The 523,769-nt window shown below is 44.3% G+C and overlaps 9 protein-coding genes and 3 long non-coding RNA genes across 25 annotated transcripts; 8 read left to right on the top strand and 4 right to left on the bottom strand.

The window, feature by feature from the left end:
* Positions 1-6,160: 6,160 nt before the first annotated feature.
* Positions 6,161-21,832, bottom strand: LOC142818506 (uncharacterized). Its single transcript, XR_016348345.1, has 3 exons — positions 19,041-21,832; positions 17,886-18,034; positions 6,161-8,176 (listed from the first exon to the last, which is right to left on the bottom strand). It is a non-coding gene; the product is annotated as an uncharacterized LOC142818506 (long non-coding RNA).
* Positions 21,833-40,189: 18,357 nt separating this feature from the next.
* RILPL1 (Rab interacting lysosomal protein like 1) lies at positions 40,190-92,247 on the top strand. 3 transcript variants are annotated; one of them, XM_089775333.1, is made up of 7 exons: positions 40,190-40,783; positions 45,586-45,736; positions 57,778-57,899; positions 58,531-58,749; positions 72,777-72,949; positions 77,013-77,105; positions 86,396-92,247. In XM_089775333.1, exons 1-7 carry the CDS (start codon positions 40,487-40,489, stop codon positions 86,538-86,540), a joined length of 1,200 nt encoding a protein of 399 aa, XP_089631459.1. In that variant the 5' UTR covers positions 40,190-40,486; the 3' UTR covers positions 86,541-92,247. The 3 variants fall into 3 exon arrangements, with proteins under 3 accessions (XP_089631459.1, XP_075754657.1, XP_075754656.1); XM_075898542.2 differs by lacking the exon at positions 45,586-45,736 and having other exon boundaries at positions 40,669-40,783; positions 57,781-57,899; XM_075898541.2 differs by lacking the exons at positions 40,190-40,783; positions 45,586-45,736 and adding an exon at positions 53,973-54,106 and having other exon boundaries at positions 57,781-57,899.
* LOC149520719 (uncharacterized) lies at positions 81,803-85,303 on the top strand. Its single transcript, XR_016348385.1, has 3 exons — positions 81,803-82,846; positions 83,899-83,986; positions 85,271-85,303. It is a non-coding gene; the product is annotated as an uncharacterized LOC149520719 (long non-coding RNA).
* Positions 92,248-102,409: 10,162 nt separating the features above from the next.
* TMED2 (transmembrane p24 trafficking protein 2) lies at positions 102,410-113,050 on the top strand. 2 transcript variants are annotated; one of them, XM_075898532.2, is made up of 5 exons: positions 102,410-102,661; positions 104,815-105,007; positions 105,455-105,475; positions 107,537-107,644; positions 111,537-113,050. In XM_075898532.2, the coding sequence occupies exons 1-5, from the start codon at positions 102,482-102,484 to the stop codon at positions 111,659-111,661; spliced, it is 627 nt and encodes a 208-aa protein (XP_075754647.1). In that variant the 5' UTR covers positions 102,410-102,481; the 3' UTR covers positions 111,662-113,050. The 2 variants fall into 2 exon arrangements, with proteins under 2 accessions (XP_075754647.1, XP_075754648.1); XM_075898533.2 differs by lacking the exon at positions 105,455-105,475 and having other exon boundaries at positions 102,415-102,661.
* A 1,588-nt stretch (positions 113,051-114,638) lies between these two features.
* Positions 114,639-131,183, top strand: DDX55 (DEAD-box helicase 55). Of its 3 annotated transcripts, none has more exons than XM_075898526.2 (14): positions 114,642-115,452; positions 116,245-116,295; positions 116,385-116,471; positions 117,609-117,700; positions 117,786-117,848; positions 119,203-119,352; positions 120,143-120,332; positions 121,940-122,022; positions 122,704-122,835; positions 123,813-123,905; positions 124,612-124,726; positions 125,301-125,469; positions 126,535-126,827; positions 130,542-131,183. In XM_075898526.2, exons 1-14 carry the CDS (start codon positions 115,345-115,347, stop codon positions 130,701-130,703), a joined length of 1,788 nt encoding a protein of 595 aa, XP_075754641.1. In that variant the 5' UTR covers positions 114,642-115,344; the 3' UTR covers positions 130,704-131,183. The 3 variants fall into 3 exon arrangements, with proteins under 3 accessions (XP_075754642.1, XP_075754641.1, XP_006119738.1); XM_006119676.5 differs by lacking the exon at positions 114,642-115,452 and adding an exon at positions 115,478-115,988; XM_075898527.2 differs by lacking the exon at positions 116,245-116,295 and having other exon boundaries at positions 114,639-115,452.
* A 145-nt stretch (positions 131,184-131,328) lies between these two features.
* Positions 131,329-146,095, bottom strand: EIF2B1 (eukaryotic translation initiation factor 2B subunit alpha). 2 transcript variants are annotated; one of them, XM_075898528.1, is made up of 9 exons: positions 145,962-146,095; positions 145,656-145,757; positions 140,981-141,117; positions 140,563-140,679; positions 139,869-139,981; positions 138,800-138,868; positions 136,464-136,539; positions 132,098-132,223; positions 131,329-131,500 (listed from the first exon to the last, which is right to left on the bottom strand). In XM_075898528.1, exons 1-9 carry the CDS (start codon positions 145,972-145,974, stop codon positions 131,345-131,347), a joined length of 909 nt encoding a protein of 302 aa, XP_075754643.1. In that variant the 5' UTR covers positions 145,975-146,095; the 3' UTR covers positions 131,329-131,344. The 2 variants fall into 2 exon arrangements, with proteins under 2 accessions (XP_075754643.1, XP_075754644.1); XM_075898529.1 differs by lacking the exon at positions 145,656-145,757 and having other exon boundaries at positions 145,962-146,081.
* GTF2H3 (general transcription factor IIH subunit 3) lies at positions 146,086-161,790 on the top strand. Its single transcript, XM_075898531.2, has 13 exons — positions 146,086-146,215; positions 146,962-147,041; positions 151,409-151,515; positions 152,143-152,306; positions 155,689-155,751; positions 156,036-156,065; positions 157,147-157,175; positions 157,268-157,342; positions 157,814-157,867; positions 159,004-159,072; positions 160,189-160,324; positions 160,420-160,456; positions 160,547-161,790. Exons 1-13 carry the CDS (start codon positions 146,125-146,127, stop codon positions 160,614-160,616), a joined length of 1,005 nt encoding a protein of 334 aa, XP_075754646.1. The 5' UTR covers positions 146,086-146,124; the 3' UTR covers positions 160,617-161,790.
* A 2,341-nt stretch (positions 161,791-164,131) lies between these two features.
* On the top strand, positions 164,132-187,860 carry TCTN2 (tectonic family member 2). 3 transcript variants are annotated; one of them, XM_075898522.2, is made up of 19 exons: positions 164,227-164,385; positions 165,615-165,744; positions 167,725-167,838; positions 168,812-168,885; positions 171,172-171,367; positions 173,165-173,265; positions 174,449-174,645; positions 174,915-175,038; positions 175,717-175,852; positions 176,881-176,946; positions 177,595-177,723; positions 179,695-179,772; positions 180,904-180,984; positions 181,526-181,637; positions 182,872-182,975; positions 183,437-183,593; positions 184,694-184,819; positions 185,693-185,781; positions 187,630-187,860. In XM_075898522.2, exons 3-19 carry the CDS (start codon positions 167,748-167,750, stop codon positions 187,731-187,733), a joined length of 1,965 nt encoding a protein of 654 aa, XP_075754637.1. In that variant the 5' UTR covers positions 164,227-164,385; positions 165,615-165,744; positions 167,725-167,747; the 3' UTR covers positions 187,734-187,860. The 3 variants fall into 3 exon arrangements, with proteins under 3 accessions (XP_075754636.1, XP_075754635.1, XP_075754637.1); XM_075898521.2 differs by lacking the exon at positions 165,615-165,744 and having other exon boundaries at positions 164,132-164,385; positions 177,598-177,723; XM_075898520.2 differs by lacking the exon at positions 165,615-165,744 and having other exon boundaries at positions 164,134-164,385.
* Positions 183,587-193,177, bottom strand: LOC112545228 (uncharacterized). The gene is made up of 3 exons (XR_003088683.3): positions 191,833-193,177; positions 184,428-184,473; positions 183,587-183,828 (listed from the first exon to the last, which is right to left on the bottom strand). It is a non-coding gene; the product is annotated as an uncharacterized LOC112545228 (long non-coding RNA).
* Positions 193,178-193,243: 66 nt separating this feature from the next.
* ATP6V0A2 (ATPase H+ transporting V0 subunit a2) lies at positions 193,244-227,697 on the top strand. 2 transcript variants are annotated; one of them, XM_075898519.2, is made up of 20 exons: positions 193,244-193,549; positions 196,113-196,191; positions 201,409-201,506; positions 202,457-202,594; positions 203,099-203,199; positions 205,183-205,309; positions 206,205-206,287; positions 207,354-207,447; positions 209,573-209,785; positions 211,960-212,110; positions 212,974-213,113; positions 215,670-215,827; positions 217,436-217,526; positions 219,179-219,297; positions 220,232-220,259; positions 220,917-221,036; positions 221,989-222,108; positions 222,556-222,673; positions 223,919-224,090; positions 226,366-227,697. In XM_075898519.2, the coding sequence occupies exons 1-20, from the start codon at positions 193,433-193,435 to the stop codon at positions 226,466-226,468; spliced, it is 2,370 nt and encodes a 789-aa protein (XP_075754634.1). In that variant the 5' UTR covers positions 193,244-193,432; the 3' UTR covers positions 226,469-227,697. The 2 variants fall into 2 exon arrangements, with proteins under 2 accessions (XP_075754634.1, XP_075754633.1); XM_075898518.2 differs by having other exon boundaries at positions 220,049-220,259.
* A 14,643-nt stretch (positions 227,698-242,340) lies between these two features.
* DNAH10 (dynein axonemal heavy chain 10) lies at positions 242,341-438,043 on the top strand. 4 transcript variants are annotated; one of them, XM_075898516.2, is made up of 79 exons: positions 242,346-242,918; positions 243,903-244,013; positions 248,399-248,544; positions 250,667-250,772; positions 251,759-251,874; positions 252,733-252,964; positions 254,587-254,744; positions 262,934-263,164; positions 268,271-268,461; positions 268,976-269,174; positions 271,628-271,822; positions 272,913-273,083; positions 275,576-275,752; positions 276,154-276,330; positions 278,297-278,466; positions 281,685-281,836; positions 282,276-282,440; positions 283,634-283,841; positions 296,311-296,467; positions 297,603-298,079; positions 298,364-298,522; positions 299,477-299,593; positions 299,673-299,775; positions 300,985-301,163; positions 302,518-302,729; positions 305,265-305,421; positions 306,211-306,444; positions 306,551-306,673; positions 307,211-307,444; positions 309,335-309,558; positions 310,621-310,890; positions 310,982-311,165; positions 313,688-313,822; positions 314,612-314,764; positions 315,169-315,357; positions 315,463-315,609; positions 317,806-317,997; positions 318,175-318,293; positions 320,463-320,621; positions 331,080-331,215; positions 331,355-331,477; positions 334,026-334,160; positions 341,213-341,429; positions 344,216-344,335; positions 348,255-348,400; positions 348,937-349,089; positions 350,454-350,714; positions 352,816-352,988; positions 354,905-354,998; positions 356,450-356,617; positions 359,698-359,886; positions 360,593-360,764; positions 370,613-370,816; positions 371,787-371,867; positions 376,204-376,401; positions 377,435-377,596; positions 378,874-379,048; positions 385,761-385,942; positions 386,762-386,898; positions 389,476-389,693; positions 390,251-390,472; positions 396,165-396,312; positions 397,660-397,939; positions 400,110-400,339; positions 401,678-401,951; positions 402,454-402,558; positions 403,213-403,367; positions 416,838-416,992; positions 424,235-424,418; positions 425,344-425,544; positions 429,070-429,279; positions 429,668-429,763; positions 430,770-430,941; positions 431,274-431,405; positions 431,708-431,919; positions 432,011-432,178; positions 432,804-432,984; positions 436,950-437,095; positions 437,550-438,043. In XM_075898516.2, exons 1-79 carry the CDS (start codon positions 242,687-242,689, stop codon positions 437,694-437,696), a joined length of 13,923 nt encoding a protein of 4,640 aa, XP_075754631.2. In that variant the 5' UTR covers positions 242,346-242,686; the 3' UTR covers positions 437,697-438,043. The 4 variants fall into 4 exon arrangements, 3 of the variants coding, with proteins under 3 accessions (XP_089631421.1, XP_075754631.2, XP_075754632.2); XR_012896005.2 differs by lacking the exon at positions 432,804-432,984 and having other exon boundaries at positions 242,341-242,918; positions 437,550-437,687; XM_089775295.1 differs by lacking the exon at positions 425,344-425,544 and having other exon boundaries at positions 242,344-242,918.
* A 1,596-nt stretch (positions 438,044-439,639) lies between these two features.
* On the bottom strand, positions 439,640-468,954 carry CCDC92 (coiled-coil domain containing 92). Of its 2 annotated transcripts, XM_075898524.2 has the most exons (5): positions 468,734-468,954; positions 461,671-461,721; positions 447,136-447,281; positions 444,415-444,456; positions 439,640-441,385 (listed from the first exon to the last, which is right to left on the bottom strand). In XM_075898524.2, exons 1-5 carry the CDS (start codon positions 468,883-468,885, stop codon positions 440,610-440,612), a joined length of 1,167 nt encoding a protein of 388 aa, XP_075754639.2. In that variant the 5' UTR covers positions 468,886-468,954; the 3' UTR covers positions 439,640-440,609. The 2 variants fall into 2 exon arrangements, with proteins under 2 accessions (XP_075754639.2, XP_075754640.2); XM_075898525.2 differs by lacking the exon at positions 461,671-461,721.
* Between the last annotated feature and the right edge of the window lie 54,815 nt (positions 468,955-523,769).

The following is a 523,769-nucleotide window of genomic DNA, read 5'->3' as shown; positions in this document are numbered from 1 at the left end:
TCCGATAATCCGGCACCTTTAGGACCCAGGGGGTGCCGGTTTATCAGATATGCCGGACTATCAGAAGGGGGGGCTATGAGGGGTCTGGAGTGGGGTGGGAGGGGATGCTACCCCAGACCCCTCATAGCCCCCCCTTACAATAGTCAGGCTCTGCTCCAGGAGTCCCTGATTCAGACGCTGCTGGTCAGTTTCAGCAGCAGCTGAATAGGGGATGCCAGCAATAGAGCAGCTTGGATGCTGCCGGGTTGGTCCTGCAGCGCCGAGGGGCGGCGCTACGGCACCAACCTAGCAGCACTCCAGCTGCTCTTGGGGATGCCTGGGACAGAGCAGCTGGGGTACTGCCTGGTTGGTCCCGTAGCGCTGCCCCTCGGGGCTGCGGGACCAACCCGGCAGCACCCCAGCTGCTCTTGGGGACACCTCGGGCAGAGCAGCTGGAGTGCTACCGGGTTGGTCCTGCAGCACCAGAGGACGGCGCTGCGGGACCAACCCGGCAGGACCCCAGCTGCTCTGCCCCAGGCATCCAGATTCAGCCTGCTGGTGAAACTGACGCTGCTGGTCAGTTTCAGCAGCAGCTGAATCCCGATGCCTGGGGCAAAGCAGTTGGGGTGCTGCCGGGTTGGTCTTGTAGCGCCGCCCCTCGGCGCTGCGGGACCAACCCGGCAGCACCCCAGCTGCTCTGCCCCAGAGGTCCCCAAATCAGCTGCTGCTGAAACAGATCAGCGGCTGATTCCAGGAAGCCCGGGGCAGAGCAGCTCTGCCCCGGGCTTCCTGGAATCAGCCGCTGATCTGTTTCAGCAGCGGCTGAATCGGGGACCCCTGGGGCAGAGAAGCTGGGGTCCTGCCGGGTTGGTCCCGCATCGCCGTCCTTTGCCGCTGTGGGACCAACCCAGCAGCACTCCAGCTGCTCTGCCCCAGGCGTCCCCAAGAGCAGCTGGGGTTCTGCCGGGTTGGTCCCGCAGCCCGGAGGGGCAGCGCTACCAGACCAACCCAGCAGCAGTCCAGCTGCTCTGCTCCCGGCTTCCCCGACTCAGCTGCTGGTCAGTTTCAGCAGCAGCTGAATGGGGGAAGCCTGTCCGGCTGCCCCAGCACCTCCGGGTTCCTGATGGTGCCGGACCATCAGGAGTCCCGGAGCATTAGATGCCGGACTAATGGAGTTTTACTGTAAATACCCAAGGGGGGAAGGACAGAACCAGGTGGACAGTTTTATCAAATAAAAAATATTTATTTATGACAATAGTGAATTTATAGTATTTATTCTAAGATTTTTAATAGACAGTGTTAATAATGAATTTACAGTATTTATTATATTTATTCTATGATTTCTAGTTAAACGTGTCAGAGATATAAGGATGGGAATGGCAAGGGGAATAGTCCCTAATCTTAAAATATCCAGCTACACTAATTAAATAACGGTGATAACTACAAACTCTATGTACTACCCAAAACAACTACAACACTAAGCTTATACAACAAGAAAAAATCAAATCATACATACCAACTTACACAGCACATGGAACATTTAACAGATATTGGTTTGGTTGCGAAGGCCTTGGTTACGCCTGAGAGTCGGGGGAGGTGGCTGGTCGGTTGATCAGGCCGGCAGCGCTTTGAAGTATATGAGAAGACACACGTACGTGTGTAGTGAAGACCTCCTAGAGCGAACTGTGCCATGGGTATTTATCCCCAAATCTGCACATCACTTCCCTGCACTTGCATATTACCATATATGGCCCAATGGTCACCAAGTGGGGGGGTCTGTGTCCCAGGGGTTGGGCCGAAACTGTGCAGGTTGCATGCGACCAGGTAAGCCCCGCAGTTCTCACGCCAAGGTGACGGGTGAGAGAGTCTGAGGCTATTTTCCCCTTTTCACACCTTCCCTCTTTCTAAAGGCAATGGTATGCAGGAAGGGTGCGGCCGGTTTCTCTCAAGGAGTACTACAGCCCACTATAGCAAGAGCGACCTGGCCAAACTTTTTTTCTGGGGGAGCAGTTTCTTTTCTCTTACAGAAGGGTACCATCTATTGACTTTGATTCTTATCTGCTTCGTTTTAAGTACCCAATCTTCAGGTTCTCACCAATTCCCAATTCTGCCTTCCTGTTTTTCCCTTTGATATTTCCATGCCCTCTGCTCCTTGTTTCCTGTCCCCCTCCTTTTTTTCCTCACCCCCTCCATTTTCCCCCTATTTATTTTGCGTCTGCACATCCTAAACTGAAAACTCTGGTCATCTGAAGAAGTGGACTGTGCCCTCGAAAGCTCATGATACCATCTACATGTTTTGTTAGTCTATAAAGTGCTACCAGACCATTTATTATTTAAGTTTATCATGTACAGACTAACTCAGCTATCCCCTGAAGCCTAAGATACATAGGGTTACTTTGAAAAATAGAGTTACACATGGAAGTATTGAAGAAGAGATGGAGAGAGGAAAAAATTGTGTTTGCATCATTCACAACAATTGCTCACTAGCACTTCTGGGTTAGGGAAATTGGTAATTAAAATCTTGATGTTATATCATCTTAAACATTCATAACTGAGACAGTCAGATTTCTACCATGATGTAGCACATAGCCTTGGTGTTATTTGTTAAAGGGAAGCAATGCAGAGCATGAGACTACATTGCTTTTCCAGTTACAGGTTTGAAAAAAACAGGCACACACATAATGGTGAAATGAAGGTGGATGTTAAGAAATACAAGCAGTGCTCTTCTTCCACTAGCTACAGATTTTCCATGGATGTTGGCATAGAGTAAGAAATGATTGATTTTAAAATTAAGGGTACTGCTAGTGACAAAACTGATACTGTCATGTTTTTTAAAATGCATCTGAAGACTTGAAATATACCCCATTGTATTTTACTTGGTTAAAAAGGGCCCATATGGCTGTTCTGACAGCTCCTGCATCTATATACATGCAGAAATGCTAACCACAGGTAGCTGTGACACTGATTTTAAAACCTTGTAACTGCTAGAAGAAACGTTCGTCTAGCTGACTCTCTGGAATGCAATTTTTATAAGCATCCAGCCCTTTTACTGCATGTTATTCCATTCATGCACCTTAGAGGTATATGGCTATGTCTAACTGCTGGCTTTTGTGGGCAGAGAGTATGCAAATGAAGTGCTGATTTGGACTTTGAGTCATTTTTGCGCAAAAACAAGCAGTGTGGATGTTTCCTTTTTGCTCAAAAACCCCTTTTTGTGCAAGATCCTTATGCCTCTCATCCAAACATCCTCAGAGCCTGAAGTCAAGATTGTTCCTCCTGAAAAGAGCAGGAGCTTTAGTGGCTAACTTTTATTTAATTCATATGCTGTTACACTTTATAGCAGGGCAAAAGGGCCTCCATGGGGCGGATCCAGCCTTCCAAGCAGGTTGATCTAGCTCAGGGAGATCGTGCCAATTAGGATCTAAGGCCAGGGGGGCACGCAGTGCTTATAGCCAATCCTGGCCGTTGACTCTAAGCACCATATGCCAGAAGGCAGGAAGCGAGAGACTTCACGCTTCTCTCCGCCCCCAGGCTAATCAGGGCCTGAGTGTGGGGGGAGCATGTGAAGTTTCCACTGGTCCTTTCAAGGCACTCGGCAGGGCTCCCTTGCAGGGTGGGGGCAGACTTCATGTATTCCTGCTGCCCCCAGACACTGATTGACCTAGTGTAAGGGGTTAGGGAGCATGTGAAGTCACCTCCTACTGCCAAGGGCGTGGGTGCCTAGAAGGAACCACCAGCTATTCAGAACAGCTGGTGGTTCTCTCTGGGAAGGATGGGGGCAAAGACTTTACATGCTCCCTCACCCACAGACCAATCAGGTTCTGTGAGCATGGAAGTGTCCTGGCCCTGGCTCTTCCACCTGAGGCCTCTCCCCTTTGGGGCCACTTTAAAAATTTCTCAAGTGGCCCCCAGTCAAAAATTATTGCCCACCCCTGTGCTATAGCAACATACCCATTTTACTCAATCTGAGTGTTATGAAGGGTATATTAAAAAAAGGGTATATTAAAATTAAAGTGGGCTCCCCTGGTGTGAAGCTGAATGTGATGGGCTGTAACCACCCTGCACTGAGGCTGCAGGGATTAAGCCTGGCTTCCTGGCCAAGAAGGCCTCACCCCATATCTCTGTCCAGCATGTTCCTACTGGAGGCAAGCTCTAAAGACCAGTGGAACAGCTCCATCTGGGCTGAGCGTCAATTAGGAAGGAGGTTCTGCAGGAGCTGCTGGAAGAAAAGCACAGGTGCACACCGATGCTGTTTTCAGACAGATGGGGACTGCAGCAGAAGCCCCCAGGCTGGAAGAAAGGGATGGAAAAGAAGACACTGGTAGAAAGTAGCCCAGGGCAGGGAGGTGAACCCCAGATGCTTGACGTCTTTTGACTGGATTCCCCACAAAGCTCTTGATGGTCCACTCCACCACTAACAGGGCCCTAGGTTGGGACCTGGTGGAGAAGATCTCCATACCTACCTGCCCGGGTCTCCATACCCCCTCCATCCCAACATAAGAACAGCCGTACTGGGTCAGACCAAAGGTCCATCTAGCCCAGTAGTCTGTCTGGCGACAGTGGCCAGCACCAGGTGCCCCAGAGGGGGTGGACCGAAGACAATGATCAAGTGATTTGTCTCCTGCCATCCCTCTCCAGCCTCTGACAAACAGAGGCCCGGGACACCATTTCTATCCCTGGCTAATAGCCTTTTATAGACCTAACCTCCATGAAATTATCTAGCTTCTCTTTACACTCTGTTATAGTCCTAGCCTTCACAGCCTCCTCTGGCAAGGAGTGCCACAGGTTGACTACACACTGTGTGAAGAAGAACTTTCGCGTATTAGTTTTAAACCTGCTACCCATTAATTTCATTTGGTGTCCTCTAGTTCTTCTATTATGGGAACTAATAAATAACTTTTCTTTATTCACCCTCTCCACACCACTCATGATTTTATATACCTCTATCATATCCCCCCTCAGTCTCCTCTTTTCTAAACTGAAAAGTCCCAGTCTCTTTAGCCTCTCCTCATATGGGACCCGTTCCAAACCCCTAATCATTTTAGTTGCCTTTTTCTGAAACTTTTCCAAGGCCAAAATATCTTTTTTGAGGTGAGGAGACCACATCTGTACACAGTATTCAAGATGTGGGCGTACCATAGTTTTATACAGGGGCAGTAAGATATTCTGGGTCTTATTTTCTATCCCTTTCTTAATAATTCGTAGCATCCTATTTGCCTTTTTGACCACTGCTGCACACTGTGTGGAAGTTTTCAGAGAACTATCAAGGATAACTCCAAGATCTCTTTCCTGATTTCATAGAATCATAGAATACTAGGATTGGAAGGGACCTCGAGAGGTCATCGAGTCCAGTCCCCTGCCCTCATGGCAGGACCAAATACTTATAGCCAAATTAGCCCCCATCATACTGTACGTATAGTTGGGGTTATTTTTCCTGATGTGCAGTACTTTACACATTAAATTTCATTTGCCATTTTGTTGCCCAATCACTCAGTTCGGTGAGATCTTTTTGGAGTCCCTTACAGTCTGCTTCTGTCTTGACTATCCTAAAGAGTTTGGTATTATCCGCAAACTTTTTCCACCTCACTGCTTACCCCTTTCTCCAGATCATTTATGAATAAGTTGAAAAGAATTGGTCCCAGGACTGATCCTTGGAGGACACCACTAGTTACCCCTCTTCATTCTGAAAATTTACCATTTATTTCTACCCTTTATTTCCTGTCTTTTAACCAGTTCTTAATCCAAGAAAGGACCTTCCCTCTTATCCCATGGCCATGTAATTTACACAAGAGCCTTTGGTGAGGGACCTTGTCAAAGGCTTTCTGAAAATCTAAGTATACTATATCTACTGGATCCCCTTTGTCCGCATGTTTGTTAACCCCTTCAAAGAACTCTAAGGCTGTGTCTACATTGGCACCCTTTTCTGGAAAAGGGATGCTAATGAGACAAGTCGGAATTGCAAATGCCACGGGGGATTTAAATATCCCCCACGGCATTTGCATGAACATGGCTGCCGCTTTTTTCTGGCTCGGGGCTTTGCCGGAGAAAAGCACCAGTCTAGACGGGATCGTTCAGAAAATAAAGCCTTTTCCGAAAGATCACTTATTCCTCTTAAATTCAGGAATAATGGATCTTCTGGAAAAGGCTTTATTTTCCAAAAGATCCCATCTAGACTGGCGCTTTTCTCCATATTTAAATCCCCCACGGCATTTGCAATTCCGACTTGTCTCATTAGCATCCCTTTTCTGGAAAAGGGTGCCAATGTAGACACAGTCTAATAGATTAGTAAGACATGATTTCCCTTTACAGAAACCATGTTGACTTTTGTCCAACAAATTATGTTCTTCTACATGCCTCACAATTTTATTCTTTATTATTGTTTCGACTAATTTGCCCGGTACTGAAGTTAGACTTACCAGTCTGTAATTGCCAGGATCGCCTCTAGAGCCCTTTTTAAATATTGGTGTCACATTGGCTACCTTCCAGTCATTAGGTAAGGAAGCCTATTTAAAGGATAGGTTACAAACCACAGATAATAGTTCAGCAATTTCCCATTTAAGTTCTTTTAGAACCCTTGATGAATGTCATCTGGTCCCGGAGATTTGTTAACATAACTTTTTTGTATTTGTTCCAAAACCTCCTCTAATGACACTGCAATCTGGGACAGTTCCTCAGATTCATCACCCACAAAGGACGGTGCAGATTTGGGAATCTCCCTAATGTCCTCAGCCGTGAAGACTGAAGCAAAGAAATCATTTAGTTTATCCACAATGGCTTTCTCGTCCTTGATTGCTCCTATTATATCTCGATCGTCTAGGGGACCCACAGGTTTTTTAGGAGGCTTCCTGCTTTTAATATACTTAAAAACATTTTGTTATTTCTTTTTGAGTTTTTGGCTAGCTGTTCCTCAAAATCGTTTTTCCTTTTCTTATTACATTTTTACACTTGATTTGCCAGTGTTTATGTTCCTTTCTATTTATCTCACTAGAATTGGACTTTCACTTCTTAAAAGATGCTTTTTTGTCCCTCACTGCTTCTTTTACATGGTGGTTAAGACACGGTGACTCTTTTTTAGGTCTCTTGCTATGTTTTTTAATTTGGGGTATACATTTAAGTTGGGCCTCTATTATGGTGTCTTTAAAAAGTTTCCATGCAGCTTGCAGGGATTTGGCTCTAGTAATTGTGCATTTTAATTTCTATTTAACTAACCTCCTCATTTTTGCGTAATTCCCCTTTTTGAAATTAAATGCCAGAGTGCTGGACAGCTGAGGTGTTCGTCCCACCACAGGAATGTTAAATGTTCTTATATTATGGTCACTATTCCCAAGCGGTCCTGTAATGGTTATCTCCTGGACCTGATCCTGTGCTCCACTCAGGACTAAATCAAGAATTGCCTCTCCCCTTGTGGGTTCCTGTACCAGCTGCTCCAAGAAGCAATCATTTAAGCCATTGAGAAATTTTATCTCTGCTTCTCTTTCTGAAGTGACATGTATCCAGTCAATATGGGGATAATTAAAATCCCCCATTATTATAAAGTTCTTTATTTTGGTAGCCTCTCTAATCTCCCTCAGTACCCAAGCACCCAAAGGTCTCTAATCATCCCAGTACTATTGACTCTGGCTGCTAGGATTCATTGCTCTTTGTGCAGAGAGCTGTATTATTGACTGTGGCTGCTAGGCCACTCTGCCTTGTGTGCAGGGACCTTCAGCCTTGGGATGCACAACGATTGAGATCCAAGTGAGGAACCTCAGAGGCCCAATACCCCATCCAAGAAGAGCAAGTGGGCTAACCCCGCGACACTGTACCATAAATGCAAATGCACAGAATACTTATTCTCCCTGTCGTGTGTGAAAGGAACCTTTCAGAGACAGGCAGCCACCCAGAATTAAATCAGTGCTATGTTCTGTTTTGTTTTATAAAAACCTATGAAATGTGTTTTTAGAGTATTCTTCATTATAGGCTTATTTCCAAATCACAAGTGCATGTGATATCACTAAATGAAGATTAATGAGGGGGAGGGGAACAGAAACAGAAGTAAAACCAAGGCATTTTCTCCCCAAGAAATATGCCCCGTTCAAGATCTTTGGAAGAGAATGCTACTTACTGTCATTTGATTCCAGATTGTGGCTGAGTTGAGATTTTTTAATTAATTATTGGTGTAGGCTGAAGAGATCTAGTTTCTTCTTCTGTTTCCTCACTTTAAGAAGAGAAAAAAACATAGTTTTTTCATTACTCTTTCATTATTCTGGAAAAATTTAAAATATAATGTAAAGGAGTTTTGTAAATGAAAAGAAACTAAGCACCTGATCCATGACAGATGAAAAGATTCCCATCTACCTTCAGTGGGTTTGGATCACACCCTTAGTTTAATGAATCTGAACAAGTTATTGTTCAGTTAGAGTGACTCACATTAAAGGATGATATTGATCGAATAGGCATCACAGAAACTTGGTGGAATGAGGACATTCAATGAGACACAGTCATACCAGGATACAAAATATATTGGGAGGTCGTGCTGGTAGGGGAGTGATATTATACGTAAAAGAAAATGTAGAATCAAATGCAATCCAAATCTTAAATGAATCAAAAAGTTCCATACAATCTCTATGGATACTAATTCCATTCTCTAGTAAAAAGGGGAATAAAAATAATTAGGGGTTTGCAACAGGTGAAGAGAGGTTGAAATGATTGGTGTGGCAGTCAAAAAAGCAAACAGAAACATTAGGAATCATTAAAAAAAGGATAGAGAATAAGATAGAAAAGAAGTAGCTACTCTGTGCACTAACGGTGGTTCTTTGAGGTGTGTGTTCCTGTGAATGCTCCACTCAGGTCTCTGTGCATCCCTGCACCAGGGATCAGAGATTTTCAGTAGCAATGCCTCTTGTGTTGCACCTGTGCACTCAGTGCCCTCCTCCCTCTCGGAGGCCATGGAGTGCACGTGGCATGAGTCCCGTCTGTTCCTTTTATACCTGAAGTTCCTGTAGACTCCAAGCTGAGGGAAGGACAAGAGGGTAGTGGAGCACCCACAGGACATACCGGTACATCTCAAAGAACCACCGTTACTGCACAGGGTGAGTAACTTCTTTGTCAAGTGGTGTCCCTGTGGGTGCTCCACTCAATGACTCCATACCAATATCTGCCCCATCAAGGTGGGCATTGAAGTCTGTATAAGTGGAAGGAGGAAGGACCGCATCTGCTAGAGATATGGAGGGTATCCACCCTTTGTGTAGGGCCTAGTGATACGTGCAAGTATGGTAAGAGGACCATGTGGCTGCTCTACAGATGTCCGCCAGTGGTACATTATTGAGGAAGGCCATTGTAGTGGCCATTGCACGTGTGGAATGCGCTCTGATGGACTGCGGTGGCTGTTTGCTCTTAAGTTCATAAGTGGTGCATATGCAGCCTACAATCCATCTGGATAGGCACTGTGTGGAAACTGCTGTTCCTGTGCATGGCCCTGATCACGCAACAAAGAGCCTATCTGATTTCCTGGTCGCTCTAGTTCTATCAAGGTAGAACGCCACTGCCCTTCTTGCATCCAATGTATGTAATATAGCCTCCTTAGGGGAGGCGTGAGGTTTTGGAAAATAGGTCAGTAAGTAAATGGGTTTATTTACATGGAAGTTGGATATAACCTTAGGGAGAAACCTGGGATGGGGTCTAAGTATGACTTTATCCCTGGTAAATGTAATGAAGGGAGGGTCTGCCATGAGGGCTGCAATTTCTCCTACCCTTCTTGCTGATGTTATTGCCACTATGAATGCCACTTTCATAGATAGGTATTGTGGTGGTGTAGTGGCTAATGGCTCAAAAGGTGCTTAGTGAGCGTGTCAAGGACCAGATTCAGGTCCCACGGTGGCACTGGGGGGGCAGATGTTTGGATGCATTTTCTGTAAGCCTGTGAGAAAACGTTTCACCGTTGGATGTGTGAAGAGGAAGAAGCCGTATACCAGATCATGGAAGGCCATGATTGCGGACAGGTGGACCTGGACAGAGCTGATGGAGAGGCCAGCATTGCTGAGGTCCATGAGATAGTCGAGAAAGGTAGATATGGGGACTGTGGTGGGATACAAGTTGCTCATCGTGCACCATTGACGAAAACATGTCCATTTGTTCTGGTAGATGCTTCTCATAGAGGGACAACAGCTGTTTAGAAGAGCTTGTTTGACCCTGTCTGCGCAGGTAAGTTCTTCATTCTGGAACCATTGAGAACCCAAGCTGTGAGTTTCATGGTCTTGACATTGAGGTGACATATACTGCCTTGGCGCTGTGTGAGGAGATTTGGCACCACCCGGAGAAGCACAGGTTGATCTATGGACAGGCAGGATAGGCAAGGGAACCAGGGCTGTCTCAGCCAGGGGCTATTAAGATTACTGTGGCCCAATCGGATCAAATCTTATTGATCACTCTGGCGATGAGCGGGAATGGTGGAAAGGCCTAAAGAAGGGGAGCTGTCCAGTGGATGGTGAAGGCATCCCCTTCTGATCTCTTGCCTAGTCCTGCCCGAGAGAAGAATCTGTGGCATTTGTGGTTGTGCGGTGTTGTAAAGAGGTCCTGGTGTCTGCATTGCTGTTGGTGTTATGTGTTTCCTGATGCACCAGTTCCAGAATTTGACTACCTCAGCACATGGAGAGTGTGAGCGGGCACCTCCCTGCCCGTTGACATAAAACATGAATGGTGTGTTGTCCATGAGGACACGGATAGTTCTGCCCTTTATGAGGGGAAGGAAATGGGTGCATACCCTGTGAATGTCCCTGAGCTCAGGATATTGATGTGGAAGTGTCTCTCGTGTTGGGCCCATGTGCCCTGTATTGACACTGCACCAAAGTGGGCTCCCTAGCCCCTGAGTGATGCATCTGTTGTTATAGTAACTGAAGGATCTAGTTGATGGAAGAATATACCAGCGAGAAAGTTGTGCGCAGATGTCCACCATTCGAGGGACTGAAGTACAGGTGGAGATAGAGAGAGGTGCTTTGCGATGCTATATCGGGCTGTAGGCAATGCAGGGAGGTCCTGAAGCAAATCTTGTAATTTGGCATAATTGGCGTGATTATAGTTGGCCAATAATGCTGTGTAATTAGATATGTGGAATTGGAGTGTGGCCGAAGAGTACACTTTGTGGCCCAAAGCATCTAGCCGTTTGTGTTCTTTGTCATGGGGCGTAGATTTAAATTGTGGATTCTTAGCCCTGTGATTCACAGAGTCCATTACCAGGGAATTTGGCTGTGGATGGGCAAATAGAAAGTCTTTGCAGAGATGAAGTATATTCTGTCCGCTCTACAGTTTGTGGGTGGGACAGGGGCTGGATTTTGCCACAAAGCATCCGAAGATTTGAGGATAGCTTCATTGATAGGTAAAACTATTTTGGAGGATGCTGAGGGTTGTAATATGGTGAGTAATTTATATTGTTTATCCTGCACCTCTTGTAGTGTAATTTCTTGTGACTGTGCTACCCGTTTAAAAAGTTCCTGAAAATGTTTCAGGTCATCTGCCAGGGGAGAAGGTGAGATCTGAAATACTGCTTCGCCTGCTTAGACCTGGATTCATGTAAGGAGGTCTCTGAATCCGACTGAGGTAAGTGATCCTGCTCAGTGGAGCCCATCTGAGAATTTACTGAGGGTGGGCAAGCAGGTGGGGCGTGTGCAAAAATTGAGGGCGAGTGCCTAGAGATGCAGTGTTGCCTAGATGTAGAGGCTGTGTGTCTTGATTAGTAATTGTGAGGGGACCGCGGTTGGTACCCCTGCCATGTATCCCAAGGACTCCACTAAGACGGGAGCTGATGTGGGGGATACATCCATGGTTGGCTGGGCCAAATAGGATGTTGTTGGAGAGAGTAATCCTGGTATGAATGCCAGGAAGTTAGTGAGGGAGCATGGGAGGACCTGCTCCTATGTCCGCTACCGTAGTCAGACCTTGGGGAGAGCAGTATCGGCAAATGGGGGCCACTCTGAGAGATGTTAGAGTGCCCCTGCACCGTGGAGTGTGGTGAGGCAGTTACTCCTCTTGACTCAGGCTGAGGAGATTTTTGTAGGTGCTGTGTCTTGCACAGCACTTTCTTGTGCTGCTGTGCCATAAGGCGGTCACAATCACTCTGCCTGGTTAAATTGGGTGCAGAGGGAGAGCTCACCGGAGCAAATGGAGAAGGCATATGTGGCTTATCTGAAACTGCTTCCTCACTGCCACTTGCAGATATGGCGGTGTTAGTTTGTGCCTCAGCGCTCCTGGCTGGCACTGACTTGTGTTTCTCCGCAGTACCAGACACTAATGGCACTGGGGAACGAGAGGCTCTAGGCAGCTCAGACAGGGAGCATGCCAGGGAAGCCCTTGCGGCCTGAAAGCCTTTGCACGGTAATGAAGCTGCCCTGCTGGAGAGCTTTTGCTGCACCCGCATGTCCTCTGGTTTGTCCCTTGGTGATTGAAGAGACTTTTCCCAGAGAATTGCTTTGAGCCACAATTCGCGGTCCTTTCTCGCCCTTGCCAACATGTTCAGGCTATGCAGGCATTTCTGCGCGATCTGAGACTCCCCCAGGCATTTGACACATGACACATGGCCATCTGAGGTACGCATTGAGTCTCTGCAGGAATCACATCTTTTGAAGCCAGAGGAATCCGGCATTGTAGCGGAGAAGAAAAGCCATTACATCCACGGCTAACGCTATTTTTTTGTTTCTTGAAGTTAATGTCGAGAAGATTAACTAACTAAAACTATGAGGAAAAGGGATAAAAATAACTAAGGGATTCAATTGTTTCTATCAGGAGGAAGAGCACTGCTGAGCTCCATCTTCAGCCAGGGACAGTTGAAAAGGAACAGACGGGACTCACACCACATGCATGCTCCAAGGCCTCCGAGGGAGGAAGGGTTGCTGAGTGCGCAGGCGCAGAGCGAGGGGAACTGTTACTGAAAATCTCTTATCCCTAGCACAGGGATGCACCGAGACCTGAGTGGAGCACCTACAGGGACACCACTCGACGAAGAATATTGTATTGCCTTTAAATAAATCCATGGTATACACACATATTGAATACAGCATACAGCTGTGGTTGCCTCATCTCCAAAAAGATATACTGGCATTGGAAATGGTTCAGAAAAGGGCATCAAAAATTATTAGGGGTTTGGAATGGGTGCCACATGAAGAGAGATTTTAAAAAATGGTACTTTTCAGATTAGAAAAGAGGAGACAAAGGAAGGATAGGATAGAAGTCTATAAAAATCATAACAGGTATGGAGAAAGTGAATAAGGAAAAGTAATGTACTTGTTCCTGTAGCATAAAAACTAGGGGTCACCAAATGAAATTAATGGGTAGCAAATTGAAAACAAACAAAAGGAAGGTTTTCTTCACGTAGCACATAGTCAACCTGTGGGCTCCTTGCCAGAGAATGTTGTGAAGACCAGGAGTTTAACAGGATTTAAAAAATAACTAGATATGGTCATAGGGGTTGATCCAACAATGCTTATTAGCCAGGATGGGTTGGAATGGTGTGCCTGGCCTCTGTTTGTCAGAGACTGGAAATGGATGACAGGAGAGGGATCAGTTGATTAATACTTGTTCTGTTCAATCCCTCTGGGCCATCTGGCATTGATCACTGTTGGAAGACAGGATGCTGGGCTAGATGAACCTTTGGTCTGACCCAGTGTGGCCATTCTTATGTGCACACTAAAAAAGAACAGTGGGGGTTAATCCAAATCCATTACAGTCAGTGGCAGGATCTTCATCACCAGTAGATAAGTCCCTTAGATTCTTTTAATTTACAAAACTCCTTCATATTCAAGTCACCCATGTTAGGAGTTCTGTAACTCTCACATGAGGAGGATTAATAAGGTTCATCATATGCAGCAGGAAGTGCCATTAAAAATATCAGACTTCTATGTAAGCTTGTCTCTCATCAACAGAAACTGGAACAGTAAAAGCTATGACCTCATCCACCTGGTCTTTCCAATAACCTGGGATCAACATGGTAACAATATTGCAAATATTAAAAACCCAACATTCATACGACCAAGGTACCTGCAATAGCATCTTAGAAACTCAGGAATATTGCTGTCCAGTGCACAGCAATCCCTGGAGAGAGACCGGTTGAGTTTAATGGACCTGCCCCCCTCTGAGAGAGACATTAACCATGTGATGTGTTGATGAGTAAGCGCTTGACTGACAGATCAGGAGACCCCAGTGTAGTCACAGAATAGGTGCAGCACAGAGAACAGTGAGACAGGCTTCCCTCACTGATGTACCTCAAATGGCAGAATCAATAGAGCTCCTACAGGGGCAGCTCAGCAGTTCTGTCGTTAGGGCCCATTCAGTTCTTGACCTCTATGAGGAGGCTGAAAATCACTGGCTGCTAATGAGAATGGTTTTAGGGTATTGGCGCTTGTCCACTCGACACGGAACTGTGTCCACCACCTCGCTGCACTTGAGCCACAGAACAGGCCTCAGTGCATTTTTGGCAGTGGCAATGTGCTGAGAGAGAGAATGTAGCCAGTAACACAGGGGTTTTTTTTTAAGAACTGATTGAAAGTTATGGTTTGGAGGGTCGGGAGTTGCTTTTTGTGGAACAAAAACTGGCCTGAAATTACAACAAATATGGAGTGTAAGGATACATAGGGAACAGGAGTCTGAGCTATGATAGAGGCAGCAGTGCAGCGGGGTGGAGCGGATGGTGGGCCGAGGCAGCTCTGTGGATCTGGCACATGAGGAGAACCAGCTTAAAAGCTGCTTCTCTACACATATCAACTTCCACCTGTCACAGCAGCACAGGCAGAAGCAAGCAGCTCACATGAGCCAAAAACGCAGGGAACTGGCTTGAAAGCTCCATGGTCTAGTGCTCTTTGGAAGCCAGCTTAAAAGCTGACTCCCCACGGAACCAGCTCCCGCTCCCCTGCTTACTGCTGCTGAATACATGTAGTTGAATATGCCTACAGAAATACACCTAGGCCAGTGATCTCCAACCTTTTTAACCACAAGATCACTTTTTCAATCTAAGTGCACTGTAAGATCTACCTCAAACCCAAATACCCTTGTCCCACTTCCTTCCCACTCCTTCTTTGAGGCCCACCCCTGCTCCATCCTTTCTCTGAGGTCTCACCCTGCTCGTTCCATCACCCTTCCTCCCCCATCCTCACTCACTTTCGCCAGGCTGGGGTAGGGGGTTGAGGTGCAGGCTCTGGTCTTGGGCCAAGGAGTTTGGCTTCTACTGTCCATGGTTTCCCATTACTGATCAATGGGAACTGCAGGAATGGTGTCTGTAGACAAGGAGAGCATGTGGAGAGCCCCTGCTCTGCCTTTCTCAGGAGCTGCAGGGACATGCCAGCCATATCCAGGAGCAGCAATTATCATTGGGATAATGACTCTAGCCACGACAGGTTCAGCATTTTAGAACTCACTACTCAAATAAGTACATTTAAATGTAAGAGAGAAATGAAAGTTATGGAATGCACAGACCAGCCACAAACCAAAAGTAACCCACTTTGCAAGCAGTAAAAGTAACAACAGCAGCCCACATATGTGTTGGGTCAGGGGACGGGAGTGGAGGACAGTGTGTGCTCACCGAACCAAATGAATTCCCTGTAGAGTGTAACGTATACTGAATATGCTGTTGTCGCTGTTGTGCTTTGTGTGTCTGTTAACTGCAAGTATTGTTATTTGAAGTTAGAGGTTTTGTTAAATAGTAGTGTTAAGAGTTTAGATAAATGATTAGCCTTATGAGTGAGATTGATGTAAATGTAACTGTTGATAATCCCTGGTCCCTTGTTGACAACTATTGGGATTTAGAAAAAACTCAGGGAATTTTCCTTTACTGTATTGCATTTTGTTTATTGTTCCTGCTAGTAGTTATTTGGTGCCCATGCATGTAAGAAACTGATATAATAAAAAGTTATAATTGGAAGCATTTTAATAAAAGTTTAAAAGATATTCAGTACAAGGTTGCTTGTTTCTGCACCTCCTCGGGGCTGGCCACATTCTCGAACCTTCTACTTTACTCCACAACCTTCAACATCCAGTGAAAGGGAACACCCAGCTTGTCACAGGATCAGGCCCCTTTCCCCAAAAGGCTTAATCCAAAAGCCTCCAGAAGTCAATGAAAAAAACTCCAACTGGGTTCAAAGGACTTTGGCCAGGCTCTAAATTACACGGTCTCCTCCAGTCATTAGGATGAATTAACTACATTCTGCCATACTTCACCTAAGAACTGTATCAAGCTTTGTTTGTTGCTATCCTGTTTTGTTCTTTTTTATCCCCTCCACATTTGTATGTAAGACTGGGCAATTTTTCATTATTGACTCTGCGGTCACATGGATTATTATTTTATCTTTCTTTAACCCAGACAAAATATTTACAGGCAGTCCCCGGGTTACATGGATCCGACTTACATCGGATCCCTACTTACAAACGGGGTGAGGCAACCCCGCACTAGCTGCTTCCCCCCAGCAGACCAGGGAGACACGAAGCTAGCGCCCCCCCCAGCAGACCAGGGAGACGCGGAGCGGCTTTTCTCAGCAGACACCTCAGCTTGAGAATAAAGGACTGAGGGAAGTGAGGTGTGGGAGAATAAAAGTGAGCTCTGGAGAAATGTTTGGCTAGAGTTTCCCCTACAATATGTACCAGTTCCGACTTACATACAAATTGAACTTAAGAACAAACCTACAGTCCCTATCTTGTACGTAACCCGGGGACTGCCTGTACTTCCTAGCATGTTTGTTCCTCTGAGATGCCCTGGTGTGGCCTTTCATGTATACTCACTATCTTCCCCTATCGTTTCATGTATCATGCCCCCTTAGGCCATGTTTTCCAAGAAGTGATGACTTCATTGTAATTCACTCTCATCCAGCTCTTGTACATTGGAGAATTTTTGCCACTAACAAGTTGGTTAACAAAAAGTATAGAAGTCAATTTGTACTGAATAATGTGGATGTTGGTGACTAATGCTAACCAGGGAACAAGTATGTCGAACCTAAACATATTTGGACATTTTGTTTGCCCATAGAACCACACAATTCAATGAACATGAAGAATACCTCCTGGCCTCCATGGAGAAGTTAGTAATTTTACCAGAGATGATGGAATGTAGTGTGATAATGACAAATTAAATGAATCAGTTTATCAGTATACACAGCCTAATGTTGCAATGCTTCTGTGCTTTGAAAGCTCCCACTCACACAAATGGACACTACGTGTGTACATAAGAAATACAGGATAAGGTCCAAAACTATAATATATGAGATATTATCAGTAAGTTACATTTTTACTGATTTATTCTTCCCTTATTCCAATCCCATGGTTTCTCACTATTATTCATTGCCTATGGGTACCTCTATACAGCAGTGTTATTTCAAAATAACAAAGTGAGCATCTACACAGCAAACCCATTATTTTGAAATAATTTCAAAATAATCGGCATCTTATTTTGAAACCCATAACCATCAATTTATGAGGAATAATGCCTGTTCCAGAATAGTTATTTTGAAATAGGGCATGTGTAGACAGTGCAGCTGTGGTTATTTTGAACTAAGTGGCCTCCAGGGCTTCCCACAGGTGCCCTGCTGGCCACGCTCCTCAGAACTCTATAGTTCCCCTTTCCCTGCAGCCTCTTTGCCCTACCTCTGCCATGGCAGATCCCAGCATGCCATCTGAGGCCAAAAGACGAGGGTGCCATTGCGGACTGAGGTGGAGATCCTGAATCTCACTGAGATCTGGGGGGAGCAGTCCAACAGCCAGGATCTCCATGTCAGATGGCACAATGCCAAAGTCTATGGCTGCATGGCCGACAGCCTAGTCCAGAGAGGGCACAACCACACTCTGGACCAGGTCAGAATGAAGATCAAGGCCTATTCCAAGGCCAGGGAAAGGAGTTCCCAGTCGGGAGCAGCACTCCAGACCTGCCACTTCTACCAGCTCGACTGCAAGATTACCTCCTGTCCCCTTGTTGTCGACTCCAACCTGGAAACGCCTGTTGTCAGCCTCTCAGAGGGTGTGGCAGTGGAGGAGGATGACGACATTGATGACAAGGAGGTGACCACCACACATAGCATGTCCACTGGCCAGGACCTCACCTTGGTACCTGTAGCAGGTACACCATTCCAGGATGTCACCCAGGGCTGGGATGAGGCCAGGGAAAGCCCCATCAGGTGAATTCCATTACTTTCCCTGGACACATTTGGGCAGAGTGGAGAAGGGCTGTGCACTCCTCGCCTGGCCTTTTTGGCCAAGAATCATACAGCAGCCTGTGCATGTGGCTTCACATGGAGCAGCAGTCCAGAGCAGACAGATGCATTGAGGCAGCTGCTCAGGAACCTTGCACTCCTACTCACTGGGTTTCTGGAGATGCCTGCCTTACTCCCATTCCCGTGGTGAACACTTTCCCACCAAAGCCATCAGTAGGGAGGATGGGGGTGTCAGATGCACACACAGCAGTGCCACACACGGCATATGGTCATGCCCACACTCCCGGGGCAGCATGGTGAGGACACCATTCCCCCACCAGGGGAGCCTGCCATGAGGGCAAGGGGGAGGAAGTGGTGGGGATCCCAGCAGCACCTTCCCCAGCAAGTGGCATTTGCCACTCACACACCTCTCCCCCAACACCCTTCCTCATTGCTCCAGCAGGCGGGTACAAGTCCCCTCTTTGCAGGATACCGCCACTGTCAGTCCCGACGTGTGCATGGCTCAGAAGGAAGCCCATCACTCATCTCCCGCCCACAGGCTCCTGACCTGGCTGGCATCTTCCCATGCCTGCTTGTCCCCAGGATATGGAGGTGGCAAGGCTCCTCCGGGACATTGGGGCCTGTTGTCTAGGCCACAGATGGCCTTGCTCCAAGCACATCACCTTTGTCTGACCTGAAACCTTTCAGTGTCAGCTCAGAGTTGAGGGCACCTGCTACACCTCCCACACAGCCTCCCACCCCCATGGGAGCCGCTGCCACAGATGAGCCTGTGAGGACCTGGGAGTGGGAGCACATCGCCATCCTTCCAGGGAGGCAGCCTCCACCACTCCCCACTCCTTCCCTAGGAAACCCCTTTCCAGAAGTTCACCACTCTCCTGGGACAATAGCACAAGAGCGACATACCTGCATAACCACAGCCCCGATGGTTGCTCTCCCCACACCAAATTGGTTTCCGATGGAGCAGTAGCTGTCCGGTGTGGCAAGCTTCTAGATGGCGATGAGTGCTTCTGGAGGGGTATGGCGGGTCACATGTGGAGGTCCTATCGCCTGAGGGCAGGGGTGAGCCATTGGCAGAGCTCCATGAAAGTGTCCTTCTACATGCAGAAATTCTGGAGCCACTGCTGGTCATCCCACCACTCCATGATTCAGTTCCACCAGTTGGAACTGGTGTCCCTTCTCCATAAGCAGCGATGCACGGCATGCACGGGAGGAAGGGAGGGTCTGTGCTGCATGAGCAGCATGTGGAGAGAGGACAGGTGGTGCCCCACAATGAGCAGGGGGTCCTGTTTCTGCAGAGCCATGAGCGCAGCCTGTGATGTGGCATGAGGTCTAAGAGCTGTCAAGTGCTTGCAGGCAGGTCTGACTCCAGGGCTGGGAGTGTTGTGGTGTCCGCAAGGGCAACAGGAGCAGCCAGTGCTGCTCTTTTGCTGTCTCTCGGGGAGGTAGGCAAAAGAGAGGAGCCTGAGACATGGCTGTACAGGGGGGGTTCTTTTAAGCTCGAGCCTCAGATAGCTTCAAGCAGTAGCTCCAGAAAGTGATTGCTGTCCTGATGCTCAGCTTCAAGTGGCCTTAAATGCAATTAAGAGTCCAGTGAGTGTGGATGGTCTATTTTGAAATAGCTTAGTACTAGTACAATGGGTTTTTTCTGTGTAGACATGCAATTTTGAAATAAGCTATTTTGGAGTTTCTATTCTGAAATAGCTTATTCCGACATATGTGTGCAATGTAGACGTAGTCTAAGGGGCCTTGATCTTGCAGTGAACAGACTGGATTACAGGAAGGGACCTAAACAAATCATTTCAGGGCAAAAAATGGGACTTTTTATTTATCTGCAAAGTATCCATTTACTTTTGTATTTCATATAAATAATAAATTATATACATTTAAAAGTATAATTATAAAAACGGCCATTAATAAATACAGGTATGCCTGGGTGGTCGACAAATACCTTTGATGTCGGCAGGGGAGCGTCCAGACTATCGCGCTGAGCCGACAAACAGCTGATCAGCTGTTTGTCGGCTCAGCGCGGCAGCCATGTAAATTTAAATGAAGCAGCGATTATTTAAATCGCCGCTTCATTTTACTATGTCCGGTAGCCTAATCTACATGCCTCTGGCGACAGAGGCATGTAGTCTAGACGTACCCATAGTGACCGCGCTGTTCAAAAGCGCAGGTCCCGTTTGTAACTCGGGGACCACATTTACGACTGCTCGACAGGAGCTTTGGTCGTAAATGCAAACAGTTGTAACTCGACCGTTCACAACTCAGGGACCGGCTGTCGACCCCAGGGGAGGGGCTAGGAGCCAGTGTGCTCCAGCTTCACTTAGGAAAAGCCCCCTGTCACTCTGAGCTGCTGCCTCTGTAACAGAAGTGGCAGTGCAGGCTGCCAAGCAGAAGTTGGTCCGTGAGTGGAGTCAGCTTAAAAACCAGCTTCCCTGGTGGACCAGCTCCTCACCTGTCGCCATGTGCTGCTGCCGCTAATAAAGAGGCAGGTGTACAAGCGTGGCAGTAGCCCTTGTCGGGGGGGGTGGGGGGGGAAGGTGTCTGAAGTCATGGTAAGCTGGAACTGAGCCAGGCTGCCTACCAGCCCAGCTCCTAATATGCCTTAAATGCAGAGCCACATCAGAGGTAGGTCCCAGATCTGGTGCAAGCCAGGATTAAGCCAGGCTGCTAGCCAGCATGCTAAAAAAGTACTGATGGGGGGCGGGGGAATGTGTGTAGTCTATAGCATTAACTGATAAGCTTTAGCTTGTCGGTTAATTGACTGACTACATTATTAGATTCCTACAGTGACATAACAAATGAAGTGGGTTCTGCCCATAATTCTATATATTTTGGTTAGTTTTTGAGATGCCACCGGCCCACTCCGGCTGTGTCTAGACTGGCAAGTTTTTCCGCAAAAGTGTCTGTTTTTGCAGAAAAACTAGTCGGCTGTCTACACTGGCTGCTTGAATTTCCGCAATAATACTGACTTCCTACTGTAAGAAATCAGTTCTTCTTGAGGAAATACTATGCCGCTCCCGTTCGGGCAAAAGTCCCTTTTGCACAAAGCTTTTGCACAAAAGGGCCAGTATAGACAGCTCAGATTTGTTTTCCGCAAAAAAGCCCCGATCGCAAAAATGGTGATCGGGACTTTTTTGTGCAAAAGCGCGTCTAGGTTGGAACGGATCCTTTTCCGCAAAAGTGCTTTTCTCCGTGCCAATCTAGACGCTCTGTTCCACAAATGCTTTTAACGGAAAACTTTTCTGTTAAGAGCATTTGCAGAAAATCATGCCAGTCGAGACGTAGCCTCCTCGTTTTGCCATCCCAGCCTCAAAACCGGCCGTCAGGGGGCCGGACTCAGCCCTGGACAGTCCATGCGCCCTGGGGTGAGCCAACAGCAGAAGCAGGACCCCACCGCAGCCTGCGCCCGCAGCCATGTTTAGCCCCTCTCCCCCCGGGCAAGGCAACGGCCAAATCCCCCGCCGCCAGCCGTGACCAGAGCGCCCGCCCCGCTGGCCAGGAAGCCCCCCTCGAAGCTGAGCCGGGACCCGCTCCGGGAAACTCTCCTCCGCGCGCGGCTCGGTGCTCACGAAGTAGCCGGCAGCCGGGGCCAGCAGCGCCCCCACCGGCCACGTGGCGGAGCCAAGGGGGACTCAGCGGCGCAGCAGCAGGGGGCACTTCCGGCTCACACCTCGCCCCTTCCGGGGCAGAGCGGACCCCCCCCCCCCCGCTGCCAGGAGCGCTACGGTGGCTACTGAGGGACATGCCGCGTGCTCACAGTCACACGAGGCAGTGCCAGCAGGCAGACATGCAGGAGCTGAGATTTGTCAAAAGTGAGACCTCGCGGCGCATCACACGCGCCAGTTGCTCTCACTGCTGCCTGAGCCCGGGCTTAGGAGGGAAACAGCCACCCTGCCAGCCCGTCATAAGCACAGAGCAGCCCGCTCGCCTTCTCCCTGTTGCACCAAACCAGCAGAAGAGGTTGAAGCTCGAGGGCTCTTCAGCCATCTACCCATAAGCTGAGACTTGCTCAGGAACAACTGTCTCAGTCATTGGAAGCAGGATGGGTGTATCATCATCACATGCACTATTTCTGCTAAAAGACATGAACTCAGTTACACTTGCCGTTTGTATCCAGTGTAATCAGAATATTTGCTACATGTGGTTCAAAGTACTGAGCTATATAGTTCACTTGCAACTAATGATAATTAGGACTCATGCTGCGTCTTTTTCATGAGTGTTCTTTATTGACAAAAGTAGTCTATTTGAAGTCAACTGAGCGAGTTGTATTAATTAGAGTTCATGACATATCTATAATCACATTGCAAATCAGCATCAAAGATGAGATTAGTCTCTTGTAGATGATAGCTTTGGGATTATATTTGATAGCTTTTGCTGGAGTCATTAATATTTGCTTGGGTTTTTTTTTTTTGTTTGATTTTTGTCTTATTTTCAGTGGTGACCAGGTTCATTTTAGTCACATGCAGCTTGTTTTCTTGGTCTACTGCCAGTTTCACTTACTCAAAAGGGGAAGAATTCTCTCCAAGGTTTGCTTTTTGTTAGTCTCTAAAGTTACAGGACAACTCGTTTTTTAAGCTCCCCCCCAAAAAAAAATGTCATTAGATGTTTGAGATGCAGTAGGGTTAAGCCATAATTCTTACAGAACAGTTCCTCCACAGAATTTAGATAAAAACTGCTCATTCACTCATTGAGACTATTCCCTTGGGAGGGCAATGATATCCTCTACAATTCTTAAATAATTGACAGTGGTCCCCAACGTGGTGCCCGGGGGCGCCATGGTGCCCGGGGGCGCCATGGTGCCCGGGGGCGCCATGGTGCCCGGGGGCGCCATGGTGCCCGGGGGCGCCATGGTGCCCGGGGGCGCCATGGTGCCCGGGGGCGCCATGGTGCCCGGGGGCGCCATGGTGCCCGGGGGCGCCATGGTGCCCGGGGGCGCCATGGTGCCCGGGGGCGCCATGGTGCCCGGGGGCGCCATGGTGCCCGGGGGCGCCATGGTGCCCGGGGGCGCCATGGTGCCCGGGGGCGCCATGGTGCCCGGGGGCGCCATGGAGCCTGTCAGGACATTTCTGTGTGCCCACTGAGTGATCAGGGCCGGCCCTACCCCCTGGTGCACGGCGCATGGGTGGCGCCAGCCCCAGGTGCACAGCACATGGTCCATGCCAGCCCAGGGCGCATGGCAGTTAGGTGGCCCCACCCCTGGGTGTGCAGCGCGAGGTCTTTGCTGGCCCTCGGCATGCGGCGTATGAGCGGCGCCGACCCTGGGCGTGCAGCACATGGGCAGCCCTACACCCGGGTGAGCGGTGCAAGGGCTGTGCCGGCCCTGGGCTTGCAGCGTATGAGCGGCGCCAACCTGGGCACGTGGCATAGGGGCAGCCCCAGCTCCGGGTGTGCAGCACATGGGCTGCCCTGCCACTGGGCGCACAGCGCATGGGCGTTGCCAGCTCCTGGGTGCATGGCACAGGCAGCGGCTCCGGGCACGCAGCACATGGGTGGTGGTGGCCCTGCCCCCGGGACATGGGCTGTTCCGGCCCTGGGTGCGCAGCGTGTGTGCGGCCCCATTCCTAGGCGTGCAGCACAGTTGCGGTGCCAGCCCCGGGAGTGCGGTGCATAGGTGGTGCCAGCTCCGACAACGCAGCGTATGGGTGGCCCGGCCCTCTGGCGCGTGCATGGCCCCGCCCCCGGGTGCCCGGTGTGTGAGTGACCCCGCCCCCGGGCGTCCGGCAGCCCCAAAAGGTTGGGGACCACTGATTTACATGTTTCCAGTACCTACTTGCCAAAGTTGAAGATTATTTCAATAATATTTCTTACCATTAATAAATTCTGAAATGTATTTCTGAACCAGTTATTAGCAGTGGCTATTATTTAAAATGTAGACACACAGATTTGGGGAATTCTTTAAGCAGTGAATAAAAATAATCTACCAAAATTCTATACCATGTATTTGGGGAAATGTCTCAAAAGCTGAGCTAATACAATTATAAAGAGAAACAGGAAAAAGATGTCTCTTGCCACCCTTATTATTTGACATATTTATTGAACCATTAGAAGATTTACCCAGTATTGTGCAGGTCCTTAATATTTTTAATTCCCCCCCTTCCCAAAAAAGTGCATGTTTCATTTAAATAATTGTTCTGGGATGGGGCTGGACATGAGGGGTTCACTATGCAGGCTGCCTTGCAAGCACACACAGAGGTGGGATGCATTTGTCTTGGGTGGAACAGGTCTAGATTTTTCTGCTCCCTATGTTCCCCAGCCAAAGCGAGGAATGTAGCAAAATGTGCATTTTCCCCTCGTTCCCTGACAAAGGGGAACAGCCAGCAATGTCTGTGTACAAATCCGAGGGGGAGAGGGAAGCTGTAGCTCCCTTTCCCTTTCTAAAGGGTGGGCGGGGGTGAGAGGCTCAGGGCTGGGACAGTCCCAGCCAGCAGCGCCCCCACAGCCAGCTACTTTGACCCACCTGATGATTCTGTTTCTTTTCCGCATGTTTTTATGAGAAGCAATCCTATTCCAGTAACATCCTATTTTCTTGGCACACTGAAATCCTTACCTTGCTTTAAGTTATAAGAGGAAGCTTTATACCAAATTTGGTGGTCATAACTTTTACTGTTTCAGGAGTTATTGAACAGCCAGACTGACAGACAAACTATCTCAAATATACTGTAGATTAGAAGAAAAGATATGGGGGACTGCCAAAATAATTTTGGGGGGAATAGAAAGCAAAGTTTCATTAAGCACTGATAGCCATATGCTTTTTACAAGAAAGAGTTGAAGCTTTTGGTCAGGAATTAAGATACAATAACAAATACACATGAAAAGAAGTGGGTAATTACATTACATATGTATGCATTAATGTATCATCTAAACTGGGGAAGCTGTTTAAATTAAATATTGAGCCATTAATAATGACAGTTATTTACAATGACCTAGAAATTTTGCGATATCAACAACTTCAATAGGTAGCTATAATTAAAATCCACATCGTGCCCAGGTGTTGTGTCCTTTTCCCATTATTCCCTATAAACCTCTGAAAACAAAATTAAAAAAATTAAATGAAGTTATTCATCAATTCCTATGGTCAAATCAAAATGGAATGGCTGGAATGTCCAGTTGAAATGGGAGGCCTGACATGATGAGACTTCAGGAGATACTATAAGAAAACAAAGATTAGGCCAATACTGGAATGACTCTCCGTTACAGTCTCCCTAAACAAGAAATATGATTGATTACACGTATAGTCATACACAGTTAAGTAGGTTTGAGAGGACGGAAGGAAATATTAATAGTATAACATGGTGTGGTCAATATGCAATATGTTGCTTAAAATGTTTTTTGTTAAGATATGTGTCAAGACAAGGTCCGAGTAATTTCTGATTGTTAATTACTAGATACCAACAAGAATAATCTTTTCTCAAAACAAAACTATTAGAAGTGCTTGTGTTACTAAAACAGTGTGATACTTGGAGTAGGGAACATTTGATTAAACAGTTGGGTTACTTACTTTGATTAAGTCCCAAAACACAAAGTATGGATGATGTTTCACAAAGAACAAAATAAATGGAAAAACTTTAAAAACAATAAATAGTCTGGTAGCACTTTAAAGACTAACAAAACATGCAGATGATATCATGAGCTTTTATGGGCACAGCCCACTTCTTCAGATGACCGGAGTGTTGGATGTCCAGAATCAAAATATCCAATACTCCAGTCACCTGAAGAAGTGGGTTGTGATGATACCATCTACATGTTTTGTTAGTCCTTAAAGTGCTACCAAACTATTTGTTGTTTTTCAAGTTTTCCCTGTTACATAATAACTTGGCTACCCCTCTGAAGCAAAATAAATGGAGTCAGACATTTAGAGGTCTTTCACTTATTAGATGCTTTTATTGGCTGACCTGAAAAAGCTTTTATTATTAAAAGCAGTGTACTTAAGATGAAGGCTCCAAAATGAATTTAAATTGATAGTTCATTCAAATTAGTCTAGAGCAAGAAAGTAAAACAGTTAATCCACAGATTTTATAATTCACACACACACACACACACACACACACACACACACACACACACACACACACACACACACACACACACACACACACACACACACACACACCATTTTCTTCCCAGTTTTAAGTTAAGGTTTAATACCAGAAACATCTTTGAAGTAAGATCTCATATCACTAAGAACTTGTTACAAATACACTACAATATCTTTACAAATATGCTTATGAGGTATCAAATCATTAAAACAAAGCTACATAATGTATGTTGTATGAAAGAAGCTTTGCTTTTTTTTTTAGTTTTTTGCTAATGGTCTGATCTCAATAGCACTCAAGGACCTGAAGAATCAGGGCCTAAGGGTCCAATCCTGCATTATGTGAGACATTTTCAATTTCCAGTAAAAGGGAACACCCAGTTCTTCACAGGATCAGGCCCCTTTCCCCTAAGAAACTGATAAAACTCCATTTAAGTCAATGAAAAACTATCAGTTGTTTCAATGGGCTTTGGACAGGCTCTAATTTAAACTGACTCTTCCAGTCATTAGGGTGAATTAGTGATATTCTGCAGTACTTCACCTAACTACAATCTCCCTACAGCTGCATCTAGCCCCTTTATTGCTATCCTGTTAAGTTTTGTTCCCTCCCTTTCGCCCTCCACATTGTATGTAAGGCTGGGCAATTTTTCCTTATTGACTCTGTGGTCACATGAACTATTCTCATCTTTCTTTAACCCCAAAAAAGCAGTCATGTAGCACTTTAAAGACTAACAAAATGGGTTATTAGGTGATGAGCTTTCATGGGGCAGACCCATTTCTTCAGATCATATTCTGAAAGTGAATTGGCATGACCATTATATAACAGAGGGATGCAATGAAGAAGTAAACAAATTATACAGTAAGGAATCAGTTACAGAAGGTGGGGAAGAGAGGGAATAAGGAAGAGACAAGGAAGGAGGAAATAGCTTATTGTAAGAGTCAATTGAGTGGCTAATCTGGAGATACTATGAATATCAAAAGGTGGGGAGGCTGTCTTTGTAATGGGTATGTTTATTCCTCTGAGGTACCCAGCTGTGGCCTTCATGTAGTCTTGCTATACTACTCTAACTTTTCATGAATCATACCCCCTTAGGCCATGTTTTCCAGGAAGTTATAACTTTGCTGTTATTCTCTCTGATCCCTCCTCTCCTGTACACTGGAGCATTTTTGACACTAACAAGTTAGTTAATAAAAAGTATAAAAGTCAATTTTATTGGAAAACCTGGATGCTTTGTGACTAATGCTAAGCAGGGAACTGGCATGCCCAACCTAAATACATTTGCCCATACAGCCACACAATTCAATGAACATGAATACTTCCTAGCCAACATGGGGAAGTTTGCAATTTTGCCAGGGATGATGGAATGTCATGTGATAGCAACAACTGAAATGAATCAATTTATCTGCATAGACAGCCCAATGTTGCAATGCTTCTGTGCATTAAAAGCTCCCCCACACACTCCTGGACATTTTATGTGGATGTAAGAAATGCAAGATGGGGTACAAAACTACAATGTAGAAGATAAATTTCTATTCACTTAAGAAAAAATTCTCAATACTTGTGATACCTCCTTTTAAGGTACATTGAGGTCCATTTATGGTATTAAATCTTTTTAATCCAACAGATGTAAAAGTCTCAGTGCTGTTTTTAATCCTAGGTAACATGCTCTAACACTATTGATTATATTAAATAATTTGTTACATCAGTATAATAAAACCATATTTTGATATAGCTATTTCCTTTTTTGCTGTACAATCAACTGTTGGGGCAAAAGGCAAACTTTCTAATTCACATGAAATCTTACCTGCTGGAGTTATACAAATGTCGTAGAGAGGGGGAAATTAAATTAAAAATACATAAAACTAGATAAAGTTTATCCAGGAGAAATAACAGCAGAGAGAAAACAAGGTAACTGTTTTAAGGGATTTTTTACTGTTGATGTCACATTTCTCTGGATTCCAGCCAATGATCAGTACTTCTGCTCCAGTTCATCTGACAAAATGGATTTTATCCACAAAAGCTTATGCCCTAATAAACCTTTTCACCCTGCTGTTTTTATACTTTACATATATTCACCCTGTCCCTGATGTACTTAGCACTGATGTTACACTCCCACTTCTGTATCCCTGCCTTTCTTTCACATCAAGCCTCTGAGGAAGTAAATTGTATCTCTTAAAAGCTGATGCCCTAATAAATTAATCTTGCAGGTGCCACTGGACTCCTTGTTGTTTTTGCTGAAATAGTCTAACCCGGTGGTTTGTACAGAGCTGTTCTCTGTAGAACTGTGCAACCAGTAGCAGTTACTGATTAGTAGGATTGTAAGGAAATGTTTTGTAAGATATTGCTACCAGAAGCAGTATCCAACATTCTGGTCATCTGAAGAAGTGGGTTGTGCCCATGAAAGCTCATGATACCATCTCCATGTTTTGTTAGTCTTTAAAGCGCTACCAGCCTATTCGTTGTTTTTTAAGTTTGTCCTGTACAGACTAACTCGGTTTACCTCCTGACGCTTCATAACCTTACAGGTAGCAGTTACATACAGTGTTCTCTCTAACATTTTCTGTCCTTGTATGAGTTGAATTTTCTTATGTGGAACACCAATATTGAGGCTGTGTGTGGATGTGCACCATCAATACAAAAAAACTACAACAAACCACACACACACACATATTAAGCAGTCCATATGTATGGAAGAAAATATATTAAAACAAGGGACAGTTAACAAGGCACAATGCTGTAATAATAATGATGTATAATATGAAATCAAATATACCACATATTAATTAGTTACACAGGATTTAAAAAAATAATTAAGACCAGAGTTTTAGATATCTGCAATACTAAAAAAAAAAATCGGTTAAAAGAATCTTTTACTTTCTTGAGCCGTTAACAACTATGTAAACTTTGTTTGAAATTTAATCATGCAAATGTCCTGGCATCCCCCACTCCATGAAGCCTGCTTCCCACCTCTTCCACTCCAGACAGAGAGGATTGCAGCAAGTTAGTCAGGGACATCCAAACAAACTCCCCCATACCTTCATCTCACTGCTCACATGCCAGCAACCCCCCCTCCCTCCACCTATCCCTGTGCAATCTGTTCACCCCAGCCCAGGTGGGAGCTGGGATAAAATCCTGCTTCTCAAACTAGCAGGCACCAGCAATCTGTCTTGTGCTCACTCCCAGATAAGGCACAATTATCCACACCTCCCCCTCCTTACAGTACAAATTCCCCCTCCCCTGCCTCCACCTCACCCCAATGCCAACACCCACCCACCTCCTTTTTCACCCATCTACCATGCAGTCAGCCCCTTATCTCCCCCTTCCTAAGAGGCTTGAGAGTGCTGAGTTCCTGCCTCTCTCTTGTGGTGCAGACTAGACTCTCCCCGCTACCACTCTGCCTCAGTCAGTCACTCTCTCCGTACCACCTCTCAGCCACTTATTATATTATCTCCCTTGTTTACCTGCTCTAGGTGCTGCTCTGTTTTCAAGCACAGAGCAGCACCATTTGGCTGCTTGCTTAGTGAGACAACCTCCCTCCAGCTGCTTGTCAGCTGAGCTCCCTGCTTGCACAGGAGTTTTGAACTGAGCAGAGCTCAGCAAACAGCTGCATGGTTGCTCAGCCAAGCCTCTTACAAGGAACTTAGGTTACATACATTTTTTTGTATAGAACTGCTCCCTGTAGGACTGTGTACTGGTAGCACTTTTTTATATGTATGATTGTAAGAAACGGCTATTATAAGGTTTTGCTACAGTCCTGCAGGTAGCAGTTACTTACATATAAAGTGTAGGAAACTGCTATTGTAGAACACTAATACCATATCTAGCAAATTCCTATAGATACAGTTGAAACAAAATACAGGACTATGTAGCACTTTAAAGACTAACAAGATGATTTAATAGGTGATGAGCTTTCATGGGCCAGACCCACTTCCTCAGATCAAATAGTGGAAGAAAATAGTCACAGCCATATATATCAAAGGATACAATTAATTTTTTTTTAAATTTTTGGTATATATGGCTGTGACTATTTTCTTCCACTATTTGATCTGAGGAAGTGGGTCTGGCCCACGGAAGCTCATCATCTAATAAACCATCTTGTTAGTCTTTAAAGTGCTACATAGTCCTGTATTTTGTTTCAGCTACACCAGACTAACAGGGCTACATTTCTATCACTATAGATGCAGTGATTGTTATCATGTTTCAGTCTCCTCTCAGAGTATTCAAGATAAGGCCTAAATTAGTGCAGAGTAGAGCAGAAGAATTACTTCTCATGTCTTGCTTACAACACTGATGTTTGTTTGTTTTTTTGCAGGACTTTTACACTGTTGACTCATTTTTGCTTGTCGTCCAAAACACTTGCAAACCCCTCCTAAAGTGTTATTCACAGCCTTTATAAGTACACTCTCTAAGCCAGAGATGGAGAATCTCCGGCCTGCAGGCCAAATCTGGCCTGCCAAACAACTTCATCTGGCCCTCGGGCTCCAACAGCTGTGAAACACCTCAGGAGAGTCCCAGGGACTGCTTTAAACACTTCTTCCAGCGTCTCCTAGCTCATGAAGGAGATCTGGCAGGAGGGAGATGCTCCACATGCTGGAGCCCTGTGGGCTGTGTCTACACTGGGCCATTTATTCCGGAAAAGCAGCTGCTTTTCTGGAATAACTTGCCAGCTGTCTACACTGGCCGCTTGCTTTTCTGGAAAAGCACTGACGATCTACTGTAAAATTGTCAGTGTTTTTCCGGAAAAACTATGCTGCTCCCGTTCGGGCAAAAGTCCTTTTCCGGAAAAACTGTTCTGGAAAAGGGCCAGAGTAGACAGCACAGTAGTCTTTTCCGCAAAAAAGCCCCGATCGCGAAAATGACGATCGGGGCTTTTTTGCAGAAAAGCACGTCTACATTGGCCACGGACGCTTTTCCGGAAAAAGTGCTTTTCCAGAAAAGCATCCTGCCAATGTAGACGCACTTTTTCCGGAAATACTTATAATGGAAAACTGTTCCGTTTTAAGGATTTCTGGAAAAGGGTGCCAGTGTAGACGTAGCCCTGGTGTTTAGGGAGGCAGCAGCAGAAAAAGAGGCTACAGCTGCTTTCAAGCCTCTGGCAGCTGCATAGGCTGCCTGCAAAACTCCTTTTGCTGGTAAGGAGGCACGTGGGAACAGAGGAGAGGAGAGAGAGGGGAGAAATCCATTCCCAGAGTGAGAGGGAAGGGAAACCCCAGAGACCCTTCCCTGCATGCATGGGGTACCTTTTGGGAGGAAGGGGAGGTCATAGTGGGCCAGCCTCTCCACTTTCTTCCCGGAAATAGGCTGGCTGCAGCAGGGAACAGAATTTGGCAGACTGGAGCCATACGCTGCCAGAAATGCCTCCTTAACAGTTAAGGAGGCATGGGGGACCTGAGGGAGGGGGAATCCCTTGAAGGAGTGGGAGGGCAGGGAAGTCCTCCCAGAGCCCCTTAACTGCGAAAAGCAAATTCTGCCATCATGTTAAAATTCTGTTAAAAAACAGAAGAAGAACATCATACCACAACAATTTTTGTGTGTGTGTGGTGTGCGTTTTTCTTTTTGCTTCTCACTTTTGTGCAGCCCCCCACTGATATCTCTGCAGGTTAGCGGCCCCTGACCCAGAAAAGCTTCCTCACCCTTATAAATGTCCCATATAAATGTCCAGTATTTTCTAATTAAATAAGTTTTATTATTATTATGAGTATCAGTCTATAGTTGCAAACTGCCTGGCTGGTAGACACGCTCACTGCGTGAGCATGTCTACCACCTAGGCAGTACGCAACTATGCAGTGGGGGGGGAGGTAGGGCTGAAGCGGGATGGAATCCCCGGGGCCAGACTTGCCCGTGCGCTCTGCCGGGACTGCAAGCAGGACAGGCAGTGCCCTGGGATCTGTGTGCGCCCGGGCCGGCCCTGCTTCCCGCCAGCCAGTTCCCCCCTGCTGGACAGCCCCGCTCCCCCCAACCCCATCCTGACCAACCCCCGACTGGCTGGTTCCCTTCATCTCCTCTGGCCAGCGCCACTCCCCCAACCCGCTCCCGGACAGCCCCACTGTCCCTGACCTCCTCCTGGCCAGCCCTGTTCCCTGCCAACCGGTTCCCCCCGCACCAATCTCCCCCGGCCAGCCCCACTCGCCCCGACACCCTCCTGATCAGCCCTTCTTCCCACTGGCCAGTTCTCCCCTCCCCCGATCTCCCCCGCCAGCCCCGCTCCCCCTGAGACTGGTTCCCTCCCCCCATCTGAGATCAAGTGTATCCGATATTTTTGTCAAAACAGTCTGGCAACCCTAACCCCAGCTCTAAGCAGAGGTGACTGGTGAGGGGGGACCCAGAGGACTGGGTTTTCATCTTATCAGTAGCATAGATCTGGGTTGGCAGGAACCCGGCTAATTCACCTGGCCAGTGCAGTTATGGAGAGCAACTATTGGTAACAATAACACACTCTGTGTGTGTGTGTGTAGTTATGGGGAGCAACTATTGCTAACAACAACACAGTGTGTGTGTGGGGGGGGGCGAGCCGTGCAGATCGTTCTGCGCTGGCTCTTCCGGGTTGTAATCTACTCGCCATTTATGTCACCCATAAACGTGGTGTTTTCCCTTATCCTCCTGAAAAGATCCTGTGCAGTTCTTTAAGTATTGTACAACACCCAGCATATCTTTTTTTGAGATGAGAAGACCACATCTGCATGCAGTACTCAAAATGTGGGTATACCATGAAGTTATATAGTGGTAACAAAATGTTATGTCTTATTCTCTATTCCTTTTTTAAAATTATACCCAACATTCTATTTGCTTTTTTGACTGCTACTGCATGTTAAGTGGATGTTTTCAGAGAACTATCCACAGTGGCTCCAAGATCTCTTTCTTGAGTGATAATATTTCTCCTTCCTTGAGACTCAACAGCTCAGAAGCTGTGTGACCAAGGATGCATGGGACCATTCTACTGTGTCCTGGAAAGTCTCATCTATGTACCTTTCTGCTTTCCTTAGCTCTTCCAATTCAGCTACCATGGTCTCCAAAGTCCATACAAGGCCCTTGAGATTCTTGCACCAAATGCACACATAACTCACCTGCATATACGGCAGGTAATTATACAGTCTATATTGGGTGCAATAAATAAGATAGCCTCTGCTGTGGTGATGGGCTTATTCCTGCATTCTCTTTTTATTCTTTTTATCCTTTTTACGTTCAGATTGTTTTGGTTTTATTTTAAGGAATTTTAAAGACTGTTAAGTGTTCAGTGAATATAGCTGAACATGTCTACACTATGTGGAAGAACTCAGGAGACTACAGCAATTGCAAATGTGAATTTATGGCATTTAAAATTTAGTTTAATAAAATGTAAGTGCTGTTGTGTTTGTGTGTATGATTTAGTTCCTATCACTCCTAGGGTACGTCTAAACTACATGCCTCCGTCGACGGAGGCATGTAGATTAGCCAGATCGGCAGAGGGAAATGAAGCCGCGATTAAAATAATCGCGGCTTCATTTAAATTTAAATGGCTGCCCCTCTCTGCCGATCAGCTGTTTGTCGGCAGATCGGGGCAGTCTGGACGCGACGCGCCGACAAAGAAGCCTTTCTTGATCGGCACAGGTATGCCTCGTGAAACCAGAGCGGGGCAGCCATTTAAATTTAAATGAAGCCGCGATTATTTTAATCGCGGCTTCATTTCCCTCTGCCGATCTGGCTAATCTACATGCCTCCGTCGACGGAGGCATGTAGTCTAGACACACCCCTAATGTGCTGCTGCAGCATCTGCAACTTGACTTAGACAATGAGTATTATGTACTATTTCCAAAATTGGTAAACATCAAGTTACCTAAAAAAAAAAACCACACAAAGTACAGGTTGAGCCTCTGTGGTCTGGGACTCTTGGATGTTGCTGGACTAGAGAGCCCAAGCACGGAGGTTCCTGGCAGCTGGGAACAGAGCTGGTAAAGCAGGGGTCTTAAATTCAATGTATCTTAAGGCTAGTCTTCAACCCAAATCCCTGAGCCAAAATGCAGCAAATTATCTGAGCTAAAGAAGATGAAATTAAATCAGGACAAATGTAAAGTACTCCCCTTAGGAAGGAACAATCAGTTTCACACATAAACACAATGATAGAAAGGTCCAGGTAGGGATCGTTGAATTGAGGAAGTAAATGCATGGTTGTGCCGGTGGTGTCAGAGAGAGGGCTTTGGTTTCTTCGACCATGGGACTCTGTTCCGGGCACAAGGATTGTTAGGAAGAGATGGGATCCACCTAAACAAGAGAGAAAAGAACATCTTCGTGGGCAGGCTGCAAACCTAGTGAGGAGGGCTTTAAACTAGATTTGCTGGGGGATGGTGACCAAAGCCCTGAGGAAAGTGGGGAAGTTGGATACTGGGAAGAAATACAAGGAGGAACGAGCAACAAAGGAGGACCCATGACTCGAATGGAGAAGGTAGGGCAATCAACTGGTTATCTAAGGTGTTTGTACACAAATGCAAGAAGCCTGGAAAATAAACAGGAAGAATTAGAAGCCCTGGCCATAGAATTAGAAGCCATAGTCAAAGAACTATGATTTGATTGAAATAACGGAGACTTGGTGGGATGACTTGCATGACTGGAGCACTGTCATGGAAGGGTATAAACTGTTCAGGAAGAATAGGCAGGGGAGAAAATGAGGAGAAGTTAAATTGTATGTAAGAGAACAGTATGATTGCTCAGAGCTCCAGTATATAGAGGGAGAAAAGCCTGTTGAGAGTCTATGGGTTAAGTTTAGAGGTAAAAGCAACAGGAGTGATGTGAGTGGTGTCTGCTATAGATCACTGGATCAGGTGGATTAGGTAGGCAAGGCTTTCTTCAGACAACTGAGAGACACTTCCAGATCACAGGCCCTGGTTCTCACGGGGGGACTTTAATCACCCTGACATCTGTTGGGAGACCAATATGGCAGCACACAGACAATCCAGGAAGTTTTTGGAGAATGTTGGGGATAACTTCTTGGTACAAATGCTAAAAGAACCAACGAGGGGCCATGCACAGCTTGACCTGCAGCTCACAAACAGGGAGGAACTAGTAGGGGAAGTGGAGGTGGGTGAGAACCTGGGAAGCAGTGATCATGAGATGGTAGATTTCAGGATCCTGACCAAAGGAAGAAAGAAGAGTAGTAAAATACACACTCTGGATTTGACTCCCTCAGAGAATTGATGGGCAGGATACCCCGGGATGGTTACATGGCCTTATTAAAGGCACAGGAAAAAACCATCCCAATGTGCGGTAAGAAAAGCAAAAATGGTAGGCGACCAGATTGGCTTACCAGGGAAATCCTTGGTGAATTTAAACACAAAAAGGAAGCTTACAAATGGAAACGTGGACAGATGACTAGGGAGGAGTATAAATATATTGCTCAAGAAGGCAGGAAAGTTATCAGGAAGGTAAAAGCGCAATTGGAATTGCACCTAGCAAGGAATGTGAAGGGGAACAAGAAAGGTTTCTACTGGCATGTTAGCAGTAAGAAGGTGATCAGAGAGGGTTTGGGGCCCTTCCTGCATGAGGGAGGTAACCTAGTGACAGATGATGTGGGAAAAGCTGAAGTACTTAATGCCTTCTTTGACTCTATCTTCACAGACAAGGTCAGCTCCCACACTAATGCACTGGGCAACACAGTATGGGAAGGAGGTGGACAGCCCTTGGTGGGGAAAGAACAGGTTAGGAGCTATTTAGAAAAGCTAAACACACAAATCCATGGGCCCAGATTCAATGCATCCGAGGGTACTGAGGGAGTTGGCAAATGTCATTGTGGAGCCTTTGGCCATTATCTTTGAAAACTCGTGGAGATCGGGAGAGATCCCAGATGACTGGAAAAAAGCAAATGTAATACCCATCTTTAAAAAAGGAAAGAAGGACAATCCAGGGAACTACAGACTAGTCAGCCGTATCTCAGTCCCCGGAAAAATCATGGAGGGGATCCTCAAGGAATCCATTCTGAAGTACTTGGAAGAGGGGAAAGTGATCAAGAATAGTCAACATGGATTCATGAAGGGCAAGTCATGCCTGACCAATCTGATTAGCTTCTATGATGACGTAATTGGCTCTGTGGGTGTGGGAAAGTCAGTGGACATGATATACCTTGACTTTAGCAAAGCTTTTGACAAGGTCTCCCACAATATTCTTGCCAGTAAGTTAAAGGAGTATGGATTTGATAAATGGACTGTAAGATGGATAGAAAGCTGGCTAGACTGATGGGCCCAACGAGTAGTGATCAATGGCTTGATGTCAGGTTGGCGGTCAGTTTTTAGCGGAGTGCTCCACAGATCAGTTCTAGGACCAGTTTTGTTCAGCAACTTTATTAATGACTTGGATGTGGGGGGAGACTGCACCCCCATCAAGTTTGTTGATGACACTAAGCTAGGGGGAAAGGTAAATACAATAGAGGGCAGGGGTAGGGTCCAGAGTGACCTAGACAGATTAGAGGATTGGGCCAAAAGAAATCTCCTGAGGTTCAATGAGGACAAATGCAGAGTTCTGCACTTGGGATGGAAGAATCCCAAGCATTGTTACAGGCTGGGGACCGCCTGGCTAAGTAGCAGTTCTGCAGAAAAGGACCGGGGGATTACCGTGGATGAGAAGCTGAATATGAGTCAACAGTGTGCCCTTGTAGCCAAGAAGGCCAATGGCATATTAGCATGCATTAGGAGGAGTATTTCCAGCAGATCTAGAGAAGTGATTATTCCCCTTTATTTGGCTCTGGTAAGGCCACATCTGGAGTATTGTGTCCAGTTCTGGGCCTCCCACTATAGAAAGAATGTGGACACATTGGAGAGGGTCCAATGGAGGGCAACCAAAATGATTAGGGGGCTGGAGCACATGACCTATGAGGGATGGCTGAGGGATTTGGGTTTGTTTAGTCTGCAGAAGAGAAGAGTGAGGGGGGATTTGATAGCAGCCTTCAGTTTCCTGAAGGGAGGTTCCAAAAAGGATGGAGAGAGGCTGTTCACAGTAGTGATGGATGGCAGAACAAGGAGCAATGGTCTCAAGTTACAATGGGAGAGGTGTAGGTTGGGTAATAGGAGAAACTATTTCACTAGGAGGGTGGTGAAGCACTGGGATGGGTTACCTAAGGAGGTGGTGGAATCTCCATCCCTAGAGGTTTTTAAATCTCAGCTTGACAAAGCCCTGGCTGGGTTGATTTAGTTGGGATTGGTCCTGCCTTGGGCAGGGGGCTGGACTTGATGACATTCTGAGGTCTCTTTCAACTCTGTAATTCTATGACCTGGACATATTTAAAGAGAGTTAAAAAGTCTCAGAATGTATGGACAGAGCTTTCCTGTGCAGCTCTTCACAGAGCCGCTTCCTCCCTTCTGCAGGATGCAGCCTGGGGCTTGCCTGCATCTGGGCCAAAAGGCTCAGGGTCCCTCCCCACTGCAGTAGGACAAGATGGTGCTGGTGTTCTAGCAACTCAGAGGTGGGAGGGCACCAAGTCTTGGAGCTCCACCCTTATGGGGCTGGAGTGTCAATACTGGGTTGCCCTGTTGCAGAGGGTGGGATTCCAGAGTATCCCAGTCTGTGGGCCATAGGTTCTCCATTCCTACATTAGAGGGACTTCATAATACAATTAGGCAGCTTCAGTATTTTGGACACCAACAGAGGACTTTTTCCTAGAATCGGTCTGATAATTACTCATCTGTGTGGGTGTAAGTGAGGGATCATGAGGGTCTGGAGCAGGGACATCCCATCAGGCCATGCTTCCCTGCTTTCTGTGTCCCAGAGTTCAGTGCAGTTCTGGTGTTGGACTTTCTGTTCTCCATTCTGTATACTAATGGAGTGATGCACTTAAGGCTAGGGAAGCTTTCAGAAGAATTTAGCTTTGTCTTCTGATTGGCTTTGGTTCAAGCAGAGATGGCGAGGCGGGTAGGGGGAAGGCTGGATATTATGCCCTCATTCGCCAAGAACACAGTGCTATAACAATAAAAGCAAGTGGAATAAGAGAATCACAGAAAGAATTCCTAAAATTAGTAACTACCATTTACTTAAATGTTTCTGAGCATTAGCTATTAAAATAAAAACAAATAGTACAATGATATGCATTGCACAGAATAACAAAGAAAAAGAAATAACATTTGCAAAGGAGCAAAACTATATTACAATGGATTACAAGGATGGGAGTGCAATTCAGGGAATCTCAGCAGCAGAAAAGACAAATTTGTGAATTGTTTTGAGACTTCATGTCAACATATTGACTGAGTAGAGCTTGCTAGGGAAATGCAGGCAAAGGCTGATGTTAAACACTGACTAGTGCAGCTGGGTTTCACCAGCAAAGCACTGACCAATATTCACCTAGATTTCCAAACCATCTCCTAGACATTTGGGACTAAGGAAGGGAGACGGGGGGCCGGGAAAAACTAATGGGCGTCTTTTAAATACTCAAAATATGTTACACACTCCCTCAAACCTTGCATATTGGATGTTTTATAGCATTCTGTCTCCTGTCCATGTAGCAGTACAGATAGAGAGAATCATAGACTCATAGAATACTAGGACTGGAAGGGACCTGGAGAGGTCATCGAGTCCAGTCCCCTGCCCTCATAGCAGGACCAAATACTGTCTAGACCATCCCTGATAGACATTTATCTAACCTACTCTTAAATATCTCCACAGATGGAGATTCCACAATCTCCCTGGGCAATTTATTCCAGTGTTTGACTACCCTGACAGTTAGGAACTGTTTCCTAATGTACAGCCTAAACCTCCCTTGCTGCAGTTTAAGTCCATTGCTTCTTGTTCTATCCCCAGAGGCCAAGATGAACAAGTTTTCTCCCTCCTCCTTAAGACACCCTTTTAGATACCTGAAAACTGCTATCATGTTCCCCCTCAATCTTCTCTTTTCTAAACTGAACAAACCCAATTCTTTCAGCCTTCCTTCATAGGTCATGTTCTCTAGACCTTTAATCCTTCTCGTTGCTCTTCTCTGGACCTTCTCCAATTTCTCCACATCTTTCTTGAAATGCGGTGCCCAGAACTAGACACAATACTTCCAACTGAGGCCTAACCAGTGCAGAGTAGAGCGGAAGAATGACTTCCCGTGTCTTACTCACAACACACCTGTTAATGCATCCCAGAATCATGTTTGCTTTTTTTGCAACAGCATCACACTGTTATTTAATATTCTGCTTGTGGTCCACTATAACCCCTAGATCTCTTTCTGCCGTACTCCTTCCCAGACAGTCACTTCCCATTCTGTATGTATGAAAATGATTGTTCCTTCCTAAGTGGAGCACTTTGCATTTGTCTTTATTAAACTTCATCCTGTGAGGGGTCTAGCAGTGAGAATCTGTGAATCAGGACAGCTGTACCTTTAACACCACAGCCAGGAAGCTACCCTGTGTTCCTACACAGCACCCAAAGAGGGGTAATAAAATCTCCTCTCAATCCCGCCACACGTCAGCAGGTGTCTCATTCTATTGGAGAATCTGTTACCCCTGTATTCCATTGGAGTATCTTTCTGCCCCTGTATGGGGGACAACCCCTCCTCCCCACAAGGGCTGGCAGCATCTTCCCCCCTGAGCTAAACCCCAGATCATACTCCCCCCTTTCTGATTTTTCCCCTCCACCCTTCGTCTGCCTCACCCTAAAGTGGTTTGTTTCCCCAGACCAATACATTTCTGCCCTCTGCTCAGGCCTGGGCCACCCCCTTCCTCCGTTTTGCCCCTTCTCCCTTTATAACACCCTGTAAAATGTAGTCAGCAGAAACTTTTACATAGTGTTGGCAGGAGCTTCGGCAAAACAGCCAAGCATGTTCCGTAACCCTAAACTATCCCTAAGTCGCACGATCCTATAGGGAGCAGATGTGTACAAACCACCGGCCCCGGCTCTGAAGCCTTTTCGCGGACGGATGCTCTGCACCGCCGATCAGCGGGCAGAAAGGTATCCACATAAGCTCCACCCGCAGCGGGAAGACCCTGCCGTCCCACGGGCGCGCAGAAGCGGCTCTATAAGTGCCTGCCGGGTGCATCACGTGCTCCCCAAATCCCCTTCCCCGTCGCCAACTCCTGCTATCCCAAGTCTGGAGGCAGCGGGCATGCGTGGAGCGCGCCCTCCTCCCCCTCGCCTGGTGACACGCTCCTGTTTATAGGCGCGGAGCGGTGGGGGCGAGCGCTGCCGCCAGCTGCCCGGAGGGGAGCGCTCAGCGGTCGCGCCCGGCCGGCGAAGCGGCCAAGTTCCAGCGCGAAGGCCCGGGGCGAAGTTGGCAAGTTGCGGCCGCGCCCGGCTGGCTGGAGGGGCGGGGGCGGCGGCCGCGCTGGGGGCGGCGGCGGGCTCCGAGGGAGTCCCGGGCGCCGCAGGCAGGGGCGCGCCATGGAGGGGGGCCCGCTGTGCGCCTCGGCCCTGGAGAAGAACGTGGCGGAGCTGACGGTCATGGACGTGTACGACATCGCCTCGCTGGTGGGCCAGGAGTTCGAGCGGCTCATCGACCAGCACGGCTGCGAAGCCATCGCCCGCCTCATGCCCAAGGTGGTGCGAGTGCTGGAGATCCTGGAGGTGCTGGTGAGCCGCAACCACATCAACCCCGAAATGGAGGAGCTGCGGCTGGAGCTGGACCGGCTCCGGCTGGAGAGGATGGACCGGATCGAGAAGGAGAAGAAGCACCAGAAGGTGGGAATGGGGAGGGGCTCGTGTGGATTCACAAGGGGGTAGAGGGCGGGCAAAACTTGTCCCGCCCCAGCTCTTGGAGGGGGGGGGGAGGAGTGCTGAACCCCCCCCCCCCGCAAGCTTCTGCAGGGACCCACTGCCTGGCTCTGGCGGGGGGAGAGGGGGCGAAGCGGCATCCCCATAATTCCTGGGAGTGGACTTTGGGCCGCTGTTCTCCCGGGGGTCTGGCCCCTCCTGCCTCGCCGGCTCCTCTCCACTGCGGGTTCGCACACAAAGAGCCCGGGGAGCAGCCGGGCTCGGGTTGAGGGTGGGAGGGAGGTGACTGGTCCGAGACGCTGCAGCCAGCGGAAATGGGACGGAGATGGGGAGTGGCCCGCCCGCCTCTCAGTGCTAGGGAGCGGCCTCGCTCCCACAGTGCGCGGGGCTGCGCCAGATACAGTCCGCTCTCCCTAGGGACTGGAGCCCCGGCCCACCCATCTCCCCGCCCACCCTGCTTCCAAGGGGTCACGCGGCAGCCAGCCGCCTCGCGGGCGCGACAGAATCCCGGGACGCAGAGCTCTGTAGGAACAGGGAGGGCACTGCCCTTGCCTGGCAGGTTAACAGCCTCCCCCTTTGGCCCAGAGGGATAGGAAGGGGCTGGAAAGCTGTGCCAGAGCTGAGGGGCTCCAGAGGGTCTGGCCCCCAGACTCTTGCTCAGTCCACTAGGGTTAGCCACCCTGGGCCTCTGTCAGGGAGGAAGAAGCTGGACAACGGATACTGTGTGCCTGTGGGGCCCGTGTCCATTCCTTAGTCTGTGCCTGTCCAGTGGCTTGTTAGCATTTGGCTACCCTATAGCAAGAGTCCTGCAGCTGGCCCATTCCCACTGACTGGAGCACATGGGCTTGAATGAAGGGGATATTTAACTGCAGTGCAGAAAGTCCAACTCCAGCTGCAGCCCTGGTCCTTGGATCTGCCTTGTCTGGTTCCAGCCTGCAGCCAAACCTCTGCACTGTAATTAAACAGCCCCTTAGCTGGAGCCAAGTCAGCTGGTGTGGCACCCCCCTGTTTTTACTTGCAGTGTAAACATGCCTTAAGATGCTTTTGAGGAGCAGAGAGCACTGTCTAAAGTCATCTGTGCAGTGTCCTCTTCTGATTCCCAAACTGTGATGTCACTCACATCCCTGTTTGATTTTCTTTGTCCTAGACCCTGCCTTCTACCTTGGACTTTGTGGTTCCTCAGGCTTAGCTGAGGGCAGCACATACCTTTAATATAGGGTGGGCTTAGACCCACCTCACCCTGATCTGAAAATAGTATGGCCTCTCTGAGGAGCAATGCAATATTTAGACTAAACTGTTACCAATATAGTGCTCCCATTCCTGCTCACCTGGATGCCAGAGGCAGACACTCTTTCCAAAACCCTGTTTCCCTAATATGGCTGGAAGACACGAGCTGCTTTGATTATTGATTATTGTATGATGTGGTTAAAAATTGCTCCTTTCAGCTAAGTCACTCCAGTGTCACCACTCACTGTCTTGTGCTATTGCTGATTGCTGGCACGGATGCAAAATAAAGATATTTACAGAAAATCTCAAAGCTCACTCAAGATGTAGTTAAATACAAAACTTCCTCAAACCCAGCAAAGCTGCCAGGAAGAAATGTAGCTGAACATATTTAAAAGCTTTGTGCCAGCTTAGAGCCTTCTGACCTAACATTTTTGAAGGAAGAAGAAAGTGCTGGTAAATCCCTAGCAAATGATCTAATTTTTTTGAGCGACAGACCAGAAACAATCCCTATGCCCTTTTCTTTGTCCTTCTAAAGGGCCTCCCTTCTGATCTAGAGAACAATCTTTGAGTAAGCAGGTTGCTCATTTCTCCAGCTCTTTTCAGTCCTGGTCCCTCTGATAGAATGGAACAATAACTCTTGACCGCTTACTCTCAAGGCATTTTTGTGAACTGAGCACGTGTCTGATAAAACCTACCTAAAAACTTGACAACCCCCAACATATTTTATAGGAGCTATCAAATAGTTTGCAGATGATCATCACTTTACTAAAAAAGAACACTAGAAGAGAATGCTATTCTTGGTAGCAGTACCAGAAAGTTTAGCATAGTGTACCCACTCCTAAAACTCAGTGCATGTTTTGATGTTTCCCTCTACATATGATCACTATATTTCATTTTAGACCTTGGGCTACACATGTGACATCTATTCCTACACTGTGTTTGGTTAACAGATTTTCTTCTAGTCTAAATATTTCAGGTAAAGATAATGATAATTGACATTAATATCCATCACATGGAGATTAGTTTGTTCTTTCCCTGTGCTCCTCCAATAGTTCAGTCCAAAGAGTGATCATCCTGTCTCTTCAGTGAATCACCAAACACACTTTTAGACACTATAAAAGTAACAACTAGTTGAGTCTGAATTTTGGATTAAAATGACTGTGTGATTGGGCCTGAAAATGGATGGAATCACAAGTTCATAGGGATATAGGATTGGGAATCATCAGATTCAATCTCCTGCTATTTCAGGCATTCCTATCACAAGTTTCTCCTTAAAAATATGTTAGGTCACTTGTCCTAGTACTTCCACAAGAAGGCAGTTTTAGAACTTCATTCTTTACATGCTTAGAAATCTCCTAATTTCCAGATGATATTTATTCACAGCTCGTTTATATTCATTTGTTCATGGGCCAACATAGTCCTCTAATTTCATATGAAGTTTTTAATTTAGAATTATGGTTAGAGATAGAAGGATTTGGTTTTTAAAATGGTTTCACTGCACACAGGCAAGCCAACAAAAACATTTAAATCAACAAATAATTGAAACTTACAGAGAAGCAAAGGAAGGAAAATGCCTCATGAGAGCTTCTTAGAGTTGAGGATATTAACTTAGTCTATTTTGACATGGGCTGTTGGCAATTTGTATTTTAACAGTTATAAAACTAACTTTTTTAATCTAAACATCTATTGTAATTAAATAATTATTGACCAAAGTCTCTCTTATCTGCCCTTCCATCTCTCACAACTTTGAAAATTCAAATCAGTAAAAAAAATTAGGAAAAAAGCTTTATTCAATTGTGTACAACCACAAACATTTAAACTGAAAAATTGCTTAAATTGATATCCATCAATTATAAAAAAATGAATTCCATCAAGCCTAGCTATTTTTTTCCACAGTATTCTCTTCAGTAGAGTTAATCCTAGTCCTGTGTTAAAAGCACAGCTCTATTTTGAAGTTTCCCGTAGATACAACATGCCCCATGTAGAATTACATATAGAAAAAACAACTAGTAGTTCATCTTGGTGTTGTTCTGTGTGCTGAGCATAGGTTTTCTGCTAGTCAGAACACATGCAAGAAAATGGAGCGTAGCTTGCCTACAAGGAGAAATACTGATATTTGTGATGAAGTTTTCAAAATAAATATGGTCTCCTCTATTCTTAGTATACTTTACTAAGGGTCTTTATACTTTATTCTTAGTATACTAAGTATACTAAGGTTCTTTATATGTAATATCCTGATTTGACCTTTACTGGAATTGGTTACAGCTGCCCTTGACATAAAGTGTCCTGAATAAAGGTATTGCTAATTTGAACATAGCTGTTCTCTATATAGTTCACATTACAACATGTGATTACAGGAAGTTAAAATAAGCAAAAAAAAAGCATAAGCTAATGGTGAAAACACAAGCCTGGGAATGAGTTCTGGATTTTGCCTTAGACAAAAAATAAACACAGACACAATACTCTACAGCAGAGGTGGAGAACTTGAGGCCCAGATGCAGTCCCCTGAAGCTGGCCACTGAAGCTCAATCCTTCCTGTTCCCCCCCCCAGTCTTGGGGAGCCTGCACTGGTGCTCCAGTTCTCCCGCTGCCTGCCCATGGGACTGGAACACACAAAATCTGCAAACCTGGGCTCCTCTTGGCTCTGGTGTGCGAGAGAAATGTGGGGAGTGTCTTTCTCCTTCTTAGTTGGCGGCCATGTCAGTGAGGGTTTTTTCCCCATCATTTGAGTGCAGCTCTTGACTGATTATTCTGTGGGTCCGCATCCCCCAACCCAAAAAAGGTTCCTCACCCCTTCTCTACAGTATCACACATTACAATTTAGATTAGTGATGGTGCCATGTAATGGAACATTATGCGCTTTTAAGAAAATAGCATGCCCAGCACTGCCACTGAAAAACTTGACAAATGTTGTGAGCTGTGTGTTTTACTATGCTGTTAGTGCTGCCTAGAACTCATGGAACCTGGACTCAGTTCCTGCCTCTTATATGCATGTCTCTGTCACCTTGAGAAAGCCATGTAATCTCCTTGTGCCTCAGTTGCCTGTGAAATGGGAATAATAATTTTTTAAAAACTTTGGTTGTGTACAATGTTCCCTCTAATTTTTTCCATCCATGTGCAGATTAAATTTTGTTCTGTGCACCAAGATATATGCAGATGTATACCATCACCAGAAACACATGCTGCTAGCGCTTTGCTAATCAGCTAGGTGGCATTTGACTCTTTTCTGGGCAGCTTCCCAAAAGCTCAGCTTACAGGGAATGCTGGTTGTATAGACTCTAAGCTCTGTGTGCAGGAATAGTCTCATATGTGCGCACACACACCTCTGCTCAATGGGGCCCTGATGCTGTATAGAGCCAGTTGGCATTTACACAGTATTAAAAAGATTGATGTTTTCATGTAGCTAGTGAGAAATACAAAGTATTATTGTAAAAGGATAGCTTTAGGGGCAACATGATAGTGTATTCTGCACATATAGTTTGGTCCAAGGCTACTGATTGTTTGTTACAGCATTAATCTTATGTCATGATCCAACATTTTAGGAATTAGAACTGGTGGAGGATGTATGGAGAGGGGAAGCACAAGATCTTCTTACCCAAATTGCTCAGCTTCAGGAAGAGAACAAACAGCTGATGACAAACCTGTCGCACAAAGACATCAATTTCACAGAGGAGGAATTTCAGAAACATGAAGGCAAGTTTAACAGTTGAAATTCAGTGATGGTATCTTTTAAAAAACCGAAGTCATCCCTGATGAAAGGATCTGACTATACATTTATTTCGCCTTATTCTTGTAGATTGTAGGTCTGTTATCAGAATACAAAGCTGGAATAAATCATGAAAACAAAATAAAGATCGGAATAGAGTTATTCACTTCTTTGGATGAGAAACAACTTTTAAAAAGCAAAAAGTCTATTTTTCTTTTGGCTTCACGTACATTTTTAACAAGTTGCTATAAAAAAATGCTATTTTGAATAATAGGGCTAGAAAGAGACCTCAGGAGGTCATAGAGTCCAACCTTCCCAAAGCAAGACCAACCCCAACTAAATCATCCCAGCCAGGGCTTTGTCAAGATAGGACTTCAAAACCTTTAGGGTGGAGATTCCACCACCTTCTTAGGTAACTCATTCCAGTGGTTCACCACCCTCCTAGTGAAATCGTTTTTCCTAATATCCAGACTAGACCTCCCCAATTGCAATTTGAGACCATTGCTCCTTGTTCTGCCATCTGTCACTTCTGTGAACAGCCTCTCTCCATCCTCTTTGGAACCTCCCTTCAGGAAGTTGAAGGCTGCTATCAAATCCCCCCCTGTTGTCTCTTCTGCAGACTGAACAAACCTAAATCCCTCAGCCTCTCCTCATAGGTCATGCGCTCCAACCCTCTAATCATTTTGATTGCCCTCGGCTGGACCCTCTCCAATGTGTCCACGTCCTTTCTGTAGTGGGAGGCTCAGTATTGGACACCATACTTCTGATGTGGCCTCCCCAGTGCCAAATAAAGGGGATTAATCACTTCTCTAGATCTGCTGGCAATGCTCCTGCTAATGCATGCTAATATGTCATTAGCCTTTTTGGCTACAAGGGCACACTGTTTACTCATAGTCAGCTTCTCATCCCAGGTTCTTTTCTGCTCAACTGCTGCTTACCCTCATTCTGTAACAGTTCTTGGGATTTTTTCATCTCATGTATATAAACTCTGCTCTTGTCCTTGTTTAACTTCATGAGATTTCTTTTGGCCCAATCCTCCAATTTGTCTAGGTCACTGTGGAACCTATTCCTGCCCTCTAATGTATCTACCTCTCCCCTTAGCTTTGTCATCCACAGACTTGCTGAGGATGCAGTCCATCCCCTCATCCAGGTCATTAATAAAGATGTTGAACAAAACTGGCCTGAGAGCGGTCACTTGGGGCACTCCACTTGATATGAACCACCAACTAGACATTGAGTGGTTGATCACCACCCATTGAGCCTGACAATCTAGCCAACTTTTAATCACCTTACAGTCCATTTAGCCAATCCATTCTTCCTTAACTTGCTGGTAAGAATACTGTGGGACACCATATCAAAAGCTTTGCTAAAGTCAAGGTATATCATGTCAACCACCTTCCCCCTGTCCACAGAGCCCCTGTTCTTTGCGGTGGAAGGCAGTCAGGTTGGTCAGTCATGGCCTATCCTTGGTGAATCCATGTTGACTATTCCTGATCACTTTGCTGTTGTCCAAGTGCTTAAAAATGGATTCCTTGAGGATTTCCCTCCATGATTTTTCTAGGGACTGAGGTGGGGCTGACCAATCCGCAGTTCCCTGGATTATGCTTCTTCCCTTTTTTTAAAGATGGGCACTATATTTGCCATTTTGCAGTTGTCTGGGACTTCCCCTAATCTCTACCAGTTTTCAAAGATAATGGCCAATGTCTCTGCAATGGCATCTGCCAACACCCTCAGCACCCTTCGATGCATTAAATCTGGCCCCATGGATTTGCGTATGTCTGACTTTTCTAAAGTCTCTCACTCCCAGCCCTCCAGTGTGCGGCGCTTAGAGTCAGGTGCCAGGGTTGACTCTTAAGTGGCATGTGCTCACCTCTCCCTAGGCCCTAATTGGCCTGGGGGAGGGGAGTGGCAGGGCTTCCATGGGCTGTATCCATCCAGATCCAGCCCATGGAGGTCCTTTTGCCCACCCCTGCTGCCTCTCTATCAGAGGTAGCAGCACAGGGGTGAAGAAGGGGGCAGGCAAATCCATGCAATACGGTGCTTGTGGGGAGCGAGCTCCTCATAGGCACCGGCTCCCAGCTCCCCCCAGCTTGTTGCCTCTGATACTCAGGGGTTGGGGAGAGCATGTAATTAACAGGATGAACCAGTAAGCCTAGGCGTATTGGTTAATCATGTAGTCTACTATATATCAGCATCCCTACCCCACACACCCAGCTCCCTGCCCTGAGGGACTCAAGCAATGCTGGGTACATCTTCTAGTAATTGTATATGTATGAAAGTTTGGAAATGTAAAAATCAGCATTCACACTTGGGCATTTAGTTCAGCATAATTGCTACACAATCTATTGTTCAGGCTCCCTTCAGCTGAATTATCAGAATGCCAATTAATTTACAGCATGCAGCATCCTGGAGTTGAGGAATTCATATATTTTGTGGGGGAGGAAATCACTGTGTAGTCTCAGATGGCGAACTAGAACTTCAGAAACTGTCTCAAATTACCCAAAGAGGGGGAAACAGTTTCAAGAAGGAATTAAACACTGATGCAGGCCTCCTAATGTGTTTTATTTTGAGAGAGAGACCAAATTGATAATCAGGACAGTACGTATGCACCAAGGACAGTACGTATGCACCAGAAGAGATGAAATACTTGCTTCATCTCAGTGAAGAGATTCACCCAAGTTCTAAGGCTAGTTGGGTGGTTTTGTCTCCTAGGGGATTAAATGGGCAGAAATCTGATTGGCTTATCACAGTCCTGAATCATGATCCAATAGTGTGTGGACAGACGCTGTTGCCCATCTCGACCCATGCTGATTTCACAGGGGTCCTGCACAGGCATATATGTACTAGCCCATTTGATCCTACAGGTGGACAACTTCTCAGAGAAATGATCAGAGTAAACATTATGTTAATTTAAAAATATTGTTAAAGTCACAGTACTTCTTCTAGAGGCCTTATAAAGGGTAGGCACCTACTGCTTGCTTATATTGCACTTAACCTTTTGCCACCTCTATGTACTTGCTTCACCAGCATTGAATTCTACCTTTACTCTTGAGTACCAAAGCATTTTAGCTCAGAAGAGTGTGAATAGCATATTACAAAGGAAAATACTTTACTGTCTCAAGATCATTGTTGCTATAAAATAAATGCAGCTGTTCCTATTTAACAGGCTGTATTTGAGCTACTCTTCACAATTTCCTTTGAATTTAATGCACTGTGGATTCCATGAAACGTGTCAGCATATTAAATAAAAATGAGTCAGACTATAAAAAACATGTCAACAGGTGACCCAGTTCAGTACAGTTTATATGGTTGTATTTTAAAACAGTAATAACTCTTGAATGCATATAGCTGGTGCCAGACATGCTTTTCAAGGTTATTTTTGCTTTGTGCGGTAGAGAGGTGGAAAAAAAAAGAATGAGAACTGAAATACTCTAAGGGCCAAAATCTCATTTATTTTCAGTGAGAACAGACTGACTCACAGTGATACAGGTTAACAATGATCCTAACTGGGAATCCCTTATGACTGACTCTGGGAGTTATGGATGCCTGTTCCCATTGGATAACTTTGCTTGTTAAAAAAGGGAACAGGATTGGACTGTACACGGTGTTAAAGTTTTAATCGGTTGTGGTACAAAACACTGACACAGATGCTTGATTTCAAGAGCAACTGATTGACAGAGTAGAAAAAATAACCAGACACAGTGAGTTGCTGGATGCAACTTTCCCAGTCCCAAAGCTCAGTTCATGTACCTGTAATCAGGCTCTAATCTTCGCACCATAGGCGTGATTTAGTAGGTGAGATCATGTCACCTGGTAGCTGGCCTCTGGGACTAGCAGTCTGCTGCTTAAATCAGTAGATAACTATAGAAGACCTTTACCTCAAGTGGTAGAGATGTATGGCTTTGGGGATAAGATCTCAGCTTCAGTTCCCACCAATGACTGTGGCATCTCAATGAACGTAGCCTCCATTTAGTACACTTGGAACTCCTGTGCCCTACTACATTCGTATCCCTCTCGAAAGCATAATTCTTCTTTGAGACTTTGCAGGTGATAATGAGAACTTATGGTCAGTCCTAATGAGACCACTGCCTGTTGTGCTGCTCAATATTGTGTCACCATATCCTTGCATTCTTCTGGCAGCATCTTTCTGTATGTCTGCTCTTGTCCTATATTTAGAGCACACTAGCTGGAGTTACCCGGCGTTGCTCGGGGCAGGTGGTAGGGCCCTGCCGGGCATGCCCTGTGTGAGGGCCGGGAGGGAGCAAGCACGGGACCTAGGGTGGGCAGGGCAGCCCAGCTTGTGCCTGGGGCTGCAGGTGCTGCATGGAGCAACAACCCCACCACCTGCCCTGAAACTTTCGACCCGCTACCTGCCTCCCAAAGGGGGCTCCCCTCTCCCGTGGGCTGCAGTAAGCAGGTATTGGGCTCCCCGCCACGTGACCAGGAAGCTGCGCCAGACCCTGGGCCACTCCGAGCACCACCGCCACTGCCTCTCCGCTGGGCTCTCCTCTCTGCGCCCGCAACGCCCCCTAGTGGCAGCCACGAGCTCCAGACCGCTGCTCGGAAACCCTCTGCTGCCGCTGGAGGGGAGGGGCCCAGGATGAGTGACATCACGGGCGGGAGGAAGGAGGAGGCTCCCCCACCCCGGACACGCCTGCATAGTGGAATGGCCTGGTAGAGGTGAGTGGGACAGCTGCCGCTCAGAGCGCCACCCCTTCCCTCGTGCCTCTGCCGCTGGCCTTACTGAGTGACGGTCCCCGCCGCTTCCCCCGGAAAGCTGCTTCTCCCTGCACTGCCAAAAGTACCTTAAAACCTTCTCCTGGAGGAAAGGTTACCCCATGGAAAGTTTGGTTGCCGGTAGCTCTTATAGTGTCCAAATTATTAGCGCACAACCATACAAACATTCTCCTTTGTATATTAGATTAGTATCCTGGTGCACAAGAAGCTCTCCTAGTGTGGCGTAGTGGCAGTTGCTGTCTGGGAAACATGGAGAGAAGAGGCTAAGCTGGAGCCTAGGGGCGATGGACCCCTAATCCTAGGGTCTGAGGCATCCTGGCCCTGGCCTTTGTAGCCACATCACATATGTACTGTGCTGTATCCTGAAGGAACAATAAACCCCTCTATTCTACGACTGGCAGAGTCTGTTCTTGCTGCTACGGGGCTGCAGGATTTGGGGGAACCGCAACTCACCGTCACACCTAGGTACCTCATTAATATTAATAATGGTTGTATGAAGTCATAGTCACTCATGGAAGGAGAGAATAAAAGGGTAGAATCAAATATTTAAATTGCATTTGGAGCAAACAAAATTGACAAGAATGACAACTCACAATATTGTCATCAAAATCTGTTTTTCCTTTGTAAATCCCAATGGTTTAAAGCCACTTTATTGTATTCTTAAACCCCTGCCCTCACATGCAGGGTCCATTTTTGCAGCAGCTATGGAGGGTGGCAGGCAGGAGAGAGATACTGCCATATCTTCTCCAGGGTTGCTTTCCTATTTCTGAGTCTGCTTCTGCAACATGGAAGTCAGTGGGATTTTTGCCATTGACTTCAGTGTGAAGAGGAACAAACCCTCTCTCTCAGCAAAGGCAGCATGATCTGCAGTGGGTCTCAACCCAGCTCCCTCAGCTCTGCTACTCTCCAAATCCAAATAAAGTACAGAATTTGACTCCCCAACACTGAAGCCACAAGAGAAACCGCTAGCTCCAATTCTGAACATTTCTATCTGATGTCTCAGTCTCCCACACTGCTAAGATTTGATACAAGCAGCTCAAGTTTTGCAGGAATAATGGTTCAAGTTGTCAACTGTCACAGCCACCTGCACAGCTCCCATTATCTCTGTGTCATGGATATTATAAGGAAAAAGTAACAAGACAAATGCAATAGTAATAATACACCCCCAGGTACCAACTATATTTAAAGAAAATATTCAGCAGCAACAGAAAGGAAAATGCGTGAATCTATGTATAATTATAGAGAGTAGCACAAATGCCATGAGAGGAGGTCACACATTTCAGTGTCCTGCAGCTCACAGGATCAGAACTTATAGTCGCCAGAGAAAAGATATTTTATGTCTGTTTATCCTGGAACCTGCCCTACCCTTGATTTGTCTTTAATTTGACTTCAAGTGTCCTATGGTAACATCAGATAACTTCTTTCTTGTAGACTTGGGCCTGCAATTGCAAGGAGACATCCCACTGTCCCACATATTTAACTTCCATGATCCTTAACCCCTTTGGTGAAAACTCAGACAGAGCCTGACCTTGCTCCCAAAGAAGTCAATGGAGTTTTTCCATTTAATTCATTGTTCTTAAGACTTCATATTTTTCCTGATAAGGGATAAATCAAGAACCCTTAACCATGAGCTAAACAATTCATATTCAAATTCTTTTGCAAATGTACAGGCAATCGTTATACTTAAGTTTTTATATTATGAGTCCTGTGCCCTGCTCTGCAAATGTAGTTGTAGACAGAGTCCCTGACCGTAAACAATCAAGGTTTTTTTTTTAACTCCTTGCTTTTGTATCATTCCATGGAACAATGCATCAGCCGTGCTGATTCACAGGAAGTTGCTGATGGGATGTATTTAGGGAAACCAGAAGGGCATGGCATTTTAAGATCTTGCAGATACACAAATTTGATTAATTTAGAATTAATTATTTCACACTCAGTGCACACGTTGGATGTTTAAGAAAACAGAGTAAAATGATTGTAAAAGAAAAACAATACTCATCCAGCCTTGTCCCTGAAAAAAGTCCAGTGATCTGTGACATTTTCCATGAATACCAAGAGTTAAAAAGGATAATAAGAGGGGAAGGCGAAAAGGGTCAATTTAACTTTTGAAAGACACGTTACACCGTCTGAAATCTCAAACACTGCAAATATTATCCTCACAAGTTACGTAGGGGAGACACTTCTACTTAGAAGGAAAAATTTTAAGGCAAAGTGTTTTAGGCCCTAATCTTGCAACTGGTTCTGCATAGATGGGTCCCAGTGTCCACAGAGCCCTTCTGACATTTGCTAGCAGGCTATGAAGCATTTAGTATGTCTTTGAAAAATTTGGTCTGTATGCCTCTGGCTGGGGAGTGCAGGGGTAACAAACATGGACCTCCCGCAGCTGGGAAACATGAACCCTTCACCTAGCTGTGCCTGCGGGAGCTGCTGTGGCAATGGAGAAGTGCTTCTCACTTGGGACCAAATTGCTGCAGTGAGGGAGAGTTTGGGGTAGCCCTCTCTCCCTGGGACAGCCTGAGTACTGAACCCCTCATCTCCAACCCCACCGCAGAGCAATGATTTAACATGAAGCATGGACAGTTTCATTTTATTTTCCAGAACACAGAAATTAATGGAGTTAAGGACACAACGCTGAGTAAATCTTCTAGTTATCCATAGAAGGGAATTACTATTGACAAGGTATCTGGGTAGAGGCATACAGCGCTAAGCTGACTTTTGGATTAGCCTTGTGCACCTATTCATTTGTACTTGGGCTCCCACTCCTTTGAGAATGTTAGCAGGGGTGCATTGTTTTACTATCCCTCTTTTACAAATGGGGAAACGCAAACACAGAAGCTCAGTGACTTGCCCAAGTGAGTCAGTAGCAGGGCTGAGAACAGGATCGCAATGTCCTAGCTCCCCAGGTATGTGGTTCAACATGAGAGTGCAGGCAGAGGGAAAAGAAAAGCAGTTTGTGGTCAAGGAGCCCCTTTCTCTCCTACAGGATACCACTAACACTAACTGAAGGGAACGAGAATCCCTGGTCTCCTGCAAGCAGTGGAGGCTACAGAGAGAATTAAGTTCAGCTGTAGGGCTAGCAGGTGTAAGCACTTTACTGAGACATCAAAGGAAATACTCAGAAGACTTCATAAAATCACTCCAGAGGCTTCATAAATTGTGACAGTAGCACATCTTCCCACACAGCTTACCAATTTTTCCTATGTACCACTCCTAGCTCCGATGTCCTGGCGAAGGTTTCCTTTCTCTCTGCTTTTGCATGATATAAGTTCCTAATCTGTTTTGCAGTAGCACATGGGAATCATTTACTCTCCCGCTCTGCAGCCCTGTGCTTTTGCATCTCCTTAGGAAGCTGCACTTGTTCCAAATTGCACACTACAGAAAAACTGGTAGTCAAAGGCAGATTGCCTGCATGGCAGTGGAATTATTCTCTGTCACCCATTTGTTTCTTTCAGGTGTGCCTGCTTGCAGGGTACTGTGAAAATCAGTGCTCTTCTGAGCAGGGTTTTTAAATAAGGGCTGTGGGGATAGTAGCATCCTTCTGAAGATGGAATCCCTGGATTTAATAGTAAGGTCTGTTTAGAGCTGCATGCCTTGGCTCTGGAGGTAGTTCTTAATTGCAAGTGAGTTTGAGCTTCACCTTTGGGGTAGGGAGTTTATTATAAAAAAGGGAAGCAGGGTAATTAAGAACAACAAAAGGCTGGGCATTCAAGTAACTCAAGGATCTTTAGATGGTCATGAAAACATTGCTGGGTACTCCCCTTAAAAATAAGAGGAGGAGGGAAAGAGTAGGGATGCGTATTGTGCTGCTAGGATTTGTGTTTGGATATCTGTGTTAAGCTTCTAAATGTTCTTGAAATGGGGTGAGCAGGGACTAATCCAAAATTGACTTTGTGAGTTACAAAGGGGTTTCACAAAATTGGGTGATTGGGCCACACACAGGAAGGTGAAATTTAGTGCAAAGTAATACGCATGGAAAATATGATAGGGTCTAAAATAGCTGTTTCCACTCATGAAAGAGACCTTGGAATCCTTGTGGCTAGTTCCCTGACATCTGCTCAATGTGCAGTGGCAGTCTTAAAAACTAAAAAGCTCATTGAGTACAGGCAGTCCCCGGGTTATGTTGGTCTGACTTAAGTCGGACCCCTAGTTACGAACTGGGGGGAGGAGGGACCCTGCTAGTGCGGGGTGCTTCCCCCACTGTCGCTGCCTCTGGCGGCGTGGGGGGCGCTTCCCCCCCAGCAGACCAGGGAGACGTGGAGCTAGTGCGTCCCCCCCCCAGCAGACCAGAGAGACGTGGGGTGGCTTTTCTCGCCGCGGGCGGCGGGACCGCCGAGACGCGCCGCAGTCCCGCCGCCCGCGTCCTCCATGGCGAGAAAAGCCGCTCCGCGTCTCTCTGGTCTGCTGGGGGGGGGGGGCGCATTAGTTGCGCCCCGCCTCCCCCCCCAGCAGACCAGGCTTTTATCACCGACGCCTGGGGTAGAGCAGCTGGGGGGCTGCTGGGTTGGTCCCACAGCGCTGACGTGCGGCGCTACTGGACCAACCCAGCAGCACCCCAACAGCTCTGCCCCTGGTGTCCCCAAGTCAGCCGCTGTTGAAACTGATCAGCGGCTGATTCCAGGAAGCCCGGGGCAGAGCAGCTGGGGTGCTGCCGGGCTGGTCCAGTAGCGCTGAAGAGCGGCGCTGCGGGACCAACCCAGCAGCACCCCAGCTGCTCTGCCCGAGGCGTGTCCGATTCAGCTGCTGCTGGTCAGTTTCAACAGCGGCTGAATCTGGACTAGAAAATCCCAGATTTTAGAGGTGCAATGTGTACTTGATCTATTAAAAATATCAGACCACGGGTCTCCCTATAGGTTGCATGATGATTATTAATGGTGAAGCAATTGTAATGAATTTTTAACCTCAACAGTTTAAACGCTCAGTTACTTAGCAGGACAATTTACTATTGCTCTCGGGATTGCTATACTTCCCACAACAGTAGTCATTGGGTGCTCTATTTTCTCTCCATACTGATGGTATATGGGGGAAGAGTTTCTAGTTTCATGATTCTGATATTATCTTCATGAATTGTTGGTCATACTACGGGTTAATTTAATCCCTTGTTACTCTTTAAGCATTATTGATGGTGAAATCTTTGACAACACTCAAACATGCTTTATAAGACAATTCTATCTTTTTCCCCATCTTAGTATGGTCACTTTACATCTGAATCTCTGTAATGGGATGAGAGAGGGAGTCATAATAGGAAAAGATATATTTATATGGCATAATCTTAACTGAGGTTAAACTCCTGGCAAATTTGCTCTGACTTTGGACTGCAGGATCAAGGAAACTTGAAATGGAGATGCAGAATGTTAGTTCAGGCCCTACTCGCAGGTGTAGAAAACAAGAATAGATCTTGCCAATGCAAAATATCATTTCCCACTCCAGAGAGAATCTATTTTCTTCATTAAGTAACACCCCTTATAAAAGTGTATCTCACATACCCCCACACACCCTGTATTATCATTGCTTAAAGTTACCGGTTTGTTACATTAACTCACTGGCCAGGGGAGTGAAAGGAGAGGGGAAGGAGCAGGGGCTTCTCTCCAACCAGACTGATGCTCCGATCTTGACAAGACCTAGAGGTTCGTGCAAGCCACTGTATCTTTTATAGGACTTTTCTCCCATTCAGGTCTATACATTTTGCTTGTCCGTTCTTATTCAGTCACTGCTAGTTCTGTTTATCTGGAAGTTGTTTTTTCTTTGTCTTCTGATATCAGCATGTTGGTGCCTTCTAGGGTTGCCATGTGTCCTGTTTTGAACTGGACAGTCTAGTATTTAAGCTTTCTGTTAGGGAAACAAATTGAGAAAATATAAATAAGAAAATATAAATGTTTGGTATTTTCTAAATAAGATGTAATATAGGTTGTGATGTAATGTCAAGTGTGTCCGGTATTTTTGTTGAAACCATCTGGCAATCCTACTGCCTCCTTCCCGGTGTTATTCCAAGGCTGTCTTATCTGTCAAGGGGTGCTTGCTCCTAACACCAAGGTCTGTCTATTTGTCCTGCCCAATTTATGGTACCTTGGTGCCCCTGAGTCTTCCAGCTTCTTCTCCCCTTTCTTTGACCACCTTGACTCTGAAACTGCTGAGTCTTCAAGTTATCTTTCGCCAAACACTCATATTTCACACTCATCCACTTCCCTTCTCCAGGAACTACATAATTGTCACATGGGAAAAGGGCTACAATTGCCTTAGTAAGGTATCCATCTATTTCCAATACAGAGCTTCTGAGAGTACAAACTTTTAATCATTCATCATATTTTCTTAATAAAACAACAGCTCTGCCTGGGGCTTCCTGGAATCAGCTGCTGATCTGTTTCAGCAGCGGCTGAATCGGGGACCCCTGGGACAGAGCAGCTGGGGTCCTGCCGGGTTGGTCCCGCAACGCTGTCCTTTGGCGCTGCGGGACCAACCCAGCAGCACTCCAGCTGCTCTGCCCCAAGAGCAGCTGGGGTCCTGCCGGGTTGGTCCCGCAGCCCTGAAGGGCAGCGCTACGGGACCATCCGGGGAGTACCCCAGCTGCTCTGTCCCAGGCGTCCCCAAGAGCAGCTGGAGTGCTGCTGGGTTGGTGCTGTAGCGCCGCCCCTCGGCGCTGCGGGACCAACCCGGCAGCACCCCAGCTGCTCTATTGCAGGCATCCCCGATTCAGCTGCTGCTGATACTGACCAGCAGTGGCTGAATCAGGGACTCCTGGGGCAGAGCCGGACTATCGTAAGGGGGGGCTATGAGGGGTCTGGGGTGGCATCCCCTCCCACCCCACTCCAGACCCCTCATAGCCCCCCCTTCTGATAGTCCAGCATATCTGATAATCCGGCACCCCCGGGTCCTAAAGGTGCCGGATTATCGGAAGTTTACTGTACTCCTAAATGCAACAGTGTGCCCATGCTGGGTCACATCTTTCTGCTTTAATGTCAGATACAGACACATGCAGTCTGCTTGATGCTTACCAGACAAGAGCGGCCAGCACAGTTACAGTTATGTAACATTTATTTTCACACTATCCATTAAACTATTACATAAATCATTATAAAACTCTCTTGTCTGCACCTGTGATGTGCATAGAAAATATGTGGGATTCATGGATGAAATGCAAACAAGCTGAATAACCAGTCTTTCTTTATCCAAGGTGACAAGCTCTCCCTGAATTGCTGGCTGAATCCTACTATGTCCAGTGCCTTCCCAAAAAGTTTACCACTGATGTCATAGTTGTTCTTAGTTTATTTTTTAATTTGTGTTAATTTGTTTAAACCAGGAATGTCCGAGAGGGAGAGGCAAGTAATGAAGAAGCTAAAGGAAGTGGTAGATAAACAAAGGGATGAGATCAGAGCCAAGGACCGGGAACTGGGACTGAAAAATGAGGATGTGGAGGCTGTAAGTATTTCCTGCTTCATGTTTGTGACAAATTTCAAATCAGTTTCGTGCTTGTGAAGGATGGACAGATTATTATCCCTGAAGTACAATGTCTTCTGTGTATCTGTAGAAGAGGTAAAAAAAATCATGAGCTCTTCAGAGCAGGTACCAAACCCTCTTCTGAGTGTGGAAAAGACCTAGTTAGAAACTGAAAATGATGAGGGAGCAGACTTTTCACTGGCCCAAAGGTTCCCAACTCCTATTGGGCACCTAACTCCCCTAAAAACTTTAGAAAGTCACCACTTAAGTGGTGCAAACTCTTTCACACAGTGCACGTAGGCCAGCCTCGCGCTTGGAGGAATCAGCTCTGGAGGAGAGAAGGCTGCACGCCTCACTAGGTTTTGCTTTTCTCTTCTGAGCCTGAAGCCTGACTGAGGTGATATTTGTGATTCAGATACTTGCTCCCTACAAACAGTCAGTGAAACCACATGTCCTTTCACAGATGATTACGTAGTTAAAAATTCCTCTGAAATAAAGGAGATCTTTCAAGATAACTACAACAGGAACGTATTTCCAGTTCTGTAATTTAATACTTGTGATTTAATGTACCATGGTTTAATGGAGGCAAACTTATTGTGTCACTTTATGGCAGCTGCAACAACAGCAGAACAGGCTAATGAAAATTAATCATGACCTTCGGCACAGAATCACAGTAGTGGAGGCTCAAGGGAAAGCGCTAATTGAGCAGAAGGTGGAATTGCAAGCATGTCTGCAAACCAAGGAACAGGAGATAGGCACTTTGAGGGCAGAGCTTGGGAAGCTAAGAGAGAAGCTACAGAAAGAGCACAGCCAAAATGGAGAAGAAATAAAGGTAAGAGGCACTTGATTCTTCCTGGGCAAGTGACTCCTGTAGTCACTGTTGGTTAATATTCAAGGCAACCAGTATTTGTGCTGTTTTGTGTCTGTGTATTTGTTTGTTTGTTTGTTTTTTCTAGGGATGTAAGCCACTAGTGGAGTAGTGGACTACACGATAAGCCTAAGCTTATCAGGAGGTTGAGTCTCTACTCAACTGGTTGCTTCTCTGCCCCCGTTGCTGCTTCTGTCAGAGGCAGCAAGGGAGTGGAGAGCAGGAGCTAGTGCTTGGGGGAACCGGCTTAAAAGCTGGTTTCCCCCAAGCACCATCTCTGCTGGGGTGGGCAGGGGTGGCAAAGGCACTGCAAGAGACTGAGTCCCAGCTCATGCCCGGTTCCCTGCTGCATCTCTGCCTTTTAAATGTACTAAGAGTTGTCCGGGTCTTACTATATTTAAAGGCAGAGCCGCAGCAGGGTTAGCTCCCGAGTCAGGGAACTAACTCTGTGGCGGCTCTGCAGTTTCCCCGATCAACTATTTGATTAGCCGATTAAACACAATTTAACAGCCTTAGTCCCACCCCTGTTCTAAAATATTTAATGTTCCAAAGTGCAGTGACTTCTGAGATTTTAATCTTCACCATGTCTGTGCATCTGTAAATTCTAAGTGGTCCCACAGGTGACTGGTTGGTGGAATGTTGATGGCATTGTAACAGTGAAAGTCCCTATGTTCAGGTTTCTTCATTTTATAGATACGTTGCTGTTCATGGAATTCAGCCTGCTCCATCTGTCCTTCATAGTGGGAGGAAATGTTGGGGCTCCAGGGCTTGTATGTGGGCATGAAAGTACAACAGGAAGAGAAGCTGGTTACTGATATTGACACCTATATTTAGTCCAGGTATGGGCAATTAAAAGGTGGCAGTTGGGAGATAAGGGCACTTGCATCTCCTGTTGGCTGTGAATCACTGTTGCTAGCCTATGGGAGTGGCAGGAAGCAGCATGGACCAAGACATTGGTTCCCATAGTTCTCATTTGCTTGGAACAGCAATCCATGGCTAATGGGCACTGTGATCACCTCCACCTGTGGAAGCGCAAGTAAATATATGTTGTAATGGGGGCCTGGAGAACAGGCTAATCCTAGAGAACAGGATCCAGCCTGTGGGCCAATATTTCCCTATCTCTGGCCTATTTCACCGAAGTGGGCCTCATTAGGAACAGGACATCTAAGATGTAGGGATCCTTGGCTAAAATTTCTTTTCCACATCCACTTTACTTTTGCATAGTGTGTCAGAGAAGGCATCTTTCCTATATCCCGCATCAGAGGTGCTGTGTGACTCTCATGTGTATTGGAGTGAAAGGTGCTATGGAAATGGAAAGGGCTTTCAGTTCTGGCCCCTGAATTTCACTTTGACAGAGATTTCAATTTCTTTGTGGCCCAGGCTTTTCTCCAACAATATTTGTGGCTCTGACTTTTGTGGGAGGTGTTAAGATCTGGCGTTTTTGGTTTCCCCCACACCTAGTTCCTATAATGACAGCACTGTATAAAGCAGCATCAGTTATCACTGCCCAGATTTCCTGGATCCATCTTCATAAGCAGCCTGAAAGTTACTGTCTTGAAAATCTACAGTAAATTAAATTTGAGTGAATTAAAGATCTCCTGTAAGTTACAGCATATGTGGTAAGTAAGCAGAAGTGCTATATACTGTTATGGATGACTTCTAGTATCCATTCTCTAACTTCTATTCTACAGCTTTTTCCCCCCTCCAGAGGTCTTAAAACAATTCCTCTTTGGGAAGGAACTTTCTATTGGTCCATCTTTTTGTGAACGTGTGCGCAGGGTAATAAACTGGAGGTGGTAGTTCACTGTTAGCTCCCCGCAGGTTGCTGGTGATTTATTTACCTGAGCCTCCATAACTACGGCTGCTTGCAGTGCCCATTGGTCATGGCTCATCGTTCCCACCTATGGGAGTTGCAAATGGCTGTACCTGTGGAAGCACAGGTAAATAATGAGGCATCTGCGCTGGTGCTACAGCCTCCTATCCCTTGCAAAATTGGAGCCAGCACTGATTTGCTGCAGGGGGAGAGTCCTGAGGATCCACGCCAGATCCAACTTGTTAGGAAGTGCATGTGTGCTGCTTCTCCCCTCCTCACAGCAGTGCACATGCTTCCTTATCCGCCCGGCAAGTGTCTGGCCAGGGAGGCAGGGTCGGGGGATGGGGGAACTAACATGGCAGTGGAGGATCTGGACTTTGAGCAGCTGGAATTCTTAAAGGAGTGGCACATGTGTTTCTTCCAGTGCTGCTTGCAAATCCTGCCTGAGATACTTGCCCCTGGAGACCCTCGGGGACCAGCTGAGCTGCTCCTGCCCCTTCTCCCCTGGCTAGAAATCCACCAGCAGCCTGCTCTTGCCCCCTCCATCCCGTCCAGACACCTGCCCCCTGCCTCCCACCCAGATTCTGTACCCTGTGCCTATCCCACTCACTGTCAGCTCTGCCTTGCACACTGGACCCCTCATTTTTGGCCCCACCCCACAGTCTGAGGGCCCCACAAAATTCACTAACCCTGGAACTCTAGAACAGTTAATCTGGCCTGAGGCCTTGAACCTCAGTCCTACCTACCTCTCCTGCCATGGGGCTGGAGTGCCAGGGGAGTGAGGTGTCTCAGTTGGGGCCATATCAGTCAGGGTGGGGTTTTGGAGAGGTTGGTTTTTGCTTCTCGCTTGGGAGGTCCTTGACTGATTTTCCCCTCCCCTCCCATGGATAAGTGGCCTCTGACTCAAAACAGGTTCACCGCCCCTCCCATAAGCAAAGACACAGTTGAAACCTTTTTTGTGTTTTGACATAACGTTTTATTTAAAAATGAAGCCTGGTCAACAAGCCCCCATTTTGCACCCCCTTACTCCCCAACCCTGAGCCTCTCCTACACCTGAATCCCCTGCCTTCAGCCCCTCATATTCCCAAACCCCTGCATCCCCCACATCCTCAGTCTTGTACCACAACACTCCTGCACCATCCACATTGCAAATCTGCATTTTGAGCCCATCATAGACCCAGACCCCACTGCCCTGAGTCCCTCAGACATGCCAACCCAAATTCCTGCACCCCCATCTCCACAAGCCTTCAGCTTGCTCAGCACCCTAACTCTTCATCTGTCCCCAACACTCATCAGCCTGGAGACCCCTACGTGAACCAGCACCCCCTTCTCCACTTCCTGCTGCACCCATATTCCCTCCTAGAGCTTGCACCTCTCACCTCCTACCCAACCCAAATCCCTCATTCCCACCCCCGAGCCCGCACCTCCTGTCTCAACCCAGTGAGCAAAGGATGGAGCCTCAAGGAAAGGGTGGGATCTTGGGGAAGGGCTGGGGTAGATCTTGACTTGCCCTCATATTTAAAAAGTGATATTGAGTGTAAAAAGGTTGGAGACCACTGGTGTAAAGGGGGACAAGAGAAGCTGTGGCTAAGGTACAGATCTGAGAGTTAGATTACTTGGATGCTGTTTCCTGTATTACAGATTTCTTGGTGACCTTGGGCAAATCACTTAAGTTGTCTACAGCTCAGTTATATGAGTGAGAGGCAGGCCTGGAAGATTTGGTTTACATATGTAATGTGGATGACCATTTATGTCCCAGATTAGAAGCACAGGGTATTAGAGCCCTTTGACTTAGGGCAGCTTTATTGTTGTTGGGCTCTGTGAGTACCCTATCTGGGAGCTTCACATTTGTCTTTGTAGGCACGAATGTCATGTGTGGTTTCACTTTTCAGTATCCAAATGGTGCAAACAGATGAATCTTGCACTCCTGATAATGGCCATTAAGAGTTTTATTACCCAACAGAAGAGCAGTCTATTTATTACGCTCACTGCCACTAAAGTTGAACATAGAATAGTTACCCCTCTGCATTAGAGTAGAAATCCCATCTGAACAGTTATTTAACAACAGTGGCTGAGGAGAAACCAACAGTTTTGTCATTATGTAGATTTTATAATTAACTAAAACCACTTCAGACATACCTCCTGAATTTACTATGCACATGGCTGTTAACACATCTTTTCAAAGTTAATTTGTACCTGCTTGCTACGAATTTGAGGAGGAAGGATTTCTCTCAGTAAATTTTAACAATTAAATAAGCAGTTTGGACCGCTATAGAACATCTTGTACAGTGGGGTCCCAATCTTTGTTGTGGGGTCTATGCTACTGTAACATAACTAGCAGAGCACTTACCATAAACTATTTTAATTTCTGGTATAGGCCGTAGGGATGAGAGAGACTAACTGATAAGCATCATCCTTAATGGGAGATGGTTACTGGTTAACCAGTAGGGGGCTGGAGTAGTCCCTATCCACAGTGGGCCTGGGAGCATAGCAGGCTGGGCTGGAGCACCCTGACTTGCAATGGTGGGGGGCACTCCAGCCTGGCACTCTCTCTTTAATCTGTTAACTGGCTAAACATTATGTTTAATCCGTTAACCAATTAAACCGGATTTTACAACCCTAGTATAGAGATCCCTGTAAACTGAAAATGTATGAGAGATCCCTGATGCGTATTATCTGCCTGCATTTTTATATACCTGATACCTTAATGTTCATTTAGATCTGTTGTTCCTTGGCTTGCTTCCTGCTTAATCTATTGTGTGGTGTGTTAGAAAAAACTCAGCAGATAGCACACAGCCTCTGAAATGAGTTAAAGAGCAAACACCTTTCCAGGTGCTGGGCTGGAGAGAGAGGCTGTCCTGCAGTGAAAAGTTTATAAACACATCCAAGCATTTGACCTTTTGCACTCTTGGAGAGGTTACAGGCCTGGTGTAAACTCACCTGCCACTTGTGCTTACATCAGGACAGAGCCACTGTGTCTTGAACCCACAAATGGAAATGGTCACTTCTGACAGATAAACAAGTTAAATCTCTGGGAGATCACAAATAGAGAATAAAAGAATGTCTGTTATTGTGAGTATGCGTTGAGCACAGCATAAACACAAATACAGGGAGATGATCTCCAGGAGATAAATATATCATGCATCTCTGACTGCCTCATCTGCACTCTGTCCACTAATCCAATCCTCCTGGGAATATTTCCTACTCTCTAAATATCTCAGCGGCTTGCTCCAGCTGTCGTTTACAAATAACAGCTTGTCAAGATAACCATTTCCATATTCATTTTATTGTGCTTTTTTTTTTTTTTTTTTTTTTTTTTTTTTAAGGCTTCCCCTGCCAAAGACTCGGACCAATCCTGTTCTGAGCTTTATACCAATGAGAAAGGAGATACCTCTATTTACAGTGCTTCTAGTTCTGACAGGACTTGAGCTACTGACTCAAAGTTGTCACATTATTCTGCACAGAATTGTTACTACAGGTCTTTCTTAGAGGTTTTTGTAGCTTAATCTGAGCCTTGTACAGGGGTCTCCTGGACACACAGCACCTGGAGTTCCAGGCATAGAAATACAAAATATAGTTCCAATTAAAGAAGAACCACTGTAAAGCTCACTGTCACATTCCCAAAGCAGTATTTGAAGAGATTAGAGAGAGATGGAGTGGAGAGGTATATATTTTAGCAGTACTTGTTGTTTGGGATGACCTGAAAAACTAACAGCGTTTTTTGCCAGTTGTTAATGGTGTCCTCATCCCAAATTCTTGCTGTTAAAATCTTTGTACTAGACATGCATGAAAACTATATAGTAAGTTCCTAACTGAACAGCACTTCAGGAAAAATCTTTTTCCTGACACCCAGTGGGTGACTGTCTTATAACATGAAGCATAATGATCATAACTTTGCATATTATATAAAAATACAAATTGACCATAACATGACTGAAGCTCACTGTGACTTTTGACAGTTACCTGCATATAATAATCATTTTATTCCAGTGAATGTCTCATTCATTTCATTGAAAGTTTGGAGGATGCCAGCATTCTAAGGATTAATGAGAGCTTTTTCTGTCTTTTTTTTTTGTTGGCACATCATTTCTCTAACAGCTGAATAATTGTGAATGTTCAGAATTAAAGCATGAATGAACAATGTGCAGAGTTGGTTACAAATCCATAAAAAGGAAGAGAGGCTGTGATCCTGCATCATTGCTAATGGAAGCAAGACTGAGTCCTTAAAGTGGTTATGGTATTGTTTAACCACCTATCGAAACCAGACTAGGGCTAATTCTACCAAACTAATCTGCAAATATTTATATGCATGTTTTAAATGAACTTGCATTGACCCAATTCATGTGTTAGCTTCCTATTGACATTTGTGCAATGAAGTGGTGCTAGCACAGATGCTCATAGAAAGTACATTTGAGCTTGTGATCAGGTCTTCGCAGAAACATGCAAAGCACCAAACTACAAAGTGACCAGGTGAAATTAGAGTAATGGAGAGGGGGCACAGATAATGAGAGGAGAGTAATTCTGAATCAAGGTGAAGTCCCACATGCATGTGCACAGAGGAATTAAAAAACAGATGTACGGGGCAGGGGGGAGAAGAACCAAGCAGCAACATTCATCCCATTAGAGCAAATGTACTTTTATCTTGTCTCCTTAATGATGCCCTTATGGAACTTGCCATATAATGAAATTCTCCATTTGCTGTAGGGTAGAGCCAGGCTGGGAGGGGACATGTACAAAGGACCACCATTGTTTTCAGTTGTCCTTAGTCTAAAGCAACCTGATCACCAGTATTCTAAAGAATTTTCCTATTTAGTGTCTAATGCTAGCTAAAATATTAGCATCCCCTCCAAGGAGGCAAAGAAATGTCAGGGTCACAAGCATGGTGTAAATGCCTTAGAAGAAGATTGCAGCCAGAGAGGGAGAAACTGGAAGCAGGGGGGAAGTAGTTAGGAAAATAAGTGAGAAAACAGAGGAAAACAGGGCATGTGAGAATGTTTAGGGTGTTCTGGCCCCACGAAAAATGACAGTGACGGTCAGTGTTTTACTAATGAATTGAATGAGCTTGGTACTAATAGTCTATGAGATGACTACATTGTTGTTAATTCAGCTGGGAGACCCAGCTTTGTAAACAGGACTCTGCAGCCTTGGCTCTGAGCCAGCCAGCATGAAAGTATCTTCAGTCTCTGGAGAGAAAGGATGCTTTCTTCTCATTGCTGTAACTCATCAGTTTCATGGCAGTGGCATCTCTTCTAATTGCAGTCATTCCCCATTCTTTCTGCTGGGACGAAGGTTCTGCAGTAATTGCAGTGGCAAGCAGAAAGCTGGAATAACTGTCTGCTCTGGAAATAGCACTAGATATGTTGGCTTGGTCTGAGTAAACTTGTTGCATTGGCTCTGTGCACGTCATTCTCTGCTGACTTAGATGAGGCATGAACAAGATGACTTGTCTGGGGAATGGGGTGGGAAGGAAGCAGAATTGAGATGGGCTCAGAAATTATGAAGGTGGCCAACATGGGTGTGGTTGTATGGAAAAGCATTTACATTATGATTTCCTTGGAACACTTTGTGTTCCATGCTAACTGTATTATGTCATTAGGGTGCAATAAGGAAACCTAATGGAATCCAAGGCTCTGATAAACAGAGACAAGCCAGCATTCAAGTGGCTATTCCATCCTTGCTGGGAAAATTAAATATTTTGCAGCAACAGTTTGCACTTCTGCAAATGTGTCCATTAACGAACCCTTCCCATAGCCCTGGGAAATGGGTGAAGGTTATTATGTTGATGAGTGAGCTGGAGATAGACAGGCTTATATTGTCAAAAGTGAATTGTGTTTGGATGCGCCAGTACTTGAGTCCCTGAAATTAGTTGCTTAGGGCCTCTTTTTTCCTGTGAAGTTCTGAACACCCACAATTCCCAAGTGAAGTTTGTGAGACTTTGGGACCTGTAAATAATCATACCCTTGGTGTCTAAAATCAGGTACCCAAAACTAGAGACCCCTACTGGAAAAGCCATTCTGTAGATCACAGTTACACAATGAGAGTGCATCTACACAGCAGGGTTGAACTCGAAATAAGCTATGCAAACTGAGCTACATCAATTGCGTAGCTCATTTTGAAATTGGGAGCATCTACTCAGCACTTATTTTGAAATAGAGCACTCTTCCTCTGACTTCCCTTATTCCTCATACAATGAGGGTTACAGGAGTCAGACTAAGAAGTCCTCCAGCTTGACAGTATTTCAGTGTAATTTTGAAATAACTGCCTGCTGTGTTGACATGGACTAAGTTATTTTGAAATAATATTGCTGTGTAGACATACCCTGAGTTAGAGCAAGAGGTAGAAATGGAATCCAGGACTCCTGACTTCTTATTCCCTATTCCAACTACTAGACCTCTTCCCTCCAAATGGTGAGAATGTTCTGTTTCCATCACTAACAACCACAGTTCGGACTTAGGAGACTTTGATCCTAATCCTACAAACAGGTGCATGTATGCTGAACTTTTAAGTACATGAGAAATCCCATTGAACTGTATAGCACTACTCAGGTACATAAAGTTAAGCGTCTAGAGCAGGCATGTCCAAAGTCCGGCCCGCGGGCCAAATGCGGCCCGCGGTCGGATTTAATACGGCCCCCCCGCTTCTCCCGGCTCCCCGGTGCTTTTTTTAACTGGCGCGCTCAGCGCGCCGCTTCAGGCCGCCGCGGTCCCAAACCCTGCCCCTGCACTCCGCTTTGGGGCTGAGAGTGCAGGGACAGCCCCCGCTTCCTCCCCCTCTCCTGGCTCCCCGGCGCTCCTCTGACTGGCGCCGCTTCCGGCCGTGCCGCCGCCGTACATGGCGGCCGCTGCGGTCCTAAAGTCCACCATGTAGGGCACGTCCGCAGCCCCGCTCCCCCGCTTGGCTACGGGTTCGCCCTGCCCCCGGGCCGCCGTGAGGCCAGCGTGCCCTGCGCTCTCCGCCCACCTCTGACCCTGCAAGCCCTCTACCTTGGGGCTGAGAGTGCAGGGACGGACTCCGCAGCTGCTGAGATCAGGGACGGACTCCGCAGCTGCTGAGATCAGGGACTGCCTTTGAACCAGACCTAGCCTATGTACTGCAGTCCAGATCTCAGTTTCACCCTTCACATTAGTGTAGGCAAGTTTTTTTTTCAATTGAGATGAATACATTGTAAAATCTCAGTTAATGTCAGTTGGTCTAAATCAGTTATAAATATATTTGGACACAACATGTATAGTTGGTGTTATGTCGTTTGCCGTTTGCAATAAACTTTGCATAAAATAGTTAATTTGCATTTAATTTTAATGGTTCAAAGAATGTCAGGCAAAATGGTCGGCCCTCACGCATGTTCACTTCATCAAATCTGGCCCTCTTTGAAAAAAGTTTGGACACCCCTGGTCTAGAGGATAGAAGCCCTAGGCTACATATTTCCTGGCCTGCTAAAAAATGGCACTGTCAGTTAGGAGCATGTAAAACAGGGGTGGGCAATAATTTTTAATGGAGGGCCATTCCAAGAATTTGGCAAGTGGCCAAGAACTGCACTTTTCTATGGGGAGGGTTCTGGTCTGGGATGGAGGCTGGGTGCAGAAGGGAATTCAAGGTAGGGAACTGGGGTGAAGCAGAGGGTGTGGGGTCTGAGAGGGAGTTTGGGTGAAGGAGGGGGTTGTGACCAGGGACTTGGGATGCAGGGACTTGAAGGGGACAGGGGGCAGAAGCGGGTGCAGGCCCTGGGAGGGAGTTGAGACCTAGGGAAAGAAGGGGAGGAGGTACAGAATTTGGATAGTGACCTGGAGCAGAAGAAGATGGTGATCTGGGGCAGGGAGTTGAGGAAGGAATAACAGGAGTTGCCAGGGGCAGGCTGTGTCTGGGAGGTACTTACCTAGGCAGTTCCTGGCCAGCAGCCCAGCAGGACCCTAAGGCAGATTCACTGCTTGCCTCATTCCCAAGCTGCTCAAAATGAATGATTGCTCCCAGTGGCTCTGTGCTCCAGGCACCCGAAAGGGAAGGGGGATGCTTCACGTGCTGCCCCTGAACCCAGCAAACACAGTCCGTTCCCACTGGCTGCTTTATGTAAAGCCTCCCCTTTCCCTCTATGGTGCCCAGAGTAGAGAGCCACATGGAGCAGTCAGCCACGTCAAGTGGTATGGGACTGCTCTCTGCTTGAGGGTTCTGATAGAGCAGCCCTGGGGCCAGATCCAGTGGCTTGGTGGGCCGGATCTGGCCTGCAGGATGTATCTTACTCTCCCCAATGTAGATAATAATCCTAACACAGAATATCTACTTTCAGAGGTATGTGTCTGCTATTGACCTATCCCTCACTCTAATCAATCTCACTCTGTTGTGCTTTTCAGAGGAAAAATTGATAACCAACTTGTATTACTCATAGGTTTCCTAACTAAAGAGAGGGCTTTAGAAACCAGTGATTTTCCTCAATTGTTACATGAGTTTAATGCCAATTAAAGCCACAGGATATTTTTAGGAACTAGAAGTAGTTAGAAGATTTTAATATATGAAACTTTCTGCAAAAAAAGTTTGGATTTAATTTTGTAACTAACTCTACTGGAGACTGTACTCCTAATACTATGTATAGCCTATCTGACTGACATGCAATTTGGAGGAGAATATGAGACTGGAGCCAGGAATTCCTCAATTCTAATCCTCTCTACATGATCGCTCTGTGAGCAAGTCACTTACTCTTTTACCCAAAGCTAGGTCTGCACTGCACTTTTGCTGGTAAAACTTTTGTCGGTCTGGGATGTGGAGGAAAATAAATGCCCCGACTAATAAATGTTTTACAGATATAGAGCACTGGTGTGCAGTACTTTAGTGGCAGAAGATGCTCTCTCTGACAAAGCTACTGCATTTTGTTGGGGGTGATTTTATTTTGTCGTAAGGAGAGCTCTCTCCTGCCAACAAAGAAGAGCTACACTGCATACCTTATGGTGGGACTTCTGCAGCAACACAGGTGTGCCACTGTAAGGTGCACAGTGTAGACCTAGTTTCTTGTTCCTGAAACAGAAATAATTAATTTATACTGACCTACTTTGTGGCATCTTTGCAATCAATTCAGTGTTAAACCTGAAGATTTAGTATATAGCAGTACAGAAGTTCTCAATAGTTTTTATTATATTGGCCCTAAATGGGTGCATCTTACTTAGAGCTTTCTCTGGGAAATGAGATCCTGATCTGCTTTGTTCAGGGAGTGTTGAAAGCAACATATCTATTTAGGAGGCTATATTTTGAACAGAAGATACCTAGTTAGGAGTCTTCATGCCGCTGGACAGACTCCTGTGACAGCCAGGAAATTCTTGGACTGCCTTGGTACTCTTCCTTAAAATCCCAGTTGTGGGGAGGCGAGCTTGTGTCTTCATCCGGTCCAAATATGGAAATCATGTGTCTCAGCCCATTCAGTGATGCAGTTTCAATGTGCTGGTGCCCCTTTAGCTCTTGCAACCATTATTGCGTTTCAGTTATACTTTACTGCATGCTCCGTTCCAACTTCTATTTTATACCTGGAAGTTTCCCAGATCTCGTAGGGTTCTCAGTTGCTTCAGAGCATCCTGATTTCAAGCACACAGGCCCAACACAATTTTATGTTCTCCATATATCTTATATGGTCAACCCATGTCATTGAATACAACTGTATGATGGCTTTCTTCTCTTCTGCGGTGCAGCCCTGCAAACAGATCTGCGCAGAATCTTGTTGAATTTGATAGGACTTCACAGAGGCATGAGACACCAGCTGCGTAGATTAGGGCCCATGTTCTTCAGAGATTAGGATACAAGAAGCAGAACATCTGCAAGATCCAGGATCAAAACTGGAGAAATCTCCTAACTTTGAGTGAATTTTGTATGTAACTATTATATAGAAGAATAATTGGAGTAACTGATCTACTAAAAAATCCAATCCTTCTGATTCCTACAGGGAATATGGGATACTCCACACAGATCTGTAGATCTCTTCTTTACAGTTGTTTGGGTTCCCTAGTGTTTATACCAGAGAGGTGTGACTTGAGCGAGGGCATTAGTAATGTGGAAGAAAACATTGTCCTCACTCTGTGTTTGTAAGCAACAAGTAGCCAGAGGCAGTTTTATTACGAGCTGCAGCAAGGGAAAAACTGGTTCAGACAGGGGGGAAGCCCCCTCCCCCCCCCCCCGAGGCAGATCTTCGAATACAAGCAATTATGAAGCAGTTTATATACTGTCTATTAAATATAATAACAATTAGTCTCCTTCCCATTACAAACACCAATGGCTAACAGTTATTTAGTTCCACCCAGATGCTCCTTATCTCAAGGTCCCTACCAGAGTCAGCATTCTATCCTTATCTTATGGAGGCGAGAGGCGAAGGCAGCGTCTAATTACAGATCTCGCGTTGTCAGGCCACAAACTTAGCCTGACTCTTGCTCTCTTGTTAACAAGACCAAGATGGCCGCACACAAATTCCCTTATTCCCTTTTCCTGCCTCCACAGTAAAATAGTAGGTTATTACCTATTCAGAGAAACTTCAAACATCTTCTAAAGGAGCATCTTTTTATGATTGGAAATACACTCAGCAAACCACGCATCAGGAGTCATTTATTTTAAAATATCTACGCTTGATTAACTATATTTTGCAAAGGGCCTGCTTTCCTCAATTTGTTAAATGTAGACCCTGCATTTAAAAAAAAAAAAAGACTTAGTGTTTGTTTTGGGGTTTTTAGAGGGGCCTGATTCTCTGAAACACTCAGACCACCTAAATCAGGTCCCTTTAGAGATTTCTCAGGTTGGATGTCCAAAAATGTTGGAACCCCCAAATCATTAGTCACTTCTGAAAATACAGGCTTCTGCATAAGTAAAGCAGAAAACCTAATTCTACTGGACAGGGCACTAATGATTGGCCTCAAGATTTAGGGCCTACTCGCTGTTGACTCCCACTTGGGACTCCTCCCATCGGAGGAGCTGAAATAAAGAGGGCTCACTCCATCTTAGAGCCTAAAACCCCCAAAGATCCCCTTGTATTTTAGCTTCCAGCAGTTTCCAGCACAGTAAGGAATGCTGCAGTCTCCTACCATTGAATTATTCTTGCTGGAGATCTTATTAATCCTGAGCAATGAAGCAGGAGTTGGCTTTCTATGTAGCACTTCTCTAATGTTTATAGCTCTTGTAATAGAGGATCTGATCAGTGTTAAGAGCAGAGATGGATGATTTGATTGCATCTCTAAGTCCAAGTCTACACTGGCAAGTTACTGCGGATTAAATCAGCCCCCACCCTGTAACTTCTGAAGTAACCACACTGGAAAGGCACTGACCATGCACTAAATCCACAGTCGCTGAGCTCTAGGTAAACCACCTTGACAAAAGGTGTAGCACTAGCTGTGCTCTGGATACAACGCTCTGGTGCCAGTGTGGACACTGGCCTGTAACACTGTTCTGACTGGCCTCTGGAAATGGCCCATAATCCTTCAGGTTCCCTTAGCTCCTTATTTTGAACTTGGATGTCTGCCCTTCAAGCATGTGCATATCCAATTTCAGAGTGCTGTTTGGGGCAGGCTGCATGCTGTGCTGACTTGCTCTGGGACACAGAGCCAATTATTCAGGTGGAATGCTCCTGCTAGTGAGCACAGAGGCAGGCATCCAAATGTGTTTGTGAGACTGTTGTGCAAAGGAAAGCCGGGGGAGGGAGGGCTGAGATGTGAGAGTTTTCCCCTCCCCTCCCCTTGCCTCAGGACCAGTTATTTCCTGCTGCTGTATAAACTTCCAAGAAAGCATGCTGTCACGTTCCAAAATACAGTCTCTTCTCCTTGTCCCACATGCCCTCATTCACACCCATACACTCCCTTTCCCATGACTCTATTGAAAAGCAGCTGTCAAAATCCATAAGATGACCATGAAGCAATGGGATTGGGAAACCTGCATCATGTGACACTGACTGCCCCATGCTGCATTGCAAACCCTTCCAAACCCTGAGCCAATTGCACAGTGGGATACTTACCACAACACACTGCTCTGTGGTGGTACAAGCGCTGCTACTGTGGATGTGTTCTGCCATCACGAAGAACACAGGGTGGACATACAACAGTGGTTTCCCTACAGTGCTCTGTGAGCAGTGCTTTACATCTGCCAGTGTAGACATAGCTTAAGGAAAAGGTAAAACTTTCTTGGTGCACAGTGAGTGAATTCAAGCTTGTATTTCATCCTCCAGACAGAACCCAGCAATGATGACTATCTCTCTGAATCTGAGAAAATGGCTATGGATTTAAAAGATCCCAACCGTCCAAGATTTACTCTGCAAGAGCTACGGGATGTCTTGCATGAGCGGAATGAACTAAAGTCGAAAGTATTTTTGCTGCAGGAGGAGCTTTTATATTATAAGAGGTATGTTGGTGCCCACTGTTGGAATTGCTACCTGTGCCTTTTCCATTGTGCTACAGTTGGGGAGGTACAGAATAGATATAGAATAGAGAGAAACCAGTGGCTGGATGTAAAAACATCAGCTGATTCTTGGCTTCCGTAAGACAAAGTAGATATGCATCCAATATCTGGAGCTTTTTTCAACTTTCACAAAGGTTTGGGAAGAGTTTGCTTCAGGATCATCCCTAATTTTAATATTCCCCCAAACCGGAGATATATTAGTAGTGGGAATATCAAACAAATGCGTAGAGCTTTTGTCTTTATCAGAAAATGGCCTTTTGACGATGGAAATATTTGCCAAAAATGTTGACAGCGTGTATGTGTCATTTTCTTTTGCTCTTTACTCCCTTTCATTTTTTGGTGACAAAATAGAGTAAGAGACTCTAGATCAGGAATTAAAACACCAACAACCAAAAATCTTACCCCTCCCCCCCCGTTTTTTAAGTCAGATGAGGGGCAAATCATTACTTTCTATTAGGTATGTCAACTTGTAGTCGAGTACACAATTAACCAACAAGCCAAAGCTACACACATTCTCCCCCTGTATGAGGAAGCAAGTGCTGGAGGGAGCAGGAACCAGTGCCATGGGGATCCTGATAGAGAGGTAGCAATGTGGAGGGTGAGGGGGCAGGCAGGAGCCGATACATGCGGGACGCCAGTTTTCAAGCCAGCTCCCTGTGCGTATGTATCAGCTCATACAAACCGCTTCCCCCACCCCCCACATGCTCCTCCGCACTGCTGCCTCTGTATCAGAGACAGCAGTGTGGGGTGGCAGGTGGGAGCCAGATACAGAGGTAGCAGCATGAGGTGGCAGGAGGCTCCTCAGGAGTGGGGGTTGGGAGCACCCTGACTGCTGGCCCTGCCCCCAGGGACTATTAAATAGTCATGTAACTTCTAATATTATGTGCAGTTACACGACTATTCAATTAATCACTATTGAACATCCATACTTTCCATACTAGCTGTAATTTCAGGACAGTTTTTGTTCCACCCTCCAAACCATAACTCTTTTCATAAGCTTTTAAAAAACCCTCTGTCATTACCTACAGCCTCTGTCTCAGCACATGGCTAGTGCCAAAAATGCATTGCCATCTGAGGCCTGTTCTGTGGCCCAAGTGCAGTGAGGTGGTGGACACAGTTCCGTGTCGAGTGGACAAGCGCCAATACCCTAAAACTATTCTCATTAGCAGCCAGTGATTTTCAGCCTCCTCATAGAGGTCAAGAACTAAATGGGCCCTAACGACAGAACTGCTTAGCCGCCCCTGTAGGAGCTCTGTTGATTCTGCCATTTGAGGTACATCAGTGAGGGAAGCCTGTCTCACTGTTCTCTGTGCTGCACCTGTTCTGTGACTACACTGGGATCTCCTGAACTGTCAGTCAAGCGCTTACTCATCAACACAAAACATGGTTAGTGTCTCTCAAATGGGGGAGGGTCCATTAAACTCACCCGGCCGCTCTCTAGGGATTGCTGTGTACTGCACAGCAATATTCCGTCCTGAGTTTTTAAGAAGCTATTGCAGGTACCTTGGTCGTATGAATGTTGGGTTTTTAATATTTGCAATATTGTTACCATGTTGATCCCAGGTTATTAGAAAGACCAGGTGGGTGAGGTCATAGCTTTTACTGTTCCAGTTTCTGTTGATGAGAGAGACAAGCTTACACAGAAAACTGATGTTTTTAATGGCACCTCTGCTGCATATGATGAACCTTATAAATCCTCCTCATGTGAGAGTTACAGAACTCCTAACATGGGTGACTTGAATATGAAGGAGTTTTGTAAATTAAAAGTCTCATATACCATCTACATGTTTTGTTAGTTTCTAAGGTGCTGCAGAATTATTTGTTGTTTTTAAAGTTTTTTTTTTTGTAAATTAAAAGAATGTAAGGGCTTTATCCACTGATGATGCCAAGACTGCCACTGACTGTAATGGGTTTGGCTGAGCCCCTGCTGTTCCTTTTAGTTTATGCATAACCATAAGAACATAAAAATGGCCATGCTGGGTCAGACAAAAGACCCGGTATCCTGTCTTCCAACAGAGACCAATGCCAGATGTCCCAGAGGGAGTGAACAGAACAGGTAATCCTCAATTGATCCCTCTCCTGTGATACATTTCCAGCCTCTGACAAACACAGGCTAGACACACCATTCCTATCCATCCTGGCTAATAAGCATTGATGGACATAACTTCCATGAATTTATCTAGTTCTCTTTTGAACTCTTAGTCCTGGTCTTCACAACATCCTCTGGCAAGGAGTTCCACAGGCTGACCATGCGCTGTGTGAAGAAAAACTTCCTTTCATTTGTTTTAAACCTGCTACCTTTTACTTTCATTTGGTGACCCCTACTTCTGATGTTATGGGAACAAGTAAATAACTTTTCCTTACCCACTTTCTCCATACCTTTCATATCCCCCTTAGTCTCCTCTTTTCTAAGATGAAAAGTCACATTCTTTTTAATCTGTCTTCATATGGCACCTGTTCCAAACCCCTAATAATTTTTATTGCCATTATCTGAACCTTTTCCAATGCCAAGACATCTTTTTTGAGATGAGGTGATCGGATCTGTATGCAGTATTCAACATGTGGGTGTACCATGGATTTAAATAGAGGCAATAAGATATTCTCCATCTTACTTTTATTCCTTTATAAATGGTTCCTAACATTCTGTTTCCTTTGACTGCTGCTGCACAACAAGAGGATGTTTTCAGAGAACTATCCACATTGACTCTCAAGATTTCCCTCAAGTGGATATAGTTAAATTAGTCCGCATCATTTTGTGTGTATAGTTGGGATTATTTTTTCCAATATGCACTACTTTGCATTTATCAACATTAAAATTCATTTGCCATTTTGTTGTCCAATCACCTAGTTTTGTGGGATTCTTTTGAAGCTCTTTACAGTCTACTTTGGTCTTACCTATCTTGAGCAGTTTAGTATCACCTGCAGACTTTTCCACCTCACCGTTTTTAACCCATTCTCCACATAATTTATCTCATTGCTTCTTTTACTTGGTGGTTAAACCATGGTGGTCCTTTTTTGTTTCTCTTACTGTATCTTTTAGTTTGGGGTACACATTTAAGGTATGCCTGTATTATGGTATTTGTGAAAAGTTTCTATATAGCTTGCAAGGATTTTACTTCTGGCACTGTATGTTTTAATTTTTTTAATCTCATTTTTGTGTAGTTCCCCTTTCTGAAATTAAATGCCACAGTGTTGGGCTGCTGTATTGTTTTTCCTACCACAGGGATGTTAAAATTAATTATATTATAGTAATTATTTCCAAGTGGTCCAGTTACATTTACTTTTTGGACCACATCTTCTGGTCCACTTAGGACTAAATCAAGAATTGTCTCTCCTCTTGAGGGTTCCAGAACCAGCTGCTCCAAGTAGCAGTCATTTAGGGTGCCAAGCAACTTTATCCCTGCATCCCATCCTGAGGTGTCATGTACCCAGTCAAATGTGAAGATAATTGAAATACCCCACTATTACTGAGTTTTGTTTTTTATTTGTATAGCTTCTCTAATCTCCCTTCGCATTTCTTAGTCACTATCACTATCGTGGTCAGGTGATCGGTAATATATCCCTACTGCTTTATCCATATTATTAGAGCATGGAATTAGTATCCATAGAGATGCTATGGAACATTTGTGTTCCTTTTTAGATTTGTATTTCATTTGATTCTACATTTTCTTTCCCGTATATTATGATTCCCACACCAGCATGACCTGTTCTGTCCTTCCAATATATTTTGTACCCTGGCATGACTGTGTCTCATTAATTTGTCCTCATTCCACCAAGTTTCTGTGATGCCTATTCTATCAATATCCTCCTTTAATACAAGGCACTCTAATTGAACAACTTGTTCAGATTATTAAACCAAGCCCACTAAAATCAGATGGGAATCTTTTCATCGGTCATGGATCAGGTGCTTAGTTTCTTTTAATTTACAAAACTCCTTCACATTATATTCTACATTTCTCCAGAATAATGAAAGAACTAGAACTGTGGGTTTTTTCTCTTCTTAAAGTGAGGAAACAGAAGAAGAAACTAGATCTCCTCAACCTACATCAATAATTAATTCAAAAACCTCCACTCAGCCAGAATCTGGAATCAAACGACTGTAAGTAGCACAAACTGGGCATGTTTCTTGGAGTAAATGCCTTGGTTTTACTTCTGTTTCTGTTCCTCCCCCTCTTCAATCTTCATTTAGTGATATCATATGCACTTGTTTTGGAAATAAGCCTATAATAAAGAATACTCTGAACACACATTTCATAGGTTTTTATGAAACAAAACAGGACATAGCACTGATTTAATTCTGGGTGGGTGCCTATCTGGGTGAGGTTCCCTTCACACACGACAGGGAGAATAAGTATTCTGTGCATTTGCATTTATGGTACCGTGTCGCAGGGTGAGCCTACCTGCTCTTCTCTGGATGGGGTGTTGGGCCTCTGAGGTTCCTTACTTGGATCTCAGTCCCCTGTGCATCCCAAGGTTGAAGGTCCCTGCACACAAGTCAGTGTGGCTTAGCAGCCAGAGTCAATAGTACCAGGAATGGTTAGAGCCCTTGAGGGGTTGGTATGGAGGGGGTATGGAGACCCAGGAATGCATTCTCCACTGGGTCCCAGCCCAGGTCCCTGTCAGTGATGGAGTGGACCACCAATAGTTTGTTGGGGAATTCAGCCAAAAGATGTCAAGTACCCAGGGTTCACCTCCCTGCCCTGGGCCACTTCCTACCAGTGTCTCCCTTGTAGTCTGCTCTGTCCCTTTTCCCCTGGGGGGCTTCTGCTGCAGTTCCCACCTGACTGAAAATGGCATCTGTGTGCACCGTGCTTCTCCTCCAAGAGCTCCTATGGCACTCCTCCCTCATCTGCACTCAGCCCAGATGAGCTGTTCCACCGGCCTGTAGATCTTGCCTCCAATAGGATCATGTTGGGCAGGGCTATGGGGTGGGGCCTTCTTGGCCAGGAAGCCAGGCTTAATCCCTGCAGCCCCAGTTCAGGGTGGTTACAGCCCATCACATTCAGATTCACACTGGGGATGTAATAGTGTAGTCGATGGACTGATAAGGAAAAGCTTATATGTTAATACTACAGACTTTAAGCATTCCCTCCCCTACTCCCCCTCATCCCTCCTTGCAAGTACATTTTTTAGAAGGCTGGTCCAGCAGCCTGGCTCAGTCCTGGCTTGCGCAGGGTCTGAGACCTACTCCTACTGTGGCTCCTAATACATTGCATTGTAAGCCCAGGCTTAGTGGAACTTAAGTTAGCAGAGCCTGGGATTGTTAGGATTATTAGGAGACAGGTGGGCAGGCAGCCCAGATCAGTTCCGGCTTTCACCAGGGCTCAGAGCTCAGACCCTGCCCAGACAGGGGATGCTGTCACCCCGTGCGACGGGCAGCTGGTCCACGAGGGGAGCTGTTTTTTAAACTGGCTCCCCTTGCAGATCAGCTCCCGCCTGGCACCCCTTGTTGCAGCTTCTGATACAGGGGTAGCAGGGGGCTCCTCGGGGAGAGGCCAGAGTGCACTGGCTGTCGGCCTCACCCCCAGGGACTATAGACTAGTCGAGTAATGGATAAGAATTCATGAGGATAATTGGCTATTCAATTAACCGATTTTTAACATCCCTAATTCACACCAGGGGAGCCCACTTTATTTTTAATATTCCCTTTTTGACTACTGTTTCATAACGCTCAAGAGTAGAAGGCAAATGTTGCTATAGAATATAACAGCCTGTGAGCTAACAAGCTGTTAGCCACTAAAATTCCTGCTTTTATTAGCAACAATCTTGTCAGCTGATTCAGGCTCTGAGGATATTCATGTCCGCATATGAAAGTGAGCTGCTGGTTTCTCACCATGGGCTGTGGTCTGGTTTCAGGGCTGATCCTGCATTCCTTGGGCACCCCAAATTGCAGCTGAGTCCAGTGCAAGATCTGGGTGCACTAGGAATGTAATATTGGGCACTTTTTCCTGTGTGTGTTTGTTTACATTTAGGTAGTAAACTCCTTGGGGCAGAGACAGCAGAGTCAGCATCAGGAAAATATCGGCAAGCTACCTCCTCTGAGTTTCACACCTGAAAGCTGTAGAATGTGTCGGTTAAGAAAGAAACAAAAACTCAAGCACATAACAGCTGGGTGTGGTGTTCAGTGTCCTTCTCTTCCCATTACTAAGTAGCCATATTCATAGGTTCCTGCATCCTGAGAATCTGAGTCTCAGGCTCAAATCTTGCCATTTTCCTGTATACAGAACACCTGCATCAGGTCTAAGCACAGAGTTTACTCCTTGCTTGCCTGATACTTCCCTGTGAGAGGGGGCTTGTCTCCATTTTTTTTCCAGACCTGTAAACTCCACGTCCCCAATATCGGGCGATGCTCATGGGTGACTAGTTAACTGCTGGCCCAGCTGTGCTGCAGCAGCCCTCTGCCCAATACGGGGTGGATGTGGGGGAGGGGGAAGGTGCTCCAGCCCAGCTGGGTCTACTGTGCCACAGGTAGGGGGTTGCTCCAAGCTTAACCGGTTAAACCTAGTATTAATGGTTGACATTTTTAACGATAATTAACATCCCTAGTAAGCAGTTAGGATTAGAAAACTGAATTATTAAAGCACTTGATTTGTTAGTTTATCTATTAATGTCAGCTCACTCCCTCGTCTGTTTGTTCCAAACAGATACTAGTTTTTGAACCTACTAAGAGGCTTTTATGTTTTGTGAATAATATAAACTGCTTCAACAATAGATAAGCTATTTGGATATGACACTTTATTATTTAGTTGCATTGTCCCATCCTATCCCTCTACACATATAACATTCAGCTTCCATATAAAAATCATGCCTGGATTTATATAGTGCCTTCCAGTGGATGACCTGAGGGGATCATCCAAACTCCAGTAAAGTTACTGGGAATGTTGTCATTTACTCTAGTAAGTAGGGGCTCATGCTATTAGTGCACAAGAACAGGCCATAAACTAATTTCTTCAGCCATCCTTTATTTTGTATCTGAAAATTGTACTTTGAGTTTGGCATTTGGATCACGATTATGGTTATGATGCTCTTATAAGTGTTTAGAAAAGTAGGGAATGTCCTGTTCGGACTAGTGGGTTTATCTTATATATTCATTTCCATCGTAAATGTTCCGTTTTTGTGCTGTATTCAATACTTCATTTTGTTCAACCTGATTTCCTGTTTGTGGGGAATGGCCATATAACCAGAAGAGTCGTGACTGCAACTTGTGGATTAGGTTTATCATGAGCAAAAATGGAACAGAAGTGTAAACTGAGCCCATTTGGTAGCAATGGTAACTAGACACGCTTCTCTTTGGTTCTCTTTAGTTTTAACATAGAGTTAGCACAGGGAGTCATGGCATGAATAGCATTGGAGTAGCTGTCTTGCTGGGTTTTACCTCTTATTAGCTGATCAGTGATTTTTCTGGAGTGCTCTGGAAAGCTTCTAGACAACTATTCAGATCTTTCTTTTTATAAATGGAAAGGCAAGAGGATAACCACCACTATTTTAATGTTATTTGTAAAAGTTAAACTCCCTGTTTTTACATGTTCCCATCTTCCAAAAACTTCTTTTAACATTTGAATGTCAGCCTGAGCATAGAGCTCCCCTGGCCTATTCTTGCTGGGATAGGGGGCTGTGAACCGGGGAACTGGCTTTCTTGTCAGCTGGCATGCAACACATTGTGCTCTCTTCCTCCCCCATTTCTTCCAAGTGTGGCAAGGGAATGGGGGATAAAGAGGCAATAAGACCCTTTCTTTTATATATTTTTGTTAAATTCGGGGAAATTATTCTCCCTATTTTAATTTAACTGGGATAACAATGGGTCTTGAACTTATGTACAGCTTCAAGGCTGGAGTGCCTGAAGTTCTAGCACCAGTTTTTCTCCAAGGCTGGAGCAGTCTGCAGTCCCAAACTAGGAAGCATTCCAAATCTTTAGTCCAGGGTTAGCAGATGCTGAGGGTGTATATGATTTGTCTGAAATGAAAGGAAACTGAAGGGATGTAAAAGACCTCCTCCCCATTTCATTGTCTTCTTCGGTGGCTCTCAGTTTACAACTCACCCACTCAGGTACCAGAAGTAGTAACTTAGCCCAGCCTGTCAGCCAGCTGCTTCTTGGCCAAGTGAGAGTTAAGGATACAGTTTATCCCTTATCCTGCTCCAGGAACATTTTCAACATCCTGAGACTATGTCCATTTCATTGCCTAAATAGGAAATAAATCCCATTATTCCCATTTTACAGTGGAGGAAGCAGAGGGGAAAAAGGTGCAGCCAAAGTAATAGAAGAGAATCCTCAGCTTTCCCTAGTGATGCTGCAGGGCTTGGAGACACAACTGTGGCTGTGAGGGAGCCTTAGTCATGTTACTTAAGATCTGATCCTGCAAGGTGCTAAGTCTCTCCCATGCTCCAGATCCCACTGACTCCAGTGGAAGTTGTGGATGCTCCGTACTGCTCGGCACCTTGCAAAATCAGGCACCAAGTCACTTACTTAAACCTATGAAGGGACAACTCAACTATACGTTTCTACTGTAACATCTCCAAACCTGCAGTAGGACTGGGATAAGATGTAACAGATGAAAAACATGACCCTACTACTCCTTTGGAAAAGACGCAGAGCTGGGATTAGAACTCTGACATCCTTAGCTCCTATTCCTGTATTCAGACTATCAAGAAAGCCTAACTAAGTAAATAGATTTATTGCCATTCTCTTAGGAAGAGCTGTATGTCTGCCTCTTCAAAACACATCACTGTGAATACAGTATTTTAAGGACATCAGGCACATTCTCTGTCATCTTCAATTTGCTCCTACAAATGGTGAGTTGCCGTTTCCAAATGCAGTTAAAGGAAATAGAAGTTCTGAAATCTATATTTTTCTCCCTGGGGTTAGAGCTTAATTTTTAGATGCTCGATTAATGGGATACTGATCTCCTGAGACCACCTTGATATACTATTAAGCTCATCTCTACTCCTCTAAATGGTTGAATGTGATGAGAGAACATGTCAGCCACAAGGAGATACTTATGGGGAAAACACACGAGCCCTGGGATTAAAAATGCTGGCTCTGTTTTGTTTGTACATTGTACAGCAAAGACCCTTTTCTTTGAGTACACTGAACAAACAAATGTGATAATGCCTGAAGCAGTCTTACGTCTTGTTCTGATGTCTGAATTCTGTAGCTGCTTGTGAGTGGGCAACAGTGTGTAATACTAGAAGTCCCAGTGATGGTTAATGGTATAACAATGTATGTTTGAATCCAAGAATAGCAACTATGGCAGCTGTGTTAGGAAGAGTTCCAACATGCGTTAGATCACAAGTAAAATGACTCTGGGGTTTTCAACTTGATCCTTCACTGACATTAGTCCACAGCACAAAAATAAACTGGCCACAATTGACCGTGTCTGCGGAGGAGAGTCCTTAGAACAGCAGAAGGTGTTGGAGATATGGACAAAGATGCCTTGTGTGAACTCACATGAAAGTCATATGTGGGACCTGCAACTTAGCAAGCCTGGAATGGAAGTTTCCATCCCTGCTGTACCCAGCTTAGCATGGTGTGAGATGCTGCAAGCCCAAACAGCAGCTGGGCTTTATCAGGTCTAACCCATGTCTTGAGCTGGGAAACTACTGAGTGGTAAACAAGTGTGACGTCTGTCTCAGCTCATAAGTGTGTGAAGAATGGCGTTGAGCCAGGTACATGTACACCCGGTAAACAACTGTAGCATAACTAGTGTAGAAAGCCCCATGCCCATTGAGTCTCAACAGGGACCTAGACCTCGAAGGGTGTCCTGAATCCCCATAGCTGGAGCCACGTCCACTGCAGCCGGGTGCAAGGTGACCAGAACGAGACTTCCCGCAGACTAAATGGGCGTAAGCATTTCTAAGTGCCTGTTACTCTTATATGCATTGCTTTTCCTATGCTGATTTTTGTATAACTTTGTAGTAGCTGTGTAACCATCTGGCAATATTAAGCCTGTAATAGTAGTGACGAAGTGAGATTAATAAAAGCAACTGTCTATCCCTAATCAACTGTCTTGAAACAAATCCACAACCCTGTTGAGCCATGGACCTGTGGCTTGACATGGGCCACGTTATACAGAGCAAGTAGCCCAAGTACCCTCTCATGCTCAGGATTTTTCAGCACTCAGAGTGTACCTCTAAGCTGCATGAATGGAATGACATGCAGTAAAAGGGCTGGATGCTTATAAAAATTGCATTCTAGCAAGTGAGCTAGATGAATGTTTCTAGCAGAGTTATAAGGTTTTAAAACCAGTGTCACAGCTACCTGTGGTTAGCATTTCTGCATGTATATAGATGCAGGAGCTGTCAGAACAGCCATATGGGCCCTTTTTATCCAAGTAAAATACAGTGGGGTATATTTCAAGTCTTCAGATGTGTTATTAAAAAACTTGACAGTATCAGTTTTGTCACTAGCAGTACCCTTAATTTTAAAATCAATCATTTCTAACCCTATTTCCTATGCCAACATCCATGGAAAATCTGTAGCTAGTGGAAGAAGAGCACTGCTTGTATTTCTTATCATCCACCTTAATCCTTCACTTCACCATTATGTATGTGTCTTTTTTCAAACCTGTAACTGGAAAAGCAATGTAGTCTCATGCTCTGCATTGCTCCCCCTTAGTGAATTACACCAAGGCTGTGTGCTGCATCATGGTAGAAATGTGACTTCTCAGTTATGAATATTTAGAATGACGTAACAAGATTTTAATTACTAATTTCTCTAACCCAGAAGTGCTAGTGAGCAACTGTTGTGGATGATGCAAATACAATTTTTTCCTCTTTCCATCTATCCTTTGATACTTCCATGTGTAACCCTATTTTTCAAAGTAACCCTATGTATCTTGTTTACCTGTCTATTATGGAATGTCTTATCTCTTCTGTGCCTGTACTTTTCTGACTAGGATCTTTACAGCCATAATGCCCATGGTAGCAGCTGGATTGATTCCAGATGATCCCACATTGCAGCCAATAAGAAGACTTGTGTCCCTTGTAGGAATTTTTAAAATGTTTTGCACTGTGGTTTTCTTTTGCATGACCCTCATGTATTTTAATTTAAGATGCTGGTGGGATTCTCATTGGCTGACGATGGGATTGCAAACTCAAAAGCTGCCAATCAGAATTATCAATCAGTACATATTAATTTTACTGTCTAAATCCACTGTGTTGCATATTGTTCCATTACTTTGTCTTAATATTACTAAGATAAACCAATTTGTCCATTACCCATTAAGAAATTAATAAGAGCATTTTAATCAACATCTGTTAATTTCGCTTACTAAGCCTGTTTTGTTTAAATCTGTCATTTTATTAACCTGCTACAAATTAATTTTACAGAATATAGCGTCCAATATTTTAACTCCTAGTGTTTACTTAGAGGCCATCATTTACATGTCTGAGAACATTTTAACTGTGGATTTTGGTCTCCTATGTAGTATGCTCCAAACTATAAGATTATGTATACTTATAATAAGTTCTACAACTATATTCCTGGCTGTATGAAAAGAAGTCATTGCCTAATGCTAATGCTCTAGTTGAATTTTCACTGCTATTATGATGGTCCTGTTAAGTGACCACTGTACTTAAGGCTGCGAAATATTTTTTTCATTCTAAATTTCTTCCCTTTTCATGATAATTTGAAATCTTTTTAAACATTCAACTTTTGGACTGAGCATTTCCATGCTTTCTTGGCCCAACAGCACTTTAAATTTTACCAAAATTTCTTCAGCTGGATTTAGAATAAAGTTTTATATATAAAATACCCATGTTCCTACTTCATAATTTGAGAGTAATTAAGATGGCTGAACTTTGAACCATTAAACTCAGCATGTAAATGCAGCCAAATTCACTGAAGAGTGTGTTTTACTAAGTTTGAAAATTGTTAGTTATGAACACTTGAAAATGCAGGAACAAATATGTACAGAGGAAAGCCCTAGTAAGCAGTGGGCTTTTGCCAGCAGCACTTGAATCAGGCATTTTAAAAAACAATACCAAAACAACCAACCAAAAACAGATGCAGCATATGGAATTTGCAAGCTCCAAGGTGAAAGTGGTAAGGTAGTGCCGATACATACATTTTCTCAAAACACATAGGTAATTTAAATGGAAAGATGCTACAATGCTAAGGCTGGAGACTTAAAATCAAAAAGTTAGGAAATGCAAACATTAAGGTCCCATCAGCAAAGTTAACTTGTAGGATGTGAGTGCACTTAAAACTAGTTTCTATCCTGTACTTTAGAAGTAGCATAATGAAGTATTGTTATGTTTATATTACAGTAGCACCGAAGGATTCCACTCGTAGACCAGGACTCCACTGGGTTAGGTACTATATAAAGAGAACAAAGTCCTAAAAAAAAAGCATCGTAAAAAATCAAAGGATATGCATGGTGGTTAACGCTGAAGATGGTACCTTAACTTTTGCATTTCCCAACATACAGTGATATTTTAACATTGCACGAACACTTTTTGCATTTTAGAATATGGTTCACTGTATGTATAACGTTATTTTGCTTCAGCTGGTAACTTCTCTGCCATATGAACAAGGAAAATTAATAAAAGGCTATTTGACTTTATGTAGTACCAGCTTTGCATTTTTTAATTGCAGTTCACAGGCTTATTAAAATGGTATATATTCACACGCACCGTTAATTGAGCACCCATGCATTGTCTGTGGTTAAATGATGTATACATTTAATGTATTAAATATGACTCATCCTACAAAACACTTGCATCCATGTTTAGGTGTGTGCTGAAACTGGGCCTAACTTATTAAAAGTATTCATTTTCAATATTTCTTTAAAATGTTAGTGACTATTATATTTATTCTCCCCTGTCTAATTTTTCTCTTTTGCTTAAAAGCATATTGTAGTCAGTTGTCACTGTTCTTTTCCATCCATGTGCAGAATAAATTTTTCCATGTGCACCGAGGCATGTGTGAATTTGCACCATTAGCAAGAACAAAAATCTAGCAGGGGGCACTCTGCTAATGAGCTGGGCCACATTTGAATCTCTCCTGAGTGGCTGCACAAGTGCACAGCTTATGGCGCACACTGATTGTAGTGTTTTCATGTGGAAAAAAGCAGGATGCCAATTTCCTTTGTTTATGGCATAAAACTAATCCTTTTGTAGTTTTTTTAAACTAATACACTTAAATTAAGACTGCATGTGTCTATAGGTTTCAGCAATTAAAGCTTATTTTGAAGCTTCTGTAACAAAGCAGCTAACGATGGTAGTGACTTAATCTTGAATAATGCTTGACACATTTTCCATCAGGTGTCACTGCCTTCAACTTGCAGATGCAAACAGTTTTTTTGCTCTAAGTTTTGTTGCACCATGTATCCTGTTTATCTCTAGTGTCTCCAAACTACTGGGTCCTAACTTGTCTTTCTTCCTTTCTGGAAGGTTTAGTTTCTTCTCTCGTGATAAAAGATCCATGCAAGCGACACAGAAAAACGTTCACTTCCAGGATTCTTTTGGCGAATGGGCAGATTCAAACAAAGATGACTCCTATACCGAACAAGGCCTAGAAGCCCTTCAGCACCTGTGATTAACACCACAAGGCGTATTGCTTACTATAGTAGATCTGGACATGCAAGTAACAAGAAGCTTTTGTAACTATATCTGGCAGCTCATTTATTTGCCTGACACACACTGACTTTTTTTCAGGATGTACTTTTCCAAAGGGATTCCTCAGTGTTTACTTAGTGACTGCTCTCTGAAAACAGAATCCAAGCTTCGTAGTAATGGTTATTTATACTCTGGGGTATCAGAGCTTCTAAGTAACTGGGCTGAATAATAAGTCTGTTTGACTCCCGCATTAACTACAGTAACACAAGTTTCCTAAAACAAAAAAATCCTGTGCCATTATTAGAGGTTTATTTGCATTGTACGATACCTATTTGTGAGCCTTCTGAAACCATGTTTATGTTAAAACTTGGGGGAGGGAAGAGGATTTTTCTTCTGTTATGACACTTTCAAAGAGTGAGTTTGCAGTGTATACACTATTTCTGGGACAGATCCTACCACAGCTATAACCTGTCAAATTCAGAGGTTGCAGAGAAACTATTAGAAGCTTCAAATGATAAAAATAGTGAAGCTGGAGCAGCTGTGAGGGACTATGATTATATATTCCCTCTTGCTGTTTATAGTGCCTAAGCTTTGTAGATAATGATGTACAAGGTGAGTGTGCCTTGCATTTTTCTCTGAGTTATGCAGTATTAACAGAAAATGAAGTGCTCACATTGAGGAATTCTAAACACATTGCATTTGTTTTCTTATTCATACCTTGTCCTCGCCCTCCCCCTCCCCCTCCCCCATCTGTAGCAGCAGAACTTTGCTGTATAGAACATAGTTCCCTTTCCTACCAAAGACTTTGAACAAAGCTTAAAGGCACCATTTTCACACATTCTTATTAACATAGGTATTGGAGAGGTGTTTAAAACAATGCTAACTTCTTTGTTCTAGTTAGAGATAGTCTCAACCTAAAATCTCACCTGTGAAGCACCCTAAAATTGTGTTGAGATTCTGGGGATGATAGATTCTAAAACCTCAATTGTATAGACTGTTCCCCTTGCTATTCTGCATTGGTGCTCAGTGTGGACCTAAGGTTATATGCAAGAGCTTAGAGCACTGGGATCTAACTCGGTAATGAAAAGCCTGCTTCTGCAAGCAGGTGAGTTGTGGGAAGGTCTGACACTGACACTAAATTGATGGTACAAGCCCATCCCCAATTTAATTGCATATGAACTGAGAAAGCACATGAGCAAATTCATGCACAACACACCTGTTGCTGGAATGGGTGCCTAAACCACTAGGGATGCAGCTAGCCATGCTTCCTGAGAATCACTCCCCCAAATTGTGATACACATTGTGCCTCTACTGGTAGAGAGGCCTTTTCTGCTCTGTTGAATCAGAAAGAGAGCTGGTTCTGTTCCAGATAGAACCATCCTGGCTGGTCCTGCATTCTCAAGACCTGATGTGTTCTGAATGAGGGAATTTTCCAGACGAAGGAAAGTCAAGCCTGGCCCCTTTGCTGCTGACCTCTGGGCTCTCCAGGGGGATGGGGGGGCCACCAGTCTCCTGACTATTGACTCAGGCCACTAGGCTCCACTGCCAGCATCAGACAGGCTCCCAGCTCCCACCCCTATGTCTGCTGGACTCGTTCTGCTCCTAGCTGCTGGCCCCCTCTATTACCAGATTCCCATCTGGCCCCTGCTCCCAGACAGTGAGACTCTTTCATCCAGCAACATCGCCAGCCCAGAGACTCCCAGACCAGAGAGGTTCATCCTGGACTATGGAGTTTAATCCATGTTATGGGCTCAGCTGTACTATAAAGAGTCATGCTCCTGCAGTTCTGCCCCAGGTGAGATGTATCTGCAGATTGGCTGGTCTGCCCTAGAGTAACTTCCTTTAAAAAAAATCCTAGCAGTACCTCTTACTGCTGCTGGATTTTTAACAACATGCTGAATAGACCAGGGATGTTAAAAAATGTTTGTGTGAAGATGTAACTGCTGAGTAATCAGCTCCCGCCAGCCTCCCATTTGTTACCTCTGATAGAAAGAAAGTGTGTGGGTGTGGGGGGGGGGGGGGGAGTGGTGGCTCCATGAAATTTGACACACTCGGGGAGGTGGCTTGAAAGCCGGATTCCTGTGTGTACTGGCTCTTGCCTGCCTCTCCCCCTGGCGCTCTGCTGCTGCCTCTGTATCAGAGGCAATCACACAAAAGGCCAGGAGGCTCTGCAGGAACACTGGAACCCTTCTTTCCCACCCCTCAACCTGCTCCCTCTGTGGGAGATGGGGGGTAGGCAGCAGTCCAGGGGGGCAGATGGCTCCTGCCTTCCCTCCCCATGCTACCTCTGCCACAGAGGCAGCAGGGAGGGGGTGCATGTAACCATTAGGGTTAACTGATGAACCAATTAGATTATTGCTTAATCATGTAAGCAGTTACATGCCAACATCACTAGAGTAGACTTGCTGGGACAGAACACCATACTAAACTGTGGCAGCAATCCATGCTCTGTATATATTAAAACTCCTAGGCTTTGTCTAGACTGGCAAGATTTTGCGCAAATACTTTTAACAGAAAAGTTTTTCAGTTAAAAGTATTTGCACAAGAGAGCATCTACACTGGCATGGATGCTTTTGTGCAAAAGACATCTTTTGCGCAAAAGCATCCGTGCCAGTGTAGAAGCTCTCTTGTGCAAGAAAGCTCCAAAGGCCATTTTAGCCATCGGGCTTTCTTACACAAGAAATTAACTTGGCTGTCTACACTGGCCCTCTTGCGCAAGAATACTTGCGCAAGAGAGCTTATCCCTGAGCGGGAGCATCAGAGTACTTGCGCAAGAAGCACTGAGTTTGTACAATACAAAGTCAGTGTTCTTGCGCAAATACTCGCGGCCAGTGTAGACAGGTGGCAAGATTTTGCTCAGAAGCAGACGCTTTTGCGCAAAATCTTGCCAGTCTAGAGGCAGCCCTAGTGTTGCTGACACTGCTGGATCTGAACCATCAAGGGAACTTGTAAGCAAAAACTAAGCTTTGGAGCTATAGTCAAACACTCTTCCTACTACTGTGGTTTCAAATGTGTCTTCTGAGCCAATAGCCTGGTTTAAAATACCACTGTTCTTGGGTTTGAAAAAGTTCCTTGTATATACAGGCCAAGGAATCTATACTAGAACCCATCTATAATTAAGTGGTGTTGGAAAACCCTTTGTAGCCTGGTTATAATACTGTTCTGTTTTGTACTCTGAATGGGAGTAAACTGTGTTAGGATGGTGAACACAGAAAAACTTAAAGCTACAAGCTTGGGTCCTTGCCACATAATAGGATATCATCAATATTCTCCATATTATAGTCCCCTGCCATGGTTGGAGTGCACATAAATGCAACATGGTCCTATAGCTGTGGTGTCCAACATGCAAGCCATTAGCCACATGTGGCTACTTAGCTAGTTGAGCGTGGCTAGATTGCTATAGCAGTAGCCACCCTAGCAAGAGTGGGCAATAGTTTTTGACTGGGGGCTACTTCAGAAGTTTTTGAAGTGACCCTGGCCCATCCCAGAAGACGTAGGGCCTCAGGCGAGAGGGGCGGTGTTATGCGTCTACACGTGTAGTCTATGCCAATTACAACTTTTTTATTAAACTATGCGTTGCCCCGCATCCCATCACCATACATTTTAGACGAAGGGTACTGGATGATTGTCCTGGGGCCGATCCACCAAACTTGGCTGAGTCTCGCTAGCTGCCTTTGGGCAGCGGAGAGGGGGGCCCGGGCCCACCCACTCTCCTGGGCCCCGACCCAGGGCCCTAACATAGGGAGGTAAACTCCCTACGCTAGCAGATGGGGGTGTTGCCCCTAAACGCGTTTATTTGCAAGTTTTGCGACCCTGCTGTGGGCCACTGCTTAGCTCCGCCACCTGGGCTCAACTCCCCAGTATGCTGAGTGCTCATTGTGGCCCTGCCCCCAGGTTCCCCTACACAGGTTCCTTCCTGCACCTTCCTTTCTGTGCTTCCGCCACCCCGTACCGCTCCTCTTTGTCCCTCTTCTGTCCATGTGTCCCTCTTATGTGATTGCCCCCAGCCTCTGTGGATGACATCATCCCACTCTCCAGCCTTAACCCCTCCCCTACGGGAGTCCTCAGGTGTTCAACTGACATCATGCATCCGGGGGGGGGGGGCGTGACATCACATTCCTGCGCCCCGCCTGTGTTGGTGTGCGGGGTCCATGCTCTCCGCGTGGCCCCATCTCCTTCCCTGCCCAGTGGCTCCAGACTCCTCCCGGCTGCTTCCTCTGTGGCATGGGCGCCGGTGTTCTCACCCTCCTGGGCCTCCCACAGCTGGGGATCATGGCGGGGTTGTCTCACCCCGCCACAGGCGGGAACAGCACACTTCTGTGCTTCCACACCCAGAGACCCTGATTGCTCTGGGGGTGGAGGAGCGTGCAAAGTTCTGAACAGCTGTCGGTTCCTTTTAGGTACCTGTGGTTCTGGTGGTGGGAGGAGACTTTGCATGCAATCAGGGCCTGGGGAGAGGCAGCATGTGAAGTCCCTTGATCCCTGTTCCTGCCCTACAAGGAAGTGACGTGCTTAGTGTCAACTGCCAGCTGAACAACAACTGGTGGTTGACTTTTAAGTGCTGAGCCCCTTGCAGGGAGGGAGGAGACTTCATGTGCTCCCTCTGCCCCCAAGCCCTGATTGGCCTGGGGGCAGCGGGAGCATGCAAAGTCTCCTCTCATCCTTCCCGTCCTGCAAGGAGTGTGCAGTGCTTAGAAGTGCTGCGCCCCTCCTAGGGCAGGAGGAGACGTCACACATTCCGTCCCTGTACCCCCAAGCCCTGATTGGCTTGCCAGTAGAGGAGAGGGGCACAAAGTCTCTTGCTCCTTGCCCTCAGGCATGCTTATAATAGCCACTGTGCATTCCCTTTTGCCCCCAAGTCCTGATTGGCTTGGAGGAGCGGGAAGTCTCTTGCTTCTTGCCCTCAGGCACGCGGGGCTTAGAGTCAACTTCCAGGGTTGACTGTAAGTGCTACGCACTCCGCTGTCCCTAGGCCCTGCTTGGCCCTGGGGGTGGGGAAACATCAGGGCCTCCTTGGGCTGGATCTGGTCTGCTGAGGCCTTTCTGCCCACCCCTGCACTATAATGACTACTGCTTCAGAACTGGCTGGACACCATAGTCCTATAGAATTACATGTATATGTAAAAGAAAAACTTAAAAAACAACCAATAGTCTAGTAGCACCTTAGAAACTAACAAAACATGTGGATGGTATCATGAGCTTTTGTGGGCACAACCCACTTCATCTGAAGAAGTGGGTTGTGCCCATGAAAGCTCACGATAGTCCAGTCATCTGAAGAAGAGGGTTGTCCCCACGAAAGCTCATGATCCCCTCTGCATGTTTTGTTAGTCTTTAAGGTGCTACTAGACTATTTGTTGTTTTTTAAGTTTTTCCTGTTACAGACTAACTTGGCTACCATTCTGAAGCTTTTGAAAATGTATAAAAAACATCTTGTACTTAAGCCTGGTATTCCATGTGGTGAGCATAGGATTCCTGTTAATCACAGCATACACATGAAAATGGAGCATAGTGTGCCCACGTGGAAAAATACTGATATTTGTGATGAAACCTTCAAAATAACTATATAAATATGGTCTTCTCTGTTCCAAGAGGTGTTTATACTTTGTATCCTGATTTGACCTTTACTGGAATTGGTAACAGCTTTCATTGACACAAAGTGTCCTGAATAAAGGGATTGCTGATTTGAACATCTTTGCTTACGTATCAGAATCTCTGAATTTTAACTTAGGTAAAAATAAAACACAAACACAATACTCTATCATACACTACAATTTAGAATAGTGGTGCCATGTAATGGAACACTAAGCACATTTAAAAAAAATAGCATGCCCAGCACTGCCACTGAACGACATGACAAATGTTCTGTGTTATGTATTTATACTATACTTTCCGTCTGCTGCCTAAGGGATCTTGTCTAAATTCCTGCCTCTTTTATACACTTCTGGTGTGACTTTGAGAAAGCTATGTCATCTCTGTGTGCTTCAGTTCCCTGTTTGTGAAATGGGAATAATAACTCTTTTATTTTGATTGTGTACAATGTTCCCGCTAATTTTGCCATACATGTATAGAGTAAATTTTGTTATATGCATCAGGTCATGTGCAGATGTGCACCACTAATACAAACACATGCTGCTGGCTGTGAAAGGCTCTAGGTGCTGTGCTAATCAGCTAGATGGCATATGAATCTCTCCTGGCAGATGCCCAAAAGCTCAGTTTATGGGGAACATTGGTTGTATTAAACTGTAAACTATATGGGGCAGGAATAGTTTCCTATGTGTACACCCCCGCCCCCCCAGCACAAAGGGACTCTGATGCTGTATAAGGCCAGTTTGCACTAATAGGATATTACAAAAATTGATGTACTCAACTAGCTACATGAAAAATTCAGAGTATTTATTGTAAAAGGATTGCTTTGAGCAGAGCTGGAGAAAATACGGCATGTGTGAAACTCAGCCAGCTCCCTGCCTGCCCCACACTCAAAAAAGCCGGCTGTGAGGCCACGAATGCATCTCTGAAGGCTGAGAATATGGAGGAGGGGGAGAGCCTTCTCACTCTGCTCCTGCCTCCAGTAGCTCCCATTGGCTGGTTTCCAGCCAATAGCAGCTGCCTGGTTGCAGGACAAATAGCATGTGAAGTGCCCTACCTCCCATCTCCTGAGTTTACAGCATTCACAGCTGCAAACATGGCCCCTGCAGCTCCTCTGAGTATGTACAGGGGGGTGGAAGGCAGGGATCCTGGCTAAGGAACTTGCTGGGCTGCTGGCTGGGAGCCACCCAGGTAAGGTCTCCCAGCCAGAACCTGCATTGATGACCAAGGCCCTTCCTCCCCAAACCCTCTGCACCCCATCCCATATAACCCAAAACCTTCTGCACCCCCACTCCAGCCCCATTCACCTTCCCAGACACTGCACCTCCTCCTACACCCCTCCCCAGGTGTAACAACCCTCTCCCAGACCTTGCACCCCAATCCACTGTCCCTGGTCACAACTCAAATCCCTGTACCCCCTCCTGCACTCCTGCCTCAGGTCACAACCCCCTCCAAGACCCTGCACTCCCTCCTACACCCCTCCCCCAGGCAAGAACTCTCTACTGCACCCATGCCTCCTCCCAGACCGTGGACTCCAATCCCCTGGCACAGGTCACAACACACACCTCTGTATCTCTTCCTCAGGTCACAATCCCCACCCAGGTTCTGTCACCCCTCTTGCACCTCCGTTCCCTGCCCCAGGCCACAATTCCCTCCTTCACCTAAACTCCCTCCCAGATCTCACAGCTCAGTCCCTTACCCCAAGCTCCCTTTTGCATCCAACCTCCATCCCAGAGCCTTGGACCTCTTCCATTAATATAATGGAAGAGCATGGCTCTCAACCACTTACCAAATTATTAGAGTAGCCCCCATAAAAAATAATTGCCCACCCCTGAATTAAACACTGATTTGGGCCTCATAATGTTTTATTTTTGGGAGAGAGGCTAAATTATAATCAGAACAGTATGTATGCACCAGAGAGAGCCAGTAACTTTAAACACTTCACCTCAGGGAAGAGACTCACCCAAGTTCTGAGGCTTGCTGAGTGGTTTTGTGTTCCATCCCTGGAACCACGTGAGAAAGCACAAGCCCTTATTCTCAGCATTTCTGATGTGTGTCTCCCACGCTGCTCAGATTTGATACAGGCAGCTCCCAAGTTTCTCAGAAAAATTGGTTCACGTTGTCAACTGTCACTTTCACCTGCAGAACTCCCATTGTCTCTGTGTCATGGATATTATAAGAAAATCACAAGAATCTATGACAAATGCAATATTAATAATCCACCCCCATGTACCAAATATATGTAAAGGAAATATTCAGCAGCAACAGAAAGGTAAATGAGTGAACCTATGTATAATAATGTTTAGCAACTACTCTGCATCTCTGTAGACAGAGATCCTTTGTAGCAAGGACTTCTGCACTTTAAATGGGGCTAGATGCACTGTCAGTGCTCAAACAATTAAAGGGCAACCTAGTGAAATGTTTCCATTCCACAAGGCAGTTCTTTTAGCTTAAAGAATGGACTGTAGCAACTCCTACATGCGGTCCTGCAGAATGGAATTGCAGGAAGCACGAGCTCCTGGTCTTGGGAGTTTGAGCAAAGGCCTTCAAGAAGCAGAGCAGGATTCATATGTAAGTTGTGTGGCAGAAAACAGAATTCTAAGTAAATGCAGCAGGATCTTGGGCTGCAGCTGCGGTGTTAAAAGTCTCACTTCTACACATGAGACCAGATTAATACCTGGCATAATGCAGATCTGAACAGAATATATCCCTGGTGTAACCCCACTCATCCAAGACCTTGAAGCCAGGTCAAGGAATGTCAGAGCAGGCATGCAGGCATGCTATGAGAAGAGGTCACACATCCTGCCATCTCCATGTCCTGCAGCTCACAGGATCAGAACCTACAATCGCCAGAGAGAAGAGATTTTGTGTCTGTTTATCCTGGAACCTGCCCTACCCTTGATTTGTCTTTAATTTGACTTCAAGTGTCCTATGGTAACATCAGACAACGTCTTGCAGACAGGAGCCTGCAGTTGCAAGGAGATATCCTCAATGATCTCAGAAGTGCTGTCCCACGTATTTAACTTCCTTTGGTGAAAACTCAGACAGCGCCTGACCCTGCTCCCAAGAAGTCAATGGAGTTTTATCAATTAATCCATTTTCTTGAGATTTAATAATTTTCCTGATATGGGATAAATCAAGAACACTTAACCATGACCCAAACCAGGGGTGGAACACTGTTTTTGGATTGATGGCTGCTGACTCACAGAAAAATCAGTCAGGGGCCACACAGAAGTGAAAAACAAACAAACATTCACTGACACGGCCCCTGACTGAGAAGGAGAAAGACACTCCCCACATACTGGAGTCTAGGAAGGCCTAGGCTAGTAGATTTTGTGTGCTCCAGCCCTGCGGTGGTGTGGGGCCTGAAACACCAGTGTGGGCTCCCTAATGCTGAGTGGAATCCCTGAACCTTAAGGGATGGATCCAGGCAAGTGGGCCCCCAGGCCTGAAATTCCCCACCCCCGATCTAAACAGTTCATACTCAAATCGTTTTACAAATGTACAGGCAATCATTGTATTTAATTATTTATATTATGGGCCCTGTTACCTGCTCTGCAGTGGTAGGCAGAGTCCCTGACCATAAACAAGATATTTTTAAACTGTTTGCTTTTTTTTGTCATCCCATGAAACAATGCATCAGCCATGCTGATCCATAGAAAGCTGCTGATGGGACGTGCTTAGGGAAGCCAGCAGGGTATGTCATTTTAAGATCCTGCAGATACATGAATCTGAATAATTCAGGGTTAGTTATTTTACACTTAGCACATACATTTGATTTTTAAGAAAACTGAGAGTAAAACAATAGTGGAACAAAAACCATACTCATCTAGGCTTGTCTCAGAAAAAAGTCCAATAATCTGTGAAATCTTCCATATACACCAAGAAATAAAGAGGAAAACAAGAGGGAAAGTAGGGTTGCCAGGTGTCCGGTTTTGAACCGGACAATCTGGTATTAACCTTTCTGTCTGGGAAACAAATTGAGAAAATACCGGACATATAAATGTCCGGTATTTTCTAATTAAACAAGTTTTATTATTATCATGAGTATCAATATGTAGTTGCGTACTGCCTGGCTGGCAGACACGCTCATGCTGCATGAGCGTGTCTATCAGCCAGGCAGCATGCAACTACACAGTAAAGGGGGGGCGGGGCTGGAACAGGATGGAATCCTCGGGGCTGGATTTGCCCATGTGCTCCGCCGGGACCATGTGTGGGACAGGCAGTGCCTCAAGATCTGCGTGCGCCTGGGGCCAGCCCCGCTTCCCATCGGCCCATTCCTTCCCACTCTCTCCCCCCAGTCATTCCTCCGATCCCCCTCCCGGCCAGCCGGTTCCCCTCAGCCAGCCCCGCTCCCCTGGCCATCCCTGCTTCTCGCTGGCCATTTCCCTCCCCTTGATATCCCCCATCCAGCCCCACTCTCCCCGAACTCCTCCCAACCAGCCCTGCTCCCCACCAGCTGGTTCCCACCTGATCTTCCTCACCAGCCCCGCTCCTCACCCCATCTGAGATCAAGTGTGTCCAGCATTTTTGTCAAAACCATCTGGCAACCCTAAGGGAAAGAGTCATCTGAACTTTCTGAAAGACATGTTACACCTTCTTAAATCTCAAACACTGCAAATATTATCTCCACAAGTTAGGTAGGGGAGAAACTTCTACTCTGAAGGAAAGTTTTTAAGGCAAAGTGTTTTAGGCCCTAATCTTGCAACTGGCTCTGCGTAGATGGGTCCCAGTGACCACAGAGCCCTACTGACATTTGCTAGCAGGCTATGAAGCATTTACTATGACTTTGAAAAATGTGGTCTGTATGTAGGGTTGCCAGATGGTTTCAACAAAAAATACCGGACACACTTGACATTACATCACAATCGACATTCCATCTTATTTAGAAAATACTGGACATTTCTATTTTCTCAATTTGTTTCCCGAACAGAAAGCTCAAATACTGGACTGTCCGGTTCAAAACCAGACCCTTGGCAACCCTGTATGTCTCTGGTTGGGGAGTGCAGGGGCAACAAACATAGACCTCCCGCAGATGGGAAACATGAACCCTTCCTGTAGCTGTGCCTGCTGGAGCTGCTGTGGCTACGGACAAGTGCTTCTCACTTGGCACCAAACTGCTGCTGTGAGGGAGAGTTTGGGGTAGTCCTCTCTCCCTGGGACAGCCTGAGTACTGCCCACCCCAGAGCAATGATTTAACATGAAGCATGGACAGTTTCATTTTATTTTCCAGAACACAGAAATTAATGGAGTTAAGGACACAACGCTGAGTAAATCTTCTAGTTATCCATAGAAGGGAATTACTATTGACAAGGTATCTGGGTAGAGGCATACAGCGCTAAGCTGACTTTTGGATTAGCCTTGTGTACCTATTCATTTGTACTTGGGCTCCCACTCCTTTGAGAATGTTAGCAGGGGTGCATTGTTTTACTATCTCTCTTTTACAAATGGGGAAACGCAAACACAGAAGCTCAATGACTTGCCCAAGTGAGTCAGTAGCAGGGCTGAGAACAGGATCGCAATGTCCTAGCTCCCCAGGTATGTGGTTCAACATGAGTGCGCAGGCAGAGGGAAAAGAAAAGCAGTTTGTGGTCAAGGAGCCCCTTTCTCTCCTACAGGATACCACTAACACTAACTGAAGGGAACGAGAATCCCTGGTCTCCTGCAAGCAGTGGAGGCTACAGAGAGAATTAAGTTCAGCTGTAGGTGTAAGCACTTAGTACTGAGACATCAAAGGAAATACTCAGAAGACTTCATAAAATCACTCCAGAGGCTTCATAAATTGTGACAGTAGCACATCTTCCCACACAGCTTACCAATTTTTCCTATGTACCACTCCTAGCTCCGATGTCCTGGTGAAGGTTTCCTTTCTCTCTGCTTTTGCATGATACAGGTTCCTAATCTGTTTTGCAGTAGCACATGGGAATCATTTACTCTCCCGCTCTGCAGCCCTGTGCTTTTGCATCTCCTTAGGAAGCTGCACTTGTTCCAAATTGCACACTACAGAAAAACTGGTAGTCAAAGGCAGATTGCCTGCATGGCAGTGGAATTATTCTCTGTCACCCATTTGTTTCTTTCAGGTGTGCCTGCTTGCAGGGTACTGTGAAAATCAGTGCTCTTCTGAGCAGCGCTTTTAAACCGGGCTACCATTTATGGTGGGCTGAGGGGATAGTAGCTCTCCTCCCCCACTGCAGTCGGAATCCCTGGATTTAATACTAAGGTCTGCTTAGAACTGCATGCCTTGGCTTCAGAGGCAATTCTTAACTGAAAGAGAGTTTGAGCAGCTTGTAGCTTTGCCTTTTTAAGCACAGGGGCAGGCTGATCTAATGCTCATGGGAAGCCAGCTTTTAAACTGGCTACCCACAGACACTGGCTCCTGCTTCCCACTGCTCATTGCTACCTCTGATATAGAGGCAGCAAGGCGGGGGGTATGTATATAGTAGACAAGATTAACCAATAACCCCAGTAGTCTACATGTTGACTTCTCTAATCCAAAGTAGGGATGTTAAAATTATCTTAATTTACATATTGATTAGTCAATAAGATAAGACAGCCCTCTCATTTTCAGCTTGCTCCAGGACCAAACCTCAGTGAGGCTCTGCAATTTAAAAGGCAGTAGGAGCTAGGCAACCTGTGCCCTTGGCTCTTACTGCTCTTTACATTGCATAGCTGCAGCAGGGTTTGATCACGACACAAGCTGGGACTGAGCCAGGCTGCCTACCCAGCCGGCAGCAGCCTGTGTCAGTGGGGATTCCCAGCTCTCCACCAAAATCTGAAATGGTACCTTTGCTTTTAAAAGGGTTTTAGTGTGATGTGCAGTAAGGAAGTCTGTGTTACTTGGGATCAGGATCTATCCATATATTTAAGCCTGGTCTACACTAAACGGGAAAGCTGACTTAAGATACACAACTCCAGCTATGTTATGTATAGCTGGAGTCAAAGTATCTTAAATTGCATTTTGGTGGTGTCCACACAGCAGGAAGTCAACTTCCTTTACTCCATATGAGGAGCAGGAATATAGGGCACCCTCTCATTTCGAATTAGCAGGTCTCATTTGATATAGCAGGTCTTCACTAGACCCGCTAATTCAATCCCCAGAAGATCAACTGAGGCAGCGTCAATCTTCTCCGTAGTGTAGTCAAGTCCCCAGTGACAAAAGGAAAAGCCACTAAGGAATGAATCTGTTCATGCTTCAGAGCAGAGAACAGACTCTGCAAACCCAACATGAGTAAATTCTGCTGATGCAGCACACTTCATCTGAAATGTACAATAGTGTGTTAAAAAGGATTTTGGATTTGTCACTGTATTGTGGCAAGTCCATTATTATAATCTGAGACAAACTGAGGCACTGAGATGTTAAGCGCCTTGCTTAAGGTCACATAGCTGGTCAGTAGCAGGACTAGGCAAAGAACCCTGGATTGTACGTCCCAGATTCCTGCTCTAACCACTAAACTGGACTTTGGCCATTGCATCTCTAGTGTCCCTGGTTGATAGTCCATTAGCCCTAGGCTACGTCTAGACTGGCATGATTTTCCGGAAATGCTTTTAATGGAAAAGTTTTCCGTTAAAAGCATTTTTGGAAAAGAGTGTCTAGATTGGCATGGACGCTTTTCTGCAAAAGCACTTTTTGCGGAAAAGCGTCCATGCCAATCTCGACGTGCTTTTCTGCAAAAAAGTCCCGATCGCCATTTTCGCGATCGGGGCTTTTTTGCGGAAAACAAAGCTGAGCTGTCTACACTGGCCCTTTTGCGCAAAAGTTTTGTGCAAAAGGACTTTTGCCCGAACGGGAGCAGCATAGTATTTCCGCAAGAACACTGACAATCTTACATGAGATCGTCAGTGCTTTTGCGGAAATTCAGGTGGCCAGTGTAGACAGCTAGCAAGTTTTTCCAGAAAAGTGGCTGATTTTCTGGAAAAACTGGCCAGTCTAGACACAGCCCCCGGCTACAGAATTATGGCTTGCATTGGATACAATTAAGTGATCTTACGGGCTGCTGTGGACAGAGATTGCTCTGTGGCAGCAGCCCCTGTCTGACAGAGTCTGCTCTGCGGGGTGCTGGAGCAGCCTCTGTCTATGTGGAGCTTGGGATACCCCATGGAGAGGGGTTGCCGCACCCAGTGCTGCAGCCTCTGATACAGAGACAGCATCACAGTGCAATAGGCGGGAGCTGTTTTTTAAACCCCACATGGACTGGCTTCTGCCTGCCCTCCTGCCTCTACCAGAGGCAGCAGCTGGGATGGCAGGCGGCTCTCCTGTGTGGTCTTCATTTAAAACTTGGACTGAGCCAGCCTGCTAGTCTAAGTTTTAAATGCAGAGTACCTGGAGAGGGGGGAGGCTGTTGCAGTTAATGGGCACTGATAAACAATAGCTTATCCATTAAATGGTTATCTGATTAGCCACTAACATCCCTACTGATTACACAGGTTACAAATTGCAAGAGCAACTCAGCTTATAAATTTTAGTAGAAATAATACATGTGATGTTGATACATACATCTTGCCTTCGGTGAATGTTAATCACAAATTGTTCTTTGTCAAGTCTCAGCTTATAGGTATTTGGGTACACTAATTGTACACTAGTCAAATTGTACACTAGTTTTCCATCTCTTCTGTTGGCTTGATGCAACAGAAACAATGAAATCAAACAGGACTGTTGTTTTTATGACTGGCAGTGTTGTTTATTTTCTTTCCATATTAGCAAAAGGAAACACAGAAGAGGTCCTTGTTAACACATGGAAAGCATCAATCCTCCAATAAAAAACACATGTGATCCAATACAATATCTCTATCTATCACATTTTCATGTTTTGCTTGAGCTATCTAATTTTACAATTCTGTTCTTTCCATGAGAATTTTCTTGGTCATATTTCTGTTGGCCCTCAAATACACTGCGTTTATGTAGCACCTTTTACTTAAAAATCTCAAAGCGCTTTATCCATATAAGTTTTCATAAGTAGTACTGTCTCAGTTTTGGTCAGTATTATCTCTAATTGGTGTATGTTATTCAACTTTAGACCTCAGTTTCTGCCCTCTGCCTGATCATGGCAGGGAAGTAGCTGTGAGTGATTGTCTTAAGCACAAACCAAATAAGACATAAATGATAACTGTTCCTATTGTTGTTGTAGCCATACTCAGGTCAGGAGACAAAGTGGGCGAGATAACAGCTTTTATTGGCCTGCTATAGTGAAAGAGACAAGCTTTCAAGCTACACAAAGTTCTTCTTCAGTTCCTATATCTGTGTACCTCAAAAATGTGTCTATTTGGACAACAGAAGTTGACCAAATACAAGAAATAGTATTGCTAGGACAAGGAAATATTTAGCTTACTGGACAAATGGGAGTTTTGTCAAGACAGGTCATGGGGTGGGAGATCCTACTGGTATAGCCCTGCAAGTTGGGAGACATCCAATTTATAGCTGCAGTTCATATTTGGATACCAATTTTGCATCTAGAAGCCTGCCAAGAATTGGATATCTACGGATCTTTTCTTCAGATCAATGTTCCCTCTAATCTTTTCCACGTGTGGACTTTTCCACCCAGGGGCAGAATAATGTTATGTGCACCAGGGGACACGCCAATGTGCACCACCAGTAGACACAAAACCTAGCACTGGGCGCTCTGCTCATCAGCTGGGAGGCATCTGAATCTCCCCTGAGCGGCAGCACAAGTGCGCCGCTTGCCGGGAACACCGGCTCCGATACCAGTTTTGTATCCGTGCAGCGGTCTGGCTCCTGGGCATTTCCACAGGGCAGGTGCAGGCGAAGCGCCCTGCCCGGTAGCGTCGGATTCTGCAGAGAGCAGCGGCTGCCTGGTGGCGCGCCCCTCCGCCCAAGGCAGCTGCTGTGGCTTTGGCAGTTAGGGGATCACAGCCCGCCCAGCGAACCCCAAAACTCTTCCTGGAGCGAGCCCAGGTTGAGGGGACGCGGCGCAACCCGACCCAGGCTGGGCTCTGACGCCCCCCGGTCCTTCGCCCTAACAGCGCCTTCCGGGTCTCACCGAACCGCGGCCTGGCCCCGCACCTCAGCTCTGACAGGCCTCGTCTCTAGTCCCGCCAACCGCCCAAACTGTCCCCGCCAAGCCCGCGCGTGCGCAGATTGGCCCTGCTGAGCACCGTCCCGCCTCCTGACCAGCGCGGCCCCCCGTCGCTCTCAAACGGTTCGCGGTTTGGCCCCGCCCAGCCCGCTATGTTCCCAGGTGGCCACCGTAGCTCAGCCTGTACGTGGCAGTGGGTCTGTTTTGGCCTATGAACGGTAGCCCCGTGCCCCGGAAGGGGCGAGGTGTGAGCCGGAAGTGCCCCCCCTTTCTGCCGCGCTGCTCGGTCCCCCTTGGCTCCGCCATGTCGCCGGTGAGGGCGGTGCTGGCGCTGCTGGCCGCGCTTTCGGCCCCGGCTGCCGGCTACTTCGTGAGCATCGACGCGCACGCGGAGGAGTGTTTCCTGGAGCGGGTCCCGTCCGGCACCAAGATGGGGCTCATCTTCGAGGTGGCCGAGGGGGGCTTCCTGGACATCGACGTGGAGGTGAGGCGGGCGGGGGCAGGCTGGGGAGATAAAGAGAAGCGGGGAGCCGGGGGACTCGGCCCATAGGGGGCCGGGTTGGGGATAGGGGCAGTGAGAGCGCGGTGTGGAGGAGCGGATCTGCGGGGTGCTGGCGCTGCGCCCTGACCTTGGGCGGATGGAATGGGGGGTGAGGGAGGTAGAGACAGGCCCGTCCGGGGAGGTGATCCGCGCTGCAGGGGAGAGCGATGGGTTCTGATAATGGCTGGCTTTGGGGTGCGCTTTTGGTCGTTGCCTTGCACTTGGGGGCTTCTGATTGTTAAAGCGAGAGGGGAGCTAAATATGGCTGGGGGGCGCAGTTGCTCAGGTGGGAGTGGGCGTTTTGCTTCTGCTATTGACTCATCCAAGGGCGCATGGACTGTCCAGAGCTAAAGTCAGCGCCGACTTCTTGTGCTGAGGAGAGAATGGTAAACTTATGCTTTATTTGATCCGATAAAGTGATGCTTTGTGGCTTCAAGGATCAGAGATGTATCAATCTTTGTCTTATCAAGGGCAATATTAGGATTCTTTAAGGGCCAGGATAGGATAGTATATGCTTGTGCCCTGATGTGGTGTGAGGAGATTCTGAGTGTAACCATGGAAGGGAAGGAGAGATCAGGGAGGTGATACCACTGGCAGTCTGGAGTGTAGTGGGGAAAAGGCAACAGGTTGCATCTTGAGCTGATGGTAATCTAATGGCTAGTAATGGAGATATGTAGCTTTGAAGCTAGGGAAAGAGATGATGAGGGCTGCCGTGATAGAGATAAATTCGAAGACAGAAACATGTTGTTAACAATTGGTTAGAATGTTGTTATAGTTTTTTCTTTGTCCACTTGTATTGCTTTATGTTCCAGGGTTACCTACCAAATTCTTACTTGGCAGAAGCCTGCTGCTGGTTATGTGAGATGTCCAAATCTCCAGAAGAGGCAAAATTTCTTCTGCAGATTAAATTGTTCAGGTCTCTAACTCTATTGTCAACACAACTGTAGAAAGCAATTGTCCAGTAACTGGACTTACAAAACCACCTCTTACAAATCTTCCTTTCTTCATTCCACATCCTCTTTTGAAAGTTTTCAAGATAAGCCTTCTATTAGCAATGGATGTGGTGAGAGTGCCTCTCATGGAATAGCTCTGATTAATTTGGGGAGGTGTATGTTTTGTTTTGATGCATGAACTGTTGACTTAACTTTAAGTTGGATTTGACTGACATGTTATGTATTATTATCTTAATTTTTTAACACTCCCGTCCCAAAAAAATCCAGGTCAGTAGGACAATAATGTACTACACACTTTGTTTCAAAGAATCCCAAATCAATCTACAAGAAGAATCTCTTCATCAGGCACTGCAAAGCTGACTGCATTTGGAAATATGAAAACTTATCTTGAGTGCTTTCACAAGAGGAAGTTGGATATAGTAAGGAAGAAAAATGTTGAGAGTTTTTGTGAGGGGAATGACCAAATGTAGCAATAGAATATTGTGTTTTGGTGCCTCTTCAGTTATGCAGTGACAGTATACAATAGTCAGGAGATGTATTTAGGAAAATTATTAAATGCAGTTTAAACTCATGGTATGTAGGGCAGCAGAATATAATGAGAAAAAGCCAAGACAAAGGATTCTGCACTTTTTGACAAAAGTACAGAGCCTTAAGATCTTAATGACCACAAGTGGTTAGTATACTGGCTCCATAACATCCCCAAAATGGCACATGCAGCAGCACAGAATTGTATATTTAAAGACAGTGACATGTCAAAAGGAAGTAGGTTCATTTATAATTTACTTACCTGTCAGAAATGGAGGTTAGGGTTCTGCATTTCCTCTGCCTTCATTGATCTCATGATTAATTTTGGATTCTAATATGGACCATTGAAAAATAATGCAAGTCTTGGCAGGTAAAAAACCTTTCGCATCACCTTACAGAGTTATTTTCTGAAAGCTTCTAATGCGAATAGAAAAATGTCATGCTGCATTGAGGCTGGGGAAGGTAAGAGATTATATAGATTATTTTGACATTGCCCAGCAATTGTAGGAGTGCAGTGTCCAGGTGGAATATCATGAATTTAATTGAAATTTCCTCTTATTAAATGTATGCCTTCAAGATGCATACAAAGTAGTGAAATATGTTTTTTTCTGTTCACAGATTACAGGACCTGATAATAAAGGAATTTATAAAGGAGATCGCGAGTCCAGTGGAAAATACACCTTTGCTGCTCACATGGATGGAACTTACAAGTTTTGTTTTAGCAACAGAATGTCCACCATGACTCCTAAGATAGTGATGTTCACTATTGATATTGGAGAAGCTCCAAAAGGGCAAGATATGGAGACAGAAGGTGAGGAGAACTTCTAAAGCAAAATAGTTCTGATTTGTGATCTTGAAAGATTAATTTTAGAACCTGTTCTGTGCACTCATCCTTCCAAAATATTTCAGTAGAAAATCCAGAATTCTTATCTCATTCAGTCACTTTAGTTTGCTATTTTCTTGAGCCAGCTACAACTGGGTCAAAATATTTTTAGACGCTACTGTACAATGTAATGTAAAATGACCAGGTAATCTCACTGTTGCTTGCAGACACTAATGCTGTCGTTCTATAGTCTTTTCCTCAGTTTCACCCTCCAATTTCCAGTTCAGGTGTCAGCAGTATGTAGACTACTACATACATTAATTTATTTCTTTGATAAGTGTGCTAATATGTAATTTTCTCCGAGCCATGTAAATTACTGGTTTATCTGCAGCCTTTTGTCCTGTACTTGTGTTCATCTCTTACACTTTTCCCTAGGTGGTGGAGATACCTGGGATGGTATGTGTACTGCTTTTTGAAAGCTCATTAGCATCTTGTCTTTTGCATATGTTTATTCACTAACATCTAACTTTTCTTCTTCTCTAACATCTGTTTGTTAGCATGAGAATGTCTTTTTTTTTAATAAACTATACAAAATGAAGGTCTGATACTCATTGATGCTGGGCAACTGCAATTTCCATTGAGAGGACTGGGTGCTTAGCATCTCTCAGGATCAGGCCCTTAAACTGTTAATGAATATTTGTCTTCAGGTGGTTATTTATGGCCAACAGGAGACATAATTGAGTTTCTGTTAAGTAGAATTCAATTTAAAATACTGAACATCCAGTAATTTTAGATATTTTGTAGTTTTTGCTTTTTGTTACTAAAGCAGGTGTGGGGAATTGAGAGCATTTTGGAGGGGAATGAACAACTTCCTTGTAATATCTTACAGCTAATGCATAACCTGTAAGTGAAAAATTATAACATATGTAATTTACCTCAGAATGAAATTCAGTTTTTCCCAAAACATTAATCATAAAATTTAAAAAATCATGCAACAGTACAATCATTTGCAAGAATACAGTAATACCTTTTGACTTCTATTGTAGCAGATATGTAACCCATGTGTGAAGTGAGTGCTTGACATTTTCTTGAAATATTTAACAATTTCCTAACTGAGATAAGAGAGAGTTAAAGAATTCTCTCAAGTTTGTGAAAAGCATACTTTTTGTGCAGAATACTGACACAAATCTAGCTTCTTTAGCTTAAGGCAGATGTTTGCCTGTAAGTAAGTATCTTTTCAGCATGTTTATACAATCCATAAAGGAGTAATCTTCGTTCTTACTAATAAGCTACCCATATTGCAGTAACCAGCTGGCTATGGAAATGGGTGGTGTATCTTGATTTCTGTAAGGTAAGGTCAGTATTCCTCAGGGAATTATAAATTTTTTTTTTGATGTCAGAATTAATAACTCATGAGTTATTTTCTTCCTAAAACATATGACTTTTGAGCAGCCTTATTCTTTCTCTTATAACTGAAAGAGAAATATCCTTCATGTAGCATTTAAGGCTGCTTTTAAAATACTTACATTCATTTTACTTGTAAATGGTATGGGGGGCTCTCAAGGATTGCCCTTAAATGTCACATGAATTGCCCTGCACTTCTACATAAGTCCTGCCAGCTATCTTAAGAACTAGTAGCAAAAATCTACCTCTGGAGATTGACTTGAAGTTCTTGGTGCTAGAGAATTCTGATAAGTACACTTTTTAAATCTAAATATTGTAGAGTTGCACATTGCTTTGAGCATTGAAGGCAGTAAACAATATACTACTGTCATCTGACAGCTAAACGGCTAAAATACTGGATCTCTGCTCCCAGCATCTGGTGAGCCATCCCTAGTCGTTATAATCACCTGCTGTTATTTTCTTCTTCCATTATCAGGCCACTATCATATCATGCTAATGCCTAGAAAGAGAGGTGCCTTTCTGCAGAACTGATTTCTTCCCCTGTGTTAACTACAAAGGAAGGTCACAAGAGGAATGGCCAAATACGCTTATTCAGAAACTCATCTTGTTTAGCCAACATCACTAGTTTAAACTCAATTCCCAACTGCTGTGCTGTTGGCAAGTTAGCATTAAAACTCTGTACTATTTAAGATATTGTGTTTTGTATACACCTATACACTTATCCAGAGAAGCAGAGTGCAAAATTTATCTACATTCTAGGCTGGTAGCTGGTGTCTGTTGACTATAATATCGATCACCCTGATCTGGTCTCTGAGTCACATATCATGGAGAAAAAGGCCTATTCAAAAGTAAAATAAAATTGTAAAGGAATAAGCCTGTGAATGTGATTCTTTGGGATTTTTAAAAATATTGTTCCTGTCATTTTCAATATCAGATCTACTTACTGAATGTTTTCCTACAAGGTTGAAAAGTTTTCAGCTATATAGACTATGCATTTTACAAAACTAACTATGGAATGGTATTAAGTATAACTATTTATCCACTTTCAGGAGAAGCTGTTTTTAGTATGTCAGTAATACAGACTTTCTGACATCTTTTTACATTTTTCTGCAGCTCATCAGAACAAGCTAGAAGAAATGATTAATGAATTAGCAGTGGCCATGACAGCTGTCAAGCATGAACAAGAGTACATGGAAGTTCGTGAGAGAATACACAGAGCAAGTACGTGGTTTTATTTGATTTTATTCTCTAAATCTGGTTATCTCCAGTATAATAAGCTCTGTTATGCAAAATGTCTATCTGTTTTACCAGTGTGAAATGTGAAAGATAAAGCAGGAACTATTTGCAGTTAGTAAATCATATGTTCGTGAATATCTCAAGGTCAGTAATATGTTTCCTTATGGTAAATAAACACATTTTTTCATTTGTAAAATAAGTCTGGCTTATTATGTTGTAAATGATCCTACTTCACCTTGTCTTCCTTATACAGAGGTAGAATTTTGTATGTTAGTGGAACTTACTGCTACTCATGTGAGGAAGGTTGACAAGGTCTAAAACTCAATCCTTACTACTTTAAAATAGAATTGGCAGGTAGAATAAGTCCAATACAAATAAATGGGAGATCTGTTTTCTTGTGAAACCCTTATTTCTACATTAGAACTTCCTGTACAGGAACTTAATTTAAAAAAAAATTCAATACATACAATTTTCCTCTAAAGAGATGACTTAACAAATGTAGGACAATGTAGCACTTTAAAGACTAACAAGATGGTTTATTAGATGATGAGCTTTCGTGGGCCAGACCCACTTTTGATCTGAGGAAGTGGGTCTGGCCCACGAAAGCTCATCATCTAATAAACCATCTTGTTAGTCTTTAAAGTGCTACATTGTCCTGCATTTTGCTTCAGCTACCCCAGACTAACACGGCTACATTTCTATCACTATTAATAAATGTAAACTAACATCTTCTCTTTATCCTCATAAATTCAAAATTTGAGAACCATATAATCAAAGGCTAGGTGAAAATAAGGCAGATTCCTGAGGGGAAATCATCAATCAAAATCCAGTTATTAAATCCTTCTATTAATACATTACATTGGTTCTAGCAGTTATGGTCCCTGTTCATAATTTCACATCTAAGAAGAATGTATCTTGATGCTTCAGTCAATAATGATTACTGTAAAGGAATTGACTTAACATTTTGTGAGTAGTGACTTTTCCTTATGATCCATATCCATGATCCATATCCATTTACTATCTTCCTTGCAATGGCCATTATGCAGTTCTTTAAAGGATGTAGAAGATACAGTAGACTCTAGGAAAGTGAGTTAAACTCCATGGCAAACCAGTTGTCATATAACTCAAACAGCTTGCTATTACTACCAGGGTGGGACTGTTCTAGAAATTTACTTGAGAGCAATATTTCACTCTTGACATGCCAAGAAACTCTTTAAATGTTTATAATAATTAAAAAAATGCTTTGCTGTATGTGCAAACAGTGCAGTTTTGGTGACAGTTTGCTGTATTTTGGTTTTATCAATATTGGAATGTGTACTGACTGTAGATTGGTGGTTTGATAGACTTAATAAATAAATTGGAATACCATCTTAACTCTGGTTACTTTAAAAGGGAAGAAAGATGAGTAAAGTACCAGGTGTGTGGTCATCAAACTTGTATAAATTTTGTCTGGGTTAGTCGCTGTCCACATGAAGATGAGGTAGAACATTGAATGATGCCTCAACACAAGACTGATGTTGAGATTGAAAGAGCTTCTAGTGTTTGAAAAATATGAGTCCAGTATGAGAATTGGCCTTTGGATTGGAAAAATGGACATTTAACTGGCAAATTCTTCTTGGACCTTTGGGCCTTTTCTCTTTTGTAGCTGTAATTTTATAGTGTTGTGTCCTGTATGTCAGCTTTAACCTTTTTGAGAGTAACATTGTCACCCTAGACCAGTAGTCTCCATCCTTTTTACACACAAGATCACTTTTTGAATTTAAGTGCAATCCAAGATCTACCTCAAACCCAGTCCTTGCCCCACTTCCTTTGTGCTCCTTGCCCCACCTCTCTGAGGCCCCACACCCCTGCTCACTCCATCCTCACTCACTTTCACCAGGCTGGGGCAGCAGGTTGGGGTGCAGGCTCTGGTCTGGGATCAAGGGATTTGGAGTGTGGGAAGGGCTCTGAGCTGAGCTTGGGGCAGGCATTTGGTGTGATGCAGGGGTTTCTAGGTGCAGGCTCTGGGAGGGTATCTCAATGCATGGGGGCTCAGGGCTAGGGCAGGGGATTGAGGTGCAGGAATGGGTTCATGACTGGGGCAGGGGTTTGGAGCTTGCTCTAGCTGGGCTCTGCTTAGCTCAGATGGCTCCTTGGTAGTAGTACAGTGGGTCAAAGGCAGGCTCACCCCTGCCCTGGCCCTGCACCACTCCCAAAAGCAGCTGACAAATTTGCTCTATCCCTAGTCCTGTTGTGCCCCCTCTCTGCTTTGTGGAGATAGAATTCAGGGTGGGAGAAGGAGGCACTTTGACATCAGCACGCATCCTCTCCCTTCCCAGCTCTGCTTGGCAAACAGAAGGCTCCTGGGGGAACAGCTCTAAGGAGAGGGCCAGAGAAGTGCAGTACAGGCAGTCCCCGGGTTACGTACAAGATAGGGACTGTACGTTTGTTCTTAAGTTGAATCTGTATGTAAGTCGGAACTGGCATCCAGATTCAGCCGCTGCTGAAACTGACCAGCGGCTGACTACAGGAAGCCCCAGGCAGAGTTGCACTACCCCGGGCTTCCTGGAATTAGCTGCTGATCAGTTTCAACAGGCTGAATGTGGACGCCAGTTCTGACTTACATAGAGATTCAACTTAAGAACCCCAGGTGTCCCCAAGTCAGCTGCTGCTGAAACTGATCAGCGGCTGATTCCAGGAAGCCTGGGGCAGAGCAACTCTGCCTCGGGCTTCCTGTAGTCAGCGCTGGTCAGTTTCAGCAGCGGCTGACTTGGGGACGCCTGGGGCAGAGCAGCCGGGGTGCTGCTGGGTTGCTCCAGTAGCGCTGCTCCTCGGCGCTACTGGAGCAACTCAGCAGCACCCCAGCTGCTTTGCCCCAGGCGTCCTGATTCAGCCGCTGCTGAAACTGACCAGCAGCGGCTGACTCAGGACACCTGGGGCAGAGCAGCTGGGGTGCTGCCGGGTTGGTCCAGTAGCGCCCAGAGCGGCGCTGCAGGACCAACTGGCAGTACCCCAGCTGCTCTACCACAGGCGTCGGGAGAAAAGCCTGGGGGGGGGGCGCACTAGCTGCGCCTCCCCCCCCAGCAGACCAGGGAGATGCGGGCAGCGGACCGAGACGCACCGCGGTCCTGCCGCCCGGGTCCTCCGCGGCTTTGCTCCGCGTCTCCCTGGTCTGCTGGAGACCAGCAGACCAGGGAGACAGGGAGCAAAGCCGCGGAGCACGCGGGCAACGGGACAGCCCAGACGCGCTGTGGCTGTCCCGCTGCCGGTGTCCTCCGAGGCTTTGCTCCCCGTCTCCCTGGTCTGCTGGAAACAGCAGACCAGGGAGAAGGGGAGCAAAGACAGCCGCAGCGCGTCTGGGCTGTCCCACTGCCCGCGTGCTCCGCGGCTTTGCTCAGCGTCTGCCTGGTCTGCTGGAGCCCCCCCAGCAGTCTAGGGAGACGCGGAGCAGCTTTTCTCGCCCTGGAGGACGCGGGCGGCGGGACTGCTGCGCATCTGGGCATCCCGCCGCTCCCGTCCTCTGGGGCGAGAAAAACCCCGTTCGTAACTGCTGATCCGACATAAGTCGGATCCGCGTAACTCGGGGACTGCCTGTAGTGGGGAGAGGAGGAGCAGCTGAAGTGCTGGCACTTTATAGCCATGTGGCCAAACCCATCAAGATCACCTATCAGAGGTTTCTAGATCTACCAGTAGTAGACCAGGTGATCACTGCCCTAGACCACTTACTTGACTGAGAATGCAGAGTATACTGCATTCTAATGGTTGTATGGATGAATCCATAGGTATGTATAGTGCTTGCTCTCAACCATATAGAACTTATTAAATAAAATACCTTGCACCATGCTTATTTAAATATTTTAGTAGTTATGTATTTCTGTTTTTTTTCCCCCTTCCACAGTTAACGACAACACAAATAGCAGAGTGGTCCTCTGGTCATTCTTTGAAGCCCTTGTACTAGTTGCCATGACACTGGGACAAATCTACTACCTGAAGAGATTTTTTGAAGTCCGAAGAGTTGTTTAAGAAAACTTTTCTTGTGATCCCAAATGCTCACTTCACTGTCTACCAAACATCTTGGTCACAAAACAATGTCATTTAGTTTCTAAACCCTGATTTCTGAACTATAAAACTTATTTGCTTAAGTTCCTGATTAAAATGAAATGTTTTTATATACCTTCTGTAGCAAAAGCTGTGTTAAAAATTTTGTCACTTAAGTGGCATAATTTTTTCACTTGAAATCTGCCTAGTCTTTATGCTAAGCGAGGTTGAAACAGACTGCAAATGTAGTAATAAGAATTGTTACTGCCTTTTTCTAACTTTTTCTGTTTTCTTAATTAATTGCAATTCTGTCTAGGGAAGCAGTAAAAGGTCATTAGGTGACTATTTGCATTCTTCACATCTTTAATCCTGCAGTAGACATTATGGAATGAAAATCTTCCCCTCTTCACTTTGATATACTGCCCAGAAGGAGCAAATGCAGCAGAACTTCATTCCAATATGACTAATAATGAAAAGAAGACGGCTGACATTTCCAGCATAGTATGCATATGTGAACACAAAAAACCTATAGTAATGATCTTAATTAAATTGATTTGTTCCCTAAATTCTTGTAATTAAAAAATTGACATTAAAATACATGCTTTCCTTTTATTACCAGACAATTATGTGATTTTAGTTTCACAGTTTTATAATTATCAGTCAGTTGTGTGCAGTGTCTTGGCAAACAGTAGTTATTAACCCCGTGGTGCTTGTAGGTCTGAAGTTCATACTGTTGACACTATTGCAGAATGCACCAGTATTCAGGAAATCTGGATATCTGATGCCAAAGGGTTAATGGTTCTTGGGTTTTATGTCTATGCTATGCAGCCCTTATTTTAATGCGTTATTTTCTGCCATTTTCTGGTCCTCATTAGCATAATGCTAAGTACCGGTGTGTTTTTTCTTTTTCAGGCACATGTGTATTTCAGTTTTTATGTGAAAAATTCCTTTTCTTTCTTGATATGTTTCCGGGTTGGAAAACATTTAAAGACTTGTCTATGATGTGGGTGCTGATCCAGGATTATGTTGTGACTGATGTATATTAGTTGTAATCTTTTATTTTTGGGGGGAAGGGTTAGGGAATCTTTTCAAAAAGGGGAAAGGTCTACAAGTAAACACACAACAGTTTTGTATAATTAATTTAAGATTTGTTACAGGTTTTCATGTTCCAAGTAAACTTTTTCAACCTTGGGCAAACATTTGCAGCAGTTCTTTAAAAAGGGTGGCAGTTACACCTGAATGCAACTGTTGTGTGCCAATATTTTTGTGTGAAACACTTCAAAATTAAATTCTAAGATGTACATTTAAAATTGCTTGTGAATCTAAATATGACCCAGGTTCAATAAATAAACACATTCTTAAAAAAAAAAAAAAGTTTTTGTCTCTTGACAGTTAACCAGGGCATTCTCTACCTTTTTTCATTTGAGATGTTGCTTTTTAAAATATTTTTTTAGAAAAGTGTCAAGAAAAATAAATCTTTACTGGAATATCATGCTTTGTTTATGGGCTAAATAATTTTGGACAACACTAAATATACAGCTTTTACTTGCAGTGTTAATATGCGACCATGCTTATGTTTGAATGTTATTAGTTTTGTTGTCAATGTGTGCAAATTGTTTGCACTCATTTGATTGTCTGTTTGACCTGACTCTTCCCCCCCCCCCCCCAAGGAATATTTGTTGCCTTAGCATTAAGTGCAACATAGTTTGATTAGAGGTGGGTTTTTGAGGACATGTAAAGGAAATAATTTCAATGGGATGTTTAGCAAGATATTTAGCAAGTAGATATTTGATCGAAAATAAAATAAGCAATTTCTTATGGAGTTTTTTATTTTTAAAATAGCAGAGCAATTGTTGCATTTCACGAATACCCTGTAGTATTCATGCAAAACTAAATAACTTTAAAAATGAGAATTTTGACTTAGCAAAAGAGATGGGGTTCTTCAGCTTGCTTTCTTCAACCTGGAAGAGGTGAAACCCTCTGGATTGCCTGTAAAACAGTATCGACACAGGTGCCTCAAGCACTTAACAGGCCTTCCAAGCAGCAATAAAATATCTATCAATCTTCTAGCTTCTGTGCAATTATGTTGCTCACTAGTGGTTTCTGATTAATCTGCTCAACACAGTGACATGAGACAAGCAAATGTCTGAATCCTATAATCAAGATCTCAATTTTGCTGTGTATATCCAGGAAGTATTCACTTAACTAGCGCTGTTGCTTACATACCATTTTGTCAATCTGTCCCCCATTGAGTAGCAATTGGGTATAATTGGCTCTTGGTTCATAATAAATATGAGCTAGTGTATATTAGAATCTTACAGATCAGGCATTTTATAGAGTATGATGTGGAATATTCAAATCTTATCACTTTAAAATGTAATCTCAATGTGTTCAGTAACACCTCAAATTTGATGCTATGCCTTAAATGTCTTAAGTTATCCATTGAATATACTGCTTCCTTTACAGCCTCAGTAGGAATAAACTGTAGGAAAAACTTAAGAACACAGAATACTTTAATACTATATCTACACCGACTGTCCTCAAACTTGTTACTCAGAAGTACACTAGGTAAAGATAGCCAGATAACAGTAAATACATAGGCTAAAAGGGCACTTGTACAGACAGTCCCCGGGTTACGTACAAGATAGGGACTGTAGGTTTGTTCTTAAGTTGGATTTGTATGTAAGTCAGAACTGTTACATATTGTATCCCAGGTGTCCCCGATTCAACTGCTGCTGAAACTGACCAGCGGCTGACTACAGGAAGCCCGAGGCAGAGCTGCTTTGCCCTGGGCTTCCTGGAATCAGCCGCTGATCAGTTTCAGCAGCAGCTGACTTGGGGACACCTGGGGTAGAGCAGCTGGGGTGCTGCCAGGTTGGTTCCTATCACTGTGAGGTTAAGGCAGTGAGGGGCTGAGTGAGCTGCAAGTGGGCCTCTCCTTCATCTTAGTGGGCCACAAGATTTGGTAACCAATACAGTCCTGGGATAAGGCAGTTTTGCTAGTTGCACTTATGTACACATAGAATTATCAGGGTATGCTGATTGAACCATAGCAGCACTTTGATTAGCTGTAGAGGGTGTGCTCAGCTTTTATAGTCAATATTGTGTGTGATCAGCATGCACCTTTACATGCCCTTGGGTTAAGTTGTGTCACTTTTGTAATACCAATAAGAAAAACCCCCTGCATGTTGGAAAACGCGAAGTGTGGTAACCCTTGTGTGTGGGCAATGGAAAACAAAAGGTCTTGCAAAGCACACACAAAATCCCAATGAGCTGCATGCGACCCTTGGGCCACAGGCTGACCACCACTGGATCAGGGGGTGGAAAATTCAGCATTTTAATCTCTGCTAATCTTGTGTGATGTGAAAGGCACTAGGGCAACAAGTGACCTAAAATCGCCTCTGAGGCAGGAACTTAGCAGATGCTCAGGCATTTAGCTAGTGGAATGTGAAATACAAGCCTGTAGAGTTTGGCTTGGTGCAGAAGCAGCCCCTTGACCAGTTCTTTTTTCCACGCGACACCGGCAGCCGTGCTGTAGCAGCACCTTGCTGCAACGCGGAACGCATCTGCGCCGGGCCTCTGTTTTCCCACGGACTCAGTGACGAAGGGACCAACCAGGCTGCGGGGAGCCTGAGCGCACGGACGGTATCGCTGGCAGCCTGTTCAAGATGGAGACCGTAACCGAGGGGAGCTGGGAGTCTCTGCCCGCCACGCTCAGCCCGGGCGTCCTGCAGACCTTGCGGGAGCTGGGCTTCCCCTGCATGACTCCTGTGCAGGTGGGGTGTTTGGGGGGGAGCAGCTCCGCCGGCGGGGCCATGACTGGGGCGGGGCGGCGGGAAATCTGTGGTGCGGTCTGTGCTCGTTATGGGGCGCGCTGCCCCCCAGCCTGAGCGGGCTGTCAAGCCTCTGCAGTACCGTGCGGGGAAGAACTCGGCCTATGCCCCCGACTTAGCCGGCTGCCTCCCGCGGCATTCCTGAAAACCGTTAAACGTCTCACTGGGGGAGGGGTTGTAGCGACCTCCTCGCGCTTGGTGCCTGCGGGGCCATTTAACGGGCTTGGCCCCGCCCCCACAGCTGTGGAGGCTCCTGCCTGTCCCGCTGGTCAGTACAGAGGGGAGCCATCAGTCACGTGCACGCTGCGGTCTTCTCGCTGCTTTTCGATGGTGGCGGTGGAAGGCCGCGTTGGTGCAGTTTGTAGTGCAGGGGGGATGGCAAGTCCCAAAGGATGATGCCCCATTGAGTAACGAGTAGCGCCTGAGAAGGGAATAGGTGCTAGTGTGCGATGCTGTAGTGAGGTGATTTGAAATGACAGGTTGGTTCAAGTCTCCTCCTTTTAAGGATGGGCTGGTGCTTAGAAAGAGTCCTAGGTTTGTTAGTCCTGGCTCATGCATGTGTGACCTAGAGCAATCACTTAACTTCTCTGGTATTTTCCCTGCTGTAAAATGGGATTGAGGACACTTATGTGCTTTTGTAAAGCACTTCTAGAGCTTTGGGTGAATTTGAAGTACATAAGATGTGTTTAATAAAACAGTGAGGATATAATTGTGGAATATTTCTCTTTCCTTTAGTCAGCAACCATACCTTTGTTTATGAGCAATAAAGATGTTGCTGCAGAAGCAGTGAGTATTGTGTTTATTGTATTAGCTGTTTTTTTTTCTTATAAGTATTTGGACTCATGAAGAAACTAACTTTGCTTCAACTTTCACAGGTAACAGGCAGTGGCAAAACATTAGCTTTTGTAATTCCCATACTAGAAATTCTTCTCAGGCGGGAAGAAAAGTTAAAGAAAATGCAGGTAAGAATGAATTGAGGGATTTGAATATATTAATATATAGGTGTAACTGAAGACGTTTATAGGAGTACTTAAGAGTCAAGTTACACATGTAATTAAAGGTTTGACAGAGTGGGCCTTTACTACAGATTGTACCTCTATACATTGAGACTCTCTGGTTTGGCAAAATCCATGATTCATGGATCATGTTCCCAGATCAGTGTCCCTGTGTGCTGTAGGGAGTGAGGGGCCTGGGAGCCAGGCACGAGGTGAGAGGTAGGGGAACTTGGCTTGTGGCTCAGATGAGCTGCATGGGGAGTAGTGGTGGGAGCTAGCAAGCTGGGCTAGCATCTCAGGTGGGTGAGATGGGCTAAGAAGGCTGGTGTGTGGCCCAGCTGAGATGTATGGGAGGAGAGGGTGGGAAGGCCAGCAGGTAACTCAGCTGAGCTGCTGGGGGAGCTAGGAAACTCTGTGCGGTAGGAGGTAGGGCCAGCAGCAGGGGGGCCAGCAATGACCTCCCTTGATTGGCAAAACCCTTCATTTGGGAATAGTCAGTTCACATGGGTGCTAGACCAGGGAGTCCAACCTGTGCATTCACAAGCAGGAATTAATTGAAAAAAAATTGTAAAATACTTTGTTGCTTTTTAAACACCTGTTTAAATGTTCTTCCAAATAGTTTGTGAAATTGATTAGTAATAAAAAGCAATAAAGAAGTACAAATTGTTTACCAAAACCAAAAGATGTTTGTATACTGTTACAGAGCAAGATATCCTAAAATATAAAAAAGTATAACGAACTCAAGGAAATACGACATTTAATGTTTTATTGTAATGTCTTTTGTTTCTGAAGAAATTTGAATTCACTCCAGTGCTACTTGTTGCTAAAAATCTTCATATTGCCTTTAGTTTTTGTGCATCTAATTTTTAAAAAAGGCATATCAAAATGTGTTGTTTTTACAGTACAATCTGTTGTATAATGCTTTGCAATTTATCATAATTTATTATGTAACAGTTATACCGGATCACTTTATTTCTTAGCAAAAATGGTGTTTGATGCACATGGAAACCTTTAGCGTCATAATTTCATTTACTCACAGCAAATAGCTAATATCTTTTGGGCATTTGTTTATTTTAGTCTTTTCCTTTTTATTCCAATGAGCAGGTTGGAGCCATAGTCATCACACCCACGAGAGAGTTAGCTGTTCAAATCAATGAAGTGCTATCATATTTTACAAAACAGTTTCCCCAGTTTAGGTAGGTATATTTAGGTTTGTAATGAAAACAAGCTTTCCAGTGGGGTTTGTTAGCAAATTTTTGAGTAATATATTTTTTGTTTTAGCCAGATTCTTTTGATTGGTGGTAGAAATCCAATAGAAGATATTGAAAAGTTCAAAGAACAGGGGTGAGTTGACTGACAATTAATGTATTTCCATTCTTGTGTCTCAGGGCAGAAATGAGGTATAATCCCTGCCCTGATCAGTGTACAAATTAGGCTGCCGATCCTGCATGTGACTAAGGATATATTTAATACTTTGCCTTCTATATATTCATTTTTGTATGCTTATGTTTGTCTTCTGAACTAAACATGGCATAATGAAGATCTAACAAAACTGTAGGAAGAGATCAAATGTAAAATCTGTGCAAGGGCTAGTATGTAGCATAAAATATTTATGCTATATCTTATTTAGTGTATAATGTCACAGAAGGGGTAAATGCTAAAGATAATCTTAAATAAATGGCCTTGTGATTCAGCTCTGGAAGGGTGGGGTTGAAAAAAGTATGTAGATGAATGATCTTTGGGAAAAATACTCTGAGACCTTGTCTTGGTCCAGCACCTTATGCTGTTTATTTACAAATAGATTCTTATCACCTTCATCACACATACTGCTCCCTATAACAAGTGGGGAGAGCAATCTCTGCCTACTTTCCCCTTTGTATTTCCTTTCCTTCCTGTGTCTATTTTGGTTAATGGCATAATTAGCTATGCCCAGAAATTAGGGGCACACCCTTGCTTAGTCAGCTCCTTTCTGTTTTCCTTGATTGGAACCTCAGAGTGCTGACTTAGCCTTTCTTGCCTGGCCCTCTGTCTGAGGCCTGAATTGGGACTACTAAAGTATATATACTTAAGTAAATTTAATACAAAAAAATTAAAACTACTTTCTGTGGTGATACTTATGTGGAGATTCCAAAATAAAGTGACATACACTTTTTGCATGGCAGTACCTAGAATGCTTTTCAGTTTTGTTGTTTTATAGCTATATGAGTTCTAGGATCAGTATAAGTAGTTGGGGAGCTGCTAGGTGCACAAGATATCTATTTTTATGGTTTTGTTCTTTCATCCTTCAGCATTATATCTGAGAACTTTGCGTTAATAAGACTAGGAATGTTAAATGGTTAACTAGCCCTTGCTGATGAACTCTGTCAGCTGCTAGCTGTGATGGGTAGGAGCAATTCCAGTCGCGGAGGCACTGGGTGGCAGGGCTGGGTTAGGGGTGGGGCAGCAGGCAGTAAATTAAAATTGTTGACTGGATAAGTGCTAGCATTTATCCATTTTTAACATTCCTAAATAGGACAGACAATGCCAAAATCTTTAGTGGACAGAGCTCTTTTCCACAGTCAGACATACATAGGTCAGCCTCGAAGATTCCAGACTGCCACTGAGTGTGGATTTGCTGTACAATGAGTTTCTGGTGTGTTTTTGACATCCAAATACAATTAAAATATAACTTAAGCTGTATAATTTCTATCCCTGACAGAGGGAACATCATTATAGCCACACCAGGCCGTTTGGAGGATATGTTCCGAAGAAAAGCAGATGGGCTGGATTTAGCAAGTTGTGTGAAATCACTTGATGTGCTGGTATTGGATGAAGCAGACAGACTTCTAGATATGGGATTCGAAGCAAGGTATTTTTAAATATAATTCTAGTAGTACTTGCTGTTCCTATAATGTTATCAATCTAAAGCTGTAGGAACATTTTACAACCATTAATGTAATCAAGATGTTTATTATTCCTTTGCTACTAATGAAGAACTGAGTCAGAGAAAGGTGACATTACCTGTATAAGGTTATCCATGAGACTACAATTTAGGAGTCCCAGATCCTAATTTTTCTATCTAGGTGTTTATGATATCCATCAAGCTGCTATATAAGAACTTCACAAACAATGATTATCCCTGTTTTTGCTGATGGGTAGCTGAGGCATAAAGAAATGTAAAGGCCTTGTCTACATTAAGAAAATTTGCAAGGTTTAAGTGACTTGCTGAGTTGGGAGTTAAACTCAATTCTCCTGTGTCTCAGTCAAGTAATTTAACCACAAGAGCTTTCTGATTATATTAGTACACAATGCCTCTTTTTTAAACTTTACAGATAATGGGGGAAAATGCATGTGAAGCTTATTTTTCTCTTCAAGGATTGGAGGAAAAAGAAGAGCCAAGGAAAGGGGACAGCATAACAGATCTAAAAATCAAAAGCATAGTTATTCATAGACCTGGTGCATTCAAATAAATCCCAAGGATCTCAGATGCAAACAGACATGGGGTATAATCAGTCAGGCAAACACAGGATTGTTAGGGCAACAGCTAGCATTGTGCACAGCACCATTTTGTACAATCCATTCTGTTTAAAGACTGATAATAAAACTTCAATTTTTGGAAATCTTGAGCCATTTTCTTTTAATATTGTGTTTATTTGCAGTTTAAATACCATTCTGGACTTTTTGCCCAAGCAGAGACGAACAGGCCTGTTTTCAGCAACTCAGACTCAAGAAGTAGAGAACCTGGTGAGAGCAGGTCTCCGTAATCCTGTTCGCATTTCAGTGAAAGAGAAGGGAGTAGCAGCAAGTAGTACTCAGAAAACACCTACGCGGCTTGAAAATTACTACATGGTGAGGCTCGTTTCCTTTTAAATATAATGATGAATTCAAAATGTTGCCATCTAGTGCTTTGTAGTTTGACAGTCACATTGCCTTCAGAAAGAGCACAAAGGAGAATTTTCTAAGACTGCAGCAAAAACAGTTAGCAGCCTTATTGCAGTAAACAAAGATTGAAATAGGAACTTCCCTTAGAAATATTCATGATGCTAAATCAGCTCCAAAAGGAAGCCTAAGGCCATTCAAATTCCTCTGAAGCGGTATTGTCAAGTAGGTTGTGTTGGAAACACTGTCGGGATCGCTGGCCTGAATTCCTTGCTTTGTCACTGATTCGCTTTCCATAACCTTGGGGAATTTACTTAACTTTTCTGGGCCTCATTTTTCCCTGTTTTTGAAATTGGAATAATACCGAGATGGGTAATAATTTTTAATGGGCCACTCCAAGTTTTGGTAAGTGGTCAAGGGCCGCACTTCTGTGGAGGGGGCATGGGATCTGTGACAGTGGTTGCGGTGTAAAAGGCAGCTTGGGATAGAAGACTAGGATGCAGGAGGGAGTGTGGGGTCTGAGAGGGAGTTTGGGTGAAGGAAGGGGTTATAATCTGGGGCAAGGGCTTCGGTTCCAGGGTCCAGCAGAGGTTATGGGTGCAGGAGAGGATTCTGGCCTGTGGGAGGGATGTAGGAGGGGGCGCAGAGTCTGGGAGGGAGTTGTGATTTGGGAGAAGGGGGGGGAAAGGGGATGGTAGAGTGTTGGGTAATGACGTGGGGCAGGGGAATGGAGTCTGGGATCTGGGAGGGAATTGTAACCAGGAGAAGGGATACAGAGGGTTTGGGTGGTAGCCTGGCACAGGTATTTGTGGAGAGAGAGGGGGTGGGTTGCCAGAGGCAGATTCTGGCTGGGAGATGCTTACCTAGGTGGCTCCCAGCAGCTCTGCAGATTCCCTGCCTGTGGGCTGCTCCACTGGCTCTGCTCCCGCACAGAGAGGGAGGTGGGAATGAGGAGGATTCATTCACTGCTCCTGCTGTCAGCAAAATTTCTCAGCTCCTATTGACAGGAAACTGGCCAATGGGAGCTTGGAGATTTTGCTAGGGGCTGGGAACAGCACACAAAGCTTGCAGAGCAATTAGCAGCTTGTTCTTTAAAGCGACTGCTCCGCGGTATAGTAAGAGTACTGGTGAGATGGCTGCAGGCTGGATCCAACAGCTTGATGGGTTGGATCTGGCCCACTAGCTGCCTCTTGTCCATTTCTGGGATAATATGTAAGGCTCCCCAACCACTGAGGTCATTGTGTATTTACTCTGAGAGAAAATAATTTCATCCAAGATCTGTAAGTAGGTCAATAGTTCAGCTTCAAAAATCTCTAATAACAAGAAACTTTAAAGTTGAATTCCATCGTTAATGTTTAGTTTTAATTAACTTCAGTAAGCACCATTCTACATAAAGAACAGTGTTCACACACTGATGCAGCATGTAGAATATATCTCAGCAAGCATTAAATTGAGTTGCTTGTATAAAACGTTTCCTAATATTAGTGCATGAATGAGCCACAGTGGCTTTATACTGAAGTGAATGGAAAAAAATAAGCAAATCAGTTTTATTTTCTGTATATTTTGATGTTGTGCAGATATGCAAATCAGATGAAAAATTTAATCAGTTGGTGCATTTTCTTCGACAACACAAGCAGGAGAAACATCTGATCTTTTTCAGGTAATTCATCTGGGCTTGTTTGTGAAAACAGTGATATGATCATTTGTGTGCTCGGCACTGCTTGAGACATATAGGAGCACATTAGCCACTTCCTTTGTGCAGTACAATGCACACAAATTGCAGGGATGGTTGCTTCCCACTAAAATTTTCTTCTTCTTCATCATAATATAACAAAGTCAAAGACAATTTGAACTTTTAGGGATTATTATTATTTGAGATTATTTCTTAACCACAATAATGTATTATCATCTACTGTACATTAGTCATTAAAACAATGCTTATACATTTAGTAATAAAAATAGACAACTGATATAGCACCTTTCTTTTTGAAGCTCCTTGACCCCTTTGCTCCAGAAAAGCTATGTTATATTTTTGGTGAATGCGAAATTAATTTTTGGTAAGCAAGAATCTGACCTTTAATGGACAGGCAATGTATAGTAAATAAAGCAATATCAATGCTTGTAAAATGGGGTGGAAAATAGCTGGTGATGATATTAAACACTGCTTGATAAATCAGAACAGGAAGTGATTGGAAAAATATTTTGACATGTCAGGGGGTATTGAGTGAGACAAGATAGCACCTGTCACCAGTGCTAAATCCACATGCATTTGTATAATTTAAAATACATCTTACAAACAAAAGTTGATGCTGACTTTTTGTGGTTTTCATTGTCTTCTCAGTACCTGTGCCTGTGTGGAATATTATGGGAAAGCATTGGAATGTTTAGTTAAAAATGTGAAAATAATGTGCATTCATGGGAAAATGAAACACAAACGTAACAAGATTTTTACCGAGTTTCGGCAACTCCCAAGGTAGGAGTGTTTGAATAGATTACTCCAGTCAAAATGTTAATGCTAAGAAATGTAAAATATCATCTTTCAACATCTAGAAGTTCACACCACATGAGCATAGAAATATAGCTTTCCTATAGAAGTGTAGGCTACCAGCCAGGCTACTGAAGCAGCTGGGATAATGTGGATGATATAAATCACACCCACTTTTAAGCATGTATAGATTGGTATACTCAATGAGAGGAAAAAATAGATTAATTGCTAAAACAATAACAAAAACTGCTCTTGGGTAACATTCCCATTTGAAAAAGAAGCAATGGTGAACATTCATTTCTGATAAAAGGAATTGAAACCTTTATTAGTATACAAACAAAAGAATGTGGGTTTACACCTTGCAAAATGCTTTTTCATTTCTATTCAAGTTATCTTTTTTCAGTTTTGCAGTATGAGCTATCATCACTGCCCAGCAATATTTGTCTCATTAGAAAAAGACTGGAATTCTTGCCCTGTTATGTTCTTTTTATTTCAATTTATGTATTAGGACTTCAGTTTTAGCTTTCTGTGTGAAAATGAATCATTCCCCCAGTCACCTATTGAAGTCTTTTTTTAAAGGTAGTTTAAAAAAACTGCAAGTTTGGTCACTTGATCTTTCTTTAATATATAGTATTTAGAAGCAGGGGACATTATTTAAATATGGAACTTGTAAAGGGAAGAGTTGATTATCCAGCTTAAATTTGCGTTGTTCACAATAAAATACATTGCTTCTCCTAAATATTTAGTAGAATTTTCATCCAAGGTAAACTTTAACTTGCCTATAATGTCTTCTATAATTTTGATATTAATGTTTTTGAAAAACTTAAGGCCAAATATTCTGCTCTGACATGCACCTTCATTGGAGATGCATGATGTATAAATCAGAGCAGAAGTTGGGAGCTGTTGGTTGGCACTTCTCAAATTACTATTTGATCAGAATTTTGCATTTTCTTTCAATTTTCTAGTGGTATTTTAGTTTGCACAGATGTGATGGCCCGTGGCATAGACATTCCAGAAGTAAACTGGGTTTTACAGTATGATCCACCTAGCAGTGCAAGGTACAACTTTAATTCTTATGAACTTTAATTCCACTACTGTTTATGTAAATGTACTATTTAAGTGTAGAATGATCTTAGTACTGTACAAAACGCACTGGAGGATCTATTCGCTGCTAAAGACTTAATCTGGATTGACAAAACAATGTAGCTGTACCACATGCCGAACGGAAGATTGAAATAGTGCAGTTTTTGTTAAGTCTGACATGTAACAGCACTATAGCATTTATAGGTGACATGGCTTAACATTAATAAAATGGTAGTGGCCATTTACATGTGTATGAAAGAGATTTCCTATCATAAGGATGGCAGAATTGGAGTACGAAAGGGGTGGTAAGGCAGGTATGGAAGAAGTAAATGAGAGCAGGGATGTAGGCAGGGGCAGAGCTGTTCACGGAATGCTATAAAAGGGTGAAAAATAAAGCTAATTAAAGTAACTATTTCCCTATCTTGTCACCACCAGTGTCATAATTTTATCATAACACACACATTTGACAAATTTCCTTTTTACATGAACATTTAAGTACAAGCACATGCTGCTTACAGGGTATTCAGGTAACTCCTGTTGTTACTCACCTCCATCAAGAGTACAGTACCACTAGATCTGCTGTTCCATAAGACTTGGCATACCACTCATTGTCTTGTATTATTTTAAAAACAAACTGAGTAGCTCAACTTATTAAAACAACTGTCTATTGTTTTTTTTTAGTGCCTTTGTACATCGCTGTGGTCGAACAGCTCGAATTGGCCATTTAGGTAGTGCCCTTGTATTTTTGCTTCCTATGGAAGAATCATATGTTAATTTTCTCTCAATAAACCAAAAGGTGAGTTATCTTTTATTTCCTAACAGTAGAAGAGTTACACTGAAAACTACCTTGAGACCTAAAACAAGGGTTATTGCAAAGCGGAATTCATACATTTTAAAACAGATGGATGAGAGATTTTAACCCAGTTGAGTAACAGAAAACAGGTGGAAGCTACTTGTTATATAAACTAATTAATCTCCCTCTTAATGCAAGATTGTTTCTTGCATTGTGTAATTATCGACTTAATATATAACAAAATCTGTATGCCTTTGTAGTGACATTCTTCTCATTTTGGGTCTCAAAGTAAATTAATGGTCTTAATTCTACCAGATTAGCAGTAGGACAGTTGCAGTGAAGTCTAGTAATTAGACTTGAGTGAGGATTTATGCATCATGTTGCCTATTCTTTTAGAATTTAACCTTGATTAGGCCACTTAACTTTCCCTCTGTTTATCAGTTTAAAAAAATGAGGTAGATAAAATCTTCCATGTATTAAGGCTTAATTGTTATTAAAGTATGTGTTTGAAGTTTCAAGATGGATTTTAAACTATTACATTTAGCTCCTGCTTATGTTTTCTTTTTTTCTGGTTAAGTGTCCCATGCAGGAAATGAAACCACTGAAAAATGTGGTAGATGTTCTTCCTAAACTGAAGTCTATGGCTCTGTCTGACAGAGCCATGTTTGAGAAAGGGATGAAAGCATTTGTATCTTGTGTGCAGGCTTATGCCAAACATGAGTGCAATCTTATCTTCCGAATAAAAGGTAATCTAAGCAGCAGGTGCTACTTTTACTTTTCTTCAAAAACTATATTCAGTTTGGCAAAACTTACATGTTGTTGCATAAGCATTATTGGCTCATCCTTCTGCCAAGTTTCCATGCACACAATTACTTTCTGTTAAATGCTTATATTAAAGTGCTATGTAAATATGAATTAATTACTCCTCAAGTTCTGTCAAAAGAAGGTGTTTTACAGTAGGATACACTGAAGCACAGAGTTCAAGTGATTTGGTCAAAGCCATAGAGGGGAACCAAAGTCAAAACTGCAGATAAAAACCCAGCCCAGGCCCTTCTGACAAGGCAAAAATGCAAATTTTAGAAACACAGACAACACAAAAATGCAGTGTGCAGAAATCCTTCTCTGAGTTAATGAAAAAAGTAAAAGATTTGCATGATGTACAAGATGGTTTTCCGGTTTCACAAGAATTTTTGAGATTTTGAATCTTTTTCCTGCACTGAAACTTTTCATTCCATTTAGCTTATTTTTATGAACCAATAAGTTGAATTTTTTTGATTGGTTCAATCAAAATGTTTCTAATCATTTAATTTTTAACCTTTATTTTACTTTTTCAAATTAAAATTGGACAAGACTTGTTAAACTTTGCAGTGGAAAATTGTGACAGCTTCTTCAAAATTTATTCACTACAGATATTTTAAATTAGGGCCAGTTTCCACAAATCTCTCATCTTGTAAAGAAGTTTTCATTTAGACAAATTGACATTTCTTGATTGACCAACAAAATGTTTTATTCAATTTCCCACTGACAGGCATAGATCTCCAGGAGCTGCTGAATAGAGAAGCAATTAATTATCAGGCCGCAAACAGTGTTCTAGGGAAAGAAGGGGCGCTTTACATACATAAACTCTGTGTTTAACCCTATACAAATATTAAGATATATAACCCCTCCTTCACAACCCAACATATAATGTACCCCCCAATCCAGCAAAGTACTTAAACACAAATAGTGGCATTACTCATGTATTTAAGGTTGTTGGTGGATTAATTTATCACTTTGTTACAATGCTAACATCTTAATCCTTATTTTAACAGATCTGGATTTTGCTAGTCTTGCTCGAGGTTTTGCACTGCTGAGGATGCCAAAGATGCCTGAACTAAAAGGAAAGTGTTTTCCAGACTTTGCTCCTATCAGTATTGACACAGACTCTATTCCTTTTAAAGATAAAAATAGAGAAAAACAAAGGCAAAAACTGTTAGAGCAAAAAAGAAAGGAAAGACTTGAAAATGAAGGGAAAAGAAAATTTATAAGGAATAAAGCCTGGTCAAAGCAGAAAGCCAAAAAAGAGAAGAAGAAGCAAATTACTATGAAAAGGAGAAGAGAGGAGGTAAACTGAGTTCCTCAAACTCACATGTGACTGCTTCAATTTAGTTCCAGCCATGTTAGCATGTAACACTCCTGAAAGGCAACAGGGCATAAGGACTTCAGGGCATGTCTTCACTACCTCCTGGACTGACAGGAAACAATAAATTAAGCAGGGAGGGAGTTGATTTATTGTGTATATAATAGGGATATGAACGATTAGTCGACTATCCAATAAGGAAATGCTTATGCTAGTCGACTAAGTCCCGCTCCTTCTGGGAGCAGGCACCTAGCCAACACAGGCTGCCCCAGGGTTGGACCAGGATCCTGCATTAGGAAGGCAGGATAAAGGACCTACTGAAGGTAAGGAGGTGGTCTGGGTTCTGCAGTGTCATAGAGGATAGGGGGTTTGCCTGGGGAGCACAGGTTAGTGGGTTCAAGGCCCAACCCTCCCTACCCACACCAGGAGTGCCCAGACAGCCACTGGCTGCCCTTCCATCAGAGGCAGCAAGGCAGGAGAAGAGCAGGGGTGCTTCATAATGGCAGTGCCACATGGAGCCCAAGGTCTGCTGCCCTAAAACACCAGCTTGGGGCCAGCTGGCACTCTCCAGCTGGTCCTGGGCTTCACATGGCATTTCAAAGCAGCAGCACCTACATGGAGCCCAGGGTCAGCTGGGGACTTGAAGACCCGAGCTGACCTCAGGCTCCATGCAATGCTGCTGCCTTGAAACACTGCAGAGAGCACAGAGCTAGCAGAGGGCTGCTTGAGTCCCCTGCAGTGCCCCCACCTTGGAAGTGTAGAAACAGTCTTGGGGATGTTGCTACACCTCAAAGGCAGAGATGCCCTTATCAACTAACAACTTAAGTTAGCACATTAATTGAAATTTTACATCCCTAGTATATAATAGATGCAATAAATCAACTGCTGAGGGTTCTCCTGTAGACTCAGGTACTCTACCAAATGAGGAGAATAAGAGGCATCAATAGGAGAGCATCAGTAGAGTTGACAGGTGAAGATACTGCAGTAAACAGACCCAAGTATATCATGTTCAGCTAAGTTATTTACATAGCTGAAGCTGCATAATTTAGGTTGACAGCCCGCAGTAGTGTAGACAAGGCCAGAGAATTATCTTTCCACACTGATTGCCTGCTACCCTAAAGGCAGCACTTCATGAATTCAAAAGCAAGTTCCACCCAGGCCACTCCTTAGAGCTGTAAACAGTCTGAAATGAAGGGAGCTGTAGTGTGAATTTCTTGCATTCTCAAAAGAGTGCCTAAGAAAATATGTGATCAATCTTCTATAGAGAAGGATGAGGTTCTGGTCCTTGCCTGACTTCTGTCAGCATATTCCTGTTTGAAGCCTCCAATAGAAATATGGTAAGATAAGCCTCCACAGCTTTCACAGGCTGAGCTTTCTAGGTATAGTCCAAAATGAGCAATATGTAGGAAAAACATTGATTCACATCTTCCTAGACAACTTCCCCTGGAGCAAGATGTGAAACTGCTCACTCATGGCAGTTGGTCAAACTCTCTATATTCCCTGCAAGTGTAATGTTTTTTTTTTTTTTAGCAAAGTTCTTAAAATCTGTAATCTTGCCCTTAATCTTATTTGGGATTTCCTTTAATATGGTAACAGTTGAACGAACAGGAAAAATGAATGCCATGATTGGATTCCCTTGCATTAACATGAAAATATTTAATTGTTCCCCATTTCCTCTTCTGTTGCTAAAATATAAAAACATAAGAATGACCATACTGGGGCACACTAAACGTCCATCTAGTCCAGTATCCTGTTTGCTGACAGTGACCAATACCAGATGCTCCAGGGGGAGTAAATACTACAGGTAATCATCACGTGATCCCTCTCCTGTCATCCATTTCCAGACTGAGGCTAGGAACACCATTCCTACCCATTCTGGCTAATAGCCATTAATGGACCTAATCTCCATGAATAGTTCTCTTTTTTGAACCCTGTTGGAGTTCTAGTCTTCTCAACATCCTGTGGCAAGGAGTTCCACAGGCTGACTGTGCGCTGCGTGAAGAAAACATTTATTTTGTTCGTTTTTAAACCTGCTACCTATTAATTTCATTCGGTGACCTCTAGTTCTTATATTATGGGAACAAGTAAATAACTTTTCTTTCTTTAATTTTTCCATATCAGTCATGATTTTATAGACCTCTTTCATATCCCCCCTTAGTCTCCTCTTTTCTAAACTGAAAATTCCCAGTCTTTTTAATCTCTCTTCAGTTGGGGTATATGTCAAGCCCCTAATAATTTTGTTGCCCTTTCCTGACCTTTTCCAGTGCCAATACATCTTTTTTGAGATGAGGTGACCACATCTGTACACAGTATTCAAGATGTAGGCATATCATGTTTTTTCTCTGTCCCTTTTTATAAGCTTCCTAACATTCCTTGTTTGTTCTTTTGACTGCCGCTGTATACTGAAGGTATGTCTGCACTGCAAGGCTCTTTCAGGATAATCACATCCTGCGTCTCCACAAACTGCCTGTTGTTTTGAAATATTTTTTTAAATAATGGGCACACTCTATTGTCATCCTGGTAAACCTCTTTGCACGAGGGTAAGGGATGGCACAAAACAGTGCCTTATTTCAAAATTTGGTGCTCTCTAGATGTGCTTCATTTCAAAAAGCTATTTTGAAATATGATACGCAATTTGCACAGTGCAAATTGCGTAGCTTATTTCGAGTTTAGGGTGCTGTGTAGACACACCCTATGTGGATGTTTTTAGAGAACATAGTGAAATCATTCACAATAATTTCAAGATCTTGCTTGAGTAGTTCTAGCTAAATTAGTCCCCCTCATATTGTATCTATAATTTGGGATTATTTTTTCCAATGTGCATTACTTCACATTTATCAATATTAAATTTCATTTGCCATTTTATTGCCCAATTACTTAGTTTGAGATCTTTTTGATGCTCTTCACAGTCTGCTTTGATCTTAATTATCTTGAGCAGTTCAGTGTCGTCAGCAAATTTTGCCACCTCACTTTTCTCCAGATCATTTATAAATAAGTTTGATATGCGTGGTCCCAGGAAAGACCCGTGGGGGACACCACTAGTTACCTCTTTCCATTCTGAACACTTACCATTTATTCCTACCCTTTGTTTCCTGTCTTTTAACCAGTTCTCAATCCAAGAAAGGACCTTTCTTCTTATCCCATGACAGCTTATTTTACTTAAGAGCCTTTGGTGAGGGACTCTGTCAAAGGCTTTCTGGACATTTAAGTACACTATTTCCCCTGGATCCCCCTTTTTCCACGTTTGTTGACCCCTCTCAAAGAACTCCAGTAGTAAGGCATGATTTCCCTTTACAGAATCCATGTAGTCTTTTCCCCCAACAAATTATGTTTATATATGTGTCTGACAATTATATTCTTTACTGAAGTTTCAACTAATTTGCTCTGTACTGATGTTAGACTTACCAGTCTAATTACCAGCATCACCTGTAGAGCACTTTTTAAATATTGTCATCACGTTAGCTATCTTCCAGTCATTAGGTACATTTTTTAACTCTTATTGATATGTTATGTATTATCCTTCAGTATTGCTATATTAGGTTATCCAGGATATGTGCATAATGGATGACAGCAGCACAATTCATGTATTAAATCACCAGTGGGTTTTTTTTTTTAAAGGGCTACTTCTGAAGTGTTCTAATATATGGAACATAAGCATTTCAGTTCAAGAGTAAGTTTTACTGTTTCAACTGTCTGCAGGGCTCTAATATTGAAGATGAGGAAATGGAGGAGCTGCTGAATGACACTCGACTTTTGAAAAGGTTAAAAAAGGGTAAAATTAGCGAGGAAGAATTTGAGAAGAAACTGATGAGCAGTGAGAAAAAAATCAAGGCTGTGTCTAACTCAGAGTCAGAAGATTGACAGTCCTCCTCCAAGCATCTCTTTGAAGATGCCTCTCATGATAGCAAAGCTGTACTTTAACACCAAGCCATTTCATGCTGTGCTCTGCAGCCTGAGCTTTCATAAATTCTAAGTGTTTTCTACAAGAATCTCTGCAATCTCTACAGGGGATAAAAATAGCTGCACCTGTGAAGACACAACTACATCAGACTGTTGTTCCAAAACTGAATGCTTTGGGTAAGAAATGTAAAATTTGGTTATTAGGTGCCTCCTGGACACACTCTCTGTTCAAATGTATACATAACATATCTGCGATTATTAAGTAATTTTAAACTTGTTTAAAAGTCTGTTGTATGAGTGAGGCAGTTTAGGTGTTTTTATTTTACATGCTCAAAATGCTGCACCCCTAAGGACATTTATTTTAGGTCTTCATATTCTGCAGTGACTTACACTTCTGTTTGAAAATTAGTCAATTGATATATAATAAATGAATTCAAAATCTTCTGCTTTGTTGTAACAATCAGGAGGCTGCTGATAATGAGGTTAATCTTTATACAGTTTCCTTTGTATAATATGTTGGGATAGTTTATATATGTATCAAACTGCAAATATGAAGGATGGCCATTGAATAACAGAGCATAATGTTCAGTGATTCTGCTCCATTACAAATAAAGTTTAATAAGTTCATCACTGACAGCTGATGGAGTTAACACACCTAGGTCTGTAAACAGCAATGTAATTAGTGATGGTGAAGTGTAGTCAATCCAGGGATGCTCCTCAGTTAGACTTCCGTTTTTTTTCAGGGTGTCTGCTTTGTACTGGGGGAGAAGAAAACCATTAGCTATCACAAAATGATATGCCCTAATCTTTTTTTTTTTTTTTAAAGCTCAAATAACAATGGCCTCAATCAAACTTTATGGACATTAGCTGTAGCTGATACTACCACTGATCTAATCAAAGCACAGATTGGTGCCACCTATTACTAATGTAGATGATGAAGTGGCAGTACATGAGGTTTATAGTTCTGAAAAGTTTCCCTTGATACAGCCATTTTACTGTCAATATCTTTTTGTACTGAGCTGTTTCAGGAACAATATGGTGGCAGCAATTAGGAGAAGCACTGCTGTTTCTGGCAGTTTGGTTTAGGATACATGGATGAAATGCTTTTCAGTAATACAAAATAATAAAATGAGCAAGTGGTGAGGGAGTCCAAATTGGTGAACACTTCTTTTTAAACTATATTGTGTTGTTACAGGTCAGGCGTGGCTTTGGTTCATCCTGGATAAAAAATTTAAATTATGTTTTCAGTTAATTGTAAATTCACAGCTAAGGTCTTAATTTAATAGTACTACTTGCTCATAGAACCAATTTACATTCACCTTTGCAGATTAGAAAGTATTCTGGATTTCCCTTACCTTAAACTTATCTGGGACATCCTGTTGATTTAGAGGGAAGAGTCTTACAAACTTAAAGCTTTCTGCTACCACATAAAACGGTTTATTCTGAGCTTTAGCGCACACGGCCATTTGATTTGTACCAATCTGTGGAGACAATTTAGATGGAAAACAGTGTTAGTGCTAGAATGACAGTAAACTTGCAAGGCTCCAACCAATACTCTTCAAATGTATTTAACACCTGAACTAAAAGCACCTCTGAAAAGACCAGAATTATTTGTAGAAAACAAGCTTAAGAAACAGAGCGTTTTACGTGTGGACTATTACAAGTCACAGCACACCTGTGATGTAGGTAAGTATCCTCATTTCACAAATCAGGTGACTGATGAACAGAGGAAGCAGTTGTACAAAAGGCAGCAGAAGCCAAGAGTCCTGACTTCCACTCTGCATTCTGAGAGAGTACTACCTGCCAGTGTGTTTCAGGTCAGGAAAGTTACATACTTGTTTATTCTAACCAGGTTTCATACGTAATACACTCTTTTAAGCCAAAAAAACCCAAAAAGTCTTCTACCTACCAGCTCTTAGCTACTTTGTATACTGTTCTACTTCACATATCAATATGAAGATTTCAAACACATTTTTTTAAAGTAGATAAGGCAATGAATTTATTTTGCTTAACAACATAAGAACAGTCATAATTAGGCTATGTCTAGACTACATGGCTCCGTTGACAGAGCCATGTAAGATAGTTTATTTGGCATAGTCAAAGAAGTGATGGAGCCATGTAGTCTAGATGTAGCCTTAGTCAGACCAAAGGTCCATCTAGTGTAGTAACTTGTCTTCTGATAGTGGCCAGTGCCAGCTACTCCAGAGGAAATGAACAGAATAAGTAACCATCAAGTGAGCCCTCCCCTGTCATCCATTCCTAGCTTGTGACAGAGATAGGGACACCACTCCTGCTCATCCTGGCTATTAGCCATTGATGGACCTATCTTCCTTGAATTTATCTAGAACTTTTTTGGAATCCTGTTATATTCTTGGCCTTCTGGTAGGGAGTTCCATGGGTTGACTGTACATTGTGTGAAGAAATACTTCCTTTTGTTTATTTTTAAACTTGCTCCTATTTATTTCATTTGGTGACCTCTATTTCTTGTGTTGTGGGAACAAGTACATAACTTTTCCTTATTTACTTTCTCCACACCATTCATAGTTTTATAGACATCTAGCCTGACCCCCTCCCTTTGTTGTCTCTTTTCCAAGATGAAAAGTCCTAGTCTTACTAGTCTCTCCTTATGTGGCAACCATTCCAAACCCCTAATAATTTTTTTTGCCCTTTTATATTGGCATTGGAAAAAGTTTATATCTTTTTGAGATAAGGTAACCACATCTCCATACAGTATTCAAGATGTGGGTGTACCATGGATTTATATAGAGGCAATAAGATATTCTCTTGTGGTTTTTCCTCTATGGTTATGTCTAGACTGGCCCCTTCTTCGGAAGAGGCATGCTAATTTCTAACTTTGGAATAGGGAAATCCGCGGGGGAATTAAATATCCCCCGCGGGATTTAAATAAACATGGCCGCCGCTTTTTTTTTCCGAGAGCGTCCAGACTGGCGCGATCCTCCGGAAAAGGGCTTTATTCCGGAGGATCGTGCCAGTCTGGACGCTCTCGGGGAAAAAAAAAGCGACGGCCATGTTTATTTAAATCCCGCGGGGATATTTAAATCCCCCGCGGATTTCCCTATTCCAAAGTTAGAAATTAGCATGCCTCTTCCGAAGAAGGGGCCAGTCTAGACGTAGCCTCTCTCTTTTAAAATTATTCCTAACATTGTTTGTTTTGACTATTGCTGCCCATTGAGTGGATGTTTTCAGAGAACTATCCACAGAGTCAAGATTCCTCTCAAGTGGTACCAGCTAATTTAGTCCCCATCATTTTATACATATAGTTGGGATTGTTTTTCAATATGTATTACTTTGTATTCATCAGCATTAAAATTCATTTACCATTTTGTTGCCCAATTGTCTAGTTTTATGCAATCCTTTTGAAGCTCTTAATCTGCTGAGGACTCAACTATCTTAAACTATTTTGTATTATCTATAAATTTTGCCACCTCACTGTTTACCCCATTCTCCAGATCATGTATGAATGTTGAATAGGATTGGTCTAGTGCCACATTCATTTATTCCTACCTTTTTGACCAGTTATCAATCCATGAGAAGACCTTCCCTGTTATCCCATGACAGCTTACTTTGCTTAACAGCCTTTGGTGAGGAACCTTGTCAATGGTCTTCTAGAAATCTAAGTACGCTATATATATTGGATCCCCCTAGTACACATGCTTGTTGACACCCTCAAAGAACTCTAGTAGATTGGTGAACATTATTTCCCTTTACAGAAACAATTTTGACTTTTCCCCAACAGTTATGCTCACCTATGTATCTGACAATTCTGTTCTTTATTATAGTTTCAACCAATGTACCTGGTACTGAATTTACACTTACTGATCTGTAATTGCCAGGATCACCCTTTTTAAAGATTTGCATCACACAGTTACCTTCCAGTTATTTGGTACAGAAGATGATTTAAAGGATAGGTTACAAACCATAATTAATAGTTATTCAATTTCACATTTGAGTTTTCAGAACTCTTGGGTGAATGCCATCTGGATTTGGTGACCTATTACTGTTAAGTTTATCATTTTGTTCCAAATACTGCTTTGACATCTTGATCTGAGACAATTCTTCAGATATGTCACCTAAAAAGGATGACTCAAGTTTGGGGCTCTCTATAACATCATCAGCCGAGAAGACTGATGAAAATAAATCATTGTTTCTCCATAGTGACCTTATTGTCCACGAGTGCTCCATTAACACCCTGATAGTCCAGGGGGACCATTGATTGATTAGCCGGCTTCCTATTTCTAATGTACTTAATAGTGGGTGTTTTGTTTTGTTTTTTTACTTTTTGAATTTTTGGATAGCTGTTCTTCAAATTCCTCACTTTTCTGTAGTTCCCCTTTCTGAAATTAAATGCCACATTGTTGGGCTGCTGTATTGTTTTTCCTACCACAGGGATGTTAAAATTAATTATAGTAAGTATTTCCAAGTGGTCCAGCTATGGTTACCTCTTGGACCAGGTCCTGAATTCCAGTTAGCACTAAATCAAGAATTGCCTTGTCTCATATGGGTTCCAGAGCCAGCTGCTCCAAGTAGCAGTCACTTAAGGTGTCAAACTTTCTTTGCATCCCATTCTGGGGTCACCTGTACAGAGTCATTATGGGAATAGTTGAAATACCCATTTTTATTTTTATAGCCTCTCTGCTCTTCTTTAGTATTTCACATTCACTATCTCTATCCTGGCCTGGTGCTTGGTAATACACCTTTACTGCTATATCCATATTACTAGAACATGGGATTACTATCCACAAAGAATCAATGGAACAGTTTGATTCATTCAAGATTTGTACTTTATTTGATTCTATGTTTCCTTTCACATAAATTGCCACTGCCCCACCAGCTTGATCTGTTCTTTCCCTCCAATATATTTATACTTTGGCATTACTATGTCCCATTGGATTACCCTCATTCACCAAGTTTCTGATGCCTATAATATCAATATCTCCCTTCAATACGAGGTACCTAGTTCAAACATATTATGTAGACTTCTAGCATTTGTATATAAGCATTTTAAAAGTTTGTCCCTATTTAGCTGTGTGCCATTACTGCTGTGATTTAATGAGATTTTTTTCATTTAATCAGATGTTACCCATATTTTATCTTCTATCCTCTTCTCTTTACTAGGACATAGACCTTACACTGGGGCTGTGATCCTTCCCTAAGGGATGTTTCTGTTCAATCCATGTGCTCCTCCACTCCAGTCAGCTTTCTCCTAGCTCTTAGTTTAAAAAACTGCTCTACAACCTTTTTAATTGCCAGCTATCATGTTCGATTTTGGTTTAAGTGAAGCCCATCCTTCTTACATAGGCTCTTCCTTTCCCAAAAGTTTCTCCAACTTAGATTTATTGATGGACAATGATAAGCCTGAAACTCATAGGGCTCTGAATCAAAATTGATTAACTTAAGTTTTCATATTGTAACCATGAATACTATCCAATTACAATGTGTCATGGAAATTGGCAATTTAGTGTAAAAGTCTAAATTACAACACTATTGCATAAGGGAAATCCACAAATAATTAGCAGCAGCAATGGTTGTTTCCTGAACATCTCCCCCCTCCCCCCCCAGCATTATCTAGAAGGAGCCCAATAAGCCATAGCGAGCAAAAATGTACTAGCAATACAATGCAAATATCACTCATTTTCAACATCCATCACACACCCACCCAGTCTGTTCTCAATATGAGGAATTCAATTCACCACCTCTTACCTTGTTAATAATTCCTCCGCTTTCAACCACACCTTCAGCTCCAACTATTACCAGATTCACTTTTTCCATGATGTAGCTGTTTTATAAAAAGTTAAATTATGTGGAGGCATACTAAAAGTGATTTAAACCACAATGCTGTTAATACCTCATTATAATTTTGCTTTTATAGTAGTCCAGTCATTCTTGTAATTCTCTAGATATAAATGCATCCTGTTCATATAAGTTCTTGGAATTATCCTTCCTTGTCGTCCTCAGAATAACTACTAACTAATGCTTCTCCAAATATAGTTGAGGCACTGAGCTCAAAAGTTGCTGAGGATATTTTGGTTAAAGTTTACTAGTAATCAGATACACACCTTCAAAATAGTGCATTTTAGTTTCCCATTTAAAGATATTCACAACTAAAATGTAAAGAATTCCAAATGCCTTTAATCCATGGTTTTCCCTTCTTTTGATGCCCTTCACATCTGTTTCTCCTTCATGGAAAAATACTACTAGAAAGAAGATACTTTGTATTTCTCATCCAAGCAGATACCATAGGTCTTGATACATGAACGAAATGCAACACCTACTAATGCCCATAAGAAGTTAAATATTTTCAATTCTTTAATAATTATCTGGTCAGAAAACTCTACCATTTAAAATACAGCAAGTTAGAATGGTGGGTATTAGGGATGTAAAATCCTGTTTAATTTGTTGACTGGTTAAATCTGTTGTTGAACCGATTAAAAAGGGGCCTGGGGAAGGGGGCGGGAGGGCGTGTTCCAGTCCAGCTGGAGCAGCCATGCATGCAATGCGTCCGGACCTGCCAGAGACAGGGCTGCTCCGGCTGGGCTGGAGCACCCCTATTTGCACTGGGCCTTCTGGGACTGGAGCAATCCCCTGCCTGCAGCGGGTGATGTTTACCGATTCCAGTAAACTGGTTAACCTTTCACATCTCCAGTGTGTATCTTCTTGACAACTACCACTCAGGCATTTTGTATAGGATAGAAAATTATTTTTTTATTAATGCTCTATTCATAAGAACAGCTCTACTTGGTTAGAGAAAAGGTCAATCTAGTCCAGTATCCTGTCCTCCATTCCCAGCTTCTGGCAAACAGAGGCTGGGGACACCATCCCTGATCCATCCATAAGCATTTAAGACTCAAAGTAGCTGTTCTTGTGTATACATAAAGAATCTGACATTAAATGGAGCCTTAGCTCAATGGTTCTCAAACTTTTTGGACCACTGCCCCCCCTGCTCAATGCAGACCTTCCTGTAGACCACTAAGCAACCACCATCCATGATGACAAAATGATTCCAGGAGGTGCTGGGAGATAGGGGACAGGAGCAGGCTGAGGGTGGGAGGAGATGTATGAGAGGAAGGATTAGTGTGGGAGGGATCTGGGCAGGTGGGGGTGAGGAGTCTTGGCAGGAAGGGAAGTGCATGAATATGATGGTGAAGGCAATTGGAGCAGCAGGAAAGCCTCCAGGCTGGTGTTCCAAACTTGCAGGGGTGAGGAGTCTTGGCGGGAAGGGAAGTGGTGCATGGAGGTGATACGGGTGTGGGGTCCAGACATGAGTGGGGTTTGGGGCTTACCTGGCTTCATCCTCTCACTGCTCCCAGGCACCACCTGCTGCTGCTCCCATTGGCCGTGATTCTGGCCACTGGGAGCAGCAGGAAAGCCTCCAGTTGAGCGGTTTCCTGCTGTTATTGTTTCCCCCATCTGGGGAGAGGAGAAGTGGCAGTATGCGGAGCCACTTCCTTCTCCTGCAAGCCGGATCTGGTCTGAGAGGATGGCTGCCCCCTTGTAGCAGGCACTCCAACCTTGCTGGGGGGGAGGATAAAGAGGAGTTGAAGTGCCAGTGCAGGTTCCCTACTGCAGGGGGAGGATAGTTTTGGTTTTTTTTTTCTGGCTCAATAAGTTTTGTTGCTATTTTTTGAGGGGTGGGGGTTTCCTCAAATCTAAAAGGGGGCATGATGCCAAAAAGTTTGGGAACCACTGATCTAGATGGTGGTCTTGCCGTGAGGGCAGGGCACTGGACTTGATGACCTCTCAAGGTCCTTTCCAGTTCTAGTGTTCTATGACAATGTTCAGATATTAGATTGAAAAGACAGTTAAACTTATCAAATACTTCAGTTGATTTATGGCAGTCACTTCATCTTAACTATGTCAAAAGATTTGCTTGTTCAGTGGCAATGCCAATTGATACTACAGTAAAAAGTTAAATTAGTAGAACTAACCATTCAATTTAAACAAACTTTTTGGAAGTTTGTGTATACTACAGTACAAATGAAAACCAGAAGGACAATGAAAGGCTTGATAGCATTCAAGAATGTTATGAATATACTTACCCTACTGCAGCATCTAGAATCACAGTCACAGGAACGTTGAGCTTGCTAAGGGCCTTTGCCATTTTTTGCCTATTTAAAATAATGTTTATGCAGTTTTAAAAACTTTATTGAAAGATGTCAGTGAAATTCATAGATGCGATACAACTAACTTTGAGGTATATATGAATGAAATCTGATGATAGAACATACATGGCTTCAGCTCTCTACTAGTAACTGCTTTTGCCATCACTTTTTTTTGGTTTCTCCATGTTGTGTGAAAAACTCATGAAAATAAAGGAGAAACAAACGATCCAGGAAATAGTGAAACTGACACTATACAGGGAGTCCCCTCTAAAGACTGTTTAGAAATCATAGTTAGTTACTGTAACTATATAAAGTAAAAGACTCATGCAAATCTGATTAAACTGACAGTTTATATTTAAACACTCATATTTTCATTTGCTTGGTGTTATATACAAGAGATTGTTAAATGTTACTTTAGTAAAGCTAAAATCACACTTTATCTGCCCCAAATTCAGATACTTCAGTTATTAGGAATGACACTGCCTGGTTTGTTGTATTAGTTGATATATAGCATGTGTGATTTGCTGATTGATTTCCTGACTTCCTTCATGCTACATTGTATCCTTTGGTGACTGACATAGTATCTTAATGAGAACTAATTGTAAACAAAAAACCCAAAACATGAAAACCCCCACATTATTAATAAATATTTTTATTCTACTATTGTTACAAACACCTATCTTATTTTTAAAAATACTTCCAATTGGCTGTCCTTTTAAGCAATCTTTAGAGAAAAATGGGTTGCCTAGTGGTGGTTGACCTTTAAAGCTTTGTTATACCTTAACTGGAAAGTTTGGGGATGATGCAATGTGTTTAGTTATTACACAGAATTGCCAGTTGACAACCTTTCTTTGGAAGGGTGTAACAGACTGTCTCGAGATGTGATGTTTTGCAATGAAATAGTTACCTTTCAATAATTCAGAAATAAGTAAAAGCTGTTCTTAAAATGGGACATTAGCTCTACAGTATCTTACTAATTAAGATGACAAATTTGACATATACTTGCCCTGCTTGATCAGGCTGTGATTCAGTAATATAAACACTGAAACGCTTCTTTGACGTGGCAGCTGCCTCTAACACTCTGAGGACCACTCTTGAATAGGCATGAGTTAATATTTGCTGATAAAACAAGACAAGAAGTTTCAGGAAAGATTTGTTATTGTCATGATCTGTAATTATTTATCATGCACAAGTGTTCTATACATTATTTTCAGTTACTTTAGCTTATATCCTAGATCTTACAAAAATGTTACATTTTAAGGATTGTAAATATTTTTGATGACCTATCCAATATTTAACTCCTGTATTTTTGTAAGTCATGGAATGTTATGCCATCATGAAAGTTGGACTTTATAGGGTACTTCATTATTGCAGCTCTGACACAGAGGGGCTGAGAACCCACAACTTCCATTTAAGCCAGTACTTGTGGGTGCTCTGAACCACTTAGAACCAGACCACTGGCTTAACATCAGTTTGTATGGAAACAAAGGTGGAGAGAGGGAAAAGAAAAAGGGTTTTAGAAAATGATCTGAATATGTAGCATAAGCAAATGTGATACCTAGGAATAAAATCATTAGCTGGGAAAGCCAACATCAAATAATGTGTTTTGCCTAACAGATCATGATAAAACCTTTCAATTTTTTGCATCACCAGAAATAATGGTACACCCAGAACAGCATAATTGGTCCTCACATACTTACAGCACCATCTTTGATGAATGTGTGGCAGAGTTTTGCAATTTTGGTTCTTGAAAGAGAGATTCTCATAAGGAAAAGTTCCCCTCGTTCAATCATGATTTCTTTACACTTTGAATAATCCTGGAAAAAGCAACAAGAACAAAAAATAAGGCCCAGGATTACTCTGTAACAGTCAGTGGTCCCCAACCTTTTGGAGCTGCTGGGTGCCCAGGGGCAGGGCTGCGCACGTGCCACGCACCCGGGGCTGGCACCGCGCATGCGGTGCGTGCCTGGGGTGCAAGAATGGCTTGGGCCAGCCCTGTTCACTCGGTGGGCACACAAATGCCCCGGTGGGCGCCACGGTGCCCACGGGCACCGCGTTGGGGACCACTAAGTGTTACCTCACTGATCCCTAAAGTATTACACTTGGTGACAAACTCACCGAGTATTCCAATGAGGTTAAACTGATAAACCTTAGAAAGAGTTCTCCCCCTGAAGAGACTGCCACTGAAGAGTCAACACCAGACAGAGTTTCAATTGCATTTTTGAGATTTACTCTCAAACCCTGAATGGTCTCACCTGAGAGAGAGAGAGAGAGAGAAATGCAAACTTCATTTTAAAACAAGATACTCATTACATGCTAGACAGAAGTTTAGATATATTCTGGTATAGCACTAATGGGGGACTCACTTGGTATTTTTCCTTCGATGTATTAGGATTATAGTGGAAGTTTATTATACCATGGAACAATTCTACAACCGATTCCATAAGTTTGGATAAAATCTATAGTCTAGTAAGCTCTACCTGCATTCTGCCCTCCATCCAACTTTCTCTAGAATAACAGTAATCTTAAAAAAAATATAAGTACACCTGAAACATATATCACTGCCAGGAACTAAAATTGATTAAATACTACTACACAGTTAACAAGTAGTGTTGACTTCTCCCATCCGTTCATTGATGTGCTTTGATTGTAACTTGAAGGACAAGTTATTGACATTATTCAGGTAATTCAGCAGCCATGATTAGCCACTCTGAGTAGACGAACACACATCCAATGAAGCAGATTATACTTAATGAAACAAACACCGCATACATTTGAAAACCTTTCTTGTATTAATACTGTTTTCCAGATTTTGATTATTAATGCACACTTCTCATAGCATGTGCTCATTTCTGCACATTATCTACCAGGCAAGTTTCTTACTTCAAACTTTTGATGAAGGTGTAGCCTGCTTTTTTGCTCCAAGACCTTCATCTTTAACTCTCTTCTGAACTTTTAAAAACAGTGTAGTTCAAAACACAGGGATTGCCTTTTACTGCAATGCAGGAGCAGGGGTATTTTTGTTGGTGTAAAAAAGAAAAGGCAAGATCTTGGAAGCAGAGATGAACTGCAGTTGTTTGTTTCTTGAAAAAGCAACAAATAATCACCTGAAGTACCACAAAGCTCTGAATTTCAGTTATCTGAAACACCATGAATTTGATTAGATGTCTCAAATTTAGGTTTGGCAGAATCTAATTTAAAATTTTTTTTTTATGGATAATATCCATATTTGTGAGGGTTTATTTTAATTTGCAGCTCACAGTTCTGCAAATATTTTGTAGTTTTAGCATCTTTTTCAGTTTTTATCAACTTAGTTTTCAGTTGCAGGAAATTACAGGGGTGTCAGACAATGATTGAATGATGTTTTCAAATAACTTCAGAGTGGTAGCTGAGTTGGTCTGTAGCAGGAAAAACTTTAAAAGCAATAAATAGTCTAGAAGCACTTCAAAGATTAAGAAAACATGCAGATGGTATTATGAGCTTTTGTGGGCGCCACCCAGTTCTTCAGATGACTGGAGTATTAGAAGTCCAGCTCCAAGAATAAATAAGGAGGGGGGAGAGGAGAAAAGGAGGGGCGAAGAAAAAAAAAAAGAGAGACAGGCTATGTCTACACTGCAAGGTTTTTGCACAAAACAGCTGTTTGTGCAAAAACCCATGGGGCGTCCACACCCCAAATGCGCTTTTGCGCAAGTAAATCAACAATAAAACAGCAGGAGAGAGGGCCTTCTCTGGTGTAGGTAAACCTCCTTTTATGAGGCATAACTCCTTGCTGCGCTACAGCTATTGCGAAAAAGGCAAGTGTAGATGCCCTATGAGAAAACCTCTCTTGCATAAGAAACCCCTATGGGAAAAAGCACAGCTGCCCTGATGGCCACTCACAGAATGGCCATCAGAGCTTTCTTGTGCAAGAGTGTCCATACGGTGTGGATGCTCTCGCGCAAAAGCACATCACTTTTGCGATGTGCTTTGAGGTGTGGACATGCTCTTGCACAAGTAGTTTTTGCACAAAAACTCTTGCGCAAAAGGCTTCTTGTACAAGAAGCCTGCAGTGTAGAGTAGCTACTGTGAGTAGATGTTTCAAGTGGTTACAAGAGGCTGATAAGAACAATTAGCACCTCCACTGTTTGTTGGTTGGTTAAGTCATTAGGATGTGGAAAGTAGTGTGGGACCAGGAGATTTCTATCTGCTACCTAAGATACACAAACCTGGAAATCCCGGACGAACCATCATCTCAACCATTGGCACACTTACAACAGGATTGTTCGGCTATATTGACTCTCTCCTCAGACCCTATGCTACCAGCACTCTGACCTATCTTTGAGACACTACTGACTTAGAGGAAACTATAAAACAGTAATCTTCTTGAAAACACCATCCTGGCCACCATGGATGCAGAAGCTTTTTATACCAACATTCCACAGGAAGATGGATTACCGGCTGTCAGGAGCACAATCCCTGATGACAGCACTTCACACCTGGTTACAGAGGTTTGTCCTCACCCACAACTACTTCACATTTGGAGACAATCTGTATCTTCAAGTCAGTGGTACAGCCATGGGCACCTGCATGGCACCGCAATATGCCAAGGTCTTTATGACTGACCTTAAACCAACGTTTCCTCAGCTCTCACCCCTAGTACACTTACGCTATATTGATGACATCTTCATCATATGGGAAAGAGATCTTTGAAGAATTTCACAGGAATTTCAACAACTTCCAGCCCACTACCAACCTTAGCCTGTATTAGTCCACATGAGGGATCTACTTCCTTCACACTACAGTACAATTAAATGATGGACAAATTTCCACCACCCTATACCGGAAACCTACTGACCGCTACACTTACCTTCATGCCTTTAGCTTCCATCCCAGACACATTTCTCAATTTATTGTTGACAGCCAAGCCCTAAGTTACAAGTGGATTTGCTCCAGTCCCACAAACAGAGACAAACGCCTACAGGATCTACACAGAGCATTCTTAAAACTGAAATACCCACCCGTAGCTCTGAAAAAGACTGACAGAGCCAAAAGAATACCCAGACACGAACTACCTCAAGACAGGCCCAAAAGAGAAAACAAGAGAATTCCTCTTGTCATCACCTACAGTCCACAACTTAAACCTCTCCAAAGCATTATCAATAATCTACAACCCATCCTGGAAAATGACCCCTCACTCTCAGAGGCTTTGGGGGAAAGGCCAATCCTTGCCTACAGACAACCCCCTAACCTTAAACAAATTATTTCCAGTAAGCATGCAACTTACCTCCATCATAATCATCCTGGACCTCACCCCTGCAATCAGCCCTGGTGCCAAATCTGCCCACACATCTATACTATCAATTTCATCAATTGGACCCAACCACATCAGCCACCAAGAGGCTCATTTAACTGCACATCCACTAATGTGATCTTTGCCATCAAATGCTAACAATGCTCCACTGCAGTGTATATTGGCCAGTTTCCACATTACAGGAAAATGGACACATCACATATTCAAAAAGACAATACACAAAAAATTGTTAGAGAACACTTTCATCTGCTTGGACATTCATTAATAGATCTCTAAGTCACGGTGTTATTTCAGGCCAATTCCACAAGCCAAATACACAGGGAAGAATTGGAATTTAACTTCATTTACAAGTGTAATTCTTATGCAAATAGTATGAAATGGGACATCCATTGGCTGGCATACTAACTTCCACATCCTAATGACTTAAACAATGGAGGTGCTAATTGTTCTTATCAGCCTCTTGTAAACACTTGAAATATTTACTCACTGTCTCTCTCTCTCTTTTTTTCCCCCTTCTTCCCCTGCCCTTATTTATGCTTGGATCCAGACTTCTAATATTCCATTCAGCTGAAGAAGTGGGTTGTGCCCACAAAAGCTCATGATACCATCTACATGTTTTGTTAGTCTTTAAGGTGCTACTATACTATTTGTTGTTTTTTAAGTTTGTCCTTGAATAAGTTCTCAGGCAGCATTTTTCTTTTTAAAGGTTAATAATTATCAATGGAAACCTTTTTTGGTTGGTTGATATGCGGACCAGGGATGTTAACTATCGATTAACTGACTAGTCGAGTAACCTCATGACTTACTGGTTAGTCAACAAGTATATAGTCTTTGGGGGCGGGGCCAGCAGCCAATGTGCTCTGGCATCATATTGCTGCCTCTGTATCAAAGGAAGCAGCGTGGGGTACCAGGCAGTAACTCGTCCATGAGGGAAGCCAGTTTAAAAACCAGCTTCCCTTGCGGACTGGCTGGCTGTTACCCTGTGTTGCTGCCTTTGATAAACAGGTAGCAGTGTGGGGCAGCAGCTGCCTCTGTCAAGAGGGTCTGAGCTCCCGGACTCAGTGCGAGATGAAAATGATCCAGGCTGCCTGCTCACCCAGCTCCTAATACGCTTTAAATGCTGAGTTACAGCACGGGTAGGTCCCGGATCTGCCGCAAGCCAGGACTGAGCTGGACTATTGACAGGGCTGCTAAAAAATTGACTGGCAAGGTTGAGGGGAGGGAAATGCATGTCTATAGCATTAACCTATAAGCTTTTGTTTATCAGTTAATCGGATACACTATTGCATTCCTAATGTGTAGGGTGAAACAGGTTTATAAACAAAATCCGTCCAAGCCTATGACAGCTGTGTGCAAGGTGGTCAGTGATGTGTATTGCACTGGCCTCTACTGGACGGATTCAGCACTTCAATGCGCATCTTACGTGACCATCTCCCGGTCGCTGCTGGGCAGGGCCCCGGGTTGGAGTCCCGCGCTCGCCCAGCAGAGCAGCTGGGCCGGTACCTTTGTCTTGCTTTAGGAACTCCAGCAGCGCGCGGATAGCCGCCACGGCAGAGGCCACGTCAGGATCCTCCCGCATCTGGGCTTTGAAGGCCTCGATCAGCTCTGGAAGGGAAACGGGGCCCATCAACCGCAGGGACCCGCCCGTCACGGGGAAGCCCCACCTGGGGCTGGGCAGGTCTGGTCCCTCCGGTCCAGGGAGCGGGGCAGGCGCAGCCTCAGGCCGGGAGGGGGATGGCACGTGTCCGCCGCGGCTCTGGCGAGGGGGCGGTTAATCCCCACCCCGGATCGGGCCCCGGGCCTCCTTACCTGCGTCGTTCATGGTGTCAGCGGCAGGCGGCCCGGGCCCCCGGCAGCCGCAAGAGCCGAGTCTGTTCCCGCCGCTCACGCGGAGCCGCTGTCCCCGCCCGGCGCTTGCTCGCGGGGGCACCACTTCCGGCCGGCTCTTGCAGCATCACGCGTCGTGCGACCAATGAGCAGTGACATCGTCTCGAGGCGCCGGAAGCGAAAGTCCGGCCGGTGCCCGCTCTTCGCCTGCCTGAGGCTGGGCACTATGAGCGCAGGTGAGTTCTGGCCAGGCGCCGCGCCGGAAGCGGGGCTGGCGTCTCCCGCGCGCTCTCCTCAGGGCCCGGTGCGAGGCCTCTCTGCTGCCTCCTCTCTCCGCCGCGGGGTCCCTCGGCCCCGTCCTCCTGGCCGTGCCCGGGGCTGTGTCCGGCGGATGCAGCTGCTGCCCGCGAGCCCCGCTGAGTTCCGCAGCCAGCACCGCCTTTCCCTAGTGTCGGGCAGCCACGCTGCCTACGCCCCACAGGCGTTGGGTTTGGAAACGGCACCTGCGTGCGATCTGTGAACAGAGGGGTTGAGAGAGAAACCGATAAACGCTGAAAAGAAGCCCTATGTCAGGCTCCCGGTCCATGCATTTCTGTAGTGCCTCTGCCTCCTATCCGGCTTCAAATAATACAGTCTTCATTACTGTAACATAATGCGTTCTACTCCTGTTCCATGTGGTTCATGGATATTTGGCAATAAACACATGGAAAAACTGCAATTATGCTGAATCTTTGACTGTGTGCTAACTTTTTTTGCTGTTGTGTGTGTGACTAAAATGTTATTAAATAAAAGTGTATTTAATTTTAAAACAGGCCAATATAAAAACAAGATCCTGCAAACCCTTATGCACTCTTAGCTAAATGAGTGTTAAAACATCTGGTATTTTTGCCTATAGACCTTTAAATGTTAAGTTTCCCATATTTCCAAAGGAGCTGCTGTGTTGTCTGTTCTCAAACATATGCATTATTATTGCTTTTTTTAGATGATGAACTAAATCTCTTAGTCGTCATCGTTGACACCAACCCTATCTGGTGGGGGAAGAAAGCACTAGGACAATCAGAGGTAAGGCTTCCTGACCAGCATCAGTCACAATGTAGTTTTCCAGAAGACTTTTCTGTAATTTTTTAACAGTTCTGTTTTAAATGAATGACAATCCAAATTGCAGTGCATTTGTTGAAGAGAAACTGTGAAATACTTTTTGAATACAAAATTAGAATAATACTACACAACATAAGACCGGTCATATTGGGTAAAACCAAAAGTTCATCTAGCCCAGTATCCTGTCTTCCAGCAGTGCCACGTGCCCCAGAAGGAATGAACAGAACAGGTAATCATCAAGTGATCTATTCTATGTTACTCATTCCCAGTTCTGGTTAACAGATGGTAGGGCAGGCCTGGGCAAAATCCGGCCCAGAGAAACCCTAGACAGACTCCCTATTTGCCTCGCCCCACCTGCACGCTGCTTAGAAAAGTGGCTGCCAGGCCGTTTCTCTCCCAAAACTCTGAGCTGGGAGGAGTGGGGAGGGCCTTCAGGTGTTTCCCAAATCCCCAGAACAATCCCAGAAACCAGCCAATGGGAGTTGCCTGTTTGAATAAAAGGCAGCCATGAAGCACCATGCCCCCTCCCCTCTGGCTTGTAGTTATTTACACACACATGGCCCTGCAGCCTGGGGAGGACAGGCAGGCAGGTTGCCTGAGAAATCCACTGGAGTGCTGGCCAGGAATCACCTAAGTAAGTGTCCTGACCAGAGCCTGCCTCAGGCACCCCAGCCTCTCCCCCAACACTTTGCCCCCCGCTCCTGCCTTCTATTCCACATACCCAAACCCTTTGCCCACCCTCCTATGTTCCCCCAATCCCCTTCTTCAGATTACAGTCCCTTCCTATTCTAGGTCACAACCAAAACCCCTGTCCTAGGTAATATCCCAAACCCTTGCATCCCAGGTAACAACCCATTTCTGACCTAGGTTAAAATCCAAACCCCAGTCCAGAGCCCCAGGTCACCATCGCCTCTTTCACCCAAACTCCTTCCCAGACCCCACACTTCCTCCTGCACCCCAGTCACTTATTCCAAGCTCTCTTCTGCACCCAACCTCCATCCTAGACTCTGCACGTCATCCATTAATGTCATGGAAGAGTGCAGTCCTTGACCACTTTCCAAATTCTTGGAGTGGCCCCCCCAATCAAAATTATTTCCCATTCCTGCTCTAGAGACACCAAACTTGCTTGTCTTGGTAATAATCATTGATGGACTTTATCCTCCATTAATTTATCTAGTTCTTTTTTTGAACCCGTTATAGTCTTGGTCTTCACAACATCCTTTGTCAAAAAATTCGTAATTGTGTGAAGAAATATTTCCTTTTATTTGTTTTAAAACCTACTGCCTATTTAATTTGGTAACCCATAGTTCTTGTGTAATGAAATGGGGTAAATAGCACTTCCTTATCTATTTTCTCAGTACTAGTTATTATTTTATAGACATCACCCTAAGTCATCCCTTTTCCAAGTGAAAAGTCCCTGTCTTATTAAAGTTTCATCATATAGAAGATGTTTCATACCCCTAATTAATTTTTGTTGAATCATCATAAAATAGTTGCAGTAATATCTTAAGAATGTAAGAACAGCTATACTGGGTCAGACCAATGGTCCATCAAGTCCAGTATCCTGTGCAACCTCTGGCCCCCCCATTCTTTCCCTGCAGCCTGATCCCCTACATTGCCCCATGCCCCTCAGTGCAATCTCTGCACCCTCCCATCCTGCCCCTGGATCTTCCTTCACCCCCCTTCTTCATCCACATCCTTGTGCCCTTAGTGCACTCAAGTAGGGTAGCAGTGCTGGAGTGAAGAGAGGTGGTGCGGGACAGAATAGCCGTGCTGGAGTGAGGAGAGGCAGAGGGAGTAGAATTTCTTCCCTGCCCGGACCAGCTCTTTGCCTGCAGGCTGCAGGTCTGAGGCTGGGACAGGCAGAGCCTGGTGCTGCCTAGGGCTGGCTCTAGCCTGGCTGGGTGTAGAAGTGCTCTGGAGAAGGGGCTCCTCATCTCTGCACACAGCCGGTGGGGAGCATACTGGGTCCTGGTGCCCCATGTGTGACTGGCCACCCAGCCCTACCCCCTCTCAAAGCAAGAAGGCTGTAGCCAGGAAGAGGTGAGGGTTAACCCCTTAGCTCCTGGAAGCTGCATGCACAGGCTGAGCAGGGGCAGCCCCAGGGACATGTGCATGCCTCTACCGCTCCCTCCCTCCAGCAGGAAGCCAGAGCTCGTGTTCCAGCCAGTAGCTGTGTGAATGAGGCTGAAACCAGAGCACACGCCCCTGGCTGCATGAAGGGGGAGAGGTGGGACTGAACTCCCACCACATGCGCCACGGGAAATCAGCTCACATGCCGATTGTGGCATGCATACTGTGGGTTGCTGAGCCGTGCTCTACCCTGTCTTTCCTTAGTCTCCTCTTTTCTAATCTTAAAAGTCCCATTTTTTTAATCCCGTTTGAAATCCCTAATAATTTTGTTCCTCTCTTCTGAACTTTTTCCAATGCCAATATATCATTTTTGCGTTGAGGTGACCACATCTTTACGCAGTATTCAAGATGTGAGCATACTATAGATTTATATAGAGGCAATAAGATATTCTTGTCTTATTCTCTATTCCGTTAAAATGATTCCTAATGTTCTTTTTGCCTTTTTCACTGCTGTTGCACACTGAGTGGATGTTTTCAGAGAACTATCCACAATGATTCTAAGATCTCTCTCTTGAGTGGAGATAGCTAAATTAGCCCCCAACATATTGTATGTATAGTTAGGATTATTTTTTCCAATGTGCATTACTTTACATTTTACAACATTCAGTTTTATTTGCCATTTTGTTGCCCAATCAATTAGTTTGGGGAGATCTTTTTGAAGCTATTCATAGTCTGCTTTGTTCTTAACTATCTTGAGCAGTTTAATATCATTTGCAGCTTTTGCCACCTCACTGTATACCCTATTCTTCAGATCATTTATAAATAGGTTAAGTAGGATTGGTCCCAGTACAAGATCCTTGGGGAACAGCATTAGTTACCTCTTTCCATTCTGAAAACTGACCATTTATTCCTACCCTTTGTTTCCTATCTTTTAACCAGTTATCAATCTATGAGAGAACCTTCCCTCTTAGACAACTAACTTTACTTAAGAACCTTTGGTGAGGCACCTTGCCAAAAGCTTTCTGGAAGTCTAAGTACACTATCCACTGGATCTCCCTTGTTCATTTAGTTTCTCCGCAATGATCTTATCATCTTTGAATGCTTCTTTAGCATCTTGATCGTCCAGTGACCCCACTGGTTGTTTAGCAGGCTTCCTGCTTCAGATGTACTTACACATTTTGCTATTACTTTTTGAGTTTTTGGCTAGCTGTTCTTCAAACTTCTTTTTGGCTTTCCTTATTATATTTTTACACTTAAATTGGACAGAGTTTGTTCCTTACTGTTTTCCTCGCTAGGATTGAACTTTGACTTTTTAAATGATGCCTTTTTATCTCTCACTGTTGTGTCTAATGCCCTTTTAAATACATGATATGCTGGATTGATTTGCGCTGCAGCATTTTGTCTAACCGAATATAAGGCATCTGAAGAAGTGGGTTGTGCCTACAGAAGTTCATGATACCATCTACATTGTTTGTTAGTGTCTAAGGTGTTGTTGGACTATTTGTTGTTTTTTAATTTTTTTCTGAATACAAGATAAGAGTGTTGGGTACTTCTGAATTCTAATCCCAGCTGTTGTCACTGACCTGCTCTGTAAGCTTTGATCAAGTAACTTAGTCTGATATTTTCAAAATTGGCCAGTAATTTTAAGATCCTTGAATTGAGACATCTTGGGCCTGATTTTTAGGAGTGTTATACACTCAAAACTCTAATTGAAATCAGTATAAATTGCTCAGCACCACTGAAAAACAAACTGTTAGTATCTCAGGGTGGACATGCATATTTGATTAGAGGACGCTTGAAAATTGTAAAATCTCTATTCCTTGGTTTCCTTATCCTTAAAACTGGGATAATAATGCCTATATCACAGAGTTCTTGTTAACTAGTTAATCTTTGATGATGCTGAACCCTATATAAAAGATATTCCAATATCAAACATATTCCGGAGTATCACAATGAATATTAGCAGTTCTGGAGTGTGTCAGTCTCTCTTATAATATTTATTTAATTTCCATTTGTGTCTCTGTATGCACATATAAAGAAATCGAAAAACATTTTCCAATCACTTTCCTACCTCCTGTAGAGATTGTCTGTTTCTTGAATTTTATGTTCTCTCCCTTGTAAATTCCAAACCTAAGTGAAAATATTACTTATGTGCAGATTTTTAAAAAGTTATTTTATTTAAATGTGGTGGCTCCTATGGTATATCTATATTTCTGAGCTTTTCACAATGTCCTTTCTTGTTTTTCTTTTTTGAACAGTTTACATTATCAAAATGCCTGGATGCAGTAATGGTGATGGGAAATTCACATCTATTTATGAATCGGAACAACAAACTTGCTGTAATAGCAAGTCATACACAAGAAAGGTACAGTAACTTTCTTATATCAGTGTAATTTTTATTTGTAAAACTTCCCATCACACATGTTTGTTTTGAATAGCTCAGTGTGCTGAAGAGAGTAATTCAAACCAAGGGTAAAATGTATGATCTATTAAATACCCTCTTCAGAAAACAAATTAGTAAAAACAGCAGGAGACAAGAGAGGGTTCTGGTTTTAGTGATTATTGAATGCAAAAGAAAATAAGAGTAAGGCATTATGAAAAGAAAAAGGTGAAGAAAAACAGCTTTTGAAATTAAAAATAATCTTTATTTCAAAATGGAGAGAGAGAGACTGGTAACAAAAGAGGTACAAGTTCCCTTCCTGGAGATTGTCAAAACAACACAATGATTGCTGTGTTAAGAAATGAGGGGAAGATGGTTTCTGAATACTAGTTCCCAACAGGATGATTATCAAAGAGAAAGTATTTAATATTGGTGGGGCTTATAGCATTTAGGGTTTTGTAAACATGGTTCTTATGTAGTTAGGTTGTTAGTGTCCCCGGGCAGCAAGAATTATTAGGAATGAAATCTTGTTTGAGTGGTTCAATTTGTGGGTGTTCATCTATTTTGCTAAAAACAAATTATTAATACTATGCTGCTCTTTCTCGCTTTTAGTCGTTTCTTGTACCCTGGAAAACACTGGGCATTTGCAGATCTCTTTGGAGATGGTGGTAGTTTTGTTGAATCTGTTTGCTCTGGCAGCAAAGATGGTAAATACGAATTATTAACAGCAGGAAATGAAGTAATCACAGAGGAAATTAAAGACCTGATGACAAAAAGTAAGATGATCTTTTGTTAAAAAGTATAGCCATTTTGATTAATTTGGTTCCACATCCTCATTACTTTTTTTAAATTGCTATTAAAATATCATAAGACTGCGCATACTATGTCAAGCCAAAGGTCCATCTAACCCAGTATTCTGTCTTCTGACAATAACCAATGCCAGGTGCCCTAGAGTGAAAGAGTGATCCTTTCCCTATGACCCATTTCCAGCTTATAACAAACAGAGGCTTGTCCTCCACGAATTTATCTAGCTCTTTTTTAACCCTGTTATTGTCTTGGACCTCACAACGTCTTCTGGCAAGGAGTTCCACAGGTTGACTGTGTGTTGTGTGAAGAAATATTTATTTTTTGTTTGTTTTAAACCTACCTATTAATTTCATTTGGTGACACCTTGTTCTTGTAATTTACTCATTCCCATAACACTCTTCTTTATTCACTTTTTCCATAAGTCATGGTTTTATAGGCTTCTATCATATTCCTCTCTCCCCTTAATCAAATTTTTTCCAAGCTGAAAAATCCAGTCTTTCTCACCTCTTCTCATATGTCAGCTGTTTCATACTCCTAATAATTTAGTTCCTCTTTTCTGAACTATTTCCAATGCCAAGATCCTTTTTTGAGATGAGACGAGATGACTACATCTGCATGTAATAGTCAAGATGAGAGTATATCATGGATTTCTTATAGACACAGGAGGATATTTTCTGTCTTCTTGTCTATTCCTTTAATGATTCCCAACATTCTGTTTGCTTTTTTGACTGTTGGTATACATTGAATGGATGTTTTCAGAGAACTGTCCATAATGATTCCAATAACTCTCTCTTGAGTGGTAATAGCTAATTTTATATGTCAACTATATCATTTTATATGTATAGTTGGGATTAAGTTTTCCAACATGCACTCTTTTGCATTAATCAGCATTAAAATTCATCTGCCATTTTGTTGCCAAATCTCCTAGTTTTGTGAGACCCCGTTGAAGCTTTTCACAGTTTGCTTTGGGTTTTATACTTTTAGCAGTTGTCACCTCACTGTTTATCCTTATCTCCAGATAATTTATGAATATGTTGAATAGAATTGGTCCCAATACAGACCGGGACACCACTAGTTACCTCTCTCTACTCTGAAAACTTAGCATTTATTCCTAATCCTTTATTTCCTATCTTTTAACCAGTTATCACTCCATGAGAGGACCTTCCCTCTTATCTTTCTTAGATGTCATGGGATACTAGTTTGCAATGTTATGTGAAAAGGACATTGCTAAGGAGATGAAGTTCCACATTTTATCTCTTTATAATCTATATTATTATAAAAGGAGAGTTGTCCATCATGCCATTTGTCACAGAGAACGTTGGAGAATACACAGGAATACACTGGAAGGCCTCCGCGACTCCCCCTTCTCCCCCCACGTGTCATGTGAAAAGTGGCACGCCTCCCCCCCACACCCAAGTGGAATGTGTCTTGAAAAGCAGTACAATGGTGGCGTGCAGAATAAAAATGCAAGTGGCTGCCAGTAAGTCAGTTGGTGAGCTGTGTGGTGGCAGAGTGGGGGAGGGAAGAATAAATAGGGTAGGTAGGGCTTTGCTGATGGCTTCTGTTTCTTTCTCCCACACCCCTGCACTGAAGTGGGATGTGAAAAGCATCACATATTCCTCCTGCACAAAAGTGGGACATGAGGCTTGAAAAGCAACACAATGGAAAGTGCGGGAAAAAAATATAAGTGGCGGGACTTGGTACCTCCCAAGCAAGTGGCCAGCAGGTATGGCGAGGAGCTAGCAGCAGTAGTGGTACAATGCACCTGGGGCCCTGCATTGCTCCTGTGTCCTGCAGGTGGCCTGTCTGGCAGGTGGGGATAGCAGGGGCAGCAGAGTACGGCAGGAGGCAGTGCCTCACAGTCCATTGAGTAGCTGCTGCCGTGGCACAATGAATGACTTAAAGAGACTAGGACTTTTCAGCTTAGAAAAGAGGAGACTAAGGGAGGATATGATAGAGGTATTTAAAATCATGAGTGGTGTGGAGAAAGTGAATAAGGAAAAGTTATTTACTTGTTCCCATAATATAAGAACGAGGGGCCACCAAATAAAATTAATCGGCTGCAGGTTTAAAACAAATAAAAGAAAGTTATTCACACAGCGCACAGTCAACCTGTGGAACTGCTTGCCTGAGAAGGTTGTGAAGGCTAGGACTATAACAAGGTTTAAAAAAGAGCTAGATAAATTCATGGAGGTTAAGTCCATTAATGGCTATTAGCCAGGATGGATAAGGAATGGTGTCCCTAGCCTCTGTTTGTCAGAGGGTGGAGATGGATAGCAAGAGAGAGAACTCTATTCGGTTCACTCCCTCTGGGGCACCTGCCATTGGCCACTGTCGGCGGACAGGATACTGGGCTGGATGGACCTTTGGTTTGACCTAGTATGGCCATTTTTATGTTCTTCTCCAAGTGGCACGTTGGTCCTAAGGAAAAAAAGAAGTGGGAGATGCTGTGAGCAGTGGAGCTGGTGGTAAATCCCTGACTACTGCGCTCTACCATCTCTCCCTTGGCCCCCCAAGTCAATGTCCCCCGGGTCTTCCTGTGCCCTACCTCTCCCCCCTTCATGCCGCTTACTTGCCTGCCCTACATTACTGCCACATCATCCTGTCTCTGCCGCCTCTCAGCCCGCTGCACTGAAGCCATGAGACAGGGCTTGGCTAGTGGTTATAATGTACTTGGGAGCTGGGTTGCTAAGACAGGTGTACAGCTGGTTAGAACACACATGAAACATGTTGTCCTATTCTAGGCAGCTGTATACCAGAAAGCTTTAATGAAGCTGGAGGGAGGGGCAAAAGAAACAAAATTAAAGGATTTATTTAATAAAGATTGAAATAATTAAGGTCATGATGCCTGTCTACAGATCTCAATGAAATAAAGGAAATCCCTTAGCCTAATATGAATAATTACAAAATCACTGGTAAGAGCCCTAGCAACTGATGGAAGCTTCTTTGCATTTTTCTTCTGAAGTTTATTCTCCATCACTCCATAGTTTATTAATGTGCAAGAATTTGCTTCAGGTCAGTGGGATACTGAATTATTTAACCTCTATTTAGGCCTATGTTTTAATGTTGTTTGCTCAAGACACAATTCAGGTTAAAGCGACAAGGAGTGCTGTGGCACCTTATAGACTAACAGATGTATCGGAACATAAGCTTTCGTGGGCAAAGACCCACTTCATCAGATGCATGCTTATGCTCCAATACATCTGTTAGTCTACAAGGTGCCACAGGACTCCTTGTCACTTTTACAGATCCAGACTAACATGGCTACCCCTCTGATACTTGAATTCAAGAAATGTTTAGTTTTCAAATACTTTGTACAAAGATAATGTCTGTATATTTTTTGTGTTATAGCTGACATGAAGGGCCAGCAAACAGAAACTTTGTTGGCTGGATCCCTTGCCAAAGCACTTTGTTGTATCCTTTTTAATATTGGAATTTTCAAAATCTGTCTGTCTTATTTTTGAACTCTTTGTAGTAGCATTCTATGTTAGAATATTGTTAGTTTATTATGGTAAAGTTATGACTTATGAGTATAATACCATCAGATCAGAAAGTTCAGTAAAGTGTTGATAAAAGAGGGTAAAATAGTTAAGTGCCAGTCATTCATTTTCTGTCTATTTTAATGTGTTTTGGAAAGCTTAGATCTGTTTCTCAGATGTTCCTAGAATAAAACGTTTCCTGAATATCAAGTGTAATAGATATCCACAGGATGAACAAGGAAGTAAAAGGTATGTGTCTTTTTTTTCTACTGGAATATTTACCTGAGTTTGCAGGGGTGTGTCTGTGTGTGAGGGGAAGGAAACATACTGAACTTTTCTCAAATGGCAGCAGTGGGAAGTACTGCTTCTGCTAATCATTTAAACCTGCCCAATTTGAGTCCTGATTGAAGATTGGTATTATAGGAGTTGACATGTGTAACAGGATGTGCTGAGTCAGGAGCTAATTAAGCATCTTATCACTGTAATACCCATAGTGTATATTAAGTGGGACCTAACAGAAAGACTGGTAGTTAGAAAGAAGGTGTCAATTAACTGAATAACTTTACAACTGAGGGGCTAATGGAAGTAGATGGGTTATATAAATTGACAAGAAGGAAGAGTGGGGACCTTGAAGAAAGGCTGAAATGGGCAGAACTAGGTGCTGCTAGTGCTGTTCTCTTCCCTAGAGGCAAATGGGGCAGCTGGCTATGAAATGTAAACACGTGTAAGTAACACTGCAGACTGTGACCTGCTGAAAGACTATAAGAAAGCTCGATTTAGGTGAAGGAAACCTGGAGTAGTTGTGGTCTATGATTAAGGCCTAGAATGACTCTTGGGGGATCACCTCATGACACTGTCATTAAGTTGATTTTTGTGACAGCAAATTAATACATCCATTTTTGTTGGTGATTTTGAGATGTGGACATCTGTGCACTGAACTGAAATTACAGACCAGAAACCCTTTAGGATGACTGTCACATGCTCGTGACTTGGCCTGTTTTTGAACCAGTGAACTATCAATGAGAGATTGGAATTCCCTTGCTTTGCACCAGCAGGTTGCTTTTTGAGACTGAATGAATGCCATGGTATCTGCTTTCACACCAGTGCAGAACTGAACTAAGTCTGCTGTTGTTTATCAGATTTTTCTTTCTTGTTCTTTTCATGATGCTTGGTCTTCTCAATATACCAATAAAGCAGTTTCTCCTGTACCTGCTTAAAGTGAGAGGTGTAAATGTATACTATACAATTGCAAAAAAAATAAAAAACTGGAGGCTAATCTATGGAGTAAGTGTGAAACTCTAATGCCTGTTTCTTTATCTCTAATATGTAGCCAACCAAGAAATTAAATCAAGAATTTTGGTAAGAGCTTCTGTATTTAAATTTTTAATGAGCCTTGAAATCCAGTAATAGTATTATTGTGTAGGCTAACAGGTGTCAATTGCTTTACCTAGATCATAAAAGCTTCAGAAGACAGTGCTTTACAATATATGAATTTCATGAATGTGATCTTTGCAGCACAGAAACAGGTGAAGTTGTTATTTTATTGTGCTAAATTTTCAATTACTTCAATATTAATATGTAAACACAAGGTTGACTATCTCCATTCTCTGAGCATCATCTTGCTATGGAAGGAGACAGTCAAGTTAAAATGTAGATCCAGGTCACCACACTGTAACAGCAAATGGTCACCACTTCAGTCCCAAATGACTGCTGAACTGTACCTGCTATATCTTAGAATTAGATACTACATATTAGGTAAGCTTCATCTGCGGTCCTTCCCATATTGTCAGTTATTGGACAGGGAAGGCTGGATGATGTGGTATGTGCTATGGTTAAAGAGAGAGACTGTTTTTGGGGCTGAAGGCCCATAGTCTCAGCAGTCTGTTCATATGTGACATACAACTGAAATAGATCTCAGCAGTAATGCTAATGGAGAGTTATATTTATTGTAGTACTATAATTTCCATTTTCTATAAGCCTCATCTTTTTGGTTTCAGAATATTTTAATTGATGCCTGTGTTTTGGATTCTGATTCAGGACTTCTGCAGCAGGTATACTATAAATATTTTTATTACTCATTGTTTATGTTGGGTCAAAGGCAGGGATGTTAAGTACCCGTTAATTAAGTAATTGAGTAGTCGATGGATTAGTTGATGGGGGGGAGGTGCTCCTGCTGCAGCTTTGCACTTTAAGGGTGTGTTTAGACTACAGGTTGTTGTTTTTTAAAGTGACCTTTTTTTGAAAAAACTTCACCTGCATCTAGACTGCTGCTGCGTTCTTTTGAAATTAAATAGAAAAAACCAGCAGTTTTTTCGACTGTGGAAAACCTCATTTTACGAGGAATAACGCCTTTTTTCAAAAGTTCTCTTTTGAAAAAAGGCGTTATTGAACACACATCGTGCTTTTTTGAAAGAGAGCATCCAGACTGCCTGGGTGCTGTCTTTCGAAAAAGTGTCTCTCTCTTTCGAAAATACTGGTTGCTGTCTAGACGATCTCTTTCAAAAGAAACTTTTTTGAAAGATTCTTTCGAAGAAGCCTCTTTTGAAAGAGGCTTGTAGTCTAGACATAGCCTAAATGTAGTAAGAACTGTTCCCTATTTATCAAACACTGATTGCTGGAAACTATTGCCCTCCTTCCACGGATAAAAATGTGTTGAGTAGACAGTGGTTTTGGTAGTATATGTGGATCAAGAATCTTAAAGTAGTATAGGACAAGAAACTATTTTTATTTATTTTATATAAATTGTTCTCTCCTTAATCAATAATCAGTTTTAAAATCTCAACTGTAAATCAGACAAAAAATATTTTCAGGTGTATAAGCAATGTAAGAACAGCTATGGTTTCTTTAAGAAACTTATTAAAAATAAAGTTGGCTGTATATCTAAGATTGAGGTCCATCAGTAGCTACTTGTTTCTAACATTTTTCCCTTATTGCATTACTAAAGAGAGGAAAGACATTTTCTTGCTCATCTCTCTCATCATGCAGAATCCTTCCCTTTTAAGTTTCCCTTGTTCAAAACCCAGGGATAGAAATATCTGGGATAAACAACTTCTTTGGGATCTGAAATCTGTGGGACTTGAAAAATGTGTGGCGCTTTTTTTTAACCTTTCCGTAGCATGTAGTAATTTCTGTTCACGTTTGTGTCAAATTGTTCCTATGGTAAGTGTTTGCATCATGTGCTTTCCAGGCTTGTGACATTACAGGAGGCATATATTTGAAAGTACCCCAGATGCCATCACTTTTACAGTATTTACTGGTAAGTTAACTTGAGGGCTGTTCCTGCTCTTGTTGAACTCAGTTGTAAAATTCCTCTTGACTTTGTTGAAAGCAGGACCAGACTCTTTGAGCTGACACGGAATTGAGAGTTGGGAATTTTGACTGATCAAAGTGATCCAGCTATTTGATCTACTATTTCAGTATTCGCTGCAGCAGGAGATAATTGATAAGCATCGCAAGGGACAGGCTTTGCTGGAGGGCTTTCAGACTTGGCTTGTGTAATTAGGTATGATGCTTCAGTGTGGTGAAGGGAAACCCTAGTAGAAGACTGGAAAATCGGACAAGGGGAAATATCTCTCATAGTATTTAAGAATATCACTTATCTGAAGTGCTGATGCATAAGATTGATTTTGCATGGAGAGACTTGGTGGGAAATGACAATATGATAAGCTTTTACTACTGGGTTGTTGGTTCCACTCCAGGCCAGGCTGGTAATAACTGAAAGTTACAGATAACTGATGGCTGTTCTTTGGTGTATTTGAAATTAATTGATTTAGTCCAATTCCTAGTGGACAAGTGCTAATAATGCAGAACCCATCAAAATTTGACAACAACTGGCAATCTGGTTAGTATTTGCAGTATAATATCCAGTGACTGAATGGACCATGATGACTGAAGAATTCTCTTGCCTGCAGAGGTATTTGCAGCAGAATAGAATTTCAGACATGATGGTGGTAGTAGGAGGGAGTGAGGAGCAGTGAACCTTCCATGACTATTCTTTATTGGTTCTGTGGATACATTTTTTTATTTCTCTCTGGAGGTATAATTCTGGCACCTCTGTCCCCATTAAACTCACATATGGTTCAAATTGATGTTGAATGAATTGTAATATCTTAAAATGACTTGATTTTTAAAAGAGCATTTTTTATTTATTGCAATATGAGTATAAAAACATTTCCTGGAAGGTAAATGAGAACAAAATTCCCTTCTTGCTCAAATTCCTTAATGACTTGGTACAGTCATAGAGGCGAGTTTCTTTGGCAGATGGGAAGGTAACTTTTTTCTCTGCAGTAATTTTGGTATATATAGCAAAGCGTACTTTAACATAATAGTTTCCTCCCAGATTCTAAAATTCCCCTCTCTTTAATTTATACAGTGGGTATTTCTTCCTGATCAAGACCAAAGATCCCAACTAATCCTTCCACCCCCCATTCATGTTGACTATCGAGCAGCTTGCTTCTGTCATCGAAATCTCATTGAAATAGGCTATGTCTGCTCTGTGTGTTTGTCAAGTAAGTTTTACAAATATATTTAACAGAACTGACCTAATTTCTCTTGTTTCAAGGTAATTATTTTAGTGAAATTGACCTATTCTTTTATTTTCCAGTATTCTGCAACTTCAGCCCTATATGTAGCACATGCGAGTAAGTGCTTTTCTTGATTTTTGTTTGCTTATGTAGGCTAAATGTAGAAATATATTTAGCATATCTTATTTTTAATTTCTTGTATTTCAGGACTGCTTTTAAGATTTCATTACCACCTGTCATGAAGGCCAAGAAAAAGAAACTAAAATTAGCTGTATAACAAAGTTATAAAAAAACACCATTACTTCTTGCATGTACCTGGAGTTGGTGGCATTTTTATAAGGTGAAATAAATTGTTCACATTGTACAAATCTACATTGCTAAACATTTAAAAACATCAAAGAGGTTGTATGCACCTTCCTTGTAAATAGCAGATGGTTGTATTGGTGCATGGTTTGTATGATTTTAAAATCAAATCTCCTATTTGACCATTAGGAGTCAGAAACTGCTGCTTGTATAAGCAGAAGATGCCCTCACCATCATAAAACAACACAGCATCCCTAATTCTGTTTAGAGTCAGAGGCAGAATGTAAATACTTAGGCCCTGCTCCTGCATGCATGGTAAAGGTAAGCATGGTCATATATGCTTTGCAGGATCCATGCTGTAGTGGATTCTGCAGCTCTCTTTAGTACAATTTGTCATTTAGTTTTATTTGGGATGAGGCAAATTTTTGATATTTTTCCTTCCCTCTTCCCACTAAATTATTCCTTTTTAGTGGGCATTATCTGCTTTGTGTGTAATTCTTTGCTCACTTTGGTATCTTCTCCCAAAACAAAAGTAAACACAAAATTATTCATTTGAATAATCTATTAATGTTACAGAGATAAGTAATTTTCCTTTTAAAGTTTAATAAAAGAAAAATCTAGTATTTATTTTTCATTCATGTTTAAGGATTTAAGATATTTTGAAACTGGAAAACAGTTTAAATCTCTGGAATCTGATAGCAAGTTTCTTTTTTTAGGTTTGACTAATACCACGGAAAGATAATGTAGGAAGGCCTCTGTTATGAATTGATTTTTCCCTCTATCTCAGCAGGTGAATGCATGGTGCATGTTCTCAGTTTTCCAAATGTTATGTTTAAATCAAACAAACAAAAATCCCTAGTTTTGAATTCCTAACTGCATCTTTTGGTGTTTTAAATTACATTTAGTAATTGCTGTAGTAATCAGAGGCAATATGGGAATGTTTTCTAAATAGAAAACAGGATTGTAGATAAATTCTTTTTTAATGGTATATACAGGAGATGATTTATAGTATTTTCATCAGGTTAGATTGGGAAACCATTTTATTGAAAATGCTAATATTTTACTGGCTTGTTAGCTAAATGCAATTTTATGTGAAAACTGTATTTATAGTTTGTTTTTTATAAATATTTGTAATAAAGTGACTTTTTAAAAAAGTTGCCTCTTTTCCTTTTTTAGTCTCCCTTTGAAATAATCTTAAAGGTAAATTCAAAAATTAATTGAGAATCTAAACCAGATAAGGTATCTTACATACTGTTAGGCTACATCTATACTGCGCTGTCTTGCTCAAGAAAATATGCAAATGAGACAAAACGGTGAATATTGCTGCACCTCATTTGCATACTTAATGAGCCGCCATTTTGCGCAAAAAGGAGCTGTCTAGACTGTTCCTTTTTGCACAAAACCCCTTTCACAAGAGCAGTTCTGCTGGGTTTTTTAGGAAGAACAGCTCTTGTGCAAGGGGGTTTTGTGCAGAAAGGAGCGGTGTAGATGGCTCCTTTTTGCGCAAAAGCCCCTTGCGCAAAATGGTGGCTCATTAAGTATGCAAATGTGTAGCGATATTCACCACTTTGCCTCATTTGCATATCTTCTTGCGCAAGAGAGCATCATATAGATGTAGCCCTGATGAATATTTTAGCCTTAAACATGCTTGAATATGTACAACTAAGAGGGCAATATGGTCTATTGCAATCTAAAATTAGGCGTGGTTTTTAAACTCTAAGTAGTACAGGCAGTTCCTGGGTTACATGGATCTGACTTACATCGGATCCCTACTTACAAACGGGGTGAGGCAACCCCGCACTAGCTGCTTCCTCCCAGAAGACCAGGGAGACGTGAAGCTAGCGCCCCCCTCCCCCCCCCTCCAGCAGACCAGGGAGACGCGGAGCGGCTTTTCTCAGCAGACACCTCAGCTTGAGAATAAAGGACTGAGGGAAGTGAGGTGTGCGAGAATAAAACTGAGCTCTGGAGAAATGTTTGGCTAGAGTTTCCCCTACAATATGTACCAGTTCCGACTTACATACAAATCCAACTTAAGAACAAATCTACAGTCCCTATCTTGTACGTAACCCGGGACTGCCTGTATTAGAATACCTACTTATACAGGGCCATCTTTACTCATATGCAGAATATGCAGCTGCGTAGGGCACCCAAAAATTTGGAGCATCACTGGATATTCATGTCTACCCGGCTGCTTTTCCTATCACTGGCCTGTGGCTCTGCTTCCTCAGGAGAGAAATCAGTTAACTCTGAAAAAGCTGGCCAGGCCAGATGTATTGGTAGAACATGTAATCTGTGAAAGTGGCAATGAAGCCAACCCCAGGTAAATAGACTTGTCAGTTTCTGAATTTACTGTATTAGTCAACAGGATCTGAGTATGAAATTAGCTTAAAGCCTATTTAATTAGCAGGCCCATACACAGGAATTTCTGTGCGTGAGGGCATGAGTGGTGGGCATGGCTGGTGGCAGCCCTTGCTATGGGGGCTGAAAATCAGCTCCAGCCTTGCCCTGGCCTGCTGGAGCACAGAGAAGGGAAGTTGGACAACATGCTGCTCCAACCTCATGCTTACGTAGAGGACTATGAGCGGGAGGAGCCTTTGCACCTTTTGCCCCCCCTTGCATAAAGGCATGATTAGTGTGTTGCCCAAGATTACAAAATTGCATCTCTAAAAAAAATCATCATTCCCCTCTGTTCCGCCCCCAGGCTGTGTCTAGCTGGCAAGTTGGAAAAACTTGCCAGCTGTCTACACTGGCCGCTTGAATTTCCTCAAGAACACTGACGATCTCATGTAAGAAATCAGTGCTTCTTGCGGAAATACTATGCTGCTCCTGTTTGGACAAAAGTCCTTTTGCGCAAAAGGGCCAGTGTAGACTGCTCAGATTTGTTTTGCGCAAAAAAGCCCCGATTGTGAAAATGGCGATCGGGGTTTTTCTGTGCAAAAGCGCATCTAGATTGGCACAGACGCTTTTCTGCAAAAAGTGCTTTTCTCCATGCCAATCTAGATGCTCTTTTCCGCAAATGCTTTTAATGGAAGACTTTTAAGTTAAAAGCATTTGCGGAAAATCATGCCAGTCTGGACTAGCCCCACTGTTGTCTGGTTTCATAGTACTGTGTGGAGTCCCATAAACCCTAGGGACAGCCCTGACGGGATACCTATCTATTTAGGCCTCAGCAAGATGCCCTTACAGGAGCTCGACAATTTTACAACTGCATAAAACATCAGCAAGGCCTCTGCTACGAAGCCATTTGCCTGCCCCACGAGCTCTGCAGAGGGGGAGCTGCTTTGCTAGGTCATGGCCGCTCACGTGGGGCCGCTATTCCACCAGATTCAGGTCCAGACGGACTAGCGCCCTGCTCCTGCGGGGGCGCCCGGCCCACCAGCCCGCCACAGCGACTCCAGCCTTTGCCGGGTCACACGAGCAGGGCTGCGCCGCGCGCACAGGGCGCCTCACCTGGGCCGTGGCAGGAAAGCAGCGAGTCTGCGCGTGCGCACAGTATTTCCTCGTCTCGGCCGGCGCGGGCACGCCAGGGAACGGCTCTAGGGCCTTCCAGTGATCCGCGAGCCGCCGTTTCCATAGCGACAGAGGCCCGCCGCAAGATGGCGGCTGGGTTGTGGCTGCCTGTGCCGCGTTTCTCTGGCAGCCCCTGCCCGCCATGATCCCTTCTGTCCTCTGGGCGCTGTTGCTGCTGGGGTCTGAGCGCCCCGCGGGGCGGGCCCAGATCCTGGCCCCGCCAGGCAACCTCGGTGGGTGCTGTGGGGGGTCTTGGCAGCTATGGGGGGGGTCCTCAGATGTGGGAGGGGCAGAGACCTGGCTGCCCCCTCCCGCGTGCGGGGCGCTGCTCAGGTACGGCCCTAGTGACGCGCTGGCTTATGTCTCTGTGTGTGTGAGCCCAGAGGCTGTGGGGGGGAGGCTGGCAGTGACCCCTCTGAAATGTGGGGGCAGGGGGGCTGTGGGAAAGCACAGAGACCTGAGGGGAGGTAGGGGAAGAGGCCAGAGAGACTCCTGGAGACAGCAGCAGATAGGGAGGGCAGTGTGGAATAGGGATGTACCATTCAAATTAATTGGTTAACTGGTTAACGGGCAGGGAGTTGCTCCAACCCCTACTGGTTAACCAGAACCAGAACACCTCACCATTCAGATCCTTGATGTGGAAGGGACCCAGAGGTGGGGAGATAAGAGGATGAAATAATGGGGCGAGATAAAGGAGAGAGGATTAGGTTGGGTCTCAGAGAGTGGGGTGTACAGACTGGAGTTTAGTTATAGTCATAGAATCATAGAATACTAGGACTGGAAGGGACCTTGCAAAGTCATTGAGTCCAGTCCCCTGCCCTCATGGCAGGACCCAGTACTGTCGAGACTATCCCTGGTAGACATTTATCTTAACTACTCTTAAATATCTCCAGAGATGGAGATTCCACAACCTCTTTAGACAATTTATTCCAGTGTTTAACCACCCTGACAGTTAGGAACTTTTTCCCAATGTCCAACTTAAACCTCCTTTGCTGCAGTTTAAGCCCATTGCTTCTTCTATTCTCAGAGGCTAGGAAGAACAAGTTTTCTCCCTTGGGACGGACATAGTGGATTAAGGCAGGGTCTTTAAGGGTCAGGTGCTGGACACATCAAGGTCCTGGGGCTCATGGGAGAGACAGTGGGAGTTAGCCATCAATTATTATGATTATTGGGTGTTTTATGGATTTTTGGAGCTGGATTGCATGTGGCTATTGGCTCAGAGAATGGAGGAGAACAAGTAAGGGTCAGAGATAGCCATAAGCAGGGCTCGCCGAGCAGTGGTGAGCCCTGCTCACCAGCTGCGCGGTTCTGCGCTCTGCACGTGCGCAGATCGCTCCGTGCCGGCTCTTCCGGGGGTGGAATCTACTCGCCACAGGCGAGTAGATTACACTAATTGTCGAGCCCTGGCCATAAGTCACTCTCTTGTACGTTGGCCATCTGATTTTCAAAAATGTTTCTTTAGTGTATGAAACCAAAGGTGCTGAGAATTCATTTTGAAACACTTGGAGAAGAGGAAGGTGATCAGGAACAGTCAATATGGATTCACCAAGGGCAAGTCATGGCTGACCAATTTAATTATTCTCTATAATGAGGTAACTGGCTCTCTGGATATGGGGAAAACAGTGTCTGTGATATGTCTTGACTTTAGAAAAGCTTTTGATATGTTCTCCCACGGTATTCTTGCCAGCAAGTTAAAGAAGTATGGCTTGAATGAATGGACTATAAGGTGGATAGAAAGCTGGCTAGATGGTTGGGTTCAACAGATAGGTATCAATGGGTTGATGTCTAGTTGGCAGTTCGTATCAAACAGAGTTTCCCCAGGTCCTGGGGCTGATTTTGTTCAACATCTTCATTAATGATCTAGATGATAGGTTGAATTGCACTCTCAGCAAGTTTGCTGATGACACTAAGCTGGTGGGAAAAGTAGATAGGCTGGCGCAGAGTGAGCTAGACTAATTGGAGGATTGAGTCAAAAGAAATCTGTTGAAGTTCAACAAGGACAAGTGCAGAGCTACAGGCTGGGGACGGACTGGCTAAAGCAGTTTTTCCAAGAAGGACCTGGGGATTGCAATGGTCAAGAACATGGATATGAGGCAACAGTGTGTCATTGTTGCCAAGAAGACTAATGGCATATTGCGCTACATAAGTAGGAGATCACCAGCAGATTGAGCGAATTGATATGAACGACTAGTCGATAAGCAAATGCTTATCGGATAGTCAACACTCTAATTGACTAGTCGCTCCCTCCTCTCCTTGCTGCCTTTATCAGAAAGAGGCAGCAAGCAGGGTGGGGAAAAGAGGGTGCTTTAAAGTGGCAGTATTGTGTGGAATTGGGGCCAGAGCCTGGACTCCATGCAATGCTGCTGCTTTGAAACACTGCATGGAGCCTGATGCCAGCCTCCCCGCAGCATTTCAAAGTGGCAGTGCCACAAAGAGCCAGGAGTCAGCAAAATCTCCAGCTGACCCCTGGTTCCATGCGGCACTGCCATTTTGAAACGTCGTGGGGAGGATGGGGCCAGTGAGGGACTACTTTGGCCACTACTACTCCCCACAGCGCTTTCACCTTTGAAGTGTACCAACAGCCCCAGGGCGGAGGGCTGTACTAGCAGCCTCAAAGGCAGAGGTTCCCTTATTGACTTATCAAATAGTTAATGCAAATTGCATCAACTATTCAATTAGCCAATTAATCTAAATTTAACATCCCTACTTTCTACGAAAAGGATGTGAACAAACTGGAAGAGTCCAGTGAGAACAACAAAAATTATTTGGAGGCTGGGGTACATGACTTATGAAGAGAGGCTGAGTGAACTGGGCTTTTTTAGCATGCAGAAGAGAAGAATGAGTGGATTTGATAGCAGCATTCATCTACCTGAAAGGGGTTCCAAAGAAAATGGAGCTAGGCTATTTTCAGTGGTTGCAAATGTCGGAACAAGAAACAATAGTCTCAAGTTGCAGAGGGAGGTCTAGGTTGGATATTAGGAAAAACTTTTAGGAGGGTGGTGAAAACTAAGGGGGTGGTGAAATCTCAGTCCGTACAAGTTTTTTAGGCCAGACTTGACACAGCCCTGGCTGGAATGATTTAATTGGGGTTGATGCTGCTTTGAGCAGCGTGTTGGAGATAACCTGCTGAGGTCCCTTTCCATCCCTAATCTTCCTTGATTTTATGATCCTGCCTGACATGAGTAAATATTACTAGATATTAGAGGTTTATTTTGTGGGAGGAGTAATCATAATATTTATTATAGCAAAATTTTATTTTTAATATTTAGCAAAAGCTGCAGAAAACACTCCATAAAATATAGTGTATGTCCTGCTGTGGTGTGTCCAGAAAAGCAAGATAAATTTAGAAATAGTTCTTCCTCGGTCTTTAGGGGTGTTTTGTTTGCTTGTTTCTTTGGGCTATGTTAAAATGGTCTGTTGAGACCTTCGGGGAGATTTGAATATTTTTTTAATGATGTTTTAAATTAAGCTTAAAATGCCAGAAGAGAAGAATCAAGCCATGTCCCATTTTTAAATAAATGGAAGCTTTTGAGGATGTTGTGACTATAAATGCCCATTTGTTTTCTTTTTAGTCTTTCAGCCTTCTTTTATCCACATGTCAGGGCCCACAGTCAGTTCATTTTTAGTTGGGAATTCAGCAGAAGTTGTTCTGGCTATAAATCTAATTCGTGTGAATACAGAAACAGGTGAGATCACTTAAAACCATTTAAAAATTATAGTCAAATTAATATTAGTTGAAATCTCAATTCACTTTCTGTTCCTAAGATGATTTGAAGGAAAATGTATACCTTATTTTACAATTGCCTCTGTACTAGAAGCTCTGCACTAGAAGCTACTCTCCAAAGGCTTACAGCCACCACTGCACATTGTTTCATGTGAACATAGGATTCTGCCAATGTGGCAAGGTGGATTGATTTATATTAATCTGATTTAAATCTCCAAGTGAAAAGCCTCAATTTTAAATACTTGATTTTCATCAACTTTTTCCAGTTGTACTTCAGTTATTATTTTCTAAAGAAAGGTATATTCTCAGTGATTCATAAACCATTTAAAACATTGATTTACAACTAAATAGAATCTTTACAGTAACTAAATAGAACCTTTATACTAGGTTTGATATGTTTTTTCTGCTTACAAAGGTACAGTATAACTTAATACATTTATTTAAGCAGCTATGTAGCTTAATGTTTTCAGATTCTTATTAATAGTATATTTTTAGTATGTTACAAAATGGTGGCTATTATAGCTTATTTAATAATTTTCTGCTGTATTTGTAAAGCTTGATTTTAAAAGTTAAGTGGTTTTTCCTTATTTCCTATAAGACAAGAGTAGCTAACTCATAGATTTTGGTAGCATCTCATGGATTCATCATATTTATTTTTTATTTCAATATTTTAGCAGATTAAAATAAGTCTAGCCTTAACATATTTTGTATGAAATTTAGATTTAATATAAAAAGTTTTATTTTTTAAAAGAAAAATGTATTATAATTTAAAAAACAAAATTAAAACAAATCCAATTTAAATAAATCAGTGATTTTTATCCATCCTGCTATATGAAGCTAGTAGCAGGATTGGGATTTATCTTTGTTCCATATGTAGATGAGAGTGACACAAAGCAGCAAAACAAATTTTTCCTTTTTTTTTCTTTTACATTTAGGAATGTTGCCAGTGTTAAGCTGTAGTGACAGTAACAGATATGGTGAATGGAGTTTAAATGTATCTCATGGTATGGTATGTAAAATTCTGATTCTTCACTTTAAAGGTAGGGAGTTGAAGTATGGTGAGCTAAGATTAATGTGAGGCTCACTTCATGGTACATGTTGGACTTCTTTGATCCGGCACCCTAAGAACCTAACTGGACCTGAATGAGGGAATTTGCCAGACCAGGGGATCTCAATTCAGCCTCCCTTCTACACCTGGCTCCACTCCCAGCATCAGCTGTGCCCCCTACCCTCCCTCTGCTGCTGGCCCCACGGACTGGCTGCTGCTGCCTGCTCCTCTCAGGGCCACTGGCTCTGCTGGGACTATCAGTCCTGGCCTGGCTGCTGTCCCCCAGCTAGACTCCGGCCCTAGCGCTGTTGGCATGGCTGCTGCCCCTGGGTGGACTCCCAGGCCTGGTCAGGCTGCTGCCAGCCTTGCTGAACCTACTGCCCCCAGCAAGATGCTCAGCCATGCTGGGGCTGGCTCTGGTGCTGCCATTCTTAGCTGGACTCTCAGCCTTACTAGGGCAGTCATCCCCACCTAGCAGGACTTATGATGCTGCCACCCTCTCAGGGCTTCCAACCTCAGGCCCTCCTTTGCCCTATTTCAGGCCTCTGGGGCTCTTTGGCCCCAGAACTTCTGTAGTCCTGTTGGACCATGGATGTTGCTGGACTAGGGAGGCCCAGTTTTTTAGACATTCAACCTGTAGCAGAAAGAATATCCATGTTTGATTTCTTATCTTGATCTCTTACTTCTTGGAATAATCATTCTTGTTGACTAGTGACGTAAGATATTGTGTAATTGAATAGTTGTGTAACAACGTGAAATCTTAGGGGTTACATAATAGTCCCTGGGGGTGGGGCTGGCAACAAGTGTTATCTCATTCCACTCCCTAACCCTAGCCCTGGGGAGCCCCCTGCCACTCTGCACTGCTGTTTCTGTGTCAGCTCCCTGTCCAGATCCCTGTGCAGATCAGCTGCTTGCAACCCCCCAGCTGCCTCAACCCCTATCTTTGGGGTCTGAGTTCCTTGTGGACAGAGGCTGGTCCGTGGTAGCAGCTCCTGTTGGGAGATGGGGGGAGGAAGGGGGGAGTGTCTGAGCTCCGTTGTAGCAGCCTCCTGTCCACGGGGAGATTGGAACCCTCGCAGAGTGGGGCTGCTCCCGTAGCCCAGACTTTTCCCACAGCAAGCCTGAGCGGCTGTGGACAGAGGCTGCTTTGCAGCAGCTTCACCTGCTCTTACCCTCCCAACCCCCCTGGACTGCTGTCTTTGAGTCTGAGCTCCACGTGGACAGAGGCTACTCTGGCATCCCATAGAGCAGCCTCTGTCCGTGGCAAGCCTACTGCAGGTGGCACCATGAAGCTGGTGCTGGGGGAAACTGTCTTTAAAGGCAGCTCCTTCCCAATTACCAGCTCCTGTCTCCCCCTCCCTGCTCACTGCCTCTGTAAGGAGGCAGCAGGGAGGTGGGTCTGTGGGGAGGCAGGTGGCTCCTGTGGCCTGGGGAGCCTGCTTAAAGCCAGCTTTTCACAGGCAGCGGCTCATGCCCACCCCCCCCACTGCCTCTAATTCAGAAGCAGCAAGGGTGTGTGTGCATGTAGTTAATAGGATAACCGATAAACCCAGGCTTATCAGTTAATCATGTAGTTCACTGCACATTCACATCCCTATTGTGGGTACTGAAGATTCCACAACACTTCTCATTTGAATTGGGACTCGGGTGTGGTTTATCCTGTGTCAAAATTCAGCTCTGTCATGGAGGTTGTCTGCAGCCCTTCCCTTTAGGAGTAGATGTGCCCGTCTGTAGTTTGTGAAGGGGATTGAGAATTTTTTTTAAAAAGGTGTTATATAAGAATGAAAGGTACTACATAAATGCTAGACTTTTATTTACTTTTATGAATTCTAGAATTTCTGTGGGATACCATAATTTCCATTGCTTGTGGTCACCCAGAGGTATTTGCTAAATAGTGGTTTTGATGAACAGCAAAATCAGACCAATCCACAGCTAGCGGGACTTCATAAGAAATCAAAAATGAATCCTTTTGGTTGAGTTAGGTTTTTATGTTCTGATGTAGTATAATTCATGTTAAGTGGGAGCAAACAACTGTAGATTGTTAAATTCAGCATACGTTTCAACCTTTTAGGTTTGTCCCAAAACAAATAATCTTTTAATATATAATTGAAGCCTCTGCATGTAATTGGTACCAGAAGGCATACGGTGTCAATTATACTTTCCCTGCATAAAGCTGATGCTGGGTATAATTAAGTATAATATATTAAATTTTAAAATAGCAGTCAAACCTAAATTGATATTTTTCAGAATGTTTCCAAAGTGACTGTAACCTTGATGAGAAACCTGCAGTTGTGTGTGTCTAACACAACTGATTGCTGCATGGAGCCACTTTGTGTTGTTGAGACTCTTCAAGTTTCTGCTTGCCGTGGTTCAACAATGTTAGCAAATCTCCTGATTCAAGCTGAAATATATGCCAACTCTTCCTTTATAGGAAATGTGTCAGGTAAGAGTTTAGATATTTAAAAAGAAATCTTGATATTAGCTGGTTCCAGTTGCATTTTTCAGTGTTTGTATGTTTTCCTTGGGATTTCCCAATGAGCTAACTCTTGTTGCCCCAAACTTTAATGTAATTATGATTAGGGATGTGAACAGGTGAAGCCCCCATGCAGCTGGAGAAGGAAATGGGAGTGGCTGGGCTGGAGCAGTCTTCCATTGGGATCCTGCACATAATCAGTTAACTGGTTAAACCCAGTATTTAACCAGTTAACTGATTAATTGGGATTTTACATTCCAATTTATGATCTCTAGATAAAGGATAAAATCAAAGGCAAAACTCTTGTTCGTGTCAATCAGACTGGCAAGCATTTCACCATACAGGCAGTCCCCGACTTACGCGGATCTGACTTATGTCGGATCTGCACTTGCGAACGGGGCTTTCTCGCCCCGGAGCTCACAGGCAGCGGTCAGCCACCTTGACCTCCGGAGCGAGAAAAGCTGCTCGCGGTGCCCCTGGTCTGCTGGGGACTGTCTCCAGCAGACCACGGGCATCGGGAGCAAAGCAGCAGCCCCGGCGGGTTTGCTCGCGGTGCCCCTGGTCTGCTGGGGACCGTCTCCAGCAGACCAGGGGCACCGCGAGCAAAGCGGGTCCCGTGCCAGAGCAAAGCCTCAGAGGCGAGGCACCTCGCCGCTGCGGCTTTGCTCCCCGTGTCCCTGGTCTGCTGGGGGGGAAGGGGGGCGCAGCTAGTGTGCCCCCTCTCCCCCCCCAGCAGACCAGGCTTTTGTTGTGGACCCTGGGGCAGAGCAGCTGGGGCGGTGCCGGTTAGTCCCGCAGCGCCGCTCTGGGCACTACTGGACCAACCCGGCAGCACCCCAGCCCTCTGCCCCAGGCGTCCTGATTCAGCCGCTGCTGGTCAGTTTCAGCAGCGGCTGAATCAGGACGCCTGGGGCAGAGCAGCTGGGATGCTGCTGGGTTGGTCCAGTAGCGCCAAGGAGCCGCGCTACTGGAGCAACCCAGCAGCACCCCAGCTGCTCTGCCCCAGGCGTCTCCAAGTCAGCCGTTGCTGAAACTGACCAGTGCTGACTACAGGAAGCCCGATGCACAGTTGCTCTGCCCCGGGCTTCCTGGAATCAGCGGCTGATCAGTTTCAGCAGCAGCTGACTTGGGGTTCTTAAGTTGAATCTGTATGTAAGTCAGAACTGGCGGTCAGTTTCAGCAGCGGCTGAATCTGGACGCCAGTTCCGACTTACATACAGATTCAACTTAAGAACAAACCTACAGTCCCTATCTTGTACGTAACCCGGGGACTGCCTGTAGTTTTTTTGGTCTGCAGTTGTGTCTTTTGGGCATTTGCAAAATTGATTTTATAAGGTTATTACAAGCTAACCTATCTCTGCAGTTCCATTGCTTGTGAAGCAAACTAGTAGTAATTGTTTTAATTTTTCAAGTCATGATAATTTTTTTAAACAGAAGAAAATTGATGATTAAAATATAGTGATGTTGATAGCGAATATCTGATTTAGTTTAGCCATCTTTCCAACTGAGTTGCCTGTTGTAGAGAAGTGCTTTAGTGAGTTTCATTGTAATGGAGTGGGCCCAAAATGTAAAGCAATGGGAAAATAGTAGATAAAACAGCAATAAAATGATAATTGTCAGTATACTTTTTTTTTTAAAAAGGGTAGGAATAACCTTTAAAGCAGACTTTTTCTTTTTAAAAAGAATGTAATTCCAAGTAGTGGATTGCATTGTGAATGAAAATGATAATTTTGTAGCCTAATTTTATTTTTTATTATCCTTTTATAGAAAATGCAACAGTAATCCCTAACCAAGTGTTTCAGCCCCTTGGCTCTTGTCCTTGTAACCTGACAGCTGGAACTTGTGATATTCGTTGTTGCTGTGACCTGGTACTGTTTACACATTTAACTTTTTAAAGTTATTCCCTTTAAAGTTTTATGTTACCAGTATGCTTAGGAAATACAGAAAAGTTCACTAAAATACTTGCAAAATTATGTTAAAATATTGTACGTTAATATTGATGGTCTCAGACTTTGAAGAGTAAGTACATCACTATAAAACAATTTAAATGGGGGACTTCAGTCACAAGAAGGCTACATCTAGACTGCAAGCCTCTTTCGAAAGAGCATCTAGACTACAACCAGTACTTTTGAAAAAGCAAGCTGCTTTTTCGAAAGAGAGCACCTAGGGAGTCTGGATTCTCTCTTTTGAAAAAGCACAGTTTGCATTACATAGCACCTTTTTTTGAAAGAGCACTTTTGAAAAAAGGCATTCTTCCTCGTAAAGCGAGGTTTTCCACGGTCAAAAAACCTGCCGCTTTCTTTTGATTTACTTTTGAAAGAACATGGCAGCAGTCTAGATGCAGGGGAAGTTTTTTCAAAAAAAGGTCACTTTTTTAAAAATACCCCATAGGCTAGACACACCTGAAGTGTCCCAGGCAGAAAATATCACTGGCAACACTGTTTCTGTTAGGGTGTGTCTACACAGCAACATTATTGTGAAATAACTAGCATTATTTCGAAATAACTTAGTCTCCATCTACACAGCAGGCAGTTATTTCAAAATAATGTTGAAGTACTGTCAAGCTGGAGGACTTCTTACTCTGACTCCTGTAACACTCATTGTACGAGGAATAAGGGAAGTCAGAGGAAGAGTGCTCTATTTTGAAATAAATACTGTGTAGACGCTCCCAATTTCGAAATAAATTATTTTAAAATAAGTTATGCAACTGATGCACCTCAATTTGCGTAGCTTATTTTGAGTTAAGCCATCCTGTGTAGATGCACACTTAGTGATCTCTGGTTTTTAATAGAAGTTTAAAAAGGAAAACTTGCTGTAGTGAAAACACTTAAAAGGCCATATTCAGCACAATAGCATGACATGTCTAAATGCATTATGGAATACAGCATTTATGTCAGTATTTCCATTTTAATCTTAACCCCGAGTTGCGCTAAGAGACACGTCTTAAATAGCCCTGGTATGAATATAGCCTGTCATGAGAGAGCTTCCTTAATGAAGAGAAAAAGAAACTCTGTCATGTTAAATAATTTCCTTTTTCTTTTTTATTTCAAGGAATGCACACCAAATTTGAAGCAATTGTTCAATGGATCATGTTTTGCTGGAGTGTTTGGTGGGAATGTAAACTTGCCTTTTGACCATTTGTGTTCCATTCAAACAACAAAAAGTGCTCCTGACTGGTTTCCCTTCTTGTGTGTACAGTCTCCTCTTAACAATACACCATTTCTTGGTTACTTCTACCATGGTTCTGTGTAAGTTTAAAAAAAATAGTGAATGTGTGGAGTAGTTATATGCCAAATAAGTTGTTAAGCTACTTGTGTAATGTGAATAATGTTGTTTACAGGAACTATCCAAAACCACCACTTCAAAAATGTGCATTATTTAAATTTATATAGTGATATTTAATTTAATTGATTATATATGTGGATTTAGAAGTAACGTGAGGGAGACTTGAAAGATGTCATTATTTGCATTGAATAAATAATATACAGATAATTTATTTTTTAAAATTTGTTTTCAGTTCTTCATCTCAAGTTTCTTCATTTAAAATTCCTTTGCAAACTGTTCCAGTAAAACCTTCGCGTGGATACAAACAAGGAGACCCAATTATGACAACAGAGAATGAATATTTTACAATTCATCAGGTACTAGCTTCATGTTAGCAATATTTGGCTTTTGTTTTTGTTTTCTTTTCCCCATTTGTCAGTTCCCCTGTCTTGATGTATAGGAACAAGGACAGTTACAAGCAGTTCTCTGACTAGCTCTTTTGAACTCATGAAATATACTTTTTAACTAGCACAAACTTCACATTAAAAATAAAATTGTCTCTCTGCCATCAATTTTTATTATATAAAATGAATATTCTGAATTTAGCCAAGAAAATACATTATCATGAAATATAATTAAATTTGGTGTAATTTAACATTTAAGGGCTTTTTATGTATTTCTATATTATTATTATTCTATGTTGTGTAACTGCCAAACTCTTGTTCTATTTATTTTCCGTTAATTCCATACCGATGTACTCAATTTTTTTTTTTTTTTTGCATTTTAGAATTTTCATTTTAGTCACTGATTATAGTTGGTCTAGCTGATCAAAGTGAAACCTTGAATTATATTACAATTTTATTGAAAGCTGTATTTTAAAATCTCATTTTGATATAAACAATTCATTTGATCTAACAACTTATTTATTTTGAGAGAAGTGTAGGTGGGCATAATACTGACGCCATATGCAATGAAATAGCAGTGTGTTTTTAGTGTGAACAGTAGAGCTAGAATAAATTCCATCTTCATATTCTTTTCTGTTGAACTGCGTGCAGCGATCCATGGCTGGGCAATGTGTTGGAAACGCCCCAGTAGCATTCCTTCAGAATTTTGATGTTAAATGTGTTACTAGTCTGTCATCTTACAAGGAAGGATTGTCTCATAATGTGATGATAAACAGTGGTACTGGAGGTATGTTGTTTGCTTTGACAAAATGTGCTGATATTGATTTAAGAATAGATATAGTGATCTTAAAGTCCTAAGTCTGATGATAAGGTTGCTACTATATGGACAATGTGATATCATGTTATTGTCTAAAAAATTCTCCCTAGCAAGGCATTTTAGCCATTCTTCCAGATTCAGGATATGAGACTTTGAGCTTGGGATATGACTTCCTTCTGTGACTGAATACAGCTTTTTGCTCAATGAAGTTCAAGTAGTGGCCCGCATTGAGAGCACCCCTGTTCTTTCAGACTTTTTGTAAGAACTTTTTTCTCCAGCCAACGGCAGACACTATCCTCCTTTTTTAGAGAAAGCCATGAGTAGCTGCTCTATAACATTTTTTTTCTCCTGGTTTAGAGAGAATTATTTCTTGGGTCTCAAATATATTCCCTTTATATTTGAGACCCAGGAAATACGTTACTCCCTGCCCTTGTGCCAGCATGGGAACAGCATATTTTAAGTTTTCCAATACAAGTTATAACATAGGACATTTTTTTTACACTGTAAAATACTATCCCCACATCACTTCTTGTACTATGTTGGGGTTCTGGAGAAGTACCGTATATTAATCCTTCAGAACACCATATATTATCTTTTATTAAGAAAGATCTGATTATAATTAAAAAATAGCATGTGTCAGTATTGTTAATGCTCTTTTGAAAATGTGTATTATTTGTATAACCAGCGCTTAAAGTATGTAGGCCTAATTCTATCTGTTGTACTTGCATATGTGAGGGCATTGCTTGGATCCATTATATCAATCTGGATTTTAATATGGTGACTCAGGGAAAATAGGTTATTTTCTGTGTCATTTAAACAGTGCTCTTTCAGAGGAACCTGTTATGGTGTAACAACTGTTTAGCCTTTTACTGGGAGCTGCTGGGTTATTTTCTAACTCATTTTTTATAGTTTAATAAATCCTTTACTTAAGATTATAAACATGAAGCAATGTCTCATTTGCTAATTAGAATTGTTGCATTTACTATTTTTCTTGCCAGATACCATCCAACAAAATGTCATCTATGGAAATGTAACAGATATGCATAATTTCATCACTAAACTAGGTATGTGTCTTTTCTGTACGCATGTATTCTTACTTATTCTTAAAGAGATAAGGAGGTAATGATTAATTTAAGATCTTAAAAGAGATCTTTGCAATTATCTGAAACTTAAAGTTATTGTGCTATGTAAATTGAAAAACATTATGGTCTAATTCATCTCCCCTTTGAGGTTTACTGACTTCAGTTGGATCAGACCTCTAATCTTTACACATTTTAGCCAGGATCAAAAGTAATTTTAGAGAACAAATGTCAACTGTTGTAATGGAATTAAGATGTAAGGAACCTTTTGGCTTTATTAAGAATTTACATTCAAGTATAATAGTCAAGCCCCATCCACATGTAGATGTATAGATTGGTATTTTGAAAGACCTCCTTTCTGTTTGGGTCCTATAGTCAGTTGATATACACTTTTGTGTAGTACACTCTTCTAGCCTGGAGATCTATCATAGATACTCTATACTGGTGTGATGTGATATGATATAGTAACTCAACACTAAAATTGAGTTGCTTTTGTTTAAAAAAAAGGCTATTATGCCCAAGATTTAGTTAAAGGTAGTTTTTATTGCATCTTACATTAAAATCTTTCTTAGGGCATAATAACCTCTTTCATTAGTATAGTTTCCATCATTTGAAGTGTTCTTTTCTTTACAGAAGACATTCTGCCTACTGAGATTTTATGTAGAAGTGTGACCTTTGCAGAATATTATATGTTCATATGGAAAGGCAAGACAATAGAGGAAATAAATGTCACAGTCTACACTGGAAAGTTATGTGATAGAGGTACTGTTCTGCACATCTTACAAAACTGCTTATTCAGAAATATTTTTTTTCTCAGCATAGAAGTTTTGAGAAAAATACTTTTAACCAAACCTCAGAAGACAATGCTGTTTGAAATAGAATTTTCCATTGGGCTGAGAAGAGCCAGATGTGTCTGGTTGTCATGGAGCGGACTCGCTGCCACAGTGTCTCCTTCTGGTAGCACTGGGAATTAGCTCACATACTTGCAGGATGCCTTCCTCTGCCAGTGTCTCTCTGTGTCTTCACACTCCCTTCCAGACCCGCATCACTCCCAGCCTGTGGCGTCTTCTTCAGGACACTGCCCTCCTGCAGTGCCCACTCTAGTGACTCTTGGCCCCCTTCCCTTGGGGTGGGGGTGGGGTGGTGTTAATCAGTCTCTGTATTCCCGAGTCCTCCCCTCCCAGGGAACATCACTTTCAATCCCAGGTAACACCCAATTCCCCTATACCCTCCTTGCCTCAGACTCACTGCCAGTCTTCATTTAGCCCCTACCTCAGGGGCAAACTGCAGTCTGTAATAGTCACTCATCATTGGCAAGGGAGTGTGGACCTGCTGCCTTTGCCTATCCTGGCTGCCTCTCTGCAGCCCTAGTAGTCTCAGGCCTTGCTTCGGGTCCTGCAGCCTTGGGAGCTTGCTTGGCCAGAGCTTCACCAGCTCTGCTTTCCTTCTCCAGCACTGCTGTACCTCTAGGAAGCCTCCTGCTCCCAGGTATTCAGGCCCTTCCTACTCTCTAGCCACAGCAAGAGTGAGTCTTCCCTCACTCCCTCCAGGAGCCCTTCTGTATATAACCCCCAGCTGAGCCCTAATGAGCAATTACGCCTCAGCTGGTGCTTCACTCTCGGCCCTCACTCAGGGCTGGGTTTTTTGTCCTTAAAGGACCATTGCAAGGTAGATGCCCTGTCACACTGGTTAATATGTTGTTTGTTTTAGGATAGTTACTTATAAATCAGTGATTGGAGGTTGATATACTATATATTGCTTATACAAAAAAGGCATGTGTAAGTGGCCTGAGGATTCGAGAAACTTCACAGAACGTGTTAATCAGCTTCTGAAATCATATGAGCATGCACAATCCAAGAGTGTGGATCTAAATGACAGTTGCTGGTTGATATGTATGTCAGTTAACAAGATTTTGGTTACTTTGGGGAGGGAGTTTACCGTATTTTCCGGCGTATAAGGCTACTGGGCGTATAAGACGACCCCCTAATTTTTTAGTTAAGATAGGTTTTCGTCTTATACCCCAGCACCCCTCCGCCTCCCCGGCTTTGCTCCCGGTGTCCCTGGTCTGCTGGAGACGGTCCCCAGCAGACCAGAGGCACCTGGAGCAAAGCCGCAGCAGCGGCGGGGTCCCTCAGAAGCGCGGCACCCCACCGCCGCTTCGGCTTTGCTCCCGGTGCCTCTGGTCTGCTGGGGACCATCTCCAGCAGACCAGGGACACCGGGAGCAAAGCCTCTGAGGACGCCCCGGCAGCGGGACAGCCCCGGTGCGCCTGGGTTGCCCCGCCACCGGAGCCCCTCCGCGGCTTTGCAAAGCCTCGGGGGAAGCCGGCGGTGGGGCATCCCAGGTGCGCCTGGGCTGCCCCGCCGCCTGTAAACCCGGCGTATAAGACGACCCCCAATTTTTGGGGGATGTTTTTTAGCATCAAAAGTCATCTTATATGCCGGAAAATACGGTAGTTTTTGATGTACTTGCTTTTTAAGGTAACATTAGGGGACCAGCACCCTCTGCTAGCTACGCTCGCCTACCACTTTTCTCTGGCTGCTTTTGCTTTGCTGAGAGAGCCTGTTGATGCTGATGATATGATGATGTCATTCTGCCACCTGGCAGAAACATTCTGTTATATCAGGAAAAACATTTATATGCATATCTATATATATAAAGAGAGAAAAGTATTGAAATGGACTACTTTTTTGCTAAGAAATTATATATATATATTTATTTATTTTTTACTAGAAATACTGACACAGAGATTTGCAGTAAATTTTATAAGCTTCAATAGTACTAGTACAACAGAACTGTCTGGGAATCCAGGTAATTATACTTTGTTTTACGTTCGCGTCTGTTGGTTGATTGGGGCGGGGGGAGCGGGGGAGGTTTTTATTACACCCATGGCAAGTGTTCCCTCCATCCATGTGCAGAATAAATTTTGTTTTGTGGACTAAGGCATGTGCAGAGGTGCACCACCAATATAAACATATGCTGCCTGCTGAGGGTGCTTTGCTAATTAGCTGGGCAGCATGTGACTCTTTCTTGGGTGGCTGCCCAAGTGCTCAGCTTACAGGGAACACTGGCTAGGAGCAGTTATGCCCAATTTTATTTCTTATATTTCTGCCATTTTCATCTTAATGCTGATAATCATAGCCTTTCTTTTTTCTGTTGTGCTACTGGTAATATTGATAATGCTGAAAGGTATTATCAGATACCGTGGAATTAAAATTTAGGATTTGATTCTAAAAGCACTACCAGATATAGTGCTTGCTTCTGTAAGTATTCCCATTGAAATGAAGCATTAGCAGGTGTCATACTGATGCTTCCTTGAATGTTGGACTCCTGCGCTGTGGCAGCACAGGAAGATAGAAGAGAAGCTTCCCCCCCAGCTATTTCCTTTTTTCCCAAGCTGCAGCCAGCTAACATAAGGCAGAATTTGTCTCTTACTGTTTTCTGCAGTTCATTAATACTTTTTTGTTTGAAGTGAAACCATTTTTGCTATAATGAAATTTCTGTTTAGATGTGAAACTTAAGCACCTCATTAGTCCATTAGGGTTCTCCAACACATTCAGAACTGTAGGAGACAGTGCTTCTAGCAAAATGAGAAGGGTTCATGATCATAATAATATACATTTATAGTCCATATTATACAAACACTAATCCTCACAACGCCCTCGTGAGAGAATATCAGAGACTACGATACCTAGGTTCTTACACAGTGCTTTTCATCAGTAGATCTCAAAGCACTTTCAAAGGAAGTCTATATTGTTATCCCCAAGGTTACAAAGTAGCTAGGAAGCCAAGATTAGAATACAGTAGTTCCTAGCCTTCATTCCTGAACTCAATTCACTAGACCATGTTACTTTTAAGAACTTGGGGAGTTATATGTATTATAAAAATGTCAATGCTGGTGAATTCTTATAAAACTGTCACAATTTCTCTTTGTGTGTTTAGGCTACCAGCTTGGCAAACCTGTTAGAGCTGTAAATATTAGTTCATCTGATACTGTTACCACTTTAAAGCTTTGGAAGCCAGGTACTACCTTTTTGATATGCTGCTTTAATAGCAACTGCAATATAAACCAAAAATACTCTTAATTTATTATGTGTTTTGCTGCTTTTGTTTTTGACTTTTGGCTTTCCTAAACTGCTCTGAGTTGCTAATGTAGTTTTTTGGAGTTCAGAAAATTTATTATAGAAACTCAAAATGCAATGAAATATACATGTATAATAAATCAGTTTCATATATCATAATGATATTTTTGTAGGTAATACTTTCTATTTAATAAAATACTGCTACTGAAATACTGGAAAAATAAACTAATGGGTATTATGAAATATTGTCATTTGAATATAAGTGCAAGACATATGTAATAAAGAACTGAAGAATGTGTAGTTTTTAAGATGCTACAAATGAAAATGGATTGACACCTAAGATGAATAGAATTTTACTAATATTTGAGTTAAGCTGGTTTTGCTGTTTTAGCATTCTAAATCAAAGTAGCTTTCTACATATTTGCAAGATAGAGACTCAAAAGTCAATAGGAGAAACACAAATGGATGTTTTCATTTTGTAGTTGGCAGTGGTTTATGTACGTCAGCAACTTTCACACCAGTACTGTTTGGATTAAATTCACTATCTGGATGCATTTTAAAAGTTGACATTGACAAGAATTGCAGTCAGTTAAGGTGAGATATATTTGGGCTCTCCTGTTCTCTTCTCCATATTTATTTTTGGCTTACTTTACATATTAAAAGAATTTTTATCTTAACATTCAAAATAAGAAACAGATGCATTTTAATTTGATATTATTATAGCGTGAATTTTTGTTTTCTCTTCCTATAGCTGATGCTGAAAAACAACTCTTATATAAGCTTCTTATCCATATATTCATATTTTTCTAAATATTCAACTTTTGGGCTTGAAAATGGCTATTTTTAGTGTTTTTAAGGGGGATTTTTTAGTAGCTTCAGCAAGTTGCCTTGGAGTTGGGAGACTGTCAATAAAACAATTTTTTCCTATTAAAAAAAGATGTATTTTTCCCCACTGGAATAACTCAAGTAGCTCAAAACAAAGTTCGGCTAAGTGACTGCATTGAGAATTTTGAAACTTCAAACTACTAATAAATAACAAATGGTCTGGTAGCACTTTATAGACTAACAAAACATGTAGATGGTATCATGAGCTTTCATGGGCACAGCCCACTTCTTCAGATGACTGGAGTTTTGAGTTTAGGATGTGCAGACCCAAAATAAATAGGAGGGGGGAGAAGGAGAAGACGGGGAGACAGGGAGCAGAGGGTATAGAAAATCAGGGAGGTAGAGGGAATCAGTAGGTATCTGAAGATTGGGTAGTTAAAACGAAGCAGATGAGACTCAAAGTCAATTGATTGTATTCTTCCTGACAGCCATTTATTTTTTCTGTAAAGACTAACTCGGCTACCTCCTGAAGCTACTAATAAGTAGTTTGTTTAAAATCCCCACAGGCCCCCAATCCCATTAATAGCTGATGACCTGTAATCCTGAATGTATTTATCCTTACAGCACTCTTGGAAGTTAGGGTGGTGCTTTTATCTCCATTTTACAGGCAGGAAACAGAAGCACAGAGGAAATCTGAGAAAATTGGGAATCAAACCTAGGTCTCCAAAGTCCCGTGTTAGTATTCGAAGCACTGGCCCAGACTTCCTCTGTAGGGATGGGTAATTTAAAAACAAATGCTAAATACCTTTGTTTCACATCTCATTTAGAAGATAGCATCTTTAGTAGTTTATTGGTTCACCTTCATCCACATCAATTCCAGCAGCATTTGGGTTTTCATACTGGGTCTCCTGTACAATTACTGACAAAATCTAATAAAATCACAGCCCAAAGTGGTATAGATACAGTTTTATTTGTATTGTATTACAATGTGAGTATTTTGCAGGAAGGATGTAACTGATAGACTTAATTCATTAGTACAAGCTACTCACGTTGGGAAGAGAGGTAACTCAAGTTCCAGTGATCTAAATGACTTGGTGGAAATAATACGTAAGTCAGAGCTTCATATGTAAGTTAAAGCTTCATTTGTTATCTCTGTCACAGATTAATACGGATTTTAGTTTTGCTTTAAGATATTCTAATTATATTATAGTTTCTCTTATAAAATCATAAAAAAGGTGTATGATAAGTGTTTTTAATTTCAAATTATGAGAAACCCTCTTTCTCCGTGTACATGCAATACCATCCTCCTACAAATACAAATTAATATGAAAAATGATGACAGAGGAAATAAAAACTGTCAATTTAAATCATGTATACAGATTGGTAAAACTTTATATTTACTTTCAATCTCAATTGTTCATGTGGAACCTCTTTTTTATCCAAGAAAGAAAAGACATTTTTGTTGTTTTTCTCTGCAGTGTTTCTCACAATGCAATGAGATCCTAATAATGTGCAAAGTTTTTTAATATATTATTTTCAAATATAAGTAACTCTGTTTTCCTGAATAGGTTTAGATCCACCTAATCCTAGCGAAAATGCAAGTGTTGGAAATGTGAAGGGCATCTGCTCAGATATTCCAGCTAACCTGAATATTCACATAATCACTGCTGATGTGGGTGCAGTACAAGGGATTGCACAAGAAGAGATACTTGGTGTGCAGCTCAGGTACACAGAATCATGGTGCTTCTTATAATTGGTGAATATTGTGGTCAAGAATAATTAGACACTGTTGGGTAGATGAGGCCAAAAATATGTAACTTTAAAAAAAGTTGTGTTTAGATTTTTCATGATTATCTGGGGTTTTGTTTGGGTTTCCTCTTTACAGTATTTGTAACTCAAATCCAGCTGCTCTTGTATATAATCAGTTTCATTTTCCGGTTAGCTTGTTTTCATTTCTAAGCTGAGATGAACAAAAAAAAATATTGATGAAAGTTAAAATAGACTTATTAAAACTGAAATAATTAAAAAGTCTCTTCCATTGTTGCTAGCAACAGCAATAAGGAAATGTATTACTTTAAAATATTATTTTAACTTGACAATCTCTTTTTATTAGCAGTCATGTTTCTATGTGCTCTTCAATAACTTTAATTGAGTAGCTTCACTTGATACACATTAGTAACAAGTTACATGTTTGAAAGCATGGTAAATGAAAAATTCCAGAAGTAAATATTTAAAACTTATAAGTTTCTAGTGTCAAAAACTCATATTAGCAGAAAGTTTTATATATTCCATCTCATTAGATAAAGATTAATGTAGACCTTTATAGGTAAAATTTTCTGTTGTGGAAAAAAAATCAAACAAAAAGGCATTTATTCACTATCTGTGCAGAGTGAACAATTATTTGTATTAGCAAATGTTCCCTCTTGGTTAGAATAGCAGACTGTTAGGACTCCTGAGCACTGGTTGTAGCTCTGATACTGAGTTGCCCAGGGCCAAGTCACTTACCGGTAATTTATCTGCAATTCAATTTACTGATCAATGACATTGGATGATACTTACCTGAATCATGGTGTGATGTGATGGTTCCATCAAAATTTATTAAATGCTTTATTATGAAAAGACAAAAGTGAAAAGCATTTATATTAATCTCAAAGTGTATTGAAATTTTAGTTAGAATCTAGGAGAATTATATCATCCAGATCAGATTAAAATAGAGAATACCTAATAAAATTATGAAAGTACAATACGAGAATATAGCAAGATATACTGTACTAATTGATATTTCCCATGTAAAGTACACTGACTGTGTGCTAATTTTCTTTCAGTTTTTCAACAGTGATATGGCAATTTCAGTGTGGGATTATCTGTCAAAATAAATCCAGTTCTCTTCCTGTCACTGCTTCAGTCCATTTTATTAAAGTGCCAGCTCAACCACCCATTCCAATGACCAGGTAACTTTTTTAGAAATTAGATATCCAGCATCATACTATGAGGAAATATCAAATTACAATAAGTAAATTTGGTGGCCAGAAAATAATCATTATGCTTGAGGTATGGTTAGACTGTAATGAACCACAGCTGTTCTATCAATTAAGCATCTGTTTCCGTGAAGTGCTGTAAATACCAGTAAACCAGTAAGATTTCAGAGGGAGCTGAAGGGTACTCAGCATCCAGGGCCTCATCTTGCAGTGTTTACTCATCTGACAAGTCCTTCATCAGAATTATTTTTGTGAGATTCACTCAAGTGAATTCAAGCTGCTAGGCCAGCCCCTAAAGTGACGATAGCCTCATTAGGCAAATTCAAACAATTGTGTTATTTCCAAAATATAGTGTGTGTTCTCTTGCTATTAGAACCATAGAATTATATACAGAAATATTATCCCCACCAAGGGAAGCTTTTTCTTATAGTAAACTTTATATTGCTTTGTCCAGTTTAGTTTTAAGTTTCTCATGAGATGAGACCTTCTTTTAGGAAACTATGCCATGGACTAAAAATTCTTATTAAAAAGTTTTCTGTTGATATGCAGCCTAAATTTTCCTCTCTGTTTCTTCCTAGTTCTTTTGTGTTTAAAGCCCTTGTACTATTCTTTTCTTGGTGTAAATCTGTACTCATCATATGGCTAAAAATCAGAGATACTTACTAGAAAGAAAGTGTTCAGGTTTAATGGTCGAGTATTAATTGATCTTTCATGAAAAGATACTTTGAAGAAACAGCTGCAAGATTATTTAACCCCACAACTTTCTAATTTGTTTTCACCTTCATTTGCACTGGTGTCTGGTTGTACCATAGTTGCAATTTAAGGTTTTAATAATTGTTTTTGTAGATTTCAGATTAACTATACAGAATATGACTGCAATCGAAATGAAGTTTGCTGGCCACAACTCTTTTATCCATTGACACGGTATTACACAGGTAAAAAAGTAGTGTGTGGAGTACAATGTATTATGAAGACTTCTTAAAATCATTACATTGAATGACGCTTTGTAACAGGAAAATGAAGTCCTCCTGTCTTTTGGAATTACAGTAATTCCTCATTTAACATGGTAGATACGTTTCAGAAAATGATCGTGCTAAGTGAAAACGTGTTATGCGGGGTCAATTTTCCCATTAAAAATAATGGAAAAGGTGCGGGTTGCATTTCAAGCCCACGTGTGCTCACAGCTCCAGCCTGCGCTTGTTAGCATCTGGGACCAGGACATAAGGTTGGGGGAGAAAGGGGATTCAGTTATAGCAGGGAAGGGGAGGTGTTTGGCTCTGGAGAAGGGAAAGAAAGGACAAGGGAGGGGGCTTACAGGTGGTGGCTGGGTTTCTCCAGCTGGCCAGTGGCTGGCAGCTGCATGGGACTTTCCCTGCCTCCTTGCAAAACGGCGGAAGTTCACTGCTCGCCATGCCGTTCCCCGGCAACCCCCTCTGGCTGGATGCCTCGCTCTCTCTCCTCTGCCCCCTGCTTGCAGCCGGTGGCTGGGTTTCCGCAGCTGGCCGGTTGCTGGCACCTGCACGGGGCTTCCCCCTGCTTCTGGAGGTTCGCTGCTCGCTGCACCATTCCCCGGCAGCCCCCTCTGGGGATGCTTCGTTCCCTCTCCTCCACCCCCCGCTTGTAGCTGGCAACTGTGCAGGGCTTCCCCTGCCTCCTTACAAAGCGGCAGAGGTTCGCTGCTCACCGTGCCATTCCCCAGTGACCCCTCCTTGCCAGATGCAAGGCATCTGGCCAGAGGGGGTCGCCAGGGAACGGTGCGGTAAGCGGCGAACCTCTGTCGCTTTGCATGGAGGCAGGGAAACCCCCCGAGCAGCTGCCAGCGATTGGCCAGCTGGGGAAACCCAGCCACCGGCTGCAAGTGGGGGGTGGAAGAGAGGGAGCGAAGCATCCCCAGAGGGGGTTGCCGGGGAATGGTGTGGCGAGGGGCAAACCTCCGTAGCTTTGCAGGGAGGCAGGGGAAGCCCCACACAGCTGCCAGCGACCAGCCGGCCAGTAGGGAAAATCATGTTATTACAGGGACAGGTCGTGTTGTTCGAAAAATGTTCCCTAAAAAAAAAATCGTGCTATCGCGAAAGCATGTTAAGCGGGCACGTGGTAAGCGATGAATTACTGTACAAGATGTAAAGAATGTTTATTAAATGATTATTTTACTGACCATGATCAAATGTATATTGTATTTTGGCAGATAAACCAGGAAAAATAAAGCCTCCATACTTTAGTTTAGCAGGAGTTTATTTCTATATTTAAAATGTTGTTTTAGGGAGAGAAGGGTTCCTTTTCTAGCCCTTTTCAAAGTTCTCTATCCCACAGTCTGTTTACTTTCTTTCTGGCCAACATACTTTCTAAAAGAATGCATGTTTTGCTTTGTTATACCAGCCTACAAGCTGATCACATTCTCTTTTCGGTAGCATTTGGCAACTTTCAACTCAGTGAGTTAGGATCTCCGGTGTCCCAATAAAGGCTTTTCTATTTTGGTATATGTTAACTTTTTAGTTTTTCCATTTGTAGAAGATACATATGATCATGCTTTACAGGGACTTGTGAGAATTAACTAGTTGATTTTTGTAGAGCATGCTTAAAGCACTGCTCCCACAATGAGAACTTCAAGGGTGCAGAGAACTGCCCCTGTTGTTCTCAGCAGGAGATTGAGGTATCAGGTTGTTTTGTACTACCTAATATTTTTAGGTCTATGTTCACTTGTAGACAGTAGTTTTTTATCTTTGCCTATTTTTACATTTTAATATTCTTATTTTTATTTATTTATTTATTTATTTTATTTGCAGGAGAACCATACTCTCAGTGTCTTGCCAAAGGCTTAATAGTGGCATTTTTCTTCCTACTTGCCGCTGTTCTGAGTAATCCTTGGAGCAGAATCCTTGAAGTGTAAAATAATACAACAGTTGAAAATTTGAGCATACAAAACATATTTTACTACTGCACTTTTTACATTTTTTGTATTCAATTATTGTTTCAATAAGTAGTATTTTTATTATAAAGTTTGTGAAAAAAAATAATTTCTGGATTTTATGTATGTTTACTATATATTTGAGAGAGTATCTGTAAGCCAGCCTATTTAAGAACTCCTCCTAAACAGTAAGAACTACGACCACCAAATTTGATATGTAGTTCCCTCTTACTATAATATAAAGCAGGGTAAGGGTTTGGTTGTGCAGGAGGTGGGGGATGACCTCCCCACCCCATGAGTACCAGGAGGCATAACATTATACAGAATAGAGACATAATCAGCAGGCAGCTGAAAGATGTTGCACTTTTCTCTCCTCTGAACCTCCCCAACCTCAAGCCTCTGCCCCACCCCAGAAGCCCTTTAGGGTGGGTGGAAGAGGCTGCAAGTCTCCCTCCCCCCATTTGTACAGGAGCATTGCTGGCTATTTCCCTTCATCAGGGAGCGAGAGGAAAATGCTTTTTGCTATATTCCTCAGTCTGGTTGGTAAGTGCAGGAAGCAGTTTAACCTGGACCTGTCTTCCTCCCCCAGCTGTGTCTGCTGTGTACTTCTCACTTGACCTCAAGCTGCTGCAGACTGAGAGGGCTAAAGTAGTCCTCTTTCCTTGGGGAAACCTACATACTGAATCCCTCATAGAATCATATAATACTAGAACTGGAAGGGATCTCAAGGGGTCATTGAGTCAAGGCCCCTGCCCTCACGGCAGGACCAAGCACTGTCTAGATCAGTGGTCCCAATGCGGTGCCCGCGGGCCCTGGGCGTGTGGCACAGGAATGGTGCCAGCCCCGGAAGTGTGGCGAATGTGCGGCGCCAGCACTGGGCACGTGGCGTACGGGTGGCCCCGCTCCCGGGCGCGTGTGCAGCCCTGCCCTCGGGTGCCTGGCACGTGAGTGGCCCCGCCCCCAGGCGCCTGGCAGCCCCAAAAGGTTGGGGACCACTGCTCTAGATCATCCCTGATAGAGGTCTATGCAACTGCTCTTAAATATCTTCAGTGATGGAGATTCCATAACCTTCCTAGGCAATTTATTTCAGTATTTAACCACCCTGACAATTAGGAAGTTTTTCCTAATGTCCAACCTAAACCTCCCTTGCTGGAATTTAAGCCCATTGCTTCTTGTCCAATCCTCAGAGGTCAGGAGGAACAATTTTTCTCCCTCTTCTTTGGGATACCCTTTTAGATACTTTGAAAACTGCTATCATGTCCCCTCTCAGTCTTCTCTTTCTAAACTAAACAAGCCCAATTCTTTTTGTCTTCCCTCATAGGACATGTTCTCTAGGCTTTTAATCATTTTTGTTGCTCTTCTCTGGACCTTCTCCAATTTCTCCAGCTCTTTCTTGAAATGTGGTGCCTAGAACTGGACACAATACTCCAATTGAGGCCTAATCAGCACAGAAGAGAGCGGAAGAATGACTTCTCACATTTTGCTCACAACATTCCTGTTAATGCATCCCAGCATCATGTTTGCTTTTTTGCAACAGTGTGTCACTGTTGACTCATAGTGCACCACAAACTAAATATGACTCCTAAATCCCTTTCAGGAATACTCCTTCCAATATAATCACTTTTCATTCTGTATGTGTGAAATTGATTGTTCCTTCCAAAGTGGACTTTGCATTTGTCCTTATTAAACTTCATTCTATTTACCTCAGACCATTTCTCTCGTTTGTCCAGATCGTTTTGAATTTTGACCGTATCCTCCAAAGCACTTGAAACCCCTCCCAGCAGTATCATCTGCAAACTTAATAAGCGTACTCTCTATGCCATCATCTAAATTGTTGATGAAGATATTGAACGGAACTGGTCCCAAAACAGACCCCTGCGGAACCCCACTTGTTATGCCCTTCTAGCATGATTGTGGACCATTCGTAACTACTCTCTGAGAATGGTTATCCAACCAGTTATGCACCCACCTTATAGTTGCCCCATATAAGTTGTATTTCCCTAGTTTATTGATGAGAAGGTCATATAGGACTGTCAAATGTGTTACTAAAGTCTAGGAATACTGCGTCTACCACTTCTCCCTTACCCACAAAGCTTGATATCCTATCAAAGAAAGCTATCAGATTGTGACATGATTTGATCTTTACAAATCCATGCTGACTGACTATTACCTATCCCCTGATTATCCTCCAGATGTTTGCAGATGAATTCCTTAATTTTTTGCCCGTTATCTTCCCTGGCACAGAAGTTAAACTGGTTGGTCTGTAGTTTCCTGGGTTGTTCTTACTTGACCTTTCTAATCTTGCCATTGCCTACCTGTGTAGTTTGCTCATATCCATTCTTTGTAATTTGATCGTTTCCACTTTTTATATGACTCCTTTTTTATTTTTAGATCATGTAAGATCGCCTGGTTGATCCAAGGTGGTCTTCTGCCATACTTTCTATCTTTCTGATGCAGTGGACTAGTTTGCTTTTAGGCCCTCAATAATGTTCTTTGAAAAAATGCCAACTCTTCAGTTGTTTTTCCTCTTAGTCTTGCTTCCCATGGAACCTTACCTACCAGCTCTCTGAGTTTACTAAAATCTGCCTTCCAGAAATCCATTATCTCTATTTTGCTGTTCTCCCTTCTACCATTCCTTAGAATCATGAGCTCTATGATTTCATGATCACTTTTGCCCAAGCCCCATCACAGAGCAATGATTTAATGAAGAAAAATTGAGATAAGGACCCAATCAACACTGAGTAAATCTTCTAGTTTTTATATAAACACTAAGATATAAAATTAATGTCTGACCTATCTAGAATATGGCTGAAATATTTTTTTAATAAAAGATAATCGGTCAGTATTAAAGGCTAGATCCTGTAAAAGGAGTATCAGAATGGTGCGCTGCATAGGTGCAGGAATATGGTTGGGTGGATTCATACCTAAACTGTAAAACATTTAACTATTTACCGAAAAGATATATACTTCAATTAATGGTTGATTAATTCAAGTACATAACTAGTGTTCTCTAAGCAATTTAAGATTGAACTTTACACTTAGTTGGGCTTTTCCATTTTGCAGGACCACTTTGGAAATTAAATAATTTTGAATGGTAGCAATAATCCCAGTGGAATTGGTTTCCCATTTTAAAATCCATCATCTAAAAAATTGCTGTAATTGCCTTATTGGACTTGCAATAGTTGCTGTTTATTTTCATTTGTGATTCTGTTTAAAATACATCTTGAAAAGGAAATAATATCTCCTTCTGGATATGTTAACAAGAAGATATTTTTAAAAGAATAATCTGTTTTATACTTAAGATTAATTGATTCATTACTATAGCTGGAAGACTCCCTGGCGATCTAGTGTGGGAATGTGATGTTTCTCAGCTTGCCCAGGTTTTGAGAGTCACTTTTACCACCCTGCCTCCACTGAGAGAGAGAGACTTGTTAGTAGTTAACTAAGGGTCAATGTCCTGAAATCACCAATCTGTTAGGCATCCAGATGATCTTCCATACCAGCCCTTACTCTAGTTCTCAGGCTCCTTTGAAAAGTTCCCATGTAGAGTTCAGCCCTTTATGCCATGAATACTCATAGGGAACAGTACACACACCCGCTTGAATGATTCAGCTCCTATACACTACTTCAGCACTGAGAGATATTTATAATAAAAACAATCATGTTTATTATCATAGATCAAGATTCAAGAAATAGTGATTATGGATAACAAACAGAAAGGTTTCATATAAAAATCAATACATGATTTCTAGAAATTACAGTTTATAGGCAAACCTACCTGCCAGAAGAGCCTTACCACATGCTTATTTTATGCAGACATAAAGTCAACCTCCTTTGTTTCACTGGTGACCTCTTTACAAAAATATGAATGCACTAGATATTGTGGTTTAAAGCAGATACATTTAGAAATACTCAATTACTGCATAAAAGTAGGAATTAAATCTAGATAGTATTTTTTTAAGTAGGAGACATTAAAAAATTGCCAGAAACTAGCCTATTTTAATGATCATAGGGGCCATCTAGCCTGGCATTTTATCTTAAATAGAAGTCTGCACCAATACAGCAACAGGAAGTGACTCACCTCTCTACATTCAACCTGCCTGTGGGTGGGGTGGTAGGAATTCCAAGTGATGATCCTGTGCCTTGAATAAAGATTAAGAGACCTTGTAACTTTTTACCTTTGTAGCTTGTTTTTTATTCATCTATGTATAATACTTTAATTGAATCTGAGTGCTTTGGTTTAGTATCTTGTGTTCTATAAGAGAATTGAGGGGTATAAATCATTTGTTTCCTTGTATCCATTTTAAATGTAAGTAAAAATATAGTACTACCTTACTTGTCTAATTTTTCCATCTAAAAGTACACAGTCTTTATAATCTCTCTACTTCATGCAAAAATGTTTTGTTTTTTTAAATTGGTTTTTGTATGGAAGTTTTGCCCTTTGGCATAGTCCCAGAATCATTAGATGCATTTAGAGGCAGGGTTAGGGGCATCTGGCTCATGCTTAGACAATTTTAATGAAACTAAAAAAAATGAACTGATTAATGGATATGAGAATGTCTCATAGTATTAATTATCTAATTGAAACATAGGGCACAAAGACTCATTTTTCATAAGGAAGAGACTTGAAAAATTACTGAATTTCCCCAGTTAGGAAGTTTCTTATCTTCTGGTGGATTAGATTTAGGGCAGGCCTGAGACGTAAAGACAGTCCAAAACTATAAGGAAAGAAAGGGCAGTTTTTTCTGCTAAAGGAAAGGGTTTTGTAATTTGCTGAGGACAGGATCCATGTGTCCCATCCTTGGGGCTCTGATTAATAAAGCACACAGCCACCCTGATTTACATTTTGCAAAACCAAAACCTATCCAATGAAGTTTTCCAAGCCTAACTGTATTTTCCAGTCCCCTGTCTGCTAATAAGAGAAGAGGCCCAAATTTAATTCATTAATCCTACTTTCAAAGCTAGGGGGTTGGATAAAATGTGACCTGGGTGGGGGCTGCCTCTGAATCTGCTGAAACTTTCCATGGGGGTTGTCTGAAGAAGGGTATGCTCTTAACTGGACTAATACAAGGTAAAAAAGTCTAGTGAAGACAGAGTAATTTGTAGATGTCACTCCAGATAAGGCCCCGTACAGTATTTAGGGCGCCTCCCTGCCATCAACGCTGGGTTGTATGAGAGAAATGACATTGCTCAGTGAATCCTGAGAGGAGACAAGGCTCTAGTTTCCGCTAAGATACAGCTAAGGGGCACGAGCCCCATGGGAGGAGAACGGTGATGAGCTGGTAGAACTCGCCTTGTTTCCAGCAGCTCTGACAGCTGAAGGTGACACGAGCAGGGTCCCGGCGCTCTAACGCCCCCCGGTCCCGCAGCGCAGCCAGCAGGCTTCACCCGCCGGGCCTGACACCTCGGGTCGCGGGCTCCACTGCCTCGGCCGCCCCCGCGCGCTCTGCCGCTCGGCCCGGGGCGGGGCGGAGCAACGTAGGGCTTGCGCCGCTCGGCCGGCTGCGGAGGGGTTAGGCACCGGAAGCGGCTGGAGCTGCCGCTCGCGACGCGGGAGCGCGCTCTATGGCCCAAAGCAGGGGGGCGCCCACCGGCTCCCGCGGGACGCGGACGCGCCTCAGGGCTCGGTAACCCTCGTCCGCCCGTTTGGCGGGTAGGGGCCGGGCGGCCGCCGCCTCAGCATGGGCTCCCTATTCCGCAGCGAGCGTATGTGCCTGGCCCAGCTCTTCCTGCAGGCGGGCTCGGCCTACGAGTGCCTCAGCGAACTGGGCGAGAGGGGCCTGGCCGAGTTCAGAGACGTGAGTATGGGCGGCGGGGGCTCCCGCTCCGCCCAGTGTCCCCCTGCCCCAGGCCCCCCGTTCTTCTTCCTGCCCATCTCCTCCCCCGAGCCTTCTCTCCTGACCCCCCTCCTTCTCTTGCCTCTTCTCTCCCTCGGAGACTGCCACCTGCTTCCCTTGAGCGTCTCCCCCGGCCCCCCTTCTGACCTGTGCTTCTCGCCCCCCCATTCCTCTTCCTGCCCCATTCCCTCAGCCCGAGGCAGAGGGAAGAGTCCTTCTGCCATCCCCTCTTCCTTCAGCCTCCTTTCCTGACTCCTGCCTCTTTCTCTCCCCTCAACGCCACAATCCCCTTCTGCCTCAGACTCCACCTCCTTGACTTCTGCTCCCCATCCCCTCACGTTGAGACGACACCTCTTGACTCTCGCCCATTCCTTCTGCCTGGTCCCTGTGGGTTGTTATGGGATTATGTAGAGAATATCGGTCTCATTTTAGCAATATCAGGACATGAAAAGGATTCTCAGGCCTGGTCTACACTAGGAAATTAAGTCAGTGTAACTCCAGTCACTCAGGAGTGTGAAAAATCCACAACCCTGAGCAATGCAGTTAAACCCACCTGTACCTGGTGAAGATAGCCCTAGGCAGAAGATTCTTATGTCAACCTACCTATCTATCATCCTCTTTGGGAGGTGGATTTCCTACATTGACAATGACACTCTTGTTTGCATGAGTAGCATCTTCTATGAAGTGCTACAGTGTTTTAAGTGTAGTAAAACTACCAGAGACTGAGGAGCAGCTGATGTTTTTCTCACACTTTTGCTGTATGGAGTAGGGATGTAAATGGGTAAATGATTAACTTGTAAGCATCACCTTTATCTAGTGATGCTTATCAGTAACCAGTTAATTAGCACCTGACTCTGCTGGAGCTTCCCTCCTTGGCAGTGCCTTACTGTGCCCACCACACTATGGGAAGGGGGATGTTCCAGCGGTCCCCTGCTCATGGTGCCAACTGATTGAACATATAGTTTAACCAGTTAATATTTTGAACAGGATTTTATGTCTCTAGTGTGGATACATAACTATATTGTGATGTAATGATAGGCCTCCAAACAGATTTTTTAATCTTTTACTGTCATGCAACATTAGGCTTCCAGGAAGTGTGATAATGACTGGAAAGTGATGGTAGTCCCAGAGATTCTGGGTTGGGTGTAGGGATGTAAGTGACTAGTCAAGTCACTACTCAGCTAGTTTGCTTCTTGCCTTCCCCCCGAGGCAGCAAGGGAGTGGGGAGCAGGAGCCAGTGCTAGGGGGAGCTGGCTTAAAAACTGGTTTCCCCCAGCACCATCTCTGTAGAGGGGCAGGGGAGGCAGAGGCACAGCAGGGGATTGGGTGCAAACTGGAACTCAGTTATTCCTGCTTGCATCTGGTCCCAGATACTGCGCCTCTGCTTTTTAAACGTTGTAAGAGCCTGCGCTCATTCTAGCAATATGTTGTTGAAAGGCTTAAACTAAAACTCCCCAAAATGTGTGCATATTGCAAAGCTACCTACACTGGTGAGTGCCACCAATGCCTCTCATCATCCCATAGTTACTTGAAAGTGACTGTGAGGGACACATCCATTTAATTGTAAAGGAATATCTACAGAGTAATGCCCGAAAGTAGTAGGCAGGAAGATAGTTATTTATAATAAATAGCGTTTACAGACATCTCATGTCCTGATATACAAACACCATTTTAGGTTCTGCTTTTGTGAGTAGCACTGTTTGAAATCAGTGGGATTAATCCTGAAAGGACTGCTCCCATGACTCCATGGTTATTGCAGGCCCTTAATTTTTAGGGCTGCAGAGAAAAGGAAAATAATGGAAAATAACATACATGCCCATTTCCAAATGGATAATACTAAAATCATGTTGCTAATACTAACCCTAAATTTTCATACACACTCATGGACACTGCACACACAATTTATAAATTTGAGAGAGTCTTGATTTGTAGGAAAATGAAATTTTGATACTTGAATTCTCTTTCAGATTCCACAGACATTCAGTGATAAATCTCTCATTCACTGCAGTGGCTGAAGGAGTGAATCCTAAATCTTTGCCTTTATTTTGGAGTCATAAGGGCACTAAATTAAAAAGAAAAAAAATTGGTATTTTTATATTGGATGTAATTATTTTTACAGTCTTCTGAAAAAGAGGCAGGAGGTTTTGATTGTTCTGCTTTAACTGAATTTTGTTGTTTGAAATACCTTTCTCTGAAATAGCTATATCTTCTTAAATGAAGAGGACCATCTGCTGGGAGGGAGGGACAGTACAGACGAGGGTCTGATTCCAGAGTACCCAATTTTAGTATCACAGCAACAGACTTCAGATGAAACAATGCTGGTTGGCATTCATATGCCTTGATCCTGCAAACGTTTACACCTGTTACTAGTTTTATTGAGTCCATTTGGACTGTTCATGTTTGTAAAATTATTGAACACGGGTGTTTGCAAGATCGGAGTCCTAAAGTTAATGAACCAGTTACGTTTGGAGGAATTACTGCTTTGATAAATATTTAAAGAGTTTTTTTCCTCCTCCTCCCTCAGCTCAATCCCAGTGTAAGTGTATTTCAGAGAAAATTTGTGGGTGAAGTGAAGAAGTGTGAAGAAATGGAGAGGATACTTGGTAAGCTTTGTTTTAATATTCTTTCTCTACATCTAAACTAATATATTAAGCTGTGTCATTACTTAACAATAGATTACATAATCAGTGTACTACTGCATTGGAGATCAAAGCTTTGTCTATACCAGGGGTAACCAACCCATTTAACAAAAAGAGCCGAAACAGTAGCAGAAAAAATGCGAAGAGCCGCACCAGAATTGTTGAAGGGAGGGTGGAGTGGGAAGGAGGCTGCCCCTTTAAGAAACAAGTTTAGGTTTTTTGGCCATATCAGGCTCCCTTCAGCCGCCATCTTGGGCGCCATTTTGAATTGCTTCCCTGGTGAGCACAAGGAGCCAGGGATCAGTGTGGGGAGATCCAGGGTGGAGGCTGTTGGGGCAGGGGAGGGAGTGTGCACGAGTGGCTTCGTGAGCCGCACCTTTGGGGGAGAAGAGCTGCAAGTTGGCCACCGCTGGTCTATACTTATTGGAGGGTCAGTGCTCCAGCAATTGATCTTCTGTGATTTGATTTAGCGGGGCTATAGTAATGATCCAAATGCTAAGCGTGCTTCCATCGATTGCATAAGGGAAGTTTATGGGAGAGTTTATCCTGTTGACCTCCCACTGTGGAGCCGCTCCAGGAAATTGATGTATGGCATGTTGACTCCAGCTACACAATTGTTGTAGCTGGAACTGTCTCTCTTACATCACTTTTCTCTATCAGTGTAGACTTGGCCTTACTTATTTGTGTTTTTTATTGTTGATCTCAACAGATTCTGAGTACTTAAAATCTGAAAGTTTCTTTTATATATTCCATGGAGTCTTTGATAGTTAGAAATTTGGAAGTTAGAATGGTTCAGTGAATAGGGCACTGTACTCAGAGTAAAAATAAAAAGATGGCTCTTAGAGTGAGGGTATGACTCCACTACCAAGTTTTGTGAAGGAAACTAATGTTGATATGCAGAAGTCACCAAAAACAGTTGCTAAAGCATGTTTACACTTGCTCCTTCTGTTGATAGATTGTTTGGCTTCCCCGTCAACCGCAGAAGGAATGCACTGTGGGTATATATCCCATGGTGCCTGGTGATACCATCTGTCTCTAGGTGTTGTGGGACCACAGAACAGAGCGTGGGGCATCTTAGAACTGTGTAGACTATGCTATTGGGCACCATGTTTTCAGGGGCTATTGGCATTCTTTCATGCCTTTTTTCCAACTGCCATTATTGGCTGTGCACTCTGGCATTTGCAGCTAGAAAGAATGGATCCCGTACTTCTCTTGAGTGCTCTGTTAACAGTTGTGAAGTCCTCATGCATGGGAGTGGAGATCATCTTGATATTACTGACAGAGCAAGAAGACTTGGCAGAGTGTGCGTGATGTGGGCAGCAGCAACTTTTCTTTGCATTTGGCAATCACAGAGCAGCTGTACAGAGTAGGTATGGGATGAGGAGCCATGACTACAGAACTTTAGGATGCGTAAAGTAACCTTCCTGGAGATGTGTGCTGGGTTGACCCCTGACCTGCTGTACAAGGACACCAGAATGAGAGCTGCTCTCTTGGTTAAGAAGCACGTGGCAATTGCTGTGTGAAAGTTGGAGACTCCTGATTGTTACCGGTCAGTTACAAATCTGGAGTGGGGAAGTTTACAACTGGTGCTGTTCTGTTGCAAGTGTGTAGGGCAATAAATTGCTTTCTGCTATGGAGGAATGTACATGACATAGTGGCTGACTTTGCAGACATGGGATTTCCCAACTGGGGGAAAAAGATGGTGTACACATTTTGATTTTAGTGACAGCCCACCCTGACACTGAGTACCTCAACAGAAATCTATACTTCTCAGTTGTGCTGCAGGTGCTTTTGGATCACCCTGAGTATTTTACAGACATTAATGCAGAATGGTCTGGAAACGTACACAGTACATGCATCTTCAGGAACACTCATCTATTCAGAAAGCTGCAGATGGGAACTTTTTTTTTTTCCAGACCATAAGATTACATGGGGAATGTGGAAATGCCCATAGTGATCCTCGGCGACCAAGCTTATCTCTTGTAGTTCTGGCTCATGAAACTGTCATGACAGGGCACCTGGACAGCAGTAAGGAGCATTTTAACAACAGTCTGAGCAGGTGGTGCATGGTGGTTCAATTTGCCTTTGTGAGACTGAAGACAAGATAGAGATGTTTCTATGGCAGCTAGGCCTCACCGAGGACAATATTTCTATGGTTATTGCAGCTTGTAGTTTGTATAATTTGTATGAATATAAGGGGGAATTGTTTGTTCAGGGATGGAGCGCTGAAGCAGAGTGCTAGGCTGCAAAGTTTGAGCAGCCAGATATCAGAGCTGTCAGAGGAGCTCAAAGGGCTGCTGTTAACATCTGGGAGGCTTTGAGGGTGCATTTTGAAAATGAGGGGCATTGAAATAAACCTCTGTTACAGTTGCTTCCAGGCTGTAATCCCCTCCCCTTGTCCCCTCAAATGCAACGTGACTGGGAACATGCCATTAAAGTGACTGGTCTGTGAGGTTATTCCATAGTAAATAAAAGGGTACCTTTATTCATCAGAAAATAGTGCACTGAAACACAATAAATTACTCTTGACAGCTGGTAAGGGAGGTGGAGACAAATGTGTATAGGTCTGAGTAGATAAGCATGGGAAAATGAAGACTTTCAGAGCGTAAAAAGGAATGTGAGGGTTTGCAGGATACAGAATTTTGAATCTGCTGGGGGGAGGACCCATGGACTACGTCTACACTGGCCCCTTTTCCGGAAGGGGCATGTTAATTTCAGCGATCGTAATAGGGAAATGCGCGGGGGATTTAAATATCCCCCGCGGCATTTAAATAAAAATGTCCGCCGCTTTTTTCCGGCTTTTAGAAAAGCCGGAAAAGAGCGTCTACACTGGCCCCGATCCTCCGGAAAAGGGCGCTTTTTCCGGAGGATCGGGGCCAGTGTAGACGCTCTTTTCCGGCTTTTCTAAAAGCCGGAAAAAAGCGGCGGACATTTTTATTTAAATGCCGCGGGGGATATTTAAATCCCCCGCGCATTTCCCTATTACGATCGCTGAAATTAACATGCCCCTTCCGGAAAAGGGGCCAGTGTAGACGTAGCCACTATGACTAACTGCTGCTTCACTAAACACTTGAGGATCTCCATCTGTTCCTCCATCAACCTGATCATGTGTTCTGGGGCTTGCCTGGAAAAAACTTGGTTGTCCTTGCATTTTCTCAGCTCCTTTTCCAAGTGTTGTTACCTATGTCTGCACTCACTCACTCACTGATAGATATAACGTTTCATGAACCAAATCCTCCCTTGTTTCTTAGGGCGCTTTCTTATCTATTGTAAGTTCTCTTATGTGGACCTCCATGGCAGTCTCTGCTGTTCAACCCAGTGCATAAAAAGGAATCAATTAATATTGAGTTCCACATTGTAACATTTCACTTACAACCCCTTTTTCCCACTCGTTTTCCTGTTTACCCTCCCAAGTAAAGCATCTTGGCAAGCACCGTAATCATGAGTGAGGGGATGGGGAAGGCTGGTGACTGTGCAAAAGGACAAAAGAAATTCCAGCCATGGCTAGAAAATTCCTTTTGCATGAACCTACTTCTCATGATGCCACACTTCTTCACAGGTGGCTAGCATCCTGGCAGATATCTCCCTGCTCAGGGTAAGCAAGGAAATCAGGACACAACTTCTCCAGTTTTGTGGCTTTCGCTTTGCTCTATATGCACCCCCCCCCCCCCCCGTGTTCAACTTTGGTTCCTGCTCAAGTGATATTGGGCCCCTGCAAGGCTTTTGTACATTTCAAAGACTGAAGGGGCTCCAGTGAGAGCTGTTGCGAGCAGAGCACTGCTTCAGTTTGCCTGCTATGCCTCTGTTCCCTTCCCCCCCACAGAGCCAGAGCTGGCTTAAATCCTTTTCAGTCGGCTCCCATCAGCGCCTGCTCCCCCTCCTTGCTGCCTCTCTATAATAGAGGCAGCTGGTGTGGGGGGAGAAGTAGTTATTGAGTCACTACTTGACTATCTGATAAGCTTATGCTTATCAGATAGTCGGCTAGTTACTTACATCCCTAGTGCAGAGGGTTTGTGTGGTGACTTGGTGCAAGGTCTGGGAGGAGGTATGGATGCAGCAGAGGACTGGGGAGGGGTGTGAGAGGGAGTGTAGGGGTTGGGATGGCGTATGGGTGCAGGAGAGGATTCTGGCCTGAGGTAGGGGTGCAGGGTCTAGGAGGTTGTTATGACTTGAAGAGATGGGGAGAGGGGATACAAAGGGTTTGAATGGTGATCTGGAGCAGGAGGAGGTAGTGCCCTGGGGTAGGAAGTTGGGGGGAGAGAGAAGGTGGGGTGTCATAAGCAGGCTCTGTCTAGAAGGTACTTACCTGGGTGGCTCCCAGCCTACAGCTCTGCAGAAACCTGAGATGGATTCCATCCCTCTCTGCTGGGCTGGCTGCTCCATGTGGCTCTGATCCAGCACAGTGAGGAGGGAAGAAGGAGGCTTTGCGCTCTGCTCCTGCCTCCAGCAAAATTTTTCAATTCCTATTGTCCGGAAATGGGCCAATGGGAGCTGAGGGATTTTGCTACGGAAGCTTCCCTGTCTCTACCCAGCATCCAGAGCAATTAGCAGCCAGTAGCATATGTAACTGTGTAGTGTAAGAGCGCTGATGAGGTGGCCACAGGCTGGGTCCAGCAACTTTGCAGGCCAGCTCCAGCCCATTAGCCACCTCTAGCCCACCCATGAGTAAAACCCACATCCTTTTTGTAGTCTCAGTCTTAACTGTTCCATTGCTCTGTGTCAACACAAGACCTTGATCTTGCTTTGAAGAATCTTTATTGAATTCGAGGATCAGTGAGCAGGACATCGGTTTTTGCAGAAGGCAGTTTCCAGAAGAGTTATCATGATTAAATGATTTTTTTCAAAGGCTTAATGGCTGAAGATACTTATTTTTCTTTAAAGTATCTGTGAAATTATACCTTGTATTTTAAATGACCTTGCCTACAAAACTCTACCACATTATATATTTTTTAAAGGCCCTCAGTGCTTAGTACCTCAGCAGACTATACTAGAATCAGAAAAAGATAAGCTCTCTAGTGCCTACTTCTGCAATATACACAGTACCCTCAATTATACCTGACAGGGTACTTGGCAGCTTTCAGGAGGTGTTTGCAAGTTTGGACCCTCTAAATAAGTTGTGTAGGCAACATGTTTTCCAAAATGTTTCATAATACAATTCTTTTTTTTTTGTTCTTACTCCAGGATTTCTAGTGCAAGAAATTAAGAAAGCTGATATTCCTCTTCCTGAAGGAGATACTGCCCCTGCTGCCCCTCAACTTAAACACATTTTAGAAATCCAGGTAACTCTTGAAATAATTTTACAGAAATAAGTAGCATTGGATTTTTGCACTGAATTTTGCTTTTCTTCATTTTGAAACAAATCCTGAGAACCTACAGTTCTCCTTTAGAACACCAAAAGCTGCAGATACTCGGCGGGTTTTGGTATCTGTCTTTTAATTGTTATAAAGCTTGGTAGCTTTTCGTTTTAATGCTAGTGATATGTTAGGTATTGGAGTGCTAATATTTTATGAGCTTTTCTTTGACAAAGCTAAAGTTAACTCTTAATTTTTGTATGTTTAACTCAGGGTTTGTTTGCATATCTTGTTTAATATACCAAGTATGCTAGTATACCTAGCTTGTCAAGATTTTCAAACAAATTAACTACTGTAACTAGTCTTTTAGTCTTGTAAGTCAATTTGGAAATGTACCCTATATTGTAGTGGAGGTCAGTGGCCGTTCTGAATGTGAAAACTGGGTGGGCATGAATGCATAGAACACAAGCAGCTGTTGAATTGATTTATATTTACAGTAGCACAGGATAAATAAATGTTTGTAAAATGCAAAGAGGCGATGAATACTATGATTTATAATTTCCTCATTAAAAAATTCAAACATTCATACTTTAACACCTTTTAGTCCCTACCTCTTATTAAGAGCTGTTGAAATCTGGTTCAAGATAAGGATGCACAGAAGCAGCCTTAATTTGTCATTGATGCCAAAATTTCAGTTCCAGAACAAGTTATAAAATAGACTGCTAGTTGACTGTATTTATTATCTGAATAATAGTTAAACATTTCTCATTTTAGGTATATATTTTGTTTAATATGACCATATTCAAGAATTACCTCTGATGCTCCTTGATGTTTTTTTATCATCAGGTTTGGTAAAAATTGGTAAATAATTACAAATAAATAACCATCATTTGCAATGAAGAGTGAAACTGATATAGCACTTTTTCCCATTTTTTTAGGAACAGTTGCAGAAACTAGAGACAGAATTAAGGGAAGTGACTAAAAACAAAGAAAAGTTGAAGAAAAACCTGCTTGAGTTGACAGAATATACACACATGTTGCGAGTCACACAAGCCTTTGTCAAAAGAGCTGTTGAGGTACTGTGTATGCTACATATGCAAGATTGTATTTTCATGTAAAATTTTGTCTTGTAAGCATATTAGTAATTATATAACTTGGCAGTCTTTAAACAACATGCAGTGTCTTGTCCTTTATTATTATTTGTATTGTTTAGGTCTTGTAGATCCCAGTAAGGGATTGGGAACCCATTGTGCTTGGTAAACACACATCATAAAAAGGCAGCTCCTATGCTAAATAATTAGCAAGCTAAAAATACAATAATACAAATACTGTTATTGCAACTTACAAGAAATTGGGTGAAGGAACAATTTTTTTTATATACACAAGTTGCAGTTACAATACTGTCTTAGAATTTTTGCAACATTTTTTAATGTTGACAAAAGCAATTTACCTGAGATCCTGAAACCTTGCTTGTCTGAAATTCTATATGGGATATCTTTAATTTTTAAAGTTAATTTTATGATATAAAATTGACAAAAATATTGGCTTCCTGAAAGTTATATCTATCTTTTGTTTGTCAGTATGAATCCTGTTTACATACCAATTATGAGGAATTTCCGTCTTTAGAAAATGATCCTTTGATGGACTACACTTGTATGCATAGGCTGGGTGCCAAACTGGGGTAGGTAATGTTAAAATATGTGAGCAGAAATTGTATTAGTTAAGTGCGACAGATCAAGTCTTGATACTGTTGTAAAACTACTCTAAATATTTGGCCACATCCTCAGATGGCGTAAATTGGTGCAGCTCATTGACTTCAAATGAGCAGTGCTAATTTATATTAGCTGAGAATATGTTGCACTGTGTCTTAGACTTATTGAGCCAGATTTTTACATTAACTTAATAGTGGCAGGATTGGCCTCTGAACACTATAAAAATATATATTAAACTGATAAAATATATGTATTAGCACAATATATGCTTGTCTGTCTATATATTTTAGAAATGTGCATCTCTGTTTGTCTGTCAGTTTGGTCAAAAATTCCTCCTATATGGCAAGAGCTAGGACTACCAAGTTTGGTATACAGCTTCTTCTTATCCTAACTTAAAGGAAAATCAGGGCTTGGTTGTTCCAGGATAACAGGAAGTGGGATGGGACTGTTTTCCATAACATGGAAAGGCAGGGGCACAGAGAGGAGGGACATGATACTAGGGGTACTGAGAACAGAGAAAAGCTACGTTGCAGAGTGACCATTGGGGGCAGCTGCACCACCAAAAGAGTGGCCAGCTGGATCTGGGGCACACCATATTGGCTACCACCAGACCAGATAAGTAGTCCTCCTGTGCCAAACCTTTCCCCCCCACCCTTGGCCACAGTGCTGGAGGGGGAAGGCTGTGCCAGCCAGGGAGGATTTCAGGAGAGAGAGAAGACTCTGACGGGAGGGTGGGAAGGGAAGAGAAGGTGGCAGCTGGGACTGCCCTGCCCTGAGCTCCTCTTTATTCCCCAGCTCTCACACCCCCAGTTCCCCATCCCCCTACCCTGATCACTCCTTAAGACTCCACTATGACTCCTTCATCCTTCGTGCCCCCAGCCTCTGGCCCTTATCCTCTATCCCCAAGGCCCTCCCTTGACTCCTGCACTCCCCACACCAATAATCTCCTGTCCTGAAGGACCCAGGCAATGCATGGTAAATCTTCTAGTAATAATATAATGTAACAATCTAGTGGGATTACAATCTAGTAGGATATGATAGAGGTCTATAAAATCATGAGTGGTGTGGAGAGGGCTGATAAAGAAAAGTTATTTATTAGTTCCCATAATAGAAGAACTAGAGGACACCAAATGAAATTAATGGGTAGCAGGTTTAAAACTAATAAAAGAAAGTTCTTCTTCATACAGCGTGTTGTCAACCTGTGAAACTCCTTTCCAGAGGAAGCTGTAAAGGCTAGGACTATAATAGAGTTTAAAGAGAAGCTAGATCATTTCATGGAGGTTAGGTCCATAAAAGGCTATTAGCCAGGGGATAAAATGGTGTCCTTGGCCTCTGTTTGTCAGAGGCTGGAGAGGGATGGCAGGAGACAAATCGCTTGATCATTGTCTTCGGTCCACCCTCTCTGGGGCACCTGGTGTTGGCCACTGTCGGTAGACAGGATACTGGGCTAGATGGACCTTTGGTCTGACCCAGTACGGCCGTTCTTATGTTCTTAGTGTGTTGCCTTTTTTTAAATCCCAAAGTAATTATGTAGCATTTTAATGAACTGATGTTGAAGTTGTAAAGATAGTAAAATGTTTAATACTTAAACACATATTTTCAAACTGATGTACAAACATAAATCCTCACTATACCTCGTGAAGTAGGTAATATCATATTTTGCAAATGGGAAATTTGTGAGGCACAGAACAATTGAGTAACTTTCCCCTGGCTAAAGAGGGAAGTTGTCAGAGCTGATTCACAAATGTGAGCTCAGACCAGTACTCCACCTATTTCTTCCCTATGTAGAATGAATTATTTGTGTATTATACATTGTAGAGTGGACATAAAAGAAAATTGGTCAGTTTTTGTTTGGTACGACATTAACTATTATAATTAGAATCTTCTTAGAAAAATATATTGTTAGGTTTTCTTATGGGTGTTGGTTTACTCTTATCTGTGTTTTTATATAGATTTGTATCTGGTTTAGTTCACCAAGCAAAAATTGAAGCATTTGAAAAAATGCTATGGAGAGTCTGCAAAGGATATACCATTCTTACTTATGCAGAGCTGGATGACTGTCTGGAAGATCCAGATACAGTGAGTAAACATAATAGCTACCATTTCATGATGTTTACTCATCATACAGTTAGATAAAATAATAGTAAGGAGAAAGGTCATTAGTTTTTAGCAGTAGATAAAAAGAGAATGATAATGAATTCTCAATATCTGTAGGAAGTTGTTTAAATTCTTTTATACTCCACTGTTTAACAAAACAGATGTTGGTCCTGTTCCTGTTATCAATGCAGGAGTAAAAATCAGCCATTTCCTTAGTTCATCTTGACAGATCTGGAGTCTCATTGTGGAATGGTGATGGTTTTATGGCAGGATAGTTTTGAGTAAATTACATGGGTTTAATGACTACTCAGGTATTTATTAACCAATCGCTCTGTACTTTATTATGTAGTCATTTTATCTGCTATGGTAATAACAAATAAACATTTGATAATCTGCAAAGACTCTTCTAAACTTTAAACATTAAAAGATTCTAAGACAGTTAAGACTTCCTCACATTGCTGTATGCTGTATTTTCTATTGAAAATATTATGGATCTAATTTGTAACACTATAGTTCCTCAAGAGGGGTGGGGGTGTGTGTGTGTGTGTGTGTGTACACTATAGTTCTAAGGTGTATAACAAAAAGAGTAGAAAAAATTAATCTCTCTTGTATTCACTCCTAAAAAGTGTTTAGTCTAACATAAAGTGCAGTAACATATTTTTTTCCTTTTTTAAATTTTTCTTTTAAGATGATGCAAATTTTATTTTGCTAATGTTCTTTCTCTGATTATCCAAATTCATTATTTTTGCTTCAGAAATTTTGTAATTTTTTGTTTTTTAAAACAATAAGAGTAACTGGTAACCAGATATTGTCAAATTGTGGTGAAATTATAAATCATAATTAAAATGAACAACATCCATGTATTGATTTATTTTAGGGTGAAATCACAAAATGGTTTGTGTTTCTAATATCCTTTTGGGGTGAACAGATTGGCCAGAAAGTTAAGAAGATATGTGACTGGTGAGAAATAAAACTTATTTAATTCTTACTGAATCTTGAATAATGTTTAGTTTTTACTAACAGTGATTATTTCATTACTGGAAATGCTGATTTCATAGGAAATGTTTTAAGATTTAATTTTCATTATTTTTGCTTTAGGTATTTTTCCAGTTGTAATTTAGTTTTATAATTATGTAATGTACAAAGAATGCACAAATCCTTCTCAGGTTCCTACACAAGGATTCAGTTTGCAGCTAAAGCATGACCCTGTCAACCGGATATATGCTTACGTTTCTTTTGTTTCTTCTTTGAATTTTGACTAAAGATGAATTGTATGTTGTTTACTGTTTTTATAAGCCCTATTTATTTTTATCTTTGTCAAATGTAAGCAGCAGTATTTTGGTTGTTTTTGCAGTTTTGTGTTTTAGTTGTAAAACCATTCATTGGCAGTATTTTGGTTCAGTATCTCTGCCTTTAAGTAGGCTAAGGAACATATAATACTGCTTTTTCATTTGTAATTCTCATAAAATGAAAACAAACACAAAGAGGTTTAGTGATTTGACCGAAGTCAGACATGATCTGGGGCAGAGCTCTGAAGAGAATCTAAATCCATATTCCCAGTCTGTTGAACTGTCTTCTAGACTATGATTAAATCAGAAGTACAGAGAGTTGTTTTAAAGCCATCAGTAAAATTGATTGAGCGACTTGTCTGAAATTAATACACATTTTCTGGTGATTTGACTAGTTGAATGGAGTGAATTATGAAAATGAAGGAGAGAGTAGCAAAAATGGCATGCCAAAGTTCTGTGCAGGATTGTAAAAACCATGATGATCCTTAGCTCTTAGCTGCAGGGTCCTTCTCTAGTCCTGGCCCTCGTCTTGACACAAGATATATTTTGATCCAAGATCTATGAAAGGGAAAGATGGTAAATACAGAAACCTTGTTCATCACTGGTTTATTGCCTCACAATGTTTTTTCACACGTTTGCTCATGAGGTAAGATTCTCTCCCATAAAGGCTGATTTACACATTTATAGATCTTTTTCAAGTGCCTGGATGTTTAATACAGGTGCCTGTTTTCTTTCAGCTATCATTGTCATGTATATCCCTATCCCAATACCACTGAGGAACGCAGAGAAGTTATTGAAGGACTAAACGTTCGCATTCAGGATCTTCATGTTGTGAGTAAAATGTAACTGATGCCTTTTTTATTGAAGACATTAGAGCATAGATAGTTGCAATATTAATTATGTCAATACACCTATAACTTGATGCATATTTATTTTTTTCAAGTTCCCAAACCTTCATTGGTAAAAAGTTCTAGAGGTTTTTAGATATGTAGTAATTGTGTGGTAAAGCAGTCAGAACAAAGGACTATAAAATGGTGTCATGTGACCAGGAGCAAATCATTTGAAAAGTATGACTTGGTTAAAAACTAGACATTGTACCTGAGTTGAGTTGAGCTACATAAATACCTTATCAAGAAGAGGAGAGTCATGGTAACAGCATTATGGAAAGAGAAACAGGGACTTAGTTGTAAGAGCACAGGAGTGAGAGCTGGGGATTTCTAAATTCTTACCTATGTTCTTGCACTGGCTGTGTCCTTTGGCAGGAAACTTAACCATTTCATTGTATTCTCTTTCTGCAAAATGTAAATGTTAATAGTTATGTACTGTCACGGGATAAGAGATTATATTAATGTAGTACGGTGCTCAGTAGTTGATAAATATTTGATACCAAATTACGTATACCCACAGTGCTTTATAAAACTTTAAATTTAAATACTAGACCCTTACTATAAATATTGCAAATATACTTCAAGAGTTAAGCCTACATTTTCAAAAGGTCAGCAATGAAACTGTTCTCCAGACTTTCCTTTTATTTCTTTCTTCAAAAGTGACCAAGTTGAGATGATGTCATATTTGGAAAAAAAACCCAAAATTTTCCAAGTCTTTGTATGAGCTTCTTTAAATTGTGCTTCACTTTCCGAATGTTCAGCACAAGGATGTTGAGGAAATAAAATATAGACTCAAATAATGTATTCTGCTTGTCCTATCCTATTTTATGGCAGCATAGTTCTGTGCTAACTTCATTGAAGTTTCACATGGGTACCAATGTCTCATCCATGCAGACATATCTGCAGAGGAAGAACCTTAATCTTGCTGGTTCAATTTTTTGTAGTTCAAAGGCAGCTATCATAACATTAACTACCACTTTCAGCTGCAATTCTATTATGGTTTGCAAGTGGCCACCTCTCCGACAGAAGTGTGACTTGTGCAGATGACAGATTTCATCATACAGTATTGCATCTTGATCCAAGTGATGGATTTCTTGGATGAAAAATGGCACTTTATTTAGTAAGACCTATAGTCTCTGTAGTCTACATCTCTGTAGTAAAATGAAGGCAGCTTCAGTTCCTTCTGCTTTCTGTAGGTTAGGTTTGAGGGGCTAGGCTTTGTCCATATATTTACTCTGCTGACACCATCATTGCGCCTAACCATGTCAGTTACAAGATCAAGAACACATATTCCTGTTCATCCAGAAATATAATTTATGCCATCATGTGCCAACAGTGTCTGTTTGCTGTGTATATTGGACAAACTTCTCAGACACTTCACCAAAGAATCAATGCCCTCAAAACAGACAACAGACATTTCCACAAAGAAAAAACAGTTTGTTGCCATTTCAGCCAGACTGAGCACTGTCTCAGTGACCTTATTACATGCATCCTGCTTCAGAGACTTTAACACCAGACTACAAAGGGAAGCCTCAGAACTGTCATTCATGCTTAAATTTGACACTTTATGAATGGGCCTTAACAAAGATGCTAATTATCTTACCCATTACAAAGATAGCTTCCCCAATTATCACCCCTAATATCATTATCTCATAGACACTAACCTCCACCCCCCCATTTCCCCCTCTCTGTTTTAAAATCTGATTTGTCAATTTTATGTGTTCACTTTTTTGATTGTATCCCTTTGGTATATATGGTCATGCCAATTTTCTTCCACAATTTGATCTGAGGAAGTTGGTCTGGCCAACAAAAGCTCATCACCTAATAAACCATCCTGTTAGTCTTTAAACTGCTGCATAGTCCTGTCTTTTGTTTCAGCAAGACCAGGCTAACACGGCTACATCTTTATTACTATTTTAATGAAGTGGGTCTTTGCCCATGAAAGCTTATGCTCCAATAAATCTGTTAGTCTACAAGGTGCCACAGGACTTCTCATTGTTCTTCCTGTAGTTAACTTTTGTCTACTTTTTCAATTACTTATAATTATTTCAATTTTTCCTTTGACAAAGGTACTGCGTAAAACTGAGGATTACTTACGACAAGTGTTATGTAAAGCATCTGAATCCATTTATACTTGGGTTATACAAGTAAAGAAGATGAAAGCCATTTATCATGTACTAAACCAGTGCAGTTTTGATGTCACAAATAAATGTTTAATTGCTGAAGTTTGGTGCCCAGAAGCTGATCTGCAAACCTTGCGGCGAGCACTTGAGGAAGGATCAGTAAGTCATGTCTGTAGTCACCAACCCGTCGATCGCAATCAACCAGTCGATCGTGAGGCCTCGACCAGTCAATCACGAGGCATTCGGGCACCTCCGCCTCCCATTTTCCTTCCACCCCCGAGAAGCCCCGCAACCTACCTCTAGTGTAGTGCCGGCTTCCTGCGGGGTGGATGGAAGTCCTGTCTGAAGCCCACCTCATTTCCGGGGGTTCCAGAAGTGCGCGGGCTGCTCCCCTCCCACAGCACTGTTGCGTGTTGGGGGAGGGGGCATTGGCCCTGGAGGAGGAGTGCGGCGGCTTCCCTATGCTGCCGGCACTGGAGGGGTGAGTCAAGCGCAGGGGTTTCCCTGCACCGCGGGAGCAGGGGTCGGTCCTGGGGTTTGGCCGCGCTGTGGGAGGGGAGGGGAGGGGGTTGGCTGGGCAGGGCTGCGCTGCGGGAGGGGGGTTTGGCCCTGGGGCAGGTGCCCGCAGGGGTTGGCCGCGCTGCAGGAGAGGAGGCGAAGGGAGGGGTGGCTTGGCTGGGCCGTGCAGCGCCGTAGGAGGGGGTTTTGGCCCCAGGGCAGGCGCCCGCAGGGGTTGGTTGTGCTGCAGGTGTGGGGGGAGGAGGGGAGTTGGTTGCGCCACGCCGTGGGAGAGGGGGTTTGGCCCCGGGGCTGGCGCCTGCGGGAATTTGCTCCTGCTGCAGGGGGGTTTGCCCCTGGGGCAGGCTCCCGCGGGGTTTGGCCCCAGGGTAGGCACATGCGGGGTTTCCCTGTGCTGCGGGGAGTCGGGCCCTGAGGAGGCACGTGGTGGCTTCCCCCCGGGGGAGGGGGGGAAGAATCCTGGGAGGAGGCAGATGCAGGGGACTCTCTGCTGCCACGGACACCCTACTACCCAGACCCCATTCCCCTGTCCCCACCTACAGAACTCTGTCCCCACTCCCGTCCCCACTCCCCGAAATCTGTCCCCATTCCCCTGTCCCCAGCTACAGAACTCTGTCCCCACTCCCGTCCCCACTCCCCGAACTCTGTCCCCACTCCCCTGTCCCCAGCTACAGAACTCTGTCCCCATTCCCATCCCCACTCCCCGAACTCTGTTCCCACTGGCACCCTGTCCCCACCTGCAGAAACCTGTCCCCACTGGCACTCTGTCCCCTGCTGCAGAACCCTGTCCTCTGCCCTCCTAGCACCCTGCCCCCAGCCGCAGAACTCTGTCCCCACAAAATGTACAATTATAAATGCTTCATTTTAGATTTAAATAGCATGAATAAAAACCAAACTATTTATTTCATAACTATAAACACCTGATTTTAATTTTATATGTCGCATAATTTAAAAATAAACTGTTTATCAGAGTGTGGTAAGTAAGGGCTGCGGATAGAAAGTGATGGACAGGAGGAAAATATAGAGGGCGGGGCTTCAAGGAAGGGGCAGGGCGGTAGATCTTCGCCTGTTCTGAGATTTAAAAAGTCATCTTGGGGGGTAAAAAGGTTGGAGACCACTGTTTTATGTGGTTGGAATGGGGACACACATTTAAAATTTTATTGTTCGCTCAAACCATTCAGAGATAAAGAAATGAAACTGTGTTACTTGAGAGGGAAAAGAGCTGAACACAGGCAATGTCTTACAGAGACTGAAGGTTCTTGTGGGCCCTTGCCAATACTGAAATTGGATAGATCCCACAGCTGGTGTCAGTGGGAGTTTTTTTAGCGAGTATGACTGCAGGATTGTGCTCAAAGAATGAGTTGGCTTACAGGACCATCTAACATCACCCTAGAAGGCTGTAATTGACTCTACTATCAAAATGATAAAATTAACTTAGAATTATCTTGGAGTTACAATAAATTATAATTTGTAGTAGCAAATTTGTTATCTAATTTCATATTCTGTCACTATTTGCTCTTTTTACTTAAAAAGATTTAAGTATAAAATGGTCATTGTGGATAATTTTTGGTAGAAAGAGACATTTGCTAGACTTAGTGCATGTGAGAAGATTTTTGCAGATTTGAACAATAGTCACACTGCAGTATATCTCTGATGTAAAAAAGTAAGCTTCTGTTATGAAGATAAATAGCTTACCATTTCTGCTTCAATGGATATTGTCAAAATCAAATTTATTTCTTTTTTGGGTGAGGAAAATACATATCCAGCATGGTTTTGTATAATTTACCTTTTGTCCCCTTTCATTATGTACTTAGAGAAAGAGTGGAGCTGCAGTCTCTTCATTCATGAATACCATACCAACAACAGAAACACCTCCAACTTTAATACGTACCAATAAATTCACTTCAGGGTTCCAAAACATTGTTGATGCTTATGGAGTTGGGAACTATAGAGAAGTCAATCCAGGTTTGTCCACAGACAGTTGATGAAACTTGCACTGCATGAATTATTTATTCATTTCTCTTGACCTTAGTAAAAGGGCACGTGCTTAATTAAGTTTAATTAATTAAGGGGAATATGGTGATTTCTATATTCTGTTGTTAATGGCTATTTTTAATTTTCAGTAGTTTATAAAGAATGCAAATAGTGCTATGAGGAACAAGGAAGGGCCTGATTTCTAATGTATTTTCTCAGCACAACCAATGGTAGCCATAGCTAAATATTACCTATTCTCTTTGTAATTTGCTTTTGTGAGAGAAGAATTGGGAAGAAAAGATATTAATGAAAATGAGGAACTTTAGTTATTGCATTGTTCTTATATAAATATAGAACCTGTCATCCAGAAGTATCCCAAAGTACTTATTAACTATATGAAGTCTGTGCGTGCACTACTGCAGCTATCTCTGGCATGATAGCAAGGATAAAATCCTAGTAGCTTTACTGATAAAAATGGCTTTATTTTTTTGTTCTTGTTAGCAATGTAGAGTCAATAAAAGAATGACTCGTGCATCATTATAATCCAGAATTCTTAACTAATTTCCAGTTGTAGAAATCTCATTAGAGATGGTGCTGCATAGGCCACAACTAATCCAGTTTAAGTATAAAAGTTTTAAGTTTGTAAGGCTGGGAGCTAGAACACCTTTGAATGTGCAAACTCAGCAGATTTGATATGTCTGTGAGAGGAGATAAAAAGAACTCATCATACCATTTTCAGGATTAAAATTATATTCATAATTAATTTAGCATAACTGATTAGGCAAAATTCATATAATTGTAATATAATAAATATGGTTGCAGTTAACTAGAGTCTGTTATGTGCTGTTTTTTAGCTCTCTACACCATCATTACCTTCCCTTTCTTATTCGCTGTTATGTTTGGAGACTTTGGACATGGTCTTCTAATGTTTATTTTTGCCCTCATCATGGTGCTTTATGAAAACCACCCGAGACTACAACGATCACAAGATGAGGTAAGCCCTCTACCAAAATCTCAAACAAAACAGTATTTAGATACTTTAATAGGACAGTTATTGTTTCTCTGAATACTCTGTTCTTTGTACATACACAGCATAGTAATTTTGGTTCATAAAGCTATTATTCACTCTGTGTTCCAGATGGATAAGAATACTTGGTCTGAAACTAACTACAAAAGGACATTTTACCTCCTTTGGAAAATTGTAATAGTATTAATGGCGGTAGTGGTCACTAGTCTCAATTTCCTAGCTTGCATGTTTTGATAAGCCTCTTCTAGAGGCATTTGATACCCATTTAAAATATAATTATTTAAATGGTAATTAAATAAATAATAAATATTTTCATTGACAGGGTAGGAATAAGTCGTCAATTTTCAGAATAGAGGGGGGGGGGAGGCCGGCCAAGGTGTAGCAGCCTTGGCCTGTCTCAGCTCTCTCCCACTGGCTGCTGGCCCCCACACCTCTCCCCGAGGCCAGGCCAGCCTTGGCTCTCCTCTCTTAGACACTAGGGTGTTAGGCTGGGCCAAGACTGTAGCTGGCCTGGCTCTCTTCCTCTGGCTGCCAGGGGTTGGGCTGAGCTGAGGCTGCGGCTTGCCTGGCTTTTTCTCCTTATCTGTGCAGCGAGGGGGTGCATGACTCCTGGCTCTACTCCCGCTAGGGCAGGGGTGTACAGCTCCCTGGCTCTGGTCCGGCCTCGCAGGGAGAGAAGGCGCACAGCTCCTGGCCCTCCCTGCACCCCGCAAGTGTAGAGGCCTCGTGGCTCAAGCACCCCACCCCGTGAGAGGGGAGGCCACATGGCTCTGGCCCACGTGAAAGCCAGGGAGAGCAGGAGGAGATAGGGCAGCTGAGGGCCGAGGAAGGGCTGTGGGATGCAGAGTGCCGTGATGTCACACTGTCATCCCATAGGAATTTTTTAAAAATATATTTAGAGAGAGATCAGGAAAGGGATAGCCTACATTGTGAACACTGTGTCCTGATCTGGTTCCTCCATTTAAAAAAAAATTAGAATTGGGAAAAAATACAGAGAAAGGCAACAAAAATGATTAGTAGTACAGAATAACTTCTGTATGAGGTGAGTTTAAAGACTAACTTTTCAGCTTGGAAAAGAGACAACTAAAAGAAGATATGGTAGAGATTTATTAAATCTTGACAGATGTGAAGAAAGTGAATAAAAGCAATAATATTTACTCCTTCACAGAACACAAGAAGTAGGGGAAATCAATGGCAGGCAAGCTTAAAACAAACAAAAGTAAGGTATTTTTCACAAAATTCAGTCAATCTGTGGAACTCATTGACGGTATGTGACGGCCAAAAAAAAAAGAGAGTTCAAAAAAGGACTAAGTAAATTCATGGAGGGTAGACCTATCGATGGATATTAGCCAGGATGACCAGGAATGCAACACCATGTTCTAAGTGTCTTTAGCTTCTGTTTTCCAGAAGCTGGGAATAGACAACAGGGAATGGATCACTCAGGCTATGTCTAGACTTCAGAGTTTTTCCAGAAAAACTCTGCCACATCGAGGGAACACGTCTACTCTTCTTCCTTTTTTTTTTTTTAAATGGAAGAGCAAACGCGCTCTTTCAGAAGCCCGGTCTTCCTCATTCCACGAAAAAGAAGGGCTCTTCCAAAAGAGGTTTTTTTCTCCCAAAATTTGGCCCAGTGTAGATGGGCCAAATTTCAGAAAAGCCTCTTCCAACAAAACTATCGGAAAAAAGTACACAAATAGTGGAGAGCAATTTGTGTACCTTTTTCCGATAAAACTTTGTAGTGTAGACGTAGCCTCTAAGATAGCTAGTTCTGGTCATTTCCTCTGACGACGCACCTGGAATTGGTCACTGTCAGAAGAAGGAATACTGGGCTCAGTGAGCCATTGGTCTGACCCAGTATGTCTGTTTTTATGGTAACTGCTACATCCCTAACACACTCAGCCATAGCAGAATATTTTGAAATTGTAAACATCATATTAGGGTCTGCTCTGCCATACCCGTGAAAAAGTTAATTGGCTTTAGCAGAATCACAGACACTTTCAGTTACGTTAATTTTTGACCAGTGTGTGCTGGAGTGCCTAATCACAGTGGGCTGATGGTGTATTTGATAGTGTAGGGACTCTACAGTAGAGAGAAGGGCCAGGTTTATATATTCCGTGAGTCTATACAGAATCTATATATGGGTCTATATAGTTTTTTCAAATATATAGATTTAGTGTAAAGCAAAAATGTGACTTTGATACTAATCTTCGGCAGGAATAGTGACAGAACTACAAATCTATCACTTGATATAAATGTAAGAAAGCTGAGATATAATTTGGGTATATTTAAAGTAATTAATTTAATAAATAATTTCTTCAGTTCAAATTGTCTGATTTCCCCCACGTTCTCTGGGTTTTGTCTTAGTTTCCTTTGTACACTGTAATTATTCATAAGGATTTTTAAACTATAGTGATTTTTAATGTGGTCATAGCCATTTGTTATGAATGTGCTGTTCCTGGAAATGTGTAAATAATGACAATTCAAATAGCTCTTGCTAACAGTGCTGTATATTAATATTTGCAGATCATGAAAACATTCTTTGAAGGGAGATACATAATTTTATTGATGGGTCTGTTTTCTGTATACACCGGCTTGATTTATAATGACTGTTTTTCAAAGTCATTAAATATATTTGGTTCTGGATGGAACATTTTGGCAATGTTTGAACAAAGTATCTGGCAGTGAGTAGTATGCTATGTTTATTATACCTTTAAAACAACTATACAATTTTTAGAAAAGTCATTGGGATCATTTCAGTATTTTATATTTCATTCAAGTTGATGACTTTCCTGGAAAATGTTTTCTGACCATTCCCACCTCTTTGTTTAGTTGCAAAATTTATGTAACTGCTGAGACACTGGTCTCTTACCCTTCAAAAGAAATACATTAGGAGTTGCTGGAATGGCACCTGTGGGTGGAGGCAGTATGCGGAGCTGACTGGCTCTGCCTGCACCTAGAAGCTGAGGAGGGACATGCCACCTCCTGGGAACTTCCCTTAGTAAACATCACCCATAGACCTTAACCCACTCCACATCCAAACTCTTGCTGCTGCAGGGAAAGAAAGATTCAGTGACCCAAGATTACCCCATCAGCAGCTGGCCCAGAGGCTATCTGAGTTGCTCAGATGGCCCCATGGTCAGCCAGAGTGGCTACTGCAGAAATCACAGAGTTCACCAAATTCACAGAATCCATGAATCCATAATAAACTAGCACCCTTAATCATAAAATCTTGTTGCTATGTGATATCTTTTTGGAGGGTTATGTGAATTAAATGGGTAGCTTCAGCCAAATTTCTTGGCCATATTTAGCCATATTAAACAAATCAATCACAACCTGCTGCTTTGTTGTCAGTTTGAACAGAGGCCAAGAACTGAATGGTTATGGAACTACAAATGTGTCACCTATGGTGGTGTCCTTTCTGGACATCACTGACCTACATTGTATTGGGAAGCATATGCTAATACTGCACATATTATCCTGACCTGTGGATAAGTAGTAAAGCATTTTCCAGCAATTCCAGCAACTATTATCTGTATTTGATTTACCTGGGAACAGTTTAATATGTTGGCTGTTTATCTTACTACTAGCCAATTAGCCCGTCATAAGATGGGATTTTCAGGTCTCTCCTCCATGTCGGTCTTGTCTGTCTCTGTCTCTGTCTCTCTCTCTCTCTCTCTTTCTCTCTCTCCCCTCCTCTTACTGCCTCCCCCCTCACCCTTTCAGCTCTCCTCCGCCTCCTGCCTCTCTCTCTCTCTCACATATTCTCTTTTCCTCCCCCTCCTGCCTCTCATTCGGGGGACTGCGAAGCCCAAATGGCTGTTTGGGCGCCGCACTCCCTGTGCTGCATGAGGGGTGTGGAGCCCAAACGGTCACTTGCACCACTTGCTCCCATATGGTGGCCGCGCAGAAGTCAGCTGGGTGCCATGGTGGGAGGTGAAGGGGGTGGGGCGGTGACTTTCACGGCCAGGGGGCAGGGCCTGGAGCCGCTGTCACGCTGCGCCACTCAGCCGGGCTGCCGCAGGGGAGCAAGCGGCACAAGCATGGGCCGCCCAGAGGGAACAGCCCGCATTTCAGCATTACAAACTCTTAGACACTGGGCTACTATATATATGATTATTTTGTTTAGAAATTCCTTTATGCTTCCCTCAACCTTCAGATCAGCCATTTTTTTTCTCTCTGCTAAATAAGAAAGTAGGAAGGACATTCTGCAGAGGTGAAAGCAATACATGCTTACTGGTTTTAAGCAAAGGGATCTGATTGTGTGTTGGTTTGTTTGTTTTTGGCCATAGTCTTGATGATTTGAAGTCTAATCGATATTTGTCATTGGATCCAAATATTACTGGAGTGTTCAGTGGAATTTATCCTCTTGGAATAGATCCGGTTGGTGCCTTTTCTTTAAATGTACCCATTTGTGGTGATCATTGCTTTACAGCTCATTAGTTAAGTGTGACAACTGCTTAGTATACTGGCAAAATATAAGTTTATACATTGTGGGTAAATGCATTTTCCACTAGGGATGCTACTGTGTAGTCATTTACATGATTAACTGATGACACTGAGTTTATTGCTTAATTATAATGACTACACACCCCTCTCCTTACTGCTTCTGTATTAGAGGCAGCATGGAGTGGGCAGAGGCGGGATCCAGATGCCCGTGGGGAGCTGGCTAGGGATGTTAAATATCAGTTAATTGAATAGTTGAGTAACCTCATGAATTCTTATCAGTTATTCAACTATTCTATAGTCCCTGGGGGTAGGAACGGCAGCCAATGCACTCCAGCCCCACTCTCAAGGAACCCCCTGCCACCTCGCGTTGCTGCTTCTGTATCAGAGGCAACAGTGCAAGGTGTCAGGTGGGAGCTGGCCCGTGAAGGGAAACAGTTTAAAAAAACAGCTTCCCTCGTGAACCAGCTGCCTTTTGCCCTGTGCTGCTGCCTCTGATATAGCAGCAGCGCCTGTCTGGGGGGTGGGTCTGAGCTCCTGGACCTGGTGCAAGCTGGAACTGAGCCAGGGTGCCTCCCTGCCTAGCTCCTAATACACTCTAAATGCAGAGATGCAGTGGGAGTAAGTCCTGGACAAAGCGTGAGCCAGAACTGAGCCAGGCTGCTCGCTAGCCTGCTAAAGAATTTAGTGGTAAGGGAGGGGAGGAAAAGGCGTGTAGTCTATAGCATTAACCTATAAGCTTTTGCTAATCGGTTAATCTACTACACTATTACATCCCTAGAACTGGCTTCTCCAGAGCTGCATATCATCTCTCCCCCATGCACAGCTGCCTCTGATAAAGAGGAGGCAGTGCAGGGGGTAAGGATGGCAAGTGAGATTTGGTATGCATGGGAAGTTGGCTTTCAAGCTGGTTCCCTGGCATTCCTGCTTGTCTCCCACAAAGCCGCCTGCCCCCGCACCCATTCTGTGCTGCTGTATCAGAGGCAGCCATGCATGGTGCGGGGGAGGGAGGCGGGAGCTGAAATGCAGGGAGCTGGTTCCGTGGAGCTGCTTGTCCCTCCCATTGCTTCCTCCCATAGAAGTGGTGGGGAGGCAGGAACCAATGCTGGGGGGATACCCATGCATTGCTGCCTCTATGGCAAAAATTCAGCGGTTACACATTTATACAAATATATGTTAGTTAACATCCCTAATTTCCACTCTCCTTTACTCGGCAGAGGATGATCTCCTCCTCTAATGATTCAGAGAGAGATTTAACTAGTTTCTTTAAACTCATTTTCACTTAGGCTTTTAGCTGGAATTAGAATCTGGGGTATATCTACACTGCAGTTACATAGTCTTAATGGCTTGTGTCAGCTGACTTGGGTTTGGGGAAGGGGGAATGTTTAAGGTGTGGATGAGCCACAAACATCTGAACCACAATTAAATAATTCCTTAATCTAAGTCAGCTGACATGGGCTAGCTGCACTTCTTTAATTGCATTATAGACCTATCTCAGGTTTCCTGAGGAGAGATTGTATTACACCCCAAACTAGTCATTTTAAGAATGTTTGTTTCATCTCATTGACTTCTTTTTAATTTTCACTTAGATCTGGAACCTGGCAAACAACCGTCTCAGTTTTTTAAATTCTTTCAAAATGAAAATGTCAGTGATTTTTGGAGTGACTCACATGACTTTTGGAGTTGTTCTGGGAGTCTTTAACCACTTGTGAGTACAGGAATTAAATGAATGTAGAATAAAGTTGTGACATTTTCTGATCAATGTTTATTATCTGAAATAACTGGAATGTTTTTGAGAACTGAGCAAAGGCAATGTGAATTCAATTTGAAAATGATTTTAAAAAAATAAGTCAGTTTTGCTTAAGATCCTGATTTCCATGCAAAAATATAGGAAGGCCAGAGTTATACAGAAAAATCTGCAGCCTTTGAGAAGTGAGATTTTGTGTTGTATTTCTAGAGAAGGATGGGCTTTAAGCTGCTAGTTTTGGACCCCTCCTAACATCTTCTGCGTAACATTGTTAATGCCTTGGTTCTATCTGAGACATTAATGTCCTTTTTGTTACTTAGGGCTCAGTCCTGCAAATATGCGTATGCTGAAAAAAAGGCATGAATAATGTAATTGAAATCAGTGGGATGATTCGGATCCTTATAGTTAAGTATTTGCATAAGTGAATGCAGGATTGATGCCTCTGTTAACAATTGGTTTTGTTTTATTTTAATTTAAAAAGGGTTTCACTTCCTCTAGGAAGGCCCTTTGACCATTGACACCCAGAGTAAAATTTCTGTTGAGTTCAAGATCAAGGTTTGGCTTGTAATTTCTAATATAGTTTCTATTTCTGAACACGGTCAACTTCCATTGATGCCACAGAGGTTGAGGGCTCTCAACATGTTGATAGAATTAGACAATATAACTGATTTTTCTATGTCAAGGTGGTTCATTAATTCTTTTTTTCCTTTAGGTATTTCAGGAAGAAGCACAATATTTATTTGGTTTTCCTTCCTGAACTTTTTTTTATGCTGTGCATCTTTGGGTATCTTGTATTTATGATAATCTTTAAATGGCTAGCTTATACTGCAGAAAACTCCAGAACGGCTCCAAGCATTCTGATTCAATTTATTACCATGTTTCTATTTCCCACTAGTGGAAAGGACACTCTTTATACAGGACAGGTTAGTATACTCTTATAAACTGAAAGAGGTTGGTAGAATTCAGAAGATCCTAAGTTGTTTAATAGTGTTATTGAACAAAAAGTATTATTTCAATATTAAATTAAGGTAGTGTTTGACTCTAGTGTGAGGACAGTAAAGAGGTTATAACAGGATTATTTTAAAAGATAAATCCATAAAAGCATATCTATTATGACTGAGCATTTTGTTTTTAAACTTTGTCTAAGATTTTCATGCAGATTTTTAAAAACCCCAACACACATGCTATTTAAATCCTGTACTCCTTACTCAGGCTAGATTTGATTCTCTTTAGTAAAAAAGTCTGTGCTCTGTTCTGCAGCCTATCTCTTCTCTTTTAGTTTTTAATATTATTGTATTTACCAAAACAGACATTTTAAGCTTAGAAATTGGTAAACTTGCCTGCACTTTTGGGGAGCAATCCTGAAGATGAGTGCCCTCAACTGCTATTTAAAGCTCTTACTCAGCAAAGCAACAAAGTGCGTGCTTAACTTTAAGATCCATTAAAATCAGGTGGAACTTCTCAAATGCTGAATCAGGACATTAAAGGAAATCATTAGTTAAAAATTGATTTAAGTACTTACGGGAAGATTTTCTGAATTCATCTTTACACACCTTTTCTTTTTTTCATTCTACTAACAGGTTATTTTACAGAGATTTTTATTTATTATTGCTTTGCTTTCTGTTCCGGTAATGCTTTTTGGAAAACCGCTTTATTTGTATTGGCTGCACAATGGAGGCCGAGGCATTGGAATATACAGGGTATGTACTGAAAGAGCTATATACCTATAGCGTGCATTTTCTAAATTGACAAGCAGTGTATTAAAGGAAATTTTATTGTAAGTCCTTTTGGCTAACATTTAATTTTTCAAACAAGCATTATCAGCTATATTGAGGAATCTTTATAAAGGCTTCAGTTAGCCCAAGTGGCTCCTGGAACCGGCACAAGCCGGAACTGTTCAGTCCCAGCTCAGGCCAGCTCCTGGAGTTATTCCTGCTGCAGCTCTGCAGAGCGGGCCTATCTACTGATCGTATAGATGATACAGATTATATTGACTATACAGTTAGCTAGGTAACCACAATTTAACATCCTTAGCAATGGGAAATTTTCACTAATAAGGTATTTTCACAAATTATGTTTGCCAAATTTCCTTTAATTTACATTATATGTAATATACATTTAAATTTGTTAATATGGGTAAAGAAAATATTTTTTTTAGATTAAGAAAATATCTAAAAGCTCTAAAATGTGCTATAACTTGATATTATTATGCAAATTAGAAAAATTGATATCTATTTTTGCATTAATAGGGCCTCTCCACTGCAGCTTTTTCAGTTTCTGTGGCCCCTAAGGATATATCTACACTGCTGATAGACGTATGGCTGAGACATACCAACTGACTTAGGCTTGTGGGGCTTGAAATGGAAAGTTCAATTGCAATGTAGCCATTTGAGCGTGTCCTGGAGCCTGGATTCTGGAACCCTCCCACCTCAGAGAGTCCCATCTTGCAGGGTCCCAGAGCGCAGGCTTCAGGCCAGTCTTAGAAGTCTGTACTGTAAATAGTTCCACAGCCCATGCTCTGTGAGCCTGAATCAGTGTAGACATACCTTGAGAGTTTACAATGTCTGCTTTAAATAAACACAAAAACCACTGCAACCATCACAGTGCATCAAAAATTCTTGTTAGTGAACTGACACTTTCCATTTTGTGCAGAATGGCTACAGATTGGTTCGAAAAGAAAGCGAAGAGGAACTTTCTCTGTTGAGAGCACATGATGTGGAAGAAGGAAGCAGCCCTTCAGAAAGCAGGCACCAAGAAGGGACTGTAGAAGAGGTAACACTTTCAGCTATTGCCTGTAATAAGGATGGCCAAAAAGCATATTATCATTGGAAAATTGTATGAGTTGATATGTGGCAAATTGTTATACACGAAACCACATTGAGTTCCTTGAACTTCTAAAATCGAAAGCCTCTGGCTGAAAAGGAGAGACACTCCCCACATTCCCCTTTAACACCAGAGTCTAGGGTGGCCCAGCCTAGTAGATTTTTGTGAGCTCCAGCCCTGTGGATGGGTGGCGGGTGTATGGGGGCTGCGGGTGGCTGGAGTGCCAGTATGGGCTCCCCAGTGCTGAGCCTAGAGCCGGATCAAGGCAAGCTGGAGGCCACATCCGGCTCCTGAGCCTGAGGTTCCCCACGCCTGCTGTACATTTTGTACATTTTCACACTTCACAGTATGGATTTAAAGTATACAAGTGTATTCACTTTCTATATGTTTTGTTAGTTTAACTTTGCAGATGTTTTTATGAATCAGACTATTCATACCATTGAATACTGTCTAGGATGCATCTCCAACACAGCTTCATATCTGAGACTCTGGGCACTAAGTCTTGCTCATGCACGTAAGTCTTTGTATTCCATTCTAATCTTTAATGTTTCTGGAGTTTGTTTGATCATTTTAGAATATTCTAGATCTGGTTGGTTGTTTAAAAAAAGCCCTAGAGAACTGAGTTGACGAATAGAAAGCACTTCATATTGAAAAGTGAAGTTGTGACTTGGAATGCTGAATTTGGTATATGGCTTCATTGTTTCCTCCTGATTATGTGAAGAATTGTCAGCAAGTAACTCTTAAAAATGGTTTTGTAGATGATGATACTATGTCATGTGATATTTAAAATCTTCCCTTTGCTGTCTTGGATGTAGGAAAACGCTTAAGAATTTACTTAAGTCATTCTGTGTTCAGGAGAATTTTAAGCATGTTTTTAAAGTTAAACATGCTTAAGAACTGTCCTTATTAAAAAAACAGGACTATGTAGCACTTTAAAGACTAACAAGATGGTTTATTAGGCGATGAGCTTTCATGGGCCAGACCCACTTCCTCAGATCAAATAGTGGAAGAAAATTGTCACAACCATATATACCAAAGGATACAATTTAAAAAAATGAACACATATGAAAAGGACAAATCAAATTTCAGAACAGAAGGGGAATGGGGGGGGGGGGAAAATGTCTGTGAGCTAATGATATTAGAGGTGATAATTGGGGAAGCTATCTTTGTAATGGGTAAGATAATTAATGTCTTTGTTTAAACCTAAGTGTAAAGTGTCGAATTTAAGCATGAATGACAGTTCAGAGGATTCTCTTTCAAGTGTGGTCTGAAAAGGTCTTTGAAGCAGGATGCAGGTAATAAGTCGTTGATACAATGTCCTTTCTGGTTGAAATGGCAAGAAACTGTTTTTTCTTTGTGATCCTGTCTAATATCTGTTTTGTGGGCATTGATCCTTTGGCGAAGTGTCTGAGACGTCTGTCCAATGTACATAGCAGACGGACACTTTCGGCACATGATAGCATAAATTATATTTCTGGATGCGCAGGAATATGTGTTCTTGATCTTATAACTCACTTGGTTAGGTCCAATAATGGTATCAGCAGAGTGAATATGTGGACAAAGCTGGCAACGGGGTTTGTTTAGTTCCTTGAGCATCTTGTGTTATATACTGGATATCTTCAAAAGGACACATTTTTGCTGCATTTTCTGATCCAGGAGATTCTAGCTTAATTGAAACCGGAGTGCAGACTGATTAAAACAGATTTTTTGAATGTGTATATGTTTCCAAATGTAATTTTGGAAATAATTTGTTTTTCAGAGTTATCAGAAGTGCTGTGGGCAATGATAATGAGAGTGGGTCTTCGTGTGGATGCAGCATATGGAATCTTGCTGTTAGTTCCAGTTTTAGCCTTTTTTGCTGTGTTAACAGTATTCATTCTTTTGGTTATGGAAGGTCTGTCTGCTTTTCTTCATGCTGTACGACTTCATTGGTAAGTGTGTTAACTGTTCATTTTTTAAAACTCTTTTTTTAAAAAAACAGCAAGCAAATGGTCTGGTAGCATTTGTAGACTAACAAAACATGTAGATGGTATCATGAGCTTTCGTGGGCACAGCCCACTTCTTTAGATGACTGGAGTTATGAGGAGGGGATGAGAACTCAAAATAAATAGAAGGAAAGGGGGGTGGGAGGAGAGAGAAAGATGCTCTTTCTGAATGGTATCCTTCCTGCCTTACCAATCTATGCACTGACTTTGATCTTTATCTACTCAGGTTTAACACCCTTTCTCCTGATACTTTATTTATAGAGGTAGGGAGGTGGGCGACAGAGCATCTTTCTCTGTTCTCCCCCCTCTTCCCTTCTACTATTTGTTTCGAGTTTTCTTATCCCCTAGTCATAACTCCGGTCATCTGAAGAAGTGGGCTGTGCCCATGAAAGCTCATGATACCATCTACATGTTTTGTTAGTCTATAAAGTGCTACCAGACCATTTGCTTGCTGTTTTTTTCTGTAACAGACTAACTCGGCTACCCCCTGAAGCTCCTGTCTTTTTTAAAAAATCTGCAATGGGACATTGTTGGGTAAGCTAGGCCCAAAATTTAGAATGTTTATTTTTAAAATTAAAATGTAGAGTTTAATAACTTAATAGTGATGCACTACTTCTGTTACATTAAATAAGTGTAATTGAAATTGTGTAATTTAATTATTCTCCTGTATTGTTTGTACTCAGTGTAGGAGTAGGTTGGTTCATGAGTGCAATTGATTTAGAATCATAGAATCATAGAGCTGGAAGAGACCTCAGGAGGTGATCAAGTCCAGCCCACTGCCCAAGGCAGGACCAATCCCAACTAAATCAACCCAGCCAGGGCTTTGTCAAGCTGAGACTTAAAAACCTCTAGAGATGGAGATTCCACCATCTCCCTAGGAAACTCATTCCAGTGCTTCACCACCCTCCTAGTGAAATAGTTTTTCCTAATATCCAACCTAGACCTCTCTCTCTGTAATTTGAGACCATTGCTCCTTGTTCTGCCATTCGTCACTACTGTGAATAGCCTTTCTCCATCTTCTTTGGAACCTCCCTTCAGGAAGTTGAAGTTTGCTATCAAATCCCCCATCACTCTTCTCTTCTGCAGACTAAACAGACCTAAATCCCTCAGTCTCTCCTCATAGGTCATATGCCCCAGCCCCCTAAACATTTTGGTCGCCCTCCACTGGACCCTCTCCCGTGCGTCCAACATCCTTTCTGTAGTGGGGGGGGGAGGTGGAGGAGGAGCAGAACTGGACACAATATTGCAGATATGGCCTCACCAGAGCTGAATAAAGGGGAATAATCACTTCTCTGGATTTGCTGGGAATGCTCCTTCTGATGCATCCGAATATGCCATTAGCCTTCTTGGCTACAAGGGCACACTGTTGACTCATATCCAGCTTCTCATCCACTGTAATACCCAGGTTTTCTGCAGCCCTGCTACATAGCCATTTACTCCCTAGCCTGTAACAATGCTTGGGATTCTTCCATCCCAAGTGTGATTCTTCTGTCCCAAATGTTACTTTCAAAGGTGAATTCAGTGCAAAATATAACTAAATAAATAGTTTTTTAAAATGTGTGGTTTTGATACCAATTGGTGTTAGTAACTCAAAGTTAATTTTTACTCTGATTTTATTATTTTAAATCTCTTCAGTCCATCATTATGACCTCAGTTCAACAAAGCATGTAAGCATATATTTAACTTGAAGCATGATCATCCATCCCTGTTCAGCAAAGCATGTGAGCAAATGCCTAAGTTCTTTGCTGAAATAAGCTTCTGTTCCTTATATTCCCTTATATTCCTTAATCACATCTTAACCCTCAAAATCATGATCCTTACAAATTTAGTTTAAATCAGGAAAAAATTTTAATATTAAATTTATTGGAGTTTGAAAGGGATAGGAGACAGAAATATTCTGTGTGTATTTATATGTGGAAGCACATATCATATTGTCTGTTTCTGCTATACTATAGGTTCCCAGAATAATAAATGTACTAACTTTAAAAGAAACTATAACAGCAAATAGGAAACAAGGAATGGGCTGGTATAGTAGAATGTCTATACTGTATTTAGGCCTCCCGATAAATGTCAGGCCTATCAGTAACTGGCAGAAAAGTTAAGTAATTAGCCCAAAGGTATCAGTGTTAGAGCCAGAATTAAATCTCATTAATTTCTGGCTCCTAGTATTATCTTTAGGGCTGTTGTGTATTAATATATGGATGTTTTTTTCTCATTACAGGGTGGAATTTCAAAACAAGTTCTACACTGGTGGAGGATACAAGTTTACTCCTTTTTCTTTTAAACACATTTTTTTACATTTTAATAAAGATGATATTGCATAATTTTGTTGGCATAAGCAAAGATGTTCCAAGTTGTCTGCAAATCATGTAATTAGATCTCATTGATGTACAGTTTCTAGAAAAAAGTGTTTCACTGATTGCCTTATAATGTGGCCAAATAATTCTGTAATATATACCTCCTTCATACATATACGTTGCAGATCTGGAGCCTCTTGTAATATATAATATATACACACACACAGAATTTTTTTTTATGTTAAACTAATGTAAATTAATTTTAAGATAATTCTAAAAAATCTTGTTATTGCTTGTTCTAAAAGAGAAAAGATATTTGATTTCCTTAAATTACCTTAAAGACCTTAATTTCCTTTTCATCATATAAAATACACAACTACTCATATGATCAAACCTCCATTATTTAAATTACCATCTAATGGAAATTGGAAGCAGTGAAGATTAAATAGTATATGTTTTCAGTAGTTATTCCCAAGAGATTACCAAAATAGTATACATTTGCAAAAACTAATATAAAATACTCCCTTTTTAGCTGTTTTTAAAAGTACACCAAGATTTTTTTTAAACTCATGTCCAATTTGCCCAAAATTATTACTTTAATCTTTGCAAGTATGCATCCTGAAGCTTCATTGGATAAAAGAAAAATTAAGGGCAGGGAGAGGAAGCCAAACTATGATTCTTTTATCTCATTCCATGGAGGCCTTTAATTTTATGCCCCAGTTTTGCTACATGATCTGTGTGGGGTGGACTCCTTTATGTGTGTGGAACTCCACTGTCTTCATTGGACACAGGGATTGCTAATACAGGCCATCTTGAAGAATCAGGGCCTTAATGATATCTTTAACAGGCAGCTTAAATTATACAACAGAATATGTCATGTCCTGATCGTATAGTCCTTTCACATGCAAAGTTCCTATAAATGGAAATTATATTTTATGATGAGTTCATAATCAGGCCTTAAATTTATTCTGTATATATTTGGCTGTAAAGATATTAATGGATATAGGATGACTGGATGGTTGGTTTATTAGGTGGTGTTATTGAACCAAAGTTGTGTATACCGAGTTAAGAAAATTTACTTAAAAGGTTATATGTGAATAGATGAGTGGATGTTTTTGTATTTTTATATCAAAATGAAAATTAAGGATATTTTACCTTAATAATTTGAAATCTGTACCATAAGAACAACATAAGTTAGCTTTTACATTTTTCTTTCATACTACTTCCAAATAAAAACTAATTGTCATTTGCACAAATAGTATTTTGCAGTGTTTGGTTATATTTAGTCCTTTAAAGTTAACTCCTGCAATTCTTAAACTATACCACTAAAATTTTGGCTTATGTCAGATTTCAGTTTCTTTTCTACCATATTTTAAGAGGTTCCTACTATTGTAAGAAGTTATGTTATTGGTTTTAGGTGTTTTCATTCCCTACTTCTATTAGATTAGATCCAGTGCAGCTCCATGCATGCCTGCATATGCATCACTTTCTATTTTTACATTTTATTTTAATTGAGAATGTTTACATATTTTTGACTAAAGATGTATCTTTGTGTGTGTTTTTAAATTCAAAATTTGTGGAGAGACATAGATGACACAGGAGATTTGCTTTAACAAGAATTAGAGTCCTGAGTTTCATGAAGCAGTCTATCTGAAAATATTCTGGCTGTGATTCAAACAGGCACTTACACATACAGTAACTTCAAGCACATAAGTATTTCCTTTGATTTCAATGGCATTATTCAATGCCTGAAGTTAAATAGGTATTTAAATTCCTTGCTGCATTAGGATGTCTGTCAGGTCCCAGTACTGCAAACTCTTGTTACTTTTATAGGAGAAGCTGATCTCTGAGGGTATGTCTACACTACAGCGCTAATTCGAACTAACTTAGTTCGAATTAGTTAATTCGAACTAACGCGTCTAGAACTAAAAACTAATTCGAACTAGCATGTCCACATTAAGTGGACCCTGAACAGGGCTTAAGGATGGCCGGAAGCAGTGCCGGCAGGGCATCAGAGGAGGACTTAGAGCGTGGAGATGCTGCCTCAGGCTAGCCGAGGGCTGCGCTTAAAGGGTCCCGACCCCCACCCCGGACAGACAGTTCTCAGGGGTGCCCTGCTTGAAAACCAGTCCTGGCTTGGAGTGCCCTGAGTGCCCACACTGGGCACATCACACCACTCGGCTATCAGCCCGGCTGCACTTGCCGCAGGCTGCCATCTGAGGAGAGGGGGCAATTGGGGGGCTGCAAGAGAGCTTCCACCCCCAGAAGCCCGCAGAGCCAGCCCAGTCCTCCCCATCGGGGGCGCGTACCCCATTCCTCCCTCACCTCCTTCCACTTACCCTTCCCTAGCCCCTTTTCTTGATGTACAAAATAAAGGACAATTGTGTTCAAAAATGGAATCTGTCTTTATTGAACAAAACTGGGGGAGACTGGGAAAAGGAGGTGGGAGAGGGGAAGAGAGAGGCTGGGAGAGGAGAGGGCAACTACAATGATCAGGGGTTGGGAACAGGTCCCATATGAAGAGAGGCTAAAGAGACTGGGACTTCTCAGCTTAGAAAAGAGGAGACGGGGGGGACAGGATAGAGGTCTCTAAAAGCAGGAGTTGGGTGGAGAGGGTGCATACAGAAAAGTTCTTCATTAGTTCCCATAAAGAAGGACTAGAGGACACCAAAGGAAAGGAATGGGTAGCAGGCTTCAAACTAGTAACAGAAAGTTCTTCTTCACAAAGCAGAGTCAACCTGTGGAACTCCTTGCTGCAGGATGCTGTGAAGGCTAGAACTAGAACAGAGTTTAAAGGGAAGTGAGATCAAGTCATGGAGGTTGGGTCCATGGAGTGGTATTAGCCAGGGGGTAGGAGTGGTGTCCCTGCCCAAGGTTTGTGGAAGGCTGGAGTGGGATGGCACAAGACAAATGGCTTGGTCACTGTCTTCGGTCCATCCCCTCCAGGGTCCCTAGGGTTGGCTGCTGTCGGCAGACAGGCTACTGGGCTAGATGGACCTTTGGTCTGACCCAGGACAGCCATTGTAAGCTCAGGGCTCAGGGTCGGGGGTCTCAGTGGACCCCCTTGATTTTCATGCACACCTGCTCCTGGGTGGCCAGGCTGGCAGCTCTCCTGCCCAAGCCGGCCACTTTCCTGTGCCTAGTGCAGAGATCGTGGACAAGGTCCACGATGTCCGCACTAGCCCAGGCGGGTGCCCGCCTCTTGCGGTCCCGGGCAAGCTCCCGGGAGCCGCCAGCCTGGTCCCAGGAAGAGGGGGAGGGCTGGGGGGCATCGGGTGGCTGGCTCGATCCGTGCCAGGTGCAGGGTCTGCTGGCTGGGTGCTGGCAGGCTTGCACCTGGCATGGGCACCGTAGCCAGCCCGTGCCCCTTTAAGGGGTCCAGGGCCGGGAGGGGGGCATAGAGTTTCCCTGGTGTTGGCCAGAGTGACCACCAGGGAAACCTGGGGAGGGCTAGCCTCCCACTAGTTCGAATTAAGGGTCTACACAGCCCTTAATTCGAACTAGCTAGTTCGAACTAGGCTTAATCCTCATAAAATGAGGTTTACCTAGTTCGAACTAAGCGCTCCGCTAGTTCGAATTAAGTTCGAACTAGCGGAGCGCTAGTGTAGTGCCTATTAAAGTTAGTTCAAACTAACGTCCGTTAGTTCGAACTAACTTTGTAGTGTAGACATACCCTGAATGATTAAGGCTCAAAAAATGCACTCTGGAGTTAGTAACCAATTGTTAGTTTCTATTTTCGTTCTTTTAGTTGATTCTCTAAACCTGCTGTTTCATAACTTGAAATTTAGAAAACTTAAAGCAAACCTTTAGTACTATGAAACATTTGTGGGTTAAAGGTCTGTGAGCTGAAAGCATTTTATGTTGAACTTTGTTGAGATTTTGTACTAGTTCAGGTTGTTTTAAGAACCAAGTAAAAGAGTAGGTCAGTGTTCATTACCGATAGTATAAAAGATTTAAAAAAGCAAAGAGAATTTTTTTCTGGGGGAACAAATTGGAATGTGCTATGTGGTAGGAGATGGAGCTACTACCAGTTTACTTTAGCTAATAACACTACCTGCTCTGAGGTCTGAGAGAAAAGCTTGGATTTCTAATAAACTGTGCAGCTACAATTGCTGCTTCTCTCCCTTCTCCTTGCCTCTTTTCTGATTGTCATCTCCTACAGGCCCAGTTGCTGCTAACTGCTTGCTGTGCAAGTCAGCAGGCAAGTGGAACATGGAAATATGCTGTCTCTAATGCTGTTATTTTCTGAGAGAGCAGAGGCATCTAGTAAGCAGAAGTTTAAAAAAAAACCCACTTTGGATCTATCCCTGTTCTTAGGTGCACATGCAATCAACACAAAAACAAACCCACAGGAATGGTCCATTCTGTAAAAGGAACAATTGACAAATGTTGCAGAACTGGTGGGAATGAGGCCAGTGGGTTATCCTTCCCCTGTACAACCGGTCTCATGTGAGGCAGGGATCTACTATAACATTGCAGCCCATATGTGCCAAGCTTAGCACTGCTGCCTGCTCCATTCCACTCCAGGTCCTGCTGCTGCTACTCATACCCCTTTCAACCCTATTTCTTCTTAAAAAGCATGTCCTTGCTTCTGATGGCAGATCCAAAGCTTTGGTGGGGACCCTACTCATAAGTGACACTATTCACAGGTCTCAAAGGCAGTGGTGGGCAACCTGGGCTAATGAGCCAGCCACTTGAGTGCTCCTTTTTCAGCTCAGTGGACTGCATGATTGTTGTAACCAAGATGGTCACCCAGGATATAATAGTTTTGCTAACTGTGTTTGTGTACCTAGTAGGGTTACCAGGTAGGTTTAGAAAAAATACCGGACACACTTGATGGGGGAAGTGGGGGTCATGGGGCTGTGTGGAGGGTCAGGGGCAGTGTGACTGGCCCAGGGTGATGGAGGAGGGGTCAAGGGCAGCGCAGCTGGCTAGGGGAGATCGGGAGGAGAACCGGCTGGCAGGAAGCAGGGGTGACTAGGAGAGGGTTGAGGGCAGTGGAGCTGGTCGGGGGAAGTGGGGGTGGGACTGAGCCGGGCACATGCAGATCCTGGGGCACTGTCAGTTCCACGCACGGTCCGGAGAAGCGCGAGTGAGTCCGGCTGCGGCTCCACCATGCGCTAAGGAGCAGGGACAGGGCTTCTCCTCCTCCCCAAGGCATCAAATGAAGCCAGGGCTCCCAGCCACTCCCCCACCCCCTGCCAGGGTTTTGTCTGGAGCCCAGCCAGAAATCCAGGAAATACCAGACATTGCACATGTCTGGTATTTTCTGGATTTTTTATCGGACAGAGGGCCCAAAAACCGGACTGTCTGGTAGAATACCGGACACCTGGCAACCCTAGTACCTAGAATGTGTGGGATGTGTGAATTGCATAATAGCAGTGCTTTGATTGGATGTAGAGGGAGTGCATGACTCTGTCAAAGTTGTGTGCAATCAGCACGCACCTCACTTCACATGCCCTTGCTTTACGTGTGTCAGTTTAGCAATGTTGGTAGGAAAAAACTATGTGGATGGTGTTGTGTATTGGGTTGTAGATATAGATTGTGATGGAAATCCAGACTCAGGGTTGGAAGGAGAGAAACACTTTTATTAAGACACAGCTGTGGGAAGTTTAAAAAAGGAAGACTTCAAAATCAAATGTCTGCAGCAACCTTATATATCCATGATTACACACAAAAAGGAAGAGATATTACATAATCTAGTAACAGCATTACGATTGGCTAAATGCTTGGAGCCCCCCATCTCAATATGCATAGATAAACTTAGTTACATGAGTGTTAGTCTCATCCTTAAAGCAGAAAAGCTAGATCAGTCTGGTTTTAGTAGGTCCACTATCTCTCACACAATGCAAGGTCACATTTGGTCAGCTACATACACACATCCACATTGTTCCTTTCAACAACATACATTTTCCTTCTCAAGATCTTCTTGTTGGAATAACTGAGGTCACTGGGGTCAGCCCAGCTGGTTTGGGCTTGTTCTAGTTAGTTCTATGTTATACAATAAAATGGATATTTGCAACTACTCAAGCTCTGTGTTTCCACTGATTTCTTCTTCAGTTGTGGAACTCCACACGGTATAAGAAGTTGCAACAAGGATGGGATACCTGTGCTGCCTCCAGCAACAAAAGAAGTAGAAGTCAATGTAAGAAAACAAACTTTTATTTTGCTGTTCTGGAAGGTGGGGTAAGAACTGACTGCTACACTGTGCAAACTGAAACTAAGATCAGTGGAGCCCAGAGGCTGAAGGAAAAAAAAAAAAGAAGGGAGTTGCACTTACAGGACCACTGGGACCTTTTGAGGAGACTATAGAGTAATGGCACGTATATACTGAGCATTTTGAACTTTTTGTTATTGCAAATGACATTAAGGAAGAGAAGAAGGTGCCAATATTTTTAAGTGTTGCTGGGGCTAAAACCTACTCTCTGCTACGCAGTTTGCTGCTCCCTGTTAAGCCAGAGACCAAATCTTACAATGACATTGTGGAAATCCTGGAGTCACATTATGTTCCAAAACCACTGGTAATTTGAATAAAGGTATAGGTTCCATAACAGAGACCAAAAAGCAAGTGAAACAATTGTACAATTCGTAGCAAATTTTAAAAAGCTTGCTGAACGCTGTGAATTTAAGGAGATGTTAAATGATGCTATATGTGATAGGTTAGTGTGTGGCCTGCACAGTGAAGCTATACGGAGGCATCTGTTAACAGAAGCTCAGTTTAACCTACAGAACACGGTCTCCATGGAACTGGCCACACAGGAGGCGCAATACCTCAGTGCACCCCTTAGGGTGCATAGAGTGTCCCGAGAGCCTACCCACAAAACAGTGGGGAGCCAAGAATGTTACTGCTGTGGTAAGCCTGGTCACCATGCATCAGAATGCTGGTGTAAGAACCTACTGTGTCGACAGTGTGGGAGGGAGGGGGAAAGGACACATTGAGCATGCCTGCAAACAAAAGAAAAAGAGGCCTGTGTTCTGGCGGAACAAAAAGGAAAACCTGCATACCATCAAGCAGATGCCTGATGATCAAGGTGACACCCTGTCTGAAGAAGAAGTGCCATGCTATGTTTTGTCTTTGGAAGGGGTCTCCCATGAATACTGGGTAACTCCACTATTGGATGACAAACCTGTATGCATGGAAGTGGACTGACACCTGTGATGTTGCATTTATCAAGTCCTGACGCATTTTGATCCATCCTCACCTTTACAGTTGGCCTGTGATGCCTCCCCATATGGGGTGGGAGCAGTCTTGTCACACATTATGCCTTCAAGAGAAGAGAAACCAATTGCTTTTGGGTCACACACCTTAAACAAGGCTGAAACTAACTATGCGCAAATTGAGTGTGAAGCATTGGGAATTGTTTTTGGACTTCGGAAATTTCACCAGTACCTGTTTGGATGGAAGTTTACACTTGTCACTGACCATCAACCTCTGACGGCAATTTTTGGTCCACACACAGGTATTCCACCTTTGGCTGCTAGTTGTATGCAACGATGGGTATTGTGGCTTTCGGGACACACATATGAGATTTGATATTGGAAATCCAATCTGCATGGTAATGCAGATGGTTTCTCTAGGCTCTCTTTGCCAGTCAAACATCAAGATAGTGTCCAGAAGGAAATCTACTTTGAACAGGTAGAGAACATGCCCATCACTGCTGCACAAGTTAAGAGAACAACTCGTGTTGACCCAGTACTGTCCCAAATTATGGATCTAGTGATGCGTGGTACATCTCTACAGAACTCTCAGGTCTCACCTGAGTTTGTCCCCCTATATGTCCAGGAGGACGGCGTTATCAACCCATTTGGGATGCTTGTTGTGGGGAATACGTGTCATTATTCCAAAAATGCTGAGATAACAGATGGTAGAGCAGCTGCATTCAGGTCACTGTGGAATGGTGCGCATGAAAGAAATTGCATTGAAGCTATTTTTAGTGGCCTGGCTTGAACAGAGCCATTGAAGAAAAGGCAAGAGCTTGTATTTCTTGCCAGGGTGTGATGAATACACCTCAGTAGGCACCTGTATACCTATGGGGCTGGCCTAAAAAACCATGGCAATGTACTCACGTTGATTTTGCTGGCCCGTCTGAAGGTAGCATGTTCTTGGTGGTGGTAGATGCTCATTCCAAATGGTCTGAAGTCTTTATAATGCCTTCCACTACTGCTGAGAGTACTATCTAAAAACTACAGGGAATCTTTTGTCGTTTTGGTCTTCCAGAACAACTTATGAGTGACAATTGTCCACAGTTTCTCTCTCAGCAGTTTGGAAATTTTATGAAAGCAAATGGGATCCATCACATCACTTCAGCATCATATCACTCACCCATGAATGGACTGGCTGAAAGGTTTGTTCAGACAATGAAACAAGCTTTGAAATCGGCTAGAGCAGGGGTTCCTAAACTTTTTGACACGGGGACCAGTAAATCCATTCATGAACTTTTGGAGGACCAGTAATGTTCATTTGCATATTTACATATTCATTAATCAAAAGATGAATATTCAGATAAGTTGTTTCTGGTCCTCCCAAATCTCCAAGTGCCAGCTTTAGCAAAGCTTTTGATTTGTTCACCCACAATATTCTTGCCAGCAAGTTAAGGAATATGGATTGGATAAATGGGCTGTAAGATAGACAGAAAGCTGGTTAGACCAGGGTTTCCCAAACTTTTTACTTTAATTGGAACCGTTTTTTTTTCTTCAGATCTGCTTTTTGCAGCCCAAAAATATAAACACATGAAAAACAAACTGAGAAAATACCAGATATATAACATGTCTTGTATTTTTTCAGTAGGTAAGTTGTATTATTACTAGATGTGTCAGCTTGTAGTTTCAAACTGCCTGGCTGGTAAATGTGCTCAGGCTGCATGAGTGTGTCTACCAGCCAGACAGTTCCCAACTACTCGAGGGGTGTGTGTATGTGGGGGGGCCGACGACAGTAGAATCCCTGTGCCGGACTAACTCGTGCTTTGTGGGTGGGAGGGGAGGGAAAGGAGGAATGGGGTCAGGTCAGTCCCACTCCCTGCAGGCCAATTCATTCCTCCCCCATGCTGCGTCTCTGGCCAGCTCCACTTCCCCCAACCCCCTCCCGGGCACCCAGTTCTCCCCCGCTTCTCCTCCCAATCTCCCTTGGCCATCCCTGCTGCCTGCGTCCAGCCCTCCTTCCAGTGGCCACTTCTCCCACCCCGCCCACATCTTCCCCAGCCAGCTCCCTGTCCCCGACCTCACACCCCCCTGGCAGCCCTCCAATCTCCCCAGCCTGCCCTGATTCCCCTGTCCAGTTCTGGTTCCGGTGGCCAGCTCTCCCCTCCTCCTCACCCCAGAATCCCCTGGCACCTGCACCTTTCCTTATCCCAGCATCCTCCTGGTGTTTCCCTTTGCCCTCTTTTTCCCTAATACCCACCCCCTCACCAGTCTCTGCCCCATTCCCCTCCTGCCCCTCCGTGCCCTCACACACGATTTGCTCCATCCTGACCATCATGCCCACCCTTTCTTTCAAGCCTTCTCCCAGCACCTCCCCCGCCACCCCCCAATGCCCCTCTCCTCTCCTCTCCTCTCCTCTCCCAGCATCACCCTGTCTCTCCTCCCACTGACACATCCCCTCCTGCCCTTTCCTTCATGGTCTATACTTGGCCCCCTGGCATTTGTCTCTCTCTCTCTCCTTCACCCATGTCCCTTGGTGCCTTTCCCTCCGCCGCCCAAGCCCCTTCTCCTTCCACCCCCAATCTCCTCTCCTCGCCTCCACTGGCACATGAACTGATTCCCTACCTTTTCCTTCCACATTGCAGGGCCGGAGTCCAGAGCCAGCCAGGCCCCACAACGTGCCTCCCGCAGGTTTCAAAACCCCGGGCTGTGACGTCATGTCACGCCCGGGCGTCTTCCCCGCCCATGTGCAATGCCACGCATGAGCGGCAGGCAGCGAGGAGGAGCTGCATGTGGCAGGGACATTCGGGGCCAAGGGGGATGCTCTGGGGGCGGGATGGGAGGATGCGCAGGGGGAGCCAGTGGGGGGGGGGGGTCCGTGGTCCGCTCCAGGCAGAGCTAGGGAGAGACCCAGCTCCACATAGTGGTGGAGCCGGGACCCGGCTCTTAACTCGCCAGCACTTCCGGGTGCAGGGGCGTGGGGCCCGATTTGACCGAATGGGTTGAATCGGCCTAAGGGCCGGCAGCCACCAGGCACGCTGAGGCCTGGCATTTTTTGTCCACGGCCCGATACTGGGACACGCTGAGCTAGAGGACATTCACTTATACAAAAGGTCTGAACATCTTCTTACTGTCCTACAGAAATACTCCTCATGCTGTTGCCAGCAGAGTGTGCCCGAGGGAGGCAACAGCTGGGTTCGTTGCCCGGTGTGCGTGCTCTAATAAACACACCGGTGTGGAGAAGCAAAAAAAGTTTATTTGAACGCTCAGATAGGTGCCAGGAGACTAGACATATCCGATCAAGCACACTAACGTAAGCAGTTCTTTTTCGAGTGCTTGCTCATGTCCATTCTGATTAGGTGTGCGTGCGCCGCGTGCACGGATTCCAGAGCTTTTTTCCCTTAGCAGTATCCTTAGGGCTAGCAGGGGGCCCCTTGAGTGGCACCGGTATACCGATGCATATATACCCCTGCTGGCCCCTCCACCCCCTCAGTTCCTTCTTACCACCCGTGATGGTAGCTGGAGCATGCTTTCAGGCTGATAGCCTATCTCTTAGCAGCTGTATTCTTTATCTGTTGCATTATAGTTCTAGTTGAAGTTTATCTAGTTAAGTAGTTGTTAAGTACTGTAAATATTTAGTTAGATAGGGGAGCACTGGAACCCTCCCCCGAGGGGAGGGCATGCCAGGACCCCAGGGCTTTAAACCCTGTGCTTCCTGCTCCAAACCTATGCCCTGCGGAGATCCCCACTCCGACTGCCTAAAGTGTCTGGGTGAGGCCCATCGAGCTGAAAGCTGCTCTATTGGTAAGAGCTTTTAGCCCCGGACCAAAAAGGAGAGGGACTCCGGGCTAAAACTCCTACTAATGGAGTCAGCACTGCAGCCTCAGAGCGAGGAGCGGCCTCACTCTGCCCGCAGCGCACTGTCAGCGGCACCCATGTCGGCCAGGCACCGCCCTGAGACCAACAAGGCACCGAGGCACAGATTGCAGTCCCTGGTGCCGAGGGCCTCCAAGAGCTCGAGGGGACTCTCGGCAGAGAGGAGTGCCCAGAAGGTGCGCCCTAAGGAGGGGCACCTTTCTTCTAAGGCCTCCAAAAAGAGGCGCAGCCCGGACAAGGGCAAGAGCCCGGGGCAGTCCGTGGGGATAGAAGAGGTCAGTCGGCCTTCCACCCCAGAAACCTTTGAGGCGGCCCGGGACCTCATTCAAATGGCCGCAAATGGTTGTGGGACCCTCTGGGCAAAGGGCAGGCCTCGACCCAGCAGCAGCTCTTCCCGGTGCCGGGTAGAGCACCGGCACCGGCACCGGAGTCGGGATGAACACCGGCACCGACCCCGGACCCCTTCCTGGCAGCACCAGCAGCACCGGGAGCGAGTGCGCTTGCGGCGCCGGGGGCACCGGCACCGGGGCAGGGTCCGGTGCCACAGACGGGCCTTTGGGCGGTGCAGGGCCCCGCACTGTACTATACGCTGACCGCAGTGCCACAGCCGGCGCCCCGCACAGCACCGATCCCTGCTCATACCATGGGAGCACCAAACCAGCAGCAGGCCGCAGTACCGCAGCACATGGCGGCACCGGTGGGTTACTTACCGGCCTATCAGTTGCAGCTGGGCACGGTACCGCTACAGCAAGGATCTCCACTTATGCCCCCACCGGCACTGCGTGCGGCGCACAGAGGCAAGCCATCAGCCATGGCAGCACAGCGAAAAGTGCAGGCTTCATCGGCCCCTCCCTGGTCGGCATCGGAGTACTCTTCGGAGTCTGAGGCCGAATCGGTGGCATTGGCCAGGTTATCATACAGGTCCTGACCCCGTCATAGGCCTCGCTCATCGGTCAGATCGTCTCACCGGGAACCAGTGGACCAGCAGCAGTGGCAGGGGAAACCTCAGTGGTCATTCTGGACGCCCTGGGCGTACCACCAGGCCCAGGGGCCTCCCCCTATGGTGCCGGTGGCGGGGTCGTCCCGTAGGAGCAGCACCCCATCTGCCACCCCTTTGACAGCCCCTCCACCTGGAGACAGCTCATCCATGGTGGCGAGGCCAAGACCTCCGGTAATCGGTCAAGGGCAGGAGGCTATGTCCCAGCTGGGCTCAGTCTATATGGACATCTCTGCCCAGGGGGAACCAGGGGCACAGCTCGGTGAGGAGGAGGCAGTCCCCTCGAGGGAGTTCTCATCATCTTCGCCGGACGAGGCCCTGGCCGACCCCGCGCCCCAGCCCCCATCAATGGACTCCAGGGCGCACCAGGAGCTGCTCCGAAGGCTGGCGGTCAACCTTGCGGTCCAGCACGAGGAGGTTCACGAGGACCAAGATCCTATGGTGGACATCATAGCGGCAGCGGGCCCTGGCCGAGTGGCGCTCCCACTGAATCAAACGGTGGACAAACTGTCCAAAACTCTGTGGCAGACGCCGGCTTCTATTGCACCGACCCAAAAGGGGGTCAAGAGAAGGTACTATGTACCCCAGGCAGGGCACGAGCATCTTTTTAACTACCCGGCACCGGGATCCATACTGGTACAGGCCGCAGGGCAGAAGGAGCGCCAAGGGCCCCCAGGTCCTACACCGAAGGCGAAGGAGCCTAAGAAATTGGACCTGCTTGGCCAGAAGGCCTACGCCACGGGGGGCCTCCAGCTACGTATAGCTAACCAGCAACTAATGCTGGGGCGTTATGCTTTTAACACGTGGACATCAATGCAGAAATTTGTCAGCCAGCTTCCCCCTGAATCCCGCCAGGAGTTCTGGACCCTGACGGAAGAGGGGCAAGCAGTGGATGGCGTACCTCTCTCCAGGCGGCCTTGGACGCGGCCGATTTGGCAGCCCGCACTATGGCCACAGGGGTAGTCATGAGGCGTAGTGCGTGGTTGCAGGTGTCTGGCATCCCGCCTGAGGTGCAGACCATTATTCAGGACCTGCCTTTTGAGGGGCTGCGCTTGTTTTCAGAGCAGACTGATTCCAAGCTTCATAGCTTGAAAGACTCAAGAGCGACGCTGAAGTCGCTAGGGATACATACCCCGGCCCCTCAGAGGCGCTCTTTCCAGGCTAGACCCTACCCCAGACGGAGGCAGAACAACGGTAGGGGCCGCAGGAGGGGCCGTAACAATAGCCGCACTGACATCTTTAGAGACAGGCGTAGGGGCCCTCTGTCAGACTCCGAGAGAGGCTCAGGACCGTCACCCGGTCCCCAAGCCAAGCCCTCATTTTGAAGGTACACCAGAGAGCAGAGTACCAGTCGCACCTACCTGTCCACTCTTTGGGGACCGTCTTTCCCTCTTTTACCAGGAATGGATAAAGATCACGTCGGACCATTGGGTCCTGGACTTGGTAAAGCAGGGATATACTATCCCCTTCCTTTCCTGCCCTGCCTCCCACCCTCCCTCCCCTTCCCTTTTCAGGGATCCTTCTCACGAGACACTCCTTTGGCAGGAGGTGTCCAACCTGTTGACACTAGGAGCCATAGAAAGAGTGCCCCCAGATGTGAAAGGAAAGGGTTTCTACTCCCGCTACTTCCTAGTACCCAAGGCAAAAGGGGGCATGCGTCCCATATTAGACCTCTGAAACCTGAACACCTTTATAAGGAAAGCAAAGTTCAGGATGGTGACGCTAGCTTGCATCATCCCATCGCTCAAAAAGGGGGACTGGTACGCTGCTCTCGATTTGAAGGATGCGTACTTCCATATTTCAATTTTTCCAAGTCACAGAAAATTTCTATGGTTCATAGTGGGACACGTCCACTTCCAGTTTACGGTCCTCCCATTTGGACTGTGTACAGCCCCGAGAGTCTTTACCAAATGTATGACAGTGGTAGCCGCGTTTCTGCAGCGGCACAGGGTCCAAGTGTTTCCATATCTGGACGATTGGCTCATAAGGGGCAAGTCTTGAGAACCAGGTATTGGATCATGTCTCATGGGCCAGGGCTTTATTCGAGAGCCTCGGCCTCCTCATAAACGATGCCAAATCATTGCTAGATCCCACGCAAGTCATAGACTTTGTGGGGGCCCACCTGGACTCGCCTTTGGGCAAGGCGTCTCTGCCGAGAGACAGATTCATGGCTGTTCGCTCGCTGGTAGTGGGGCTGCAGGAGTTCCCAACTACGACGGCGAGAACCTGTATGAGGCTCCTAGGCCACATGGCGGCATGCACTTACGTGGTCCAACACGCCAGGCTGCGCATGTGCCCATTGCAGGGGTGGCTCAGGGTAGCGCACAACCCCTTGAGGTCGCCACTAGATGCGGTAGTGACTATCCCTCAGGACAGTCTTCGTTCACTGGACTGGTGGAAGGACGAGAGCACGGTGTGTGCGGGGGTCCGATTCACCAAACCGTCCCCGTCAGTGCAGCTGGTCACGGATGCTTCGGATGTGGGATGGGGCGCTCACCTGGGCAACCTCAGAACGCAAGGTACGTGGTCAACAGAGGAGGTTCACCTCCATATAAATATCAAGGAACTGCGGGCGGTCAGGTTGGCCTGTAGGGCGTTCCTTCCTCATCTGCAGAACAGAGTGGTGGCGGTGTTGACCCCCAACAATGCTACCACCAAAATGTCACCAGCTTTTCTAATGATGGGACGTCAGCTGCGCACTTGTTTTGATTTGCTGAAACCTTCAGAACCGCCACAAATTGTGCAACGTCAACAGCAAGGTCAAGTCATCAGATGTGCATCCAGAGTAAAAGATCAAACTTTTAGTCCTGGACAGCCAGTTTTGGATCGGAACTATGCTCCTGGAGCTAAATGGGTCCCTGCCACTACTATTATTGCTCAGACAGGACCTGTTTCCTGTGCAGTCTGGACTGCGAAGGATCTCAGCTGGCGGCAGCATGTAGATTAGTTATTGATAGGTTCTGCCTACCCCAAGACACATCTCCAGTTGAGTTGCCTGTCCTTCCCACTGCTGGTGAGTTACCATGTCAAGAATCACCTGCTCCTGACTCTCTTCCTCCATCAACACCTGACGCTAACATAAACCCACTCCCTGAGCAAGCTGATCGGACAGCCTCAGCTGTTCACACTTCAAGTTCCTAGCCCAGTGTCAGGCCCATACCCATAACACCTTTGGGTGCAAGGTCCACCATAATCCACCTCAACAGCTGGACCTTTAGTTGAGTAACTCACATATGGGGCAAAATAATCCCCAGGGTTAGCTGGGAACCTGAGGCAGTCTATCCGCATTTCATAGTTAGTGTTTGTTTCCTTAAAGGGACATTTTTATTAAGGAGGAGGAATATGTTGTGTATTGAGTTGTAGATATAGATCTTGTTATAGTAACTGAAGTCACTGGGGTCAGCCAAGCTGGTTTGGGCATGTTCTAGTTAGTTCCGTGTTCTGCAATAAAATGGACACTTGCACCTACTCAAGCTCTCTCTGTTTCCACTGATTTCTTCTTCAACTGTGGAACTCCACACGATATAACAGATGGAAACCAGCAGAATGTGGCAACTGTAAACAAAATGTCTGGAGGGGCACCTGTGGAACCCTGATAGGCTCCATGGGTAGGTTGCCCATCACTGGCCTAGGCCAGGGAGTTACAGTAAACCTCAGAAGGTCACCTTCCCTCAAAGTGGGGTAAGAGGAAGATGTTCATTGGAGTGGGGCGGGCAGGGTACAAAGAGGAGAGGAAGGTGAGGTGCTTTGGGAGGGAATGAGGAGCATGCTGGGTGGGGTCACAAGGGTGGGAATAAGGAGGATTCTCCACTAGGACATGAACTGGGTAAAGTGCTGGAGCAAGGGTTAGGGAGGAAGGAAGGGGGCTGGTCCAGAGAAAAGTGCTGGGGGCTCTGTGAGGGGGGGAAGGAAGGGGACTGCTCCAGGGCAAATGCTGGGAGAAGGGTGGGAGGGGGACGAGCTGGTGCGTGGGGGGGAAGGAAGGGGACTGGTCTGAGTCAAGGTGCTGGGGCGACGAAGGAGCTCGGCGTGGGGGGGCGAAGGAGGGGGCTGGTCCGGGACAAAGCGCGAGGCAGCGGGGGGAGGGGCCGGGCTGAGCGAACACAATTCGCCCTCAGTCCCTGAGCCGCCAAAGGGGCGGGGTTTGGGAGCGCCGCCCCGTTGCTATGGCCACCGGGTAGCGTCGGTTGAGGTCGGCGGTTGTTCTCCCCGCGGCTGCCCGGCCCAGCCCCGCCATGAGCCTGGACGACGTCCGCGTGCAGTGGATACGGGACCGGGTGCTGAGCGCGCTGGGGCTCACCGACCCGGCGCCCTTCGAGGAGCTGCTGAACCGCGACGACGGCGAGGAGGGCGACACCGTGCTGCGCTTCCTCAACCAGCGCGCGGCCGGCGAGGATGTGGAGGTGGCGGGGGCCGCGCTGCTGCTGCGGGCCGAGCTGCGCCAGGAGGAGCTGGAGTTCGAGATCTGTACGTCCGTGCGCCGCGCCCGCCCGCCCCGCGCCTCCGGCAGCCCAGGCCCGGCGTCCCCTTGCTGCCCAGCCCAGGGCGTGCCTGCCGCTCTGCGCTCCGCCTGTCCTCCGAGCGCCCTTCCTTGCGCTCCGCTTGTTCTCTGTGCTCTGCCTGCCTACCCTCTGAGCCCCCCTTCCCATGCTCCGCCTGTTCGTCGGTCCTCTGAGCCCCCCTCCCCTGTGAGCCCCCATCCTCTGAGTCCTCTTCCCTGTGCTCTGCCTGTCCATCGAGCCTTCCATTCCCTGCACTCCCCTTGTCTGTCTGTCTTCTGAGCCCCCCATTCCCTGCACTCCACCTATCTACCAGTCTTCTGAGCTCCCTCCGTAAGCTCCATCTGTACATCTGTTGCCTGAGCCCCCTTTCTCTGCGTCCTGTCTGTCCTCTGAGCCCCACCATTCCTTGTGCCCTGCCTGTCTGTCTATCCTCTGCCCCCTTTCTTGTGCTCCTTCTCTTCCACCTATTCTTTGAGCCCCCCCCCCATTCCCTGCACTTCACCTGCCTGTCTGTCCTCTGAGCCCCACTTTCCTATACTCCACCTGTTTGTGTGTCCTTTGTGACCTCTCCCATTCCCTGGGCTCAGTCTCTCTGCCCATTTTCTGCATCCCACCTGTCCTTCCCCTCTGCTCCTGTCTGTCCGTCCTCTGCCTGTCCCAAGTTATATGGGATCATGCCTATTCCATGTCTCCTGTCTATCCTTCCCCCTGACTGTCTGTGTCCTCCCATTTGTGTGTGGAACTATAGTATCTCTACCCATCTATTCCCTGTTTCATCCTATCTCTCTTGTAGGGCTCCATATCAAATCAGCCCACGTGTCTATCTATATTGGTGACCACATATCAGATTTTGGGGTCCCCTTTTGGGGTTCAGTAGCCACTTCAGGAGAGTAAATCATTGCATGTAAATCATTGTTTTGTTCATGTGTGTTATTTTGATCCTGTACAGTAGAAACAGCAGAACATATTATATCTGAAAATGATCTGAAGGAGGAAGATCCAGAAAACCCTCGTCAGGAGGAGTTGGCTGAGTCTGCCTCAGTTGGAACAGCAGAAGGAAGTATGTATGATCAGTAGATCTTGGAAGTAGCTTGAAGATTCATTGCTGGGGATAAGTATGTCAGGATGTTGCTTCATCTGGAATGGCATAAGTAAGGAAGATTGATTGTTATATCCTAAAGGAACATAAAACATGAAATAATTAAAAGTAGTTTAAATTACTACACCAAACCTAGAATCTCTTTATTAACTTTTGTTTAATGCAGGGGTGGGCAACAATTTTTGATGGGGTACCATTCCAAGAATTTGGAAAGTGGTCAAGGGCTGCAATCTCCCATTTTAATGGAGGAGATGCAGGGTCTGAGATGGAGGTTGGGTTCAGAAGGAAGCTTGCAGTAAGGGATTGGTGTGCAGGAGAGGGTGTGGAGTCTGAGCGGGAGTTGGGGTGAAGGAGGTAGTTGTGATCTGGGTTAGGGGATGGTAGTTGTGACCTGGTTTAGGCTAGGTTTAGAGTGCAGGGGTTTGGATTATGACCTTGGGAAGGGGAGTAAGGTGCAGGAGGGGAGGAGGGGTTTGGGCTGTGACCTAGGGCAGGGCATGGGGTATAGGGGGCAGAGGGTTTAGGTTGTGATCTGAGGCAATGGATTGGAATGCAGGAGGGGGCAGAGGGTTTGGGTTGTGACCTGGTGCATGCTCTGGGAGGAGATATGGGAGCAGGAGCGGGAGGTAAAGGGTTTGGGTTGTGACTTGGGGCAGTGGGGACAGAGGGGTTGGAGTGCTAGAGGCAGGCTCTGGCTGGGAATCTTATCTATTTGACTCCCAGCCAGCTGTCTTCTAAAGCAGATTCCCTGCTTGCCCTGCCCCGACACTGGCTGCAGGGGCAATGTGGTTTTTGAACATCTACAAGCTTGAGGGGAGGGAGGAGGGTGCTTTGCAAGATGTTTACAACAGGCAGCTCCCATTGTCTGGAAATTTGCCAATGGGATTGTGCTGGGGGCAGGAGCAGTGGGTAAAGGCTCACAGCTGTTCAAACAAAACTGCATAGCAGTTTTTCTCAGCAATGTGTAGGGGGCAGGTCGGATCCAGCAGCTATTTTGCCCAGGCCACGTTTAATGTTTTTTTTTTTTTAAATCACTGTTTCCTTTCTTGATCAGTGAAGGATCCGCTCAGACAAAACTACCTAACTGATTATGCACAAAGTATCGTCAGATGCACAAAGTAAACAGGGGAAAACTAACCATCACAAAATACTGCAACCAACTATAAACAAAGGGAGTCAAATGCACAAAGTTACCAAACAAAACTCAGATCTTTTTCTGTTTAATTTCAACTTTAGTAATAGTAGGTGTTACTTTCATCAATAATAGGTACAAACTTTCCAGATAGAAATGTGTGTTAACAATAAAATTGACAGTGTGGTATTAAACGCAAAGGCAGAGATGTACTCACACAAACAGTTTGGTTTAGAAGTGTTCTGTCTGGTGCATTATCTAGCCGAGGAATTTTCAAACTATTTTTGCTAGGCCCCCTTTGAAAATATTTCAGGCTGTGACAACCTCTACAAAAAGTGATCGCAGATTACTCATAGAAACATACTCAAGGCATGCCACCTTCACGTCTTCACTGTCTTCTGAGCTGTGTAACGAGAGTAACCTTTGCTGGCTGGCCACCAATCCCTTAAGGCTGTACTGCCAGCAGCAGCAGTACAGACATAAGGGTAGCATGGTATAGTATTGCTACCATTCTGTGCTGATGTTGGTGGTGGCACTGCCTTTGGAGATGGATGGTGGGAGAGCAGCAGCTGCTGTATCTCCCCTTCAGATCCCCTTTCCCTAAACAATATTGTGATTTAATGACTTCTCTACAATAGCCTGTGACCCCCCCTTTTGGGTCAGAATCCCTATATTGAGAAATGCCGGTCTATTTTATGTTAATTTGTGAAATTTAATTGAGAATTCCAACTAAACTAAGTCTATGCACTATATATATATGTGTATATATAAGGAACCAGTGAAACTCTTGTTATAATATAGATTGAACCTCTCTGGTCTGGCAATATCCATTATCTAGCACAACAATAGATGTTGCTGGACCAGAGAGCTCCTGGCTTTTAGTCCAGGGGCTGGGAGTGGACGATGGGATTTGTGGCTGGGAGAGGAGCTGAGAAGCTGGGTGTGGGCCTGGCAGCAGAGCCAGTGTGGGAGCAGAGAGCCCAGCAGCTCAGGCCAGACCTGGCATCACAGCCCCAGCAGGGGCAGTGGAGTCCAGCGGCTGGAGTCAGTACTGGCCTACCAGTGCAGCCCTGCAAGGAGTGCAGTTGAGGCTCAACCCAGCATTGCAGTCCAGCTGAGGATGAGGAGCCTGGTGGACTGGGCCAGGGCCAGGGCCAGAGCCAGGGCTGGAACCAGCATTGCAGCTCTGCTGGGAGGGTGGAGTCTATAGCTGGGGCCAGCATCTCAGCCTTGCTGGGTTGGTGGCCCGGGGGCAGGAAGCCAACGGCCAGGAGGGGAATCATTCTGGGAGCCAGGCCAGCAGTGGAACTGGGTGGAGGCTGGAGGGGAGCCTGGCCGGGTCTGCTCATGGACCTGGGAGAGCCAACTTGTATTGCTTGTTATGAAAATACTTCACTAAAAATGCTGGTATATTTTGGTGCAGTAGTTTAGATTGAGCTTTGTAATTTATGTGCAGAGGAACCCTTAATACAAAAGGTGAAGGATTCACATTGCAAGAAAAAGACTCTTTGGCTCTCTCTGCACTGGTGTGCAGGGGTAATAGCACTCTTGTACTCCCTAGCACGCCTGTTACAGAAGACAGGTACAGTGTTTTAGTCTAACATTCCCTGAGAGGGACATTTAGAGTTACTGATACCATTCTTCATACCTTAAGGGTTACCAGTTTGATTGGCAATGTAGCCACTGTCATCCCCCTATGCATCTGTTAGCATCTGTAGAACATAAAGAAAACATGCTGCATCTTCTAAATGGATATAGCAAATGAAATATTATCTCAATGCCCTCAAAAGTATTATGGCAGTTTCTTTATTAGACACTAGAAGATTTACATGGCATACCTGGGGTCCCTGACTCAATTTTTGTTTTACTCTCTCAAATATACAGTAGATATGTTACAAGCTTTTGCCAACAGATGGCTCCTTACTTCAAAAAATAAGATCCCCATTGTTTGGGTCCTTCACTCAATTACTTTTTGTTTTTCTTCATTTAAATCATCACTCTGGGATGGGGATGGGTGTGCAATATGCAGGGCTCAGTATGCAGGCTGCCCCAGGGAGAGAGGATGACCCCAGCCCTCTCTCTATACAACACCTTATGCTCAAGTGAGAAGTGCCTCACTGTGACTGTTGCATCTCCAGCAGGCAGAGCCAGAGAAGAGGTGCATGTGCCCCAGCTGGGGAAGGTCCAGGTTCATCTGCCCCCTGCGCTTCCCAGCCAGAGTGAGGAATACAGCAAACTGCACTTTCCCCTGTCTCCCTAACGAAGTGGAGCAGCCAGCAATATCCTTGTACAAATCAGGGGAGGGGAAAGCATCTGCTCCTGCCTCTAAAGGGAGTCTGGGAAAGTGGGAGGCTGGAGCAGTCCCAGATGGGGGCAGGGGAGGAGGGAGGTGGAATCATGTCCCCAGCCAGGCCTGGTGATTCTCTTTTCTATGCATCCCTGTATGAATGGTGGGGAAAGCTGCAGCCTTTGGCCCTCTACCCCATTCTCCCTACAAGGTATCGGGGGTGGGGGTGGAGGGTGAGAGGCTCAGGACTGGAGAAGATAGATGGATAGGGGATTGCCCCCATCCCACCCCTTTCACCTGCCTGGTGATTCTGTCTCTGTATGGTCTTTTGCGAGGTAATCCCATTCCAGGCACATTCTATTTTTCTGGCACAACCAAACTCTTATGATAAGAGGAAGCTGCATACCAAATTTGGTGGCCCTAGCTTTTACTGTTTCATAGGAGTTATTGAACAGACATACTAATGCACCAACTCTTTCAAATATATAGTAGATAATATCTTCAGCCCCCACTGCGTGGGTGCTTCCCCTACAAATTCTACCTATGAAAACTAGGATTGAGCTACAGATGTTTGCTTAGAAAAATGCACCTTTGACTTTTGAAATGTGTTGGTCTGTTTGTTCATCACAATTCAACTTTAGGCATTAAGATTGTAAACCAACTGTAGCTACTAGTTAAAAGCAGCAGGGCACATGCACATTTAGGAATATATTGAAATCCTGTTCAGCAGAAATAGAATAGTATGAATCACAGAAATGTGTGATTAATGCATAGCTTGAATGGCTACTTTGTGCAAGACACCTGCAAAGATGTAATTTGTTTTTTGATTATTTATTTAATTTCAGAACTAAGTTTGATGGAGTTGGTTTTGAAAGATTGGAATAGATGAGCTTCTTTGATTTCCTCTTCTGTATATTTCTTTATTAGAGAGGGATCGGAAGAGTAAAGCATCCGTTTCAGAATTGCTAGACATTAAGTCTTCACCAGAACATACATCGCGCTTATCTGTTGTGTCTGGTTTGAGTGAACTAAACCAAGGCTTTTTGGGTGAAAGTAAAGAGCAGATATTCAAAGTAAGTCCATTGCATTTTATTTTTATTTTTTGAAGGGATTTGAAGGGGTTCTGTTTGAGATTCCCACTTTTAAATGTGTAAAGTTTCAATAAATCTTATTTAGAATTAAAGACGTAAAACTGCATATTGTGATCCTTAAGCACAACAAAATGGATTCTGAGCATATGATTTTCCATCTGAGACTGAATGTAACAGGATACACTCTCTCCATGAGGCTTCCTTATGGTTGTGACTGGGAACTATCTCTCTGTCACCCCTTTCCTTAGTTGTTCCAAACCCCATCTCACTTGGCCCTCTGGCCAGGTCACTATATAGTTTTCCCTTTCTTGGTAATAGAGCAAGACCAGGAACTAAAATGGTGACAGTTCACCAAGGTTAGCCCCTGGTGGGTCGCTGCTGCTATATTTTCAGGCACCTCTTAAGGTACATTGGCCGGGAATGGTGATCCACGTCCAGTGGGAGCTGTGATCCCCTATATTTGTAGAGGCATAGGTAAATACAGCCATTTGTGTGGGACTAACTCTGTCAGACCATATCCAGCCCAGAAGCTGGTGTTTGCTCAGCCTTGTAATAAAATCTCATTAGACCAGTTGTCCAGGTACCATTGAAGGCAGTCTTCCTATTCAAGAATGTGCCACTTTCTCATTGTTTGGTAGCAGACTCCAGGTTCAGCTGCTACTCCAAGTTCCAGCCTTACCATCAGCAGCCAAAGTCTGCATGGTTTCAACACTTGCTGCTGTTTCCCTGTGCTTCTTTCTCTATCTCCCTCTGGGGAAAAAAACTTCTCTCAGGGTCTGTTTCTGCTTCCCCACTGGTTTTCCTTCTTCTCTCCACACTAAGTATTGAACAGGCAAAGTTGAATTATAGGGATGTTTCACTGTTCTTAAAGTATCAGGCACAGGCCACTGCCAGAGGCCTGATACTGGACACCTCAGTGAGAAGTGTTCACTCTACACCATCCCTGAAGAAGTTTAGGTGGCTCAGAAGTAGCTAATTAACCTAACAAGCTGCACCTGGAGAAGGACTTAGGCCTCACTGACAAGAACTAATTGAAGATGGAGGAAATCTGAGCAGGTGTAGGAAAAGACTCATATAAAGCCAGAAAGTGAGAGTGGAAGGGGGCTGTAGTTATTCTTTGGACCTACAAAATACATCAATAGGTTGTTTGTGTGCCACATCCTACAGTACCAACTTGCAGGTTTATTTGTACCAAACCACCAGCAAAGTTCACTATTCATTACAGGTTGAACCTTTCTAGTCTCGCACCTGCAGGACCAGACCAGCGTTGAACCAGAGAATTTGCTGAATCACAGGAGGTCAATAGTATCTAGCAGCATTACAAACACTTCAGTTTCTTACTGGGCTTTTAGAAGACATTTAGGTGGTAAATTAGAGCTAAATAACAGCACAGAACACTGAGGTCCAGGACTGGTGGTTATAAACAAACTTTATGGGATTGCGGGAAACTTGGCTGCACTCATATATACACATCTGACTAACTAACACCATGCTGGACCACAGATGTTGCCGGACCAGAGAGTGCCAGATTAGAGAGGTTCAATTCGTAGAATCGACAAGTAATAATACACTGTGAAGTAAGTGAGGAAGGACACTGGTCTCTTGGCCACAGGTTACTTGTCACTTACTGATCACCTAAGGATGCATGCTAACAGGGCTCTTGCCTCTTAGAGGCTGTCAAGCTATAGTCATTTAGTTAATATAATTGTATGAACAGTGTCTTTTTTTTTTTTTAAAACCTCAGTCTTTTCTCCTTCCACTTGAGTAGCTGGATGTGTATTTATGTATTCCTTTGAGGCTGCCATCAATAGCATTGGGATCTGTAGCTCTCTGATTTGAAATCTACAGAGCACTTTTCTAGATGCTTCCATAGGACTGGGAAGCAAAAATTTAGAAGTTGTTCCCAAAACTGAATATTTGTACTATCTGATGTGTGATTTTTTTTTTTTAAACTTTGTTTTTGTGTTAGTGATTTGTGGCACAATAGCATAAACATATTGCAGTGGATGGAATTGATTCTGTCCTGCTGCTGGTAACTAACAACTGGAAGTCTGTTACAGAAGTATACTTGATTAAATTCATTACCATATTTCTTATGTTTCAGACCATAAAACAGACCGTTTACAATCTATATTTTCATGTGGCTTTTAATGACATTTCTGAAGAATTTGTTAATGATGATATTATGTTCTTTCTCCGAGATACAAGAGGTAATTTCTGGATAAATTATGACTGAACATTTTAGTTCAGTGTTTTAGAAAGTATTTTAGACTAAGAAATGATGATGACTGGGATTTATGATAATGTGCTGAGTAGACAGGTTTGATGTCAGAATAGGCCTGGGAGCCAGAAACCTCTGAGTTTTAATCTGGCTTGAGCATCCACCTTATGGAAAGTCACCTAAACTATCTGCCTTCATTTCCTTATTTTACAGATGGCATTAAGATTTGCATGCCCCTCTGAGAGGAAATACTGAGGTTTAATTATTTAATGTTTGTAAAAAGCTTTGAAGATGAAAAGTTATACATGATGCTAGGCAGCAGGGTGAGGATGAAGATAACTGAGCTATACTTTATTGCCCATACCAGTCATATGGATAAGGTTACTGATATACAGTACTACTGTATAAAACACAAATCTTGTTTTAACATTAAATAATTTTTCCTGAAAATAGTGACCATGTCTACTACAAGCTACTGTAACCAAAAATGTTTTTCAGTTTTCATTTTTCTTCCAAAATTTGACACAAATTTGCAGGACATTTGACAAAAATATTTTTTAATATTTCTACCAAAAATAATTGTCAGGTTTTTTACTAGTTCTGTGCAAGATTTTGCCATTCCTTCTGAACAGTGATAAGCTGGAAATTAAAATGGTATCTCCAGGGTGATAAAAGAAAGAATCACCATTAAGCCATCAAGATGGCATATGGAAACTTATAGTACAATGATCCATCTGATTTCCTTTTGCATGCTTATAATTTTTATGAGAACATTGGGGAGTCCAGACATATTTCAGTTATGAGTGGCTGGGTGAATTGGCTTATGTCAGATCCAGTTTACTGGCACATATATTTTACTTTTTAGAGTTTTTAACATTTAATTTCTCCTTATTCTGGAACACATCAGCATTTTTTTAATTACTGTTTTCTGTACCAAATAGCTAAATTTAACACTTATTATTTATTTATGTCTAGAAACAGTTACTGAACCTAATGATATGAATGAAGCTAATGAAACTCTGCCTGAATTGCTAGAATGTGGCATCCTGAATGGTCACACTCTTTTGATGCTGAAACATATTTTCTCACAGGTAAACGTGTTACTATTTTGCATATGAACCCTGAAGTTTTTGTTTGTGTCTAATGTTCCATTTTAGTAGTGGGTTGATATTTCCAGAATACAGTAAATCATTGTGGGCACTCTGTGGCCCATTCGGGCTCTATGTGTGACTCATGAGACATTTTATTTACTGTTACCCGAGCACCGGGTTTACAGGTTCTGCTGGGTTTTTTGGGGGGGGTGTCATTTTTTCTGTACCAGTATTACTAAAGGGACATATTGGAAGAGCCGTATGCTCCTTCTGCATCCAGCTAGATTGCCACATCCTGCAAATTCTAGGTACAAGTGCAGTTAGCAAAACTACCTTATCCCAGGAGACTGTCTTGGTTACGACAATCTTGTGTCCCACTGAAATGATGGAGGGCCACTCATGTCATCCACTCACTAACCTAAGTTGCCCCTCACTGCAATAAATACTAATAATTGCTGAGCTACTCTGATTTACCCATTTGACATTTATGTATAATATAAATTATCTCTCCACATACTTCCCCCCATGTGTATAGGGAAGAGTGTGGAGAGAGCTGATATTTGATCTCATTGCATGTTACAAGTGTGGGAAAGTCTTAGAATGTAATAACAGATGCTCTTATTTATATACACGACTTAGATAAGATTGAAGGAAGCTTTCAGATAGGGTGTGAGGACAGAATAAGAAAGTATGAGACTCATATTACTCCATAAGAGTTGAGAGAATAAGGGGATAAAATGAATTAGCCATAGGCAATAGATGCAAAGGTTTTTTAAATTAATAGTTCAAAATTTGACTGGATGTTGATTTTTTCAAAATCACGAACAATCTAATTTGTGGTACATGTTTATGTTTCAGGTTTTTTTGCCTGCTTTGTCCCATAATCAGCAAAAAGCTGAGGGGTCTGCCTTTCATCCAGACACTGAAAAGTCAGATGCTGAAGACAAGCATTTAACTGAAGCTGAACCTCTTGAAAAAAAGAAAGAGCAATCTGTGGAATTTCACAGTTTTCATATTATAAGGAATGAGTTCTTAATGAATATGCAGAAATTTCTAAGTCATATTCAAAGGACGATACAACAGATTGAAGGCAAGTGTCCCCCTCTACCTACTCTAATACTTATATTACACTCCAAGTCATCTGATGAAGTGGGCTCTACCCACAAAAGCTCCTCATTCCACGAGGAGTAACGGTAGTTCGAACTAGGAAGCTTAGTTCGAACTACCTGGTTCATGCCGCGTGTAGCCGCGCGGCACGGGGTTCGAACCAGCGGGGATTTAAAAATGGCGGCGCCCCGCTTATGCAAATGAAGCCCGGGAAATTCAAATCCCGGGCTTCATTTGCAATTGCGGTATGCCTACATTACCCCACTAGTTCGAACTAGCGGGGTAGTGTAGACATACCCTTAGTCTCTGAAATGCCACAGGACTGCTTGTTGATTTTACAGTTACAGACTAAAATGGCTATCCCTCTGAGTCTTCATTATGTGTCAGTAGACTTCATTCAGGTGTGGCTTTGTTTCAAATTGTGATACTCAACCTGTGGTTTTGAAATTGCACACAAATTGGAGTCTCCAGTTTTGATCAGAGGTTCTCTTCTGTGACCAGGAGAGCATTACATTCAGCTTTATCCATATGAGAGAGCCTGGAGCAAATGGACCAGATCTGTAAATAAAATCTTGCCAAGCAGTCAGGAAGTGGAGTGGGAGAAGGACTACACTCACCAAAGGAGCACAGAAATATAGGAATTGCCTATTGGCTTTTGGTTTCTTCAGTCTAGAATCCTGACTCTTACAATAGTCATTACCAGATGCTTCAGCGGAAGATACAAGAATGCCAGAAAAGGCATATGTGGGATAATCTGCCCCAGTGATGTCTTAGTCTAACTCCTACTAGGCTTGAATCTCTTTAATTTTGCAACTCTGGGAAATTGGGGAAGGCTGGATTAAAGATTTTCCTGGGACAGGGAGGGTGCTATGGGGTTTGGATATAAGGGGGTAGGAGTGTGCTTAGGTCCACACATGGATCCATGCTCCCTGCTGCTCCCAGGCACTGCTCCCTGCTGCTATAGAAGCAATGGGGAAGAGCATCAGGGGAAGTGCAGGCCACCATCAGGGTGGAGGCAAAAGGGGCAACTGCCCTCGGGCCTGGCAATTCAAAGGAGTCTGGGGCTCCCTGGCCCTTTAAATCACCATTGGAGTGTCATGCTGCATGCTCCATGTGGCTCTGATGGCTGGCAGGAGGGCAATGCCACGCTCTTGGTGGTGCAAAGGGCTGCCTGCCTTGGCTATGCCCTTTCCACCTGAGGCATTGCTCTTTCTAGAAGTGTGGAGCGGGCCTCCTCCAACTTGCTCAGGGGCCTGTGGAGAAAGGAAAGGGAGCAGCAGCGCACAAAGTCTATACCATGGGTGTTCAGTTGGAGTATATGGCGGTTCAATTGTAGTTAGAGAGAGAGTCTTAAACCCTGAAACCTGAGGCAGGTGGTTTACACTTCAAAAATCTTTGCATACATTAAATATGATGATTCTGAAAAAGTTGAAAACTTTTGGCCCAATAACTGAAATAGAATGAGCAGGTTTACTAGCTATCCTCAGATAAATATCTCAATGGAAGTTTTGTGCCTTTCTCTTTTGTATTATTCAAATGATGTTGATGAAACACATGAAGCAAATAAAATAGCTAAATGAATCTAACTGCATTTTGTTCCAACAGGAGAAATTAAATTGGAGATGCCCACTATAAATCTAGATGCAGAAGTGAGTGAACTTGCCACAGATCCAGAAGTGGTTGAAACATTAGAGCACTGTGGAATGACCTGGATAACGTTAATATCCACAGCTGTTGAAGAACAACTCAGAAAGATCCCACAGGTAGCATTGCTAATGACTGCTCAGCATGCTAAATCTGATCTTTCCATTACTGGTTTGTGTTCAGTGTTATCCTCTGATTGATCCAAAGAGAGGGGGTTCCCATCTGCTACCTAATATACAGAAGAACAAAGGTAATGGGAAACTACATGTTTTCTGAGTAATGAAGTCTAAAGCAACTCACTTCCAAATTGTCAGTTCAAAGTGCAAACCCTGCAAATTGTTAGTTATTTAAAGTTGTTTCCAATTAATGGTTATTCAGTACTTTGTGTAAAATGAATGTGGTTGTTTCAGCCCAGCTTTTAATGATCAAGTGTCCTATAGGTGCTGACTCCAGGGGTGCACTGGGAAGCACCTCACTGGAGCACACACAAGGAAAAATAATGGATGTGAAGCATCCGCCAGTGCCAAGCTGTCCCCTATGTACCTCTCCCCATGCATCTCATATACTGGTGGTCCAGCACTGACCAACTGCTCTCCCTCCCTCCCTGTGATTCTGGAGCACTGCAAACAGCTGATTCATCGCATTCAAGCTCTAGAAGGGAGGGAGGTGGAGGAGCAGGGCATGGTCGGGTGAAGAGGTGGGGTGGGGTGGAACAGGGGTGAAAAGAGCAGGGAAGGGACTTTGGGAAGAGGTGGACTAAGGAACAGGGCCTGAAGCAGGGGTGGGTCAAGCACACCCTGGCAATATGAGAAGTCCGTGCCTATGAAGTGTCCACATCACAAAAGTTAGCATACAGTTGGCTTTAATGGCTATTTTTCTTGGCAGTCTCTGCAGAGAGTCAAAATACTAAATGAGTCTGAAGACTGACATTTCCTTTCCTAAGGGTGGGCTCAAAGAGAAGGAGCAAGGCAGCATGTGGAAGGAAGTTTGCTGCAACTGCCTAATCTGAGGCTAGAGGACTTTAGTGTCCTAGGATGAGTTTCCTTCCACTAGAACTAACTTCATAGAGAATCATAGAATAGAAAAGTAAGGCAGAAAGGGACCTCAAGAAGTCATCTAGTTCAGAACCCTGCATGGAGACAGGGCCAAATAAATCTAGACTATCCCTCACAGTTGTTTATCTAATTTGTTCTTTAAAAGGTCTTGTGATGGGAATTCCACAGATTTCCTTGGAAACTATTCCAATATTTACCTATCCTAGGGCAAATCTACATTATGAAGTAAGGTAGACTGTAATATGGTTCATGTTTTATCCTCTGATTTTGCAATTTGAAGATCCGTGTACTCACTTGGGGAAAGAATGGCATGTAGTCTGAAGTAGTGTGTTCCTATTATGGAGCCTGCCGTCAGACTCAGAGGGTGATGCACTGTGGGTAGCTTTGCATTCTGGGCTATGCTCCTGGTGTCCTCTGGGACCAAAATTGTTTAACGATTTATTACACAGCCAGCCTCCCATAATGCACTCATCTACTCCCTTCTCCCCCCCCAAGAGATAAAGGGAGGGCGGCAGTGTGATCGTGTCTTTTTGTGCCCTTGTTGCCCACGCAGCTGCCAGAGCAGCACGAGCAAGGAGCCCAGTTTGCAGTAAATCATTGTGATGCTCATGTATGTCATGATGCACCTAATGACATAGTATATGGAGAAAGTACACATGTTGCCCAACCTGGAAGAGGGCAAGGACGGATCTCGGCATGGCATGGAAGTGCTGTTCATGCATTGTCCGGTGCTGATGCTAGCGCAGCCACCAGTCAATTCTGTGGACATAGTGTAACACCGGTTCTGGTTTTGAGACAAGCTCAGACTAGTGGGACTGCACTGTGATGCAAAGGTAGGACAATCAGCAAGTGGCTGCAGAACTTCAGAATGCACAAGGTCCATTCTTGGAACTTTATGAATGGCTTTCCCCTATGCTGAGGTGCCAGAATACCCACATGAGACCTGCTCTGACTATGGAGAAGTGCGTGGCAATTGCTCTATGGAAGTTTGCAATGCCAAACAGCTACTGTGGGGAATCAGGTTGCAATGGGGAAATCAACAGTGGGGGCTGCTGTTATACAAATAGCCACAGAAATTAATAACATTCTGCTACAGAGGGTTGTGATTCTGGGGAATGTGGATACCATAGTGGATGGCTTTGCCACAATGAGGTTTCCTAATTACAGTGGGGCTATAGACTGGGGTGGGCAATAATTTTTGATGGGGGGGCCACTCCAAGATTTTGGAAAGTGGTCGAGGGCTGCACTCTTCCATGATATTAATGGAGAAGGTGCAGGGTCTGGGATGGAGGTTGGGTGCAGGAGGGAGCTTGGAGTAGCGGATTTGAGTGCAGGAGGGCCTGTGAGGTCTGAGAGAGAGTTTGAGTGAAGGAAGCAGTTGTGATTGGGATGCAGGGGTTTGGGTTGTGACCTAGAGCAGGAGAGGGTTGTGACCTGGGGCAGGGGACTGGGATACAAGAGGTGGTGCATGGGTTTGGGTAGTGACTTAGGTCAGGAGATTACAGTGCAGGGATTTGGATTGTGACCTAGGGCAGGAGGGGATTGTGATCTGAGATAAGGGATTGGGGTTCAGGGTTTGGAAGGGGGTATGGGTGTAAGAGGGGGGCAGAGGGTTTAGGTTATGTGAGGTAGGAGGGTAACAGCAGTCCAGAGTTTTTAGGCCATATGCTCTGTGCATAAGAGCCTGGATGGTGCGGGGAGTAGTGTGCTTCTGCTTGTACTTCCTAGGGGCAGGAACAGTGTATGAAGCACCACTCCCCTTTTCACAGCTCACAGTTTGTGAAATAGAAATGTCTCTGCTGCCTCTTTTCTGAGTGGCATGTGGGGGCGGGGGAAGCAGGAGAGTCTGCCGGAGGCTCCCTGCTGTGTCTGCAAGCCGGATCTGGTGGCTGGGTGGGTCAGATCCAGCCTGCGGAGGGTGTTTTGCCCAGGCCTGCCATAGACGGAACACGCATCCCCACCCTTACCTCAACCACCTTGCCTCAGAGTACATCAATTGCAAGAGGTATTTCTCCATGGTGCTGCAGGTGTGGTGGATCACAAGGGCCATTTCACTGACATCAACATGGGATGGTTGGGAAAGGCACATGATGCCCACATAGGTGGAAAAGTCTATTGTGATCTTTAGCCACCCTGTATACCCCTTGCCATACACTCATACTCATGAAGCCATACACTGGCAGCCTGGACCCTAGCAAGGAGGAGTTCAGTAATAGGCTGAGCAAGTTCATAATGGTAGTTGAATGTGCTTTTGGAAATTTAAAGGGTATTTTAGTAGTCTCCTGACTCGGTTGGATCTCAGTGAATGCAACATTCCCTTTGTGTTGGCAGCTTGTCGTGTGCTTCATAATCTGGCAAGGACAAGGGGGAAACTTTTCTGGCAGGGTGGGGAGCTGAGGCAGAGTGCCTAGGTAGAGAGTTTGAGCAGCTAGACACCAGTGCCATAAGGAGAGCAAGGCAAGGGGCAGCACAAATCAGAGATGTCTTGAAGGACATTTTATGCATGGTCAGGTTTGAGACTTCCCCATGGCTCTCAACAGCCTGCCCCTGCATTCCCTGTGTTTGACTTTAATCCCCCACCCCATTGCACTGCTGCAGTACAAGCTATAAAGAGACCATTGTGCAAAGAACAGGAGTTTTTGTTTGGGGAAGATAGCAAGGAAAGGAAAGAAGTGGGAATCTGAAGGGTCGAGGAGGGCTCAGGAATGCAAGTGGAACTGCCTTCTGCTCCTGAGACCCTGGAGGGTAAGGCTGCCCTTGAGTAAAACTCCCCGGCTGTGTCTAGACTGGCAAGTTTTTCCGCAAAATCAAATGATTTTGCGGAAAAACTTGCTAGCTGTCTACATTGGCCGCTTGAATTTCCGGAAAAGCACTGACGATCTCATGTAAATCATCAGTGCTTTTCCGGAAATACTATGCTGCTCCTGTTCAGGCAAAAGTCTTTTTCCGAAAGACTTTTGCGCAAAAGGGCCAGTGTAGACAGCATAGTACTGTTTTCCGCAAAAAAGTCCCAATCGCGAAAATGGTGATCGGGGTTTTTTTGCGGAAAACTGTGTCTAGATTGGCCACGGATGCTTTTCCGCAAAAAGGGCTTTTGCGGAAAAGCATCCTGCCAATCTAGACACGATTTTTCTGAAAATGCTTTTAATGGAAAACTTTTCCGTTAAAAGCATTTTCGGAAAGTTATGCTAGTGTAGACGTAGCCCCCATGTGCTGGGACCCCAGCAGCCTCTGGATGCTTTGGGAGTAGAAGCAACAGAACTGGGGGAAGAGGGATCAGGAGGTATCATGAGGGTGGCCAGTTTTCTGGGAGTATGCTCTTTCTAGACACAAAGCCAGGTGCTTCATCACAGGCATTGGGAGGCAAACATTATCTTGTGCTGTCTGGCCTGCTGCTCCCCGTTGGCCCTTCTCTTCTGGCATTCTGTGATCTGGTCCAGGTGCTCTGCCTATATTGCCTCCAAAAGGGAGTGAATACAGTCCATCTGCTCCAGGAACATTTCCTCCTTTATCTGTGTTTGCTTGCAGATCAGATGCTGTCAGAAGTGGGAGTACACTGAGAGCTGGCTACTGTCTCTGCTGCAAAGAAAGGCAGACAATAGCAGACATTACAGGAGATATATTGTGTTAAGCCTAACCCTAATCTGTTAATGTATGCTCAAGGTTTCTGTAAACATAATGGAGATGTGTTCTATGCAAGGCTAAATGTTTGCTTTAAAGTGGGCACTTTACAGTAGGTATCAGTTTCCTCAGGGGGAACATTGGGATGCACTGGATCTGGAGGTAGGCAGGCATGGTTAGGGCCAGCCAGGGCAGGAGCCTGTGGGTGGGAAGTGGAGGCAGGAGAGGGCGGCTTCATGTGACTTTGCAGGGATACTTACTGGTGGCTTGGCATGGGGAAAATATCCTATGGTGGAGGATGGAATAAAGCTGACCACCCCAAAAGCCTTGTAAGAAAGTTTAAAGAGGTCCTAAGTGAGAGCTTCATGAAGACTCCCACTCCATCTGCAGACACATTAATAAGCTGTTCTGCGACCCCCTAGGCTCTGTAGGCAGAGAAAGGTGCACTGCACCTCACAGCCCATTGCCTTACCCTACCTGTAGTTAGAAAAAGTTTGTGAATTCACTGGAAGTACCTTCCCCGGGTTCGGTGCTGGACTGGGAGATATCTTAGAAGAATGGGACTGGCTCCAACATCATGACCAGTTTGTGGCTCTTAGGGATTGCTGGCTGGCTCATCTCTTTCTCTTTCTCTGGCATACTGACACCAGACGAGTCTTGGCCAGACTCCATGATCACGCTGGAAAGCTGGCTGGGCACTCCCCCAAAATCATGCCAATTGCTTGTAATAGCTATACATGTGAGGTGCTCCCTCAGAACATCTGCTCACCTCCTTCACCTTATGGTAGGAGTGCCTCAGTTCCTTGATTTTTACTTGATGTTACTGGGCATCCCTGGAATGTCCTTTAGCCCCCCAGACAACCTGCCATCTTGCCATAACTGTTGGCATTCCTCTTGTTGATTTGGAACTTGGAGAGGAAGGAATCAACTCCTCATGCCTCATTGAGGTCCAAGATCTCCTGGACACTCCATGCTAGCACTCTTCTGTGCCCCTGGGAACTGGAGCCTGTGGGAGCAGAAGTATTCACACTCATTGCAGTGTTAGTAGGATAGTTTGAAGTCATCTCCATGTGTGCCACGATGTGCTGCTCACTCCAAATCAGTGTTTCACAACCTTTTTTTTTTTAATAAAGTACCCCCTTTAAAAAAAAATTGTAAGTACCCCAGTACCTACAGTTTTCAGATGCAATGGTATAAAAAACAAGTGTAACACACATTTTTTTAAACAACTTAATCGTAGCCAGGTGGGCGATGAAATGTTTTGGTATAAAAAGTACAAAAACAATAAAACTCTCTGTAAAACTTAAAACAAAAATTCAGTTTTTTCCAAATTTCAGTTGTGTTGACATTTCCCCCCCCCAGACTTATTTCGAGTACCCCTAAGGGTACTTGTACCACTGCTTAAGAAACACTACTCTGAATGGGCTTGCCACACTGGGTTCATGGGAAATGCCATACTGATTTACCTGGGGCTTTTTGAGCTCATCAGGAGAGCAGTAGTGGTGCAGGTTGTGGTCAGAGCGGTGAAATGTGGTAGGGCTCCCGAATGCCAATAGTCTTGACTTTCGCCCAGTACTGTGTCTACGCTATCATAAATTCAACCATGCAATGTCTAGAATTCAGTACTGCTTTTCAGAAGTAATACTAATCAACTACAGCGGCCCCTAAGGGCGGCACAGCAGGCTTGATAGTGTGGGTGCATTACTTAGAAAATTGACCATATGTGGCTAAATTTGATGTGACGTTCTAGTGTAGACCAGACCCTAGAAAGCTTTTTCTAATACCTAGTCTAAATCTCCCTTGCAGCAGATTAAGCTGATTACGTCTTCTTTGGTAGGCATGGTTAAAAGTTGATCACGATCCTCTTTATAACATTCCTTAGCATATTTGAAGATTTGTTTTCAGGTTTTCCTTCAGTCTTTTTTTTTTCTCAAGATTAAATTTGCCCTTTTTTTGGGGGGGGGGAGGTATCTTCATAAAAAAGGTTTTCTAAACCTCTTAACATTTTAGTTGCTCTACTTTAAACTCTCTAATTGTCCACATCTTTCTTAAAATGTGGTGCCCAAATCTGGATACATTATTCACTTCTGCTGTGTAGAGTATAATGACTCACATACAGAACACCTATTAATACACCTTAGCATGATATTAGCTATTTCAGTGTTCAGTTTAATTTTCAGTTTTCAATTCATTCTACTTGTGATCTGCTATACCTCCCAGATTCTTTTCTTAGTACTCTTATTGTACATTTTGTATTTGCCAGAAATGAGTTAGAAAAAAAAAAAGAAGAAATTCTTTATCTTCAGCTTCTAAATCTTCAGCAATATAAACTTGGATAAGGGAGTGTACATTTTAAAAATTATCATTGTTAATGGTCTCCCTATTAGACAAATCAATGTGGCAAACATTATATAATGTTAAAAACAGCAGTGACATTTTGTTCTAATTTAGCACTTACTTATCCCTGAAATCTTCATGAATATTCAAAAACTCCACTGTAAGAACCTAATTCTGCAAATAGTTTCACACTCATTTATGGAAATGAGTGATCCCATTAAAAGCAACCTGACTACTCATATCTATAAAATTATTCATATGCAGAAGTGTTTGCAGAGTTGTGTCCTAACGACCCATTCCTGAAAATAGTTCTGTATGACAGACCCCACTTCAGGGGTCTGCTTGTACAAATTGAACTTCTCTAATCCAGCACCCTCAGGATCTAACCAATGCCAAACCAGAGAATTTGCCAAACTATAGGTCAGTATTGTCTAGCACCATTACCAATACTTCTACTACTTACTGGGCTCTTAGAAGACATTTAGCTAGATTATATTAGCGCTAAACAACAGCACAGAACACTGAGAGCCAAGACTGGCGACTATAAATAAACTTTCTGGGACTGTGGGAAACTTGGCCACACGCATGATAAGTGTATATCCGGCTTACTGAAATTATGCTGGACCAGACAGTGCTGGACTAAAGAGATTCAACCTGATGATTGAAGCCTAAATGGCAAACATTTCTTCCTCAATGTTGTAGAAATATTTTATGGTCGTATTATGTATGTGTAACCACATAGATACCTTTATTGATGTAGCCTTGTTTAGTGCACTGAATATGTTGCACATAAAAGCTTAAGAAATGTTACCATGTGTGACGTAGTGGGGGTACTTGCTGGGCTGTGGTGACCTCTGCTGTCTGGAGCAAGACCCAGCAGGGAAAACCTCATTATGCAAAGGTGACTCAAAAACATGTCTGACCTGCGGCCCCCCATGGGGAGAAACAAAGGGAGGTGGAATGCTGCCCTGGCTGTGGGCAGGGCTGAAAGAGGGGGGGTTAGTTCCTGGCTGGAAGGCAGGGAAGAAGGAGCTTGGGAGGAGGGCTGGGACTCCCCTTTCTCAAGGGGGGCACTGAGGCCTCTTAGCCCCAGTTCCTGTAACCAGATTACATCTGTGCTGCACTGTGTTGGAGGAACAATAAACAACCTCCATTCTACTGGCTGGTGAAGTCTGTTCATGCCAATTCGGGGGTGCAGGAGATGGGAAAATCCCGACGCGCCGTCACACCATGTTATAATTTCCCCCAGTCATAAAGAGAATTCTAATGCCTTTTCTTTGACCTCTCATTTTCAGGGTAATGGCCCACTAGCTGAAATTGATCTGTGGCGTGAAAGAAATGCTACCTTAAGTGCTCTCACTGAACAGATAAAGCTCCCATTAGTGAAAAAAGTATTAGCAATACTAAAGGAATCTGAATCTGGACTTCTTGAAAATTTGCAGATAGTCATAACTGATCTTAGCAGGCACCATGTGGAAGCTGTAGATAATGTTAGGTTTCTTTCAACGCTGGAGCGCCATTTGAAGGTTTGTTTATCTAATGATACTTTGGAAAGATTTGCCAGTGTTTAATTCAGTCATATCTTTCTTTTGATTTACCCCCAGTTGTTCTTTTCATTTTCCCTCTCATTCTTTTATCAGTAATAATAATGTACCGTGATTGGCTTAGATAGTAATAAAGAAAAAAAATGTGTGTTTACCTTCTCTTCCTAAGTGAAAAGTTGTTTGGATTGTAGTGGTCAACAGAGAGGAGAGTGTATTCCATCTCATAGATAAATGATTTGTAATCTTTTTAGGAAATTGTACAAGTTTACTGAATTAATGCCGGATTTACCTCTCCTTGACAATGGGAGTTGGATCAGGATCCTAAGATCTTGGCTGAGTCATCTACTACATGCCAACTCTCATTCATTTTGTGTCCACTAGACTTTGAAGGAATGTGGGCTATTTCACATTCCAGTTTTGAAAACCATTTTAATGGGAGCATGGGCAGTTGGTGAAGCTTTCTCTTGGGGAGGCAGTAGCTTCCCAGCCCAGGCCCCACCCACCTGTCCCCTTCCCACTGTCTCTGTCTTCTCTACCTTACACATCCTATGTCTCTGCTCACTATGTGCTTATCCCCATCCAGTCAAATCTCAGAGCCCAAGTAAATTATTTCTGGAAAAAACCTCCACTTTTCTGCAATTTCTTTCTCAACAAAATGGAGCATGTTTTGTACCATGTGCTAGACCCGCAGAAGGCACCTAATTAACAGCACTAAACTTGGGAATAAGAAATGTCAGTCACAGGTTTATTATATGCCCTTATAGCTGACATACAGGTAGTTTGCAAATGCTCTAAACTCCTCTCATTGATCCTGGGGGAACACAGAATGGAAAGCACAAGTTAAAGCTGAGAAATCACTGTCCTTTCTTCATACATTCAAACAAGGTGCCAAATGCCTCAGCTGGCATTTGCTCCCTAACAGGAAGAAAATGACTAGAATCAGACTGTAAAAGTTGCCACCTCATTTTCACTCTTCACACAAACAAGTTTTAAGGGCTTCCTGTGTTGATTGTTTCAACAGCAGTAAGCATCTCAGACAATGAATAAGAATTACAAAAGGATGTGTCAGTAAAATACAGGCTGGCTGCTGCTTTAACAACAACAGGGTTTTGTTTAGTTTAGAAAAGAGAAGATTGAGGGGGGACATGATAGCAGTTTTCAGACATCTAAAAGGGTATCACAAGGAGGAGGGAGAAAACTTGTTCATCTTGGGCTTAAACTGCAGCAAGGGAGGTTTAGGTTGGACATTAGGAAAAAGTTCTTAACTGTCAGGGTGGTCAAACACTGAAATAAATTGCCCAGGGAGGTTGTGGAATCCCCATCTCTGGAGATATTTAAGAATAGGTTAGATAAATGTCTCAAGGTCCCTTCCAGTCCTAGTATTGTATGAACAGGACCCATTCAGCTCACAGAACCAAGAAAGTAAAATGTCCCACTGAGGCAGCATGATGGTGACAGCTTTATGTATTAAATTGTTAGATCAAATATCCCCCAGGGTGAAGGAATCCAATCCCCTGCCCTGTTCTCACCAGGCAAACATAATCTCCCAACCACTTAAGAGTTGAGACCTATCCTACCAGTAACTTCTCTCTTTCTTGCCACCTCTGTCTCCCTCTTTCTTCCCTCCACACCCCTTTCTCCTCAGGCTCCCACTACTCAAGATCACTGTCCTTCCCAACCAAGGGCTCCCCCTGCTCTGACCATCATAGAAATTTGAACAAGTTAAAAAAACACATATTGCTCTGGCTCAGGCCACTGCTTACCTGTAGGAAGCTCTGAAGGACTCTTCTGGCCCATGTGGAGGAGGAGCCATGCCTCCTGGCCATATCTTGTTCTGCCCATTCCCACTTAACAGGCAAGCACAGAGTACCTGCTGTCACAAATGATCCAGCCCTACCTGCAGCACATAAGCAGCATAAAGCTGGCTGGTCTACCTGCATCTTTGACTAGCCAGCCCTTTGTAAAGTGATGATGCTGGGTGGGGCACTGATCTCACTACCCAGGCCTCTTTTGGCAAATTGTTCTGGCATCACACAATGGTAGGAGGATGTAAAGTCCCAAATGGAAATTCTGTAGTTCAGGAGCTGTGGCTACTGCATGAATAAAGCAGAAAGATTTTGAAATTGTAAAAAACACGTTGCAAAACTGCTCTTCTCAGCACTTTCCATCTGATGACATCAAAATACCTAACTAAAACCAATGAATTTACACAAACTCCTGTGAGACAGGCAAGCATTAGCTTCCCTTTTTCAGATGAAGAAACTGAGATACAGGATAATTATGTTCCTTATCTGCTTTTTTTTTTTTTTTTTTTTTAAATCAGTAGAAAAACTTTCTGTGACACCAAACCTTTAATGATGGGCCCAATGTCATGCTGGAAATCTGTGACAGGAAGGCCATCAAGAAAACCCCTGATCTTCACAATTCTAGCAGAGGGGGGAGCACAAACCACTGGCTGCATTGAGGTGGGGAGATCACCTGAAACCTCAGCCTCCCCTAATACAGGAACTCCACAGTGAGGCTGTACCTGATGCTAACACAGTGTAAGGGCTGGCCCTGCCCCTCTATGCCAGGAGTATCAGGTGTGGCTGTACAGGCTCAGCTCAACATGAGCTATGGAGGGGGTTATTGTGGGAGGATCTGGGTGTGGGGCAGTCTGGGTGTGGGTACCTCTGTGGGCAATCTTGATGCACAGGGGCTCATTGGGGGTTCAGGTATAGGGGCAATGGGATTCTGGTTGAGCTCAGTGGAGAAGTTGGGGGAGGTAGGGCTTGGTATGGAGTCCAAGAGCTGGGGAAGTGATAATGTAGGGTATCCAGGTGCAGCTTGCTAGGGCTCATTTGCATGGGGGTCAGAGTGTGGGGAGCTTGTTGGATGAGTCCAAGTGTAGGGGAGCAGGGCTTGTCAGAGTGAGGATTAGATGGGCTTGCTAGGGAGCCCCAGCTGCTGCTGAGGGGACACTGCATGTGAGACTTCTGCCCCTCCCCCCGATTCTTCATCCCCTTTTTTTTCTCCATCCCCTCTTTTCATTCTCCTCACTCTCCATTCCTTCTCCACTGCCTCTTCCCCCTATGTCCTCCCACTTCTCTCATTCCCACCCCTCCACTCCCCACCCTGTGCACTGCACTGCAGGACACAGAATACAGGAAGCATGTGGAGAGAGGACAAGAAGGGGAGGAGATTGAGCAGCTATCTCTGCAGGGCTTGTTGGGCCCCCACTACTCCACATACTAGCGAGAGGGAGGGACTATGGGGAGCATGTGTGGGGAGAGGGCAAGGGGAGAAGAGCCCCTACCAGCAGGCTCAGTAGCAACTGTTCTGGAAAAGTGAAATCAAACCCATCACCACTTCACCCACTAGCAAAAGTGGGGAACCAACTGAGCAGAGAGAGTGCAAAGGAGGAGAAGGGGGAACATCAAGGAGGAAGCCCACCTTGCCTACCCTGTGCCAAGGTTCAGGGCGGGGGTGCTGGAGTGGATCAGAGGCTGATCAGGAGAAGAAACTGGCAAGCAAGAAGCAGCAGCAGCAGCAGCAGGCATGCAGCAGGCTGGGTGGGGTGGTCACTGCAGAGCAGGGCTAGCAATCCTCCAGTAACTGGAGAAATTAATGTAATTGCAGGCTGCTACAGCATCAGGGAGAGCCTATGTGACTGTAATTCAAGCCTTGTATCTGTTCCATGCAGGTTCAGGGGAGGGCTTCTGGAACATACCTGATCCCCACTAAACATTCCACAGCAACCCCACATGGCAGTTGGAGGCTGGGAGGGGTGAGGCTGGCCAGTATGACTCCAGCTTTGGATAGGCTGAGTCTCTTTTTGCCTTACAGACCAGATGGGAGTTCTAATTGCCCGTGAATGGGAGTTCTAATTGCACATAGTATCCTGGGGAAACAAAAGAAAGGACTATGTAGCACTTTAAAGACTAACAACCATCTTGTTAGTCTTTAAAGTGCTGCATAATCCTTTCTTTTGTTTCAGCTAGACCAGACTAACACGACTACATCTCTATTACTGTAGTATCGTGGGGTGCTAGAACAATTTTTATAGTAGGGATACTGAGAGCTGTTGTACCAGACTGGAAACCCTGTGTAGAATGGAAACAACTTAAAGCCAGAGGATGCTGCAGCACCCCCCACATCCCTAGTTCCAGCACCTGTGATAGTATTTGAAAGAAGAATTAGGTCCTAGGTTTTAGTCACTTTGATAGGAAATGCTGTGGTATAGTAATACCACAGCGCTGGGAGAGTCACTTAACAAGGGTAATGAGTAAATAAACACAACCAAAGATTTCTCTTTGCTCCATTTTGGCACCATCTTCTGGTGTTGAACACACTTATGAACCTCCCAGTGAAGGACTCTTTCAAGGATTCAGAAGCAGATTTGGGCAATATTGCCCATCTTTCATAGAAACTAAAATTTTAATGAGACAACAAATTAACAGAACCTGAATATTCATGTCTGTGGGTCCAGTTCTACAGACACTTAAACACATGAAGTAATTTTAAAGTTACTGACATGTAGACTTTCTAGATTTGGATGTATGAGACTAACTTTGTCTCATAAATTCTTTTGAGACCATGGCTGTGTCTAGACTGGCCAGTTTTTCCGGAAAATCAGCCGCTTTTCCAGAAAAACTTGCCAGCTGTCTACACTGGCTGCTTGAATTTCCGCAAAAGCACTGACTTCCTACTATAGGAAATGAGTGCTTCTTGTGGAAATACTATTCTGCTCCTGTTTAGGCAAAAGTCCCTTTTGCGCAAAGCTTTTGCGCAAAAGGGCCAGTGTAGACAGCTGAGATTTGTTTTCCGCAAAAAAGCCCTGATCACGAAAATGGTGATCGGGGCTTTTTTGCGGAAAAGCGTCCGTGCCAATCTCGACGTGCTTTGCTGCAAAAAGTGCTTTTGCGGAAAAGCATCCATGCCAATCTAGATGCTCTGTTCCGAAAATGCTTTTAACGGAAAACTTTTCCGTTAAAAGCATTTCTGGAAAATCATGCCAATCTAGACGCAGCCCAATCTAGACGCAGTTAATACAATAGGTATGTTTTTTCATGGAAATTTTATTCACAATATTTATCCTCTGTTTAAAAGAATTTAACTCATGGAACTGGCTTTAACATTGTCTTGGATACAATTCCTTCAATGATGAATGCATTAAGAATGGTGTGGATTATCTCACGGCATTACAACAAGGATGAGCGGATGATTCCCCTCATGGAAAGAATTGCATGGGAAATTACAGCAAGAATCTGCAAAGTTGTGGATTTACGTACTTTGTTTAAGTAAGCAGTAGATTCTAATTTAACTAGGTTATAAGTGTTAATAGCTTTGATTATCTTACAGTAAGCATGATAGATGCCAATCTTATCAAGCGTGTTTTGCGTATTTTCAGGAACTTAGCTTATATTTAGCAAATTTAAAGGTAAATGAGAAGTTCACTATATATACTCTCATATATTATTGAAGAAGCTTTAAAGATGGGAATATGGTTTGTCTTTTGATATGGACTGTTATAGTACCTTTATTGAAATCAGTGGAGTTCCAGTTATACAAATATGATGTAAGGCTATCAGAATCAGCCCTGAAATTTTTCTTCCTTTTGAACTTTTCAAAAACCTGTGTCATATAATGCTCTTGAGGGCGAGATAGTAGTGTGAAATTTTCAGTTTTAACTAGATATAATTAAAATAGAAGACTTTATTGAACCAAGATATTCTAGCTCAATGAAAGTGTAACTTCATATTAAACCTTTAATGGGTGTTATCAGTCTTCTAACTGCTTCATTTTGTTTGACAGAGAAGATAGAAGCATTACAAAAACTAAATTGGTGGAAGCCAAAGGCACTCTTGAAATATGGAAAAAATCCTATTTTGATACTCGTGCCCAAATTGAAGCCTCGGGAAGAGAGCAACGATGGGAATTTGACCGAAAACGTCTATTTGAAAAAACAGATTATATGACTTCAATATGTCAAGATCTATATGATATTGTGCAGGTAGCAATGTGTGTGGTCTTACATAGAAGGATTATATATCTAGATATCCCCCAGCTGTGAGAGATAGTTTTGCACTGTAGTGTATTTGCTGAATTGAATGAGATATTAGTGACCTTTAAGAAATTTGCTAATGGGCTCACCTGGCAGATTCTACGTAATACTGTAGAAATGGAGATCTCCTGCCTCCAACAGGACTCTGTGCACTTTTTCTAATATACATAGGCTACAGAGAAGGGTGGTTTCTTCCTACTTGAGTACTTATTATCTGATCTTGGAATATCATTGTCTTAGACCTCAGTGTGGGTCACGTAAATCAGAGGAAAAGGATCAAACTGGAGAAGGAAGTTCAAAATAAATACAATTATGAGGATTTAATAATTATCAATCTGAGTCTTCAGTGGAATCCAAATGGATAGGTTTTGATGCCTGCAGTCTCATTGGTTTCTATAGGATTGTGAGGGCATACAGGGCTGCTGACCAGTATCCGTTATAGAAATCATAGAATAATAGAACTTGAAAAATCTGTGAGAGATCATCAAGTCCAGTCCCCTGCCCTCATGGCAGGACCAAGTACGGTCCATATAATCCCTTATAGATGTCTATCCAACCTGCGCTTAAATATCTCCACAACCTCCCTAGGCGATTTATTCCAGCGTTTAACCACCCTGACAGTTAGGAAGTTTTTTCTAATATCCAGCCTAAACCTCCCTTGATGCAGTTTATGGTCAATCTCTGCAGGACCAGAAACGGATACTGATGTTAATCCAAATTGGTCTCTTTATTTGGAAATGAATAGTATGATTCATTACTAAAAGTATTCATTATTGTATTATCATTAAAATAATTTAAGTATTTAAAAAGGGCTTGTATTTTAAATGTGTGCTTTTAACACTGAAGAATAAATATGCTGTTCTAAAAATAAATTCACAGACATTAGAGGAATAATTATCCAAAATTTCACTTAAACCTTTCAGAAATTTCTGAATGGTCTTAATTTGAGGCAATGGCTAGGACTGTATGTGTGTGTGTAGTTAAGCATTTGCTTAAGTCTTCTCAGGATCAGAGCACTGTCTGGAAAAGATATATTGTAATAGGTTTACATTATTGATAACTCTATACGTCTTTAAAACAATCAAATATTCTTCAAGGAGTGTCCCTGTGGGTGCTCCACTGTTCTTATAATCAGAACTTTTAGTGGAAGTATCCCCTCGGATGCTGGCATGTGTACATGGCACTGCTCGCTCTGCTGTGAAAGTGCTGATGAACATGTGCCATCAGCCGTCCTTCATTTCTTTCTCAACCACTCCAGACTTGGTTGGAACCCCGTAGCTCTCAGAGTTCTTTGCTTAGATAGTGTTAGTTAGTTAATTGGTTATTAGTGTTATAGTTTTTCTCCCTAGTTGTTGGTGTCTTCCCTTTTCCTTTTTTTTTAATTTCTCCTTGTTTTCCCTAGTCTTTCTAAGTTAATAGTAAAATGGTTATGCCAGGCTGTCCGGGATTTAAGAGATGCCCGGCTTGCAGGATGTCCATCCCAATATCATATGGACATGCCCAATGCATCCAGTTCTTGGGTCAGGAGCATTCTCCGAAAAGCTGCCCCCATTGTAAGAAGCTGTCTTCCAGATCCCTTAAAGCCAGGGAGCTACAGTTTAAGCCCCTCACCAAGGAGAAGACTGATTGCCTTTTACCTGGAGAGAACAAAGCAGTTTAGACACTCCTCCAGACTGTTTATTTCCATAACAGATCACTCCATAGGGCAGGTCATCTCTAAACTAAGACTTTAAAAATGAGTAACAAATTGTATAACAATATGTTATAAGATCAGTGGGGTTTCACTACGAAGTGAGTTGAGCAATGGCCTCTCACAATGTGCCCATCATGGACATTTGTAGGGCTGCAACATGGGCCTCTACATAACTTTATAAAACTCTGTGCGTGCAATAGATACTTACACTGTACAGTGTGTTAGGTTTGGGATGGCGGTCCTTTTGCCATTTCACCGATCTGGTCTAAAGCCCCTTCTTCCAGATTTTCAGGGTAGTGCTCCAGTCATCTGCAGTGGAGCACCCATAGGGACACTCCTCAGAGAAGAAAAGAGAGGTTACTCATCTTCTACAGTAAGGTAAATCTTTTAATAATAAATATAAATGTTTGTGAATGAGAGTTTTTAATCAGAAAGTATATCTTGAGGGAAGAGAAAAGATGTAAACTTTGTAGTAACTAGCAGTGTCTTCCTACCAGCAGGAATTTTGGTTCAATAAGAACTGTTATATTGGACACCTAGTTTTTATATTGGATTGGAGTCTTTTATGGTAATATACTAAATGTTTGTCAATGTAAGGATTATTTATTTCCTCTATGTAAAAGTTATTTATTAAAGAAAAGAATAATACAAAATATTGTTTTGGCAGAAAGCTAGTTAAAAATAATACCTTTTTTTCTGGAATGAACAGGTTATTGAAGAGTTCTACAATATATTTGGTCCTGAATTGAAAGCTGTCACTGGAGATCCAAAGCGTATTGATGATGTATTGCGAAGGGTTGATGGTCTGATTAGTCCTATGGAAGTGCTGACTTTTGACCCTTTTAGCATCAAATGTGCATCTCAGTGGAAATTTGTTATGGAAGATTTTAAATCAGAAGTGCTGGTAGGTAGCAGATCCTGTGCTAGTTATTTCTATAACATAGTATGTCTTCCTTCTAGAATTTCACATTTTAAACTTAAAATAAATATGAGCCTGAAAATAAATAAAATATAAATTAGATAAACGTGGCCAAACATTTTAATTTGGAGTTTTGGGAGAAAGCTAAGATTTTTGTTGGTTTGTTTGCTTTACACTTTGTATGTAAACGTAGGTGAAAGGTGCTGACTCATTCACAGCCCTGGCAGGTCTGAAGCTCTTTGCATATTGAGCAGTGGCAGAGTTTGCCTTCTTGACCCTCACCTGCTAACATACCTCACCTATGACCTAAATGGGAGTTTAGGCTTCTCAGTGTGAGAACTAGGGTTGCAAGGTGTTTTGCAGTACCCCTGAGCTCTTGGCCTATGCCTGGTGTCTCAGCTGCTGGCCTCATGTGCTGGAGCCTCTGCTTTTGGCTCCACATGCCCAGTTCCAGCTGCTGGCCCAACGTGTTGGCTGGCTCTGCTGCCAGCCATGTGCCCACGATCCCAGCTGCCAGCGCTGGTGCCAGTTGGCTCTGTTACAGCTTCGGCACACAAGGGGTTCTGCTGCTGCCCCAGCGTGCCAGTAGGCTTTGTTGCCAGCACCAGGCCCGAGATCTGGCTGCCAGCACTGCGTACTGGGGCATTGTTCCTGGTCTCAGATGTTGGGGTTGGAGATGGATGGTTAGGAATTAGAGGGCTGGATTTCAGTATCTCTACTCTTAAAAATATTCCTGCACTACTGTTCAGGCTCACACTCCTGGACTCCTTTAGTCCGTCAGTTCTCTGCTGAGAAGGCCAGCAACAATACCAGATGAAATTCTGCTAATTGTGATGTGGACTCTTGCCTTGCAGGAACTGGATTGAGATCCATCATGCTCATTTTTCTTAGCCATTGAGAAGGCAACAGTTGATTTTTAAAAAATAAAAGAAATGTCAAATAAACAGAAGTAAAATTATACTTTAATGTTAGCACATTACCTGTTTTCCACATAGGCCACTCTTCCTTCCTCCCTTTGTCTCTGCAAAACTAATCAATAATCAGTTTTGTTTCTTTACTTGCTGCTTTTGTCTAGGTTATAGAAAAGGAGGCCAAGAACTTTATTGATGAGTCTTTTAAGACCCTTCGATCAGCAGAAGCTGCTTTTGACATGCTCCTAAACTTTAAACACATCCGCTCTCGGGAAGCCATCAATAGACAGATGATGATGAAATTCAATGATATTCTGGCACAGTATTGTAAAGAGGTATATCACAGAATTTCTTAAAAAACACATAAAATTGTATACCAAGTAGAAGTATCCCTTCTTGAACAATAAACCTCTCTATCTGTCTAGGGAATTCTATGGCCCCTGTTACCACAGTGTGTAAGACGAAGTGGGTCTTTGCCCACGAAAGCTTATGCTCCAATAAATCTATTAGTCTATAAGATACCACAGGACTTCTCATTGTTTATACAGATTCAGACTAACATGGCTACCCCTCAGTGTGACACAGTGTGTAAGAGACTCCCAAGTATTTAGAAATAGCCATAACAGTCTCTCTCTCTTTCCTTTGCAGCCTAAAGGAGATATAGCATCATTAATATATAGATATTTGAGTATATGTTAGGATGCTTATTGTGGGTCAAAAGAAGATGGGGTTTGCTTTCAGTTCTGTATGCAGTGGGTCCGTCAGACATTCTTATTTCTTGTGGGCATGAGTTCTACGGTATCTCCCATGAAAATACTTCTACACTCATGAGCCTGAGAGCCCCTGGATGCTGATGGAACTCACCCATTATGAGAAATCACAGCAGTAAGGGAGCAGTGATTTCTAAGATAGGCCAGTCCCATGGAGAGCTTTGAATATCAGTCACTCCATTCTGTAATCTTTGGGGAGCCGGTGCTGAGAGGAAGTCTCAGGGTAAGGTCTTCGTAGTGAACTGCATTCTCTGCTACTGCATTTTGTCTAGTTGGAGCTTAAGCCTTTGCTCCAAGAATATATGTAATGTAGGATATATTTGAGGAAGTATGAAAACTGCTGTTTACCAAGTCTGAGAGAATTTTCCTGGGACCATTTTTATAATATTTGTTTCCTTTGGAAAAAGCATCCTCAATTTACTACTACTGATCTTTTAGATGTTTTTCTTCCCTTAATTCTGTGGGCCCTAATAAAACATTTGATCTTGAGACGTACTGTAACTGCAACTCCCATTGAAATTGATAGGAATGGCAGATGACCAGCACCTTTCAGGGTCAGGTTTCATTTACCGAGATCTTACCATTATAAACTCCTGCGAGGGTCAAAATCCGAGGATCAAACACTTCCTGTAGTATTTGATTTTAGGAGTTGGTTCAGCCACCTCTACGTGGGGAATTCTCATTGATTTTTTGAGAGGAATTTCACACATGGACAAGTTGCATAATAGGATCCTTAATGTCAGACCCAGCCATTGCAGACAAATGCCTTTGTAGCATATGCCTGGCCATTCATACTGCCTGAGATTTCCTGCCATCCCCTTGATGGATGTCTTAGAGGACTGCCACAACACTACAGGGAACTTTCTCAGAGCAGCCATAATATGCATAATGAATCTCATGCCTGCCATTGCGTGCTGATAATGGCAGAATATAGGCTTGTCAGCTCCTGGACTCCTCCTTTAACCAAATGGCATGCTGTATTTTATTAGGCAGGTGTGGCTGCCATGATAAGATCATGTCTGTTCTTGTGCTTTATTTGCATACAAAGCTTCTGCAAGTAAAATTCCATCTCATCACAGGTGGGGACTGTTTCATAGCACTCCCTGTGGAGCCAAGTGTGATACTGCCAGTGCTCCCTACAAGAGTCCATAACCCACCTGCCTGGAGCAGAGCAGCTCATGCCAAAAGCTTAGTGTCAGTCTCTAAACAGCACCATACTCTGAATTAAATATTTTTGTTATTTTTGTTTATTGTGCTCTTAAATAAATAAACTGGTCTCTAAGGCAACAAATAGATTGCAGTACTTGAAGGCAAGACCCTGACCTGGCCTTTTAGGTTGTGAGCTAGCATTGAGGAGCTCCTCTTCTATACCTTCTTACTTAGTACTCTTTCTCAGAGGAGACCTGCAAACCTCCTTAACAGGTCTGCTGGCTACCAGTTGATCAGTATCTCTTTATGACTCTTCTAATTCTCTGGAGGGGTAAGTCTTCTTGTTAGGCTGGCATAAATGGGTTTTCCTTGAGAAGGGAAATATTGGGGTGCCGATGCCTGTAGCAGGGGATAGAGAAAGCCTGACAGATGCTACTACACACTTTTTCCACTTGTCAGGTGAGGGCAGGATTGATCCGTTGGTATTGAAAGGTTGTTTTTCTTTCTTTGTATGAATAATATTAGGATGATATTTAAGATTGCTTATATGATTGAAAGCAAAATATGGCCACATGTTTATATGGGCATGTTTGTATTGTATTTAATAATATAAAGTTATATCCTTTTAATAAAATATGCAAGTACATGAAAAAGTAACTGTGTTTAAAATGAAGGCCATCTGGCTTGGAATGTCAAAAGTGAAATGCACACCTCTTGGAGAAAATGTAGATGGGTAAATAATTCTAATTAGCTTAATCCAAGCAAAGGTGCTATGGAAGTTATTAACAAACTGTTAGTGTTCTGCTGCTGGAATTAGCGGTGTGATCCTATGCATGGCGTATGCTAGAGACAGTGAAGATGAAAAGGAATGTTTTTGATAACTCTGTACTGTTTTGATTCTTTTATAGGTAGACATAGTTAATAAGATCTTCATCCAAAACCTCAGTAATCCACCCCTATACAAGAATCATCCTCCAATGGCTGGAGCAATATATTGGTCCCGATCCCTTTTCCATCGAATCAAACACACTGTTATTCGATTTCAAGAAGTTGAGGAGTTGCTGGCTAGTGAGCGTGGGAAGGAAGTATGTTGGTTTCATTGTTATTTAATAAAGTTAGTAATACTTGGCACATCAGTAGCGTGGTTCATCCAGATATATACAAGTTCTTTATAAGCAGTAATTAAGATTAATGGAAAGTTTGAGTACATAAGTATTGTGATACACATATTACAAATGGGAAAACTGAGCCACAGATTGGTTGTGACTTTGGTCAATGTCTCTCAAAGAGGCAGTAGCAGAGTTGGCAATGGAATTTAGGAGTGTATAGTTTCAACCCTCTGCATTAATCACTATACTGTGCTTGTTTCCTTATTTGATAAAAACAATCATTAACAATTATTTTAAGTAGCCATGTTCAGACAAGAAAATGTCTGCTCTGTCTTTATTATAGTGCAAGATGAATGGAGCTAAACTCTTTCTTCCAGGTAAAACAAAAGTATCTGGAAGTGGCTAAGAGAATGAAAGAATATGAAGATTTGAAATATGATCATTGGAGAGACTGGACAGAACAGATGCTCCCTGTACTACTGAAAAAAACCCTGCTTGCTAAAGTCCATTCCTCTGGGACCGTAGTCCAAGCTAATACAGAGTCCGCTGATCAGGTGAGTGGCAGAACATAAGAACATCCATAATGGGTCAAACCAAAGGTTCAGCTAGCCCAGTATCCTGTCTTTCAATAGTGGCCGATGCCAGGTGCCCCAGAGAGAATGAACAGAACAAGTAATTGCCAAGAGATCCACCCCGTTGCCTATTCCCACCTTGTGACAGAGGCGAGGGACACCATTCCTGCCCAACCTGGCTAATTGATTGACCCATCCTCCAGGAATGTATATAGTTCTTTTTTAAACCCTCTTAAAGTTCTGGTCTTCTCAACATCCTCTGACAAGGAGTTTCACAGGTTGACTGTGTATTGTGTGAAGAAATACTTCCTTTTGTTTATTTATTTTAAATCTGCTATCTATTACTTTGATTTGGTGACCCCTAGTTCTTGTGTTATGGGAACAAGTAAATAACTTTTCCTTATTTACTTTCTCCACACGAATCTTGATTTTATAGACCTTTATCATATCTTCACCTTACTTGTCTCTTTTTGAAGCTGAAAAGTCCCAGTCTTACTAATCTCTCCTCATAAGAAGGGCCAGGAGTTAATTGTCTGCTTATGCATTGATATGTATCCAAGTTACTGATCAGGAGAGATTTTCTCAGAGTGGTTTCATAAGGAGAGGGACTGAGTTGCTTTCGGGAAATGTTAACACTTCTTAACTCAAAATTATTTGGGGTCCTACGTCGGGCATGGATTTTCATATTTGTCACAATTGTTAAATGACCCCGCAGAAGAATAAATGATAATGTGCTTTGTGCTGTCATTCTTGACACCTCTATGTAGAACATGCCAGTGTTCTATCTTAATATCCCTGTTTTGCTCTGAGCACATTATTGTGGTGCTATAAAAATAGTATTTTCCAACAGCCTCATCTTTCTATATACAGGCAGTCCCCTGGTTACATGGATCCGACTTACATCGGATCCCTACTTACAAACGGGGTGAGGCAACCCCGCACTAGCTGCTTCCCCCAGTAGACCAGGGAGACGCGAAGCTAGCGCCCTCCCCCCCCCAGCAGACCAGGGAGACGCGGAGTGGCTTTTCTCAGCAGACATCTCAGCTTGAGAATAAAGGACTGAGGGAAGTAAGGTGTGGGAGAATAAAACTGAGCTCTGGAGAAATGTTTGGCTAGAGTTTCCCCTACAATATGTACCAGTTCCGACTTACATACAAATTCAACTTAAGAACAAACCTACATCTATCTTGTACGTAACCCGGGGACTGCCTGTAGAGATCTGTTACTATACTATACAGCACAATGATGTGCTTACTATAGGGTTATTCCACTTAAAAGAAAAAATTGTTCTCCTTTGAGTGGTGTCCCTGTGGATGCTCCACTCAGGTCTTGGTGCATCCTTGTGTTGGCAATTGGAGATTTTTGCCTAGCAGTACCTTCCTATGTTATGCCTACACAGTAGCTGTCTCGTGCTGTTTTGACTGTTGATTGCACATGCGGTGCGTGTATCCCTCAGTTCCTTTTCTACTGTCCTTGGCAGAAGACAGATTCTCTGCAGTGCTCTCCTTTCTGTCTGAAAAGATAAAGATAGTGTAGTTAGTTTATTGTTAGTTACCTGCTTTAGTTAGTTTATCGTTAGTTTAACTATTTCTTCTTAGTTAAAAACCCCCCACTTCCCCTGTTTTTTTCTTCATGTTTTCTGAACTCTTCAAGTTCTACTGTTCAAAATGCCAGGCTCTCCTGGTTTCAAAAAATGTGACTCATGCAAGGACTCTGCCTGCATCAGACAGGCACACATCATTCATAAAATGTCCAGGCAAAGGCCATGTGGCTCAGAAATGCCCACACTATCAGAACATGATGGACAGAGCCAGGAAAGATCTCAAAATGAGACTTAAGAACCTCCTAAGAGAAAAATTCCTGGAGCTACAGGAGAGTAAGTCTTCTGAACCTGCAAAGCACCATGTTTAACTGTCTGACATGTCCTTCTTGTTTGTCTTTGCTGTAGAGCCCACGTTCTGAAGAGGCTGACACCGGGGAGAAGTGGAGCCATTTCACAGTCAATTTTTCTCCCAAACTCCAAGAGGTTATCAATGAAACAAAATACATGGAGCAGCTGGGGTTTCCAATACCTGAAATAGCAAGGAACGTGGCACTACAAGAAGACAAATTTCTTAGGTAAGGATATATAGTGTGAACATACTCTATATTCTGACTAAACTTAACTGCAATAGGCCTACTTGATTTTTCTCACAACAGCAATGGGCCTTTTGTCATCACAGCCTTTTAAAATAAGACCCTCACAGTCATAGGGAACATCTACACTGCAGGGCAAACATTGAATTAAGATATACAATTTCAGCTACGTCAATTATGTAACTGAAGTTGAAATAGCTTAACTTGGCTTTTGGCACAGTCTACACAGCAGGAAGTCCCATACTCCTCATGAAATGAGGGTTACAAGAGTTGGAATAAGAAATCCTCCATCGCAACATTATTTCAAAATAGTGGCTTGCTGTGTAGATGTACATTTTATTATCATATATATAGTAGCCCAGTGTCTGTGCGTCTGTAATGCTGATGCTGACGTACACGGCTACACCTCCTGGCCATGTACGTTATCGCCCCGCCCCCCTTCCCCTCCCTCCCTCCCTGACGGTTTGGCCGAGTGCTGCGCTGCTCAGCTGGGTCCTGGCAGGGGAGCAAGCGGCGGTAAGTGGCCCTTTGGGAGCGCAGACCCCAAACGGCTGCTTGCTGCCCCGGACCCCGCTGGGCAGCGCTCCCACTGAGGGCCAGCTGAGCGGCACCGGCACTGCGCTGCTCAGCTAGGCCCCAGCGGGGGAGCAAGTGGCGGCAAGTGGCCTTTTGGGGTCTGCGCTCCCCACGCTTGGGGAGTGTGGATCCTAAATGGCCGCTTGCTGCCACGGCCCGCTGAATAGTGCTCCTGCCAGGGGCCAGCTGAGCGACACGGAGGGGGAGGGAGGGGAAGGAGGGCGGCGAGGTGCCACGCAGGGAGGGGAAGGGGACAGGGCTGGCCGGAAGGGGGGTGGGAAGCAGAGCTGGGGGTGGGGAATTGGGGGCTGTAGGGGAATATGGGGGGGGCCTGGAGGAAGGGGGGAGGGAAGCAACGCTGGCGGGGGAGCGTCCATGGGGGGGCAGTGAGGCTGGCCGGCAGGAAGAGGGGGTGGGAAGAAAGAGGGGGTGGGAAGCAGAGCTGGGGGGCGGAATCGAGGGCTGTGGGGCTGGATGGGAAGAGGGGGGAAGGAAACAGACCTGTTTGGGGGGGGGTGCAGCCATGGGCCACTTGTCACCGCTTGCTCCTCTGCCGTAACCCAACTGAGCACTGCTCAGGTGGGCCCGGTGGGACAGGAAGGGGGGTGGGGCGGTGATGTACACAGCCAGGGTGCGTGGCCATGTACATCACCGTCCCCCCCTTCCTCCTCCTACCGTGGTGCTGAGTGGTGTGCCCCTCAGCCAGGCCACTGTGGGAGGAGGGAGGCGGTGACGTAGACAGCCCCACCTCCTGGCCGTGTACATCACTGCCCCGCCCCGCCTCCCTCGCGGCGGCCCGGCTGAGCCGCCTTGGAGGGAGAGGAAGTGGGCAGGGCGGTGACGTACACAGCCAGGGGGCGGGGCTGTGTACGTCACCGCCCCCCTTCCCCTCCCGCTGTGGCACTTAGCTGGGGCGCCGGGGAAGCCAGCAGCGCAAGGGGCTGTTTGGGTTCCCCCGAGGTGGAAGGGGAAGGGAGGGCGGTGATGTACACGTCCCCGGCCCCAGCAGTGTACATCACCACCCCGCCCCCCACCCTCGCGGCAGCCCGGTTGAGCAGGTAGCACTTAGCCAAGCGCCACGGTGGGGGTGAAGGGGAAGGAGGGTGGAGAGAGAGGCAGGAAGAGAAGAAGAAGAGAAAGAGAGAGTGAGAGGCAGGAGGGGGAGAAGAGAAAGAAAGACAGAGAGAGAGGCAGGAGGCAGAGGAGAGCTGAGAGAGAGAGGGGGAGGCAGTAGGAAGAGAGAGAGACAGAGCGAGGGAGCTCAGGAGAGAAGACCTGAAAATCCTGTTTTATGACAGGCTAATTGGCTAGTTTTGAAATAATGACAGTTATTTTGAGGTAACACTGCTGTGTAGACATACCCAGTTATATTTGCTTGAGCAAAATTGCAATTAGTGACTTTCCTCTGCTGCTATCTATTTTCTGAATTAAGTATGATAAAATCAAGCAAACCAAACACATGGTTACCTCCGGAGAAAAACAGAAAGTAAAGCAAACCATATACTATATTGCTATGCATTATAACAGTGGTCCCCAACACGGTGCCCGCGGGCGCCATGGCGCCTGCTGGGGCATTTGTACACGCCCGCCGACAACCTGGGCCGGCCCCGCCCCCGGCGCGCGGTGCACCGGAGGCACCGGCCCCAGGCGCGCGACATGCACCGGCACCTGGTGCGCGGCGCTCGGGAGGTCCCAGCCCCGGGACACATGCGGGCACGTGGCGCCAATGCCGGCCCCAGGTGCGCGGCTTGGGCGGTGCCGCCGGCCGCGGGCCCACGGCACAAGGCACTTGGGCGGCCCCAGCCCCGGCTCTGGGGCACATGCCAGTGCCGGGTGCAAGGGCATCCCCGCTCCTGGCGTGCCCCAGAATGTGTGGCCCGCCCCCGGGCGCCCGGCGCATGAGTGGCCCCATCCCCCCCGGGCGCCCGGCGTGTGAGTGGCCCCGCCCCCGGGTGCCCGAGAGCCTCTAAACGTTGGGGACCACTGCATTATAATATTCCTTAGCCATCAAGAGACTTAGTTTTAATGCCTGACTTTTCTTCACCAATTTCCTGAGTGACCTTGGACAATTCAGTGATGGCAGATTTTTAAAGATATTAAGGCTCTAATGATGCAGATAGGTGCCCACTGGAATTCTCAAAAGCCCCTGACACCTGTTGATTTCATCCTTGTGCTTCCAGCTGAACATGTTTGTCATAAACAGAGGGAGTGCTGACCAGCTCCCGGTGACTAAGGGGTTTATTTAGGTACCTGGCAAAGGTGTCGATCAGGGGGCCACCAATCAAAATAGAGTGTTGAAATTTGAATTAGATATAGGTTCCTTGCCTTCTTTCTTTGAGTGGGAGAGTTAAACCAGGAGTTGAGAGAGACAGAATGATTTAAACCCAAGCAGGATTACCATGCCTGCCATGGAATTCCAGGCATGGGAGTGGGCTCAACAAAGAAAAAATTAGAAGTGAGTAGCAGGGAAATGTACCAGTAGTCTTTGGCTAGGTGATTGAATTATTAACCTTGGGAAAACTTCAAGTGTCACCCTGGATGTCTGGGTTCAAAATTAGGCCTTCAGATGTTCTAAGCAATATCCTTATTGTAATGTTTTGCATTATGCTTGTGGGTCTCTTTAGATACACAGATGGAATGAAACAGATGCTGGAGCACTATCACAAATTAATGGAAACACTAAATGAGGCAGAAATCCAGCTTCTCGATGACCACATTCAAGAGCTTTGGAGAGTATTTAGATCAGGGTATAAGAGACTCAACTGGAACTCCTTAGGTAATATAGATGTCGTTTAGATACCAATTTTCAGTAAAACAACTCACAGGCTATACATTTTTCTTTCTCAAGTCAGCCTATACTAGTTTCTTATATCTAAAATGCTGAGCTGAAGTGACTATAGCTCAAGATCAAGGATGTCATAAATTGAGTTCTGCACAGCATAGGTTTAGAAATACAGACACTTACCTTATGGAAAATATTGTGTAGTTTCTCAGCCTTACCCAGTGCTCATTAAACAAATATATGCTAGTCTTCCCGAACAAATATGGAATTGAATCCCTTATACATGACATGTTAATTCAGTGATCTTTTGGTCTCAGAAGGAATGGGTATTGCTCTACCTATGTTGCTCTATTAGAAGCTTATGATGGCTAATTAGTGAGGGTGAAAGATGTGTTGAAGAAAGAGAATAAAATGGACACCTGTTCTTTTCAAGGTATTGGTGACTATATTATTCGATGCACCCAAGCCATTGGAAAGTTTGAATCACTTGTGCATCAGATTCATAAGAATGCCGAAGACATAAGCAACAAGCTTTTATTAATAGAGTCAACAAATCTATTTAAATCCCCACCTTTGAAAAATGAAGATGAACTTCCTGGTAGGTCCTGAGTTTTGTATTCTCTTTTCTTTGTGTCTTAGGTCAAATCTATACTAGACTGAGAAGGTTGGCTTAAGGTACACAATTTCATCTATGTAGACTACATAACTCTGGAATTGGCTTATCTTAAGCCAAGCTTGGCAATGTCCACACAGTGAGAGGCTGATGGGAGCAAATGCTTCTATTGGTTTCCCTTATTCGAGGAGTAGAGGCACCGGCTGGAGCTGCCCTCAGCGTTTAATTTATGGTTTTATACTAGACCTGCTAAATCGGATGACGGAACATTGATCTCTGTGAAGATGTACCTTTACTGAAGCGGTGTCTTTGTTACATTTCTTTTATTGTTATCAAGAGAACACAATATTAAATACTTTCCATGGCTAATTACAGTACAGCTTCATGGTGTATACTGAAGGTAGTACAAGTCTAGCTTCAATATTCCCCTGGTGGTGGTGAGGCATGAAGATCTGCATAGCAGCAGTTCTTTTAATCTATATCTTGCATCTGGCCATCAATTTCCTTGCCTTTCCCCATCTCCATTATGTGCTGCTGTGTGGGGGCTGCTGTCTCCTTTACCCTCTTTTGCAGCTGTACTGCACAAATTCTGTCAGGGAGACTGCAGTCAAGGAGGATGGAGCTGGAGTTGCTACTTACTCATTTGTGAAATGTATTCAGGGCTGGATTAAGGGGGGGGCTAGCCGGGAAGCTGCCCGGGGCACCAATCTATGGCTGCGCGGTGCCCCTTAGAGCTGCCATCAGGTGCCGCGCGCCCGATGGCAGCTGTAAGGTGCGCCAGAGGGCAAGGCCACGCATGTGCTGTGTGCCCGGGGCAGAGCCGCGCATGCGTCGTGCGCCTGCTGCCCGGGGTGCAGGAATGGCTCGAGCCGGCCCTGAATGTATTAATCATAGCAGGTCTTCTGGGCACTAGCATGAACTAGTGGAGTTTAGCTGTTTCAGAATTTCTCTGATCATTAAAAATGTTACTGACATATATAAAAAACACTGTTTTAGTTAAGTTTGGGTTTCTGGAATCTGTAAACAATAAGAAGTCTGAGGTATTAATCATGAAGAAATTCTATATTGTGAGATGAATTTACTATTTACAGATAAATCCCAACATATTATTTTGTTAATCTGTTACTATAATTGCTAAATAGCAATAAATAACAATTTGATTTCATAAACTTTTTCAGGAGTGAAGGAATTTTTTGAGTATATTAAGCGCGAAAGATCTAAAGACGTGGAACACATTGTTAGAAAGTATGCTGCCATTGGACCTCTGCTAACAAAAATGGAAGGGCTGGTTGCCAACACAAACACTGGCAAAGCTGTAAAACTAGTGTCATATTATGCATTTTGGGAAAATAAAATTTATCATACATTGACACAGTTAGTGCTGAAGTAAGTGTAGTAGATTTACTGTCTTATATCTGTTTAATAGTTTTACAGTCTTGCATCTGTTCATTAATTTTTGTTTCAGATCAGTTCTTTTAAAATTCATAGGTGCTAAAATTTAATGTAGCCTCCTCCTTCCTGTGCCTGGATGTGTCACACCAAGGATGCCACAGTCAGGGCAGACTGCAAGAAATAGGCAGATAATCCCCAAAACTGATGGTTTATTCTATAATTAGATTCACCAAGCCAGTAATAAAATAGCTTTAATAGTACCACTCTGGATAACAATAAGCCACACAATCTCTTTAGATTTCCCGGTCGGTGGCTATCAGCTAGACAACCAAGTCTAATATAACTAGCCAATTAGCCCGTCAAAAGACAGGATTTTCAGGTCTCTCCTTCATGTCGGTCTTCTCTCCTGAACCTCCTGTCTCTTATTCCGTGTGTCTTTCTCTCTCTCTCCTCCTCTCCTACTGCCTCTCCCTCTCTCTCTCAGCTGTCCCCTGCCTTCTGCCTCTCTCTCTGTGGGTATGTCTACACTACCCTCCTAATTCGAAATAGGAGGGTAATGTAGGCATACCGCAATTGCAAATGAAGCCCGGGATTTGAATTTCCCGGGCTTCATTTGCATAAAGCCGGCCGGTGCCATTTTTAAATGCTGGCAGTTCGAACCCCGTGCCGCGCGGCTACACGCGGCACGGAGTAGCTAGTTCGGATTAGGCTTCCTAATCCGAACTAGCTGTACTCCTCGTGGAATGAGGAGTACAGCTAGTTCGGATTAGAAGCCTAATCCGAACTAGCTACTCCGTGCCGCGTGTAGCCGCGCGGCACGGGGTTCGAACTGCCAGCATTTAAAAATGGCACCGGCCGGCTTTATGCAAATGAAGCCCGGGAAATTCAAATCCCGGGCTTCATTTGCAATTGCGGTATGCCTACATTACCCTCCTATTTCGAATTAGGAGGGTAGTGTAGACATACCCTGTCTCTCCTTCTCTTCTCCCCTTCCTGCCTCTCACTCTCTCTCCGCTCTCCTGTCTCCATCGGGGATGCACGCTCATCCAGACCCCATCCCCTGGTCGTGTACGTCACTGCCCTGCCCCCCTTTGCCTCCTGCCATGGCGCTTGGCTAACTTCTGTGCCGCTCAGCTGGGCCGCCGTAGGGGAGCAAGCAGAGCAAGCGGCCATTTGGGCTCCCCCGTGGCGGCCCGGCTGAGTGGCGCAGAAGTCAGCCGAGTGACATGGCGGGAGGCGAAGGGGGGGCAAAGCGGAGATGTACATGGCCGGGCCCTGCCCCCTGTCCGTGTACATCGCTGCTCCGCCCCCCTTTGCCTCCCGCCGTGGCGCTCAGCTGACTTCTGCACCGCTCAGCCAGGCTGCCACAGGGGAGCAAGCAGCGCAAGCAGCCATTTGGGCCCTGCGCTCCCCATGCTTGTGCTGCTTGCTCACCCGTGGTGGCCCGGCTGAGTGGTGCAGACTCACCATATGTGAGGTTCACCAGTCCTAAAGGACCAAACACTTATCCCCAGATAAATATTAATCTCAGATTTTACCAAATATCATGTTGTCAGCCAATCCTTAATAACTAATCTGTGATTTTGTAATAAAAGGAAACAGAAAGAAGAGCATTATAAATGTTAAGAGAGTAATCTACATACAAATGTGTGTGACATTCTTAGGTCAGTTTCATAGCGCAGATGGCTTGGTTGCTGATTTGTCAAAGTCTCTCTGGTGTAAGGTTGCCAGGACTTTGCTGACCAGGCTGTTAAAAGTCCAGTTCAGGGCATAGTAGGGGCAAGGGCTCAGGCAGGCTCCCTGTGTTCCCTGGCTCTGCATGGTTCCTGGAAATGTCTGCCATCCGTCACTACTATGAACAGACTTTCTCCATCCTCTTTGGAACCTCCCTTTAGGAAATTGAAGGCTGCTATCAAATCCCCCCCTCACTCTTCTCTTCTCTAGACTAAACAGACCCAACTCCCTCAGTCTCTCCTCGTAGGTCATATGCTCCGGGCCTCTAATCATTTTGGTTGCCCTCCGCTAGACCCTCTCCAATGCATCCACATCCTTCCTGTAATTGGGGGCCCAGAACTGGACACAATACTCCAGATGTGGTCTCACCAGAGCCGAATAAAGAGGAATAATCACATCTCTGGCAATGCTCCTCTTAATGCAACCTAATATGCCATTAGCCTTCTTGGTTACAAGGGCACACTGTTGACTCCTATCCAGCTTCTCATTCATTGTAATCACCAGGTCCTTTTCTACTGAGCTGCTACTTAGCCATTCGGTCCCCAGCCTGTAACAATGCTTGGGATTCTTCCATCCCAAGTGCAGGACTCTACATTTGTCCTTGTTGAACCTCATCAGATTTGTTGTGGCCCAATCCTCCAATTTGTTTGTCACTCTGGACTCTATCCCAGCCCTCGAGCATATCTACCTCTCCTCCTAGCTTAGTGTCATCTGCAAACTTGCTGAGGGTGCAATCCATCTCCTCATCCTGGTCATTAATAAAGATGTTGAACAAAACTGGTCCCAGAACCAAACCTTGGGGCACTCTGCTACAAACCGACTGCCATCCTGACATCGAGCCGTTGATCACTACCCGCTGGGCCTGACATTCCAGCCAGTTTTCTATTCATCTTACCATCCATTTATCCAATCCACATTCACTTAACTTGCTGACAAGACTATTGTGGGAGACTGTATCAAAGCCTTGCTAAAGTCAAGGTATATCACATCCATTGACTTTCCCAGATCTACAGAGACAGTTACCTCATCATAGAAGCTAATCAGATTGGTCAAGCACAACCTGCCCTTCATGAATCTATTCTGACTGTTCCTGATCACCTTCCCCTCTTCCAAGTGCTTCAAAATGGATTCCTTGAGGATCCCCTCCTTGATTTTTCCAGGGACTGAGGTAAGACTGACCGGCCTACAGTTCCCTGGATTGTCCTTCTTCCCTTTTTTTAAAGATGGGCCATACATTTGCCTTTTTCCAATCATCCGGGATCTTTCCAGATCTCCACGACTTTTCAAAGAATATGGCCAAAGGCTCTTCAATGAAATTTGCCAACTCTCTCAGTACCCTCGGATGTATTAAGTCTGGACCCATGGATTTATGTACCTTTAGCTTTTTTAAAATAGTTCCTAACCTGTTCTTCTTCTTCGAGCAGTGTCCCATGGGTGCTCCACTGTAGGTGTCGGGCTTGTCCCGGTGCCGCAGATCGGAGATCTTTTCTAGCCTTAGTCTGCCGGACCGTGCATGTGCGAAGTACGGCTCGTGGCTTTTCGCGCCATTTGAGTGTTGGTGGTCCGGTTCCCCCCAGTTCCTCCTGACCGTCCTCGGCCGCGACGGATCAACATCTCTCTCGTGAACCCTGATTACAAAGACAGAGAGAGATTACCAATAGTTGTTATATACATAGTTTAAAAAGTTATAGTTATAGTTCTTTGTATAGTTGATAGCTCTAGTCGTTAAAAAAATTTTTTTTTTCTTCAGTAGTTAGTTTATTCTTTCTTCATGCTGGGGTTCAAGAAGTGCGGCGAATGCTGCGAGGCAATGCCTGCCTCTGATGGCCATTCCCTGTGCATCAGGTACCTCGGGGAAGGCCACATACCCCATAAATGTCCCCATTGCTCCAAGCTAACAGCCAGAGCAAGACGGGACAGGGACATGCGCCTAAAGATCCTCTTGTTCGACAAAGCTCTGCAACCCTAAACCCAGCAACCTCAGGGGCACGCAGAGCAAACTAAAAGAACGAAGAGGAAACCATCTCCAACGCGATCTCTTCCACCCTCACAATCAGGTGCTGGTGACAAGCCTGGGACATCAATGGCACTGCCCTCATGCGTTGCGGTGGCGCCCAAAGACAGTCAGAGTAAGTTGGCTCCGAGCCCTTCTATATCAGGCTCCACGGTCTCAGCCATTCCCTCGGTTTCCAAACCGCTTCCAGGGACCTCCACGGCTTCGAGGACCTCTGCTGGTGTGGAATGCTCCTGGCACGCAGCCGCTCCCCGGCACCGAGACGCTCCCCGGCACCAAGACGCTCCCCGGCACTGAGACGCACGTCCAAGCTGCCTGCGGAGCCGAGCCATTCCTCAGCACAGGAGCGTTCTCTGGCTCATTCTCGAGCACGATCACCAGCTTTGAGTCGCTCCTCGCCCCGGGCGCATGCGGCATGGCCAAAACAAACAGCGCCGAAACCCTCAACATGGGGACGCTCGGGAACTCCTGAGCACCCTTCTTCTCCTACATGGTCGGCACCGAATCAATCATCACCGCCCAGGAAGCAACAATCACCAGTTACACGTTCACCAGCTCCGGAGCGTTCCTCGTCATCGACGCGCTTACTGGCACCGAGCCATCCTTCGGCACCGGAAGGATCGTCACATCACAGGCTTCCCTTAGAAGGACGTCCACCGGCACCAAGGCGGCCTTCCCCCTTGAGATGGTCCCTGGAACCGAGACAATCATCAGTGCCGACACAATCGACTCCGATGACACGGACCACCTCAGCACGGAAGCCTTCAATACCAGTGGAGATAATCCCTCACTCTGTGCTCTCCACTCCAACTTCCTCTCCACCGGAACAGTTGCTGGCACCAACTGCCCATAGATCTAGGAGATTATCTTCTCTCTCACCAAGTCCTGAGTTCTCTCCTGAAATACGTTCACCATCCCCGGCATACTCTGAGTACTCTTGTACTGGTCAATTCTCCCCACGATCCGGTCATTTCTACCACCATGATCGTCGTTCACCCAGCCACAGCACCTATTATAGAGGAAGGTCACGTTCGCCAAGATCGCCTGCGTTTTCAACCCATTCGGAATATTCCAGGAGGTCCTGTCGTTCCATGTTGCCCTACTATCACCATAGGTCATCGTCTCATCACCGGTCCCCTCAAGCACACTCCTGCTCCTCTCTCGTCCAAAAGCACTCTGCTCCCTCTGCTCCTTCAAGGCCACCAACTCCCTCTGGGTCTCCTTCTCACACCAGACAACCTCTTCCTGTTCAGGATCCCGAACCTGATCGATCACCCACGGATCAATCTTCATCGTCACCAGACGATGCAGTTTTTCAGGGAGACACCTCACCATCGGACAACCTACACCAGTTTCAGGAGCTGTTTAAGAGAGTGGCAGAGAGTCAAAATGTGCAGCTGGAGGAGGTGCAACAAAAACAACACCACCTCCTCCGTAATATCAAACAATCTCACCAGCCCAAGATCTCGTTGCCACTGGACGCGGCCATTCTTGAAATTGCAGACGATATTTGGCAGATGCCGGCATCCGCCCTGCCCATGAATAAGAAGGCAGATAAAAAGTATTTCGTCCCCACTAAGGGGATGGAATTCCTCTTTACCCATCCACAGCCTAATTTGTTGGTTGTGGATGCAGTACAACAAAAGGCAAAAATGCCGCAACACAAACCTACTGCCGCAGACAGAGACAGTAAGCGTCTCGATTTATTAGAACGTAAAGTATACTCCTCGGCAACACTCACTCTGCGAATGGCCAATTATTCCGCACTGTTGGCGAATCACAATTTTGATAACTACGCCAAGCTTGTGCCACTTCTTCAACATCTTCCAGAGGCGAAACGGGACATTTTAAAGGCTATAATACAAGAGGGCTACGCAGCCTCTGGAACGGCCTTACATATTGCCCTGGATACAGCCGACACTGCAGCACGCACGACTGCTACATTGGTCGTTATGCGCAGAGCATCCTGGCTGCAGCAGTCCTCTGCTCCCAAAGACCTCTTGTCGAAGGTCGAGGACCTACCCTTTGACAGGCAAAATCTCTTTTCTGATAAGACTGACCAACTTCTGCACTCGGGGAAGGACTCCAGAACCACTTTAAAAATGTTGGGCATGTACACTCCTCCATACCGTACAAAACAATATACCCCCTACCAAAGGCAGAGGCCCCCCCCACGACAACCTCCTCAGTATAGGCCTCAAGACCAACAAAGAGGTAGACAGCGTCTACAGCGGAGATGTCCACCGCCCAAAACGACTTCCCAACAGGGTACCAGACAGCAAGTTTGACGCGTCACTTGAGGGGTTGAGAACCATTCCTACCATCACCATTCTGAGTGCTACGAAGGCGATTTTTCACCACCGTCTGAGACTGTACCTCCATCGATGGGCTTACATTACCACCGACAAATGGGTCCTTCAGACAATTCGCCTCGGTTATTGTGACGTAGTGGGGGTACCTGGCTGGTTTCTATGCTGCTGGCTCTGGGGGAACCCCCACTGGCTGCCGTGGGTACCACGACCCAGCAAAACAGGATGAGTCACTATGCAAACCAGTGGCCAGACACCCCCCATGGAGAGGAACAAAGGAAGGTGGAATGCTGCCTTGGCTGGGGGGCAGGGCTGGAAGTTGGGGAGTTGGTTGCTGGCTGTCGGAGGGCATGGAGGAGAGCCTAGGGGAAGGGGCTGGAGTTTAGGGGCCCAGTCTCCCCCATCTCAAGGGGGCCTGAGGCATCCTAGCCCAGTTCCTGTAACCAGATTACATCTGTGCTGCGCTGTGCTGGAGGAGCAATAAACCACCCTCAATTCCACTGGCTGGTGCAGTCTGTTTGTGCCATTTTGGGGTGCAGGAGACGGGGAACCCCCAACGCGCCGTCACAGTTATACCATCCCATTCACGTCGCTACTTCCCCCTACCCCCTCCGCCCTGTCCCTTTTCAGGGATCCATCTCATGAGCCCTTGCTCAGGCAAGAAGTTACCCGTCTACTCGCTGTTGGAGCAATAGAGCCTGTTCCGGACGAGTTCAAGGGCAGAGGTTTTTATTCCCGGTACTTTGTAACGGAAAAGAAATCAGGGGGATGGAGACCGATACTAGATCTTCGCGACCTCAACCGTTTCTTACGAAAACAACAGTTTTGAATGGTTACCTTAGCTACAATCTTCCCAGCACTTCAGAACGGGGATTGGTTCACATCCCTCGATCTTCAGGACGCATACTTTCACATTGCGATTCATCCGGCACACAGACGATTCCTACGCTTCCAAATCGGTACAGACCATTTCCAATACAAGGTCCTGCCGTTCGGTCTCTCATCGGTTTCATGGGTTTTTTCCAAGACCCTGGCTGTGGTGACCGCATATCTTCGTCGTCTACACGTAATGATCTTTCCATACTTCGATGATTGCTTAATCAGAGCCCAAACATTGCAGGAAGCACGCGATGCGACAGACACAACACGCATGATCTTCCAGGAGCTGGGTCTCATTCTCAATATCCCGAAGTCCTCATGGGAACCGCACCAATCAATACAGTTCATAGGCGCTTGTCTAGACTCTACGCGCGACCGTGCGTCATTACCGAAGGAAAGGTTCCAGACAATGAAGGATTTGATCCAGATCTTGCTCATCAGCCCAACGGTTCCCATACTACGGTGCCTACAGCTTATGGGGCACATGGCCTCCACAACATATGTGGTCCAACACGCAAGGTTGCGTTTTCGATGCCTTCCACATTGTATGGCACGGATCTGTCCCCCCAATGTACACAACGTCCACATGACAGTAATGGTTCCCACCCATGTCAAGAAGTCACTAGCTTGGTGGACAGGTCCAGACAATCTATTGTCGGGCGTACCCTTTCATCGCCCTCAGCCATCAGCGCAGTTGACAACAGAAGTGTCACTCATCGGATGGGGTGCACACCTCGGCCCCGAACAAGTACAAGGCCTATGGTCGCCAGACGAATCGTTGATGCACATCAACTTCCTGGAGCTCAGGGCAGTGTACAAAGTATGTCAACACTTCCTTCCCGTCATTCGGGGACAAGTCATACGAGTCCTTACAGACAATATGACAACCGTTTATTATGTAAACAAGCAGGGTGGAGCCAGATCCCACTCCTTGTGCGCAGAAGTGGTATGTCTATGGAACATGTGCAATCGCCACAACGTCTTTTTAATCGCAGAGTATCTTCCGGGCCACCACAACGTAACGGCCAATGCCCTCAGTAGGAATGTCCAACTTGTATCCACATTATACTCAACCGGTGGATCCTTGGGACCTCGAAATGGTCCTGAATACTCTGACGGGCAAACCCTTCGAACCGCTAGCAACATGCAATCTACATGACCTGTCCATGAAGGTCGTTTTCTTGTTGGCAGTTACTTCCGCGAGGAGTGTTAGTGAGCTAGTTGCACTATCAGTCTCTCTTCCCTATACGGTTTTTACACACCAAGCGGTGATATTGCGAACACAACCATGTTTTCACCCCAAAGTGATCTCTCATTTTCACATCAATGAACCTATAATTCTTCCTATATTCCATCCCAAACCACACGCTTCACCAGAACATGCGTGCCTGCACGCTTTGGACGTCAGACGTGCTCTCGCCTTCTATATTGAGAGAACCAGACCTTTTTGAGTGGCGGATTTGCTACTAATATCAATGGCGGACCGTACTAAAGGTTGCTCATTGTCCGCTCAACGCATCTACTCCACTATTGTGCAATGCATAAGGACTTGTTATAAACTGCGAAACAAACCACTGCCTTCGACTTTGAGAGCCCATTCAACTCAGGCTGTCGCAACGTCCACTGCATTCCTCAAGGGAGTTCCCTTGATAGATATCTGTAGAGCTGCTATGTGGTCTTCCAACCTAACCTTCGCTACACATTATGCCATCCCCAATCTCTTAATACCTGATTCAGCGGTGGCGACAGCAGTGTTATCCTCAGCTACGGCATGCTAGCTCGAACCCACCTCCATTCGCGAGCTACTGCTGTACATTCACCTACAGTGGAGCACCCACGGGACACTGCTCGAAGAAGAAAAGGAAGTTACTCACCTTGTGCAGTAACGATTGGTCTTCGAGATGCGTGTCCCGTGGGTGCTTCACGACCCGCCCTCCTCCCCTCTTCGGAGTTTTCTCTACTTTGTGTCTTTCAGAGCAAGAGGCAGGAGGAACTGGCGGGAGCTGGACCAACAACGCTAAAACGGCGCGAAAAGCCACGAGCCGTATTTCGCGCATGCGCGGTCCGGCAGACTACGGCTAGAAAAGATCTCCGATCTGCGGCGCCGGGACAAGCCCGACACCTACAGTGGAGCACCCACGGGACACGCATCTCGAAGAACAATCGTTACTGCACAAGTTGAGTAACTTCCTTTTTCCCCACGAAGGGCTGTCCACCTTCGTCCCATATTGTGTCACTTAGCACATTAGTCTGGGAGCTGACCTCCTCTGTGAAAATAGAGGCAAAGAAAGCATTGAGTAATTCAGCTTTCCTCACATCATCAGCTTTCCTCATCCAGTAGGGGCCCCACACCCTCTCTGATCACTTTCTTCTTGCGAACATGCCTGTAGAAATCTTTCTTGTTATCCTTCATATCTCTTGCAATTCACAATTTCAATTGCGCTTTCACCTTCCTAATAACTCCCCTGCATTCGCGAGCTATACATTTATATCCCTCCCATGTCATCTATCCAAGTTTCCACTTTTAGTAAGCTCCCTTTTTGTGCTTAAGTTCACCAAAAATTTCCCCAGTAAGCCAATCCAGTCTCCTACTATATTTGCTTCTCTTGCTATGCATTGGAATAGTTTCTTTCTGTGCCTTCAATAAGGCTTCTTCAAAATACTGCCAGCTCTCCTGGGCTCCTTTCCCCTTCATGTTAGCATCCCAGGGGATTCTGCCCATCAGGTCTTTGAGGGAGTCGATGTCTGCTTTTCTGAAGTCCAAGGTGTGTATTTTACTATTCTCTTTTCTTCCTTCAGTCAGGATCCTGAAATCTACCATCTCATGATCACTGCTTCCCAGGTTGTCACCCACCTCTACTTCCCCTATTAGTTCGTCCTTGTTTGTGAGCAGCCGGTCAAGCTGCGCATGGCCCCTGGTTGAATCCTTCAGTTTTTGTACCAAGAAGTTAACCCCAACATTTTCCAAAAATTTCCTGGATTGTCTGTGTGCTGCCGTAGTGGTCTCCCAACAGATGTCTCCTGCACCCCAATTCTCTGCCCCAACCTGGAGCCCTTTCCTATATCCCAAACTCTGCATCCTCAGCCCCACTGCATAACTTGTACATGCTAAATTTACAAGCAAATCCTGCAATGGCCCAATTGGGAGCTACTTTCATATCTGAGTGGAGAGTCTGACCCTATTTAGATTTAGCTTCTATAATGTATACATTGTTAGATTTCTAATAAGATGCATGTAAACATGCATGTAAAGATTATCTATCATTTACTCTTTGGCTCTCTACTAATAAAGGTAAATGGATTATAGAGGAAGTCTGCTTAACATAGTTTTGATAAAAGCCTCATTTACCATTGCAGTACGGGCAGTCCCCGGGTTACGTACACGATAGGGACTGTAGGTTTGTACTTAAGTCGAATTTGTACTTAAGTCGGAACTGGCGTCGAGATTCAGCCGCTGCTGAAACTGACCAGCGGCTGACTTCAGGAAGCCCGAGGCAGAGTTTCTCTGCCCCGGGCTTCCTGGAATCAGCCGCTGATCAGTTTCAACAGCAGCTGAATCTGGATGCCTGGGACAGAGCAGCTGGGGCGCAGCCGGGTAGGTCTCCACAGTGCTGCACCTCAGTGCTGCGGGGACCAACCCTGCAGCACCCCAGGTGCTCTACCCCAGGTGTTCCCAAGTCAGCTGCTGCTGAAACTGATCAGCGGCTGATTCCAGGAAGCCCGAGGCAGAGAAACTCTGCCTCGGGCTTCCTGTAGTCAGCCGCTGGTCAGTTTCAGCAGCGGCTGACTTGGGGACGCCTGGGGCAGAGCAGCTGGGGTGCTGCCGGGTTGGTCCAGTAGCGCTGAGGAGTGGCGCTGTGGGACCAACCGGCAGTGCCCCAGCTGCTCTACCACAGGCGTCCGCAAGAAAAGCCTGGTCTGCTGGGGGGTTGCCGCCCCCCCCAGCAGACCATGGAGATGCGGGCGGCGGGACAAGACGCGCCGCAGTGCCGCCGCCTGGGTCCTCCGCGGCTTTGCTCCGTGGTTCCCTGGTCTGCTGCGGAGGACCCGGGACCGCCCAGACGCGCCGCAATCCCACCTGGGTCCTCCGCGGCTTTGCTCCGCTTCTCCCTGGTCGAGGACCCGGGCGGTGGGACAGCAGCGCGTCTGGGCGGTCCCGCCGCCCGCGTCTTCGGCGGCTTTGCTCCGCGTCTCCCTGGTCTGCTGGGGGTCCTCCCCCCAGCAGACCAGGGAGACGTGGAGCAGCTTTTCTCGCCCCGGAGGACGCGGGCGGCGGGACCTCGGCGCGTCTGGGCGGTCCCGCCACCCACATCCTCCGGGGCGGGAAAAGCCCCATTCGTAAGTATGGATCCAACGTATGTAGGATCCGCGTAACTTGGGGACTGCCTGTACTCTTGATACGTCCTTATTTTGATAATTCTCTACAAGGAAAATCTTCATTTACCATTGCAATACCCTTCTGATATGTCTTTATTTTGGTAGCTATCCACAAGGAAAAGCCTCATTTACCATTGCAATACCCTTTTGATATGTCCTTACTGGTTGCTAACAGGTCACCCAGCTTGCTGATTTTTTACACTTCACTGGCCCATGTTACACCTTCAAAATTGCTTAATGCACCCAATCCATATGCAGGTTGAAACATGAGTGCTTTTAGCTTTATACTCAAGGGCTCAAGAAATGTTAAGAAGGGTACTATAGAGAACTGTAATTCTGAATAAATGAATAACATTATGTTCTTTATAGAAAAAGGTTTAAGGTATAATTTCTGCAGTATGACTAGGTTGCAGTCAGCATATGTCAGACACAGTCTCTGTGAGTTTGAACACTGGAGACCAGATTCATCCCTGTGAGGACACTAGTGTAGGCAAAGGATGAGGAGAGCGGGGGTTTGTATCTTCTCTATTCTGGGATTGCGAGAGGCCAGGGTGAACCCTGATGCAGGCTAACTTGAGCACCTTCTACAGTTGCCCTTTGGGCCATTTCAGGGGTGCAGAATCACTGCTTGTAAAAGCACCCTGTGTATACATCTGCCAACCTTTGATCCACTTGGTTTCTTTTATTTCACACCCTCATTCTTCAGTGTGTGCCTCTTGTGATGTAGAGCTGACTAATCATCTGGTTGTAGAGGCCCATGGCACCAGAGGTGCTCTGAGAGTGAATTAGGCATTTGCTACAGCCCCATTGTGCCAGTTAGTCTGAGCCAAAGGCAGTTCCTCTGATTTATTCTGGAAATATTTGTGAAATTAGTTTACCAGAATTCAATTTCTTGGCTGATTTCTTGCAGCTCCTTAACAGTCTACCAATCAAACCCGTCTCTGCGTGGCACAATGGGACAAGGTCTGTCCTCAGTTGCACACTTGTGTCTCTCATTGAAGACAGATTTGAACGGCTTAATTGGGAGTGACTTATACATCTGAATGGAAAGTCTGATCCCATGCGTTGAATTTCTGCTGTTCATTGTCAGATATCTGTATCTATCTAAGAGGCTATAAGATGCAGCATTAAGATTCTCATTTTTTTACAGGAATTTGCAGACTTTTAATGCAGCAGTTCTTCGTGATGTCCCACTGTTCCAAACAGAAACAATTTTATCGGCTCCTGAGATAATCCTACATCCTAATGCCAGTGAAATTGACAAAATGAGTGTTCATTGTATCAGAGACTGTGTTGAAGTTACTAAGGTGATTATTGATAAAGATTATTCCGGCCTTGCTTGTTGATATAATGAATTATTCTTCCTTTATGTTTAGATGAGTGCATATGTCAAGGGGGAGATTTTGATCATATTGATTTGAATAAAAACAATCAGTACATTGTTCTATTTTACAAACTGTGCCAATGACAAAGGACCAAACTCAGATCTTCATACAGTTTTTATTCAGGCAGTACTGCCATTGACTTCATCAGGAATTTTGCCTGGGTAAGAACTTTTGGATTTGGCCCTAAGCATCAGCAGGCAATATCATCCAAATACAATAAAGGCTGGACCTCATCCTCCAATGCAGGGGCAAAAGGTAACCTTTTCTGTAGCCACTGACCTTTTCACAAGCAGGAGGGCAAGCTCTTTATCTTGTACTCACAAAAGAGCTTGGAGAGGTGCTTAACTTCTAACCTAAGGAGATATGGTATGTGGCCATAGGTCTGTCCACAATCATAGGATACTCACTGCTTCCTTTGAGAAAAGAAACACAATGGTTTTGTCTACTCTTTAAAGCCCTGGTCATGGCAAGAATACTGGGAGAGGGAAATAGCTAACATAGCACCTAGTGCTACACTGGTGCTCTATTGCATTGTAACTTGCTGCGTTCAGCTGGGAGGTGTTTTTTCACACCATTGAGGAGAAAATTCAGTGCAATAACTTGCCAGTGTAGACAAATGCAATGTTGTAGGAGCTATCCTGCTCTGCACTGATGAACAGACAATACATTAACTCCCTAAAATTTAAATGCAGGTTAGTTCTTCCTTCCACTATCCCACTCCAAAACTCTACCATCTTGCTGAGCCTTACTGACCTGGACTGGCCACTCTGCCTTAGGACATTTTCAGGAGGCAGACTTAAAAACAAACCAACAAATCAAATAACAATGCCTGGAGAATGCATTTGCACTTACTCTGAACTTAATTTTGATCTCAGATACATTGGCTTCCTGTTTTGTAATGCCCATTAGCTAACTTTAAAAGTCCAACATACCTGCATACTTCAGATCAGAACTGAGCCATGAGTAATTTAGGATAGCAATCTTCTACTTACTGGCAAATCACTGTGGCTAATTTCCCTCACCCCAATTAATACTTTTTTTTATATTGAAACACCAGCATTTTGTACGTTGGATGCATGGCACCTGTATTGACTGCCCCCCTCAGCATGCTGAAGAAGATGAACTCGTCACTTTGAGTTTTTTTAATGACATCTCTCAGAACCCGTTAATAATTGAACAGGCTGTTCTCATCACTCAAAACATACACAAGCTTCTGAATTCTCTCTCCAAGTACTTGAATCGTTGGAAGAGATATCGCCCTCTTTGGAAATTAGATAAAGCCATTGTTATGGAGAAGTTTGCTGCAAGGAAACCAGCCTGTGTCACCTTTGATGAAAAGTTGCAGTTCTATATTAAGATAGCTCAGGAAGTGACTCAACAACCCTTGATGAAAGATGAACAGTGCATTAGGCTTAATGTGGGCCCTTTAGCCTATACAGTACAGGAAAATGCAAAAGGTTGGGTGAATTCTCTTGGAAAACTTCTCAATGAATCTGCAAAAGAGGAACTCTTCAATCTTCAAGAAGAAATTGAGGTAGATTTTTTTTTTTTGGTCCTAATAGTAGTAAGTTTTTTCTAACCAGCCCTCAATAGTGCTGCATAGTTGTATGATCTAAACCTCCTGTTTTTTGAGGGGGAAAAAAATCTCAGTAGACATTAGTTCATCTTTATCAACAGTTAATTAACTACTAACTAAAATATATGCAGATTATTTAACTATTTTATGTGGACTTACTTTATAGAATTGTACTTAATTGTCTATGCTTTTGCCTGATTATTTTCTTAATACTGTTACTGAAAGTTGATTTTCTTTTTTAGAGATTATCACAGAATCTTAGGAAAACTCCCGATTCTTTGGAAGATCTCAAATTTGTCCTTGCTACAATTGCAGAGATAAAAGATATGTCTTTACAGGTAGAATTAAAATATTTAGACATTCAGGAGAGATACCGTACCCTTGCAGTATACAACATTCCGGTAAGTGAATTTATGTCTAATCTCTTAGATATTTCATACTTATGCATCAGACTCAACCATATTTCATCTAAACAGATTAAGTTTAATTAAACTTTTTTGAATTAACAGAATCAAAAAGTAATACTTTCACATTGTTAATCCCGGACTGAAATTTACAAGATTGCTCTACATTTGTTTATCTCCGTTTGAGGTTATTTAAATAATGTTTTTATCTATTTCATAATTGAGGACCTGATCATGTAACCCTTACTTTCAAAGTGAGTAATTCCTATTTGTGGTGTATTTCCACAGAAGTCAGTGGTACCATTGATTGGGGGAAATCCAAGCCATTCACATAGCGCTTGAGGGTGTGGGCTTTATGCAGAATGGAGGCTCGATTCAAATCTTATTGAAATCAATATATAGATATTGTATACATAAATAGTGCATAATTTATCCACCACAATCCATGAAAAACGTGTTTGTCTAAAAGACTTTCCTTCTCTTCAGTATTGAAGCTCTTAGATATTTTTTATAGGCTTTGGATCAGGCCCTGAGTGCAGTGCAGTTTGGGAGGTGAAATTCACTACTCTGATTCAAGGTTAATGAGCAGGCATTGACTTTGAACTTCTCTCTCATACCTTCTTTGCTTTTCCCAAAGCTGCAGGTCTCTGTGGTAGTTGTATTGATGTTGAAACCACAAGATCTGTCAAAATGCCCCTTTCATAACCCTGTCCTGGTGCACTTGCATCATACCCTTATACCTTAGTCTGTGTGATTCTGGTGAGAAGTTCCTTGCCCTGGTGTGTATGTATTACCTTATTCAAGCATACCCACTGTACTTCTATGGAAGGCTTTCATGATCTGGAAGGTTTTGTGCTGCCTTTGCATGTGGGTCAATTTCATCCTTTTTCAGGATTCTTCACATGAGTACCAATTGCAGGATGTTTGTATTCATATGTATGTTCTCTTTAGACAACTGAAGAAGAGAGAGGAATGGTTGATAATATTAAGAAAAAGTGGGAGACCCTCTTATTTGATGCATCAGAAGTTGATCACAGCCTGGGAAGCATAAAAAAGACATTCACGGAGGTAATATTTTTACCTTACATGTTTAAAATACATTTAGAAAAAAAAGGAAAAATCCTAATTCAAACAATATTTCCATTAGATTACGAGGGAGCAGATTGGAGACTACAGTAGCCAGATAGCAGATTTTTTCCACAGATTTACTACTGAAGGGCCTGGTGCCGTTGGAGAGAATCTTGACAAAGGTAAAAAAACGGATGTTTCTGTTGCTACATCTTAAAGTAGTCTAAAGACTGATACACTTGAAAATAGAAATGTATGGACTTTCAGAATGTTTTTCCCTCTCAAAATACAGGCTGTATGTCATTTGAAGAAATATAATTTGTGTAGATATATGCAAAATTATACTATTTATCCATCATTGTAGTAAATTCAAGGCCTAAAGCATAAGCTGCAGCCCTGGATGAGGACTGAAGACTGGCCAGCAACAGTCAAGACTTTGCTAATATAAAGCAAGGTTAAGCTGCGAGCAAGAGGCAGGGCCTGCTCGCAGAACTTGTCAGAAATAGGGCTGATAGTGCAGAAACACTAATTGGTACTAAGCACAGGTTATACGCACATTCTAGAGGGATGCTAACAACACCTTGTTAAGAAGCATCTTGGTATCAACACGTATCCTACAGATAACATAGCCATACCAACTTAGGTTCAGGATGGGTTCTAAAATGACAACATGACAGATAGAGAGGTTTTGATCAACTTACAATGTACAAGGCAATGGGTGGTATCTAGGTAACATCAGAGGATGGCAACCTAACATATCAGAACTGATATATCACCTGTTTATACCTATGTATAAAAGGTACCCTAAAAGGGTTGTTTTTGTCTGGCCTAAGGGGCAACAAAGAATCCCTCCATTGGCTGAGCTGGTCCATTGTCAGGTAGTACATATGAGCAGGATTGACAGACTATAGAATCTACTCGCCTGTGGCAAGTAGATTTCAGCCACACGCCTGTTTACCGGGGGCGTGTGCATGCGCAATGCAGCTCTTGCACATGCGCAGTGCGGGGCTGGCGAGCGGCTTTTGCCACCGTTTATCAAGCCCTGCATATGAGTAATGGTTTGGTAAAGTTTTCTGACAACTATTACTGTACTTCATTTGATAATAAACTTGGCTTGGGTATTTTTATCCCTTATTTGATTTTGTGGTCTTTGGGCGCTCTCTTGGAGTGTGCTGTACAGGCTACCTGTGCAGAGCCAGCATAGCATATAGGGAAAGTGCGTGCACACGCGCACGCACACACACACACGCATACACCGCACACACACATACACAGCTGAATAGTTGTCATCACTGAACAGAGGAAAATATCTGTCAGGCCACTATACCATTGACTTCTGACCACAATCGTAACCTCTGAAAAGTATTTATTTACTTTCCTTCTATTTATAGGTTTGGAGCTCTTAGATGTTTTTGACAAAGAACTGGAAACACATGAGAAGAATCGTCAGGAATTGGCTAATGCTGAGAAACTTTTTGACCTTCCAATCACAATGTACCCTGACTTACTAAAAATGCAGAAGGATATGAAGGGTCTAAAGCAGATCTATGAAATTTATAAATTACAAAGAGTAAGTGTTCTATAAAATATGTATAATATAAAGCTTCCCTTTTATTGACTTTTACTGTAGTCAAATCTCTTCCTATCCATTTGTCTTTAATAAGTTGTGATTGTTTTATCCTTCTGACTACCAGTATATAGAACACTAAAAGCCTGAACAGTATTTGAGTTATTTTTACTGATCTGGGACATATAATATTTTAGTTAGAGACAGATTCTAATGTCTTTATTCATTCTGGTTGGTGTGTTACTCCCCAAGCAGGGTCATTGACTTCAGTAGGACTGCTCTTGTGGTTAGGTACAGTGCTCGTTGTGAGTGGCTGTATCTCAGACTGACTTTAATTGGTCTTTGAAAGAGGTTTGTTTGTTTGTAAGGATTTTGTAATAATTAAAATCTTAAAATTAAAAGCCAGACTATATTTCTGCAGAGTGGGTTTTTATTACTAGAGCCCTGCAAATCAGGGGATATCTGCTTTTTATCCGCTTCTGTGGATATGGATGCAGATATCTGCAGCTATGGATGCAGATATCTGCAGCTATGGCTGCAGATGTGATTACACATTTTGTCTGTCTAGAATCTTGCAGTTTTGTAGATATCTGCTTTATATATGTGGGTATCCACATCTATGGGCATGGATATGTTTATCCACAGCTCATTTTCGAGGATACAGATGTGGATATGGCTACAAATTTTTATCTATACTGGGCTCTGCATAGGCATCTGGTAGCTTAGGCAGTGTAAAACTTCGCCTTCCAAAACTGCCAGGCATGGCCACCCCCACATTCTGCCCCCAGAACACCTGCTGTGGGCATTCTGGGGGCAGAGTGTTGCTGCCCCCAGTGCCTGCCCTCCAGCGTGATCCTGCTGGATAGGCTGGAACCGTGGGGCCCTGATGCTCCATGGAGGTGGGGGAGCCACACCATGTGCATATACCCTTTTGTCTCTCTTCCCTTCCCCGATGCTCCAGGGAGACTGGGGCATGCTCAGTGTGCTGCCTCACCTCTCTTCCCTTCCCCAGTGCTCTGGGGAGGCTGGGAGGTGCTTGGCATGCTGCCCCCCATTCCCGCTGTGGGGTGGGGCCTCAGCAGAGGGGGTGGGGCTTTAGGTGGGACTAGGGGCCTGCCTCCCCCAACCCCAGCTGCACCAACCATTCATGTTCTACTTACTACTGCTTACCCTGTTAGTCTTTGGGCTATAATCTTATTGAGGCAGGGAACTGCTTTGTATGCTGTTTGCAATATGTTGTTCACATTTGGGCCCAAATGCTGACTTGGCCGCTGAATACCATTGCAGTAAAAATAATAAATATTTTGTCACGTTCCTTTCATAGTAATTTAAAAATAAATAGTATAAATGTTTCTAGGCTGCTAAAGAGGAATGGTCACAGACTCTCTGGATAAATCTCAATGTGCAGTTTCTCCAAGAGGGTATTGAAGGATTTCTTAAAAGTCTCCGAAAGCTGCCTAGGCAAGTGCGCAGTGTGCCAGTGGCTTATCACCTGGAAGCAAAGATGAAGGCATTCAAGGACTCCATTCCTTTGCTGCTTGATTTGAAAAATGAAGCATTGAGAGAAAGGTTTGATCCAGTTTGTTTAAGGAATTTTGTATGTGTGTGATGACATTCATTTTTGTTCGTTAAAATTGTTAATTTTGGATGTTGAAATCATGTGAACGTTTTGAATATTATGGACCATAGTAATTAATATTCAGTTACACTGCTTGCATAAAATGATGCAATATGTGTAAATATTGTGTGTGTTTTATGTAAAATATGAACTCTCATTTAAATATGAAATAGAATTTTAAGTATAATTCTAGACTATATTGAGCACAGAACTTTTACTATACATTGGTTGACAGTCATTTTCACATTTATTGTGTCATAGTTCCTGACAAAATGAACAAAACCAAAATCCTAGATACTCAGGATCTCAGACAAGCCACTAAATTCATGTATGAAAAATGTGGCCATGTGGTTATCTCACTTGCATTGGCAGCTAGGTAACTGATCAAGCAAATGTGATGGTTCCACCTAATGAGTTATCTATACGGTGCATTCAAATGAGCATGTTCAAATGAACATGTTATTATAGGTATTATAGCTACTTACCTATAGTGTCTCATGTTAGTAGTTGTGATCTGGAATGCTAGAAGTACTACTGTAATCTGACAACCTCTGATTGTACTTAGTTCAGTGCTGGCAAGGCTACTTGCTGATTCCTTATGTTTGATCTCAAGCAGAGAGAGCTGAGACCTGATCAAATAAATGCTTCTCCTTCCTATCACCAGCTTCCCTAACATTCAAACCACCCAACATGATCCCCCTTTCCCTACTACTCCTTGACAGCTCAAAGCTATCATAGAATACTGGGACTGGAAGGGACCTCGAGAGGTCATCAAGTCCAGTCCCTGCCCTCATGGCAGGACCAAATACTGTCTAGACCATCCCTGATAGACATTTATCTAACCTACTCTTAAATAGCTCCACAGATGGAGATTCCACAACCTCCCTGGGCCATTTATTCCAGTGTTTGAGTACCTTGACAGTTAGGAACTTTTTCCTAATGTCCAACCTAAACCTCCCATGCTGCAGTTTAAGCCCATTGCTTCTTGTCCTATCCCCAGAGGCCAAGATGAACAAGTTTTCTCCCTCCTCCTTATGACACCCTTTTAGATAACCTGAAAACTGCTATCATGTCCCCCCTCAATCTTCTCTTTTCTAAACTAAACAAACCTAATTCCTTCAGCCTTCCCTCATAGGTCATGTTCTCTAGACCTTTAATCATTCTCATTGTTCTTCTCTGGACCCTCTCCAATTTTTCCACATCTTTCTTGAAATGTGGTACCCAGAACTGAACACAATACTCCAATTGAGGCCTAGCCAGTGCAGAGTACAGCGGAAGAATGACTTCTCTTGTCTTGCTCACAATACACCTGTTAATGCATCCCAGAATCATGTTTGCTTTTTTTGCAACAGCATCACACTGCTGACTCATATTCATCTTGTGGTCCACTGTAACCCCTAGATTCCTTTCTGCCGTACTCCTTCCCAGACAGTCGCTTCCCATTTTATATGTATGAAACTGATTATTCCTTCCTAAGTGGAGCACTTTGCATTTGTCTTTATTAAACTTTATCCTATTTACCTCAGACCATTTCTCCAATTTTTCCTGGTCATTTTGATTTATGACCCTATCATCCAGATTAGTCGCAACCCCTCCCATCTTGGTATCATCTGAAAACTTAATAAGCGTACTTTCTAGACCAGCGTCTAAATCGTTGATGAAGATATTGAACTGAGCCAGTCCCAAAACAGACCCCTGAGGAACCCCACTTGTTATGCCTTTCCAGCAGGATTGTGAACCATTAATAACTACTCTCTGAGTACGGTTATCCAGCCAGTTATGCCCCCACTTTATAGTAGCCCCATCTAAGTTGTATTTACCTAGTTTATTGATAAGAATATCATGTGAGGCCGTATCAAACGCCTTACTAAAGTCTAGGTATACCACACACCCCGCTTCTCCCTTATCCACAAGACTCATTATCCTATTAAAGAAAGCTATCAGATTGGGTTGACATGATTTGTTCTTTACAAATCCATGCTGGCTGTTTCCTATCACCTTGCCACTTTCCAAGTGTTTACAGACGATTTCCTTAATTACTTGCTCCATTATCTTCCCTGGCACAGAAGTTAAACTAACTGGTCTGTAGTTTCCTGGGTTGTTCCTATTTCCCTTTTTATAAATGGGCACTATATTTGCCCTTTTCCAGTACTCTGGAATCTCTCGTGTCTCCCATGATTTTCCAAAGATGATAGCTAGAGGCTCAGATAACCTCAAGGAGCTGATAGAGGAGGTATCTCTTTCATTTGCATCACACAGAACTGCCAAAACTACACTCCCACAAAGTGATGGGAAGTGAAGAATGAGCTTTTGATCTAACCCCCAACTTGGTGTTTGGCTTGGATGGGAAGATGGAGTGTTTAGGAAATGAATGCTCCCGTCAATTTTCCTTCATTTGATAGTATTGTTCCTTGCCTTTTAAGTTGATCCCTATTGATAATATCTGACCGTGTTTATAACATGTTGATTTACTGAAACTCTTTCAGGCATTGGAAAGATCTTATGGAGAGAACTGGCACTAGTTTTGAAATGACAACAGCAACTTTCACTTTGGAGAATATGTTTGCTATGGAGTTGCACAAACACTCAGATGTTATCAATGAGATAGTGGGATCTGCTGTTAAAGAACTTAGCATTGAGAAGGTGATGTTTTAAAAAATATCTAGCTTGTTTTGAAGACTCTTTTGACAACAGAAGTTTTTCTTTTCTTCATTGTTTTTGATCTTTCAATTTTATATTATTGAATGGTATTTAGTACAGTTATAAATGGTTTACCATTTGGGGGTCAAATAAGATTGCTGGCCATTTGTGTGATTCTTGTTTGGATTAGATGGGTTTTAAAATGTGAGTTTACTTTGAAAAGTGATTATAAAAGTGTCAAAGAGGTGTTCCATATTTATTGTCTATCAATGAGCTTAATTGGCACAAAAATCAGTTTACAAATAAAAATATTTTCTTTCTTAACGGTCAGCCCTGCACATTTGAACTGGATCTGATAATCAAGCTGGATTTTTTCCATTTTCTGCGTCATTGCCAGTAATATAGGTTTTGCAGGTCAGATTAGTCCTTCAGTGATACTAGTATAACTGCATAATTTTCACTAGAACAGAACTGGAGGTAACTAAGTAGATATCTTTGTTGATGATGCAATAGATGGTACCAAATCCATGTCTCTGAGCTGTGTTGGCACTATGGTGATAAAAAGCAGAAAAAAACTTATTTCTCTCATTGAGATTTGCAGATAAAATGTATAATGCACATGAAGAACAGATCTGATAGATACATTGTCCCTGTTTCAAGTAGATCTGTCCTTTAGAGCTAGAAAATTTGTGTGAAAGCCTTCTTAAATTAGTGATTTTCATTTTGATGTTAGAATGACTGTATTTTAGTTTTACAGGACTGAAACAGCCTTCTTTTCATGTTCACATGCAGGGTGTTAAGGATATAGTGGAAACTTGGGAGAACATGAAATTTACAGTCCAAAGATATTTCAAAGGCACTCAAGAGAGAGGCTTTATTTTGGGATCTGTTGATGAAATTACTCAGATTCTTGATGACAATGCTGTCAATCTTCAGAGTATCTCAGGCAGTCGATTTGTAGGTCCTTTTCTGTCAACTGTTCACCACTGGGAAAAAACTCTGTCTTTGATTGGTGAAGTTATTGAGGTAGGGAAGAAATTGAATGATTAATTTGTCCCTAGCTTTTGTTGTAATGATCAAGAATTTCTATAGCATGTGCTTCTTTGATAATAACACTTAACTCTTTTTCTAGGTCTGGATGGTGGTGCAGAGGAAATGGATGTACCTTGAGAGCATTTTTATTGGTGGGGATATAAGATCACAGCTTCCAGAGGAAGCAAAAAAATTTGACAATATAGACAGGATATTTAAAAAGGCAAGTAACTGACCTGTTTTGTAATAGTTTGTGATTGAGAGAATTATGTGATATATTTTACTTTTAGCTCTTTATTTAACTGGAAGTCTTCATTTATAGATGTCAGTGCTCTAACATTTTTATTCTGGTAAAGCCTAACCACTTCTCTCTAGTGATGCTCCCAGCTGTTCAAACTGATTATAAAAATGTCAATATGACAATGAGCTTACTTTACACAAAAATCAGCTTACCAAGTAAAAATATTTTCTTTCCTAATTGTCAGTTGTACACATTTATGCTGGGATGTAATAGTCCATCTGGATTCTTTCCATTTCTTGCATAAATGCCAGTAATAAAGGTTCTGCAACTGCAAATGCTTCACAGCTTATCTGTCTGAGGCATCATGCATACCTTACTACTGAGGAAATAGTAAATAATAATAAAAAGCCTGACAATTTATCCTATATTATTCCAGGATTGTTTCACACAGGAATTCTTACTCAAATTTGCTCCTCAGTTACTCCTTAGTAGTTCCTAAATGTTTTTTTATGTCCACAGATAATGGGTGACACTGTAAAAGACCCAGTGATAAAAAAATGCTGTGAAGCCCCAAATCGACTCAGTGACCTCCAGCAGATAAGTGATGGTCTAGAGAAATGTCAGAAAAGCTTGAATGATTATCTGGATTCAAAGCGGAATGCTTTCCCCCGATTTTTCTTTATATCAGATGATGAGTTGCTTAGCATTCTTGGTAGTAGTGACCCTCTCTGTGTTCAGGAACACATGATAAAGGTAAAACATCCTGTTCATGAGAGTGCCTGAGATGCATTGTGATGTTTAGGTGGAAGATTCTATACCGGGGTGGGCAATATTTTTTTTGCAAGGCAGGCCACTTCACAAATTTTGATAGGCAGTAGCAGGCCAGTAGGCAGAAGGGGTGGGGTCTCAGGTGGAAAGGGACATTTCCCTCTAGGCGCTCCTAGCAGGCCAGTTGGAACCTGAGCATGGGGGAGTACATGAAGTTATTTGCTGTTGAAAACAGCTGGTGACTCCCTATAGGCATTGAGTACCTCCGGCAGAGGGGTTGGGAAGCGCCAATGGCTTTGAAGAGCAAATTAATTCACATACTCCCATGCCACCAGGTCTCCATTGGTCTGGGGGTAACGGAGCAGCAGGGAGGGATCAAATGGCATGGTGGGCCAGATCTGGCATGTGGGCTGGATCTTGTCCACTCCTGTTCTATACTATATATATTATTAAGAGTGTACTAGTGTTTCTTTTAAACTAAACATGCTGTAATAGTAACATAGGAAACATAGGAATTGCCAGACGGAACTAGTCTAATGATCAATGCAGTACAGAATCCTGTGAGTGCCAATGCCTGTTTCAGAACAAAGTTCAAGATTCCTCATAGTGAACAACTTTGGAATACCCCATAAGAACATAAGAACATCCGTACTGGGTCAGACCAAAGGTCCTTCTAGCCCAGTATCCTGTCTGCCGACTGTGCCCCAGAGAGGGTGGACTGAAGACAATGATCAAGCAATTTGTCTCCTGCCATCCTTCTCCAGCCTCTGACAAACAGAGGCCAAGGACACCATTTTATCCCCTGGCTCATAGCCTTTTATGGCCCTAACCCCCAGGAAATTATCTAGCTTCTCTTTAAACTCTGTTATAGTCGTCCTAGCCTTCACAGCCTCCTCTGGCAAGGAGTTCCACAGGGTGACTACACGCTGTGTGAAGAAGAACTTTCTTTTATTAGTTTTAAACCTGCTACCCATTAATTTCATTTGGTGTCCTCTAGTTCTTCTATTTAGGGAACTAATAAATAACTTTTCTTTATCGGCCCTCTTCACACCACTCATGATTTATATACCTCTATCATATCCCCCCTCAGTCTCCTCTTTTCTAAACTGAAAAGTCCCACTCGCTTTAACCTCTCCTCATATGGGACCCGTTCCAAACCCCTAATCATTTTAGTTGCCATCTCTGTAATTCTTGGCAAATTATTTTTATTTTGTAAAAATCTTGGGTTAAATTCTATGCTTATTTATACTCTGTGCAATTAGATTCATGGGATATAAGTCAGTTCAAACTCTGGCTATCAGTATTAATGATATTCTATATTTGATTGTTTAGAGCCTGATTCTGAACTCTAAGGCTACGTATAGGCTGCATCCCTCTGCTGACAGAGGGATGCAAATCAAGCACTTCAGAAGTGCAAATGAGCCTGGGATTTAAATATCCCAGGCTTAATTTGCATACTCACGTTCAGTCGCTGTTCTGACCATGCACCCTTTCGAAAGTGAAAAGTATAGTGTAGCCGCAGCTCTGCCCACAGCGGAGAGCTTTTTCAGCAGATCTTGTACTCCTCAAAAAATGAAGGAGTGCAGCATCTGCCGAAAAAGCTCCCTACTGTCGGCAGAGCTGCGGCTACACTTTACTTTCATTTTCGAAAGGGCGCGTGGTCGGCACAGCGCCAAAACATGAGTATGAACATGAAGCCTGGGATATTTATATCCCGGGCTTATTTGCACTTCCGAAGTGCTTGATTTGCATCCTTCTGTCGGCAGAGGGATGCAGTTTAGACACAGCCTCATAGCCTCATAGTTAAGTGAGGTCCCTAGATATTAGGAGCCTAGTGAAAATGGTACAGTATGTTCCTCTGCTGGCATGTTTCAGATGTATGATAATATAGCATCCCTGAGATTTGAAGAGGGTGATAGTGGTGAAAAAATAGCAACAGCCATGATTTCAGCTGAAAGAGAAGTGATGGAGTTCCGGCGGGCCATTGCAGCAGAAGGCCGAGTTGAGAACTGGATGACATCTGTTTTGGTTGAAATGAGAAGGACAAACAGACTCATTACTAAAGAAGCCATTTTTCGATACTGTGAAGATAGAAGCAGGTAACATAATCAAAGTGATAAAGATTACAATTGAAGTATAGTTTAAGTCTATATAAACCATAAAGAAAGTGTATAGACTTCTTTTTTAATTAAATATTGTTCCCTTCACTTATGCTGTATAATAAGTGTCCTTTAACATTGATTGTCACCTACTTTGGATGCACAGAGTTCTCAGTGCCCAGCATCTGAACAACTTTAACTCTGCCCTGGTAGTTCTGTGTATCCTTAAAAAGGTTTTTAAAATCTTGTTCTGTGTGTTTCAAGTGAATAACTGGAACTGTAATTTACAGCCTTGGTTATGTATTTGGGATTATTCTGTAGGCCAAGTTTTCTGACACTTCCAGTTGCTTTTCAATATAAAACATAATAATATTATGAACTTCCTTAGGAATCTGTTCACCAACTAGATACATGTCCTTTTAAACTAGTCCATTTGTAAATGAAATTATTTTTCTCAGGAGAAAAAGACTGGATAAGTATCTGGACGTGCTCATGCACTTTAATGATAGGCACTATAGACATGCATAGATATATGCCTTCAAACTATAGTCAGAAAAATGAATAGATAAGATGGATGATAATATACTGTTGAATTTTTAAAGTATTTCTAATTCTGTGTTTATCTGAAGTTTCATGTCATACAAACTTTGTACAGATAGGAATAAAGTGTTAAGATTAAAGCTATGTGCTGAATGAGTATGGTTTATTTAGATTTACTGCTAGGAGAGAGTTATGGTTGCCTAGGTGCTACGCTGTGAACATTTTTCTGTTTGAACAGCTGTGTGCATAACTGTCAGTTAAGTTTTTTTCAGCACTGTATATGTAACCAGAGCTTGTGATTTCCTTAGCTTTTAACGGTGTTAGGGTTGGTGATGTGTTTCTTTTCTTGCTATGAATTGCACTTAGTAACCTTTAACTACTAATTAATTTTGTTGTGGAGTATTTGATACTTTTACAGTATACTCTCTTATGTCTAAAAAGAGGGATTAATGTCACAGTTATTCCAGAAATTCAGAGTAGAATTATTCCTTCATATATATTATATCCATATTTTCCATATAGAGTTGACTGGATGTTGATGTTTGAAGGCATGATGGTGCTGGCTGCTAATCAGGTCTGGTGGACTTGGGAGGTGGAGGACGTTTTTCATAAAGTGAAGAAAGGAGAAAAGCAGGCAATGAAACTTTATGCCAAGAGAATGCATGAGCAGATTGATGCCTTGGTTACCCGAATCACAAAACCATTGAATAGAAATGACAGAAAAAAATATAATACTGTTCTCATCATAGATGTCCATGCCAGAGATATTGTTGATACATTTGTAAGAGACAGGTAATCCACCAACCCACTGAGATAATTTCAGGAAGTTTGTATTCTGTACTCACAATCTTTTGCTTCATCTGAAAAACTTTCTTTTCTATAGTATCATGGAAGCTCGAGAGTTTGAATGGGAAAGTCAGCTGCGTTTTTACTGGGATCGAGAGCCGGATGACCTGAATGTGCGACAGTGCACTGGCACCTTTTCCTATGGTTATGAATATATGGGCTTGAATGGAAGATTAGTTATTACTCCCCTTACAGATCGTATCTATCTAACGCTCACACAGGTATATGCTAAAAGGCTTTTTTCATTTATTATTTTGATGAACTGTATTTCCCCTTTCTGTTTCCCGAATTGATCATGTTTAGATAATTATATATTTAAACTCAATTAAAATCTTATGTGATTGGAAATTTTTAATTACTGTGCAAAAGACTAAATCTGCTTCAAGGCTGGTTGTTTCAACGATACCTTAATCATCTTGTTAATAGCTTAGTTAGAATAGATTTTTAAATTCCCACATGAACATAAACCAACGATTGCATTAGAGGCTTTGTAGTGGATACATAATGATTCTGTCACTGAAAATGGTATAAACAGGTTGGGGCAGGAACTGTCTTTTTTCTGTGTTTGTACAGCACCTAGCACAATGGGTCCTAGTCTATCATTAGGTCTTTGAGGGCATGTCTACACTATGGAGAAGATTAGCACTCCAGAGATTGATCTTCTAGCATTCAGTTTAGCAAGGCTAGTGTAGAGCCCCAAATTGAACACTGATGGCAGCCCCCTCCTGTGTCCTGTACTCCTCATTCTGCCAGGAGTAAGGGAAGCTGACAGGAGCATGTGCTCCCATTTGCTACCCACAGTATAGATGCTGCTGCGGCTCAGTTTAAGGTAATCCGAATCTAGCTATGCATTTTATATAGCTGGATAGCGTACGTTAAGCCCACCTTACCTGGTTCAGTATAGACCAGGCCTGAGTCACTACTGCAATACAAATAAGAAATAATGATAAGTCATAAAGAGTACAAGGTTTGTGCTGAGCATTGAGTCAGGAGATCTGGGGTTCTAGTCCCCGATCAGCCACTCACTTATTCTGTGGCACTAGGTATATCACTTAAGCTTGTTGTGCCTTGGCTTTCTGTTATGTAAAATGGGGATAATGCCCATCTTTTAGATTCTAGGTTAAAAGGAATTGCAAACATACAAAGGCACTGTGATTATTATTTGTTTTAAAATCATGGCTGAAAGGTGATCATTTTTAAAGGGTTTATTACAGTGACAGTTGAACCCATTCTTAAGATTTCCAGTTCCTCTGCTGCGGGTTGCCAAAGCTCCTGTCTCAGTTTTGATCTTCTGTTCTGCGTGATCCTCTGCTGATTTTCCTCTGCTTATGTATCAGTCTTTGCTGGAGAGGCTGTTGGGGTGCGTGTAGTGGAAGAGCCAGTGAATCAACAGCCACTACAAGCCTGGGGACAAGGCGTGTGTGGGGCCTGATTCTGTGCCTCTGGAAGGGGTGGAGGCACGGGTGGAAGGGGTGGGACCAAGGGCAGTCAACTCTTAGCACCACCGGGAGTGTCATGAATCATGGGTAGTGTGAATGGTTCGCATGAGTGGATTAACAGTGAGCTGAAGAGAGGCCATACTAGGGTCCGAGTCGGTGCCCTGATGGATTATGGACTTGTTTATCACTCTGAGAAAAAAAGACTGTGTGTGCTGAGGAAGAAAAACTGCATAAAAGGAGGCAAATAAGAGGAGTCGTTGAGTGAGAAACTCAACCGAAGACCTTCCGATGCTTATTGCACGTGGCTAAGCAAGAAGAATTGGGTGTTGTAAGCAGGATGTTCCAAGATCAGTCGTAAGCACACCCGCAGGTGGTGCAATCAACGTACGTCATCTCACCCAAACTGCCCCTCGCTGAGGGGATATATACCCCACCAATTTGCTGCATGAGTGGGAGTCCATCAATTCAGCATATTGGGGTGATGTTCATGTCAGACTTCTGCCTAAGTCAACCAACCAACATTACCTGGGGTTTGACCAGCACCAGGGTGAGTGGTGTGTGTGAATGTGCTTGTGTGAGTGTTTATCAAAATTGGGTTAAGAATTAGACTAGCTACTCAGATTGAACATTGCTTTTGAACTGCTTCTGAATTGCTTACAATAATGTTTGTTAAAGGCATATTTTGTCTGCTGTGAATTCATTGTTCCCAGCCTGGTGCATGGGACTGTTGTCAGTTTGATCACCTGTGCAACAGCGCCCCCTTGTGACAGTAGTGCAGTGTTGGCTCCCTTTCCAGCCCTTAAAGCTGAACAGCGTGCCCAACATGGTGCTGTGGTGGCAATTCAAAGGGGACCCATGTTCTGGTCCAGGCTCTGGCTGGAAGTTCTGGGCCCTTTTGAAATACCAGGACCTGGGGCAATTCCCCCTTTGCCTCCTCTCCCCACATTGGTGCGCGTAGTAAGAGCTGACTGGGAGGAACCAGAGCTGGAAAGGCTAGGGGAGAGACACTCTGGCAGCTGTGGGAGATGAAGGGAGAGCACGAAGGGAGAGCGCAAAAGGAGATGAAGCAGAAATAAATAATTACATTCATGAGTATGATACAATTTCTGATAGATCTGTTCCTCTTAACTAGTTTATTTGCTAAACACCCCAAGTGTGTGTTTGTGTGTGTGCGTGTAGCTCTTTTTTATTGATCAACATGATGACATTTTTGACAATCTTTGATGGAAGCCTTTGAGCTGAATTGCAGTGAGTTACCTTCCTCAAATCCATCCTTGCTTGCTTTTTGTATTTTCTTTCCAAAGGCTCTATCTATGTTTTTGGGAGGAGCACCTGCAGGGCCAGCAGGTACAGGGAAAACAGAGACAACCAAGGATCTGGCCAAAGCCCTGGGCTTGCTGTGTGTTGTAACAAACTGCGGTGAAGGCATGGATTTCAAGGTAAGAGTTAGAAGGCTGTATTCTCTGGTAACAGGATACTATTGTACCATTATGTATAAAGGCCAGTTTAGATGACTTGCCTTTAATTTTTGAAGAAGACCTCTTCTAATTACAAACAAAGCTCATGCAATTGAAAACGAAATACAGTTTAAAATGTTGTTCCTTGTTTAAATTGCTGAGGTGGCTGGAACTAAGGAGTCTGGGTATGCTTTATAACAATGACAATCAGTGACTAGATAAGATTCTAAGATCATTGTGGATTGACGGCATAGAATTAATAAGCCTAAATGGAAGACAGACACAAGTAGGCTATGTCTACAGTGCAGGTTCCTTGCGCAAGAACTGTTTTGCGCAAGAGTTCTTGCACGAAAGGTCTTGCGCAAGTGCGCGTTCCCACTGCCATGTCCTTTTGAGTAAGAGCATCCATGGCAGTGTGGAAGCTCTCTTGTTCAAGAAAGCTTTGATGGCCATTTTAGCCATAGGGGTTTCTTGCACAAGAAATCCCTGTTGCCCGTACACACTGCCTTCTTGAGCAAGAGAGCTTATTCCTTGTGGGGAGAGGAATAACTCTTGCGCAAGAAGCCCTCTCTTCTGATGCTTTTCTGTAAATTTACTTGCGCAAGAACACGTGTGCAGTGTAGACGCTCTGCAAGTTTTTGCACAAGAATGGCGCACAAGGAGAATGCAATATAGACGTAGGCATAGGGTTTGTTAAGTCCTTTACTATATGCCGAAATGTGCTTCCGCTGAATATTTTTTGTTTTTCGGGTGTTTCCATTTTGTTTTCAGGCAGTTGGTAAAATATTTTCCGGTCTTGCCCAATGCGGGGCATGGGGATGCTTTGACGAATTTAATCGCATAGATGCTTCAGTACTTTCAGTCATCTCTTCTCAGATCCAGACAATTCGAAATGCTCTAATGAATCAATTGAAAACATTTCAGGTAAACACACACACACAATTGAGAAAGTAGTCAAGTTTTGTATTTAAGGCATGGGATTCTGGGAAGCTGTCATAAGATGCAGTTTAATTAACCTAAACATTTAACTCTTGAGTCTTATGAATTAGGTACTTAAGTGACTGCCTTACCATGAACTTAAGTGGCCTCAATTTCAGAAATGATGAGCACTCCCTTTAACCACTCCCTTCCTCTATTTCCCCATTTGCAAAATGGGAATAATAACTCACATACCTACCTGACAAAGGGGCTGTGTGGTTTAATATATTATTTATTGTAAAGTTTTGACATCCTCAGGTAGAAGGTACATTAGGCAAGGACAAAGTATTTTTGCCATTTTTTCTTTTTAATTCAGAGTCAGGATAGTCTGACATTTGTTTTCATTTTAGTTTGAAGGGCAAGAAATTTCTCTAGATCCACGAATGGGCATTTTTATCACCATGAATCCTGGGTATGCGGGCCGTACTGAACTCCCTGAGTCTGTAAAAGCTTTATTCAGGCCTGTGGTTGTGATTGTGCCAGATCTCCAGCAAATCTGTGAAATCATGCTCTTTTCTGAAGGTTTTCTTTTGGCAAAGGTAGGGAAAGTTTACTCCAAAGTAAAGTAAAATTAAAATGTGTATGTGCATGGAGTGTGGATTGGGACTTCTTTTTTATAATACTGTTTATTCACTCTCAAATAGGCCCTTGCTAAAAAGATGACAGTGTTATACAAATTGGCAAGAGAGCAACTTTCAAAACAGCATCATTATGATTTTGGACTGCGTGCTCTCAAGTCAGTGCTAGTGATGGCTGGAGAACTGAAGAGAGGATCACCAGATCTTCACGAGGTAGACATACTGTGTTCAGCTGAGGAACTGCCCTGATATGGTTGGTGTAAATTCTCATAGGATCTTTGAAATTATCATTTTCTGAGGATCTGACCCACTGTATGCAGCAGTTTGTTGATGCTTGGTTGTAGTGAGTGCCGTTTTCATATCTGCTACAGCAGTGGTCCCCAACCTTTCAAGGTTGCCGGGCGCCAGGGGGCGGGGCCGTTCGCCCGCCGGGCGCCAGGGGGCGGGGCCGTTCGCCTGCTGGGCGCCAGGGGGCAGGGACACTTGCGCCCCAGGGGCGGCCCCCCCCATAGCCGCGCGCCCCAGGGGCGGCCCCCCCCATAGCCGCATGCCCGGAGCGGCGCTCCCCCCGCCTAGCGCCGCGCACCCGGGGCCGGCGCTCCCCCCGCCTAGCGCCACGCGCCCGGGGCCGGCGCTCCCCCCGCCATGCGCCCGGTGCCAGGCCAGCCACGGTGCTACAGAAATAGGAATGCTTTTCTGTCTGAAGAGTTTGTCTTCCCTTTTTATGACTTACTTATTGAGCAGCATCATGCTCCTCACAACCTTCAGGTACCACCACTGTTCCCTCCATGGGTGGAATATATTTTTAATTTGCACCAAGACGTGTGAATGTGCACCATAAGTAGTAACAAAAAATCTAGCTTAGGCGTTCTGCTAATCAGCCAAGTGATATCTGAATCTCTCCTGAGTGGCCACACTAGCACATAGCTTACAAGGAACACTGGATATCATCTCTTTATATGCAGTATTTACAGAAAAGGTGAGTCAATATTGGTAGGCCACTTATCAATAAAATGCAGATAAAAGGAGAGATACCTCTATAACAGGGGTGGCCAACCAGTTAGACACAAAGAGCCAAAAGAGCTGTGGATAGTAGTGCAAAGAACCACACATCCCTCCCCCAGGGCCAGGCACCCCCAGCCCCCCTACTACTCCAACGTCCTCCCTCTCCCCCAGAGCTAGGTGCCCCCAGGCCCCTCTCATTCTAACCCAATGCCTGGGTCTCACCGGAGCTGCCACCGCCACAGCCACGCCCTTTTCCTTCCAGGAACTGGGGCATGTGCACAAAGTGGGCATGCCCACTTGTAACCCCATAACCCTGAGAGCCACATTTCTGTGAGCAAAGAGCCACATGTGGCTCAAGAGCAATAGGTTGGCCTCCCCTGCTTTATAAATACAGATATTGTAATCCTTAGTTTGTATATAGTTTATACATATGTTTGAAGGTCTTAGGGGCTTCATGTGCATCCTGTAAGCTACATGCAGCTTATAGGGGTTCTACATGTGGCTGAGACATTTTGTTTTCTATTACCCACATATGTGGTTACCAGATTCCACTTGTTTCCATCAGCGTAGTTTTTCCTTAAACTGGTATTACTAAAGTGGCATGCAAGTAAAACAAGGGCAAGTTAAGTGAGGTGCATGCTGAAGTAATTTCTGTGAGAGCCATGCACTCCCCCTTCATCCAGTCAAAGAGCTGTTACGGTTCAATCAATACACCTCACAAATTCTAGGTACACAAGTGCAGTTAGCAAAACTCCTCTAATCCAAGAGACCATCTTGTTATGACAATCTTGCAGCCCACTGAAATGATAAAAGGCCTTTGATGCAGCCTGCTTGCTAGCCTAAGTGGCCCTGCATAGTCATATGGCTAGATCATTAAAGGTATTTAGGCATCTAACTCCCATTAGTCGCCTAAATACTTTGGAGGATCTGGGCCTTAATTTTTATATCTAGGATGCAAAGGCTAGATGAATGTTCAGAGTTACATTTTCCAATTTAACATCAAAATGATGTTCAACAGATACACTTATATGCTAGTTGTATAATCAAAACCTATGTTTGCACATGCAGATCTGCTAACTGTACCAAGCCCTCCAGTATATTTGTGGGCTAAATGTGGGTTTTGTAGAGTTTTATACAGCAAGTATGTATGTTAACAGTGGGCTTTTGTGAATTAATTTGAGCAGCAACCAATAATTTGGAACATTTCAATATCCATGTTGAAATTTGGTTCATATAATGAAAAATGGAATTTAAAATCTCAGTTGAAACTGATCAGCTTCACCATGATGGAAAGCTAACATTGCTAAAATAATTGTATAGCAGTATTATACACATTTTATACTATTTATACCTTTGAAAATTAATTGAATATTTGGGCTCTCTATTCTGTTGTGCTTTGAATAGGATGTGGTATTGATGAGAGCACTCCGCGATATGAATCTTCCTAAGTTTGTGTTTGAAGATGTACCTCTCTTCCTTGGCTTGATCTCTGACCTGTTCCCTGGCCTGGATTGCCCCCGAGTCCGCTACCCCAACTTCAATGATGCAGTAGAACAAGTGCTGGAAGAAGCTGGCTATGTCGTTTTACCAATCCAGGTAGAAGAAATGTTGATTTGTTTAATATTGTTGTAAACAGTGGGTAAGATCCTCATATGGCATATCTTGAAGTGACTCCCTTGAGGTCAGGCAAGCTATACTGATATACACTAACTGAAGATCTGGCCCATATGAGCTTTTTATACACCATTACCTAAGTTATTGTGTATTTTTCAGGTGGATAAAGTAGTTCAGATGTATGAGACAATGTTAACTCGTCATACTACTATGGTGGTTGGACCTACTGGAGGTGGCAAGTCTGTTGTCATTAATACTTTGTGCCAGGCTCAAACCAGGTGAGCACTGAAGATAGATGTAAGGGAATCAGAATTTGAAAAGGAGTAGCCATTAGGACAAATATACTCTAGCATAGGGCTACTCAACATGCAGCCCGTGGCCTGTTGTATGCGGCCCGTGGCTCCTTGAGCCACTTCCTGGGCTGCCTGCCTGCCTCGTTGCTGTGGGCTCCAATGGCAGCACCTCCCGGCAAGCCAACTGCATGGTGCCACATTGAGCCAGGTCGTGTGTGCAGGAGGTGCTGGCTGGCAGGGGGGAAGCAAGAGGTGGAGGTAGAGCACGCTTGCTGCATCAGCCACAGCAGCAGTGCCTCCCCGTGAGCTGAGCTGTGTGGTGCTGCACTAAGCCAGGCCACATTGTTGCATGCTCAGGAGCTGCTGGATGGTGGAGGGGGGGGGAAGGAGTCGGCAAGAGGCGGCAGCAGAGCATGCCTGCCACATTGGCCACAGCAGCAGCGCCTCTCCATGAGTGGAACTGCGTGGCACTGCACTGAGCCGGGTCATGTTGGAGCGTGCGCAGGAGCTGCCGGGGGACAGCAAGGGAGCCGGGGAACGAGGCACGTGGCAAAGCAGTGGCAGAGCTGGGCAGCGAGAGAAGTGGCGAGGTGACGGCAGAGCCACGCAGTGAGGCCAGAGTGAGAGAGGTCTGTATTGGGGTTTGGGTAGGGTTACCATACGTCCAGTTTTTCCTGGACATGTCCTTGTTTTTACATGTTAAATCACCATCCGGATGGATTTTTTAAAAGGCAAAAAGTGTTCTGGATTTTTTGCCCTGCAAAGGGGATTGGGGAGAGGGCAGCGGCATGTGCCTTCAATGGAATGTTCAGAGCAATGCTCCTGGACCATTCATAGCTGCTCTGCACACGGGCCCCAGCGCCTGGAGGGAAAAGCGTGTGGTTCTGGTGAGACCCAGGGCATAACCCTCCACCACACTAGATTTATGTCCCCAGCTCTGCAGGAGGCAAAGGGTATTGGGTTAGAGCAAGGGAGCTGAGGTTTCCTGACTCTGAGGGAGAGGTGAGGCACTGGGTTAGAGCAGGAGGTTGGGAGGTACCTGGTTGTAGGGGAGGGGAAGGGCATTGGAGCAGGGGGTTGGGGAGTACCTGGCTCTAGGGGAGGGAAAGGGCATTGGGTTGGAGTGGGAGGGCTGGAGAGTGCCTGGCTTTTGAGGAGGGGTGAGTGCATTGGGTTAGAACAGGGAGCTGGGCTTCTGGCTTCTTTCCTTTCCTGTAGGTGGGCAGTGGGTCTGTTGGTTAGATTTGGGGGTTCCAGTCTCTGCTCTGTGAGGACTATGGGAGCTGGAGCTTGGTGGGGCGGGAAGAAGAAAGGAAGGGATTCTGCGAAGCGGGATTCCTGGTTTCTTTTTCTAGCCATGCCACTTTTTCTCTCGGTGCCTTTAACTTCACATTGATTGTACTTATATTTCAGTAAATATTGTATTGGCAGTTGTTTGATTTGTTAAAATTGTGAAGCCAAACCAAAAAAGTAATCAATATAATTGTCTTCTGTTGATATAGCAGCGAGGAGTCCTGTGGCACCTTATAGACTAACTGAAGTGTAGGAGCATAAGCTTTCATGGGCAAAGACCCACTTTATCAGATGCATCTGACGAAGTGGGTCTTTGCCCACGAAAGCTTATGCTCCTACACTTCAGTTAGTCTATAAGGTGCCACAGGACTCCTCGCCGCTTTTGCAGATTCAGACTAATACAGCTACCCCTCTGATTCTGTTGATATGTGTTTTAATAGTTAAATTCCTGGACTGTCATTGCTCATTAAAAGTGCTGTCATATAGGTGGAAATTGGGTAAATATTGCATTTTAATAATATCAACAGAACTGACTTAAATGGGGCCTGCATGCTGTGTAGTCTTGTCTTAATCTTTGTATTCATGCCTGTCAGTGTGAAATAAGCTATTTGCATATAGTTGCATAAATATTTGCATATACATTTTTGCATGTATGTGCAACCACACTTAAGTTGTGGCCCTCGGCATGTGCTGTGGGTATCGTGGCCCCTGGGGCTTCCAGAATCAAGTAGCCCTGCTCTAGCAGTTCTGTACGCTAATGCTGTGATCTTCCCTAAAACTTTACCCTACTTTAGGGTTTGCTTAGTGTAAAGTTTGACTTGGTCTTGGTAATATTGATCATTCTGTTCCCTCTCTGTTTAGGCTAGGATTATTGACAAAGATTTATATGCTGAACCCCAAAGCCATGAGTGTGATTGAGCTGTATGGCATTCTTGACCCTGTCACACGAGATTGGACAGATGGAGTTCTCTCTAATATCTTCAGAGAAATTAATAAACCTACTGACAAGAAAGAGCGAAGGTAACCACCTAAGAATTAGAATTGTTATAGTAACTTTTAGATATTCTGAATTTTGCAAAGTCACTTTATTTTATATTTAATACGTATTAGACTAACAGTCATAAGGAAAAAAGAAGGGAATATATTTTAAGGTTAGGAACTAGCAATATTGTTTTTTCAATCTAATTCAGTAGAGCAGTGTTTCCCAAATGGTGCTCCGCAGAACCCCAGGGTTCCTTGATGTGAAAGTAAGGGTTCCGTGAGAACCTGATCCCTCCCCTTCCCCCAAAGAGACAGAGAGGACCTGGTGCGCAAAGACACTGGCTCCTTCTCTGATTCCCTGCTGGGCTTTCAGCCACCTCCCCTCCCCCGCTGCAGCTCTGCCTTTCCAAAGGGGCCAAGTAGCAGCAGCAGCAGCTGCTGGTTTCACTTCTGCTGATGAGTGCAAGAATCTTTTCCCCTTTCCCCCCACTGCTACTCTGCCTTTCCAAAGGGACCTAGTAGCAGCAGCAGTTGCCGGTCCCCCTTCTGTTAATCAGCACAGGAGTCCTCTTTCCCCCTCCCCCGCTGCTGCTCTGCCTTTTCAAAGCTGCTGCTACTAGGGCTCTATGAAAAGGCAGAGTGGCAGCGGGGAAGGGGGAAAGAGGACTCCTGTGCTGATTAACAGAAGTGGGATCAGCGGCTGCTACTGCTACTAGGTCCCTTTGAAAATGCAGAGTGAGGTGCGGGGTGCTGTCAATCAGTGGTGTGATTACAAGATATATAACACTGGAAATCCCTTACTCGTTGTCAGGAAGCGTGGCTCATGTGTGTGACTTTAAAAATACAAGTTAATAGTATCTACACATAGGGTTACATTATTCTTGATACCAAAATTTCCCATGGATCATTGGCTTAAAGACGGAACTTTAAAGAAAAAAATGAGTATTTCAAGCACCCATCTTGTTTTTGAAACCAGCAAGGAAGATACCAAGGCCGTTCAAGTTAATTATGAAAAATTACAGCCAAGTAATAAGAAACGCGGGTATTGCGAGGACTATTTGTCATTTGGATTCACAAGCAATGGAAATAAAGGTGCTCCGAGTGCCCAGTGTGTACTCTGCAACAAAATATTATCTAATAGTTGTTTAGTACCTGCTAAATTGCGAAGACATTTTGAAACAAATCATTCAGAATACAAAGATAAAGATATTAGTTTTTTTAAGTGGAAGCTTGAATCTGTTGAAAAAAGTAAACATTTCATGTAAAAAATTGACAAAACAGATAAAGAAAACGCAACAGAGGGGTCTTACAAAGTTAGCTATCGTATATCACTCACCTGCGAAGCACACACAATTGGGGAATCACTCATAAAACCATGTGCAAAAGATATTGTAATGTGTATGTTGGATCAGGAGTCTTGTCAAAAAGTTGAGGCTGTGCCACTATCAAACAATTCTGTCATGCATCGTGTTCACGAGCTTGCTGCTGACCTCAAGAAGGAGCTTATTTTTTGTCTGCATTTATGTGATGAATATTCATTACAATTACAAGAGTCCACTAATGTTGCAGGTCTTGCAGTTTTGCTTGTATTTGTCCATTATGATTTTAATAGATCTATTGAAGAAGACTTAATTTTATGTGAATTTTTGCCAACCAATATGACTGGTGAGAATATATTCAATTCTATTGATAACTTAATGAAAACACATGAAATAAGCTGGGAAAAATGTTTTGATGGGTGCAGTGATGGTGCCAAAGCAGTGATAGGAACAGTGGCTGGCGCTGTAACACAAATAAAAAACATAGTACCAAACTGCACCAGCAGTCACTGCATTCTCCACAGACACGCTCTGGTAGTTAAGAATGTTTCTCCGTCTCTTAAAAATGTGTTGGACGAAGCAGTACAGATTATTAATTATATAAAAACTCGACCATTACATTCAAGACTGTTCAAAATTATGTGTGAAGATATGGGTAGTCAGCACACAGTCCTGCTTCTACATACAGAAGTCAGGTGGCTATTGTGAGGCAAAGTGCTGGTTAGATTATTTGAGTTGCATCATGAGCTCTTCACATATTTGCTGGATCACAAATTCCAACTGTCTGATTGTTTAACAAACTTTTTGTGGTTATTGAGAGTTGCATATCTTGCAGACATCTTTACAAAACTAAGTGAAGTAAATCTGTTGCTGCAAGGAAAGAACGTAAATATTTTTAATGAGAAAGATAAAATTTTGCCATTGTCACGTAAGCTACAGTTTTGGATCTTCTCTGTAGGACAAAATAATTTGGAGTGTTTCCCCACCCTGAATGATTTTCTTGAAGAAAATTAAGGCAAACTTGATGAAGATATTTGCAGTGACATTGCAGATCATCTTCGCAATTTATACACAAACATCATTAAGTATTTTTCAGCCATAAATGACAACCATAACTGATTTCAAAATCCATTAAGTTTAACAGAAAAGCCAGTCGGCTTTTCTATGCAAGATTATGAAAACATAATCAAAATCACTTCAGATGGCCAATTAATAAAACAATTTAAAGGTGTTTCTCTGATTACATTTTGGGGAGACTGCTGTCAAAATCAAGAATATTCATCTTTATCTAGACATGCAGTTCATCAGTTGTTACCCTTTGTCAGCACATACTGTGTGAAACTGGGTTTTTGAATTATGCAGCAACAAAAACGAAATATAGAAATTGACTGAATCCTGCACCAGATATGCAAATCTAATTTTCTAGTATTAAACCAAATATAAAAAGAATTTGCCAAGAAAAGAAGAAAAACCACTCTTTGCATTGAAAGTTGCCAATATAAATTCATATTAGTTTTTAAGCTTCATTTTTTGTACACATTTAATGTGATATTTGTTTTTAAAGATGTGCAGTTAAACTGAATGTTGATCTCATGGCCTTATTTAGCATCTGTTTATTACTATCCTTACTTTAATAATGGTGTACTGGAAGCCCGCCTCCCTTGGCTGTAAGGATTCCTCGAAATTCTTCTGAGTTTAAAAGGGTACTGTGATCAAATAAAATTGGGAAACACTGTTAGAGAGACAACAACATCTGGCCTGGCTGAGGCGAGAGAGAGGTACTGGAGCATTTAGTTTGTTAACCAATTACATGAGATTTTATGTGCCTATTTTGTGCACTGTATGTGGTAAAAAGGGAGCAAACAGTATTGCTAAGCTTCTGTATAGACTGAGTGTTCTGGTTGAAAGCATTTGAAAACAGCATCTAATTCCTACCCCTTGGCTGTGTCTAGACTGGCAAGTTTTTCTGCAAAATCAGATATTTTGCGGAAAAACTTGCCAGCTGTCTACACTGGCTGCTTGAATTTCCGGAAAAGCACTGACGATCTCATGTAAGATCATCAGTGATTTTCCGGAAATACTATGCTGCTCCCATTTGGGCAGAAGTCTTTTTCCGAAAGACTTTTGCGCAAAAGGGCCAGTGTAAACAGCACAGTAGTGTTTTCCCCAAAAAAGCCCCGATCGCAAAAATGTCGATCGGGGCTTTTTTGCGGAAAACCGGGTCTAGATTGGCCACGGACGCTTTTCCGCAAAAAGGGCTTTTGCGGAAAAGCATTCTGCCAATCTAGACGGGCTTTTCCGAAAATGCTTCTAACGGAAAACTTTTCTGTTAAAAGCATTTTCGGAAAATCATGCCAGTGTAGACGTAGCCCTCGAGTAAGATATGTAATAATATTTCAGTTTTACAGATGAGGAAACTAAAGCTGAGCAATTCAATGACTCTTATGAGGCCATAAAGATTTGTGGCGCAGCTTGAGGCTGGTTGGGAAGATTTTTTCCATGTGGTCAGCCCAATTGCATACTATAACTTCCAAGTGGAGATTTAGTTCTCTCCCATCACGTGGGTGCCACACATTCAGTGGCTTTTTTCCTAACAATGATGCTGCTTTTCCCAAGATGGGTATATCATGAAGTCAGCAGACTTTGGGTCAGGCCCAATAATTACATTTTCCTCTCACATGTGAGCAAGAGAATCTTGGCGCCTTAGCAGGCAAGCAACCTGAAAGGCAAATTTTGAATGGATTGAGTTTGTAGAGGTCGAGCAGTCTCTTCATGTGAGCTCAGCATTCCTATTGAAGTGAATGCTATCTAAGCAAGTGGTTGCAAAGGGCAAGAGAGCCCTTAAATCTCTTTCATTATGTATAAATCATATCTTTATCCTAAAATTGAGCTAACATCTTTGATAATGATAGTTCTTCGTCGAGTAGTGTCCCCGAGGGTGCTCCACTCGAGGTGCTGGGCTCTTCTCGGCACCGCAAACAGAGAAACTTCCTTAGCAGTAGCCCTGCCGGCCCGCACATGCACTCCTGCTGCCTTGCGCCATTCGAGCCGTTACACCTGAGCGCGGGCCGGCTCGTCAGTTTCCTTTCAACCGTCCGCAGCCGCAGACGGACATAGGACGCGCTCCCTCTCCGGCCTGAGGAGAAAAGGGAGTTTTACTTTAGAGTTGTTAATTGCCACTTGGCAGTTTATAGTTAGTGTAGTTGTTAATAGTTAGTAGTTAGTTTCAAAATCTCTGTTTTTCTGTCCTAAGTTATAGTTGTTTTAGTAGCCTTAAAAAAAAAAAAAAAAGAACTGTTTATTGTGCTGGCAATCTACAAGGATTATGCCTGGGTTTAAGAAATGTGTGCAGTGTCAGGATGCAATGCCTGACTCAGACGGGCACTCGTGCTGTGTCAAATGTCTGAGGGATGGGCACATTCCGAAGAAGTGCCCTCACTGCATGAAACTGATAGCCCGCGCTAGACGCGATCACGAAATGCGGCTAAGAGTTCTTTTATTCAATAAAGCCCTCCAGGCTGAGTCCAGCGCTCCATCTCCTGCTGACCCTGGGACTCACTTGGCTCGTTCACCAACTAAAGAGTCCAACAAGTCCGGTGAATTACCTCAGTGACGAAGCGCGGGGGACAGACCGGGTACCTCTGGCTCCCTGCCGAGGCACCCGACAGACAAGATGGGCAAAGGCCGTAGTGCCTCAGCCCCAAGTCTTGCTCATCCCAAAGACCTGATCTGGCTTCCTTGTAAAGGGCCACGGGCAGAATCGGCGCCGGCAACGGCTCTAACAGCCGCCTTACAGTCAGCAATGGAGGCCCTGGCTTCGGCTGATGCCGCGCATGCGCAGCTGATCACGATCCTGCCGGCACCCATGCCGGTGGCGCCGGCTGCTGGGACCGTGATCCCCACGGTGCCACAAGCACCAGCGTCGACCCCGGCATCGCAGGCGAGCATCGGCACCGCACAGCCCTCTGCACCGCAGCCTCCTCCGGCACCGGCACAGCTTCCAGCTCCCACGGCACTGCTGATTCAACAGGGCAGCCATTCGACCGGGGCTACACCACTCCAAACAGCACCATCTTCCCCCATTGATCATTCAGTGCTGACTGAGTCCCTACACATGTCAAGGCGTGTCCGAACTTCTTCCCTCACGCCTGACCGAACTGGTTTCTCTCCGGGTCCCTGGTCTCCAGCTTCATCTTGTTCAGAGAACCGCCATGCTTCCCATTATGGCTCCACTAGGAATCACTACCATAGATCACCTCGTCGATCACCTCATCGATCACCATCATGTCGTCACTACCGCTGCCGCGATGAACGGCATTACTCCTGCTATTCTCGTTCTCCGTCCCGTCTTTCTGGTAGATCTGTCTCACCAAGGTCCTCGATATATTCACACGGATACAATGCGCCCAGAGCCTACTTTCCCAGGAGCCCCTTGGCGCACCGTCGGAGATATGATCATTATTATGATGACCGCCTACCTTCTCATAGCACGCGATACCCGCGCATATGGTCTCCCCGACACACTAGTCCAGTGCCTCTGCCTCACGCTCCTTCACCAGCCATTCCATCAGCACCTGCGGAGGACATTGTCTCAATTTCGAATCGGGACGAGCATGAGGACAACAATACACCGAACAGGGAACCACAGACCCCTGGGTCTCCGGCCAACCATTCATCATCATCTCCGGACGATGCTGTCTTCCCTGGGGAGCTATCTCCCATGGAAGATCATAAACAATTTCAAGAGCTCTTTGCGAGGGTTGCGCAGTCTCAGGGTATTCAGACTATGGACGTACAGCAAAAGCAACACCCCTTGTTAAAGAACCTGCAGTCATCACAGAAATCAAAACTGGCTCTGCCCTTTGATGAAGCGATCTTGGAAATCGCTAATGGTATATGGCAGACCCCTGCTGCTTCTTTACCGACTAACAAGAGGTCAGATAAGAAATATTTCATAAACCAAAAGGGTATGGACTTTTTGTTTACACAACCCCAGCCCAACTCCCTCGTTATGGACGCCGCCCAACAGAGATAAAAGACGGCTCAAAATAAAAATACTGCAAGTGACAAAGAGGCTAAGCACCTGGACATTTTAGGTAGAAAAGTATATTCTTCTGCTACTTCAATTCTCCGAAAGTGTAATTACGTGGCTCCCCTCACGAATCATGACTTTGACAATTATTCAAAATTAGTCCCTCTTTTAGAGTACCTACCAGACTCTAAGCGCCAAATCTTAAGGGCGGTAATACAGGAGGGCTACACAACAGCCAGAACAGCATTGCAGATTGCCCTGGACACAGCTGATGCAGCAGCTAGAGCCACAGCTACTGCTATAGTTATGCGTCGTGGGTCCTGGTTACACCAAGCCGCTGCTCCGAGAGAGTTGTTAAACAAGGTAGAAGACTTACCTTTTGATCGTCAGTCTCTCTTTGCCCAGTCCACTGATCAGGTGTTCCACTTGGGCAAAGACTCCCGTATGACACTTAAAACGCTTGGGATGTATACGCCTCCATATAAGCGTAAGAGGTATATGCCCTATAACAAACAGAGAACCTTCTCTTATGCAACATTCCGTGCCAAACCATATGAGGCCAAACCAGAGGCCAAGACAATGCCAGCAGAAATGAAGACAACAGCCTGGCAAAACATCTGGTCATCAGCAGGGCCGGCAACAAGTTTGATGCCTCGGTCGAGGGACTGCGTACCACCCCTTTGCTGGGAGCGTCACACAACCAGAGAGCTTTGTTCCATCATCGGCTGAGGCCTTATCAGCTTCGCTGTTCTCTGATTTCCACCGACCACTGGGTCACCGACACAGTTGTTTCAGGATATGCCATCCCTTTCAACTCAATCCCCCGCCACTCCCCTCCCTCCCTGTCCCTTTTCAGGGACCCCTCTCACAAGAATCTTCTACAGCAAGAGATGTTTCGACTACTTACTATAGGAGCAGTGGAGAGGGTACCCATTCAGTTTCAGGGGAGAGGCTTCTACTCCCAGTACTTCCTCACCCAGAAGAAATCAGGGGGTTGGAAGCCTATCCTGGACCTACGTCGACTCAACCGTTACCTGCGGAAACAAACATTCAAAATGGTCACGTTAGTATCCATCATTCCGGCTCTCGACAAAGGGGATTGGTTTGCATCCCTTGACTTACAGGACGCTTATTTCCACATAGCGATTCATCTGGCTCACAGGCGATTCCTTTGTTTCGTGGTGGGTTCAGACCATTACCAATACCAAGTGCTACCCTTCGGCCTGTCAGCAGTGCCACGGGTGTTTTCCAAAACCCTGGTGGTGGTAGCTGCCTACCTTCGACGCCTCAATATCACAATCTTCTCTTACCTCGACAATTGCCTACTAAAGGCCCCTACTTGCGAGGAGACTACATGGGTAGTGACCACTACCACAACGGTGTTTGAGGCTTTGGGACTCATAATCAACTTCGGCAAATCATCCCTGACTCTGAGCCAGGACTTGGAGTTTATCGGCTCAAGGCTCGATGCACTGAGTGCAAGGGTATATTTACCCACAACAAGGTTTGAGTTGATTCGGGATCTGGTGCAGATGGTGTCATTTGCTCCCAGATCCCACATACTTATGTGTCTACAGCTGCTCGGACATATGGCTGCCATCACATATGTGGTGTCACATGCGAGACTTCACCTACGCAGCCTCCAACATTGGCTTTTCACGGTGTACACACCAGGGGTACACACTGTGAACAAAACAGTATCCATCCCCAAACACATCAGGACTTCACTAGCATGGTGGGACAACCCCAAAAATCTGCTATCAGGGGTCCCCTTCCACGCACAAAGGCCCGCGGTACAAATCACGACGGATGCTTTTTTGATCGGTTTGGGGGCCCATCTGCAAGACCATCCAGTTCAGGGGCTCTGGACGTCACGAGAGTCCCTTCAACACATAAATTTCCTTGAACTGCGAGCTGTATTCAACTCATGCAGGCACTTCCTCCAGAGGTCCACATTCTCACCGACAATATATGCACGGTGTACTATATCAACAGGCAAGGCGGGGCACGTTCACGATCCCTTTGTGCGGAGGCCATATGGCTGTGGAACTGGGTGATCCATCACGATGTAACCCTTACCGCATTGTACCTTCTAGGCAAAGACAATATCATAGCCGATGCCCTCAGCAGACACTTCCTTCCCCAACATGAGTGGGAGTTACACAACAAAGTAGTTTGAGGTCTTTTCCATCTCTGGGGGTTCCCGAGTATAGACCTCTTTGCCACGTGTCACAACAAAAAGTGTCATCATTATTGCTCACGAGCGGGTGTAGGCACGAATTCCTTGGGACATGCTCTCCTGCTCAGTTGGAGTCATCATCAGCTACTCTATGCATTTCCACCTCTCCCTCTTATTCCGAGGGCGCTAGAGAAGATAGTGATGGAGGGCGCAACAGTGATATTCATAGCACCCTTTTGGCCCCGACAGACCTGGTTGACGCAATTGTCGAGAATGTCGGTCGCTCGGCCGCGACGACTACCACTGCTGCCCAATTTGCTGTCTCAACGGCACGGTTTGATGGTGTATACGAGCATCGAGCGCATGCACCTCACGGCATGGCTCCTAACTGGTTCCAGCCGCCAGAAATGACGTGCTCTCAAGAAGTAAAACATGTACTGATAAATAGCAGATTGCATAGCACCCACAAATCCTACACTTACAAATAGCATCGATTCCAAATGTGGTACCTGGAGAGGGGCTTTGACCCTCTCTCTTTACCGGTGCAGCAAGCTTTGGACTACATCTGCCACCTGAAGGCAGAGGGGTTAGCAAATGCTTCATTGAAAGTTCACTTGGCAGCAATCTCGGCCTTCCGCCCTCCCTTCGAGGGACATTCGTTGTTCACTCACCTGTTAGTTAAAATATTCCTAAAGGGACTCGAGAATCTGTATCCGACCTACACGACCCCGCCGGAGCCGTGAGACTTAGCCTTGGTACTGAATGTGCTAACTCGTCCACCCTTTGAGCCATTAGCAACTTGCGACTTGCGCATGCTCACGATGAAAGTGTCATTCCTTCTGGCAATTACATCAGCTCTCCGAGTTAGTGAATTGGCAGCTCTTTCGGCCGATCCACCGTACACAGTTTTCTCTGCACAGGGGGTGATACTTCGCGTCCACCCCCCATTCCTTCCGAAGGCAAATTCCCCCTTCCATATAAATGAGCCCGTAAGCCTGCCAACGTTCTATCCAAAATCTCATTCTTCACCTGAAGACTCACATCTACATACCCTTGACGTCAGACGGGCACTGGCCTTCTATCTGCACAGAACACGTGCCTTCAGGAAGTCGCGGCGTCTTTTTATAGCTACGGCGGAACGTTGTAAAGGCCAACAGCTCTCCACACAACGTATTTCCAACTTGATTACCTCCTGCATCATACGTTGATATGCCCTACGGCACGAACCCTTACCAGCACGGCCTTGCGCTCATTCCACCAGAGGCATGGCTGCATCTACTGCGTACCTTAAAGGGGTATCCTTACAGGACATATGCCATGCAGCAACTTGGTCGTCTGCTCTCACTTTCGCCAAGCACTATGCCCTTGCAAAAATCTTGAAGAATGATTCAGCAGTGGCACAAGCAGTCTTGACCACAGCACAGAGACCATAAATCTGAAGCACGCCAATCGTGCTGGACCACTGCTGTGTACTCACTTAGAGTGGAGCACCCTCGGGGACACTACTCGACGAAGAAGAGAGAGTTACTCACCCTGTGCAGTAACGTCTGTTCTTCGAGATGTGTGTTCCCGTGGATGCTCCACGACCCACCCTCCTCCCTGCTTCGGAGCTTCTGTTTATCTCTTTTCAGATGCTTCTGATTGGGAGGAAACTCATGAGTCGGCCCGCACTCAGCTGTAACGGCTCGAATGGCGCGAGGCAGCAGGAGCGCATGTGCGGGCCAGCAGGGCTACTGCTAAGGAAGTTTCTCTGTTTGCGGCGCTGGGACGAGCCCAGCACCTCGAGTGGAGCACCCACGGGGACACACATCTCGAAGAACAGACGTTACTGCACAGGGTGAGTAACTCTTTCTACTTAAAAAATGAAATAAATAGATATACTGTGCCTTGTTAATTTTAAAACATAAGGGAACTGTTGAAGATGAATCATTGCTTGTCCAACATCTCTTTATCTGACATGTCTACAGGTACATTTTATTTGATGGAGATGTGGATGCTCTCTGGGTGGAGAATATGAATTCCGTAATGGATGATAACAAGTTGTTAACCTTGGCCAATGGGGAGCGCATAAGGCTGCAGGCTCACTGTGCTCTATTATTTGAGGTGAATAATGACCGGATCATTTAACAAAAAATAAAGACTTAATACATCTGGCTTCACAGATTCTGAAAAGCAGGAGCCATAATTGCTCTTCATTATTTAAAGTTATTTGTGGCCATCACACTGCAACTTTATTTTTTAGGTTGGAGACTTACAATATGCATCTCCTGCTACCGTATCCCGTTGTGGGATGGTCTTCGTAGATCCTAAAAACTTGAAGTATAAGCCCTACTGGCAGAAGTGGCTTAATCAGAGAGGAAACCAGGTAGAAAATTGCTGGTGTTGATCAGATAATGATTTCAGAAACTGTTATCTGAGTTAAATATAGAATTGTAGCACCTTCATTGGCTGATTTTTTTTTTGAATTCATTTATCATACAGATCACTATTACCAAGTTTGATTAGATTAGAGCTTTATGAAAATGTACACTTTGTCCTTTAATTCTTTTGTGTGGAAACAAATAACATCAAAACAGATCAGTGAGTTGTGCATGATTTCCAGAATCAAAGTCAAAAACTAGCATAAGAGTGAACTAATTTGTAAAAAATCCATGACTACTGCTTATACAATATGATGTAAATTTATTTAAAGTAAGGATGTTAAGGATTTGTATAGACTATACAATTAGTCGATTAGGAGAGGCACTCTGCAGAGCCACAGTGGGGGTAGCTCCTGAAGCCAGCATGAGCGAGATTGGGACCATTGTGGCTCTGCCTTTTAAATGTAGTAAGAACTGGGCAGTTCTTACTTCATTTAAAAGGCAGAGCCACAGCAGGGTAGGTCCGGGACCTGGCGGGAGCTGGAACAGAGCAGTCCTGGCTCGTGCTGGGTCCTAGACCATTCCACCTCTGACTCCCCCCCCCCCCCCCCACTCTCTGCATTGCAGAGATGATGTTGGGGGAACTAGCTTTTAAGCCGGCTTCCCCCAGCACCAGCTCCTGCTTTCCTCCCCATTCTTTCTGCCTCTGATATAGACGCAGCAAAGGAGCAGGAGAGGAATGCAAGTAGTTGACTCAACTAATCAACTACTCTTTTACATCCCTCCTTGAAAGGTGGCTTTATATGTTACACAAAAGCCAGAACTACACTAGGAATTTACTTTGCTTTAGCTATGTCTTTTAGGCATGTGAAAAATCAACTCCCCTGTGATATACAGCTATACTGCCCTAACCCCTGATGTGGATCAGCACTAGGTCTACAGAATGCTCCCATTAACCTAGCTATCACCTCTTGGAGAGGTGGATTGCCTATCCCAATGGATAGGGTGGTGGAGAAACTTGCCTGGCCGCTGGGCAAGGTGTTTGGGGCCTATATTTATCCCTTAGGAAGGGACCTTCCCCAGCCAGCCCTTCAAGGGTGCCCAGAGTGTGATGTGTAGGGCTCTGGCAGCAATTTAAATGGCCTGGGGCTCCAGCCATTACCAATTCTGCAATTGTGGCAGAGGCCAGGAGTCTTGGGCCTTTTTAAATTGCCAGGCCCCACAGCAGCTGACCACTTTGCCCCCCCTATTTGGTGGCTCTGCTAGTAGAAGAACACTTCCTGGTGGTGTACATAATGTCTTCACTGAAGCGCTACAATGTCATAGCTGCAGCTTTTAAAGTGTAGACAAACCTCAAGGTAAAAGGAAACTAAAATGAACTAACATAAAATAATATACTCGAGTACAGTAAAAGGGTTCCATTATTGGTTTGGGATGTTGACATTCCAGCCATTCACTTCACATGTGATAAGTGGACCAGTAAAGTTCAGGAGCCACTGTTCTAGAGTAATCCCCATGCCCTGGCTTCAACCAATTTTATGAGCAATAAATACATATAGTCCAATAAGAAATCCAAGTAATCATCTTCACCAACCCTGATTTTTCATTGGTTTCCAAATAAAAAGTAGTAATCATCCAGTATACCAATAATTCATTAGAGTACTTGAACTCAAAATAGTAGGCATCATGGTGATGGCTGATCAGTAACATCACAGTGTCTGTTTCTATGTTAAAAAGGAAGGTTATGTGTACCTAAAAAGTATAATCTATTTAAACTGTATTTCTAGCAAGTATTCCTGTCCTATGTCCAAGCAGATGTGTGTTGTTAAATCATTCTGCTGCAAAGAGTTGTAGTGTGAGCAGAAAGACACCAGATGCCAAGTGTTGCAGTAGAGAGCTAGAGAACAGATTCCTATACCTGGAAGTCTCTCATTTAAGTTCTTCCTACCACATGTCCTGATCCCCTCTGGGAACTGGAAAAGCAAGAACTCTATAAATTCAGCTTAGCTCTGTAAGAGTTTACCCTTGGTCTGGCCCAGTGTTCTCATGTCAATGATTTGGATTCAGAGGCCTATATCCATAATGAGATTAAGTTGGTATAGCTCTATTGCCTTTAGCTGACTGATGCAGATCTACTCCTGCTGAGAATCTGACCCTTAGAGTAATGTTGCATCTCTTGAAGGAGCTACACACCCAGACCTCTACTGGCAGATGGAACATCTATATGGCTATGTCTGTACTGTGTTTCAATGTGGACAACAGGCATGGGAATTGTAGAGAGAACCAAATTGTTTGTGTTCTGCCCCATGTGGAAGCTAGAAGGTACTTAGTTCATGTTAACATGGTCCTCTTTCAAACATGCCTAGGTATGCACTCAGCATCTATGCAGGTCAGTTAGATCACAGGATGCCAGTGTGTGCTGCATTTCATACCCTTATGATCCAAATTGTGGGGTTGCTTAGATATGTCTTAAGAATAGATACAGTTGGTTAGAGAGGTAGCAAACTGATTTTAATGTTTCTATGTGGTTGTGCCCTGTCTCTTGTTTCACAGCAGGAACAAGTTGAGTTAAATCGTCTCTTTGAAAAATATGTACCATACCTTATTGATATGATTGTAGAAGGAATTGTGGATGGCAAGCAAGGAGAGAAACTGAAAACCATTGTTCCCCAAACAGATTTAAATATGGTAAGATATAAAGAGTATTGATTGAGTGCTTCTAAAGAAGAGGAATCTGACAGAGGGAGATTCCTATGAATCTATAGTAAGCCAATGTCAGAAGTGAAACCTAAGTGTTCTTCTTCAAGGAGTGTCCACTGTACATTTTTCAGCACCTCTGCACTTGTAATCAGAAATTTTTGGCAGCAGTATTCCCGCCAGGTACTAGCGCGCACGTGAGGCATCGCTTGTTACATAGCGAGTGTGTCAATGTGTTCATGCCATCAACCGTTGCCTCAGTTCCTTCTCAGCCACTCCTGCTTCGGTCAGAACAGAACGGTGCTCCACGATAGAATAACTAGAGTTGATAGATTTGTGTTAGTTATTAGCGTAGAGCAGGGCTATTCAATTTTGGAAGCTCTGGGAGCCATAATGATACTCACAGCATGTGCCGAGGGCTGCAACTTAAGTGTAATTTCATATATATGCCTATAGCTTCTTTCACACTGATGAGCATGAATACAAAGATTAAGGCAAGACTACACAACACGCAGGTTCCATTTAAGTCAGTCCTGCTGATATTAATAAAATGCAGTATTTACCCAATTTCTACCTATCTGACATCACTTTTAATGAGCAACGACAGTCCAGGAATTTAATTACTAAAACATATATCAACAGAAGACCATCATATTGACTACTTTTTTGTTTTGACTTCACAATTTTAACAAATCAAACACAAACTACCAATACAGTACCGGAATACAAGTACACTCAATGTGAAGATAGTGTCTGCAAATTTTCACCAGTTGTTTCACATAAGGCTTGTATTCCATTGTGGCAGTACGGAAATAGTTGGTCAGATGTCTGTTAAGAGAGGTGTGCAGTTTTGACATGATGATTCCATGGAGGAGAACGAACTTTCACAGACGTATGTAGACCCAAAGCAAGTTAGCACTTTTTTGGCACATTTCAGTAATGAAAGTACATGTCTTCCTGTACATAGATCACCTACAATGTTTTAGTGTCCTCTTCCTTATGCCTTGCTTTTAGAATAATATTGTTTTGCAGTTCTATCATCTCTTCTTCAAATGTGGTCCTCTCAACATCAGATCTCAATGCTGAAGATGAGATTGCCTTTACGTCAACTGAAAATGGATTTTCAGTAAGTTCAAGAACTGTCTTCAGAAATTTGACATCTACAAAATGAGAAGAAAATTCAGTTTTCAGCTCTGAGATGTGCTCCATTAAAAAAATCAGTTAAAAAAGATGCATGTTCACTTAGCTGTGTTACTTGCTAGTTGAGGATGGGAAAATGAGTTATATCTTTCACATGAAACTGATCTGCAAAAAGGGCCAGTTTTGTTTTAAATGCAGAAACCTCGCACATCAGAGAAGGCAAATTTTTTTCTTTGCCTTGAAGTTTATGGTTGAGTGCATTTAAGAGGCCTGTCATATCAGTGAGAAAAGCCACGTTTAGCAGGAATGTCTCTTTGTCTAAACATGACAGTAAATCCTCATGATCCTTTGCCTCCAAAAACACTCGTACAGCAGGCAGTAGTTCCATAAATGGATGTAACGCTTTGCCTTGACTCAGCCATCTAACTTCTGCAAGAATTGCTAAGTTACCATACTGTGTTTTGTACACCTCAACTAAAGCTTGAAATGGTCTATGTTTCAAGCATTTGCAACAATGAAGTTGATGATTTTTGTGACACTATCCATTGTGCTCTTGAGAAATCCTCTCTTTGGTTTGCAGCACTACCGTTCTTGGTGCAGAATGGAATGGCAAGAAAAGAAATCTGGAAACTGGATTTTTCTTCAGTAAAGAAATTAGCTTCTTCTCTTTTCCAACCATGGAGGGAGCGCCATCAGTTGTTACCGAAGTAAGCTTTTTCAAATCAGTGGATTTTCCTGTCCTTCAAAAAATGCCATCAGTGCAGAATAAACGTCCTCTTCCATAGTATGACCCATCAAAGGTAGCAGAGTAAGCATTTCTTCTACATATTTTTTGCCATTGAAAAAATGCACTCTGATTATGACCTGAGATATGTCTGAATGATCAGTAAATTCGTCTGTTGCCAGACTGAAATACTCAGTGCTTTCAGTCTTTTAGCAATTTAGAAAATAGATCACCTGAAATGCTTTCAATTTGTCTTATTACAGTTGAATCCGACACTTGCAGTTTTGATATTTGTTTAACCATATCCTCTTTGTTTTTAAATTCTGCAAAAAGTGATTTGCTGCAGTCCAAGAAGCACTGCTTCATCAATTCACCTTCAGTAAAAGGTCTTTTTGATTTAGTTATATGCCAAGCCATTTTGAAGGAGGCTTCTGCAACAGCATCGCTGGAACATAACAGGAACCTTCCAGTAAGGAACGTATCTTAGTTTTTCTTAAATTGCTGACAGGTGGATACAAGTCTTGGAACTCAGGGTGACAAGAATCATGGTACCATTGCAGGTTTGTTTTCTTTAACTCGGCGATAATCTTTTGACGAAGACACATTGATTTTTCCATTTATCTCTGCAAAAGCAAATTTGATCTCCCAAACAAGGTTGAAAACACTGTGTTCATCCAACATCTCTTCTTTATTGCCATTTTTAATGCTTCCTATTAAAAACAAAATTGTAATACCAGTGTTTTGGGTGTTTAGCTTGAAGCTTCAGGTTGTGCGTTTCTTGGAGTGATTTTACTGTAAAAAGAAAAGTTCTTCTTTGACTGGTCCTCATGGGTGCTCCACTGTAGGTGTCGGGCTCGTCCCGGCACCGCAGCTCAGAGATTTTCAATAGCTATAATCAGCCAGGCTGCACATGTGCGATTAGCAGCTTGCGCCATTCGTGCCCTTTGATTGTTGCGCGCGGCCTGGCTCCTGCCAGTTCCTTTCAACCTATATAAGTTAGTTAGTTCAACATAGTTTATTTCATAGTTTTAATTACAAAAAAAAAAGGAAAAAAAAAAAGAGAAAGGAAGAAAACTGTTTCATTACTGTTCATGGTTTTGCCGCTCTCCCCCCCCTTCCTTGCTGAAGTAGCGGCATCTTGCCAAGTTAAAAAAGACAGAGAAAAGAAAAATAAGAAAAGGAAGACTTACGATCTGGTGAGCGTGATGCCTGGATCACCAGGTTTTAAGAAATGTGCCCTTTGCCACAAGGCTATGTCAGGCCTCTGATGGCCATTCTGCTTGCATAAGGTGCTTGGGAGAGATGCATATTCCCCAAAAGTGTGCCCATTGCTACAGGCTCGCAGCTGGAGCCCACAGTGATAAGGAAATGCGCCTGAAGATGTTACTCTTTGACAAGGAGCTTCAACTGGACATTCCAGCATCAGGCCCTCAAAGGGCAGTGTCACACAAGCGCAGGTGCACAAAGACCCGGAACTGCAGCGCATGCAGCCCTTGGCAGTGTCATTGCTGGTCTTCCTGCCACCTAGACCATTGATCACTCAGCAAAATTTAGCGGTAACATTGGTACCAGTCACACCACTCTTCGGTACCGATGCAACACCATTGTCAGTGGGGCCCAGCAGATTAGCCACTCCTGCAAGCTCAGTACCTTGCTTCTCTAGTGACAGTGAGGATGAACAAGACGTACCGTTTTCTCCACACCATTCCTCACCTAAACCAATGGCACAGGCTCAGCAACAGATTGTCCAGACACAGATGGATAACCTTTTCCCTTGGCTCCTCCCCATCCCACTCCCATAGCCATGGCAAGGTTGAGATCTATGGGGCACATTCAAAACCCAGGTACCACTTCCAGTGATGCCATAGCCACAACAAATGGCTCTTAACCTCCCTCTGTCACCTGCATCTGAGATAACGCAGGAGGACATTGAGAACCAGGAGGACGAGATGCTTCCTCCATCTCACATCTCTTCATCCTCCCTGGATTAGTTTATTATGCCACCCCCACCCAGCATAGATGATGATTTCAGATTATTGACAGGATCTATACAAGAAAGTCACAGACTTGCTCAACATTTCTCTGGTTGAGGTCGCAGATGTGCAACATAAACTGTCAGACATATTGCAGGCCTTTTCTCAGACAAGATAGCATTACCAGACAACGAAGCCATCCTTGATCCTGTCAAGATCATGTGGTAAACTCTTGCTTCTATTCTGCCCGTATCCAATAGGGTGGATTGAAAATATTATGTGCCAGGAAAAGCAGCCAAGTTTCTTCTCTCACAGTTCCTAATTGTCAGGGTAGTTAAACACTGGAATAAATTGCCCAGGGAGGTTGTGGAATCCCCATTTCTGGAGATATTTAAGAGTAGGTTAGATAAATGTCTATCAGGGATGGTCTTGACAGTATTTGGTCCTGTCATGAGGGCAGGGGACTAGACTTGATGACCTCTCAAGGTACCTTCCAGTCCTAGTATTCTATGATTCTATGATCCCACCCCAAACTCTCTGGTGGTTGATGCAGCAAATACCCAGAGGAAACAAACACAATTCTTGTCAACCCCTTACAGCAAAAATTGGAAAAGACTAGACCTTCTTGGCAGGAAATCATACTCCTCTGACTCCCTTTTAATTAGAATTGTGAATTACTCTACTTTCCTGGCAAAATATACATACAACCATTTTGAGAAGATGAGGTTTTTATTGATAAACTACAAAAAGAGGATAAGGCAGCCTATAAATCGAATATCAACGGGGCATCTTGATAGCAAAACCGCCTCCAGGCTTCCCTTGACATGGCCGACACAGCTTCGAGGTCTCTCGCCATGTTGGTAGTCATGCTAAGGATCTTTTGGCTCCATTTGTCAGGCTTCCCTAGAGAATTACAAAACACCATTGTAGACCTGTCATTTGAGAGTCAGAAACTATCCTCTGACAATACTGACCCTTCACTCCATTCTCTAAAAGACTCGAAGGCAACCCTCAAAATTCTTGGTATGTACATCCCCCAACAGAAGAAAAAAGTCAACTGAATGTATATTCTTGGAAGAGCAGCATCCTATCCATTCCAGAGACTGAACAACATGAGGTGCCACCAGAAACAACAGAAGCAGGGACAGCCACAAGATCAGCAAACTACACCCCAGTCCGCCAATGGCAGTCAGACATTTTGAACCTCTGATCAGGGGGTTTGTTTTTGTTTCTTCATACCAGCAACTACAGATTCAGCCTACAAACTTTTTACAACATCTGGGCTGCAATAACAATGGACAAGTGGGCCCTAGAGGTTCTGGACAAAGGCCTACCAGTCCCATTCACCAAATTTCCACCAACCCATTACTCTTGAGTTATGAGCTGTAAGAAGAGCATGAAAAAACTTTCTCCCTCTAATTCAGGGCAAGGCAGTCAGGGTATATACAGACAACACTGCCTTCATGTTCTACATAAACCGATAGGGTGGGGCCAGGCCACATCAGCTGTGCAACGAAGTGGTTGCCCTATGGACATATCCACGGCATATCTCCCAGGCAAAAAAAATGTTACAGGACTAGCTGAGTTGTTATTTTTACCAGAAGCACAAGTGGGAGATACACCCACAAGTCCTGATTTCCATCTTCCGCATGTGAGGCTTTGCGGAAATAGACTCATTCCCAACATCACTCAACTTCAAATGTCCCAAGTATGACTTCAGGGCGGGCCTGGGCAGGAAGGATGATGCCATTATCAGTAACTGATCTCACAGCCTACTGTATGTCTTTTCACCCCTTCTCCTCATAGGGAAGGTCATTCACAAGATAAAGCACAATCAGGCAAAGGTGATCATGATAGCACCTGCATGGCCCAGACAGATATGGTTCCCTTATGTGTAGCAGATGTCTGTTGCTCCTCGGATTCCTCTTCCTCCATGGCCAAACTTAGTATTCCAGGCCCAGGGCTGGGTTCTGCATTCAAAGGCTCATAAGCTTAATCTGACAGCATGGCTCCTTCATGGTTAACAGTGCAACCCTTCACCTTCATGGAAGAAGTACAAAACATAATTCTTAATTGCCATAAACAGAGCACAAGGAAAACCTACCTGTGCAAATGGCTGTATTTTTCCTGATGCAGCAGTGTTTCTCAACCTTTTTTTATAATGTACACCCTTTAAAAAATAATGTATAAGTACCCCCAGTACCTACAGTTTTCAGGCACACACAATTTTTTTCTACCATTTCAACACATTTGTTTAAACACCATAATCATAGCTGGGTGGGCGATTAAATTTTTGCTGCCAATTAGGGCCTGGGGTGGGAGGAAGCAGCATGAAGTTTCCTCCACCCTTCCAGGAGGAGACTTTGCGTGCTCCCTAGCCCCCAAACCCTGATTTGCTTGGGGACAGGGGAGTACATGAAGCCTCCTTCCAGCGCCAGGGGATTGGGTGCCTAAGGGGAACCTTGGGGGTGGGGGCAAAGGTGTTCCCCCACCTGCAGACCAATCAAAAATTTCTGAAGTGGCCCCCAGCAAAAAATTATTGCCCACCCCTGGGCTAAGGGTACTGCTCCACAGTGACCTACAGTGGAGCACCTACAGGGACACTCCTCGAAGAAGAAGAAGAAAGGTTACTCACCTTGTGTAGTAACTGATGTTCTTTGAGATGGGTTTCCCTGTGGGCACTTCACAACCTGTCCTTCCCCTTATGCTTTGGAGCTTTAACATTTCTCAGCTGTAAAGAAGGAACTAAGGCAATGATTGATGGTGTGCACAGGTTGGCATGCTTGCTATATCATGGGCAGGGCTGCACATGTGCACCAGTACCCAGGGGAATAGTGTCCCAAAAAGTCCTGATTAGAAGCACAGGAGAACCAAAACACCTACAGTGCAGTACCCAGGGGACACCCATCTTGAAGAACACCAGTTACTGCACATGGTGAGTAACCTCTCTTTTCCTCAGTATGGCCATTAGACAAAGTATGCCTTTATTCCCACTGTAATAAAGACAGTTAGCTGCTAACACTATTCTTTAACTTTAATGAATACCCATATTAGTAGACACACACCTATATGCACACAACTAATCACAACACACTTGAACATAGTGCCCTTCCCCAAAAGTGTGAAAAGAAAAGGGAATCCATAATAAAAATCATCATAATTCTGAACTTCATCTGCAGTTGTTGTTTCTCAATTTTCTACCACAGATTATGCAGTTGACTATGATGCTGGAAGCCATAGTAGTTCTGGAACCCGATGATCCTGATGTTCTGGAGTGCTACTTTCTGGAAGCTTTGTACTCTTCTTTGGGTGCTACCCTCCTTGATGCCGGAAGAATTAAATTTGATGAATGTATTAAACGTATTTCCTCAATGTCAACTGTTCAAGATGAAAATGTCATGGCTAAGCCTGGGGAACTGCCGGGTAGGATTTTGTTATTTATAATTTAGTCTGGGGCACTTCCCTTATTTTAAAAGAAAAGAGTGGTGATGTAGTGAGATATGCCTGTATCAAACCGTTTGTCTTTTGTGTTATATGAAGGATATTAGAGAGACAAGTTGGGTGAGGTTATATTTTTTATTGGACCAACTTCTGTTGGTGGAAGACACAAGCGTTTGAGTTTACACAGAGTTCTGCCTCAGATCTGGAAAATGTCCTGAGCGCCACAACTAAATACAAGATGCATTGAACATTATGTCTAAACTTGCCTGAAGGCAGCATGTTTTCTGCATTCCAGACATCTGCCTTGCACTGGAAAGGTGTTTTCAACACCTCTTTGAAGGATTGTCTATGAAGGCCATCTGCTGCTATTAACTTTGAGTGACTTTCAAGTACTCACATGCTGAGAACAATTCCACCCAGGGGAGGTTTGCCCAGTCAGTAAGCACTGTGGAAAATAAACACAAAGCTGCTCCTGAGACGCCCCATACAAGTCCTGGAATAATGGTATTCTGGGGTCTCAAGTACAAACGGCATATCAGGGAGGCCTCAGCACTCTGATGCAGAGATTCTAGGCGACACTCTCTGTGATTGTAGCAAGTCAGGAGAGATAGCCATAATGTAGACATGTTGGTTCCAGGCTATTATAGACAGAGAGGGTGAGTGAGGTTATATCATTTACTGAGCCAACTAAGTTTCGAGCTTCTTGAGAGATCCCTGAAGCAGAGCTCTGTATAAACTCGAAAGCTTCTCTTTCTCGGCAGCAGAAGTTGGTTCAGTAAAAGATATTAGCTCATCCATTTGTTTCTCAGGTGATTTAAACAAGTCTTCAGGGCCTTTCTAGCACCTAGATTAATCCAAGATTTGGAGGGCACCAAAGTTACTTTAAGATACATGGGAAACTTGCCTGGGTTGTAAGTTCTGTGCTGCACCTCTATCAAGGCTGTTCCCCAGTCTGGCACAATGAATGCAGAAGTGGGGGCCCACAAGTACTCCAAAACCCCTCCTTTATAGGCTCTGGTACAAAAATCCTCCCAAGAAAACCAGGGAAGAGATCCCCCTGCCCCAACCTTTGTTTTGCTTGGAGTTGAGAAAAACAGAGGGGATTCAGACAACAATGGACTCTGCCCTTGTAACTAGGTGCTGAGTCCTAAGGACACAATAATCAACCAATCCCGGTTAATTAGAAGAGACAACAATCCTTTATTATCAAAACAAAACTACAGTTGCAAGCATAGTAAAGTGGCTAGAGGGAAAGAGCCACCACTTGATTTAGATACTTAGGGAAACCCTCAGGGCTAAAACTTAGTTACAAAGAAAAAAACCCACAGTTAACAGCTCAGACAATATTTCCAAATCCCCAAATCAGTAAAACAACGAATCCTGATGGACTATCTAAACTTTTCCCTACTTACACATTTTAAGAAGTCTGTTCTTGGAGAGAGAAGTGTCTCCCATCTCCCTCAGTCTTGGAAGAAACTGCTCTGCCTCTCAGACAAAGAACAGAGAGATAAAAACTCTTCTTTTTCAGTTTGAAATTCCTACTTGCATTGTTATTGGCTGACCAACTGATACCTGGCTAGATACAGGAGGCATTAGTTAACTTCTTAATCACTAGGGTTGCCAGGTGTCCGGTATTGAACTGGACAGTCTGTTATTTTCACTTCCTTTCTGGTAAAATATTCAGAAAATGCTGGACACCTTAAATGCTGACTGGGGAGCTGGGAACTGTCCAACCTGGCGCAGGGACAGTCAGGTCGTTGGCAGCCTGTTAGGGCCAAAAAGTCTCGCCACTCTTTTTTTTTTTTTCTCAACAAACTTTTTCCTGGAGTGTGTTTGTTGTTGTTTGTTGTTTGTTGTTGTTGTTCTTGGGTATTTTTTCTGAAACCGTCTGGTAACCCTATTAATCACCAGGTCAGCACTCCTGATTATGACAACCTCTTAGCACAAAGTCTTACTCTGCACATTTATCTTACTCAAATGATGTTTTTCCTGAAATATTTCAATGTCCGTGTTACAGGGGCGTCCTTGTGCCCGGGACACCCCTTGCTGGTCCTCCCAAAGTACAGCTTCTACTGTTAGAACAAGTACAGCCTCACAGGCCTAGTCCCAAAGTCTACTTCACCCCTACTGGGGTAAATACGGCCACTCTGGCCTAGTCCCAATGTACAGTTCACCCCACTAGGGTAAATACGGCAACTCTGGCCTAGTTAACAGGTAAGCCTCCCAAGAGCCTGGAAGCAGTGTTATTGCGGGGTTGGTGGGATAGTACGGGGACCCGGGCCCTCCCTCTCCACCAGGTCCCAGCCCAGGGCCCTGTTAACAGTGGAAGATTCCACAGCCAGCTCAGTGGGGTTTCCAGCCACAGCATGCTGAGCTCCTGGAGAGCAATCCTCTGCCTAGGGCTACTTCCTACCATTCCTCGTGGGCCGTGTGGACCTCATGGGTTTGGTCAGTGAGTTAAAGTCCCATGGACGGTCTTGCTGACTAGGGTTACTGTGGAGGCTGGGGTGGTTGATCCTGGGGTGGCTGTGGCTACAACTGCTCATGAGCTTGGTCCTGAGCTCCTTCTCCCCCTGCCTCAACTGACCTGAGTAGCTCTTTTTTAATCCTAGAGCAGCCAGAGCATGCCCAGTAAGCTAAAGGGGGTGTGGCCTCCCCTGCCCTCTGTATTTGGTTAACCCCCTCCTAAACAGTGCAGGGGGGATACACCCTGTCACAGTTCCTGATGATCTTCAGTTATTGAATAAGAATCACATTGTGTATTGCAGGCCAGCTTCCAACTTTGTATGACTTTCATTTTGATGGATATCAAAAAAAGTGGGTACCTTGGAGCCAACTAGTCCCTCAATACTTTCATAAATTTGATGTGAGATTTATTGACATTCTTGGTAAGTGTTGGTATCCTATAATCCAAAACATGTTTTCTATAGCCATCTAGTAGTAAATAACTTGTGCGGTACAGGATTCTGTTGTGGGAGGTTTCATTCAGGAACTGAAAATGAACGACAATGCAAAAAATTTATTTTACTGCTCCTTTGTGACACATAAAAATAGCCATAAAGTTACTGGAAGAGGGTTTTCTTTCCCATTAGAAATATTAGGATTTTATATCCTTCATCCTGGAGGACTCCAGCAAGCTCTAAGAAGAGTTTTAATGGCGACATCATAATATATCGTTACCTTAGGGCACATCTACACAGCAGGTCTAAAGCTCCAATAAACTGTGCAACTTGAGCTACATCGATTGTGTAGCTTAAGTCAAAATAGCTTATTTTGGCTTTTGGCGCTGTCTACACAGCAGGAAGTCCAATTTAGAGCATTCTTCCTCCAACTTCCCTTATTCCTTGTAAAATGAGGGTTACAGGAGTCGGAGTAAGAAGTCCTTCAGCTTGACATCATGTCAACATTATTTTGAAATAAATGCTTGATGTGTAGACACGGACTGTGTCATTTCTGAATAGCATCAGTTATTCTGAAATAATCCTGCTGTACAGAAATAGCCTCAAACAGCTGGTCTGGTCTACGTGTCTACATGTCACTCAGGATTGTGAATAATTCTATCTAAGTCCCTAAGTAGACAATGTTAGAGAACTTGTAGGTAAGGTCCCATGGGAAGCAAGACTGAAGGGAAAAACAACTGAGGAGAGTTGGAAGTATTTCAAAGGGACGTTGTTAAGGGCCCAAAAGCAAACAATTCCGCTGTGTAGGAAAGATAGAAAATATGGCAAAAGACCAGCTTGGCTTAACAAGGAGATCTTGCACGATCTCAAAATAAAAAAGGAGTACTATAAAAAATGGAAACTAGGACAACTAACAAAGGATGAATATAGGCAAGCAACACGGGAATGCAGGGGCAAGATTAGAAAGGCAAAGGCACAAAATGAGATCAAACTAGCTACAAGCATAAAGGGAAACAAGAAGACCTTTTATAAATACATTAAAAGCAAGAGGAAGACCAAGGACAGGGTAGGCCCACTGCTTAGTGAGGAGGGAGAAGCAGTAACAGGAAACTTGGAAATGGCGGAGATGCTCAATGACTTCTTTGTTTCGGTCTTCACCGAGAAGTCTGGAGGTGTGCCTAACGTAGTGAATACAAGCAGAGAGAGGGTAAGTTTAGAAGATAGGATACACAAAGAACAAGTTAAAAATCACTTAGGAAAGTTAGATGTCAGCAAGTCACCAGGTCCTGATGAAATGCATCCCAGGATACTCAAGGAGCTGATAGAGGAGGTATCTGAGCCTTTAGCTATGATCTTTGAAAAATCATGGCAGACAGGGGAGATTCCGGAAGACTGGAAAAGGGCAAATATTGTGCCCATCTATAAAAAGGGGAATAAGAACAACCCAGGAAACTATAGACCGGTCAGTTTAACGTCTGTCCCAGGGAAGATAATGGAGCAGGTAATTAAGGAAATCATATGCAAACACTTGGAAAGTAATAAAGTGATAGGGAATAGCCAGCATGGGTTTGTGAAGAACAAGTCATGCCAAACTAATCTGATAGCTTTCTTTGATAAGATAACGAGCCTTGTGGATAAGGGAGAAGCGGTGGATGTCATATACCTAGACTTTAGTAAGGCATTTGATACGGTCTTGCATGATATTCTTATTGATAAACTAGGCAAATATAACTTAGATAGGGCCACGATAAGGTGGGTGCATAATTGGCAGGATAACCGTAGTCAGAGAGTGGTTGTTAACGGTTCTAAATCCTGCTGGAAAGGGATAACAAGTGGAGTTCCTCAAGGGTCTGTTTTGGGACCCGTACTATTCAATATCTTCATCAATGATGTAGATATTGGGATAGAGAGTACGCTTATTAAGTTTGCAGATGATACCAAACTGGGTGGGGTTGCGACTTCTTTGGAGGATAGGGACATAATTCAAAATGACCTTAGCAAGTTAGAGAAATGGTCAGAGGTAAACAGGATGAGGTTTAATAAAGAGAAATGCAAAGTGCTCCACTTAGGAAGGAACAATCAGTTCCATACATACAAGATGGGAAGCGACTGTCTAGGAAGGAGCATGGCAGAAAGGGATCTAGGGGTCATAGTGGACCACAAGTTGAATATGAGTCAACAGTGTGATGCTGTTGCAAAAAAAGCAAATATGATTCTAGGTTGTATCAACAGGTGTGTTGTAAGCAAAACTCGTGAAGTCATTCTGCCGCTCTACTCTGCACTAGTTAGGCCTCAGCTGGAGTACTGTGTCCAATTCTGGGCGCCACATTTCAAGAAAGATGTGGAGAAATTGGAAAGGGTACAGAGAAGAGCGACAAGAATGATTAAAGGTTTAGAGAACATGACCTATGAAGCCAGGCTTCATGAACTGGGCTTGTTTAGTTTGGAAAAAAGAAGATTAAGGGGGGCATGATAGTGGTTTTCAAAGGGTGTCACAAGGAGGAAGGAGAAAATGTGTTCCTCTTGGTTACTGAGGACAGGACAAGGAGTAATGGGCTTAAAGAGCAGCAGGGGAGGTTTAGATTGGACATTAGGAAAAAATTCCTAACTGTCAGGGTGGTCAAATATTGGAATAAATTGCCAAGGGAGGTGGTGGAATCTCCCTCTCTGGAGATATTTAAGAACAGGTTAGATAGACATCTGTCAGGGATGGTGTAGGTGGAGCTTGGTCCTGCCTTGAGGGCAGGGGGCTGGACTCGATGACCTCTTGAGGTCCCTTCCAGTCCTATTATTCTATGATTCTATGATGGAAGAATCCTTCAGTCCAACTAGTTACTGCTTCTTGGGGATGGGGGTGGGGTGGTGGAGAACCCCATACTGTCACTGTAGTAAGGTATTTATATTGAAGTTCTGCAGCAGTACCGGTGTGGTGCTGTAGCATTGTAAGTATAGACATTGCCTTAGACTTAATACCTTTCCCTGTGAGGGGCAGAGACCAATTAACTATTCAGGTTCAACTTTGTGGGATTTCACCCTTCAAATTCTTTAAGGAGCTTGCCAAAACTTTTCAGTAAAACGAGGAATGTGGAAAACTGAGATTTGTGATCTATCTTAATGTAAAGGGTAAGGAAAAAAAACAAAATCAGGCCATCTTTTTATATAATAAAAAAGCAGTATAGAACAGATTCAAATTAGTTCACAGTTCACCTGTCAAGGATTGTTAGGAACCATGTTTTACATAATTACTGGGGTTAAAAAATAGGAATGGCTGAACCAATGTAAAAAACAACTACGTTCTCCCAGGGTAGATAAGCCAGGAAAATCATAGATCATGTCTTAGTTGCCTAGTTAGGGTAAAGATTAACCTGTCAGGAACTTCCCTAATACACAATTGTTATGTGAGCACAATAAAATAGTGACAAGTGAATTGTACAGTTATGACAAAGTAATGCATATAATTTTATAGTAACAATTCAGTAAGTATATGTTAATACTTCTGAAAATACAAGATAAATTATATGGCCACTAAAGTGATCCCTAATAACTTCAATCTGGTGTCACAATGCAAAATTCATCTTTGCAGATCTCTAGCAAAAGGACTTCATAAATCCCAGATTAATACTCAAAATAGGGATTAAGCGGGGCTTGAATTGAGTAAAAACTTTTTGCTGGATCTTTCCATGGGATGAATGCAGTCTATTTCAGCGCATATGAATAAAATTTCCACAATAAACATTGAAATGAGAAGGCTGTGCAATTAAGGTTGTTCTTAAATACAGGCTATTTCAAATTATGCTTTTATGCAACTGTGTATTAACACAGTACGGGTTTGCTCTAGCAATGCGTACATAAGCGAAACATCCAAGTCTGCTGCATTTTAAGTTGATCTGTTACTCTTTCTTTATAGTTCCTACTTTAGATACAACACGCACTACATGGTTATTAGACCAGATGGTAAAAATCAAACACCCGGTTGTTCTTGTTGGTGAATCTGGTACTTCTAAGACTGCGACTACACAAACATTTCTAAGAAACCTAAACCAAGACACTAATGTATGTACTCCTAGATTCTGTTCTGTTTATAAAACCCATGTCTTCCTCTTCCTCATGTTGTATGTTGTCAAATATTTGCATTTCACTGCAGAAGTAATTGATTTCAGCCATGGGTAAAATAATACCTCCAGTTTAAAAACCTGATTAAGCAACTAGATTTTCACTAGCTGAGCCCTGAAACTCTGCACAGGTCTTAGGCTCTACTTAAGTGCAAGGTCCTGATTCTAAGGCCCTAAGTGAGATCCTTCAAGATCAAAGGCACTGAATTAATGTAATTATTCTTAAATAGAGATTAATTTTTTAATAAAGTAAACGTGTTTATCAAATGACCTTCATAGTGTCTTATTGAACCCCCAGAATGGTAACTTTGCTCTTCTATGCCAGCTGTATTCTAAGTGAATAGCTATACTAGAATGGTGTTTAATGTACAACTGATGTACTGCATATTTTCATATTATCAAATATAAAGAACATTGTCTAAAAAGTGCTACTTTAAATTTTTTTTAAAAGATTGATCAAATGTTCTTTCTGTGTAGGTGTTGCTAATAATTAACTTCTCTTCTCGTACAACATCAATGGATATTCAAAGAAACTTAGAAGCAAATGTAGAGAAACGTACAAAGGATACTTATGGACCTCCTATGGGAAAGCGCCTCCTGGTTTTCATGGATGATATGAACATGCCAAGGGTAAGCTGCCAACCTGCTTTCAATATAACATAAGAAGCTGCAGGCTGCATTCTTGTGGTCCGTCCAGGCTCAGGCTGTCAAACGATTAAAAAAATTAATCGTGCGATTAATCACGCTATTAAACAATAATAAGAACACTATATATTTAAATATTTCTGGATGTTTTCTATATCTTCAAATATATTGATTTGTTAGAGCTATCAATTACTGTAATGTGTGCTAACGCCTGTGATTAACATAGGGAAGAATTAACTCATTAAAAAAATTAACGTGCATTAATTGCAGGCGTTTCTGTGCGGTCCTACCCCTTTGAAATGCCACAATGGTGTTTCAAAGGGGCAGTGCAACGTGGAGTCCGGGGGTCAGCTGGAGTCCCCAGCTGACTTCAAGCTCAGTGCAGCACTGCCCTTTGAAATGCTGCAGAAATGTTTCAAAAGGGCAGAGCTGCACAGAAACACCTGCGATTAACTCACATTAATTTTTTTAACACGTTAATTCTGCCCTGTGTTAATTGCAGACGCTATTGTATTAATTGGCAGCCCTAATTATAACACTTGGGCCTCAGCTTTGTACCTTCCAATATCTAAGGTTTGGATCTTTGAACACTCTGGCATGTTTCAGTGCAACTACAGTATCACTCAGTCTTTAAAAATGTATATTTTTTGGTGGTTAGGCTGCTATCCTGGGGTCGCTCTATCTATAGTCAAACTAGGCAGCTGCCTAGGGCTCTCATGACAGAGGTATGGGTGCACCAAATTTGAGTGAAATTGTGATTCAGTGTGCAAGCTTGCAATGTCACTTACTCAAATTTGGCACTACCTCCTTTGCATTAGGACAGAAGAGTTGCTGGGTTGAATTTGACTGGTGTGACCCAGTTTGCCAAGTTGCAATGCCACTCACCCAAATTTGGCCTAGCAAGCCTTTCATCATGACAAAGATATGGCTGGGCCTAATCTGCTACTCTAGGCCTGTAAGGAGGGGAGTATTCTGCTGAAGTTTTGCCTATAATGTCTTGAATCACTTCTTTTGACATCAGGATCCTCCTTTCTTCATGCCCTTAAAATGACTGTCACACACTGATCCTTCCTCTGGCTGACATCATTGAGATGTGATTTCCTTGGAATCCATCCATATCTTTCCAAAAGCTGATCATGGATGTATAAGTGTGTCACTCATCAGCAACAAAAGGTGCTTTCCCTGCCTGAGCCAATCAGAATAAGAGAGGAGAATCAATCCCCAAAGCCTTATGTCACTTAGACATTATGTTGTATTGAATGTGGACCCAATGACTTCCTGTTGCAGGTGGTTCCAGGCAGCTCAGCCATGCTATGATTACAATGTATTGGCTCTTTTGTTTTATAAAGGTTGATGAATATGGCACACAGCAACCAATTGCCTTGTTGAAGTTGCTTTTGGAAAAAGGTTCCTTATATGACCGTGGCAAGGAGATGACTTGTAAGAGTCTTCGAGATCTTGGCTTTATTGCTGCCATGGGCAAAGCTGGAGGAGGTCGTAATGAAGTTGATCCTCGATTCATTTCGCTCTTCAGTGTTTTCAATGTACCTTTTCCTTCTGAGGTGTCTTTGCATTTGATTTATGCCTCCATTCTGAAGGGTCATACTAAGGTAATTTGAATTTATTTGAGGCTTAATAGGATTGTTATTTATAAATAGAATTTTATCTTTCATGAAACTACAGAACTTAAATGTGTTTCTTTTAGTGATTTCCTTTCTTCCTTGTTTGCATCCAATCTGTATCTTACAGCTTAGTGACTGTTATTAATGAGCACTCACAAGGGTGACTGGTGAAAGAAGATGGTGCAGTGGACCAGCCACGTGACTCTCCTAGCCCAGGGAAGGGTTGGCACAACCCCCCCCCCCATCCCCACCCTTGCTCTGTCTCTGCCCTAACTCTTCCCCCACCCGAGCTATGAGGTTGGGGGACTAGCAAGCGAGGGACCAGGGGGGAAGTAGAGCAATGCAGCCCCAGCTTGCTCTGCTCCTCTGGCTGCATTGCTATGCTTCTTACTGGTGAATGTGGGGTTGGGCTGAAGGTGGCGGTTCTGCTCACTTCCTGAGCAATGAAGCTGGAGGAGTGGTGTGATCTAGGGCCATGTTTCTCTGCTTGCCTCAATACTGCCAGTGAGTGCAGGGAGGCTGCACCCCTGCTGTGGGCACCAAACTTTTCCCTCCACTAGTCCCTCTGCTGGCCCCTTGCCTCTCCTGTCCACAATGTTTGGGGGACCCATGACTCCTTACAGCCCTATGTTACCTATGGGCACTCAGATTCTTTTCTTGGCCTTCCTTTAAGTTGGGAGAGAATCATGCATTTATTCAAGGAAATAATTTGGATCCAAATAGAGAATAACTTCCTTAGGAAGTCAAGTAACAAACAGTAATGCCATGCTTCAGACTGGAATTGTTGCAATCCTGCTACTAAGAGATTTTAGACAAGAGATGATGATTCTTGTCCCCAGATGCATTGAAATCAATGGAAGTCTTTCTGTTGACTTCAGTGGAGATTTTGAATCAGATCCTACATTGCTGCTGACAAACTGTTTTGCATATCATTTTTACATCTCCACATTCTGATTCATTTTATAAACTTATACACTGTTCTCTTCTCCTTTCACTTTTCTTTCCCTTTTCCATAGCTTTTAAAATGTGGTTGTAAGTCTTCAAATAGTATAAATACAGAAGCAGCAAGAAAGAGCAGCCATATGCAGGGAGTCAGCTTAAAAGCCAGCTCCCTGCATGCACTGGCTCTTGGGGAGTTGCCTGCTGCCCCATGCTGCTGCCTCTGTATCAGAGGCAGCAGCTGCTTCCCAATGAGCAAAGTGGCAGGGAGGAGCCAGTGCACACAAGTTGCCAATGAGCTAGCTGCTGCCCTACATGTAATCATATATCTGATGAAATGTTCAGCAGTTACACAGTTAATCAATTATATGCATTTTAACATCCCTATTTCTCCTGTGGGCCAAAGCTGTTATGGTAAGAGAAGACTTGGGTTATCCTCTCTGCCCAGGGCAGCTTGTGTATTGAACCCTCCAGCCCCATCCCAGAGTAATGATTTAAATGAAGAAAAAGCTTATTTGAGTTAAGGACCCAATGAATGTCCTGTAGATATTCTAGTTCTCTATATAGTAAGTATTTGTTGTTGCTGTTCAATAAAGTTTGTTAATAAAAAATTAATGAAGAGGGATCATCTTGTGTTGAATTGCTACATACTGAGCAATAGACTATTCAGCCAGAAGATAATTTGTAAATTAATGTTTTTCATAGAAATCTATAGCCAGCTGTAAATGCACAAAGATCTATAAAATTTTGAATTGAAACACAGAAAATTAAATATAATGTGTTAAAATTGCATCACTGAGCACATGAAATTGTAATTTTATATGTGAGACATTTATTATCCATATTGCAGTAGTGTCTGGGATCACCAATCATGGGACCAGAATTCCATTGCGCTAGGTGCTGTACAAACATAGAACAAAAAGATGGTCCCTGCAAAGAGCTTACCATATAAACAATGAAATAGCCAGACTGAGTGTAAGAAACAGCCATTATAGTATACACTTACATTCTGGAAAACATTTTATCTTGCCAGGAGTTATTTTAAATCTATCAGTTAAGGGTAGAAAAGTAGGAAAGCGGAGTATATTTGATAAATCATATTTCTCCTGATCAGTCTCAAGAAGAAGTGTTTCCTTTCTCGTGTTTGCAGACTTTTAATGACTCAATAGCAGCGATTACTGACAAGATGACGTTCTGTACTTTGGAACTGTACAAAGCCATAGTTCGGGACCTACCCCCAACTCCTTCCAAATTTCATTATATTTTTAATTTGCGAGATCTCTCCAGGGTCTACAATGGGCTTGTTCTTACAACACCAGAGAGGTAAGTGGAGAAAAAACGTTTAGAAAAATTCACTTAACTGGAACTACACTCATTTGTGATCTGGCCCAATGTAAGGCAATTTTGTTATTTTAAAAACAGCAATATTTGGCAGTCTCATAAATCTGAGGTAGCTTTTCTCCTGCAGCTAAGCTGTATATAAGTGCTGGGCATCAGGGAGTCAGAGATACCTTCCTGATTGTAAGGGGCAGTCTGGCGTATTCTCAACTGTGGGGTGAATTAGAGACATGTAAGAGCTTTTCTGATTTTCTTCCAGCAAGACATAGTCCCTAAAGAACCATATGCCACCTAAGAGTCAGTGTGCTCTGATACACCATCTTCTTTTCCAGACTCCCTTCGTGCCAAGATAAAAGGGGGCACTTGGTGCAGGCATCTGGTCTGCCAAATTTATCCAAGTTGAAGTGTTGAAGAACTTCGCTCTAGCATAATTCTCAGCTGTTCAACAAAGACCTGTTTAAGATTGACGTATAAGTCAATCTATGTCAATATGCCTTTACCTAGCTGTGGCATAGATTAGCAATGTTCTGTGAGTACTTACTTTCAGCTACCTGGCTTTTGTTATGCCACAGCTTTGCTCTTAATTTTGATTGTAGTGCCCTTTTGCCTAAGTTGCTTCATATTGCTCTGAGTAAATTAATAGTTTAACTTATTATCCACCTGTCCTCCATTGTATAGAACATAGCAGTGTTAATGGAGTCATTAACAAATGCCTATAAAGCATCTTTAATATTGGAAACTCTTTTTTCTCCTATCTCATTAAGTGTTGGTGCTTTATCTATACTATTATAACAGGAGAAGTGTCCATCACAGTGTCTGTCTCAGACAACATTGCAGAATACACTGAATGACTTCCTCCTTGCCCTCGCCCCCCATCCCTCCCCACACCAGAGCGGGATGCGAGGCTTGAAAAGCAGCCCAAAAGGGCATGCAGGAGAAAAAGGCAAGGGGCAGGGCTCAGTAAGTGGCCAGCAGGTGCAGTGGGGAGGTGGTGGTGGTATTATGCAGACCTGTGCCCACTGGGGCAGGCAGCTCATGGGCTGGGGCCTGTGCTTCTCCTGCACCCTGGGTGCAGGTAGAGACAGTGTGGGCAGCAGAGCCCAGCAGGAGGCAGCACCCCATGATCCATCATGCAGCTGGTGCCATGGCACAATGACTTCTCCGAGTGACACATTGGGCATGGGGAAAAAGAAAAGTAGTATATGCAGTGGGCCTGGCAGTAAGTCCCTGTCTGCTGCACTCTACCTATGCCTCCCTTGGTCCCCCAAGCTGGTGCCCCGTGGATCTTCCTGAACCCTCCCCTCTCCCGTTCCTGCCCTCTGTGCCTCCTGTGCTTCTGGCTCACCCGCCCCACCTCACCACCTCATCCTCCTGTCTCTGCTGCCCCTCAGTCCGCTGCCCCATAGCTGTGAGGCAGGGCTCAGCTAGTCTTTAATAATTAAGGCCCTGATTCAGCAGTACAACACAATTCAGCAAAGTAGTTAAGCACAAAACTTTAGTTCTGTATATCAGTCAATAGGGTTTTAGCACGTGCATGTGCTTTGTTGACTAGGACAAATTGAAGCATATGCTTAAAAGTTTTGCTGAAATAATCAGTGACTGAGCTATGTGTAAATATATATTGGTCTCTTTTTTTTCAAGGAGACACTAAAAAAGCAGTGCATAGATACAGTTGTCTCTGTTTTGCCTTTTGTTGTATATATGCCATTTTGTGGGGAGGGGTGGGAAGAAATTTGGAAAATCCTGAATTGTGATACTGTTCCTTGTGACAAACACTGTAAAATAGGATCTCTGGAGATAGTTACTCTTTTCAGTGAAAAAGGAAACAAAATCTGATTTGGTAACGGTGCTATTAAAACATATGACCTTATCTGATTTGTCCACTGATAACTTCGATATAGGTTCCAAACAGTCACACAGATGGTGCGAGTCTGGAGAAATGAGTGCCTGAGAGTTTTCCATGACAGATTGATCAATGAAGTAGACAAAATACTGGTGAGTAACTTTTCCGATTGGTTAGTAATCACTTATATGAATATGGAAATTCTTACAAAACTGTAATGCTAATAACTGTTCCACTATAATCTTGAAATCAAACTGTGGATTTGATTCACCATTGCATCACTCCAGTTTTACAGTGGAATTGATTTACATATAACCTACTGATGTTAATACCATGAGAAAGGTTTAGCAATTGGTTACAACAGAATAAACCCACAGATGGAGGAAAGGTCATTTAATGAGAGCCCTGCGTGGATACAGAATTTGTATCTGCAAAAATGAGCCACAGATACCCACATTGAATCCATGGATGTGGATACCTGAGGCTAAAAAGCAAATATCCCCAAATTTGAAGGGCTCTAGATAAAAAATCTGTATCTGGGTGCATATCTGCAAAAACGAACTGGCGATGTGGATGCAGATCTGTGTATATAAAGCAGATATCTGCAGACTTGCAGAGCTCTACATATAATCTGTGATATTACTGTGTTATTACAAACTTGTGAGCTTTCAGACATCAGATCTATCAAAAAGCACTGAAAAGCTGAATGAGATGCTGCATATGTCTTAGGCTTCAAACGCTATGAACTATTCATGCATCTACAAGAGGTCATCCTCAATGATCTTCTGGGCCTAAACTTTATAACTGTATGCTTCATTGGCATGGTTACCACCGTCTCAAATTAGCTGTGCAGTATCGAGTCCTGAAGTTTACCTGTCTCAAGCATGTGAGTTTTACCTGATTAAGTATTAGCATCAGCCCCTCAGCTAAACTGGTGAAAATCAGTGTTAAAACAATGAAGTTAGGCAGCTATACATTAGTAAGACTTAAGAATTTGGCCCAATGGAGGAAGTTTTGTCTCTGCAAAGGCTGCTGGATGTGGGGAGCTCACAATTTCTTGTGTAGTACCATAAAATACTTGAATAAGAAAAAACATTTGTAATGTGCTAAATCTCTTTAAAGTTTGTTACATTTGCATCCAGTACTATATAATGTATGTGTGGATAAATGCATTTATATTTATGTGCTGTATGAAATATGCATCTACATTCTGTATTAAAGAGAGAACAAAGTCTTGGTGACACTGGTGGAATGATATCAGAACTAACTATAAGAGTAAAAGGTAGTATGTGATTTTACCAGAATAAAGATATTGATTTTATACTGAGCATAATCTTCTCTCTGTTAAAGCTGTTCAGCTCTTTGGCATCAAAAGTCCTTGGGCAATTGGGCTGCTTGTATATAAACTATATGCCACTTAGTTTTAGAGGATAAATATACAATGTTAGTAGAGTCTATATCTGCAGATGTTGTATTTATGCCAGTCCCATTAAAATCAATCAGATAGTTACTGGGTAAAAGTTTGCAGGATCAGGCCCTTTGAGTGTTCCTGCATTCAGAACACTTAGCATCATTTTACCTATTTGCACTTATATACTTTAAGGTACAAGGGCATATACAAGGCTTGATTCAAGAGCATTTCAAAGATGATTTAGAGCAGGCCATGAGAGACCCTATTCTTTTTGGAGACTTCAGAATGGCACTGAATGAAGGGGAACCTCGTGTCTATGAGGACATACAGGACTATGATGCAGCAAAAGCTCTCTTTCAGGTATAGTGCTTTATAGGGGCACCATTTCAGATTTTGGTGGGAGGGACAGACCTGTGCATGTCATGATGGTGTGGACTGAGGACAGTGGGTTCAGCAGTGTTACTGAGCATGCTCAGTCAAGCCAAGCACCAAATGGGGAGGGGAGAACCAACCCCATCCACCCTCACCCCCACACACATCATCTCTATACAGGAAAGGCACAGGAAAACTCTAGTTTTTTTTGGCAGACACCTTAGCAGTTAGCTGACAGTAGCACTGTATCTAATTCTGATATAAAAGAAAGAAAATTAAATAAATATTAGACCCACTCAGCTCGAACAGCTTGTGTCCACAAAAGCTCATACCACCATCTACATGTTTTGTTAGTCTTTAAGATGCTGTTAGACTATTCATTGTTTTTTAAGTTTTTCCAGTTACAGACTAACTTGGCTATCCCTCTGAATATTGTGGCAAGTCACTTAAGGGACACTGGTTAGCCTTAACATTTTAACGTATATTCTTACTTTGTTACTAACTCTGTGGGGAGAGAGAGAGAGAGATCCCATCAGGACTCTTGGGCTCTATCTCAGTTCTGGAAGAGGAATGGGGTCTAGTGGGTTACAGCAAGGGAACAGATACATTTCAGTTCTACATAAGAAGATTCAAATGGCCATATTGGGTCAGATGAAAGGTCCTTCTAGCCCAGTATCCTGTTTTCCAACAATGGCCATTATCAGGCGCTTCAGAAGAAATGAATAGAAGAGGCAATCATCATGATCTATCCCCTGGTTCCCATTCCTACCTGCTTGCAAAGAGAATCTAAGCACACCATCCTTGGCTAGTATCATTGATGGACCTATCCTCCTTGAATTTATTTTGTTCTTACTGGAACCCTGTTATGGCTTGAGCCTTTCCACCATCTCCTGGCAAAGAGTTCCACAAGTTGATTCTGAAAAAAAATATTTTATTTGTTTTAAATCTGTTACCTAAAAACTGGATTGGGTTGGCTTCTTATGTTATGTTAGTGAAAGAATAAACAACATTTCCTCATTCAATTTTTCCATGCCAATCATGATTTTCTAGTCAGCTAATATATTTTACTCCAATCATTTCAGTTGCCCTTTCTGTACCTTTTCCAAATACAATTTATCTTTTTTAGATGGGGTAATCAGATCTGCATACAGTATTCATGATGTGGTCATACAAATGTCTTTAAGTAGAGGGTATATGGTATTTTGTCTTATTATCTGTTACTTTCCTAACGATTCCCAATATTCTGTTAGCTGTTTCAGTTTTTAGACTTCTGCTGCACATTGAAAAGATGTTTTCCAGGAGTTATCCACAATGATTCCAACATCTCTTTCTTGATTGGTAACAGCTATTTTGTATCTATAGTTAGGTTTATATTCTTCCACATGCATTACTTTGCACTTATCAACACTGAATTTCATCTGCTCTTGTGTTGCCCAGTCACCCAGTTTTGTGAAATCCCTTTATAACTCTGTGAAGTCAGCCTTGGATTAGTCCCTGTTCACCCCCTTTTCAGCAGCATTTGTAAATTCAATACAAACTTGCAGATCTTAGCAGCACAACACTTATTCCTACTCTTCCTCCCTATTTTTCAAATGGAGTACCTGGCAATGTTTTCATGATGGTCTAATGTTCCTTTAATGACTTGAATGTCCATCCTTTTCTTATTCTTAATCACCTGCATCTCTCTTTTCATAACAAACATTCTGCTCCGAAGGCAAAACTGCAAGCAGCTCAAACTCTGTTGCATTTAAGAACTACCTTTGGAGTCAGGGCATGCAGATTTAAGCAGACCTCAAGTATGAAATCCAGGAGTCTAAATTTCAGAGGGAGGGCTACTGCCCTCCTATTTCCCAATATATGGTGTCTTTGGTGCTTTAACCAGCATCTGGGTGAGTCTGTCTGTGTGAAATAATAGGGTCTGTCTAAGCTGCAATTAAAAACCCATGCGTGCCTGGGCCAATTGATTTGTGTTTGTGAGGCTGTTTAATTGTGTTGTAGAGATTTGGGTTCAAGTTTGGAGCCCGGGCTCTTGCACCCTGAGAGGTGGGAGGGCCCCAGAGCTTGGGCTTCAGTCTGAGCCCAAATAGGTGCAACACAGTTAAACAGTTCCTTGGCCCAAGCCCTCTGAGCCCCAGACAGTTGGCACAGAACAGATTGAAGACATATTTAATAACAGTTTGCCCTTCAGGTGTGTATGGTTATTAACATAAAAGGATTGACTAGATGACCTCTCGAGGTTGCTCCAATGTCTACATTGCTATGATTCCATGAAACCTATGCTACATTCATACTTTGACAATTTTCCAGACTAAAATCTACACAAAATAATGGGGTTTTCTTTTTTTTAAGGGACACTGTCAGCAAGTCTCTTAAAAAACAAGAGTCACATTTCAGTCTGAATTTTTCCACCTTTTGTGACAAATAATAGCTGGGAGGACTCAAACTGAAAAAGATTAGAAAGAAAGAAGCATTTTCCTTTATTTTATCATTTTGTTTACTTTGTGTAAATAACAGTGCTTTGCATATAGTCATTTTCACTCTTTCCTAATTGAGTTTTAGTTTTCCCTGTTTGTGTTTTTCTTTCACATAGTAAAAAAGGAGAGAAAAACATTTTACAAATAGGAAAAAAATGATTGTAAAGCAAGAAAAAATGATAGGGGATTTCTAGATGAGTGTTTTGGATTAGATTATAAACAGGTTTATCCAAGAGATTGAAACATTTTCAAAGTAAATAAATAGTGTCCCTTTTTCACAATATTCCAGTGCAGGCTTTTGTTTTTCTTTGTGAGAAATAAACTTGTTTTGAATCATTAAGGAAGCTCTTTGCCCCTTGTTAGGTACATATAGTTTCTATGTATAGTAAGGTTGGGTATGAATACTAGAAATCAGTGAACATCTATTTATTCCATGAGAAATCCTAAATACTATAAATTTTCTGATAATCAACTTTTTCTCAGAATTCTTTTGAGTAATAATGCTTCTAATAAATTATTACATTCTGTTTGTTTACTAACCTTTTCAGCATTTCCCATTTCTGTTGGTAACTGTCTAAACAATTGTCTTTACAGGAGATTCTTGAAGAGTACAATGAAGTTAATACAAAAATGAACCTGGTGCTTTTTGATGATGCCCTGGAGCATTTAACCCGTGTGCATCGCATCATACGGATGGATCGTGGCCATGCCCTGCTTGTAGGAGTGGGAGGCTCAGGAAAACAGTCCCTTGCAAGACTGGCCGCATATACAGCTGGATGTGAGGTATCTGGGAGAGATTGAAAGTATTTCCTGATTAGCAAGCACTGCAAAATCAAAAATGTGCCTTTGCCTGAGTCACCAGAATAATGTAGCTTTTAAAATGGCGGGTGGCCCCTAACTGTGTAGAACCTTGAGGGGTCTCAGAAATTAAACCTGATACAGACAATGAAAGAAAGCAAGTGATGTCAAAATTAGGGTAGTAGCTGCTTTCTGGAGAGATTGAAAGGGGGTGGAGTGAGCATTCAAAGGTCAGAGATAGGAGGTTGAAGTGACTTGGCATGGAAGATTGTGAGTCCTTGTAACTGGGTACTTAAGGCTGTGAGCAGAGAGTACAGGGTGGGTTTTGGAGATCTAAGTGAAAAATCAGTAGTCTTTAAGTACTACTACTGTTATTTATCTTTAGTGCAGTAGTTCTCGGACACACAAGCGAGGCCTCATTGTGCCCAGTGACATACAAACATCCAAATAAGATGGTGGGGAACAAAGGAAAGAGAGAAGTCCAGAATGATTTTGAGGTTCTGAGCCTAGAGGATTGGAACAGTTTAAAGAGAATACAGAGGAGTAAATATTTTGTCACCATTTTACTTTCACATTATATCTGTACTAGTTATAAGACCAAACCAGAACCCCAGGGAAGTTGAGTTCCTTGTTGTGGGTCCATCTTTCAACATTCTGTGTCTTTCAAATATATTTTATGTTGCATTATTAGGTGTTTGAAATTGTTCTGAGTCGAGGATATGGAGAAAACAATTTCCGTGAAGACTTGAAAACATTGTATATAAAGCTTGGTATTGAGAACAAGGCCATGATTTTCCTGTTTACAGATGCCCATGTGGCAGAAGAAGGTTTTCTGGAACTCATCAACAATATGTTAACTTCAGGTGATGCAGAAAGACTACAAGTATTTCCTGATTAGCAAGCAATGCAAAATCAAAAATGTGCCTTTGCTTGAGTCACCAGAATAATGTAGTTTTTAAATATTAATGTTTCTCATTCATACTGTTTCCTCTGGTGCAGGAATTCATGTTTGAACCTGAGGACAAAAACACTGGTGCTTTAATTGAAATAACCATGGCTGTTCAATAAGCATAAACTTATTGAACAGGTAGTGGGATAAAGTTTGGGTAACTGGAAGGTGTGTGGGGGGTGGCCCTCCAGTTTGAGGAGCTGTCATTTGTGGGTAAATCTATTGGACAGAGGTGTGGTCATTGTTGTGCCAAAGTAAAGGAGACTCATTAGCCAGAGAGTGGTAGAGGGGAAGCTACCGCTTCCCTCCTCCGTTAATGCCTCTATCTCAAAAGCCAGTTCCTCCACAGCACTGTCTGCAGGGGCAGAGGAGGCAATAGCACAGCAGGGAAATGGTGAGCCCACGTTCTGACTGTGGTGCTTCTGCCTTTGAAATGCTATATTCTTCTTCGAGCAGTGTCCCGTGGGTGCTCCACTGCAGATGTTGGCTTGTCTCGGCGCCACAGATCGGAGATCTTTCTAGCCGTAGTCTGCCGGACCACGCATGAGCGAAGTACGGCTCGTGGCTTTTCGCGCCGTTTGAGCAGCGCTGGTCCGGCTCCCGCCAGTTCCTCCTGACCATCCTCGGCCGCGGACGGAATATTGTCTCTCTGGTGACTACTGTTTCCTACAGAGACAGAGAGACTTTATATGTTATTGTATATAGTTCCTATATAGAGTTCCAAGTTATAGTTTACCCTAGTCGTTAGTCAAAAAAAAAAACCAAAACACAACAGTTTTACTTCAATAGTTAATTAGTCATCCCAATGCCGGGCTTTAAGAAATGCAGCGAATGCCACGAGGCAATGCCTGCCTCTGATGGCCACGCTTTATGCATTAGGTGCCTCGGGGAAGGACATATTCCCCAAAAATGTCCCCACTGCTCCAAACTAACAGCTAGAGCTAAACGGGACAGGGACATGCGCCTAAAAGTCCTTCTGTTCGACAAAGCCCTACAACCGGACGTCCAGCAGTCAAAAGGACACTCGAAACAGTCCAAGAAACTTAAAAGAAAACCATCTCCGACACGGTCCCTCCCACCCTCAAGATCGGCTGACGATCAACCAGGGACGTCTACGGCACCGCCCGCGAAAGTAGCGAGGCCGCCGAAAGACAGCCGGAGTAAGTCGGCCCTGAGCCCTTCTATATCGGGCTCGACCATATCAGCCGTTCCCTCGGTCTCTAGGCCGCCTATGGCTCCGAGAACCGCTCCCAGCACTGAGCGTCCCCCGGCACCGGTCCGTTCCCCGGCGCCGAGACGTAGCCGCTCCCCGGCACCGAGACGCAGCCGCTCCCCGGCACCGCGCCATAGTCCAGCACCGAGCAGCCCAGCACCAAGCCGTAGCCGGGCACTGAGCCGTAGTCGCTCACTGGCACCGAGGCCCACGGCACCGAGGCGCTCTCCCGCACTGAGACGTTCTCAGGCGCGTAGCCGCTCTCCGGCACCGAGCCGCTCCCCAGCGCTGAGACGATCACCGGTACCTACGGGCTCACTGACGCCGAAGACCACAGCCAAACGGTCGGCGGAAGTTAGCCGCCCTTCAAGGCATGCGGCTCCATCGGCACTGAAACGTCCACCACCTCCCACCAAACAACGGGAGTCACAACGACCTTCGGCACCGAGGCACTCCCCGGCGTCGACCGCGCTGGCACCGAGTCGCCCTTCTGCACCGAAAGACCCGTCTCAGCACAGACGCTCACCAACGATGCGACGGACTTCTCCTCTCCATACATCTCGGGAGCACAGTCAATCACCGGTGCCGAGTCGATCAGCGACGCTGAAGGGGCCCACCTCGGCACGGATTCCTTCAATGCCAGTAGAAGTGATTCCGCATTCAGTCATTTCTACCCCAGCATCTTCTCCACTGGAGCATTTACTAGCCCCAACGGCCCACGCAACCAGGGGATTATCTTCTCTATCCCCGAGCCCGGAGTTTTCTCCAGAGCCGCGGTCCCCGTCTCCACAGTACTCCGAGTACTCTCGTACTGGCCATATATCACCACGCTCTGGTCATTCTTACCGCCGTGACCTGCGTTCACCCAGTCGCAGCACTTATTATAGGGACAGGTCGCGATCACCAAGATCAACCCGCTCGGAATACTCAATGGGATCCCGTCACTCCACATCCCCCCATCATCGCCATACTTCGTCCTATCAACACCGGTCCCCGCAATCCCATCCAGGACAGAAATACCAGTCTTCTTCTGCTCCTTTAAGACCACCAACTCCCTCCGGGTCTACCTACCACGTCGAACAACCTCTTCCCGCTCGGGATGTTGAACCTGACCATTCACCAGCACAACAGTCCTCATCGTCCCCCAACGACGCAGTGTTTCAGGGTGACACTTCACCTTCTGACGACCTCCGTCAATTTCAGGAGTTGTTCAAAAGGGTGGCGGAGAGCCAAAGCGTACAATTGGGTGACGTGGAGCAAAAGCAACATCATCTCCTTCGTAACATCAAACACACCCATCAACCAAAGATCTCTCTACCATTGGACGCAGCTATTCTTGAAATTGCGGACGACATCTGGCAATCTCCAGCATCTGTCCCACCGACAAATAAAAAGGCGGATAAAAAGTACTTTGTCCCTGCCAAAGGGATGGAATTCCTATTCATGCATCCGCAACCGAACTCCTTGGTGGTGGATGCAGTTCAGCAAAGAGCAAAGATGCCACAGTACAAGCCTACTGCTGCGGACCAGGATAGTAAGTGTCTCGATTTATTCGGACGTAAAATCTATTCCTCTGCAACTCTGACACTTAGAATGGCCAATTACTCCGCACTGTTGGCGAATCATAACTTCAATAACTACACCAAGCTTGTACCTTTGCTCCAGCACATTCCAGAGTCAAAGCGGGACATCCTAAAGGCTGTGATAAAAGAGGGCTACGCAGCCTCAGGAACAGCCTTACATATTGCTCTGGACACAGCTGACGCAGCAGCGCGCACGACAGCCACATCAGTCGTTATGCGCAGAGCATCCTGGCTGCAACAGTCTTCTGCTCCCAAGGACCTGTTTTCAAAGGTCGAGGACTTACCTTTCGACAGACAGAACCTCTTCTCCGAGAAGACTGACCAACTCCTACACTCGGGGAAGGATTCCAGAACCACTCTGAAAACGCTCGGAATGTACACCCCTCCATACCGCAAAAAGCGATATACGACCTACCAGAGACGGAGGCCCCCCTTCCGGCAATCCCCTCAGTATAGACCCCAGGACCAACAGAGGGGTAGGCAGCGGCAACAACGCAGCCGTCCGCCGCCCAAAACGACTTCCCAGCAGGGTACCAGGCAGCAAGTTTGACGCTTCCCTCGAGGGGTTGAGAACCATTCCCGTCAATACCATTCCGAGTGCTTCAAAGGCGATATTTCATCACCGCCTCAGACCGTACCTCCATCGATGGGCCTACATCACCACCAACAAATGGGTCCTCGAAACAATTCGTCTCGGTTATACCATTCCATTCACGTCGCTACCTCATCCATCCCCCTCTGCTCCGTCCCTTTTCAGGGACCCATCTCATGAGATACTGCTCAGACAGGAAGTCGCCCGTCTTCTTACTGTCGGGGCGATAGAACGTGTTCCGGACGAATTCAAGGGCAGAGGGTTCTACTCCTGCTACTTCGTAACGGAAAAGAAATCGGGATGGAGACCGATACTACATCTCCGCGACCTCAACCGTTTCTTGCGAAAACAATGCTTTCGAATGGTTACCTTAACTACAATCATCCCAGCACTTCAGAATGAGGATTGGTTCACATCCCTCGATCTTCAGGACGCATACTTTCACATTGCGATCCACCCAGCACACAGACGATTTCTGCGCTTTCAAATTGGTACAGACCATTTCCAGTACAAGGTCCTGCCGTTCGGTCTCTCGTTGGCTCCGCGGGTTTTCTCCAAGACCCTGGCTGTGGTGACTGCATACCTACGTCGCCTACACATAATGATTTTCCCATACCTCGACGATTGCCTAATAAGAGCCCAGTAACTGCAGGAGTCGATCAATGCCACTCAGATAACACGCAGGCTCTTTCACGAGCTGGGACTCCTTCTCAATGTTCCAAAGTCATCACTGGAACCACGCCAAACAATACAATTCATAGGCGCCCGTCTGGACTCTATGACCGAACGCGCATCATTACCGATGGAAAGGTTCTCCACGATGCAAGACTTGATTCAGATATTACTCAACAGCCCAAAGGTTCCCATACTAAGGTGCCTGCAGCTCATGGGTCACATGGCCTCCACAACGTACGTAGTGAAGCATGCAAGGTTACATTTGCGATGCATCCAACATTGGATGGCTCGAATCTGTCCCCCCCAATGTACGCGATGTCCACAGGACAATAACAGTCCCCATCCACGTCAAGAAATCACTTACTTGGTGGACAGTACCAAACAATCTATTGTTGGGAGTGCCCTTTCATCGCCCCCAACCGTCGATGCAATTGACAACGGATGCGTCACTCATCAGATGGGGTGCGCACCTTGGGCGCGAGCAAATACAAGGCCTATGGTCGCCAGACGAGTCGCTGATGCACATCAACTTTTTGGAGCTCAGGGCAGTGTACAGGGCATGTCAACACTTCCTTCCTGTCATTCAAGACCAGGTCATACGAGTCCTGACGGACAATATAATGACCGTCTATTATATAAACAAGCAAGGGGGTGCCCGGTCCCACTCCCTGTGCGCGGAGGCGGTTCGCCTATGGAACATGTGCAATCGTCACAATGTCTTTCTAGTCGCAGAATACCTCCCGGGTCAGCACAATGTAAGGGCAGACGCCCTCAGCAGACATTTCTGTCCCAATCACGAATGGGAGCTGCACCCAACCGTGACTGCGACGATATTCCAACACTGGGGTTTCCCAATAGTGGACCTCTTTGCAACTTCTCGCAATACGAAATGTCCTCGGTATTGCTCGAGAGCGGGGATCGGACAGAATTCAGAGGGCGACGCTTTCCTATACAACTGGGGGCGTCACCTACTATATGCATTCCCACCCACACCTCTAATTCCACGGGTGGTAGAGAAAATAATTCGAGACAGGGCCACAGTAATCCTAATAGCCCCAGCCTGGTCCAGGCAAACATGGTACCCATACTTACATCGCATGTCAAGGCATCCTCCGTTTCTTCTGCCACCTCGACACGATCTCCTGTCACAGGATCATCACTCCCTGCTTCACCCGCAGGTGAATCATCTTGCGCTCACGGCATGGTACCTAGTTGGTTCCAACAATCAGAAGTGCTATACTCACAGTCTGTCAAGCACATTCTGCTGAACAGTAGAAAACTATCTACATGGACTACTTACCTTTCTAAATGGTCACGTTTCTCATCGTGGTGTTCACAAAAGGACCTGGACCCAGTCTCCTCACCTTTACAATATATCCTGGACTATCTTGTACACCTTAAGGACTCAGGCCTCACATGTACCTCCATCAGGCTTCACGTCGCTGCAATTGCAGCCTTTCACCAGCGGATTAACGGATACTCACTATTTTCTCATCCAACAACTAAAAGATTTTTGAAAGGAATGTCTAACCTTTACCCGCATTATACTCAACCGGCGGATCCTTGGGACCTTGAGTTGGTTCTCAATTCCCTAACAGCCAGACCGTTTGAACCGCTAGCAACATGTACGTTATACAATCTGTCTATGAAGGCTATTTTCTTACTGGCCATCACTTCCGCGAGGAGAGTGAGTGAACTAGCTGCGCTATCAGCCTCTCCTCCATATACGATTTTTACGCACCAAGCAGTAATACTCCGAACATTACCACACTTTCGTCCCAAAGTGATCTCTCGATTTCACATTAACGAACCTATAATCCTCCCGGTATTCCATCCTAAACCACATGCGTCACCAGAGCATGCACGCCTGCACACTTTGGACGTCAGACGGGCTCTCGCCTTTTACATCGAGAGGACCAGACCATTCCGTGTGACGGATGCATTATTAATATCAATGACGGACTGTTCTAAGGGTTGCCCACTGTCCGCCCAACGCATCTCTTCTTCCATCGTACAGTGCATAAGGTCATGTTACGAACTATGTAAGAAACCACTGCCTTCGACTATGAGGGCTCATTCAACTCGGGCGGTCGCTACATCCACTGCTTTTCTCAAGGGAGTCCCCTTGATAGATATCTGCAGAGCTGCTACGTGGTCTTCCAATTTAACATTCGCCACGCATTACGCTATCCCGAACTTGTTAATACCTGATTCCACGGTGGCGACAGCAGTGTTATCCTCAGCTACAGCACGATAGCTCCGAACCCTCCTCCATTCGTGAGCTACTGCTGTACATTCACCTACAGTGGAGCACCCATGGGACACTGCTCGAAGAAGAAAAAGAAGTTACTCACCCTGTGCAGTAACGATTTTTCTTCGAGATGCGTGTCCCGTGGGTGCTCCACGAACTGCCCTCCTCCCCTCTTTGGAATTTATTATTATTTGTCTTTCAGACTAAGAGGCAGGAGGAACTGGCAGGAGCCGGACCAGCGCTGCTCAAACGGCGCGAAAAGCCACGAGCCGTACTTCGCACATGAGTGATCCGGCAGACTACGGCTAGAAAGATCTCCGATCTGCGGCGCCGGGACAAGCCGACACCTACAGTGGAGCACCCACGGGACACGCATCTCGAAGAACAATCGTTACTGCACAGGGTGAGTAACTTCTTTTTTCATATGCTGAAGCACCACAGTCAAAATACACTTGCCCATTGTTCCCCGCTGCTCTTCTGCATTTTAAAAGTAGTAAGAGCTGGCCCTTGCTCAGTTTAAAAGGCTGAGGCACAGCTGGCATAGCGAGTGCCCCACCTCCCCCTTATCAATTAATCAAGTAGTTGATGGAAATTCCATCAACTACTTAATTAGCTGATTAATTGAAATTTAACAACCCTAGTCTGGATAGGTGTAATGGGCTACAAAAAGAGCTATTTTGCCCTATCCATGGTATTTGACCCAGAATTCTCTCTCAAGCTGTTTCCTAATGTGGGTTATATCTTAATAGAGATATTGTCTCATGGACATCTTTGATTACATTTGTGATCCAGAGGCACACATCCAAGTCTTGCTGCCAAAAACAGCCTTGTGAAACAAAACAGTGAGAGTGTACACACTGCTTGATATTTGTCTGGAAAAACACCGTTTTGGTGACAAAAAACTTCTGCCTCTAAAAGAGACTTTTTTTTTCCCTCCCTCACTTTATTGTTGACAAAAAGCCAGTGTGGACTCTATTTGTTTTGTCAACAGAACTGGCTTCTGCCAGTATCTCCCAATGCCTACCCTAATTAGGGATGTAAGTGACTAGTCGACTGTCTGATAAGCATAAGCTTATCAGATAGTCGAGAAGTGACTTGACTAGTTGCTTCCTCCCCCGCTTGCTGCCTCTATCAGAGAGAAGCAGCAAAGTGGGGGAACGAGCCTATGCTGGGGGGAGCCAGCTTAAAATTTGGCTCCACCTACCAGTGTCTCTGTGGAGAGGGGAGAGGCACAGCAGGGAAATGGTGCGAGTGGGAACTGAAGCAGCTGCTTCATCCTTAGAGGAGCCTACAGGCTCTTGTACATTTCAAAAGCAGAAGCACTGCAGGGAATATGGGGTGAGCCTACAGGACGCTTATACATTTCAAAAGCAGAAACCTTGCAGCGAGCACGGGGCCAGTATAGACTCAAGCAGTCTCCACTGTGTTCCCACTGCTATGCTTCAACCTTTGAAATGTAAAAGAACCCTACAGGGCTCTTGCTACATTTCAAAGGCTGAAGCACTGCAGTTGCAATATGGGACGAGTGGGGACTGCTTGAGTCCCTGCTTGCCCCATGTTCCCTGGGGTACTTCTGCTTTTGAAAAGTACATGAACCCTATAAGGCTATATGAGGCAAGAGGAAGGAACAAGAGCTGGTGCTGGGGGGGAGCCAGCTTAAAAGCTGGGTCCCCCCACAGACAGAGCCTGCTGTCACCAAGCAGCCCATTTGTAGCAGCCAGGGCTTCTGAAGCAGCACTTGTCCACAGCCAGTCGTGGCTGCCATGAACAGAAGCTACTGCTGGCACTGCTCCTGCCCATGGCCAACCCCTGCTTGTGGAGGACGGGGCTGTCTGCCATGAACAGGAGCTGCTGGACTCAGTGTGAGCCAGGGCCAAGCAGACCCAGCTCACACTGATCACTGTGCCTCTCCATCTGCATTTTAAATGTAATAAGAGCCCAGAGGCTTACGTTACTACATTTAAAATGCAGAACTTCAGCACAGGAGGCTTCCGGAGCCAGCATGAGCCAGGACTGCTCAGTCCCAGCTACAGCCAGCTCTGGACCTACACCCCACTGTGGATATGCAGTGCAGTCCTATCGACTAATCGTAAAATCGATACAATTTGTATCAACTATACGATTAGCCTAATAACCACATTTTAACATCCTTAACCCTGATGGCTCTGTGAGTGTTTTGATCTTTGGTGCCCTGCAGACATGCACTCCTTCTCTTTTTAAAGTTCCGGGAAGTATCTGACAGCTGAGTGAGCTGCTTCTTTTGGGGAACAAACAAAGAGCAAATAATTGGAGTGCTTCTGTTCTGCCCTGCACTACGAACACAATGGCACGCAGACTGAGACTGCTGCAGGAAGAGGGGGGCAGGCTGCTGTACTGCTTTGACATTCCTCAGCATGGAGAGCTCACAGAGCTACTCATGATGTAACTCCCAGCAGCTAAGGATGGTGTGGGAGAACTCAGAGGGAATCCCAAGATGTGCAGGAATCAGCTCTGCCTTTGCACAGCACTGCACTGTGGGATACATACCCACAGGCACATTACTCACACTGTCAATGATGGTCCTTCCAGTGTGAACATGATATGTCCTCAGAGAGAGTGTGAACATCCTCTAGTGATTTGTGTTTTGTCAGTTTTTGGATGTCAACCTAAGTTTTGTTGACAAAATCGGTAGTGTAGACTCAGCCTTACTCTCTTCTTTCTGTTCTCTTTCTGCATCTCCTCTGTGTGTATTTCTGTGTCCCTGTGTCTATTTGTCTGTGTCTATTTGTCTGTTTAACTCTGTCCTGATGTCTGTCTGTAGTAGCTGTTAAATACATAGAGTAGCTATTTGTTTGTGGATAGTTAAAATGTGGACTGATTGTTATATTCCCTAGTTATGTTTTATGTACAAATCTGATGAAGCATGTGTTTTAATTTTTCATATGCATGTGATCAAAATAATTATATTTTATTTTACATTATTATGAGTTCCGATAAATTACTTATCACTTGTATGTTGTTTGCCATGTTGTTGTGGCCATATTGGTTCCAGGATATCAGAAGAGAAATAAGGTGGGGCGGTAATAACTTTTGTTGAACAAACTTCTGTTGGTGAAAGAGACAAGCCTTGAAAGTACTCAGAGTGCTCTGTGTATGCTTAAACCAACTTTTTTGAGGAAAGAGACAATCTTTTGAGCTATGATGTTTTATATATTTGAAATATAAAAAAATGATGTAATTATTCCTCACAAGACCTTTGTAAGGGATGAAGGTACCATAAATATTGCCCCCATTTTCTAGATAGGGACACTAAAGTGATTTGTCCAAAGCCATTAAGAGTATTTTTTGCTGAACCAATTTTAGAAGTCAGCAATTTTCTGGCTTCTGGGACAATTATCATTCCCCTAGGCCTTGCTGCCTCTTTACCATGCTGAGAACTTTCTGTGACCGCTCTGTCTTTATGTGATAGGAATTGTACCAGCACTTTTTCCAGATGATGAAAAAGACTCTATACTCAGTCAGATTGGAGATGAAGCTATTAAAGCTGGAGTGGGACCTGCTAAAGAAAGTGTCTGGCAGTATTTTGTAAATAAGAGTGCAAACAACCTTCATATTGTCCTTGGGATGTCACCAGTTGGTGATACCCTGAGAACACGTTGCCGAAATTTCCCAGGTTTGTGTATTAAATTTTACACTTCAGTGTTTAGCTCCTGTGTACATATGGGATGCTGGTTAGAAGTAATCTTGGACAAGTTCTTCAATGGATGTGTGCAGATATTTTAAAAGCAGTTACTCATCAGGGCAAACAAATAGTATAGTATATTTTATTATTAGTTACCACACATAAGTGGAGATTGATTGACATTTATATGGTCAGTTTCAGGCTTACCAATGGGGAAGGGATTGGGCAAAGGGGGCAACTGGCCCGGGGCCTTGCTATTTAAAAGGGACCAGGATTTCTGGCTGATGCTATTGCGGCAGTGGTGGTGGCCCTTTAAATCACCACCGAAGCCTCACGATGCACAATCCAGGCAGCTGTGAAGGCTGGTTGGCAGTGGAAGGACATAGAAAGGTGTGGGTTAGGTGGGACTGAGGGCTGGCTGCTGCAGCCCCACACCTTCTGGGAGCGCAGAATCAGTCCTTCCCTCCCATCTTGTCCAGGGGCACAGTAAGTCTGTTAGCCCCCCCCCCCCCCGGCTCTGTTTATATTTGGGTCAGACAATTAACAGTCAGTTAATAACTTCTTTGAGCTATGAATGTGTGCTAAATGGCCTGCCTGTATTGCAGCACTTCATCTCTATTAGAGTAACTCTCAAATTGTCTCCATTCACTGGTCTGATATTTACAGATTAAAGACGGTTTATGAGTAGCTGTGGAAATAAGTTACTTACTTACAAAAGAACAATGCAGTGGGTCACATGAGGGGTAGGCCTGGACACTGGGTACTCAGTTCGTTATTTGATATTTAAATAGAGGGATTGGTTTATGCGTAAGCACCTTTGCTAAAAGTACCAGACCGTGTACTAATTAAGCTTTTGATCCTGCAAACACATATGAGTAAAGTTAAGCATAAGCATATTTGCAGGATCCGGGGTTAATACTGAAGATGGATTGTTTTGTTGACAATATTTATTTGTTTTAAGGTCTTGTCAACAATACTGGCATTGACTGGTTCTTGCCCTGGCCCCCACAAGCCTTATATGCCGTTGCCAAGTCCTTTTTAGGTAAGGAAAATGTCAGCTTCAAACTCATGGTGTATCCAGTAATATCAGGATTCACTGCCTTTAAGATATTTGCTGTTACATTAAGGATGATTCTTCATTTTAAATTGACAGTCTAATGACTAAAAACAAATTACAAATAGTTACTAAGTCATGTCCCTTTCCAAATATATTTTTAAGTTTGCTAAAATTCAAATTGAAACTAACTTCTGTGTTTCTGAGAAGTCATATCATCTTCTGCATAAGTAAGTGAAATAAAGTATCCTCACAAACATTAGCAGGATGTTTGCAGTCCTCTGCCCAAGGTACAGTGGCAGCAAGCAAGTTTTTACTTCGAGAAATCCCTTTCAGGTTTCTTAATTGAACTTGGTTTAGAAGTTGAGGATGGGGTTTTTAGAAGCACAGATCCTGGACTTCTTTCTGGAGCCACTTTTAGGCCCTGCTGAAAATCCCACCAAGTGCCAGTAAAAAGCAGCAGATGCATAAGGGATTACAAGAGCTGCCTGCAAGTAGAATGGAGAAGGACATGGGAGATTTTGTTATGAAGCTGTGTCACTCTCACTCATTTCTTGCTGGTAAAGAAGTTAGACATCAAATGTCTGATGTATCTAAATGTGGCTCTCAAGTCCTTCCATCTTTCCATAGAGAGTCCATAGGAAGTATTTCTTATGAACTCCCTGTGTAAATGATTCTTAAATTTGCACACACCCCAGTTTTTAAACCTCTACAGATCTGGTTGTGTTGGTCTTGAATCTTACACTCACAGATCTAAAGTCCTTTGTTGTGTAGATAGTGAGCTCAGCTGGCTAAGATAGAATTAATGGTTGAAAAATAGTACATTCTACAACACGTTGAACCGCTCTAGTCCAGCACTCTTGGAACCTGATTGCTTCCAAACCAAAGAATTTGCCATACCATGAGAGGTCAATATTATCTAGCAACATCGCCAACACTTCCACTGCTTACTGGGCTTTTAGAAGACATTTGGGGTAATTTAGAGCTTAATAACAGCACAGAACACTGAGAGCCAGGACTGGTGGCTGTAAACAAACTTTGAGACCATGGGAAACTTGGCCATGCCCATGATAAGTGGACATCTGGCTAACTAAAACCAAGGCATAGTGAAGGGTGGGGGGGACAGTTGCCCCCTGGTGCCACACTAGGGGGGCGCCAGGGTGGGAGCAAAGCGCATGCTGCTATGGCCCACATGATGCTTTTGAACAGAGACCCGGGAGTTGGCTACGTGCTCCCGGCTCTACACACTGCAAGTGAGGCAGCAGGTTTGGGCGGCAGGAGCAGCCACTTTAAAGGTTAGATTTCCTTACCCGGCCATCCCTTCTTCTGGTGCCTGGCTCTGCGGGGAGGAGAGGGAGGAGGATTTGATGGGGGGGAGGGTGCTCCCGGTCCTGGGGGGGCCTGGTTCATGGGGAAGGGTGAGTGCATTGGGATGGGGAGCGTTGGGGGGGGCCTGGCTCTGGGGGAGAGGTGGGTGCATTGGGGTTACTTATAATTTTTCTAAAATAAAAGATATTTTATAACAAATATAAAAACTTAAAAAATAATGGTCTGGTAACATTTTAAAGACTAACAAACAAGTAGATCAGGCATGTCAAATTTGAAGCCCACTAAGGGCAACACAAGTGAAAAATGATAGCTTTCAGGGACACCAAATAAAATGTACTTCTATCGGAAAGTTGTAATTATTTATTATTATAGAGTATGTTAAAGTATATTTTAAAATATTTTTTCAGGTCTTGTTTTAATATAATACAATAATTTGATGTGTAAAATTATTTGCTCACAAAATAATTTTTAATTTCAATATAAATGTAAGGTGCTTTTAAATTTTTTATATGATATATAACTTGTTTTGTTGAAATAAAAACAGGTATAGACTATGGTAAATCAAATAGGATAGGCTTCTGTGAAAATTTCAGATACTTTGTAAGTTTGAGATTTTGCATAAACATATAATTATTCGTACAATTTCAAATAATTTATCTGACATATTTATTTATATAAAATTAATATACATTTTGTGATTTTATTTGGAAATAAATAAATAAAACCCAAAACATTAACAAAATATCCCCCTCAACTCTCCCGGAGCCAGGCACTCCCATATCCCTGTTCTAACCCAAATGCCTTCCACTCTCCCAAAGCACCACCAACCCACTCTTAACTCAATGCCTCTTCCCTTCCCCAGACCCAGGCACTCTCAGTCCCCCCCATACCTAATGCCTGGGTCCTGGAGCTAGTGTCACTGTCACCGCTGCCACACATTTCTTTCTTAGGCACTGGGGAGGTGTGAGCACAGCAGCTAGCTGTGAGCAGGCACTTGATGCCTGTGCAGAGCAGCCTGGCCAGCTGTGATCTGCACTCAGCCATGTGCTCCCAGCGGCCAGTGGTCTGCACTGTATTCTTTTATAAAAATGTAGTGGCAGGCCACAAAAAAATTAAATTGGGCCATATGTAGCCTGTCAGAAACCTGTTTGACATGCCTGATATACATGGTATCATGAGCTTTTGTGGGCACAACCTACTTCCACCCACGAAAGCTCATGATACCATTTACATAAGGGGTGGGCAATAATTTTTGCCCAGGGGCCACTTCAAAAATTTTTGAAGTAGCCCTAGGTCAGTGGTTTCCAACCTTTTTACACTGAAGATCACTTTTTAAGTCTCAGAACAGATGAAGATCTACTGCCCCACCCCTTCCTTGAAGCCCTGCCCCTTTCTTGAAGCCCCGCCCTCTCTATTCTTCTCCTGTCCATCACTTGCTATCCCCAGCCCTTAATTACACACTGATAAACACTTTATTTTTAAATTATGCGATATATAAAATTAAAATCAGGTGTTTATAGTTATGAAATAAATGATCTGTTCTTTATTCATGCTATTTAAATCTACAATGAAGCATTTATAATTATACATTTTGTGGGGACAGAGTTCTGCGGCTGGGGGCAGGGGAGAGGGAACAAGGTGCTGGGAGGGGAGAGGACAGGGTTCTGCAGCAGGGGACAGGGTGCCAGTGGGGACAGAGTTCAGGGATTGGGGACGGGAATGGAGACGGGAGTGAGGACAGTGTTCAGGGAGTGGGGGCAGAGTTCTGTAGCTGGGGACAGGGGAGTGGAGTCTGGGGAGCAGGGGCAGGGTGCCAATGGCAGCAGAGTCACCTGCATCTACCTCCTCCCAGGATTCTCTTTCCCCGCCCCCCTCGTCCCCTGGGAAGCCAGCACATGCCTCCTCCGGGCCCCCCGCGGCGCAGGGAAACCCCGAGCGTGCCTGCCCGGGTCTAACCCCCGTGGGAGCATGCCTCGGGGGCAACCACCCCCATTCCGCGGCAGGGCCAAACCCCCATGGGAGCCTGCACCAGGGGCAACCTCCACCCCTCCCACGGCGGGGCCAAACCCCCCTTCTGCGGCGTGGCCCAGCCCGGCCCCTCCCCTCCCCTCCTGCAGCGTGGCCAACCCCCGCGGGCACCTGCCCTAGGGCCAAACCCTCCTCCCGCGGTGCAGTGCGGCCAAACCCCTCCCACAGCGCGGCCAAACCCCGGGGCCAACTCCCGCTCCCGCGGCGCAGGGAAACCCCTGCGCCCAACTCACCCCTCCAGTGCCGGCGGTGCAGGGAAGCCTCCGCACTCCTCCTCTAGGGCCAATGCCCCCTCCCCCTGCACGCAACAGAGCTGTGGGAGGGGGAGCTGCCCACGCACTTCTGGAACCCCCGGACGTGACATGGGCTTCAGAGAGGATTTTCATCCACCCCGTGGGAAGCCGGCACTACACTAGAGGTAGGTAGTGGGGCTTCTCGGGAGTGAGGGGAAAATGGGGGGCAGGGTTGCCCGAACGCCTCGCAATCAACTGGTCGAGGCCTCGTGATCGACCAGTCGATCACGGTCGACGGGTTGGTGACCATGGCCCTAGGTCACCCTCGCTACGCCTCTGAACTAAAATCATGCTGGATCATGGATGTTGCTGGATCAGAAAGGCTCAACCTGTATAATGCAAAGATCTGAGCTCAATCTGTAGGTGTTGATATCGCAGACCCCACAAAACTCAAATTTGCAGGCTTTTTCAGGGTGCGCAGAGATGTACTGGGAAAGAACTTTTAAAAAATATATTGGCCAAGTTAAAGAGAACTCCAGAAGCTGGAGGCACTATGGTTGAATGCTGTGAGCATTAGACCAGCTCTTAGGATTCCTGGGCTCTGTTCTTCACTCCGCCACTGACTTTTATTTTTCCCAGTGCTTTAGTCTCCCTATCTGTAAAATGGGAAATGACGAAATTTAGCATCTTTTGAATGTCTTTGACATGTTTTATTTTTCATGTCCTCTTTTCAGGGGAAAATCCATTGATCCCAGCAGAGTACTCAGAGTGTGTGATTGAGCACATTGTCATGGTGCATGAATCTGTAGGGAACTTCAGTAAAAAATTCCTACAAAAGCTGAGACGCAGCAACTTTGTTACGCCAAAGAATTATCTTGATTTCATTAATACTTACTCAAAATTGCTGGAAGAGAAAAATCTGTTCATTTTAGGTAAGGTTTTCTCTTTTTGAGACTATATGATAGAAATGGTTTTAACAGACTCATTTCACTCTTCGAGTCTGTGCAAAAGCAATCAAGTAACTACAACCCAAATGCCCCCAAATTACTACTGCATTAAATAACGAGTCTTTCTCTGAGTAACACATTTTCTTTATCTGGACCTGAGGCCGAACCTCCTATGCAAACCTCCCAGAGCTTTGGGAGAGTCTGGATATGGATTTGAACTTGGTTGCTAACACTCAGCTCGGGGTTTTATAGAGGTGCTGGTGTGACATGCATTGTTCCTCTTGGAATAGGTAGCTGTATTCTGATGAATACTGCAATGTGCTTAATGCATTGAAATGTACAGTATGCAGACAGTCCCCGGGTTACATGGATCTGACTTACATCAGATCCCTACTTACAAACGGGGTGAGGCAACCCCGCACTAGCTGCTTCCCCCCAGCAGACCAGGGAGACGCGAAGCTAGCCCCCCCCCCGTCCCCAGCAGACCAGGGAGATGCGGAGCGGCTTTTCTCAGCAGACACCTCAGCTTGAGAATAAAGGACTGAGGGAAGTGAGGTGTGGGAGAATAAAAGTGAGCTCTGGAGAAATGTTTGGCTAGAGTTTCCCCTACAGTGTGTACCAGTTCTGACTTACATACACATTCAACTTAAGAACAAACCTACAGTCCCTATCTTGTACGGGGACTGCCTGTAGTCAGAGCTTCTGCAGAAACAAGAAAATGTGCCACAGGCAAAAGAGGGTCCATGACTCAGCCATGCTCTGCAAATCCTGAGCCAAAGCTATAGCAGTAGGATTGAAAGGATGGTTTCATGTTCATTTTACTGTCTAAACATGAGGACTGACCAAGGAGCTTGGGCTTTTTGGAGCACTGTAATAGCTTGTGACCCTCCAAAAATAGCAAGGAAGGTCTTTTAAGAAAAGGACTGATTTCTGTGACCACAGAATGGGACACATTTTAAATAATGGTATCTGTCAGGATATGATAAATCAATAACATTTTTCCCCTTTTTTCACTAAGCACAATGCAAACGCCTGGAGGGAGGATTAGATAAACTGAAGGAAGCTACTGTTCAGCTGGATGAACTAAATGAGAAACTTGCAGAGCAGAAAATTGTATTAGCTGAAAAATCAGCTGCCTGTGAGGCCTTGTTACAAGAGATAGCAACCAACACAACAATAGGCAAGTATTTAAAACACCTGTCATATCCCACAAGATAAGCTGGTTTGGGCCAGGTCAGTATTAGATTGGGAGATTCTTAAAGAACACAGGTGTTGTTCATTTAATACCTGCATCCTTTAAGAATAACCATCATGGTATCATTAACAGTTATATGGTACTTAGCACAAGAGTAAGACTGTTGACCTTTGTATTTTGATCATATTCCAACCTGTACAATTACAATCTTCTCATGGTAATGTCCATTACCATTGCAAGTAGATATTGTGTTCTTCTTCACATCCCATCCCAAAACTGTTGAAAGAAACTTTTTCTTTCACAGGTGTGGATAATAGTTTTAGAAGGGGGACCACTTCACAAATTTTTTAAATGGTCCCAGGCCTTCCTGGAAGGGGCAGGAGCTAGGACACTTCCATGGTTGGAGCCAGGACTCTTCCATGCTCTCTCAGCCCACTGACCCTGATTGGCCTGGTGAAGCAGGTGAAGTTTTTGCCCGCACTATGCCTCCTACAAAGAACCTCTGGCTGTTCTGGTCAGCTGGCGGTTCCCTCTGGTCATTCAGGGCCTGGGGTGAGGAAGCATACAAAGTCTTTTGCTTCCTGCCCCTACCCTGCAAGAGTCGCATGGTGCTTAGAGTTTAGCTAGCAGTTCAGTCTAGGCACCACACACCCCTTGCAGGGCAAGGTTAGAGCAGACTTTGTATGCTCCTCCTGTCCCCAGACCCTGATTGGCTTGGGGACAGAGGGAATGTGCAAAGTACCTAAATCCCTGCCCCCAAGTGGTGCTTAAGAGTGAACTGCCAGCTGAGTAGCTAGCAATTCACTCTAAGCGCTGCTTGCCCCTGGTGGGGGAGGAGACTTCATGCGCTCCCCTGTCCCTGGGGCGAGGAAGCGGCAGAGCATCTGCAGACCGGATCAACCCACTTAGCAGCAAGGAGAGTGTAGTGAGCCAAAGGCATGGGTGGCACGAGGAAAAGTAATAGGAGTAGATGTGCCAGGGGTCAAAAGAAGATTTGTGAGCTATTTCCCCTTCAGAAAAGGGAGAGACAAACAAGAAAAAGGGAGCAGAAAAGGAGATTGCATCCTGCTGTTATTATGAGCATTCCATAACTTTTCTGTGGTGGGAAAAGTACTTCAGTTGCAGTGACCTAGCACCAAATGAGTTAATAGTGGTGACAGCTGTAGTTTCTGATTTTAGGTCGTGTGCACTTGCAGTGGTTTGTTAGCTAGATACAAATCTTAGGAAGCCATTTACCATAGTCTGCCTTTCACACCTTTTAGCTGAGGAGAAGAAAAAATTGGCTGAAGAAAAAGCGATGGAGATAGAAGAACAAAATAAGGTCATTGCTGTGGAAAAGAAGGATGCAGAGACGGCCCTGGCTGAGGCTATGCCTATTTTGGAAGCTGCTAAATTGGAGCTGCAGAAGCTTGATAAGTCTGATGTCACAGAAATTAGGTGATTAGTTCTAATTTGTAATAGCATAAACTTGAGAATTATTTTTTATGGTGACTTTTGCTGCATTGGGGGAGCAACTCACAAACACTTAGCACCTTCAATTTACAAACCCTGTGAGAGGCAAAGAAGCATGATCATCCTTATTAGACAGATGTGGGGAATGAGGCTAGAGAGGTCAAGGTCTCTCAGGGAGTCTGAGGCAGGGCTTGGAGATCTCCAAGCCCTATGAGTCAACCACTGCTTTGTTCCTGAAAAGCAGTCCAGTATTTTATGTTTTTCTAGTTATTCTGTAATACAGTTCTTCCACCCTGTGTACTACAGACTGAACTGGCTGTGGGGGTCATTCAGGTAGTAGCTATCCCAGCCCTTTCACTGTGGTAGAAGTGATGTTATTCTATATAAATATGGGATATATAGCACTTGTGTTTCAAGTATGTTTGATGGTAAGACTATGCATTTCTTTTTTGGTAGACCCTTCTTTTTTATGTTTTGTAGGGGTGATTTTAAAGCTATACGCAAACTTCAAAACATTCTGCCACTTTTGCTCCCTTCAGACTCTTCCAATGGGACACAGTCATACCAGGGTATAAAATATATTGGAAGGACAGAATTGGTTGTGCTGGTTGGGGAGTGGCACTATACAAAATGAAGAATCAAATGAAGTAAAAATATTAAATGTGCCAAAATATTCCATAGAAACTCTATGGACAGTAATTCCATGCTCCAATAATAAGATATAACAGTTGAGATATATTATCAATCACCTGATCAGGACAGTGATAGTGACTATGAAATGCTAAGGGAGATTAGAGAGGCTACCAAAATAAAAAACTCAATAATAGTGGGGGGTTTCAGCTATCCCCATATTGACTGAGGACCCGTCACCTCAGGATGGGATGCAGAGATAAAATTTCTTGATACCTTTGCAACCCTTCTGGCGGGTAGGCCTGGCAGCAACCAGGGCTGGGTTCAATATCTAGGGGTCCATCTTACACAGAACCGGCTCGAGCCCCCACCCAGTAACCTGGGAAATTCACACACCCCTGGGCACCTCTGAGAGGCAATGCTTCCCCACTCACAAGCAGAGTCTGAGTGTAGAAAAGGAACATTTAATGAAACAGAGAGAAGTAGGAATAAGAGAAGTAGGAATAAGAGATCCTCCAGAATAGGGCTTTATTCCGGAGGATCGGGCCAGTCTAGATGCTTTTTTCCGGCTTTTCCCCAAGCCGGAAAAAAGCGGCGGACATCTTTATTTAAATCCCGCGGGGGATATTTAAATCCCCTGCGGATTTCCCTATTCTGAAGTTGAAAATTAGCATGCCCCTTTCGGAAAAGGGGCCAGTGTAATTTGTTGGGGAGGAAATCAACATTGTTTCTGGAAAGGGAAATCTTGCCTTACTAATTTACTAGAGTTCTTTGAAGGGGTCAACAAACATGTGTACAAGGGGGATCCAGTGGATACAGTGTACTTAGATTTCCAGAAAGCCTTTAACAAGGTCTTTCACCAAAGGCTCTTAAGTAAAATAAGTTGATAACTGGTTCAAAGACATGAAACAAAGGGTAGCAATAAATGGTAAGTTTTCAGAAGGGAGAAAAGTGACTAGTGATGTCCCCCAACATGGCTGGCCCACAACATTTTGTCACCTGAGGCAGGGAGCTCAAATGATGCCCCCATGGCCTCTCGCTTGGGCCAAAACTTTGAAAGGTCTCAATTCTGCCTTCTTCCTGTTCTACTCTTCTCATGGTACTGTGCATCTAGAGCAGAGAGAATACATATGCACCAGCAGCAGACACAATTTTCTACACTCTGGGTCCTGGTGGTGCGCCCTCCTCCCCCAAATCTGGAACCTGAGGCAGTAGCCTCGGTTTGCCTCATGGTAAGACTAGCCCTGTCCCCCAAGAGTCTGTCCTGGGACCAATCCTATTCAACTTATTTATAAATGATCTGGAGAAAAGAGTAAACAGCGAGAGAGCAAAATTTTCAGATGATACTGAACTGCTCAAGATGATAGATAAGACCAAAGAAGACTGTGAAGAGCTTCAAAAAGGTCACAGCAAACATTGGGTAACAAAATGGCAAATGAAATTGAATGTTGATAAATGTAAAGTAATGCACAAGGGAAATAATAATCTCAGCTATACACACAATATGATGGGGACCAATTTAGGTACAACTATTCAAGGGAGAGATCTTGGAGTCATTGTGGATAGTTCTCTGAAAACTTCCATTCCATGTGCAGTGGCGGTCAAAAAAGCAAACAGAAGATAAGGAATGATTTAAAAAGAGCTAGAGAATAAGACAGAGAATATTTTATTGCCTCTGTATAAAACCATGGTACGCTCACAACTGGAATGCTGCATACAGATGGGGTCTCCTCATCTCAAAAAAGATGCATTGGCATTGGACAAGGTTCAGAAAAGGGCAACAAAAATGATTAGGGGTTTGGAATGGCACCCATATGAAGACAGATTAAAAAGACTGGGACTTTTCATTTTAGAAAATAGGAGATTAAAGGGGGATATGAAAGAGGTCTATAAAGTCATGACTAGTGTAGAAAAACTGAATAAGGAAAAGTTATTTATTTGTTTCCATAATATACGAAGTAGAGGTCAAATTAATAGTTAGCAGGTTTAAAACAAACAAATGGAACTTTTTCCTCACACAGTGCACAGTGAATCTGTGGAACTCCTTGCCAGAGGATGTCGTGAAGGATTTTAAAGGGTTCAAAAAGGAACTAGATAAATTCATGGAGGTTATAGCCATCAATGGCTATTAGCCAGGATGGGTAAGAATGGTGTCTCTAACCTCTGTTTGTCTGGAAATTGATGACAGGAGAGGTATCATGTGATGATTATCTGTTGTGTTCACTCCCTCTGGGTCATCTGGCATTGGTCATTATTGGGCAGACAGGATACTGGGCTTAGATGAACCTTTGGTCTGACCTAGTAGTATGGCCATTCTTATGTTTCAGTCCCCAGCACACTTCTTAATCTTCCTCCTCCCACAAGGCCACCTGACTCTTTTGCTATCTGTTCCCCTTGCAACTGGCAGGTTCACCACCTTCTTCTATTCAATGGAGCTATGCTGATTTACACTAATGGAGCATCTGACCATCATTGCATCCTTGCATTCCATCAGACCTGGCTTTCATCTGGCCACATTTTTCAAAGGATAGTCCATAACAGCGTTTTCCAAACTATGGGATGTGGCCCGCTACCGGGCCGCAGGAAAAAAATACCAGGCCTCAGCATGGCTTCCGAGAGGGGAGCAGAGCGGGGAGGGCTGAGAGGAAGTGTGTGTGTGGGGGGGAACCGGCCGCTGGGAAGCAGGGTTGGGGGCAGCGGGGCTGTCCTGCAAAGATCTGGGCAGGCGGGTGGGTGGCGGGGCTATCCCATAGAGATCCGGCCGGGCAGGCGGCGAAAGCAGAGCTAGGGGCAGAGGGGCTGTCCTGCGGAGATCTGGGCAGGCGGGCAGGCGGCAAAAGCAGGGCTGGGGGCAGCAGGGCTGTCCCGAGGAGCTCCGGGCAGGTGGCCGGGCGGGTGGCAGAAGCAGGGTTGGGGGTAGCAGGCCTGTCCGGCGGAGATCAGGGAGGGCAGGCGGTGGAACCAGGGCTGGCCAGGAGCCAGGGGGGCTGGCTGAGGGAGATCAGGAGGAGGAGGAGGATGGGAGAACCAGATGCCGGAAGCAGGGCTGGATGGGGGCAGCGAGGCTGGTCAGGGGAGTTGTCGGGAGAACGGGGCTGACCGGGGGAGATTGATGGAGGACGAGGGGAACTGGCCACCGGAAGCAGGGCTGGACGGGGCCAGCAGGGCTGGACTGGGGAGATCGGGAAGAGAAATGGGGGAGGAGCAGGACTGACTTGGACACATGCAGACCCTGGCAGATGAGTGAGTCTGGCCGGGGATTCCATTTTGCCCACTCCTCCACCGATACCCTCCCTCGAGTAGTTGCAAACTGCTTGGCTGGCAGACACACTCAGGCAGTGTGAGCACATCTACCAGCCAGGCAGTTCGCAGCTAAGGACTGATACGCCTAATTATAATAAAACATACCTAATTAGAAAATACCAGACATTTTATATGTCTGGTAATTTCTCAATTTCTTTCCCAGACAAAACCTTCAAATACTGGACTGTCCGGTACAAAACCCGACACATGGCCATCCTACCCTTCCTTGCACCCTCCCTCCTAGCCAGATACCCTATCCCCAATCTGCTCCTGCTCCTGCCTCCTGGAGCGCTCATGTGGTGCAGGGTCCCCCAAACCCTGGCCCAGGCTGGGTGGAGGATGCAGCTGGTGAAACACTGAAAATTTATTCATTTTTCATTCTTTTTTATATGTGTTTATATTTTTGGGCTGCAAAAAACAGTACTGAAAAAAAAAAACGGGTTCCAACTAAAGTAAAAAGATTGGGAAACCCTGATCTAGCCAGCTTTCTATCCATCTTACAGTCCATTTATCCAATCCATATTCCCGTAACTAGCTGGCAAGAATATTGTGGGTGATTGTATCAAAAGCTTTGCTAACGCTGGCCCTGGGGGCTTTGGGAGGACCAGAAACAACTTATTTGAATATTCATCATGTGCTTAATAAATATGCAAATATGCAAATGCATGTTACCAGTCCTTCAAAAGCTTGGGAATGGATTTATTGGTACCTGTATCAAAAAGTTTGGGAACCCCTGGTCCATAATATAATTATTTCCAAAGTAGGGCTGCTTCCTTTCTTCTTATGCATTGTTGCATGTATAACCCACACATCTACAGGGTGTAGTTCACAGTCCCATATAGTGGTATTTAGACCATTTACAGAGACAGATAAAAATGAGTGTGCTCTACAGCCTCTGCTAAGAATTAGCTGCCTTTATAGCTCAAGCTGTAGAGGCTCGTTTATTAAGTTTAAGAGGTCTCAGGTTCAGTTCTGTCTATTGGCAGTTACACATGCATGGATTCTCTTATGGGAGGATGGATGGTGAACTAAATATTGACTTTTCATTTTATTTATTCTCTGTTTAAATAGTCTTTGGGGGAAACTCCATACAGTATTTTTCTACTTTTATTAACAATGCACAGGCCTTTTGGTGTCTCTTTTGAGGGAGCGGAGGGCATGAATTTCACCTAAGGGCTATGTCTACACCTGCGGCTTCTTGCGCAAGAACACGTCCACACTGCCATGTGGGAGCTGTGCTTTTGCGCAAGAGCGCTCATGGCAGTGTAGATGCTCTCTTGCACAAGAAAGTTCTAATGGCCATTTTTTTTAAGCTATAGGGCTTTCTTGCACAAGAAATCCCTGCCAAGTGTCCACACTGCCCTCTTGTGCAAGAAAGCCCTATAGCTTAAAAAAAAATGGCCATTAGAACTTTCTTGTGCAAGAGAGCATCTACACTGCCATGAGCGCTCTTGCGCAAAAGCACAGCTCCCACGTGGCAGTGTGGACGTGTTCTGCACAAGAGGTCTTGCACCTGTTAAAAAAGAGCGTAGCTCTTGTGCAAGAAGCCCTCTCTCACCACGCCATACTGTAAATCTTCTTGCGCAAGAGCAGGTGAGCAGAGTGGACTCTCTGCAGATTCTTGCGCAAGAACGGCCATACTTGCGTAAGAAGCCGCGAGGGTAGACGTAGCCTAGGAGTTTTGTTGACTGCCTACAGTCATTGTGGTTATTCAAGGAGTCATGCCTAGTGGTTAGGAGGCACGGGTCAGAACTAAAGATAATGTCAGGTATCCAGTCAAAAGGTCAGAGACAGAGTCAGCACCAAACCAAGGTCAAATGGAAACATCAGGAGTAAGGTGTAGCATCACGGACCAGGATTAGAGCAAAAAAAGTAGAAAGGAGGAGTAGACAGGAGTTTGGGAGAGGACAGGGACTGTCAGAAGTGAAGGGCACAGGAGCCAGTCAAGCAGGAGGGGTCCATAATAGCAACCCGATAGGGGTTGCTCAGATAATCTTTTGTGTTATTTCTTGGTTAATATAGAGCTCCTCAACCTATAAGGATTGCCAGATGCTTCCCCCTGTTGGGCACTTCAGGTATGGCCCCTTTGCGAATTAGCGCTCACTGGTTACCTCTCTGCTTGTTCAGGTGAGCTGCTGGGTGGTGTCTGTAACCTGAATGCTGCCTGTGGGTCCGTATTCAAGGCCTGTGATCCTCACAGTTGTTAAATGGTATTGAATATCAAAGCACATTTACATTTAAAACACCTGGTAAATGAGTATCCAGAAGAAAGTACTGTCTGATGGGACAGAACTGCTAATTCAAAGAAAAGATCACAGTATCTGATTTTGATGGGTCTCATCTAATTTTTCCTTCCTAATATCTCCTTTGTTCCCATTGTAGATTACACTAATTTAGCTGGGAATCCTCAGGGTTATTTCCAGGACCAACTGAGCATGGCTGCTGCCAGTGTTCCCTCTCTGTTATTGCAGGTGCTGCAGCTTTGAACTCCAGTGAACACATAGTTAAGGATTTTATTTCTCTCATGGCTGAACATTACAAACCCCGAGGAAGTTGTATGAATGTAATACTTTATTTTTAGCCCTCTGTTTATAAATATTTCCTTGTTTGGATTGGATTGTACTTCTCACTCAGATGAGGCGGTATCTTGGGCACTTACTATATTACCATGCTCCTTCCACCAAAAAAAAGCTCTTCCCACAAGAGTTAAATACTTACTGCATTGTGCACATTTTCTCCTCCTCTTCCCATATTTATTTTCTAGATCCTTTGCTAAGCCTCCTAAACAGGTGCAGACTGTTTGTGAATGTATCCTCATAATGAGAGGATACAAAGAATTAAACTGGAAGACTGCCAAAGGAATGATGTCTGACCCAAATTTCCTGCGATCCCTAATGGAGATAGATTTTGATGGAATTACTCAGACCCAAGTTAAATCTGTTAGAGGTAAATTGTTCAGCTGAATGAATCAGGCATTTAGAATTGAATGTAGAGTTTTATTAACATTATGTCAGATGTTGGCTGCTATGCTGGAAGCTTTCTTCCCTTTGGGTGACATTTACCCTATTACAGAAGGCAAGCGTGAGGCCTCTGCCCAACTTGCTTTGCACTGTGGGTTAATGAGGACTTTTATGGCACAAAGGCCTTGTGCGTGCTTTGGTTGTGCCTTAATTTGCATTGTAATCTTGAATGACTTTTGCTTAGAGATAGACATAAACTAGTTGAGAAGAGTCTTACTTTGTTTTTTATCTGCTTGGGAAGTATAATGTCACATTATCTTCATGATGAACATTTAAGATACAGCACAAGTGTGTCATTCAAACTAATCAGATCAAATTCTGCTGATGCTTATACCAGTGTAAATCCAGATTAACTCCACTGACTTTAGTGGAGTTACACTGGAGTCAGTGAGAGGAGAATTTGGCCCATATAACAATTTGGTCCATATAATAATAAATGTTGACTGCTTCCCATCAAGCAAAAGGCTGGATCCTGAAAAATGTGGAGCCAACCCCTGATCTCACTCAGCTCCTCTGGGAGTCAACTGGCATAAAGTCCTTGAGCATCTGACAATAGCTTGCTGATCCAGCAGAATAATCTTCTATTGACAATTTATTTGCATTGGTTATCATATCCTGGTTCCAATGCATACCCCAGAACTAGAGAGCTAGTTAAGATTTTATTAATAGGAAAAGCTATTGCTCTTGTGATTTATGCACTGTTATTAAACTGACTTTCCAGTGTTTTTTGCATGTTAACATTCAGCTCTGTTAAAGAATCTTAATACAACATTTGAAGAAATGGAAGCTGTTAGCAGAGCAGGATTGGGAATGTTAAAATTTGTCGACGCAGTAATGAGCTATTGTGACGTAGCTAAGGAAATAAGGCCAAAGAGAGAAAAGGTACAGTGTGCAAATATGAAAATAAAAGGTAATACAGCATGTTTGTTGCCAGAAAAATAACACTTGGCAATTTTATGTACTTTAGAGTTCCTCCTATTCAAAGTCTTAACATTCATGAAAGTGATGATTCCTCTTCGAGTGGTCCCCGTGGGTGCTCCACTCATGGTGTCGGGCTCGTCCCGCACCGCAGCTCGATGCTTTGTATAGCTGTTTCCAGCTGGGTGCGCGTATGCAGGGTGCAGCTCGCACCGTTCGCGTTCTTTGATCTTCGCGCGCACCAGGCTTCCCTGTCAGTTCCTCTTAACCGTCCCTGAATGCAGATGGAGCTTCTGATCTCTCTCCTCACAGTAGTTCTTCCCTCAGGGAACCTGTAGTTACTTAGTTAATTGAATATAGTTAGAGTTCTTTTGTTGTCCTTTGATCTTATCTACTTTAAAAAAAAAAAAAAAAAAAAAAAAGGAAAAAAGCAAGCCTCTTAACACCTCATTAAAGCCGAGGCTTGCTCCCTGCTGTTACCAACTGTGGATAAGGTTAAAAAAAAAACCCCTCTCAGAAGGAAACTGACAAACACCATGCCTGGATCTCCCGGCTTTAAGAAATGTAGCCTCTGCAGTGAGCCAATGCCTACCTCAGATGGGCATTCGCTCTGTATACGTTGCCTGGGGAAGAGCCACACTCCCCATAACTGTGGGCATTGTTCAAAAATGACAGCCCGTACTCGGCGTGACAGAGAGATGAGGCTCAAGATGTTCCTCCTCGATAAGGCACTGGACCCCAGGGCAGAGACCTTTGAACAGCGGGACAGAACCCCTAAGAGACGGATTTCGTCCCCAGACTTAAGGGAGAAAAGGCTAAGGATCTCCCCAGCTAGATCCCTGCCACCCGATATATTAGTGGTGGGTGATTGTGCTCCCTCTGAATCTGTCCCACGATCCTCTTCATCGGGATCAGGGACGAGGGAGAATAAGGCTGCGGCGCCTCAGAGAGCACATTCAGAAAGCAGGCTTTCCTTTGCAAGCTGCTGCTTTTATTGTATTGAAGGTCTGCTTTACCAGTTCCCATTGCATTAAAACATGAAGTAAATAGAGGAATTTTGCAATATAATGTTGGGGGCCCAGATTGAAAATTATAGGTGACTGCTGAGAGCACTCTTAAAATAATACCCCTGGCCTTAGGGCACAGAGGGACTTAATGGTCCATTAAATCCATTTCCCTGGGATCATTTTTACAGCCTGTTTAAAAAGGGCTAGCAATGTAATCTACTATATATCTGAGAGAGTCTATCTGTACATCTGTTTGTCTGTTCAAGAACTCCTCCTAAACGGTAAGAGCTAGGACCACGACATTTGGTATACAGTTTCCTCTTATCATAAGTTAAAGCAATGTAACGGTTTGGCTGTGCCAGAAAAATGGGATGTGCCTGGAATTGGATTGCTTCCTATAAAAACATTCAGAAAAGAGACAATCTCCAGACAAGTGAAAGGGTCTGGCTGGGGCACTTCTCCCTCTATCCAGGACTGTCCCAGCTCTGAGCCTCCCACCTTTTAGGGAATGTGACGGGATGTGGGAGCTGAAGCTCACCACCTCTCTATCCATATGAGCAGGGCCGGACGGACGCATGGGTGACCCAGGCAGCTGCCCAGGGCACCAACCGATGGGGGACACCTGATGGCAGTTGTCAGGGGCGTGCGGCATCCCTGACAGCTGCCATCAGGAGCTGCGCACCTGGCTCCAGCCCTGAGGCGCCGGCCAGCAGCGCCCTTCCCCCCGCAGCTGTGGGGCCCTGTATGGCCCGACACGCATGCCAGCAGCGCTAGCTGGGCCAGCCTGAGCAGCTCATGCGCCGTGTGTCCTGGGAGCGGGCCCCGGGCTGGACGCCAATGGCCGTGGCCGGTGCGCGCATGCGCCCCGCGCCCCCTGGGGCGGACCCACCCACCCATGCTCCCTGCGCCTGGAGGTGGTGCCGCACATCTGAGCCCAGGGCGCCAAAAGGGCTCAGGCCGGCCCTTAATATGGGAATATTGTTGGCTGTTCCCCTTTGTCAGGGAGTGAGGGGAAAATACACAGTTTGCTTCATTCCTCACTGTGGCTGAAGAGTACAGGCGACAGATGAGCCTGGACCTGCCCCAGCCAGGGGACATGCTGCAGCAGCCATGGAGTGGCACTTCTCACCTGGCCCCAGGGTGCTGTGGTGTGAGGGCTGGGGTAGTTCTCTTTCCCCAGGACAGCTTGCATATTGAACTCCTCCTCAACTCCAGCCCCATCTCAGAGCAATGATTTCAATGAAGCATGGACATTTTTATTTTATTTTCCAAAAAATAAAAATTATTTAAGTTAAGGACCCAACCCATGCCAGGTAAATCTTCCAGTTATTTTTATCAAATTAAAGTATAAATCATTTTGTGGGGGAGTGAGAGTAGTTGAAGAAACTCATTTATTCTGCTTACACTATTTATTATCACATTGTCTTAAATATACATGAAATAGCCAATTGAGGGCTGAAAAACAGTAATTTTGCACCAAAAAATCAAACTCCTTATTCCTCTGACATGATGCATGCTGTCTTTCATAATGTAGGTGGCTAGGTTAGAACGCAACTACTACTTAAGTAAACGTGAGCTGGAAAAGATACAAACAGAGCTGGCAACAATTCAGAGGGAGCTAAAAGCTTTGGGTGACAAGTATGAAGCTGCAATAAAGGAAAAACAACAGTTACAAGAAGAAGCAGAGATCATGGAAAGGAGACTTATTGCTGCTGACAAGCTCATCTCTGGCTTGGGATCTGAAAATATAAGGTTAGTCTAGTGCCAGAAGAGAGGTTTTTTAGCATTAAAATGTAAACTCAGAGACAATGCATGCAATTTTCAAAAGCACCTAACTGATGTAGGAATTTGTCTCATTTTGAGAGGTGACTTAGGAGCCTATGTTTCAATGAAAGTCACTTTTGAAAATGGGATTTAGATGCTTTTGAAAATAGTACCCTGTGTGCTTTGTTGATTTCTGAGAAGCAACTAATCATTTTCTGAAAAATAATAAAAATGAATAATATGAGCTTTCTATCGAGAAGCCTTTTGCGGGCAGATCTGAGACTTACAGTTAACCTTTTAAACAGAGAGGAAAAAAATATAGCTGCAGATAAGTAGTGATTAAAGGCATGACACAAATTCACTTATTTTAGATTAAAAGAAAGGAAGCTCCAATGTGGGAGAAGGCTTGGGACTCTTCTCAACCTGAAGTTAAAACATAAGTGGCTTAGAAATGCTACACATATTCTTCAGAAAAGAGAGTTCTCTGACCCCCTCTTGCAGAAGGAATCTCAGACTGATCAAGGACTCATTAATTTTTCTTTCAGATGGACAAATGACTTGGAGGAGTTAAAAATACGAAAAGTGAAACTGCTAGGTGACTGTCTGCTTTGTGCTGCTTTTCTGAGCTATGAAGGGGCTTTCAATTGGGAATTCCGCAATGATATGATATATCACGAATGGCAAGAAGCTATCCTCTCACGAGAGATTCCTCTCAGCCAGCCTTTTAGATTGGAAAGCCTCTTGACTGATGATGTAGAGATCAGCAGGTATGTGAAATCACTGAGCTTTAAAAAAGCAGCCCAGCTGCAGCTTAGCAGCAGGGAGAAGGGCTGGAGTCACACAGTTTGGAACTGAATCTGGATCCAGGACTAGAGATTATTGGGATGGGGTGAGAGGCTGGGTTGGGCCCATCTGAGTGCAATGAATCACTGAAATCAGAAAAAAGCCATCAGCATATGGCTCTTCTGAAAAGTGACTGAAAGTGTGATCGACTTACGCAATAGAGAATAATAATTTTATAGTGCTTTTCATCTGAGAAACTCAATGTGCTTTGCAAAGAGATATTCCCCCTGCATGTTTAAGGTATTTTCTACTTACTCCAAGGAAAAGATTCAATTTGAACTACTGTTCCTGTTAGTCAAACATAGTCAATACAGCTATTGTTGAATCTTGACCCCTCACTTATAGAAAATATACTGTATTCTGCTCATACTGAGCAATTGAATTTTTAACAAAGTGCCAGTCCAGAGTTCTGTTCCCCCACACAGTTACCCTTAGGACAGGGCTGGGAAACCTTTTTTGGATCAGGGGCTGCTGACCAACAGAAAAATCAGTTGGGGGCCACACACAATCATAGAATCATAGTATACTAGGACTCGAAGGGACCAAATACTGTCTAGACCATCCCTGATAGACATTTATCAAACCTACTCTTAAATATCTCCACAGATGGAGATTCCACAACCTCCCTAGGCAATTTATTCCAGTGTTTAACCACTCTGACAGTTAGGAACTTTTCCCTAATGTCCAACTTAAACCTCCTTTGCTGCAATTTAAGCCCATTGCTTCTTGTTCTCAGAGGCCAGGAAGAACAATTTTTCTCCCTCCTCCTTTTAGATACCTGAAAACTGCTATCATGTCCCCTCTCAGTCTTCTCTTTTCCAAACTAAACTAGCCCAATTCTTTCAGTCTTCTTTCATAGGTCATGTTCTCTAGACCTTTAATCATTCTTGTTGCTTTTCTCTGTACCCTCTCCAATTTCTCCACGTCTTTCTTGAAATGTGGTTCCCAGAACTGGATCCAATACTCCAGATGAGGCCTAATAAGCGCAGAGTAGAGTGGAAGAATGACTTCTCGTGTCTTGCTCACAACACACCTGTTAATGCATCCTAGAATCATTTGCTTTTTTTGCAACAGCGTCACACTGTTGACTCATATTTAACTTGTGGTCCACTATAACCCCTAGATCCCTTTCTGCCGTACTCCTTCCTAGACAGTCACTTCCCATTCTGTATGTGTGAAACTGATTGTTCCTTCCTAAGTGCAGCACTTTGCATTTGTCCTCATTAAACTTCATCCTGTTTACCCCAGACCATTTCTCCAATTTGTCCAGATCATTTTGAATTATGACCCTATCCTCCAAAGCAGTTGCAACCCCTCCCAATTTAGTATAATCTGCAAACTTAATAAACATACTCTCTATGCCGATATCTAAATAGTTGATGAAGATATTGAACAGAACCAGTCCCAAAATAGACCCCTGCGTAACCCCACTTGTTATACCTTTCCAGCAGGATTGTGAACCGTTAATAACTACTCTGAGAATGGTTATCCAGCCAGTTATGCGCCCACCTTATGGTAGTGCATCTAAGTTGTATTTGCCTATTTTATTGATAAGAATATCATGAGACCCCGTATTAAATGCCTTACTAAAGTCTAGGTATACCACGTCCACCGCTTCTGCCTTATCCACAAGACTTGTTATCCTAAAACATGAATATTAAGTGACAAGACAAAGTTTCAAATGTAGATGTCCTATCAAGAGCTGGTATACCCAGTCTCATAGAGATCCTTAACAACAGAAGACTTTGGTGGCTTGGCCATGTGAGGGAGAATGAATGATAAACGCCTTCCCAAAGAAATTCTCTTTGGTGAACTAACGAGTGGAGCAAGGGCAAGAAGAAGGCCAAAATTAAGATTCAAGGATATATGTAAAAACACTATGAAAAGGTTTAACATCAATCCAAGCTCTTGGGAATCTACGTCATCAGATCGCAACACCTGGCAACAATTATTACAACAGGGCACATCATTTTTCGATAGGACCTGGGCAAGTCATGCAAAAGAACTCTACCTCAAAAGGAAAAATTCTCAGACTCATGAAAACGGAAGTAGTCTGGCATGTAGTTATTGTAATCAACTGTGTAAATCCAATTTTGGACTCATAAGCCATGAAAGAAGTTGCAGATCCAGTTACAACCCATAGATTGTCACTGCTGCTGCTTACCACCATGTCTTAAGATGAATGGGCCATATATGTTATCCTATAAAAGAAAGCTATCAGATACATTTGACATGATTTGTTCTTTACAAATCCATGCTGGCTGTTCCCTATTACCTTTTTATTTTCCAAGTGTTTGCAGATGATTTTCTTAATTACTTGCTCCATTATATTTTCTGGCACAGAAGTTAAACTGATTGGTCTGTAGTTTCTGAGTTGTTCTTATTTCCCGTTTTATAGATGGGCACTATATTTGCCCTTCTCCTGTCTTCCATGATTTTCCAAAGATGATAGCTAAAGGTTCAGATACCTCCTCTGTCAGCTCCTTGAGTATTCTAGGATGCATTTCATCAGGCCCTGGTGACTTGCAGACATCTAACTTTTTAAAGTGATTTTTAACTTGTTCTTTTTTAATTTTATATACAAAAACCTGTAAGAGAACATTTCAGACTTTCCAGACACACAATAGCAGATTTAAAAGTAGCCATCTTGCAGCAAAAAAACTTGAAGACCAGACTTCAGAGAGAAACTGCTGAGCTGCAGTTCATCTGCAAATTTGACACCATCAGCTCAGGATTAAACAAAGACTGTGAATGGCTAGCCAAGTGCAAAAGCAGTTTGTCCTCTCTTGGTGTGCACACCTCCAGATCAACTGCTAGAAGTGGGCCTCATCCTCCCTGATTGAATTTACCTCGTTATCTCTAGCCTGATTCTTGCTTGCATATTTATACCCGCCTCTAGAAATTTCCACTACATACATCTGACCAAGTGGGTCTTTGCCCACGAAAGCTTATGCTCCAGTACATCTGTTAGACTATATGGTGCTACAGGACTCCTTGTCGCTTTTGCAGATCCAGACTAACACAGCTACCCCTCTGATACCCCTTCCCACTAGCATTCACAATGTTAGGCATTCCTTCATCAGACTTCTCATGAAGACCAAAACTAAGAGGACATTAAGCATTTCTGCCATTTCCAAGTTTTCTGTTACTGTTCCTCCCTCTTCACTGAGCAGTGGGCCTACCTTGCCCTTGGTCTTCCTCTTGCTTCTAATATATTTATAGAATGTCTTCTTGTTTCCCTTTATGCCTGTAGCTAGTCTGAGATCGTTTTATGCCTTTGCCTTTCTAATCTTGCCCCTGCATTCCTGTGCTGTTTGCCTATATTCATCCTTTGTAATTTGTCCTACTTTCCATTTCTTATGAGACTCATTTTTTATGTTTAGATCATGCAAGATCTCTTGGTTAAGACAAGGTGGTCTTTTGCCATATTTTCTATCTTTCTTAAGCAGTGGAATAGCTTGCTTTTGGGCCCTTAATAATGTCCCTTTGAAAAACTGCCAACTCTCTTCAGTTGTTTTTCCCTTCAGTCTTGCTTCCCATGGGACCTTACCTATCAGCTCTCTGAGCTTACCAAAATCTGCCTTCCTGAAATCCATTGTCTCGGACTTGCTGTTCTCCCTTCTACTATACTTTAGAATAATTAACTCTATGATTTCATGATCACTTTCACCCAATCTGCCTTCCACTTTCAAATTCTCAATTAGTTCTTCCCTTTTTGTTAAAATCAAATCTAGAACAGCTTCCCCCCAGTAGCTTTTTCAACTTTCTGAAATAAAAAGTTGTCTTCAATGCAGTCCAAGAACTTATTGGATAGTCTGTGCCCCACTATGTTAGTTTCCCAACATATATCTGGATTGTTGAAGTCCCCCATCACCACCAAATCCTGTGCTTTGGATGATTTTGTTAATTGTTTAAAAAAAGCCTCATTCACCTCTTCCGCCTTCTATACCAATATTCCAATCATGTGTATTATCCCACCAAGTCTGTGTGACACCAACAATGTCATAATTGCATTTATTTTTTAGCATTTCCCGTTCTTCCTGCTTATTACCCATACTTCTGCATTTGTATAGAGACATTTAAGGTAGTGATTTGATTTTGCCTCCCAGTTCTGCCTTGTACCTCCTTTCTCTCTGCTATTATAGCCCACATTCTTTCCCATTTCCGACCCATCTCCTAAGTCTCCATGTTTTTCACTTACCCGTGGGCTTTGCTCACCTGTCCCCGTTGAACCTTGTTTAAAGCCCTCCTCACTAGGTTAGCCAGTCTGTATCTAAATACGGTCTTCCCCTTCCTCAAGAGGTGTACGCCGTCCATGCTTAGCAGTCCTTTCTGGAATAGCATCCCATGGTCAAGAAAGCCAAAGCCTTCCTGGCAATGCTATCTTCACAGCCAGGCATTTACCTCCAGGATGCATCTGTCTGTGCCCGGGCCCCTACTTATGACAGGAAGGATCAAAGAGAACACCACCTTCACTCCAAACTCCTTCACCCGTACTCCCAGAGCCCTGTAGTCACTCTTGATCTGCTTAGTGTCACACCTTGCAGTATCATTAGTGCCCACATGGATGAGTAGCATGGGGTAGTAAAAGCAAAAATAAAACAAAAAACCCTCCCTGACATGGCCCCCGAGAAGGAGAAAGGCACTTCCCACATTACCCTGGCACACCAGAGCCTAGGCGGGCCCAAGCTAGTAAATTTTTTGTGCTCTAGCCTCACAGGGATATGAGGGAGAGGGAGCTGGAGTGCCAGCATGGGTTTCCCAGTGTTGAGGGGGAGCCCAGAACCTCAAGGGACAGATCCAGACAAGAGGAGGGCCATATCTGGTCACCAGTGATAGGATTTAGATGCCTTTAGGTGATTGGCAGTCTAGAAGTACCTGATGGACACTGTATAAATAGGCATAAAAGAGGCCAGAATGTCAATACAATGGGCTTTTACAGGAGGGAGTGATAGCTGAATTCGTGAAGTATAATTTTTATTATTGGTGATCCACAAGCATCCTAGGAAGAATTTTCAGATCCCAAGGCTGGCAATGAGGCAATGGAACTTTTCAGTGAGTCTCTGAGCTTGGGTTTACAAACTTAGGCTCACTCTGTAGCTCTAAAAATATCCGTGTAGATGTTTGGGTTTGGGCTTTGAAACTCACTTCTCTCCCTGGGCTTTGGAGCAAGAGCCCAAATATCTGCCTGGCTATTTTCAGCACTAGAGCATAATTCTGTAGATCCATGCTTGGAGCCTCACTGCCATGAGACTGATTTTTGTCACGTAGATATTCCTATCTCACAGTCTAATACACTGTATGATGCAGGGTGTTTGTAATAGCATGCTCAGTAGAAAGGCACTATTTTACCCAGAAGTGAAGCATGCTGCTGTACAGGGCCAGCCCACAACATTTTGGTACCTGAGGCGGGGAACTCAAATGACACCCCCATGCCTCCTCGCTGCATCAACAGCAGACACAATTTTCTACACTCTGGGTCCTAGTGGCGCCTCCCCCTCCCCCCACAGTCTGGAACCTGAGGCGGCCACCTCAGTTCGCCTCATGGTAAGGCTAGCCCTGCTGCTGTAGCATAAAAAATAAAATACATGGCAATCTTTACTGTTTTCTCCTTAGGTGGGGTTCCCAAGGTTTACCTCCAGATGAGCTCTCTGTTCAGAATGGCATTTTGACAACTCGTGCTAGCCGATTCCCTTTGTGCATAGACCCCCAGCAGCAGGCATTAAATTGGATCAGAAGAAAAGAAGAAAAAAATAATCTGAGGGTGAAGCAAACCTTTCATTTTATTTTTATATTTATTGTTTTGAAAGAGGCACAAATATCTGCCACCTTGACCAAGACATCTGTCACCAGTGGAACTTGGCAGTTGTGATAATTGAACCTAAGTAGGATGGGAGTGCAGTTCCATTAAACATCTAAAAATAAAGTCAATTATCCAAGTCAGTAGTGGCCCCATCCTGCAACCAGCCTATGGAGGTTTGAAACAGGCTATTTGAAACACCAGAAGCCAAGCTACCATGTCAGAAATCTCCAGTTTTGGGAACAAAGAATGCAGGTCTTCAGTTTCCTACTACCTCAACATGGAAGCAACAGCTTACATTATGCTTCTGTCTCTTTAGAGCTGTGTAAACTTGGGAGATCATAAGCAGATGCCATTGTTGCCCCTCCTGCCCGGTGATAAAGCGTGTAAAATTTAATCTGGAAAGACGGTCTGTCTGGGAAGGAGAAATGCTGGTGTATCATAGACTCAGGCCATGACCTTCCCATGATCCTCAATTCCCACCACTGTTTCCCCCTCCTTGCTCCATTGCCTAGCCATCCATTAGGGATGTTAATGGGTAGCTGGTTAACCTGTTACCTGGTAAGCATCACCCTTAAGCATAACCTGTTAAGGGTAATGTTAGCAGGTAATGGTTAAACAGTACCTGGGAGCGGCCCCTTCCCCACAGCCCAACCATGGGCAGAGGGCTGCTTCAGGCCCCCAGCATCGGGTTACCAGCTCCCAGCCCATATGGGCTCAAAGCTGGCAGCTGTGGCAGCCCCCGCACAGGGACTGGGAGCTGCAGAGGCAGCATCAGCCACAGCAACAGCACCTGCATGGGGCCAGGAGTCAAAGGAGCAGCCCCTGCACAGAGGTCTGGAACCTTATCAACAGCACTACATTTAACCGTTTAACTAATTAAATGGGATTTTATATCTCTGCCATCCATACCCCCTACCTCTTTCTGCATTCTACCTGCAAGTTCACATGAACTCTGGGCTTACCTTGTTACTTATGCTGCGAAGTGCATTACTTGCATCTTACAGAAAGCCCAAGTGTTTGCAGGAACATGATAGACAAAAGTTTAGGGTACATTGTGTTTTATGAGAAAAGGGTACAGTTGCATGAGGAAACAATTGTTTTCCAAGTGCCGAAGTAGACAGTTTTTCTCACTGGATCAAAATAAAACACGTTTTCTTTGGTCTTTCCTAGTGTAAGTTATTTCATCTGTAGGATGACAGGTAGAGATGCATAGATTGATTAACACTGGCAATTATTGTAAAATAAAAATATCCAGTAAATTCAATATTAACTATTTCCAAATCTTTCCATTATTCTTTTCTCTTTCAGATGGCTTCCTTTAATGACCCTGATTTTCTTAAACAACTAGAAATGGCCATAAAGTATGGTAGTCCTTTCTTGTTCCATGATGTGGATGAATACATAGATCCTGTCGTTGACAATGTCTTAGAAAAGAATATAAAAGTTGCCCAGGGGCGAATTTTTATCGTGCTGGGAGATAAGGAAGTGGATTATGACCATAACTTTAAATTGTATCTGAACACCAAGCTAGCTAACCCTAAATATTCACCATCTGTGTTTGGAAAAGCCATGGTTATTAACTATACAGGTGAGCATGTGCATGGTATTAGGCAGAGCATTAACTACACAGTAATACAAACCTAGGGCATAAACTAGGCTCAGGTGAGTGATTGCTCCAGAAAGCTAAGATCCTTTTTCTTGTATCAGAAACCATAGTACATGATTTTAGATGAATTCACCTGTAAAATTCAAGTGTTTTCAGCCCAGGGATAGCCTGAAGCCAATGAATATAGGCAGTTATTCTATTTTTTGGCCGGATTACCTGCTAGTTGTGCACCTGTGTAAATCCATGTCTGGCCTGAATAAAAGGCAGATTCTCATGGTATGTAGAACCTTTCTCTACTAGTCCCTTTGAAATCTCATGGGGCAAGCTATTTCTCAGCCCCAGTCTAGGGATCAGAATCTATCACAAAGTTTTGTCTACACTTAAAAGTTTAAAGTGCAATGTCAACAACTGAAAACATGGCCATAGCAGGAGAACTGGGAGATGGCTCTTCCGGCACTCCATGTAAACCACCTCTACAAGAGCAGTAGCTAACAGTCCAGGGAGCATGGCTCCCAATGGTGTAACCTAGTCCACATGGTACTTTATAGCACTGTAAATTACTGCTCTCGAGGTGTATGTGTGGTTTTTTTACATTCCTAAGCCAAAAAATTATAGCACTGTAAAGCGCCTGTGTAGACTTAGCCTAAGTGAGTCAGAAAAATGAGAGCAAATGCAGTAAATAGTTGCTAGCCCTCAGACCATGTTAGGAGACAACTTCGCCCACTGCCAGTGGAATTTTCAGTACCTGTTACATTGTACTATTATACATTGTTATGTCATATTGTTTGTACCCCCTGATCCCCTCAGCTGTATATTCAGCCTCTGATAATTCTGAATCCTGACTCGAGTGCAGGAGACTGGACTAAAAGACATCTTGAGAGAGATCCCCTTCCAGTCCTATGCATCTATGATTTAATATTAATTTTTTCCCCTCCCTTCTGTTAGTCTGAAAGTAAACTACATGCTACTTCAGGGCTCAGCAAAATATTATCTGTGGGCAAATGCAGTGCCAGAGCCTCAGCTGGATCCCTGCCTGCCCAACCCCTCTCAGCATTCAGTAAAGCTGGCTGCAGGGCTATGTGTGTGTCTCTGAATGCTGAAAGCATGGAGGAGGAAGGAGAGGCTTCTCACGCTGCCCCCTTTCCAGTAGCTCCTGTTGGCTAGTTTCTGGCCAATACACCTACCTATTTGCAGGACAGGCCGCTTGTGAAGTGTCCGTCCACCCTCATCTCCTGGGCTCATAGCATTTACAGAAGCAAACATGGCTGCTGCCTTTGTTCGCAGTGCATACAGGGGGCTAAAAGACAGGGACCCTGGCTAAGGAACCTGCTGGGCCTCTCAGCCAGATCCTGGCTCTGGCATGCTAGCTGTTCTCTCTCCCAACCTTCTGTCCCCTCCTGCATCACTACCCCATGTAACCAAATCTTCTGCACCCCTTCTGTAGCCCCCATATTTCTTCCCAGACACTGCATCCCCTCCTGTACCCCTCCTCAGGTTACAACCCCCTCCCAGACCTTGCACACCAATTCACTGTCCTGGTCACAATCCAAATCCATGACCTTCTCCTGCATTCCTGCCCCAGGTTACAACTCCCTCCCAGACTCTGCACTCCCTCATCCTATACCCCTCACTCAGGCCAGAATCCTCTCCTGTACCCATATCCCTCCCAGACCCTGCACACCAATCCCCTGTCCCAGGTCACAAGACAGACCTTTGCACTCCTATCCCTGCACCCTGTTCCTCCATCCCAGTCTGCTGCCCCAGATCATAATCCCCTTCTGCACCCAACCTCTATCCCAAACACCCGCATCTCCCCCGTTAATATAATGGAAGAGTGCAACCCTTGACCCCTTCCCAAATTATTGCCTGGGATGATCTAGATGGTACTGGGTCCTGCCATGAAGGCAGGGGACTGGACTCAATGACCTCTTGAGCTCTTGAGGTCCCTTCAAGTTCTAGTGATCCATGATTCTACTTATTAGATATGTCAGGTGAGAACCAATGTAGAAGAACAATGCACAATGCTGTTAACTAAGTCTGTCTTTTATCATAAAGTTATTTATCATACAGTCTGAAGAAACTGTGTAAAAGCTAACCATATGTTTTAAGAAAGATTGTGTTGAAGACATGGTTCATCATTTTCCATCTATAGTTACACTAAAAGGTCTTGAGGATCAGCTGCTCAGTGTTATTGTGGGGTTTGAAAGAAGAGAGCTAGAAGAGCAGAGAGAACATCTCATCCAGGAAACCAGTGAGAACAAAAACTTGCTGAAAGATTTGGAAGACTCTCTCCTCCGGGAATTGGCAACGTCCACAGGAAACATGTTGGATAATGTGGACTTGGTGCATACTCTGGAGGAGACAAAAGCCAAAGCAACTGAGGTATCTATTAGAGCCATATCTTATAGTTCTACAATACTTAGGAATTCCTTTCTGGTTTTTGGGATTTGTTTCATCCCCCTTTATTCCTTACGTTAGGATGTATGGAGTTGAAAAGGAGCTGAGAGTTACATGATAAGCTGTTGTCTCTGAGAACTCCATACCTGCACAGAAATCTTAATTCTTTAAGAATTTGCTTGCTTAGAGTTGCCCAGACCCCCTAGAAATGTTTATCCATATTCAGAAATACATTATCTTTAGGGATGGGGTTGGGCAGTATGGCATCTCCTGAGGAATTACCTTATTGTGAAGAAGTATCAAAGGTCAGGTCTACAGTACAGGTTCAAGTCAGTTTAAGATATGCAATTTAAATTACATTAGTAGCGTAATTCAAGTTGACATAGCTTAGATCTGCTTATTTCACTGGGCCAATGGGAGAAACTCCTGTTGACTTTCTTTACTCATCTTGTTCTGATGGGGTACTGGAGTGGATGTCCACACTATTGGAAGCTGATTTAGTGGGTCTTTCCTAGATCTGCTAAATTGACTCCTGGTGTATTGATCACTGCAGTGACTATTCCAGCTGTAGTAGAGACAAGCCCAAAGTAAATCTTGGGCTTATGAAACACAATCACTTTACCATATTTTGCTTGATATGCTGGTGGTGAGTCAAAAAGCTTTCACCTGAACCATGAATTTGTGATGTTACATCATCACATATTTCAGTGTAATGGGGAAAGTTTTATTCCATCAGGCAAATGATAAATCTACCTTCAGAGAAATGTTTCTTATAATAGGGACCTTTGGTTTTTTTAAAATTATCTCTCTCTCTCTCCCTCCCTCCCCCCCGAACAATCTTTGCATAGTTTTATTAAAAATTAATGTTAACTGAAATTTGTAAATCTTTCCCAGTATTTCTTATAAACAGTGTTATCTATTCCAACTTTATCATCTGGAAGTTTAATAAACTGAACTAAAGCATTTTTGGAGGGAGAAAATAATTTTTATTAGTATGATTTTTCTTTAAAAGGGCTATTTGAAATTTTAGCCAATTTAATGTGTGATTGGTTCAAGGAAATGTTCTTGATTCTATGGCAGTGACTGGCAGTTGATGGCATATCTATCAATGTTTATAAGATTTTTTTTTTATATAAATGCTGATACTTATTTACAGGTAGATACATTTTTTTAATCCTAGAAGATTTGTTCATGATGTTTCAATACACTATTTAAGTATTATTTAGCCACAGATTAGCTCAGCATATTTTTACCAGGTAGTTCTGTGCAGTAGTTATATATGGATAAAATTAATGCCTGGGGTCCATATTTCTCACTTGCTAGGTATCAGAGAAACTCAAACTGGCTGAGAAGACAGCAGTGGATATTGACAAGTTGCGAGATGGCTACCGACCTGCTGCTAAGAGGGGCGCCATTTTGTTCTTTGTTTTGTCTGAAATGGCCCTTGTCAACACCATGTATCAATATTCTTTGGCCTCCTTTTTAGATGTATTTGGGTTTTCACTTCGGAAATCCATGCCCAATTCAATTCTTCCAAAGAGACTAAAAAATATCATGGATACATTGACATTCAATATATATAACTATGGCTGCACAGGTTAGTGTGATTAAGCAATGAGATGGCACTGTGTATGTTTGATGAGAATTCCTTCAGTCAGCTGTGCAATGCAATGTAATTTTGTGTTGTCAAAATACTGAATTCACTAAACATTCTGTTTACTACTAATGCTTCTGCATTCTCTTCCCTTTCTTCCCTTATTTTGATGTTGCTCTGAGATGCAGAAAAGTGCTGTATTTTATCTCCTTGACATTTAAGAAGTGCTTCTACTTTTAATAAACAATCAGTTACAAACAGCAGTGGTTCCAAACCTGAAGAATCGATCTGTAACTCTCTGAGCTTTGGAGGGGAGATTATTTAGAATCTGAAGTGAGTTCTAGATGTGTACATGTTAGCAGGTTCAAATCGCTATAGTAGACTGAACCAAAATTCACCACCTTGAACTTTGTAGTGTGATCAGAGTTAAAATCTGGATCTGAAATTTGACCCAGGCCCAGATTCTAAAAAGAAAACTGAGGAGAATATGTTTTTCTCATTGCAGGGTTGTTTGAGAGACACAAATTACTATTTTCCTTTAATATGACTATCAAGATAGAGCAAGCTGATGGTAGAGTCCCCCAAGAAGAACTGGATTTTTTTTTAAAAGGTAATTTATGGTAGTTATGTGCTCTTCTAGAATTATAATCTAGATTTTGATTACTTTTGTTTAGCTAACATAGTGAGCTCCTGAATAAATTTCTGTTATCACCGAAGTCCCATTTACTTTCAAAGGGACTTGGGCTCCTCGGTCATATGGACCCTAAAACTTAGTGTACTAAACCCTAGCCCTGAAGAATATTTTAAGATAGATGTTCAACAAAAATACCTGGCATATATTCAACTAAAAATATACAAGACAAAATAGTAGTTTACTGACTTCTATTAATGGATTATAGAACTATTGTAACAGAAAGAAGGATCCTTAGATGACGTAAATTGGCAGAACTTACTTAAGACAATAGGCCTAGGATGGTTTATACTAATCATTTGCATTTGTTTCCAACTTGTTTGATGGCAGAAAGGCCAACAGTGAAATTCTTACTCAGTGAAATCAATGACAAAGCTCACATTGACTTCAGAAGAGCAAGGATTTTACGCTCAAGAGTACATCTTTAATTAAATGCATAAATAGTGGCAAAAAAACAAACTTGGCATGCAAATACTTGCAAAGTAGTAACTATTTCTCCAGCAAATTAATTGCAAGACATTGTGCTCCCATTTATGATAGTAATATTTATTTATTTTTCTGAATTGTGACTAGGCAATATTTCCCTGGAGAAGAGTACACGAAAGAAACCATATGCTTGGCTTTTTGATCAAGGCTGGGAGGACATAATTCGCCTCTCTGAACTATTTCCTGAGGAGTTTGGGTCTCTTCCAGATGATGTGGAGAAAAATCCAGAAGTATGGAAGGAAGTAAGTGGTTTTCTTAGTTTAGTTCAGCGTTTCCCAAGCTATGGGCTGCGGCCCGGTACCGGGCTGCGGGAAAAAAATACCAGGCCTCACATGGCTGTCGGTAGGGGAGTGGAGCAGGGCGGGCTGGGAGGAGGTGGCAGCGGGAAGGAAGGGAGAAGCAGCCATCGGGAAGAAGGGTTGGGGGCAGTGGGGCTGTCCTGCGAAGATCAGGGCAGGAGGGTGGGCAGCTGGTGGAAGCAGGGTTAGGGGTAGCAGGGCTGTCCCTTGGAGATCCAGGTGGGTGGGCAGCAGAAGCAGGGTTGGAGGCATCGGCACTGTCCCGTGGAGATCCGGGTGGGCAGGCGGCAGAAGCAGGGTTGGCGGCAATGGGGCTGTCCCGCAGAGATGGGACGGGGAGGGGGTGAGTGGGCGGCAGAAGCAGGGTTGGAGGCAGCGGCGCAGTCCTGTGGAGATCTGGGCAGATGGCCAGCAGAAGCAGAGTTGGAGGCAACGGGACTGTCCCACAGAGATGGGGGGGGGGGTGAAGGGGCAAGAGGGCGGTGGAAGCAGGGTTGGGGGCAGCGGGACTGTCCGGAGATGGGGGGGGGGGCTGGCAGGGGAGGGAAGCAAGGTTGGGGGTAGCAGGGCTGTCCCACGGAGATGGGGGAGGGCAGGCGGGGAGGTGGCGGAAGCAGGGTTGGAGGCAGTGGGGCTGTCCAGCAGAAATCGGGGAGGGCAGGTGGAGGAACCAGGGCTGGACGGGGGCGGTAGGGCTGGCCAAGGGAGAACAGGAGGAAGGGGATGGGAGAACCAGCTGTGGGAAGCAGGGCTGGAATGGGGCAGCTGGGCTGGTTGGGGGGGCTGTTGGGGGAGCAGGGCTGATGGAGGAGATTGGTGGGAGGCGGGGGGAACTGGCCACTGGAAGCAGGACTTCTTCTTCGAGTGGCCCCGTGGGTGCTCCACTCTAGGTGTCGGGTCCCGTCCCGGCGCCGCAGCTCGGAGACTTTTCATAGCCGTGCTCCCGCTGGCTCGCGCATGCGTGATTCACCAGGATAGCGTTCGCGCCTTTGATCAGCCGCGCGCGAGCCGGCAACCGTCAGTTCCTCTCAACCGCCTCAGGTCGCGGTCGGAGCTCCCTGATCTCTTATCTAGTCATGTTTAGATAGTTGTCTACCTGTAAATAGTTAGAGTTCTTAGGGTTAGCTGAGTTCCTGTTTACTTTACCTGTTCCCTTGTTAAAAAAAAAAAAAGTAGTTCTTAAAACTGTTTTTACTCTGAAGCGCTGTGGCTAAGCGCGAAGCTGTGAAATTGACTAACTGCAGCGCGTTAAACAAGCTTCAATCTTTCCATAACTTGACTCAAAATGCCAGGATCAACTGGTTTCAAGAAATGTTCGATCTGCCGAGAAGCCATGCCAACGGCTGACGGCCATGATAGTTGTATTAGGTGCCTGGGAGACACTCATGTCCCCGACAAGTGCACCCATTGCCGCAAACTAACTTCGAGAGCCCGGAGGGAGCGGGAGATGAAACTCCGTATGTTCATGTTCGGCAAGGCATTGCAGCCTGATCCTACCCCTCCAGCAGCCACAAAAATCTCCCAGCACAAGCGGAGAGTGGCTTCTCCGGGACCGACTGATCCCTCCCTGTGGCAGCTTCAATCCCGGCAGCGGCATCTAAAGTGACCTCCGGGGGGTCCACACGACTCCCGGGGAATGGCACAAAGGAGCCCTCATCGTCTAGAGCCAGAGCGGCTTCAGCACCAACACCGGGAGCGGAGCCGCAATTGAAGAGCAAGCCGGCAGCAGCTTCAGTTTCCCGCGCCTTGAAACTGACAAGCGCGCCGGCACCGCAACTGACCAGCGTCCCGGCACCGGCTTCAGCGGCTTCAACGGCGCCCGGGGGATCGGCGCCTGTCTCCCCTGTCCCGGCGGTGACATCGGCACCGTCTTCCCCAGCACCGAGACCTGAGGCAGAACATGCTAATGTCTCAGGCTCGGCACCTTTGTCAACTCTGGCACCGGGCGTCCTGCTGGCACCGGCGTTAGATCAGCAGCAGCTGGCCTCTCCGGCACCGTCCCGACCTCAATCAGTGACTGGTTCCCCTATACCTCGGGGTAGAGATCAGACTCCAACACATAGGAAGTCATTATCAAAGACCCATCACAGACACAGGTCTTTTTCCCCACCTGCTTCACCAAGAGGGCGGAGTCGCTATCACGACTATTTTTCCCCCACTCGGATGATGTACAGTCGGCATGGTTATAGGGATGCGGTGTATTTAGATGCACATCGATCCCGTTCACGATCCCGATCGCCCTCCCGTCTCTCGAGATACGGATCGGGGAGGCGCTCCCCCTGCCGCGTTTATTATATCCAGCATGATAGCGCACGTTCTTCCCGATACCCCTCTCCGTCACGCTCTGAACGTTGCTGTGACCGATATCATAGATCGTATGACGAACGCCTCTACCGTCATCGTTCACCTTTATCGCATAGAGGGTCTTCTCACATCTGCCAATCACCGTTAACGGACTACTCACACCACAAATCACAATCACTACACTCACCTTCTCCAGCCAAAAGCTCAACAATTCAATTAGACCAATCCGAACCAGAGGAGGGTCAACTATCAGAAACGGAAGACCCTAAACCGGAAACTTCCCCGGCGGACTGCCCATCGTCTTCCCCGGATGAAGCAATTTGCCCAGCTAAAATCTCCCCACCGGACGATCTGAAACATTTCCAGGATCTCTTCAAACGAGTGGCAGACACACAAGACATCCAATTAGCGGATGTGCCTGTTAAGAGACATCGCCTTCTCAAGAATATACGCCCTCAACAACGTGCGAAAGTAGCGCTACCAATCGATGAGGCGATTATGGAAGTAGCGGACGACATATGGCAAACCCCAACATCAATTGCACCTACAAGTAAAAAGGCTGATAGAAAATATTTTGTTCCAGCGAAGGGGTTGGACTTTTTATTTAATCACCCCCAACCCAATTCACTAGTAGTGGACGCAGCGCAACGTAGGAGTAAGGCGCCACAGTATAGAAATCCCCTTTCAGACAAGGACAATAAAAAATTGGATATATTTGGGAGGAAAGTGTACTCGTCAGCTACACTCTTACTTCGCATTGCGAACTACTCAGCCCACCTATCAAACCATAATTTTGATAATTACTCCAAATTAGCGGATTTATTGCACCATCTCCCAGATACCAAGAAGCCACTCCTGAAAGCGATAGTGCAGGAAGGGTACACATCGTGTAGCGCTGCGCTCCAGATCGCTATGGATGTGGCTGACACAGCAGCTCGGGCCGCTGCTACTGGTATAGCCATGAGGAGATCATCTTGGCTTTTGTCTGCAGGGGCACCGAAGGAGTGGCAGAGCAAGGTTGAGGATTTGCCCTTTGACAAACTTAAACTTTTTGCGGCAAACACCGATGAGGTCCTCCATTCGGGAAAAGACTGACGCACCACTTTACGTACACTGGGGATGTATACACCTTCCTTCAAACGGAGGCGTTATTTCCCATACCAACGGAGGTATGACTTCAATTTCCCTAGACAACAATCACGGCCCTTCGACAACCAGCGTCCTAGACAGCGCCCCCAGCGCAAGCGTCCACAACAGAACCGTTCGGGCAATCAACAGTCTACTAAGCAACAGATTTGACTTGCTTGTCGAGGATACAAACCAATCTTCCATAGTCAATGCGGAATCTCACCATCTTTTTCACCATCGTTTACGCTCTTTTTACCACCATTGGTCTACGATCACCACAGACAGATGGGTGCTAGAGGTAGTTCAATCCGGCCTCTCCATCCCTTTTCTCTCTATTCCCCCTACCACTCCCCCCTCCCCGTCCCTCTTCAGGGACCCCTCTCACGAGAATCTATTGGAGCAAGAAGTTCAACGTTTGCTCAACATCGGGGCGATAGAGAGAGTTCCCAAGCAGTTTTGGGGGAAAGGCTTTTACTCCCGTTATTTCCTCACACCAAAGAAGTCGGGAGGATGGAGGCCCAACCTGGACCTTCGAAGACTAAACCGGCACCTTCGAAAGCAGCGTTTCAAGATGGTAGCTTTATCGACCATTCTGCCGTCGTTGAACGAAAAAGATTGGTTTGCAGTCCTCGACTTGCAAGACGCTTATTTCCACGTAGAGATTCACGTGGCACACAGACGCTTCCTTCGGTTCCAACTGGGGAGCGAACATTACCAGTACAGGGTTCTTCCATTCGGCCTGGCATGTGCCCCCAGGGTCTTCACCAAGATGCTAGCAGTGGTCGTGGCCCACCTACGCAGGTTAGGGGTGACGATATTTCCCTACTTGGACGATTGCCTTCTAAAAGGCACGACCTACACGGAAACGTGTCATATGGTTCGGACAGTGTCCGACGAGTTTGCTACCCTGGGTCTTCTCATAAATTGGAAGAAGTCAACACTAGTTCCATCCCAAAATCTCATGTTCATAGGTGCACGCCTCGATTCAACCACGGCTCGCACGTATTTACCGATGGAACGTTTTACAATTATCAAGGAATTGGTGCACACGGTGGTCCACGCTCCAACGATTCCCACACGTGTCTGTTTACAACTGTTGGGGCATATGGCGGCTGCCACCATCGTCGTGCCCAACGCAAGGTTACGTTTTCGTTGCCTCCAACACTGGTTAGCCACGGTCTACATCCCGTTGAAACATGGTATCCACAGACCTCTAGTGGTGCCGCAGTATGTCCGGGAATCCCTCCAGTGGTGGGTCAACCCGACCAATCTCCTCATGGGCGTTCCATTTCATCGCCCCCAACCTACTATACAAATAACGACAGATGCCTCCCTCATAGGCTGGGGAGCCCACATGGGCAATCTCACGGTCCAGGGACGGTGGTCGACAAGAGAAATGCTTTTGCACATCAATGTGCTAGAATTGAGAGCGGTGCGACATGCGTGCAGGCATTTTCAGTCACGCATTCGAAATACAACGACAAGGATTTTAACAGACAACATGGCGACTATGTTTTATATAAACAAGCAAGGAGGGGCGCGATCCCGTTCTCTTTGCACGGAGAGCATCCGTTTATGGAATTGGTGTATTACCAACAACACTGTTCTAACAGCTTCCTACCTGCCGGGTACCGACAATGTAGTAGCGGATTCTCTCAGCAGGCGCTTTCCACACGACCACGAGTGGGAGATTCGGTCGGACATACTGAATCGCATCTTCGGTCGGTGGGGATTTCCAGCGATAGACCTGTTTGCGACAGAACTCAATTCGAAATGTCCCAATTATTGTTCAAGAGCCGGGATAGGACGTCATTTGCTGGGGGACGCCTTCCTGCTCCATTGGGGGACGTCATTACTGTATGCTTTCCCACCAGTAGTGTTAATTCCCAGAGTTCTTGAAAAGATCAACGTAGACAAAGCTCGGGTAATTCTTCTCGCGCCAGCATGGGCTCGCCAGCCTTGGTTCTCAACGCTTCACCAGATGTCAGTGAAAGTGCCATATCCTCTACCTTCCCTTCCGAATCTGTTGACCCAGGACAACGGATTCCTCAGTCACCCGCGACCAGAGGTCCTACACCTCACTGCGTGGATGCTGACTGGTTTACCGATTCCGAGCAATCCTGCTCCCAACGAGTCAAACAAGTGTTGATGCATAGCCGGAAACAATCTACTCGTATTGCTTACACAGCTAAGTGGGCAAAGTTCCAAACCTGGTGTGCAGACAATAAAGTGGACTCGCGTTCTGCACCTTTACCTTGTGTACTGGACTATCTCTTGCAACTTTATGACAACGGTTTGACAATTGCATCGCTACGGGTGCATCTGGCAGCAATTAATGCATTCCATCATAGGGTTGGCGATAGTTCGTTGTTTGCTCACCCCACTACGAAGAGATTTCTGAAGGGGCTCTTGAATCTCCATCCCCCGCGGAGACCTCCCCCCCGCATGGAATCTGGACCTGGTCCTACAAACTTTGACTCGTCCCCCTTTCGAGCCCTTAGCAACAGTAACACTACACTTACTTACGCTCAAACTGGTTTTTCTCCTAGCCCTCACCTCAGCTCGCAGAGTGAGTGAGATAGCAGCCTTCATGGCTTCTCCGCCATACACAGTTTTCTCGAAAGAATCAGTAACCTTGAGGACCCACCCAGCCTTTATTCCAAAGGTGTCTTCTGAATTCCACATAAATGAACCGGTGGTCTTACCGTGCTTCTTTCCGAAACCTCATACCTCAACTCAAGCAGCGCACTTACATACTCTAGATGTGAGAAGGGCATTGGCGTTCTACATCGACAGAACACGGGGCTTTAGGAAAACAGACCGTCTGTTGGTTGCGATAGCGGGCCACTCAAAAGGACAGCCTTTAACTTCTCAGCGCATTTCTAAGCTCATAGTCTTATGTATATCGATGTGTCATTCGCTGCGAGGGAAGCCTCTCCCCTCTCGCCCTAAAGCTCATTCAACTAGGGCAGTGGCTGCCACTACGGCCTTCCTCAGTGGAGTGTCATTTTGCGACATTTGTAGAGCAGCAACATGGTCTTCATATGAAACTTTTATAAAACATTATGCTATAGTAGAACACTTTGCTTCAGATTTCTCCGTGGCTACAGCAGTACTAAACCGTGCTGATAGTCTTGGTTCCGGAGCGCTGTGATTCTGCTCTGTGTACTGCTCCGAAGTCACCTAGAGTGGAGCACCCACGGGGCCACTCGAAGAAGAAAGAGAAGTTACTCACCCTGTGAAGTAACGATTGTTCTTCGAGATGTGCCCCGTGGGTGCTCCACGACCCGCCCTTCCTCCCCGCTCCGGGAAAATTTCTCTTCTTGATGTCTCTTTCAGATGAGCGGATGAGAGGAATGGACGGTTGCCGGCTCGCGCGCGGCTGATCATAGGCGCGAACGCTATCCTGGTGAATCACGCATGCGCGAGCCGGCGGGAGCACGGCTATGAAAAGTCTCCGAGCTGCGGCGCCGGGACGGGACCCGACACCTAGAGTGGAGCACCCACGGGGCACATCTCGAAGAACAATCGTTACTTCACAGGGTGAGTAACTTCTCTTTCACTGGGGCAGCAGGGCTTGACTGGGAAATGGGGAGGAGAACGGGGGGAGGAGCGGGACTGACCTGGGCATATGCAGACCCTACAGACCCTGGCAGAGGAGTGAGTCTGCTTGGGGGTTCCATTTTGCCCCCTCCTCCACATACCCCCTGAGTGTGTCTACATGCCAGGCAGTTCGCACTACTCAAGGGAGGATATGTCTACACTACCACCCTAGTTCGAACTAGGATGGTAATGTAGGCAACTGGAGTTGCAAATGAAGCCTGGGATTTGAATTTCCCGGGTTTCATTTGCATCTTGCTGGGCGCCGCCATTTTTAAATGTCCGCTAGTGCGGACTCCGTGCCGCGCGGCTACACGCGGCACGGACTAGGTAGTTCAGACTAGGCTTCCTATTCCAAACTACCGTTGCTCCTCGTGAAGCCTAGGTTGAACTACCTAGTCCATGCCGCGTGTAGCCGTGCGGCACAGAGTCCGCACTAGCGGACATTTAAAAATGGTTGCGCCCAGCAAGATGCAAATGAAGCCCGGGAAATTCAAATCCCGGGCTTCATTTGCAACTCAGGTTGCCTAAATTACCACCCTAGTTCGAATTAGGGTGGTAGTGTAGACATACCCAGGCAGTGTGAGCACATCTACCGGCCAGGCAGTTCGCAGCTAAGGGCTGATGCACCTAATTATAATAAAACGTACCTAGTTAGAAAACACCAGACATTTTATATGTCTGGTAATTTCTCAATTTGTTTCTCAGACAAATCCCTCAAATACCAGATTGTCCGGTACAAAACCAGACACCTGGCAACCCTACCCTTCCTTGCACCCTCCCTCCTAGCCATACACCCTACCCCCAATCTGCTCCTGCTCCCACCTCCTGGAGTGCCCATGCGGCGTTGGGTCTCCCAAGCTCTGACCCAGGCTGGGTGGAGGATGCAGCCGGTGAAACACTGAAAATTTATTCATTTTTCATCCTTTTTTTATGTGTGTTTATATTTTTGGGCTGCAAAAAACAATACTAAAAAAACTGGGTTCCAACTAAAGTAAAAAGTTTGGGAAACCTTGATTTAGCCAGCTTTCTATCCATTTTACAGTCCATTTATCCAATCCATATTCCCGTAACTTGCTGGCAAGAATATTGTGGGTGACTGTATCAAAAGCTTTGCTAACGCTAGCACTGGGGGCTTTGGGAGGACCAGAAACAACGTATTTGAGTATTCATCATTTGCTTAATGAATATGCAAATATGCAAATGAATGTTATTGGTCCTCCAAAAGCTTGTGAATGGATTTACTGGTCCCTGTGTCAAAAAGTTTGGGAATCCCTGATTTAGTTTATATCCTCTGCCATTATTAAATGATCAGACACGATTCAGGAAGTTAAAAATGTTTGACAGGTCTGATATGGACCACCCCCCATATTTTGTGAGAATTGACTTCTGAATTGGCTTAATACTTGACAAAATAGGTCAAGTAACATATACATTTCACAGTTACAAACGGGTGGGTCTATATATCCTGTTTTTGTGAATGTATCATGCCTGTTTGTAAAGTTAGAAGTATAAAGTGTAAATCTGTTTTTAGTTTTAAATGTGCTAATGAGGGCCATCATTAATGCCCCAGAATACTAATGGCTCGGTGATCAACTCAGTGACCTGTAATTAACCTTTGTCCTGGATGCCCAAATGGTTGTTGGTCCTAGAAAAACATGGTACTTGGTACTGGAATCCATGTTAAACCTGGTATATTTCATGGGAATGGGGTAGGCCAAACAAATGGTTCCTGTCCTGAGAGAAAATCTATTTAAGCAATAGGAAGCAATCAGCTTTTGTCTTCAGCTGTCTTTTGAATCTACCTGGCCCACTCTAGGAGGAAACAAAGAACTCTGAAGAAGCCATAGCCCCCAAGTCAGAGTAAAAGATCAACTCTCATTTGAAGCTTTTACCTGAAATGAGAATAGCTGTTTTGGATAATATTTTGTTATCCATGTAACAGGTTTCTTAGCAGATTAGAACTAGCTATGCATTTTCTATTTATTTTAATTTAGTAACTTACTTTGATCTGACTGTTTTCACTTGCAATCATCTAAATCCTAACTTCTTCTACTTAATGAAGCACTTTTGTTTATTATCAGGCCCAGTGCAAAAATTGTTGTTGGGGAGGAAGTAACCACTGTGGATATCTCTCTTTCATTGATAAAGGGAGCTAATTGTAGGCGCTTTCTCTGTGTAAAACTTTTACACAGGTTAAGACAGATTTATTTGGGTTTTGAGTCGTACTTGGACGTTGATTTATAGCTATGGTGACCATATTTTCGGACACCAAAATAGGGACACCTTAGCCACACTCCCTAACACCACTATCCATGCTCCTGATCCCTTAGGCCCCACCCACCTGCAACAGGAAGCCCCTCCCCTTAGGAGTAGTACTTCTGGAGTCAAGAGGTACATGTGACTGGAAGTGAGTGGTGTCATATGACCCCTCTAAAAACTCCTCCCACTGTCTTCTATCAATAGGGATGGGTTTTCGAACTATAGGAACCTCCCTCCCCACCATGCAACTATACTGCAATTGAATTAACCCTGACCCCAGTTCCAGGGTCTGAGGACACTGTCACATTAGGGGTCCAATCTCAATCTCATTTTTTTGGGATTACGGATCTTTCAAAAAAGGGTTTTATTTTTGAAAGATCCCTGTCTAAACAGCGTTTTTTTTCTTTCAAAAAGCCCCTTTTTGGAAAAAAACCCACCCTGTAGCCACTATTATGCAAACGAAGCACGGGAAATTTAAATCTAAGCTTCATTTACAATTTCGAAGTGTCTAATTTACATTCCTTTTTCGAGGGAAGGGATGTAGTCTAGACATAGCCTAAATGTTTTAATTTTCTCATGTTACTTTATCAAACTTCATTTTAAATAAAGTAAAATATTAATTTATGTCCAATACAAAAGATTTCAGTGTTTTCTTTATTTATGTCAGGGGTAGGCAATGTATTTTTTGGTCAGAGGCTACTGACCCACAGAAAAATCAGATGGAGACCGTACAAGTGAGAAACAAAAAAACTCCTCCCAAAACCTCAACCATCACTAAGGTGGCCCCCAACTGAGACACTTGACTCCTCTGGGGCTCCACGGGATGAGGCAAAGGGACAGGGAGGACTGAGGTTCAGGGCTTCCCATAGGCTAGATTTGCTTTTCTGAGGAATGTTAAGGACCCCCTGAGGTTCTATGGTGGGGACAAAAATAAGGGGTTCAAAGTGTGTGAGAGGGCTGCCAATGAGTGGGATAGGGATGGGGTGCAGGATCTGTGAGGGAGGAGGAGTCAGATGGGGAAATGGTTGCAAAGTCTGGGTGGGAGGTAGAGTGCAGAAGCAGAGGTTGCAAGGTCTGGGTTGGAGGAGGGTGTCTGGCCAGGGGGAGAAAGCAGGAGTGGATGGAGGTAGGGTGTCTGGCTAGGAGGGAGGGTACAAGGAGGGGACTTAGGTAGGGGTTGGACTTCCCTGGTCTGGCACCCTCTGTTCCTGACTGGTCCCAGATGAGGGATATTTTGGACCAGGGAAGGTCATTTCAGTCCTCCTGCTGCTGTCCCCTCCCCACTGTGTTTCTTTGCACCTCCCCTCCCTGCACCTTCCCCACCCCACCCCCGCACAACCCAGCAGAGCCTAGCACCAGTTCCCTGTACCTCCCCTTTAGTCCAGCTGAGCTGCCCTGTTCCCTGCCTCCCCCCAAACCTCAGCCAAGTTCAACCCCATGATGGTTCCCCATCTGCCTCCCCCACAGCACAGCTGAGCAACATTTCCTGTAGACCTGCTGAGCCCAGCACTGGTTCCCTGCCCCTCCTTCACTCCCCCACTTGAGTCCAGCTTCTGGGTTCCTGGCATCTCTCCCCCCTCGGCCCAGTTGAGCTCTACCACCCGGCCCCCCCCCCCCGATCCCAACTGAGATCCCCACCCAGCACCTCCCCCCCAGAGCCCAAATGAGCTCTCCACCCGGCACCTCCCCCCCCCCACAAGAGCCCAGTGAGCTCCCCGCCCCGCTGGAGCCCAGGTGAGTTTACTGCCCAGCACCTCCCACTCTTCTGCCCCCCCATAGCCCATCTGAACTCCACCGCCCGGCACCTCTTCCCTCTAGCCCAGTACCGGTTCCTGGAATCTCCCCGCTCCTCCAACCCAGCTGAAGTCCCTGCCCAGCCCCTACCTCCTGGAGGGGGAGGGGAAACAGCCACTTCAGGCTGCAGCAGCTGTTTCTGGGACATTTTTAGTGTTTATAGGGACACTGGGACAAGAGATTAAAATCTGGGACTGTCCCGGATTTTACAGGGCATATGGTCACCTTATTTATAGATGAGCCTTCTTGGAGCTGAACTGCTTCAGTGTCTGTTGCTCTTCAGGGGGGCAGTTACCTCAACTCTGTGCCTTGCCTAGAGGATACCAGAGGATCTGACCCAGAAGGACAGAATGATCAGGCATTCCAGAGAGGAGGAAAGTGGGTGTCAATGGCATGGTCAGCGCGCAGGGGAACAATCCCAAGGGGATTTCTGTGATCACACCCCATCACAGGGTTACTGGATTTTCCTTTTTAATTCCTTGACTGGATGTTTCTTTTAAAGCTGTGGGATAATTGCATGATCTACATAGAAACATGGAAATTGTTGCATTAGATCAGCTCAGTCAGCCATTTAGCCTCCTGTTGTGTCTTCAACAATGATCAGTACCAAATGCTTCCGGGAAAGGCTCAGGAAACAGATAACTAATAAGTAGGAAATAACCTACATCTGGGGAACTTTTTTCCTGACCCCAGGCAGTTTGTGACTGGATTATTCCTTGAAGTATGAGGGGTTTAAAGATTTTAAAATATCTTATATTCTATAACTATGGATGGACATTAGATTGGACATTAGGAAAAAATTCCTAACTGTCAGGGTGGTCAAATATTGGAATAAATTGCCAAGGGAGGTGGTGGAATCTCCCTCTCTGGAGATATTTAAGAACAGGTTAGATAGACATCTGTCAGGGATGGTGTAGACGGAGCTTGGTCCTGCCTTGAGGGCGGGGGGCTGGACTCGATGACCTCTCGAGGTCCCTTCCAGTCCTATTATTCTATGATTCTATGATTCTATGTTCTTGTTTTCTGGTTAAATATCTAGTGGAAAATCCTGTCTCCGGTGAAGTCAATGAAAGTTTTGCCATTGACTTCAGCAGCGTCAGGATTTTACATCTAATCATTTTTTTTAAATCCTGTTAAATTGTTAGCCTTTATCTTTTTGTGGGAGTGAGTACTTGCATGTATAAAAATATTTTCTTTTATCAGTTTTAAATTTGCTAACTTTAATTTCACTAACTGTCTGTTCTTGCATTGTGAGAGAGTAAATAGGAATCTCTGATTCATCTTTTCTGCATCATCTATTTGTCTTGAGCATGTGACCTCATTTCTTTGTATCTTATGAGAAATGCCATAAAATCAAAGTGTGAAGATGGCATTGGCCAGATATGTATTACAGGCAGTCCCCGGGTTACGTACAAGATAGGGACTGTAGGTTTGTTCTTAAGTTGAATTTGTATGTAAGTCGGAACTGGTACATATTGTAGGGGAAACTCTAGCCAAACATTTTTTTTAGTTTTGGATAGCATAGGGAAAGGTTAACTCCCCTCTAATGTTTGTTTTGCTGTCTGTTCCCCTGTTCAGAAGATTTCACATCTATTTCTGTCCCTGTGACAAACTCAGGACTAAAGGAGTAACTCATCAAATACCAAACAGCTCTGCACCATGCTTTGAGCTAATAGCTTTTTTCCACACACCACCCAGGGTTCTAGGAGGAGGGTCCTTTTTTTGCTAACACAATGAGGCCAGCACTTTGTTTGTTTTGGTGGAGTCTTTGTTTGCCCAGGGAGCCCAGCATGTATAGGGGGAGGAGGGGCGGAGAGGCTGCTTTTGTCTGCTGTTCGGCAGCCTGTTGCTCAGGGGAGGGAGCAGCCTGTTGCTGGCAGGGGGGGAGGGGGGAGGCGTGCAGGATGCGAGGCTGCGGGGGGGGGGGCAGCGGGCATGGGGAGGCACTTTTCCTCTGCCCGGCAGCTCTGCGGGACCCCAGTCGGAGCCGGCCCGAGGAGGAGGAGGATCCTAGGACCCAGGTGAGTGAGCCCCGGGAATGCTGCTGCGCATGTGCGGGAGTTGCCTCACCCCGTTCGTATCTAGGGATCCGACGTAAGTTGGATCCACGTAAGTCGGGGACTGCCTGTATACTGAAAAGTTGACTTGTGGCATTTATTTAATATTTTTTCTAATTTATTTTTGTAATTGGTTTTTCTGACTTCTGTTTCCCCATTTCTCTTGTTACAGTCTTTTTATCAGATTGACTTTGTCTTTTGTAGTAAACTTGGTTGGTTTGTCCATCTGATCATCATCTTATGTTCTCTGCTGTATTTCATTTCTCAGTGGTATGATCTTGATGCCCTAGAACAAACATCATTTCCTATGCAATACCAAAACAGTCTCACGTATTTTCAGAAGTTGCTGCTTTTACGGTGTTTCCGAGTAGACCGCGTATATCGTGCAGTTACTGACTATGTCACTCTGACAATGGATGAGAAGTAAGTTGCTATTATGTTGTTTTTTATCCAGAATCTTTCTCAGTTTTAAAAGAACCAAAAAAAGTTGGAGGTAACCTGAATCAATTGCTAAGTACTTGTTGCAGACTGATATTTCATGGATACAAACCTAAATATGAATGAACAACGAATTGTGTTAGATTCTAACAAGCTTTTTTGAGTTGAGATCTTTGAAAAGTAAACCAAAAGGAGATGGTAATTGAAAAATCTCTGTAAAGTGGGAAAAATTATACAAAAGGGTCTCCTGTCCAGTGCTTCCTTATTAAACTAAAATACATATGGGAAAGATTTACTCATAGGAGAGCAAAGAGTGTATAATGAGCCCCTCCTTTTATCCAGAGGGTTCCTGGGCTAATTCTAGTGCATATGCATGTATATTTCTCCTTGCATTTAGTCTCTTAATGCATAGTTAAAAGTTCTGTATCAGACTGAATACATTTTATTTTTCAATAATTGCAAGGATCCTGTTTTAGTTGGTATTTATAAGTTCAAAGATATACACATTTTTGGAGCTGCAGCTGTCTTAGGGCCAGTGTCCTTGGCATTAAAAGTACAGGCAGTCCCCGAGTTACGCGGATCCGACTTACGTCGGATCCGCAGTTACGAACGGGGCACTTCCTCTCCCTGGTCTCGAGCAGACCAGGGAGAGGAAGCAAAGCGGCGGCGGAACGCGCGGCCAGCTGACAGCCCAGACGCGTCTGGGCTGTCAGCTGGCCGCGCGCTCCGCTCTGCTCCCCCCCCCGCCGTCTGCAGACCAGGGGGAGGGGGGCAGAGCGGAGCAGAGCAGAGCGGCGGAACGCGCAGCCAGCTGACAGCCCAGACACGTCTGGGCTGTCAGCTGGCCGCGCGTTCTGCCGCTCTGCTCTGCTCTGCTCTGCTCTGCTCCGCTCTGCTCTGCTCCCCCTCCCCCTGATCTGCAGGGGGGGGAGCAGAGCGGAGCACGCGGCCAGCTGACAGCCCAGATGCGTCTGGGCTGTCAGCTGGCCCGCGTTCTGCCGCTCTGCTCTGCTCCGCTCTGCTCCCCCTCCCCCTGGTCTGCAAACCATGGGGGGGGGGGGGAAGCAGAGCGGAGCACGCAGCCAGCTGACAGCCCAGACGCGTCTGGGCTGTCAGCTGGCCGCGCGTTCCGCCGCTCTGCTCTACTCTGCTCCCCCTCCCCCTGGTCTGCAGACCTGGGGGACGGGGAGCAGAGCAGAGCAAAGCCGCGGAGCCCGAGGGCAGCAGGATAGCCACGGCGCGTCTGGGCTGTCCCGCTGCCCCCGTGCTCCGCGGCTTTGCTCCAGACGCCTGTGGTACAGCAGCTGGGGCGCTGCCGGTTGGTCCCGTAGCGCCGCTCTGGGTGCCACTGGACCAACCCAGCAGCACCCCAGCTGCTCTGCCCCAGGTGTCCCCTAGTCAGCAGCTGCTGAAAATGACCAGTGGCTGACTACAGGAAGCCCCTGCCCCGGGCTTCCTGGAATCAGCTGCTGATCAGTTTCAGCAGCAGCTGACTTGGGGATGCCTGGGGTTCTTAAGTTGAATCTGTATGTAAGTCAGAACTGGCGTCCAGATTCAGCCGCTGTTGAAACTGATCAGTTTCAGCAGCGGCTGAATCTGGACGCCAGTTCCGACTTACATACAGATTCAACTTAAGAACAAACCTACAGTCCCTATCTTGTACGTAACCCGGGGACTGCCTGTATACATAAAATGGGCTAAGGCTGACCTGTTGTTATAATGTAATTGGAAAAAAAATTGATGAAGGAAAATGCAGCCTTAGCAGAATATTTTATAGAAATGTGTCAATTTTGACAAAATTGGCAGGGGGTTAGGGTAAGGCAGGCATGTCCAAAGTCCGGCCCGCGGGCCAATTGTGGCCCGTGTTCCGGTTTAATACGGCCCCCCAGGTAATTTGGCAATATCTATCTTTTATGGCCCCCAACGAATCCATATGTATTGAGATGAATACATTGTAAAATCTCAGTTAATGTCAGTTGGTCTAAATCAGTTATAAATATATTTGGACACAACATGTATACTTGGTGTTATGTTCCTGTTCATATTTTTTGAACTTAAAAGTTGACAGACAACCTTTATTACCAATAATATGTAATGTACTTTACAATGTTCCTGACATATATTTCAGCTTCCTGGATTTTTTTTTTTCATCTGGCCTTCAGATATGAAAGGCAGAGTGATTTAACACCTGTTTAGATTTGTCATCCATGTGACAAAATGAAAAGTATGCCGTTTGCAATAAACTTTGCATAAAATAGTTAATTTGCATTTAATTTTAATGGTTCAAAGAATGTCAGGCAAAATGGTCGGCCCTCACGCATGTTCACTTCATCAAATCTGGCCCTCTTTGAAAAAAGTTTGGACACCCCTGGGGTAAGGAGTTGAAACAAATAGTTCTTCTTTGAGGAGTGTCCCCATGAGTGCTCCACCTTGAGGTGTGCCAGCACCACTGCACCTCTACTCAGAAACTTTTTACAGCAGTGCCTCCCAGTCGGGACTGTCCCACAGAGATGGGGGGGGTGAAGGGGCAAGCGAGCGGCGGAAGTAGGGTTGGGGGCAGCGGGACTGTCCGGAGATGGGGGGGGCTGGCAGGGGAGGGAAGCAAGGTTGGGGGTAGCAGGGCTGTCCCACGGAGATGGGGGAGGGCAGGCAGGCAGGTGGCGGAAGCAGGGTTGGAGGCAGTGGGGCTGTCCAGCAGAAATCGGGGAGGGCAGGTGGAGGAACCAGGGCTGGACAGGGGCGGTAGGGCTGGTCAAGGGAGAACAGGAGGAAGGGGATGGGAGAACCAGCTGTGGGAAGCAGGGCTGGATGGGGGCAGCTGGGCTGGTTGGGGGGGGCTGTTGGGGGAGCAGGGCTGATGGAGGAGATTGGTGGGAGGCGGGGGGAACTGGCCACCGGAAGCAGGGCTGGACTGGGGCAGCAGGGCTTGACTGGGAAATGGGGAGGAGAACGGGGGGAGGAGTGGGACTGACCGGGGCATATGCAGACCCTACAGACCCTGGCAGAGGAGTGAGTCTGCTTGGGGGTTCCATTTTGCCCCCTCCTCCACATACCCTCCCTTGAGTAGTGCGAACTGCCTGGCAGGTAGACACACTCGGGGGTATGTCTACACTACCACCCTAGTTCGAACTAGGGTGGTAATATAGGCAACCGGAGTTGCAAATGAAGCCCGGGATTTGAATTTCCCAGGCTTGATTTGAATAAAGCCGGGCGCCACCATTTTTAAATGTCCGCTAGTGCGGACTCCATGCCGCGCAGCTACACGCAGCATGGACTAGGTAGTTCGGACTAGGCTTCGAGGAGTAACGGTAGTTCGGACTAGGAAGCCTAGTCCGAACTACCTAGTCTGTGCCACGTGTAGCTGCGCGGCACGGAGTCCGCACTAGCGGACATTTAAAAATGGCGGCGCCCGGCTTTATGCAAATGAAGTCCGGGAAAGTCAAATCCTGGGCTTCATTTGCAACTCCAGTTGCCAACATTACCACCCTAGTTCGAACTAGGGTGGTAGTGTAGACATACCCTGAGAGAGTTTGCAAATGTCATTGCAGAGCCTTTGGCCATTGTGTTTGAAAACTCACCAATATCTGGAGAAGTCCTGGATTACTGGAAAAAAGCAAATGTAGTGCCCATCTTTAAAAAAGGGACAATCCAGGGAACTACAGACCAGTCAGCCGTATCTCAGTCCCTGGAAAAATCATGGAGGGGATCCTCAAAAAGTCCATTTTGAAGCACTTGGAAGAGGGGAAAGTGATTAGCAGGGTTTGACGAATACACTTGCCTGGGGCGAGTAGATTTTACCAGCTGGCAAGTGCAGGGGCGGACTGGCCCAGTGGGTCATTGTGATGGGCTGGCCAAAGCCCGTACTACGGACGGCGTGGCCCCATCCGATCCGCCTGCCAGTGGAGGAGCAGAGCTCCTCTGGGAAGGGGGAAGTGCGGTGATTCTCAGCACTGGGCTGCCTGTGTGCAGCTCTGGAGCAAGGAGGCGGGGTGCGAGCAAGAGGGTGGGACGCCAGCAGAAGCCAGGATGCTGGTGTGACATGGTGTCCTGATGACATGGCAGGTGACCGCTGGGTTCAAAAAGGCTCTGGCAACTCCGCAAAGTAGAAGGGAGAAGCCAGGTGGGGCTTGGGCTGGGGCTGTGCTGAGGGAAGGGGAGGAGAAGGAAGGGGAGGGGAAAAATATGGGGCAGGGGCTTGTGCTGAAGGGAGGGGAAGGGAGGAAGGTCAGGAGAAGAAGAAGAAGAAAGGGGAAGGCACCAAGGGATGGGGTGCAGGAGAGACAAATGCCAGGGGGCCAAATGGAGACAATGAGGAAAAGGGCAGGAGAGGAGGTGTCAGTGGGAGGGGAGACATGGTGATACTGGGCAAGGAGAGTGTAAGGGCACTGGAGGCTAGAGGGGGGAGGAGGAGGTGCTGGGAGAAGGCTTGAAAGAAGAGGTGGGCATGAGGAAGACAGGGATGGAGCAAGTCATGTGTGAGGGTGCAGAGGGGCATGAGGGAAACGGGTAGAGGGTGGTGAGGGGGTGGGTATCAGGGGAAAAAGAAAGCAAAGGGGGCAGGGGCAGTGAGGGAAGGGGGAGGCACCCAGGAGGGTGCAGGGCTAAGGGAAGGTGCAGGTGCCAGGGGATTCTGGGAGTGAAACAGAAGGACAGACATGGGCAGGGGAGGGACCAGAGGAGAGACGCAGGGCAGGTTTGTAGAGGCAGGTGTTTGAGGGGATGAGGAGGAGCAGCTCACACGATCAGGTTGGGGCTACTGGAGGAGTGGGTACAGGGGGAGAGAAGGGTAGATGGAGGGCGGCAGGTCTCAGGAAGGCTGGGAGCAGTGAGAAGTGTAGGAGTCAGGACAGCAGAGGTGGGTGAGGGGTTGGGGGGCAGCAGGCACCAGGGGAGCTGATGGAGCAAGGGGAGGAGACATGGCAGCAAAGGGAAAAGGTAGAGGTTTATAACATATTTATTAATAACTTATTAGTAATTACTGTTCTTATTCTTATTAGGAATTTATGCCATTAAAAAAACACTTTTCGGGGTGGGAGTGGCGAGTCCCTTTTTTGTCTGGCAAGTAGGGTTTTCCATAATTTGTCGAGCCCTGGTGATCAGCAATAGTCAACATGGATTCACCAAGGGCAATTCATGCCAGACCAATCTGATTAGCTTCTATAATGAGGCAACTGGCTCTGTGGACATGGGAAAGTCGGTGGATGTGATATACATTGACTTTAGCAAAGCTTTTGATATGGTCTTCCACAATATTCTTGCCAGCAAGTTAAGGAAGTATGGATTGGATAAATTGACTGTAAGGTGGATAAAAGCTGGCTAGATTGTTGGGCCTCACAGGTAGTGATTAACGACTCGATGTCTGGTTGGCAGTTGGTTTCAAGTGGCGTGCCCCAAGGATTCGTTCTTGGGCCAGTTTTGTTCAACATTTTCATTAATGACCTGGATGAGGGTATGGACTGCACCCTCAGCAAGTTTGTGTATGACACTATGCTAGGGGGAGAATTAGATATGTTGGAGGGCAGGGAGAGGGTCCAGAATGACCTAGAAAAATTAGAGGATTGGTGCAAAAGAAATTTGATGGGGTTCAACAAGGACAAGTTTAGAGTCGTGCACTTTGGATGGAAGAATCCCAAGCATTGTTACAGGCTGAGGATGGACTGGCTAAGTAGCAGTTCAGCAGAAAAGGACCTGGGGATTACAGTGGATGAGAAGCTGGATAGGAGTCAACAATGTGCCCTAGTATCCAAGAAGGCTAATGGCATATTAGGAGGAGCATTTCCAGCAGATCTAGAGAAGTTACTATTCCCGTTTATTCGACACTGGTGAGGCCACATCTGGAGAATTGTGTCCAGTTCTGGATTGTGTCCACGATACAAAGGATGTGGATGCATTGGAGACGGTCCAGCGGAAGGCAACCAAAATGATTTAGGGGGATGGAGCACATGACCTACAAGGAAAGGCAGAGGGATTTGGGCATGTTAAACTACAGAAGAGAAGAGTGAGGGAGGATTTGATAGCAGTCTTCAACTTCCTGAAGGGAAGTTACAAAGAGGATGGAGAGAGGCTGTTCTCAGTGGTGATGGATGGCAGAACAAGGAGCAATGGTCTCAAGTTACAGTGGGGGAGGTCTAGGTTGGATATTAGGAAAAACTATTTCACTAGGATCCGGAGAGTGGTGAAGTGCTGGAATGGGTTACCTAGGGAGGTGATAAAATCTCCATCATAGAATCATAGAATCCGTGAGCTGGAAGAGACCTCAGGAGATCATCAAGTCCAGCCCCCTGCTGGGATCCCTGGCTGGGATGATTTAGTTGGGGTTGGTCCTGGTTTGGACAGAGGGATGGACTCGATGATCTCTTGAGGTCTCCTCCAGCCCTAGGATTCTGTGATTCAAACAAAGATTGTCTAAATGGATAACAGGCTGCATACATCTACCTTACAACATATTCCAAAAGGAGCCCCTGTCAATCATATGGGCTCACTCCTCAAAGCTATGGCAGCACCAACAGCTTTCCTTGAGGCATACCAGCAGAAGAGATATGGAAAGTTGCCACATGGGGCTCAGTACACACCTTCATGCAGCACTATGCCATCCAATTGTTTGCGGATACTGATACCCGTTTTAGCCGAGCGATTCCTGCAGTTACCGAGTTGAATTCAACTAAGTGCCCACCACTGAGCAGGAATACTGCTTCGTAATCATGGGGATACTACTTGAAGAAGAAGGGAAAATTATTCACCTGGTGCAGTAACTGCAGTTCTTCAAGATGGTTGTCCCGGTGGGTGCTCCATCAGCCACCCTCTTCCCCTCTGCTTTGGATCCAACTATATCTGGGTCAGAGAAGGAACTGAGGAGGTAGATAGCTGTGTGTGCAGGATAGCCGTTTCAAATGTTGCGCGCTAGCGTTCTGTGTGTGCAGCCAGTTGGGGGGCACTGAGGTCAAAAGTCTCTGATTAGAGGAGCAGCAACGCTAGTGCACCTCAAGGTGGAGCAGCCACGGGGACAATCATCTCAAAGAACTCCAGTTACTGCACCAGGTGAGTAACCGACCCTTTTGAGTTTCTTGGTTTGTTTGGATGATGTTGAAACATTTTGTTTTGAAAAGGTAAAAATATTTTACTTCAGATTTATCATTTTGATTAATTTCATTTGACTTTTACATTATATTTTGTGTAAATTATGTTCTTATGTAAATTAGTGTACCAATTTATTGTACTCCCCACCAGATATGTTCAGCCTCCAGTGATCAGCTTTGAAGCTATCTTTGAGCAGAGCACACCTACCTCGCCCATTGTTTTTATCCTAAGTCCTGGCTCTGACCCTGCCAGTGACCTCATGAAACTGGCTGATCGGACAGGCTTTGGAGGGAATCGACTCAAGTTCCTCGCAATGGGACAAGGACAAGAAAAGGTAGTTCTGTTGTGCTGAAGTACATTTCAATGGAATGGCATGTATTTTGCTGTCTTCCCTACATTATTTAGTGACTGCTGCCAATCTCATTCCTGACAGTTGGAGTCTGTTCTTGCATCTGTTCCAACAGTCCCCGGCTTTGGGGAAAGCCTTACTTGGCGTATTAAAAACAAGCAAGCTCGGTGGGAATTGGCATAAATATTTCCATCCTAGGAGCGCCCATCCACTTTGTGTAAAAGGAGAGCAGGCAGTGGTCTGGTCAGTTGATTTAGTTGTTTGAATAAAGATAGGTTCAGATTTGCTCTCTCACCTGTAGCAAAACAAGAATTGAGGTTGAGAAGGTGCAGATATCCATGCCATCAGATTTCAGTCAGTGTCCCTGCAGCTCCATGTAGGGAAAGTCATCGCTGCATATTTGGTATCTGCAAGCAACAAGATGTTGTTCTGTCCTTTCTTTTTACCTTTCCTGCTTCCCTGCTCTATCATGGCTGGAGGGATTTTCAAAAGCACTCGGAATCTAGCTACTCTGCTATAATTTGAAATAAGTGTCTAACCTCCCTTTGGGGTCAGTGAGAGCTGCGTTAAGTTCTTTTGAAAACCCCACTCTAATGGACCAAAATTATTGTATTGCCATTTTCAAGTGTTTGAAAGCTTTGTGCTATTTTTATTTTTAAAATAATTAATGGAATAAAAGAGCATCTCTCATAGCACAAGGTATTCTTGTGAGACTCTGAGAAATGGGACAATGGTGTACTTGGATATATTTGATTCCTCAAGTGTGCCAAGAGAATTCTATTGCAAAAGAAAGAAAGAAATTGCTCTGTTTTCTTGTGATGAAGAACCAGTTGGATGCACTATATCATTCAGATTCCATGCACTTTCCAGATCAAATCAAACTTTACTCATAGGCATCTCATTGATACAGGTTGCTCTTCAGTTGCTGGAAAATGCAGTGGCTCGTGGACAATGGTTAATGTTGCAAAACTGTCATCTTTTGGTGAAATGGCTGATTGATTTGGAGAAAGCATTGGAGAGAATTACTAAGTCTCATCCAGATTTCCGCCTGTGGCTTACTACTGACCCTATCCAGGGCTTTCCCATTGGAATACTTCAGAAGTCTTTAAAGGTACAATACAGGCGTGAAACACCAGCAGAAGACATGACATACCACTCTTATTCATGACATGCCTCACTCCGGCCTTGTCTATACTACCATTTTGTAGATAAAACTTAGGTCAACATCCAGAAGTTGACAAAACATTAACTGCCAAAGGGCGTTTGCACTTGCTCCCTCTGTCAAAAGATCATGTCCACAGTAGGGGCACCATGATTGGCAGTGTGAGCAATGCACTTATGAATATGTATCCCATGGTGCAGTATTGTGGGAAGGCAGAGCTGATCCCTGTGCATCGTGGGATTCTCTCCTGTCCCAGGTTCTCCTACAGCCTCCTCAGCTGCTTGGAGCAGCCCCATGAATAAGTCTGCGAGTTGTCTCTCCTGAGGAATCTCAGCAGCCTATCTCCCTCTCCTTGCAGCAGCAGTCTTCCTGCCTTGTACCTAGCACTCCACTGATTTGCTCTTTGTTTGTTCTCCAAAGGGAGCAGCACACTCAGCTGTCAGATACTTCCTGGACCTTTGAAAGAAGAGAGTACATACCTTAAGGGCAGCAGAGAAATCATTAAGCAGAACAATTGGGAAAGGCATTGTGGGATACTGCTGGAGGCCATATCTGTTGACAAACCACAAGCAGTCTGAACTAGCTCTTTTGTTAATAATAAAGCAAGAGGAAAAGAAAAAAGTGTCTTGCAGGGATGGAAGCTTTTTTGTCACCGAAACTGGACATTTTTCTGGATAAAAGTCACATGGCAGTATATATGCTCTCACTGTTTTGTTCCCAAAAAACATATTTTGGTGACAAAACTTGGTAGTGTTGACAAAACCTTATTCTGGGAAAACTGATTGACCTTGGTGGGAATTTGGCCTGAATATAGTATGCTGCATTTTTTACTTGGTGAGCAAGAATCTATTTTCATCCTCTGGTTGTCCAGATGGTGAGTTTTCACTGATGTGAAAGAAGCTTAAGAGAAGCGTTAATCTGACACTACTTTTAAGCATACATTTTGTTATGATTCCATCAGTAATAGTGAAGACCTTTGTAAATGCCCTTTGGACCCAGACACCACTGTGATGAATGGACTAGAAATACTCAGATTCACCGAAATACTTCCTGTCAGTTCTGTAATGCTGAAAATGTAGAGCTGTCAGAGCTTTTCCCCACTTTGGCGCTCTGCAGGTGGGGGCCTACAAGAGAGCTTCAAAACCTTGCCTCTACAGGCACTGGTTACAAAAAACTTCCCCCCAGAATCATAATACACAGATTTTGGGGAATCACTGCCACCTTCAAGTGCTTTTTTATCCATAAAACCATGGGTGAACACTTGAAACCACCCCTGGGGGAACCCCAAATTCTTTTGCCGCAAAAGAGCTTAGAAAAAAAGAAAAGAGAAAAACAAGCTGTAGTCTCTGGTTGCTGACCCCTCAGTCCAGGGATGGGCAAAAGGGCCTATGCTGGCCAGACGTGGCCCGCCAAGCGGGTGGATCCAGCCCGCGGAAACCCTGCTGGCTCCCCCGCCCTCAGGCCAATTAGGGCCTAGTGAGAAGGGAGGGCAAAGGGGTTTGCCCATCCCCAGACCAATCATGGTCTGGGAGTGGGGTAGCCCTGCCCCTTCCAGTTTAGACCCCGCCCCTCACGGGGTGGCCCAGGGCTACTTCACAAATTTTTGAAGTGACTCTTGGGAAAAAATTATTGCCCACCCTTGCCTCAGTCTGAGGCATGCAGATACACACAGTCAGACAGACCTTTCAGGACACAAGAATAAAATCATTACCTTAAAAGAAGTGATTTTTATTAGAAAACAAAAGATAAACTTGATAAAGCATACTTGGTTGCTAGATGTTACAGAGCAACTAAGGAACACAAATTAAGATACAGAGAAAAGTCTCTGGGCACAAAGCAAATGGGGATGGGAAGTATAATTCATACAGAGTAGTTCAAATCAAACCACAAAATAAAGAAAAATTACCCTGAACGTGACTGGATTCACTTTTCCCTTTACTTACTTCCAATTTTCTCTTTGGCTAGGTCTACACTATAGATTTTTTTCAGAAAAAGCTATGCAAATTGCGCTCTGCAATTTGCATAGCTTTTTCCAATCACTTTTCAGGAAGAGGCTTTTTCCACCATTTGGCCCAGCCTAGATGGGGCCAAATGGCAGAAAAGCCTCCTTTTTCAGCAGACCCCTTATTTTTTGTAGAATGAGGTACAGCTGGTCTCTGCCTTATGAATGGGTTACGTACCAAATACCTGGTCGTAACTTGATTTGTTCTTAGGTCGGGAATACATGCTTTTAAATATGGCTGCATTGTTTGTAAGAGCGGATGGTGCATTCGTAAGTCAGGGACTGGCTGTAATGGGGTTAATGGAAGGTTGGTCGTAAGTGCGAACGGTCGTAAGTCGACACGTTCATAACTCGAGGACCAGCTGTATAAAGGGCTCCCCGAAAGAGCATGTTTGCTCTTACGCTAAAAAAAGCAGAAGAGCAAATGCATTCCTTAGACATGGCAGACACCCCTTGCATCCCGGAAAACCCCTGCAATGTAGACATACCTTTTGTTCAGTCCATTCCCATGCCCCAAATTCCTTGGAGACATAGTACTCCTGCCTATATTTAAATCATTTTGTGTCTCTCACCTCCTCATTTATCTCTCCCACACAAAGAAAGCAGGCAAGGAATCTATATCCAATTCAAATTTCAACCCTCTATCTCAATTGGTTCTCCTGGCCCCCTGGCCAACACCTTTGCTAGGTACCTGAGTTAACCCCTTAGTCACCAAGTGCTGCTCAGGACTCCTCCTGTCCATTACAAGAACAGAGATCTGTTTCTAGCTGCTTAACATTGTCAATGGGCAAACGTTCGATAGGACAATGTTTCCAGCTGCTAAATAAGGATGAAGCATTAATCACCAGCTAGGTGATCTTGTTATTTATAAACAGCATGCCAGAGATGTGGTGCTAATGTTCTTTTTGTGATGACTTTATTTCTGTGGTTATAAATCATTGCTGTGCCAATAATCATTTTTTTTCTGATGGATGTTAGAATAGCAGAGTGACATTTAAGACACAGTCTTTGGTTCAGATATGATTTCTACTGTATCAATGACCTCTTTAAAACATTCGTTACAGGCAGGGCTTAATCCCAGAGCTGAAAAAAATAGATATGTGTATATCGTCAATTTAAGGCTGCAGATATCTACTTTGTGTGCTCAGCCTAAGGTTTGCAAGCCCAAGTTAGGGTTTTTGTGACATTTGAGCTAAGAATCTGTCTATGCCTCAATTTTGCCATCTGCAGGATACAGGACTTGTAATCTTTACCTTTCTCCTAAGGCAAAATTAATTAAAATGTGTCATTCAGAAATTTGAATTATATTTCAAAGTACAATTAAGCATACCTAATAAACGATTACTATTGTTATTGAAATAATATACAACTGCTCTTTATATTTTTAACATGAAGTATAGAGCAAAAGTGTAATGTTCATAACTTTATGTAGCAATTTTCAAAACAATTGACAGGTTTTTTCCTTTTGCTAGGTTGTAACAGAACCTCCAAATGGACTGAAACTGAATATGCGAGCCACCTACTTCAAAATTCCCCATGAAGCCATTGAGCAATGCCCACATGGCGCATTTAAATCTCTGGTCTATGTCTTAGCATTTTTCCATGCTGTAGTCCAGGAGAGAAGGAAGTTTGGGAAGATTGGCTGGAATGTACCATATGATTTTAATGAATCGGATTTCCAGGTAAGAAATAAATGCTAATAGTCCTTGTCTTGAGTTTACACACGTTACCTTTGCAAATGTGCTATCTATCCAACCTCCCTTTCACAGGAAGTTACCGTGCTTCTCCTTTGTCTGTCATTACAGACACTGTGAACCCCATGAGTCTATAAGGTTAATTTTAACCAGTATCAGGATTACTGAGAATAATAAACCAGATTACTGATCCACCCTCTTTATATTTCCCCCCCACCCCCGCTGCCTGTTTGTTGAGACTTAATTTTCATTGTTTTTTGAGGAAAATGTGTAAATTGATGTATAAATTAGAATCGTGTGATGGCTAAATAAGTCTGTATTCTTGTGTGACTAATTTGTGACTTCTCATCCACCATGTTGTAAAAATTGTTACTAGGTGTGCATGGAAATCCTGAATACGTACTTGACCAAAGCCTACCAGCAAAATGATGACAAAATTCCATGGGGTAGTCTCAAGTATCTCATTGGAGAGGTAAATGCATACAATAGTGTGGTTGTTAAGTAGCTCTGATGGTAAAAAAAAAATCATGCGAAGAAGGACAACACTTGCAAAAAGATCTATCATATCTTCAAGCAAATTGGGGTAAGGTTCTGTCCTGGCTCCTCCAAGAAATTTCTGCATGGCCCTGAGTAAGTCACTTAATCACTTTGCCTCAGTGAAAAAGGGACATATCACTTACCTACACCATGGAGAAGCTGGGATTCTTAATTGCAGATCAGAAAACTCTCAGAATCCTTTGTTGAAAAGCACCATGAAGAATAGCTGCAAAGAATTACCTTTACAAAAAGCCAGTGCCAGAGTATGGACTGTATGATGGGATATTTATGTATTCCAGGAGCATTGAGACAGTGCTTTTAGCTCCAAAGTTCCCAGGTTCAATGCTGCCTGGTAATGACTAAGGCCCATCAGTGTTACTAGTGGGGGGGCTCATCTAAGATGAACTTCTGGGAGGTCTCTGAAGTTTGGGATGTGATTCCTCAGCTGGGAGCAGTATGTAACCCGGGGTACTGAGAGACTGGTGAGTTTGCTCTACAGCCTTAGCTACTAACCAGTGGATTTTAGCTGATGTAATAGAGGCTCATGCCTTTAGCATCTCAGGTTCCAGGTTCAATCCCACCTGCTGACCACATGGGTTCTTCAGCATTATAGCTATGAAGCACTTCAAAGCTCCCTCTACATGCCATGTATAGCGTATTGCAGCTGGTAAGGAAACTGAATTTTTTATCTTAGTGAGCTCTTGGCCCTTTTTGGTCTCTGCAGTTGTCAGGCTTGAGAAGACCAGCTCTGTCACGGTCTACATCTGGCAGCCATCTCTAGACTCACCCGAGTGTGCTGGTACTTCCTGATTTTGCCCCATTAAGAGGAGCTACAGTAGAATCATAGAATTTTCTCATAATGGGCCAGTGTACAACATTTTCAAAAGTTTTACTTATTGCAAGTAAGCATGTTATATACAAATAGATTCACTCATTTCTAGGTCATGTATGGTGGGCGTGCAATTGACAGCTTTGATCGTCGTATTCTGACCATATATATGGATGAGTATTTAGGGGATTTCATATTTGACACATTCCAACCATTCCATTTTTATAAAAATGATGAAGTTGATTATAAAATCCCAACAGGAGACACAAAGGATAACTTTGTTGGTAAGAAATGCATTTTATTCCATATGAATTAGTATTTAAAAATTCTACCTGCAATATTTTTTTCTTTCTGAATTTCTATTGTTGTAAAAGGGGGATAGCAAACTTCAGCCATCCATTGTGTGTATTGATTGAAATGTTTTTGTTCCATTGGTTAATATGCCCAGATGTGTCTAATTCTGTGAGAGTCTAGTGGTCAGCTCATCACTCTTTAGTTTACAAATCTAAAACATTATTTACTTTTTAAACATTAAACACCTTTTATCTGAGTAGATCTGGGAGCTGTATCTTAATACACTTCATTTTGATGAATCTCATATATTTTGGTGTTATAGAGGAGTTAGAGTCTCTGCCACTTGCTAATACCCCAGAGGTGTTTGGTCTTCATCCTAATGCTGAAATTGGATACTATACACAGGCTGCTCGAGATATGTGGTCTCATCTACTTGAGCTGCAACCTCAAACAGGTATGATTCTGTAATCCAGACTACAGTTCTTTCAAACAAAAAGTAAATCCTGAATGCCTGAGATCTTGGCCTTGTACCTTCTTGTACCTGGGCAACCTATTGTGTTTGCCTGGCCACTGGCTTCAGCATGGCTGCATGTGGACACAGGAGTTGTTTCTCTATGCAAGATGTTGTGGGAGAGGAACCAGAATCTGATAATATTTAAAAACCTGTAGGAAAAGTTTGAATTCATGTCATATTGAATTTAGATTAAGAGAAAAAGTAAAAGTTATTGAGCGCTCATTAAACTGTTTTCATTACAGGGGAATCTAGTACTGGAATTAGTCGAGATGAATATATTGGACAGGTTGCAAAGGACATAGAAAATAAGATACCTCAGATATTTGATCTTGACCAGATAAGAAAGATTTTGGGAACAGAAATTTCACCGACAACAGTTGTACTATTGCAGGAATTGGAACGTTTTAACAAACTGATCATCCGTATGTCCAGATCACTAGCTGAACTACAGAGAGTAAGGCTAGTCCATTTCAAAGGGAACCCTCCTGAATCCAGTCCGCTGGGCTTTGAAATTCCTAAATTCTGCCTTTGCAATTCTCCCACAGGCTTTGGCTGGGGAAGTTGGAATGAGCAGTGAACTGGATGAAGTGGCTCGAGCTCTCTTTAATGGACACATCCCCAGCATCTGGAGAAAGCTGGCACCAGACACACTAAAAACACTTGGAAACTGGATGATTTACTTTAGGAATAGGTATAATCAGTACACATCCTGGGTGAGTAACAGAGAAATCCTCTTCTATGGATGATTTACTGCCCAAATTACAGTGTATGGTTTTGGGTTGGGGGCCGCTGACCCACAGAAAAATCAGTCAGAGACCACATACAAGTGAGAAGCAAAAAGAAAAAAAACCCTCACTGATGTGGCCCTGACTGATAAGAGACACTCTCCACATTCCCTTTGCACACCAGAGCCTTGGGGCACCCAGGCTAGTACATTTTGTGTGCTCCAGCCCAGCGTGTGGATGGTGGAAGTAGTGAGGGGGTGAAGCCCCAGCACAGCTCCTCAGTGCTGGGTGACTCCCAGGGCCCTACATTCCCCACCCCCGGTCTATAGGATTTAACTTCCTGATATAAAATGCTTTAAATAAAAGATATTTGAAACAAACCCATTCAGTTACAGGAGTGTCACTATGTACAACATTACTGAAACATTGTAGTGTGCTACTGAGCTTCATTGGCCATTCTTTAGAGCTGCTTAGCACCTGCAGCTTCCATTTAAAGCCAGTGAGAGCTGCAGGTGCTTAGTGCTGAACCCTCTGTTTTTGAATAAAGAAATTGGCACTTTCTTCATGGGACAGAAGGTCAGAATTGAAAATGTTCTCGTATGATTGATTCCAGGTTAATGAGGGTGAACCAAATGTTATGTGGCTCTCAGGACTACATATTCCAGAGTCTTATCTCACAGCACTTGTTCAAGCCACCTGTAGGAAAAATGGTTGGCCACTGGATCGCTCCACTCTGTACACACAAGTGACCCAGTATGCTACTGCAGAGGAAGTCACCGAACGCTCTGGACAAGGTAGCACTTTCCAAAGCACAGTTTGAGAAAGGAGTTAACTGAGCTGTGCATTTAGTGAGGAAGGCCAGGATTTACTGCCAAGGTGTCATCATAGTCTCTGCCATTTTATAATGCAACCTAATATGCCATGTGTGCTCAATGATGTGTGTGGTGTTGACTTGTGCACTCAGACTCCACAGTAGACTGCAAGATCGCTCCCAAAGACCACAAATCAGATAAGGATTGAAGGTGCCCAGCCAGGTTTCTTATTAAGTGAAGTATAGTAATAGTTGTCAGTAGATTCTACTGAACCACTACGCATATGCAATTTATAACAATGGAATGACTCAATCAGTAGAACATTTCCATTGCCCCCAGGTCATCCAAAGACTATCCCCCCAAGACACCACTTTATATATAGGTACTAACAACTTACACATCACTGCTGACTTCAGGTTGCCACCCATCACCCTGTGTCTTGTGATCTGATTAGATCATCTCTATCCATCATGCTGTCATTTTAGACCTTTTCCTGAACCTGGGTCAGTATCTGTGGGGAGTGTGTACCAACAACTTTTTTTAATGAGCTGGTGGTACCATATACTTTCAACTTACGACCAGTACCAATTATTGTTCTGCAGTTGGTACCTAATACCAATTACTGGTCTATACCTGGGCCTATTACCAATTAATGTTTTGCACTCTCAGCCCTGTCTCTTGCTCACACTTAGCTTTGCTTTATGTTAGACATATTTTGTCTATTGTTAGCTAGGCCTCAGGCCTCAAACCAGACCTGTGCTACATGGGCTTTTGTTTCAGCCCTTCATCTTACTACAGGCTGCAAACACAATGGCCATTTTATAAAGCTGACGAGTGTTAGTTTGTTTCAACTTATGTCTTTGCAGCCAAGAACTTGGTCATTCAGTAGAAGGAACTAATATCAAGGTATTCAGCAGAAATGGGAGTTAAGCTCTGTCCATACTTAAAATGCTACAGCAGCACAGCTATGAGTACATGGCTGTAGTGCTTCATTGTGGACATACAACAAAGGGAGAGGGTCTCCAGGCACTGTAGTAAATCCATTTCCCTGAGAGGTGGGAGCTTCCATGAACCTAGCAGAATACATGTGGGATTAGGGTAGGAGTATGGATTTGTCACACCTCTTGATGTTGCTGGACTGGTCTAGTATTCTAGATTAACACAACCCTGAAAAGGGCCTGATATTGTGCACCACAACAACTAACCTTTAAATTCCTAGAAAATCACTGGGATTCACAAAGCCTAGGTTTGGCGCCTAAGCTGCATGTACAATCAGTGGAGGGTGATAGGTGCTTAAGAATGGAATTAACCAAAAACAGTACATAAGCAGGGTTACTGGAGCTAGCCAATGGCGATCTGTGGAAGAGAAGATGTGCTAGGTCCCATCCCTCAGTCCAGCTAGCGTTGTCCTCTGCAGCTGAAATCTTTCTTGGATTTGGGTGCTGCAGATATTTCTTACAGGAAACAGCAGTGGGGGCTCCTAACTTTTAGCTCAATAGTGAGGATACTCATCTGGGATGTAGGAACTCTCAATTCCCCCATGCTGCCTAATTTGACCAAATGAGTGCTCTTTCCACTTCTGTGGGGAATTCCCTCCGTTGCATTCATTGACACAGTTGCACTTCATATAATTACCGTAAAATCTCGATTATAATGCGCACCTATGTATAGTGCACATCCTGAGTTTAGACTCTTAAAATCATGAAAAACCCAAACTCCTATGTATAATGCACACCCATTATACCGGAGAATGGGAGGGAAGGAACGCCTGCCAGGGGAGCCTCCCCCGTCCAGTTGCCAGTGGGGGGCCCCCTCCCAGCCCAGGTCTTTGCCTGCCTGTTCCCCCCTCCTCCCCCGCCCAGCTCGTGCCTGCCAAGGGTGAGTTTAAAACTTTTAAAAAAAACCTCCTATAGATAATGTGTACCCCGTCTAAAAAAAGGGGGGAAAAGTGTGCATTATACTTGAGATTTTATGGTAGTGAGTCACTGGAGTAAATTACTAGCTTCTGGGTGTTTCAGGTGAGTGTTTTACCTACTAGCCTATAGTCAGTTTCATGCTCGCTGGCCCATCCTGCTTCATTCAGTATTTATAGACCCTAAAACAGCTTCAAAAGGTGAGAATGAGGGAATCCCATACCAGACTAGATCGGTTAGCAAGAGCACTCATCTGAGAGGTGGTAGATCTCTGGTCAAATCACTTCTTCTGCGCAGGGGGATACTTGACTTGAAGTTAGGCGGTCTCTCATCTCAGCTGAGTATCCTAATAGGGCTACCACTTATGAGGATCCTCCTTCCCCCATAGCATATGGAGTTAGATGGCCCCTAGGTTTGCCTAGCTTAGACCCTGCAGGCATGCATAGTGGATTGCCTGGATATCACTGGGGCTTTGGCATGTGGACACCTACAGGGACACAGTAGTGATACTTAGGGATCTTTTACAGGAAAATATTAGGCACTGAGTGAGTTTAGGCAGCAGTTAAGGGAGGGTTTGGTGAATAACAGTGAAGCCTAAAGCCCTGATTTGGGAACCTTAAGCATCTTTGCAAATGTAGCCCGTTAGGGGTCAAATGGAGGGCTGGGAGTCAAGACTCCTGGGCAACATTTATTGCTTTGCTATTAGCTTTCTATTTGACATTAGGCAAATATACATTTTCCACGGTAGCTTCCTCATCAGTAAAAATACCATTTCACAAGAATGCTAAGGGTTTATTAGTTAATATAAAGCTGTTGGACAGAAGGCTAACTTAGCAGTAATTAATTATCAGAGCAGTTGTTAATTATATTATTATTATTATTAGTCATCAACAAACTGGGAATAGTTGAACATTTGTATTGTTTTTGTAAAAAAAAATTCATTTCTGTCAACCTAATTTTCAATGTATTAATTCATCTGAGACATAGGAAGAGTTGTACGAGTACAGTCCAGGTGTCCATTATGTCCCACAGAATTAATTTGCAATTGGTTCAAAGGTGTTGAGGTGCTAGGCAATAACATGCCCTGGGCATTCAGAGACTGATTTATCACTTGAAGCATCAGGCCCTTTAAAAACATTTTGCCTAGAGTGGGGCATAGGTTTGAAAAAAATGTTGGCGATGCTCAGAATACCCAAAGCCAGCACCCTTGCTCCCGAACTGCCTAAGATGTTGGATGAGGAAAGGGGGTGGTAGGCAGGGTTATTCATAGTGAGGGGGAGGTGCAGGGCCCAGAGCAATCCCCTAGTGCAGGCACTGCCCTGCTCCACCCCTGCACCTTGCTGAAGTTGCCTCCCCCGAGCAATGCAAGCTGAGGGATTACTGCGATGTCTGGTTCAAGGCAGTGGTAGGGTAAAGCCGTCCACATATTCACTGTGTCTGTGGGAGCCAGAGCAGCCTGGCAGCCTGCTCCACCCTGTCATCTTCTTGCAGCCTCCTGCGCTCTCTGCTTCTCCATAGTGGTGGGAAGCAGATCACCTGGAGCAGTGCACAGAGACCCCACCTCCCCTGGCCACAGGAGTGGCCATGCCAGCAGCCCTAGTAAGGAAGCCACTGGAAGCCACTCTAACCCTACTGCACTGCTGGCAGAGCCCCCAAGGCATTTTAAATTGCACCAGGGCAGCTGGCAGGGCCGGAGGACATAGGGGGTGAGAGGGGGGGGGAGGAGAGAATGCATGGGGCAGTAGGTGTGAGTTTTCATGGAACCCAGCTCCGGGCCAGGAATGTTCCTGGTGACAGGGCTTCATAAGCCCATGGAACTCACCGTCTACGGGCCTAGATAGTACAACTGAAGATAAAAACATTTTTAATTTAAAAAATGGCATTAAATTGGCTTGTGCTTGATTCACAATAAGCATACATAGGACTTAGTGGCAGTATTTCAATGCACTGAAGTTTACTGTAATCCTATCCTAACAAGAGGGAATGAGTCTTAAAAAATCTTTTCTGCATGGATTCCTTTTCTACTTGCTGCAGGATGCTTTATTTCTGGTCTATATCTGGAAGGTGCAGACTGGGACATTGAGAACTGCTGTCTTGCCCGGAGCAAGCCCAAAGTGTTGGTGGTAGATCTGCCTATTCTAAAGATAATTCCCGTTGAAGCATATCGCCTCAAACTACAGGTATGAACACCTTTCCTCAACCACAGATTGACAGGCTCAATTTACCACAGGCAGAGCACATACAGATATGATTGTTTTAAACAACAAAATGGCTTTGGAGATGAATGCATCTGAAACAGATAAGACATCATTTTTGTCTCCCTAAATTTGATTTCTCTGCTATTAGTTGGTATCTTTGGTGAAACATTGAGTTTTTAGCCAGTTAGGATTACAGTAGGAAATGGGAAAATGGATATATCCTCATCACTCTCTCTGTCCCAGCCAGTGATTTAAATTAAGATGCTCTTAATATCATATATCTAGGATTCTAATAGTAAATGCAAGTTTTTTACATTTATAGTAAGGATCCAATCCTACAAACCCTAAGTCTTGTTAAGGATCCTTATTCATGTGGTAGTTCCTCTGTCATGTGCCTATTATATTCAAACAATACCTGCCTTTCTCTTGCCTTTAGAATACATTCCGGACACCTGTGTACACAACTTCCACAAGAAGAAATGCTATGGGCGTTGGTTTAGTTTTTGAAGCTGATCTTTCAACCACAAAGCATATTTCTCATTGGGTGCTCCAAGGAGTCTGTCTCACTTTGAACTCTGACTGACACTGCAAACAGCCCATTTACCATATCTGACATGAACTGGTAGAGATGCTGAGAACAATTTATGAAGTCAAATTATGCCAAGAATCACTGGATCAAGTTTTTTGGGGCCTGCATTTTCAAGAGAATCCTATTATTTTTAAACAGGCCTAGATATATTTGCTGCAAATACTTATTTTGAAAACTTTCCTACGATGTTAAGGTTTAGTAAATACAAAAGTACCATGTAGTTTGTTAACTTGTATTTAATTCTGTCTGGATGTTGAATGACAAATTTTAGCCATTTATTTCAATTTATATTTAACTTTTTCTGTACCACTGAAAAATAAAGATTTTCGCTGTTTGGTCTAGAGAGTTCTTAAAATGAAACAATCTCATTTACAAATACTATGTCTGGTTGGTAAGACTCTAAGCTGTTTTCACTTGTGTGTGTGTCCCCCTCACCCCCACTACTGTCTTTCTGTACAAGAGATTCTTTTCATGCTCAAAGAGCAAAAGTCGATTGTTTGGTCATGGCCAGAAATTGGTGTTGGTTTCCATATCATTGTAGTTTCAGGCACAGATGGGAATTAGATTAGCTAGTGCTCTGGAAATAATCCAATGATCTAGAGGATAAGAACCTACTTCAAACTTCTCCTAAGAAATTTTCTTTTATTAGTTTAGATCATGAATGCAGCAGCATTTTGAAATCTTTATTTGCTCACTTCTGCTTCTTGTGATTACAAGAATGAATGTGGCAGCTAACTCCCAGAAATTTAGGAGTTAAAAGAATATGGTTACTCCCAATATGCATTTGAAATTTTTATGTTGTATGTGTATTAGGGGTTGGGAGAAAGAAAGGAAACAGGCACAGAGCTGGAATGTTATTGGCAGAGTTAAAGCAGGAATAGTGCTTGGGATCATAGGAATCAGATAGGACAAGTCAAAGATAAAGGATGTCAGAATGAGTATTGAGTGCCAGCGTGACAGTACCCTAAGGAAAGCCAGGTTCTCTAGCATTGATTTCCTGTGGTCACTTAGGGTACGTCTAGACTACATGCCTCTGTCGCCAGAGGCATGTAGATTAGGCTACCAGGCATAGGAAAATGAAGCGGCGATTTAAATAATTGCCGCTTCATTTAAATTTACATGGCTGCCGCGCTGAGCTGACAGCTGATCAGCATGATAGTCTGGACGCGCGGGTGCCGACATCAAAGGTATTTGTCGACCACCCAGGTATGCCTCCTGGGATGAGGTTTATCTGGGTGGTCGACAAATACCTTTGATGTCGCCACCCACGCGTCCAGAATATCGCGCTGAGCCGACCAACAACTGATCAGCTGTTTGTCGGCTCAGCGCGGCAGCCATGTAAATTTAAATGCATTTTCCTATGTCTGGTAGCCTAATCTACATGCCTCTGGCGACAGAGGAATGTAGTCTAGACGTACCCTTAGGTAGGTCACTTCAACATATGGCTTAAAATTATGAGATATATCCACTGCTGTAAAGTACCTTGAGATCTATGGCTGAAGTATGCTGCAGAATCTTCCAAATGTCTGGACTGAGGAGATTTAAAGACAAATATTTCTGTTTATTTGCTACTCGAGGTCACTAAACCAAAACAGATTTTAATATTGTGGGCTAAAGAAAAACATTTCCCTTTGTTTAAAGCTCGGTAAATAATTTCTCCTTTGAACTGTAGATTTTCCCCACTCCTTGTAAAAAAACACCAAGAGAATTTGTACTTTACTAAAATGTAAATTATTAGCAATGGAATTCTCTAAACTACTTAATATTGAGAATGGTCTGTTTTCAGTATGAGGACTAGGGCTCCAAAGGTTAACACTGCCAGCTAACTCTAAAAATACCATTTGAATTTTTCATCCTTCTGGGAGTGTACCTCAGAATGAGCCTGGTGTCTCCATAAAGTTGTTTCAAACTTAAAACAAAAACAAATAAATCATTGGTTAGGTCTGATGGTTTTTATGCTGTTATACAATATACAGGCTAAGTATAAAAACAAACATTTGAATAGTTCACTTTTTGTGCAGTGTATTTTTTACACCTTAGTAAGGCGCTTCAAGAGCCTTGTTCAAAAGGCAACATAGTGCAAAGTATTAATTAGTGTAAGATTAATAGGAACCATTCAATTTCTAAACACCAAAACAGGAGTCTGCTTTCTGTTAGGACAGTGTTTGTACTCTCTCCATGAAGACTTACAAACAGTTTTTCAATCAGTGTTTTCTTTCCTACTCACCCACCAGTTATATACTCGTGACCATTTGACACTTAAGAATTACGTAAGGGGACACAAATCAAACTACAGGATTAATAAAATAAAATTTGTTGGAAATTTTCTAACGGAGAGAAATGTAACAAAAATATGAACATGGTTTGATCAGGACCACCTGAAAAAAGTTCTCTCATAGGTCATCTTAACACATATGTACATCTGCATTATTTTTAATCTGCCGTGAGAAGGGCTTTGTCATGAAAGTTGGAGTCTGTGTATGGAAATGCTACATACACATCATCAAAACTTCAAAGGAACATTGCCATTTTAAACATTAACAGCCAATACATGTTGCTGGAGGTTTATAATTAATATATCTTTTCATTAAATGTTGATTAATAATGCAGACTGTAGCCTGTGCTTTTGTCCATATACACAGTTATAGTAAATGGAGTAGTATTTAGAAGCAAGCAGTCAGGTATACCTAGATTTGGCCACAGCTTTTAGTAATTATATACTTTGCAATATGAACAGAGAATCTCAGTTGTGTTTCACTGAAATAGGAGAATCTATTGCTGACAGATCTGGAAAAGATTTGGCATGCATGAAGCATTAAAAGAAACTTTACTGCGATGAAATTATGTTATTTGATCACAGTGCATAAAAAGCAACAGAGTAATAGAGCATCACATCAATCATTTCACTTAAACAGTTCTGTCTGTCCCTGGATGCTTTCGGACCACTTTACTTCCATTGACCTGATCCACTGCTAATGTTTCAACCTCTGGTGGAGTCTGGGATGTTGTTACATGGTGAATTCGATGTGCCACACCAATATGTGCCTTGTGTTGCTTCTCTTTTGCTGGACTTTGTGATTCTCCTGAAGTGCGTTCTGAAGCAATGGGTGGAATAACTAAAGGCCGTTCTTTGATAAGGTGGATCTCTGCAGTTTCCCTGGCCAATAAAAATGGAGTGGGATCAGGCATAGCATCAACAGGCTCTCGCAACAGCAGCTTTCGGCTATCCGATCCTAATCTATAGGCCTCTTCGAATTCTGGGTTTAGCGGTGTTGATAGACTTTTTTTCATTCTGCGTCGTGGGGTCTCAGGTAGCTTATCTTTGGGAGGGGCTGGCTTGTAGCTGGACAGTACTGGACTTCCAGATGGGGTGGCATCAGAAGTTCCACTTACACTCATAAGCTTTTTCTTGGTAGCATGCAGTTGTGATGTCAGATATGCAATAGTGCTTGCTCGCTGCTCTAGTTCACTTGACAGCATATTTAGCTTATGGCTTTTCATTTTTAACTCTTCTAAATACTTCTTTTCTCTTTCTTTGATGGTGTTTTCCAGCACCATTATCATTGCAGTTTTCTGTTCCAGTTCCTTTAATAATTCATTATTTTCAGCCTCTTTGACTTTCAGCTGAGCCTCAAGTGCTTCACATTTCCTTTTGAGTTCATCACTTCTTGAATTACCATTCTCTAAAAGAACGGGAAAAGTAGTTTCAAGCTACTTATAGCCACTGGATAGAAATCAGTAATGCAACTCCTTTCTTTAAAACTAATTCTCAGAATGTAAGAATTTTTGTTAAGGCTAACTTCTGGAAATACACTGACCACTTCATAGTTTAACATCTTAGTTTAAAAAATTAGATATAAGATCAATGCCATACTTAGGATGCAGTTTAGGATGAGGAAGATACCCAGTTGATAATATCAAGTTGAAATAAAAATGAAGATAGCTCAGTTATTCTAGGAAAGTAGGAACAAAAAAGAGATCAGTAAATCTTGGCTGCTGAATACAGCTGAACCTCCATACTCTGAGTATCCCTCATCTGGGAACACATGTGGTATGGTGGAGGAAGCAGCTCTGCCTTCCCTCCTTCCCCCATCAGCTGGGGAAATGGCAGCACACAGGTCAGCTTCCCCTGAGGCATAGCAGCAGATGGTGGTGCCTGGGAGCAGCAGGGAGTAAGGATGTTAAGAGCCAGATAATTGGTATCAACTACATAATTAGTCGATAAGGGGAGGCGCTCTGTCCCAGCTCACACAAGTCCAGGAGCTACTTGCACTGTGGAGGCAGCCTGGCTCCAACTACATGTAAACTGCAGAGCTGAAATGGAGTAGGTCATGGATCTGGTGCAAGCTGAAAGAGAGCTGGGATTGCTGGGGGAAGGGAGGAGGTCTGCATTTTAAATGCAGTAAGAACTAGGTGGCTATTACTACATTTAAGATCTAGGCCACAGCGGTCCCAAGAAAGAAATGGAACTAAAAAATAAAGGTGTGGCTAGATAAAGTAGGGACAGCAGGGTGCAGACTTGGCTCCCCAGACCTCAATCGCCAGCCCTGTCCATGTCCCCCTTGTCTCACAGATTCCATAGAGCAAGAGAGACACCAGGAAAAATCACTGTCAAGAGAACCAAGCAGAGAAGAAAGGTTTGAACTACCCGTGGCGGGGGCAGGGTTTGCACCCCTCACCTGCCTCTCTGCCACTCCACACCCTTCCCTCCCTTTGCCCCTCCCTGTGGTTGAAAACATAGTATCTCTGATCAATCAGGGCAAGTGTGGGGAACCTTTTTTGGTTTGGGGCCACTGACCCACAGAAAAATCAGTCAGGGTCTGCACACAAGAAGCAAAAAGGGGGGAGGGGAACCTCACTGATGTTGCCCACAACTGAGAAGAAAGACACACTCCTCACATTACTCTTGTACACCAGAGCATTGGGGTATCCAGGCAGGTAGATTTTGGATGCTCTAACCCCATGTGTGGATGGTGGTGGTGCTGCTGGAGCACCAGTGCAGGCTCCTTAATGCTGAGGGGTGGGGCTGTGGTTCAGTTTCTCCTGGGCCGGGGCTAGGGTGCTATTGTTAGTACGATGGCTCCAGCTCCAGCAGCCGCCACATGGCCCACGCTAGCCACAGCTCCAACACTGGGGAAGAGCTGAAACTAGAACTAAGGCCATGTAAGGAGGTGGACGGGACTCAAATTGTTAGTGCATGCCCAAGCAGTCATGTACCTTAGAGGGAACTATGGGGCAGGGTCAAAACCTGCCTTGTATGGCTAGCTCAGGATTTGCCGACACACATATCTAGCAAAGGGCCTTCAAGCCCCCTCATTGTGTGATTTATATTGAGCCTGCATTTATTTCCAGGACATCCCCTGATGTCACACTGCCCAAACCTGTTGAATAAACATCCTCGGTTTGGTTCAGCTAATTTCCAACTGCACAGCACCTCTATTTAAAATGCAGAGCTACAGCAGTCCCAGACCAGGGCTCGCACTGGGCCCAGTAGCCCCAATCCATGGAGGTCCTAGTGGGAAACTGGGACCCCCTGCGGACAGGGGTTGCTGCCAAAGCAGCCTCCCCTACTCTCCCCCCAGCTGCTGCCTCTATCAGAGGTGGGGGAGGGGGCAGGTGGCACCGCTGAGACGATGCTGGGGGGAACCAGCTGTTAAGTCGGCTCCCCCCAGCACCTGCTCCTGTTTCCCCACCTTTGCTGCCTCTATCAGAGGTAGCAAAGGGGACGAGGGAGTGGAGCAAATAGTTGACTTGACTACTCAATAAGTTTAGGCTTATTGGATAGTCAACTACTCATTTACATCCCTAATGGGGAGTGTGGGATCCACATGTGCCCAGACCCTACAGTCCTCTCCTTGGCCCAGCAAAATCTTTAATACAGCATACCCTGTTTCCCTGGATTGCCATATTAAAGAGGTTCAAGTGTACTCTCAAATTTAAGTTGTTTTTCGAAACCTGCTAGGTCACCAAGAGTAACAAAAATTCATTGACATGACAAGAATGCCTGGCTGTACCACATCAGAAAGTGTATATATGTTATGGTAAGCTAGTGGTTGGAAGAATGCTCTTGAAGTCAGAACTTTTGGGTGCTATTCCTGGCTGCCCCACTGACATGGTGTGACATCTCACGGAAATCACTTAATCATATTTTCATCTTACCCTTATGTGAGAGAGGCACAATCACAAATGTTTAACACACAGGTGTGTTGTGAAGCCTAAATGTTTCTCTGTTTCCTAGTCCAGAGGTTATCCCCTGCAAGCACTAACACTCTTTAAGTATCAGCAACTGCTACGCTTCACATCTGAAATGCCTAGCAGTTTTCTCCAAATCTGTGATGCAGCTACAGTATTTGCATGCTTTCAAGAATGTGATTTATATGCAGAATGACACTATTTATAGTTTTGTATTGTACTGAGTAGAAGGAAATGAGGGTTTGGTGTTAAAGCACAGACACTGAAGTCAGCAGTTTCCTGGTGCATCCATAAGGATGTGACCCTGGGATAGGAATACCTCCCAAGCATTCATAAATTAAGCCTAACAATTTACAAAGCATTTTGGGACCCTTGGTTGGAAGCCATTATAAATTTTAAGTGAAAATTGTTAGTATATACTAGTGCTTTTTTACAACAACAAAAGCCATTCACAAACATACCAAAAGATGGAAGATGTTAACCAGAACATTAAAAGCATCACATGCATTCCATTTCTTACCTGCCAGGTCAGAACTTTTCAGAGTCAGTTCATAAGTCAAATCTAAAAAATAAAATTAAAAAAAAATAAATGAGTTTTATTTTTTGGATATTGCTTCTGATTAAAATAGAGAATATCTACAACAAGTCTAGAACTATCTTGTGCATTCATAAATGTTTCTACAGATTGGACCTCACTGATTTGACACCCAGCAAGGGAGTCTGCTGGACCAGGAGAAATTGTTTCTCTCCCCAACAGCTGGATTCCAGTTGGTTCCACCAGCTTTGCTGCCCCGCCAGCCTAATGGGGTCCAGCAGCCTCCTGGACTTCTCTGCACCACCAACCCTGCAGCCTCCACCAGCCCCAATGGCTGAGGGCTTCTCTACTTCAAGGACTCTGGAAGCCCTGCTGGACTCGGCCAGCTAGCAGGCTTTGGTTGCCCAGGCTCCAATGGCTTTGCTGCCATGTCAGATTCCAGCAGCCCCATGGGCTTTGCTACCCTACCAGCTCCACAAGCTCCAGCAGCCCCACCAGCAGTGGGCTCTTTTGCCCTGACAGCCACCAGTAACCTTTGCCGCTGGCACAGTCTAGTCCAGCAACTGCATAGTCCTGCTGGACCACAGATTTTGCCAGACTAGAGAGTACCGGACCATTGAGGTTCAACCTGCAATAGCCAAAGGCGGCTTCAATAGATTTTAAAAGTCAGTGCCTTAATGAAAGCTATAGAAAATGCCTCACAACTATCACTTCATCCTACAGATGCAGGTGTTAAGTTTTGGATTTAATTTGATTGAATTAAGTGTTCTAACATGTTTATTATGTAAATATTTAAAATTATTCCCATGACTGAAAGTGAAAAATAAAATTTGTTCTCTCCAATTTTTCATTTATTAGCAATTTTTGCCATTGACTAATTTAATAGTTTTTTTTGCTTAAATTCAATACACATTTGTATGCTAATACCGTGGAATATTCTCTCAAAAGCTGTTGACTGGACAAAGCTTTGACTAATATATGACAGGGAAAAATCCTGAACTGGCTGGGAATACACACAGGTTCGTTTTGTGCAGGTATAGTAATTCATATTAAATGGAGCCAGTAAAAATGTCAGCATGATCTCTGGTACTAAATCAAAATCAGTTTTCACTAAGACATTAGATCTGAGGGCAAGTTATAGTTTTATTAGACCATACATACATTTTATAAGCTCTTAAACAGCAATGCAATAGAATTGCAGCATTACAAAGACCTTAGGAATGGCGGTTGTTTATAATGCCAAACAAAATATTATAGTTGTTCTTTCAAAAGTTTATAACTGAGCATTGACTTAACAAAGCTTTGAAACTATAATACACAGAAGAAAGTGCTGCTTTGAGTAGTTTAACACAGTACTCTAGTGCCTCTTTTATTCATCTTTGCTGCTGCCTGATCGTGCACTTATGGTTTCAAATGAAGTGTGTTGTCGTCTGGTTAATTCATAACTCTGATTTTCTATTGTACAGGCAATCCCCGACTTACACGGATCCGACTTATGTCGGATCCGCACTTATGAACAGGGCTTTTCTCGCCCCGGAGCTCGCAGGCGGCGGGACCGCCCAGAGTGCACTGGTCCCGCCACCGCGTCCTCCGGGGCGAGAAAAGTTGCTCTGGGTCTCCCTGGTGTGCTGGGGAAGACTCCCCAGCACAGCAGGGAGACCCGAGCAAAGCCGCACAGGCGGCGGGACCCTGCCGCCTGTGCAGCTTTGCTCCGGGGCAAAGGAGCAAAGCCGCACGGGCAGAGGGGTCCGGCCGCCTGTGCGGCTTTGCTTGGGTCTCCCTGCTGTGCTGGGGGGAACTCCCCCAGCACAGCAGGGAGACAGGAGCAAAGCCGCAGAGGCGGCAGGACCTCTGCGCCTCTGCGGCAGGACCTCTGCGCCTCCGCGGCTTTGCTTGGGTCTCCCTGGTCTGCTGGGGGGGGAGGGGGCGCAGCTAGTGCGCCCCCCCGCCCACCAGGCTTTTGTTGCGGGACGCCTGGGGTAGAGCAGCTGGGGTGCTGCCGGGTTGGTCCTGCGGGGACCTACCCGGCAGTGCCCCAGCTGTTCTGTCCCAGGAGTCCAGATTCAGCCGCTGTTGAAACTGATCAGCGGCTGATTCCAGGAAGCTGGGGGCAGAGCAACTCTGCCTAGGGCTTCCTGTAGTCAGCCGCTGATCAGTTTCAGCAGCGGCTGAATCTGGAGCCAGTTCCGACTTACATACAAATTCAACTTAAGAACAAACCTATAGTCCCTATCTTGTACGTAACCCGGGGACTGCCTGTACATTATTATTTTCTATGATAAATTATAACAGAACCTTACTTTGATCTAATGGATCCACTGCAGATTACTATTTTAGCAAAAAAGCCAATGAACATGAAACAGATATCAGAAAAAACACATCAGAAAACAGACTCTTCAGTTACTCTAACAACTGTACTAACTTATGACAATAGTTTGTGTACTCAGAAATGTACTTAGATCAAACTATGTACAACACAGGAGACAATGTTTTATGGAGATTTCAATATTAAGAAGTGGAGTGAACCTCTTTTGTGATTACTAAAATATAATACCAACCTTCTTTCAGAAGTGCAGATGGAAAGATAATATTTGATTACTAGCATGAAACAGAATTTCAAATGGCTTCAGAAAGGAGAGGACTTGGGAGTGAAGCTGAGCTGATGAGTATTCATAGCAACCCTGCTGGCGATACTTATGTAATTACCTGTGCAATGCTGTTGCAGTCGTCGAATTTCAGCATGCAAACCTTTGAGGGTGTTAGCATGTTCTCGTTGGAGAAACAACAGATTCTTTTGGGCACTGTGCAACTGGTTCTCCAGGTTTGAAGCTGCCATACTGACATCTAGGAACCTGTTATTTAAGAGGGTCAAAGTTATAAAAGCACACAGTTACCTTGCAGAGTGTGAGTCTTACTCAAACTTGGATGAATCAAGAGCAATTCCATTAATGTCAATGGAGTTACACTACCTTAGAAGAAGCATAATAGCAGAATCAGGCCCACAGAGAGTAAAAGGCATTTCACATTGCCTGTTTAAATCATCTAATGACACCTATTATTGGAACTGGTCATTAACATTCATAGAAAGTCTGAGCGCATTCCAGGCAACTGCCTCCATGCTGATAGCTAGGGGCAGGGAAACTGGGTGCTCATTTGTTTGTAGATAACACATTTAAAGGATTAGCTCCAGACAGGCTTTAAAGCATTAATCCCTTAACAAGATAGAAGTGGAGTTCCAAGAAAACACAATAGTATATGTCTGTTTTACTGTGGACTTTTATTCACCTCTTGAAGCACAGGAAATCAGGCACAAGCACTAACTCCCTCTGTACAAGAAAAGGAAACAGCACTGATGTGCCCTGTACCCAACTATGCTGAAACCTTATTACATGAACTCCAAGCGACCAGCAAATCACTTGCCTTAACCTAAAGTTTGAGCCAAATGGTGCTGGAAACTGCAGGGACTGGCACACTTTGAAGCAGTTATAATGTTGCCTAATGGAAATTGACTTTTGTTCAAATGTACCTAATGGAGGAACCTGTGCTAAGAGAAGACTGCTTGAGGAAAATGTTGTATTAGTCTGTCTCTTATGGCGCTGCATTACACATCCATGCAGCTTCCTGCAGGATCCTTAGTATTGGAGAACAGCCTCCCAGCATCTCCATACAAGACAATGGACCAGTGGGAAATGTCAGTTAAAGAAAACATGGATCTGTTTCTGGTACTCATGCAAACATTAAGGTATTGAATTATACAGACTATAAGGAAATAGTTATCTAGGGCTTAGATCTGCCTCGGAGCACTCACATTCAGGTGAAAAAAGATAATTTTCTGTGGCACTGAAGAGGTGGACTTGGCTAACAAAGTGGCCCCTTCTGACTTTATAATCTAAGAATAGTACAACATGAGTAACATCTACAAAACACTAAAGACATGTTTGCGCTATCATAATAACTGCAACTCATGAGAAAACAATAAAGATTCTAAAAGTGACCACAGAGACTCCATTGAGCATGGTGTAATCAAGAACAAATCCAAGATGGTGCCAAGGGCAGTCATGGTCTCCTTTTGGAGAAAGGTGTTAAGGCAGTGGTCAAGGGCCAGGCTGATTCTTGAGATTATTAGAAAAGGACATTCTGTAGTGTTTTAGTCCCAGGGTAATCTGCACAGAATAGTTACCAGAAAACAAAAGTGATAGTATGCAATGATAAAGTCACCACACCATCATTTTATATGAGGTATTTTGTGATCTTAGCCCATGTTTCCAACTGCACTTTAATACCTGTTAGAGGTTTCAGGAAAAGGGTAACATTCTGCACACATGGAAGCTGGGCCAGGAATTGCATAGTTTTGGGAGGAAATAATGTCAGAACACCAGCTTCCCAGAGATCAGTTTCCCTGATTACTTAATGCTCCAATAAAAAAGTTGCAATATCAGTAAATGCCCATCTCAAAGCCAAGCAAGATGTGTAGCTATCCAGTGCTGCTGTACTTAATTGATGCATTTTGATTTTGCCAGAACCTCTGCAGTGACTTTACAATGCCTAACACTCTATATGAGAAGTTTCTTATGACTTTGTTTTTGAGAAACTCTAACACCTCCATTGTTTGCAGCAGGTTTTGAAGTTCTACAGGAAGAATGCTCTCAGGTTAGGGAAATGCCATTTGTTGGTCCCATGAAGCTGTTGTGGTTTGATAAAGTTATACAGGTTTTAAAATTATTGGATCCCTTCTCTTCCTTGCAAGCCTCACAAAAGTTTTGGTACCTGTCATAATTAGGAGTGCTGACCAGCACCTGGTGACTAAGGGTTAACTTCTGTACCTAACCAAGGTGTCAGGCAGTGAGTCAATAACAATGCAGGTAGGAATTTCAAACTGGAAAAGAGGGGTTTTTCTTTCTCTCTCTTGTTTGAGACCAGAGCAGTTTCTCCCAGCTATTGAGGGAGATGGGAGACTTTTCTCTCTCCAACAATGGACTTCTTAAAATGTGTAAGTAGGGAAAAGTTTAGATAGTCCGTGAGGGTTTAGTGTTTTCCTTGTTTCGGAGTTTGGAAATAATGTCTGGGCTTGCTAATCGCTTTTTTCTCTTTTGTAATTAAGTCTTACGGCCCAGGGTTTTTTTCCCTGAGTATCTATATCAAATGGTGGCTCTTTCTTTCTAGTCAATTTACTATGCTTGCAACTGTAATTTTGTTTTGATAATAAAATATGGACTCCTTTTTCTAATTAACTGGTAGTGGTTGATTCTTGTGTCCTGGATGGTTATCTGCGTGCCTCTGACTGAGGGGTCAGCTACCATAGACTGTAGTTTGGTTTTCTCTTTTCTTTTTCAAGCTCTTTTGGGGAAGAACTTGGGGTACCCTTGGGGTTGGTTTCAAATGTCCACCCCTGTTTGTTTGTTTTATTTTGTTTTATTTTATTTCAAAAGCATTTAATGGTGGCAGCAGATCCCCAAAATCTGGGTATTAGGATTTTGTGGGGGGAAGTTTTTGTACCAGAGCCTGTAGAGACAAGGTTTTGGAGTGCTCTTGCAGGCCCCCAACTTCTGCATTTGTTGTGCCAGAGTGGGAAACAGCCTTGACAGCATCACACTAAAATAATAATTGGTAACAAAAATTCTAAAGAGCTGATAAATCAACTCCCTATACTGGAAATGCATGCGGTTGGTGTATGAGAGCATGAAACAGGCTCCTCCCATGTTGCCATGTGCTTTTGGGAGCACCACAAGGTGCAGAAGCTCCCTCAAAGTCCGAGAATGGCAAAACAATTTTCACCTTAGCTACCTCTGAACATTCCCTGCATCCAACATATGGCTCCATGAGCCCATACCCTTACTGGGACAACAGTCTTCTCTTACTGCCAACTGTTGTAGTTAGCCCTGTAGCTCAAGTGACAGACATCTGTGCTGCAGAGTCAGGGTACTAATACTGGAGACATATGATGAGAGGTATCACAGGTTTTCATAACAGAATTTGTTTAAACTCTTAACTCTTAAAAAAAGTGTGAAAGTATGAAAAAAAGTCTGTTATGAGAACACTAAAGTAAAATACTCAAGAGTTAGGACATGCCAGATTTATGGTTGCCTATGCAATCTTGTTTTTTCCCCTTTTACCATATGCATTGCGAGTATGATACAATATTTAGTTACATTTGGGGTACAGGATAGATAAAAAAGGGTGAAGAATTAAGATCATCTTAAGTGCCCGAAATTAAAAATAAAAGGTTTTTTTAGGTATGTAATTAGTTTTAAAAAACATCTTTAATTGGGATCATCAATAACAAATTCAGTTAATGAAATGGATTTTTTTCCTAAAAATACACACACTACTTTCAGACTTCAACCCCTCACCGCAAATTAAGAACTAGAGGTTTCTGGAGCCTCTTGAATCCAGTTCATAGGTCAAAAAACGGGTCTTGCTTATCTCACTTATTAGCAGAACTGAAATATAAACTGTTCTGGAGTCAGCTGAAGGCTGATATTCCCATGGAAACAAGAGTTGTCTGGTTAAAAATGGGGTAAAGAGGTTTTTTGGGAATCAGTTTCCATGGCAATGAGAGCTTTCAGCTGATTTGCCAAAAACAAAACAAACCAAAAACCTGCGGATTAGAATGGCTGATATACAAAAAAAATTCTCAAGTAACACAATTAGTTCAGTCTTTGCTGAGGTGGGCGAGTAATCTTGCCAGCACTGGACTGACAATGTACAATGTTAGTAGGCAATACATCAAAATAATAATGATACAGTACATAAAAGCAATGGAAAGTTATCACACAATAATGAACAAAGCAAAAGACTTCTGGGCTGGACAAGGAAAAAATTAAGCTATGGGTGATCATGCTAGTAAACCTGAATTTCAGTAAAACGGGATTGGTTCAGTAAAACCATAGATGCTTTGCAAATGTTGAGAGTCACTCTGTTGCCACCACAACTGTATTTTGTCAGAGCCCATAGGGTCAGATTATATTTTTAAATGTACTTTTCAGCTATTTTAGTGACCTTGGGGCACCATTAATTTGAAGCACTGTCAATATTCCAAATGCATTACCTTTTCAGAATGATGTAGCCTACTCTGCAAAGCCAAGATCAGCCAGATAAAAGCTTTACAGCATCATCTGATTCTTAAGTGCTCATTGACTGAATGCAACAGCAGAATGCATTAGAGACAGTCTCCAAACATGGCAGGATTTTCTGATATGGTTATAACGGTTTACACTCTTTAAAAAATTGCAGCAGCAGATGGGTACTCAAACAGAACTTTTGCTAATATCATCAATAGGTTTATTTGGTTAATTTCAGTGTGTAAAAAGAAATGTTTTTGTGAAAGACCGGGTCTATAGTTAATATCCAGAAATCTTTCCTATCATAAGCATTACCAACAGCAGCTTTGTGCGTACAGGTTAAAGTAGTGGTCCCCAACCTTTAGAGGCTCCCGGGTGCCCGGGAGGTGGGGCCACTCACGCGCCGGGCACCCAGGAGGTGGGGGCCACTCACACGCCGGGCGCCCAGGGGCAGGGCCGTGCGTCCGGGGGCACCCCAGAGGACTGGGATGCCCTTGCACCCAGCGCCAGCGTATGCCCTAGGGCCGGGGCCGCCTGAGCGCCTTGTGCCGTGGGCCTGGGGCCGGTGCCGCCACCCGAGCCATGCGCCTGGGGCCGGCGCCGCTCGAGCCCCGCGCACCCGAGCGCCCGCATGTGCCCCAGGGCTGGGGCCGCCCGAGCGCCGCGCAACCAGCGCCAGTGCGTGTTGCACGCCTGGGGTCGGTGCCTCCCGTGCGCCGGGGGCGGGGCCAGTCCAGGTTGTCGGTGGACGCACACGAATGCCCCGGCAGGCGCCATGGCGCCCGCGGGCACCGCATTGGGGACCACTGGGTTAAAGTGACGAGAAAAAGTTTTAAGAAAAAGTAAGAGGCCTTAGATACAAAACAACAGAAGAGATGTTCAGAACATATAAACCTTCCAAATAAATATATTCAAATGAGTACTGTATGTCAGAAAACAAGACAACACAATGGGATTTCTTCATATCTACCATACAGTAGTATTATTACACACCAGAGTTATTTTTTTCATCTAACTCCCTTAGGTTTTAAGGATCACATTGGGATTATTTAATCTCAGAAGGAAAAAATAAAACAGATTAGTTTTATGAGCCTAGCAGGAAATATGACATCAGAAATTGACAATATGGACCCAGCACAAGAAGTTAATCAGGGAAATCAATGGAATTTATGCATGCATCTGACGAAGTGGGTCTTTGCCCACGAAAGCTTATGCTCCAACACTTCAGTTAGTCTATAAGGTGCCACAGGACTCCTCGCCGCTTTTGCAGATTCAGACTAACACGGCTACCCCTCTAATACAATGGAATTTAATGCACAAAAGTTTCTGAGCTACCAGCCCCTCTCAGATAAGCAGTTTTCTCCTTCCATGGGTGTGTGGGCACCTTGTATTGCTACGCTCAGTCATACCTTCTTCCAAGACCGATTGAAACAACCCCATACGGTCTCTGGAAAAGAAACTGCATTTTTTTCTAAATGTGGGAAAATATCACTCTCTATAAATAAGAGGGAACTTTATGTCTTTGGAAGACAGAGTCACTGTATTGATATAATAGCTACCTGCCCTTTGCAGTGTAGAAATATCACTGTACCCTAATCTAGATGACTTTTCCTAGAGCAGCAGTTCTCAAACTGTGGGTCAGGACCCCAAAGAGGGTTGTGATACCAGCACAAGCTTAGACTTGCTGGGATTCAGGGCTGAACCCTAAGCCCCACTGCCAAGGGCAAAGGCTGAAGCATAAAGAGGTTGCGGTTCAAAGAAGTTCGCAAACTCCTGTCCTAGACCAAGAGGTTGATGAGGAGAAGAAATGGAAAAAAAAAAATCAGACCACTGACAGCTTCTCAGACACTGGTTGATTAATCATTCATCTGGCTCTAATTCTGCAATATGTTTTTAGTTAGAGATCTGTTAGCTAATGCACTATCCATCTTGTGATATAGGAAGAAAGTTGTTCACATTTACTCGTCAGGGAAAAGAATAAAAAAAATCTTCACTTCAACTATCAAGTGGAAGCCAGTTAAATAAATAGTATAAATTATTATTTTCCTGGGTTGACAGCAAATTATTTTGAACTGCTAGGCACACAGTAACTGAACAGGATGCAAACTTGACTTGAAGTGGTTGTTATAGATGATAATTCCAAAGATTCTGAAGCTGATGTTCCAAACGACAAATAAATGAGTGGATAAACCTGAATAAACATGGCTATTTAACAGCGTGGACCTCTATTACTAATTCACTTAGCCTGTGGTTGGGCTAAATTTTCCAGATCAAGATGATCACAAACTAAGAATATATTGAACATTTCCTACACTTCAAGAGTATCACAAGCATGGAATTAAAAGGGAAACAGCGGGAAGAGGTTTGAAAGGTCAAGGCCTGATACCCCACAAGAGTGCAGACTGAATAAAGATTCAGAAAAGAACGAGAGACAAAGCACACTATGTTTAGAAACAATCAACATTTCTATTTGATGCCTTTGAAGCAGCTCATTCTTCATGCTGCATACATAGCTTGTTCTTTATACTTAGCTTCTTATCCTAGCTCAATAAGGTTTTGTTCTTTGCATTGCCCGGGAATGTTTGTGATCTGGAAATTATTTACTGCACTAAAGGTATTATTGAATAGGATAATGTGGTCACTAATACTTTTAATGAGGAGTTCGCCCACAGTCAATAGAAAAGAACTGAACAACTGTCCCCTACTAAGAGCACTGTGACTAATACACAAAGAGTGCTCCTTCACCTTCATCGTCACTCTGCTTTTGATCAGGCATTAGCCAAAGAACTACAAATAGTATTGAAACAAAAAGATTAAGTAAAATTTACCTTAATGAGATTAGGTATTGCATGGTTAAATATTCTGGACGAGATTCTGAGTATTCAGTGCAGTTATTCCCATTTTACAATGTTATAACGGACAGCAGAACTTTATCTCCTTGACCACACCCTTTGGAGAGTAGAGCAAAAGCCACTAAAAAGGACAGTGCATGGCCCTCCCTTATGTGCGGGATTGGTTGGGAGGATGCTTCAGTGTCTGGTGAATGCAAGTCTGGTAGCTGAGAACATATGTACAAACTACTGTATTGAGTTTTTCTGAGTGCATCAATGCAATTTTTTAAATAATTTTTGCACACTTTGATAGAACTTTTGTTTCACCTCTCCTGCAGGTGAATAGAAAAAAGAAGATATTGCTTTGTTTTCACAAGAACTCAATGATATTCATTCAACAGATTTTAAAATTCTACCAGCCATGCTATCTCCTTTGGAGTGAACAGCATAACCATTGAAAGGCCATCCCATACTGTACATCTCATTTTGAAACACGTGAGATTAATGAATGATGCTCACTAGTTCTGGTTAACTGCGGTGGGTGGGGGGAGATGGATCAGCTCTGCTGGCCTGCAGCAGACATGGCTCTCCTTTAATTGGTTAACAAGTTAAGCATCACATTTAACCAGTTAACCAATTAAATGGGCTTTTACATCCTTAGTTGAGATGTATGGGTGAAGAGAGAACTAGATGATGTACAATTAAAAACAGTGGCAGTGTGCTAAAAACACATACATCAACAATGGGAACTCATTGTAACACAGCCAGTTCATGAACAAACTTTATGATTTGGAATAATACTTTTTTATAATTAATTCAGAAGGCTTACAGGGACATGGTTAACTTAAAAATTACACTTTGTCTGAAGGTTCCTGCCCCACCCCACTCCACTCCACCCCCTGCTGCTGTTACAATCAGTCCTGGCTCTCAAGAGTTCTGTACTGTTATGTAGCTCTAATTTACCCCTGTCTTCTAAAAGTTCAATAAGCAGTGGACATGTTAGTAATGTTGCTAGACACTATTAACCTCCTGTGGTTCGGCAAATTTTCTGGTTCAGCACCAGATAAGTCCTGAGGGTTCTGGATTAGAGGTTCAACCTATAGTAAGTGTCACTGTTTCCATGTATGGTCAGTTTGTGGGTCTTACAAATAGCAAAAGGAGACTGAGTCTTACAATCATAAAAAATAACAGCTAGGGACTTGAAGGCAAACTACATCTGAACAGTTAATGTAATACTTTTTTAAAATGGGTTTAGAAGTTATTGAGATTCACTGATAAAACAAGGGTCAAATCTGAATTATTCCTATTACTTAGTGCAAAAAAATAAAACACCCTACAAAAAACTCAAAATTGCAACACCTTCCACCCCCCAAAAAAACCAGTCTGTTGTAAAAGTAAACACAATCTGAATTGTAGTTAAGAACAGTTTTTCATCTTGTTGCTTTACATTCATTAAGCCGGCGCTACTCATGAATGCATTTACATGGATTCACATTAGAATTTATATGCACTTTATAAGTGCAAGTGATGTCCTTCCATGTGACTTGTCTCCAGATATGTTTTAACAAATTCAGGTTAGTTGATGCACCATGACCTAAGGGACTAAGAAAGCTTCAGTGGGTAGCCGAGTTAGTCTGTAACAGGAAAAACTTAAAAAACAACAAGTAGTCTAGTACCGTGGTCCCCAACCCGGTGCCCGCGGGCGCCATGGCGCCCGCCGGGCTCTTTACATCCGCCCGCGGAGCAATCTGGGCTGGCAGGTGCCAGCCCCGGGCACATGGCCGGTCCCAGTCCCAGCCCCGGGGGCGCCGCGCGTACCCTTGCCAGCTCCGGCACCGGCCTTGGCCCCGCCCCCGGGGGCGCCACGCATGCCCTGGCCCTGGCCCCGGCCTTGGGTCCGCGGCACTTACGGGGGGGCGCCGGCCCCGGGCGCGCGGCGCTTGCCAGGGGGTACCTTTCCCGGGCGCGCGGCTATGGGGGGGGGGCCGGCCCCGGCCCCGTGGCTATGGGGGGGCCCTACCCCCGGGCATGCAGCTGGGGGGGGCCGCCCCCGGGCGGGCAAGTGTCCCCGCAACCCTGGCGCCCGGTGGGCGAACGGCCACGCCCCCTGGCGCCCGCCAACCTGAAAAGGTTGGGGACCACTGGTCTAGTAGTACCTTAAAGACTAACAAAACATGTAGATGGTTTAATGAGCTTTCAGGGGCTCGTAAAATGAAGTGAGTATTGGACTCAAGAACTACTATTATAAGAATTTGAGATTTTTTTCAAGCAGGAGGATAGTGGTAACTTTTATAAACTCAATCCTGAAATCCTTACTGAGGCACAGCTCTGACTGACTCCAGCTTCCAAAGGAGTAAGCCCTATAACCTCATGTTTTCTTGTGGCTTTGGGGTAGTATTGAAGTAAGTTACTTTCTGCCTTCCCAACTAAAGAGAATGAGCCAACTGCCATCAAGAGTGAGTCTGGTTTGAAGAAACAGGAAAGAGAATGTTTCTTACCAGACAGAAGGTGGGAGAATCTAAAGATGACCATTTGAGCTATTTAAGGACCCAGACCTTCAACTCTTATGCATATAAATAGTACTGGTTGGACCTCGTTGGTCTACACCCTTGGGTCCTGACTGATCCTGGATGAGGGATTTTGCAGGACCAGGGGAGGTCTTTCTGTTCCCCACTGCCACAAGCTCCTCCCTGCCCTGGCTTTGCTACTGGTGAAGGCCAGCTCTCCCCCAGCTGCTTGCCCCACCACCGCACATCCGGCTTCCTGGCCCTGTCGGGCAGCACCACTGCCATGTGCTGGGCTTTCCTAGCCACTAGCCCTTCACCAGGACTCACTGGTCCTGCAACATCTGTGCCTGATACAAAAGTTGCCGGATCAGAGTTCCAGTTAATAGAGGTTCAACCTGTACTACTGAAGTCAGCATGACAACTTGCATGAGGAAGGCAACTGAGCCCCTGGCTGTATTCTACATTGAAACCCATCAGTCAAAAGAGAACTAAAGCTATAGGGTAGCATAAAATATTTAGTTTTTCAATATTTACAGAAAAAACTCTTTCAATCTTTCCAGATATTGAAGAAGTGATGATAATTAAAGGTATTTACAAATCAAGCTCTGCCAATTACAAACAATAAGCATGACTAGTACTAGTTATTTAAGGTACATCTACCCTTCAGATGGGAGTGAACGTCTAGTCTGAATAGACAGATTTATGCTAGTTCAGTTCAAGCTAACCTACTAAAAATAGCTACGTGGGTGATACAGCTTAGATATGGATTCTCAAGCTCATGCAATCCCCTGGATCTGAGCTGTACCAGAGCTGCAATAGTCACACTGCTATTTTTAATAATGCTAACCATGTCTATCCAGGCTAGGAGGCTTGCTCCCACTTACAGAGTAGATATGCCCTTGTAGTTTTCACACTGGCATTGGCACAATGAGCATGCTGGCACTGTTGTGCTAGTTCCTTTATCTAGACAAACATACAGAGTTTACTGGAAAATCATGAGATTGTAGACAAAGATGGTGGCCTCAATGGAGACCAAACAGAAAAATACATAAATATAATAAAATGCAAGATCAAATCACTAACTTGCCCATAAAGATTTATGGACATGCACAGAGTTCCAATTTCTTTAACATAGAGACAGAGTAACAGATGAATTTAATCAAACAATGTTCCTTCAAGTGCACCAAATGCAACATGCAAATAGATTTGTTTATATAACAATCAAAGGCTGCTCTTACTTTCCAGCATTAAAATAAAGGTAAAAATTCTTCTATCCACCCCAAGAAGTGAATGTTTTAACATGGATGGCAATGTGTAACCTGCCAAAATGAACTATATTATGCAAGATGAAATCTTGATATAAGTCAAAAGCAGACATACTCAGCAGCTCTTGAGCAAAGTCCAATCTAACATAGCACACTGGGGGGGGGGGGGGGGGGGCGGAGGGGGGGGAAGCTTCCTGGTAGCTCTGTCTCAATCCTACAGATTATTTTTTCTTTTAAAAAAAGATTCTTAACACAAAAAATAAAATGAATTGAACTGAAAGAATTGACAAAAGTAAGATGGCCAAACATTCATGTTTAGCATCTAACACTTTTAAAGCCCTGTTTTGCTTCACAAATGATAGGCAAGATTGAAAGAAGGGCCCCTTCTGATCTCAAGTGTTTGGATATAGTTCAAAATATCTGAGGCAGCCAGAAGCCTTTTCTGGCTGCATATCAGGCTCCCGCAGACAAGATGGAATGCTTTCATATAAAACTCACATAATAAGATAAGAATAGAGAGTAGGTGATTTAGAATCTAGGAGGAACAGCATATCAAGACATTTCTGAAATAAAGCTACCTAGCCATTTTTATAAGCAAGGCTCGACAAACTAAGGGTATGTATAGACTACATGCCTCTGGTAACAGAGACATGTAGATTAGGCTACCCGGCATAGGAAAATGAAGCGGCGATTTAAATAATCGCCGCTTCATTTAAATTTAAATGGCTGCCGCGCTGAGCCAATCAGCTATTTGTCGGCTCAGCGTGGTAGTCTGGACGCTCTGCAGTTGACATCAAAGGCATTTGTTGACCTCCCAGGTAAACCTCATCCCAGGAGGCATACCTGGGAGGTCATCAAATGCCTTTGATGTCGACCGCAGAGCGTCCAGACTACTGCGCTGAGCTGACAAACAGCTGATCGGCTCAGCGCGGCAGCCATGTAAATTTAAATGAAGCAGCGATTATTTAAATCGCCACTTCATTTTCCAATGCTGGGTAGCCTAATCTACATGCCTCTGTCGCCAGAGGCATGTAGTCTAGACGTACCCTATGTAATCTACTCTCCCATGGCGAGTAGATTACAACCTGAGCCGGGTTTGTTCGATCTGTGCATGCACAGATCGCCAGACAGCACGGCTGGCGAGCGGGGCTCGCCACAGCTTAGCGAGCCCTGTTTATAAGTCTCAGAGGGGTAGTTGTAACTTTAAAAACAACTTTAAAAAACAAAAACAAGCAGTCCTGTGGCACCTTAGAGACTAACAAACATACAGTAATTACTTGTTTAACACATGCCCGCTTAACACGTTTTCGCAATAGCGCAATTTTTTTTAGGGACCATTTTTCAAATAACCCGACCATCCCCGAAATAACACAAAAATAATCAAGTAGTAGACTACTTCATGCAGCAGTATAAGCTGGTGAAAACAGTAGTAATACGCATGAGCAGATGAATTCACGTGGTCACAACACTCCTCCGCTCACTCATGTGTTCATCTTTGTGTTTTAACAAGCTGCGGCGACTTGTGTTGCTAGATATCTTGTGTTGTTAGATATCTAATGTTGACGTTGACGACCCAGCACCAACAAATAATTGACTTTGGCACCATCACCTGAAAAGCAACCCCCACATTTCCCATTATTTTTAATGGGAAAATTGACCAGCATAACACATTTTCGCTTAGCATGAACATTTTCAAAAACACTGTATAGTGTTAAATGAGGAATTACTGTAAATAGTATAATTAGCTTTCGTGGGCTAAACCCACTTCCATTTTTATAAAAGTTTTATTTTTCACTGATGGAGATCAGTTAAACAAGATCATCTCTTTCCAGATGTCACCAATCCCATCTATTGCCAGACATACCAATCACTTGAGCATCTTCCAGACCCGCATTCAGATCTTATGCTGGAATACATTGTTTATGCAGACAATTCCTTCCTCGATCAAAACATAGCACAAGCTACAAGAATATTTTCTTATGCATTGCAGCAAATCAATTTCAGGAAGTTATCTAAAGAATGCAGGAGCACAAGGTATAATCTTAAATTCCTTTCTAGTCAGCCTTGGTTTCAAAAATGACCAAAATGCTTGTCAAACAGATCTTTCATGTTATTGGAAAAACATGCAACTTAAAGGATAAATATGATAGACATGCACAGGTTTCTCTTTTAATTAAAAATCAATGCGTAGAAGCCTTGACTATATATCAAGACAACACAAGTTCCTTCTGACAGTATTTTCCCTCGCTGGTTGCTATGGAACATATTGTATGCTTACTATTAAGCTAACATCTCTCATGCTACAGATATACAAATCTTCATAAATTGCCACCTCTTTACACCAATGATTCATGCATCATTGCCCTCACATTTTTCTAAGCCTTATTTTATATTTCAAACATAATTATAGTCTCTGAAAATGAAAGATAAAATTAACTTATTTTATCCTCCCCCCAGAATAAGAATACATTACTATATTTGTTAAGAAATCATTTCTAATTTTTATTCTGGTTAATTTTACAAGGCAATTTTCCCCTGCTATTTTCCAAAAAGACACATGTATCATCCCCAGCACAGTAACAGGAAGATCAGTTAAAAGGAAACACAGTCTTGACAGTGACAATTTAAAATTTATACATGTTTGTGAACATGAGCCACATTGTACTCTTTACTTATACCTCATTATCTTCTTGTAAATTTGACACAATCTACCTTAAAATCATAAATATTGGCAAGAATGATTTACATAGAGATTATAGAACCTCTCTCACCTCTGAGACTACACAAATTTCTTAGACGTCACAATTAAATCAGAACATACTCATGCAAGCTTCTAGTAGGTCAGAGAAATATTGTGGCATTTACATAGAAAGATCACCAGCACTGGAGTGATTCACAGATGGTATCAGATAATACCATCATTCGTAAATGATTCTGCACAATATGAGAAGTCTGTGACCTATCTCTGGCACTATCGACATAGGTATTTATACCATGTCCATTACTATGGGATCTCAGTGCCTTGCACAGAGCTGGTCAAAAATAAAGAAAGTCAACTTCAGCAACAGAACTGTGAAGTTTTCATTTCAAAGTATTAAAACACAGACTCATTTTGGAGAAAAATATCAGTAACCTTTCTGATTAACAATTGTAGAATGTTTAATCCCTTATGGAATTTATTTCCTTTTCAATCTTTTATGAGCAATTAAGAATAATTTAACCAAAAATGTTAACATTTCAATTAGTTTTTTGTACAAATTTGAGTTCTCTTCCTTTTGTCAGTAGCAGGGCCGCATCTTGAGAGCATCATTTCATCTTTCTCCTCCATTTTGAGAGCAGATAGAAATTTATTACTTAATGTTATTTCCATTAGGACTATGGGAAAGACATAGCACAAGGCTGGGCTCTGCTTTCTGCTTTGGATATAGTTATATTTGTGAACACTGATGCAATATTACAACTAGTTACCGTATGTTATTCTCACTCCAAGACAATTCCATAGTCAGTAAAAAAAGAAAGAAAAGTTCCATCCTCTTCTAGGTAAGTAAACAGTTCTAATATCACTTAATAAATGTACCTGAACTTGTTAACCTTTTGTAGCAGATTACAAGGCAGGCAGACACTGGTCCTTGAAAACAGAAGTAAAAATTCAAAAGCAGAAACATGTCCTAAATTATTTATAAGACAAAGAATTTTTCCAAGGATATATTTGGTGAGTCGTGTATTCTGTACATAAATATTGAACTATAATAGTGTTTAAATTAGAAACAGGATACTAAAAATAGGGAAACCAAACCTCATGGATTTTTCAAGTGTTCAGTAATCCCTCATGAACTCTCATCCAATATTTTCATGTTATTAATATTTAAAGAAAGAGTTTATATTCTCAGTATTATGGGAATCCCAGACGAGATTCAGAGAAAAGGATTTGCCATCATTTTTTAATACCTTGATTCTGAATGCTTGACTTTTCAACTTTAATGTTTCATTAACTCTAGTTCTTTTAATTTAATTTCCATGGATTTTGGTTTAGTTTTTATAGGAAAAGGACTCTCTTCCCATATATGAATGATCTGGAGCTATTTGCCTATTCAATATAATTACAAGCCCAAATGCCTCTACCCATTTTATCTGCAAACAGTGATCAACAATTTACTCTAAGTAGCAATGTATGAATCTTAAAATATATAGTATGTATGTAAAACATACCTGGACAATACAAGCTGAAGTCTTTCAGATGACCACTTCGGTCATCTAAAGAAGTGGGCTGTGCCCACGAAAGCTCATGATACCAGCTACATATTTTGTTAGTCTTTAAAGTGCTACCAGACTATTTGTTTTTTTTTTAAGTTTTTCCTGTTACAGTCTAACTTGGCTACCCCTCTGAAGCTTTTGAAGTCTTTCACCACAAAGAATCATCTTTCCAGGAAAATCCATTTACAAAATAGGCATCTGCACATCCAAAATAAGAACACAACTAACTACAATTCCATAACTATAGTCAATTGTTATAACTTGCAGGCAGTGAGCCCTCTAACATATTTAATGGTATTTTTTGTTTTACAAAAGCAAAATTTCACTATCTATACATCTGCCTCCCGTTATACTGTTACATAAATGTATGCTCTATTGTTTTAAAATAATGTCTTAGAACTACAAACATGTTTAAAGTTTTCTTCCCTTAGCTCAAAATAGGATTAAAAAAGGTCCATATGACAAATCATGATTGTATTATTTGGGGGAAAAAAAAGTAATGAACAGAATACGAATGCTAAGTTTTGTTTTGTTTTTTACAGAAGAGAAAGCAAACACTCACAGATGTCTTAATACTACACCCTGTTATTGTATAAACCTAAATTACGCAGACTAGATAAATAATAGGGGATGGATGATTTGAACCAAACCTTCAATAGTGATTGTAAACAACATATTCTGTTTTTAACTTTTCTGGGCTTACATTCAACCCCCTCTCCCAAAATGGAGTTTTTCTTTCCAATAATTAAGACATCAAGAGAAGGCACTACATTTGTAGGGTTTCAAGTACATGCAAAAAAAATTCACAGATTTCCACAGGAAAACTGCCATACTCAATGCCAGCAAGCAGCTGATAAGAGTTTTGAACAGAAAACAGACAATAAACAGGATATTTTAAAAATAAAAGGTTAATTTGAAAACAAGTTTATGGAATGTCTGTCATAGTTCTAAGCCAAATATGTTTTATTGCAAAGGCCTGAATTTTCAACAACATTATAAATATTGTGCATTTTGAACCAATCTTCAGGATCTTAGGACTCTCAGTGCTCTAATATTAATGTAACATTTTAACAGCCTGATTCTGACTTCAGTAGTCTATGAGTTTTACAATGAACTCACTGAATGGAAGTCTGTCCCCAAAATATAAGAAGAGAAATGTATTTGCAATATTTTCTGATATTGTTGCTTCATGAACATATTCAAATGAAGGAGAAAAATGTATTTAATTACAGTAGTTCCCAAGTGTTTATTCTATGTTCAGAATGCTCAAACTTTTTAGCTGACTTCTCCAACTAGCTGAGACACATTACAAATACAGGCAGTCCCCGGGTTACGTACAAGATAGGGACTGTAGGTTTGTTCTTAAGTTGAATTTGTATGTAAGTTGGAACTGATACATATTGTAGGGGAAACTCTAGCCAAACATTTCTCCAGAGCTCAGTTTTATTCTCCCACACCTCACTTCCCTCAGTCCTTTATTCTCAAGCTGAGGTGTCTGCTGAGAAAAGCCACTCCGCATCTCCCTGGTCTGCTGGGGGGGGGGGGGGGGAGCGCTAGCTTCGCGTCTCCCTGGTCTGCTGGGGGGAAGCAGCTAGTGCGGGGTTGCCTCACCCCGTTTGTAAGTAGGGATCCATGTAACCCGGGGACTGCCTGTACAACACAAAGTAATCTCTGCAGGCAAGGGCCACAAAGATTCTGAGAAATACAGAAAGAGCTGTGGGTACTGCTCTACATCCTCTTGCAGATAGAGAAAAAGTTTAAATATTGTCTAATAAATGTAATAGATCTTATAATCAGCTACAAGTTCATTAGAAAGACAAACACTGACTTGCAAATGGAAACAAAGAAATTCAGAAGCATGGAAATTCACTGACTTATCTAACATTAAAACAAAAATATAAAAATACAGCATTAAAATAAAAATGGGCCAGGGAATGTTCCATAAGTTTTATTTTGGCATATTGTTCATGCAAAAGGAATCAACAAGTTCTAGTTATATAATTGTAATAAGATTTCTTCTGCAAACAATAGGCAACCTATTCTGTTTAGGAGCTTCAGGGGATAGCCAAGTTAGTCTATTACAGAAAAAAAAAAAAAAAAAAGGTCTGGTAGCACTTCCAGGCTCCTATGCTGCCTCATACAGCACAATTATTTCAAGTGGTATGCCAAGAGCTGCTGTAAAACTAGGTGTATTGTACAATATTCAGTATAAAGTTAGCTTGTGCAATTAGTTTATTGTAAAATAGTCTCACCCCTTAAAGCAGAATCTACAAAAGGTATGCATAGGTGTTTTTCTGTCTGTGGATACAATTAGGGTATTGCTGTGAAACAAATGCATGGTTTTACTGTGCACTACAGTAAACAGACATGAACAAGCCTGCAGAAAGAGACAGACCTCAAATAAGAGTCACTTAGTACCACCATCTTACAAAACCTCTCTTCTTCCCTTATTAGGTCTTCCTTTTTTTTCTTAAGACTCTTCAACCCCTTTTAGCATTAAGAAAGGTAGAACAGACAAAGACTGTGGGACAGAAAAAAGCTACACACACTGTTTTCTGGCCAGTATATGCCTAAATATTTCTATAATGCATCCAATATTACAATTAAGTTCATTGCATCACTGATCTTACAATACTTCAAAAAATGCTATTATTAGTTACTGACAAACTGATCCGTTACTTTTGTTAGCTGGTGGCACAAAAGATTTCAAAATATTATAAAAATAGTAATTCAGGAATATGAAAGATCACAGTTATATGCAGTGTGGTAAAATAAACAAGACCAGCTTGCTTCTAAAATTAGTCATTTAGAATATTTTACTATTAAAAATAATGAGATGATAGCTGCAAGACTTCAAGGAGAAAGATGCTTTCTTTTATATTTGTGCACTTACATACATGCAAAGTATGCACTGGAGATCCTAATACTATACAAATAATCCCTAGATACTATTTTACATTTGTTTTTAAATATTCCTTTGACTAAGTTATCTTAGTACTCAAACAAAAGAAACATCAGGCTAAATATGATACCAACAACAAACCTTGCAACCTAGTTTATTCCACCTGCAATCCTAATCCTTCTACTAAACTGAGCATAATCTTCAAAAAAATACATTCCTTATAGAAAAAACACTTAAGGAAAGTTTTCTTTCTGGCCACTGATGACCCCTCAGAAAGAAGAGAGACTGTAACTCTCAAGAGGCTTTTAGATTTTAATAATGAGCCACACTGAAAAGAGTTTTTAATTTTACAAATTAAGCCAAGGAAAAAAAATGCAATTTTATCATTTTAAAACTGCTGTTAAAAAGGATAACAATTTTAAAATTTGAAATTCAATTTGTGACACATAAGAATCACGTTTAAAATAGTAAATAAATAATATTTAATTTTCAACCCAATTATTACAAACCTTGTATTTAGCTTGGCTATCACAGTTCTTCCTGCAACATTGTTTTAACATGTATTATGCAGTAAACTTAGTAATAGGCTACAGCAGTTATGCACTAATTTGTCCAAATTATTCATTTTATATATTCTTTAAGCACATAATGCCTTCTGAAACAATGAAACATCATCGATGATGCATGAGTCGACATGCAACTTGAATATTCATCAGAACAGATAACATAAAAGGGATTGAATGTTTAGATATCTTTATTGTTGTCATTTCATTAGCGGTTCCAGTTTATCAATAGTCTTAAATAGTCAAATGAACCTGGAAATATGTAAAAATATATAGTTTTATGAATGAATACATGTTAATCTATATTTAACTTAGAAAAGATCATAATTCTGTCTTATTAGTTCAGTCATGCAACTGTACCAACCCTAACGAATTACATTTACTAGCTAACTAGCAATATGCACATTGAATTTTAAAAATATTGAGAGATAATTACTACTGTACCCACACAAACAAAGTCTCTGGCATACTTCGTATGCACCTGCAATGCAGTTGAGAACCCTACATTCCCACCTTCAGGGCTGCCAAAGCCCCTTGTCCTTCTATCTTATCATTCCTACCTCTGCTTTTGACAGTTTAATATAATACATTCAAAAAGCATATTATTATAATTTACTGTGAAATACAAACAGGAAAGTCTCATCCACCCCTACTGGCCCACCTTAGTTTTTAGGTTTCAAGATAAGCACACAGCAGTGAGGTGACTGGAAGATACTCCATTTCTAAAGGCGGGCTTTGCCCTTCTTGCTTCTAATTCCACAAATGACAGGCTCTCTCTAATGAAATACCACCTCACTTGAATAAAGATCCTACCCCACCCCACACTTGATATAATCCTTCCATCTTTTCTTTCTTCATCCACCCCATAGAGTCACTGCAACAGTAGAGGAGGAGAATAATGTTACTTCCCTAAAGCTCAAAGGCAACACTGTCCTTCATGTTCCTTCTTTTATTAGGTACCCCTGTGGTGTACCTTATATTGTAAGACAAGCAGTCATGCCATCTCCCCTCCCAGGGAAGAATTCAGTCAATCCACTGAAATGTATCTGTTTTCTAAATAGGAACAAAGAATTAAACAAATGCCTGTCAGTGGGGTAGCCAGGGAGTAACAGGGGAACAGAATAAATCCCCTGCTGCCAGCCTCCTATTCCACTGCAGACTGAAGCAGGGGTTGTAAAGGCTCACAAAAGGGGAAGGCAATCTTTTTGCTACAACACTGCAGTCCCCCGACAGACACCTTCATAGAGAAAAACTTAAAAAACAACAAATGGTAGCACTTTAAAGACTAACAAAAAATGTAGATGATATCAAGAGCGTTCATGGGCACAGCCCACTTCTTCAGATGACCAGAGTGTTGTACATAATTCCATCTACAGGTACAAAAGGATGGGTTTTGCCCATGAACGCTCATGATACCATCTACATCAGTGGTTCCCAAACTTTTCGGCGTCATGCCCCCCTTTTGATTTTTGAGAAATGCTCACACTCCTCCCTCCAGCAGCAAAACTTATTGGGGGGGAGGAAAATGGAACTGACCAGAGCAGAAAAACAAAAATAGCAGCGAAACTTAGGGGGGAGAATTGACCAGGGCGGGGGAGGGGGAGGTTGGGTCATCTCATACCCCCTCTGGAGTTTCTTCATGCCCCCCAATTTGAGAACCCATGATCTACAGGTTTTGTTTATCTTTAAAGTGCTATCAGAATATTTGTTGTTTTTTAAGTTTTTCCTGTTACAGACTAACTTGGCTACCATTCTGAAGCTTCATAGGGAAGATGGTCTTTGCCCTGTACACCTAGCTTCATTCTCTGCTGGGCGTGGGCAGAGGGAACCTTTTTTTCATTTATGCAGAGGAAGAACCCTATGTAAATTGAAACAGTGCTCAGCCCCCCACATGTTGGGAACATTAGTTGAAAGCCACTGTTCTATGGTAACAACAACCTTTTGCTGACCCCTTACTCAAGGTCTGTAAGTGCCCAAGGGTCTGCAGGTTCAGAGCCGCTGCTCTAATGAGAGTGGTAAGGGGATGTCTGACTTTCACCCCAACCTCAACCCCAACCAGGGCAGGAAAAATGTCCTCACCTGAAAAAGGGAAAGATACCCTTGCTCTCCTCCTCCTGTGCATGTGTGGAGAAAGGGGTTACATGTCCCCAGCCTCAGGCTCTCCCTCCCCAGGAACTGTGTATATGTTTAAGGGAAGATGACACACCCCATCTCCCCCAACTGGCCCATCAGAGGGAGAGGGGGCACGAGACACTCCAGCTCCCCCACCTCTCCCTGCAGGCATTCAGAGGGAAAGACACGAGGCATCCCGCCCCTACCTGTGCAGGGAGAGGGGGACACGAGACACCCCGACCACACCTGTTCAGCATGGGGGGTAGGACACGAGGCACCCCACCCCTCACCTGTGCAGGGAGGGGGACACGAGGCACCCCGCCCCCACCTGTGCAGGGAGGGGGACACAGGACACCCCACCCCCACCTGTGCAGGGAGGGGGACACAAGACACCCCACCCCCACCTGTGCAGGGAGGGGGACACAGGACACCCCACCCCCACTTGTGCAGGGAGGGGGACACAGGACACCCCACCCCCACCTGTGCAGGGAGGGGGACACAGGACACCCCGCCCCCACCTGTGCAGGGAGGGGGACACAGGACACCCCGCCCCCACCTGTGCAGGGAGGGGGACACAGGACACCCCGCCCCCACCTGTGCAGGGAGGGGGGACAGGACACCCCGCCCCCACCTGTGCAGGGAGGGGGGGACAGGACACCCCGCCCCCACCTGTGCAGGGAGGGGGGGACAGGACACCCCGCCCCCACTTGTCCGTGCGGGCCCCCGCCCCGCAGGCTGCAGCTCCCGGGGCGAAGTCCCCGCCAGGGTCCCTCGTGCCCAGCGTCCCCAGCCCCCGCGCGGCGACTTACCCGCTGCGGGTCGCCTCCCCGGGCCGGGCGGGGGCTACGCCAGAGCCTGGCGGCCAGACGGCTCCCCGGGGAGGGGGCAGGGCAGGAATGTGGGGGGGCGGCGCAGGCGCAGAGCCCAGGTGCGGCTGCAGAGACAGCAGTCCCGTTGCCATGGCAACAAGAGCACCGCTGTAATCAGCTACTGCGGCCGCTTTGTCGGCTCCCGCTGACCCGGTGCACTGAGCATGCGCGCTCGGAATGGACATGCGCGGTCCCCGCTGAGGTGGCTGTTGCCCTCACCCTTCCCTTACTTGTGTTCACAGTGCTGAAGGGGGGATGGCAGCGGGGGAATGGGCAGGGGCTGAGCAGGGGGCGGAAGCTGACTGGCCTGGGGGATCAAGCCACTCTTGGGGAGGCACAAGAGGGGCTGGAGGGGGAAGTCAGGCAGGGGGGGGGGTTGCCAGGTGTCGGTTTTGAGCCAGACAGTCCAGTAGTGGAGGAATAGTGATAGAAATGCAGCCCTGTTAGTCTGGTGGGTCTGGCCCACGGAAGCTCATCATCTAATAAACCATCTTGTTAGTCTTTAGAGTGCTACATTGTCCTGCATTTTGCTTCAGTATTTGAGGGTTCTGTCCGGGAAACACAGTGAGAAAATACCAGACTTATAAATGTCCGGTATTTTCTAATTAAGTACGTTTTATTGTTATCATGAGTAGCAGTACGAAGTTGCGTCCTGCTTGGACACACTGACACTGCGTAAGCATGTCCACCAGCCAGGCAGTACGCAACTACACAATAGATAGGAGGGGGACAGGGCCGGGGCAGGATGGAATCCCTGGGCCAGCCTCGCCCCTGTGCCCCACCAGACCGTGCGCAGGACGGGCAGCACCTCAGGATCTGCATTTGCCTGGGCGAGCCCTGCTTCTCCCAACCCCCTCCCAGCCAGTCCTGCTAGGGTTGCCAGGTGTCCGGTATTCTATCGGACAGTCCAGGTTTTGCACCCTCTGTCCGGTAAAAAAAAATTCAGAAAATACCAGACATGCTGGGCGCTGGATGGAAGCCTGGTGATGGTGGGGAGAGTGGCGGGGAGGTGGGGCCGCAATTGACACAGTTGGCGCTGGGAGCCTGTGGGTAGCGTGCAAAAGCCAGCCACTCCCCCTGCCTGGCTTCTGCATGCAACCACAGGCTCCCAGCACTGATTGTGGCTCTGCCTTCCAGCTGGGAGCCTGTGGTTGCGTGCAGGGGAGGGGGAGTGGTTGGGAGGCGAGGCGCAATTGGCGCTGGGAGCCCTCAGCTGATTGCATCTGAGGAGGAGTGGTGCCTTGGAAAGGAGGAGAAGCCCTGTCCCTGCTCCTGAGCACTATTCAAGCACGTTATTACGCCGTAGTCCAGGAGAGAAGCCCGCAGGTGCTTTGTAGTTGCGTTTAGGCGCCTTCCATGGGCTCTCAGCCAAAACTGACTCGGGTGGAATTTCTGCTTCTTCCCACTGGGACACCCAAAGACCTGGCTATGGGGGAGTCACCTTCCTACACATGGTTGCCCCTCTCCCCCCGCCCTGCCATTGTGTTTCCCCGGAGTCTGCCTCTCTCTGCTTTGGGTAGTAGGTGGATGCTTTGCAGAGCAGGCTCTGCTGCCTCCCCTTTTGTTCCCAGCTTGGCGGCTCTCGGTAATAGCCACACAGGATGTGTGTTCGGTGTGGGTGGTTTTTTTTTTTTTTTTTTCCTCGACAAATTTTTAGCCCGTGTGTTCAGTAGTTTTTGGGAGACCATCTGGTAACCCTAAGTCCTGCTCCTCCCAACTCCCTCCCAGCCAGCACTGCTTCCCTCTGGCCGGTCATCCCCCCCATCTCCACCGTCCAGCCCCACTCTCCCCAACCCCCTCCCGGTCAGCCCTGCTTCCCATCGGCCAGTTCCGCCCCCATCTTCCCCAGACAGCCCCGCTCCCCCGACTTCCTCCTGGACAGCCCCGCTCCCCCCAACTTCCTCCCGGCCAACCCCGCTACCCTCCCAGCCAGTCTCCCACCCCAGATCAGAGATCAAGTGTGCCCGGTATTTTTTTCAAACCATCTGGTAACCCTACAGGGGAACCCCTACACAGGGAGGGGGTAATAGTTACCTCAGCAGGATGAGCCACCTGCTGAGGGTGCAAAATCAGGAAGAAGAAGGGGCCAAGAGGGAATGCCTGGAGCACAAGCAATCTTCCTGGCTGTGCTGTGAAAGGCATAGCTGACCTAACGCATTGGTTCTCACTGCTAGCCCCACTGCGCCTCTCTAGTTGTGCTGCTACATGCACAGGAGACAGAATGCTGTAAAACACCCGACATGCAGCGTTTGAGGGAGCATGTAACATTTTGAATATTTATATTTTCATATGCATCCCTGTGCAAAGTGGGAGGGGGAGGTGATACAGTTCATCAGAGCTAAACTGCATGTGGATGAGTGCTGAGTGCATCAGGAGTCTGGATGCGTGGATGTTTGGTGGGCAGGTGTGAAGTGCAGCAGATACTTCCCCTGGACAGGGTGGTGTCCAAATTATGTTGGCAGTGATGGGGTTCATGTGGGTATGGAAAATAGTTTTGGGGTACTGGCTGCAGGTCATGCTGCTATTCCATTTGCAATGCGTGCAGCTCCTGCAGTGTGTCCACTTGCTGCTCCATAATATTAGGAGCCACTCCATGTTCTCCTTACACTCCTTCCTCTCACTGTCCCTCTGCTCCGGGAATTCTTTTTGTTCCGCAGCAGCCTGATACTGGATGTCAAACAAAAATGCCTCTCAAGTGCTGCATGAGTGCTTTCTGGCCTTTTTAAGCCTCTCCACAGGCATTTGCACTTCAGATCTGCATGCCCAGATAAGCTCTCTAGATAAACCACCACAACAAGGAGCAAGGATAAAGTGCTGGGGGGCCAGCATGGAGACTATGGTGTAGTAGTAAGTTGTGACAGGTCTCCAGCAGACAATGCCTGTCCTTATCTCTTTGGTCATCTGTTTGAACTCTACTGAACCACTCTCAGTCAACCAATCCTCAGACCTGCCTTTTGCATTCTTTTTGAAATTTCCCTTCCTGTTTGCTTGGTGACACAAGGTTTCTTCTCAGTGCATCTCTCCCACTGGCCATGCTTGTTCCATGCACAAGTAGATTCCCTATTTGGACCCGCATGAAGGTGCTGGACCCCATCAGTATTTGGGAAGAGGAGGCAGTCAGTGAGCTCTAGCTTTAGGAATTATGATTCCTATGGGCAAATTTCAAGATGCATGACCAAAAGGGACCATGACTGGAATGAGCTGCAGTGCAGGGTCAAAGTGAAGGAGCTGTGAAACTCCTACCACAAGGTTCAGGAAGCAAACCACAGCTCCAGGGCTGTGCTCATGACCTGCCAGTTCTACAAAGAGCAGTGTGACATACCTGGAGGCAACCTTGCCTCCACTCTAAAGACTTCTGTGGATAACTTGGGGACTCCGAGGTCATCCTACAGTGGACTGAGCCAGGGAAAGAAGTCGTGGATGAGTGTGCTGAAGGAGAGAGAGACCCAGAGCCAAGGGAGGACTCGGGCAGCTGCACATGCTTGCAGTCAGGAGCAGTTTTGTACCCTGATGAGACTCTGGAGGATGTGTCTGGTAAATGGGTTGGGTCTCTGGAAGCACTCAAGCGAGTTTCCAGAAGCAGGTGGGTTACAGAAAAGAAACATGGTTTTGTTGCTGCTCACAAAATGCTGCTGAGATGTGAACAGGGCGCTGATACAATCTTACTTTGCAGTGATCTGCCTCACAGATCTAATTGAAAATGTCATGCACTTGCTGGCCCACGCATCTGCACAGATTTGCTGGCAGCGCTAATGTGCTCTTTGTCCCCTGAAGGCTGACATTCCCTCACCATATGATCCATCATCTATAGCCAAGCCCTTTGATATAACCGCATCCGCATCTAATCTCACTGACAGAGACCAGAAACTTCAGGATCTCTACCAAGCATTTATAAACCTCAACTACCCACCCGGAGAAATAAAAAAGCAAATTGAAAGAGCCAGACGAATACCTAGAAACCATCTACTTCAAGACAGACCCAAGAAAACCAACAATAGAACACCACTTGTCATCACCTACAGCCCCCAACTTAAACCTGTCCAACACCTTATCAATAAACTACAGCCTATACTGGAACAGGACACTAAACTCCAAGAGGCTCTGGGAGACAGACCATAGTCTCCTATAGTCAACCACCTAACCTCAAGATGATTCTTACCAACAACCACAGGACATACCACACTAATACCAACCCTGGTACCTTTCCTTGCAACAAACCCCGGTGCCAGCTTTGTCCACATAATCACTCTGCTGATACCATTATTGGACCTAACCAAATGAGTTATAAGATCAAGAACACATATTCCTGCTCATCCAGAAATATAATTTATGCTATCATGTGCCGAAAGTGTCCGTCTGCTATGTACATTGGACAAACGTCTCAGACACTTCGCCAAAGAATCAATGCCCACAAAACAGATATTAGACAGGATCACAAAGAAAAAACAGTTTCTTGCCATTTCAACCAGAGAGGACATTGTTTCAATGACTTGATTACCTGCATCCTGCTTCAAAGACCTTTCCAGAACACACTTGAAAGAGAATCCTCTGAACTGTCATTCATACTTAAATTTGACACTTTACGCATAAGTTTAAACACAGACATTAATTATCTTACCCATTACAAAGATAGCTTCCCCAATTATCACCTCTAACATCATTAGCTCACAGACATTTACCACCCCCCCCATTCCCCTTCAGTTCTGAAATTTGATTTGTCCTTTTCATGTGTTCATTTTTTTAATTGTATCCTTTGGTATATATGGTTGTGACAATTTTCTTCCACTATTTGATCTGAGGAAGTGGGTCTGGCCCACGAAAGCTCATCACCTAATAAACCATCTTGTTAGTCTTTAAAGTGCTACATAGTCCTGTTTTTTATTCTCTCACCATGTGCCATCAGCAGGAGGCCAAGCTGTGCAAAGAAAAGCTGTGTATGGTCCCAGACAGAACCCACAGTTGAGTAAAAGAACTTCCTCTGCTTCCCTGCTCATCCGAAGCAGTGGAAAGTCTTCCAGAATCGACACAGCCCATTACTATTACAGCTCTCCCCTCCCCCGGCTTAGTGCCTTCCACAAGTCACACCTGCATAGAGTACTGTACTGGATTGCGCGAATGAAACTTTCTGTCATGGGCGTCAGTTAAGGCAAGCCCAAGCCCTGCCCCTTTTGCCTGAGGCTGTACCCCTGGAGCCAAGCCCCTCCCATCCCAGCCCAATTCTGCCTGGCTATTGTAAAGGCCCAGCCCTCCCCAGCAGTCAATGAAAGCCATGTTGCCCCACCATGGTCCCATCCCCCTCCACAACAGCCAAGCTGCTGAGGGAGACAGCCTTCCTCGGGGACCAGGGAGAGCTGGGCTTCCACGCTGCTTTTCCAGCCTTCCCCGGGGACCAGAAGGAGCCGGCTGCTGCATTGCAGTTTCAGCCTTCCCCCGCGGCAGCCCCAGCCTTAGGGAGTTGATCATGTAGGCAGTTTTGGGAAGGCAATGCCTTCCCTTGCCTACATTACCTGACTGTCCATGCCCCCTGTTTCCCATCACCAATGGTTTGCCTGGCCCTGCTGGTGAACTCACCATTGTGGGGTTCCTATATCTTATTTATAATTGCTCCAGGACATTAAATCGGAGCTAGATAAGTGAACAGTGCAAATGCTGGGGCATTGGAACAGAGCTGGGTCTAGTGTTAACAATGGGCCTTCTGTAATATATTGCAATTGTCCCTTGTAAGAGCTTGTCTGGGCATGCCAGTCTGAAGTGCTAATGCCTGCAAAAAGGCTCAAAAAGGCCAGAAAGCCTCCATGCAGGATTTGAGAGGCGTTTTTGCTTGACATCCTGTGTCACGCTGCTGTGGAATAGAAAGAGTACAGTGAGAGGAAGGAGTGTAAGGAGAACACGGAGCAGCTCCTAAACATTATGGAGCAGCAAGTGGACACACTGCAGGAGCTGCTAGCATTGCAGACGGAGCTGCTGACCAACCTGCAGTCAGTGTCCTAAAACTGTTTTCCATACACACATGCACCCTGTCACTGTGGAGCCAGTGTGGAGCTAGTGCACACTCAGTGCCTTGCCAGTGTTGACACCTCAGAACTTTAGCACTGAGAGCTGATTTATTCTGCAGTAACTTACCAGTGTAGACATGGCCTGTCTGTGTCCATAGCAATATTACTGAGTACATCTAAAAAAAATTTTCACAATATTTTTAGTAATATCAGGTACAGGTCATGGTCAATAAGAAACATTCACAGAAGCCAGTAACCTGTCCTTGACTATCATTCACTAGAAATATCTTGCAAAAATGAGTATGTACTGGTGAGCTATGAAGCTGGTTCTGAGTCCCTCTCCCCACCATGTGTTTAAATTAATGGAGATTGCCTGTCTCCTAGAACTGGAAGGGACCTTGAAGGTCATTGAGTCCAGTCCCCTGCCTTCACAGCAGGACCAAGTATCATCCCTGACAAGCTTTTGCCCCCAAATCCCTAAATAGCCTATACAAGGATTGAACTCACAACCCTAGGTTTAGCAGGCCAATGCTCAAGCCACTGAGCTATCCCTCCCCTGCTATAGAGGTAAGGTATTCTTAAGGTCTCTAACTAGCCCTACACAGGAATTTCTGGGGTATATGTACTTTTTTTTTTTTTAATAAATGTAGACTGCAAGAGTTCAAATGCACCCCCTCGTGCTCTCCCAAGTAAGTGTGCTCCAGCTAGCCAGAGAAAGGCAGGTTGGCTCTCTACCTGAGGAAGCTGGCCAGGAGAAGGCTGGGACTGATTTTCCCCCTCCCTCCTGCTCCCTCAGGAGCAAGGCCCAGCCCCGTCCCCAGTCTTGCTCCAGGGGGAGAGAGGGAAAAATCAGCCCTAGCCTTTCCCATCTGGCTGGAGCATGGGGGACAGAGGCTGGGGCAGTGTGCTTCTCCTGCCTTCACCTTGGTGGGGGGGGGGGAAGGTCTTCACTTCTTTTGCATCCCCTCTATGTACAAGCCTGTCTTGGGAGCCCTCACCTTTGGCACTTGGAGTGCTAGAGTGGGGAACAGCCTTGACAGTAAATTCCACAGGTAACCAATCAAAAAACCAGCCACTGATTAGAACAATACAATTGCAAAATCTGTGCATATTATATCCATAGAGGAACAAGTTTTTATAGCTCTGTATTGACGCAGAAATTTGAATGCTTGTTTTTGAAAACATCTTGATACAAAATTGGAGGATTGCTATTTGTGTTGCTACACCTGGCATGCTTTTGAGTGCAAATATCTGCCTGAGAGCTGGGTGTCCTCTCCCTCCCAAGTGTGCATGCACCTGAGTAGGTGCGAATGCACATGCATCTGGGTACGCCCTTGCATGCGTGGATGCACACACAACAGTGTGTAAGAGCTGAGTGTGCCTATCTTATAAAGCCCCTACTATTAGGGCTATCTCTATAAAATCAGGAAGTCTAGTTATCCTAGCACATACAAACAAACTCCATAGCACTCACACATGCTTAAATACTGGGATGATGCTCAAGTGCTAGGTGAAATGGACCAACAGAAGAACCTGGATGGCTAGATAGCAGCACTGTATCAAGCAGATACAGACCTGCACTCTCCTCTCATCTCCTCTCCATCCTTCTATTTCACAAAGGATATTTTCTCAGGTAAGGCAAAGCATTTTATTCCACTTCTTGCAGACTTAACTCTAAAGGACCAAATTCATCCCTTTTGTAGATTCTATTGGCCCTGGCTGCACATTTGTCCCACCACTAATTTTGATTTTGAACAGCTCTGCCTAATTATAATCAATGCATCGTTAGTTGGTGCTTGAGAACCCAGCAAGAGGGCAGGCGGCAAAGTAGGGAACCATTGAGTAGGGCTGGTTCTTCACCATAAGGGATTGCAATGGGAATGAAGCATCTTGCTTCCTTTGATAGTTTTGAAAATCCCACAAGGTACCTAAATACCTTTGTACGTCTGACCCTGTGTGCACTTCAGCAAACAAGAACATTCTTAGCAACTGGAGAACAATTATTATAGATCTCACTTCTCTTACATTTCAGAAACAGTAACTGATTAATTTATCCAACATCCCTGTGAGGCAGCAAAATATTATTTCTTCTCCCTCACATATAGGAAAACTGAAGCACACAAGTGACTTTTCTTGGCTAAAGGCCACAAATTGAATCAGTGGCAGAGCCAGCAATTGAACCCCAAGGCTGAGGTTTTGCCTACACTACAGGGCTCTCTCGGAAAAAGGTACACTGGGCCAAATTTTGGAAAACCCTCCTCTTTCGGAAGAGCCCTTCTTCCTCGTGGGAGGAGGAAGACAGGGCTTCAAAAAGAGCGCATCTGCTCTTCCGTTTTTTTTTTTTGTGGAAGAGCAGATGCATTCCCTGGATATGGCAGAGTTTTTCTGGGATACCTCCAGTATCCCGGAAAAACCTCGTAGTATAGACATAGCCCCAGTCTATTAGAGCATCCTTCCTTTCTGTTTTATCTCAGATCTTCTTAAGCAGCTTGCTCTAAACAGCATCACTGACACAGCAGGTTGGGCTGAACTTAGGAATGTTAGATGAATGGGCCAGGAAGCTGACTCTTAGGCAACTCCTGCCAGAAGACAAATGAACTGACATTTGAATCATCCTGCAGCAAATGCAAGAATGCTGTTAGATTCAAGGTTACTCCCTAGTAATGTAGCACAACAACTATACAAGTGAAAAAGGAAATACAGGCAGTCCCCGGGTTACGTACAAGATAGGGACTATAGGTTTGTTCTTAAGTTGAATTTGTATGTAAGTCGGAACTGGTACATATTGTAGGGGAAACTCTAGCCAAACATTTCTCCAGAGCTCAGTTTTATTCTCCCACACCTCACTTCCCTCAGTCCTTTATTCTCAAGTTGAGGTGTCTGCTGAGAAAAGCCGCGCCGCGTCTCCCTGGTATGCTGGGGGGTGGGGTGCTAGCTTCGCGTCTCCCTGGTCTGCTGGGGGAAAGCAGCTAGTGCGGGGTTGCCTCACCCAGTTTGTAAGTAGGGATCCGATGTAAGTCGGATCCATGTAACCCGGGGACTGCCTGTATGGTCAATTGGGTCTTCAATCCTGAAATGTACAATCCTTGGCCAGGGAGATATCCTTGGAAGTAGAAAAGGGAGGATTCAGCACAGACACACTCAGGAAGTTTAATGTAAATGTGCTTTTTCCCTTTATTTTTACACATTTGAATAGTTCCCACCTATTGTGTAGCTAAATGAAAAATAAAGGGAGCACATTTTTTAAATAAGAGATTTTTTTTGTCCCCTCCTCCCTCAGTTTTGACCTACTTGAACTTTAGGTGTTATCTTCTGCAGTGATGTACCAAAATATCCCAAAAGAATCATTTTAAGGTCTATCCTAACCTCTCTATTCTTCAGTTTCTCCATGTGTAAAGTGGGACTACAATGTAACTGACAGGGTGCTGAAAAGCTCAATGTCTGCAAACCTCTTGAGAGGAGCCTCATAAATGGGAGTATAAAGCAGTATTATGTACAGCCAACTAAATTCCCTTTGCACATAGAACTAGACTCCTGGCAGTCATGGCTCCGCCTCACAATACAAAATGCTAGAGGTGTTCAGTATTTCAGCTTTAATCTGGACCAATTCCTAACACGGCAGTGTTCAATAATCAGACCTCCTCATAAACTAACTCAGTATTGCAGTGATTCGGTTTCCCTGGTAAACAGTAGGTGGCACAAATGTTACACAAAGGCCTTTTGTATCTCCAACTAGTTTTACTTGTAGAATGGGATGGAAACTGGCATGATGCCTGTGGAGGTGGCTGTGCGGTTTAAAGGATCAGCTAATTACGGGGGTAGGCAGTGGATCCTGTAGGAAGGTGGAGAGGGTTGAAGATGATCTCTTTGTCTTGCATTTGTCTCAGATTCCCTGAGCTCCATGTGACGGCTCAACTAGTAATGATACAAGAGGATATCTTCAAAGCCACAAACAGCAGGGAATTACCCAACCCACATTAACTTTCAGTGCCGTTGAAAAATCACCTCCTAGGAAACAGTGATAAATGCAACCATCTCTTTCTCTTTATAGCATATTAAATTGAAAAGGGGATAAACAATAGCAAAGATAGAACATAAGAACATACGAATGGTCATACTGGAAGATGGGTGCTGCATCAGGGTCAGCGACATGAAGGGGGACCATAAAAACCATTATCCATCCAATTCAGTATGAAGAATGTTTCTGCTCTAAAATCTGTAGTGACAAGATACATAATGGGCCTATTTCTGTTCCCTGCTATGCCAAACTAAATCCTCAACACGTCTAATGATGTCAACCCAATTATTTCCTGTTTAAACCCGTGTCACTGAGATTAGAATGTGGCTCAGTAGAATGTGTGCTACAGATTCACAATGATATACGTAAGAACAGAATTTGGGCTTATATAACCACAAGAGTACAACCTACAGCTGGCTTCACCTAACTACATTTTCATTTAATAATTATTAACAATGCAAACATCACTGAGGCTATGTTTATACTGCAAGCCTCTTTCAAAAGAGGCTATTTCAAAAGATATTTTCGAAAAAGCCTCTTTCAAAAAAGAACGTCTAGACTACAACCAGTACTTTCAAAAAAGCAAGCCGCTTTTTTGAAAGAGAGTACCCAAGCAGTCTGGATGCTCTCTTTCGAAAAAGCACAGTTTGCATTACATAGCGCCTTTTTTGGAAAGAGCACTTTCAAAAAAAGGCATCCTTCCTCGTAAAACAAGGTTTTCTGCGGTCAAAAAAACTGCTGCATTCTTTTGATTTACTTTCGAAAGAACGCAGCAGCAGTCTAGCTGCAGGGGAAGTATTTCCGAAAAAAGGCCACTTTTTTCAAAAAAACCCTGTAGTCTAAGCACACCTTGATAGATACTAGCCACATAGCTGTCATGGGTCCTGTGTAACCCCAGTGTGTTTGAGATGAGATACAGAACTACATCAAGTATAAACTAGAACCAAATATTAAAAATTGCAATCAAGACTATTCGGTTTGGCTTAACGATTTTGCTATCTGGTATCAATAATCATTAGTTAGAAGATTATGGGGCTAAATTATTTTATCAGTTAATTTCACTCAAGCTGTCAGCTTCAATGCAGAGTTACAGCGAAGGCCAGGATTTGGGCCCTGCACTGTACAATAAGTGGAGTAATAGCTATCAGATGTTAACGAATTGCTCACAGCATGGGAGGGGAAAGCGAGAGCTCTGAAAATGTCCAGAGAAGTCCATTTTGTGGAGTGAGGTTGGTTTCTTTGTACTGTCCTTGAAAAAAACGGGGATGGTTCCAAGGTTTTATTTGCAGATGAGGGGATAAAAAAGAAGCTATACATAAGGTGGGGGCAGGGACAGTTTTTTTGTTCTTTGTTCATACTGTGCTTAGCCGAGTGCCTGAGCCTGAAATAGGGCTTCTAGACTCTACAGCAGTGATGGGCAACTTACGCTAGTGAGTGGCCCACATGAGCGCTCTTTCAGCTCAGTGGGCTGTAAGGTTGTTGTAATGAAGATGGTCTCCCAGGATAGGACAGCTTTGCTAACTGTGTTTGCATACCTAGAATTTGCAGTCTGTGCCGATTGAACCATAGCAGCGCTTTGTTTGGATGTGGAGAGAGCGCACAGCTCTCAATGTCAATGTGGTGTGCAATCAGCATGCACCTCACTTCACGTACCCTTGCTTTATATGCGTATCACTTTAGCAATACTGATAGGGAAAAAAACTACATGGGCAGAAGTTGGAGGAATCTGGTAACTTTGCTCATTAGCAATGGTAAGAAAAATAGCTTGCAGGCCACATAGAGAACCCTGATGGGGTTCCACATATAGAACCTGGGTGGGAGGTGGACTCACACAAATGCACCTCTGAACCCCTTGGTCCTCACTGATCAAGGACAACTGCTGTGATTGGGGTATGGTGAGGGAGCAGAGAAGGACACAGAAAAGGAACTTTTGGTTGTAGAGCTCAAGAATATGAGGTAGAAGGCCCTGCATCATGAATTCTGGGGTGGGTGTCCTGCTCATAGTTTTATGATTTTGAATCATGCTTGTGGCATGTTTGCTAATTAATGTTGGGTGCTTTCCACCTTTCATTAAAAGTTTATTTTCTATACTCAGACTCTGTCCTTGCGGATATGTCTAGACTGTAGGCTTCTTTCAGAAGAAGCTTTTCCGAAAGAGATCTTCTGAAAAAACTTCTTCCTAAACAGAGAATCCACACCGCCAAAGCACACTGAAAAAACAATCTGCTTTTTCAAAAGATAGAGTCCATACTGAATGGATGCTATCTCACATATAAACTTTGATTACTATGGGTGGAATAGCCACCAGGGCACCTGTATTTTTTCCTCTTTCCTCTTCTTGCAAAAGAACTCTCTCTTCCTCATCCACACATGCCTTTTTGCGAAAGAGCTCTTTCAGAAAAAGGCTTCTTCCTCATAGAAAGAAGTTTACCAATGTCGGAAAAAACCCTCTGTTCTTTTGATTTTCATTTGAAAGCAGGCGATTGGAGTGTGGACGTAATTGCAGTTTTTCCAAAAAAACTCTGTAGTGTAGACATACTCTGCGAGTGGGGAAGTATTGCCTCCCAGAGGCACTCCAGGGTGGTATGAATTTCCCACATTAGTGAGTGGGATCTCAAGTTGGTTTTATGTTGTGATGTTGAAAAGGAACCACTAGATATTGAACACAGTGCTGATTGCTGGTGGTTCCACCAGGCAGTTTGGTGCAACATTAGGGGCTCAAGAATGGAAGCTGGCGCAAGGCTGTTAGGAAAGAGACACATACTTTTCAGAATATAACACTGGCCTCTGAGTAGGGTTGCCAGGTGTCCGGTTTTGAACCAGACATTCCAGTATTTGAGCTTTCTGTTCGGGAAACAAATAGAGAAAATATAAATAAGAAAATATAAATGTCTGGTATTTTCTAAATAAGATGTAATGTAGATTGTGATGTCATGTCAAGTGTGTCCAGTATTTTTGTTGAAACCGTCTGGCAACCCTACCTCTAAGCAGCACAATAAAGATCTCTTTCCTACAATTTTGCCTGATGCATCTCTTATTGCTAATGAAACAGAATGTAGTCTCCAAGTACAGGAACATATGCCAAGGATAGCATATTGAAAAAAGCCTCCTGAGTCGCTATTTGTCTTGCAGTGGGATATTTGAGAACGTCAGTATTTGTTTTTAGAACAGTAATATCTCCAAACAGGTCTGCATGACCTTGCTCTGAATTTGTACACTGAGATCACCTGGCAGGAGCTCTATACATTTATAACATCTCATGCTTCCCAGAAAGCTCATTTACTGTAAGCAAATCACATATGCAAGTGAGCTGACCTAATTCTCTGAAAGTAAAATATTGCAGGATTCGACCCATAGTTTGTGGCTAGGTGCTGAGATTCTTTGGCTCCCACTGCTTGTTGAGAAATCCAGAGTGTTTAGCTTACTGCGGGAAGTGCTCAGCATCTTGTCAGATCAGTTCCTAGAACATTCTGTCATCTTTACCAACAATATACTTAGCAAATCCATTACTTTTTGGTACTAATTTATGAAATGGCCTTTAGCCAGGATGCCATGACTGGCCATATCACCTCTTGTTTATACTGGCTGGGATTTTCAAAGGAATCTCGGATAGTTAGATGCTTTTTCCTGGTACATTTCAGTGGGAATTGGGTACTTAAAAGAATTAGGGTTCTTTGGAAATCTCTTCTGCTCAACTTAGACAAAATGACTGTAAAAAACAAAGACTGAAATACCTACAAGTCACAGGGACAGGCTATACTTTTCAGGGCAAAACAAAGGTTTCAGACATGGGCCAGAAACCCACCATGACTTGTCAAGATCTTTTATTTAAACTCCAGTTTGTGCAGGGACATGAGCACTGACACATCCTCATACTTGTGCCTATGTTCTATTCACTATTTATTCAAGATAAAGATAAAGGTCAGAGGACCCAGCATTTGGAGAGCAACACATATATGAAGAATGGAGTCCATTTTTTCCAGGCCTGCTGGGAACTAGCAACAGCATTTCTTTCACTAGACCTGCTGATATGCCTGTAAAATCAAGGCACGATTCTCCCTTTTGGGTCAGTGATACTGAGGGTTTGAAGAAAGAAACTATTTCACAGGGGGAGATGTACCCTGCAGCTAAAAAATTGTTTAACTTATCAGCATCAGGAAACCTACATTGAGATTTGACAGTTCTGCATATCCAGTCTAAGGCTGTGTTTATTCTGGACTTCTTGGCTCTGTCTGCAATAGGCTTTTTTTTTTTGGATCATTTTCATATTATTGCTGTCGCAGATTCAGCTCCCTCCAAAAATTGTGGTGGTGGTGGTCACACCAGTACACTAGAAGTTGCCAGTCATTTCACCACTGGGTTTCAATGACATAGTGGTTAAAAAGCTGATGGACAGTTTATATTCCTACTCCCCTCACTGGGTACTAATTTAAATCACTGGGCTCTATGGCTGCTGTACCTTTTGCCCCCCCCCCCCATTGGTGACCCCGAGGAAAGGCATCTTGTTGGCTAGAAAAGCAGAGTTTTTAAAATCTCTCTCTCAACTCTTCCATAAGAACATAAGAACGGCCATACTGGGTCAGACCAAAGGTCCATCTAGTCCAGTATCCTGTCTGCCGACAGTGGCCAATGCCAGATGCCCCAGAGGGAGGGATCACAACAAGTAATCCTCGCGTGCTCCCTCCCCTGTCACCCACCTCCAGAGAAACAGAGGCTAGGGATACCATTCCTACCCACCCTGGCTAACAGATTCATGGAGGTTAGGTCCATCAATGGCTATCTAGCTCTTTTTTTGAACCCTCTTAAAGTCCTGGTCTTCACAACATGCTCTAGTAAAGAGTTCCACAGACTGACTGTATGTTGTGTGAAGAAATATGTCCTCTTTCTGGTTTTAAAACCTGCTACCTATTATTTTCATGTTGTGACCCTTAGTTCTTATGTTTTGGGAAGGAGTAAATAACTCTTCTTTATTCACTTTTTCTATACCAATCATGATTTCATAGACCTTTATCATACCCCTCATTAGTCGTTCCTTTTCTAAGCTGAAAAATTCCAGTCTTATTAATCTCTCCTCATATGGCAGCCATTCCAAACCTCTAATCATTTTTGTTGCCCTTTTCTGAACTTTCAGTGCCAAGATATTTTAAAATGCAGGACGATGTAGCACTTTAAAGTACTTCAGCTACCCCAGACTAACACGGCTACATTTCTATCACTATTCTACATGCAAGATATTTTAAGATGAGGTGACCATATCTGCATGCAGTATTCAAGATGTGTGTGTACCATGGATTTATAGAGATGCAATAAAGTATTCTGTCTTTCTATCTATTCCTTTCTTAATGATTCCTAACATTCTGTTTGCTTTTATGACTGCTGCTGCACATTGAATGGTTGTTTTCAGAGAACTATCCACAGTGGCTCGAAGATCCCTCTCTTGAGTGTTAACAGTGGTCTTATATATCCCTATCATCCTTTTAGCACCTGCAGGAAAGTACATAGCCTGTGGCGAAAGAATAGAGGGTGAAGCCCCTGGCTGTGCCCCTCCCCCCAGTGGGTGACTTTGTCACATCTCTTCTCATCAGTTTCATGCATCTTGGTATTGGCGGTTAGCTTTTGAAATGTTCAGTGTATATGTCCCATGACCACCAACCACCTCATAAGGCTTGCATATTTTCTCCTGATGCCTCAGGCTCTCAGTACTGACTTGCTGTGGGGGTCCTACACACATATGGCCCTCACTCGCTTGGCTTGGATCAAAACATTGTAGCCCTGGTCTTTCAAGGTGTTTGTCAGTTGTGCATACTTGTCCAATTTCTGTGCTCAAGCCTCATGGAAGGCTGGGGTCTGGCTTTCAAAGGGTATGGTCATGTCCTCCATAATGACTCTCTTTGCCTCCTCATTGGTCACCACGATGTCCGTTCTCAGGAGGCTGTCTATACCACAGATGATGGAGTCCAGAATGATGCTGCACAGGGTCGGCAACTGGGCTTTCATTAGCCAGTCCTGGATGGTGTTGTGGTGAAGTTGCAAGGCTCTGGAGTGAACTTGGCATTTGCACAGGACGTGGGGCAGGGTCTTGTTGTCAAACCCATACCTCCTGCACCTCTTGTCACGGTCACCGTGGTGGATGGCTCCATTGAGGGGGACACAGTTGACGCAGGCCCAGTGGACAAATTGCCAGTCCGCAAAATAGGTGAAAAGCTGCCTTCATGGACGAAGAGGTTGCTCATGTCCCACTTGCTGGCCATTTTGAAGACCTTACCCTGGTCTGGCTTCTTCTTCAAGTTGTCCATGTAGTGGCAGAGGGTGGTTTCTTTAAGGACCCTTACAAGCACGGTCCTGGCTAGTGGCATGACAGTAGTGGATTTTTTGTGTGGTTTTGATGCATGGTATCAGGACTCAGCTCCTGACGTTCCTGATATTCCGCTGCACAGGAAAGATAGAAAGTATGGCGAAAGGCCACCTTGCTTCAACCAGGAGATCTTGCATGTCTAAAAAAAAAAAGGAATCATATAAAAAGTGGATACTATATCAAATAACAAAGTATGAATATTAGCAAATAATACAGGTATGAAGGGACAAGATTAGAAAAGCAAGGACAGAAAACAAGCTCAAAGTAGCTAGAGCCATAAAGGGTAACAAGAAGACATTGTATAAATATATTAGAAACAAGAGGAAGACCAAGGACAGGGTAGGCCCATTGCTCAGTGAAGAGGAAGAAACAATAATAGGAAACTTGGAAATGGCAGAGGCGCTTAATGATTCTTTGTTTCAGTCTTCACCAAGAAGTCTGATGATGAAGGAATGCCTAACATAGTGAATACTAGTGGAAATGGGGTAGGTTTAGAAGATAAAATAAAAAAAGAGCGAGTTAAAAATGATAAAAGTTATTTGTCTTTAAGTCACTAGGGCATGATGAAATGCATCTTGGAATACTCAAGAAGCTATCTGAGAAGGTATCTGAGCCTTTAGCTATCTTTGAAAAATCACTGAAGACTGGAGAGATACTAGAAGACTAGAAAAGGCCAAATATAGTGCCCATCTATAAAAAGGGCAATAAGAACAACCCAAAAACTACAGACCAGTCAGTTTAACAGAAGTGCCAGGAAAGATTATGGAGCAAGTAATTAAGGAATTCATCTGCAAATATCTGGAAGAAAATCCATGCTGGTAGGTAACAGCCAGCATGGATTTGTAAATAACAAATAGTGTCAAACCAACCTGATAGCTTTCTTTGATGGTATAGCAAGTCTTGAGGATAAGGGAGAAGCAGTGGACGTGGTATAACCAGACTTTAGTAAGGAATTTGATACGGTCTCGTATGATCTTTTTATCAATTAACTAGGCAAATACAATCTAGATGGAGCCACTATAAGATGGGCGCATAACTGGCTGGATAACCATTCCGAGAGAGTAGTTACTAATTGTTCTCAATCATGCTAGAAGGGCATAACAAGTGGGGTTTTGCAGGAGTCTGTTTTGGGACTGATTCTAGTCAACATCTTCATCAACAATTTAGATGATGGCACAGAGAGTACGCTTATTATGTTTGTAGATGATACCAAGCTGGGAGGGGTTGCATCTGCTTTGGAGGATAGGATCATAATTCAAAATGACCTGGACAAATTGAAGAAATGGTCTGAGGTTAATAGGATGAAGTTTAATATTGCAACATAATTCACTTAGGAAGGAACAATAAGTTTCACACATACAGAATGAGAAGCAATTGTCTAGGAAGGAATACTGCTGAAAGGGATTTAGGGTCCTAGTGGGCACAAGCTAAATATGGATGAACAGTGTGACATTGTTGCAAAAAAAGCAAACATGATTCTGGGATGCATTAAGAGGAGTGTTATGAGCAAGACACGAGAAGTCATTCTTCCACTCTACTCTGTGCTAATTAGACCTCAATTGGAGTATTGTGTCCAGTTCTGGGAACCACATTTCAAGAAAGATGAGGAGAAATTGGAGAGGGTCCAGAGAAAAGCAACTAGAATGATTAAAAGTCTAGAAAACATGAGCTCCTGGGGAAGACTGAAAGAATTGGGCTTGTTTCGTTTAGAAAGGAGAAGACTAAGAGAGGACATGATAGAGGTTATCACATATCTAAAAGGGTGTCACAAGGAGGAGGGAGAAAAATTGTTCTCCTTGACCTTTGATGATAGGATAAGAAGCAATGGGTTTAAACTGCAGCAAAGGAGGTTTAGGTTGGACATTAGGAAAAACTTCCTAATTGTCAGGGGGGTTGAACACTGGAATAAATTGCATAGGGTAGTTATGGAATCACCATCACTGGAGATATTTAAGGGTAGGTTAGATAAATGTCTATCAGGGATGGTCTAGACGGTGCTTGGCCCTGCCATGAGGGCAGAGGACTGGACTCAATGACCTCTCAAGATCCCTTCCAGTTCTAGTATTCTATGATTCTTGATTCTCATACCATGTCCAGTGGCACCTAATTCTCTTGCCCATGCAGATTGTGGCATTGCAGGTGCAAGACCATAGGGATGACAGACAACCCCCTTCTCTAGCCGAACTCAGCCTCCAGTGATCAGGTGCATGTCAGTGTCTTGAGCGCCGGCAGCCCTGGCGATGCATTTTCTCACTACCTAACACAGGGTGCTCTCCGCAATGTTCTTTACCTTCTGGTCTGGGCACATCAAGAGGCGGAAGGCATACTAACTACCTCATTCACCTTCTCTCTCTAATATCCTGGGGCTGACATGCATGGGTGGCAGGTTAGTATAATTTTTGGTGGTGCCCCATTAGCCACGCCCCCTGGCCTCCATTAGTCATGCCTCTGGAGGTAACATGCTCAGGGCAAGATGGACACATGACCAGAAGTAAAAGGTGTTATGTCACCCCTCTCAAAGGGCTTTTCCCACCATCCTGCTACCAACAGGGATTAGTTTGGCCCCCACCAAACCCGCCCGCATGCAGCTATCCTGCAGTTGCATTAATCCAATGTGTGTGACATTAACTCGGGGGCAGAGAACTGAGGGAAGTGTTCCTTCTAAGGCTATGTCTACACTCGCGGCTTCTTGTGCAAGTTCAGCCATTCTTGTGCAAGAACCCACAGAGCATCCACCTTGCCCACCTGTTCTTGCGCAAGGAAATTTACAGTACGGCGTGGTAAGAGAGGGTGTTTTGTGCAAGAGCTATGCTCTTTTCTAACAGGTGTAAGCTCTCTTGCGCAAGAGGAAAGTGTGGATGCTCGGCAGGGATTTTTTGCGCAAGAAATCCCTTTGGCTAAAATGGCCATCGGAGCTCACTTAGGCAAGAGAGCGTCCACACTGCCATGGATGCTCTTGTGCAAAAGCACAGCTCGCACATGGCAGTGTGGATGTGTTCTTGCACAAGACTTCTTGCACAAGAACCCTTATGCAAGATGTTCTTGTGCAAGAAACTGCCAGTGTAGACATAGCCTAAGTGTTTCCTCCCACGAGCAGAATGGATTTTGTGTTGTGTACCTGTACTGAGTTCATGTGGTTTGTTTGGATGTGCCACTGTGGCACCCAAGTTATTAATAAATATTTTAAAACTTTTACCTTTTCTCTCTGCTGCCATGTCTCCTCCCCTTGTTACATCAGCTCCCCTGGTGCCTGCTGCTTCCCCCCCCAGCCCCTCACCCATCTCTGCTGTCCTGGCTCCTGCCCTTCTCACTTCTCTCAGCCCTCCTGGGACCTGCTCCCCTCCACCAGCCCTTCTCTCCCCCTTGTGCCCACTCGTCCAGTAGCCCCACTCTGATCATGTGAGCTACCCCTCCTCATCCCCTCTTCTAACATCTCCCTCTACAAACCTGCCTGCCTCTCTCCTCTGGTGCTGGTCCCTCCCCTGCAGGTGTCTGCCCTTCTGCTTCACCCACAGAATCCCCTGGCACCTGCACCCTCCTGGTGCCTCCCCCTTCCCTCACTGCCCCTGCCCCCTTTGTCCTCTTTTTCCCTGATGCCCCCCCTCTGCCCCCATTCCTCTAATGCCCCTGTGCCTTCACATATGACTTGCTCCATCCTGGCCTTCCTCATGCCCACCCCTTCTTTCAAACCTTCTCCCAGCACCTCCCTCTCCCCCTTCTAGTCCCCAATTCCCTTACTCTCTCCTCTCCCAGCATCACCCTGTCCCCCCTCCCACTGACACCTCCCCTCCTGCCCTTTTCCTCATTGCCTCCACGTGGCACCTGGCATTTGTCTCTCTTCCACGCTGTCCCTTGGTGCCTTCCCCTTTCTTCTCCTGACCTGTTCCCCTCCCCTACCTTCTGCCTTCCAGTTTGTGGGGCAGCGGGGCTGGAGTCTGCAATCAGGCCCTGCCGCCCCTCTGTCCGTCGAGTGGTATAGGCTGCTCCGGTGTCCACTGCCCATTTCTTCTGGGGCTGCGGAGTCTGAGTGTCTGCTCTGCAGGGTTGCCTTCTGGGTCCTGGCTCCTGAAGGAGGTTGGGCGCTTCCCTGAGCTGAGCTCACATCACGGGCCCGGGCCTTGGTGGACTCCCTCCCCCTTGTCTGCCTCTCCGCCGGCATTTAAAATACCCGGCGCGTGGCGTGAGTATGTTCCGCAAAGGTGCGGGGGCGGGGCTGGCCCATCACTCCCGCTCACTGCAGTGTCTGCCCAGGGGCGAGGTCTCCAAATCCTGTCACCCCTGTCTGGCGCGGTGTGCGCATGTGCCACAAGGGCACGGGGGCGGGGCCAGCTTGCCTCAATAGGGGCTGCGGGGCTCCGGGCACCCAGTTATAATTCCTCTTCTCCTCCGGGGATGCTCTGGGGCCGGTGCGGGGAGCAATATTCCCGACTCTGAATATTGCTGGACCATGGGCACCACAAGCCCATATAACTCGCCACCATGGCTACAGTTGCACTGTATTCACACATCACAACATTCTTAGAAGGGCAATGTAGCAGCATCCCCAGACAGAACTCTCTGGCTCCAGGCTGTCTGCTGCCTCAGTTGCCCCTCCCACTGCAACACCAAACCTTTTTCCAGGCAGTTTTATTCTTCAAACAGAAAATATAGGCACACCAATAAAATGAGAAGCAGTTCGCCTCCCTCTCCATGGCTTGCCTACAGCTCTCAGAGGCTTTCCCCCCGCGGAGAGGAGGACACACCCTTTCATACGTTGTCCCTGTGTAGCCCTTCTGCTAGATGGATCCAGCAATAGCCAGGGCCAGGTTCAATATCTAGGAGTTCCTTTCCATTCACCAATGCAGAACTGGATCAAGCTCCCACCCAGTAACCTGGGAAATTCACACAATACCCCAAGGCGCCTCTGGGAGGCAATGCTTCCCCGCTTGCCAGCACAGAGTCTGAGTGTAGAAAAGAAACTTTCAATAAAAGGGAACAAAGTAACTTGGCATTAATTTGGGAAAATATCACAGAGTTCGTAAACAAAACCACGAGTTTCAGTCCCATCCCAAGTAGGCTGGGCAATGTCCTTTTCCTCTCAAGTTCTTAAGCCCAGCAATGTAAATGTCCCCCTCACGTGCCCAGCCCTTCTCTGCATCCCACTCACAGTTGTTGCCCCGGGTCAGTGCAGACCCAGAGTTCAGAAGTGCCTTTGCAAATTTCAACTCGCCATCCACTTGCTCTCTCCTGCCTCCCTGCTGGCCATTCATGTCACCCCTCTACCAACCTCCTGCTGACCACTCATTATGCCTCTCTGCTGTCACCCTGCTGGTCACTCCTTGTGCCACTGCCACTCGTCACATCTCTCCGCCGGCTACACCATTGGCCATCAGCTCACTGCTCTCTCCTGCCTGTGATGGGTTTGGCTCTGGGCAAAACCCAGTGATTTCAGCTTTTGGCCCAAAACTCAGTCTAGCCACAAGAAATTTCAGCATCTGCTGGAATAATTTTCAAATAATAAAAGAGACTCCTTATGAAGCCTACTTTAGCTGTCCCATTAAGAGAGTGGGGAGAAACAGGTGGAAGCAGTCTTACAGCTAACGCCTGGAGGGCATGTAGCCTGCTGACTCAGAGTCCTGCCCTCCCCTCTTAACCTCACAGAACTCTGGCAGTGGAGCCCTTGTCCATTCAAGGCCCTTTAAATGGACAGTCTCTCTCTCCTTCTGAACCTGGTTAAGCGCAATCTGTCTTTTTGTAGTCCCACAATAATTGCAAGCAATGGTGATCATAACTCACAATCCAGCATTTGGTGTTAACATAACGGCTACGTCTACACTGGCCCCTTCTTCGGAAGAGGCATGCTAATTTACAACTTTGGAATAGGGAAATCTTCGGGGGATTTAAATATCCCCCGTGGGATTTAAATAAACATGGCCGCCGCTTTTTTTCCGGCTTGGGGAAAAGCCAGAAAAGAGCGTCCAGACTGGCGTGATCCTCCGGAATAAAGCCCTTTTCCGGAGGATCTCTTATTCCTAATTATAAGAATAAGAGATCCTCCAGAATAGGGCTTTATTCCAGAGGATCGCACCAGTCTGGACGCTCTTTTCCGGCTTTTCCCCAAGCCGGAAAAAAAGCGGCGGCCATGTTTATTTAAATCCCGCAGGGGATATTTAAATCCCCCGCGGATTTCCCTATTCCAAAGTTGTAAATTAGCATGCCTCTTACGAGGAAGGGGCCAGTGTAGACGTAGCCAACTTGTGTCTCCACAACAACCAAATTGATTACAATGGGCAAAACACCATGGTATCAGCTGAGTAGCTAGCAAACCAAGCAAACAGGAGTGAACAGTATTTACATGCACATGTCCAGAGTTTCATTTTTTAAACTGAGAGGGTTTCTCTCTGTTGAGCTAGGTTAAGCACAGTCCTCCTTTTTTGAATTCCCACAATAATTACAGACATTGCAATTAGGGATGTGAGAACAATAATGGGTTAACTGGCTACCCGGTAAGCATCACTCTTACTGGTGCGGAGCCAGGCGCTGGCAGCAGCCTCAGCATATGGGTTGGGAGCCAGTGGCATCCCCATCCCCAGCACAGGGGAAAGGGTGGGAGCCCTGCGGGCTGTGGGGCTGGAGCTGTGGGATTCTAACTAGATGGTTAACCAGTTAAACAGTTGATTAGTATTAACACATTTTGTGACCCAACATTGGCAAAGTTGATTATGAGCAAAACTCTACTTCATCAGTTGAATATTTAACAAACCTAAGCAAAGCAGGAGAAAACTATATTTACATAGACACAGCTAGGATCTCTCCCCACTTCCAGCTAGTTGTAAGAGACTTATTTCTTCAGGCCCTGCTTACACTTGCTTCAGAACTTAATGTAGAAATCCATCTCCTTTGTAAAGCCCTCCATAGAGAGCACTAGACCTCTTCCCAGCGGAGTTTGATAATTAAACAGGGCTGGCAGTTAACCCGGTTATAGGCAAATGCCCAGATTTCCTTGCATAGTTATAATTTGTGGCATTGGTTCCCCAGTTGTATTTTGCTCTTTGCATTTTGGCTAATTTTTGCACCATCTCTTTGTGTGTCTGGGAATCAAAGGTCTCTGCGGTTTAATTCTAGGCTATTTTAAATCTCGGGTTCAGATTTTATTATGATTGCTTCTGTAAGACATTGAAAATATTGTGTTTCTCTTTATGCTGACATTTCATTTTGTAGATCTTTCTCTTGATGTCTGAGGGAGCTGGAAGAACATGCAACAAAAAGTCTAATGATCAAGCTCTCATTTCCCTAAATCAGTGGTCTCCAACCTTTTAATGCCCCAGATCACTTTCTGATTTAAGGGCAAGCCAAAATCTATCTTGACCCTTAACTGAGGGCCTGTCCCTTCCCCCACAAAGCCCTGCCCAGCTCATTCCATTCCCCCTCCCTTTGTAGCTTGCTCTCCCCCCATCACTCAATTTTACTAGATTGGTGGAGGAGGTTGAGGTATAGGAGGAGGTACAAGGTGCAAGGAGGGGTATGGAGACTGGTTCTGAGAGAGGGAATCAGGGCTAGGGCAGGAATGCAGGAGGGGGGCATGGAGTGCTAGCTATAGGAGGGGCTGGGAGTTGGTGTGTGGCCTCCTGCTCAGTAGCACTTTCTGTGAACAGCTCCTTGCTAGCAAAGCCGTGAAACTGGGCCAGGTTCCCTTCCTGCCCCAACCCTACCTCACTCTTGAAAGAGGCCTATGCATCCCTATGACCCTGGAGGTAGGGGGAGCAGAAGTATGGGTGGGGATGGTGAAGGGACCCAGACCCCAGCCCTGCCCCTACTGCTCCTTCTGCCCTAGTTCCCAATCCCACAGAGCCAACTGCCCCCTCCCACCTGGGAAGGTGGGGCATCGTGCGGCCCAGTTCTTGGTCCAGAGCATGGGGAGGGAGGGCAGTGCACAGCCCAAGCCTCTCAGGCCCAAGAGCATGGGAAAGCAATACTACACCCACAATACACCTACAATAGATGTTCTGGGGGTGGAGAATGGGTGTGGTCAGACTGGTGGTTTGGAAAGGCAGTACCTTCCTCTGTCTTTTATACCCATCGCTCCAGGCAGGGGGCATGTGGTTCCTTGTGCTAACCCTGTCTGCCAGCACCACCCATGTCAGGCCCCGTTGGCCACAGTTTCCTGTTCCCAGCCAATGGGAGTAGTGAGGGATTGTGCTTGCAGGCAGGAGCAGTGTGCCAAGGTGCCTCTCCCCCGGGGCTATAAAACCATACTGGCCACTTCCAGGAACATGTGGGCAGCATGGGGCTGGGGCGAGCAGGGAGCCTACAAGTGCTGATCGTGATCGACAGGGAGAGTGCCCAGTGTTGACCAGTCAATCACGATCAACTAGCAGGGGTGTCCAAACTTTTTTCAAAGAGGGCCAGATTTGATGACGTGAACATGCGTGAGGGCTGACCATTTTGCCTGACATTCTTTGAACCATTAAAATTAAATGCAAATTAACTATTTTATGCAAAGTTTATTGCAAACAGCATACTTTTCATTTCGTCACATGGATGACAAATCTAAACAGGTGTTAAATCACTCTGCCTTTCATATCTGAAGGCCAGATGAAAAAAAAAATCCAAGAAGCTGAAATATGTCAGGAACATTGTAAAGTACATTACATATTATTGGTAATAAAGGTTGTCTGTCAACTTTTAAGTTCAAAAAATATGAACAGGAACATAACACCAAGTATACATGTTGTGTCCAAATATATTTATAACTGATTTAGACCAACTGACATTAACTGAGATTTTACAATGTATTCATCTCAATACATATGGATTCGTTGGGGGCCATAAAAGATAGATATTGCCAAATTACCTGTGGGGCCGTATTAAACCGGAACACGGGCCGCAATTGGCCCGCGGGCCGGACTTTGGACATGCCTGAACTAGTAGGTGACCACTTCCTGAAATCCTAAATTTACTGACTTTCCAAAGCACAGAGCAGCGTCACTTTCCATTAGGGTAAGTTAGGTCTACACTCACTTAGAAGAGGTATCAAGGTGAAATACAGCCTTGACAAAGAATATTGTTTTCCCTTTCCTGGCTCAGCAGAAGACTCCTCTCCCAGGTTTTACTTTTGCTTCAGCTCAAATTCCAAATAAAAAACAATCAGCCCCTACTATCTCACTCTATCACTCTCGGAATCAACTGTTGCTCTAGCACAGTGGTTTTCCACCTATTTGCTGTTGTGGGCTGCGTATGCAGCTCTGTATGTATAATGTGAGCCACATCTTCGCAATGTATATACTGCCTGTATGGCCCTGATGGTGTCACATGGGCTGCAGCTGTGTGCTGATTGGGGCACGATCAAAGCATGGGCCACGGACCGAGAACTACAGCCCTAGTGCAATTTTCATTAGAGATTGGCATGGCTTTATTTGGGAGGGTTCCATTAGGAACAACTCAGACAGCCTTTAGTCACCCAAATCTCCTGTTTGGATCTGTCAATTAGAGAAGGTTGCAAAGCTTTGGTTCAACATATAATGATTACAACTGGCTCCTTAGGATGTCACAGCTGCTTAAGAGCATGTGAGGTCCCTATCACCCTTCTAATGAAAACAGAAGCTAAAAGCCATAAGATTACTGATAACCCACATGAATTTTCTTAGAGGTCACGTGGTAGGTTTTTGTTTTGCTTTCACTGGTATGTTTAATAGCTGAATTGCTGTGTAATCTTGGCTGCTAAGCATCAAGATACTGTCGCTTGTGATGTTCTGTTCTGACTGAGACAGGCTGATGAAAATTAAGTGAGCTGTACTTCAAAATCGATTGTTTAGTTTACCTTGTTTTTCATAAATGAGTATTGGGACACTCCCCAATCATGTGTCTTATGTTTAATAAAAACAGAGATATTTTAAAAACTACACCACAAGATGAAACACATTTTAAAACCCTGCTAAGGGCTTGGTTGTGCCTATTCAGCATGTGGTTGCACAAGATAGGAAGAGTGGAAAGACAAAAGGAGCCTTTCACATTTTGCACAGGAGAGGTATCAAGGTGAAATACAGGGGTGAATACATATGAAATACAAGATGAATACATATAAGCACAATCTTATAACTCTGATCCTGCAAAAATCAAGAATCAAGCTTTGCTTTCCCCTATGCATCTAGATCTGATGCTCACACTCAATCCCATAATTGAGCACTCATGTATAATAAATAGCATAAGACAGAATCTCCAGTAATCTCCACAGCTTTGTGTCAATAGACATTGTGGCTCAGATAAATGAGATATCTTTAGGATTAGGAGGACAAAAAGGGTGCGTCTACACTTACCCGTTTTTTCTGGAATAATGGCTGTTATTCTGGAAAAACAATACTGGCGTCCACACTGCAATCGCATTACAGTCGCTCCCCCACTTACAGCCACCTCCACTTATGACCATCCGCACTTACGACCAAAGCGGTCGTAAATGCGGATCTGAGTTACAAACGGCGATCCGTGCTTACGAACAGCACGGTCGCCATGTAATTCTATGGGATCTGAGTTACGAACAGTTCGCATTATGGACCAAGCATTGGTCCATAACTCATTCGTAACTCAGAGAGCGGCTGTACTGTATTTCGAAAGAAAGTCAAAATAATGGAGGACTTTTTCCAACACTGGTAAACCTCATTCCCTGAGGAATAATTCCTCTTCTGAAAAAGCTTTTTCGGAAGAGGCTGTGTGTGGACGTGGAATAGGGAGTTTTGTTGAAAAAAGAGGCCTCCGGAAAAATCCCACACGTGCTCTGCTGGCCACACCATCCACACTCATCAGAACTCTATAGTTCCTGTTCCCCTGGAGCTCTTAAAGCTGCAAACACAGGGGAAAAGGATTGTGGCAGGAAACTGGCCCTTACAGCCTCCAGCCACAGCTCAGTTCACAGTGCCACACATCTGGGCACCATGTCTGAGCCACAAGCCCCCCCCCCCAAGAGCCTCCTGCCCATCCCAGTGAGCATGCAGAGGGTCTCACAGGAGCCTGCTGGGGCCACAAAAGGCATGAGACATCCTGGTCTGGGGTGGAGATCCTGGCCCTCCTTTGGGGGGGGGGTGATGAGGAGACCCTCCGGGATCTCTGCTTCAGGTGGCGCAATGTCGATATATATGACTGGATGTCTGATAGCCTGTCCACAAAGGGCCACTCTAGGAACCTGGAGCAGGTTCATAGTAAGGTCAAGGAGCTCCGCCAGCCCTATGCCAGGATGAGGGAGCACAGCTCATGCTCCAGGGCAGAATCCCACTCCTTCTCCTGTTATGATGACCTGCACCACATCCTTGAGGACTGTACAGCCCCTTCCCCACCCCTCGTGGTGGACTTCTAGCCACTGCTGGAAGAAGGCTGGAAACATTTATCGCCACCTGCCTGTAGGTCCCAGACCATAAGGAGGAGGAGGACGTGGCAAGCACCATGACCACGCTCACTTTGGAGCTGGTACCCCACAACCTGGATGTGTCCCAGGCGTCCTCCGAGACCAAGGAGGGATCATCAGGTGAGTGCTCTTAGTTTTTCACACACACAGGGTGGGTGCTAAGGGGCTGTGGTGAGATCGTCTCTCAGCTTTCTTGGCCTGGCCATTGCACTGCAGTCTGTGCACGTGGATGCACGTGCAGCACCAGTCTGGGCTACGCAGCCCCAGAAGGCAGCAGCAGAGCACCCCTGGGCTCCTGCCCACAGACTCTGGGGAGGCCGCCCACACTTCTTACCCCCATGGGGAGAGGGCGCTCTCCCACCACTAGCCACTGCTGGAAGAAGGTTGGGGACAAGGACACACACACACAGACTCTGGAGTGCTGCACATGGGCATGCCTGCATGCTCTAGGCAGCACCGCTCCCAGGGACAGTGCTGCCAGGCACAGGTGTGTGTGCAGCACTGTTGGAAGCCCAGGCAACTTGAGTCCCCCCACCTGGCTATTGGATTCCAGTATGGCCGGCCATTTCCCTTGCCTGCTTGTCTGTGGGATGTGGGAGGGTGGCGGGTAGCATGGTCCCCTGGGGACCTCCTAGCCTCTGTAAGAGGCCACAGATGGCCTTGCTCCTGAGATATCACTTCCTCTGACCTGAGAACTGTTGCTTTCAGCTCACAGATGAGGGCAAGGCCCCAGGGACAGTGTCTCCAGGGATGTCTGACCATCCAGACCAGCTGGGCACCATGTCTGAGCCACAAGCCCCCCCAAGAGCCTCCTGCCTGTGGGGCAATCGACACCACCTGAGCCAGCCACCCAACCCCAGGGGAGCCGCAGGCTCCGGAGGGTCCAGGAGGATCTCATGAGGGAGCACGTCTCCGTCCTTCAGGACATGCAGCAGACAACGTGCAGTGGCAGACCCAGGTGTGGAATGAGCTGCTGCAGCAACATGTGTGTGACTGTCTGGGAGCTCCCTTCCAGTCCTAGTATTCTATGATTCTATGAAAACAGATAATCAAAGGGGGTGCCTGAGCCTTGAGAGGTCCCTGAACCCTCTCCCTTGCCCCACACAAACACCCCAAGAGCCACCCTCTATGGAGCCTGCCCCCTCTGGCAGCGCTGTGTGAGGGTGGTACTGTAGAACCCCCCGTGGATGGGGCTTCCCCTTGCCACCCTCACCCCACCCCTCAGACTACCAACCCCTCCTTTCCCTAGGGTCCCCCTTTCCAATACTACCCCCACCCTCCAGGGACTGCAGCCTGAGAATGCCATCCCTGCACGAGGAGGGCCCCTGGCAGTCAACTTCCCTATGCCAAACTGGTTGCCCATGGATTGGTAACTGTCTGTCATGGACAGCTTCCAGACGGCGATGGCGACCTGCTTCTCCAGGGGGGTGGTAGGTCGCACCTGGGTGTCCCATCAGTGGAGGGCAGGGGCGAGCCAGGCACACAGCTCCAGGAATGTCTCCTTTCTCATGTGGAAGTTTTGGAGCCACTGCTGGTCGTCCCACTGCTCCATCACCAGCTGGTCCCACCAGTCGGAACCGGTGTCCATCCGGGCCAGCCCCGGGTGCGGTTGCAAGTGCAGCACTCCCACACACATGCAGAAGTTCCCAATGATGAGCTCAGGGCTTGAGTTCATGAAGAGCCATGAGGGCAGCCTGCAGAAACTGCAGCACAGCCATGTGGGGCCGTCGCATGCCCAGAGGCAGCTCTGGCTTCATAGCAGGGTGTGTTGTGATGTCCAAAAGCAGGACAACCAAAGCACACAGTGGAAATGCTTTGCTATCCCTCAGAGAGGTAGGCAAGCAAGCAGAAGAACTTGAGAAATGGCTGAGGGGGGGGGGGGGAAGCAAATCTCAATTAAGTACTAATCTCAGATAACCTCAGGCAGCAGCTCCAGGAAGCAACTACTGACCTGATGCCCTGCCTGATCTTCTTCCAGGAGGCCTGGATAAGATATCTTCTGAAAAAAGCTTATTCCAAAAGAAGCTTTCAGTGTAGATGTACCCACAGACATGTTCACATTTAAACCATCTCTAAGTTTGGTTAAGAGAAAGAAACAAATAGATGTTTCCAATTCTTGGAGTAATAGAAAAGTACTGATTAGATTAACCAAAACATGTAAGGTACTTCTAATCTGCTTTCAGACTGGAAAGATGGCATTTTGGAGGGTTTGGATTGAAGTAAAGATGTACTGTCATTTGGCCAACCCAGCACAGAAAGAAAGAGTATTGATTCTTCAGTGCACCTAGTCAGGGGAATTCTTTAATATCTCAGCATTCTGTCTTGAAGATACTTCATACAAATTTACAGGCACAAAATGTATGATTAGTCTGTAAATTATAATCTCAGCTCACATCTTTTTACAGTGTTCATTTTAAGAGTCTTTGAAGAACTTGGCAACTACAAAAGAGTTGGTGGCAATGTTGTAAAATATGTGGCAGCCTCTTGAAAAAGTCTGCTTCAGTCTTTGGGAAAGGACTATTTTAGATTCCATTTTCTTTTCAATTGGCTACCGACACTAAAACGTTATGATTGATAGAATGGTGACAGGCAGAGATTGGAGATTGATATTTTAGATACTGAGAATAATTTTGCATTGTTGAATATCAAAGATAGGTGTACCCAGGTAACTGGCAGTGAGCTGGTCTCAAACTCTGATTATCCACAGGTGCTATTAAAATGCTATTTATAATGTACTCAACTTGCTTCATAGGACCGCAGAAAGTCTGTGAGATAATACAATTTGTCCAATGGCTAGGACACTAGACAGGGACTCAGAGGAGCTTTCTTCTCTCTTCCCTTCCCTCCTCTCTTCTGATTCTTCTCTTCAAGACAGCTCAGACAGACAGATGGACAGACTCACAAGGTCTGGCAGACACACAAACTCTCTAACATATATATAGATAAGATAATAGGTTCATATGAATGTTAATGGTCTGCTTTCCATGGCACTAAGCAGGCTAAGGCCTCTGCATACCAAACTCTGAACTGTTTTTAACACTGTGCAATATGGGACAGTGACTGGCTTCTGCTAATACCTTTGGCCCACTTAATTTAATCTACATTAGCACAACAGTTCCCAACACAAATTCATCACTTGCACAACGGTCAAATAACTGGATCTGAGTGAACTAATGTTATTTGTGAAGTCCCATTTCAAAAGCACCTTATGCTCCCAAGAGCCTAGGTCACTTTTGAAAATAGGATTTGGGCTCATAAAGTCACTTAGGTTAATTTGAAAATATAATGCTAGATGTATAATATGTTTTGGTTTTAAATTAAAATGCTGTTTGGGTAGGTTTGTGCCCTGCAAAGCCTAGGGTGGGGTAAGAGCTCTCTTTAAGTCAGTGGGTTTAAAAGAAAAGAAAATTGACATATGCAGGCTAAGCCTTCTTCACAGCAAGCAGACTTTTTGTGCAGCAGTTCAGCAGAGGGCAGAATTCTCCTGTAGAATGCGGTCAAACCACTCCACAAGTTCTCCTGCTATCCAACCATTCCCAGGGACTAGCTGATGAATCTGGATGATCCAGGATCTATTTGTCCCTCAGCTTCCAACTACCTTTATTATGCTATTATGGCTGGAAATCCCAAGGGCTCTGTCATACAGAATAATTCTCTCTTTGCTTCCTCCAGGCAGCAGCCCACATCTCCTTGCTTGGGTCCTACACAGCAGGAGATGTATTTGTTATGGGGGAATGCAGGCACAGAACCATAGTATGTGTAGTATTTCTGAACTATAAGGGATCGAGTTTTTCCATATTGGTGTTGTGGTTTGGCATATTCAAAATTCACAGATTAGTAGCAGATGGGAAAAGATGCAAAACGTCTCCAAGGATTTGGTTGCGACTGACAGATTTCTAAAGATAGACAGAATGCAGATAGTGACCTTGGACCAAACTCTGGACTGCACCTGGTCCCTATACACTACTCCAAGAGTGCCTAATAACCTCAAAAGAGCTGCAAGGGGCTGACTGGCAGAGAATTACTGCAATGCAGGAACTTTATTACTATGCTCCTCCTCCCTCCCATGCACATAGGGCATGCCAGGGATGGAAAAGGACAGACTAGGGGCCATTCTCATGGCAGTGGGGATTCTGGGCTGCAAGGCAGCTCATGAAGAAATGCTCCAAATTAGAGCAGCTTTGGGGCTGCTCTACATTACACTGCACATGTCTGTCTCTGCTATAGCCCAGAATCCAGGCAGCATAAAGAAGACAAAGCTACCGCTATATCCCTTCTCCAAAGGAGATGCATTCCTGCATCCTATGACAACAGGAGCCAAATTAGTGTTCCTTAAAGGGGGCCGCTATTAAGAACCAGAGTAGCTTATCTCCATCATTTAGTTCTAAAGCTCAGTCAAGATAGAAACATTCACATAAGAACACCTGACATGTTTTAGGTTTTTGATTTTCTCTGTAACACTTTTTGAGGATACACACATGCCTTTCCACTTGCCACCAGCAGAAGGCACTTGCTTCCTTTGCCATGAAGGAGCTATGCACAGAGCAACAAGTGAAAAGTTTTAAGTTTAATCCACATGTGGGGACTGTAGGGTTATGTCTACATAGCAGCAACATTTCAGAATAACTGACATTATTCCAAAGTAACGATGAGCGCGTCTACACAGCAAGCCATCATTTCAAAATAATGTTGAGCTGGAGGACTTCTTACTCTAATTCCTAAAACCCTCATTACACGAGGCATAAGGGAAGTTGAAGGAAGAGTGCTTTTCCTTCCACTTCCTGCTGCGTGGACAGCTCCAAAAGCCAAATAAAGCTATTTCGACTTCAGCTACCCAATTGACATAGCTGAAGTTGCGTAGCTTTATTCAACTTTTGCCCTGCTGTGTAGATATGCCCAAAGTGTTTCATAGAAATGGTGATAAGGTAGGTTTTCACTGTTACATTTTCTATTTTAGTCTTTAACAAGACATTTGTGTAGAAGCGCAGCACATAGTAAACATGCAGGCCAGTTAGGTTGTCTCCTGGATTGAGTGTCAGTTGGGACAGCTGTCTTCCTGTGAATTTGTAACTTTGAAGTTAGGTTATGGCAGGAGACTGTTCGTATTGGTGGCTCTGTGTAACTCTCAGGAAGAGAGCAGGAGTTAGGTGAAGACTTGTTATGGACAGCAGATGTCTAAGAGAGAGTGTAAAGGACACAGAACCATGGGTGGCAGGTTTGTATAATTTTTGGTGGTGCCCCATTAGCCACGCCTCCTGACCCCTGTTAGCCATGCCCCATGGCCCATTAGCCACACACCCTCCCTCTCCCCCCCCCCGTTAGTCACGCCTCTGGAGGTAACATGCTCAGGGCAAGATGGACACATGACCAGAAGTAAAAGGTGTCATGTCACCCCTCTCAAAGGGCTTTTCCCACCATCCTCCTACCAACGGGGATTAGTTTGGCCCCTACCAACCCCCCCGCATGCAACTATCCTGCAACTGCATTAACCCAATGCGTGTGACATTAACTTGGGGGCAGAGAGGCTGGGGGAAGTGTTCCCTCTAAGGCTATGTCTACACTCGCGGCTTCTTGCGCAAGTACAGCTGTTCTTCTGCAAGAACCCACAGAGCATCCACATTGCCCGCCTGCTCTTGTTTTACAGTACGGCGTGGTAAGAGAGGGTGCCTTGTGCAAGAGCTACACTCTTTTCTAACAGGTGTAAGCTCTCTTGCACAAGAGGGCAGTGTGGATGGGCAGGGATTTCTTGCACAAGAAACCCCTATGGCTAAAATGGCCATTGGAGCTTTCTTGCACAAGAGAACATCCACACTGCCATGGATGCTCTTGTGCAAAAGCACAGCTCACACATGGCAGTGCGGATGTGTTCTTGCACAAGAACTCTTATGCAAGATGTTCTTGTGTAAGAAACCGCCAGTGTAGACATAGCCTAAGAGTTTCCTCCCATGAGCAGAATGAATTTCGTGTTGTGCATCAGTACTGGCTTGTTTGGATGTGCCACTGTGGCACTCAATTTATTAATAAATATTTTTAAACCTTTACCTTTCCTCTCTGCTGCCATTTCTCCTCTCCTTGTTCCATCAGCTCCCCTGGTGCCTGCTGCCCCCCCAACTCCTCACTCTCCTCTGCTGTCCTGACTCCTGCCCTTCTCACTGCCCTCAGCCCTCCTGCAATCTGCCCTCCTCCACTAGCCCTTCTCTGTCCCTTGTGCCCACTCCTCCAGTAGCCCCACTCTGATCATGTGAGCTACCCCGCCTCATTCCCTCTTCTAACACTTCCTTCTACACACCTGCCTGCCTCTCTCCTCTGGTGCTTGTCCCTCCACTGCAGGTGTCTGCCCTTCTGCTTCACCCCCAGAATCCCCTGGCTGCTGCACCTTCCCTTAGCCCTGCACCCTCCTGGTGCCTCCCCCTTCCTTTACTGCCTTTGCCCCCTTTGCCCTCTTTTCCCCTGATGCCCACCCCCTCACCATTCTCTGTCCCCATTTCCCTCCTGCCCTTCTGTGCCCTCACACATGACTTGCTCCATCCTGGCCTTCCTCATGCCCACCTCTTCTTTCAAGCCTTCTCCCTGCACCTTCTCCTCCAGCCCCCAATGCCCTTTCCCTCTCCCCTGCCAGCATCATCCTGCCCCCCTCCCACTGACACCTCCCCTCCTGCCCTTTTCCTCATTTCTGCGCTTGGCCCCCTGGAATTTGTCTCTTCTCTACCCTGTCCCTTTGGTGCCTTCCGCTCTCCCTCTGCACAAGTCCTTTCCTCTTCCACCCCTTCCCTTCCCCCCCGCTGCTCTGCACAAGCCCCTTCCTCTCCCAGTCCCTCCCCTTCTACTCTACTTCCTTCTACTTTTCGGGGCCGGAGTCTGCACTCCACCCCAGAAGTCCCCGAACTCCGAACCCGCAACTCAGCCGTGTGGCGCCAGCAGTTTTAAAGTCCCGGGCCGGGCCGGGACACCACGTCACGTCCGGGCGCCTACCCACCCACCTGTTTGAGCACGCAGCGCATGGCAGCAGCAGCCAGCAAGGGGGAGCCAATTGAAGGTTGCGCATGACAGGGACGGGACAGGGACAGGGACAGGCCCAGGAGAGAGATGCTCTGGAGCCGCGGTCCCCTCCACGCAGGGCCGGGGGAGAGACCCAGCTCCAAATATTGGTGGAGCAGGGCCCCCGGCTCTGAATATTGCTGGAGCATGGGCACCACAAGCCCATATAACTCACCACCCATGCACAGAACTAAAATGTATAGGTCAGATCCTGGCCTTTGTTAAGACCCCTTTGTGGTGCACAAAGAAGCCTTAAAGTGGCCCTGAATGGGGAGTAGAGGATTACCTTGATATGAGCAAGAGGCAGTATGCCAGGTTGGGAGGGCTCTGGCAAGAACAAGTGTCATTCTGCTGATTCCTGGCTGATGTAAGTTACAAGACAAGGTAGCCTCCCTCCCAATCCAGTCATGCTGAGCATAGCTTCAGTACAGCTGGGGAGAATGGAGCTCCTATTGCTAATGCCTAGGCTATCTGAAGGTGAAAGTTTTGCTTAGTTGTCACAGCACAGAGTACAGAATTCTGGATTCTTCTTTGCCACTGAATGGCTGGGTTCTCTCTTTGCCAGATTACTGCTTTGGGCTAAAATGGGCTGAATGTTATTTTTGTACTTTATAGGGAACATGTGAGGCTGAAACCTGAATAACACTGTTTATGAAGTGTCGTCTGCAATTCAATAGCACCTTTTATCCCAGGATCAAAGTCACCCCCACACACACCCTCCCTAAGGGGAGACAACTCTTTTGCTTTAAACCTTGCATGGGCCTTGAGCACTGATCCAAAATCTGTATTCAAAAGAAACACTCAGAGCACGTCTACACAGCAGGGTTAAAGCAGAAATAAGTTATGCAAATTGAGCGTTGTCAATTGCGTATCTTAAGTCAAAATAGCTTTTTTCAACTTGGTGCTGTCTACACTGCAGGAAGTCCGAGGAAGAGCACTCTTCCTCCGGCTTCCCTTACTCCTCGTAAAATGAGGGTTACAGGAGTCGGAATAAGCGGTCCTCCAGCTCAACATCATTTCTATATGTTGAAATAACTGCCTGCTATGTGGACACAGACTATGTTATTTCATAATAACATCAGTTATTCCAAAATAACGCTGCGGTGTAGACATAGCCTCACTAACTTTGAGGGTGCAACTACACAGCAGAACTTAACTTGAAATAAGCTATGCAAATTGAGCTACGTCTATACAGCTTTGATTTCAAAATAGAGCACTCTTCCTCCAACTTCTCTTACTTCTCGTACAATGAGGGTTAGAGGAGTCGGAGTAAGAAGACATCCAGGTTGACACTATTTCGACATTATTTTGAAATAACTTGGTCCATGTTTACACAGGAGGCAGTTATTTCAACATAATGTTGCTCTGTAGATGTACCCTGAGGTTTTGTCTATGCTGCAGGGTTTTTGCGCAAGAAGCTTTTTGCGGAAGAGATCTTCCACAAAAACTTTTTCCACAAAAGCGCATCCACACCTCAAAAGCACATCACAAAAATGATGTGCTTTTGTGCAAGAGAGTGTCCACACTGCATGGACACTCTTGCGCAAGAAAGTTCTGATTGCTATTCACAGAATGGCCATCAGAGCACATGTGCTTTTTGTGATAGGCTCTTTTTGTGCAAGAAATCTCGGCTGAGCATCCACACACACCTTTTTGTGCAATAACTCTTCCGCAAAAAGGAGTTATGCCTCGTAGAAATACCTACACCACAACAAGCCCTCTATTCTGTCAATTGACTGTAGATTTTCTTGTGCAAAAACACGCTTGAGGTGTGGATGCTTTGCGGATTTTTGTGCAAAAACCCTGTAGCGTAGACATAGCCTGTGTGAATAAAGTTGTTTCTACAAGGACGCAAAGTGATGACAATTTAGGAATATGAGTTGTTCCTTTGACTTAGTGGGTCTTCATATGTTTGGAAAGCTCAGCACATGCACAAGTGTTTGCCCTACTTCTGAACCAGGCAATCCCCTGGTTATAGTCCTTGGGGAGAAAGCAAAGTACAGGTGGACTTTTAGATAGTCTGGCTTCTTGGAGATATCATGGTCCAGGCAGGGAGCTGCCAAACCTTAAAATTCCCAGTTAGGAGATGTGGGTATCTGCTAGGAGTGAGGGGTGACTATTGGGAGCTGGAAGCCCAAAGCTGAGGACCATAGAGGAGAAACACAGGTGCAGTTGTCCTGAAATTGTGACATATGCCTTTAAATAGCTGACAAACTGTGACTAAAGAATGGGACTGTCTGGCAGTCAGGAGATCTAGGTTCTCTACTCCTGACTTTATCACAGGCTTTAGGTGTCTGGTTCAGTCAATTCATTGCTTTTTGCCTCAGTGTCCCCATCTGTAAAACGGGCTTACTACCTCTCTGCGCCATAGGAGTGTTGTGAGGCTACCTATATGAATACTCACAAGGGCCCCTGCGCTGATCACAGGGAAGATGCTGAAGCAGGATCACACATTTTTTTATTGTGGATGGGTTTTTAATTAACATCCTACAAGGTTATTCCCCCACCCAAAGTAGCCATATATTTTCCATGCAATGACACAGAAACAACATAACTGTACAGAGCAAGCATAAGACTCCACACAGAGTGTGCATGCATGTTTGTGCACATCTTTGTAACTTGCTGCACCAGCTCTGCTGTGCAAAGTTTCAGTTGCCCTGTCTTACAGGCAGAGCCCTTTGGGATTTAAAGGTGAAGATAAAGCCAGAACAGTTGCATAACTACATAGACCACATCTACTTGCTCCAGGAAATAAATCAATGTCTTAGAAAGTGACAGCTTGAGATTTTGAAATTAATAATAAGTGTCCTCACAGATAATGAGATGTTGAGTGATGTGTTGCTGAGATGTGTTGCAATAGCCAAAAGATTTCAGGCTTGTGTGGAATAGTTTGTGATTTTTTCTCCCCTCTGTGTGTGGCAGGAGAGTTATGGATTTCACTCTGGATCCACAAAGAAAACCTTGGGCTTAAATGAGCCATAGAGTAGGATGGGTGAAGTTAGAAAGGCAGCACATAGAGCTGTTCAGAAAAAACATATAGAAGTCATAGAGAAAGCACTTCTGCCTTGCACCCTAAATGGACCTTGACCATGGATCTCCCGAGGAATATGTGCAAAAGCAGAACCTTTAAGGAATGAAGACAGCCCTTCACAGGCTTTACAGTGCTAAGGATGGATCAGAACTACAACCTGTGGAGATTCCACTCTCCCTGTGGGCTTCCAAATACATCTTGAATGGTTGCTCATGTTGAAAACACAACCAGAGTTGTAAGATGCTGAGTCCCTCAATACCCATTGACTCCAGATCTGCATGGTAACTGGGACCAGTATAGGCCAGAGTCCTTGGTCCTCCATGTGCCCATTATCCCCCACCCCCAATCTCCCATACAAGGCCATCTCAATACCAAACTTCAGCAAAAGCCAAACCTATAGTTTGTGTCCAGGAGGGGTACATTTTCTATCCTGCACAAGATTTTAGCCCCATTCTGCATAGTCAGAGGACAGCAGCCGCACAGACAGCAGCAACAGAAGCTTCCATGCCACTGACTGTTCTGAATGGCAGCATCTTTGGAAGTAAGGAGAATTCAACCTCTATGTCCCCTGTCTTTTGCTTTTCTGCTGAGACAACCAGTAAGGATAGAAGCTGTGAGCAAAAACAAGGAACCTAAGAATAAGGAAATAGAATGAAGGCCATCTACTCAGGGGCTTGATGTAATCAATTGTCTTTCCCTCAACATCAGTTCAAGGTAGATTTGAACCAGCAACTTTGAACAAAAGATTTGATAGCCTGTTCCCAAACCCTCCTCCAGCTACGTAATGTTGTCATCAGATCCTGAAAATTTAGTGTGACTATTCCTTTGAATATTTCCTACAACAAAGCAGCGCTCTGATACCTTACTTTCTGTAAATCTGGATCGGGGCTTCATAAACTAAGCCCTCCAAGTCAATTAATAAAACTTAATGAGTCAGGAAACTGAGTTTTGAAGGCTGTCAAAATAATATGACTAAATAGTGATTTGCTGGTGACATGCAAATAACAGGCAGCAAGTAAGCTGTCAGGCTATGTTTGATTGAAATTAAATCAAAGCCCAAGGCAGTTGACTTTGAACAGACTCCAATGTCCAAGCAAAAACATGTAAAACAGAGGCAGAGGGATCGGTAGCATCTTCCTGACATTGGAAATTGTTGGTGTCTAATAGCAACCACTTTATTCCTAGCTCAGAAAATAAATTGATCTGGAGCAAGGAGGACTGAGGCAGTCTGGAGTGTTAAAAGGGAAAATGCATCAGTGCAAGTAAACTGCCTGTTGTGATGGAGTCAAAGTGGCATTGTGCTGATACTCCCAGATATCCCTGTGTGTGTGTGTGTGCGCGCGTGCCAGATATCCCTCTGTGTATGTGTGTGTGTGTAAGTAAATAGACAGGCTTCATGCTAGAAGCACCCAAGGTGGTTTTAACATAGTCCTATCATTTTATCTGATCTACAGCTGGGCTGAGGCTGGGTCCCCGCTGTGTAAGGTACTGCACATACACTGAGGGGAGAGTGCAGATCTTGCTCTGTGCAATTTAAAATCTGAATAGACATGACAAGCCCTGCTTATTGTATTATGGCAGTAGTCTGCCTCCATCACATGCTGCCAGGAAGCCCCGGGGCCAAATCCCTGGAATCACTCTGGAAGTGCACCATTACCTTTGGATGGAAAGGCTGCATTGTGTCCCCAAGCTTAGCCACCTAGGATCTGCCAAGATACTGTGAAGCTGATTCCAGGGGAGAAGAACATCAGCAGAGAACCTGGATTCTGGGATATGCAACTCCAGGATCCCAGCAGATCTCATGTGTCACAAACAGGCACACGTGGCCAGAGAGGTCTCACAGGGCACATGCTCCGTATGCGCCAAGTGAAATAGCATCACCCATAAAGAGACAACACACCTGCTCTTGGGTTTCACTCTTCCTTTTCCAACAATTGCCTTGGCATCCTCAGGCACTAGTGACTGACTGGATTTCTCGATGCCTGGTTGCGCCTTAGGCCATCAACTCCTCCCACAGGGCCACTGACCTCCAGGAAATGCTCTGAACCTCAAATCATTGCTGTCTAACTGCACCCTCCCTCTGCTTTCTGCACAATGTGATTGCATGGTGGGGGGAGGAGGGCTTTGCCGAGCTTGCTCAGCAGTGACAGCAGAACCACTCAAGATGCTACTGTGGCTTTAGGGCTGCAGAAGCATGTGGACAGATGTCCTCCTGGATCACTATGTTCACAGACATCCCAGAAGGATGGAGTTGGGCTCCACAACATGCAACGAGTATGTTCCCGATAGCCTCTCTCCCCAGCCCTCAGGTCCCATGGCTGCCAGGGCACTCTATGGCTGTGGAAGTGGGTAATAGAGATATCTATTGGCTAGCTCTCAAACAAACAGTACATATCATCCTGGCCGGTCTCTGGACTCATTTCTTAGAACACCTTGGCTCTCAGCATATGCGAGTGTAATGTAGGGTTTTTATTTTCACAGTTGTACTTAGCTAGGTGCCCAAGTCACAGAAGCACTAAAAAAAAAAACCACCCCACAATCAGATCAATGTCAATAACAACTCTTCAGCAGATTGGCTGGCTCATCTCATCTCCCAGTACGCTATGTAATAAGCCTAATAATCCATACAGATGCTCAGTGACTTTACTCAGCTCAAGCAGCCTTGTACCGATCAATAAATGGCATGGATCAACTCTCCTGTGCACATCTGCATGGAGCCAACAGCAAGCTGAGAAAGGATAAAAATGTTCCAAGGACCAAATCCTCTGGTGACAGCAGTGCCTAGCGGTGCCGTATGAACATGTCACAAAGTCCCAGTCCCAGCCCAAGAGAGTTTACAAGCTAAGCTTAAGACATGCAACTATATCCTGTTGAAGTAGATGGCAAAAACCCCATGGGCTCCAGGGAAGTTGCAATTTGACCCGAAGTGCAGTGTCTGAAGACTGTCGGGGTTTTAGCTCCACTCACCTACAAGCAGAAGGCATTCCACTCAGCCTGCTATGTTTTAACAAGGTGGGCAGAAAGAATCAAACCCCAAAGGGTCCCACTATCCCCACCCTAACTGACTAAATAATTCTGAAACTGACCAAAAGGCAGGAATGATACAGTGGATTCTCCCATCAAGCATAAGAGAAGGCCCAACATGAGCAGAACTCTGTGCTGTCCTCATTATAGGAAAGCTCAACTATGTTAGTGAATGATCAGGGCATGTCGCATGCAATTTCCTTCCAACATGCTAGGTAAAAGCTTTTATTCTTTTGGCTTTTGCTGGCACAGACTTTAAATTACCACAGAAACTTTGGTGTTGAATATTAAACTCTGTTATATTTAACATGTGTGGAAAATGTGTTAACATAAGTGTAAACAATTCCCTAACCCATAGCAAGGGTAGAAACCAGAACCTCTGTACCAACAACACAGGCCTCTTTTACTTAATTAGCTCCATTCAATGGTAACAGTAGTAGGCTCAAATCCTTTATATAGGCCAGTCATGGGAGTTGCACACACTTCCAGTGCACACACTCCCTGTCAGAGACAGCTCATTTCAAGAGTATGAGGTCAACAGGAGTTCAAATACTCAAAAGGTTCATGTGTTTATGACGACTCTCCCAAAGAGTCAAAGAGGGATTTGAACTTTGTGGAGCTCAGATATTTGTGATAAACCACCCCTAAGGGCAGGCATGAATAATACACTGGCTACTCTAGGGAGGGGATAAAGAACAAACCACTGCTACCAGCAAATGAAGCTGCTCTTTTGGATCTAATGGAAGAGGCGTTCACTGACAGGACTGTGGTAATGGGGCAAATGTGCCCAGGTACCCCCAATGATCCTTCCTCCCTCTGTGAGTCTAACAGGAGGCACAAGCGCAGCGAAAGGTAGGATTTGTCCCAAAGCGTCATCTTGTCTCAGGAAGTTACACTGCTCAGAATTTTGAATAGGCATTTGGGTGTATCTGTACTGGAAGAATGAAAAATAACACCTTGTGCTTGGGGTAAACTAGTATCAAAAGCAGGGGTGCATGTGTTAAATACGTATCATCTGAGTTGCTTCTATCAGCCACCAGGTGCCCTTCACACAAGGGTATGTCAGATACATTTATCACGTGACAACGGAAATAGTTCTGACAAGAAAAGCTACACAGCTCGTCAGTAATGCCTGGCTATGTTTAATTCTTCTGAAGTGCACAGAATAAAGCATTCATTCATGCTTAGGAGCTCTCTTTTCACCAGTAGCTGCTCCAGATGTACTAACTAAAACACCTGAGAGCCAACCCAAAGAGCTTTCTTTCCAGGTTTGCTGTATCACAATGAAACCGCAGAGATCACTGTGCAAAGAAGTCTGAGGCTCTAGAAGTCTAGAATCACTAGAGTTTGCAGTGCTTGGATTGGATCCTAAAAAAATAAAACCCATGTGAGAAAGGCATTTGTCTTTCCTGACCAGCCCTGAAGAAGGGATTTGCCAGACCAGGGGAGGTCCCTCCCAACATGGTCCCTGCCGTCCTGAGCTCCCCAGCCAGGGCCAGAGTTCCACAGATGCTGCTGCCAGACCCCCACTACCGCCTGGCCGCAGGTGCCAGAACTCTCTGCTGTGCCACCTGTCCTGCCCAGCGGCCAAGACGGCCTAAACCTGGGCTTTGTGGTCCAGGAACATTTGTGGTCTTGCCGGACCACAGATATTGCCAGACTAGAGAGTCCCGGTTAAGGGAGGTACAACTTGTAGGTTACTGTCTGGTCACGAGTAAGCAAAGCAAAATAAGAGTCTGCAGTCTCCATTAAAAATGCTGTTCTCCAGTGACATACCAGTACATGACTGCATTTAAATCTTTTCTAATTAACTTGCTAATCAAGCCTTTTTTTAAATAGGTGCTATGATTTCTCTTAATCTCCTGTGAGGATGGGAAGGCTTAGACATTTAATATAATTCTATGGTTGAGCTGAAACTTTAGGAAGGTTGCAGGCTATATTTTACTAGAACCAGATGAATTTCAGAGCTTGAAATGCAGCATACAGATTAACTTTGATCTGGTGGCCATCTGTTAGTGTGCTTGTTGCAGGGTAGCTCCATAAAATGCTGGGGGGGCGGGGGGGAAGGGTTATCCTAACTACACACAAGACAGCAAATGAAGAAAGTCCCCTGGCTGAAGCACGGATGTTAACTGTCTCTCTTTAGCAGGACTAGAAGACAAATCTTGGCTCCCAGAGGGAACCTGCTTGCTGCCATGTACTCACTGGGAATCTTCGTACTCTGAGGTACCCAGGCTCCGGTTTTTATTTGGATTCCCAGAAAATGAAACATCTACCCCTACATTTTATTTCCCACCCAAAGCCCATGATTTCTGCTCATTTTAGAAGTTACAGTATTGGAAACAGATCATATCCTTAGCTGGTACAGGTCAGCATCACACAGCTCAGTGGTTCAGTGGTCATATGATATCAATAACCTCACCACAGAAAGCTCCAGCTATCATCAGGGGGACCAAATAGGTTGGAAGTGACAGTCACAGAAAAGTCTCATTGGGTACGTCTAGACTACACCTCTCTGTCGACAGAGAAATGTAGATTAGGTACGCCAAAATTGCTAATGAAACAGAGATTTAAATATCCCATGCTTCACTAGCATAAGCATGGCCGCCGCTTTTTTTCGATATGGAGCTTTATAGAAAAAAACCCCCGGCAGTCTTGACATGGATCTGTTGAAAAATAAACCCTTTTTTGAAAGATCCTGTAGGGAAACAGGTTCTTTTGAAAAAGGGTTTATTTTTCGACAGATCCGCGTCTAGATTGCCTTTTTTTTCCAAAAAAGCTTTGTTTAAAAAAAAAAGTGGTGGCCATGTTTACGCTAATTAAGCATGGGATATTTAAATCCCTGCTTCATTAGCAATTTTGACGTGCCTAATCTACATCTCTCTGTCAACAGAGGGGTGTAGTCTAGACATAGCCATTGGGTCCAAGTTACGAAGCTAGAAAACAAGAGTGTTTGTGCAGGCTGATAATGGAAATAGTTTCCAACATGCAAAGGCCTGGAAAGGATCCCAACACATAGCGAAAAGATTTCTGTTTCCATCTCTCCACCCCATACATTCCCTACCATCAGATACTCTGACCTGACCTACGCGCGAGGAGCTACGGTGATGGCACCACAAACACCGTTTCACTTCGTAATTCAACAGCATGACCCAGCTCCTCATGGGGCAGAATACTTTGAAATGAAATGTTCACACACCAACAAGCCAACCGAAGACCCAAAGGAGGGGAGCAGAAGCCAGCCTCAAGGCCCAGTGGTTGGCACGGATCTGCTACATGAGAGTGCTGGTTTTCAGGTGTGACTGGGATTTTTAGGAGTGACTGGGATTTTTAGGAGTGTCTTGGGTGAGGGTGAAGCTCTTTGCTTTTCAGGAAGCTTTGTGTTTCATATTCTGCCTGCTGTTTCATCTCTCAGTGAAATAGTGAGGCCTGGAATAATAGCTACTGGTGCTGCAAGGCAGGGAGGAATCCCATAAGGTCCTGGAGGGATGGTGAAAGCAGCCCTCCTCAATGGGATAAGCAGATACTTTTAGAATTCCATTAGCATTATCACTGCTGTCCAACAGGCCACTAGACATATTCCCCTGGCTGGGGTTAATGTTAAGATAAACAGTAGATGGGCCCAGGTATTTCTGAAGCTCTGTGGGGATGTTGTATGTCCAGCACCTGTGTGAATTCAGCTGGTGTTGATAAAACTCAGACATTAGCATTCAAAATCACAGGCGCAGGCAAGAAAATCCAATCAATAGGCTCCTTTATACATCAGACAACCCCAGGAATAAAACATCTTGTTTATATGTCACTGGGTTTAATCCACAATTCTTACATGGCCATATGCTCTGGGTTTTTTCCTGTTAACTTTAAAGAAGTATTTGGTCTCTCTGATAATTCTCGCCTTTCAGATGTAGATATGGAGCTCTGAACATGATAGAAATGGGTTTGAATTTTACCCAACTGTTAAGTGTCATTATGATGAATGCTGGGTGACACCCTTCATTCAGGAAGCACTTAAACCCCTATTTAGAGTAAGATAGCTGAAATAATAGTGCCACCATCCAAAACACAGTTCACATGTACTGCTGGCCAGAAACTGAGTGGAGGGGTTTCACTGGCCATTTTTGATGAAAGTGCATGTGTCAGAGAGGAAGCAACAATAGAATAGGCAGAAAGAAGCATAAAAAACCCAAAGCCAAGCAGATTGCCAAGAAGCACAAGAAGTGTGGCTCCTAGAGAACTTTTTGGGCAGAGTACTAGATGGAAGAAGGTTTGGAACTGTGAGCAAAGAAATGGCCCACCTGTTTGATACTTACTATGTCCATTCTGTGCAAATAAACAGGATTGCATTAAACAGACACCTGATTGCTTCATTAATTTCTCCTCCTAAAAGCAACAACTTACACTGTGGGCCACTTTCACAAATCAAGAAGTGGTAAGAACAGAGAAGCAACATTCCACAAAGCAGCCTTCTGTTATTGTAGAAGATTGCAGACTGGCTGTGCTTGATTCAAATGGCCTAACTAAAATTAAGTCAGTTGTGACAGACTCCATCCCTCCAGCCTTTCTGAAATTGTCTTATGGACACAAATATGTATAACTTGAAGATGCTTTGGACAAAGTACCTCATGTCACTTATCAATTTTCATGTCACAATCTGCTGAATCTGTATATCTTACTTTGGTGTACGTATGTATCACTCTTGTATGTAAAATTAGAGATATGGGGTACAGATATGGTGACCATACAGCCCTTTTTTTCCAGGACAGTCCCAAATTTAAGGGTTCCATCCCAGTGTCCTGATAAAGGTGGCAAATGTCCCAGAAAATCCGTTGGGATCTGGCTACAAACTGCACCCTCATTTTCCCCGCTCTCTGGGACGCCCTCGCAGACACCCAGCCCTAGCTTAGTGCAGCAGCAATGCACCGCCTCCACCCAGCACGTAAGCAGCTCCCTTGCTGCTTTGTGTGGCACCCAGGGCCGATGCTGGTGGCGTGCGGTGTCCGGAGCACCAAGCTCCCCTGCAGCATGCGCCGCTGTCCGGCACCCCCATCTCTCTATGGCCCTTCCCTCCTGCAGTGGGACTGCCTCTGCCATGCACAGCCTCCAGCCAGGCCTCTGCTGCCGTAGGAGGAGGGGCACTGGTTGGAGCCAGTGAGCCGCTCCTGGGAGCTGCTTCCAGAGTCTTGGCAGAGACCGCGCAGAGCCCGGCTGGAGCACTGCAGAGCGGGGGGTGCTTGGGCTCTGCTGGTGTGCTCTGTGCATGGCCCTCTCTCCCCCTGCCCCTTTCCACTCCTCTGGGGGAGCAGCAGTGCACGGACCCGCTCACAGAGCCGGGCTCCACAAACTGGGTCTGGGGGAGTGGGGGCTTCTCCCCTGTGCTTCTGCTAATGTGAGCCAAAGCTGTTGCAGGGACTGCAGTAAAATTAGCACTGTGGGCGGCCCAGCTCCACGCCCGGCAAGTGGTCCTGCCCCAGAAGCAGCTGGGGCCAGGGCTGCAGGGATTTCTGGGGGATGGGCAGGGAGAAAACTAGGGGGAAGGAGGGTGGGAGAGGAAGGGGCTTGTGCTGAGGGGAGGAGGAAGGGCAGGAGAAGAAAGGGGAAGGCACCATGGACAGGGTGGAGGAGAGACAAATGCCAGGGGGGCAAGTGGAGACAATGAGGAAAAGGGCAGGAGGAGGGAGGGCAGATGTCAGTGGTGGTAGGAGGGTGGAGGGGACAGGGTGATGCTGGAAGAGGAGAGGAGACAGGAGGGGCACTGGAGTCTAGAGGTGTGAGGGGGAGGTGCTGGGAGAAGGGTTGAAAGGAGGGGTGGGCATAAGAAAGGTGGGGATGGAGGAAGTCATATGTGAGGGCACAGAGGGGCAGGAGGGGAACGGGGGCAGAGGGTGGTGAGGGGGTGGGCATCAGGGAAAAAGAGGGCAAAGAGTGCAGGGGCAGTGAGGGAAGGGGGAGGCACCAGGAGGATGCAGGGCAAAGGGAAGGTGCAGCTGCCAGAGGATTCTGGGGGTGAAGCAGAAGGGCAGACACCTGCAGTGGAGGGACAAGCACCAGAGGAGAGAGGCAGGGCAGGTGTGTAGAGGGAGGTATTAGAAGAGGGGATAAGGAGGGTAGCTCACATGATCAGAGTGGGGCTACTGGAGGAGTGCGCACAAGGGGGAGAGAAGGGGCTGGTGCAGGACGGCAGGTCCCATGAGGGCTGAGGGTAGTGAGACGGGCAGGAGTCAGGACAGCAGAGGAGGGTGAGGGGTGGGGGGGCAGTAGGCACCAGGGGAGGTGATGGAGTATGGGGAGGAGACAGGGTAGCAGAGGAAAAGGGTAGAGGCTTACATTTATTAATAACTTGGGTGCCACAGTGGCACTTCCAAACAAACCACATGAACTCAGTACTGGTGCACAACACAAAATTCATTCCGCTCATGGGAGGAAACTCTTAGAGGGGACACTTCCCCCAGCCTTCCTCCTCCTCCTCCCCGAATTAATGTGACACAAATTGGGTTAATGCAATGTGACACAAATTGGGTTCATTCAGGGCCAAACTCATCCTTTTTGGTAGGAGGATGGTGGGAAAAATTCTTAAGGGGGGGGTCACATGACACCTTTTACTTCTGGTCATGTGTCCATCTTGACTCCGAGAGTGATACCTCCAGAGGTGTGGCTAATGGGGGTCAGGCAGTGTGACTAATGTGTCCCTAATTTTGGTTCAGAAAATATGGTCACCATAGGTATGGACTGCTTTATGGTTTTAAATGTGCAAATAAAAGCCAACAAGGGTTTTTCCAATTCTTGAACACTTCAATGTCTGGGTGATCAACCTGATGACTTGTAAACAGCCTCCTTTGTCCTTTAAGTCTAAGCAGTGGTTGGTCTTAGGAAGACATGTGACCATTCTAACTGGTAGGTCCTGACCAGGCAATTTTCCATGGAAAGGGGAATGTTGAAACAAAGAATTCCAGCCCAAAAGGGAGACTAAAGATGCGAAGTTTTCAGGTTCTTTGTCTTTAGCTAGCATGACACACCCTAAAGGAGCTGGAAATCCCAGGGAGAAAAAGATCATCCCTGGTTTGGAGGTTTTTGTCCAAAATAAGAAGTTTTAGGGTAAGTTTGCAATTAGCATTAGTGTGTTAAAATGCATAACTAGTTCTTTTATTTTAAATCTGTAATTTACTTTGTATGTAATAAAATTATTTTTATTTACTATCAAGCCCAGTGTAAATAATTGTTACCTAGGGAGCCATCAGTGTGGGGGTAGGGTTCCTGGATGGTATGCCTGAAAGTGCATTCTCCTCAGAGCTGAAGTGATTCAGTGTCTGCATTGCTTTTCAGGGGGTGGTGATCTCAGCTCTGTGCATTGGCTGCGGGAGACCAGGAGAACTGGCCCAGCAGGACAGGGTGGTGAGAAGCCCCAGAGAGCAAGGAGGTAAGTGTCAGTGGCTTTATAAAAACATTGGAAAGCAGCCCCAATGGATTTTTTGTGGCTGTATTCCAGCACAACAGTCATGTACAACTGTAACGTCAAGAGCCAGAACCAAACCTGGGAGCCTCTGAAATTTAGAACATGAGCCTCTATGCTTGAGCTAAAAGCAGCTGACTCTCAGTGAAGGCTGTAGAGCAGTGGTTCCCAACCACCGATCCATGGACTGGTGCCAGTCTGTGAACTGACGGCTGCCGGGCACAGCACTCTGCCGGGCCACCCCCCGATGGCTAGATAATTGGCTCAGTGGGGTTCCCTGTAAGCTGCGCAGCCCTCCAAGCCGGAGTCTGTGCCCCGCTGCTTTCAGCTCAGCCTCTCCCCAGCTTGGTCCCCTCTTTTGCTAGCTCTTCTTGCCTCCTTCTTCCCTTCCCTTCTTCTCCATCTTCCCCCAGTTCCCTTATTGTGTGCGTACAGATGAAATGTAAAACTATTACCATAATAAGGATGGAAATATGCAAATACATTAATTACCATAATGAATATGCAAATGTTTCTATAGTGGTCTGCCAAAAGGTTTTGAATGAGTTTGCCGGTCCGCGGTATAAAAAAAGGTTGGGAACCACTGCTGTAGAGGAAACTCATTCTTTCTTCTCTGCAAGTGGTCTCAATGCCACTACCTGAGACAGTGAACCACACCCAAGAGATACGTGTGTTATATAATAATTTGTGGCATGTACCTCAGAGACGTTTAATCCTTGGTTAAACTTGCTGTTGGACAGAGGAAGGAGGGAAATTCACCTCTGCTGCGATTCTACTTAAAACAAAGGCAAAATTCCAAAGTTATCTGCAGAAGGTAAGTAATGTGGCCGACAAACTGAGCCAGCAGAGCACAAGTGACAGGGCATAAACACAGCGGGGGGGGGGGGGGGGAGGGGTTTGAATTTGTGTGCCTGGGTGTGTATGCATGCACATATTATGTCTGGAGTTCAGATTTCTTCTCCCCATTTTTCATTTTTATATTAGCCTCTGACCCTGCTATGATGGACCCCCGGCCCTGTGCTGATTCCCATCAGTGGGGTGTCATAAAGTGGCCTTGTGGACGTGCTGTAGGGTCAAGGCTATAGGAAGGAAAGGCTGGGCACTGTTGTTGGAGCATTCAGAGCTCCATGAGCAGAGGGCTTGCAGGGAGGGCAGATATAAGGCTATCCCAGGTCCCTTGGAAAATCCTGCCCCAATTGTGGTTGCTGAGTACTTGAAACTTTGGCCCTGAGCTTTGCTGAAAATCCGTTCCTGAGAGCACAAGGAAATTTACTAGGATTTGGTGTGATGGGAGGCCAAGCACAAGAACTTTATTAAATACTTGTAGTGAAGGAGGGATGGGAACCGTGACGAAAAGCCAACCACAGCACCGAAGGAGGAAGTGAAATTAAAGTGATTGCACACGATCTATCTATTGAGAAGAATTTAGGTTTGTTCAGCTTCTCTTTCCTCCCCCCTTCTCTCTTTTGGAGATATTTCCTGTGCAGACAGTCTCTATAGACATTTCCTGAGGAGGCTACTCAGCCAAAGTCACAGGATTTCTTTTTTAAGCCATACTTTGAAAAGTTAAGGGAGGGGAGGCGGGAATGGATGATACTCAGGCAACATTATCTGCTCAGACACAAAGTAAGCAAGTGAGCAGCCAAATATAACAGGCTTTACATCAAATCCGCACCCTCTTTTAAAACGTGCAATGGCAAAGCACCGTCCTGCCTGTTGTACTCCTGCTTTCTAGGCTTGAGTGTTGCAAAGGGCTGGTTCTCTCAATACACAGGCAAAATCCAGATCAGTTAGGTACCCAATGGACATTTCTAGGCTTAATTTGACAAGGCGGCTGGCATGCTCTGACCACTGTTTATTACACCATTCTTCATTGCTCCACTGTTTCCTTGTGATGCATGTATAGCACCTTGCCCATTGAGTCTCTCTCAGCTGATAAAGTCCTCTCTACACTACTACAATACAAGTATCAGAGGGGTGGCTATGTTAGTCTGTATCTGCAAAAAACATCAACAATCTACTAACTTTCCTGGAAAACAATCTCACATGCTCACAGACTTTGTGAGGTAGGCCAGTTCTTGCTTAGACAGACAGACCCCTCCATCCTGAAGCAAATACTCACTAGCAACTACACACCACACCAAAGAAACACTAGACCAGGAACAAATTCCTGTAACAACCCTTGTTGTCAACTCTGCCCGCATATCTACCCACACAATACCATTATTAGGGACTGACCTCATCAGCCACACCATTATCAGCTCATCCACCTGTACATCTACTAATGTGATATATGCCATCAGGTGCCAGCAATGCCCCTGTGCCATCTACATTGGCCAAACCGGACAGTCTCTATGTAAAACAACAAATTGGCAGAAAACAGACTCAAGAATGGTAACATACAAATCCCAGTGAGAGAACATTTCAATCTCCCTGGACATCAGTGAGAGACTGAAAAGTGGTTATCCTTCAAAACCAGCCCACAGAGAGACGCTGCAGAGTTGCAATTCATTTGCAAACATGACACTATTCATCTGGGTTTGAATAGGGACTGGGAATGGCTGGCTCACTACAAAAGCCAATTTCCCTTGTTTGATACTCACACCTCTGGATCAACTGTTGGGAGTGCACTATATCCACCTGGACTGAATTGGCCTAGTAAGTACTGTTTCTTCACTTGATAAGGTAACTCCCTTCTTTTCATGTGCTAGTATATTTATGCCTGCCTCTGTAATTTCCACTTCAATGCATCTGACGAAGTGGGTTTTTTGCCCATGAAAGCTTATGCCCGAATAAATCCATTAGTCTTCAAAGTGCCACTGGATTCCTTAGGTTTTTATCACAATATATATGATTGCTGTCTTTGGTGTAAGCGAAACAGAAAACAGATTTATGGGCAGAGTATATCTTGTCCCCACTGGCATGCACCAAGTTTGCAAATCAAATGTGCTTTACATTGAAAATTCAGGTCACCTGATCACAGCTTTGGCATAAACTCACATTGAAAACATCAGGAGCTATGTACATGTATCTCAGAGCTAAATATAGTTCTGAGATGGTGCCAGAGTAAGGTAAACTAGAAATAAACATGGTGGAGCTAACTCTTCAGAGAAGGGGGGCCATGAAATGTCAACAGTGGGAGGCAAAAAACCTGCTTTGACTAGTTTTCAATTTTGGCGATTTTTGCATGTCAACAGCACTTCTATTGCCAAGTCTTTCCACTGTAGACATAGCTTTAAAGACTTTATGCTGTGGCAAGGTTGATCAGAGGGGATGTGTTTGGAACTGGGACTCACTGCAGCCAACACCACTGAATACAGATTGGAAGAGAATGTAGTGTTGCAATTTTCGGAGAAATGTATAGGGGGGTTTTCATTGATGAAACTCCTTTATGTTCATTCCTGAACACTATGGACAGGGACACATGCATTATGCAACATTCACTGTGTGGTCTATGCAAACATTCAGGATAGGCCCAAACCAGACATGGAAGTATTAAAATATGTCTGGCTGGAGCACCCATGGGGAAAAAATTAATGGGTACTAAGCCGTTACTGGTAGCCAAGCTGCCCCTCCCCCCATGCTTCTCACCCCACTGACCAACCCCTCCCCTGCCCCTACAGCTCTGGCAGAGATCCACAAACAGTTGTTTTGTGGCATTCAGGAAGCTCCAGAAGGGTGGGGGAGGAACAGGGAAAAGGCAGGGCAAGAAGGGTTTTGGTATTTTTTCGTTCATGGGGTGGAAACATTTGGTTTGTAAAATATATACACCTTCAGCCTTATCTGCCCTGTAAGTCCTGTTTCCATCCATCTGTGCAGCTTGTGCAAAGGCAACACTCATGTGACCAAGCTCAGGTGGTGGAGGGGGGTTCATAGGATTTGAAGCCAATGGGAATTATACACAACATTTGACACCAGCTTGGCCCTAAGGATACAGTCAAGATCTGCCAGTACTGTTATTGTTTAAAGTCAGTGACTCAGCTGGGGATCTGACATTCCAGTCCACTCAGCCATAGTATTACTAGCTTAGAGGTTATAATTAGGACAAGTAACAGACTGGAACAACGTCCCAAAGCAAGACACATGGCGGATACTTGAATTTCTTTTCCACCTCAGCACTCTTAGGCGAGTAAAAACACAGAGCAACCAGCCACTAATTTGCTTAGCTCTCCTCCCCCAACATGGCTAATTCCAGTGATTAATTTGTGCCCCGGGATGAGTCCCAGAATCAGTTCATTGACCTTGCACTTTTGGTTGCTGCATCAGTTACAAATGTAAAAAAAAATTGCTTGTGGCCCAGAACCTAATTGCTTGAGTTTAGGCACCTTTTTCATTACAAATTAAGTTTGGGGCAGCATAAACACACAGAGCACCCAGCAAGCATGTAAGTCCAACCGCTCCTAGACTTGGATTCTACCAGGGTCAAACCATTTCTGCATGGTGCTAAATACCCTCAACTTCTGCTCTCGGCACTGTACGAGACACTAGGCCAGATCCATAACCGTCTCATGCAGAGCTCGCTAAGAATTCACAGCATCCTCCCTAGCTCCCACTATGGAAACCTGATGTACAGGACATTCTGTAAGACACAGGTTAAGAAAGAATAAAGCTTGACTGTTGTCAGTGTGCATGTGTGTAAGTAAAACTGTTACATTAAAATGAGTCATGGGGATAATTAAAGAGAGGTTCAGTGATGCAGTTAATCACAGGCATGCTGCTACAGTCGGGTGACCAGATGTCCCAATTTTATAGGGACTGTCCTAATGTTTGTGGCTTTATCTTATATAAGTGTGTATTAACACACACACCTCCTCTGGGGTCCTGATTTTTCACACTTGCTAGCTGGTCACTTTATGTCACAGCAGTCCCCGAGGGAGCGGTAAATACTAGTGCCATGAGGAAAATCCAGTCATAGAGCGGGTGCTCCATCACAGCTGGTGGTCAAGTTATGCTAAGCACTCTAGTAGTTTATTCTGCTCAGTGGAACAGCCTCTGATCTCAGTTACTCTGGCAGGTAGACATCCAGAGTAACTTCATCTTGCAGTGATCCTGACAGGAAAGAAAAGCAAGTTGCATGTGTGCTAACCCCACTCTGGCACCTGCACCCCCACCCTGAATTTGCAGTACAGATGTTGCTCATAAAAGCACTGAGCTGGATGGCCCCTGAAATGTCTGTCTGTAAGCAGCAGGGTTCATGTTACACTTAGTGCAAACACAGGGTCCATGCTGATGTAGGCCTGATAAAGACATATGAGGGCTCTCACTCACTCTGCGGGGAATGAATGCAGAGCAAATCCAAAGGCAAAACCAGCAACACTTAAAAGCTAAGGGAAAGTAACCAGAACAGCTAATCTCAAGGCTGACTGGTCAGTGTGTCAAAGAAAAGCCTGAATCTGCTGCACCTTGCAGACCTGGCATCTCTGTTTCTTGGGCACGTGAATAATTATGTTAGACTTCAGAGGGGTCATGGACTCACTATCACAGCACCTCCTCATGATGAACACTAGCATTGCAGCCCATCTACCTCCTCCTCTGGTCAATGTTCCCTCTAAGCTGCAGAGCAGCACAGAGTCAGCTTCATGCACAGACCTCTGAGCCTCTGACTGGGCAGGGCTGATTAATCACCTGTAAAGCTGTGCTGCTCTCAGCTTAGAGGGGATCACTGCCTCTAGTCTGTGCAGTAACATGGCTCTCCGGGATCACCCTAAGAGTCCTGCTTTTCAGGGTAACAATGTTCCAACTTAAGACAAAGGAAACAATTTTTTTCCTACCTTTCCCAAGCACAAACCTGAAGAGGTTCTTGGCTCCTCTGAGTTCTTCCTCACTGTATCCCAGAGCACTGCCTCCCAGAAGGCCCAGCTCCTCCCAAACCACTGACCCACAGGGCTTCTTTCCTGGAGTTTCTCTTCTCCCAGAGCTGCTCCAGGAATCTTATTCTCCCCAGCTGCCCTCTGCCTTTCCACAGGTACCTCTGTGGTTACTTTCACAACAAGCTCCTAACTACCTGCTTTCTGGCTTGGCTTTCCCTATTACCCTGCAGTAGTAACATTATAGGAAGCCTCCAGTTTAGTTCTCCAGCTGGATCTAATCCTTAATTAGCAGTCTCCAGTCCAGGTGCCACAGAAAATGCTAAATGGGCTCTCTGGCTTCATTTACACTGTGCGAGGGGCCAGGTTGTAAAAGAGGATGCTGTGCTGCATCTACATAGGTTGATGGGGGAGGGGGAAGTTTGCAAGTGAGATGGGAAAGGGCCAAGGCACCTGAGCCTATATGGATCGAGTGACCCATGATGTAAGCTCTGTAAATGGGAGTGTGAGGTCCACTGTGCGTTTGTAGCTTATTTCAAGTGACTCCGCTTCCTACTTACAGTAAGGCTACATCTACACTGCAGGTCTCTTGCGCAAGAACTGTTTTGCACAAGAGTTCTTGTTGAAAAGGTCTTCATAAGAGTACGTCCACACTGCCATGTGCTTTTGCACGAGAGATATGCTTTTGTGCAAGAGCATCCATGGCAGTGTAGACGCTCTCTTGCGCAAGAAAGCTCTGATGGCCATTTTAGCCATAGAGGTTTCTTGCGCAAGAAATTCATGTTGCCTGTCTACACTTCCTTCTTGTGGAAGAGCTTTTGCACAAGAGGGCTTATTCCTCGCGGGGAGAGGAATAACTCTTCCGGAAGAAGCCCTGTTTTCCGAC

This window comes from Pelodiscus sinensis, chromosome Z (genome assembly GCF_052426305.1).
Source record: "Pelodiscus sinensis isolate ZL-2025 chromosome Z, ASM5242630v1, whole genome shotgun sequence".
In the NCBI taxonomy this organism is placed as follows: Eukaryota; Metazoa; Chordata; order Testudines; family Trionychidae; genus Pelodiscus; species Pelodiscus sinensis.
This window is presented reverse-complemented; position numbering and strand designations above follow the sequence as displayed.

Excerpts from the sequence above, each read along its gene's own strand:
- RILPL1 (XM_089775333.1), top strand. The coding sequence starts at position 40,487 with ATGGAGGGGGGCCCGCTGTGCGCCTCGGCCCTGGAGAAGAACGTGGCG. Across the intron at positions 40,784-45,585 it reads AGGAGAAGAAGCACCAGAAG|GAATTAGAACTGGTGGAGGA; the intron begins GTGGGAATGGGG and ends CCAACATTTTAG. Across the intron at positions 77,106-86,395 it reads GAATCTGGAATCAAACGACT|GTTTAGTTTCTTCTCTCGTG; the intron begins GTAAGTAGCACA and ends CCTTTCTGGAAG.
- TMED2 (XM_075898532.2), top strand. The coding sequence starts at position 102,482 with ATGTCGCCGGTGAGGGCGGTGCTGGCGCTGCTGGCCGCGCTTTCGGCC. Across the intron at positions 105,476-107,536 it reads TGGTGGAGATACCTGGGATG|CTCATCAGAACAAGCTAGAA; the intron begins GTATGTGTACTG and ends ATTTTTCTGCAG. Across the intron at positions 107,645-111,536 it reads TGAGAGAATACACAGAGCAA|TTAACGACAACACAAATAGC; the intron begins GTACGTGGTTTT and ends CCCCTTCCACAG.
- DDX55 (XM_075898526.2), top strand. The coding sequence starts at position 115,345 with ATGGAGACCGTAACCGAGGGGAGCTGGGAGTCTCTGCCCGCCACGCTC. Across the intron at positions 119,353-120,142 it reads GATATGGGATTCGAAGCAAG|TTTAAATACCATTCTGGACT; the intron begins GTATTTTTAAAT and ends GTTTATTTGCAG. Across the intron at positions 125,470-126,534 it reads TCTTATCTTCCGAATAAAAG|ATCTGGATTTTGCTAGTCTT; the intron begins GTAATCTAAGCA and ends TTATTTTAACAG.
- EIF2B1 (XM_075898528.1), bottom strand. Across the intron at positions 139,982-140,562 it reads CATTCATCAAAGATGGTGCT|CAAATATTAACTCATGCCTA; the intron begins GTAAGTATGTGA and ends TTGTTTTATCAG. Across the intron at positions 132,224-136,463 it reads GCGGAGGAATTATTAACAAG|ATTGGTACAAATCAAATGGC; the intron begins GTAAGAGGTGGT and ends TTGTCTCCACAG.
- GTF2H3 (XM_075898531.2), top strand. The coding sequence starts at position 146,125 with ATGAGCAGTGACATCGTCTCGAGGCGCCGGAAGCGAAAGTCCGGCCGG. Across the intron at positions 147,042-151,408 it reads AAGCACTAGGACAATCAGAG|TTTACATTATCAAAATGCCT; the intron begins GTAAGGCTTCCT and ends TTTTTTGAACAG. Across the intron at positions 157,176-157,267 it reads AAATTAAATCAAGAATTTTG|ATCATAAAAGCTTCAGAAGA; the intron begins GTAAGAGCTTCT and ends TGCTTTACCTAG.
- TCTN2 (XM_075898520.2), top strand. The coding sequence starts at position 164,295 with ATGATCCCTTCTGTCCTCTGGGCGCTGTTGCTGCTGGGGTCTGAGCGC. Across the intron at positions 167,839-168,811 it reads TCGTGTGAATACAGAAACAG|GAATGTTGCCAGTGTTAAGC; the intron begins GTGAGATCACTT and ends TTTTACATTTAG. Across the intron at positions 173,266-174,448 it reads TTCGTTGTTGCTGTGACCTG|GAATGCACACCAAATTTGAA; the intron begins GTACTGTTTACA and ends TTTTATTTCAAG.
- ATP6V0A2 (XM_075898518.2), top strand. The coding sequence starts at position 193,433 with ATGGGCTCCCTATTCCGCAGCGAGCGTATGTGCCTGGCCCAGCTCTTC. Across the intron at positions 209,786-211,959 it reads GAGCACTTGAGGAAGGATCA|AGAAAGAGTGGAGCTGCAGT; the intron begins GTAAGTCATGTC and ends TTATGTACTTAG. Across the intron at positions 221,037-221,988 it reads GAGGCATTGGAATATACAGG|AATGGCTACAGATTGGTTCG; the intron begins GTATGTACTGAA and ends CATTTTGTGCAG.
- DNAH10 (XM_075898516.2), top strand. The coding sequence starts at position 242,687 with ATGAGCCTGGACGACGTCCGCGTGCAGTGGATACGGGACCGGGTGCTG. Across the intron at positions 318,294-320,462 it reads TTGTGCCAGGCTCAAACCAG|GCTAGGATTATTGACAAAGA; the intron begins GTGAGCACTGAA and ends CTCTCTGTTTAG. Across the intron at positions 349,090-350,453 it reads ATGATATGAACATGCCAAGG|GTTGATGAATATGGCACACA; the intron begins GTAAGCTGCCAA and ends TGTTTTATAAAG.
- CCDC92 (XM_075898524.2), bottom strand. The coding sequence starts at position 468,885 with ATGGCAACGGGACTGCTGTCTCTGCAGCCGCACCTGGGCTCTGCGCCT. Across the intron at positions 461,722-468,733 it reads GGGGAGGCGACCCGCAGCGG|GACCAGTGTCTGCCTGCCTT; the intron begins GTAAGTCGCCGC and ends TCTGTTTTCAAG. Across the intron at positions 444,457-447,135 it reads ACTGCAACAGCATTGCACAG|ATTTGACTTATGAACTGACT; the intron begins GTAATTACATAA and ends TTTATTTTTTAG.